Source organism: Capricornis sumatraensis, chromosome 2 (assembly GCF_032405125.1).
Source record: "Capricornis sumatraensis isolate serow.1 chromosome 2, serow.2, whole genome shotgun sequence".
NCBI lineage: Eukaryota > Metazoa > Chordata > Mammalia > Artiodactyla > Bovidae > Capricornis > Capricornis sumatraensis.
In genome coordinates, this window is record NC_091070.1 from 27,592,803 (window position 1) to 28,169,518 (window position 576,716).

Consider the following 576,716-nt stretch of genomic DNA (forward strand, 5'->3'; position numbering starts at 1 on the left):
TCCCCTACTCGTTTCATTAAGCGCAACCTTTCCCGCAACTTAGCGGCGGGGGGGCTTGCCGCTCGCCTCTGCGCTCCGCAGCCCTGGGAAGGATCCCAGTGCAGTCGCAGCGCCCCACTGCGCGCCAGACCCAGCCTGGGGTGCAGGGGCCACTTCCGGCCCCCGCCCTGCCCAGCTTTGCGCTCGGACCTTATCTGGCTCTGGCTCCAAGGCGTGGGCTAGGGCGGGTGCAGAGAGCTCCCCTATTAAGCTTTGGGCGCCCAAGCCCAGAGGGGGGCAGTAGCAGCGTCAGGTGGCTGCTCTGCGTCCCCGCGCGCCGCCCAGTCAGCCCCCTTTCCGCTCTCAGCCTGGGCTGGAGCGGGAGATGATCAACACCTCCGCCCCGGCAGCCGCGTTCCCGGGAGCCGTCAGGACTCGGGATCTTGGCTGGAGAAACCGAGATGTGACCCCCTGTGACTGCCCATTGCTCTCTTTGGCATCCTGCCTGCCTCTCCCCACTTTCTCGCCCTCTCCAGGGCCCCATTGGACAGCGAGCATTAGCCTCGATCTCCAGGGAGAGAAGAGCGGCCACCGGGCGCACGGCCGGGCAGAAGTTGGGCTCAGCGGGGCAGCCCCGAACGAGCCGTGCCAGAGGGGTGGATGAGGGAAGGGAGAGAGGAGGGGGCAGCAAAGGGTCTAGAAGAGAGGGCTTTGAGTGGGCTTTTCCTGCTCCCTCAGCCCCGGTGGTCGGGGCAGGGGGAGAAATGCTGAGCCCGCGCCTGGGTGACCGCCGCCGCGACAACAGCCTCAGCGGCAGCTTCAGCATCAACACCGGCGGGACAGCGACAGCGGGGGCGGCGCAGGCGCACTGTGCCCCGCGGAGCCTGCAGTTCCCGAGCCCCGTGCGCGGCACCGCCACAGTCTGGGCAGCGGCGGCCGGGGCAGTGCTACTACCATGAACTGCCTGGTCCTTCTCCCCAGAGCTGCTCATCCGGGTCGGGCTGGAGACGCAGTCAGGGGACCCCGCCGCCGCCGCCGCGACCCCTCTTCTTTCGGCTCGATCTTCTCTTCCACCTTTTCCTCTTCTTGCTCCACCTTCTCTTCCTGCAACCCCCCCTCCCCCGCCGCGGATCCTGGCCGCTGCTCTTTAGACCCAGGATGCCGGGGGGCAAGAGAGGGCTGGTGGCACCGCAGAACACGTTTCTGGAAAACATCGTCAGGCGCTCCAGTGGTAAGAAGAGTTACAGTCAGAACACCCCTCCACCTGCATCCTGCCCACCCACGCCCCCCATCCACCTCATCTCATCCCTCTCCCAAGGGGGGAAGGGGATACGGACGGCCCTTCCCAGTGGCTTCAGTTACCAGCTGGACCTGATGTGAGGTGGGGGTGGGAACGAGGTGGCAGAAGGAAAGTTTGTTGCAGCCCCTCCCCAGGACGTACTCACCCCCCTCCCACCTGTCCAGAGCCGGGAGCAGAGGAAGTCGAAGGGGAGCGGCGGGTAGGGAGGAGGTACAGCTGGAGAACAGAGTTGAGTTTGTTGAGGGATGTATTTCTTGTTCGTCTTTCCACCACGTTTTTTTTTTTTTTTAAATCAAGTAGACTACAGAGACTGATCAAATTTTTAATCTCGGTGGAAGGGCTTCCCTTAAGTTGGGAATGGCTGTGAAAGTGGCTCCTTAAGATTTAAGTCTCTGGAATGGCTTTCAGGCCCAATGGGTACCGTTGAAAGGAGCCTAGTGTTTGGGAGTGTGCTTGGAGTTGAACCTAAGAAAGAGTCGGTTCTGGAAAAAGGGAAAGGCGATTATTTTGGTCAAATTTGAAGTTTCTTTTTTCTGAGGCATTGGTCTTTGTTGATCTATATGATATATTTGATTTGACTTAAACAGGAGAAATGTAGAGGGGAAGCAATAGCTACTGTGCCTTTAAAGTAACTAAAGAAACAATTTAAAAAATGCCGTCCTACTTTGCTACTGAGGCTAGGATTTTCTTGCATTAGAGTGACTTTAAATTTCTGTCCATTTGTGCGTTCATTTCCTCTAAGATATCTGAATGGGGGGTGGTTATATATTTCACCTTTTAGGACCTTGTAAACTTTGCATTTTACTGAAATATATATCTTCTACTTGTTTTCAAATCTTTTATATAACTTTTAATTTTACAAGCAAGATGTGTAAAATATGCTTTAAAGTTGTTCCTTTTTTCCTTCAGAAGCCAGTTATTTTATTTTGAGATCCTTTGCTTGGAGAATTATGAGAAAGACATTTCTGCATATTAATTACAGTAGATCTTGGACTAAAGCAGTGGAAATGCTCTATGCAGTTCCATAATCATTGTTTAATCATTCATTCATTCAGTTAAACAATATTTATTTGGATGCCTTATACAAGAGACACTCTGTGGGGTCCTTTGGATAAAAAATGATTAAGACACTTCTGCTTTCCAAAAGCTCCCTGCTTAGTGGGCAAGACAGAGAGAGGCACAATTGTGCTTTTCCTGAATTGGTAGATTAGGTTGTGTTAATTCTTAGGATATAATCTCTTCTGAAACCAGGTTTGCAAATATTTCCCTTGATTTTGGGACTGTAATGTAAGCGTCCCAAGGTACTTTTCATCAATCTCTGACATGGTATTAGGCTTTAATTTGTGACTTTTGACTTTATTTCTTCCTATTTTATCAATGTCTGTTTCTAGTCTTGAACTGACTTTTTGGGGTTGGAAAAAATAGCTAATAGGCCTGGTCTAGTTTTAAAAAATAACTATAATATTTTTAGCCATTCCAGTGTGATTTCAAATGTGTGTTTGATTTTTATGATAATATAAAATATGAACTCATTATGGTAGATGATTTATGTGTTTATACATTATTTCCTATATTAATATTGTATAGAAATCTGGAGTACAAAGGGATATTACTGTTAAAACAACCAGTTTGGGAAATTTAAAGTTTATTGGAATTAGCTATTTAAGTAGCTTTTAAGATAGAGCCCCTTTTTTTCAGCTTTCTCATCCTCTTGGGTTATTTCAACTCCATGAAATTTGGTCTGCAAGAAGACTTTTAAGAGAAGGCCTTAAAAAAATCTGGAGGGTTCTCTATCGCTCTGCATGGTAACTAGAAAGTAGATGAGAACTGACTGAAGTTTACTCTTATAGCATCTTTGGATGAAACTTCTTATACAGACTGAAACTATGAGCCAGTTTGCAGAATATCTTTTATTTCTGATATACCATGAAATTATGACTTACTTTATGTGGCTTAGAAATAGCTGCTTCTATTGCCTCCATATTAAATCCACTATCCAAATTAATGAACGTTTTATCTTTTTTACACTTCATGTTATAATTGCTTCACTGGTTTAATGTTTCTTTCCATGGATAGCACGAAGTACAAATGAAAATTCATCTGTTTTCGCATTTTAAATATCACCTCTAATTTCTTGTGGCTAACTTACAATACAGCTACTCAAAACCTCTCAGCTTTGTTTGAAATGTGTTAGATATTTGAGGTAAGTATATATCCTTGTGTATATAATCAGTACTGAAATGTCTCAGTGCCACTTACACAGGAAGTACCTCAGAAATTGAGAATTACAGTGTTCAGTTTTGTGGGAATATCCCATAGTTGTTGTCACTTCTGTATGATTTGGCAGAGAAATCAAAAAATTCATTCTGAGAAATTGTTTAATTGAGATTAACAGAAAATACCCATCAGGGTTCTCACAGATGGATTGAGTTTGTCACAGTAAAGATTTCATTATTCAATAACTTAACAACATTGAAAGTGATGTATTGGCAGAGCTTTAGTGGAAAAAAAGGGAAGCAGTACTCCCAGTATATTTAAGAAAAAGAAAGATGGTTTGGGATTGACTATTTACCTGTACTCCATGAAATTCTTCTCTTTCTGATACAACCTCATTTTCTTCTTATGAAAAGATCAGATCTTTTAGTGAGAATCAGATGGAGTAGAAACATAGGTAGAAATGAACACAGATGAAATACAGATAGGTATCCACTCAGACACAAAGATAGATGCAGAGGAAATACATTCTTTCACACACTCAATGGGCAAAAGAGAGATGTAAAAAGTAGCAGAATACAGAGAGGGAGGGAACAGGAAGTAGGGGAGAGAGAAAAGGAGGGATACAAGCTTTTATTTATTAGGCAATCACTGATGAGCTGAAATCTCAATTAGAAATCCATCAGAATACTTCTTGATGAAGAACAAAAGAGCAAGAAGTGTGATATATTTGGGTATAGTGTTTAAACATGAGGATTTCCTAATAGAGTTCCAAACTCCTCAGTTGCAATTTTCCAGAATAACGGTGCTGTATTCTTTGCCCTAGAGTGGCACTATAGCCTATTTGCTCTTATTTTACGCTTCTTGAGATTGGATTTTTATTTTCCTTACTTAGTTGACTCAGTGTGTTATGGGAAAGCATTTCAAATTGTTATTGGTGATTCAAAGTCTATAAAATAAAATAATGAGGGCCGTTGAGTAGGATAGATACAAACATACTATATAGCCAAATACCTAAATGGTAGAAGTAGGAAATTCCTCTTTTTAGTTTTAAGATAAAAGATAAGATCATTTTTAGACAAATAAAAGGAATTACAATCATTACATGTGATTCTAATAGGTAGAGAGTGCACATTATTTAAGAAGTTGTAAAGGTCAAGAGCATAAATGCAACAGCAAAATTTAGATACATTTTTGGCTAGTAAAATCAAAATATGTAGTTAGGAAGATAGTTTAGGAACTATGTGGCGAGTTCATTACAGGCATGCAATATCTCATAGAAGGCTTCCATCCAAAGTGCTTACTGACTGAATCTGTGTCTGAAACATTATTAGGTTAGCTTTCCTTATTTAAATTTCAGTATTTTTGCAAGCTCTTCATCCATATGTTTTGGGCTGTAGGGAGCAGTACACTTATGGGTAGCGGGTAGGTACCTGAAAGAAAGTAGCAGTTTTTTAAAGACTTTTAGGTGGAACTTTAGATTTAAACAAAACAAAATATTTCCTAGGGCTTCAATGTGATTACTGCTTTGGGCAGTACGTTTTTGTGTATATGTTGTCTTTGATTCCTTAGCAAATAGGCAGACATTATTAGTTTGAGTGGCAGTAAGCTAGTTGCCATTTTGAAATTTTTAACTATAAAAATAATTTCTTTTAAATTAGAATATAGCTATTGTTCTTTAATATTTTAGACATTAGGAAAAAATAGAAGTGTTTTCTTTTTAGAGGAAAAAAAGGGGCTCAGGAAGGAAGAAAACAGAAAAAGCTCTATTTTATGAACTGCTTACCCTTCAAGAGAAGCAACTCAGTATACCCAGTTTTCCATTTTACTCGAAACACCTCCCCAGGTACTTTCTTTGCTCTTACCAACAGGAAAATCTAAAATAATTTTTGTGCTATAGTTAATATTTGTAAAAACTGAGATCTTCAATGAGACCCTATAGGAGAGGAAGTGGAAAACTAGTAATTAAAAAATAAAGAATGACTCATAAATATCATCCAATTAAGAAAAATGATGAAGGACAAATTTTTTTTTGGTATAGTGTACTTGATATTTTTTCTTGAAAGATCTAAAACATTCTTCAGGGGATATTGATAAAGCCACTTAGAATTTCTGAAGCTTTGGTTTATCCAAGTCTTATGATGTATCAGTTCTACTTTTAAAATATCATAGAGGTTGAAATTACACTGACCACTTCCTAAATTATATTTATAAGTAAGCCAGAGGATTGCCCCATGCTTCAGAGTCCACATTGCCTTATATAACAGATGCAGTACTTTGTTGACCAGGGAGCTGCTCATCCCAGGACATCCTTGTGTTCACTAGAAATTTCTCTGTTTGTCTATCTTTTGCTTGATTCCAGAAGTAGTCCAGTTCAGTTCAGTCGCTCAGTTGCGTCCACCCCTTTGCGACCCCATGGACTGCAGAGGTAGAGTGTATAAGAAATCCACACGCTTGGCTGTCTGTCAACTGCCCTACTAAAAGAAACCTATAGCACAGTATTTTATAGAGTAGAAGCGAGTAGCTCTGATTGTTTTGACAGTGACTGAGTAAATTTCTGTAAAGGAGTCTTTTAGTTTAGTCAATATTTATCTTTTGCTTTCATTGTTAATAACAGCTGCTTGCTAGCATGGAGGAACAATGCTTCTACATTCTCCAGCCTTTAGTCTAGGAAAAGGTTGCACTGTTCTCCAGAGTACTGTAGTTAAGATTCACCACAAGAGGGCACTATAGGTTCTGCCACAGGTAAACTAATTTATATCTGTTTCTCTTTTCTGTCCTTTTCCTCATTTGGGGGTTAAAAATCAATGAAGTTAGTTGTCACTCTTGGCAGAAAATATCTAAAATAGAAGACCTTTAAGAAAGTGAAATGAAGAAAGGAATTGAAATCTTATATTAGTTGATGATAACCAACATTTTCTGACTGAATGTGATATTAGTAAAAACAGTTTATGGAAACAAATTCAAATTTTAGATTAGTATGACATTCACTTTAGCAGATGAACAAAATGTTATTGTAACCATCTCAGTGTGGTGATAATATATATAAAATATGACGTTTTGCAGAATAATTATGTATAAATACTGTTCACATTAGAAGGATGAATACATATTTTCTGTTTCAACAAAAAATTTCCTCATCAGATGTCTTAATATAATTTTGATTAAGTTTGATCAAGTAGAATCAGTTCATGATAGTGCTTTGATTTTATTAAAAGATAGTTTACAAATTTACAGATACTTACCTAAGATGTTACATGATTATAGTAGTTCAGTGTTATACAAACTTTAAAAATAAAATACAGAGCTAAAATATTCTTCAAAGTTTTCCAAACGTATTAAACTCTCAAAAAATATGATTGGAGGTATAGTACTTCTTTAAGAGGTTTTATTTCTTGTCTGTCATCAAGTTTGAATTTTGGTTTTAGGGATTTTTTTTTTTTCTTTTTGGTACGGTTAGAAACCATATTTTGAGAGATGCTCTGAAATGTCCCAAACAAAATCAAGTTTTAGTGGCAAAAATTAAAATGTGTCATACAGTACTTTTATGAATAACATAGATACAGTGTGAAAGCAAATAAACCTGAATAACAAGTCACAAACCAGTGGTAATTATTGTGGAAATTGAGGTGAAAGAAAATAGCCTTTATGTGTTGTAAGAAATGGACATTTGTAAAATATTTTTCTTTACTAACAGAATTTTAAAAACTCCAGTCTCATGTTCTTGCCACGCACACAATAAAGCAAAATAGTAGCTGTGTGAAATGAGGGACATGTTGATCAGCTTGATTGTATATGATATCAAATCATCAAGTTATATACTTTAAATATATACAATTTTTATTTGTCAGTTATACCTCAGCAAGCCTGAAAAAACATCCTCAGTGTATTTCACTAAATACGCTAGCTTAATAATGTAGGATATAACTCCTTTTCATCATTGAAGAATGACTAAAAAAGTCATTTGAATATTCTCATTTTATATAATGTAGATGTTTTAATATTGGAAAGACTTGGTCTTGAAAGATAGTTGATCAAATGAACACTGACAATACTGTCACATATTTCAGAGTGCATTTTAGACATTATTTTAATATTTGGTTGTTTATGGATATTATTACTAATGCAAAGAAGTATTTGTATACATTCTAGATAATGGTTTTTTGATATATTAAGCTTTCACATGGGAAAAGATAAAATTAAATAAAAAATGAAATAATTTATAGAGGAAGAGTGGTTGAAAAGCAATTTGAAATCTTATTGAAATGGATTTCTTTCTTTGGGTCTGGTTCCCTCAGGGAAACATAAGTACTAAGTCCTATTGATTTCACAAGATATATGATTTTAGATCTGAGCTTAGGTGCACAATCAGCAGTTTCTAGGGACAATGACAAATAACTGGGAAGTCAGGGAAATGTTGGTATATGGACTAAGCTGCTTGAGGATATGGGTTATACCTTATACATACCTTTATGTCCTCCACTGTGAAGAGCACATAACACTATGTACTAGTTGAATAAATGTTTTTTAATTTTGTCTCCAAAATTAACCAAGTCTGGAATCGATGTTTTTCTAAAACACTGCTGATTAAATCTATTAGGTAAGCTTGTATCAGTAATTGCATAGTTTAAAATATTTAGATAACCATTGTGTAGATCTGAACATGGAAATCACATAGAATGGGGAAAATCAGATGGGACTCGAGAGCGTGAGAGGTGAATGTGTGAGTGGTCTCACATTCATCTTTTATTGCAACTGGATATACAGCTGAAATATTTCCTGTCATTTTTTGTTCTGATTTCCAAGGCTTAAAATGTAGACTATTTTATATAGGAAATAACTTTATAAATTTGTTGCTTCTAATTAATTCTTTTTGTAAAACAATTTTGCATTAGGCGTTATTGATGGTAAGTTTTATCCTTGGGAATTGGTCTATATCAATTTATGTATCTTCTGAGTGAGTTCCGCCTTGAGAAGCAGCTGGCAGTCCTGTGCAGTAATCAGAAGAGGCAGGATAGATTTTGGCTTGTTAGAGCCTGCAGGGTCAGCCTCAGGTCGCCAAGTTTAACTGGAAAACAACTCACTTAGATTAAGAAAGAGCAAAAGTTCATCTTTATCCTCATCTTTTCTGTAAGCCTTTTCATGTCTCCTGGCATATTTTTAATTTGGGACAAATTATAGCACAATGAGTTTATTTTCATTGTGTTGAGAGAATAGAGAAAATTTTCAATGAGGATTAAACAGTCTGGGAATAAACTCACCTAAAATAACTCCCATCCTTTTGCTTGACCTTCATACTCTTTCTAGTTAATCATTCACTAATTCAATAATTTGACATAAATTTGTTGAGTGCCCACCATGTGCTAGACTCTGATCTAAGCACTGGGGCTGCACATTGAACACAATGATAAAACAAATGTTTCCTCCCCACCCCCTTTTTCTTTCTGTGATGGGCAGTGTACAGACTGGTTAGGCACCATGGGTTCTGGAGGCTTGCATTAAAGTCCTGGCTCTGATGCTTACTAGCTCTGTGACAAACTTGTCTGTCCTTAGTTTTCTGCTCTGCAAAATGCAAGTATTAATAGTGCCTGGCTTACGGTGCTGAAGTGAGGATTAAATGAGAAGATATGTGCAAAGTGCTGAGAACAGAGCCTGGCACTTAACAAGTTCCAGGTCAGTATTAGTGTAGCTAGTTATTGTTATTTAGATGTTTAACACTTTGAATGCACCATTTGTAGTTGATGCCTTTAATTCTTGGTCACCACTTCCTTTCAAACCTGCTTTCAGTGGATTTCTGACTAAACTGAAATGTTGAGACTTCCTAGAAGGTTACAAGTGAGCATTCTTGTGAATCCAGAAACCTTTCATTTGTCCATATTTTTCTAGTTTTGCAGGATTTAAGACTCTGCTCCCCTATCCTCTTCTCACTTTTTGGCTTTCATGACTTTGTACTTTCTCTTGCCCTTTTCCTTTTCATTTTCTATTCTCTTTCCACTCCCCTTCCCTCCCATCCCCTCCTTTCTCCCCTTCCAAAGGGGAGGTTCAACTCAGGTTCAACTTTCAACTGTCTTTCTTACATTTATACCCTTCTTTTCAGAGCAAGTTTGTCCTCTGTCATAATTTAAACTTTATCCTTTCTGTTCTCCAGTTCCATGTAACCAGTGGCTTACAAAATTTCTCCTGTGCTCCCCACAAGTTATCTAAAACTCACTGTGGTCACAGCATTGAATTTATCATTGTTTGTGGTGTCAAGCAGACTTACTTCCTTTGGTATTTCCCCATTTCTGTCAAAGGTGTCTTTAATATTTTAATTATTTAGTCTAGAAATTTTAGGGTCATTTTTGGCTTCCCATGCATTATAATACTAGTCTTACTTCTTAACCAGATTAGTAATCTCTAGGGGTAAGAATTTTGCCGTATATTCCTGCTGTACTCTTTATAAGTGCTGGGTGCAGAGTGAGTGGATTCATGATAGTTCACTGTACTGACTCATCTCAAGGCATCAGATGTGTCCATAACTGGCATCACGTATGGCCAATGTGTACAAGTATGCTGGACTAAAGTAGGAGTTACAGGTTGAAAGAAGAGTTGCATCATTAACTGGGCCCAGAAACGAAAGATCTCCTCTGAGAGTGAGGAATGAAAGGTGTGATATGTTCTTCTTCTTCATTCCTAAGCAGCCTCTTTTTCTACTAGAGCAACCATAGTCAAGGTAACTGGTCATCTTTCTGGAACTCTATAGGGCAGAAAACAGTGCTCTCAAGACATAAAAGGCATTTCCATCTTGTCTCGACACAGACTTCCGTCCTGACTCTAGCCATCGCTCTAGGTGACATCTAGGACTCTACAGAATTACAGTATTAATGATTACCTTGCAGGGTTGCTGGACAGATTCAGTAAACTCACAAATGTGGTGGCTCTGGCACTGTCCCTCATCAAGGGCTTAAAAAATATTCACCTGTTCCTATTTTTCTCTAAAGTAGGGGTGATTTTTTCTTTTTCTTTTTTTTTAACCTGAAGAAAGGAAATATTAAATAGCTGAGACTTTCTTAAGTTTTATCCTGGTGGATCTTAGGGGCATGCATTTGGCTTCACTTTACCAAGGGCGTACTTATTTGGAGAAAAAAACAAAACAAACACTGTTCTTCCCTACAGTGACAACAACAAAAAACTACTACTTACAGTCAAAGAAGTATCAGTTCTTTCTGCCTCAGTAATTGGTAATGCTTGGATAAGCTCAAGAAGAAGGCAGAAATTTAGCTTCTTTTTGTAATCGGCTCAGTTAAATCTGGCCAAAGGAGAGAAATTTGAATATGTGATCTGTATCTTTCCCTTGAACAATTAGCTCCTATTGCATAGACAGTAGAAATTAAAAAATATATATATATAGGACAAATCTTTAGCAAATAATTGGATTATAAATGTATTTAGAAAAGCCTCGCTTCTATTTTTCTACCAGGTGTGGAGCTGAGACTAGTCTTTTAATTGAAATTCTTCATTAGTTATCTTGCCATTAGTGTTTGATAGCCTTAAAAGGTAAACTCTAAAGGAAATAGAATCCCTTTATAAGAGCTGCAGTTCATTTACAAAAATAAGGTTTGTTTATTTTCAAGATTGAAAATGATGCTTAAACATTAAATATGTAATACTTTGCCCCACTGATAAACATAACTTGACTGATTTAGCTTCTATCCAAGATTATGTAACTAGTGAATGTTTTACATCCTTGTGTATTTTAAGAAATATCATTGTAATAAAATTCAGTAAAAATTTGTTTTTATCTACATGGGTGAAGATTTTCTGTTATACTATGAGACTACAAATCACATAGGCCATCCATTGCAGTTATCTTTTATTTTTAATGATGCTGATGAGTGTACTTTTAAGGAACATATCTTTCATGAAGAAAACACCAGTTATTAAAAGTAGAAACCTTGAATTGTTGGACATTCTTTTATGTGTGTGTGTATAGAAATATTTTCTATAACAAAATTGCTATTTTTCTACCATTAGAATTTCAGGAATATATGTTAAAATAGCTTGTGAATCCTGATCCACTTTTGCTGGATGGAAAAATGAATTTAATGCCATCGAAGAAACACAGAAACTTAAAAATGTACCTTTGATCTTAAAGGAGATGAAAGGTGGAGGCATATTTTTATCTTTAATGACAGCTGAACAGGTTTGAATAAATTAACAGATTTTTTTTTGCATACTTCAAACTCCCACAGTGATGGTCTGCTTAATGTTGCCAATATTATTATGTAATAATTAGTCTCATTGTGAAAGGTACAAAGCGTATGTGTCTACACACACACACACACACATATGCACACACACATTTCTTTGATACAGAGCTGTAGGATAAATGTATATTTGTGAGGACTGAGACATACGAGTCTTATATTCTGTTGTTGATATAGTAGAAGTGGGTAACACACCTACCAGAAATCAACATTGTGGATGTGGGCATGACAGATAAATTATTTATGCTTTTGTTTAGCCATCTGTGCCAGGATTTTATTTAACCCAAATAAAATGTGCTATATGTGCCTCAGGGATTGTTCTGCTGTTTCTGTTCTCTGAAACTTAAATACATCTATAGATACCACTCACCCAGAAGACAAGTTTAAAAAGTAATATGTGCTACATGATTTAAATTCACAAGTTTCCAGAGTTCAGGTAAATCTGTGTTGGAACACCTAGTCTTTTTTTTTTTTTAAATAGAACTGTTCATTCTTTAAAAAAAAAACTTAGCACAATCCTTATCTATATTCTTGACAATGTCTATCATTGCTCTAATAATTATTTATTGACTGTATGACTTTAGGAATAAGAATTTTTCTATTTGATTTGATCATTCAACAAACTTTTGTGTGTATACAGTGGTGAACCAACAGACATGGTCTCTGCCCTCATGGAACTTGTAGTCTGGTGTGGAAACAGGCATTTCACCAACCCAAACCAAATATAAATTATAAATTGTGGTAAGCATTTTGAAGGAACAGGGGAAGGTACTGTGGTTAAGTGTATTAGAGACTAATTTTGACTGGGAGATGGTGTCTGGGAAGACATTCCTAAGAAAGTAGTGTTGAATTCAGACCTAAGCTGCTGCTGCTACTGCTGCTAAGTCGCTTCAGTTGTCTCCGACTCTGTGCGACCCCATAGATGGCAGCCCACTAGGGTCCTCTGTCCCTGGGATTCTCCAGGCAAGAACACTGGAGTGGGTTGCCATTTCCTTCTTCAATGCAGGAAAGTGAAAAGTGAAAGTGAAGTCACACAGTCGTGCCTGACTCTTCGCGACCCCATGGACTGGCGCCTACCAGGCTCCTCTGTCCATGGGATTTTCCAGGCAAGAGTACTGGAGTGGGATGCCATTGCCTTCTCCGTCAGACCTAAAGTAAGAGGTAAATAGATGATGAATGGACAGAAGAATATTTCAGACAGAGAAAACTTGTAAACAGTCCTAAGAGGAAAGAGAAAATGAGTGGCTGGGTTTGTGAAGCTTAGAAGCCAGTGTAGTTGTTCTCAGTGGACAAAAAAAAGAGAAATGTGGAAAACCAGGGTGGAGAGACAGAACCCTGACTGTTCAGGGAAAGGCTTTGCTTTGTACTCCAAGTGCAGTGGACAGATCTGGCTACAGGGGTCACTTGCTGTATAATGGCAAGTTGGGTTGGAGGAAAGGACAGTGCTAGTAGGGGACTAGCCAGGAGACTCTTGTGATAGTCTGGGCAAGAAATGGTGGAGTATTTTGCCTGGGATGGTACCTGTAGAGTTTAAGAGAAGTGGTTGCTTCTGCTGGTAAAATTATTGGGGTTTAGTGTTGAAGTTTGAACCAGTCCATTATTCCATGTCCAGTTCTAACTGATGCTTCTTGTCCTGCATATAGGTTTCTCAGGAGGCAGGTAAGGTGGTCTGACAGTCCAGTCTCTTCAAGAATATTCCATAGTTTGTTGTGATCCACATAGTCAAAGATTTTTGCATAGTCAATGAAGCAGAAGTAGATATTTTTCTGGAATTCCCTATGATCCAGCGATTGTTGGCAGTTTGATCTCTGGTTCTCCTGCCTTTTCTAAATCCATCTTGTACATCTTGAAGTTCTCAGTTCATGTACTGCTGAAGCCTAGCTTGAAGGATTTTGAGTATTACCTTGCTAGTATGTGAAATGAGCACAATTCTATGGTAATTTGAACACTCTTTGGCATTGCCTTTCTTTGGGATTGGAATGAAAACTGACTTATTCCAGTCCTGTGTCCACTGCTGAGTTTTCCAAATTTGCTGGCATATTGAGTGTGGCACTTTCACAGCATCATTTTTTTAGGATTTGAAATAGCTCAGCTGGAATTCCATCACCTCCACTAGCTTTGTTTGTAGCAATGCTTGCTAAGGCCCACTCAACTTCACACTCCAGGATATCTGGCTCTATGTGAGTGACCGACTACACCATTGTGATTATCTGGGTGATTAAGACCTTTTTTGTACAGTTCTGTGTATTCTTTCTGTGCTGCCTTTTGTTAATCTCTTCTGCTTCTATTAGGTCTTTGCCATTTCTGTCCTTTATTATGCCCATCTTTGCATGAAATGTTCCCTTGATATCTACAATTTTCTCAAAGATATCTCTAGTCTTTCCTATTCTATTGTTTTCCTCTGTTTTGTTGCATTGTTCACTTAAGAAGGCTTTCTTATCTTTCCTTGCTTTTCTCTGGAATTCTGCATCCAGTTGGGTATATCTTTCCCTTTCTCCTTTGCCTTTCACTTCTCTTCTTTCCTGAGCTATTTGTAAGCCCTCCTCAACCACTTTGCCTTCTTGTATTTCTTTTTCTTGGGAATGGTTTTGGTCACCACTTCCTGTGCAGTGTTATGAATCTCCGTCCATAGTTCTTCAGGCACTCTGTCTACCAGATCTAATCCCTTGAATCTGTTCGTCACCTCCACTGTGTAATCACAAGGGATTTGGTTTAGGTCATACCCAAATGGCTCTATTCAATTTGAGCCTGAATTTTGCAAAAGGATGAATTGCAATAAGTGATGAATTGGATGGCATGAATGAAGAGGTGTGAAGCAAGGGGTTTTGACTCAAGCACCTGGGAATAGATGGAGGTAGGGATGGAGATGGGGAAAACTGAGATGGAGAAAATTGGAAGATTACTAGGTATAGTGTGAAGCTCTAGATATCACCTGCATTATCACTTTGCCTTCTAGCTCCCTTTTCATTCCTTGGAAGAAAATAATGCAGCCAAAGAGAGCTTTGCTCAGTGTGATTGTGTGCAGAAGTGATTTCTGTATTTTTCTTTCAGAGGTTCAGAAAAGAGTATCACAGGTCAGGTAATTAACCTGATCAGTCTGGTTGTTTTGTGGATTAGAAACATGTAGCTTCAGATTTTAATAGGAGACCGGCTCATATGAGAGACAAAATTCTGAGGGGTATGTATGTATGTTTCTTAAGTGGGTTTTTTAAATTGAAGTAAGTATAGTTGATTTATAATGCTATATTAATTTCAGAAGTATAACATAATGATTTAAAATTTTTATAGATTATACTACATTTAAAGTTATGATGAAATATTGGCTATACTCTCTGTGCTTATAACTTGTAGCTTATTTATTTTATACAGTATCAATAGTTTGTAGGTCAGTCTCCTATCCCTATCTCATCCCTACTCTCTTCTCTAACCAAAATTCTAAATCAAATGTAACTTTATAATGAATATTTGACAGTCAGTAGCTCAGCTGGTAAAAAATCTGCCTGCAATGCAGGAGACCCAGTTCAATTCCTGGGGCAGGAAGATCTGCTGGAGAAGGGATAGGCTACTGACTCCAGTATTCTTGGGCTTTCTGGGTGGCTCGGATGGTAAAGAATCCGCCTGCAGTGCAGGAGACCTTTCAATTTCACTTTTCAGTGTTGAAATACCCTTTCAATCCCTCTTAGAAAACAGTGATTGGTTCATGAATTTCATTTTGTTGCTTTCAAGCTTCAAATTTCCCTTCTTGGCCACTGATTTTTGGAATTTGAATTCTTTTGCTCTTTGAATCGGAGGATTGTGGAGGGCGGGGTAATACTTGGAGCTTTGAGAGTCTACACCCCAGTTCTTCCCTTCCAGTGCTCATTTTGTGGGTTTCACCTCCGTTGGAGGAGCTCTATGCCAGGGTTTTAGGGCTTTCAGAATAAGAGTGATGACTTCTAGGTGATGTGCTTCTCCAAGGTTAGGACTAAATGAACATAATCAGAAGGAGAATCTGGTTGACTTCCCTCAGAAGCAGCTCTAGAGCTTGGAAGAAATATAAATTTGTGAGCAAGTTTTATTCAGTGCTTCTGGCTTCTTTTTGTGAAGACCTTGCCTTTCCTACCTCCACTGCCTGTCTTCTCTCTTCCTCAGGACTCTATAGAATTCCTTTGTGTCTTGTAAAAGCAGAAGTTAGTCTCTCCATTGTGTCTGACTCTGCAGTCTCATGGACTGGGACCCACCAGGCTCCTCTGTCCATGGAATCTCCAGGCAAGAATACTGGAGTGGGTGGCCATCCCCTTCTCCAGGGGATCTTCCTGACCCAGGGATCAAACCCTGGTCTCCTGCGTTATGGTAGCACTTGTTAAAATATCCAAAAATTTCTCTGTGCTTGTATGGTGAAATACTTCTCTCTAGGGTAATTTGCATAAAAATGATGAGAGGAAGAGAGAGAGGTCTAACCCCTCAACAGGTGTTCCATACTTGTTATTGTTTATGAAATTTCTGGACCAGAAGAGGGTGTAGTTTTCATTAAAAACAAAATAAATGAAACAAAACCCTCAATAAGTATCTAATCATGCCAGACACAGCTAATGTTGCAGTAGAGGAAAGGCATAATTTTCCTAGGAAGGGGAGCATCTAATATGCTTTTATGTTGTTTTCATTGACTGAATATAACCTTTCTTCTTCCAGAAACTTCTGTCAGCAAAATTATTGACCTCATGGTTTGTACACCATCTCCCTTAGGAATGGGATTAATGTGTAGTGGTGTTAAATTGAATGTAGTTATTTTCCTTGTTGTCTAAAAGAAATAGCCCTGTAAAGAGGAAGGGCTTCCTTTATATTACATGAAAACAAAAGTTTAAACAGCAGTTCAGAAGTATAATGGAGGAAGAGAAAGTCTTAGATAGTGAGACCTAATTCTATCTTTCTCCCCCACTAAATTCCCTTTACCTGTGTTTGCCAAATTTTCTAGCCTCCCTGGCTGGCTTTCCTATCCTTAAAAGTAAGGAAAGGATGCATAAGATGAGTGTATTCATGAGCTTGGGGAATCACTTGATGACCTCACAAAAAAGCAGATTCTGATTCATTCGCTCTGTGTGGGTCCCAGATTCTGCATTGCTCATAAACTCCCAGGTGATACTGGTCCACGCTTTGAGTAGCAAGGTATGAGAGCAAAGTTCTCCAGACCTGACAGCATGAGGCTGACCTTTGTGGCTGTATTTTTGTGTGGCTGCTGCTAAGTCGCTTCAGTCGTGTCTGACTCTGTGCGACCCCATAGACGGCAGCCCACCAGGCTCTGACATCCCTGGGATTCTTCAGGCAAGAACGCTGGAGCAGGTTGCCATTTCCTTCTCCAATGTATGAAAGGGAAAAGTGAAAGTGAAGTCGCTCAGTTGTGTCTGACTCTTTGCGACCTCATGGACTGCAGCCTACCAGGCTCCTCTGTCCATGGGGTTTTCTAGGCCAAGAGTACTGGAGTGGGTGGCCACTGTATTTTTGTGTGGCTGCCAACATTTAGGGTTTATTGCAGTAGATCAGGGCTTCTCCACCCTGGCAACATGTTAGATCACTTAAGAAGATTTAAATTTTGATATTTATGCCTGTTTCTCACTCCAGATCCATGAAACCACTCTTTTGAGAGGTGGGGCCCAGAATGAGTAACTCCTGTGATCCCCTTCAATTCTCCTCAATCTCCATCCCAATCAAATGAATAGTCAAATATGAGAAACACTCATAAAGATCCTGGTGGTCTTGTGATTTAGTTTCTGACCTTCCAACCCTTGAGGAAAAAGTGTTTCACTTCATGTCCATCTCTGGGAGGATATTGGATGGCCTTGAAGAAAATACAATGAAATGTTTTTGAGCTCCAGACTCTTGCAGAGATCCGTTTGAGAATCTGTTCTTGTGTGGGATTATTGCTTCTGAAATGTTTTACTGGACTACTACCACCTGTGACAGAAAACTACCCAATTCTTAGATGCTTCAATAGGAACATGCTACTGCTGCTAAGTCGCTTCAGTCATGTCCAACTCTGTGCGACCCCCATAGACAGCAGCCCACCAGGCTCCCCCATCCCTGGGATTCTCTTGGCAAGAATACTGGAGTGGGTTGCCATTTCCTTCTCCAATGCATGAAAGTAAAAAGTCAAAGTAAAGTCGCTCAGTCGTGTCTGACTCTTAGCGACCCCGTGGACTGCAGCCTACCAGGCTCCTCCATCCATGGGATTTTCCAGGCAAAAGTACTGGAGTGGGGTGCCGTTGCCTTCTCCAACAGGAAGAGTACACAATAGGAACATATGTGTATTTAAAACATTGGGACATGATTGTTGCTAAATCACATGGCTTATAACCAACACAAATTTATTTCTCACTGTTCTGAGGTCTGCAAAGCTATGGTCAGGGTGCCAGCATTGTCAGATTCTGGTGAGAATGCTTTTCCTGGTTGTAGACTGCTGACTCTCATCATATCTTCCTCATATGATTGGAAGCCAAGCAGAGGGAGCAAGCTCCCTTGTCATTATTATAAGTGTCCTAATCCCAGTCATGACGGGCTCCATCCTCATGACCTCATTGAATCCTAAGGAAATCCCAAAGTCCCACCTCCTAATACCATCACAGGAGTAGTAAGGTTTCAATGTATCAGTTTTGGGAGAATGCATACATTCATTCCATAATAATCAGGATTGTGATGGTAACTCAGAATTATGGGCAATTTCTTTAATGGCTTTGTGTTTCAAAACTTCTGAGGTGGTCTCGCTTTCGAGATTTGCAACTATCTCCTTTGCAAAAGACGTTATCCTTCAGTAACTAGATTGCTTTTCCCTGCCATGTTTTAAAGCCAAAGGGAATTAAAATTTTCTGGAAGCAATTTTAATTACTCTGCTATCTTGTTCTTAATATTTGTTAATAATACCAGATTTCACATTTACTGCAATAATAATTTTCATGACTATAGGGAAATGGAGCAGTTGTGTGAATATTTCATATTACATACTGAGTTTCAACAAACAGATCAGTTTCCAAAAGAAGCTCCTGGACTATTTATTTAATACTTAATAATTTCCATTTAATTTAGCCTTTAAAATAAAAATGTCTGTCTTTTTTTCCCCACTTTCTCCTAATATTTTATTTTGTAGTTTAGCTCTTAGTATAATTTTATAGATTTTGGTTTGCAGGGTCAACATTTAAATTTTTATTTTTCCTAGGGTATTTGTTTATACACACACAGAGAGAGCTTACACAGAAAGCTCTGTGTATATAATACAGTTGTAAAAGAATCTTGTACACAATAAACAATAATAGTTTATAGTTTATAGGTAATTTTTACTCCAATGGTTAGCTTATAAAGATTTTGCTCACATTATTCTAATCTCCATAAACTACCCAGAGTGGTAGGCATTGCTATGAGGAAACCAATAACCTAACTAAAATTCCCCAGGTTTTTCACAGTAGCTCCCTTGGTTGTATTGAGACAATCCAAGTGTTGGCAGAAAATTTGTGGAAAGGGCTTCTAGCGATAATTAAAAAGACAATTTTTTAAAATTGGAGTATAGTTGCTTTACAATGTTGTGTTAGTTTCTGCTGTACAGCAAAGTGAATCAGCTATATGTATGCACGCATCCTCTTTTTTAGATTTCCTTCCTATTTAGGTCACCACAGAGCTTTGAGTAGTTTGGTGATAATTTGTAATGAAAATTTACTAGTTGATGACTTGTTATATGAAGGAGCTAGCACTATGGTTAATTTTCTCAGTTCAGTTGCTCAGTCGTGTCCAACTTTGCATCCCCATGAATTGCAGCACGCCAGGCCCCCCTGTCCATCACCAACTCCCAGAGTCTACCCAAACCTGTGTCCATTGAGTTGGTGATGTCATCCAACTATCTCATCCTCTGTTGTCCCCTTCTCTGCCCACCCTCAGTCTTTCCCAGCATCAGGGTCTTTTCAAATGAGTCAGCTCTTTGCATCAGGTGGCCAAAGTATTGGAGTTTCAGCTTCATCAGTCCTTCCAATGAACACCCAGGACTGATCTCCTTTAGGATGGACTGGTTGGATCTCCTTGCAGTCCAAGGGACTCTCAAGAGTCTTTTCCAGCACCACAGTTCAAAAGCATCAATTCTTCGGCACTCAGCTTTCTTCACAGTCCAACTCTCACATCCATACAGGACCACTGGAAAAACCATGGCCTTGACTAGATAGACCTTTGTTGGTAAAGGAATGTCTCTGCTTTTCAATATGCTATCTAGGTTGGTCATAACTTTCCTTCCAAGGAGTGTCTTTTAATTTCATGGTTGCAATTACCATCTGCAGTGATTTTGGAGCCCCCCGAAGTAAAGTCAGCCACTGTTCCCACTGTTTCCCCACCTATTTGCCATGAAGTGATGGGACCAGATGGCATGATAGTCGTTTTCTGAATGTTGAGCTTTAAGCCAACTTTTTCACTTTCCTCTTTCACTTTCATCAAGAAGCTCTTTAGTTCTTCACTTTCTGCCACAAGGGTGGTGTCATCTGCATATCTGAGGTTATTGATATTTCTCCCGGCAATCTTGATTCCAGCTTGTGCTTCCTCCAGCCCAGTGTTTCTCATGATGTATTCTGCATATAAGTTAAATAAGCAGGGTGACAATATACAGCCTTGACATACTCCTTGTCCTATTTGGAACCAGTCTGTTTTTCCATGTCCAATTCTAACTTTTGCTTCCTGACCTGCATACAGGTTTCTCAAGAGGCAGGTCAGGTGGTCTGGTATTCCCATGTCTTTCATAATTTTCCACAGTTTATTGTGATCCACATAGTCAAAGGCTTTGGCATAGCCAATTCTCAGTTAGACTTTATAAAATATTCAGAAATGGTAGAAGCAGTTCTTAAGTTGGCCTTCCTAAACCCAGAACACATATTGCTAACATGTAATCATTAAGACTTTGAGGTAAGAGCTGGTGAGCACACAGTTTAGTTATTTTGCTCTCTGTTGGTCTAAATTAATGGAATCAAACTCCAAGCATAAAGATGAATGGAGAGCATATTTCTTTGACTATTTTTTTTTTTAACTTTAAACTCAGTACAAGCAAATATTCTAGTATGTACCTAGCAAATATCTGGATTGTCCATATTCTATATTATTAGTTAAAATTAAGTATATTTATTTTAAAAGTAAGATTGAAGTCAGGCAATATTTCAACAACTCACTGTTTTAAAAAAATTATTTTTAATTGGAGGATAATTACTTTACAATATTGTGTTGGCTTCTGCCGTGCAACAACGTGAATCAGCCATAAGTATACATATGGTCTCTCCCTCTTGAAGCCCCCTGTACCCCATCCCACCCCTCTAGGTTATCACAGAGTACTGCTTTGAGCTCCCTGTGTTATACATCAGCTTTCCATTAGCTATCATTTTTACATATGATAAAGTATATTTTTCAGTGCTACTCTCTTGACTCATCCCACCCTCTCCTTCCCCCATGGAGTCCAAAGTCTGTTCTCTATGTCTGCATCTCTATTCTTGCCCTGCAAATAGGTTCATCAGTACCATTTTTCTAGATTCCATAAATATGCATCAATATATGATATTTTGAGAAATTGTGGTGCATATATGTACAGTGGAATATTACTCAGCCATGAAAAGGAATGTATTTGAGTCAGTTCTATTGAGGTAGAGTAAAACAGCTTGCTGTTTATTCCAACTTCTGTATTCTTTTCCCCAAACCACTTTGCCTTCAAGCTAATATAAGAATTAGTCTTCCTTGGTGTGAATTGTTTTAAGACTTACCTTTCATTCCTAGTCATATTTCCCATAGAAAAGGTTTGCATGTGCAAATATCTCAGTCAAGAATTGGAATTTAAAGAGCTTTGTGCTTCCTGCTTCTGACCTCCTGGGGCACTGGGGCTTCGTGAGTCTCTCACTCATTACTGAATGGAGTTGTACATATGACATATGGTCCAAGACCTGGTATAGAGCAAGGGCTCTGCTCCTGGCTGCTTTTGTTATTAATTTTGTTATTACACAGTAATACTAGGATACAAGTGAAATAACAAACAACAGCAAATGGATCATGACAGCTGAGCCCTGCTGAGCTGGAGTCTTCCTTTTCCCATGTGGAACTGTTGAAAGTGGTATGTTGGGGCAGGCTAATATTTTTAATGACAGACTTAACTAGGGACAGTAAGAACTTCTGATCTAAATCTTTAAAAATGTCTTGAAAACAAGTCTATTTATGAGAGAAGCAGACGTGCAAGGCCTTTGGGAATAGTTTGAAGCAGGTTTTCAAAACCAGGAGATATGACTCTTCACAGGGCATAGATCGATTTAATGGTTCTTGACTGGCACACTAAAAGACTGAAATGGAACAGAAGTGGAGTACATCTTGTACAGAAAGCGTTTTCTGAGAAATATTTTCAGTTGTGCGTATATGTGTGCATGTGTGTAAACACACTGAGTCACTATGTAAAATTTATCTCTTACTACCAGCTTTAATTAAATAAAATTGAAAAACACTGATTTGGATAGTTTTGGGGGAAAGAAAACCCTTTAATGTTTATAGTCCTTCTGTTTTAGAACCGTGGAATTCCCTTTCCTGGGATACTGGGCAATTCCTCTAATCAAAAAAGTATTTACTGTGTTGGGATTTTGTATGCACAGTAGGCATAAAATGTATAATTCTGAGGACTATATCATCCATATGAAAAGACAAAAATTACCGCAGATGAAAGCATACATGAGGTATTTAGGGAGATACTTCACACTAAATTTAATGATATTAATTATATAAAGAGATCCCTGTAAGAATCTATGAATGTATCTGTTTATTGATATAGTCAGGGCTTCCCAGGTAGAGCAGTGGTAAAGATTTGCCTGCGGTACAAGAGATGCAGACTCAATCCCTGGCTCAGGCAGTTTCCCTGAAGAAGGGAATGGCAACCCACTCTAACATTCTTGTTGGGAAGTCCCATAGACAGAGGAGCCTGGCGGGTTACAATCCACAGGGTTGCAAAAGCATTAGACACAATCTAGCAACTAAAACAACAACAAAAACATTGATATAGTCACTCAGTTAGCAAGCATATATTATATGCGAGGCACTGTGTTAGGTATTGGAGGGTCAAATAGGACCTTACAGCTCACCAGGAAGGTATGTGTTAATCATGTCATGTCATGACACAGATAGGGATGAAATTGCAACCTTGATAAGGGCTGTGATGGAGAGGCACACTGTGTGTAACATTATTAGGGATGACCTGGTCCAAAGGTCAGGGAAAGGTTCACTAGGGTCATGACAATTGAGTGAAGGTCTAAATAAATGTAGATGTCAACTAGATACAAGGGGAAAGAATGATGTTTAGACAGCGAGAATGTCAAGTTAAAAGGCCTCCTGTGATGGAAGAGGATGAAGCTTACAAGAGAAAGGAAAAGTCACTGTGGCTGTCATGCTCAGGGCAAGGGGCAGAATGCTGAGAGCTGAGGCCTGACAGACTTTGAGGTCATTATAGACCATGGATACGTTGGAGGGTTCTGATAAGTTACTGATGGATGTTTCAGCAGGAAGGGGACGTGATCTGGTTTGAATTTTGAAAAGACCTGCTTGGCTTCAGTGTGGATAATCACTGAAATAGTCCCCAGTGATTCCTTCATTGAGAGCGTCTGAGTAAACTGATTAGATAGATCTTGGCATGCTCTAGGGGAGAGATGATGGAAGCTTGGAATTGGAAGATGATGATGAGGATCTAGAGAAATGGTGAGATTTGAAAGGGTTTTAGGAGATAGAATTAATAAGATTTGGTAATACATTAGATAGAAGGTGATCAGAAGGATCTTGAAAGATGGCTCCCAGATTTCTGGCTTACATAATTGCATCGTTGTTGTTGTGCAGTTGCTGAGTCATATCCGACTCTTTGCGACCCCATGGACTGCAGCATGCCAGCTTCCCTGTCCTTAACCAACCCCATGGAGTCTCCTCAAACTAATGTCCACTGAGTTGGTAATGCCATCCAACCATCTCATCCTCTGTCGCCCCCTTTGCCTCCTGCCCTCAATCTTTCCCAGCACTAGGGTCTTTTCCAATGAGTCGGCTCTTCACATCAGGTGGTCAGAGTATTGGAGATTCATAATGGCATAATTCCTCTAAAACAGGGAACACTGGGAGAATATCTGACCTGGGGGAATGACAGGTCATATACATGTTACTGAGGTACATTTAAGCTATCTAAGAGGAGAGGTCAACCTGGGTATAAAGATCTAGAGTTTCTAGAAGAGGTCTGGTCTGGTGATACAATACAGTTATAAGTTACTGAATCTATGGAGATAGATGAAAGCATAAGAGAAGTGGACATGAAGGAACTTGAATGTGTACTCACTGGATAAAGAATGTTGAGCCTGCAAAGAAGAGGAGGAGTATATAGAGAAGCAGGGAAATGTTTTTTAATGAAAGCTAAGGATTGAAACATTTTTAAGGAGGGAGTGGTTACCAGTGCTTCTGAATTAAGTGAAAAGAGCAAAAAATGTCCTTTGGATTCAGTGCCATGAGAAGTAATGAAAGGTTCTTGTTGAACGAAAAATGCCAGGATTCTTGGCCCCTGAGGAGAAGAATTCAATCCGGGGCCAGAGATGAGGCTTGATCACTCAGAGCTTTTGTGTAATAAAGTTTTATTAAAGTATAAAGGAGATAGAGAAAGCTTCTGACATAGGCATCAGAAGAGGGCAGCAAGAGTACCCCCTGCTAGTCTTCAGCTGGATGTTATATAGTCACTGCTGCTGCTGCTGCTGCTGCTAAGTTGCTTCAGTCGTGTCCGACTCTGTGCGACCCCATAGATGGCAGCCCACCAGACTCCCCCATCCCTGGGATTCTCCCAGGCAAGAACCCTGGAGTGGGTTGCCATTGCCTTCTCCAATGCATGAAAGTGAAAAGTGAAAGTGAAGTCGCTCAGTCGTGTTTGACTCTTACTGACCCCATGGACTGCAGCCCACTAGGCTCCTCCGTCCTAGTAGTCTGTTAATGAAAGAAAGGAATGTCTTAAAACTCAGAATGGCACCAGGCCCCTCACCCATAAGATGCATTCTGGGATAATCTTGGCACCAAATGTTTCATCCTGGGCCATAAAATGATTAACTTGAATCTTGTAGAAGGACAGATTACCATACAAATAGTTTCATTTACATAGATTCAGTTCAGTTCAGTTCAGTTCAGTCACTCAGTCGTGTCTGACTCTTTGCGACCCCATGAATCGCACTACGCCAGGCCTCCCTGTCCATCACCAACTCCTGGAGCTCACCCAAACTCACGTCCATCGAGTAGGTGATGCCATCCACCCATCTCATCCTCTGTCGTCCCCTTCTCCTCCTGCCCCCAATCCCTCCCAGCATCAGAGTCTTTTCCAATGAGTCAGCTCTTCACATGAGGTGGCCAAAGTACTGGAGTTTCAGCTTTAGCATCATTCCTTCCAAAGAAATTCCAGAGCTGATCTCCTTCAGAATGGACTGGTTGGATCTCCTCGCAGTCCAAGGGACTCTCAAGAGTCTTCTCCAACACCACAGTTCAAAAGCATCAATTCTTCAGCACTCAGCTTTCTTCACAGTCCAACTCTCACATCCATACATGACCACTGGAAAAACCATAGCCTTGACCAGATGGACCTTTGTTGGCAAAGTAATGTCTCTGCTTTTGAATATGCTATCTAGGTTGGTCATAACTTTTCTTCCAAGGAGTAAGCGTCTTTTAATTTCATGGCTGCAGTCACCATCTGCAGTGATTTTGGAGCCCCCAAAATAAAGTCTGACACTGTTTCCACTGTTTCCCCATCTATTTCCCATGAAGTGATGGGACCAGATGCCATGATCTTCGTTTTCTGAATGTTGAGCTTTAAGCCAACTTTTTCACTCTTACATAGATTAGGGGAACAATATCTGAGTATAACATACTGGTTTGTCAAGTAAGTTCTGAGCCATGAAGTGGAACCGACTTGAAGACAGAGTTTGGGGTAAATGCATAGCACATTAGCATAGCTGAAGACAAACATTTCCATAAGAAAAATGCATTGGTTATCTCAAGGTTTGAGAATAGTTAACTTCAGGTGAAACCAGGTGTCATTATGGCAACACATTATTTAAAGAGAAACCTGCTTTTAACTTTGTATAGAGAAGGAAAAATATATCACTAGTTTGTTTCCTCCTGCTGCTTAAGAGAGATAAAAATGTCTGACACTTGCAGGCTATTTCCTCCGTTTTGAGACCCCTGGCCTTCCTGCCTGTTACCCTCTCAGTAATTGGTGACCTCAGTAATTGGTGACCTAGGCTGTCTTTGAGTGGTGAGGACATAGCCAGATAGAAGTGAGTTGAGTGAATAGGAGCTGAGAAGAAAGCCCGTGAGAACAGACAACTTTTATGGAAAGTTTGTCCTGTGAAGGTTTGGGCACACATAATGATAGCCAGAAAATGTGGGTTGACTGGTAACCACTAAATGTGCCATAGAGAATGGATGATTGAACTGGTTTTTAAACGTTTTGATAGGCAAAGGGATAGAGAAAAAGTATTTCATGAGGACAGAGGGCATCATGAATGATTATCTTTTGGTGACATAATGAGGAAAACTGACATAAAGTATGGACTTGTAGGAGTAATGAGAAATATGTTTGTACAGGTACAGAAGCTGAAGCTTATTTCAGAGGATTTTGTAAGTCTGGAATAGGACCCAACGATATAACCAGTTGTGAGATTTGATCTGAATGAAGAGTAGTAGGAAGGAGGCAGGGTTCGAGGGGGACAAATGAATGTTAGTTTGAAAATCAGCCTGAACATCAGGATGAATTGAGACAGGGAAACCTTGTATAACAAGCTTTATGCACTGCCACTGCTGACCTAGTTGTGAAGTGGGGAGCATGTGAATTAGGGTAAGCTATCTAGGACTGGCCTGGGCTAAAAGGGGAAAGAGGTTAATTTTATGTGATCATATTACAAATCTTTATAACTGATGCTATATATAAATGAAAATATTATATATTTATAGAAGAATTTATACTTTATGAAGCATGTACATAGAAATAAGCTTATTTAATCTCTAATCACTATATGTATCAGAGAAAGGTAGTATTATCATTCTTATAGCTAGAGGACAGCTTACATGAAACTGGTATCCTAAAACTTGTGATCCTCTGGCCCTTTGTGCTCCTTGTGTTTTCTTTGAACTTTGAGGTCTACTTTATTTGAAGTGAAAGATACAGATCTTGGGTTCAGTTGAATTAGTTTTGACAAATGTTTGTATATACCTCAATAATTTATATCTCTATAAAGATAGAAAACGACCTTCTCCAAGTTCTTTTTGCATCTTTCCTGTCAGTCCCTCTTCCATCTGCCCCCTTCAGAAATCATTGCTCTGATCCATATCACCGTAGATTAACCTGACAATATTTAAACTTCATTTGAATGAAATCTTGGTTTCTGACTTCTTTTAGTCATCATATTTTTCAGATGAATTTACAGTGTTGCAATCTATCAGTATGGAGAAGGAGGGAAAACACATGTGTGTGTGTGTGTATTAAGGCACTTCAGTTGTGTCCAACTCTCTGCAACCCCATGGACCATAGCCAGCCAGGTTCCTTTGTCCATGGGATCCTCCAGGCAAGAGTACTGGAGCCATGCTCTCCTCCAGGGGATCTTCCTGACCCAGGCATCAAACCCATGTTTCTTATTTCTCCTGCATTGGCAGGTGGGTTCTTTATCACTAGCTCCACATAATGTTTCTCAGATTAATTTGTATTGTTGCAATCTATCAGTAATTTCATCATGAGAAATGCTGGGCTGGATGAAGCACAGGCTGGAATCAAGGTTGCCAGGAGAAATATCAGTAACCTCAGATATGCAGATGACACCACCCTTATGGCAGAAAGTGAAGAAGAACTAAAGAGCCTCTTGATGAGAGCGAAAGAGGAGAGTGAAAAAGTTGGCTTAAAGCTCAACATTCAGAAAATGAAGATCATGGCATCTGGTCCCATCACTTCATGGCAAATAGGTGGGGAAATAGTGGGAACAGTGGCTGACTTTATTTTTGGGGGCTCCAAAATCACTGCAGATGGTGACTGCAGTCATGAAATTAAAAGATGCTTACTCCTTGGAAGGAAAGTTGTGACCAACCTAGACAGCATATTAAAAAGCAGAGACATTACTTTGTCAACAAAGGTCTGTATAGACGAGGCTATGGTTTTTCCAGTAGTCATGTATGGCTGTGAGAGTTGGACTATAAAGAAAGCTGAGCACCGAAGAATTGATGCTTTTGAACTGTGGTGTTGGAGAAGACTCTTGAGAGTCCCTTGGACTGCAAGGAGATCTAACCAGTCCATCCTAAAGGTGATCAGTCCTGGCTGTTCATTGGAAGGACTGGTGGTTGAAGCTGAAACTCCAATACTTTGGCCACCTGATGCGAAGAGCTGACTCATTTGAAAAGACCCTGATGCTGGGAAAGATTGAGGGCAGGCAGAAAAGGGGACGACAGAGGATGAGATGGTTGGATGGCATCACTGACTCAATGGACATGAGTTTGGGTGGACTCCAGGAGTTGTTGATGGACAGGGAGGCCTGGTGTGCTGCAGTCCGTGGGGTTACAAAAAGTTGGACATGACTGAATGACTAAAGTGAAGCATGATCAGTAGTTCATTCCATTGTACAGCTGGGTAGTGTCTTGTAGGAATATACCACAATTTTTTTTTTATACCACAATTTTTAATCCATTCTTTTGTTGATGAACGTTTGCATTGTTTTTGATTTTTGGCTATTATGAATAAATCTGATGTGAACAACTTTCAAGTCTTTTTGTTAACATATATTTTCATTTCACTTGAGTAAATGCTTTGTAGTGAAATTTCTGGGTCATAGTTGAATATTTAACTTTACTTGAAACTGTTTTCCAAAGTGATCATACAATTTTATATTCTCATTAGCATTTTATAAAGAATTTCAGTTTTTCCACATTTTTGTCAACATTTTGTATCCTTAGCCTTTATAACCACTCTAGTGGTTGAGCAGAGATATATCATTGTGTTTTTAGTTTGTATTCCCCTAATGCATGATGATAGTGAACATCTTATTCTTGTGTTTATTGGCCATTGTATATCTTCTCCTGTGAAATATCTGTTCAGGTCATTTGCTCATTTTGTTAATTGGGTTATTTGCCCTCTGGTAGGATTTCTGGGACCTGTTTTGGATACAATTTTTTTCTTGGGCATCAGCATGTGAATATTTTCTCTCAATATGTGGATTTCTTTTTCATTTACTTGACAGTATCCTTGAATGAGCAGTTGATTTTAATTTTGATAATGTCTAATTTATTTATTCTGGTGGCTCAACAGTAAAGAATCTGCCTGAAATGTAGGAGATGTGGATTTAACCCTTGGGTTGGGGAGATACTCTGGAGAAGAAAATGGTAACCCATTCCAGTATTCTTGCTTGGGAAATCCCATGCAGAGAAGAGGCTGGTGGGCTTCAGTCCATGGGATCACAAAACAGTTGGGCATGACTTAGCCACTAAAAACAATTTATTTATCAACACTATTTTATGTTGATTAAGAGTCTTGAGCTTCCTAGGTTGTGCAAGTGGTAAAGAATCTGCTTGCCAATGCAGGAGACTCAAGAGACACAGGTTTGATTCCTGGATTGGGAAGATCCCCTAGTATTCTTTCTCCAGTATTTTTACCTGGAAAATTCCATGGACAGGGGAGCCTGGTGGGCTATAGTCCATGGGGTTGCAAAGAGTTGGATGTGATGGAGTGTGCACATTCACACACACACAGACACACATGCACCCCCTGAAAGAGTCTTAGAAATTTCTGTCTTCTCAGAGCTGCAAAGATCTCCTCCTATGTGTTCTTTTTAGTTTTCCCTCTTGTATTTGGGTCTATGACCTGTTTTCTATTACTTTTGTGTGTGTGGCATGAGGTAGGGGTCATGGTTCAATTTTGCTTTTGTGGATAGCCAGTTGTTTTAGCACAGTTCATTGAAGTTGTTTTTATTAATGAAATTGCCTTGGCATCTGCTAAAAATCAGTCGACCATATCCATGTCAATTTCTGAATTCTTTAATCTGTTTCGTCAATCTATTTGTCCTCACTCCAATTTCATACTATATTAATTACCATAGCTGTATAGTTCTACAACTTGGTTCTTCTTTTTCAGAATTTATTTTGGGTTATTTCTTATAATTTGTATTTTCATATTCTATAATTATTTTGTCAGTTACTTCAAAAAAGCCTGTTGGTAATTTCATTGGAATTGTTTACATCTGTAGACTAATTTGAAGAGAATCGAAGTCTTCAAATATCTAGTCTTTCAGTTCTTTTACATGGCAGTCTATTTGTTGAAGCCATTTGAGAGCAGCTTTTTTTAGTTTTAACTCTAGAGGTCTTGCATGTATCTTGTTAAATTTATTTCTAAGTACTTTATATTTTTTGATATAATTCTAAGTAAAATTACTTTTTATTTTCCAATTTAAGGTTAGTTAATGGAAATAAAATATACTTTTATATTGCCTTTATATATGGTAACCTTGCTAAATTCACTTAATAATTTTAGATATTCTTTTGAATATACCTTAGGATTTTCTATGTAAACAGTTATATCATCTGCAAATAGATAAAAATTGCATTTACCTTTTTCACATTTATATCTTTGATATTTTTTCTGTTTCTTTCTTTTTCTTTCTTTTCTTTTTATCTCATTAGTTGGAAATCCAATAAAATATTGAGTATATATCATTGACTTTTTCCTAATTTTGGGGAAAAATGTTCAATATTTTAGCTTTCAAACTGATGTTAGCTATGGATTTTTTAGTAGGTCTCCTCTATCAGTTTGAAGAAGTTTTCTTTTATTCTTAGTTTGTTGAGATATTTTAATCATGAATAAGTATGAATTTTGTCAAATGCTCTTTTCTGCATTTATTGAAATATAATCGTGTGGTTTTTTTCTTTTATTTGGTTGATGGATTACCTTGATTGATTTTATAATGATACATCAAATTATGTTTATGAGATAAATCCTGCTTGGTTATGATCTATTTTCTTTTTATGTACTGCTAGATTCTATTTGCCATTATTTCTTCTGGATTTTTACAAATACATTCATAACATCTATTGGTCAGTAATTCTTTCTTTAATAGTTCACTTTTCTTTGAATGTTTTTTATTTCACTTGTCAACATTCCAATGTTTGTTTATTTCCTCCTATTTAATTTTGGTTTAATAGCTATTATTTTTCTAGTTTTTTTCCATGTAAAAGTTTAGATCATTGATTTTAAACTTTTCATTAAAAATAAACTTTTAAAATGAGAAATTTCTCCCTAAGCACTGCTTTAAATATATACCACAAACTTATTATCATCCAGTTAAAAGTAACTTCTATATTTCTTTTAATTCTACTTTGACCCAGTGGTTTAGAAATGAATTGGATAACATCCAAATGCTTTAGATTTTTCTAGATAATTAAAAGATGACTTCTGATTAAATTACTTTGAGGTCAGAAAATATCAGTCAATTCAGTTGCTCAGTCGTGTCTGACTCTTTGAGACCCCATGGAATGCAGAATGTCAGAGTTCCCTATCATCAAACTTCCAGAGCTTGTTCAAACTCATGTCCAACGAGTCAGTGATGCCATCCAACCATCTCATCCTCTGTTGTTTCCTTTTCTCCTGCTTTCAGTCTTTCCCAGAATCAGGGTCTTTTCTAATGAATCAGTTCTTCACATCAGGTGGCCAATGTATTGGAGTTTTAGCTTCAGCATCAGTCCTTCCAGGACTGATTTCCTTTAGGATTGACTGGTTTGATCTTGTAGCGTGTGGTTGAAAATAATGTCTTTGAATAATTTTATTTTAAAAAGAGGCTTTAAAAATTTTAAGTTAGACTTCTGTAAATCAAGGAAATCAGTCCTAAATATTCATTGGAAGGACTGAGGCTGAAGCTGAAACTCCAATACTTTGGCCACTTGATGTGAAGGACTGACTCCTTGGAAAAGACCCTGATGCTGAGAAAGATTGAAGGCAGGAGGAGAAGGAAATGACAGAGGATGAGATGGCTGGATGGCATCACCGACGCAATGGACATGAGTTTGAGTAAACTCCAGGAGTTGGGGATGGACAGGGAGTCCTGGCGTGCTGCAGTCCATGGGGTCGCAAAGAGTTGGACACGACTGAGCAACTGAACTGAACTGAACTTAAATCAAGGAAAGGAAAGGAAAGGTTAGTCATTCAAGTCATGTCTGATTCTTTGCAACCCCATGGACTGTAGCCCTCCAGGCTCTTCTGTTCATGGGATTCTCCAGGCAAGAATACTGGAGTGGATAGCCATTCCCTTCTCCAGGGGATCTTCCCAACCCAGGGATCAAACCCTGGTCTCCCACATTGGAGGCAGATTCCTTACCATCTGAGCCACCAGGGAAGCCCTTCTGTAAATCAAACTGATATACAAAGAATTTGTCCCATCATGTTTAAATTACATTAATACAATTTTTGGAGGAGTTATTCAAAGTTGCCTCTGCTTTTAAGTTTAATATTCTCAATTTGTGAAGAAGTGACTGTAGCCTTAGTCTTAATAAACTGTTTTTAGCTGTGATTGTTATAGTCATTAACATTTATTTAATATTAACCATACTTTATTTTCATAGCATAGTATTTACTTGAATGCAAGAGTATTGTAAACTAGCTTCTTTTCAATGGAGTTTTTAGTTCATATGCAAATCTCATACTTGTTGCAAATCTCACTTGTTGGTCATGCTATGCTAATAATAATTTCAAGGATATGTTTTACTGTTTGTGCTATAAAAACAACAGTTACATTTGTTTATTTTTATAAATTTGTGTTTTTAATTACTTGTACATTGTTAAATGAAGCTAAAAAACTTCCCTTTTCTTCTTTCTTCTTTAGAATCGAGTTTCTTACTGGGAAATGCCCAGATTGTGGACTGGCCTGTAGTTTATAGTAATGACGGTTTTTGCAAACTCTCTGGGTATCATCGAGCTGACGTTATGCAGAAGAGTAGCACTTGCAGGTAGGTAAAAGAACAGCCCAAGAATGTTTTCTAAAGTTTAACTAAATGTTGAAGGTGATTAAAAGGCTTAAATTTAGATTCACTGTGATATCATGATTTGTGATAAGAAATACATATTTAGTCTTCCACCCAGTTCCTGGCACAGAGCTCCTCAATTCTTGGCTTTTCTTGTGATATGTTAATGAGGTAACTTTTGGAAAGCCCTTAGATAACCTAAGGATGGGGTTGACTGCCAGAGAAATCAACCATGTGATTAGAAGCACAACTTTTCCCCAGTCTCCTGGAGAGGGGCTGGAGGTTGAATCAGTACCAGTGGCAATGATTTAATCAGTTATGAGTGTGTAAATGAAGCTTCCATAAAAACTCAGAGGACAGGTTCAGAGACCTTCCAGTTTGGGCAACGTGTAGAAGAGCCGAGTAGCATATCTGGTAAGAGTGTGGAAGTCCTCTACCTAGCCCCTGCATCTGTCCCATGTGCCCGTTTCTGAGTTATATCCTTTCATGATAAACCAGAAGTCTGGTAAGTAAAATGTTTCTCTGAGCTCTGTGAGTTGCTCTAGCAAATTATTCAAACCAAAGGAAGAGGTCTTGGGAACCTCTGATTTATAACTGGTGCTGAAGTCTAAGGTTGGGAACCAGTCTGAATTAGGTGGATCAGAAGCACAGCCAACACCTAGGCTTGTGCTGATGCCTGAAGTAAGCGGGAGGGCAGTCATGTGGGACAGAACCCTCAGTGTTCAACCTGCAGAATCTGATGCTGCCTCTGGATAGATAGTTGGAATTGGAATTCCAATTCCCCTCTTCCCCAGATTGGGATTGAGAACCTATTGACTCACATAAAACCTATAGGGCAAAAATTATATTAGAATATTAAGGAGATTAAATTGTCAGTAGAAATATATAGTTTAAGAGGCACTGGTAAGAGCTTTTGCTAAGAGAAGTATTTTTGCATAGCTGTGAATTTATCAATTCATTCAATAAATATTTTTTAATCACCCTCTAGGGGCCATGAACTATTCTATGTGCCAGATTATCAATGTTGTTGTTGTTCAGTTGCTCAGTCATGTCTGACTCTTTGCAACCCCATGGACTACAGCACGCCAGGCTTCCCTGTCCTTCACCATCTCTTGGAGCTTGCCGAAACTCATGTCCATTGAGTCGGTGATGCCATCCAACCATCTCTTCCTCTGTCGTCCCCTTCTCCTCCTGCCTTCAATCTTTCCCAGCATCAGGGTCTTTTCTAATGAGTCAGGTCTTCGCATCAGATGGCCAAAGTATTGGAGCTTCAGCATTAGTCCTTCCAATGAATATTCAGGGTTGATTTCTTTTAAGATTGACCAGTTTGATCTCCTTGCAGTCCAAGGCACTCTAAAGAGTCTTCTCCAATACCACAGGACTGGAGAAACAGACTTATGGAGGGCACAAACAAAACCTTCTGCTCATCAGGACCTACAAAAGACTGAACCAGATGTGCCTGTGTCCAGGAGTTTCTGGCAGAGGTGTGGGTTGACAGTGGCATGCTGCAGGGCCAGGGGCACTGAATACAGCAGTCCTGGGAGCTGTGGCTTGGTGGCATAGATCCTTTTGAAGGAGGTCACCTTACCAACATTGTGAAAGATGTTCAGTCATGTCTGACTCTTTGTGACGCCATGGACTATACAGTCCATGGAATTCTCCAGGCCAGAATACTGGAGTGGGTAGCCTTTCTCTTCTGCGGGGGATCTTCCCAACCCAGACATTGAACCCAGGTCTTCTGCATTGCAGGCAGATTCTTTACCAGCTGAGCCACCAGGGAAGCCCATTACTGCCATTACTCCTAACTTCCTATCAGCAGACAATTGGATTAAAGATTTACTGAGCATGGCCTGCCCACCAGAGCAAGACCCAGGTTTACTCACAGCCAGAACCTCCCAATCAGGAAGCTTCCACAAGCCTCTTATCCTCATTCATCAGAGGGCAGACAGAATGAAACCACCATCACAGAAAACTAACCAAAACTGATCACGTGGGATCACAGCCTTGTCTAACTCAGTGAAACTATGAACCATGCCATGTAGGGCCATGTAAAGTGGACGGGTCATGGTGGACAGTTCTGACAAAATTTGGTCCACTGGAGAAGGGAATGGCAAGCCACTTGAACATTCTTGCCTTGAGAACTCCATGAACTGTATGAAAAGGCAAAAATTAAAAGTGATCATTGGAGCAGCCTATATCAGAGACCCACTGATATAGGGTCATCAGCACTTTTTGAGTTGCTAAAACTGTCTTGAACAGAGTCTGCAACCATCAACCAAGTAGGACATGGTTTTAAACATTTAAAAAGATCAAAAGTTCTTTCATCTTGAATAAATCACACATACTTTTGTCATGTTGGTAGGTTGTACCACTGCTATTTTGTTTGACTTATGTAAAACAGAATCTGGCATTTATATTATTTATAACAATGCTTTTAAAATATTCCGTATCTGTGAGCTTAAAGAGAGTATTACCAAAAAAGATCATAAAAAAGAAAAGGAAGCTCTATGTAAGGAACCTATTTAGAACTGAAAACTTTTCACAATATTTCAGTAAGACCAGATGGGATGCTTTTTCCTTGAGTTAATTTTTCTTTAATGCTCCCACTTAACTAAGTACCAAAATCATGTTATTTTAGAACTGCAAGGTATATGAATTATTTTCTACTCCATATTCTTTATTTTTCAGAAGAAAAAACTTGAGGTAGAGTTAGGTTAAGGGATTTGCCCAGGGAAACAGTGATTGATTTTTTCCTACCTATTTCTTTCTTTCTTTTTTTCCTACCCATTTATGCTGCAAAACATTATATGCATGTACAAATATATATATTCTACATCTTCATGAAGGGTAGGGATTTCATATGGAGTCTAAACCTGACTATTTATGGAAATCACTTACAGAGGTTTAGCAAAACATAGATTCTCAGACCTCACCTTAAGCCTATTGAATCAGAATCACCCCAGGTGGGTAGGTGGGAGCAGGAATCAGTATTTTTATCCAGCAGCTCAGATAGTTCTGATGCTTAGTGAGCTTTAAGAAACTATCTGTTCAAACACCCTCTTCTTCCACTTATCCTCTTCCAGTGATCCTCATTTTGTCTCTATTAAAGTCATTCTCACATTCAGCCTTCACTTTCAGGCATGAAATTGGTAAGTGGGAACAGTGGAAAACGGTGGCCCCTCTTTGAAAGACTCTCTTTGTTAGCACTGTTGTTTCTTGTGCCTTTTGTCTGCTGGGTGGATATATTAGCTCTTGGCCTAGCACTCTCATTGAGGTGTGTGTTCTAAGTTCTGGGAGGCTAAGGTTTGTATGGACCATTTCTGCTCCCTTATGTCTCAGCAGGGTTTAGATTAAATGTTATTATATAGTTTTGAAATCACTGAATTCTAGTTAAATACGGACACAAATAATTTCATAGTGAGGGTAACCTTGTAAACAAATCAAAGAGTTTTACTGATTTTGATAATGACAAGTGTTAGACAGAATAAGAAACTACACATCAGTGAGTATTTGTCTTTCCCAATCCTTCTCTCATTAGACCAGGTGTATAGAGTAAAAAATTAAATATATTCCTCAGTTTGTTCCAAGATTATCATTGTGATTACTCCAGACAAAGTCTCTATTTTATTTTATTCATTTTATTTCTTTTCTCCTTCATTCCATCCTCCTTCATCTTCCATAGTTATTCATTTTAGTGTATTTATTTTATGTCTAACAATTCCATTTGTAAAATAAATATGTGTATTCTTATAATGATGTTGCTTTATGTGCATTTGTTTTTAAGGCCTGCCTAATTTATACCACACAGTAAAATATACAATTTCTTGCTCTTTTCATTCACCATTATGTTCTTGAGTTTTTTTTGTTGCTATATCATAATCTGTTTCATCATGTCTGACCATTTTATAGTGTTCTCATAGCCTTCATTTTCTATCTCCACTTTACTAGTCTTGAATGCCAACTTCTGCCACTTTGCTACTCCAAAAACAAGGAGGTAAACATCCTTATAGCCATCTTCTTGTGGCCCCATGTGAGAAGTTGTCTGTCATTATGCCCAGAAATAAGATTGCTGTACAGTAGAATATATGCAGAAATTGTAAATTAACTGCTGTCAGATTGCTGTCCAGAACGGCCCTCTGTTTTCACTCTCATGTGCCTTGAGGGAGGGTTATAGACTTCCCTGGTGGCTCAGACGGTAAAGCATCTGCCTACAATGTGGGAGACCTGGGTTCAATCCCTGGGTTGGGAGGATCTCCTGGAGAAGGAAGTGGCAATCCACTCCAGTATTCTTGCCTAGAAAATCCCGTGGACAGAGGAACCTGGTAGGCTACAGTCCATGGGGTCGCAAAGAGTCAAACATGACTGAGCGACTTCACTTTCACATCCTTGTACTTTATAATAGCAGCTAAATTTCTATTTAAAAAAATCTGATGTGTGCCATGTACTGTCTCATTTTTATTTCAGCTAAAATTTCAAAAACTATTTTTTATGAAATTTCTGAATTCCTAGGAATTTCAAATGTTCATGTTATTATTTAATAATTACATTTCCAAGCTTTTGGACTGTTGCTCTGTACTGAAGGACATAAAACACATTGTGTGTTAGAAAGAGATTGTATGTAGGTTTTGGGGGAGTGGCATTTAAAAATGTCTGATCTTATCTCAGACCCCTATAAAGCCCTGACATTAGAGACATACTGTCATAGTTCCGGTAAAAACCACGTTAGCATTCTACTTTTGATTAATCTGAGCCTTTTAAAAGCCTGTTCTGCCTTTTAAAAAATTATTTTTATTTATTTTTACTTTTTAAGATAGAAGGGTGGGAAGACCAATCATATAGGTAGGGAGGATAGGAGTAGAGAGATGCATTTGAATACAATTTTTGCCCCCCTGGAAGCCCATTAATAATCCTTAACCAAGCTATCAGATTAGACAATAAAGCAGAGATGTTAAATGACACTTTGTTTTCACAAGTAGTTTTATTAACACAGGGTTACCTCAGTCAACAAGAGAACATTCCATGTGATGGATATCAGTCAGTCCCTTTCCATCTGGCTGAGGGCTCTGCTTCACACTGAGGAAAGTACTGGAGGGCAGAGTGCCTCAGTGATCATGTCGCACTCCAAACATTAGAGATGTCTGATGCTAGTTCTAGTTTCCCTTAATTACATGTCATGGATTTACCTTTTATGACTCGATCTAAATCCTTTTAAGCTCATATAAATTAATGGGCTGTGAAACCTTTTATGATCCATTGTAGGAAATATGTAATGGTTTGATTCATTATGAAATTACTTCTTTCAGATTTTGAAAGCTGTTCCTATTTATTTCTAAATCCTTCTCCCCACTCTCTCTTGGGCTTCTTTTTGATCCTTTGACTATAGATTTCAGCCCATCCTGTGATTAACTTTCATGATGATTTTACTTTTGTGGCTGATTCTGAGGTGGAGACCACATATTTTTAAGTGCGTCTGTGTGGTTTCTGTGATGAAGCATTTGCTAGGCTGTGAACTACAGCCTGTATGTAATATTATCCTTTACTTGTGGGGACTGAATGTATGCTTAGTCCAAGAACATTGTTAACCCTTAGCAGATATTATAAAGTTAGTTTCTACTGTACAGTGAAGTGAATCAGTTCCTGCATTGCAGTGGATTCTTTACCAGGGCTACCAGGGAAGCCCTTATGTATACATATATCCCTTCTTTTGTGGATTTCCTTCTCATTTAGGTCACTACAGAGCACTGAGTAGAGTTCCCTGAGCTAGTCAGTAAGTTCACATTGTTGGCCATTAGCAGGTTAAGATAGATGGGCAGTGTTTATGATTAGATTATATATTTTCTCAGGGTGCAGTTTCCTTTCTCCCATGGAAGTCTGTCAACATGGTTGCCATCCTTCCTGTCTGGTATCATAATGAGGCTCGTTTGTGAGATTATGATGGCAGAACAAGGGATCCAAAAATAAGTAAATCTTGCTATAAAGCAAAGCCTGTCCCTAGAAGTTTCCAGGGTAGGATGTACGTGAAAGACACACTGCCAAATGCTCAGGCAAGCTAGCTATGGCCCAAGCTAGTTCTTGCCTGGAGAATCCCAGGGACGGCGGAGCCTGGTGGGCTGCCGTCTATGGGGTTGCACACAGTTCGGACGCAACTGAAGCGACTTAGCAGCAGCAGCAGCAGCCTTCAGGAAATCTCCCAAGATCAGATCTTCCCACAAGTTAGTTGTGTGGCAAGATAAGTGGCCAGAGTATCCAGCAGCAGGCTGTGGGTGAGTTTATACCTCAATGTCATGGGCTCACAAAGAAAGAAGACACACAAAATGATGTGTGTATCTCTTTCAGACACAGTGACTCTGCCCAGTAGCAGGAATGAACCAGCTCTTGCCGTCAAATTGTAAAGGGTCAAGGGAGTAGGGTTGGGGCTGGAAGGGCCTTCTTCTAACTCCACCCATGAGAAACATTCCAGTAATAATTCAGAAATTTTATAGTACATTATAATTTATAACTTCATGTACATTATCCTTTTTAATTCTCACTGTCTGAGTTATATTAACATTATCATCCCTGGTGGCTCAGAAGGTAAAGAATCTGGTTGCAGGCAAGGAGACCCCAGTTTGATTCCTGGATAGGGAAGATCCCCTGGAGAAGGGAATGTCTACCCACTCCAGCGTTCTTGCCTGGCAAATTCCATGGACAGGGGAGTCTGGTAGGCTACAGTCCATGGGGTCACAAAGAGTTGGACATGTCTGAGCGATTAACATTTTCACTTTTTACGGATGAAAGAACTAAGAGTCAGAGAAGTTAACTTGGCCATGGATTATACGGTTTATAAGTGATCCTCTAAGTGCGGTGGTCCTCTGTTATAGCAGGGATAGATTGCTTCTGTGCACCTAATTTTATTTTCTGTCCAATAAGACAACAATGCAGTTTTGGAAGTCATTTATCATTACTGAAGGGGAGTTTTGTGATCCAATACAGTAATTTGAAGTTCTATAGTTTTTTAGTATTCCCATTATACATTCTGGGAGGATAGTCAATGAGATACATAAAAGCTATATAAAATTATTTTATAGATATGTGGTTTCTAAAGTCTGATGATTATCATTTCTAAATCTTGTTTCCATTCAAATACCATTAACCATTCAAAGACTGCACTGAGCTTCAATCATCTGGAATCAGGTTGCAGGAAACCTCCATAAAGAAATTCAGCATTTACATAGAAGGAAAGCTGAGCAAGTAAGCAAATGTGCCACACCCATAGTACCCACACTATATGCAGAAGCACTGGTTTAGTCATTTTGGTTTGGACAGTGTTGGGTGGAATACTTTCAAGATTTGAATTACTTTCCAGAACACTTGCCTTCGAAGAATGGTTAATACATTTCAAACATTATTTTGGGTCATTTTGAAATACCTTTTACTATTTAACTGCTGCATTTTACTACTTAAAATATGTGTTGTCACTGGAAATACATAGTTTAATAAGCTTGAAGTAAAAATATGAGTGAAACAATATAAGATATAAAATATTATTTTTGAAAAATTATTCAGAGTATAATAATCTGGGATTTTTTTTCTTAAAATGCCCCTGTTTTTCTTAGAACAGGCTATTTTAGCATTGGGAGAGCTAAAGAGGAATGGGTTATAGAATTTTCAGAGTTTGAGAAACTGCTTGTTTTCACCTTCTCTTTAGAATTTTAGCTGAATCAAACTTGTATTGTATTCCTTCTTAAGTGTTACTGTTACATCAGTTTCCAAGATAGTTTCTTTAATTTTTTTTTGAGTTGTAATTTATCTTTAATCCTTTTAGAGTTAATTTTTTTTATCAATTTTATTCTTGTTCCTTGTTATATTTTAGATATCTTTTTCATGATTTTTTGTTGGCCAGTTGTGAATATTGTGTTTTGGTTTATTGAACCATAGACTCTGACATTTAGTAATAGGAATAAAATGCTTTTTCTTTTCTTAAAGACCACGCACATTTAGTAGTTTAATTACTCATATCATACTTTTTGCTTTTGTGTGTTTTAATATTGTCTCTTTAGTAGAGTCTTTAGATTAAAAATAGGAGGAGGCAATGGCACCCCACTCCAGTACTCTTGCCTGGAAAATCCCATGGGCGGAGGAGCCTGGTAGGCTGCAGTCCATGTGGTCGCTAAGATTCGGATACGACTGAGCGACTTCACTTTCACTTTTCACTTTCATGCACTGGAGAAGGAAATGGCAACCTACTCCAGTATTCTTGCCTGGAGAATCTCAGGGACGGGGGAGCCTGATGGGCTGCCGTCTATGGGGTCGCACAGAGTCGGACACGACTAAGCGACTAAGCAGCCGCAGCAGCAGGGACTCAAAACCGGAGAAGGCGATGGCACCGCCCTCCAGTACTCTTGCCTGGAAAATCCCATGGACGGAGGAGCCTAGTGGGCTGCAGTCCAAGGAGTTGCTAAGGGTCGGACACGACTGAGCGACTTCACTTTCACTTTAGATTAAAAATATCAGTCAATAAAATGTTTACCTATCTGTAAAAAAAATTAGCAGTGTTAAACTAGTGTTTTGTTTTGGTGGAGGAAAGGAGGGTGACTTTGTTCACTAACTGACGAATTCTAATTTAATTTTGATGCCCTCAGAGATTTTCATAAAACTCACATGATGGTACGTCAGGCTTTGACAGGAACAGTGGCTTTTCAGTGACCTCTGAAGCATCATGTGCTAGTCTGGCTGTAAGATTATGGAGTTAGAACCTGTCATCCTATTCTAAGATTTTCTTGCTTATTTTACTATTATAATGACAATTAACTATTCCTTTTTAATAAAAAATAAAAGTAATTGAAAATTCAGGATACAGATTGGAGAACATTTGGTTAGTGAAGTCTATCAGTGGGCTTCCCTGATGGTTCAGACAGTAAAGAACCTGCCTGCAATGCAGGATTTGATCCTGGGGTCCAGAAGATCCCCTGGAGAAGTGAATGGCTACCCACTCCAGTACTCTTGCCTGGAGAATTCCATGGACAGAGGAGCCTGGTGGGCTACGGTCCACAGGAGTCACAAAATGTCAGACACAACTGAGCTACTAACACTTTCATCTATCAGTACTTTCTTAGTTTCTAGAATTTTAGTTGCTCAGGTTGGTGTTACCATAAGATGGGTCATTACTCTGTAATTTTTAGTTGTGATCTGGTATCATTGTTAAATCCTGCTAGTCTTGCTGGTTCTTGCTAACAAACTATGCTTTTCATGTTGTAAACTTTCTAGATTGAGATATTCAGGAGCAGATTTCCTATGAAGATAAAAAACCTTAACCTTTACGCCTTTCTGTGAGTGTATGAATTTCAAGGCTCTGTATTTAATTTTGTTTTATAAATTTAGTATTCTGCTCCTTAAAGAGGGCCTCTCGAGCTGTATAAGCTTCCGGCCCCACCACACTTGGATTTACTGCTGGCTAATAAGTTGATGTCTTGGAAATTCTAAGAAAAGCAATGACAAAGATATATTTGAGGCTTCAAAAACTGTCAAGTCACACATATTTTTCCTGGTGGAAGAAATTACCTGGACAATCATAGTAACTAGTAGAACTGGGTATTTGAAACCAGATGCACAGCTTATGATTGCAACAGCATCAAGAATAGTTTTAGAGTCTTGTACTCCTTTGACTGAGTTCTGTTCTGTAAATTTGCAAACTTTTGGAAAAGTTCTCTTAAAAAAGTAGAAAATTTCTTTTTTTTTTTTTTTTGCATGTAACAGAATTAAATTTTAAAATGACAGCAGAAATCTATCTAGACAATTTCCAAATACCTGAACATTAATCAAATCATTTCTAAAAAACAACGAGTCAAGAGAAATTCACAAAGCTTTTAAAAATATTCCTGTTAAATATAAATGAAAACATAATATGTCAACATAGGTGAGATACTGCTAATATATTGCCTAGAGGAAACTTAAGGGTTTAAATAATTATATTAGAAAAAAGAAAGATCTAAAATAATTTGTATTAATACCTAAAGAAATGAGGAAAAAGATAACTAAGACAAGGACAATAGAACATAAGTAAATAAGTCAACAGGAACTAGTAAGAAAAGTCAGTAAAATGAAAGGATTTTTCTAAAGATCAGAAAAATAAACTTCTGGCTGGATCAATAGAAAACAAAAGTGAAGACACAACTTATCAATAGCAGGAATGAAAGAGAGAGCTCCAGAATTTACAGAAATTAAGACAATCAAGTGATATCATGAACAAATCTGTGTCCATAAATTTGACAATTACATAAAATTCAAAAATTATTAGGAAGGCACAAATTATCAGAAATGATTCATTGCTAAATACAAGGTAATTAATATATTATGTATTACATTGCATCATGGGAAATAGTAAATAGTTCAGATCTTCTTTGGCATTGATACCTATGCTGAGTGCCATACCCCTGAATTAATATTTTAAGACTGTATTTCCTTCTAACTTTCTTTTTTTTTTCCTTTTTCTTTTCTTTTTTTTTTAAATTAAATTTTAATTTTTAGTTTATTTTACTTTACAACACTGTATTGGTTTTGCCATACATTGACATGAATCCACCACGGGTGTATATGCGATCCCAAACATGAACCCCCCTCCCACCTCCCTCCCCACAACATCCCTCTGGGTCATCCCCGTGCACCAGCCCCAAGCATCCTGTATCCTGCATGGGACACAGACTGGTGATTCGATTCTTACATGATAGTATACATGTTTCAATGCCATTCTCCCAAATCATCCCACCCTCTCCCTCTCCCTCAGAGTCCAAAAGTCCGCTCTACACATCTGTGTCTCTTTTGCTGTCTTGCATACAGGGTCATCATTGCCATCTTTCTAAATTCCATATATATGTGTTAGTATACTGTATTGATGTTTTTCTTTCTGGCTTACTTCACTCTGTATAATTGGCTCCAGTTTCATCCACGTTTGGAAATGTTTGTGAGATGTGGAAGTTTACTCTTGACCTCTGTTTTTATGTTCCTCTAGCGACTTCACTTTCACTTTTCACTTTCATGCATTGGAGAAGGAAATGGCAACCCATTCCAGTGTTCTTGCCTGGAGAATCCCAGGGACGGGGGAGCCTGGTGGGCTGCCGTCTATGGGGTCGCACAGAGTCGGACACGACTGAAGCGACTCAGCAGCAGCAGCAGCCTCTCAGCAGCAGCAGCCATAGTAATAGCATGTGTCCCCTTCAGTTTCTCTCCTTTATTTTCCTTCCATTAGGTCTACTTGTATGTATTTCAAAAAAAATCCTCATAAGTAACGAGAATGCCAATTCAGTAATGCATATTATACTGAATCTTCACATTTCATTGTAGTATGGGAATGTGAAAAAAACCATACAAGCTGAAAGCATGTAGTGTGACCTTAATACTCAATGAAAAAGTGTGATTGTTCCGTGACCTTTAACAATGTGTGTCAAAGCATTAGAAAAAAATCTCTTTCTGTTGGTTTTAAGTGCAGGGAAATGAAAATAATAGTAACACTAATATTTATTTAGTACATTATTTAATGATCTATAACATTAGAAACATTGAGATTAAAGTGTTTCATTTCTTTGCAAAAACCTATCAAGTCATTTGAACAATTCTTGCATTCTTGTAATATATTTTATGATATGAAGAGAGCATTTTTTCTACCTCTTAGCAAGCAGTATACTTCTTTTAAGTTTGAATCCTCTTCAACTTTATCCTTTTACTTTCAGTACTGTGAAGGTTTTTTTTTTTTTTTTTTTTTTTAATGGTATTCCATCCTCTGGGAAACATTGGTCTTTTTTACAACAGTCCTTTTCCTGATTTATGTTGATGGGTTTGTCCTCACTAGGGTCCTCTGGCTGCATATTTCAAGTATCTCAAGTACAGCAGTGTCAACATCCCACCCTTGTTTTAGAAGAAATAACTTCTTTTATGTTTAATTTGAATTTCACCTCCACCATGATCACCTTACATTTCTTTGGTGGGCTTTAATCTTTGATGGTGAACTCCTGCTTTTATTTATCCATTTTTGTAAAATGTCTCATGAGTGTACCACTGAGAGACAAGGAGGCAACACAACTGCACACTTTGCTGTCTGTGCGTGAGCTGAGTAGTGGGTGCACTGAAATTCTGACAGGCTTTAAACCAAGTTGTGAAATTGATCACTGATTGGTATGGGTACTTGTTATTTATTTGTGACTTGTAGACTGATGATCTAGCAGCAAAGTTTATACTTTATGGTATCAATCATAGTTAATATACTATGAAAACCCAAATTTGGGAGACTGGTATTATTTAACAAAAGGATTGTTTAAGTAACTAAAATTGATGCATACTGGACTTGTGTAAAGTAAGGACTGTTTTCTCTCTTACTCTTTCTCACTATATGTTCAAAATCACTTAAAAAGCTATCTTCTAGCAAGAGTTTAATAGTCATGATTAAAACATGGTTTAACTATTTTAGTTCATTTTGTGGGAGCAATTATTTTGTAACTAAATTGAATACTTAATTAAAAAAAAACAAGTATATGATTTTATGTAGCATTTGAAAAGCAACCCCAAACTGAAATGGATTGTTTGGTGTTTTTTTTTTTTTTTTTTCTTCCAGTTTTATGTATGGAGAATTGACTGACAAAAAAACCATTGAGAAAGTCAGGCAGACTTTTGACAACTACGAGTCAAACTGCTTTGAAGTTCTTTTGTACAAGAAAAACAGTAGGTATCTAAGTCATCAATAAGCTGCGTCAACTCCTTATTAATATTATATTTTGGTAAGTGGTAGCTAAGCTATAGTGTAGAGAGAATATAAAAGATTTATTGCTTCTCTTGGCAGGAGGTATTTGTAAAAATTAGATAGCAAAATTAATAAATAATACTTATGAAAAACAGCCTTTTGAAGAATGAAAGAAAAATATAATGCGTTTTGAATGTGATTTCTTTTGTGTGTCAGATGGCAGGTTGTTTTGTGATTAATACCCACGGTAAAGATCCTATAGTTATGTGACAGCAGCCAAAAGTGACTGAGAAATTCGTTCATTTTTTTCTTATTGTTAAAGGGAAAGTGGATTGTTATCAATGAGTATGTTATCTTTCAACATATACATAGATGGCATGTGAGTGTATGGTATCTACCTGAGGTGAATCTTTACCAATATGGCTGTTTGCTAAACCAGATTGCTTTGTTGGAAGACTGGTGAGAATAGTTGTTACTTTCAGGAAGTACCATTCACATCTGGTATCTTTGTATTGATTGTATGTGCTGTTGTCTAATGATGGGAGATATGAGTGGTCAGTTGTCCATTATACAATCACATAATACCTCATGATATGGGTCTTGGGTAATTATGAGTGAGTTTGATGAGACTCTCCAATAGAGTTTGGAGGAAACAAACAACAAACAAAAAACCAACTAATACACTCATCAACCAAGTCTCCTTTCTAATTTGTTTTCTGTGAATAGTCACTTACTTTATTTCTTTTTTGTTGCATTTCCAAACGGGCCTTTTTTTTTTTTTTCAAGAACAGTCACTGCATAAGATGAGTCAATTTATTTAGTGTTAATGGCTAAATGATAGCAAAGCCAATGATTATCTTTGGTGAAAATTGATGGTTACTAAATTCTTTCCCAGTTCAGGAAGCATTCTAGCTTCAACAAGAAATGCTTGTACCAAGTTTAGTGCTGGTTGGGTTTTGTGAAGCATAGTTTATCCTCTCCATTCTACCTTAAATGTTTATTCTCTGTTGAATATTTAGGTTTTCTTTTTATTAATAGGCCATCATAGGGATAATGAAAACCGTAGGCATTGCTTCACATTAGTAGTAAATTTCCCATTACCAGGTGCTACTGGCAATGGAAGAATTAGTTTCAGTGGTTTTACCTAAGGAATGTTCTATCATCTTATCTTTCCTTTTAGAATCAAGGCTGAAAATATATTTCTCTTTGACATGATATCCGAATGTCTATTGGCTTGTCAACTAGAGAACAATCCATTCTAAATAATCAGCTCTGTCTTCTACAAGAGAAAAGCCAGTTTCTAGGTGCTTTCTGGGCTTTTTCACTAGATCCAAACACATACTGATATTTTGTAGCCAAAACTTGTGTGCCAAAACTCCCTTTCTTTCTTTCTTTTATTTGCCTCACCACAAGGGAGGATCTTAATTCCCTCACCAGGGATTGACTCATGCCCCTGCAGTGGAAGTGTAGGGTCCTAACCACTGGACCACCAGGAAATGCCCCCTTTCATTTTTATACAGGGTTGTTACCCCTTGAATGACTTCAATATGTACTTCAAGTTTAGCAAATGATTTAATATTATTCCATATTACTAAGGTCATTTTAGGGGCTTCCTTGATAGCTCTGTTGATAAAGAGTCTGTGTGCAATGTAGGAGACCCTGATTTGATTCCTGGGTCGGGAAGATCCTCTGAACAAGAGATGGGCTACCCACTCCAGTATTCTTGGGCTTCCCTTGTGGCTCATCTGGTAAACAATTTGCCTGTAATGTGGGAGACCTGGGTTTGGTCTCTGGATTGGGAAGATGCCCTGGAGAAGGGAAAGGCTACCCACTCCAGTATTCTGACTGGAGAGTTCCATGGACTGTAGAGTTGGACACGGCTGAGTGACTTTTACTTCACTGAGGTCATTTTTACCCTGAGATTTGAACAGAATAACCTTTTTTTCCCTGATTTTAAAGCTTCAAAGCCAGATCCATAGTTTCTGATTTTCTCAAAAATACCTTGTGGAAATTTTGTTTTGTTTATATCCTTTAAATCATGTTAGCAATAACTTTCATATTTCATTTCTAAAAGTTTCCTATGAAGATGGTTTCGATAGTTTGCTTTATTTTAATAGCGTGTAATAATTGTCTGGCCCTTGTTCAGGCCTATCTAGTTCTTTTCAGATAACCTATATAAGCATAGTTGTCTGTGTGGAGTCAGTAGGAGTTATGGCACATAGTACTCTATATTAAAACTCCTGTCATTTCTGGATAGTATCTGCATTGAGTTTTTCCTTAATATGATGAATAGATATTGTTCATGCGCTATAATGGAGTTCTCCTATACTTAAAAGCAGCTTTAAAAAGTCTTGTAAATAGTTAGCTAAAGGCTTCTGAACATCAACTGAAAAAAGTGTGCTCTTATTATGTTTTTTAATGTTAGAAAAATTCACACATCTGTAGAGAACTGATTTGGGAATGTCAAAATCTTGGCCTGAATGCCAAGTTCTCCCAACACTTCCATTAAATAATTAGCTAAACACCATTTGCAAAAGGAGAGATTGAGATATCTGGTTTAATATGTATCACAATTGACATTTCAGTTTGCAACCTCAATTCTTTAGGTCCATTGCTCTGATTACAGTGGGTTGCTTACACTGTTGAGAAAAAAAGCAGTGTCTCTGGGAAGATGACCGAAAATGGATCTTTCTGTTTACACAAAGGCAACTGTGATAGCTAGGGCAACTCCAAATAATCAATGCCAGGGCATTGCCTTTAGCTTCCAGCAGCTACAGGTCTCTCTACCTAACCCTCCCAGACTTTCCATCACCTTGAACTTCAAATCCAGAATATAGATATTCACCAGCCATGCAGCAAAAACTAAGCCTCCTTGGAGAAGTCTAAGCCTGTGACTAAACTTGAAAAAAGTATACTGTGATTTCTGAAAGCAATTTTAACAACAGCTCTGACTCAATGCCGAAATTTGAAAAGTTGCTGTTTTCCTTGGAAGGTCTGAGCTGTAACATCATCTCTTTCTGTTTAGATTTCTTGCAGACCTTGGAAAACGACTTATTTTTAATGCCCCTTTCTCTCTGTTTATGACCTACTGCCTCAAGCTCACTGTGCTGGAACAGCCATAGGCCATGTATCTGCGAGCGTCTGGGTCTGGTGATTTGTCAAACTGTGCACATCACTCACAGTTCATGGACACACTGTGTAAAATAAGAAGCAGAAAACAAAGAACAAGCCTTTCTGCGAGATGGTGGGGTTGTTTTTGAGGTCCCTGTCTCATCCTGTAATCATTTTGGAAAAGGCTATGTCCTTCTGTGGGCTCCCTGGGGTTGCAAAGGACCTGGTTGTCAGAACTGAATGTTTTTAAAAACCTCTTCTCTGGAATTCTTTGACTTCTAGCATCCAGTAGTCAAGTCACCTATTCTGTGTAAATGGCAAATTTCCCTTTATGGTGATATTATCAGTGGACAATTTTTGACCACGGATATGGAGATGCTTCTTATGGGTTTTCACTGAAAGTCACTAACAGGCTGTAGACTTTCCTCTAAAGATTAAATATTAACAGCTGCACATCTTACTCCCCAAATCCTAAACCTGACAAAAGACCATATGTCTTTAAAATAGACTATTCAGAGAGGCTTTACTGCACTGTGGCTTGGAAAGACTACAATGAAAAATGCATCATTTTCATTCTGATGGAAAATTCCCTCAGTGTTTTATCATTTGGTGAGTAATTACTCCTTTGAAGGCATTTCTTGTGTCTTCAAATATTTATTATTTGATGTAATGCCAGTTTCTGATTTGTCCCAATCCTAAGGCTTGAATACTTTGAAACACTGTGTCTTCTGAAGTCTGCAGGAGTGATTGTTTGAAGATCATTGTGAGAGTCCAGGCTCATGCTTTGAGCAAAGGAGGTTGGAAGCAGTGTCTCATGAAGATGTCTGAGACTTTCAAGGCCTGGGGACATTTTTTTCTTTAACACTGCCTTAAAGTCTTCAGGTATAGCTTTGTGTACATCAGGCTTGTAGTGTTGCTGACATCCTGTCTCTCTGATGTGGGGATGTGGTCAGAGCTGAAGTGTTTAAGTCTGTTTGATTGATGAGAGAACCTTGAGGTAGAAACAGCAATTCGAAAGTTCCTGCAAGAGAGATACTTATCAAAGCATCAGGTATTGATGTTGAAATTGACCAGAAACACTTCTCGAAGTAACATGGAGAAGCACATAGGAATGCTCACACTTGGTGAGAATATGGAAGGGAGTTGGTGAAAGCAGTGGTGGTGTAGAGACCCAGATCTAGCGGTGACACTGAAAGACAGTGAAAGTGTTAGTCCCTCAGTCACGTCCAGCTCCTTGTGACCCCAGAGGCTGTAGCTCACCAGGCGCCTCTGTCCATGGAAATTTCTAGGCAAGAATGCAGGAGTGGGTAGCCATTCCCTTCTCCAGAGGATCTTCCTGACCCAGGCCTCCCTCACTGCAGGCGGATTCTTTATCATCTGAGCCACCAGGAAGCCCCGTTAACAATACTTACATAGCAAGACTGCCTTTATTCTACTGTATTATGAAATGATGCCCTGTGCTTTATTTTCAAATTTTGATATTTTGATTTGAAAAACATATTCATTAATTTTTGAGCAACTAGTAGTTGATATAAAATGAAAATTTTACTGATTCTTTTCAGTAATTAAAATACTGTTGGTTTGGTGCTGGTTCCTGGCACAGCAGTTCGTGGCTGAAGGAGGAGGGAAAGCGGGAGACCAAATCGTTGTGGTGTCTGCATCACACTCTGTTGTCCATTCTCTCTTTTCCAGGAACCCCTGTTTGGTTTTATATGCAAATTGCACCAATAAGAAATGAACATGAAAAGGTGGTTTTGTTCCTATGCACTTTCAAGGATATTACGTTGTTCAAACAGCCAATAGAGGATGATTCAACAAAAGGTAATTTTCAAAGGAATTACCATACTTAAGGATTGGCCTGTCATTTAAATATAGTATTATTATTTTAACAATATCCATGGGTTGAACTTTTAAAACAAAAGTTTACTATGTGGCCTTTCTTTGGCCCTATATTTATTCTAGTAATTGTCCAGAATCAATTTTATTCAATCATATTGTTTGAATGGAAATAGGACATTGAAATATTAGGTAGTTAACTTAAGTATTATAAGAGAAATTGAGATGAACTATAAGGAAGAGATTTCACGGAGCATTATAATTTTGAATCAATATGGGAATTTCAACAACTTCTATCATGCTGATACTTAGAAACAAAAAGTGTAACAGCTGGTGGGGTTGTTTGGTGAAGTTCTACTGGAGCACAGTTGATTATTGACTGAATTTTGTTATATTGATTAGAGCATGAATAGTTTACTTTTTCAGGCAACTTTTCTTCCTTTATTTAGTTGTTGTAGATTCTCTTGGGTAGATGTTGTTTAATTATGTGAAGAACAATTTTGTCATCCAGAAAGTGGCTGGCAAAATGCAAACATTCTGATTGGAGTCTTATTGACTATAATATTCAGAGAGACTACTCTAGAAGACATTAGTGAGTGGTATGTGCTTCTATCCACTTTTATATGTAATTTACTCTCATTTTATTCTTTCTAATTATTTTTAAATTAGAAACTGATATCATATAAATGAAGAATGTTAAATACCTTTAGAAGAAGTTTTTATGAAATGGTATTTTTAAGTATCTCTTAGGAGACTAAAAATGGAATGTTTTCTTTACATTTAGCAAACATTGCATTTTTTTACCTCTAAAAAAAAACTGGCACAGCAATTTTAATCTTTTCAACTGTAATCATAATCAGAGAAAAGTTACATGTATGTATACTCATGTATGTGTGTGTATGCTCAGTTTCTGTTTAGAATCAAATTGCAGGAGGAAAATTTTATGATAGGCATACCATTTAAAGTATGACAGAGAAAAATTCATTGTGACCATTTCTGAAAATGTGTATGCAAAATCATCTCCTGGAAGTTCAAATAAAGTATTCACTTTTCGACTTGTACTACCTGTTGCTGATTTTACCAGTATCTAGGAAGTTTAGGATATATTGTAATACTATTTTTAATAGAATAATTTTCTGATAGTGTTTAGGTGTATTGACCCTTTGTTTTGAAATTCAAGGTGCTCTATCCAACAGCAGCAGAATGCATATTCTTCTCAAATTACATGAAACATTCACTAGATAGATCATATTCTGGCCATAAAACACACTTTTAAAAGCTTTAAAAGAGTGTAAATCTTGCAAGGTATGTTCTCAGATCACAATGGAGTGAAGCCAGGAATCAATGAGAGGAAGACAGGTAGAAAATCCCCAAATATTTGGAAATTAACAGATTTCTAAATACCCCACGGGTCAAAGAAGAAGTCTTAAGATAAATTATAAAAACATTTTGAACTAAATGAAGATTTAAATATGACATATCAAGTTTCTGAGATGTAAAAGCAGTGCTTAAAGGGAAATGTATATCATTAAATGCATATATTTGAAATGAAGAAAGATATGAAACTAAATATCTAAGCTTTCACCTTAGGCAACTAGACAAAGAAGAATAATTTAAACCAAAGGAAGCTGAAGATAAGAAGTAATAAACCTTAGAGTAGGAATCAATGAAATAGAAAAAAATTAGAGAGAATCACTGCAACCCAAAAGCTGATTCTTGGAAAAGAACGTTAAAGTTAGCAAACCTCTAGCCAGGATAACCAAGAAAAAGGGAGAAGGCACAAAGTACCATTACCAGAAATTAAAGAAGGACCATCACTACATATCCCATGAGCATAAAAGCATGTAAAGAAATACTTTGAGTGACTTGATAACCACTGAATCGATAACTTAGTTAAAATGGACCAATTCCTTGAAAGACACAAACTACCACAACTCATGATAGAAGGAATAGATAACCTGAATTGTCCTATATCTATTAAGTAAGTTAATAATTAATAAAGTTCCAAAATAAGAAGTGCAGATAGTTTTATTGGTGAATTCAGTCTCTTCCAGAAAACAGTGGTAGAGAAAACTCTTCTTACTCATTCTGTAAGGCCAGTTCCGTCATACCCAAACCAGAAAAAGATATTACAGACCAACATTTCTCATGAATGTAGATATAAAAGTCCTCAACAAAAATAGATTGCGAGGATGTGTTAAAAGAACTACACTTAATGACTAAGTGAGATTTATTCCACATGGAAAGATGTTTCAAAATTAAAAAACCTATCACTCTCATTCATAGTACTGATATTAGGTTAAAGAAGAAAATTGATTTGATCATATCAGTTGGCATAGAGAAAGTATTTTGCCACACCCAAAAGTTGTTCATGATAAAAACTCACAGCAAAATAGGAATAGAGAACTTCCTTAACTTGACAAGAAACATTTATAAAAAACCTGCAGCTAGAAAAAGATGGCGGAGGAATAGGACGGGAAGACCACTTTCTCCCTCACAAATTCCTCAAAAGAACATTTCAACGCTGAGCAAACTCCACAAAACCACTTCTGTAGGCTGGCAGAGGACATCAGGCAACCAGAAAAGCAGACCATTGTCTTCAAAAACAGGTAGGAAAAAGTATAAAAGACGAAAAAGGAGACAAAGGAGGTGGGGAGGGAACTCCGTCCCGGGAAGGGAAGTTTAAGAAGAGAGGTTTCCAAACACCAGGAAACACTCTCCCTGCTGAGTCTGTGGCGAGTCTTGGAAACACAGAGGGCAACATAACAGGAAGGAAAAATAAAGAAATAATTAAAACCAAGAGATTACAAGCCCAACAGTAACTCCCCCAGCGGAAAAGCAGCACAGACGCCTGCATCCGCCATTGGGAAGTGGGGGCAGGGCAGGGACGCGCGGGAGGCGCGGGCTGCAGTGCTTTGTAAGAATCGGGCAGGAACGCCCCACGCGCAACCAGAACGATCTAACTTGGGCTAGCAAACCAGACTGTGGGATAGCTACCGCACGAAAAGCTCGAACATAAGACACTGCCAGGACCGAGCACAGAACAAAGGACGGAACGGAAAAAGCCGGCTGCAGACCATCCCCCGCCGGGGACAGACAGCCAGAGCCGTAAGGACTGGAAAGGGGCAATTGCAGACCCGGAGAGACTTTACTTACCTAACTGCAAGCAGGCTTCTTTGCTAAGACTTCTGGGGGTGCTGGACAGTCACAATCTGCCTCACGGGGGACGCCAGCAGTCCACCCAGAAAGCTGAGCAGCAGCTGCAGAAAAGGTGACAAGCCGTGGCGATCACGCTCGCCAAACTCCTGAGCTACTCGGACCTGGGAAGGGCACAAAGCGCAGTCCCAGCCGAATCTGTGCCTCTGAGGACTGCCTGAGCGCCAAACCTGAGCGGCTTGGGCCGAGGAAGTGCACGCAGCCTAGGGCCGGCCCCAGACGGTTCCCGGCTGAGCATCGTAGAGCCGGAGCGGTTTGTGCGCCGCGAGAAGGGACAGGTCAAGCGGGGCTGAGACACTGTGAGCACACAACAGTGCTATTTGTTTGCAGCATCCTCCCTCCCCACAGCGCGACTGAACTAGTGAGCCTGAAAAACCAGCAAACGGAAGAAGTTAAACAGAGGGAACCACCTTGGAAGTGATCCCACACGGCCCAAAACATCAGAGAAGGGCCAGAAATATTTTTACTATTTTTAAAATCATTCCCTTTTTTTTTTCTTTTTTTCTTTTTCCTAACTTTTTTTAAAATTGTTAAGTCTTCTATTTCTCCTCTAATTTTTATTACTATAACCTATTATTACTATTAAAAAAAAAGACTTTTTTTTTTTTTTTTAAGGCAAACACCATATATAGCCTTTGGATGGTTGTTGGTGGGTTTTTTTTTGTTTGTTTGTTTTTTTAATAATTCTTGTTTTTTTTTTCTTTCTTTCTTTCCTCCTTTTTCCTTCTGCTTCTTTTCTTTAATATTGTATTTTTGAAAATCCAACCTCTACTCTAGATTTTTAACCTTTGCTCTTAGGTTTTTGTTGTCAATTTTGTTCATTTAAAAACCCAAACTTCACTACCCAAGTTTACCTGAGAGTGAGATTACTGGCTTGACCACTCTCTTCTCCTTTGGACTCTCCTTTTTCTCCACCAGGTGGCCTCTGTCTCTTTTCTCCCCCATCTCTTCTCTATCCAACTCTGTGAATCTCTGTGTGTTCCAGATGGTGGAGAACACCTAAGGAACTGGTTACTGGCAGGATTTGTCTCTCTCCTTCTCATTCCTCTCTCTTATCCTCCTGGTCACCTCTGTCTACTTCCTCCCTCTCCTCTTCCCCGTATAACTCCGTAAATACCTCTGAGCGGGCCAGACTATAGAGCGCACATAAGGAAGTGACTACTGGCTAGCTTGCTCTCTCCTCTTTTGATCTCACCGCATCTCATTCCAGTTACCTCTAACTACCCCCTCCATCTTCTCTTCTCCTTGTAACTCAGTGAACCTCTCTGAGTGTCCCTCAATGTGGAGAAACTTTTCATCTTTAACCTAGATGTTTTATCATTGGTGCTGTATAGATGGAGAAGTCTAGAGGCTACTGTAAAAACAAAACTGAAGACCAGAAGCAGGAGGCTTAAATCCAAAGCCTGAAAACATTAGAGAACTCTTGAATTCAGGGAACATTAAGCAATAGGAGCTCATCAAATGCCTTCATACCTACACTGAAACCAAGCTCCACCCAAGGGCCAACAAGTTCCAAAACAAGACATATCACTCAAATTCTCCAGCAACACAGGAACACTCCCCTGAGCTTCAACATACAGGCAGCTCAAAATTATTCCAAAACATTTGATGTCTCATAACCCATTACTGGTCACTCCACTGCACTCCAGAGAGAAGAAACCCAGCTCCACCCACCAGAACTCCAACACAAGCCTCCCTAACCAGGAAACCTTGACAAGCCACTGATAGAACCCCACCCACAGTGAGGAAGCTCCATAATAAAGAGAACTCCACAAATTACCAGAATATAAAAAGACCACCCCAAACACAGCAATATAACCAAGATGAAGAGACAGAGGAATATTCAGCAGGTAAAGGAACAGGAGAGTTGCCCACCAAACCAAACAAAAGAGGAAGAAGTAGGGAATCTACCTGAGAAGGAATTCTGAATATTGATAGTGAAAATGATCCAAAATCTTGAAATCAAAATGGAATCACAGATAAATAGCCTAGAGACAAGGATTGAGAAGATGCAAGAAAGGTTTAACAAGGACCTAGAAGAAATAAAAAAGAGTCAAAATATAATGAATAATGCAATAAATGAGATCAGAAACACTCTGCAGGCAACAAATAGTAGAATAACGGAGGCAGAAGATAGGATTAGTGAAATAGAAGATAGAATGGTAGAAATAAATGAATCAGAGAGGAAACAAGAAAAACGAATTAAAAGAAACGAGGACAATCTCAGAGACCTCCAGGACAATATGAAACGCTCCAACATTCGAATTATAGGAGTCCCAGAAGAAGAAGACAGAAAGAAAGATCATGAGAAAATCCTTGAGGAGATAATAGTTGAAAACTTCCCTAAAATGGGGAAGGAAATAATCACCCAAGTCCAAGAAACACAGAGAGTTCCAAATAGGATAAACCCAAGGCGAAACACCCCAAGACACATATTAATTAAATTAACAAAGATCAAACACAAAGAACAAATATTAAAAGCAGCAAGGGAAAAACAACAAATAACACACAAGGGGATTCCCATAAGGATAACAGCTGATCTTTCAATAGAAACTCTTCAGGCCAGGAGGGAATGGCAAGACATACTTAAAGTGATGAAAGACAATAACCTACAGCCCAGATTACTGTACCCAGCAAGGATCTCATTCAAATACGAAGGAGAAATCAAAAGCTTTACAGACAAGCAAAAGCTGAGATAATTCAGCACCACCAAACCAGCTCTCCAACAAATGCTAAAGGATATTCTCTAGACAGGAAACACGAAAAGGGTGTATAAACCCGAACCCAAAACAATAAAGTAAATGGTAACTGGATCATACTTATCAATAATTACCTTAAACGTAAATGGGTTGAACGCCCCAACCAAAAGGCAAAGACTGGCCGAATGGATACAAAAACAAGACCCCTCTATATGCTGCTTACAAGAGACCCACCTCAAAACAAGGGACACATACAGACTGAAAGTGAAGGGCTGGAAAAAGATATTCCATGCAAATAGAGACCAAAAGAAAGCAGGAGTGGCAATACTCATATCTGATAAAATAGACTTTAAAACAAAGGCTGTGAAAAGAGACAAAGAAGGCCATTACATAATGATCAAAGGATCAATCCAAGAAGAAGATATAACAATTATAAATATATATGCACCCAATATAGGAGCACCGCAATATGTAAGACAAATGCTAACAAGTATGAAAGGGGAAATCAACAATAACACAATAATAGTGGGAGACTTTAATACCCCACTCACACCTATGGACAGATCAACTAAACAGAAAATTAACAAAGAAATGCAAACTTTAAATGATACATTAGATCAATTAGACCTAATTGATATCTATAGGACATTTCACCCCAAAACAATGAATTTCACCTTTTTTTTCAAGTGCTCATGGAACCTTCTCCAGGATAGATCACATCCTGGGCCATAAATCTAAACTTGATAAATTCAAAAATATCGAAATCATTCCAAGCATCTTTTCTGACCATAATGCATTAAGATTAGATCTCAATTACAGGAGAAAAACTACTAAAAATTCCAACATATGGAGGTTGAACAACACACTTCTGAATAACCAACAAATCACAGAAGAAATCAAAAAAGAAATCAAAGTATGCATAGAAACTAATGAAAATGAAAACACAACAACCCAAAACCTGTGGGACACTATAAAAGCAGTGCTAAGAGGAAAGTTCATAGCAATACAGGCACACCTCAAGAAACAAGAAAAAAGTCAAATAAATAACCTAACTCTACAACTAAAGCAACTAGAAAAGGAAGAATTGGAGAACCCCAGAGTTAGTAGAAGGAAAGAAATCTTAAAAATTAGGGCAGAAATAAATGCTAAAGAAACAAAAGAGACCATAGCAAAAATCAACAAGGCCAAAAGCTGGTTCTTTGAAAGGATAAATAAAATTGACAAACCACTAGCCAGACTCATCAAGAAGCAAAGAGAGAAAAATCAAATCAATAAAATTAGAAATGAAAATGGAGAGATCACAACAGACAACACAGAAATACAAAAGATCATAAGAGACTACTATCAGCAGTTGTATGCCAATAAAATGGACAACGTGGAAGAAATGGACAAATTCTTAGAAAAGTACAATTTTCCAAAACTGAACCAGGAAGAAATAGAAAATCTTAACAGACCCATCACCAGCACGGAAATTGAAACTGTAATCAGAAATCTTCCAGCAAACAAAAGCCCAGGTCCAGACGGCTTCACAGCTGAATTCTACCAAAAATTTCGAGAAGAGCTAACACCTATCCTACTCAAACTCTTCCAGAAAATTGCAGAGGAAGGTAAACTTCCAAACTCCTTCTATGAGGCCACCATCACCCTAATACCAAAACCTGACAAAGATGTCACAAAAAAAGAAAACTACAGGCCAATATCACTGATGAACATAGATGCAAAAATCCTCAACAAAATTCTAGCAATCAGAATCCAACAACACATTAAAAAGATCATACACCATGACCAAGTGGGCTTTATCCCAGGGATGCAAGGATTCTTCAATATCCGCAAATCAATCAATGTAATTCACCACATTAACAAATTGAAAAATAAAAACCATATGATTATCTCAATAGATGCAGAGAAGGCCTTTGACAAAATTCAACATCCATTTATGATAAAAACTCTGCAGAAAGCAGGAATAGAAGGAACATACCTCAACAAAATAAAAGCTATATATGACAAACCCACAGCAAACATTATCCTCAATGGTGAAAAATTGAAAGCATTTCCCCTAAAGTCAGGAACAAGACAAGGGTGTCCACTTTCACCGCTACTATTCAACATAGTTCTGGAAGTTTTGGCCACAGCAATCAGAGCAGAAAAAGCAATAAAAGGAATCCAAATTGGAAAAGAAGAAGTAAAACTCTCACTGTTTGCAGATGACATGATCCTCTACATGGAAAACCCTAAAGACTCCACCAGAAAATTACTAGAGCTCATCAATGAATATAGTAAAGTTGCAGGATATAAAATCAACACACAGAAATCCCTTGCATTGCTATACACTAATAATGAGAAAGTAGAAAAAGAAATTAAGGAAACAATTCCATTCACCATTGCAACGCAAAGAATAAAATACTTAGGAATATATCTACCTAAAGAAACTAAAGACCTATATATAGAAAACTATAAAACACTGATGAAAGAAATCAAAGAGGACACTAATAGATGGAGAAATATACCATGTTCATGGATTGGAAGAATCAATATAGTGAAAATGAGTATACTACCCAAAGCAATTTACAAATTCAATGCAATCCCTATCAAGCTACCAGCCATATTTTTCACAGAACTAGAACAAATAATTTCAAGATTTGTATGGAAATACAAAAAACCTCGAATTGCCAAAGCAATCTTGAGCAAGAAGAATGGAACTGGAGGAATCAACTTGCCTGACTTCAAGCTCTACTACAAAGCCACAGTCATCAAAACAGTATGGTACTGGCACAAAGACAGACATATAGATCAATGGAACAAAATAGAAAGCCCAGAGATAAATCCACACACATATGGACACCTTATCTTTGACAAAGGAGGCAAGAATATACAATGGAGTAAAGACAATCTCTTTAACAAGTGGTGCTGGGAAAACTGGTCAACCACTTGTAAAAGAATGGAACTAGATCACTTTCTAACACCGCACACAAAAATAAACTCAAAATGGATTAAAGATCTAAATGTAAGAGCAGAAACTATAAAAATCCTGGAGGAGAACATAGGCAAAACACTCTCAGACATAAATCACAGTAGGATCCTCTATGATCCACCTCCCAGAATACTGGAAATAAAAGCAAAAATAAACAAATGGGATCTAATTAAAATTAAAAGCTTCTGCACAACAAAGGAAAATATACGCAAGGTGAAAAGACAGCCTTCTGAATGGGAGAAAATAATAGCAAATGAAGCAACTGACAAACAACTAATCTCAAAAATATACAAGCAACTTATGCAGCTCAATTCCAGAAAAATAAACGACCCAATCAAAAAATGGGCCAAAGATCTAAATAGACATTTCTCCAAAGAAGACATACGGATGGCTAACAAACACATGAAAAGATGCTCAACATCACTTACTGTTAGAGAAATGCAAATCAAAACCACAATGAGGTACCACTTCACACCAGTCAGAATGGCTGCGATCCAAAGATCTGCAAGCAATAAATGCTGGAGAGGGTGTGGAGAAAAGGGAACCCTCCTACACTGTTGGTGGGAATGCAAACTAGTACAGCCACTATGGAGAACAGTGTGGAGATTCCTTAAAAAATTGCAAATAGAACTACCTTATGACCCAGCAATCCCACTGCTGGGCATACACACCGAGGAAACCAGAATTGAAAGAGACACATGTACCCCAATGTTCATCGCAGCACTGTTTATAATAGCCAGGACATGGAAACAACCTAGATGTCCATCAGCAGATGAATGGATAAGAAAGCTGTGGTACATGTACACAATGGAGTATTACTCAGCCGTTAAAAAGAATTCATTTGAATCAGTTCTGATGAGATGGATGAAACTGGAGCCGATTATACAGAGTGAAGTAAGCCAGAAAGAAAAACACCAATACAGTATACTAACACATATATATGGAATTTAGAAAGATAGCAATGACGACCCTGTATGCAAGACAGGAAAAAAGACACAGCGGTGTATAACGGACTTTTGGACTCAGAGGGAGAGGGAGAGGGTGGGATGATTTGGGAGAATGGCATTCTATCATGTATACTATCATGTAAGAATTGAATCGCCAGTCTATGTCTGACGCAGGATACAGCATGCTTGGGGCTGGTGCATGGGGATGACCCACAGAGATGTTATGGGGAGGGAGGTGGGAGGGGGGTTCATGTTTGGGAACACATGTAAGAATTAAAGATTTTAAAATTAAATAAAAAATTAAAAAAAAAAAACCTGCAGCTAACAGCTGTCTGTATCTTAAAGTGCCATACATATATTTTTAATTTTTATTTTATGGTAGAGTAGAGTTGATTAACTATGTTGTGTTATTAATAGTTTCAGGTGTACAGCAAAGTGATTCAGTTATACATAAACATGTGTCTATTCTTTTTCAAATTCTTTTCCCATTTAATTTATTACAAAGTATTGGGCAGAGTTCCCTATGCTACACAGTAGGTCCTTATTGGTTATCCATTTAAATATAGCAATGTGCACATGTCAATCTCCCAACCTGTCCCTCCCTCTACCCTTACCCCCTGGTAACCATAAGTTTGTTTTCTGTTAGTCTGTTTCTGTTTTGTATGTATCTGTTTGTATCATTTTTTAAACATTCTGCATATAAGTGATATCTTATGATATTTGTCTTTCTCTGTCTGACTTACTTCACTTATTTTGATAATCTCCAGGTCCATCCATGTTGCTGCAGATGGCGTTATTTCAATCTTTCTAATGACTGAGTTATATTCCTATATATATGTGTATATATATATATTTGTTTATTTATAGTACATCTTTATTCACTCATCTCTTGATGGACTTTTACGTTGCTTTCATGTCCTGGCTATTGTAAATGGTGCTGCAATGAACAACGCAGTGCACATATCCTTTCGAAACACGTTTTTCTTGTGATATATGCTCAGGTGTGGGATTGCTGGGTTATATGGTCGATCTATCTTTAGTTTTTTAAAGGAATCTCCATCTATTTTCCATAGTGGCTGCACCAATTTACATTCCCACTGACAGTATGGGAGAGTTGCCTTTTCTCCCTGCCCTTGCTTGTATTTATTGTTTGTAGACTTTGATGTTGCCAGGAGTCGTACACAACTGAGCGACTTCACTTTCACTTTTCACTTTCATGAATTGGGGAAGGAACTGGCAACCCACTCCAGTGTTCTTGCCTAGAGAATCCTAGGGATGGGGGAGCCTGGTGGGCTGCCATTTATGGGGTCACACAGAGTTGGACACGACTGAAGTGACTTAGCAGTAGCAGCAGACTTTGATGAAGGTCATTCTGACAAGTGTGAGGTGATATATCATTATAGTTTTGATTTGTTTTTCTCTTATAATAATCAGCATTGTTGAACATGTGCCTCTTGGCCATCTGTATGTCTTCTCTGGAGAAACATCTATTCTTGTCTTCTGCCTAGTTTTTTGATTTGATTGTTTGTTTTTTTAATATTGAGCTTCAGTGAATTGTTTGTAAAATTTGATAAAGTGCTATATTCTAAAATAAAACTCGTGACCCAGCATATCCTTCAGATGAATTTTTCTTGCATGAATAATACATGAGTGATTGCCAGACTGAGTGAAAAACTACAGACTTTTCCCCTCAAAAATATTTATGCACTTTTAACTTTCATATTTAATGGTTATTGTTTTTCTCATTCATTTTAACTAACTTCATGGCACAGCTAAAGTTGGCCAAGAAAAGTACAGTGCTTTCTCATAGGTTTGACCTGCTGAACATTAATGGTGGTATCTGTTTATGGAAACTAAAAGTTGGCAGCATTTTACAATGAGGTTGGGAAAAAGGGTGCTAATGTTGAAAGACTGACCTTTACTTCTCAAGCTAATAGCTCTCCATTTATCTGCCTCTACCTCCATCTCTCTGCATCCTTTCATCAGACTCATAGAGCTCTTTCTCTTTTGAATGCATTATTTTATTCTTACAAAAATGAGCTCCATTTAAATAAACTCGAGACAACTCAGACCACTTGATTTTTGAGTAGTCTGTTCAATAGACCTGTAAATCAAAATTTATAGGGAAAATCAGACCTCATTGTGAACACCTTAGAGTAAAATATCTCTTTCCAAACCAGAATTTGTAGTGGAAGAGCTTATTTTAAATAGATTTTTTACTTTGAGACTCTTCCACACCTTTCAAATACATAACAGATTTCAAAAAAAGTATTGAACAATGTAACTGTGAATGGTGTATATGAGCTGCTTTCTATTATTCATGTGAGTTGTAAATTTAATATGAAAAATTCAATAGAGCTAAAATATTTATGCCATTAAGCAATCATCCAACTATCCCTATGAAGCTAGCATATCAGAAAGTATATTTTGAAAACTTGGCGCAAAAATGCATCTTTCAACTTTTTAGTTTGAGCAAAGGGGAACCATAGAACTTTTGGGAAAGAGCAGATGAGATTTTGTGATAACACCAGAGGATCAGTATGATCCGAGTATAGAACATTGAACATGGAGGCAGCAATCTTACGTTTTTATTGGAATATAAAGCCTTTGCATTTTGTGTTAGTTTCTGCTGTACCATCAAGTGAATCAGTCATATACATACATCCCTTCCCTCTTGGAGCTCCCTCCCACAGCCTCCTCTCACCTCTCTAGATCATCACAGAACACCTTGCTGAACTTGTGCTTAGAGCAGCTTCTCACCAACTATCTATTTAACACACGGTGGTGTATATATGTTAATCCTAATCTCTCTCTCTCTTCACCCCACCCTACCCCGCCCTGCACCATGCCCACATGTCCATTCTGTATGTCTGCATCTCTCTTCCTGCCTTGAAAACAGGTTCATCTGTACCATTTTTTTCTATATTCTCCATATATAGTAATCTTACTTTAGATTCCACCTTGGGCACCAGAGTTACTTAACATGAGCCTTTTTGTGACTCTTCTAGGAGCATTTGTTCTTTTTGTTTATTTTATTTATTTATTTTTCTCCAACCAAGCATGCTGACTGAGGGCACAGTATGGTGCTGGCACTGTTAACTAGGTCTTGGAGATACAAAGTTCCTTCCATCATATCCTAATGGGGAGAGGGGTGGTGTGAAAACAGATTGATATATAATGAAAGCTTTCTTCTGATTACTCTTATTTTCTCAGTAAAAGAGGAAACATGGTTATCAACTGAGATTAAGGATGGTGAGGAGGTAAGGAGAGGTTGAAGGAGAGAGGAGGAGGAGGTATGAAACAGTTGTGTAGAGAGTGGAGCAGTGAGTAGCTAAGGTTAAATTCAGCAGGTTTGCAGTGCAGCACTAAGGTCCACGTGAGACTTGTGGTCATACACTTCATTAGTATCTATGAGCATGATTATGTGTTTACTCCACCCTAGTATGGTCAAAGGTGTGTAGATGGTGAAGTAGGTGAGTTGGATCCAACCAGAATTGGGATTTGGTTAGGTGAGCAAGATGAAAAGAATCAGGGAGCTCAAGGATCAGGGAGAAGGGATCAGGAGCTGAGGATATTTGCAAGAGAGTAGGTTGAAGGTGTTTGCAAAAATTTAAAGCAATACTTAGATAATAAAAGCTTGGCTGCAGATATAGAAAATAGTGTTTTAAATGCAGAACAAACAAGTGAATCCACACATAGGAAAGCCAGGATATAATTTTCTAAAACATTTCTAGAACAAGGCCGTTTTACCTTTTTTTAATGTGGAAAAGGGGCAGTGATTGGAACGAAGGCCCATATCTTTTAAGAATGTGACAAAAGTGATTGAAGTTGGTATCAGTCTCCTTCGGCTTATATTGGTATTTTTAACCAAGAAACTCAGACATATAGGTAAAAAACCTGAGTAAATTGGCTAACTGTGAATTGTACTTCTAAGTTGTATCTGGAATGGTAAGTAGAGTGTAATGGCAGCCAACTAATTTGAGAGTAGCACTTCCTCATAATGAATCCTATGATCACCAAAACTTCATTCTAGATGAATTTCTGCCTTTAAAATGAATGGTCCCGAGTGATGTCAACTTATATATACATGATGGGTGGTAGCAGAAACTATTGAAGGGGAAGAAACCAGTCTTGATGAAGCAGTTAATATGTGTCAGGAGCTTTGTATTCTTTATAGCTCATTCCTATAATTCTGAAAATTAGTATTATTATCTCCATTTTACTGTTGAAGATTCTGACACTCAAAGTCTGACTGATTTTCAATCCAGTGTTCTCTTTATTGGACCATGCTGCCTTCTCCCTTTCCATTGGATACTTATTGGGGTTTGGCCACCTTAAACCCCCTGCTTTCCTTTTTCCCTACAAAGATGAAGCACAGGTTGAGAACAGTCTGATTCTGACAGGACTGTACTGCTTTGAATCAACAGAATTTACTGATGATAATTCAAGGAGGGAAAAGTGTTTTTGTTATCTCTTGTTTCTGATACTGAGGTCCTGGAGCTGTTGCTCAGATTATTAGTCAGTGGTACCTGATACATCATTTATAATAGTACCAAGGGGAAAAATGACAGCCAAGAAATCCATTCTGTTGATTATCCATATGTGTTCTAAAAGCGATGGCTCAAATCTCTGCCCATTTATATAGTACAGTATTTTCAAACAGATTCAAAAACTGCCAAGACACTTAACAGTGTGAAATATCCTGTGCCAAATAGTTATGGCATCTTTGTGCCAATAATTGAGACAAAAAAAGTTCCTGTAGAATGAAAATAACAGTAAAAATAGCAGCCTTCCCCTTGTAGGAAGCCAATGGTTTTCTTTAGAGAGGAAACAACAGATGAAATATGAGTAATTATACCATGTAGACTCTTTGGCCAAGAGTATAATTGTTTACCTAAGCTTTTTTCTTATAGATTAGAATCTTGTGTTGCACTCTAGTAGATTGATTGAACTGCCTCTGTGACTTCCTTTTATTTTTAAGATTAGGCAGTCCATGACAAAGAGGTTAATTGCAACCCAATAGAGCTAAACTAATGTTTTATTAAGAAGGAGTTGGTATCCTAAGCTTTTAGGAGAACAAATGTTCTTATAATGCCATGAACAACTTATAGAGCAAGTATTAGGCTCTTCATATTCAGCTGTCTGTTCACATTACCCCATATCGACCACATCTAAGTAACATCAGCGAACTGTGCTGAATAATCAGTCACACCAGTTAGGTCTCAGTAAAGGTGAAATCAGTAAATGTATCGCTGGGGAAAGTTAGAACTGCTGATATGCCTTTTTTTCCCTCTGACCTAGACAGTGTGACTGCTTAACTTTTTCAAAGTTTGACTGTTTAGTGGGGGCTACTGACAGATCAAAGGAACTAATTCATCTAATCACATGGGCAATTCCAGATGTATCCAAGAGCACAAAGGTATAGGTATAAGGAAATTCACTGTGGCGTTGTTAGTGATAGTGAAAAATCTAGAAGCCACTTAAATGTTCGTAAGTAGAATATATACATGATCAGAAAAAAGAAAATGCCTAATTCTCTGAGATAATAAAGGTACAGGCAAGAATCAGTTACCATGGTTGGGTGGAACTTGAGATGGAGGGAACAGAAGGAAAGTTGAAGGCTGTTGTGTTTCCTCTGTCTTCTGCTTTTTCAATAACATATTTGGTAAGGTAATCTGCTGAGAGTGAGGATAGAGGGACAGCATAAAGAAAATAATGCTCTTTAGAACTGAGGACTGCAAGAAAGCTCTCACCAGAGAGAAAAGATCACTGAGCAATTTAGGGAGTGCATCTTTGAGTGCTCCCTTTGATTTAAATGTGAATCAAAACACTCCTCGGCTTTGCATTGCTTTTCTAGCTCTGTGAGCATTTTGATATTGAAGCTCTTAAATGGTTAAATGATTAGACAACTGCCTTTGCTGTCTCTAGGAAGAATCCTTACCAAGTATTGATGTTTCCTTCTAAACTTCTCTCAGTATGTCTGAGTCAGTTTGACAATTGTCACCACTTTTTTTGTTGTTTTTGTTAGCAACTCCTCAGTTTTCATTTTGAGAGAAAACTTATAGTCCTCCACACTTCCTCCTCAACCATCTACCATACCCTTTCTAGCTTCTCCAACCCAAAGCCCTTCCTTCACAAGACAGAGTTGTATTAGTATCTGCTAAGAGCTGATCATAGAAAACCAGAAGATTTGCTTCTTTATTTTCTAATTTTAACTATTAATACATATGATCTGGGTGCCTTGTTAATTTCTATATATCTTTTTAACTAATGTTCTCATTCATTCAAAAATGTGTCTAGTGCCCACTATGTGCCCACTATGTGCCAAGGATAGAAAGAATAAAATCTGGCACCTAAAAGTCATATCATGCAGTAAACTCCCTTTTCATCTATGTTTAAGGGTTGTCTCACACAGAATAAAGTTTCAGGTTGAAGAATTAACGTTTTTCTTTCTGTTTCTTTCTACTGTTTACCATGAAGAAAAGTGTATGTGTTTTATTTTCACAGTTTTAACATTTTGTCTTCCTCCAGGACATTGAAATAAGGTAAAGGGATGAAATAGTTCGTGATTATGTTGACTTCATGTGTAAAATGAGATACACATACACAGGCACGTTTGTTTTATGTTTAAATGAGGAACTGCTGCTTCCTCATTAAGGAACGGTAGTGTGTACTCACGATTCTTGAAATAGAAAGCCAGAGGATGATGATAAAGATTCATCATCATGTTTCTCCTTCCTCACACATTTGCTTCCCTGTACTATCCTAGGAAAGGAGTGAACACATGGTATTAGATGATTTGTATTCTTCCATGTGTTATTGAACTTATTCCTTTGATGTCTCCTTTAATTTTTTAAAAATACTTTCTGAACAAACCATTATCACACACAGGAAATAAAAGTTATCTTCTCTTTTAATCTAATAAGCAGATGTACTAATAGGTGCAACATTACTTATCTTAGAAATATGAACCCTAAGTTACTATAAGATTGACTTGCAGTAATTCTTGGCAGTCCAGTTGCTAGGACTCTGTGATTTCATTGTTAAGGGCCTGAGTTTGATCTCTCATCAGGGAGCTAAGATCCTGCAAGACTTGTGGCTCATCCAGAGAAAAAGAAAAGAAACTGAATCAATGTTGACTTGGAAGTTTCTAAAAATATTCACTGCAATTATAATACTCAGTTGCTGTAAAAAGAGAAATGATCAACAGGAAATATTTTAACACACCTGCTGCCAATATAGTCTCTGTCATCTGAGGACATCCTCATCATTTTAACCCAATAAATAAAAAACTAAACCAAAACCCAGTGATAATAATACATGACAATATTTCATGTTAATGTTCAAGCAGCTTATTTTTAAAGTTACAAGTAACTTTTGATTAGTTAGTCAATTAAAGGTCTATTTTATGGCAAGCCTCTACCAAGTTCTGAGAATGGAGAGAGGAATGCAGTGTAATAGGAGTGACTGACATGCTTATCAGTGATTGCATTAGTGTTGCTAGTGCCATGTGAGGTATGTATCCTGTAAGGTGAATGCACAGAGGAGAGTACATCTCTAATGGGTGGATCCAAGAAGCTTCCAGTGGATCCCAGAATACTTTGAGTTTGGAGGTACCAGTAAGCATTAGCCAGAATGATGGGAAGGGAAAAAGCATTTCAGGCAGGCAGCATGATTATAACATGTGAAAGCATGAAAGCATTGAATGTCATAGGGTGAACAAAAAATTCCTAATGGATTTAGTTTTGTTTTTCAATTTGTCATTTTAATTTGGTAGTGATTTGAGTACAGAGTGTGTATGAGAAGTAAGAGATGGATGCAGAGCAAATCTTTAGGGTCAGAAACTAAAGGACACATATACCAAGGATATTCAGTGTTATCCTGATGACCTCTAGGGATCTCTTAAAGAATTAAAAATGGGAGAAGGGCATAGTAAAACTTGTGCTGTAGAAAGAACTCTGGCAGCAATGTGGAAAATATGTGGTCAGAGAATGGAATATAGACTATAGTTTTTAGGAGCTACTGTCTAACTCAGGTGAAAGATGATATATATGACATGACATATTAGCGATGGAGAAAGGAAATTAAATTTTAGGATATTTATGGAAGGAATTGGGTGTGTGTGTGTGTGTGTGTGTGTGTGTGTGTGTGTGATGTGATAGTGAAGGAGGCTGGTGAATCTCAAGTTTCTGATTCAGACAGCTGGAAATATTGTTGAGTCATTCACTGAGACCAAGAATCCATGAAAAAAGCAGAGTCGGAAATGTGGGGAGAAGGTGATGTTAAGATCAGTTTTGAACATGTTAAGAGTCATCTGAGTAAGAGGTGACCAATGGCCAATTAGACATAGGTCTAGTACTTGGAAGAAAAGTCTAAGTTGGTGATATAGATTGCTTAATAGTATTTTATGTTGATGTTTAGTTCTTAGAGTTGATGGCATATCTGGTGCTTCCTTGTTTTTCTAGCATATTGCACAGGGCAAACTTCAGGGATGCATACAATTTCCAAAACCTAACATTCTAGTCACTAGGATGAGCACTGTTAATGAAAAAGAATAAAGAATCTTCTATCAACCAGTGCCAGTTTACTCTTTCCCCCAATCCAATAGTTGATATCACAGAGTGAGCTGAATTGATGGGACAATATAAAGCCTAAATGAAGCCAGAATTAGATTGAAGAATAGCAGTAAAGTATGATGTCATCTACCTTGTATGGCTTGAAAGACATTTGGTTGTGTTTGCCCAGGATTTCTTCCTTCATTTTTTGTCACGTTGTCTGAAATTTCATCAATTCTGTTAGAGTCATTCCACTGGACCATCATGAGTTTTCATTTTTAAGGAGTTGTTTGGTAAATACCCTACTTAAAGGTAGTACTGTGGAAATTATCAAGTGATCTTAATGGAGTTTGTAATAGATTAGAGCTTTTTGGGGTAGCTAGAGAAAGGCTAATTGAGATAGGAGCAGACTGTGGTTGGTTTTGTTCCACTTGGTCACATCTCATTGACATTCCCTTAAAGTTAATTAGCTTAATAATGAAAAATTAATGATTTTAATAATGGAAATAATGGAAGAAAATTCTTTTTTTTTTTATTAAATTCACATTCCTTCCCCTCAGAAGTCAAAGTTACTACACTTATAGAAAACGTTATTAAAGATTCTATATATTCCCAAAATAACCCTAAAATACCAATGAAATTGTTAGTAAGAGAGAAATAACATTTTGCTATGTTACAAAGAAGGTGGAGCTGTGTGATATGAACTACAGTATGTGAGATTTGTTGAAGCTGGACTTTATTCTCTTATATATGTGTATCTTCACATAAGTACACAATGACTTTTTATTATGGTAATGCTACCTTCTATAATAAATATCCCCCAACTTAAGTAGTTTAACACAATCGAAGCCTATTTCTTGCTCATATAACAATACAGGCAATTGATCCTTGGCATGTGGCATTCTTCTATGCTCTGATTCAGTGGCTTTGCCATCCCCTGGGGCCTTATTGTCATTTTCATACAGCAAACAGAAGAAGAGAGAAAGTATGCCTCTTTTGCCTCTTAAGTTGTTGCATGCATGGAAGTGACACACATCACTTCTGCTCTCATTCCATTGGTGAGAACTAGAGACATGCCCATACCTAGAGGCACAGAATGCTGGAAAATGCATTCCTGGCTGAGCAACTGTTTCCCAATAACAAACCTATACAATGCAAGGGAGAGGATAGAATTTTATGGACACCTAGCTGTTTTTGCACAAAACACAAAGATCACACATAAAATTTACTTATTATTTTATAACTGCCCTTGAAGTATATGCTGATGCCTGTGTAAAAATAAAATGCTTTAGGTTGATACTTTTCATTAGTTCTGCATTTTCATTAGTATGAAGTGCTAACTTTTCATTACTTATTCTATTTTTGAGATCCCTTGATTATGAGCAAGAATATTGACTTCTATATTCATTATGTGTGAAAAACTGAGACTTTCTTTCCTTATTTTTAAGGTTGGACAAAATTTGCCCGATTGACACGGGCTTTGACAAATAGCCGAAGTGTTTTGCAACAGCTCACGCCAATGAATAAAACAGAGGTGGTCCACAAACATTCAAGACTAGCTGAAGTAAGTGCAAGATTAACTTTACTTCTGAACATGTTGGCAGTGGTACATTTCCCCCATCCAAATGTCTCAATATTGATATTTCTGTCTATTATTTTACAAATACTTATGTGTTAATTGATTTTCCCTTGTAGAATTGTAGAAATTTCATAAATTTCTTTTTATGCTCTCCTACTTTGAAAATGGGAAGGTACTTTACAACATCCCAGGTGATGTCTGTAGAATATGAGGTTTTCTTTGAGCAAATGAGATAGCAAGTTCATTCATTCACTTGTGTGTGCAGCATAGACTTATTGAGGGTTTGCTCTATGCTTGGTACTATGCAAAGGATATAAAGATGAATAGGCCATGGACCCTGTCATCAAGGAGTTAAATATCCATCAGAGAAGAGGGGTGGTACCTCAATGAGATGATACTTGGGCTAAGTGAATTATTTTAAAAAATTATAGTTGATTTAAATGTTGTTATTAGTTTCTGGTATACAGCAAAGTGATTATCTATATATATATTTATAATATAGTATGTATTTTTCATTTTCTTTGAATTATAGGTTATTATAAGACATTGAATATATAGTAGTTATTATAAAATTTTAAATATATGTTGTTTATCTATTTTATGCATAGTAGTTTGTATCTGCTAATTCTAAGCTCCTAATTTTTCACTCCCTCCTTCCCCTTTGGTTACTTTAAGTTTGTTTTCAAAGTCTTTGAGTCTGTTTCTAGTCTGTAAATAAGTTATTTGGTATCATATTTTATATTCTATATATCAGTGATATATGATATTTGTCTTTATTTGTCTGACTGACTTCATGTAGTTTGATAATCTCCAGATCCATCCATGTTGCTGCAAATGGCATTATTTCATTCTTTGTAATGGATGAGTAATATTCCATTGTATATATGTACCACATCTATTTCTCTGTCCGTGGACATATAGATTACTTCCGTGTCTTGGCTATTATAAATAGTTCTGTTATACATATTAGGGTGCATGTATCTTTTCAAATTAGAGTTTTCTCCAGAATTATTGGGCTGAGTGAATCTTGAAGGAAAAATGTAGTGAAGAAGAGATGAAGGTCATTTATGCCAGAGAGGCCAATATGTCCAAAGACTCAGCGACGAGATAGTATCGTGCCTTTGACTGTGAATTCAATGTGAATGAAGTCAGGTAGGAAAGGAAAGGTTAAGGTGGTATATAGTGAACAGAAGTGGTTGGTGTCCCATGTGCCAGGGAAATGATATGGTTGTATTCGTGCTTCACAAACCTCTCAAAGGGAGATTGGTCTCCATGGTATTTGTAATCCTGTTTTAACTGTATTAATTTGAAAACATTATTCTAAGAAGTTGACATCCATAAATGTCACCAGATTCCCAAGAGACCCATGGCACGAAAATGGTCAAGAACCCTTGTTTGACCTAGTGGCTCTATGTTGAAATGGTAACTAGGGAAACAAGTTAAGAGGTACTGGTAGTATTTCAGCTTGGACAACTATGACCTTAAGCAAGGGGGCCAGTAGCAGAAGAGGACAGATTGCAGATGTACTAAGATTAGAGTCAACACATTTGTTGATGTTTAGAAATGAATGTGAGGAAGGGGATGAGTCAAGGTCAACTCTATGTTTTTGGCTTGAACAGCTGGATGGACAGATAGTATTGTTGTTGTTGTTCAGTTGTTGTGTCCAACTCTGCGATCCCATGGACTGCAGCATGCCAAGTTTTCCTGTCCTGAGTTTGCCCAAATTCATGTCTATTAAGTCGGTGATGGTATCTAACCATCTCATTCTCTGCCTCCCTCTTCTCCTTTTGCCTTCAGTCTTTCCCAGTATCAGGGTCTTCTCTGGTGAGAAGACCGCATCAGTTCTTCACATCAGTTGGACAAAGCATTGGCGCTTCAGCATCAGTCCTTCCAATGAATATTCAGGGTTGATTTCCTTGAGTATTGACTGGTTTGATCTCCTTACAGTGCAAGCAACTCTTGAGTCTTCTAACACCACAGTTTGAAAGCATCCGTTCTTCAGTGCTCAGTCTTCTTTATGGTCCAGCTCTCACATCTGTATATGACTACTGGAAAAGCCATAATTTGACTCTAGGGACCTTTGTCAGCAAACTGATGTCTTTCTGTTTTAATATTCTGTGTAGGTTTTTCAGAGTTCTTCTTCCAAGGAGCAAGGGTCTTTTAATTTCATGGCTACAGTCATCGTCTGCAGGGATTTTGAAGGTGAAAGTGAAAGTCGCTCAGTCATGACCGACTCTTTGTGACCACATGGATTATACAGTCCATGGAATTCTCCAGACCAAAATACTGGTGTAGCCTTTCCCTTTTCCAGGGGATCTTCCCAACCCAGGAATCAAACCGGGGTCTCCTGCATTACAGGTGGATTCTTGGAGATCCCCCAGATAAAATCTATCACTACTTTCATTTTTTCCCCTTGTATTTGCCATGAAGTGATGTGACTGGATGCCAAGATCTTAGTTATTTGAATGTTGAATTTTAAGCCAGGTTTTTCACTCTCCTCTTTCACCCTCATCAAGATGCTCTTTAGGTCCTCTTTACTTTTTGCCATTAGGGTAGTATCATCTGCATATCTGAAGCTGTTGAAATTTCTCCTGGCAATCTTGATTCCAGCTTATGATTCATCCAGTCTAGCATTTCACTGATGCACTCTGCATATAAGTTAAATAAGCAGGGTGACAACATACAGCCTTGTAGCACTCCTTTCCCAATTTTGAATCAGTCAGTTGTTTCATGTCTGGTTCTAACTGTTGCTTCTTGACTTGCATATAGGTTTATCAGCAGACAGATCAGGTGGTCTGGTATTCCCATCTCTTTAAGAATTTCCCACGTTTTGTTGTGATCCACACAATCAAAGACTTTAGCATAGTCAATGAAGCAGAAGTAGATGTTTTTCTGGAATTCTCTTGCTTTTTCTATGATCCAGTGGATATTGGCAAAATATTTGATCTCTGTTTCCTCTGCCTTTTCTAAATCCAGCTGGTACATCTGGAAGTTCATGTACTGCTGAAGCCTAGCTTGAAGGATGTTGAGCATAATCTTACCAGCATGTGAAATAAGTGCACTTGTATGAAAGTTTGAACGTTCTTTGGCATTGCCCTTCTTTGGGATTAGAATGAAGACTGACCTTTTCAAGACCTGTGGCCACTGATACATTTTCCAAATTTGCTGGCATGTTGAGTGCAGCACTTTAACAGATGGTGGCTACTGTTGGTTAGTAAAATCTCAGATAGAAGAGGAAGAAAAGAAGGTTTGGGAGCAACGATAGTAGATTTGCTCTTGGGCATACTAAGTTTGAAGTTCCTGACAGGAAATTCAAGTGGAGATCTTTAAAAGGAAGTGGGATTTATGGGTCTGTCTCTCAAGGGGGTATCTATGTTTGAGTTGAAGGCCTTGGTATCATCCTCACAGATATGGCTATTTAAGTCAGAGGACTGTGTGATGTTACCCATACAGAGTATACTGAAAAGGAATGAGGACAGAACTCCAAGGCAGCTAGAAATTTTGCTGTTGACATGTTTTACATAATCATCTTGTGTCTTACTGGTACAAAAGATGACAAAATAGTTAATCAAGTTACCAAAAACTGTGCTGAGCACTTACTGGGCACTCACAAAATATTCTGAGGTAACTAACCAAGGAAGAGAAAGATACAATTAAATATGTAAGTTCATCAGTTTGTTTTGCTGGTGAAAGGTTAGCTGAATTTCTCCAGAGTAACTTTCTTAACTTGTTGCAGATACTAAATTTCATTTGGAGAAAGTTAGGGAACAAAGTATATTCTTTAAATTGGAGGGTTCTGTAGTTTTTCTTGGAACATAGCTAACAGGGCCATGTGTCTGATTTTCTGGTACCTTTGAGGAGAGAGTAATACTTTGATGTGTAGAAATGTTTTTAAAAACCCAAGTAAGACATTAACAAATCAAATGTTAAATGATAATAGTCATCATAATATTTTAAAAGATAATATGCAGTTGACACAAGATTTAATGCACTCAGATACAACTTCCTTTTCCATATAGTGTTTTTTACTAAGTACTACTTGATTTTGAAGCTACTTTCTTTTCTGCCTTCGGTTGTTTGTTTCTTTCTATAAATCAAGGTAAAGTGTAGGAGCTTGTTTCTGTGACTACTGATTTTTTTTTGTCATGATTCTTTCTAGGTCTTAACTACACCGTATTTAGTTTTTCTTTCTTTGTTAATACAACTGGGCAAGAACATGAGGAAGGAGACTATAGAGAGGAAAAATTTCTACCTTAGCACCCCAAATCACTGAAGATGGTTTTTTCCTCTGCCTCAAATGGAGAGTTCCTATCCCCTGGACAGCTCATCACTTTTCATTTTTACTCTTGATGAATTTTCATTCCTGTTTCTTCCCATCTGATTTTTTTCTTTCTTTACTTTGCCTTTTGGTTATTGTTCATTTCTTTATCAGTCATCCCTAATTTATAAAGCTGATTCAGATACAAAACTGCTTTATGTCAGGTCTTAGGCCTTGATTTCAGAGAACATGTGGAAATAACACGGTTTTCTACAGAGATGTAGTGTATGTGTACTCTTAGGTTTTCAAAGACTGACCGAAAAGAGGCACCAAGTTAGCAGAAAGACAATTTTTCCAGTTGTAGTCAGAATCATGTAATTTGCTCAGCTTGAGTATTTGGATTTGCTGTTAAATTTCAGGCCCTTTCACTTTTTCCAACACATATACATTTTATCTTATTTCCACTAGGCCTCTTAAATTTAGAGGTGATCCCCAGTTTCAAGGATTCTGGTGTCTGTGTAGGCAATTCATCAGTTTTAACATGCTCTGACATTCTACTGATTGAATTCAGCTTCCACTCACATCTGTGGTTCTGATTCCCTTAGAGTCAGTGTGCTCCCGATATTCAGAGAGAAAGAATGTGTCGGTGTCAGTACAAAAATACATCAGGACATGTGATTTCATCCCCATCTATCCAAGGCTTACTGCTCCTGAAAGTACAAATGAAATAAAGCGAACAGTTGTTACTCACTGCTTTATAGAAAAGCCCCAGTGACGGGGCTGAGACTAAAGCAGTGCTCTACACAGGAGAAACATCAAAACTGAAGCACACGGTGCGTCCCATGCCTTGCTTTGTTGGTGCGGTGTTGCCTTTCTTCTCCTACTCTTCCTTTTTCTCTTGGAGCAGTTTTGGATTGCTTTAAAAACTCAAGTCACCATCTGAAGAACTTGGTTATGAATGTTTAAAGAAATAGAAGACAAGGGTTTTTTTTTTAAATTTTAATTTTTACTTTATTTTACTTTACAATACTGTATTGGTTTTGCCATACATTGACATGCATCCACCACGGGTGTACATGAGTTCCCAAACATGAACCCCCCTCCCCCCTCCCACCCCATATCGTCTCTCTGGATCATCCCCGTGCACCAGCCCTAAGCATCCTGTATCCTGCATCAAACATAGACTGGTGATTTGTTTCTTACATGATAGTATACATGTTTCAATGCCATTCTCCCAAATCATCCCACCCTTTCCCTCTCCCTCAGAGTCCAAAAGTCCGTTCTATACATCTGTGTCTCTTTTGCTGTCTCGCATACAGGGTCATCATTACCATCTTTCTAAATTCCATATATATGTGTTAGTATACTGTATTGGTGTTTTTCTTTCTGGCTTACTTCACTCTATATAATCGGCTCCAGTTTCATCCATCTCATTAGAACTGATTCAAATGTATTCTTTTTAACGGCTGAGTAATACTCCATTGTGTACATGTATCACAGCTTTCTTACCCATTCACCCGCTGATGGACATCTAGGTTGTTTCCATGTCCTGGCTATTATAAACAGTGCTGCGATGAACATTGGGGTACATGTGTCTCTTTCAATTCTGGTTTCCTCGGTGTGTATGCCCAGCAGTGGGATTGCTGGGTCATAAGGCAGTTCTATTTGCAACTTTTAAAGGACTCTCCACACTGTTCTCCATAGTGGCTGTACTAGTTTGCATTCCCACCAACAGTGTAAGAGGTTTCCCTTTTCTCCACACCCTCTCCAGCATTTATTGCTTGCAGACTTTTGAACTGCAGCCATTCTGACTGGTGTGAAGTGGTACCTCACTGTGGTCTTGATTTGCATTTCTCTGATAATAAGTGATATTGAGCATCTTTTCATGTGTTTGTTAGCCATCTGCATGTCTTCTTTGGAGAAATGTCTATTTAGTTCTTTGGCCCATTTTTTGATTGGGTTGTTTATTTTTCTGGAATTGAGCTGCATAAGTTGCTTGTATATTTTTGAGATTAGTTGTTTGTCAGTTGCTTCATTTGCTATTATTTTCTGCCATTCAGAAGGCTGTCTTTTCACCTTGCTTATATTTTCCTTTGTTGTGCAGAAGGGTTTTTATTTTGAACTATAGCTATCATCACCTGGAAAGATTTTGAAAGTACAGATTCTCTGAATTTAATTTAATACACAAAATGAATTTAATTATTTTCTGGCATAGGGGTCTAAGCATGAGTATACTGTATTTTTAACAACTTCTCTAGATGATTTTAGTTTGTAGCCAGATTTGGGAAATATTGAACTCAAGAGTGAGTTCATCTCTAGAGGAGACACCTTATATTATTCCAGGGTGCTGAGTGGGATCAATTTGTCTGTTAGCACAGAGTGTAGCACCAATAACACGTTAAGGTGTCCGCTAGGATGCCTGAATTTCTACTAGCAGTTGAAGGAAAAAAATGAACTTTTAGGTAAAAAAATAAATAATTAAATATTCATCTTTGTAATAATGCTAAAATAAAAATATAATTTTAAGTAAAATATAAATATTAAACTATTTAATATTTTTATTAAAATGTAATTTTTATAAACTTTATACATTTATGTTGCATTTATATTTAAATAAATATAAAAATATTAAATAAAGTATAATTTTTATTTTATTATTTTTAAGGAGGAAGAGGTCCAGGAAGGCAAAAGTACCAAGTGCCCATTAAGGTCCTAATGCAACCTGGCACTGAGTTTATTTTCTAAGTCTGTTTCTTTGTGCTCAAACTACAGAGTGTGTAAATACAGATGGTATAATGCTAAGATTGAGTATGAAGGAAATTTTCATGTTTAACACAGTGATGTTGGAATGAACAGATCTGTGATTGAAAGGTGAAGGAGAAGCCATGATTCTGTAGGAGTCTTTATATGTAATTCTGTATCTCAACATGAAACTTAATCTACCTGTACGATAATTTGTTGCTAAGTAATTTAAGATCTCATGGACAAAGCATTACTGGGGTACTGATAATGAGCATAAATATGTAAAAATCTTTATAAATAATTCTTATAACTCCCAAGCTTAAAACAATAATTATAATATACACCTAAAGAGAATATCAGTGATTTTTTCACGTTTCAAAATAGCAATGATTATATTATATGCTTAGTTTTCAGTTGTGTAAGTTCTACATATGAGAGACTTCAGGATAAGTCTCAAATTTCAGAAAATGCTAGTTTACTTATTTTGCTTTGTTGCATATAAATTACAGGCTAACAGGTATTTTTGTTTACATCTATTTGTGCATTGACATAAATTTAGTGCATTTATAATTTTATAATTTGAACTTGTTGACTCCTACTTTCTGGGTCCCGTTAGTTTTAGGGACACTGAATAATTGAGTGTATAAGATGGTAAAGCTGCTGAAAATATTTTTCATCAATGTCCCACTTACAGACTCCTTAATACACAGGTTTACTCAGTTATAGCTTCATTGGGGACATGAAGCAGAGGTCTTCAACCTGCTTTTTCAACTCCTTCTCACAATTTCTGTGTTCCAGGTTCTGGAAGGAAGTGCTAAGTCCTGTGTTTGTTACCTTTTCCCAGGGTTGCCCAGACCTCTGCTCTTGCACTGTCATCTGCTTTTTCTCATTGTCTCTTTAATGAGACCTAATCAGAATAAGTCAGTGTTCATATAACCTTGTATGGAAAATTGTCAATTTGTCAAAAAGATATGGAGAAACAAACCTGAGTATTTAGAATTTTTTTCTAAAGGAAATTTGCATCTGGGCAGAAAATCCAATATTCTTTAAATCCGATTGAAAGGGAAACAGGGGAAAGCAGGCTATAACATTTATAGCTCTGATACTGCTGTGTCCGTCATTCGGGCCCTGGTTGAGTCCCATGCAACAGCAAGATCACTAATCGTGGGGCCCTGAGGTTCAGCAAAGCCTTTAGAATCAAAGTTATGCTCCTTCAAATTCCAAATATGTAAAGAATGGGTAATGGTGGGCCATGCAAATAACACCTGGACAGTCTGTGAGAGGTGTGATTCTAGGCACTTTTGCCCAGTGAATGTGCAGAAGGCACTTCCAGTAGTGGATGTCCAGCAGTGCTGTGGATCAGTGTTGGTGTTGGAGGAGGTCATCAAGAGGATGGGACTGCCAGGTGATCCTTGAGCTGGACCCAGGCAACTGGAAACTCCTCACCCCCTCCCTAGTCCTTGAAATGTACTTTCTGCCCACCATTCTCATTGTGGGAGCCATTTTCAAGGATACAACCTTGAGAGAGCTAGCTGTGGCTGAGAACATCTGGACTGTATATGTGACTGAAGCCAGTTAAACCTCTGTGTAAACTTTTAAGATTGGGTGGGTGGGTTCTGAGATCTGGTTTTGTGGCTACCCGATAAAGCCTTGTAAGTTCCCTTGCCTATGAAAACTGCCACCTGCCAATCTGGCGAAGTCTGCCTTTCTTTGATCTCTTTCTGCCCTCCGTGTGTGGGCACCAGTTTCTGAACGAGTTGGCCACGGGAGAGGAAGTCAGAGGGAATGGCAGACAGATCAACTTCGATAGAGTGATTGGACTTGCAGTGACTTTGAATGAACCTTGATACAACTCAGGAGAAGAGATATAATTACAGAGCATGGCTGGCTTTGAAACCAGTGGTTTGTCTGCCAGAAAATTTGAATTCATTACTAACTTTGCAGAGATGTCCGGGTCACTTATAAATACATTTTGTCTCTTTTAGGTTCTTCAGCTGGGATCAGATATCCTTCCTCAGTATAAGCAAGAAGCACCAAAGACGCCACCACACATTATTTTACACTATTGTGCTTTTAAAACAACTTGGGATTGGGTGATTTTAATTCTTACCTTCTACACCGCCATTATGGTTCCTTACAACGTCTCCTTCAAAACGAAGCAAAACAACATAGCCTGGCTGGTGCTGGACAGTGTGGTGGACGTTATTTTTCTGGTTGACATTGTTTTAAATTTTCACACAACCTTTGTGGGACCTGGTGGAGAGGTTATTTCTGACCCCAAGTTGATAAGGATGAATTATCTGAAAACTTGGTTTGTGATCGATCTGTTGTCTTGTTTACCTTATGACATCATCAATGCCTTTGAAAATGTGGATGAGGTAAGTTTCTTGTTTTTTGTGTTTTTAGTACTTTAATCATGTTTTGAGAAAATTAGGATAAAAGGAGTTTATAAACAACCTAAACTTCTTTATAGTCACCACTTTCAACCTTCATCCTACTAAATACCTGCCATAAATGATTATATTTTATTACTTTATAATTTTTATTCACTCTTTAAAAAATTTCTGGTTGAAATTACTAGGAAATGGCTGTAGTTGGGATTGTGTTTGAAAGAGGAGAAGAAAAGCCACAGCCTTTGAAATCAAATATGGCTTAAGAACTGGACAGTTGATTGAAAGATAATGAAATAGATGTATTTTTTTTTGGGAAAACAGTAGCATTTTAAAAGTCTGTGAACCCACAAATGTTTTGACTCCTCCCCTCCAGGTACATATGGTAGCAGTGCTTGTGTTAACAAAAAGATCCAGAAAGCTTTTATGGTAGAGAAATTCTTGAAATTTTGCCTTTTTGGTTTCTTTTTCTTTCTTTCTTTTTTTTTCTTTATCATTTTTGCTTTAAGTTTTGCCTAATCATTTGTGGTTAGAGACTGTATTAGATGACTTCTGATATCTGGTCTAATTCAAGATTTTGCTTATTCAGTGTCATCTACACAACTAGAAATATTAAAACATATATAATGTCTTAAGGACCATTTCATCCAAGGCTTCTTAGTTTCTAACTTAGTTGTGGATGATTTTTCAACTTGCTATACCAAGGATGTATATAAATGAATCAATATAGAATATATCTGTTTTTAAAATGTGTTCATAATAATTACAAACTTAATTTCCCTAAAGATTCTACTCTGTCCTCATAGACTGTTCGGATGGAAAATTCTCCCCTACATTGTTGTCGTTCTGTGTGTGTTGGGAGGTAGATTGCAGCTTTTCTTCAGGATCTTTTCCCATAAAGATTTCTGCATTGAATCAACTTTAATGATACTAAAAAATATTTTCAGAAAGTTTAGTATAGACTTGTATAGATTGTATTTTGATGCTATACACATAATTGTTAATTTAAAAATTCAAGGAAAAAAGAATCATAGTAATTTGTTTCTAATTTTAAATTCCACCTACATCAAGCTTTTAAGGTATATTTCTTATTTCCCTTCTGGAAGGATTGATAGGGGTTAATTTTGAAAATGCTAATCTTAAGATAATAAATAGTATTTATATATTCACTTACTAAATAGATTAATATATTAAGATCAATGCATTAGGATTTCCATTATTTAGAACATTGGCATAAAGACTTTAATACAAATAATCAAAAGATTGGTTTAGTTCACAGGAAAGAAAGTAAATTAGATTGCATAATAATAAATGCATCTAATGTACTATATAAATATATGACTATATCCTCAGACTTATGAAGAAAAATGCAAAGTAAACTTATAGACTATATTCACATGCCATCAGTTATCACACACACTGGGTTGGAGAATATGGTGTCTGAGAATGTGTACTGCTCAGATCTCCCTTCATGGAAACCTGCTGCATGAAGCACAGTTAGGGGCTTCCTGGAAGTGGCTCCTGGTTTGGAAAAGACATTCTTTAGCATCCCTTTCAAACTCAGCATTCAGTGATATCACACTGTCACCCTCGTAGCTTGAAACTGGCCACAATGGGAGTATTTACACCTTTAAAATGGCAAATGCTATGGATAAAGGCTTAAAAAAAAAAACTTTCTAAAGCATTAGTTGTTAACCATTTACCAATATACCACTGAATACAGTTGACTGACAATTGCTGTGGCTTTCTGATCTGCTGCAGGTCACAGTTCAAAGCTGTTTCCCCAAAGCTGTACTCAACCAATGACTAAGAATAGTGGTAATATTATAATTGGGCTTATCAGGTGGCTCAGTGGTAAAGAATCCACCTGCCAAGGAGGAGACGTGAGTTTGATCCCTGGGTCGGGAAGATTCCCTGGAGAAGGAAGTGGCAATCCACTCCAGTATTATTGCCTGGAAAATCCCATGAACAGAAGAGCCTGGCTACAGTCCGTGGAGTCGCAAAGAGTCAGACACGACTTAGCGACTAAACCACCACCACCAATATTATAATTAGCCTACTCCTGCTCAACGAAGAACTCCTCTGCTGAGCAGCTTTTGCCCTGAAACTCCCCATTTACCTGTGCTGTGGTTGAGGCTCTTTCTACACAATTCTTCCTTCAATCTTCATAGGTTTCAGACATGCATTGTGGTCTGAAGACGCCTCCCTCCTTTCTCCTTCATAGGCATTTATCTCAGTGAAAGTCTTGCATATCTAACCCTGACTTGGCATCGCTCAGTAAGGGATCTGAATTGATACAGTGATGGTATGAAGTCTCTTATACATTGCTCAAGGGAATACTGGTAAAACTTACATGAAGAATGATTGACAATATCTAATTTTTTAAAAGAGAAGACCCTAGAGACAACCACTTTCAGACTGTCTAGGGGATTCTTTTAATATTTGCTTCCATCACCAAACAGCAAGACTGTGTACTTACTCCTTTTGGTTTTTCAGTTTTGGGACTTGTCTTTGACTTCTTATTATCAAATTGGAGGTTTCAGCCTCTTTCTCCCTGCCCTCACGGTATCCATGCACTGATTTCCATCGCCTCATTCTCACAATATAGATATATCATCCTTTTGGTTCCATAAATAGTGTTTATATCATTATGTCTACAAATATGCCATTTATGACTGAAAGTGAAAGTGAAAGTAAAATTTGCTCAGTTGTGTTTGACTCTTTGTGACCCCATGGACTATACAGTCCATGGAATTCTCCAGGCCAGAATACTGGAGTGGGTAGCCTTTCCCTTCTCCAGAGGATCTTTCCAACCCAGGGACTGAACCCACGTCTCCCTCATTGCAGGCAGATTCTTTACCAGCTGAGCCACAAGGGAAGCTCATTTATAACTGAAACCTTCAACATACTGTGATTACTTTTCCTGTTCTGCACTTTCCATTTTCCTAAGAGTTGATAATTGTCTGGTCTTATCATTTGCTTTGTTTTACTCATCACTCACTCAACCGCTAAACTCTTTGCCAACTGTCTAAAGCTCCCTTCCTTGCATCGATGCAAGCAATATCCTATCAACATCATTTTCTTAAACAGATCTCTCTTCATCCTACTGTCCCACCTGATGGACAGTTTGACTATCTGTAATATTCTAGGCCATTGATAATTTCTCCTCAGATTTTGAAGGGCATGGTTCCATTACAGTGTACCTTCTAATAATTCTCGTAAGGAACTTTGAGGCATTGTGACCTATTTTCTCTTTCTGGAAATTTGATATATCTTCTCTGTTTAGGATTCTGAATCTTTCCAGTACTTTATTGTGAGTCCATTTTCATCTGTTTTGCTGGGCAGTGTCTGGGTAGTCTTTTTCAATCTGGAAAAGCATGTCTTCTGTTTTAATTTTTTTTCTTATGATTTTTCACCATCTCCTTTCCCGCTCTTCTCTTTTCTCTCTCTTGTTGAAATTCCTTTTGTTCTAACACCTACTAGACTTTTCTAATTCCTTTTTCCCTCTTTCCTTATTTTCCAATCCTTTATCTTTTTGCTATACTTTCTGGAAAGTTTTCTCAACATTATTTTCCAACTTTTCTTGTAACTAATAATGCCTTTATTTACCCCTTAAAGTTTGTTTGGCTTGATACTAAGAGCTAAACTAGCATTGTATATTACCTGATATATGTATTTCTAGCGTTTAACTTTTCATCATTCTAGATCATTATACTTTAATTGTATCTTTTGTAAATAGTCTATACATTCTGAGAGTTTCTCTAACTGGAAAGTTTAGTCTGTTTACATTTATTGTAATTAATTACTTTTTGCTTTAGGTAGAGCATCTTATTTTCCACTCTAAAGTGTGTTTTATTCACTTTTCTCTCTCTTTTTTACTTTCTTCTTCTTCTTTTCTGCCATTTTTTGGATTAACTGAATTTTAAAAATCTTCTGGATTCCCTCTAATGGATTGGAAGTTTTTGTATTAATTGATTGCTCTTAGTATTTTTATCTTCAGTATTTGACTTATAAGTATCTTTGCCTTTCTAAATAAATCAAGGGCCTCTGTTTGCCTTCTCATTTTTGAAACTAGGGTTGTCTTACATTTTGGTTCCACAGTTTTTTCAAGTTTCTCTTTCAATTATTGAGTGGCTTCTTTAGGACTTTGTTTATTGTGAGCCTTTGGGATGGTGACTATAGATTTCAGTTTCCATATCTGTAAAAAAAAGGAAAGGGATGCTTGACATTTTTACTTCACAAGATGTTTTTAAAGAGTTGATGGAAAAATAGATATGAATGATTTTTGTTTGTAGAATTGTGCATGTTTGAGGGGACATTATTGTTTCACTTGTGTGTGTCTATTTCCTCAGCTTGGCGACAAGCCCTGTGATGGTTAGGAATGAGTTCCATCTCCTTGGCAGTTCTTCACTGCTTACTGCATATTGGTGACTCACCAACCTGAAGCAATAAAGTGTTAGCAAGGTTTTAGTAGATTGTACAAGGACATAAGACAAAATAGAACTTAAAAATGAGGAATTGAGCTACTGGTAGCTTGGGAATAGGAGAATATGAGTCTGAAGATCACAGCTTACTCCTTTAACATGATACGGTACAAAATAATTTAGGATGTAATGACATTTTCATATTCAAGAGCATCTCAGATGACATGCTTTCTGAAGACAACTTGATTTACTAGGAATTCATGAACTGGATATGCCATTCTTTAAGAGAACTATGAGGCTGGGAAGATAGAGTCCATTGAAGGAAAGAATTCTGTTTGAAAAGAAATAATGTCAATTTCCTAGATAATATAATGGAGGTAAAAGACAGTATCACAGGAATCTAAGGAATAAAAACAAACTCTTTTGTAGTATTTGAACACAGCTATGGGAGGTCCAGGGAGCTTGATTTCTGGGAGGTTAGGGGAATTATAAGACATCATAGAAATATGGAGCAGCTGCAGGTGACAAACAGCTTGGTAGAATAAAAGTAATTAGGAAACATGATACTTGGGGAATTCAGGATACAATGAATGGTATTAGTGGTAAACACAGTAAACCAGGTAGAAGAAATTGAAATTGGAAAAGTGATCACTAATGCACTGTTTCAGGAGACAAAATGATTGAGCCAGAAACTGATAGGTGGAAGTATTACAAATATTTTTAATTTCCAGAAAAGTTTAGGAAAATCATTTTCTAAATTATAATTTTTTTTTCTTGATTTATGCTTGTCAAATGGGCACATTCAGTTCAGTTCAGTTCAGTCGCTCAGTCATGTCCGACTCTTTGTGACCCCATGAACCACAGCATGCCAGGCCTCCCTGTCCATCACCAACTCCTGGAGTCCACCCAAATCCATGTCCATCGAGTTGGTGATGCCATCCAACCATCTCATCCTCTGTTGTCCCCTTCTCCTCTTGCTCTCAATCTTTCCCAGTATCAGGGTCTTTTCAAATGAGTCAGCTCTTTGCATCAGGTGGCCAAAGTATTGGAGTTTCAGCTTCAACGTCAGTCCTTCCAATGAAAAATGGGCACATACATCATTTCATTTTAGCATATCTGTTTATATGGCAAATTTTTATCTCTTATCTAGGTATCAAAAAATTGGAAATCAAAGCTAATTGTATTCATATATTTATTTTGTCACTTTTGAGAAATTTCAGACCCTCTATTAAGGATATATTGGAAATTGCTATTTATTATAATTTGATCATCATTACTTTTTCATTAAAACCTTTAGATAATTAAAAATAATGTTTTAGTGGTATAGGAGAGGATTTCATAATATTTGTTTTTAGTTTTACTAGTTTTAGTCTTATTAAATCCATAGAAACATTGCCAAGTCACCTTATAATTATTGATTTTTCTTATTAGTGTGATAATAAGACTTTTTAAAAGAGCCATTTTAGGTTGACAGCAAAATTGAGAAGAAGCTACAGAGACTTCCTATAATAGAGGCTGCCCCGACACATGCATAACCTCCCTCGTTATCAACACCCCCCACTAGAATGAAACTACATTGACACATCAGGTTGTTCAAAGTCCATAGTTTACAGTAGGGTTCACTCATGGTGCTGTTGTGCATTTTATGGATTTTGACAAATGCATAAGGACATATTGTAGTATCATACAGAGTAGTGTCACTGTCCTAAAGCTCTGTGTTCTGCTTCTACATCCCTTCTTCCTTCCTAACCTCTAGCAACCACTGATCCTTTTACTATCTCTATAGTTTTGCATTTTCCAGAATGTCATATAGTTGGAATCCTACAGTAGAAAGCCTTTTCAGATTGACTTCTCTCACTTAATAATATTTAAGGTTCTTCCATGTTTTTCATGGCTGATAGCTAATTTGAGTGCTGAGTAATATTCCATTGTCTGGACATATCAAGTTTATTTTTCCATTCACCTACTACTGAAGGATATTTTGATTGCTCCCCAATTTGAGTAATTATGAATAAAGCTGCTATAAACTTTTGAGTGTAGGTTTTTGTGTAGGCAAAACCTTTGGGGTAAGTTATCAGATCGTTTGGGTGAATATCAAACAGCAAGGTTGCTGGATCATGTAAAATATGTTTAGTTTTGTTATAAACTGCCAAACTATCTTTCAAAGTGGTTTTCACCATTTTGCATTTCCACCAACAATGAATGACAGTTCCTATTGACTCACATTCTCACCAGTTTTTGGCATTATTAATGTTTTCGATTTTAGCCATTCCAGGACTTGTGATATCTTGTTTTAATTTGAAAATTTCTAATGATATATGAGGGGACTTTCCAGTTGGTCCTAGTGGTAAAGAACCTGTCTGCCAGAGCAGGAGATGTAAGAGACATGGATTCGATCCCTGAGGCAGGAAGATCTCGTGAAGGAGGGCATGGCAGCCCATTCCGGGATGCTTGCCTGGAGAATCCCATGGACAGAGGAGTCTGCTTGGGCTGTGGTCCATGGGGTCACAAAGAGTCAGACATGAGTGAAGTGACTTAGCATGCACACACAGTGATATATGAACATATTTTCATATGCTTATTTGCCATCTGAGTATCTCCTTTTGTCAGGTGTCTGTTCAGATCTTTTGCTCATTTTTAATGGGGTTGTTAATTTTATTATTGTTGAGTTTTAAGAGTTCGTTGCATATTTTGGGTAATACTCCTTTATTATTTGCACATGTCTTTTGCAAATATTTTCCTCTAGTCTGTGGCTTGTCTTCTCATTCTTTTGACAGTGTCTTTCACAGAGCAACATTTTTAATTTTAGTGAATTCAAGTTTTTTATTTCTTTCATGGATTGTACCTTTGGTGGTATATCTGAAAAATGATTACTGAAGGTCACCTAGATTTTCTCCCATGTTATCTTCTTAGAGCTTTACAGTTTGTGTTTTATGTTTTTGTCTATGATCTGTTTTATTTTTTGAAGGGTATAAGGTCTGTGACTAGATTCATTTTTTTTTCCATTGGATGTCCATGTGTTCTATCAAGATTTGTTGAAAACGATCTTTTCTTTATTGTATTTCCTTTGCTCCTTTGTCAAAGGTAAGTTGACTATATTTATGGGGTTCTGTTTCTAGGCTCTCTATTCTGTACCATTGATCCATTTGTTTATTTTTTTTCCCACCAGTACCACACTGTCTTGGTTACTACAGCTTTATAGCAAGTATTGAAGTTGAGTGTCTGTCCTCTGACTTTGTTCTCCTTCAGTACCGTGTTGGCTATTTTGCACATTTTTTATTCTTCCATATAATCTTTACAATGTTTATTGATATATACAAAACAATTTGATGGAATTCTGATTGAGATTACATTGTAGCTTTAGATCAAGTCTAGAATAACTGACGTCTTCACAATATTGAATGTTTCCGTCCATAAACAAGGCTTATTGCTCCATTTATTTAGTTCTTTGATTTCTTTCATCAGTTTCATAGGTTTCCTAGTGTACAGCCTGTACATATTTTGTTAGACTTATACCTAAGTTTCTTATGCTAATATAAATGGTATCGTGTTTAAAATTTTAAATACCACTTGTTCATTGTTGGTATGCAGGAAAGTGATTGGCTTTTTTATATTGACCATATATCCTGCAAACTTCCTTTAATTGCTAATTAGTTCCAGACTCCTCCTTCCTCCCACCACCCCCAGGTCAGTTTGTTTGGATTTTCTGTGTCCGACTATTATGTCATCTCTAAAGAAAGATATTTTTTTCCCTTCCTAATCTGTATACCTGTTATTTCCTTTTTTTTTTAATGATATGATATAATCTGTAAGGTTTTGTATATGTTCTTTTTCAAGTTGAGAAATTCTTCTCTGTAGCTAGCTTTTTGAGACTTTTTTTTATCATGAGTAATTGCTGCATTTTGTCAAATGCCTTTTCTGCATCTATTGATATAAACATATGACTTTTTCTTCTTTAGTCTGTGATGTTATTGATTACCTTAATTGATTTTTGATTGTTGAACCACCCATGCATACCTAGGATAAATCTTTCTTGGCCATACTGTATGATTATTTCTATATATTGTTGGATTTGATTTGCTAGTGTTTTGTTGAGATTTCTGCATCTATGTATTAGAGATATTCATTTGTAGTGTTCTTTTCAGATACTGTGTTTGTGTATTTGAGTATTGGTATTTGAGTAAAGCTGGCCTCTTAAAACTGGGTTAGAAAGTATTGTTTCTGCTTCTTTTCTGGAAGAGACTGTAGAGAACTGGTATAATTTTTACTTAAATATTTGGTAGAATTCACTCATGAGTTAATCTGGCTATGGGGTTATGTGTTTTGGAAGATTATTAATTATTGACTCAATTTGTTTAATAGATATAGTTCTCTTCAAATAATTATTTTTCTGTGTATATTTGAGTTTTGGTAGATTGTGTCTTTCAAGGAATTGATCCATTTCATTTTGATTATCAAATTTATGGCTACAGAGTTGTTCATATTGTTCTATTATTGTTATAGTTATTATTATTGCAATTGTTGTACTTTAATTGTCTATAGTGTCTGTAGTGATGTCCTATCTTTCATTTCTCATGTTAGTAATTATGTCCTCTTTTTTTCTTGGTTAGTGTGGCTAGAGGTTTTACAATTTTACTGATGCTTTCAAAGAAAAAGCTTTTAAAATTTTGTTGATTTTCTCTACTGATTTCCTGTTATCAATTTCATGGATTTTTGCTCTAATTTTAATATGTTTTTTCTTATTATTATTTTGGATTTAATTTGCTTTTCTTTTTCTAGTTTGCTAAGCTTAGAAATTTAGGTTATTGATTTTATTTCTTTATTACTTTTTAATATATGCATTCTAAGCTGTAAATTTTCCTCTTGAGTACTGCTTTGCTACATCCCACAAATTTTGATAAGTTGTATTTTCAGTTTCATTTAATACAAAGAACAATATGTTTTTCTTGATATTTCTCCTCTGATACATATTTTATTTATAAATGTGTTGTTTAATTTCTACATAGTTTTGTATTTTCCGGTTATATTTGTTATTGATTTCTAGTTTAATTTCACTGTGATCCAAAAGCAGCTGTTGTATGATTTCTGTTGTATTAATTTTTTTAAGGTATGTTTTATAGCCCAGGATATGCTCTATATTGGTAAATGTTTCACATCAGCTTTTTTTTTTTTTTTTGGCTGTTATTGTATAAAGTAGTCAAGGATGTCAATAATAGACTGTTGATTGATGGTGCCATTGCCTTCCACTATGTCCTTACTGGTTTCTTGCCTGTTAGATCTGACTGTCTCTGACAGAGGGATGTTGAAGTCTGTAAAGATAGTAGTGGATTAATCTCATTTGTACTTGAAGTTCTATTAGTTTTTGTTAGGTTCATGCATGCAAGAATTGTTATACCTTCTTGGGGAATTAATCCCTTGATCATTTATATAGCATTCCTCTTTATCACTGAAATTTACTTAACTCTGAAAAGTATAAGATGTTTCTGAATGTGCTGTTTTTTATCACATATATTGTCTGTGATGAAATATATTATTTCTGGGAGGATGTTACCTTCTCCATGGGATTTTCTCTATTTAAGTTTTTTTTTTTTTTCTTTTTAGTTTCTTAGTAGCTTGCTTTAAAAACTTTAGCTGCAATTTTAAGTCCTAGTTAACTACCAGGTCTTTACTTAAGAAAGCCCACTAGTAATCCTAGAGCTTCTAATAACAATAAAAACATTTATATTTTTATTGAGGATTGGATTAGTGGTTTACTAACACTCATCTTTCATCTGTATGCTCAGGGGAAGGTTTACGGGCAACTCTAGTTTTTATGCTTCAATTTTACGTCAAGTTAAGAGGTCAAATACAACAAAGATCTTTAGAAAACCGAGGGTTAGGCCCCGTGCTCATTTCTGGTGGAATAAAAAATAGACGTTATGCTTCTTCACTGCAAAGATTTTATCTTCCTAATATCTTGGATTTGAAGTTCCTGGAACATAGTTGTCACACTATATATATTTCTATTGAAGTGAATGAGACATAAACCATTTCTTGTTAGTAATGAAAAAGACAGGGACAAGGGCAATCTTTGTGACACAACCTTATCTGTGACCCCAAATCCTCCACTCAGAAAATCTAGCATTATCCTTTGGCTACTGTGCTCAACTCTCCATTCATAAGTTTCTTTTCATGAATTTTCATATAAATAATCTTCCAGTCAGATGTCCTACCCTACCAACTTTCAATACATGTTTAGGGGTTACCAAAGGGTTTAGATCCCCAAGCTGGGATCTCTCACTACGAGTACAAAGCATTGTGGACAAACAATACAAAGATGTACAAGGCTTAGTCACTGAACTCAAATGTACCTACCTTCTAGCTTGAGAGTAAAACTTTCGCACAAACTATTTAAAAGTGTGAATAAAAGAGAAGTCAGTGTGAAAGAAGAGATGGGGAAAGGATTTGGGAAATGGATGAGAATCAGCCACAGATTTCAAATTGGAGCAGAGTAGCAGTAGGTTGGACTTTTAAATTCTTTTCCAAGTGGGATTGGTGGCACAGAATGTTATGAAGTTTGGGTAATAAGAAGGTTTAAAGATAGATATCCTTCTTATATTTGAAAAAACTGGTGATATTCCAGGAATATATTCTTTTGCATTAATTGTATACAGAGACAAAACAATCTGTTTAACTGAGTAAATTAGCTTTGGGAGGATAGAAAGTTATAAGCGAAGAGGACAGCAGTGAGATTCCTTTATTAGATTTTTGTTGCTTACATAAATAGAAATTTTTATGTGTACTGATCTTCATTCGTGGTAAATGCTTCCTGTTGTTAAGCATTAGGAAATGACTCTGATATAAAGGCAAAGAAGGGTGAAATATATTATAATATGTATACTATAACTCTTAAAAATTTTGCCTTAATTAACCACAGATACTTGCTTAGAAATTGCTCTTTACTATTTGTATAATAATTATCACTATGCTGAGAATTCATCATTTCCTCATTCTTCTTTGAAGGAAGTTCTAAACTTCCATTCCTACTCCATTAGTCTTTTTATTACTTTATTTTATACTATGGTTTTATCTCTGCTTTCACATAACACGTGCTAACTCACAGGAAACATGGTTACCTTTATATGGAAATTTTTTATCCTTAAGAAATTTGTTTAATATACATTGTGGATAAAGGGTTAAAAACCATTTCTCCTGCATGACAGCTTTACCTTTGGTCAGCTGTCTTCCATTCTTCCTCTCTGGGAACTGACGAAGGAAATATGCTATCTGTGTTTCTAGGCAATATTACTTAGATTTAAAGTATATATATATATATATATATATATATATATATATATATAATGGGTAAATTTCATCTGAACTGCGAAGAACTTTTAATGAGCTATAAATAACTTGACAAGGACACCATAGCTTAAGGGTTCCCTGACTGATACAATTCTGAGCCTATCTCTTATGGAACTCTGAAAGTTATAGTTGTATTGTCATTATAGGTATTAAGTTAGGTAGGGCATGAAGAATCAAAAGCTAGAACTACAAACACAATTCATTGATAAGACAAAGCTGAGCTGTGTTTATTGCTTACCATTTGATGGGAGAACACTATCTTGCGAAGATTTGGTAGCATCTCAGACATTTGATAGTGTCTTCTGAGAAAATGAGAGAATTTATTGGGAACTGGAAGTTTGATTTAAGGTGGATCTTGGGCTTCCCTGGTGGCTCAGAGGTTAAAGTGTCTGCCTGCAATGCGGGAGACCTGGGTTCGATCCCTGGGTCGGGAAGATCCCCTGGAGAAGGAAATGGTAACCCACTCCAGTATTCTTGCCTGGAGAATCCCATGGACAGAGGAGCCTGGCAGGCTACAGTCCACGGGGTCGCAAAGAGTCGGACACGACTGAGTGACTTCACTTCACTTCACTTTTTAAATCAGGAAAGGTTTAGGAGGCTTTGTTAGAATTGGGTAAGGTTTAAGAATCAATCATAGTCCAGGATTGGTGGAAACAGTAAGGTGATGATTTTGAGGCAAAAATTTCAAAGAATCTTAGGGCTTAAACTGTTGATGCTTGCTACTGAAGAGTTAATGGGTCTTTGGGTAGTTCCTATAGTGCATAATAAAACTATTTGCCTGGCAGAAGTCCTGAAGAATACGATCATGCTAAGGAAGACACGAATAGTACCAAGTCATGTCAATATAGATGGTTAATTATGGTTTCAATTCTCTGTGTCCAAGCTAAGTATGGGGCTAGACAATTTCAGTTATTAAGATTTTCAGAGTTGGATGGATTCAGTACCAGCCAGTTGAGTCTTATTTGCTCACTTCTGATTTGTCCCCTGGTGGGAAGTTCACAAGGAACATAGCTCTGAGGACTGCAATAAAGACTGCTCTGAAGTCAGATCCTGAGGAAGAAGATGCCTTGTGTTCCTCTACTCATAAGCAGTGATTTCTGCCCTATATCATTTTTTCTTAATGTATACATTTTATTGAAGTAAAGTTGATTTACAAATTTCAGGTGCACAGCAAGGAGATTCAGTTATACATATACACATATGTTATTTTTCAGATTATTTTCCATTATAGGTTATTATAAAATATTGACTATAAGTCCATGTGCTATACAGTAAAACTTTGTTGCTTCTTACATATCTATTGTTTAAATTAGAAATCTAACATTCTGTTCATGCTAAGTCAAATAAGTGGAATCAAAATGTCATAAGTTTTTTAGTGAGGCAAAAATTCATAAGTTTTCTAAAATATATATAGTATACATACTATTTATATATATGTATACAAAAGTTTTTCTACTACGCTTGATAAAGCCTTGCAAAAGAACATAAAAATATAGATGGAGCAATTGGAAAATATAAACTAAATGAAATGGGAGCATGAATATGAAATAGAGAAAGTGAAACAAGCTAGGTAAAGGTAGAAGATCATCATATAGTCCAGTTGTTTTTAGACATGGCTGCTCATTAGAAACATATCTGGAACTTTGGAGAAAATAAGTAATAACTCAGCTTTGAATTTTTCAAAAAAAATTCCAAGATAATCCTGATATGCACCTGGATTTTAAAAAGTGATTATAGATTTTCCCATTAAATGGTAGTTTTGGTGATATAGAATTCTATTTTTTTTCTGTTGAATTTATCATGATAAATTCTTATAAGGCAAGATAGTGACATATTTCTCAACACAAAAGGTAAACTGCTGCTGCTGCTGCTGCTAAGTCGCTTCAGTCATGTCCGACTCTGTGCGACCCCATAGACGGCAGCCTACCAGGCTCCTCCATCCCTGGGATTCTCCAGGCAAGAACACTGGAGTGGGTTGCCATTTCTTATCTACCAATTGTATATTAAAGTTTATTTTATACATTCATATCTTATCTATTTGGGAGACTGTCTTGTTAAAATGAGACTTCTTTATCTGTTCAGTTCAGTCACTCAGTTGTGTCCGACTCTTTGTGACCCCATGGACTGCAGCACACCAGGCCTCCCTGTCTATCACCAACTCCTGGAGTTTAATGAAACTCATGTCCATTGAGTCGGTGATGCCATCCCACTATCTCAACCTCTGTTGTCCCTTTCTCCTCCCACCTTCAATCTTTCCCAGCATCAGGATCTTTCCCAGTGAATCAGTTCTTCGCATCAGGTGGCCAAAGTACTGGAGTTTCGGCTTCAGCATCAGTCCTTCCAAAGAATATTCAGGACTGATTTCCTTTAGGATGGACTGGTTGGATCTCCTTGTAGTCCAAGGGACTCTCAAGAGTCTTCTCCAACACCACAGTTCAAAAGCATCAATTCTTTAGCACTCAACTTTCTTTATAGTCCAACTCTCACATCCATACATGACTACTGGAAAAACCATAGCCTTGACTAGATGGACCTTTGTTGGCAAAGTAATGTCTGCTTTTTAATATGCTGTCTATGTTAGTCATAACTTTTCTTCCAAGGAGCAAGTGTATTTTGATTTCATGGCTGCAGTCACCATCTGCAGTGATTTTGAAGACCCCCAAAATAAAGTCTGTCACTGTTTCCCCATCTATTTGCCATGAAGTGATGGGACCAGATGCCAAGTATGTATTTATTTTGCCCCCATTTTATGTCATACAAGTATGAAATAATGTGCTCATATATACATATTCTTTCCTCACATTTGTGTCAGTTAGCTTTTTTTCCCTGCATGACAAACTACTCCAAAACTTTATGGATAATTCTATCACCATTTATTTAACTTATTTGTCTGTGTTCTGAGTAATTCTGCTGGCTTTGGCTAGGTTTGGCTCATTTCAACTACGTTCACCCATGCATCCATGGTAGATTGCTAAGATGGCTGGTGGCTAGCTGATCTGGGATGGCTCATGGATAACTTAAAGGACTGTTCTTATGACCTCCCATCCTCCTCAAAACTAGTTGCCATTCGTCATATGACAACTTAGAGTGGCCATAGGTTCTAAGACCATGATTAGAGGTTCTGCTTCTTGAGGTCTAGGCTTGGAACTGGCACAAATGTCACTTACACTATATTCTGTTGGCCAAAGTAGATTATAAAGCCAGTCTAGACTCAAGTCAAGATATGGAAATAGAGTCTATCTTTTGTTGGGAGAAGTTGCAAAGCCATGTGGCTACAGGGTATAGATACAGGGAAGGAAATGACTGCAGCTGCTTTTTTCAAACAATCTACTACACATCCTATATGAGAGAATGTTAGATGTAGGTGGAAAACCAAGCAACTGAATATTATAAGGCTGTATTCCTGTTCTCTCAGCCCCACTTAATTGTTGTATGTCCTTGGATAAGTTATTTGATTACTCCTTTTCTGTTTATGAAGCAATGGGGAAAGAAGGTAGGAAAGAATACTAGCTGAGTTATCTATTATCCTCGGCTTGGATGAGAGAATTGAGTTATATTTTAAATGGATTTATCATTGCAAGACATTATTTTTATGCTAATGACACCCCATGTACTTTTAATGTGGGAATCCACAAAAATACCTTGAAGAGTAAATAACACTGAGATATCTCCAGGATATTGTTCTCTGTGCTCTCATGGCTTAAGGAGCTTGTCAAGTAGGGAAATTGGCTAGAAGGGAAGGCTGATGACTGAAAGTTCTCCATTAGCCCTGCTGTGTTCTATTATGCATTTGATGTGTTTGATGTTCTCTTCCACCAGTGGAACCCCAGGGATTTGTGAGCTAAGAGCTCAGAGGTTGGGATAGAGGCAGAATGCCACTGGAGTACAGATGAGGGCACAGAAAAAATTGGAAAGCATGCAGTGAAATTAAGCAGAAAATGAATGAGCAGACAAAACTGGTTGAAAGTACAGAATCAAGAGCTTGTTATAAATAGGTGGTAGTACAGAAGGAAGTAATTTTATTTTGGACAATCAAAGTATCCAGTGTTACCACATGGGTTAAATTAAAATTCCTAACAGTGGATTAAGTATAATTTGAGACCCAATCTAAAGTTATGAGGGTGAGTTATAAAATAAGTGAAATCTTATTTTGGATTGAGTTGAGTATGACTCCTCTTCTCCTCTCTCCAAATCATATGATGCAGAGGAAATCATTAATCCAGATTATGTACTGTGGTGAAATGTTAACCCTAATGATACAACAGTAACGAATGGATTTTTCTTAACACTTTTTTTCCTGATATTTAAATATACTATACTTTAAAAATTCCATTGATATTACAATCATAAGTAGAGTTCGAGGGATTTTCACAAAGCAAACACACCTAGTAATTCCTAGTAATGCCATATTAGGAAACAGAATATTGCCAGAGCCTATTCAGGCCTTATATAGTCACAATCCCTCCCCAAACAAAGAAAGCCATTTTGACTTCTAATGATTTCTAATCCCTAAGAGTAGTTCCATTTGTTTATAAACTTTTATAAATGGGATCATGCAGTATATAGTCTTTTGTTCAATATGACACTTTTTAGATTTATTCTTGTTATTTCATATACTTCCAGTTTGTTCTTGTTTATTTCTGGATAGTATTTCATCAAGTAAATATGCAATGACTTTTAAAATCATTTCTACCAGAGATGAACATTTGGAATGTTTCAAGTTTTAAGTATTTTATCAAGTTTTAAAAGAAAGTCATTTAACTTTGAATTTTGATTATAGTGATTGCAGTAAATTTTTTTGGATGCAAAACAATGGAGAATGATATAGTTGGAAAAAAAACCTTTCCAAATAAAGCAAACTTCCTTATATCTGTATTACTTATTTTGAATAACAGTTTCTGGTTTCATAAGTAGATGAAAGGGATACTGTGGACAAATTAAAAGGTGAAATTTTGGGGTTGTTTTTGAGAGCAAAAAGTTTGGTTTGACTGGAACATTATTGTTCAGCAAAGTCATGGTTGGAAATGACCCAGGTGTTTAGAGATGGACTTGTAGACCTTGAAGGCCAGTAGACGAGACTGTGTTTAATGTCTATGGTGATCTCCTGGAGGATACACTTGACATTCTTCTGGGAAGATTATTATTGCAATGATTATTGTGATTGAGGACAGGAAGACTGTGCTGCCATTGGCTATCATGGGAAATGCATGTAGAATCTGAAGACTAGGTCTGAGTTATGCTTCCATTCCTTGCTAGCTGTATGACTTTTGACAGGTTGTTTAACCTGTCTGAGCTTCAGTGTCCTCCTATGAACAATGGATATAGGAGTCCTGATATTGTGAGGATGAAATGAGTCGGTCCATGTTAGAGAACTATAGATTCTCCAGGGTTCTAGGGCCTTCACAGACTCCTAAGGGGGTCACTGCTGTGCCTGGGTGGGAATAAGAGGAAAGCAAGCTATTTACTCTTCTTGATTCAGTCTTCTAGAGAATGCTCGTGTTTTAGCCAATACTGTGGGTACTAATGTGATTAGTTAAATAATATATTATGCTCTAGATACAGTGATGTTTAGAATGAGGTCAGATAGTGAAGTGGTTAGGAACAAGGAGTGTGGATGAGACTATCTATAATTGAATCCAGCTCCTCCTCTTACCAGTTACATCAACTTAGCCAAATTACTGTACTTAATTTTTCTAGGCTATATTTTAGTAGTGATACCTATCATATAGGATTGTTAACTATGCTGTCTCCCTGCCCCGTGACACATTCAATTCATCACACTCACAAATACTTGTGTTGTAAAAAGTTTTTCATACATTACTGAATGTATTGATTGCTTAACATATTACTGTGTGCCAAGCTTTGCAATACAATATGCCAACAAATTTGGAAAACTCAGCAGTGGCCACAGGACTGGAAAAGGTGAGCTTTCATTCCAAAACCAAAGAAAGGCCATGCAAAAGAGTGTTGAAACGAATGCACAATTGCACTCATTTCACATGCTAGCAATGTCATGCTCAAAATCCTCCAAGCTAGGCTTCAACAGTACATGAACCAACAACTTCCAGATGTACAAGCTAGCAAGCTGGGTTTAATTGAAAAAAGGCAGAGGAACCAGAGATCAAATTGCCAAAATCCATTGGATCATAGAAAAAGCAAGAGATTCCAGAAAAACATTTACTTCTGCCTCATTGACTATGCTAAAGGCTTTGACTGTGTGGATCATAGCAAGCTGTGGAATATTCTTAAAGAGATGGGAATAAACTGCATAAACTAACCACCTTACCTGCCTCCTGAGAAACCTGTATGCAGGTCAAAAAGCAAAACTTAGAGCTGGACATGGAACAACAGACTGGTTCAAAATTGGGAAAGGAATGCTTCAAGGCTGTAGATTGTCTTCCTGCCTATTTTACTTATATGCAGAGTACATCATGTGAAATGCCAGGCTGACTGAATCATAAGCTGGGATCAAGATTACCAGGAGAAATATCAGTAACCTCAGATATGCAGACGATGCCACTCTTAGGGCAGAAAGTGAAGAGAAACTAAAGAGCCTCTTGATGAAAGTGAAAGAGGAGAGTCAAAAAGCTGACTTAAAACTCAACATTCAAAAAAAGAATATCATGGCATCTGGTCCCATCACTTCATGAAATATAGATGGGGAAACAATGGAAACAGTAAACAACTTTGTTTTCTTGGGCTCCAATATCACTGTGGACGGTGACTGCAGCCATGAAATTAAAAGATGCTTGCTCCTTGAAAGAAAAGCTATGACAAACCTAGACAGTGTATTAAAAAGCAGAGACATTACTTTGCTGACAAAGGTCCATACAGTCAAAGCTATGGTTTTTCCTGTAGTCCTGTACAGATGTAAGAGTTGGACCATAATGAAGGCTGAGTACCCAAGAACTGACACTTTTGAACTGTGGTGTTAGAGAAGACTCTTGAGAATTCCTTGGACTGCAAGGAGATCAAACCAGTCAATCATAAAGGAAATCAGTCCTGAATATTCATTGGAAGGACTGATGCTGAAGCTGAAGTTCCTGTACTTTGGCCACCTGATGTGAAGAGCTGACTCATTGGAAAAGACCCTGATGCTGGGAAAGATTGAGGGCAGGAAAGAAAAGGGGACCACAGAGGTTGAGATGGTTGGATGGCATCAATGACTCAATGGACATGAGTTTGGGCAAGCTCTGGAAGATGGTGAAGGACAGGGAATCCTGGTGTGCTGCAGTCCATGGGGTTGCAAATAGTTGGACATGACTGAGCAGCTGAATAATATCAACAACAAGCTTTGTGATTGATACTAGGTATGTTCTTCAAGTGATTTAGCATTTCCTGGCATGTTGTGCACACAGAGACTTGTAATAAAGTACTATTGTGATGAGTATTGTAATATAGATGAGCAAAGAGTATATAATAACACAAAGGAAGAATAACTTTCACAGTGAGTATGACCATGTAGATGATAGGTTGGGGAGGCAGATGTCAGAGAAATGCATATGGAGGAGAGAGTCTTTGTCACAAACTCTAAGTAAGGCCCTGGCTATCAAGGGAGTGGGAGGGAAGGGTGCTTTAAGCAGAGGGAACAACTTATAATGTAGCATGAAGCAGCATGGGCACTCTGGGAGCTTTACGTAGCTGAGCACGGTGTGAGCCTAGATAGCATGGGGAGGAATTGCTGGGGAGATGCTGACCAGATAGACAGATGCAAGGTCCTGAAGAATTTTTCATGTCAGAGGAAGAAGTAAGGCATAAACACTTAATCCTTTATGTAATGAGCCACCAAAGATTTTAGGTCAGAGAGGGGCATGATTTTATACATATATATATATATGAATATATATATATATATATGTTATATAAAATGATACCAGGCTAGCCTATCCACGGTGATCAGATAAGTAAAGGGGGTGAGAATGGAGGTGGGGTGGCTGATGGAGAGCCTATTCCTGTCACACAGGGAGGAATCTATGAATCCATGACCAAGACATGACCTTGGGAATAGGAAAGAAGGGACATTTTTTGAGAGATTTATTGAGATTTATTGTGAGCAGTGTGAATGCTGAGATCCTCCAAACTTGATAACTGTCTGGGTGTGGCAGGAAAGGGGGTGGGCTTCATAGTGATGTTCACAAGAGAAGCAGATGAAGAACTGATTCAGGAGAAATGAGATTCCCTTTGGGAAGTTTACCTGTTGAACACCTATGGAATACATAAATGGAAATGTGCAGCAGGCATTTGGCTTCTGTATCAGGAATTTAGAGAAAGAGTTTTGTGCTAAGAAGTAAACCTGTGAACCCTTCATGTATTGAAGTCAGTTGAAACTTGGATAGGCAGTGAATCAGCCAGGAGAGGTTGAGGGTAATTGTAATGAGAATCCTAATGCATAATAGAAGCAGGGATAAGGCTAGCCCCAGAAAATGATTTTGCAAGAGATGTCAGCTGGGGAGCTGACTAAGATCTAGGAGGAAGTGGTATCATAGAACCCTTTACAATTCTTACCAAATATTTTGTAATATTGAAATGATATTGAACATGGCTACAGAAAATGGTGCTTTTTGATTGATTGGCGTCTAGAGCAGGTGGTCTTCAGGGTGGATCACCTTTTCTTGTAGAGATCTGCCCACATCAGAGGTCAAGAGAGTATGTTCTTCCATCATTTGGCCTTAATTCTAGTAGGTCCTGATTCTTTACAGTCTAGCTGAAGGTTATGGTTATTTTTTAGTTTGATTTGGGGATAAAGACTCCGTGTCTTTTTCCTTTGTTTTTAGAAAAAATATTATAGTAGAAATAAATTTTCTCTGTAGTATTTAAATAGAAGTACCACGGTTCTTTAAAAAATTGGAGCCAAGTGGAAGAAAACATCTACAGCACTGTATTTATTTTTAAAATTAACCCTGTTTGAGTTCATGCATTTTGACTACAGGTTTCTTTAGAGCAGAAGCAAGGCATATTTGTCTTAATGTCCCCAGGGCCCAACTCATAGCCTGACATATAGAAATGCTTGATAAATACTTATTTTGGTCTTCTTGTTCATAATTACATAGTTCCTTTGATTTGAGAGCTTCCAGACTCTCTTGAATCTTCTTACCTCTCAACATCTCATGTCACTGAATGATGCCACTCATCATCTGAATTTTATTAATGCTACCCTTTTGAAGTGTTTGAAGTTCAATATCTCCCCTCCCCCAAGTGTTCAAGTGAAATAATAATTGATTTAAGGCCGTGTATATGCCACAGCCTTTGAGAGTAGGAATCTAAATAGAGCCAGGCCTAAGGATATTGAGCTTGAGACTGAAAACTGAGACAGGATGCTCCTGTTCCTCTTTTGCTTCCTCTAGGTCTCCTGTTTCTACTTCTCTTTGTTTTCACTCTCTCTATATCACATTTTTCTTTTTTAAAATTTCAAACATATACCATCATATAGAGTATGATAAAATGCATTCTTAACCTTTTTCACTGTAACTGTATAACGCTATAGTTAGAGTCTCATTAATAGTGCATCTGCTCTACTTTACCAGATTGTTCTTCTATGTTGGTCAGAATTAAGCTCAGATTAGGTAAAGAATCTACCCAATTCAGGGGACCTGGGTTTGATCCCTGGGTTGGGAAGATCTTCTGGAAAAGGGAATGGCTATCCATTCCAGTGTTCTTACCTGGAGAATTCCATGGACAGAGGAGCCTGGTGGGTTACAGTCCACGAAGTCACAAAGAGTTGGACATAACTGAGCAGCTGACACTTTCACTTCACTTTCAGATTGCGTTAGATTCCTTGTCTCGCCTCTGGGAGACAGAATTAGCAGTAAGGAAGTCATGGACTCTGCGAGACTTGAGGTCATGATCAAATGAGAGAGTCCTGGGTCACTGCTTTGTCTTCCTCTCCTGCATCAGGAATGACATTAACCTCTCTGAGTGGCTTATTGCATGCTTTGCAAAAAAAGTAACTTTGGGAACTTCATGGACTGAATAAAGTCTATGGTGTGTTGAATAAAGTCTATGCTGTATTTCCATTTGGATAATGCTCTATTTGGTATTTTGAGCTTCTCAACAGAATATGAATCTTCTTGCTGCTATTCCCTTATAGTATTCTTTTCTATGACTATTGCTAGAGGATGATAGGATTTCGTAGGTATCCCATTCTAGGTTCAAGTCTTCACTTTTTCACAGCTCTACAAATTTAGTGATTTTCATAACTGGCAGGAGGTGGTAGAAGCAGCAGTGACATTTGCTCATTCTTCTGATATAATATACGCAAAAATATTTCCTGTTTGCTTGACAGTAAAACTAGGATTCCTTTTTTCAGAAGTTTTGCTGTTCATAATGTTTATAAAGTAAGAAATAAAATAAAATCTTTTAGAGTAGAGGAAACATTTTACAAGAAGAAGAAATGAAAGGTCTGAGTTTATCACCCTATTTCTATACTCTGTGTATTGCATGTGAGCTATTTTCTTCTTTGGTTTTTCTCTGTGCTATTTATACTCCCCTTATGAGAATAAACTGGGTCTTACCTAATGAAACTTTTTTGTAAGTCTAATAATTCACAAATATCTTATTTCCTTGTGGGAAGGAATCTGCACATAAAAACTTTCTTTATCTTTTAAACATTTTTGTTGGCTTAAAGTCAGAGCTGTATTATGTATGTGTATGTTCTTAGTATATAAACTGTGCTTGAGTTCATTAAGGTGAGCCATTGTTTGTTTTCCCCAGCCTTTGCTTTTCTGAAAATGTTGTATCATTTCTTTTCGTTTATTCAGGGAATCAGCAGTCTCTTCAGTTCTTTAAAAGTGGTGCGTCTCTTGAGACTGGGCCGTGTTGCCAGGAAATTGGACCATTACCTGGAGTATGGAGCAGCCGTCCTTGTGCTCCTGGTCTGTGTGTTCGGACTAGTTGCTCACTGGCTGGCCTGCATATGGTACAGCATTGGGGACTACGAGGTCATCGATGAAGTCACGAACACCATCCAGATAGACAGTTGGCTCTACCAGCTGGCCTTGAGCATTGGGACTCCATATCGATACAATACCAGTGCAGGGATATGGGAAGGAGGACCCAGCAAGGATTCCCTGTATGTGTCCTCTCTCTACTTTACCATGACAAGCCTTACAACCATAGGATTTGGAAACATAGCTCCTACCACAGACGTGGAGAAGATGTTTTCAGTGGCCATGATGATGGTTGGCTGTAAGTATCTTTTCTGTTTTTTTTTTAAAAGTATTATTGTTGGCAGCTCTTCAGCTCCAATCTTGGATAGGAGTAAAATGAAGCTACTTTGTCTTCAGAGGGATGTTCAGTCCATTTCATTTACCTTGCTTTAATTTTTATTCAGCCTTAGAAAATAGAAATGCAAACTGATATATTTTACTCTTTAGAATGTATTAGCACACGAAAAACAGTATGAATGGAGTGATAAAAAAATCAGAATGGTATTTCTTTGATTTAATTCTGTTTATAGCATTGTTCCCAGCAGAGCTATTTCCAAAGAAAGAGCAACATCAAGAAAGACAGTGTCTGGCATATTCCATAGGTTTTGTTGGCAATGCACTAAATTATGAAAAGTAGACAGGATGTGATGTGAGATAGCCTGTTTATAAAATGTTTTAGTTAATAGTCTTATGTAGGCTTTTACAATTTAGACTAGTAAAAGTGTTTATAAATCTAGTCTCCATTACAGAATTCTAGGTGGAATATATGCCAGGTTGAGAGAATGAAGGGATTAGTAGTTGTCAGAGCATTCAGCAATGATGAATGTGTCTAGGATGAGGCATGCAGACCTGAGTACCAAACGACTTGATGATGTTCTTGGGAGTAGGATGCTTCTCTACAGGAGTGAAGGACCAGGTATTCTATCACCATCATCAGACTGAGATTGGACAATACAGGAGATCAGAACATTAAGGAAATGTATGCAAAAGAAGCTGTTGAAAAAGGAGATTTTTAGGGAGACTTCACCACCATATACACCATGTGTCACATTGACTTGGATGATTTATCCAAGCCTAGTTCTGAGACCTGGAATAACCTTAGGACTGAAGTTATGATTAGTGTTACTATGTAGCCTTTGGGTCATGTTAATTGTTTTTGGTCTAAGCCATCCTTTTTGAGATTCCATGTTATGCAATTTTATATTTTGACATTAATGGGAAAAATGTTAGAGTCTAGGAATGTCATTTGACTTGTGGAAGGTCAGTATATTGGGTCTAAATAAGGTATTTTGCAGAGTTCAGAATGTCTGCAAGTTACTGGACACTGATGTTAACAGTGTTTAGTTTTCCATACTCTTTTAATTGGGTACAGAAACAAGAACACACAGATTCTCTTTGCTGCTTAAAAGTGCGAGAGGTAGAGTGTCAATTCCAAGTGATGTTTGCTCCACAGGCTTTTCGGAGGAAAGTGTTCTCACAACAAGATCTTGATGATCTCTTAATTAAACTGCTGCCTACATACTGAAAGTGTTAAGATGTATTGGCAGAAGAGGTGCTTTATAAATTCAGAGACAGCATTTTGTCAGATATAGTATTTATTATTATACTACTTTTTAATATTTATATAATGCATTTTGCCTTATACTTGAACATGGTAAAGTAAAAAAAAAATCATTTTGAAGTAATTATAGACTACTGAAATTTGCAAAGATAGTCTAGTGGAAGGGGAGGATAAGACAAATTGGGAGAGGAATGACATTTGTACATTATTGTGTGTTAAAAAGGCAGATAGTGGGAACCTGCTGTATAGACCAGGGATCTCAGTTTGGTGCTCTATGATAACCTAGAGGAATGGGATGTAGGGGTAGGGAGGTGGGAAGGAGGCTCAAGAGGGAGGGGATGTGTGTATACATATAGCTGGTTCTGGTTGTATAACAGAAACAGCACAACATTGTAAAGAAATTTAACTCAAAATAAAAAAAAAAAGAAAGAATAGTGAGGACTTTGTGCTCCTCCCTTAGTTTCCTACAATAGTTATATCTTATAGGGCTCTAGTACAGCATCAACACTGGCTGTGATACAGTGTGTGGATAGCTCTCTGTTGTATTACCACATTTGTGGATTCCTGTAACCACTGCTGAAATCAAAACACAGAATTATTCTGTTACCTCAAAGATCTCCTTCATGTCACACCCACCCCTTCCCCCAAGCCTCCCTAACCCTGGCAACTACTGAACTGTTCTTTATCTATATAATTTTGTGATTTTGAAAATGTTACATAAGTGGAATCATGCAAAATGTGGTTTTCTGAAATTGGTCGTTTCCACTCAGTCTCTTGAAATCTGTCTAAGTGGTTGAGTGTATTAATAGTTTGTTCCTTCTTATTCCTGAATAGTATTTCATGGTTTGGGTATACTGCTGCTTAATCATTCATCCACTGAAGGACATTTTGATAATTTCCAGTTTTTGATTATTATAATAAATAAATTCACTAAATTCATTGCTAAAGGGCTTTTGTGAAAAGAACATTTTCAAAGTTTAGTTCTGAAACAGTTGTGGAGAATAGCATACCTTGTTTGTGTATAGTTTTTTGTTTGGACATAACTTTTCAGTTCTCTGGGATAAATATCCAGAAAAGAAATTTCTTGGACAAATAGTGTTCTATTTTTATAAAAGAACTTGTCAAACTATTTTTCAGAGTAGGCATATTAGCGTAGTTTAATTTTTCAACAAGACAATAACAGAAAAATAAAATCTATGTAGAGCTGAAGGACACCATTATTCATTTTGTTTCTCAGACCCCACCTGGGAATTATCTTAGATTCATATTTTTCTTATGTATTACATCTATTCATAACAACTCTTGTTGACTTTACCATTAAAGTATATTTGATTATTTCTCTGCACTTCTGTAGCTTACTATCCAAGATAAACTAATAATCTTCTATATGTTGCTTCTATTTTTACCCTTGACTCATAATCTCTGCTCAGAAAGTAAGAACACATTGTTCCTGTGTTCAGAGTCTTCCAGTGTTTTACATTGCATTTCAAATAAAATCCTGATCTCCCACCCCTTCAATCAAAGCTTTAATGGTCTGGCCCTCACCTGCCTTACTCACCTCACTTCTTACCATTCCCACTCTTGCTTATCCTACTCAATCCATGCCAACCATATTGTTGTACACATCAGAAAATAGTACCGTCTCAGGTTCCTTGTACTGCTTCCCCCACTGCTTATAAACCCTTCCCCTGACTTATGCCTCAGTTCAGGCAGGTCTCCAATCAAACCACCTCTCCAGAAATTCTTCTCAATGCTACCCACTGCAATGCCAACCACTCTTGTTCTCTTCCCTTTAATCTTTTCTTTATTGTACCTACAAGGCCTGAAACCATTTTTACTCTGTTTTCCTTTTCTTCAGAGTGTAAGCTCCATGACAGTATGGCCTTTGTCTGCTTTTTTTTTTTTGGTCTCTATATACTCAACTTCTAAACAGTTCTTAATGCTGTGCCTAATCAAAATGTGTTGTATGATGAATGAAGTTGAAGATGTCCCTGATGATCGTAATGAAAATCTCCAGTCCTTGATTGCACCCCATTTGGATCTCTGATGAACACACATGCCAGAGGAAAGCACACTTTGAATTGCAGCCGTGATTCCTTTGTGAAAGCCTGGTGAGCTCGCCTCCATCGTCTGCCCGTGGTAGTGCAGCAGCTACTTCAGCAGATTGTTGCTGTTGTCGTTTCGTTGTTAAGTCCTGTCCGACTCTTTTGCGACCTCGTGGACTGTCGCCTGCCAGGCTCTTCTGTCCATGGGGTGTCCCAGCCTGAAGCTTCTCATGTGGCCTGGTAATGAGTTCTGAGAGGCGAGGCAGTAGAGTCACCAACAACCATCTCTCCCACTGTAGTTTTTGTTTTTTACCAGAGATAGTACGTGCGCGCGTGTGCGTGCGTGTGTGTGTGTGTGTGTGTGTGTGTGTGTGTGTGTGTGTGATGGACAAGGGGGGAAGGAGATAAAAAACAGGTTTGTGCTTTCAGTTGTGCTAGGATTCCAGTCAGTCTGCTGGCTGCTTGAAACTACCACCTCTAGAAATTTTCACATAGGTTCAGTTGAGTTTTCAAAACGTCATTTAGTTCGCTGTTGGCCTCCTTCTTCCCTACTTCATGTATAGCCAGTTATATTGCTATATCAACATTTCTTTCTCCTGTCTCCTTCTCTTCAGTTCCTGTCTTGATTTCAAGACGATTTGGGCAAAAAGTGGATCCTTTCCCTTCTTGAGTTTCTGCTATATCTCCTTTCAAACCTGAATAAACCAATTTCTGATATCTTTTGAGTTTGGTTTTCTTTTTATGCCTCTGAAAAAATCCATCTTCTGTAGCCACAGTGTTCCAAGGAGATGCCTTTTAATTTCCTTCTTAGTCCTTGGGTTCTTGGTAATTTCATGGAATGCTTCCTTTGAAGCAACCCAAGAAGATGATTGAAAACTGTTAAGTGCCATGAAGTGTTACAGTAACTTCCCACAATTCCAAATCTTATTACACACATGTGTACGAAATATCAGCCAAATGTGGCTGTTGCAGCTATTTGTGTTCTTAATATAATTTTTTTCCAATATAATTATTTTCCTGTGACAGCACCAAGGAAAACAGAGGAAAACAAACCTAGTAAGTGTTCTTAGAACCTAGAAGTGTTATCAGCCTCAGACTTATCCACAGATAGTGCGCATGTGTGTGTGTGTGTGATGGACAAGGGGAGGAAGGAGATAAAAAACAGGTCTGTGCTTTCAGTTGTGCTAGGATTCCAGTCAATCTGTGCTGGCTGCTTGAGAAGCACCACCTGTAACCTTATAACTCAATAACTGAGAAAGACGTTTTTCAGAAGGTTGATGGAGATACCAACTGCCTATTTTCTGTTGAGAAAGTAATCACTGCTTGTAAATGATAGATTCTTTTTTTTCTGGAGAAAGCCACCTGAAACTTTCATGCCTTCCAGCAAAGTTTAAAAATTTAAATGGCAGCAATTCCAGTTCCTAGAGCCTTTCAGAACCTTCTTCTTTCTTTTTTTTTTTTTTTTCCTTCCTTCTTCCTTCTTTAACGGCCTGTCTTCTCAGACTCCTCAGTTCTTTCTCCCTGATGCTGAATTGTGTGAACTCTGTCCTGGACCACACTCTCAAGATTCTCCTTGTTGATATCATAGTTTTTGACCATGGCCTCCCTTCAACCTCAGGCACCTTCTGTTTCCTCTTGATACCTTCTGTGTCAGCAGTGTCCCAGGGTATTTCTCTTTTCTGCTACCTAGGGATTTCTTAGGCTTAAATTTAGTGTGCTTACATTTGCTTCTGCTCAGATTCCAGATCTGGAAGGGTTGTTTCTTACATAGGTCTATTACCATGTGTTCTTTTTCTCAGATTTATCTTTTCTTCTATGCTCTATGCCTTGAGTGCCCCCGCTTGGTTCTGGAAGCAGCCATTACTACCCCAGGACAGTCAGCCCCTCCTCATTCGTCTGTCTAATCATGAATGAACCTAACTACTCTGCTAATAGTCACTAATCACCACTAAAGGGCTTTTGTGAAAAAGAGAATTTTCAAAGTTTAGTTCTGCAGTAGTTGTGAAGAGCAGCATACCTTTTCTTTTTTAGATCAAAATGTGGGTAATCTCTGCCAGTTTGCTCAGTAAATAAATACTTAATGATGCCTTCCTAAAATGCTTTCTATTCCATTTCATTCATACAATCTTATTATTGAGCCCCTAATAACTTTCTTTTTTTCTGAAGATTAGCAGACTAATTTTGCTTTTCTATTCAGAAAACACCTTCATATGCTGATGACTTGTTTTGATTGCTATAAAACAAAGGAACATGAGTTATAAAATTTTCTGATATAATTATCCTTTTTGCCTTAATATTTTTATGAATCCTCTTTTAAAGATGTGTTAGGTAGTTAGAATAGAAAAAAGGAGTCCAAAATGGTGGTGGCTAAAAGAAAGAAGGGAAAAGTCCATGAAAATAGAACAAAGGAAGATCCGAGGACCAGAGTGAGGACCTCAGGTAAAACAAACAGCCCTCCTGGCAACCCAGTTTACATAGGGCAGGCTCAGGGGAAGGAGAAAAACATAAAAAGAGGAGCCAAAATTGAGCCGGGGCTTCTCTTCTCTTTGCGTCTTTTGGGTCAGCTTGCCCACATGCCTCAAGGATGTGTTTTGCTTTGCTTGCCAAATAAAACTGAGCTGTAACATGGAGCTGTAACACTGGTTTGTCTGTCGGTTCAAATTTTTGCTGTGGCGAGACAGAACCGAGGAAATGACACACTCCCTCTGACAGAAGTATCAAGAAAACAATTGCTTAGCTCTTGCTTCATTACTAAATAATCACATAAATTGCATTTTAGCTTATTCTAACCATTGTAAAAAACTCTACACTTGTGTTTTTCATTACAGCTTTATAAAAAAAGAAACATAAAATAAGAATGTTTTATATAACTTTTGCCATAAATTATGTTCAACCAAAATTTTCTTTTCATTTGCTTTGTTTCGTTTTAATATATTATAAAATATTATACATGTTAGTAAACATGTTAACAGCCTATTTCAAAGGTCTATAAATACTTGGGTATTTATTTTATTTAAAAACAGTTTTCACTTTTTCCATTGTTGCCTGCTTAGTTGCCAATTGAAGCAGCCTGACTCATGGAGTCTATAATGATCAGAATCTGTCCTGGTAGGATGCCATACAAAGTAAGCCTTTAAAAGTAAAACAAAGCAAAACAAAAACTACAAATGTGAAAACTGCCTGGGCTTAACTGGAAGAGAGGAAACCCAGTCATAACAATGCTACTGTAATTTTTAAATGGTCTGTAATTGATGATAGCTCCAACAGTCTAAGAACTTTCTATAATTGACTGGTATGGTTTATAATGCATCATGAAAATGGTTTAACACATTTAGAAGAATAGCAGGACCATCTGCCAGTGGGATATGTATGACAGGAAATTCAGATCTCCACGAGGGTAGTTAAGAGAGACCTGGGAGCAGTTAGTTACACACTGGTCACTCAACATCATGCAGAGGAGACAGATGCCACACATATTCTCTAGTACGTGGGCTTATTTAGCACACTCAGTGGAGTTTAGATAAAAGCCAATCTGAGAGTGTGGTGTTGTACTTACCCCGCTCCATAGGAAACAGAAATAAATGCAAGATGGTGAGACTCAGAGACTGTAAAAATATATTAATAGAATAAGCTGGAGCAAAGGTCTGTGTGACCTTGGATGGCTTTGGATCTCTTTAGATTTTAATTTTTTCAAGTGCAAAATGCAGAAATTGAAATAAATAACTTTTAAGGTCTCTTTCAGTACTGACATTCGATATATCTGAGGTTTGGTTAGTATAGTTATGACCCTGTTCTTAGACTTGGACTGGTTATTGGAGATGAGGTTAATATGGAAAAAGAAGAGGTGTCACTTAAAAGTTTAGGACTTTTCATGTACAGTGCATACTTTGTTTTATAGAGAGTATGATATGTCTTGTACAGAATATATTCAGTAATGAGTTGAGAGGGAAGACTGCCAAGGGATATTATGGAGAAAAGAAATTAAGCTTTTGGAAATAACAGCGTTTTACCCTATAGAAGGTAGGCAGCTTGAAAGACTGAAAGATGTTTGCCTCAGGATAAAGGAATGGACCCAGGGAGAATGCCCAGTGGGACTCAGGGATATTTGGTTTGAATATCTAGGCAGGGTTAAAAGTTGTTAACCTTTTAAAAGGGTTAAGAGTTGTTATGCTTCTCCAAAAAATTTTAAAAAATTTGTCTATAAATCTTAACATGAGACTTTAGGTGACACAGATATAATAATAAGTTATGTGTTAAATTTTTTCTTTACTATTGTGGTATAGTTAGGACATAGAGTGTGGACATGCTGATTTTCATTTCTGGTTTTAGTTTAGCCAGATGGAGAGAGCTTTAAGCTTAATGTTTATTTTGGAAACTGGGTCAGTTCTTTCTATCTGCTTTACCCTTGCTTGTAAAAATACTTTTTTCTTCCCTTTTCTTTAATGAGCTTAATATCCCATGAAGAAACATATTTTGTGGAGCCCAAAGTTCAGGGTTCAGTTCAGTTCAGTCGCTCAGTCGTGTCCAACTCTTTGTGACCCCATGAATCGCAGCATGCCAGGCCTCCCTGTCCATCACCAACTCCCGGTTATAGGCACCTTTTTTATGGTTTATTAGTTTCAGATATACAGTCCGGTAGTTTGAAAACTGTTTGAAAATTGTCCTGTTTGTCATGTGTTTAGTACAAAGTATTGTGCCTAGTTGATGAAAGTGAAATTATTTGTTGCTCAGTTATGTCTGACTCTTTGCAACACTATGGACCATAGCTGACCAGGCTCCTGTGTCCTTGGAATTCTCCAGGCAGGAGTACTGGGGTGGATAGCAATTCCTTTCTCCAGAGGATCTTCCATCCCAGGTATTGCATCCAGGTCTCCTGCATTGCAGTCAGATTCTTTACTGTCGGAGTCAATAGGGAAGCCCTAGTTGGTAGATGCGGAGAAGGCAATGGCACCCCACTCCAGTACTCTTGCCTGGAAAATCCCATGGATGGAGGAGCCTGGTAGGCTGCAGTCCATGGGGTCGCTAGGAGTCGGACACTACTGAGCGACTTCACTTTCACTTTTCACTTTCATGCATTGGAGAAGAAAATGGCAACCCACTCCAGTGTTCTTGCCTGGAGAATCCCAGGGACGGGGGAGCCTGGTGGGCTGCCCTCTGTGGGGTCTCACAGAGTCAGACACGACTGAAGCGACTTAGCACCAGCAGCAGCAGTTGGTAGATGTGCTCATTGAACATATGTTGAAAAAAAAATAATAAAAAAATGTTCACCTAGTTTAGCTTGAGGAATCCAGGAAGGTTTCTAGGTGGAATTGACTCTTGAGCTCAGGATGCAAAAGCAAGTAGGTAAATGAGGCAAGACTAAGGTACTTTCCAGGGAAAGGGAACTTATGTGAAAAAACACAGGAATGAACTGAGTTGATCTATCTGCTGTTCTCTGCGTATTTCACTTTAGCTTGAATGGAAAGTAGGAGGAAGGTGAGGAAGAAAGGTACCAAGATGCCAAAGGCCTTGTATAGTTTGAGAAGGATTTGGTCATTTTTGCTGATGGTTATAAGATAAATAAGGATTTTATTGTTCAGTGTGGAAGATAGATTGAAGGAGATGCAGGCTGTGGGCAAAGAAACCAGTTAGGGTTCTCTTGGAGTAATCCAGGAAGACATAAACTGAGTTGGTAGAGATATGATGGATGATACAGCTTAGAACTGGCAAAATCTTCTATTTTTTTATAAAGGGCCAGATAATTGTCTTAGGCTTCACAGGCTAATGTCTCTTTTGAAACTACTCATCTTTGCTGTTGTAGTGCTAAAGCAGCCAGAGAAAGCATACAAACAAACGAGCCTGCTACATTCTAATAAAACTTTAAACAGATATAGATGGCCAGAGTTGGCACATGGCCCATAGTTGCCCATGATCTAGCATAGGCAGTTTGGCTTATAAAAAGACCTTGAACTTTGAAATCAGACAAATCTAGGTTCATTTTTTATCTTTTATTAAGAAATTGCATTAATTATCTAAACTGTCATCTATAAAATGGAGATAATAGGCCCTACATACAGAGTCATTTGAAATGCTAAATAAGGGATTGTATGTAAAATTCCTGGCATGCTGCAGTCCATGGCGTCGCAAAGAGTCGACATGACTGAGCGACTGAACTGAACTGATGTACAGTTCCTGAAACATTTAAGTTGTTTTGGTGAATGAATGAATGAGTGAGAGTAGAAAGAAGAGTTCAAAAGGACTTGTAGATTTCTGGCTAATTCCGATGAGAGAATGACAAAGCTCTTTCTAAGGTGGGAAAGAAGGGGCAGGTTATACTGGGACAAGAGGGCAGTTCATTTTTGGAGATGCTGAGTGTGAGGGATTTGCAGGTCATTTGTTAGAAATGTCCACTAGGTTAGAAGTGATAAAATTTAGAAGTGTGGCTTTCAATTTCAAGAAAATACATATTTGGTTATTATATATGCATGGGATTTTCTTTCATGTTACAAAGTAGAAGACAAAAAAATGATTTTGAGAGAAGCTTTTAATGAAAGTCTGCTTTCTAAGAACAGGTATGTTAGTCAGGGGAGGATTTTATTTTATATTTAGTTGGAGGATATTTGTTTTACAATGTTGAGTTGGTTTCTGCCATACAACAACTTGAATCAGTCATATCCCCTCCCTCTGGAGCTGTTCTCCCCTTTCCCAGTCAGGGGAGAATTTTATTTACTGATGACAACAAGATACTTTGGGACCTTTAAATAAATTTAGTTTTGATTTTCATGATTGTGTATATTGCCTGGGGCAGGTTGTTGCTTTAAAGGGAAAGTGGTGCTCTGCTATAGAGAAACATTGAGGACTTAATGATCCTTACATATGTAGTATCAAGGATCAATGAACATATGATTTAAATTTTGATGGAGATAAAATAGTTAGATTTTTTCCCCCTATGTATTGAAAGACTAACAAATTCAAAGATGACTATATTTAGAACATGTTAAGATAAAAGTCATCCACAAAGACCTTTGTTGTTGTTCAGTCACCAAGTCATGTGTGAATCTTTGCAACCCCATGGACTGCAGCATGCCAGGCTTCTCTGTCCATCACCAACACCCGGAGAATGCTCAAACTCATGTCCATTGAGTTGGTGATGCCATCCAACCATCTCATCCTCTGGTGTCCCCTTCTCCTCCTGCCTTCAATTTTTCCCAGCATCAGGGTCTTTTCCAATGAGTCAGTAATTTGTATCAGGTGGCCAAATTATTGGAGCTTCACTTTCAGCAATGGTCTTTCTAATGAATATTCAAGACTGATTTCCTTTATGATTGATTGCTTTGATCTCCTTGAAGTCCAAGGACTCTCAAAGGTCTTCTTCTACACCACAGTTCAAAAGCATCAGTTCTTTGATGTTCAGCTTTCATTATGGTCCAACTCTCACATCCATAAGTGACTACTGGAAAAACAATATCTTTTGACTAGATGGACCTTTGTCAGCAAAGCAATGTATCTGCTTTTAATATTCTGTCTAGGTTTATCATAGCTTTTCTTCCAAGGAGCAAGCATCTTTTAAGCTCATGGCTGGTCACCATCTGCAGTGATTTTGCAGTCCAAGAAAATAAAGTCTGTTATTGTTTCCATTGTTTCCCCATCTATTTGCCATGAAGTAATGGGACTGGATGCCATGATCTTAGGTTTTTGAATGCTGAGTTTTAAGCCAGCTTTTTCACTTTCCTCTTTCACTTTTATCAAGAGGCTCTTTAGTTTCTGTAAGCTTTTAGTTCCTCTTCGCAGATGGTGTCATCTGCATATTTGAGGTTATTGATTTTTCTCCCAGCAATCTTGATTCCAGCTTGTGCTTCATCCAGCCTGGCATTTTGCATAATTTGCTCTGTATATGAGTTAAATAAGCATGGTGACAATATACAGCCTTGATGTACTCCTTCCCAATTTGCAACCAGTCTGTTGTTCCATGACCAGTTCTTACTGTTGTTTCTTGTCCTGCATACAGATTTCTCAGGAGGCAGGTCAGGTGGTCTGGTATTCCCATCTCTTGAAGAATTTTCCACAGTTTGTTGTGATCTACACAGTCAAAGGATTTGGTGTAGTCAATAAAGCAAAAGTAATTTTTTCTGGAACTTTCTTGCTTTTTCTATGATTCAACTGATGTTGAACTTGAACTCTGGTTCCTCTGCATTATCTTAAACCAGCTTGAACATCCGGAAGTTCACAGTTCATGTACTATTGAAGCCTGGCTTGGAGAATTTTGAGCATTCCTTTGCTAGTGTGTGAGATAAGTGCAACTGTGTGGTAGTTTGAGCATTCTTTGGTATTACCTTTCTTTGAGATTGGAATGAAAACTGACCTTTTCCAGTCCTGTGGCCACTGCTGAGTTTTCCAAATTTGCTGGCATATTGAGTGCAGCACTTTCACAGCATCATCTTTTACAATTTGAAATAGCTCAACTGGAATTCCATCACCTCCACTAGCTTAGTTTATAGTGATGCTTCCTAAGGCCCACTTGACTTCACATTCCAGGATGTCTGGCTCTAGGTGAGTGATCATACCATCATGGTTATCTGGGTCATGAAGATCTTTTTTGTATAGTTCTCCTGTGTATTCTTGCCACATCTTAATATCTTCTGCTTCTGTTAGGCCCATACTGTTTCTGGCCTTTATTGTTCCCATCTTTGCATGGAATATTCCTTGGTATCTCTAATTTTCTTGAGGAGATGTCTAGTCTTTCCCATTCTATTGTTTTCCTCTATTTCTTTGCATTGATCACTGAGGAGACTTTCTTATCTCTCCTTGATATTCTTTGGAACTCTGCATTCAGACGGGTATATCTTTCCTTTTTTCCTTTGCCTTTAGCTTCTCTTCTTTTCATAGCTATTTGTAAGGCCTCCTCAGACAACTGTTTGCCTTTTTACTTTTCTTTCTCTTGGGGATGGTGTCTCAAGAGCCTTTTCCATCATCACAGTTCAAAAGCATCTATTCTTTGGTGCTCTGCCTTCTTTATGGTCCAGCTCTAACAACCATACATGATTACTGGATAGACCATATCCTTGACTCTACAGATCTTTGTTGGGAAAGCAGTGTGTTTGCTTTTTAACACATTGACTATGTTTGTCAAAGACCTTTAGGCATGGATTTAAGTATTGCTTTGGAATGCTCCAAGAGACTTTTCTTTGGGACACTTTCTAATCCAGTTAGTTCCCAAGTGACTGCTTCTTACCTATATATTTGTTGTTGCTGTTGTTAATTTTTACAAAAATTGTGCTGACTGAGGTAGGCCTCCCTTGGAGTTCAACTGCTAGAATTTAAAAAATTCTCTTTGAAGCTAGCTCTGGAACTACGCTTTTAGCTCCTATCTTCTTTCAAGTTGAATTTATGTTTAACAACCCCCAAAACTCTTAATCTGTGGAAGTCTAAATTGGGAACCTTACAGGTTTAAAATGAATTAAAGGAAGGAAGCTTAAGCTCATGCTTCTGGTTAGACTTTAGCAAAGATGACAGATCTAGTGTTAACTCTTTCAATGAGACTTTGGGGTGGAAGCTAAGACATCGGGAACTTTTCCTATACGACACTGCTTATGTGTTTGTAAAATTCCTTAGAAAAGGCTTCAAAAGACCTTCATAGTAGGTGAGTTTCCCCAGCTCCCTTCCCAGAGGAGGCCCAGTCTGGAGAATAACATCACTTCTCTGTGCCTCTCCCACTATTACACACACAGGCACTCTAGATTCCATTGTACCTAAATAATTCCCAACCTGGATTTGTCTGTCTCTTTTGCTCCTCTTCCAGGATTGCTGAGTACTGGCTGGAATAAACCACACATCCCTGTGAACAGGCACCACTAAAATGCATGGTTCACAGCCTTAGGAATCCTTACTTATTTCAGGTCATCTCCTGCTCATGTTTGCAGAGTAGCTATTCTTATGCAACTTGCAATATGTTTTCTTCCCACTTCTTTAAACCTATGACCAGTGTTTTTCATCTCAACCATTGGCCCTCCTTTTATTTCTTTGAAAAAGAAAGGACAGTTATAGCAGACATACATTCTTTTCATTCCTGACCCCTTTCTGACAAAGGCAGGCTAGAGGAGGGTAAGGGGTGAGAGATGAGGTGAGTAAAACACACAGTTACGTTATAGGCCAATGTAGTAGCTTTTCTTCTGACTTAGATGGCGTTACTTTTGAAAGTTTGGGGCCAAAGAATGGCATGATTTGTCTTATAATTAATGAAGATAAATTTGGCTGCTGCATGGAGAATGGACTGTAAGGGACAAGGATGGAAGTGGGCAGACAGGTTAATAGTTAAGGTGAGAGAAGATGATCGTGGTGGTTAGAATTGGTTAGATTCTGGACAGTTGGTTAGTGCCAACAAAATGTGAGGGTTTGAGAGAAAGTTAAGGTGAGGATTCACTTTTAGCCTTTTGGTGTTAGAGACTATGAATCTAAGTTGTGCATGGTCATTTGTTGTGTCTAGTGGGCAGTATTCAGTATGAACCTAGAGTTTTGTGAAGTGGTCTAGGATATGGACATAGATTTATTTTGTCTCTTGGTGTTTTCTTTCCTCCAGTTTTTTTTCCCTTCTTTTTTCCTGTGTTGTCCATCTGTCTTTCTACTGGCTCTTTGTCATCACCCTATAAACATGCTCAGTTCAGTTCAGTCACTCAGTCGTGTCCGACTCTTTGCGACCCCATGAACTGCAGCACGCCAGGCCTCCCTGTCCATCAGCAACTCCCGGAGTTGACTCAGATTCACGCCCATCGAGTCAGTGATGCCATCCAGCCATCTTATCCTCTGTTGTCCCCTTTTCCTTGGGCCCCCAATCCCTCCCAGCATCAAAGTCTTTTCCAATGAGTCAACTCTTTGCATGAGGTGGCCAAACTACTGGAGTTTCAGCTTTAGCATCATTCCTTCCAAAGAAATGCCAGGGCTGATCTCCTTAAGAATGGACTGGTTGGATCTCCTTGCAGTCCAAGGGACTCTCAAGAGTCTTCTCTAACACCACATTTCAAAAGCATCAGTTCTTCGGCGCTCAGCCTTCTTCACAGTCCAACTCTCACATCCATACATGACCACAGGAAAAATCATAGCCTTGACTAGACGGACCTTAGTCGGCAAAGTAATGTCTCTGCTTTTGAATATGCTATCTAGGTTGGTCATAACTTTTCTTCCAAGGAGTAAGCGTCTTTTACTTTTATGGCTGCAGTCACCATCTGCAGTGATTTTGGAGCACAAAAAATAAAGTCTGACACTGTTTCCAATGTTTCCCCATCTATTTCCCATGAAGTGATGGGACTGGATGCCATGATCTTCGTTTTCTGAATGTTGAGCTTTAAGCCAACTTTTTCACTCTCCTCTTTCACTTTCATCAAGAGGCTTTTTAGTTCCTCTTCACTTTCTGCCATAAGGGTGGTGTCATCTGCATATCTGAGGTTATTGATATTTCTCCCAGCAATCTTGATTCCAGCTTGTGCTTCTTCCAGTCCAGCGTTTCTCATGATGTAATCTGCATATAAGTTAAATAAGCAGGGTGACAATATACAGCCTTGATGCACTCCTTTTCCTATTTGGAACCAGTCTGTTGTTCCATGACTTCCCTGGTGGCTCAGATGGTAAAGCATCTATCTACAATGTGGGAGACCCGGGTTCGATCCCTGGGTTGGGAAGATCCTCTGGAGAAGGAAATGGCAATCCACTCCAGTACTATTGCCTGGAAAATCCCATGGATAGAGGAGCTTGGTAGGCTACAGTCCATGGGGTCGCAAAGAGTCGGACACGACTGAGCGACTTCACTTTCACTTTGTTGTTCCATGTCCAGTTCTAACTGTTGCTTCCTTACCTGCATACAGATTTCTCAAGAGGCAAGTCAAGTGGTCTGGTACTCCCATCTCTTGAAGAATCTTCCACAGTTTATTGTGATCCACACAGTCAAAGGCTTTGGCATAGTCAATAAAGCAGAAATAGATGTTTTTCTGGAACTCTCTTGCTTTTTCCATGATCCAGCGGATGTTGGCAATTTGATCTCTGGTTCCTCTGCCTTTTCTAAAAACAGTTTGAACATCTGGAAGTTCATGGTTCATGTATTGCTGAAGCCTGGCTTGGAGAATTTTGAGCGTTACTTTACTAGCGTGTGAGATGAGTGCAATTGTGCAGTAGTTTGAGCATTCTTTGGCATTGCCTTTCTTTGGGATTGGAATGTAAAAACATACACCTATATAAATAAAACACGTGACTTTGCACTCTCTTTAACTATTGACAATCTACCAGTTCTACCCTTAAGCAGGCTTCCTAAAGCATGTGTCTTTCCTAAAGCATGTGTCTTTCCTAAAGTATTGTGTAGCTCTACTTTCTACCTATTGACAGTGTACTTCTCCTATACCACCTCTCAAAGTACATTTGCTAAATTTCACAAACACCTTTTCATCCATATAGCAGCACCTTCCTTGGTTTTGTCAACCTGAAAAACAAGAATCCAGTTCAAGAGGCAAAATGTTTATTTGGGATCAAAGAATTACAGTTGAAGGTACACAGATATAGGTAGAAACCCAAATAGTCTTCTGATCAAAGGAGAGGAGATCAGGGTTTTTTTCCTCAAGAGAAAGAGGAAGATGAAGTAAGTTGTTTTTCTTAGAAGTGTTCATTGACATAAGATGATATAAAGCTAGATTTGTACTTCGATTGGTTAGGTGACATGGTCACTAGGCAAAAGCTCATTTATCAATCCTTTCAACAGAAAGAATATTCTGGTTTATTTTGCAGCCTGCTTAAAATGGTGGCAGATTGGTGTAGTTCATAAGTATAGAAAATGTGATGTGCAAGGATGTTTCCCTGGAATGGTTTCTCTGGCTCTGTTTTAAGTGTGTCTACTAATGTCATCTTTCGCAGCTTCTTTGATGTTTATTTCTCCCTGGTACCCTCCCACTGCTCTGGGTATTTCTTCTCTGTTTGCTTTGTTGGATCGTTGTACTCTGTCTCTTAAATATCGAACACCGTGATACTGGCAACAATTTATTGAAAGATCAAAGGCAGCTCTCCTGATAGGCTGAGCAGTGTCTCCTTACAAGGAGTGATTTAAGGGAGTCAGCCAACTTTAAGATCTATTCCTGAGGGTTTTGCCTGATGATCTTTTCTTTACATGTCCTTCCCTGCAGAAGGCCCCTGTGAAACTGCCATTTTGTTCTCTGAAAGGTGTAAGTCTAGCCTCTATCACCATGTCCGCTCAGACTGAATTTCAAAGTAGTTCACTGTCACAATGAAGAGAAAAGCGATGCTGAGATTTCAGAGGAGGGGGAAGAAAACATTTGGAACATGGGGTGCTGTTTGGCAGGCAGGCATGGAAAGGAGCTAAGGTGATGATGCCAAGAGTGAAGAGACTCTTAGAGAAGGACACTTTTTTTCTTTCTAGCTCTAAGTTGGGAAAATAATCAAGGATTGATGATTCACGCCCCTTTTCTCTGGTTTCCTGCCATGAGAACTTTCTTCCAAAGTCTGTCTAAAGTATCCCTGTCCTCTATTTATATCTCATTATCCTTTTATTGTGGTCTGTAATTATACTCTTTCCTTCTTTATATACTTATTGCTTGTCTCTCCAGCTAAAATGGGAGCTGAGAAGATTGGAATCTTGTCTGTCCGATTCAACTCTCTCTACCTGGTATAATAGGAACATAGTAGGTGTTCAATAAATTCTTTAGAAATGAATGGATTTTGATATTCCATGTGTGAAAATTTGTAAATTCAGAGCAAAGCAAAACTGCACTGGTTCTCCATACCTGAGTTTTTAGTGGTGGGTTTAAATAGATATTAAAACTTAGATACATGAATAAATGTGGAAGATTCAGTTTTCTGTAGCTGAGCTTGCTGAGTTGGTGACCTCCATACTCCTGCCACCCTGACTCTTTTCTACCCTTGAAAGTCCCCTTTAATGTTGCATCTGTCCTGTGGTTGTTCCTGTCCCTGTGTGTCTGTCAAGTCCCAGAATTCTGGATGGGAGACAGGATACACTTCTCTGTTCTTTTCACATTTCCCTTTAAACCTATTTTAGGTTTCTTTTTTCACCTATATTTCTTTCTATTCTGCCCACCTGTGTTTCACCGCTCCTTCCTTTGACCCCATGTTTTCTGGAAAAAGAACTAAGGTTTAACCTTAAAAACAGAGCACAATAAGAATAACAACAACAGAAAAAGCCATTTGCTGTCTCAGGGGCCTGGCACTCGCAAAGAAAATCTATGCTTTCATGATGACTGTTTTGGCTATGGGCTTAAAAAATGTCTAATTTGAAACTCAAAGCTATGCTGTTTTCTTTGTTCTTAGCTGTCTTTGCACTTCCTTTGAAAAGTGACTGCTACCATTTCATTGGGAGGACAGCAGAGGGGCCATTAGGAAGAACAAAGAATTAGAGGGACGAAAATGCTGTGTGTGCGTGAATGTGTGTGTGTGCGCACAGGCACACACAATCTCACAAGTTCCTCATCCTCAATCATAACTAACTGCTAAGTCAGTTAGTACTTGTTCTTCCAGCTTTAAAAAGTTTTCTTTGTTGTTGTTTTCCTATTTCGTTTGTCCTTGTAGGATCATGGTTTAAAAATCTATTTTCTGTTATTTTGTGGAATTTTGGGAAGTAGCAGAGGTGCATAGATGTAAAGAATCATTTTGACCATATTGGCTGGGCCTTTCTGTCTTTTTGCATGCTTCTGTCGGTTACACTGGTTCTTACTTCTCTTTCCTCTGTGTATTCTCCAGATTTGTACAGCCGTTGATCTAAAATTTTGCACTAGTATTTGCCATTTGTCTCAGTCTCCTGAGTAGGGAATTCCCTACTTAGTAGGGAATACACATCCTTACTAAACCCATCAGAAGTCCATGGATATAATATGTGTCTCCTTAACCTGCAAGTCCACTCCAGTGTCTGCTTGACTTCGCAGCTGTGCCATATGGTCCCTGATCTTTGGCGTTCCTGTGCTGTTACAACTGTCTCCGCTCAGTCATTCTCTTTTGTGTTCTTTTCCCCTGTATGCATTGGCGCCAAGCTTTCTCTCATACTACATCAGTCTTCAAGCCCATCTCCAGCAGAGTATCTTTTCCCAATCCCTTAAATATATAGAATGACACTGTAAAAATGATTAAACACTGTCATTAGCTAGATTGATTTGGGTGGATGAAGTCTAACCTTTTCCTGTAGGTTTATACATGAGAGTTAAAGGGAGGCATCAAATTTACCAGTATGATGAATGAAGCCAGACCAGAATATATTCAATTTCTTAGTGTCAGGATTCTCTTACATTCTTAGGACTAGACATGGTCAGCAATAAAAGAGTAAAAGGAAAAGCCACCCTTAGTATGAGGGGCTAAATTTAAGCAAGTCAGGGCTAAATTCCTCTTCTATCAGCCTTTAATAAATAGCATGAAATAGACTATAGTGAATATAGCACAGTGATGTTTGGAATTTTTGAGAAACCTGTTATAGGTGTTTCTCAGTTTGTGTTTGCTCTGAAATTCTGTCAGCTGGAATACTTCACTGAGGCAGACAGTGTTGGATGGGAACATATGTGCCTTTGATGAAAGCTGCTTTGCAGGGAAAATCACTGGTCTTCCTGTGAAGCTCTATCTTGTGAACATTGTTATACAAGCGCTACCTTGAAAGTCTTGAGCTTGAGTCTGAAGTCCTAAATAGGTTTATAGAGTACAGGCTTACCAGCTGAGCAGTAGTAAAAATGAAATGTTTTCCTATTGTGATATGTGGAGCTTTTGTGTTGTCTGATAGAACTTTACATAGAGAAATTTATATCAAGAGAAGGCTAGCTAATAAAAATCATCATGGTTACTGGTAAAGCCTTAAAGATTTTATGAAAAGGTTGTATCCTCATTGTAAATCAAGTGGCCAGAATTTCTGGAATAGAGAATGGAGGGAATGGTGTAGGGTGAGGTTAGAAAGGTAGTGGGACCTGATCTTTCAACCCAAGAAGCAGGTCGCATGGACAGAATTGTTTCTCTCTGAAATACATGTGTTGAAGCCCTCACCTCCATGTGACTGTACTGGAGATAAGGCCCTTAAGGAGATGATTAAGGTTAAATTAGGTTAAATGAAGTCATAGCATGAAGCCCTGATCTGGTGGAACTGGTGCCCTTCTAGGAAGAGAAAAGGACAACAGGGCTTTCTCTCTCCCGTGTGAGGACACAGCAAGAAGGTGACCTGTTGGAAGCTGGGAAGAAAGCTCTCATCAGCACCCCATGCTGGAGCCTTACTACCAGCCTCCAGAACTATGAGAAAATAAGTTTTTGTTGTTTGAAACACACAGTCTGTGGTAAAGGTTATGGCAACTCAGACAGACTAAGATAGTGGGACTCTGTTTTTTTGCTACTACTTATTCTTGGCACTTTTTTCAAACATTAGTTCTTTGGGGACTTTAGATTTCCTAACAATCTAGTTAACTGTCTGCTCAGCAATAACTCCCAATTTAGGCTTTGAAATGCTGGCAGTTCCTTTAACTGCATCCAACATAGTACTTTGTGCTGAAGAGCATCTACAAGTTTCGTACATTTATCAGAGCAGCTACGAAGGTGCACGTCCAGCTTGTCAGGCTCCTTTGCACTGAATTACTTTAATTTCCTAAAATTAAAGGTTGAGTTGCTGATGCAAGCCTATGTTTCTTTCTTCCTTTGCATCCTTTTCTTTCCTCTTGCCCCCTTATTTTCCTTCTGTACTAATCACTTGTAATATTTTCTGCCTGAAACATTTTGAAATGTTTACTGTATGGTATTCCAGGATTTATGAAGCATTCATCTGTTCTTGATCAATATGTAGTCTTTGTAATTTTTAAAGCCTTTGCAACCTGGAATGGCAAGAACTTCTTTTTATATGTTCCTCTGGTTTATCTATTAGAAACAACAAAAAAGACAGTACCTGTGAGGTCTTTTCTGTAATTCTTCCAGATTTTATTTTTCTTAATATGGACATTTCTTTCTTCTTTAATATTTTGTCAGAAAACACTAAAACATTAAACTATTATATGCAGTCTCTGGAAATCCATAATTGGAAATCTAACTTCAGATTCCAGAATTATGTCTACAAGAGTTGATTATAAGCTGTGCTGTGGCTATGTGATACAGACTACGGACCATCTCTGTTATATAGGCACAAAAGAGAATGGCTACTCACTAGGAATTTAATGGTTTAAAGATACCAGGTAGATACCAGGGGCAATGGAGAGGTTGGTTAATTGTTTATCTTCTACCTGTGAAATGCAGAATGAATATGTAATGTCTAAGCTTCCCTAGTGGCTCAGACTGCAAAGAATCTGTCTGCTATCTGGGAGACCCAGGTTTGATCCCTGGGTCGGGAAGATCCCCTGGAGAAGGGAATGGCACCCCACTCTAGTATTCTTGCATGGAAAATCCCATCGACAGAGAGCCTGGTGGTCTACAGTCCATGGGGTCAAAAAGAGTTGGACTTGACTGAACACACACACACATATGCATATCCTGTGTAACATTATGTATCTTAATTCATTATGGTACTTAAAGGAAAAACAAAACAGTGTACTTGTGGAGAATTTTCAAAGAAGAGGAAACATTTAGATGAATAGTTAAATATGCAAACTACAGTTACACAAAAGAAAGCCATATGGTTTAATGTCGTACATTAATTTGTTTTAAACCTTTTGTGGTTTATTTTCAATTTAAAATGAATATGTGCCTTAATTAGTTTTGAAGTGGGATAGGGAAACATATGTTTTTTAGTTAAACACAGAGTAATTTATGTGGTATTCTCTTTCTTATTCTTGGTGCTAGGTCTAAATTCCAGTTGACAAAAATAAGTGTGGTTCAGAGACCCAGTTTCAGCCCATCTTTATTATGTTAGTATATGTATTTTTTCTTCTTGTTATACTTTCCTTAACTAAAAAGAAAGAACTTCTAGGTCTTCATTTGACTATTAATCAAGCACTTATGTAAGAAATTTCATATTTATATATACATCTACTATTTAATACAAATTTGTATGCCCCAGTGCCTTAATTTCTTATGTCTTTGCCTGGCTATCTTTTTATCTATCTATTAGCATGCATCCTAAGTTGATTCTAAGCTGTGTTGTGGCTTCAGTCATATCTGACTCTGTAACCCTATGGACTGTAACCTGCCAGGCTCCTCTGTCCATGGGATTCTCCAGGCAAGAATACTGGAGTGGGTTGCCATGCCCTCCTCCAGGGCATCTTCCTGACCCACATCTCTTATGTCTCCTGCATTGGCAGGTGGGTACTTCACCACTAGCACTACCTGGGAAGCCCATCTATCTATCTAATAGAGATAGGTATAGCTATAGATATCTAGGCCCAAGGATACAAAATGAGGTACAGTCATTTTCCTGCTCTCCAGACCTCAGAGATATTAAAGAAAAACTGCCTTATAAAGTTGAATATGGAAGAAATAAAATTTAGAAACATGAATGCACTCATGTAAGGTAGAACCCAGAATATATGTCCTCTACATCATTATCTCTTGGAATAAACCAGAAAGAGAGTCTGGTTATAGATATAATCATTGAGTCCTATGTATGTCATAGAGTTGTTATGAGGCCAGATGAAATAATGCATCATGAGCACGTTTTGTTTTAAATTTTTAAGCACAAAAATTATTGTTGATATTCTCAAAATACTCAAAATCCAGCCCCTGTGTGTCTGTTCCTGTCAAAATGAGGCAAATCAAGATGTATTTTATTCATCATATCTGAGCCCAGAAGGCTGAGAGGTGGAAGAATCAGTTCTTGCCCATCCTGAAATCAGGTCACAACCAGCCTGGCGGGTGCTGAGAGGCAAGTGGGTCCTGATTCACTGGAGGTCTCAGGGAACAGCCAGTGAGATGTGTACATACCTGCTTACATGTGGTTCTATGGTGCAATTCTTTCCCCTGGTGGTGTGTGTGGCTTTAGAGAGTTATTTCTAGTCATAAAAAATCATGTGTCTTCATGGAGATTTCCTGGGATATTGATGACCCAAAACTTGGTCAGAACTGATGGAGTTGTCTCTAAACCTTTCTCCACCACATTCAATTTCTGGGTATAATACACAGGCATATTCTTTTTCTTACTAATGGTCTATGACATATTCGTTAGGATTTGAGATTCTATCCACAAAGTCATGAAACACAAATCATACTTTCTTGTGTTTCAAAGAACAAGCTTAATTTATCTTCCATTTATTCAGAGAAGTGGTAGGTTTTTAAGATTCTGTTTTGATTTGCTTAGGATTAATAAGAAGTTTTTTGTAGCAAGAAAGTGAAAACAGAGCCCTATGTCCTTGCAAACGTGTTTAATTATGGAACATGCTGAGCCGCATTTGACCATTTTTTTTGTTGTTGTTTCTAAACTAATGTCAAGCTCTCTGGTCTGCTACGAAATGTGTTTTTCACCTCTACAACAAAGGATAAAAATAAAATAAATGGTTTGGAAAGCACCTTGAGATACCTAAATGATAGACAGCCACACATTAATAGAATTAATAGACATTAATAGAATGACAAATTAATTGTGCTGCTTTTAAGTGATAACACTGAACAATTAATGTACTTAACTGCTTTATTGAAATAGAAAGCTCTTTTGTAGTTTGCAGGATTTCTTTTATGTAATGAGAATGTTCACAAGTTTATAAATGAATGCATGACCTCTGTTTTAGGGGAGTCTTGGTAATGTGTTTATGTTTTTTAAATTTTCAGACAGCATTTTTCTTTCTTATCATATACATTCAGAACTAAGTTCCCTAATGAGATAAATTACTATAAATTGTTAATGAGGGAATGGGAAGAGAAATTATTTTTCAGAAATTAATAGCTTTGAATAATTTATTGGTGTTTTAGATTTCATGTTTAATGAATTTTATTTTCAAGACTGTAATTTTTATTTCTTGACAAAATAACCTAAATAAATTTGTAGTGAGAAATTTTTTAAAAACTACAACAACACTGAGTCCAGTGGTTTTTAAATTGTATTGGAGGGTTGAAGATTTCTTAGGGTCACCCTGGAATTGGAAGAGGGGTAAGAGAGGTGAGCTGGCAGGGTACCACACTGTGTAACCCATGAGAGTTTTGCATCTCATTGTAATCTGACACTTAGAATGCTCTGTACATCAGAATAAATGGATGAACAAATTAACCCCCACTCTTCCAACCATGCTTTAGCTTGAGAGGCTCAGTTTTTCTCATTTTCTTCATTGCACTCAGAGTAAGCTTTCCAGATTTCACTAGAGGAGCTCCAGAGTTGATGGAAAACATTCTCTGGGGGGTCCTGCCCTATTGCTGCTCCTCATACACAGGAGTATCCTGGCTCCTCTTTCAATCATCTGCCTCTTCTTCCACGTTTTTCTCCACCATTGTTCCTAGACCTCCAGCTCTACTGTACCATTTGCCCCAGTGGGAGATGGTGTCCTAAAGTGCTGGTCAAGCATCAGTCTCCATTTCCCTGTTGAACTGGCACAGTGATCAGAGACACTGTCAACCCATTATGGAGATGGGCAAGCTCCCTGAAAACTGTCACGCACTGTGTAAATGTAAGGTATTAGTAATAGTTTTTTTATAGGACTTTATTGATTTGTCAGAGTAGCTAATATCATTTTGCCAAGACTGGACATCCTCAGATACCCTGGGACCTTGGCAGTCTGGTCTGCCTTCCTAAGCCTTCATTGACCTCTCTTTCTACCTTTGGTTTGGTGATATTATATGTAAATTTAATCACGTTCAAAAGACTGTTTGACCCTTGGTATTCTGAGACAGAGAAAATGATTCATCCTCTCACAGTGTCTTTGGGTGACGCATTGTGAGCAGGTAGATGATAACAACAGTAAATATTTCATATACTTCCATGACAGGGAAGAATGATTCTTTAGAGGATCTCATTTTATAGTGAATAGCTGACAATTCTTTTTAGGATGTCAAGTATGAATCTAAGTGCTTTACATAATTTGACTCATTTCATCCCCATAATAATCTTCTGAGTTAAGTGATATTATTGCCCATGTTTCACAGAGGAGAGAAATTGAGCGTAGACAGGTTGAGTCACTTGTTGAAAGCCGACCAGCTCGTAAGTTATGGAACTTGGTTAAGTTTCACTCTAGTCTAGGATGTGAGATGCTTCCAGTTTAATCATCTCAGCAATACTGTAATTTCCTTTTATGTTTTTTTTAAAATCCCTGTGGATCCCAGAATGCTTTTCTAACCTTATAAAGCTTTCAGGAAAAGAAAAACAACAAAACCTAGAGAAGTTATGTTGTTATTAAAACATCATTTCTAGAGAATTAGCTATAATATTTGTTTGCTAATAAGATAAAAATAATTTCATTTTGTTCTGAATAGAAAAGTAATGTACACTTTTGAAGAAAATTGAAACCATACAGAAAATATAAATGTGAGATCATAATCATCTGAAGTCCCACTACCTAGACGTATTTGGGTGAATACACTTTCTGAAATTTCTCCATGTACATGTGAAAGTGAAGTTAATGTGAAGTCGCTCAGTCATGTCTGACTCTTTGCGACCCCATGGATGGTAGCTGACCAGGCTCCTCAGTCCATAGAATTTTTCAGGCAAGAGTACTGGAATGCGTTGCCATTTCCTTCTCCAGGGGAACTTCCTGACCCAAGGATTGAACCCAGGTCTCCTGCATTGCAAGCAGATGCTTTACCATCTGAGCCACCAGGGAAATTCAGTTCAGTTCAGTCGCTCAGTTGTGTCCGTCTCTTTGCGACCCCATGAATCACAGCACGCCAGGCCTTCCTGTCCATCACCATCTCCCGGAGTTCACTCAGACTCACGTCCATCGAGTCTGTGATGCCATCCAGCCATCTCATCCTCGGTCGTCGCCTTCTCCTTGGGCCCCCAATCCCTCCCAGCATCAGAGTCTTTTCCAATGAGTCAACTCTTCGCATGAGGTGGCCAAAGTACTGGAGTTTCAGCTTTAGCATCATTCCTTCCAAAGAAATCCCAGGGCTGATCTCCTTCAGAATGGACTGGTTGGATCTCCTTGCAGTCCAAGGGACTCTCAAGAGTCTTCTCCAACACCACAGTTCAAAAGCATCAATTCTTCGGTGCTCAGCCTTCTTCACAGTCCAACTCTCACATCCATACATGACCACAGAAAAAATCATAGCCTTGACTAGACCAACCTTAGTCGGCAAAGTAATGTCTCTGCTTTTGAATATGCTATCTAGGTTGGTCATAACTTTTCTTCCAAGGAGTAAGCGTCTTTTAATTTCATGGCTGCAGTCACCATCTGCAGTGATTTTGGAGCCCCCCAAAATAAAGTCTGACACTGTTTCTACTATTTCCCCATCTATTTCCCATATAGCTTTTTATTAAGTAGCACAGAAGTATACATATTGTTCTGTAACCTATTCCTGTGCTCACAGTGTATTAGGGATGTCTTTTCTGTGGCCATGACAATAAGTATATACCATGTTTTAGAATGGTTATATCGTACTGCTTTATATGGACTTCCCTTGTGGCTCAGCTGGTAAAAAATCTGCCTGCAGTGCGAGAGACCCCTGGGTTGGGAAGATCCCCTGGAGAAGGGAAAGGCTACCCACTCCAATATTCTGGCCTGGAGAATTTCATAGACTGTATAGTTCATGGAGTCGCAAAAAGTCAGACACGACTGAGTGACTTTCACCTTATATGGCTTTAACATAATATATTTAAGCAGTCCCATATTGAAGAACAGTCACTTCCAATATATACGTTATAAACAATATTATAGTAAACATGATTTCCACAGATCTTTTGTTATGTGGACAAGTGCTTTTTTGGAAGCAAATTCCTGAAGGTGGGATTGGCGGCACAAAGGGCATTCTTATTTTTATTTGGCTATATAGTGTCAAACCAGAAAGGCTATAACTACAATCTACAAATATATTTTGAGTATTCTCATTTCTTTTACTTCTTTCCAATGTTGATTTTGTCAGTTTTAAAATAGCTTTGCCTGTTTGAGAGTTGAAAAAATTTTGTTTTTATTTCTGATACTTCAATGATGAGTAGGTTTGAATATATGTATTATGCTTATCGACCATTTATACCTGTATATGTGTATATTTTGCAAGTTATGCACCTATTAATGTTATCTATCCATTGTTTTTGTTCATGTGTAGTTTCTTTTTACTAATTTTTTATATATGAAAGATAATTGTTTATTCAGTGTGTTACAAATAATCTTTTTCAGTTTGGGAGTTACTTCTTTAGCCTCATTTTATAGTTTATGATTTGTCTATTTATTATTTGCATTAAAATTTTAAAATTTATGTGCTCAAACAAATATTTAATGGATTCTTCTGGATTTTTAGGCATTCTTAATAAAACCTCCTTTACCCCAAAATTTAGAAGGGACTTCCTCTGGCAGGATACAAAACCAAGCTATGTAACTGTCATTTATTAGTCAATCTCTTTTAAGTTTACTAGGCTTTCACAAACACTTTTTCATTTATTCCAGTTCCTAATATAATGTTACTTTTTAAAAAAAATTTTATTTTAACTTTATTTTACTTTACAGTACTGTATTGGTTTTGCCATACATTGACATGAATCCACCACGGATGTACATGAGTTCCCAAACATGAACCCCTCTCCCACCTCCCACCCCATATCATCTCTTTGGATCATCCCCGTGCACCAGCCCCAAGCATCCTGTATCCTGCATTGAACATAGACTGGCGATTCGTTTCTTACATGATAGTATACATGTTTCAATGCCATTCTCCCAAATCATCCCACCTCTCCCTCCCTCAGAGTCCAAAAGTCCACTCTACACATCATTTCTCAAATGAGGGAAATCAGAAGGAGGGCGTAAATCACTTACCTCAAATCTCATGTAGTAAGGATTAGTATGATTAGACTGATGCCAAAACAGTGGAAACAGTGTCAGACTTTATTTATTTTTTTGGGCTCCAAAATCACTGCAGATGGTGATTACAGCCATGAAATTAAAAGACGCTTACCCCTTGGAAGGAAAGTTATGACCAACCTAGATAGCATATTGAAAAGCAGAGACATTACTTTGCCAACAAAGGTCCATCTAGTCAAGGCTATGGTTTTTCCAGTGGTCATGTATGTGAGAGTTGGACTGTGAAGAAAAGTCATGTTGATGTATGGGAAAACCAATACAATATTGTAAAGTAATTAACCTCCAATTAAAATAAATCAATTTATATTAAAAAAAAAGAAAGCTGAGCACTGAAGAATTGATGCTTTTGAACTGTGGTGTTGGAGAAGACTCTTGAGAGTCCTTTGGACTGCAAGGAGATCCAACCAGTCCATTTTAAAGATCAGTCTTGGGTGTTCTTTGGAAGGACTGATGCTAAAGCTGAAACTCCAATACTTTGGCCACCTCATGTGAAGAGTTGACTCATTGGAAGAGACTCTGATGCTGGGAGGGATTGGGAGCAGGAGGAGAAGGGGACGACAGAGGATGAGATGGCTGGATGGCATCACCGACTTGATGAACGTGAGTTTGAGTGAACTCCAGGAGTTGTTGATGGACAGGGAGGCCTGGCATGCTGCAGTTCATGGGGTCGCAAAGAGTCGGACACGACTGAGTGACTGAACTGAACTGAACTGAAAGCCATACTCTCAGCCATGGCCCTTCACTATGCCCTCTTACACAGATAAGAAAGCAGAGGAATAAAAAGGTTAAATGTCCAGCCTCCTGCTGAAAAATATTTCCCTCTTTTGATAGAAAGATTAGGAATTGAATCCTTAACTGTTAATATGATGCCTCTTCTAGTAATCGGATTCCATTTGAGTCTTTTGAAAGGAATTTCAGTGGAAAAGCAATTAGACATTAAGAGAAAAGAGCCATAGGAATGTTAAGATGAAGAATAATGTGGGGTATGCTTTGGATTTTAAGAATTAAGAGGATGATGTCCAAGTAGTTAAGTTAATTTGTAAAAATGGGTCAATAAGAGAGCCCCACGTTGGAATGCTCGGTCCATTTTCAGGCAGGCATATTGAGCAAACTCTTCCCTCGTCTCATTTCCAGTAAATAGTCAGAGCAAGTATTAAGCAGGATTTTACATGTACAATTAGAAAAGATTTTATCCCTGGTATTATACTGGATTTTGCAGCAGATAAATTTCTCATTCACAGAACATTTTCAGTCTTCCAGTCAAAATTCACTATTTAAGAGGTGTATAGATTTCAGTTGATAGTATATCATTAACTATCAGTACATGTATGAATGCACTCATATTTTCAGCAAGGACTGTATTTAAGACAATGCAAAAAGTAAACATTGTTTTTTTGCCCTTTTGTCCCCCAAGAATACATTTAAATAGGCAGTAGTAAGTGAATAATTTCTGTTCTTGCAATGAGATAAACAGAGCTCAGTCTCATAAAAAATGTTAGGTCATTTAATGCAGAACAAAAGAAGTTATATGACAATGTAAAGCCATATAATAGAAGTAAAGCAGATCTTATGCTGATTATAGCAAAATAAAATATAACCTCCTTCATGGTAGTTAAACATATTTTAAACTATAGGGTAGGCTCCAGTTTTTATGCTAGTCTATATCCCTATTTTATTGGTATGAACCCTCAAAACCCAATTTCTCAGATTTCTAGAAAATGAACCACATTACCTCCCATATAAATTGCTTCTCAGTCTTTCAGGCTCCTGCTCAGTGATTAAGTGGATAGAAAATTGCCTCCCTGTACAATGTGGGCTCTGTTATTTTTACCTTCATCTGGACCTCTTCTCTTTCAGCTGAACTGTCAGTTACTTGTTGGGATTGAGAGCCTGAAAGGATGAGAAAATGTTTTCTGAGGCTCAGCATGTATTTGCACCTGTACCGCCTTGTGAGCATATTGGTGTGAGCTTCTGTTGAGTTGTGCTTCTCGCCTATCTAATCAAACCTTTCAGTTCCAGAGCATCTCTGTGTTCTCAAATCCCATTAGTTGTGTTTTCTGGCCTGGAGGTTTTCAGAACAGAATCCAGAGTTTATATAGCAACAGGGAAAGATTTTTTCTCATCAGAAAAACAGAAAAGGCACTTCAGTGGTACAAGAAACTTAATTGTTTCAGTGTTTTAATAAAAAGGCTTCATTGAATCAGGGGCTTTCCCCTGAAGTTAATTACTTCTCACATCAGGGTTGTTCTTTCTAATATCATAAAACTGTAACCTTAAGAAGAAGCCTAATTTTTAACATGTTTAAAAAATAGCATTAAAATTTGGATGCTTAAGAAATGTACTGACCTTCTTTTTAGCTATGTCTTCCTTTCAGTAGTGATCCCCCAATCAGTTGATTACTCCAGGCACGGTTGTGGTAGAGAGTGTATACATCAGCCACACGCGGACTCAAATCCTGGCTTTGGGCCAAGAATGACTTTGGGCAAGTTGCTTGTTTCTAAACCACAATTTCCTCATTTGTCAAGTGGGCATTATAATGCCTTTCTCTTATTGAAGTTGCATTTTAAGATTGAGTGAGATAATATACATAAAATGCTTTCATAGCACCTGGTGTCAAATAAGTGTTCAATAAAAAAAAGATTTAGTACTATGATTAGGTATGATTGTTACCAAAATGGTGGTACTTCCATAAAGAGCTAACCTTTAGAAAATGACTTTTGGAATAATATTTTCCCCATTTACATATACTTTCACTTCAACATCAGTTGAGGATCTGCTATGTTTCTAACACTGGGATATAGATAGAATAGTACATGACTCTTGGAAACTTAGGAGCTTATGAGATAATTCCATGTTTACTTTTACTGACTTCACTTGTTTAAATCAGTTCAGTTTAGTCGCTCAGTCATGTCCAACTCTTTGTGACCCCATGGACTGCAGCCCGCCAGGCCTCCCTGTCCATCACCAGCTCTTGGAGCTTGCTCAAACTCATGTCCGTCGAGCCAGTGATGCCATCAACCATCTCATTCTCTGTCATCCCCCTCTCCTCCTGCCTTCAATCTTTTCTATCATCAGGGTCTTTTCTAATGAGTCAGCTGTTTGCATCATGTGGCCTAAGTATTAGAGCTTCAGCCATCAGTCTTGAATATTCAAGATTGATTTCCTTTAGGATTGACTGGTTTGATCTCCTTGCAGGCCAAGGGACTCTCAAGAATCTTCTCCAGCACCACAGTTTAAAAGCATCAATTCTTCAGTGCTCAGGTTTCTTTACACTTGTTTAAATATCATGTGTAAATTTTTATGGGATTTGTAACCCTTAAGAAGTCTACTGGGAAAGAATAAAAGCTTATACCCCCAAGAGTTCGATTTCTTGCTTTGGTGTTTTTTCTTTAGATTTCTTCTATAAATGACAGTAGTTCTGGAACTTTACAAGCCTTAAATATTCTATTAAATGAAGTATACACCAGAGCACATAGTCCCCACTCTCAAGAAATAGGGGGATAGTTAGAAGAATATGCATATTTATATAGTAGGTTGATTGCATTAATTCAATGCAGAAAAATTACAAAAGCACAATAAGTTATACCCAAATAATTGGTGGGTACCTCACAAGAGTTTTGGCCAGTTATAAAGTTACAGAGTCAATTAGATAAAACAATTGTTATTCTTCATAGAGTGCTTAATTGAAGCAAGGAGATCTCTAGATGAGACCTGTGGTATACTGATTGGATTCTATAAACATTTATTAAATGTTTGTTCTGTGCCAGGAACTGACTCAGCTCTGAAAATTCAAAGGTGAATAAGACAAAGAACCTGTTCTCAAAGTATAAAAAATCCAATATCTAGTGGGAATTTCCCTGATAATTTATCCTTAAGAATTTACTTTCTGTCTTTTTTCACTGCTCAAATGGCAAGATATGCACATTTAAAACTTGAATATTCTCATAAGTATTTTATCAAAGTATTCATTCTTTGTAGCATCTCACATGGCAGTATTGCGTATAATTGCCAGATTATGAAGGTCATGTGTGTACTTCTACAAATAAACACTACTGTATTTAGAAACATCGTATTAATACAGTGACAGGGGATTCCTTAAAAAGTTAGGGAAGGGTACATTAAGAAAATATCAAAGCAACTAGTTCCATGATAATTTCTAATAGATATTTTTTCTCAATGGAGTCATACTTTGTACTGAAGCTGAAAAATGACACAAATCAAGAAAGGTCAGGTTAAAAACATGTCAATTATTTCTAGATTGTCAAATTTAAAAATGTCATATTATTAATTTCAGGTCATTTTCTAGACTAGTACCTACAGACTGGAATAAGAATAGAAAATATCATTTTTCTAAATAAGAATTAAGGTAGCTAGTAATATGTGAAAGTGAAAAGTGAAAGTGAAGTCGCTCAGTTGTGTCCGACTCTTTGCGACCCCACAGATGGTAGCCTACCAGGCTCCTCTGTCCATGGGATTTTCCAAGCAAGAGTACTGGAGTGAGTTGCCATTTCCTTCTCCAGTAATACGTAGGCTGCTTTTATTATGACAGATGGGTTATCCTTCTACTTGACTTTCTTAAGGATGGTGGTTCTGGGAAATTGACTATTAATTTGTAATGTTGTTCCCATTCATAGCTTACTTTTTGAAAATCAGAACTGCTGATAATGGATAGGGGTTTTGACCTGTTCCTTCTCCTTCCTGTCTCTGGTATGTTTGAAGTGAAGTGAACTGAAGTGAAGTCGCTTAGTTGTCTCTGACTCTTTGCGACCCCATGGACTGTAGCCTACCAGGCTTCTTCATCCATGGAATTTTCCAGGCAAGAGTACTGGAGTGGGTTGCCATTTCCTTCTCCAGGGGATCTTCCTGACCCAGGGATTGAACCTGGGTCTCCCACATTGCAGGCAGACACTTGTTTACTGAGCACTTAATAAACACCAGACAGTGTACTCCTGGGGAAAATGATGAGGCATGCGTAGAACTGATGTTATATTTGAGGTCAAAGTAGTAGGTGTAATAATGTAAGTAATAATAATGCAGTAATAATTCTGTACTTCCTGACTGTGTCAACTTGGATCACTTATTGGTCTTTATGAGGTTTGTTTTTCATCTTAAGTGAAATGTGATACCTATCTTATGGGTCATTGTGAGGGTTGGAGACATATGTTCATTTGTTCATTAACCAAGTATTTATTGCACACTAATTTTCAGATGGTGCTAGTAATAAAGAATCTGCCTGCCAATGTAGGAGATATGAGAGACATGTTTTTTAAAAATTAATTAATTTAGTTTAATTGGTGGCTAATTACTTTACAATATTGTAGTGGTTTTTGCCATACGTTGACATGAATCAGCTATGGTTGTACATGTGTCCCCCATCCTGAACCCCCCTCCCATATCCCTCCCCATCCTATCCCTCAGGGTTGTCCCAGTGCACCAACTTTGAGTGCTCTGTTTCATGCATTGAACTTACTGGTGATCTACTTCACATATGGTAATTTACATGTTTCAATGCTATTTCAGTGCTATTCTCTCAAATCATCCCACCTTCACCTTCTCCCACAGAGTCCAAAAGTCTGTGTGTCTCTTTTGCTGTCTTGCATATAGGGTCATTGTTACTATCTTTCTAAATTCCATATATATGTGTTAATATACTGTACTGGTGTTTTTCTTTCTGACTTCACTCTGTATAATAGGTTCCAGTTTCATCCACCTCATTAGAACTGATTCAAATGCATTCTTTTTAATGGCTGAATAATATTCCATTGTGCATATGTATCACAGCTTTCTTATCCATTTGTCTGCCAATGGACATCTAGGTTGCTTCCATGTCCTAACTATTGTAAACAAGTGCTGTGATGAACATTGGGGTACACGTGTCTCTTTCAATTCTGGTTTCCTCAGTGTGTATGCCTAGCAGTGGGATTACTGGGTCATATGGCAGTTCTATTTCCAGTTTTTTAAGGAATCTCCACACTGTTCTCCATAGTGGCTGTACTACTGGCTGCATTCCCACCAACAGTGTAAAAGGGTTCCCTTTTCTGCACACCCTCTCCAGCATTTATTGCTTGTAGACTTTTGGATAGCAGCCATTCTGACCGGCGTGAAATGGTACCTCATGGTTGTTTTGATTTGCATTTCTCTGATAATGAGTGATGCTGAGCATAGTTTCATGTATTTGTTAGCCATCTGTATGTCCTCTTTGGAGAAATGTCTGTTTTGTTCTTTGGTCCATTTTTTGATTGGGTTGTTTATTTTTCTGGTATTGAGCTGCATAAGCTGCTTGTATATTTTAGAGATTAATTCTTTGTCAATTGCTTCATTTGCTACTATTTTCTCCCATTCTGAAGGCTGTCTTTTCACCTTACTCAAGGTTTCCTTTGCTGTGCAATAGCTTTTAAGTTTAATTAGATCCCATTTGTTTATTTTTGCTTTCATTTCCATTACTCTGGGAGGTGGGTCATAGAGGATACTGCTGTGATTTATGTCAGAGAGTGTTTTGTCCTGTGTTTCCCTCCAGGAGTTTTATAGTTTCTTGTCTTACATTTAGATCTTTAATCAATTTTGAGTTTATTTTTGTTTATGGAAAGTGTTCTAGTTTCATTCTTTTATAGGTGGTTGACCAGTTTTCCCAGCACCCCTTGTTAAAGAGATTGTCTTTTCTCCATTGTATATTCTTGCCTCCTTTGTCAAAGGTAAGGTGTCCATAGGTGCATGGATTTATCTCTGGGCTTTTTATTTTGTTCCATTGATCTATGTTTCTGTCTTTGTGCTGGTACCATACTGTCTTAATGACTGTAACTTTGTAGTATAGCCTGAAGTCAGGCAGACTGATTCCTCCAGTTCCATTCATATTTCTCAAGATTGCTTTGGATATTCAAAGGTTTTTTTTTTGTATTTACATACAAATTTTGAAATTATTTGTTCTAGTTCTGTGAAAAATATGGTCAGTAGCTTGATTGGGATTGCATTGAATCTATAGATTACTTTGGATAGTATATTCATTTTCACTACATTGATTCTTCTGATCCATGAATATGGTTATTTCTCCATCTATTTGTGTCATCTTTGATTTCTTTCATCAGTGTTTTATAGTTTTCTATATATAGGTCTTTTGTTTCTTTAGGTAGATTTATTCCTATTTTATTTTTTTCATCACAATGGTGAATGGAATTGTTTCCTTAATTTCTCTTCCCTTTTTCTCATTGTTAGTGTATAGGAATGCAAGGGATTTATTATTTTATATCCTGCAACTTTACTATATTCATTTATTAGCTCTAGTAATTTTCTGGTGGTGTCTTTAGGGTTTTCTATGTAGAGGATCATGTCATTTGCAAACAGTGAGAGTTTTACTTCTTATTTTCCAATCTGGATTCCTTTTATTTCTTTTTCTCCTCTGAGTGCTGTGGCCAAAACGTCCAAAACTATGTTGAACAGTAGTGGTGAGAGTGGGCATCCTTGTTTTGTTCCTGACTTTAGGGTAAATGCTTTCAATTTTTCACCACTGAGGATAATGTTTATTGTGGGTTTATCATATATAGCTTTTATTATGTTGAGGTATGTTCCTTCTATGCCTGCTTTCTGGAGGGTTTTTATCATAAATAGATGCTGAATTTTGTTAAAGGCCTTCTCTGCATCTGTTGAGATAATAATATGGTTTTTATCTTTCAATTTGTTAATGTGGTGTATCACATTGATTGATTTGTGAATATTGAAGAATCCTTGCATCCCTGAGATAAAGCCCACTTAGTCATGATGTATAATCTTTTTAATATGTTGTTGGATTCTGTTTGCTAGAATTTTGTTGAGGATTTTTGCATCTATGTTTATCAGTGATATTGGCCTGTAGTTTTCTTTTTTTGTGGCATCTTTGCTTGCTTTTGGTATTAGGGTGATGGTGGTCTCATAGAATGAGTTTGCCAGTTTATGTTCCTCTGCAATTTTCTGGAAGAGTAGGATAGGTGTTATCTCTTCTCTGAATTTTTGGATAGAATTCACCTTTGAATCCATCTGGTCCTGGGCTTTTGTTTGTTGGAAGATTTTTGATTACAGTTTCGATTTTTGTGCTTGTGATGGGTATGTTAAGATTTTCTATTTCTTCCTGGTTCAGTTTTGGAAGGTTATACTTTTCTAAGAATTCGTCCATTTCTTCCAAGTTGTCCATTTTATTGTCATATAGTTGCTGATAATAGAAGAGACATGGGTTTTATCCCTGGGTTGGGGAGACCCCCTGCAGGAGAGCGTGGCAACCCACTCCAATATTCTTGCTAGAGAATCCTATGGACAGACGAGCCTGGGGACTATGGTCCATAGAATCACAAAGAATTGGAAATGACTGAAGTGACTTAGCACACACACACATGTATCAGATACTGTTGTGGGCTTTTGGAATATAAGAGTGAGCTAAACAAAGATTCGTACTCTCATGGAGCCTACATTCTAAAGGGGGAAGACAGGCAATAAATAATGGACACAGTAAATAAGAGAATTGATAGTATATTAAATGCCAGGCTGGATGAGTCACGAGCTGGAATCAAGATAGGCAGGAGAAACATCAACCACCTCAGATATGTGGATGATACTGCTCCAGTGGCAGAAAGTGAAGAGGAACTAAAGAGGCTCTCCATGAGGGCAAAGGAGGAGAGTGAAAAAGCTGGCTTAAAACTAAGTATTAAAAAAACCAAGATTATGGCATCTGGCCCCATAACTTCATGGCAAATATAAAGGAGAAGGTAGACATAGTGACAGATTTCCTCTTCTTGGGCTCTAAAATCACTGTGGATGGTGACTGCAGCCGTGAACTTAGAAGATGATTGCTTCTTGACAGGAAAGCAATGACAAATCTAGACAGTGTGTTGAAAAACAGAGACATACTCTGTCAACAAAGGTCCACATAAGTCAAGGCTCTGGTCTTCCCAGAGGTCACATGAGGTTGTGAGAGCGGGACTGTAAAGAAGGCAGAGCACCAAAGATTTGATGCCTTTGAACTGTGGTGCTGGAGAAGACTCCTGAAAGTCCCTTGGACAACAAGGAGATCAAACTAGTCCATTTTAAAGGAATTCAATCCTGAATACTAGTTGGAAGGACTGATGCTAACACTGAAACTCCAGTATTTTGTTCACCCGATGCTAATGGCTGACTCATTGGAAAAGTCCCTGATGCTGGAAAGAATTGAGGGCAGGAGAAGGGGGCATCCAAAGATGAGATGGCTGGATGACCATGCAATTGACATGAACTTGGGCAAACTTTGGGAGATGGAGTGGTGAGAGACAGGGAGGCCTGGCGTGCTACAGTCTGTGGGGTTGCAAAGAGTCAGACATGACTGGGTGACTGAACACCAACAAGCAGATAGTAATCACTAGGCAGACAAAGGATAAGTAGAGCAGAAGCTGGGTGTTTCGGAGTGTGGGGGCAGGGACAGCATCAGGTATGTTCACTAAGATGGTGATGTTGAAGGAAAGGTGTGAAGGTGATGAGGTTACCTGTGCATTTCTTGTGAGAACACCTTCGAGATGGAAGCAACGGCAGATGGAAAGCCCTTTGGTGGGATTGTGACTGCTGTGTTAATGTCTAAGGAATAATGAAGAGGAAGCCAATGTGCCTATAGCAGTGTAAATGGGATAAAGGGAAACTACATATATGCAATCTGCCCCACATTGTGTCTGACAAATAACAGTCACTCTTCAATTATATTACTGCAGCAGGAGCCTATGATCTGAGGTAGGCCTTGAACTGGTTTTGTGGAATCAGTGGTATTTAAGATGTAAATTAAGGCACAGATAGAATATAGACAGGGCATGCAAATTGTTCTGAATTTTGTTATTTAGTCCTCACAGCAAAAATGAGATTAAGACTTTACCCCAAACTGTTTTATCATCCCAGCAACATGATCTAAACCAAGTCTCTTGTTTTCATTGCCAAAGGTTGGGCATTCTGCCATTTTTTTTCCCCACTGATACTCTGCATGTCCCTTACATATCTTCAAAGAAACATGTACATGTAATATGTGTAAATGTACACATAACATGTTTTATGTACATGTAGATTACATGTGGGGCTTCCCTGGTGGCTCAGTGATAAAGAATACACCTGCCAATTCAGGAGACTTGGGTTAGATCCTTGGGTTGAGAAGATCCCCTGGAGAAGGAAATGGCATCCCAATCTAATATTTTTGCCTGGGAAATCCCATGAACAGAGGAGCCTGGTGGGTTACAGTCCATGAGGTTGCAAAAGAGTTGGACAGGACTTAGTGACTAAACAACAACAAAGATTACATATAAATGTGAGAAGACAGAAATGAGATTGTTTTCTTTTCTTGAAATGGAAAATTCCCAGAAAAGGAATAATTCTGGTCACTTATAAAGCTACATTGTGACCACCCTGTTAAAATGAGGTTTCATCTAAAATCATGATTCTAATGTTCTGTTTTCAACTGTGTCTCTGTTAGAGGCTAGTTTTATTTATCTTATTCATGAAGTTCTGGATAGCTCATAGCTGAGAGTTCCATGGTGATACAGATCCCTATGCCAATCTTTACTTCTTTCCCCTCATTGTATCTCTTCCAATTTAAAAGAGTGATTTGGGGGCCTACAGAAAATATAATCATGAGTGAGACTATCCCAGACCACATTAGATCAATATAAATGATGACTCACAATGAGTAACTCGATTGAGATGGTGATTAATGATTTCTATTTTTTAGAGAAGGGATATGGTTAACATCTGAGAGCTCTTCATATATCATTAGAAAATTTAATTTTTATAATAACCCCTAATATATTTTTCTATTTTAAGAAAATAAATTAGTGTTCATCTACTCCTAAAAATCCATCCATTTTCACTCTGCTTATTTCCATTACCAGAATTTCTGTGAATGTGTTTTTTAGTCAGACGTGAGGATGAAGTGAGAATTAATTCCTGATTTTTATACAAGGGTGAGGGATTTTAGTTGGGAAGGTTTGAGGCTAAAATTATTGCTTCTCTCTCCATGACTCAAGGAGCTTAACATAAGACGGGAGCCAAGAGCAATTTTTTTTTTTTAAGCCTCAGGGAAATATTACTGCTCTATGGTTACTTGAAAGATGAATAAAATTCTTTGACAAACTATGTTATTTTAGGTGATGATTATGAATCTAAGAAATCAAAGCTTTTTCCAGTATGCATTAAAAACCATTTTGGCTTAGATTTTTAGTGTTCATGCTCTTTAACTTCTCCTGAGTGCTGTAATTTTCTAGGTGGTTATACAAATTGAATTCAGAGAGTCTCTGTAAATTAGACAAACCATTGCTGCATTACCTATTGAATCAGTTGCCCACCAGTCCATGCCATGTACAGAAGTTTCAAATTTATTTCAACATGCGGTCTGTCCTTGATTTATGTCATTGATCTTTCATGGCTTATTTTATATCCTAAGCCACAAAGATGCAGTTGATTTATCCTGTGGCTTCATTTGTCTTGACAAATAACTGCTGTAATCCCTCCTCACTTACATTTTTACTCCTTGGAAAGAGTTTTTTTAACTAAGTAACAATTTAGAAGTCATTTTTCAAATAGCTGTTATTAAAAAATATAAATATATTTGGTAGGTAATTCTCCACAGTTTGAGGGAAGAAAAACTTAACTATTTTTGTTCTCTGTAGCAATTTATAATCCCAGCAGGGGTTTAGATTTAAGTAGATAGATGTACCAAACCGTGAAACTGAAAGGGAAACATACCTGGCTTCTATGTCTAAAAAACAAAACAAAAAACAGTTGAAGCTTTCTAGTCCCTTTTAATTTCACACTGAAAATGGCTTTATATGAGTGGTAAATGCAAGATTTAATTGTGTTGTATTTGTAGATGGAAGATTGCTTTTCTAGCTAATTATTAAAATAAATCAATATATAAGAGAAACTAAAAGACAATAGACCAAGGTAAGAGAATAGAAGACCAGATTCTGATGTAATTCAGCAAACATTCTAAGTACTAAAAAAAAAAAAGATTTGATTGTTGCCATCCCTCAGTTTTCAATTATTATTATAAAATTATGAAATAATTCTTAATACTTAATTTACAAGCTGTTATTATATTAAAGTCATCTTGATATACTTTATTATTCTTTTACAAGTAGCATTTCATTTGATTCTCACAGTGGTAAGAGTTAGGCAGACTTAGGTATGAATAATCTTTAGTCATATATATTTTTTCAGTATATTTTTCTCCCTACCTTCACTGAGATATTGTTGAGATATAATATTGTGTAAATTTAAGGTGTATCATGTGATGAATTGAAATAGGTATATATTGTGAAATAAACAGAGGAGTATGTAAAGCACTTTATATTTCCTGAATTTTTAAAAAGTATTTAAAAGCCTTTGCCCACTAACCTGAAATGCTGATTCCTCTTACATACAAAATTTTGACATATAATGGTCCCACTTATTTATCTTCTATTTTATTGATCAAATTGTCAATTTCTGAACCACCAAGCTTTGGCTATTCCTGACCGTTGTCTCTTCCATATGCATTTCAGAATTATCTTGTCAAGTTCCATAACAACATTCTATTTGACTCTTGATTAAGATTATACTAAATTTATAGGTTAAATTGGAATAATTAACATATTTATAGCATCAACATTCCCTTCCATGCACATGATATAGCTCAATTAATTCAGGTATTATATGTCCTTCACACAATATTTTTTGAACACATACTACTTTTAGGGTACTGTTATAGGTATTGGGGATATAAAATGCCCCTACTTTCAGATGTTTAAGCTGGTTTTAGAAAAGGCAGAGGAACCAGGGATCAAATTACCAACATCCACTGGATCATGGAAAAAGCAAGAGAGTTCCAGAAAAACATCTATTTCTGCTTTATTGACTATGCCAAAGCCTTTGACTGTGTGGATCACAATAAACTGTGGAAAATTCTGAAAGAGATGGGAATACCACACCATCTAACCTGCCTCTTGAGAAATCTGTATGCAGGTCAGGAAGCAACAGTTAGAACTGGACATGTAACAACAGACTGGTTCCAAATAGGAATAGGAGTACGTCAAGGCTGTATATTGTCACCTGCTTATTTAATTTATATGCAGAGTACATCATGAGAAACACTGGGCTGGATGAAGCACAAGCTGGAATCAAGATTGTTGGGAGAAATATCAATAATCTCAGATATGCAGATGACACCTCCCTTAGGGCAGAAAGTGAAGAACTAAAGAGCCTCTTGATGAAAGTGAAAGAGGAGAGTGAAAAAGTTGGCTTAAAGCTCAACATTCAGAAAACGAAGATCATGGTGTCTGGTTTCCCATCACTTCATGGCAAATAGATGGCAAAACAATGGAAATCATGACAGACTTTATTTTCTTGGTCTCGAAAATCACTGCAGGTGGGCTGCAGCCTTGAAATTAAAAGATGCTTGCTCCCTGGAAGAAAAGTTATGACCAACCTAGATAGCATATTGAAAAGCAGAGACATTACTTTGCTGACAAAGGTCCGCCTAGACAAAGCTATGGTCTTTGCAGTCATCATGTATGGATGTGAAAGTTGGACCATAAAGAAAACTGAGCACTGAAGAACTGATGCTTTCTTTTGAACCAGCCTATTGTTCTATGTCTAGTTCTAACTGTTGCTTCTTAATATGCATACACGTTTCTCAGGAGTCAGGTCAGGTGGTCTGATATTCTCATCTCTTTAAAAGTTTTACACAGTTTGTCATGATCCACATTGTAAAGGCTTTAGGGTAGTCAATGAAGTAGGAGTAGATGTTTTTATCCCTAGCAATCACTAATCTTTTTTCCTTTCCTAAGAATTTTTGTATCAAAATATTTTTTTTTCTCTCTCAGCATAATTTCCCAAAGATTCATCAAAATTGTTGTGCCTTTCCAAAAAAGCATCTCTTTTTATTCCTGGACAATATTCCATGGAATATATAGATATCTGGCTGTTACAAATGAAATTGCCATGAGCTTTTGTTGACAAGTTTTTGTGTGAATATACATTTTCCTTTTTCTGGGATAAATGCTCAATAGTGCAATTGTTTGGTCTTGTGATAATTGTGTGTTTAGTTTTATAAGAAACTGCCAAAATGTCTTTTGAACTACTACCATTGTAACTTTCCATTACTACTACTACTAAGTCGCTTCAGTCATGTCCGACTCTGTGCGACCCCATAGATGGCAGCCCACCAGGCTCCCCCGTCTCTGGAATTCTCCAGGCAAGAACACTGGAGTGGGTTGCCATTTCATGAATGATGCAGTTTCCCCTTTCCAGCCTTTGATGCTTTAATTGTTTCTTATTTTATCCATTCTGATAGGTGTGTGATGATATATTGGTTTTAATTTTTGTTTTCCTGGTGACTAATGACTTTGAACAACTTTTTATATGCTTATTTGTCATTTCTCTGTTTATTTGAAAGCAACTTATTTCAAAAGTTGATAATTTTGTTCTTGATTTAATTAAACTTTTACCTTTGTATTTCCTTTGAGTTTACTTTGCTTTTATCTTTAATTGAAAATGTACATCTTTTGTTTGTATTTTTATTTTCTTTTAAGCATATCTAATTCTGAAAACTTTCTTGGAGAATCTCTTTGGATATACACCACTGGTTTTGATATGTAATGCTCTCATTATTGTTAAATTTTCTAGTGTCAATTTGCCTTTAAATTTATTTCTTAATACATGAGTTATTTTAAATTACTTTATCTCCAAGTTAAAATTTTTGCTTTGTTTTTTGATGTCTCTTTTAGTTGTAATTTTCTTTTATTCTGCCCATTGATTGTGACTATTATGAAATAAGTTCTTTTGAAGTATGATATATTCTAATAGCTTTTGAGGCTGTCTCTTGCATGTTTGAAAATGATGCATATTTCTGTGGTGTGTGTGTGTATATATATATATACAACTTATTAATACTAATGAAATCTATATTCTGTTTAAAAATCTTGATTTGTTAGGTATATTGAAGTCCCAATATGTTGTAGATTTATCAGTTTCTCTTAATTTTATTGCATTTTTTGAAATATTATGTATCTTGCTTCTTCACTTTTCTTTAATTAATTTTATATACTCCTTTAGTTCCTGTTCTTCTTGCTTTTCATATTGCTAGATTCCCCTCCCTCTTCCCTCTTCCTCTGCTTCCTTTTCACCATTGCAAGCTTTCTGACTTTTATTAACTTTTTAGGTATATCATTTTTCCCCTCTAATTCCTACACTTGTGTGAAATTTTGCTTTAGGTATATTTCCATTTAACAGCATTGATGAAAACTTGTAGTTTAAAAATTATGTTTAATATAGTTCTGTTTAGTTTGAATTATGCAAAATTCATATTACTTTATGTTTCTCATACTTCTCACACTTTCCCCATATTTTTTCCAGCCTTTTGCTGAATTGACTATCTTGTTGTGTTTGCTGTTGTAGTTGCTTTTAAAATTTATGTCCCCTTTCATTATTTGAAAATTTATCTGATTGGCATTCTAAATTTTTAATGCACATACTTGGTTTCTTTTTAAAGTAAATTTGTTGAAGTACATTGACGTAATAATATATAATATAAAAACAATAAACTAGGTATATTTAAAATGTAAAATTTTATGTTTTGAAATATATTTCCAATACATATGATTTATATATAATTATATATTTAAAACACAATTATTTGACTTACAAAAATATACTTGTATATATGACATATAACCAATTTAGAGCCCTACTAAGTATACATTTATTTTTAACATATAATATATTTAAGTATGCAGCTTCCCTGGTGGTTCAGCAGTAAAGAATCTGCCTGCTAATGCAGGAAATGCAGGTTTAATCTCTGGGTCAGGAGTATCCCTTGGAGTAGGAACTGGCAACCCACTCCAATATTCTTGCCGGGAAAATCCCATGAATAGAGGAGTTTTGCAGGCTGCAGTCCATGGAGTTGCACAACTTAGAAACTAAACAACTGCAGCAATGATTTTTCAGACAAAAATATATATTTTCTTTCATGTTTAAGTTCAAGTGTTAGTTGTTCAGTTGTGTCTGACTGGGGTGACTATGTGGACTGTAGCCTGCCATGCCGTTTCATACTTGGGATTCTTCAGGCATGAATAGAGGAGTGGGTAGCCAATTCCTTCTCTAGAATATCTACCCAACTCAGGGATCAAACCCCAGTCTCCTGTATTGCAGGCAGATTCTTTACTATCTGAGCCACTGGGAAGCCATATGTATATAGTGCCAGGTGGCACTAATGGTAAAGAACCTGACTGCCAGTGCAGGAGATGCAAGAGATGTCAGTTTGGTCCCTGGGTCAAGAAGATCCCCTAGAAGAGCAAACAGCAACCCACTCCAGTATTCTTGCCTGGAGAATCTCATGGACAGAGGAGCCTGGTGGGCTATAGTCCACAGGGTTGCACAAAGTGGGACATGACTGAAGGGACTTATATACATATATATTTATATACATGTATTTATTAAATATATATACATATATATTTAGCAGAGCTCAGAATTGATTATATGTTTCTCTGCCTTATCCAAGAAAAGACCTATAGTATTCTTTTAATTTTCTCCTCTTCTTCCCTATCCCTTGTCAACCACCATGTTGACATTATCTAGAATTTGTTCCAAACTGTTGCAGTTATTTCAAATGGTTGTTGCTATTATTAGCAATCTCTCCTTATTTACCACTGTTGAGTTCTAGTCCATTCCTCTGGATGTTCCGGTTTCATTTCTTTCTTTGTTTAGATGCTGTTTCCTATCTTGGATGGATTCCTGAAAGTTTCCCTGAATATGGGGGTTGCTTAGGTTTCCTCATCTAAGTTACAACAGGCTATTTTGTAATAGGAATTTGGGATAGGAAGGAGAGACCATGGCGTGGACTAAGGCTGCCATCTTGACCAACAATTCAGGAGGCACTTTTGGTGTGAATAGGAAGTAGACTTGTGAACGGAGGCAGGCAGGTGTTTGGAAGTCAGACTTGTTCTGTCATATGTCTGCTCATCTCTGCTCTCCTGACTACTAAAAGAGTAGTCAACCCAACTTAGCTTTAGTTTCCTGACCTGTAAAATGGACATCATAGCAGTCTTGTAAAGATGAAGTGAGTTGAAGAATGACAAATAAGTTTATATCACCACATATTCAGTGTTTAATAAATATCGATTTCTTTTTAGGTTAAATAAAATGAAATATGATACTTTTATACAAACTAAGTTGTAAACATGTGGAGTCTATCATTCCTAAGAGATTGTTTAGTTCACACTGATAACTATTTGATAATCATTTAGAGAATGACTTTGTTGATATATTGATCAAGGATAGACCCTTGGGATGTCTGGGAATGTATCCCCGATATTTTGAAGACAGTGTTGCAGGAGATGACTCTGTCTTTCACAATGCTCGTATGTGGACCTAGCCACAGGAGGGCACTGACCATCAGATGATCTCTTATTTGTGATGCTGCTACATAAGGGAGGAGTCCAGAGTAAGGTCCAGATGCTGCTCTGCTTTGGACTATCACTTGCCATTCCAGCAGACGGCTCCCTGCAGCTTGAGAACTGCTTCCTGCATTACAGAAAACATATGAATAAACATGAAATGACAAAAAGATGTAACTTCGTATTGAGATCTGACTTACTTTTAATTTCTAATACTTGTTACTCAGACTTCTTGTTCAGCTACCAATTCTCAGATTCTACATTCTGTAGGCATTCCTGGATTGAAGCTACTTTACTGCTTGTCCCAGACACTGATCTCCTTGGATTCTAGGCCCTTTGTTATATACTAACCTTGGTAGTTGCCCTCTACTTCAAGACTTGCATGAGACTATCAATAAGACCGTTATGTGGGAGAGAATATGAACGCATGATAAACTAGGAAGCAGTGTGGTTCTGTGAAGACAAATCATGGTAGACTTATTTCATTTTCTTCCCTGATAGAGTGACAGTCCTCATAAACAAGGGGGAGTAATGGACAAGATCTATGTTGCTTCCCTGTAATTACTCCTGAAACACTCCAGGTATGACAGGCCATATTTTATGTTTCCATACAGTTGAGAAACAGGATCTTTGTCACCAAACCTGATTAATCTGTCCAGTTTTTCTGAGAGCGTGCATCTGAGCCAATATGCTGAATAAGTTGTGCTAAACAAAAATCAGGGCAACAGAGCTAAATAAAGAATTAAACTAACTCTGTCCATCTAGAAAAGACCATGAGAGGCTTCCTACATGTGGAAGGTTATAGTTAGAATAGCAGGAAGAGGTTGAGATTGTAACATTAAGAAAATACGCTGGGGCTTGAAGATGCAAGGTGTATTTGAACAAAGAATCCAGGAAGAACTGAGAGTGTGTTGTAAATTTTTCAGTGAAGGATACAACTTTTGTCTTTTGAGACATTTTAGGTAAATTGTCTGAGAATGCTTTGGTGTGGACTGGCTTTGGATCCCTTCTTCTATCCAGTGCAGTATTTTTACATATGTACTTTCATGGGGAAATTGGAATGATAAAGAATATAGATGTCACCATAAGATGAGACAAGAAAAAAAAGTGTTTTGTTATTAAGGAAAAAGAAACCAGATTCTCTAATTTGTATCCTACTTGGGGTGCATGAGGAACATGACTTTAAACGTGCAGGGTGGTCTATTCAATTTTTCTTTATGGATTTCACAGTTTCAATGGGAAAGCAAAGGGTAAAAGCCTGACTGAGTTCTGTTTATTGTTTAACAGAGAGATGAATGGGTTTTATATTTTCAGTATTCAACCTTTTTTTTTTTCAAGGGAAGATGGATTATTCTCATTTTTAGTGGAAACTGTGAACAGTGTTGATTCAACTGAAATATATAGATTTTTATAAAAGATAGGAAAGTGGTTTTGTTACAGAATGAGCTTTGATGTTCCTCTACCTCTCAGCTCGATCAGTGTTTCATTAGAGAAGTCTTCTCTGACCTCTGGACAATGCTGGCTCAGCCTTTCATATATTCACAGCACTGAGTATACGTAGGAGTCTGTGTGTGACACACATCTGCGTACAGAGGTCCTATTTGTGACTTTTTAATTTAATATTCCACAGTAGATAGACTGTAAGTGCCTCTGAACATAGGAAATGTGCAAGTTCTGGCTCACTATTTTCTAACTGAAGCCTAGTATCTGACACCTAGTAGACTCTCAATAAATGAATGAGAGTGAACAAGTGGATATAGTCTAGATACTAAAATAATTTGAAAAAGAAAAAAAAATTATGAGGATGAATAAAAATGTGGTCATTGCCCATGAAAGGAGTTTTCACTTAAAAAGTTTTATAGTAAGTGTGTTACCTTTTGAGTACAGAAGCAAATTTCCAAACACGGAAGAGACAGAGTGGTGGGTAAGAGGCCATGCTGTCACGTGCTGGGTGGGTGGCAGATGGAGGTAAAGTGGACCTTATTCCAGCCTCTGTCTCGACCCAATATTGACAACTGTTTCTCTTTGATCGTGCAATTGAAAGCCCCATTAAAAGCACTCTGCAGGTCCTTTTTTTTTTTAAAATTTTTTATTTTTACTTTATTTTACTTTACAATACTGTATTGGTTTTGCCATACATTGACATGAATCCACCACGGGTGTACATGCGTTCCCAAACATGAACCCCCCTCCCACCTCCCTCCCTGTAACATCTCTCTGGGTCATCACCGTGCACCAGCCCCAAGCATGCGGTATCCTGCATCGGACATAGACTGGCGATTCGATTCTTGCATGATAGTATACATGTTACAATGCCATTCTCCCAAATCATCCCACCCTCTCCCTCTCCCTCTGAGTCCAAAAGTCCATTATACACATCTGTGTCTTTTTTGCTGTCTTGCATACAGGGTCGTCATTGCCATCTTTCTAAATTCCATATATATGTGTTAGTATATTGTATTGGTGTTTTTCTTTCTGGCTTACTTCGCTCTGTATAATCGGCTCCAGTTTCATCCATCTCATCAGAACTGATTCAAATGTATTCTTTTTAATGGCTGAGTAATACTCCATTGTGTATATGTACCACAGCTTTCTTATCCATTCATCTGCTGATGGACATCTAGGTTGTTTCCATGTCCTGGCTATTATAAACAGTGCTGCGATGAACATTGGGGTACATGTGTCTCTTTCAATTCTGGTTTTCTCGGTGTGCATGCCCAGCAGTGGGATTGCTGGGTCATAAGGCAGTTCTATTTGCAATTTTTTAAGGAATCTCCACACTGTTCTCCAAAGTGGCTGTACTAGTTTGCATTCCCACCAACAGTGTAGGAGGGTTCCCTTTTCTCCACACCCTCTCCAGCATTTATTGCTTGCAGGTTTTTGGATCGCCAACATTCTGACTGGTGTGAAGTGGTACCTCATGGTTGTTTTGATTTGCATTTCTCTAATAATGAGTGATGTTGAGCATCTTTTCATGTGTTTGTTAGCCATCCGTATGTCTTCTTTGGAGAAATGTCTATTTAGTTCTTTGGCCCATTTTTTGATTGGGTCGTTTATTTTTCTGGAATTGAGCTGCATAAGTTGCTTGTATATTTTTGAGATTAGTTGTTTGTCAGTTGCTTCATTTGCTATTATTTTCTGCCATTCAGAAGGCTGTCTTTTCACCTTGCTTATATTTTCCTTTGTTGTGCAGAAGCTTTTAATTTTAATTAGATCCCATTTGTTTATTTTTGCTTTTATTTCCAGTATTCTGGGAGGTGGATCATAGAGGATCCTGCTGTGATTTATGTCGGAGAGTGTTTTGCCTATATTCTCCTCTAGGAGTTTTATAGTTTCTGGTCTTACATTTAGATCTTTAATCCATTTTGAGTTTATTTTTGTGTGTGGTTATTTGGTTGATATAGCAAGTGTGAGTGATCAAAGCCAGAAGAGAACTAAACCCCCTTGGCTCATCCTGGAAGGCTGGTTTGTTCACTCCCCTCCACTAACAGTTGGTTCACAGAACAGAAAGGTGGTTCATTTACTGGAGAGCAGGAAAGGTAATAGGGGTTTTCACAGCAGCTGAACACATTCAGCAGAGTAATTTTCTAACTTTTGGCAACTTCATGAGTTCATGGCTTCCTCTTTGTTGGGAAAGTCCAGGACTCGTATCTTACATTTGTCATTTTGTTTTCTCCTAAAGTTAAAGAGAAGAAAGGAAAAGAGATCTTAGCAAGAAAGGGGAAAATAAGATGGAAAAAATCCAAACTTTCATCTTATAGTACCTATGAAATCAAGTCTAGAATGATGGTGGTTTTCAGGGCAGACATGCATGATTCCAGCCTCCTACAGCCTTTTCCCTGTGACTCATTATTTTCTATATTCACTAATAACTTTTGGTATTAAGGTCATAATGCAAATTTTGTCAAGTATTTTCCCTTACATTTGAAACAAAGAGTCTTGATTGTCATTCACAGGATCTGATTAACTGGTGAGGTTTTGAGATTTGGAGATAAGGGGGGAAGTTGTGGTTATTTATTTGGAGTTCATTAGAAGGAGATATTTTCTAAGTCTAGTATGGGTTCAATTCCATCTGAACCCAGGTAACTGGCTTGGTGATTTTTCAATGACTTCTTAATCTCTTTGATTTTGTGAACACTCTAAAGAAATAAACTGACACTCAGAAGTGCAGCTGGATCAGTGGTGGGTAAATTATGAATTTTATAATGAATGTCCTTTACATTATACTCTAGGTATGTTTCATTTCCTTTTTAAAACATTTTTTAATTTTTTGGCTGTGCTGGGTCTTCATTGTTGAGTGGGTTTTTATCTAGTTGTGGAGAGTGAGGGCTACTCTTTAGTTGTGTTGCACGGGATTGTCATTGTGGTGCGCAGGCTTGTCATTGTTGTACACGGGCTTGTCATTGTGGTGGCTTCTCTTGTTATGGAGCCCAAGCGCTAAGCCCTTGCAGCCTTGAATATTTGTGGCTCTTGAGCTCTAGAGCACAGGCTCAATAGTTGTGGTGAACGGGCTCAATTGTTCCTAGGCATGTGGGATCTTCCCAGACCAGGAATAGAACCCATGTCTCCTGCATTGGCAGGCAGATTCTTTACCACTGGGCCACCAGGGAAGCCCCGCATTTCCTTTTAAAGCTTCCTTTTATCTCAAAAGCAGAACTTGAACATGTGAACTAATAATTATCACTGGCGGGTTAGCAGAAGTCAAACCTCATCAAATTTCAGATGAAAGACCTCAATTTGGCCTGTTGTGAGGGGCAAAATGAGCTGAGAAATACATCCCAAGTTGGAATTCAGGACTTTTGTCAAAGTCTGGGCTAGAGATTACCACTTAAGCCTCAGTTTAAGATGATTATTATATTATAATGATTAAGATGATACATGTGTAAAAATATAAGAAATGATAAACATGTCTAAAAGAAAACTGTTTTTCTACCTTTGATGAGGGCTAAATTTCTGTAGAGTGTGTATGTGTGTATATGTGCTTGTGTGTGTGAGTATGACAAGTTCTCTAGATCAGAGAAGGTGTAGTTTATGAGGAAACCTTTGAGGACCATTGGCTTAGTGTGTGGGTGGGATTCTGCTAAAGATGAGAGGATCTCTGTGATTGGATGGGAGAAATCAAACATAACACGTTCTCCATTATAATTAACTAGGCAACCGCTAACTAGGTTTCCTTCTCTTTTCCTTTTATAATGGTAGCATAAAAGTGGGAGAGTGTGCTTGAGTTCAGTGTGGTGGAGAACCTTCACAGTGTGGAATAACAGAGTCTTGCCAATGAAGGAAAAACATGTCTATGATTGAGAGAAAATATTCTGATAATCTCATTCTTGATATATAGAGATTGCTTAGATGAAAATTATTTATATGCCAATGTAGAAACAATTTCTTTTTCAAATGTTATTAATGAAGATGGTGTGCATTTCTGAGGGAGTTGCATCTGTAACAAATGCATCAGGGTGTATTCTTAAGGTATTTTTATAGGAATGCCACCATTTTGAGACATTAGAAAACACTTAATTGCACATAAATGTTACAATTCCTTAAGAAAGTGGTGTAAGAATGGTATTTTTCATTCAAGAAAAAAAGACTGTGGTCACCTCACAATATTTTCTGAAAAGTAAACAAGCATGATTTGCAGTATAATGAGCTTTTTAATATATAGAGTCTGATCAACTTTTTAATATTAAACTATTATAATAGCATTAGTAATCATGCAATTTATATAACTTGACAACCCTAAGAATGGGACTAATCATCCATCTATCTATCCATTTATTATTTTTCTAGCTGTTTCCTCAGGCCGTGTGAATGTTGCAGTCCAGTCCATCTTTGTCATTGTGAAGCCATCTTTTATTTGTTTATCACTGAAACCCTGGCACTTCCCCTGTCACGTCTAGATGACTTTTTCTGTGTCCACAGGCACTCAGAGTTCTTCATGGGCTAGTGGAGTGTTAGAAGTGAAGGGGACCGAAATGCACTGTCAATGAGACTGAGGTCTAGAGATCAAAGTAATAAAATTGATGATATCCAAACAATTTTTATATTCATTTTAACTGTCTGCATTTCCAGCCCATCTTTCCCTTTAATCTCAGAAAAAATAAACGGTTCCTCCTTATTTATTCAGGAACAGACTCAGTTGGTTCCCATTCCTTCTGTCTCTGGGATAATCCTAATTTCTATATTAAACACTTGACATAGTCTCATCCTGAGAAGATTTTTAGCTAAATGGAAACCAATAATGGATTGAGAATTGGTAGTATAGGAGTATATATATGTGTGTGTGTGTGTGTGTGTGTGTGTGTGTGTGTGTGTGTGTGTGCAGTGGTGATGGTGGTGGTGGTTTGAGGATTCCATCTTTTGACAGGAACATTTCGGTGGAGCGAAGAGGAAGAAGGGAGCTCTTTTTTTTCCACTTGTAAAACATTAACTGAAGGACTATAGTATTCTGTTCAACTATTTATTATGCCCTAATAATGAGACTGACAGTGTTTAATTTTCATAACTTATGAAAAATCATATAACTTTCATAAATGCATTTATAACAGTCTTATGAAATAGATATTATTATCCACACCTTTTTCAGAAAAGAAAATTGTAGCAAAGAAAAATTAAGTGATTTGTGTTAAGTCCTCCTGCTAACTGGTGGCAGTGCTAGGATTTAAGCCATGTTTCTCTGACTACAGAGTTGGACTCTCTTAAGAAATAGACTACACTGCTTCGATCAGACTCAACCTAGGCTGGTTTTAGAGAGGTAATTAAGTCATAGTTTCCAAGAATGAGGAGATAAATATGCAAGTCAGAAAACGAGTGTGAAACCACATACCCACAGATTAGCAAGATTCAGTTATGCAAAATGAGTAAGTTCTATAGATCTGCGGTACAACATTGTGCCTACAGATGACAATAATTGTGTTGTACACTTGAAAAGCTATTAAGGGTAGACCTCATATTAAATATTCTAAAGTACACATCTGTTTACATGTACTTTTAAGAAGTGTTATGGATTTTAATGAGGGAAGAGATTATAAGTACATTATTAAGATTTTTTGCTGTGTGATACATCATACATCTAAAGAATATTTATTAAATATATATAGGGTATCAAAGCAGAAAATGTACTTAGCATGCAGCTTAAAGAAAAAAAAAAGAAATCTCTACCAATCCTTCAGACTCCCTCTGTCCTAGAAGCCACTATCCTGGTTTGTTTTCATACAAGAATGTCCACATACAATGTATTGTTTAGTTTTGCCTGTTTTTTGGCATTTAGTATAAATGGATTCCTATGCTATGTATGACTTGATTATTTGCCTCAACACTATGTGTTTTAGATTCGTCATCATGATATATGACATTGTAGTTCATTTTTTTCCCCACTGCTAAGTATTCCATTGTAAGAGTGCTGCAGTTCTTTTCTTAACCATTGCAGCGTGTGGTAGATATCATGATTATCTCTAGTTCTATTTTTTGTATACACAATGTTTATATAAACATTTTTGCACACATCTCTCAGTGTACATGTGTACAAAATATTTATACACCTGGGAGTGGAATTGCCATGTACTTGGTCAATTTTATAAGATGATGTGAAATTTTACTCCATTACCACCAAATTGCTGGGAATGAAATAGTTGTATTTTCAGATTACAATTCTCTGATTATTAATAAGAATTTTATAAAAGAGAAGAATAAATTCAGATGTCTCCTACTATAATGGATCTTTTCAAGTCTTCTGTTCATTTTCTTTGACCTGTCTTTTTAATTGGTTCATAAGAGTTCTTTTCATATTCTGAATATATCCTTTATTGGTTACCTGTATATATATTGCAGATCTTCTGACAGTATGTCATATATCTTTTCATTTTCATTATGATATCTTCTTATGAATAGATCTTCATTTAGTGTGGTTAAGTCAGTTGTTCATGCTTTATGCTTTTGCCATCTTTTTGAGATTTTAGAACTATTCTCCTATGTTTCCTTCTGCATATTTAAATTTTTTTCTCAGTTCAGTTCAGTCGATTAGTTGTGTCTGACTCTTTGCGACCCCATGAATCAAAGCATGCCAGGCCTCCCTGTCCATCAGCAACTCCCAGAGTTCACTCAGACTCACATCCATCGAGTCAGTGATGCCATCCAGCCATCTCATCCTCTGTCGTCCCCTTCTCCTCCTACCCCCAATCCCTTCCAGCATCAGAGTCTCTTCCAATGAGTCAACTCTTCACATGAGGTAGCCAAAGTACTGGAGTTTCAGCTTTAGCATCATTCCTTCCAAAGAAATCCCAGGGCTGATCTCCTTCAGAATGGACTGGTTGGATCTCCTTGCAGTCCAAGGGACTCTCAAGAGTCTTCTCCAACACCACAGTTCAAAAGCATCAATTCTTTGGCACTCAGCCTTCTTCACAGTCCAACTCTCACATCCATACATGACCACAGGAAAAACCATAGCTTTGACTAGATGGACCTTAGTCGGCAAAGTAATGTCTCTGCTTTTCAATATGCTATCTAGGTTGGTCATAACTTTTCTTCCAAGGAGTAAGTGTCTTTTAATTTCATGGCTGCAATCACCATTTGCAGGGATTTTGGAGCCCCCCAAAATAAAGTCTGACACTGTTTCCACTGTTTCCCCATCTATTTCCCATGAAGTGTAGGGACCGGATGATCTTCGTTTTCTGAATGTTGAGCTTTAGGCCAACTTTTTCACTCTCCACTTTCACTTTCATCAAGAGGTTTTTTAGTTCCTCTTCACTTTCTGCCATAAGGGTGGTGTCATCTGCGTATCTGAGGTTATTGATATTTCTCCTGGCAATCTTGATTCCAGCTTGTGTTTCTTCCAGTCCAGCGTTTCTCATAATGTACTCTGCATATAAGTTAAATAAGCAGGGTGACAATATACAGCCTTGACATACTGCTTTTCCTATTTGGAACCAGTCTGTTGTTCCATGTCCAGTTCTAACTTCTGCTTCCTGACCTGCATACAGATTTCTCAAGAGGCAGGTCAGGTGGGCTGGTATTCCCATCTCTTTCAGGATTTTCCACAGTTTATTGTGATCCACACAGCCAAAGGCTTTGGCATAGTCAATAAAGCAGAAATAGATGTTTTTCTGGAACTCTCTTGCTTTTTCCATGATCCAGCAGATGTTGGCAATTTGATCTCTGGTTCCTCTGCCTTTTCGAAAATCAGCTTGAGCATCTGGAAGTTCATGGGTCACGTATTGCTGAAGCCTGGCTTGGAGAATTTTGAGCATTACTTTACTAGCGTGTGAGATGAGTGCAATTGTGCAGTAGTTTGAGCATTCTTTGGCATTGCCTTTATTTGGAATTGGAATGAAAACTGACCTTTTCCAGTCCTGTGGCCACTGCTGAGTTTTCCAAATTTGCTGGCATATTGATTGCAGCACTTTCACAGCATCATCTTTCAGGATTTGAAAGAGCTCAATTGGAATTCCATCACCTCCACTAGCTTCGTTCATAGTGATGCTTTCTAAGGCCCACTTGACTTCACATTCCAAGATGTCTGGCTCTAGATGAGTGATCACACCATCATGATTATCTGGGTCATGAAGATCTTTTTTGTACAGTTCTTCTGTGTATTCTTGCCACTTCCTCTTAATATCTTCTGCTTCTGTTAGGTCCATACCATTTCTGTCCTTGATCGAGCCCATCTTTGCATGAAATGTTCCCTTGGTATCTCTGATTTTCTTGAAATCTCTAGTCTTTCCCATTCAGTTGTTTTCCTCTATTTCTTTGCATCGATCACTGAAGAAGGCTTTCTTATCTCTTCTTGCTATTCTCTGGAACTCTGCATTCAGATGCTTAAATTCTGGACAAGTCTGCCACTTATTTTTATTAGGATATTTCTTTTCACTTGTCTTCATGTGGATAGTCAATGATTCTAGCACCATTTACTGAGTTGTTCACCTCCCACTGCCCCAACCATCTGTACCGCCACTTGTTTCATATATCAGGCTTTCGTATATGCATGGCATTGTTCGGAGTTATCTATCTTTCCATATAATTTAGTGTTATAAACCACAGTATCAAGTTTCTATATATCTTTACCATATGCCAGACACTGTTCTAAGCTAACATACAATTTTTATAAGGAAGGTACCCTTAATATCCTCATTTTATAGATGTAGCAATCATAGTACGAAGGTTAAGTATCCAAGGTCACATCCAAAAAGTAGCAGACCCCAGGTTCCAGCACAAGCAGTCTGGCTCTTTACACTATGCTGCCTCTCCAATATTTACTTGTTGCCTTTTAGTATTAGAGATTTGTGATTCATATTAGTATTAAGTATGGCAGATCTTCCAATCTGGTGCTGCTTATGTCAGAGTGTTATGACCTTTCTTGGTATTTTTATCTTTCATATAAGTTTTAGAATCACCAAGCAAATTTATACCCCTCCCCCACAGCAATATCTACAAATTATTAACAAATTTGATTAATAAATTTGATACATTGAAACTGTAGAAAAATTGGTGGACAACTGGCATCTCATGATATTGAGCATGGCTTATCTTTCCATGTATTTATAATTTCCTCCATAAAAGTTTTACCTGTCTATTGTTGAGTTTATTTCTAAATACACGTGTGTAAAATATGATATATTATATGTTAACTTATTTACTTAGTTTGTAAGCTTCAGAAGGACGGAAATTTTTGTCTTTTATTTACTTATTTTTAAATTATAAAGTTCCAGTACATGAACTAGTGTATGATACATAATGGTCACTTTATAGGTACTTCTTGAATTAATAAATTCTAGTAATATAGCCTGGTAGGCTGCAGTCCATGGGGTCACTAAGAGTTGGACACGACTGAGCAACTTCACTTTCACTTTTCACTTTCATGCATTGGAGAAGGAAATGCAACCCACTCCAGTGTTCCCCTGGAGAATCCCAGGGACGGCGGAGCCTGGTGGGCTGCCGTCTATGGGATCTCACAGAGTTGGACACGACTGAAGCGACTTAGCAGCAGCAGCAGCAGCAGCAGCAGCAGTAGTATACTTTAAAATTGTGTCCTCTAACCATTTATAGATGTTGAATAGGAAAGCCCTTAATCTTTCTTAATTGAACATATAGCCAATTATAATGACAAACTTTTATCATTTCTAAATATTTGTCTGAAGGTTCTTTTGTGATTTGTATGTTATTAAATACAACATAATTTTTCTTCTAATCCTAACACTTCATTTTCTCTTCTTATTGGAACCAGCTAGAATCTCTAGTGCAGTAATGAGAAATATTCTATCTTGTTCTTGCTTCCAAAAGAAATGCTTCTCTATTTTACCATCAAATATTATGTTTGCTCTAGGGTTTTTAAAATAACCTTTGTCATGTTAAAGAGGGGTCCTTTTACTCTAGTCTGCTTATAATTTCGTAATAAATAATCAAATATTATCAAACAATTCTCTGTATTTATTGAGAAGATTATTTGTTTTTTCCTCTTTTAATCTGTTAACATAGTGAATTTTCAGCAATGCAATTTATAATGATGATTCAATAATGTGTTCTAGGAATGAACTTGTTTAGTCATTATGCATAATTATCATATAGATGCATAACTTTTTAATAGATTATGGAGTTATTTTTGCTAATATTTTATTGAGAATTTTACATTTATATTCATAAGTGAGTGGCAGTAGTTTTTTTTTTATATACTGCTTTTGTCTAATTAAAAAAAAATTATTTTTATCTGGCTGTGCTGGGTCTTAGTTGTGGCATGCAGGATCTTTTAAGTGGCATGTAGAATCTAATTCCCTGACCAGGGATAACCCAGGCCCTCTGCATTTGGAGCACAGAGTCTTAAACACTGGACCACCTGGGAAGTCCTGTGCCTAATTTTTGTATTAAAGGAAACTAGCCTCAGAAAAGACTAGGACTTTTCCTAACTTTTCCAGATTCTGAAGGAGCTAATGATAGACAGTTGTTGATGTTTAGTCACTAAGTTTTGTCTGACTCTTTGTGACTCCATAAACTGCTGCACTGCCAGGCTTCCCTATCCTTCACTATCTCCCAGAGTTTGCTCAAATTCATGTCCATCGAGTCAGTGATGCCATCCAGTCATCTCATCCTCTGTTGTCCCCTTCTCTTCCTGCCTTCAATCATTCCCAGCATCAGGGTCTTTTCTAATGACTCAGCTCTTTGCATCAGATGGCCAAAGTATTGGAGCTTCAGTTTCAGCATCAGTCCTTCCAATGAGTATTCAGGACTGATTTCTTTTAGGATGAACTGGTTGGATTTCCTTGCAGTCCAAGGGACTCTCAAAAGTCTTCTCCAACACCACAGCTCAAAAGCATCAGTTCTTCAGTGCTCAGCTTTCTTTATAGCCCAACTCTCACATCCATCCATGACTACTGGAAAAACAATAGCTTTGACTGGACGTTTGTCGGCAAAGTAATGTCTCTGCTTTTTAATATGCTATCTAGGTTGGTCATAGCTTTTCTTCCAAGGAGCAAGAGTTTTAAAATTTCATGGCTGCAGTCACTGTCCACAGAGATTTTGGAGCCCAAGAAAATAAAATATGTCACTGTTTCTTCTTTTTCCACACCTATTCACCGTGAAGTGATGGGATTGGTTACCATGATTTTAGTTTTTTGAATGTTCGACTGACTTAATCTGTTTCTTTAATGTTTCATAGAATGTTTCTGAAAAACCATCTATACTTGATACTTTTTGTTCTGATATTAATTCTAATTCATTTTTTTCAAGATTTATAGTACTATTTATAATATTTATAGTATCAAAGAAGATTTTCTCCTTTTTTGAGCTACTTTGCTATATTGAAAATGAAAGTGAAAGTCGCTCAGTTGTGTCCAACTTTTTGCAACCCCACGACTATACAGCCCATGGAATTCTCCAGGCCAGAATACTGGAGTGGATAGCCTTAGCCTTCTCCAGGGGATCTTCCCAACCCAGGGATCAAACCCAGGTCTACCACATTGCAGGCAGATTCTTTACCAGCTGAGCCACAAGGGAAGCCCAAGAATACTGGCGTGGGTAGCCTGTCCCTTCTCCAGTGGATCTTCTCAATCCAGGAATCGAACTAGGGTCTCCTGCATTGCAGGCATATTCTTTACCAACTGAGCTATCAGGGAAGCCCTTTGCTGTATTAAGTTCTGCTAAATTACATTTTGTAGTAAATTTTCAAATTTATTATCACACAGTTTTCAACTCTGACAAAAAGTTGTTAATATCTGCTGTACCATCATTTATGTTTATTTTTAATTTTATTTTATTTTTCATTTCTTTTTTCCTTTGACACTAGGTTGTTGGGTACTTTCATTTTTTTTTTTTCCTCCAAAGAACCAACTTTTGGTTTGTTTATTGTCTTTATCCAATTTTTGCTTTCATTTTTGTTAGTTTTTGCATTTAGCTTTTTCATTTATTAAATTTCATTTTATTTTTTTTAAAACTTCTTCATTCGTATACTGAACTCATTTTCAGCTTTTCATTTCTGTGTTGTAAGTATTCAATACTTACTTTCTCTAAGCTTTATCTTATAATTTTCATATGTGGTACCATATTCAGCACCTGTTATGAGCATTATTTTATATAACACTTAGAAAAATACAATGATAGCATAATAGCTTTTCACAATTTCTAATTTTATTTATACTTGTTGAAAGATTCTTTAAATGTTTTAAAATATAAGCTTTCCTACATATGAAAGAAAATATAAAACTAAATTGGTTAAGATATTTAATAAACTTCTTCACATCCAGATCCAGCTCTTCTGAATCATTTGTTGATTCAGAGTCATGGACTCTTATTTTTGTTTGCATTATGTCATCCTCTGTGCTATTAAGAGCTTTCATTAAAGAGTGCTTTACCATTTTCCCTGGAATTCTCTTCCAAAATGTGAGTTTTGATGCTGGTGCTCTTTTGATCTTCCCAGAAGTATGTCTCTGGATCGTTTTTGGTCAGCAAATAGGATTTGTATTTCTTCCTCAAATGGTTCTAAATATTGTGTACACTGAAGTAGGGAGGGTACAATTTTCTTGTTAAGTCACCAGGAATAACAGTTAAATGCAGTTAATGCAATTATGTCATCTGGTCAAGTAAAATTGAAAGTCATCATTGATTATAAGATACAATTTCTGAAATATTAAAATATGAAAAATATGGATTACATACATGATATGTACATGCCTTGTATTACATATGAGATAGTGCTCAGCTCTAAGTATTTTCTAATTTCTATTTTAGAAATTAGATGTCTTCTTTCTTCTTTGACCAATAGGTTATGTAAAAGCCTATTTTAACATTTCCAAATTCATGAGTATTTTATTTTTTGTATTGGCTGATTATTTGTGCTTTTAGTAAGAAATATATTCTGCATTGTATTAGTGTTTCTGAAGTTTGTCAAGACTTGTTGATGACCTTGATATAGTTAATTTTGTCAAACATTCTGGTTTTGAATTGTGTTATTCAATATCTTTACTGTTTTCTTTTTTTTGCTTGATAAATCAGTTGTTTGGTAAATCAGATGTTTAATAACTCCAATTATCTCTGTAAATTTTTCAAAATCTCTTTGTATATTGGCAGTTTGCTTTATATATTTTGAAGCTATGTTACAAGGTGCATACCATTTAAAATTACGTCTTCCTAGGTGATTGAAATTTTGATCAATATGTAGTTGCTCTACATATCACTATTATGCATCTCATGTCTATTATGTATTCATTATATGTCTAGCAATAATTTACAATATCTCTAGCAATAATTTTAAATAATTAGATCTCTAGCAGTATTTGCATTTATCTCTAACAATGATATTTAGATGGATGACTATTTTATCTGTTATTAATACCATAATTATTTCAATTATGCTTTATCTGGCATATAAATTTAGCCTTTATGTTCAACCTTTCAATGTTCCTCTTCTATTTTGAATCTTTTATAAACATTCATGTTGTATTTTTAAAAAGTTCACTTTAAGAATCTGGCTTTTAATCAAAGATTTTTGTTTACTTGCGTTAGTTTTAATTACCAATATTGTAAAATTTATATATATAATCTTACTTTGATTTTTCAATTTTTAATTTTTCTATTTCTTTTCCTTCTTTTCTATTTTTTTTTTTTTGATTGAGTTTTTCCCTGTGTACTGTTTTGGGAGTTATACTTTCCATGTCTATTCTTTTAGTGATTTCTCTAGATATCTTAATGAGTATGTGTAATGTGTAACAAAGTCTACTGTTAATGAGTATCTTTACCTTCTTTTAGTGAAATATATGGGATTTAAAATCAGCTTCACTCATTCCTTTCTGAACTTTTTACTATTATTCTAGTTTTTTATTCCATCTATTTTTTAATGCCAGAAATTAGGTATCATAGTCACTAAAATATACAAAATGTGACTGTTTTTTCTCTTGATTTCTAAAATGTAACCTTAGAATTTAATCTTTATTTTATTATATGATAGATTATATTCTCCATTCTGTGTCTCTAATATATCCTATATTCCTTAAGACCAGGTATCTGATTTTATTTTTTATTAAATCACAGTGCTTGAGACAATGCCATGTACTTCAGTTCAGTTCAGTCGCTCAGTCATGTCTGACTCTTTGCTACCCCATGAATTGCAGCACGCCAGGCCTCCCTGTCCATCAACAACTCCCGGAGTTCACACAGACTCACGTCCATTGGCTCAGTGATGCCATCCGACATCTCATCCTCTGTCGTCCCCTTCTCCTCCTGCCCCCAATCCCTTCCAGCATCAGAGTCTTTTCCAATGAGTCAAATCTTCGCGTGAGGTGGCCAAAATACTGGAGTTTCAGCTTTAGCATCATTCCTTCCAAAGAAATCCCAGGGCTGTTCTCCTTCAGAATGGACTGGTTGGATCTCCTTGCAGTCCAAAGGACTCTCAAGAGTCTTCTCCAACACCACAGTTCAAAAGCATCAATTCTTCAGCGCTCAGCTTTCTTCACAGTCCAACTCTCACATCCATACATGACCACTGGAAAAACAATAGCCTTGACTAGACCAACCTTTGTTGGGAAAGTAATGTCTCTGCTTTTGAATATGCTATCTAGGTTGGTCATAACTGTGCTTCCTAGAAGTAAGCGTCTTTTACTTTCATGGCTGCAGTCACCATCTGCGGTGAATTTGGAGCCCCCCAAAATAAAAGTCTGACACTGGTTCCACTGTTTCCCCATCTATTTCCCATGAAGTGATGGGACCAGATCCCATGATCTTCGTTTTCTGAATGTTGAGCTTTAAGCCAACTTTTTCACTCTCCTCTTTCACTTTCATCAAGAGGCTTTTTAGTTCCTCTTCACTTCCTGCCATAACGGTGGTGTCATCTGCATATCTGAGGTTATTGATATTTCTCCTGGCAATCTTGATTCCAGCTTGTGCATTTTCCAGCCCAGCATTTCTCATGATGTACTCTGCATATAATTTAAAAAAGCAGGGTGACAATATACAGCCTTGACGTACTCCTTTTCCTATTTGGAGCCAATCTGTTGTTCCATGTGCAGTTCTAACTGTTGCTTCCTGACCTGCATATAGGTTTCTCAAGAGGCAGGTTAGGTGACTGGTATTCCCATCCCTTTCAGAATTTTCCACAGTGTATTGTGATCCACACAGTCAAAAGCCTTGGCATAGTAAATAAAGCAGAAATAGATGTTTTTCTGGAACTCTCTTGCTTTTTCGATGATCCAGCAGATGTTGGAAATTTGATTTCTGGTTCCTCTGCCTTTTCTAAAACCACCTTGAACATCAGGAAGTTCACGGTTCACGTATTGCTGAAGCCTTGCTTGGAGAATTTTGAGCATTACTTTTTTGGTGTGTGAGATGAGTGCAATTGTGTGGTAGTTTGAGCATTCTTTGGCATTGCCTTTATTTGGAATTGGAATGAAAACTGACCTTTTCCAGTCCTATGGCCACTGCTGAGTTTTCCCAGTTTGCTGGCATATTGAGTGCAGCACTTTCACAGCATCATCTTTCAGGATTTGAAGTAGCTCCACTGGAATTGCATCACTTCCACTAGCTTTGTTCATAGTGATGCTTCCTAAGGCCCACTTGACTTCACAATCCAGGATGTCTGGCTCTAGGTGAGTGATCACACCATTGTGATTATCTGGGTCATGAAGATCTTTTTTGTATAGTTCTTCTGTGTATTCTTGCCACCTCTTCTTAATATCTTCTGCTTCTGTTAGGTCCATACCATTTCTGTCCTTTATCGAGCCAATCTTTGCATGAAATATTCCCTTGATATCTCTAATTTTCTTGAAGAGATCTCTAGTCTTTCCCATTCTATTGTTTTCCTCTATTTCTTTGCATCAATCGCTAAAGAAAGCTTTCTTATCTCTTCTTGCTATTCTTTGGAACTTTGCATTCAATGCTTATATCTTTCCTTTTATCCTTTGCTTTTTGCCTCTCTTCTTTTCACAGCTATTTGTAAGGGCTCCTCAGACAGCCATCTTGCTTTTTTGCATTTCTTTTCCATGGGGATGGTCTTGATCCCTGTCTCCTGTACAATGTCACGAAACTCAGTCCATAGTTCATCAGGCAATCTATCTATCAGATCTCGTCCCTTAAATCTATTTCTCACTTCCACTGTATAATCATAAGGGATTTGATTTAGGTCATACCTGAATGGCCTAGTGGTTTTCCCTACTTTCTTCAATTTAAGTCTGACAGAATGTGGCCAACTGGAGAAGGGAATGGCAAACCACTTCAGTATTCTTGCCTTGAGAGTCCCATGAACAGTATGAAAAGGCAAAATGATAGGATACTGAAAGAGGAACTCCCCAGGTCAGTAGGTGCCCAATATGCTACTGAGATCAGTGGAAAAATAACTCCAGAAAGAATAAAGGGATGGAGTCAAAGCAAAAACAATACCCAGTCATGGATGTGACTGGTGATAGAAGCAAGGTTTGATGCTATAAAGAGCAATAGTGCATAGGAACCTGGAATGTCAGGTCCATGAATCAAGGCAAATTGGAAGTGGTCAAACAGGTGATGGCAAGAGTGAACGTCGACATTCTAGGAAACAGTGAACTAAAATGGACTAGAATGGGTGAATTTAACTCAGATGACCATTATCTCTACTACTGTGGGCAGGAATCCCTTAGAAGAAATGCAGTAACCATCATGGTCAACAAAAGAGTCCAAAATGCAGTACTTGGATGCAATCTCAAAAATGACAGAATGATCTCTGTTCGTTTCCAAGGCAAACCATTCAATATCACAGTAATCTGAGTCTATGTCCCAACCAGTAATGCTGAAGAAGCTGAAGTTGAAGTTGTAGGTCTTCTATGAAGACCTAAAAGACCTTTTAGAACTAACACCCAAAAAAGATATCCTTTTCATTAGAGGGGACTGGAATGTAAAAGTAGGAAGTCATGAAACATTTGAAGCAACAGGCAGATTTGGCCTTGGAATATGGAATGAAGCAGTGCAAAGACTAATAGAGTTTTGCCAAGAAAATGCACTGGTCATAGCAAACACCCTCTTCCAACAATACAAGAGAAGACTCTACACATGGACATCACCAGATGGTCAACACCGAAATCAGATTGATTATATTCTTTGCAGCCAAAGCTGGAGAAGCTCTATACAGTCAACAAAAACAAGACCAGGAGCTGACTGTGGCTCAGATCATGAACTCCTTATTGCCAAATTCAGACTTAAATTGAAGAAAGTAGGGAAAGCCATGTACTTAGTAGGTAGTTAATAATTTACTGGCTCATTGACTTAGCTTTCAATTATACTCATGAGTTTTCATTAACTGAGAAACTTAACATTCAAATTAAAAGATTTAGAGATTTTTTTTTCTTCTATGGTTAGTATTGTTTTTTCATGCTCCATTTCCTTGGGACTGATTCAACTGGATGTTTCAGTGACCAGGTCAAGTTGGTACTGAAAGTATTGGGTAGAGATAGAGATAAAAAGAAACAATGGGGAATGCACAAAATATTGTTGCAATTTGTGACTATGTGAAAAGCAGTAAAACTCATATGGTTCCATTTTATCATTTGGTGCTCTTCTTCCTAACTATATTCTTTTCTTTCAAATTATTGACCTCTATGAGTTCTCTTAAAATTCCCATGCTGTAGATGAGAAAGAGATAACATTTTATTCCTTGGCCTCCTCCTGCATCAAACAAAGCCATGATAGACCCAAGACAGATGTAAATCTCTTTTCTTCTTATCCATAATGTTCTTTTTTAAATATTTTATCATCTTTCAGATAAAAATCCTTTTTTCTTCATTATATGATAAACGCCCTTGTTAATTTTTTAGCCTTATCTTTTCTACTCGGTTCATCTAGAAAAACATTTCTTTCCCAGTAATAGAAATACTTTTTTTTGCCTTACAGTATCTGATTGAAGAATAGCTTAAAAATAAACCTGAATTTCACTTAAGATAATGTAATAAAGGACTCCAGATCAGACATATGTTACTCATTATTTATAACCTCTGGCTAAAAGTCATGCTAATCAGGAGTTATTGCTGTTTGTTTCTCAGACTGCTTGCTCAGAATACTTATTCATTGTCTTTAGTCATTTTCAGTTTGCTTGTGATGTCAGTAAAGTGTAAGTAGAATTTGAAACACCAGTTGAAAGTAGAGAACAGGGTACCATCACCATAACACACGTTAGTGATCAAAATTTATTAGTTCTAACCACTGCCTCAAAGTGACTTTTGTCACCTTATTCAGTTGCTGCAGAGTAATTTGGAATTAGTTGTTGTTGTTGAGTTGCTAAGTTGTGTCCTACTCTTTGAGACCCCCATGGACTGCAGCATGCCAGGCTTCTCTGCCCTTCACCGTCTCCCAGAGTTTGCAGATGGAGTCATGTCCATTGAGTTGGTGATGCCCTTAGTAGCTTCAATAGTTGTTAATTTTTTTTTTTCCTGAAGAGAGGCCAGGTGCTCTTTACATGTATTCCTCATATGTGACCATGTGATATTATGTATATGATCTTAAACAAATTTTAAATCTTTTATTGATATTATTTGTTGCTGTTTTGTTGTTGTTTAGTTGCTAAGTCATGTCTGATTCTTAGCCACCCCATGGACTGTAGTCCGCCAGCTCCTCTGTCTGTGGCATTTCCCAGGCAAGAACGCTGGAATGGGTTGCCATTTCCATCTCCTGGGAATCTTCCCAATCCAGGGAATGAATCTGTGTTCCCCTCTGTTGTTAGGTGGATACTTTCCAGCTGAACACCAGGGAAGCCCAAAGTTACTGGAACTGAAATGGATTAAAAGAGGGCTTCTTAAGGACTCATGAAGATCTTTGTTTAAAACAAAACAATAAAATCTTTGAATTCTGATCAAAATGCCTATAAAAGAAACAGGAATTCGTTTCATAGTCTTTAAGTCAAAAAAGCAGTTTCTTGTATAAATTCTATTGATGACTGTGCAACATATACTATATTGATCATAAAAGTGAACTCTGAATGTACCTGAGAAAGATTTTTGAAATGTATGGATCAGTCTGCTTTTTATTTTTTCTTTAATGATGCTCCCCACAGTAAGAGGAAGGTAGAAGGAAGATTCCCTCACAATGCCCAATATTCACTGGCAATGCAAGATAAAGAATCGAAGTAACTTTACCAGTAGCAGGCCTCCATCTTGACCTCTCCTTACCTGGAAAAAAAATATTTATGTCAGTTACCTACTATTTGCTGACAAAAGTAAATCAAAATGTTCTATTGTATTGCTGTAGAGGCCCTTTGCAGTCAAAACAGAATGTAATTCTGGTTGATTCATAGTTTATAATTGCAGTGACCTGTTGACATTTCAAATGAAAAAGAAGGATGTGCTTGGTGCCACTAATGACCATGACCTCTGCCTTTCCCCTCATAGTTCCAGAGAATTGCCATCAGGGAGAGCAACATCTTGAGATTGTTTTGTAGGTTCCCTGTTTCTGGATATGCCTACAGACTGTTGGATTGAATACACTGTTGGATTGAATTCTATCATTTCTTCCTACTGGCATAACTTGTGATGTGAAAACAATTTCTTCTTTCTATGCCCCACCCTTCACCATCTTTTTCCCTACTAGGAGAGTGAATTAAGTCTTTACCCAAATGGAGTAAGTGTTATACCTGCTACAGGAATTCATAGAAAGGAGAACCTGATGTAGGCTATTCATGTATGCTACAAAGAGCTGTTCTTCAGTAATGCTGATGGATCTTTTTAAGATATCTCTTTGGAGCATAAGTTCCATCAGTAGATTTTTGTGAGAAAAAGACTTGAGTCTTCTGGTTGTCTGAAATTTCTAGGTATATTTGTCATATCTCTGAACTCAGAAGATTGTGATCAGAAGTGGCACATTTCAATTTGTCCTTTGCTTCCATCCTGACTCAAAAAAAATAATTTGCTTTATTCACATCATTATGTTGAATGAGCTAATGTTGACTAATGAGTTCCTTCATCTCTACTGGTAACACAAAGATTAAATTTGTGGGTGCTAGGTTATCAGAATCTTTGTATAATTTCCTAGGAGACTGAAGTAAATAAAACAACAAATGACATTTATAATTAACATTAGCACTCTAAAATATCCCAAATAGAAAGTAGGAAAGAACCTTGTTATCTCACATTTCCAAAGATTAAAAGGCTTATTTAACAATTAACTGAACACACGGGAATTACATGTTGTTTGTAATTTTGTTAACTGAGTCTAAAACTATGTAAAGTCAAGTTTCCTTCCATTGTTATGAATGGTATGAATTTAAGGTATTTTGCTCTGTTTCTCAGTTACCAATTAGAGTATATTATAAGCTTGGTCATCTATAGATTCCTAGCTGTAGAAGATGAGGAGGATGCATTCATTCAGAATTAAAGAAATTAAATTGAGAGTTATCTTTTGATTGTTTTTTATTTTATTTTATTTTATTTTTTATTTTTTTTTTAAATTTTAAAATCTTTAATTCTTACATGTGTTCCCAAACATGAAACCCCCTCCCACCTCCCTCCCCATAACATCTCTGTGGGTGATCCCCATGCACCAGCCCCAAGCATGCTGTATCCTGCGTCAGACATAGACTGGCGATTCAATTCTTACATGATAGTATACATGATAGAATGCCATTCTCCCAAATCATCCCGCCCTCTCCCTCTCTCTCTGAGTCCAAAAGTCCGTTATACACAGCTGTGTCTTTTTTCCTGTCTTGCATACAGGGTCGTCATTGCCATCTTTCTAAATTCCATATATATGTGTTAGTATACTGTATTGGTGTTTTTCTTTCTGGCTTACTTCACTCTGTATAATCGGCTCCAGTTTCATCCATCTCTTGAAATATCTGAAAAGTTTATTGAGCCTTGGTGAGTTTAATTTCAGCACATTTAATGAAAATCGAAGGTGGATCCGTTTAGTTAAGGCCATTAGGCGGAGGAAACTGTTCTCTGCAGAGGCGTAAGAGTGGGGAATGACTTACAATGAACTTTTGGCTTATAATTTAGCAAATAGTCAGACAAAAATTATCTAGAGTTGGCTGGATGTTATCCAATGTTAGACAGCTTTTGTCATGATATAGGGGAAATCATTAGTAACCTTGATTTTTAGGTATTCTGAGGAGTGCGGTTTGAACATTCAGTTTAAGTATACTGATAAAAGTAAAGATGGAAAAATTTGCTGGAGTAAGTAACAGCCTGATTTAGTGTTGTCGCTACTTGATATGGAGGAAATTTATGAGGTAGTTGAACACAAATGCATTTGCAAACACAAGAGAACAATAAAGTGGCTTATACCCCTAAGTTGATGACAGCATTTATTACTTACCGATCTGAATGCTTCCTTTCCCACTCCCATACCTCCTAAGATACAGATTCCTTCTCTTTGATGCTTACATTCTGTGTGCGTGCATGTTTTGTGGTGTTTGTGTGTGTGTGTGTGTGTGTTTCTGAGTACAGGGTTATGGAATTAGGGGCATAATGTTTAGTTTCAAGTCTTGGTGACTCATGTTGATTTGACGATTTGATGCCCATTTAATCCATGACATTTTTATAACTTTCAGCTTCTAAGTTTTCTACTTAACCTTCTAATGCCTTTTTGAACAACTGTCTTCAATACTTGTGGGTAACTAGCTTATCTCCTCAGAGAAGGCAATGGCACCCCACTCCAGTACTCTTGCCTGGAAAATCCCATGGATGGAGGAGTCTGATAGGCTGCAGTCCATGGGGTTGCTAAGAGTCGGACACGACTGAGCGACTTCTCTTTCACTTTTCACTTTCATGCACTGGAGAAGGAAATGGCAACCCACTCCAGTGTTCTTGCCTGGAGAATCCCAGGGATGGGGAGCCTGGTGGGCTGCCGTCTATGGGGTCGCACAGAGTCGAACGCAACTGAAGCGACTTAGCAGTAGCAGCAGCAGCAGCTTATCTCCTATGGAGTTATATACTCAACTGAAATACACAGGCACATATGCATGCAAAGTTGCTTCAGTTGTGTCTGACTGTGGCCGTATGGACTGTACCTCACCAGGCTCCTCTGTCCATGGGATTCTCCAGGCAAGAACACTGGAGTGGGTTGCCATGCCTTTCTCCAGGGTATCTTCCTGACTCAGGGATCGAACTCACATCTCTTATTTCTCCTGCATTGGCAGGTGGGTTCTTTACCACCACCATCACCTGGGAAGCCCCAAATACATAGGAACTATGCAGGATAATTTATTACCATACAGAATTGTTACTGTGCAGAATTTGGTACTTAATGAGCCAATTTTGTCTCATATTCAAAACACTGTGGTATGGAAATAGCCTGAATGTCAGTATCTGTCCTGGCTTCTCACCTTGGGAAGATTTGTTTCTCAAGACTCAGAGCAACGGGAACTGCGCCTGCATAAAAACCCAGCCCTGCCCTGTTACTTACTGTGATCATGGGCTGCTCTGTAGACTACTGTATCATCTTTCCCCCAGACTCTGGGTATCTGACTCTTGGTTCTTGCCTCTCTTTACTTCCCGTCACTTGGTTGTGCTACTCCTGATATACTGTTCCCCTATGATTGTGTTTCCTTGGTGCAATCTCTATCTTCCCTGACTGGGTCCACATGTGATGTTCTGCTAGAATGAAAGCTCCACAGGGGAGGGTATTTCTCTATTTCGTTCAATACTATGTCTTCAGTGTCTATGTCAGTGCTTGGCAGGGGACAGACTTTCAATTAACAAGTACACATTGATTGAAATTTATTTTCTTTTGTCTGTATCATTTTGTTTTCCTCAATTCTCTCACCTTTGAATTGCCATGAGTAATCTTTTTCATGGTGACTGCAGCCATGAAATTAAAAGACGCTTACTCCTTGGAAGAAAAGTTATGACCAACCTAGGCAGTATATTCAAAAGCAGAGACATTACTTTGCTGACTAAGGTCTGTCTAGTCAAGGCTATGGTTTTTCCTGTGGTCATGTATGGATGTGAGAGTTGGACAGTGAAGAAGGGTGAGCGCCGAAGAATTGATGCTTTTGAACTGTGGTGTTGGAGAAGACTCTTGAGAGTCCCTTGGACCGCAAGGAGATCCAACCAGTCCATTCTGAAGGAGATCAACCCTGGGATTTCTTTGGAAGGAATGATGCTAAAGCTGAAGCTCCAGTACTTTGGCCACCTCATGCAAAGAGTTGACTCATTGGAAAAGACTCTGATGCTGGGAGGGATTGGGGGCAGGAGGAGAAGGGGACGACCGAGGATGAGATGGCCAGATGGCATCATGGACTCGATGGATGTGAGTCTGAGTGAACTCCAGGAGATGGTGATGGACAGGGAGGCCTGGCGTGCTGCGATTCATGGGGTCTCAAAGAGTCGGACACGACTGAGCGACTGAACTGAGCTGAACTTGCATTGTCTATGGGGTGATAGAGGAACTTGGACAAAATCCCCTCTTTATTACAGCTCATGTACATCTACTAGCCAACTCGTAGCCCATGGCCATACACTGCATGATATAAAAAAAGATGTTAATATGATAATGTGTTATCACCCATTAGACTGTGTTGCAACTGGGACCTAAGGATAAATTAGAGTCTCTAAGAGACTCTGGCCTCTCCCAAATTAGATGTTTTTATGACTAAGAAATTCTTTAGTTCAGTTCAGTTCAGTTGCTTGGTTGTGTCGAACTCTTTGAGACCTCATGGCTGCAGCATACCAGGCCTCCCTGTCCATCACCAACTCCCGGGGCATACTCAAACTCATGTCGATCAGGTCGGTTATGCCAATCTCATCGTCTGTCATCCCCTTTTCCTGCCTTCAATCTTTCCCAGCATCAGGGTCTTTTCCAGAGAGTCAGTTCTTTGTATCAGGTACCAAAGTATTGGAAATGCAGCTTCAGCATCAGTCCTTCCAATGAATATTTAGGACTGATTTCCTTTAGGATGGACTGGTTGGATCTCCTTGCAGTCCAAGGGACTCTCAAGAGTCTTCTCCAACACCACAGTTCAAAAACATCAATTCTTCAGTGCTCAGCTTTCTTTCTTTTTTTTTAATTTTTACCTAATTTTACTTTACAATACTGTATTGGTTTTGCCATACATTGACATGAATCCACCACGGGTGTATACAAGCTCCCAATCCTGAATCCCCCTCCCACCTCCCACCCCATGTCATCTCTCTGGATCATCCCCATGCACCAGCCCCAAGCATCCTATATCCTGTATTGAACATAGACTGGCACTTCGTTTCGTACATGATAGTATACATGTTTCAATGCCATTCTCCCAAATCATCCCACCCTCTCCCTCTCCCTCTGAGTCCAAAAGTCCATTCTATACATCTGTGTCTCTTTTGCTGTCTCGCATACAGGGTCATAATTACCATCTTTCTAAATTCCGTATATATGTGTCAGTATACTGTATTGGTGTTTTTCTTTTTGGCTTACTTCACTTTGTATAATCAGCTCCAGTTTCATCCGTCTCATTAGAACTGATTCAAATGTATTCTTTTTAATGGCTGAGTAATACTCCATTGTGTGTATGTACCACAGCTTTCTTATCCATTCATCTGCTGATGGACATCTAGGTTGTTTTCATGTCCTGGCTATTATAAACAGTGCTGCGATGAACGTTGGGGTACATGTGTCTCTTTCAATTCTGGTTTCCTCAGTGTGTATGCCCAGCAGTGGGATTGCTGGGTCATAAGGCAGTTCTATTTGCAATTTTTTAAAGGAATCGCCACACTGTTTTCCATAGTGGCTGTACTAGTTTGCATTCCCACCAACAGTGTAAGAGGGTTCCCTTTTCTTCACATCCTCACCAGCATTTTTGCTTGTAGACTTTTGGATCACAGCCATTCTGACTGGTGTGAAATGGTACCTCATTGTGGTCTTGATTTGCATTTCTCTGAGAATGAGTGATGTTGAGCATCTTTTCATGTGTTTGTTAGCCATCTGTATGTCTTCTTTGAAGAAATGCCTATTTAGTTCTTTGGCCCATTTTTTGATTGGGTCGTTTATTTTTCTGGAATTGAGCTGCATAAGTTGCTTGTATATTTTTGAGATTAGTTGTTTGTCAGTTGCTTCATTTGCTATTATTTTCTCCCATTCAGAAGGCTATCTTTTACCCTTACTTATAGTTTCCTTTGTTGTGCAGAAGCTTTTAATTTTAATTAGATCCCATTTGTTTATTTTTGCTTTTATTTCCAGTATTCTGGGAGGTGGATCATGGAGGATCCTGCTGTGATTTATGTCGGAGAGTGTTTTGCCTATGTTCTCCTCTAGGAGTTTTATAGTTTCTGGTCTTACGTTTAGATCTTTAACCCATTTTGAGTTTATTTTTGTGTGTGGTGTTAGAAAGTGTTCAAGTTTCATTCTTTTACAAGTGGTTGACCATTTTTCCCAGCACCACTTGCTAAAGAGATTGTCTTTACTCCATTGTATATTCTTGCCTCCTTTGTCGAAGATAAGGTGTCCATATGTGTGTGGATTTATCTCTGGGCTTTCTATTTTGTTCCATTGATCTATATTTCTGTCTTTGACTACTGGAAAAACCATAGCTTTGACTAGATGGACCTTTGTTTGTAAAATAATGTCTTTGCTTTTTAATATGCTGTTTAGGATGTTTCTTCCAAGGAGCAAGCATCTTTTAATTTCATGGCTGCCGTCAGCATCTGCAGTGATTTTGGAGCCCCTAAAATAAAGTCTGTCACTCTTTCCATTGTTTCTCCATCTATTTGCTATGAAGTAATGGGACCAGATGCCATGGTCTTAGTTTTCTGAATGCTGAGTGTTAAGCCAACTTTTTCACTTTCCTCAGGAGGCTCTTTGTTCTTCTTGGCTTGGATAATTTTGAGCATTACTTTCTAGCATGTGAGATGAGTGCAATTGTGCAGTAGTTTGAACATTCTTTGGGAATGGAATGAAAACTGACCTTTTCCAGTCCTATAGCCACTGCTGAGTTTTCCAAATTTGCTGGCATATTGAGTGCAGCACTTTCACAGAATCATCTTTTAGGATTTGAAGTAGCTCAGCTGGAATTCCATCACCTCCACTAGCTTCGTTCATAGTGATGCTTCCTAAGGCCCACTTGTTTTTACATTCCAGGATGTCTGGCTCTAGATGAGTGATCACACCATCATGATTATCTTGGTCATGAAGATCTTTTTTTTATATAGTTCTTCTTTGTATTCTTGCCACCTCTTCTTAGTATCTTCTGCTTCTTTTAGGTCCATACCATTTATTTCCCTTTTCCCTTGGTATCTCTAATTTTCTTGAGGAGATCTCTAGTCTTTCCCATTCTATTATTTTCCTCTTTTCTTTGCATTGATCACCAAGGAAGGCTTTCATATCTCCTTATATCTTTGGAGATCTGCGTTCAAATGGATATAACTTTTCCTTTTTTCTCCTTTGCCTTTAGCTTCTCTTCTTTTCTCAGCTATTTGTAAGGCCTCCTCAGCCATCTTGCCTTTTTGCATTTCTTTTTCTCAGGGATGGTCTTGATCCCTGCCTCATGTACAATGTCACGAACCTCTGTCCGCAGTTCTTCAGGCATTCTATCAGATCCAGTCCCTTAAATCTATTTCTCACTTCCACTGTATAATCATAAGGGGTTTGATTTAGGTCATACCTGAATAGTTCAGTGGTTTTCCCCACTTTCTTCAAGTTAAGTCTGAATTTGGCAATAAGGAGCTCACGATAGGAGCCATAGTCAGCTCCCTGTCTTATTTTCACTGACTGTACAGAGCTTCCCAATCTTTGGCTGCAAAGAATATAATCAATCTTATTTCAGTATTGACCATCTGGTGATGTCTGTGTGGAGAGTCTTCTCTTGTGTTGTTGGCAGAGGGTGTTTGCTATGACCAGTGCGTTCTGTTGGCAAAATTATGTTAGTCTTTGCCCTGCTTTGTTTTGTACTCCAAGGCCAAATTTACCTGTTATTCGGGTAGCTTTTGACTTCCTACTTTTGCATTCCAATCCCCTATAATGAAAAGGACATCTTTTTTGGGTGTTAGTTCTAAAAGGTCTTGTGTTGTGTAGGTCTTCATAGAACCAGTCAACGTCAGCTTCTTCATCATTACTGGTTGAGTCATAGACTTGGATTACCGTGATATTGAACAGAGAGCATTCTGTCATTTTTGAGACTGCATCCAAGTACTGCATTTCGGACTCTTTTATTGACTGTAACGGCTACTCCATTTCTTCTAAGGAATTCTTGCCCACAGTAGTAGATATAATGGTCGTCTGAGTTCAATTCACCCATTCCAGTCCATTTTAGTTCACTGATTCATAAAATGTCAATATTCATTCTTGCCATCTCCTGTTTGACCACTTCCAATTTGCCTTGATTCATGGACCTAACCATTCCAGGTTCCTATGCAATATTGCTCTTTACCGGACTTTACTTCATCACCAGTCAAATTCACAACTGGGTGTTGTTTTTGCTTTGACTCCATCTCTTCATTATTTCTGGAGTTATTTCTCTACTGATCTCCAGTAGCATATTGGGCACCTACTGACTTGGGGCATTCATCTTTCCATGTCCTATCTTTTTGCCTTTTAATACTGTTCATGGGTTTCTCAAGGCAAGAGTACTGAAGTGGTTTGCCATTCTATTCTCCAGTGGATCATGTTTTGTTAGAGCTCTCCACTATAACCTATCTGTCTTGGGTGGCCCTACAGGGCATGGCTCATCGTTTCCTTGAGTTAGACAAGGCTGTGGTCCATGTGATCAGTTTAAGTTCTTCAGCTTTATCAAAGGGCAATTTAAGGAAATTCTTAGATAAGTGGACTTATTTTTGTACGCTATCTATTTGGTTGGGGTCAGTGATCTTTTCTGTGGTATGAAAAGTAAACATTGCAAACAAGGACACAGATCCAAATGGATTATGTGGATAGGCAACAGGCATTCTGCAATCTTAGAAAGTCTACAAGTGATAATATCGTTGTGTAGGTCAAGATGTACAGTGACACTTGCTTTTAATATCTAGTGTCTCTATTTCTGCCACTGTGAATTTAATGTAGTTATGTGAGGAGAATTATAGGAATGTATATTGAATTATTTTCCCACTTAAAACCACAGAAATATAGATCTTAGAGCTGAAAGCCACCTTAAGAAATCATCTATTTTAGATGCCTGCTTACAGGCAGGTTGGGTGTAATTCGAATTTCACACAAGCATACATCTGAGACCCAAATAGGTTGAATCATTTTCCTGCCAAGGGTGACATAGCAAAGCTTTGAAATAAAATAAATCTCACTTATTGGTTATATTCCAAAAGGTAATATATGTTCTCATAATTTCTGCTTAAATTTTCCTTTCATAGAAAGCTTCTGAAATAATCTGCAATATTATAAGTGCATCTTTCTACAACATGTACAGGGCTTTTGAGTCTTTGTAGTTTTAGCTAAATGGGATTAGAGGGTAAAATGAAAGGTTTTCTCCTTTTTTTTCATGGCAGAGGTTTTGTGCTCTTGGTAAGACAAAGCACAATGCATCTAGTAAAATACAAAAGATTCAAGGTTATCTGCAGAACCTCAAACTCTTGCTTGAGAATGTTCATGCCAACATTTTTCATCATTCTTAGGTAAAGGAAATGTAAAATGCTCTTAGAAGCACATGCATTAAAATTAGTAGAAAGGTTTAATAAAATTTCATAGATAAGTGAGACTCTAAGCCATCTCACCTGCAACTTCCTATTTTAAAGAGGAAGAATTGGGTCCTAAAAAGTGATGAGACTATATGTTTGACCACAATTAAAGAAAAAGCTTTGGAGTTCCAAGAGTTTCATGCTGGTCTCTCAAAGGCAAAGCTGATGGTAGAATACACTGGTTCTGACCCCAGTGCCAAGGCTTTTTTTCTGTTTTAATGAAGTCAGTTCCCTTCTAGGATCTTCAAACTTTATATCATGCTCAGGGTTATTTTATCTGATGTGTTCAGTACCAAGCTTTAGGTTGAAAGCTTACTTCCACAGTTCTTTTTTGTTTTTGTTTTTTTTAATATATCCAAATGATTTTTGAAGCGTTGATAAGAGGCAATTTTGTCTTGCTTTTTTCTCATACTCTGTGTTTTGTCTTCTTACGTTTGGAAATATTCACCACAGAACTTTAAAATGCAAATATTGAATTGTATGGGCCACACAGCGCTAACCAGAAGTCTTGGGCAGACTATCTAAATAGTGCTGTGTTGCTCTTGCCTCAATCGAGAACTGATTTGGCTTGTACTCCTTTCCTTCTGTTGCCAGAAAGACCACACAAGCAGAGTAGAATTGTTATGAAGTCTACCTGGAGTCCAGGTTTAGTATGTGGAAATAATTAGACCCATATTTTGTCAGATTTCTTCAATGATAATAGTAAAATAGCCATCTCATTTAACTAAGATAGGATAATAACAATTTATATCAGGAGAAATAGGAGCAAAAGGACTAATTATTTATTCTTCCTTAGAATTCCCTTTCTGTTATTGTCAGAGATGGAGGATTAGGTAATGCCAAATGTGGCATTTCCTTAGGTTTAGAAGTATTATTTTAAACCCCTGAGAAGTATAGCTTCCCATATCTTCACACTACCAGTTCTAAGTTCAGTTCGGTTCAGTCACTCAGTTGTGTCCAACTTTTGGCGACCCCATGGACTGCAGCACGCCAGGCCTCTCTGTCCATCACCAACTTCCAGGGTCTATTCAAACTCATATCCATCGTGTTGGTAATGCCATCCAACCATCTCAGCCTCTGTCGTCCCCTTCTATTCCTGCCTTCAACCTTTCCAAGCATCAGGGTCTTTACCAGTGAGTTGGTTCTTTGCATCAGGTGGCCAAAGTATTGGAGTTTCAACTTCAGCATCACTCCTGCCAATGAATATTCAGGACTGATTTCCTTTATGATTGACTGGTATGATTTCCTTGCAGTCCAAGGGACTCTCAAGAGTCTTCTCCAGTACCACAGTTCAAAAGCATCAGTTCTTCAGTGCTCATCTTTCTTTACAGTCCAACTCTCACATCCATACATGACTAATGGAAAAACCATAGCTTTGACTAAATGGACTTTTGTTGGCAAAGTAATGTCTCTGATTTTTAATATGTTCTCTAGGTTGGTCATAGCTTTTCTTCCAAGGGGCAAGCATCTTTGAATTTCATGGCTCCAGTCACCATCTGCAGTGTTTTTTGAGGCCCCCAAAATACAGTCTCTCACTGTTTCTATTATTTCCCCATCTATTTGCCATGAAGTGATGGTACTGGATGCCATGGTCTTAGTTTTCTGAATGTTGAGTTTTAAGCCAACTTCTTCACTCTCCTCTTTCACTTTCATCATGAAGCTCTTTAGTTCTTCTTCACGTTTTGCCGTAAGGGTGTCATCTGCACATCTGTGGTTATTTATATTTCTCCCAGTAATCTTGATTCCAGCTTGTGCTTCATCCAGCCCAGCATTTCTCATGATGTACTCTGCATATAAGTTAAATAAGCAGAGTGACAATATACAGCCTTGATGTACTCCTTTTCCTATTTGGAACCAGTCTGTTGTTCCATGTCCAGTTCTAACTGTTGCTTCTTGACCTGCATACAGATTCTCAGGAGGCAGATCAGGTGGTGTGGTATTCCCATCTCTTTCAGAATTTTCCACAGTGTATTGTGATCCACACAGTCAAAGGCTTTGGCATAGTCAATAAAGCAGAAATAGATGTTTTTCTGGAACTCTCTTGCTTTTTCCATGATCCAGCAGATGTTGGCAATTTGATCTCTGGTTCTTGTGCCTTTTCTAAATCTAGCTTGAACATCTGGAAGTTCATGGTTCATGCACTGTTGAAGCCTGGCTTGGAGAATTTTGAGCATTACTTTGTAGGTGTGTGAGATGAATGCAATTTTGCAGTAGTTTGAACATTGTTTGGCATTGCCTTTCTTAGGGATTGGAATGAAAGCTGATCTTTTTCAGTGCTAAGGCTACTGCTGAGTTTTCCAGGTTTGCTGGCATATTGAGTGCAGCACTTTCACAGAATCATCTTTAAGGATTTCAAATAGCTCAACTGGAATTTGATCACCTCCGCTAGCTTTGTTCATAGTGATACTTCTTAAGGCCCACTTGACTTTGCATTCCAAGATATCTTGCTCTAGGTAAGTGATCACACAATCATGGTTATCTGGGTTGATGATCTTTTTTGTATAGTTCTTCTGTGTATTTTTGCCACCTTTTCTTAATATCTTCTAATTCTGTTAGGTCCATACCATACCAGTTCTACTCATATCTAAATGTTCTGTTATTGAGTAGTCTCATTTAACAGTCTTAGCTGTTCCTGCATTCAGTTCAGTTCAGTTGCTCAGTCGTGTCCGACTCTTTGTGACTCCATGAACCGCAGCACGCCAGGCTTCCCTGTCCCTCACTTCCAGTTCTGGCCTTAAGTCCTCACAATTTTTTTTTTTTTTAATGCAAAGATATAATAATTTACCCATTTTATGTTTTTTGAAAATGCTTCATAAACTTCACAAGCCTATTCCATTAACCAAGTGTTTGGAAGCAAATACATTTTCAACCAGGTGTGTATATTATTTTAATGCTCATGTTGAGAGGAACCATATTTTTTCCTGAAAAGCATGATTGAAGAAGCCAGTTTTGCAACGAGCTCATGATCAGTTTCTTTCAAGGTTCAACTCAAGTTTGACAGCTTGAAGAATTTCATGGAGCAAATGGCAAACTATTCTTTTTAAAATTTCAAGTAGTATTATAATCATTGTGAGTTTCCAAACATACTCTCACTCCACTCCCAGTTAAAGCCATGAGAAGCCTTGCTGTGCCACAGCTTTTGTGCAGCGTAACCATGAAGGATAATGTGGTCATGTTCTTGAAAACCTGTATCCAGCAGGATCCTGTTTTATTTCTTTTGTTAGTTTTTCATGCAGACCACATGACACTACAAAAATGAAAGCACAGTTTTACATGCAACAAGTATAGTTTTTGACAAAATTGCTTCATGCTTGGATGTTAATTTTGGTTTGGTGGGTTCCATAGGAAACCAGTTTATAATTATAGATGTCTTGGCATGTCTGTACCAGAGTTGTTGCAGCCTAAGGATGTTCAGAAGAGAGATATTCTTGTGTGTGTGTGTGTGTGTGTGTGTGTGTGTGTTTATGTTTTCTCTGCAGGTGCTTAATTTTCAAGGAGATAAATGTTCAGCTTGAGCAAACATGGCTAATAATTGTGAGATGTTTATCTGCAAACAGTCAAGTGTTGGCAGCACAGAATCCAAAGCAGAAATTATTACATTAGAGAAGTGCTGTGGGATTTAGGGCTTCATTTTCCCTTTTCTTCTAACAGCCTTTCTTTGGAACTTCAACATGTTATTTATTTTTATAAAAATATATGATATATATTCTCTATCTAACTTTGTATTTAATTATTTCTCCCTTCTACTCTGTGATGATAAGTAATAACTCTGAAACACAAAGGGATAGTTTGACAGTGATCTTCACCATTCTGTCAACAAACTTTATACCCGTAATATTTTAAGGTATTTACTTGTTTAACTACTTGCTACCTCCACTGGAATCTAACACTCCCTAAAGCACAGGCCATGTAATTTTGTCATTGTCTCCTGTCAGAAGTATTTTTAACTATGATTTTTAAATTATTATTTGTGAGCCTGGCCAATGATAGAAACTGATAATCTTAGTTATAAATCTATCTTCTCATTGCAGTCTGGGAAAATACTTTTCCCTTATATAGTCTCCTGTAACATTATATGCTTACTATATTCTTGAAATTCAGGATATAATAATAATTATGACTAACATAATTGTCTTAGAACTTAAAAGAACTTTTTTTTCTTTTTTTGTAGACTTTTTAATATTATTCTTATTATTTTTACTTTACAATACTGTATTGGTTTTGCCATACATAATCCAAGGGAAAAACATGAAAATAAAGTACACAGTGATGACCCGATTTGTCTAGTACCATATGGGTAGGTATTAGTTTCAGTTGTGGATTGTTTGATTTTATGTATTATATATATTTAGTCTGATGGCATTTCAAGAATCTTTTCCTAAGCACCAAGGTCAAACATGGAAATATAATTGCTATCATTATCCAATTAATTCTTCAAGAACTAGTCTTTACATTTTATTCCTTAAAGTACAATACTTGTTTTTTTTTTTCATTTTTATTTTTACTTTATTTTATTTTACAATACTGTATTGGTTTTGCCATACAGTGACATGAATCCACCACGGGTGTACATGAGTTCCCAAACATGAACCCCCCTCCCACCTCCCACCCCATATCATCTCTCTGGATCATCCCCGTGCACCAGCCCCAAGCATCCTGTATCCTGCATCAAACATAGACTGGCAATTCGTTTCTTACATGATAGTATACATGTTTCAAGCCATTCTCCCAAATCATCCTACCCTCTCCCACAGTCATCAAGAAGTATGGTACTGGCACAAAGACAGAAATATAGATCAATGGAACAAAATAGAAAGCCCAGAGATAAATCCACACACCTATGGACACCTTATAAAGATAAGGTGTCAAGAAAGGAGGCAAGAATATACAATGGAGTAAAGACAATCTCTTTAACAAGTGGTGCTGGGAAAACTGGTCAACCACTTGTAAAAGAATGAAACTAGATCACTTTCTAACACCACACACAAAAATAAGCTAAAAATGGATTAAAGATCTAAATGTAAGACCAGAAACTATAAAACTCCTAGAGGAGAACATAGGCAAAACACTCTCCAACATAAATCACAGCAGGATCCTCTATGATCCACCTCCCAGAATTCTGGAAATAAAAGCAAAAATAAACAAATGGGATCTAATTAAAATTAAAAGCTTCTGCACAACAAAGGAAACTATAAGTAAGGGGAAAAGACAGCCTTCTGAATGGCAGAAAATAATAGCAAATAAAGCAACTGACAAACAACTAATCTCAAAAATATACAAGCAACTTATGCAGCTCAATTCCAGAAAAATAAATGACCCAATCAAAAAATGGGCCAAAGAACTAAATAGACATTTCTCCAAAGAAGACATATGGATGGCTAACAAACACATGAAAAGATGCTCAACATCACTCATTATCAGAGAAATGCAAATGAAGACCACAGTGAGGTACCACTTCACACCAGTCAGAATGGCTGCGATCCAAAAGTCTACAAGCAATAAATGCTGGGGAGGGTGTGGAGAAAAGGGAACCCTCTTGCACTGTTGGTGGGAATGCAAACTAGTACAGCCACTATGGAGAATAGTGTGGAGATTCCTTAAAAAATTGCAAATAGAACTGCCTTATGACCCAGCAATCCCACTGCTGGGCATACACACTGAGGAAACCAGAATTGAAAGAGACACATGTACCCCAATGTTCATTGCAGCACTGTTTATAATAGCCAGGACATGGAAACAACCTAGATGTCCATCAGCAGATGAATGGATAAGAAAGCGGTGGTACATATACACAATGGAGTATTACTCAGCCATTAAAAAGAATACATTTGAATTAGTTCTAATGAGATGGATGAAACTGGAGCCGATTATACAGAGTGAAGTAAGCCAGAAAGAAAAACACCAATACAGTATACTAACACATATATATGGAATTTATAAAGATGGCAATGATGACCCTGTATGCAAGACAGCAAAAGAGACACAGATGTGTAGAGCGGACTTTTGGACAATACTTGTTTTTTAAGGATTTGCGATCATCTTTGTTTTATCTTTTTTTGTATACTGGCATCCTACAAAGCTGTACAAATAATTCATAAATTGAATACGTGTCTTTTTCAATGTTTTTTTATAAAATCATATAGTTTGTTTCAAAATGTACTCACTTCATACTGGAATTGATATAATTGTGTGTTATAGAATTCAGATGAAACTTTTCTGGACTGTGAACTTGTAATAATTCAAGCTTAGAATTTTAATGTTTATGTCATCAATGCTTTTCACTTACTAGCTCATTATTTAGTTTTCTGTTCTTTTGTGTTTGTCATTTGTGTTTTAAAAACATCTGGCATATTCATGGCATATTTATATTCTCTACATATATGTACCTTAAAGCTGAGTAAATGGTAAGCCTAGAGTAATAATTTTCACTTCTAAGTCAGTTGTTTGGAATGCAAATTACAGACTCAGGGAAATCAGATTTTTAAGTGTATAAATATAATACATTCTGAATGTTATTAGTATTATAGATATATTACAAGTTAAATGGGATTTTGTCAGCTATTGTCCAGTTTTATTATAATTTCAATTAGAAAAAAAATTTTAATTCTAAAGCAGAACTTTATAAAATGCCCTTTCTTCAGTATTGGCGACTCTCCAAGTGGCAAAAAGGACCGTGGTTATCAGGTAGATTCTCTTGGGATAATACTTGTTAAATGTCTGTGTCTGGGTAAGAGAAGGCAGATGGCTATGGATATATCCAGATATTCTACTTGGGAGCAAAGGACATTATCCTCCATGGCTTAAAGATTCTTCGTGCTCACTCCACCACATTTGCTCTTTACACCTATTTTTAAGTTATTGTAATTATTATTGCTGTAATACATACCTATGGTAGAAAAAGAACAGCAGGGTGTAAAATGAAATGTTAATGTTTCCCTCCGTCATTCCAGTCAACGAATGCAATTAGTGTGATTAATAGCTTTCTTGTGTATTTAATAGAGTTTTTATGTACCTACAGGTAGATTTCATTGGCTTATCTCAATCTCAGTTTTTCTCTTTGAATACACCATTTACAAGTCTGATCTTAATGAACCAGGCATCTCAAAGTGTACTAGAATTTTGATGTTTTAAAATTTACATTCCATATGTCAAAGACCTTCCCTGGTGGCTCAGTAAAGAGTTCGCCTACCAAGCAGGAGATATGGGCTCTATCCCTGGGTCAAGAAGATCCCCTGGAGAAGGAAATGGCAACTCACTTCAGTATTCTTAGCTGGAAAATCCCATGCACAGAGGAAGCTGGTGGGCTACAGTCCATAGGGTCACAAAGAGTCAGACACAAGTGAGCAACTCAGTATGCACACACACGTTTGTCAAAAGCTCAAAAATAGCAAAAGTAAAGTCAGGGAATTACTGAAGTAGTAATTAGTAAAATTTTGTTTTGTTTTATTATTTTATTCATAATATTGTACACATGCCAAAGAGACAATTTGCAAACTGGGAGCACTCAAACCAAAATGTAGGAGGCTTGGGGATATATGGTTATCAAGCAGATTATATAAGAAAGCAGTCACTGTTTAGTATTCCAATGATTAGTTATAATATTAGAATTGTCTTAAATGATAGGGAATTGGCTGGTGGTCACCTCATATCAACCTTGGGAAACTGTTTACTTATGATTTCCAAAGGCATAAGCAAGGCTAAGTTAGTCTTGCAAAAAAAGAAAAGTTAAGCTTTGCTTGTTTGATTAAACTGGTGTTGTCTGCTTAGGGAGTTATTCAAGTCTGGTCTCTATTGGTGATTTTAAAAATCCCACCCCATTGTGGTCATTCTCTCAGGAGGCTGAGAGTAAGACCAACCAGTGTAGCCTTACTCTTAGTTACCATTGTGGATGTAGTCAGACCCAAGAATCACATAGTTGTTTTTCCATTAGGTTGAGTCATTAGGCCAGAGGGCTGTCTAGTCACTGTCTTCATCATTTATGTGTTTTTTGTTGATTTGATCCAGTTGTCTGATTGTAATAGATACCATTTCATGTGTGAGTGGCTGGAGACAGGCTTTTAAATCTTTGAGCAAACACAACACACTAAAAAGGTTAATATGATGACTAAAAGGAGAACAGTAACCAAGAATAAAAAAATTTCCTGGAGCAGAGAGTCCCAGGAGCCAAGATTTAACCAATTAAATAACTTAAATGGGTTATAACTCCTTAAAGTTATTTACGTGGGCACAGCCTGATGTATTGGCAGTTACATGTACTCATGATTACTTAGGACAGGATGAATGTGAAGATAACTTTATTTCAGGAGGTGGTGGTGCAGATAAGCTTCCACCTCAATTAGGCTTCTGTATGGTATGAGCAATCAGATAATTTAATGAGATGTGTTTCTATGTTAACAAAAGAAAAACAAAGCTTGGTAGTTTGAACAAATCATAAATTTAGCTTCAGAGTTTGAAGAGAAGTTAGCTTAAAAAATTTCTGGATTGAAGTTCTAAGCATCTCTAGATGGTGGAATAAAGATGACAGTTTCTGTCTGATGAATTTTTCTGGTTTGCAGTTTGAATATCTTTGATGATGTCATCACGTGTCTACAGAGCTTACTTGAGTGGCCCATACAGCAATAGGGATAAAGCTTGTCCATAAGTAACCTGTTGTGTTTTTGTTTGTCTGAAGTTTCCAAGTAGATAAAACATCAAAGACAGGATTAGAATTTGATAACGGATACACTATAGTTTTTAATTAAAACAGTTTTTGATATTAATTCCATTTTTATCAAATAATACTTATAATGAAACTGATTTGTTTATGAAATAAGCCTACTGTTATTGAACTGACTTGATTATATACCTAAGTGGGTTCAGAACAGTAATTCTATGTATGTTCTCAAATACAACATTTCAAAGTTTTGATAATATACAAGAGGTTTTAATTGACTCTATCAAGTCAATTTTGGCTCTTTAAAATTGCTTGGTAATAGGGAAGCTCAGATTACACCTTCAGCATCCCTTTAGGTTAAGAAAGTCATTGAGGACTTGTCCAAAAGAGTTTTTTAAATAGGAGAATAGATTCTTATTGAATTCAAGTAAATATCTATATTGTCATGAACAATAAGAATATTTAATAAGTTTCAGAATTCTAGAAGTGTCAGGTAAAGAAAAAAAGATAAATGTTTCAATCTTTGTTGCAAAGGCATACTTTACCAAATTGCTGTAAGTCATAGAAAACTTAAAAGGCCAGAGAAAAAGAGGTTATTTAAAACTGGAAAATAAAACATTAAATTAGCTAACAATGTTTTAAATGAAGTCACAAAAATTATAATCATTTTTATCTGTTCATTTAGTCTTATGTAATTAATTCTTATTTTCCTTGACCCTGAGTTAGTGGCTTTATGAATCAGTTTTTCATTAAAGACTCTTTCCCTATGGATCTCTTTGAAGATGAAGCATTTTTGTAGGAATACTTTTGCAAATGCTTCAAAAGAAAACAATAACTGTGAGTGTCAACAGAACTAAGAATAGCCATGGTTGAAGACCTAGTAAGAGCTCATGATAATGCAATTATCAAGGACATTTGGTTACTTTTGTGATATAAGAATATTTCAAGATAAAGTTTAAATTTCAAGATGGAATTATGATATAACATTATATTAAAACATCTCAGATTCTAAGTATTTGACTCGAGTTTGATCCCTGGGTTGGGAAGATTCCTTGGAGAAGGAAATGGCAATCCACTCCAGTACTATTGCCTGGAAAATCCCATGGATAGAGGAGCTTGGTAGGCTACAGTCCATGGGGTTGCAGAGTCGGACACGACTGATTGACTTCACGTTCACGTCTGAATTTATTTATAAGGTAGTGATGGAGAAACAGACATAGAGAATAGACTTATGGACATGGGGAGAGGGGAGGAGAGGGTGAGATGTATGGAAAGAGTAACAAGGAAACTTACATTACCATATGTAAAATAGATAGCCAACAGGAATTTGCTGTATGGATCAGGAAACTAAAATAGGGGCTCTGTATCAGTCTAGAGGGGTGGGATGGGGAGGGAGACAGGAGTGAGGTTCAAAAAGGAGGGGATATGTGTATACCCATGGCTGATTCATTTAGAGGTTTGACAGAAAACAACAAAATTCTGTAAAGCAATTATCCTTCAATTAAAAAAAAGTTGCATAGTTCTGAAAAAAACCTTAGTTCTCTTAATATTGAAAACACCATTTTTTCCTAAGTAGCCAAAGTCCTGACATAGACAAGGTGAAGCATAGGAAATTTTTTCCATGAGATACAGAATTTTCTGTTTCCTAGGCAGATTACATTAAATATAAAGAAAGCTTTTGTTTACAATTTCTTATTAAGAGCAGATCAATAATTTAAAATATCTGGGATTTAACAGAGAAAATAAAATTCTTATTTTACTCCAGTATACTTTTAATATTAAAACTTTTAAAAATTGAATATAGCTCATTTACAATATTATATTAGTTTCAGGTATACAACATAGTGATTCAATATTTTTGTACTTTTTATTAAAGTTATTAAAAACAATGGCTACATTTCCCTATACTATACAATATATCTTTATTGCTTATTTATTTTATACACAGTTCAATTCAGTTTAGTTGCTCAGTGTGTCCGACTCTTTGTAACCTCATGGACTGCAGCACACCAGGCCTCCCTGTCCATCACCATCTGCAGTGATTTTGGAGCCCCAAAAATAAAGTCTGCCACTGTTTCCACTGTTTCTCCATCTATTTCCCATGAAGTTATGGGACCGGAAGCCTTGATCTTCGTTTTCTGAATGTTGAGTTTTAAGCCAACTTTTTCACTCTCCTCTTTCACTTTCATCAAAAGGCTCTTTAATTCTTCTTCACTTTCTGCCTTACGGGTGGTGTCATCTGCACATATTAGGTTAATGATATTTTTCCTGGCAATCTTGATTCCAGCTTGTGCTTCTTCCAGCCCAGCATTTCTCATAATGTACTCTGCATATAAGTTAAATAAGCAGGGTGACAATATACAGCCTTGATATACTCCTTTTCCTATTTGGAACCAGTCTGTAGTTCCATGTCCAGTTGTAACTGTTGGTTCCTGACCTGCATACAGATTTCTCAAGCGGTAGGTCAGGTGGTCTGGTATTCCCATCTCTCTCAGAAATGTCCACAGTTGATTGTGATCCACATAGTCAAAGGCTTTGGCATAGTCAATAAAGCAGAAATAGATGTTTTTCTGGGACTCTGTTGCTTTTTTGATGATCCAGAAGATGCTGGCAATTTGATCTCTGGTTTCTCTACCTTTTCTAAAACCATCTTGTACATCTGGAAGTTCACGGTGCACGTATTGCTGAAGCCTGGCTTAGAGAGTTTTGAGCATTCCTTTGCTAGTGTGTGAGATGAGTGCAATTGTGCAGTAGTTTGAACATTCTTTGGCATTGCCTTTCTTAGGGATTGGAATGAAAACTAACCTTTTCTTATCCTGAGGCCACTGCTGAATTTTCCAGATTTGCTGGCATATTGAGTGCAACACTTTCACAGCATCATCTTTTAAGATTTGAAATAGCTCAACTGAAATTCCATTACCTCCACTGCTGCTGCTGAGTTGCTTCAGTCTTGTCCGACTCTATGAGACCCCAGAGATGGCAGCCCACCAGGCTCCCCTGTCCCTGGGATTCTCCAGGCAAGAACACTGGAGTGGGTTGCCATTTCCTTTTCCAATGTATGAAGGTGAAAATTGAAACTGAAATCGCTCAGTCATGTCTGACTGTTAGCGACCCCATGGACTAGCTTTGTTCATAGTGGTGCTTCCTAAGGCCTACTTGACTTCACATTCCTGGATGTCTGGCTCTAGGTGAGTGATCACACTATCATGAATATCTGGGTTGTGATGATCTTTTTTGTACAGTTCTTCTGTGTATTCTTGCCACCTCTTCTTAATATCTTCTGCTTCTTTTAGGTCCATACCATTTCTGTCCTTTATTGAGTCCATCTGTGCATGAAATGTTCCCTTGGTATCTCTAATTTTCTTGAAGAGATCTCTAGTCTTTCCCATTCTATTGCTTTCCTCTGTTTCTTTGCACTGATCACCGGGGAAGGCTTTCTTATCTCTCCTTGCTATTCTTTGGAACTCTGCATTCAAATGGGTATATCTTTCCTTTTCTCCTTTGCTTTTTGCTTCTCTTCTTTTCAAAGCTATTTGTAAGGTGTCCTCAGACAGCCATTTTGCTTTTTTGCATTTCTTTTTCTTGGGGATCGGCTTGATCCCTGTGTCTTGTACAATGTCACGAACCTCCATCCATAGTTCATCAGGCACTCTGTCAGATTTAGTCCCTTAAATCTATTTCTCACTTCCACTGTATAATCATAAGGGATTTGACTTAGGTCATACCTGAATGGTCTAGTGGTTTTCCCTACCTTTGTCAGTTTAAGTCTGAATTTGGCAATAAGGAGTTCATGATCTGAGCCCACCATCAGCTCCCGGTCTTGTTTTTGCTGACTGTATAGATCTTCTCCATTTTTGGCTGCAAAGAATATAATCAGTCTGATTTTGGTGTTGGCCATCTGGTGATGTTCATGTGTAGAGCCTTCTCTTGTGTTTTTGAAAGAGGGTGTTTGCTATGACTAGTGTGTTCTCTAACTAAACTATTAGTTAATTTCAGGCTAACTCTATTTTCCTTTGCCCTGCTTCATTCTATACTCCAAGGCCAAATTTGCCTGTTGCTCCACGTGTTTCTTGACTTCCTATTTTTGCATTCCAGTCCCCTATAATGAAAAGGACATCTTTTTTGGGTGTTAGTTCTAAATGGTCTTGTAGGTCTTCATAGAACTGTTCAACTTCAGCTTCTTCAGCATTACTGGTTGTGGCATAGACTTGGATTACTATGATATTGAATGGTTTGCCTTGGAAATGAACAGAGATCATTCTGTCATTTTTGAGGTTGTATCCGAGTACTGCATTTTTGAATCTTTTGTTTTACAGAGTTAGTTTTGTCTTTTAATTGCATACCCCTATACCACCCCGTCCTATATTTCTCTTTTTAAATTTAAATTCATTTCACTTTTAGCTTGACCACGCATAAGATTTCATTTCTCAAGATTCCTATTCCACAAACCTTCTGTCACTTTCTATATTCATTTAGGTTTATTCTTTTTCCTTTCTTATTCTAGAATAATTATTTTAATTTAGGAAAAAAATTTTCTTTTCTGCCTTAATAAAAACAAAGAAACAAATAAACCCCACACCCTTGTCCTTCATACCTTTTCTTATCAAAATAACACATTCTATTTCTTCTTACCTACTTTTTATATAATGCATTTTCTTTTCTTTTTTACTTTTCTTTGCTTTCCAATGAAAACAAGGAAGGAGGAAATTTTGAACAATCATTATCATCCTGTATTAGATTAGCAAATTCTAAATATGTAATTATAAAAGCATTTTTCAAAGACATGCTTTTATAGTATAATTTTCTAATGTGACAAGAGACTTATGTATTAATAGACTCAGATAGCCTTTATGTCTCTATAAAAATTAAGAGGCCAAGGTGGATAAATTTATCCTGACTAATTAATGTTTCAGTATTTTTCTTATTTGAAATTACTTAGATGTTCAATGAATATATATTATTTAGTTTAATTTAGCATAAACTTTTGTCTAATTTCCACTTACATAAGTAACTTTTTTAAACAATTATGCTTGGATCAGAGATTAAACAGCTATCATCTTATTTTTTAGTGGACAAATTTGAAGAAATGCCTTCTTTCATTAAGCCAACAAACATAAACTAGCTTTCATTCATGAAAAATTTCCCCAGATCATGTGAACTTGAAAGAAATTTGTGTTATTTTCTATATTTCTGAGAGTTTTAGGAATACCAAATTTATATAAAATTTTTTCTTTAAGCCAATTAAAGGGAAATTAATTTTTAGAAATTAATTTTGACAATATCATCCTAAGGTAGAATAATATCACATATCTAAAACATGGACATAGACATACATAAATAGACATATAGATGCAAGGAGGAATCCTGTAGCTTTTGTTATAAAAATTCTAGCCATGTTGTAGATATAAAACTCAAATTATACCTGGATCCAAATTATATTTCTTGCAGATGTACTAAAGTTAATTTTACCTGCTCAGATAGCCAGAATTTTTCACTGAAGATTTTTATTTGCATACTGAGCTAATTTTGGAGTCATTTTGTCTTTTGCAAGCTTTTGTATGTACATGCTCATTTGTGTCTGACTCTTTGAGACCCCATGGACTGTAGTCCACTGGGCTCTGTCCATGGAATTTTCTGGGCAAGAATACCGTGAGTGGCCAGTTCCTTCTCCAGGGGATCTTCCGAACCCTGGGGTTGAACCCATGTGTTTCAGGTTTCCTACACTGGTGGGCCAGTGCTTTATGACTGTGCCACTAGGGAAGCTCTGAGAGTTTTGGAATCCTCTCTTTTAAGGGTGTTCTTTAAGGTGGTTTTACCTAAGATAAAGGTTCCAAAACAGCTACTACAGTTCCTGAAAGGTCACTTGTTTCACCAAAGGCAGAAGAGCTTTGCCCATAGACCAGGTGGAACCTAATTTTGTCTTTAGATTTTCTAAGATGTCTAACTGTGAGGGGTGTTTTCTCCCCCCGCCCCCACCACAACAGCAGTTCTAAAACACAGGGAATCACATATTTTCTCCCTTTTTGAACAGATTAGGATAACTTACCAAGAAACAAAATACAGGTGTGTATAATATAATATAAGCATTCAAAACAAAATGAGAGCAGAGAGCTCACATCCAAGAGACTTACTCTCAAATTCTGGAGTCACTGAGAAGGCTGTGAACTCAGTGAGCCCTGTGGATATCAGATCCTGCCCCAGAGTCATTGAGAGTCTTCTTTAGATCCCAATTCTGATGCCATAAAGTGTCAAAAGTTTAAAAATAACCGAGGTAAAACCAATGAATTTACCAAATAATAATTAGTGAAAATTTATTCTGCATAAACCAAAAGGACAGCTTGCAAACCAGAAACACTCAAACCAAAACATGGAAGAAGGCTCAGGGGTATATGGTTATAAAACAGTTTATAAAGTAAGAAAGCAGTCATTGTTTAATTCTTCACAGTGTGTGGTTATAATACCAGAGTTTTCTTAAATGATGGGAAATTTTTTTGTGGTTACCTCCTATCAACTTTGGGAAGCAGTTTAGATTAGCTTATGATTTCCAGAGGTATAAGCAAGAAATGACCCAGGCTATGTTCAGTTCAGTTCAGTTCAGTTCAGTCGCTCAGTCCATTTTAAAGGAGATCAGTCCTGGGTGTTCTTTGAAAGGACTGATGCTAAAGCTGAAACTCCAATACTTTGGCCACCTCATGCGAAGAGTTGACTCATTGGAAAAGACTCTGATGCTGGGAGGGATTGGGGGCAGGAGAAGGGGACGACAAAGGATGAGCTGGCTGGATGGCATCACCGACTCAATGGACATGATTTTGGGTGAACTCTGGGAGTTGGTGATGGACAGGGAGGCCTGGCATGCTGCAATTCATGGGGTCGTAGAGTCGGACACGACTGAGCAATGTTAGGCTTGCAAAATAAGCTAAATTCAGCTTTGCTTGTTTGCCTGGTTTTGTCACATCAGGGAATGTTTCAAGGCTGTCTTCAGTTGTTTTTTTATTTTAACATGAAGCAGCAGAGTTAACAGCAGAGTTGTCCTGAAGTTAGAAGCAGTCTCTAGTTAATCATGATACTCCATACTGAGAAATACTTCTGCTTTTTTCAGGTGAAATCATTACATTTCATGGAGTACCTAAGTAACTAACTCATTTACGAGCTTTCTAAACTGGGCAGCTAAATTTTCCTCGATATTGCATCGAGTGAATCGAGTGAAATTGCTCAGTCGTTTCTGACTCTTTGCGACCCCATGGACTGTAGCCTACCAGGCTCCTCTGTCCATGGGATTTTCCAGGCAATAGTCCTGGAGTGAATTGCCATTTCCTTCTTTGCATGGGTAATTTATTTCTATTGAACTTGGAGATAGATCTAATTCTTACTCACGAAGTTGTCCTGATTGGATCAAATAGTTATATGGATAAAAGGATGTGGGAGAAGAACCATACTTCAGAGAGCAGAAAGCAAGCATCTGCTGTTTATCTCCCAGATTAATGAGTGCAGCTCTATTTGTAGAGTGAGTACTAATTAACTCATTAAACAGTTCCCACTGTGATTCCTCAGTGTAATTTCAGGCTAATCTGATGTCAGAGACTTGAAACCTAACTGCAGAAGCTTGTCATTGTAAACTATTGATAAAACTTACAGGCATATTAGAAAAATTTCTTAGGCCATATAGTAGAAAGGAAGTAATAGAAGTAATTTTGGGACTTGCACCCATATTCACCTGATTCAAAAATCCCATGCTCTTAATCTTGCCAGCCATTTAAAATGAAAGAAGCACATTTATACACAACATTTTTATAACTTTTTATTATGAGCTACTTTGTGAAGTTCAGGTCTTCTGTGGTAACAAACACACAAGCAGAGTCTCCAGAAAAAAACCTCATGTCTTCAGAAATGGAGTACAGAGATAAGCTTCAGTCTGTACTCTGTTCCTTCTTCTATGGAAGGATATTTTTAGTTTAATTATGTTTATAATTTAGTTTAATTACTTTTTCCAGGAGTCATGTACATTGAGAGTTTAACCATAAAGAAGGATCAGTGCCAAAGAATTGATGCTTTTGAACTGTGGCACTGGAGAAGACTCTTCAGAGTCTCTTGAACAGCAAGGAGATCAAACCAGTCAATCCTAAAGGAAATCAACCCTGAATATTCTTTGGGAGAACTGATGCTGAAGCTGAAGCTCCAATACTTTGATCACATAATGTAAAGAGCTGAGTTCTTGGAAAAGAGCCTGATGTTGGAAAAAATTGAAGGCAGAAGGAGAAGAGGGCAAGAGAGGATGAGATGGTTGGATGGCATCACCGACTCAATGGTCATGAATTTGAGCAAGCTCCAGGAGATAGTGAAGGACAGGGAAGCCTGGCGTGCTGCATTCCATGGTGTCTCAAACAGTCAGACATGACTTAGGAACTGAACAATTAGAATATTATTATAAACTGTTTTCATCATTAGCTTCAGGAGTTTCAGGTTTCCTGTTTGCTTAAGAGTTAATAGGTATTAGCCCCTTAAAATACCCTCTTATGTTAGAATTCTGGGTTTAAAATAAAAAATGGAAAGCTCAAAATGCATCAGCCCTTAGAGCTGAGCTTTCAGCTGACATCCACAGAGAGAGAAATCACTTTGCATCTGTCAGAAGCAGACTGGTGACAGTCACTCATGTGCTTTGCAAAGTCTAAGGGCTGTTCTCATCTCCAGCTACTTCTATATCCTGCCACCTGATCCTTTAACTGGGAGAAAATATTGAGTAGGATTTTTGGATTTATGATAAATAGGTAAAAAATTGTAGCATTTTCTTCTACTCCAAATCTCAAAAAAGAAAATATTAGTGTTCACTTTTTTAAGTGCCTCCAGACAATAGTTAAAGAAATTCAAAATATCGGGACATTAGACAATCATTCTCCCCAAATATACAGTCTATGATTTAACTGGTTGGACAACTCATTTTTATCAAGGGCCCAAGGGTATATAGCATACAATATGTGCTGGAATATCTGATTTGTGTATAGTTTTTATTATCAGATAATTATACAAATTTGCCTAATGACTTAAACAATTAAAAAAGGCATTTGTTTCATTCAGAAAGAGCCAAGTTATACGCCTTTAGACTGGTAACAACACAGAGAACTCTGTGATCCACATCCACCCTGTGGTTGTGAACTATAAGTGAAAATTGATTATTATTAAGCAACTGTATTTTCATATTCTTTTCTCCCCTCAGTTCAGTTCAGTCACTCAGTTGTGTCTGACTCTTTGCAACCCTGTGAATCACAGCATGCCAGGCCTCCCTGTCCATCACCAACTCCCGGAGTTCACTCAAACTCATGTCCATCAAGTCAGTGATGCCATCTAGCCATCTCATCCTCTGTCATCCCCTTCTCTTCCTGCCCCCAAGAAGCATCAGTCTTTTCCAATGAGTCAACTCTTCGCATGAGGTGGCCAAAGTAGTGGAGTTTCAGTTTCAGCATCAGTCCTTCCAATGAACACCCAGGACTGATCTCCTTTAGGATGGACTGGTTGGACCTCCTTGCAGTCCAAGGGACTCTCAAGAGTCTTCTCCAACAACACAGTTCAAAAGCATCAATTATTTGGCCCTCAGCTTTCTTCACAGTCCAACTTTCACATCTATACATGACCACTGGAAAAACCATAGCCTTGACTAGATGGACCTTTGTTGGCAAAGTAATATCTCTGCTTTTTAATATGTTATCTTAGTCGGTCATAACTTTTCTTCCAAGGAGTAAGCATCTATTAATTTCATGGCTGCAATCACCAGATGCAGTGATTTTGGAGCCCCCCAAAATAAAGTCTGACACTGTTTCCACTGTTTCCCCATTTATTTCCCATGAAGTGATGGGACCAGATGCCATTATCTTAGTTTTCTGAATGTTAAGCTTTAAGACAACTTTTTCACCCTCCTCTTTCACTTTCATCAAGACTTTCTGCCATAAGGGTGGTGTCATCTGCATATCTGAGGTTATTGATATTTCTCTGGGAAATCTTGATTCCAGCTTGTGCTTCTTCCAGCCGAGCGTTTTTCATGATGTACTCTGCATATAAGTTAAAGAAGCAGGGTGACAATATACAGCCTTGATGTACTCCTTTTCCTATTTGGAACCAGTCTGTTGTTCCATGTCCAGTTCTAACTGTTGCTTCCTGACCTGTATATAGGTTTCTCAAGAAGCATTCAGGTGGTGTGGTATTCCCATCTCTTTCAGAATTTTCCACAGTTTCTTGTGATCCACACAGTCAAAGGCTTTGGCATAGCCACTAAAGCAGAAATAGATGTTTTTCTAGAACTCTCTTGCTTTTTCGATGATCCAGCAGATGTTGGCAATTTGATCCCTTGTTCCTCTGCCTTTTCTAAAACGAGCTTGAACATCTGGAAGTTCATGGTTCACGTATTGCTGAAGACTGTCTTGGAGAATTTTGGGCGTTACTTTACTAGCGTGTGCGATGAGTGTAATTGTGAGGTACTTTGAGCATTCTTAGGCATTGCCTTTCTTTGGGGTTGGAATGAAAACTGGTCTTTTCCAGTCCTGTGGCCACTGCTGAGTTTTCCAAATTTGCTGGCATATTGAATGCAGCACTTTCACAGCATCATATTCTGGGATTTGAAATAGCTCAACTGGAATTCCATCACCTCCACTAGCTTTGTTTGTAGTGATGCTTTCTAAGGCCCACCTGACTTCACATTCCAGTATGTCTGGCTCTAGGTGAGTGATCACACCATCATGATTATCTTGGTCATGAAGCTCTTTTTTGTACAGTTCTTCTGTATATTCTTGCCACCTCTTCTTAACATCTGCTCTCGTTAGGTCCATATCATTTCTGTCCTTTATTGAGCCCATCTTTGCATGAAATATTCCCTTGGTATCTCTAATTTTCTTGAAGAGATCTCTAGTCTTTCTCATTCTGTTGTTTTCCTCTATTTCTTTGCATTGATTGCTATTAAGAAGGCTTTCTTATCACTCATTGCTATTTTTTGGAACTTTGCATTCAGATGCTTATATCTTTCCTTTTCTCCTTTGCTTTTAACTTCTCTTCTTTTCACAGCTATTTGTAAGGCCTCCTCAGACAGCCGTTTTGCTTTTTTGTGTCTCTTTTCCATGGGGATGGTCTTGATCCTTGTCTCCTGTACAATGTCACGAACCTCCGTCCATAGTTCATCAGGCACTCTGTCTATCAGATCTAGTGCCTTAAATCTATTTCTCACTTCCACTGTATAATCATAAGGGATTTGATTTAGGTCATACCTGAATGGTCTAGTGGTTTTCCCCACTTTCTTCAATTTAAGTCTGAAATGGCAATGAGTTCATGATCTGAGCCACAGTCAGCTCCTGGTCTTGTTTTTGTTGACTGTATAGAACTTCTCCATCTTTGGCTGCAAAGAATATAATCAGTCTGATTTCGGTGTTGACCATCTGGTGATGCCCATATGTAGAGTCTTCTCTTGTGTTGTTGAAAGAGGGTATTTGCTATATCCAGTGTGTTATGTTGGCAAAACTCTTATTAGTGTTTTCCCTGCTTCATTCCATATTCCAAGGCCAAATTTGCCTGTTACTCCAGGTGTTTCTTGACTTCCTATTTTTGCATTCCAGTCCCCTATAATGAAAAGGACATCTTTTTGGGTGTTAGTTCTAAAAGGTCTTGCAGGTCTTCATAGAACTGTTCAACCTCAGCTTCTTCAGTGTTACTGGTTGGAGCATAGCCTTGGATTACATGATATTGAATGGTTTTCCTTGGAAATGAACAGAGATCATTCTGTCGTTTTTGAGATTGCATCCAAGTACTGCATTTTGGACTCTTTTGTTGACCATGATGTCTACTCCATTTCTTCTAAGGGATTCCTGCCCATAGTAGTAGATATAATGGTCATCTGAGTTAAATTCACACATTCCAGTCTATTTTAAATCACTGATTCCTAGAATGTCAACATTCACTCTTGCCATCTCCTGTTTGACCACTTCCAATTTGCCTTGATTCATGGACCTGACATTCCAGGTTCCTACGCAGTATTGCTGTTTACAGCATCAGATCTTGCTTCTATCACCAGTCACATCCACAACTTGGTATTGTTTTTGCTTGTACTCCATCCCTTCATTCTTTCTGGAGTTATTTCTCCACTGATCTCCAGTAGCATATTGGGCACCTGCCCACCCGGGGAGTTCCTCTTTCAGTATCCTATCATTTTGCCTTTTCATACTGTTCAGGGGGTTCTCAAGGGAAGAATACTGAAGTGGTTTGCCATTCCCTTCTCCAGTGGACCACATTCTGTCAGACCTCTGCACCCTGACCCTCCCATCTTGGGCAGCCCCACAGGCATGGCTTAGTTTCATTGAGTTAGACAAGGCTGTGGTCCATGTGATCAGATTGGCTAGTTTTCTGTGATTGTGGTTTCAGTGTGTCTGCCCTCTGAAAAGCTTTTCTCCCCAGAAAACCTTAATATTATCCAATTATTACAACTGGAACATGATCTTTGGCAAGGCTGTCAGTCCGGAGACTGAGAGGTGATGAGTGCTTAACCACAACAGTGGTAGTATGGGTGGGGAGAAGAGGCAGATTTCTTATCTGTAGATGGGGGGAGTAATGCCCAGGCCCATGTTTGTTAGAAGGATTAAATGGGATTGTGAGGGCACATGTGAACTGTGACAGCCAGAGACTCTTAGGTAGCGTCTTTCTTCTTCAGAATGCTAATGGCAGCCATCAGCCTCATTCACCGACCTTTCCAGAAGTGTTCCGTTGTAACCCACTGTCAGGTTAGGTACCACCTGATGGGAGCCCTGAAGATCTTTTTCATCACATGTTTATTATAGTTGACATTTCTGCCACAGTGATGTGCCCAGTAAAATGAACTTGGTATGGCTTTATTCCATACATGTCAGACTTTGACAGTAATGATTTATTGAAAAAGTGAACATTTCATACCTAGTGTTATTAGAAAAAAATGAAAGAAGAAATGAAGAAGTTTAGTAATGTATCATGCTGTTTTTTGGATACACAGTGTTTCACGGGCTACACCATCTTGAAAATTAGAAAGATGAAGATAATTTTATATTATCAAGAATTAAAACCTTTGAAATATTTTAAATCAATGCCATTTTTATAGACATAACAGGTTTGTGTTGACTGCATTCATTATAAGCAGTTAACTGTTACTCTTTGCTGCTGCTAAGTCACTTCAGTCATGTCCGACTCTGTGTGACCCCATAGATGGCAGCCCACCAGGCTCCCCTGTCCCTGGGATTCTCCAGGCAAGAACACTGGAGTGGGTTACTCTTTAGCCAGCTCCTAATGAAAAGACAGAGGTTACAAAGTTTCTGTAGATAGAATGCTCAAAGTTTCTAGGAATGATAGTTCCCAGGAATCATAAGTGAGTAATATATTCTGCTTTTTAAGTTTCTAGCTGATGGATTTTTTCATGCTTTTATATATTATTACATGAATTTGTTCTTTTAATTTGATGATGATATGACTGTCTTACACATTATAATCTCGATGATTACTCACTGAGAGATCCAATCCTGTCTAAATATAGGATGGGATATTATCATTAAAATAAGTCAGGGAAGTACCCTATCATATATAAAATACATACTTACAGTGCTTGCTTAACATCAGTTAATTTGTTGTTGCAATCAGTGTACAAGATTCTCCTGGGAAATGTGCAATTCATGGAATATATATTTTCTCATGCCTAATCAATTTACACTTATGTGGAGATTCTAAAGATATACAACTGACAAGAGAAAAAAAAAAGAACTTAGAAGATACAGATCAACATAAAAGAAAAACAGACTGATTAGTGTCAAGTTATAGCCAACCTTTCTCAAGTTCTCCAAGACTACAAGAACATAACTGTGTTAGAGTCCATTGACTTAAGTTCAGTTGCTCTGCATTGCTGAATCTTCTTCATGTCTTTTGGTTTATCTTTTAGATCCTCATCATTTTAGCTCCACAGAGATGGTATCCAAGCTGGTAGCTTGTTTGCCTGTTGTAATCGTTTTCCCACTCTAATAAGCTTGTCTGAAATGATAAAAATATGCCTTTTTTCAATTTGCCTTTTATCCATTATTCATCAAACATTGATTCAAGAGTCAATTAAGGAATGCCACTTTAGAGACTCACATAGCATAGTGTCAGAGGACTGCAGGAAGTCTATGCCTAAAACTTCAACAAGCCTTGGCTAGAGAAAGTAAGGAGCCTCGTCAGCTCACATATACTGTTCTTTACCTTGCTCTCTGCCACTTGCCTAGGTTATTTTTTGACCAAATTTGAGTTTGACTTCATCACCTGGCACTTTTACTCTTGCTTTTCCTACAGATTGGTGTTACCTTTCATAACTAGTTCCTTCTCTCCATCAATCTGTGACATGGGTTGATGTAGCACACCAGTTTTTAGATTTGCTAAAATGGGTCCCTCAGTTGCTCACATGCATGAGCATCCTGGGATTGTGGCAACAGTTTCTCCTGTGCTCCAATGCCTGCATCTGCTTCTTCCTGTCTACTGCAATGATTGTGAAATGGTTTGCATGGAGATCTGCAAAATGTTACAAGGTTTTTAATGAAGAAAAAGGGTTCTAAGAACAAACTAGTATGAAGAAGGGTGTCTTTACTGCAAGGCTTCTTGACTCTTTTGATATGCTAATATGCATTGTGATATGCTAATGTGAATTGGGATTCTAAGAGGGAGAACTAATATAAAACTTATTTGATCCAGAAACTTTTTTTTAAAGACAAACATCTGTCACCATCACAGGGAATTATAGTGTTCCAAAGAATAAATTTTGCAAATTTTGGACTGCATGTCAAATCTAATTCCTTATACCGTGAACAAGTCATCATTCCTTCTCTAGAAAATATTGTTTTCGTATCACTCATATTAAAAAATTTTCATTGTTCATTTTAAACTTCCATGGTCAGTTATATTAGTCTGTATACAGTCTCAGCAAAAAAAAGCAGCATAGTGGTTTTAGCTTCTAGAGCCTTGGTTTTATGCTTCATGCCCATTCCAGGGAATGTAAAGAGCAGTTTGGGGAAGAGTAGTATTCCCAGCTAGGAGGAAATGACATGATTCCTTTTAGGCATTGCATCAGGCAGTTTGATAGATACAGTTATCCAAATAAGGTGATTGTGTAGCCTCTTAATGTCATGGGATGATACAGCATGTAATCAGGGAAGACATATGAGTTCAGATGTTAGTTGAGATCCCATGAATGAACAGAAGTTCTTAGAGTGAGCTGTGATACAAGTGATCATTACAAGCCCACAGACCTTGTCTCTTGTAGTAAGAGAAGGGGCCATAGAGAAAGGAATTGGAATAAACATGGAGTCACCCATGGTGTGTCTGGTTTACCTGGGATACCTCTCCTTACCCTTGTTGTCCCAGCATAACTAATAAGATTGCCCTCTTTCACTCTCAAGAAAGTGTTGGTTTGATTGATTAATTCTGTAGACAGTTAAGATAAGGGAGAAGATAAGAATCAATGTGTCCTAAATGTGAAGGAAATAAACATTACTTAAAAGGAAAAGAATAATGAAAGTTGTTAAGGGCAATGTTAAGTCAGTGATGATGAGGCAGACCTACGATTTTAATGTAGAATAGTTTCAGTAGGAAAGTAAGTTACCTGTTCAGTTTTGACCTGATTGACCCTTCAGGACGTTTTGCCAACTGTATTATTATTAAATGATCAGGCCTCTTATTGTTGATATTTTGTCAGATTTCTGATACATTGTTTGGAAGATTTTTAAGAAATAAGAGAAAATTAATAATCATTCTTGAGCATAGACTTTTACAACTAAATAGCTTTAAGTACTAGTCAAAAAATAAAATTATATATATGAAACTGTGCATCTCTTTATCTTCCATAGCACTTAGTATTGCATTTACACATAGTAAGCACTTAATAAATGTGTACTTGACATGTTAATGTATAATCTAATTACTGGCTAATACCAAAAAGACATAAATATAATTATAAAATAGCTAAAACACCTTTTTAGAAGTTTTGACAGTGGGCATACAATTTAAATGAATTTAAAATTGGACAGACTGTTCAAACTACTGAACAATTGCACTCATCTCACACACTAGCAAAGGAATGCTCAAAATTCTTCAAGGCAGGCTTTAACAGTAAGTGAACCATGAACTTCCAGATGTTCAAGCTGGATTTAGAAAAGGCAGAACCAGAGATCAAGTTGCCAACATCCGCCGGATCATTGATAAAGCAAGAGAGTTCCAGAAAATATCTAACTACTGCTTTATTGACTACACCAAAGCCTTTGACTTTGTGGTTCACAAAAAAAAAAAAAAAAAAAAAAAAAAAAACCGTGGAAAATTCTTCAAAAGATGGGAATACCAGGTCACCTGACCTGCCTTCTGAGAAATATGTATGTAGGTCAAGAAGCAACAGTTAGAACTGTACATGGAACAACAGACTGGTTCCAAATTGGAAAAAAGGTACGTCAAGGCTGTATATTGTCACCCTGCTTATTTAACTTCTATGCAGAGTACATCATGAGAAATGCTGGGCTGGATGAAGCACAAGCCGGAATCAAGATTTCCGGGAGAAATATCAATAACCTCAGATATGTAGATGATACCACCCTTATGCCAGAAAGTCTTAATGAAAGTGAAAGAGGAGAGTGAAAAAGTTGGCTTAAAACTCAACATTCAGAAAACTAAGATCATGGCATTGGGTCTCAACAGATCATGGCAAATAGATGGGGAGACAATAGAAACAGTGACAGGCTTTATCTTCTTGGGCTCCAAAATCACTGCAGATGTGACTGAAGCCATGACATTAAAAGACGCTTGCTCCTTGGAAGGAAAGTTATGACCAACCTAGACAGCATATTAAAAATCAGAGACATTACTTTGCCAACAAAGGTCCATCTAGTTAAAGCTATGGTTTTTCCAGTAGTCATGTATGGATGTAAGAGTTGGACTATAAAGAAAGCTGAGTGCTGAAGAATTGATGCTTTTGAATTATGGTTGGGGAAGACTCTTGAGAGTCCCTTGGACTGCAAGGAGATCCAACCAGTCATTCCTAAAGGAAATCAGTCCTGAATATTCATTGGAAGGACTGATTTTGAAGCTGAAACTCCAGTACTTTGGCCACTTGATGCAAAGAACTGACTCATTTGAAAATACCCTGATGCTTGGAAAGATTGAAGACAGGAGGAGCAGGGGATAACAAAGGATGAGATGGTTGGATGGCACCACCAGCTCAATGGATATGAGTTTGAGTAAGCCCGGGGAGTTGGTGATGGACAGGGAAGCCTGGAGTGCTGCAGTCCATGGGGTCGCAAAGAGTAAGACACGACTGAGCAACTGAACTGACTGATACAATTTAATGTCTTGCATAGAGACACAAACTAGTTTTACCATTTCACCATAAGGTACAGAGTGTAGGCTAACTGTTAATATTTTTATATTAGTTGACTACTTCTATCAGTAACCCACTTAAAAATATTTTAATTGGAGGATAATTACTTTACAATATTGTGATGGTTTTTGCAATACATCACCATGAATCAGCTACAGGTACACATGTGTCCCCCATTCTGAACCCCCGTCCCACCTCTCTCCCCACTCCACCCCTCTAGTTTGTCCCAGAGTGCTGACTTTGGATGCCCTGCTTCATTCATTGAACTTGCACTGGTCATCTATTTTACGTATGGTAATATACATGTTTCAATGCTGTTCTCTCATATTGTCCCATCCTTGCCTTCTCCCACATAGTCCAAAAGTCTGTTCTTTACATATGTTCCTCTTTCGCTGCCCTGCATATAGGGTTGTCATTACCGTCTAGTTATTCTTAGGGATTATGAAGGAAATTGATACTACTGGCTCTACATTAAAGAGCTGAGAGTATAAATTTATTTAAGGATTATATTGCCTACCCTTTTATGAATTGTTTGCTATGCATTACATGAAATTTTGTTAGGCGTTAAGATTATTCATATACCATACAGGCAGTTGGAGAGATTGCTGTTGTTGTGTGCAGGGAAATGAGTGCAGATAGGGAAATGATAAATTAGCTTATGGAAGAAATATCGATACAAAGTACTGAGTCTGGTAGGTAGAAACTTTCCCCCATTGAATAGATCCCATAGATTCTTTCAGAGTGCCCTTACCTTAAAGGCTGTGTGTATACACGAAGTATTTTTTATGGAGAAAATAAGATCACAACATTTTAGTATTTTAGGAAATTTTGCCAAATAGCCGTGTGCCAGCTGTATTCCAGCAGAGACTGGAGACTGAACAGCAAGGAAGCTGCAGTGGTAACCTATCCATAGGTTGAAAGAACAGATTTTAGGCTCTTAATTGAAAGGAGGCTATCAGTCTGAAACATTCTGAAGGCAGAATGAAAACTCTTGGTAATTAATTTTATAAAGGGGTCACACAGAGATTGGAGACAACAACAGACCTGAGATCAATGGTGCTGTTGCTCATCTCAGGTTTCCTGATGATCTTTTCTGTATGTGTCACCTGGGGATTGACCTAAATGTTCTCTAAAGAGATTTATAGCTTCTACCTTTCTAAGGAATACAAATAAATTATTCTTTTTAAAAAAAAATTTGGTATTTCTTTTTGTTTAATGCAAATATTGCATAATGCTGAAGTGTAAAGAACATCAAAATCATTATAAATCATATTTGCCAAATATATGTATGAATTAATAAATGTGGCTTTTATAATTAAAAGTATGCTGTTAATCTTTTCAGATTTCTCCTAAGAGATCCCCTTCATCATCTTAATGGTCACCTAGTTTTAAATTGTGTTGTTTTGCCATCCTTTGTATTACCCAATCTTTATTGTTGAATATTTTACTCTTTCTGCATATTATAAAGAACACTTCAGTTATCATTTTTGTGCACTTATTTTATAATGTCATGGTGTAACTTCCAAGAAATGGAATAATTGGTTCAAACAGTGTACCCATTAAGACTTCAGCTGAGACCACTGAATAACTTGCCATTCTTGCTTTCTTGCGGTCTGCTAGTACATTCTAGGTTTCTTCAGGAATCATGATCTTAAGACAACATTCTAAAATATGCAAGTCCCTTTAATGTCTGGCTCTGGAAATTGCATAATATCATCACCGCCATATTCTATTGGAAGTCATAAACCAGCCCATATGAAAGGAAGCATATTCCACCTTTTGGTGGGAAAAGCAATAAAGTCTTATTGCAAAATGATGTACATACCAAGATAGGAAAATTTATTTTTCCTAAATATGCTATTAGACTCTGATGTGTATCATAAGGCACTCACTACTCTCCTCTCTCAGGTTTACTAATCAGTTGAGAATCAACTATTCATAAAACTGTTTATTAGAACATTAGAGTTACATAACTAATCAAAATTAGTGGCTTAAGACAAGAACAGCCATTTATTTCACTCACGAATCTATAATTTGTGCAGGGCTAGGAAGGCATGGCTTATTTCTGGCACATATGTTATTGCTGGGTTTGCCTGAGTGGGTCTGAAAAATTCACTTCTTAGTTGGCTCAGCCACATACATGGCTAGTAAGCTGATGTTGTCAAGCTATGTGCTGCATACGGAATCATAGATTGATAGGACATTTTCCTTCCCATCTTAACTATCATTATTAAATATCAGTATAAATAGAAGGGGAAGTGATGGTTGAACTATCCACCCTGCCTTAAGTGTTATCAGAAATGTCTTCTTATATCCATAGTTAAAATTGTTCAGCCTAAGGCCATTGTTTAGCTGGGAGCTAAGCCAAGACTCTTAGCCAGGGACCTTGATTTCTCTCCATGTGGACCTTTCCAGAGGAATATTCAGGCTCCTTCACAACACAGAAACTATATTCTAGTTATTTTAGCAGGCATTTTAGTGGTGAGGAATTAGAAATTTCTAGTTTCATAAGGCATGGGCCCAGATATTGGCATGTGATTATAGTTACCATAATCCATTAGTAAAATAGTTAATAGAGTATGCCTAGATTCAAGGGAAAGGAAAAAAGACTATGGCTATCTATGGGAAGAGTGTCAGACAATTATAGCCATCTTTAATCTAATATAATTTTCTTTAAAATAATCCCCTTACAGTGAATAAGAAAACTATAGGGCTTTTAGGTATGATATTTACAGTATATGTCACAATAAACTGTGGAAAATTCTGAAAGAGATGGGAATACCAGACCACCTGACCTGCTTCTTGAGAAACCTATATGCAGGTCAAGAAGCAACAGTTAGAACTGGACATGGAACAACAGACTGGTTCCAAATAGGAAAAGGAGTATGTCAAGGCTGTATACTGTCACCCTGCTTATTTGACTTATATGCAGAGTACATCATGAGAAACACTGGGCTGGAAGAAGCACAAGCTGGAATCAAGATTGCTGGGAGAAATATCAATAACCTCAGATATGCAGATGACACCATCCTTATAGCAAAAAGTGAAGAGGAACTAAAGAGCCTCTTGATGAAAGTGAGGGAGGAGAATGAGAAAATTGGCTTAAAGCTCAACATTCAGAAAACGAAGATCATGGCATCTGGTCCCATTACTTCATGGCAAATAGATGGGGAAACAGTGGAAACAGTGTCAGACTTTATTTTTTGTGCTCCAAAATCGCTGCAGATGGTGACTGCAGCCATGAAAGTAAAAGACGCTTACTCCTTGGAAGAAAAGTTATGACCAGCCTAGATAGCATATTCAAAAGCAGAGACATTTCTTTGCCAACAAAGGTCCGTCTAGTCAAGGCTATGGTTTTTCCAGTGGTCATATATGGATGTGAGAGTTGGACTGTGAAGAAAGCTGAGCACGGAAGAATTGATGCTTTTGAACTGTGGTATTGGAGAAGACTCTTGAGAGTCCCTTGGACTGCAAGGAGATCCAACCAGTCCATTCTGAAGGAGATCAGCCCTGGGATTTCTTTGGAAGGAATGATGCTGAAGCTGAAACTCCAGTACTTTGGCCACCTCATGCAAAGAGTTGACTCATTGGAAAAGACTTTGATGCTGGGAGGGATTGAGGGCAGGAGGAGAAGGGGACGACAGAGGATGAGATGGCTGAATGGCATCACGGACTCGATGAACGTGAATCTGAGTGAACTCCGGGAGTTGGTGATGGACAGGGAGGCCTGGCGTGCTGCAATTCATGGGGTCGCAAAGAGTCGGACACGAGTGAGTGACTGAACCGAACTGAACTGATGTCAGAATTACCAAGTCTTTAAATATGATGTGAAAGTGAAAGTCACTTAGTCGCGTCCAACTCTTTGTGATCCCAAGGACTATACAGTCCATGGAATTCTCCAGGCCAGAATACTGGAGTGGGTAGCCTTTCCCTACTGCAGAGGATCTTCCCAATCGAGGGACTGGTCCCAGGTCTTCCATTTTGGAGGTGGATTCTTTACCAGCTGAGCCACGAGGGAAGCACTTAAATATGATAAGCTAGTAAAACTGGGCTTGTCTTAAATTGTATCAAGCTTAAAAGGCTACAGGAGAGCATATAAAAAGAGGCTTAACAAATTTTAACTGGTCAATCAAATTATTAGTAGTAAAGTAGGAAAATTACCTCTATGGCATCCCATTAAAAGAAAGTGAAAATGAAAGTGAAATCGCTGTTGTGTCCGACTCTTTGTGACGCCATGGACTGTAGCCCACCAGGCTCCTCCATCCATGGGATTTTCCATGTAAGAGTACTGGAGTGGTTTGCTTTTTCCTTCTCCAGGGGATCTTCCTGACCCAGGGATAGAACCTGGGTCTCCCGGATTGTAGGCAGACGCTTTACCATCTGAGCCACCAGGGAAGTTCTAAAATATATTTCTTTGATCCCCCCTTGTTTTTTGCGGGGGGCAGAGGGAGACAAGAATACTGGAGTGGGTTGCCATTTCCTTCTCGGAGACCTTCCTGACCCAGGGATTGAAGCCAGCTCTCCCGCATTGTAGGCAAATGCTTTACCATCTGAGCCACCAGGAAGTAAAATAGGAAAATTACCTCTATGGCATCCCATTCAAAGTATAAAGTTATATAATAGTCCCCTACAAACCTTGCCGGGTCAAGCAAGAGCATTCGTGTTTGATGAATGACAATAGGACTTCCCAATTCATTTGCTATCTTAATATGGCCAGGACATGTATCACCTTGGTTTCTCAACACTTTGTTCTCTCACGTGCATTAATAATGTGTACTTCTGTGTTTTTTGTCACCAGTAGTGAAACTTTGATTTGAAAAAAAGAATGTTTCTGAAAAAAATGTTTCCTAGGTTTTTGGTGTGTCAGTTTACTGAAAGAAAAATATTTAAATACCTATAATGTTCCAGGAACTGATCTTTGTTCTGGAAATACAACAGTGAGCAAAAAAGAACAAGGCCCAGGCTAGTATTTATGGATTTTGCATTTCTTATGTCATATAAATTAAAGTAGTGATGAAGAAGTTTAGGAACAGACATAATAGGGGGTGGAGACTGATGCTGAAGGAAGGGGATGTTTTTTTTTGCTGAGTGAAAGTCAGTTGTTTGGAAGCTATTTCCATGATGCTGATGCTGATATATACATAACATTTCATGGGTGCTTACTCCGTATTGGACTCTTTTAAAACTATTTTATATGAGTTATCTTATTTAGCACAACTCCTTTGTAAGGAGTCTAGAGTAACTGTAAAGTTGAAAGAGAGGAAATAGAATACTCAAAAACTCTAGTAACTGGTCCAAAGACACATAGCTAGTCAGTGGGAAAGCATGTACTCTTAAAGGAGACAAGAAGGCTGGTAGAGGTGGTGAGAAGAAATTGAATTGAGGCTCTATTTTGAAGGTAGAGCCAATAAGAATTGATAATGGAGTAGATTAGATGAATCAAGGAGTGAATTGAAGAAAGACTCTGTAGCTTTATTCTGAGGAAATAGGTGTGGCTTTGCAATTTAATGAGATGAAAAATGCACTTGGTTGTTGAAGAGAAGGTAGTGTTAAATGAGTTCTCTTTTGAACATGTTAGATTTGAATGGCATTAGACATTCAAGAATATCTGTTTGTCTGTAGTTCAAGAGAGAGGTTATTACTTTGGGAGTTAGCAGCATAGAGCTAGTTTCTACTGAGATCGATTTCTTTCATTGTTGGGTGTCATGTTCCATGGTCACTTTCCTTAAGGATGTACTCTTTTATCCTATGAACGGAAACTGTGGTGGGAAGCAGTATTGTTGCTTGCCATGGAATGTCATACTTGCTGTCACCATATTTTATGAAATGTGCACTAGTCTTAAATGTTGAAAATATTTTTAAAGAAGTGATTTCTCTTTTTAAAAATATACATATATTACATAGATTTGTATAGATGATAAAACTTATATAACATTGTATACCCCCAAAATGACTGCATGTAAAATACTAGTTAAATATAATGTCTATTTGTTTTTGTTGTTCAGTCACTAAGTCATGTCCGACTCTTTGTGACCCCGTGGACTGTAGCCCTCCAATTCTGTCCATGGGATTCTCTAGGCAAGAGTATTGGGGTGGGTTGCTATTTCCTTCTTATAACATTTCAAAGTAAATTTTATACATAATAATGTATGTATTATATATGTATATATAATTATGCATATATTGTATTACAAATATGTATGTATGTACAAATATACATATGTATTTATACAAGTAAATTACATATATATACATATATGCATGCACATAATTATATGTATATAGTTGAATGTCTTACTAAATTATGACCTTGATTAATCTTACTCAGTATAGGACACCACACTCACATGAAAGCTGGAGGCAGAAGATATCTTTGTAATATACCCAGCTTAATGGGATGTTGATTATATCCTTCATTTATTAATGCTGAAAACTGTAAATACCTTGACAGTTTTATTCATATTTCAGTGCTTAAGCTATTCGTATGACTAGAATGTGTGCATATTTAATGTACCCCAAAAGATGAAAAGTGTGGTAATTTGTTTAACTAAAAGGCAGTAGTAAGACACTTTGGCAAATAGAGCATATTACAAGCATCTTAGGAAGCCAAACAAGTTGAACATGTCAAAATAATAGTTCTGTAATATTCATTGACATCTTAAAATAGCTGGAGGCTATTCAAAAGCATGATTGTAGCATTATTTAATTAACCTGTAAAAAGCTCATTATTTAAAAAACAAATTTTCTTCATGTCACTTTCTTGGAAATTCATAATTCCATGTTTGTTATATGATTCTTCTACCGTTAGTTTGTTCACATTATTTCTGTGCTTGTCTTTCTTAATACCAACAATAAGGAATAGAGTTTTAAGTCTGTGATTACCTCTACTTTTTTGTTGTTTTTAAATATAAATATTCAACGATTTAAAGATCTTGTTGAGAAGTGTCAGCATTATATTCTTCCTACTTAGTTTTAACAAAATATTGTCTATCTTAAAAATTGTTCTGTGCTGACACCAACATCCCAAAATAATAGCAAAACCCCCCATAAAAACAACAACAAAAAAACCTAAAAAGTGATTTTAAAAAAGAACCCGAGTAACTGCTTGTAAAATCATAGCTTCCTATTGTGAAATTTTAATTTGTTATGCTCAAAGAGCCACTGTTCTTAAAGAAAACAAGTGATTTTCTGAGAATAGATTGAGGGTCTTAAGTTGGTTCGCTGATTTGATATAATACTCTTTCCATCAAATGGAATTTGATTGATGAAACTGTGAAATGAAACAGTTCATACGTTTTGTTCAGAGGAATTATTTTTTCAAATGCTTACAGGAACAGGAATGGAAGTGATCATCATCTGATATTCTACTTATTTGTGAAATGCTTTTGCAATGAGTGTGGTTATTAAACATAGTGTTTACTGAATATTAAAGGGAATAAAATAGTGCCTTCTTTTCAAAAGAGGGCTGTTAAGGGATAAAACTAAAGGGACAGATAGGTTAGGAGTGGTGTGTGATTGAAGATGTATTTATTTGGCTCTGAACTCAACTGCTTTTAAAAGTTTTTTCAAGATCAGGTCAACATTAGTAACCTGATAGATCTGGAGAAAGAGGAGTTGGTACATTATTGGTTGATGGAGGAAGTAGCAATTATGGGCATTAGAACACCTTATACTTTTCTTTAGCTACTGTAGATAAATAACAGTGGTTTGCAGGCTACAAGTTATTCTTAAAATAATGAAGTAAAAAAAAAATCCTTACAGTACTGGATTACTGACATAAATTTAATAAGTAGAAATTATAGGCACTCCCAAAGTTTTATTTTAGCTGTTAATTCCAATTCTGTTTCTTCCTAGAATCTTCTAGAAATGAAATACCTTGATTTGCCTTCTCATCCTATATTTTTGATATTCTGTCAAAAATATTGATAAGCAGGGAAATATTCCAAAAGCTGGAAGAAGCATGCAATGAGAATTGAGCATATATTTTTAAACTGAATCATCAAGTCCTCAAAATTTTAAACTGATTAAGCTTCATTCAGGAAGACAGGGCTGGAGGATAATTTTAGTGATAAGGCTAAGAGGCAAATCATAAACTTGGATCATCTAATTCTTCATGAAATCTATCAATCACCATCATGTTTTACCAAATTGACTAGCTGGTGGTCACTCATAAAATCATGTTTATCATACTAAAGATAAGATTTACTGACTGAACACCAAATTGTAGGCACTCTTCTCAGGGAGTTATCATGCATAATCCTGAAAAGTTTACTAAGATATCTTTGTCAGATAATTTATTGATCTGGCCAGTATTCATATCATTTATTTTCACTTGGGATATTTGTTTTATTTTCATCATTTCTTCTCTTTCAGCTCTTCTTTATGCAACTATTTTTGGAAATGTTACCACAATTTTCCAGCAAATGTATGCCAACACCAACCGATACCATGAGATGCTAAATAATGTACGGGACTTTCTGAAACTCTATCAGGTCCCCAAAGGCCTTAGTGAACGAGTTATGGATTATATTGTCTCAACATGGTCCATGTCGAAAGGCATTGACACAGAAAAGGTATGGATTATTATAACTGTTTTTGTTACTTATTTTATGTTTCAATAGGATCTTCAGATGCATGTAACTTTGTCACTCACATATTACTTGTATATTATTGTTATTCTGTATTTCACAAGCAAATATCAGTCAATCATATTACTTAGCACTTAGAAGGTAGAAAGCAGTCAACCATTAATCATCAATTAGTACTAGTAGTCATCACACTTAATTTAGGGATTGTGGTTCCTGAAAACAACTGATTACTTCATTTGCCTAAAACACTTTCATTACACTCAGAATAATTTTCCAAATTCCTCAAAAATGCTAACAGTGTTGCCATTTCTCCTGCTAGATTTTATTCCTCATTTCTCTTTTGACACTTTGCTCATTTAAAATTTAGAAATGTCCTTGATTATAACTAAAAGGTTATGTGTCTTCTATTTTACCCTCTACTTAAATTCCTCTTCTCTCACTTTTATGTTTTATAATGCAACTTAAAATTCTTTGTTTTTCCCATTTCTTTACAAAACTTATGAAATGAATACCACCTCTGGAATCCACCTGACATTGCTAAATTCTTTCTTGTCTTTTCATGGAATCTCTAAATTTTTACGATCTAACTTATACCAGGGTGAAAGAAGAAATCAAAGTCCTCTCATGATAAATAAAGTCAAATTAAAAAGTCCTAACTTCCTATACCCAGCTGATTCACATCAAACGTAGAGAATGACAAGTAGGGCTTGCATATAAGAATTTTAGAGAAAACTGATCTTGAACTATTTCACTTTATAAGCATTGATGAAGGCTTTATTTTTAGGTACTGATTTTTGACATATGGTAATCAGTACATTTGGTAATCAGCACATTTTTGACATATGGTAATCAGCACATATCTTGGCCAACAAAAGTCCATATAGTCAAAACTATAGTTTTACCAGTAGTCATATATGGATGTGAGAGTTGGACCATAAAGAAGGCTGAGCACTGAAGAATTGATGCTTTTGAACTGTGGTATTAGAGAAGACTCTTGCGAGTCCCTTGGACTGCAAGGAGATCCAACCAGTCCATCCTAAAGGAGATCAGTCCCGGATATTCATTGGAAAGACTAATGCTGAAGCTGAAGCTCCAATACTTTGGCCAGCTGATGCGAAGAACTGACTCATTAGAAAAGACTCTGATGCTGGGAAAGATTGAAGGCAGGAAGAGAAGGGGATGACAGAGGACGAGATGGTTGGATGTCATAACTGACTCAATGGACATGAATTTGAGTAAGCTCCAGGAGATGGTGAAGGACAGAGAGGCCTGGCATGCTGCAGTCCATGGGATTGCAAAGAGTTGGACATGACTGAGTGAATGAAAAACAACAGCAAATCAGCACATAATCTTCCTTGCCATTTCCCACAAACTTTGTGTTTTTAATCATAGGAGGTTGACGTAGAATTTCTTTCAGACCGTCTCAACAAGCACCTTTCAGTGTCATGGTGAAAGAACCAATGAACAAAGTAGATTTTTAGTTAGGCGAATTTCATGAAGCAAGTAGGACGTTTTAAGCCAGAACAGCTGTTGTTAGGGGCAGAACGGCTGAGGGGAGTTGAAGGGAATGGACTTGAAAAGTAAGAGTTGAAGGACTGAAGCCTGCAGAGAGTGCAAGTGAGATTCTGGAGGATAGCTGTGTGGAAGAATTATGAAAGAGGGAATTATTTGCTCGTTTTTCCACAGTTTGCAAGATGCAATTAAATGGTCCCTTAATGTGGAATATGTGACCACAGAGGGGAAAGGACAAATTGCACATTGTGAAATTTGATTAATGTGTGCCTGAACTGATATAAGGTTATTAGTGAGGGAATCCAAGAAGGAAAAGTATTCCTCAGAGGTGCATGTGGGAATCAGTGTTTAAATTGCCAAATGCAGGATATTCTTTGAGGTCCACACTCAGTGAAACTGAGCTCAGAGGCAACCATCTACCTTGTCAATCAGTGTCTTGGTCAGAAGCTTTTCTTTCCAGAAAATTCAGTGGGGTCTAATGGTAGCTGACAGAAAACATCAGTAAAATGTTGAAATGATAGCTCTTTACATAAACCCAGAGCCTATGCCACAGATCTGGTACAGATCTGATCTTCGAGTTCCTTTCTCTCTCTGAATTCCCAGATACTGGGAATAATGGAATCAACAGATTCTCACAAGCTTCCCCTCTAGTACTTACTCACCTGTCTGCTTCATGATACAGTTAGGGTATAATGCACTGGAATCGGGTGTGTATAGAAGTGTGCCGGGGTCCAGCCCCGGCAGATCCAGGGTGATTCGAAGGTGGGGACGGAGTCGGCGTCTTTGGAAAAATACATATTTAATCACAGATATAGAGAGATTAGAAATGGATAGTGTAGTAGGAAGATTAGTGGAGAAAAAGAGGCTGAATAACTTGGATTATGTGCAATAGCATTCATGCTCCAGATGGGAATTCAGCCAGAAAAACTGGAGCAAGAAAGAAGTGACATGGGGGAATCAGTCTTTCCAGAAACTGATCCGATTTCTTTATTTTTGGGTTTGCTTATATACCTTTTGTTTTACATAGGGATGAATACAGAGTCACGCGGGGGTCAGCAGTCCTGACCTTTATCAAAATCAGGTGCTTCACATAAATGTATAAAAAAAGGTCTTAGGGATATTACATCATCTTCGGGCCATGAGTGAGACCTGCTGACATTTTATGATCCTTTCTTTCTGATAACCAAAAAACTTATTTTTTCCAAGTGTGTTTTTTCTTAAACCAGGCACCACCCTCCAAATAAAGTTACATTCCTATAGGGTGAGGGTGTAGTGAGTTACAATCAAGAAAGGAATTTATTTAACCCAAGGTTAACATGATTAGTCTTAAAGGTTAATACTTATTTCTCCTATATGCTTACACAGTGATTTATAACAAAGTACAGTGATCTATTATGAAAGAGAAAATCCATTAACTCAAAAAGTCTAGTATTGCTAACATCAAAAACTACTGTATTTATTAATATATTCCCAGGTGCCTAAGGATATGGAGGCCTGGCGGCAATCATTGACTCAACAAGAAGAAAAAGCCCTATGCTAATTAAGACTCTCAAAATACTCCAAAACTCTCTGTGCTGTTTATGGTTAAGAGATAGTAAACAATCATGTGGCAGCAGTATGGATAATCCTGTCACACAAGCTAGTCTGTCAGCAGAGAGGTTTGACCTGAGACATCCTTGTCCCACCCAGAGCAGGGAATTAGCAGCAATTATTGACACAACAAATGAAAAACCCTTCACCAATATAATTCCTAACCAACCCATTATACTAATAATTTCAAACTCCCCAAAATAATTTGCCTTTAGTAAGTCTAAAACATCTCGTGCCCCTCAGATTGGGAGGCTGTAAACAATCACATGTGGCTGGACTAACCTATACAGGTGGGCTAGATAACCTTCAGAGCAGTCTGTAAGCTGAAACACTTGTCACGCCCAAGAATTTTTATTGCCTTGGAGCTGCACATTTACTCCTTCTCCAAGAGAAACGGTTATGGGGGAGAGTCCCCGTAAAGTCAGAGGTGTAGGTGAGAGCATAAAACAGACTCTGGCTTTGGGGTTAGATGCTTGGGAACAGGGGGTTTCCTGAGGCTTGATCACGCCTTTGCGTATGCCAAGCCTCCTTCCTCATGACCTTTGCCATGGGCGGAGTTCCTCACGCTGGCCCCCGGCAGAAGTGCATCCACAATGTCGTTTCAGTATGGACATTTTTTTGATTGTTTGCTATTCACTATTTATGGTCACAGGAATGTACTACTGATTGGTAGAATATTGATGGAAAATGGAGTGTTAGGGAAAAAAGATGAAGATAATATTAAAATTTAAATAAAATTTTTATTCACATGAAAATATTTTTAAAGAAATAAGTAAAAATATTAAAATGAATTCAGTCCGGTGCAGTTCAGTTGCTCAGTTGTGTCCGAATCTTTGCGACCCCATGAACCGCAGCATGCCAGGCCTCCCTGTCCATCACCAACTCCCAGAGTAAACCCAAACCCATGTCCATTGTGTCGGTGCCACCATTCAACCATCTCATCCTCTGTCATCTCCTTCTTGTCCCATCTTCAATCTTTCTCAGCATCAGGGTCTTTTCAAATGAGTCAGCTCTCTGCATCAGGTGGCCAAAGTATTGGAGTTTCAGCTTCAACATCAGTCCTGCCAATGAACACCCAGGACTAATCTCCTTTAAGATGGACTGGTTGGGTCTCCTTGCAGTCCAAGGGACTCTCAAGAGTCTTCTCTAACACCACAGTTCAAAAGCATCAATACTTCTGTGCTCAGCTTTCTTTATAGTCCAACTCTCACATCCATACATGACCACAGGAAAAACCATAGTCTTGACTAGATGGACGTTTGTTGGCAAAGTAATGTCTCTGCTTTTTAATATGCTGTCTAGGTTGGTCATAACTTTCCTCCCAAGGAGTAAGCGTCTTTTAATTTCCTGGCTGCAGTCACTATCTGCAGTGATTTTGAAGCCCAGAAAAATAAAGTCAGCCACAGTTTCCACTGTATCTCTATCTATTTGCCATGAAGTGATAGGAATGGATGCCATGATCTTAGTTTTCTGAATGTTGAGCTTCAAGGCAACTTTTTCACTCTCCTCTTTCACTTTCATCAAGAGGCTTTTTAGTTCCTCTTCACTTTCTGCCATAAGGGTGGTGTCATCTGCATATCTGAGATTATTGATATTTCTCCCAGCAATCTTGATTCCAGCTTGTGCTTCCTCCAGCCCAGCATTTCTCATGATGTACTCTGCATATAAGTTAAAAAGGCAGGGTGACAGTATACAACCTTGACGTACTCCTTTTCCTATTTGGAACCAGTCTGTTGTTCCATGTCCAGTTCTAACTGTTGCTTCCTGACCTGCATATAGGTTTCTCAAGAGGCATTCAGGTGGTCTGGTATTCCCATCTCTTTCAGAATTTTCCACAGTTTCTTGTGATCCACACAGTCAAAGGCTTTGGCATAGTCAATAAAGCAGAAATATATATTTTTCTGGAACTCTCTTCCTTTTTCAATGATCCAGCAGATGTTGGCAATTTGATCTCTGGTTCCTCTGCCTTTTCTAAAACCAGCTTGAACATCTGGAAGTTCACGGTTCATGTATTGCTAAAGCCTGGCTTGGAGAATTTTGAGCATTACTTTACTAGCGTGTGAGATGAGTGCAATTATGCAGTAGTTTGAGCATTCTTTGGCATTGCCTTTCTTTGGGATTGGAATAAAAACTGACCTTTTCCAGTCCTGTGGCCACTGCTGAGTTTTCCAAATTTGCTGGCATATTGAGTGCAGCACTTTCACAACATCATCTTTTAGAATTTGAAATAGCTCAACTGGAATTCCATCGCCTCCACTAGCTTTGTTCGTGGTGATGCTTCCTAAGGCCCACCTGACTTCACATTCCAGGATGTCCGGTTCTAGATGAGTGTGATACCTTCGTGATTATCTGGGTCATGAAGATCTTTTTTGTACAATTCTGTGTATTCTTGCTGGCTCTTCTTAATATCTTCTGCTTCTGTTAGGTCCATACCATTTCTTTCCTTTATTGTGCCCATTTTTGCATGAAATGTTTCCTTGGTATCTCTAATTTTCTTGAAGAGGTCTCTTGTCTTTCCCATTCTATTTTCATCTATTTCTTTACATTGATCGCTGAGGAAGGCTTTCTTATTTCTCCTTGCTATTCTTTGGAACTCTGCATTCAAATGGGAATATCTTTCCTTTTCTCCTTTGCTTTTAACTTCTCTTCTTTTCACAGCTATTTGTAAGGCTTCCTCAGACAGCCATTTTGCTTTTTTGCATTTCTTTTTCTTGAGGATGGGCTTGATTCCTGTCTCCTGTACAATGTCATGAATCTCCATCCATAGTTTCAGGCACTCTGTCTATCAGATCTAGTCCCTTAAATCTATTTCTCACTTCCACTGTATAGTTATAAGGGATTTGATTTAGGTCATACCTGAATGGTCTCGTGGTTTTCCCCACTTTCTTCAATTTAAGTCTGAATTTGGCAATAAGGAGTTCATGATCTGAGCCACAGTCAGCTCCTGGTGTTGTTTTTGTTGACTGTATAGAGCTTCTCCATCTTTGGCGGCAAAGAATATAATCAGTCTGATTTTGGTGTTGACCATCTGGTGATGTCCATGTGTAGAGTCTTCTCCTGTACTGTTGGAAGAGGATGTTTGCTATGACCAATGCGTTCTCTTGGCAGAACCCTGTTAACCTTTGTCCTGCTTCATTCTGTACTCCAAGGCCAAATTTGCCTGTTACTCCAGGTGTTTCTTGACTTCGTACTTTTGCCTTAATATGTAAAGTGACTTACAGAGCAATAGGAAAAATTAGAATATAATTTTATATAAGTTATATATATTTTATATATTTTTATAAGAAGTTTAATCTTATTATCCCCATATATTTTTTGTTTGCAGGATAACTTATAGAAGGCAAAAATACAAATTACTAATAAACATACAAAATGTCTTCCTTTCACTTGTAATGAATAAATACCTAAGGAACAAGAGACTGTTAAAGATAATTCCGAATATTAACATAGACTGTAGTGACTGATACTATTATGTTATTCTGGTCTATATGTGATTTAGTAGGGCACTTCTTTTGAAAGCAGTTTGACCAAGAAAATATACAAAATTTGGACATATCTAGACCTCAGTCACTATGCCTCTACCCTCTTCTGTCTAGAATCTCTCCTTTAGTGATATCATACAATCTGATGACTATAATAATATATGCTAACACCACCCTAGTGTACATAATCATCCTGGACTTATTCTCTGATCCACAGATTCCCCTATTCGACTGCCTACTCATATCCAATGAAGTTGTCCAGAACTGAACTCCTAATCATCTCCCATAAACCAACTCCACTGACATTCTTCCCCAGTGCAATTCATAGAAACTTCACCCCTCAGTTGTTTATGACAAACCTCCTACATTGAAACTTCCACCAAAATCCTGTTGGCTCCATCTCTGTTTCTCACCACCTCCATTGCTATTACTTGGTTAAAGTCACTCTCTTTTGTCCTATGTATGTTATTTTGTAGCCAAGTGATTGATCTGTGCATCCTCCCCTGTCCCTTTATAAATTATTTTCAAAATGGCAACCAGTAAGCTTATTTGGCTTTCATAATAAAGCTTTCTATCTTTTCTGTTCCTCTCTTGTCTCTCTTTTCATCTTATTTATCTAATCCATCCATTCATCCATTGTATGTCTATCTGTTATATAATTCATCTTTACTTTTGATAATAGGAATGACTTTGATTGAGCCTGTTAAAATAGGATAGAAGAGAGAAAATGAAAGTTTGATGACAGTAATCACATAAATCTTATAGTTGTAGAAATAATCTTAGAAATATAGATTTACTTGAAGATAGCTTTAGTAAACAGCACCTGGTTTTTAAGAGTTATGCTGTTTGACACTGGGCTTCTCTGGTGGCTCAGATCTTAAAAAAATCTGTCTTTAATGCAGGAGACCCAGGTTTGACCCCTGGGTCAGGAAGATCCCCTAGAGAAGGGAATGGCTACTACCCACTTCAGTATTATTTTCTGGAATTAAAAAAAATGTGTGAAACAAAATCTTTGTTCTAATGCTTCTCTTGTTAGTTTTAAAACAGCTATATATATATTTTTTCAGCTGCTGGTGCTATAGAATTTAATGATGCATTGCAGCTAATTAGAGAAAACCTTCACCCCAATTACTGAGATTTTATTCTACTGCTTCCACATAGTTAGTTTATAGATTTTTTTTGAATTTAGCTTTAAACCCACAAGCAAATTAGTCACTGTGATTTAATTCAGTCTTAACTTGTCTTTTGTGAATAATGCTTTCTCTAATATAAGTTGTGGCATTAAGATTAGTACTGATATGAAGTTGTAGCATTTTTATCCTGAAAGTTTGCCTTAGGAAATTTAAAAATACAGAACAGTATCTAGATTAATTTTATTTGGTTGAAAGTATTTTATTGACTACTAATTACTATAGTTCCTTTAGTTTTTTAAAATTCAATAGCCAAAATCCATCCTCTGGCCTTTTGCTACTTGATAACATTCTGTGGCCTTAAAAGACAAGAGAAATGGGTGGAAGGAGAGGATTTAAAAGGGAAAGAGCAAATTATGGGGAGGAAATAGAAATGATGATCTTTAAACCTAAAAAAATCTATCCCACAGTTTGAGGTAACTTTTCTGAGAAATAATTTAAATGACGTAAATGCCTAGAGAGTTTATTTTCAGCTTTAGGAGTATATGAAATACTATACAACTTGTATTATGTGGGGACCACATATTTCTCATAATACTGGATTTATTTTCTGCTTGTTTTGTAGAATATAGTTTAAAACCTTACTGTTTTTTATTTTCCACTGTCTTAACACATTTTTTTCTAATATATTCTTTGACAAATCTCAATAAGAAAAAAATTCTTTGGTCTTCATTTCTTGTTTCATGTGTTTTGTAATAAGCATGAAGTATCAGTAGGCAGATCCCATTATATGAAAAGTTCTGGCAGAATTATGCAAAACATTCAAGCAGATTTATGCCTTTAGAATATAAAGAGATTGATTTTGAGTATGTTAAAATCTTGGATTATTTTTAAAGCATATCTTTCACCAAAGCACTTTATTTCTTCCAAATATAGTAGGCAATATATATTTTTTTCTACAAATTAACTTTCTTTTAATTTTTTTACTTTTATACATGTTTTTCAATTTAGAAAAGCCTGTCTAAATATTTCTTTGTATTCCTAAATGTGAAAAACAGGGATGACATTCTTATGTATTCATGGTGTCATTATCTTGGTTCAATATTTAAATTATTTAAGTACTTCGAGAAGTTTCTATAGCTGAACCCGAGTGAAGGCACTGGCTTTCTAAGAGCCTCACCTGGTTAAAGATGCCATGTAAGCCTACACATGTGAAGATAGTTAAACAAAACTGAATTGATCTTAAAGATGAGTTAATAGGACTTTTGCATTTGGGTCAAGGGAGGTAATAATCATCCCAATATAGTCCATGCTATTCATATTATAGGCAAAGTATTATGTTTAGCTGAATATTTTAAAGAAATGTTATCAAATAGACAGTACACATATGAGAGATAATCATGATACCATAAATTTCTGGGAATCTCGTTATAAGATGAATAGTTAAAGAAATATGAACACTTAGTTTGTCTAATTAGAGATTTTGGAAGGAGGTATGATGGGAAACCTTAGATATTGGAAGTATTTAAAGATGAGTGCTCTGTCTGCATCAGGCAGAAATTAACTCCCTGCCAGTAAAGAATATAGACAGAACAGGGTGCAAAGTGAATTTTGAGGTCCCAACACTAAAATTACATGCTAATTGTATCTAAATGACTTAGAGTACTATTAAACATCATAGTACTATTAAACATCATACAATTCAAAAACATATATTCAAGAAATCCTTTATTGAATGTTATATAATAAAATATAATAATGATTCAATACTTATTTCTCTACAATTTTTATTAGTACATCTAATGGCTGTAGTTTACACATGAAACTAACTGGTCTTTCCAATGTGGCATAACAAACACCATCTTAAAAATGATCTTGAGGATTCAGAATCTCTGATGTGGCTAAGCCAAGCCAGGCCCATGGGACAACTAGCATTTTTTTTCATATGGTTTTTAAATAAACTGCTTGTTGAGCAAAAGAGACTTTGGGTGGTTTATTATTTTAGGAAACTATTCTTCAGCCTGTTGTGTGAAAGTAACATGCTCCAAATATCTGAAAACTATGACTTTTCTATCTACACCTTAACATGGCAAGGAAACTTTATTATTATCATGTCTGCATGTGCTTCTCAGTTGTTACCTTCTGAAAAATTACAGGGTAGGCATTCACACTTTCCTAGCTCACCTGAAGGCATTATCTGAAAAGGTAGACTTTATCTAAAACCTCAATTATATTTTTCCTTTAATGAATCAGAAGTTAACCAAAATACCATTCAAGGGTTTATTAGAAACATTGTAAGTAGATAGGAATTTTAAGTAATATTTTCGGTGATAGTATTTGAAACGTCAAGTTATATTGGATGTGTCATGGCTTTTGAAATATTTTAAGAGTGCTCCAGTGCCAGCTTTATTTTACTGTTAGCTAGTATAATTAGTAGCAAATTTTGTCTGTCAGGGAGTAGGCGGTATTATTTTCCTCCAAATGGCAGGGTTAAAACCAGAGTGGTTTTAACCTCAGGTTAAAACCAGAGTGGCTCAAATCATTCTCTAAGAATAATATTAAGTGCACTTTTTTTTTGTATCATGTTGAAATTACCTTAGTGCATTAGAGAGGGCTAGTTTGTATTTCATTCTCTCAACATTCTTGTCATAGCCTCTGAGGAAGGGACTAAGGAATCATTTGATAGCTATAGTCCAGGAGTGAGAAGGAGTTGTTCATATAAGACCTGATTTGCTCAGTAGCCTGGATTCATCTTGATATGAGAATTGCTTTCAATGCTTTTATGAAACTCACACCCGCAATAGAGATTACTGTCACTTAGTTGGTTAGAGTATGAAAAGTGTGCACATAGGGCTTGCATAAGATAAGCAGTAATACACGATATCAAATAATTTCATTTATTGTGGTTACTTTTGATTTCTTCCTTTACCAATCATAAACTATAAGAATTAGGTTATGCATGGCACTATTTTTAATCATAGTCTTTGCTTGTAATTCACTGCATACTGTTGTCTTTATTTAATTTATTTTTTTATATTTTTATTTTTACTTTATTTTACTTTACAATTCTGTATTGGTTTTGCCATACATTGACATGAATCCACCACGAGTGTACATGCATTCCCAAACATGAGCCCCCCCCCCCCCCACCTCCCTCCCCATAACATCTCTCTGGGTCATCCCCTTGCACCAGCCCCAAGCATGCTGTATCCTGCATCGGACATAGACTGGTGATTCGATTCTTACATGATATTATACATGTTTCAATCCCAATCTCCCAAATCATCTCACCCTCTCTCTCTCCCTCTGAGTCCAAAAGTCCACTATACACATCTGTGTCTTTTTTGCTGTCTTGCATACAGGGTCATCATTGCCATCTTTCTAAATTCCATATATATGTGTTAGTGTACTGTATTGGTGTTTTTGTTTCTGGCTTACTTCACTCTGTATAATCGGCTCCAGTTTCATCCATCTCATCAGAACTGATTCAAATGTATTCTTTTTAACGTACTGTTGTCTTTAAATATAGATGAAAATAGAACCTCAGTTGGAGGACAATTTGGATGAATAAAATATTTATATATACAAACACCATGAATGAAAATAAATATATTTTGGACTTTGGTGAAAAAAAAAATCCATGAATGTTGTAGGTGGTGTTACAATATGAGTAGGTGTTTGTAAACAACTTATTATTTTGTACTAAGCCACCTTGATTGCTCTGTTCTTAAACTCTCTAAACTTACTACAGCCAATCTGTAGAAATGGCCATCAAAATACTTATTTTATGAATGATATTATACTGTTTCCTACAATTTTTGCAGCATATGAGATAAAGGTAGGATTGTTTAAATGGTTGGATTTTATAAACTAAGCTTTAAAAAAAAACCTTCCACTTGCGTTATTTCTGTTGTTGATACTGTTGTTCAATCACTCAGTCATGTCCAGCTATCTGTGACACCATGGACTGCAGCATGCCAGGCTGCCCTGTCTTTCACCATTCACTGAGCTTGCTCAAATTCATGTCAACTGAGTTGGGGATGCCATCCAACCATCTCGTCCTCTGTCATCCCCTTCTCCTTTTGCCTTCAATCTTTCTTAGCAACAGGCTCTTTTATACTGAGTTGGCTCTTTGCATCAGGTGGCCAAAGTATTGGAGCTTCAGCTTCAGTATCAGTCCTTCCAATGAATATTCATGGTTGATTTCCTTTAGGATGGACTGGGTTTATTTTGTTGAAGTTCAAGGGACTCTCAAGAGTCTTCTCCAACACCACAGTTCAAAAGCATCAATTCTTCAGGCTTCTTTATGGTCCAACTCTCACATCCATACATGACCACTGGAAAAACCATAGCTTTGACTGTATTGACCTTTATTGAAAAAGTAGTCTTTGCTTTTTAATACACTGTCTAGGTTTGTCAGACCCTTTCTTCCAAGGAGTAAGTGTCTTTTAATTTCATGGCTGCAGTCACCATCCACAGTGCTCTTGGAGCCCAAGAAAATAGTCTGTCACTGTTTTCATCATTTCCCCGTCTATTTGCCATGAAGTGATGGGACTGGATTCCATGAGCTTCATTTTCTGGATGTTGAATTTAAAGCCAGACTTTTGACTTTCCACTTTCACCTTCATCAAGGGGCTTTTTACTTCTTTGCTCTCTGCAATTAGGGTGATGTCATCTACATATCTGATGTTATTGACATTTCTCCTAGCAATCTTGATTCCAGCTTGTGCTTCATCCAGCTTGGCATTTTACATGATGTGCTCTGCATATAAGTTAAACAGAGTGACAATATAGAGCCTTGACGTATTCCTTTTCCAGTTTGGAACCAGTCCATCTTTCCATGTCTGGTTGTAACTGTTGCTTCTTGACCTACATACAGGTTTCTCAGGAGGCAGGTAAGGTTGTCTGGTATTCTCATCTCTTTAAGAATTTTGAGTGCAGCGCTTTAACAGCATGATCTTTTAAGATTTGAAATAACTCAGCTGGAATTCTACCACCTCTACTTGCTTTGTGATGCTTTTTAAGGCCCACTTGACTTCACACTCCAGGATGTCTGTTTTATTTTTTATTTTTATTTCAGGACCTGTGACTTTCTACACTTCATCCACTTTCCCATCTCTTTCCTGGTTTTTATGATAATGATTAAAAAATGCCTATTTTTTTTAGCTCAGGATGATAGTTTTTTATTTTGGTCATTCATTGTCTATGAAGTATAAAAAGCTATGTTTAACTTCTTTATTAGTAGTGCCAGATAACCATGATCAGCCCTGTCTGGCACAGCCGAAGGCAGCAAGAGAGTGGAGAAAATAGAGTAAATACATAACAAGAGAATGAATATTTGTTATTTAAGAAAGAAATTCCTCTAGTTGTTCACTGACAATTGCCTGAGATGCTGCTTCATTCCCTCCTCTGTGGATGTTCCTGGAGTTAAGGAGAGAGACATATTGCCATGCAATGTAGCATCTTTCTTTAAATTTTCCTTCTTTTGGGTATTGATCTGTTTTGAGACCTTTCAACATTCTCTTGTTTTCCTATATTAACACACTTTCTTATTTCTTTATATCTCAGACTTCCTTGTGGAAGTTTTCATTTCCCTGATTTCTGCTGGGCTATCTCCAAGACATCAATTAAGGAAGCATCAATGCTATGGTAGAATTTACAAAAAGGAAAATGGCTATCTTTTAAAATTTACATCCACATCAAAGAGAAACATGATTTTACATTCTCCAAGATAGATCATATGATAGTTCACAAAAGTTTCAGTAAATTTAAGAGGATTGAAATCATATTAAGCATCTTTCCTGACCATAATACTTTGAGACTAGAAATCAACTACAAGATAAAATTGCAAAAAATACACAAACACAGGAAGTCTAAACAGTATGTTGCTAAACAAGTGAATCATGTAACCTTTTATTTCAAAGAAGAAATAAAAAAGATACCTTGAGACAAATTAAATGAGTACACAGCAAACAACCTAACCTTATACTAGTAAAAGAAGAAAAAACAAACCCCAAAGTTAGTAGAAGAAAAGAAGTCATAAAGATTAGAGCAGTAAAAATTAAATAGAGACTGAAAAAAATTTTTTTAGTAAACGAAAAGCTGGTTTTTTGAAAAGGTAAGCAAAACTGATAAACCTTTAGCCAGTCATAACAAGAAACCAAGTAAGAGGTCCTGAAACAATAAAGTCAGTAACAAAAAGGAAGTTACACCCAACATCACAGAAATGTAAAGGATCATATGAGGTTACTACAAATAATTATCTGCCAATAAAGTGGACATCTTACAGGAAATGGACAATTTCCTATAAATGTACAATCTTCCAAGACTGAACCAGGAAGAACTAGAACATATGAACAGGCAAATTTCCAGTAATGAAACTGAGTCATTAATAAAAAAAATTCTCAGCAAACAAAATTCCAGGACTAAGTGACTTCACTGCTCAATTACACCAAATATTTAGAGAATGTTCAGGTGTTAATCTATCCTTCTCAAACTATTTCAGAAATTTGCAGAGGAAAGAATGCTTTCAAATTCATTCTATGAATGAATTCAATGAATTCATCCTATGAATCAAATTCAACCCTAAACCAATTTTAACAGTATATAGAAAGGATCATACACCACAATGAAGTGAGATTTATCCTATAGATGCCAGGTTGGTTCAGCATTCACAGATCAAATGATGTGATCTATCACATTAAAAAATTAAAAAATAAAAAGTCATATGATGATAATCTCTATAGATGTAGAAAAAGCTTGTGAATTCAACAAAATTCAGCATGGATTTATGAAAAAACTCCAAAAAGTTGGTACAGAAGGAACAAACCTCGCATATTAAGGGCCATTATGATAAGCTCAAAGCTAACATCATACTGAATGGTAAAAAGCTGAAAACATTTACACTAAAATCAGGAATAAGACAAGGGTGCTCACTTTCTCCACTTTAATTCAACATACTATTGGAAATTCTGGCCACAGTCGCCAGGCAAGAAAAAGAAATTATAGGTATACAAATCAGAAAAGAGGTAAAATTGTCACTATTTGCAGATGACATGATACTATACTTAAAAAATCCTAAAGATACCTGCAAAAAAATACTACACCTCATCAATGAATTTGGTAAAGTTGCAGAATACAAAATTGATATACAAATATCTGTTACATTTCTATTCACTAACAACAAACTTGGATAGCAAGGTGATCAAACCAGCAAATCCTAAAGGAAATCAGCCCTGAATATTCATTGGAAGGACTGATGCTAAAGCTGAAGCCGAAGCTCTATTACTTTGGCCACCTGATGCAAAGAACTGACTTATTGGAAAAGAACCTGATGCTGGGAAAGATTGAAGGTGGGAGGAGAAGGGGACAACAGTGAATGAGATGGTTGGATGGCATCCCTGACTCAGGGGACATGAGTTTGAGCAATCTTTGGAAAATGGTGAAGAACAGGGAAGTGTGGCATGCTGCAGTCCACGAGGTCACAAGAGTTGGACACAACTGGGTGACTGCACAACAACAACAACAACAACAACAAACTATCAGAAAGAGAAAATAAGAAAACAATCCTATCAAAACGGACAAAATACCTGGGAATAAATCTAACTAAGGAGATGAAAGATTTGTACTTGGAAAATTTTAAGATACTGATGAAAGAAATTGAAGATGATTCAAACAGATGGAAATATATACTATGTTCATGAATTGGAAGAATTAATGTTGCTAATATGATCATACCATCCAAAGCAATATACAGATTCAGTGCAGTTCCTATCAAAATGCCAAGGTTTTTTTTTTTTCACAGAACTAGACCAAATAATCTCAAAAATTTGTATGAAAACACAGAAGACCCAGTAGACAAAATAATTTTGAGAAAGGAGAACAGAGCTGGAAGTATCACACTCCTTGAGTTCAGACTATACTACAGAGCTACAGTAATCAAAATAGTATTGTATTGGCACAAAAACTGACACAGAAATCAATGGAATGGAATAGAGAGCTTAGAAATAAACCCACACACCTATAATAGGTTGATCTACAACAAAGGAGGCAAGAATACACATGGATGATCTAGAGGGGTGGAGTTGGGGGGTGGGAGGGAGGCACAGATATATATATATATATCTGGATGATTCACAATATTGTACACCAGAAACCAATACAGCATTGTAAAGTAATTATATTCCAATAAAAATTAAGTGAACTCAAAAGCAGTAAAAAACATAAAAATAATATATTATGGGGAAAAGACAGTTTTCAATAAGTGATGCTGGGAAACTGGTCAGTCACATGTAAAAGAATGAAATCAGAACATTTCCTCAACCATATAAAAAAATACTTGAAACGGTTTAAAGATCTATAAGACTGGAAACCATAAAACTCCTAGAAGAAAACATAGGTAGAAAACTCTTTGATATAAGTTGTAGTAATATTCTTACTGGATCTGTCTCCTGAGGCAAATGAAACAAGCAAATATTAACAAACGAGGCCTCAGTTCAGTTTAGTCCAGTCACTCAGTTGTGTCCGACTCTCTGTGATCCCATGAATTGCAGCACTCCAGGCCTCCCTGTCCATCATCAACTCCTGGAGTTCACCCACCCAATCTCACGTCCATTGAGTCAGTGATGCCATCCAGCCATCTCATTCTCTGTTGTCCCCTTCTCCTCCTGCCCCCAATCCCTCCCAAAATCAGAGTCTTTTCCAATGAGTCAATTCTTTGCATGAGGTGGCCAAAGTATTGGAGTTTCAGCTTTAGCATCAGTCCTTCCAAAGAACACCCAGGACTGATCTCCTTTAGAATGGACTGGTTGGATCTCCTTGTAGTCCAAGGGACTCTCAAGAGTCTTCTCCAACAACACAGTTCAAAAACATCAATTATTTGGCACTCAGCTTTCTTCACAGTCCAACTCTCACATCCATACATGGCCACTGGAAAAACCATAGCTTTGTCTAGACAGACCTTTGTTGACAAAGTAATGTCTCTGTTTTTTGAATATGCTGTCTAGGTTGGTCATAACTTTCCTTCCAAGGAGTAAGCGTCTTTTAATTTCATGGCTGCAGTCACCATCTGCAGTGATTTTGGAGCCAAAAAGTAAAGTCAGCCACTGTTTCTACTGTTTCTCCATCTATTTGCCATGAAGTGATGGGACTGGATCACTTCATGGTAAATGAACTGAACTGAACTGACTGATGAAACTGGATGTCATGATCTTAGTTTTCTGAATGTTGAGCTTTAAGCCAACTTTTTCACTCTCCTCTTTCACTTTCATCAAGAGGCTTTTTAGTTCCTCTTCACTTTCTGCCATAAGGGTGGTGTCATCTGCATATCTGAGGTTATTGATATTTCTCCTGGCAATCCTGATTCCAGCTTCTGCTTCTTCCAGCCCAGTGTTTCTCATGATGTACTCTGCATATAAGTTAAATAAGCAGGGTGACAATATACAGCCTGACATGCTCCTTTTCCTATTTGGAACTAGTCTGTTGTTCCATGTCCAGTTCTAACTGTTGCTACCTGACCTGCATATAGGTTTCTCAAGAGGCAGGTCAGGTGGTAATTAAACCTAAAAATTTTTACATACAAAAGGAAAACATCAATAAAATGAAGAAATAATCTACTGAATGGAAATATTTGCAAATGATATGGCTGCTAAAAAATACCCAAAATATATTAATAGCTTATACAGTTTAATATAAAAATATAAAACAGCTTGATTAAAAGGTATATGAAGATCTGAATATACGTTTTTCCAGAGAAGACGTGTGTGTCACCAGCAGGCACATGCAAAGATGCTCAACATTGCTAATCATTAGAGAAATGCAATTCAAAAGAGCAATGAGATATCACCTCATACCCATCAGAATGGCCGTTATCAAAAAGACCAGAAATAACAAATGTTAGCAAGGTTGTAGAGAAAAGTGAACCCTTGTAGACTGTTGGTGGGAATGTAGATTGATACAGACACTATAAAAAACAGTGTGGAGGTTCCTCAACAAACTAAACATAGAACTGTTATTAATATACAATTTAGCAATTGTTCTGCAGGGTACATATCCAAAGAAAAGAAAAACACTTAATTTGTAAAGATACATGTGCCTCAGTGTTTATAGCAGCACTATGTACTGCAGCCAAGGTATGGAAGTAATCTAAATGTTCATCGACATGTGAATGAATAAATTGACATGCGATACACGAACACATACACACACAAAGGAATACTACTCACCCATAAAAAGATTGAAATTTTACCATTTGCAGCAACCTGGGGGTTCCTGGAGGATATTGCACTTAGTACAGTAAGTCAGATAGAGAGAGACAAGTACTGTATGTTTTCACTTTATATATGCAGCCTAAAATAAAGCAAATGAATATAATAAACAGACTCACAGAGAGGAAACTACTCTTACTGGTGGGGAGAGGGAAGGCTGGAGGGGAAACATAGCGACAGAAGATTAAGAGGTATAAACTACTATGCATAAAATAAATAACCTACAAGGATGTATTATACAGCACGGGGAATATAGTCAGTATTTTCTAATAACTTTAAATTGAGTATAATCTATAAACATTTTGAATCACGATGTTATGCACCTGAAACAATTATGATATTGTAAATCAAGTTGATAGAAAGAAAGAAAAGGAAAGCATAATTTTGTAGGATATTGTTGTAATTGCTATGGAGTAGTAAATAAAAATGGAGAAGGCAATGGCACCCCACTCTAGTACTCTTGCCTGGAAAATACCATGGACAGAGGAGTCTGGTAGGCTGCGGTCCATGGGGTCGTGAAGAGTCGGACACGACTGAATGATTTCCCTTTCACTGTTCACTTTTATGCATTGGAGAAGGAAATGGCAACCCACTCCTGTGTTCTTGCCTGGAGAATCCCAGGGACGGGAGAGCCTGGTGGGCTGCCGTCTGTGGGGTCTCACAGAGTCAGACATGACTGAAGCGACTTAGCACCAGCAGCAGCAGCAGCAGCAGTAAAGAAAATAGACATAGTTTCTGCTTTTGTGTTGGTCTGAGTTTATTGTGAGAGGAAAGGCTTAAATAACCACAGAGATAAGTGTGTGAGTCCAAATTGTGAGGACACTTGAAATACAATACAGGGAGCTATAGAATATTTAAAAATAAAAGGAGAGAGAGTAAATCTACTTTAGATTGGAAGATGTGGGTTAAAGAAGGCAATAGAGAAAGAAATAAAATTTGGACATAAAAGTTTGTTACAGAAGGAAACTTCATGAATTTTATAACAAAACTCAAATTAGCTATGTGCTTATCTTCAACTGATCGGTCAGAAAATGGGTAAAAAAGAAGAAAAAGCAAAGATCTATTTAGTCCATTAATTACTCAAATTAATAATTAACTTTACCTAGATTATACATTCTGCTAAGTTGCTTCAGTCGTGTCCGACTCTGTGCGACCCCATAGACGGCAGCCCACCCGGCTCTCCCATCGGTGGGATTCTCCAGGCAAGAAGACTGGAGTGGGTTGCCATTTCCTTCTCCAACACATGAAAATGAAAGTAAAGTCGTGTCCGACTCCTAGCGATCCTGTGGACTGCAGCCTACCAGGCTCCTCCATCCATGGGACCTTCCCGGCAAGAGTACTGGAGTGGGTTGCCATTGCCTTCTCCGTCCAGTTGCCAACTCAAATTCTATGTGCTATCAAATAGTTTGAACTGAACATTCATATTGGCTAAAAAGCTTATTCTAAAAGCAGTAACAATACATATGGGAACATATTAGCTTCCTTGGTACCCCAATTTTGATTAAACTAATTAGCATATATTTGTTTATAAATAGGCCTGCTGCTTTTGTAGACAAATATTAGAGAATACATTCATGATTAGAGTAGACTTTAAATATTCTGTTAATATCTTTTCTACCATGGATGGATAAATGTTAGAAGAAAAATATTTTTCTAACCATTTTTCCCCAAATGTTTATTTAATAGAGATACATGACTGTTATAAAGAATAAAAAATGAGTGCTAGAGAAAGAATAAACTATTATAAATCACCCATAATCCTACCACTCACAGGAATATAGCTTGCCACATTTATGCTGTGTGATTTTGTGAAATGCTTTATTTTATATGGTACCCACTCCAGTATTCTTGAGCTTCCCTTGTGTTTCAGCTGGTAAAGAATCCATCTGCAATGTGGGAGACCTGGGTTTGAAACCTGGGTTGGGAAGATCCCCTGGAGAAGGTAAAGGCTACCCACTCCAGTATTCTGGCCTGGAGAATTCCATGGATTGTATAGTCCATAGGGTCGCAAAGGAATTGGACAAAACTGAGCGACTTTCACTTTCACTTATATGCTACCTACCCATTTGTAGTCTGTTTAAAGAATATATCATAGTTTATCAATGTCCTAGTATTGGGTATTTAAGATGGCTTAGAATTGTATTAAGGTAAACACTGAGCATGGAACTTGTCAGTCAAAGGGTATTCACATTTTAAAGTTTATATTATTTTTATTGTTCATTTCTTCTAAAAGATCAAATGAGCTGTAACCAACATAAGTTTATATGTGTCCTTTTTCAGAATAGCATTGTTAAGAGCAGGTAGTGATCTTCTTTTAATCTTCATTAATTTAATAGTTTTATTATGTGAATTTTTATTCTTTCCAACACATAAATGCCATAATCATTCCCATTTGTTAATATGGACACTCTGCTGTAAGAGAGTAAATGACTGCCTTGAAAGTGAAAGTGAAAGTCACTCAGTTGTGTCCGACTCTTTGTGACTCCATGGACTACACAGCCCATGGAATTCTCCAGGCCAGAATACTGGGTAGCCTTCCCCTTCTCTAGGGGATTTTCCCAACCCAGGGATCGAGCCCAGGTCTTCTGCATAGCAGGAGGTAAAGACCAGCTGTGCTTTAGATCACACATATCGAAACTTGGATGTGGACCAGATCTGTATTACAGGTGCTATGCTTTTAGCCACTGTATCCCTTGTTGTATATTGTTATCTAGTAGGCAAGTATCTCCTTCAGTTCAGTTCAGTTCATTTCAGTCACTCAGTTGTGTCCGACTTTTTGCGACTCCATGAATCGCAGCACGCCAGGCCTCCCTGTCCATCACCAACTCCTGGAGTTCATTCAGACTCACGTCCGTCGAGTCAGTGATGCCATCCAGCCATCTCATCCTCTGTTGTCCCCTTCTCCTCCTGCCCCCAATCCCTCCCAGCATCAAAGTCTTTTCCAATGAGTCAACTCTTCACATAAGGTGGCCAAAGTACTGGAGTTTCAGCTTTAGCATCATTCCTTCCAAAGAAATCCCAGGGCTGATCTCCTTCAGAATGGACTGGTTGGATCTTCTTGCAGTCCAAGGGACTCTCAAGAGTCTTCTCCAACACCACAGTTCAAAAGCATCAATTCTTCAGCGCTCAGCTTTCTTCACAGTCCAACTCTTACATGCATACATGACTACTGGAAAAACCATAGCCTTGACTAGATGGACCTTAGTTGGCAAAGTAATGTCTCTGCTTTTGAATATGCTATCTAGGTTGGTCATAACTTTTCTTCTAAGGAGTAAGCGTCTTTTAATTTCATGGCTGCAATCACCATCTGCAGTGATTTTGGAGCTCAAAAAATAAAGTCTGACACTGTTTCCACTGTTTCCCCATCTATTTGCCATGAAGTGATGGGACTGGATGCCATGATCTTCGTTTTCTGAATGTTGAGCTTTAAGCCAACTTTTTCACTCTCCTCTTTCACTTTCGTCAAGAGGTTTTTTAGTTCCTCTTCACTTTCTGCCATAAGGGTGGTGTCATCTGCATATCTGAGGTTATTGAGATTTCACATCTTATTTGTTCCTATTTTTTCACATGTTTACATTTCCAAGCAGTGTTTCCCTATCCTTTCTACTTATCATCTTCCTATATCCCCACAGATAAATCCCAGTAGCTTTTGATTGGAGTTGCATTGTCAGAATCTCAGAGTTAAAACATACCACAGAGGCCATCTGAAAACTTGTGCAGGTTGTCAGATGAGATGTGGTGAGCTCATGAGAAGCAATTAAAGATATTGGAAATAGGTCTTCTACTGCAGTGTTAGAGGTTCCACTCTTAGAAGATCAAAACTCCATAGTTTGGGTGCAAACTGGAGGTAGTGTAGGTGAGTATGAGGAACAAAATGCTAGATCAGCAATAGGGAGACTTGCGTTCTAGTCAGCTGGCCTTCCAGTCAACTTGCCATTTTCCAGTGAATGACCAATCACTTAAACTCATTTGGTCTCAGAATATATATTCTTTCATGATCTTTAAATTGTTTTTAAGTTTAGATATATTTGGTATTCAGTATAAGCCAGATCTACAACATAGTGATTCACTGTTTTTAAAGGTTATACTTCATTTATAATATTTTAAATATTGGCTAAATTCCCTGTCTGTACAATACATGCTTGCACCTTATTTATTTTATGTGTAGTAGTATATGTTTGATTATTTTATACATAGTAGTTTGTACCTCTTGATCCTTTTCCCCTCTCTTTCCTCTTCCCCTCTCCCATCTTCCCACTGGTAACCACTAGTTTACTCTCTACATCTGTGGGTTTGTTTCTTTAATGTTACATTCACTGGTTTTATTTTTTTTAGATTCCATATATTTGCAACAACACATGGATACACTTGAAGGGTATTACACTTAGTGATCTTTCCATTTCCAAAATTAAATTTTGGAAAGATTTTTTGAGAAATGTTAGTAGTTTCTTTTTATCAAGAAAAATCAGAAAATAGGGTCTCAATTAATAGTTTAATATTGTAATCCTTGTATCTAACTTTAGCTTGACAGTAAATGAGAAATTAATGGAAAGCAAAAGCAGTTTTCTGAGGGAAAACCAGTTACTATAAAAGGAGAAACAAGCCAGCCTAGTCAGTGAGTTATGAGTTATACCCATTGTTTCCATTAAGATCCCTCTTGTTTAATGGCACAATTTAAATGCGAGAACCTTCAAGAGAACTATGCCCAGTTAATCTGACAGTTATTACTTGACTTCAGAGTACCTTGAAAAGTAGTTAAATCAATGGCTGCATAATTTTAGCATTTTAAAATGGTTGATATACTTCAATAAATCACAGTATGATTAGAAGTAAGTTATTTATTCAGCCATTCTCAAGACCGTTGAGAACCATCCTTCCATATGGTAAGGAAGGAAGCAAATGAAACTAAAACCTCAAACTCAAAATCCTCTTTACTGTTCATGGTAACAATTCATTATCATTTAAATGTTCTGTTAGAGGGATTTTGATTTAATAATGGCTTATTAACTGTAATCAAATATTGTATGGTTAGAGGAAAAATGGAAAATTCTTTTTAAATGGAGGTGAAATTCTGAGAAGTTTAATTAAGAATGCATAAATATTTAGAAACATATTGATGTGTAGGTTGGTGTTTATCAATACATTAAAGATTTGTTTCCTGTTCCAGTATTTAATAATAAATGTTGATTAAACCTCTATTTATATTAAAGATATTGTTCTAGTCTCTGGAATTGCAATGGTGAGTGGGAGAGTGCATGTTCTACAGGACTCCAAGTCTAACAGACTGATTGAGTCAATTTCACTCTCTTTGACCTACTGATAATCTTTTATAATTACACCAAGTGGCACTTGGCCCCCAGGTCTGGAGAACCTGGAAGAATGTATAGACCAAGAATTGAAGGGTAACAGAACACACATTTAGTGAATATGATGGTGAGTCAGAATTTGATTCTGTTTCTTAGGGTTCTAATTCCCAATTTCATGCTCTTTGCCCTGCACCACTCAATCTAAACCTATTGTGTTCCAGACACTGTACCAGGCAATGGAGATGAAACTGAACAAGATAGGTAAGGTCTTTGCCTTGAAAAACCTACAGCCTAGTGGAGGAGACAGAAAAATAATTGAGTGAATTATTAATATTTTCTAATCCCTATTAAAAATCTAAATAATTTTGAAGTGTTAGCATTCAGTGTGAAAGAAGAAATTAAAAAAAAAATCTTTGGTATTCTTTCTTAACATAGAGAAGGCTGATTCTGCTTGCATTGAGAATGGTGAGTAAATGTGCTACTCCTAAATCTACTGTGCTCTGTGATTTAGCGGAATCTTTGTGAAGAGGAACTAAAAAGCCTCTTGATGAAAGTAAAAGAGGAGTGAAAAAGTTGGCTTAAAGCTCAACATTCAGAAAACAAAGATCATGGCATCTGGTCCCATCACTTCATGGGAAATAGATGGGGAAACAGTGGAAACAGTGTCAGACTTTATTTTTGGGGGCTCCAAAATCCCTGCAGATGGTGACTGCAGCCATGAAATTAAAAGACACTTACTGCTTGGAAGGAAAGTTATGACCAACACAGACAACATATTAAAAAGCAGAGACATTACTTTGCCAACAAAGGTCCGTCTCTTCAAGGTTATGGTTTTTCCAGTGGTCAGGTATAGATGTGAGAGTTGGACTGTAAAGAAAGCTGAGAGCCAAAGAACTGATGCTTTTGAGCTGTGGTGTTGGAGAAGACTCTTGAGAGTCCCTTGGACTGCAAGGAGATCCAAGCAGTCCATCCTAAAGGAGATCAGTCCTAGGTGTTCGTTGGTAGGACTGATGTTGAAGCTGAAACTCCAATACTTTGGCTACCTCATGCGAAGAGTTTACTGATTGGAAAAGACCCTGATGCTGGGAGGGATTGGGGGCAGGAGGAGAAGGAGACAACAGAGGATGAGATGGCTGGATGGCATCACCGACTCGATGGACATGAGTTTGGGTGAACTCCGGGAGTTGGTGATGGACAGGAAGGCCTGGCGTGCTGCGATTCATGGGGTCGCAAAGAGTCGGACACGACTGAGTGACTGAACTCAACTGAACTATGAACATTTTGTGCTTTCTGTGCGTAGTTGCTCAGTCGTGTCCAACTGTTTGCAACCCCATGGACTGTAGCCTGCCAGGCACCTTTGTCCGTGGGGATTCTTCAGGCAAGAATACTGTAGTGGGTTTCCATGCCCTCCTCCAGGGGATCTTCCCCACCCAGTAATCTTTCCAACCCAGGTCTTCTGCCCTAAAAGTGGGTTCTTTACCATCTGAGCCACATATGTAAATGTTACAATGAGGTGATTTTCGACTGCTACCTTGTAAATACCCTGAAGCAAACTAATCACATTATTGTGACAAGTATTGTTTTTAATTATCAATAGGAGATATGTAATTTTATTAGACTGAATTGATATAATTACAACAAAGAACAGTGAAAATTTGAATTTTAGTGAGCTTATGCTGCCTAAAATTGGGATAAATGTTAGATTAATACTGAGACACAGGTTCAATCCCTGGGTCAGGAAGATCCTCTGGAGAAGGAAATGGCAGCCTACTCCAGTATTCTTGCCTGGGAAATGTCATGGACAGAGGAGCCTGGCAGGCTACAGTCCATGGGGCCACAAAGATCCAAACACAACTTAGCAACCAAAGAGCAGCAGTGGCAGCGGCAGCAGGGTTTTCAATACTGAAAAAAAAGAGTTCTTGTATTCTTATTTGTATTGGGGTTAAGAAAAGCTGCTTTCATTTTTGCAGATGTTTAGTATGTACTCTTTGGAAAAAACATGCAAAGTTTATTTTCTTAAATTCCTTTAAGAACTTCAGTTCCCTTAAAAACTTTTTAATGAACAGATTTCAGAAAGCCGTAAGGTCTTATTTAAGCTAAGAAGCGTACAGTACCACAATAAGAAAGTACAGAATGAATGTATTAGTAGTGGTACTGCCATCGAACTTGTTACTTATGTAGAACACATAGTAAAAAAGACCTGATTCTGTAATCAAAATTTAGTAGAGTACTAGAGCTAGTATATTTGATAATAGATTTATCTTTAATTGGTTTTAAGAAAGTTCTTGTAGTAAAATCTCCCTATAAATTCACAAAGGAAGAACTTCATTTATCTGACATTTTGAGGGCTATTGTAAAAGGTTCAAAAGTAAGACAAAAAGATATTCATAAACAAAACAAACCAAAATAAACAAGCAAATGAACAAAAAAACCCAGTCTAATTTTTCCTTGTTGATAGCTTAGATTTAAAGTATATTATAGAAGATTCAGAAGATCTGATAGAAAACCCCGTCTTAATTATATGACATTTACTTTCTGACTAATAAAACATGTGACCTGATATCACTTAATCTTAATATACTTTTGTTCGCTATTGGCAATGATACATAAAAATGTCAGGGTGAAAGCATGAGTTATTTCACAGGAGTGTATTTTCCAGATAACTTTGTACCTTCCTGCACAATTATTTAAACAGAAATTTGAGAAAAGTCTTTCAAATGATACTACATATTTTCTTTATAGTGTATATTATATATTACATAAATTAAGAAAATATTTTCATCACCAGGAGCACTATACCTCCTCATGAATTTGGACACGTACTCGAACTCCAAATTTAACCCCTTAATTCCAAATTCCATAATAGGGTTAGGCAGTTTTGTTACTATAATCTTAAGGGTAACCTTTTAAAATAGTGTATCCTTGTTTGTTCATATATGCATACATTTTCCCACAAAATTAGACTTCTCATAAAATTAAAACCAATAGAAAACAAGACAATATAAGCCATGCACAAACACTTCCACATACATTTACAAGGAAAGGATTACACGCAATATAGGTGTCCAACCACCTGCAGTCTAATTTTTATTGAACTTGCTCTTATTGAGATTTTGTTTTTCTGGAAAGCTGAATTAAAAAAGAGAAATAATGTCTATTAAAGGAAGAAAACATATTTGCCTAAACACTAAAATACTTTCTGCTGCCATTAGACCCAAAGAGGACTTTGTTATGCAAATCTTTTGTTTCCAAACAATAGAGTGTATTGATTAAGATAGGAATCAGCAAAGTTTTTATATAAAGGACAGGAAAGTACAAAGTTTAGAGTTTGTGAGCCATGTGGGCTTTGTCTTAACTACTAAACTTTGCAATTGTAGCGTGGAAAGAGCCGCAGACAAAATGTAAATAATAAACATTGCTGTTTCCCAATAAAAGCTTATTTATAGTCACATTAATTTGAATTTCATATATTTTTACATGTCAAAACATTACTTTCCTTTTTTTCACTGATCACTTAAAAATGTAAAAACCATTCTTAGCTCACTGGCCATCCAAACACAGGTAGCAGTCCACATTTGGCCCTCAGGTCTTAGTTGGGTGACCTCTGCTTAAGATTACTACGTCTCTAGTCAGATTGCAGATTTCTAGCCTATTTAAAGTTACAACATCTCTACCCTTAGAGTCTTTAGGTCCCTTCTATTATTTAATTTTCTTCAAAGAACTTATCACAACCTTAAATACTGTATATATAGTTCATTTCTTTATTCGTTGCGTCACTATTAGAATAAACATTTCACACAGGCAAGGAGTTTTGTGTCTTGTGTTCATTGCTAAATAATTAGCACCTAGAATAGTGACTGGTACGTGTTATATGATCAGTACTTGTTTTATCAATAGGTATAGTTCTGATGTTTATAGGACATATAAATTTGGAAACCATTAATATATAAAATGCCATAAGCATTTATCTGTGATAACTCAAAATGACACTGTAGCTAGGAAAGAGAAAAGAGAATAGGATCAAGCTTTGAGAGGCTCCTACATTTAGGTGAAAAAATGAGAAAAGGCCTGAAAGAACATTGAAAAGTGGTTGGTGATATCAGATCAAAAGCAGAAATATTTGATTTCATGGAAGTCAAAAGAGAAAATGGACAACTATCTTGAAATCTTCTAAAATATAAATGAAACGTGAAACACTCTGCTTGGATTTTTCAACATAGAACATGGTGGACTTGATATAATAGAAGCAGATTTTTTAGAGTAGTGGAGACAGATGCAACATTGAAGTGAGGAGCAGTAATGTGTAGTAATTAGGACTGTGATTTTGGCATAGGGATGATCAAATTAACATATGGTAATGGGGTGTGTGCATGCTAAGTTGCTTCAGTTGTGTTCGGCCAGGTCCTCTGTCCATGGAGATTCTCCTGGCAAGAATACTGGAGTGGGTTGCAAGTCCTACTCCCAGGGATCTTCCCAACCCAGGAATCAAACCCATTTCTCAGTCTTCTGCATTGGCAGGTGGGTTCTTTACCACTAGCACCACAATGGCACAGGTTAATAAATCTAAAAAATAGCCCAAACATATGAGGAGATATTATATATGACAGAGATCGACCAGCGTATTAATACATGAGCGAGAAAGGCAAGGCCATAAATGTTATTGGGCTTAATGGGGAAAACAAAGTTCAGTTTGACCTCTTTTTCCCACAGTTTCATATGAAACCACAAAGCACCTCAAATAACCAAAGCAATCTTGAGAAAGAACAAAACTGGAAACATCACACTTAACTGATAACAAAATACTTAAAATATCTGCAGTCATTAAAATATGTGGTACATGCATAAAGACAGACATATAGACCAAGGAACACAATACAGAGCCCAGAATTAAATTGGCACATAGGTAGTCAACTGATCTTTGATAAGGGTGCTAAAAATTCACAATGGGGAAAAGATAGTCTTTTCAATAATTGGTGTTTGGAAAATGGACATTTGCATGCGAAAGAATGAAATTGGGTTCTTACCTGAAAAAGTGAAATTGCTCAGTCGTGTCCAACTCTTTGTGACCCCATGGACTGTAGCCTACCAGATTCCTCGGTCCATGGAATTTTTCAGGCAACAGTACTAGAGTGGGTTACCATTTCCTTCTCCAGGGGATTTTCCCAACCCAGGGATTGAACCCTGATCTTGGATCTAACCAGGGTCTCCCGCATTGCAGGCAGATGCTTTACCCGCTAAGCCACCAGGGAAGCCCCCAAAATCAACAAAAATCAACTCAAAATGAATTAAGAAATTGCTATGACCAATGTCAAGAAGCATTCCCCTGTGTTTCCTTCCAAGAAATTTAGAGTTTCAGGTCTTATATTTAAATTTTTGCAGTGACTTTTTTGGATATAACCAATAGCACAGGCAACAAAAGCAAAAAATAGACAAATGAGACTCTACCAAATGAAAAAGCCTCTGCATAGCAAAGGAAGAAAATAACAGGTGAAAAGACAACTTATAGAATGGGAAAAAATATTTGCAAACCCTTTATCTGATGAGAGATTAATATCCAAAATATATAAGGAACTCAAAAAACTTAATAGTGACAAAACCAAATAACCCAATTAAAAAATAGGCAAAAGTCATGAATAGACATTTCTCCATAAAAGACATACAAATAGCCAACAGATATAAGAAAATGCTATGTTATAGAAAGAGCAAAGGGACTTTAAGTCACCCAGACCATGAATTTATTATCAACCTTGTAAAATGGAAATAAGATCTGCTTTCTATCATTTTCATACGGATTAAAATGGTGGTGTCATTTTCTATTTCTTTCAAAGTGCAAACCAACTGAATCTAAGAAAACGATATTGAAATCCCTTTCAAGCTATATTTGAACCTTAGAAGAGGGATATTTTGTTTCCTACTTACTAGATACTGTGATTTCAAAAATAGGCTGAAGGCTGCTGACTATTCAGGGCAAGATAACTTCTGAGTCACTTAGGTCTTTGGACTTTCCCAGAATGTTACTGATAATTCATTGATAACATACATTAGTTTTAGTTATTGTTGTTGTTAAACTATCTTAATCAGAAAACTAGAAACTTCTGAAGGTAATGGCGTATATATTTTTTTGTCTATATCTGAAAGACAAACCATTCATTCTAGAATTCATAGGTGACCATCAACTAATGAGCAAATGAAATAGCAAACTGATAGAATTGTGAATTTAGGGAAGGAGTTATTCCCTTTACTTCTTTGATACTGCTTTCTCAGTTTATTAGATTAGTTACAATTTGCAAAGCTAATATCATTAAAGGATTCACTAAATGAAAACAAAATTATTGCATAAAGATTTTGTTCACATATAAAACATCATTAAATCCAAATAAATTCTTTGTCTCAATGAGATTTTCAGTACAGTTTTGAAGGGTCTTGGCATTTAAGAAGATGAAACTGGAATATTTTATAGAGAGCTCTGTTATAAATTGCAAAATTACAGCTTGATTTCCTATAGCAAAGTGTTTTTTGGCTAAAGCCTTTGGCTTTGTGCTAGAGACTAATGGCTCAGGTCAGAGGTTTGGCATTGGGTTTACCCTGAGGCAGGGGGACAAACTGTAGTTGTCTCTGATGAGATTAAGCTGATCTTCCAGCCAAGCTGGCTCATGTAAATCCAGAGCATACTGACAGTTCTCCTACTGAGGGGCATTCTCAAGTATTTTTGGCTTCATGAAAAGTAATGCTTAATAAAAGTGTATTAATGTCACCAAATGCAATACTGTTATTAGCCGATGTTCTAGAGACAGTGTTTTTTTTTTTTAAATTTAAATTTGTTTATTTTAATTGGAGGCTAATTACTTTACAATATTGTATTGGTTTTGTCATATATCAACATGAATCCGGCCCAGGTGTACATGTGTTCCCCATCCTGAACCCCCCTCCCAACTCCTTCCCTGTACCATCCCTCTGGTTCATCCCAGTGCACCAGCCCCAAGCATCCTGTATCCTGCATCAAACCTGGAGTGGCGATTTGTTTTTTATATGATATTATACATGTTTCATGTTTGAAGGGATAGTTTTCTCTTCCTGGACAGGGAGAGAAAAAACTTTTAGTTTTTGTTAATACAAAACTCTTAACTTTATTAAAAAAATTATTTTGAGATAATTGTAGATCACAAGCTATTGTAAGAAATAACATAGAGAGAATCTTACCTTTCACCCAGTTTACCATATAAACAAGAAGTTGACATTGATATGAATCATCAACTTTATTGAAATTTCATGTTTACACACACTAATTTCTGTGTATGTGTATGCATGAGTGTGTGTGTGTGTGCTTGGTTCTACAACAAACAATTTTATCACAAGCGTAAATTCATGCAACCACCGCCACAGTCTAGGTACAGGGCAGTTCCACCACTGGGCTCACCTTTCACTGCCACAGTCACCTCCCTCCCCTGCACCTTCCTAAATCCTGGCAACCACGAATCTGTTTTCCAGCACTTTAATATTGTCATTTCAAGAATGCTGTATAAATAGAACCATGCAAACTTCTAAGGTTAGCTTCTTTCATTATGCATAATTCCCTTGAGATCTATCTAAATTCCTGCATGTATTGCTAGTTTTGTTCCTTTTTATTAGTGAATGGATGCTATGGCATAGATTCACTACAGTAACAGTAAACAGTTACTGTAACAGTTACTGTAACAGTTTGTTCAACTGTTCACCCACTGAAGAAAATTTACACTGTTTCCATTTGGAGCTGTTACAAATAGAACCATAAACGTTTGTGGGCAGGTTTTTGAGTGGACATTAATTTTCATTTTTCTGAGATAAATGCCCAGAGAGTAATTGTTAGGTCACATGTTAAGCACATTTTTGGTTTATATGAAAGTGCCAGAGTAGATATACAATTATATATACTCAGCAGCATTATATGGATAAATTAATTTCTTTGCATCTTCTCATCATTTGGGGTCATCATATTTCTTATATTAGGTGTACAGTGATACCACATCATGGGTTTCATTTCTATTTTCATAATGGCTGATCATGGTGAACATACTTTCAAGTGCTTAGTTTTTATCTGTATAGTCTCTTTAGTAAAACATCTTTCATGACTTTTCTTCTAAATGGATTTTTTTTAAACATCAAGTTTTGATACTTTTCATATATTTTAGATATTTGTCTCTTGTTAGATATCTGCAAGTATTTTTTTTCCAGTTTGTAGTTGGTTTTTAAATTCTCTTCAAGTTTTATAGTCTTGCATTTTATATTTAAGTTCATGATGCATTTTGAGTTAACTTTTGTGTAAGATGTAATGTTTAGGTTGAAGTTGGCTTTTTCCCCCAATGTGTGTCCAATTTTTCCAGCACTTTTTTCCAGCAATTTTTCCAACAAATGGTGAAAGACTACATTTGCTAGTATCATGCTGTCTTCATTGATGCAGCAAAAGAATATGCCGTAACACTGGATAGAGTGATTTCTACTACCTTGTTCCTTTTTCAATGCTCTTAGCTATTCTAGATATTACACTCTTCTGTTTACATTTAAGAAAAAGCTTGTCTATGTCTACCAAGAAATTTTGCTGGAATTTTGATAGCAATTGCATTAAAGTTATAGATAAATTTGGGGAGAATTACCCAACTAATTACTATCAATATGTTGAGTCTTCCAATTCACTAATATTGTATATCTCTCCACTGCTTTATATGTTCTTTGACTTTTTGCATCAACATCTTGTAATTTTCAGAAAATAGATCCTGTCCATATTTTGATAGATTTGCTATTTTATAGATTATAGCTGATACTATGATTTAAGTTTTCATTTCCACATGTTCATCATTATGTTTTAGTTTCTTGACTATTTCTTTGGCTCTGCTCTCATCTATTGCTTTTCCTCATAGTCAGCATGCACTGCCTGCAAAATTTCTAATAATTTGCTGTCTTTGATTTGCCATGGGCAGAAACTTGATCATGTTTGCAGGATCTGGGACTCTGGTAGAGTTCCTTAAAGAATCAAGTGACATCATCTGTGAAATGGAGATGAACAATAGTGGTACCTACTTCATGGAGCGCCTATGGAAACTAAATCACAATATACAAAAATCATAGTATTCAATATGGAATAAATATTCCATGTATTGAATGGTTAGAAAAAGAATTGTTGAATTAAATATATGGTTAAAAAAAGAGAATCAAGTGACCTCTGAGGCAGATATCATATGCTTGCAAGTCTTCTTCTTTTCATGGGCAGTTATGCTTACTCTGATGGCACCCCACTCCAGTACTCTTGCCTGGAAAATCCTATGGACAGAGGAGCCTGGTAGGCTGCAGTTCATGGGGTCGCGAAGAGTCGGACACGACTGAGCGACTTCACTTTCACTTTTCACTTTCATGCCTTGGAGAAGGAAATGGCAACCCACTCCAGTATTCTTGCCTGGAGAATCCCAGGGACGGAGGAGCCTGGTGGGCTGCCATCTGTGGGGTCGCACAGAGTTGGACACGACTGAAGCGACTTAGCAGCAGCAGCAGCATACTTTTGTGTTCATGGCTGTTTACTGGATGATGAAAATTGCAAGTTTGATTACTGATATGTCTGGTTTCTCAGCAATGAAGACAATGGTGACAAATATCAATGAAAGTAATACATAAATCAAAATTCATTTTGGGTTAATTTCCCCAAAATCCTTTTAATAATGTCAACATAACATGCTATAACAAAAAGATAATAATTTGGTTTCTGGAATATGGTAGACCAGTGAGCTTTGACAGAATATCTTAAACTTACAAAAAGCATATGTAAATAAGAAAAGTTTATTTTTGGTCCTAAAACATTAGAACAGTTTAGTCACCATGACAACATGCATACTGTTCAGTTCAGTTCAGTTCGTTTGCTCAGTCATGTCTGACTCTTTGAGACCCCATGAACTGCAGCACGCCAGGCCTCCCTGTCCATCACCAACTCCCAGAGTAAACCCAAACCCATGTCCATTGAGTTGGTGATGCCATCCAACCATCTCATCCTCTGTCATCCCCTCCTCCTCCTGCCCTCAATCTTTCCCAGCATCAGGGTCTTTTCCAATGAGTCAGCTCTTCGCATCAGGTGGCCAAAGTATTGGAGTTTCAGCTTCAACATCAGTCCTACCAATGAACACCCAGGACTGATCTCCTTTAGGATGGACTGGTTGGATCTCCTTACATTCCAAGGGAATCTCAAGAGTCTTCCCCAACACCACAGTTCAAAAGCATCAATTCTTCAGCATTCAGCTTTCTTTATAGTCCAACTCACATCCATACAGGACCACTGGAAAAACCATAGCTTTGACTAGACGGACCTTTGTTGGCAAAGTAATGTCTCTGCTTTTTCATATGCTGTCTAGGTTGGTCATAACTTTCCTTCCAAGGAGCAAGTGTCTTTTAATTTCATGGCTGCAATCACCATCTGCAGGAATTTTGGAGCCCATAAAAATAGTCAGCCACTGTTTCCACTGTTTCCCCATCTATTTGCCATAGAGTGATGGGACTGGATACCATGATCTCAGTTTTCTGAATATTGAGCTTTAAGCCAACTTTTTCACTCTTCTCTTTCGCTTACATCAAGAGGCTCTTTAGTTATTCTTCACTTTCTGTCATAAGGGTGGTGTCATCTACATATCTGAGGTTATTGAGATTTCTCCTGGCAATCTTGATTCCAGCTTGTGCTTCCTCCAGCCTAGCGTTTCTCATAGTGTACTCTGTATATAAGTTAAATAAGCAGGGTGACAATGTACAGCTTTGACGTACTCCTTTTCCTATTTGAAACCAGTCTGTTGTTCCATGTCCAGTTCTAACTGTTGCTTCCTGACCTCCATAAGGATTTCTCAAGATGCAGGTCAGGCGGTCTCGTATTCCCATCTCTTTCAGAATTTTCCACAGTTTATTGTGATCCACACAGTCAAAGGCTTTGGCATAGTCAATAAAGCAGAAATAGATGTTTTCCTGGAACTCTCTTGCTTTTCTGATGATCCAGCAGATGTTGGCCATTTAATCTCTGGTTTCTCTGCCTTTTCTAAAACAAGCTTGAACATCAGGAAGTTCATGGTTAACATATTGCTGAAGCCTAGCTTGGAGAATTTTGAGCATTACTTTACTAGTGTGTGAGATGAGTGCAATTGTGCAGTAGTTTGAGCATTTTTTGGCATTGCCTTTCTTAGGGATTGGAATGAAAACTGACCTTTTCCAGTCCTGTGGCCACTGCTCAGTTTTCCAAATTTGCTGACATATTGAGTGCAGCACTTCCATAGCATCATCTTTTAGGATTTGAAACAGCTCAACTGGAATTTCATCACCTCCACTAGCTTTGTTCATAGTGATGCCTAAGGCCCACTTGACTTCACATTCCAGGATGTCTGGCTCTAGCTGAGTGATCACTCCATGTGATTATCTGGGTCATGAAGATCTTTTTTGTACAGTTCTTCTGTATATTCTTGCCACCTCTTAATATCTTCTGCTTCTGTTAGGTCCCTACACTTCTGTCCTTTATTTAGCCCATCTTTTCATGAAATGTTACCTTGGTATCTCTAATTTTCTTGAAGAGATCTCTAGTATTTCCCATTCTGTTGTTTTCCTCTATTTCTTTGCATTGATCACTGAGGAAGGCTTCCTAATCTCTCCTTGCTATTCTTTGGAACTCTGCATTCAAATGGGTATATCTTTCTTTTTTTCCTTTGCTTTTCACTTCCCTTCTTTTCACATCTATTTTTAAGGCCTCCCCAGACAGCCATTTTGCTTTTTTGTATTTCTTTCCCATGGGGATGGTCTTGATCCCTGTCTCCTGTACAATGTCATGAACCTCAGTCCATAGTTCATCAGGCACTCTATGTATCAGATCTAGTCCTTTAAATCTATTTCTCACTTCCACTGTATAGTCATAAAGGATTTGACTTAGGTCATACCTGAATGGTCTAGTGGTTTTCTTTACTTTCTTCAATTTGAGTCTGAATTTGGCAATAAGGAGTTCATGATCTGAGCCACAGTCAGCTGCCAGTCTTGTTTTTGCTGACTGTATAGAGCTTCTCCATCTTTGGCTGCAAAGAATATAATCAATCTGATTTTGGTGTTGACCATCTGGTGATGTCATGTTTAGAGTCTTGTGTTTTTGGAAGAGGGTGTTTGTTATGACCAGTGCGTTCTCTTGGCAGAACTTTATTTGCCTTTGCCCTGCTTCATTCTGTACTCCAAGGCCAAATTTGCCTGTTACTCGATGTGTTTCTTGACTTCCTACTTTTGCATTCCACTCCCCTATAATGAAAAGGACATCTTTTTCGGGTGTTAGGTCCAGAGGGTCTCGTAGGTCTTCATAGAACCATTCAACTTCAGCTTCTTTAGTGTTACTGGTCAGGTCATAGACTTGGATTACCATGATATTGAATGATTTGACTTGGAAACAAACAAAGATCATTCTGTCGTTTTTGAGATTGCATCCAAGTATTGCATTTTGCACTCTTTTGTTGACTATGATGGCTACTCCATTTCTTCTAAGGGATTCCTGCCCACAGTAGTAGATATAATTGTCCTCGGAGTTACGTTCACCCATTCCAGTCCATCTTCGTTCGCTGATTCCTAGAATGTCGATTTTTTTCTCTTGCCATCTCCGGTTTGACCACTTCCTGTTTGCCTTGATTCATGGACCTAACATTCCAGGGTCCTTTGCAATATTGCTCTTTACAGTGTCAAACCTTGCTTCTATCAACGTACTATTAAGTAGACAGTGAAATAACTAGCAGTATTTACCATTATGTTTTCAAGTCTTATGAACAGCACTGATACAAACTTAAGATGGTAGACACTGCATTTAGTGATAGAAATTGATGTAGCAATAATTTAAGAAAAGTCATTTCAGTTATGTAAAGTGAAAAAGAGATTTCACACTCATAAGATTGATTAATTATAAAATAGCCAACTTTCACTTTGGTTTGGCCTACATGGACCTGCTCACTTTCCCTCAAACATTCCTTAATAATACCCTCCTCTGAGCTGCTGCCAATTATTTCCTCTAAAGCTGGCTTCTTTTTTTGCAACTTGCTTACCTTTCCCTGTAACTTTGACTGACTAGTGAGTGTGTTTTACTTTTCTGGTGTGATAGGCAAGCAACTCACATGCAGAAACTGTAACTATTAATGCTATCTCCTATATGTTTTACATGTAAAAGACATTCTGTGGCAATACTATGTAATTATTTAATGAAATTAGTCATGTCTCCTGTTCTATTCCATACGTGGTACATCTTAATTCTATCCCAATTTGCCTAATGCTGATATTTTTAGTGGTTGCAAACTGGTGATAGTAATGATTATAGTGTTTTATCTGACACACCCATATACACACACACATAATGCATACAAATCATAGGCATAGGGATCAATATGTTTTTATATATGTATATACTATATAACTGCTACTTAGATCAAGATAAAAACATCTTTATCACTCAGAAAGTTGCATCTAATGCTATGCCCAGGTAAAAGGAATGGTCACCCACTCCAGTATTTTTCCCTGGAGAATTTCATGGACTGAGCCTGGAGAGCTACAGTCCATATAGTTGCAAATGTCGGACACAACGGAGGGACTAACACTTTCACTTTCATATGCATATTTCACTTTCCCCACTCTGAAGTAATCAGTTTCAAAAATTGAGATATAATTCACATATAAATTTCACCATTTAAAAATGTACAATTCAGTAGTTTTTAGTAGGTTAACAATGTCATGTACCCATCACCACCCTCCAGAACATTTTCATCACCTGGAAAATAAACTTCAGCCACATTAGTGATAACTTTCTATTATCCCTTCCCCCAAGTCCTTGGAAAGAACTAATCTACTCTCTGTCTCTATGGATTTGCAGTTCTGGACATTTCTTATAAGTTAATCATATTCACATGATATGTGGTCTTTTGTGACTGGTTTATTTCATTTAGCATGTCTTCCAGTTTTATCCATGTTACAACATGTATCGGTACTTTTATTTCTTTTTAATGAGTAAATAATGTTCTCTTGCATGAATTTACTACATTTTGATTGTTCATTTATCCATTGATGGACATTTGAGTTGTTTGTTGTAACCACTATTTTGATGCTGAACTTCATATAAGTGGAATCATACAGTATATATGTAGTATTTAATTATATGGATATATCAAAGGTGCCATCTTCATTCTGTGGCTGATGAACATGAGGGTTGCTTCTAAGTTGGGGCTGTTATGTATAAACATGAAATTTCTTTTAGTGAACATATTTACAGACTTCTGTAGTGTATATTCATAGGAATCAAATTGATGAGTTGTAGTATTGGTAGGAGTTTGGTTTTATTAAGAAGTTGTCAGAGAGTCTTGAAAGTGATAGTATTATTTGACATTCCCACTAGAATACCTGGTAGACCGATTGCTCCATATGTTCTCCATGTTCTTGGTATATTCTTGGTATATTGGCAGGCTTTTACATTTAAGCCATTGCAGTCTGTGTGTGTATATATTGACATGTAATTGTGGTTTTAATTTGCATTTCCCCATATTTAATTAGTTTGAAGACCTTTAAAAATCACATTGTTTAGATAATCTCTTTTGTAGTTGCCCAACTCATAAGTTTCTTTCTTTTTTGTAAATTAGATTCTCTGCCTATTTCCTATTCAATTGAAGAATTTTTTCATTTTATCTTGGATATGTCTCCTTTGAAAGATACATGTGTGACAAATATCTTCTTTCAATCTAAGGCTTATATTTCATTTTCTTAACTTTTAAAATTATATTATACAAGTTTTTTACAGTTGGTTTTAATGTAGTCTGTATGTTATTTCTTATAGCTTACTTATGCATGAAATACTGCCATAGAAAATTTAGGAGGAATACTTGAGCATGTAAATATTCAAGTAACTATACTTTTTTTGTCTGTTCTAGTGGTCCCAGAGAGGTAAATTCCTGAGACATAAGGAAGCTCTGTCTGGTATTGCTATCCCATTTCAATTATAAACAATAACAAAGCAGGCTTTATTCACTAAGAACATATTGATCAGTGTCCAGTCTGATAAATGTCAGCATATTGGGAGAGTGAATGGAAGAGCTTGGGGTTCTTTGAATGATTTCTGGTTTTATAGTACCTAGTCATTTTACACATTCATACATTACTATTTCTTATTTATCTAAGTGTTAAGAGTTATAAAATAATGTTTCATTCTAGAAATAATTGTGAGCATAAGTATATATAAAGCCATATCAAATACCCTCTACCTATATCAGATTTTCTAAGGACAGCATTTTTAGAAGTAAAATTAATGAATGAAGTATTGTATTTTTGTTGTTCAGTTCAGTTCAGTTCCTCAGTCGTGTCTCACTCTTTGTGACCCCGTGGACCGCAGTATGCCAGGCCTCCCTGTCTATCACCAACTCCTGGAGCCTATTTATGTCCATTGCGTCGGTGGTGCCATTCAGCCATCTCATCCTCTGTCTTTCCCTGCTCCTCCTGCCTTCAATCTTTCCCAGCATCAGAGTCTTTTCAAATGGGTCAGCTCTTTGCATCAGGTGGCCAAAGTATTGGAGTTTCAGCTTCAACATCAGTCCTTCCAATGAAAACTCAGGACTGATCTCCTTTAGGATGGACTGTTGTTATTGATTTGCAAAGTCATGTCTGACTCTTTGCAACCCCATGGACTGTAGCACTCCAGGCTTCCCTGACCTTCACTATCTCCCAGAGTTTGCTCAAATTCATGTCCATTGAATCAGAGATGCTACTTATCCATCTCATCCTCTGCCACCCACTTCTGTTGCCTTCAATATTTCCTAGCATCAGGGTCTTTTGCAATAAGTTGGCTGTTCACATTAGATGGCCAGAATTTTGGAGTTTCAGTTTCAGCATCAGTCATTCTAATGAATATTCAGGGTTGATTTCCTTTAGGATTGACTGGTTTGATCTTGCAGTCCTTGAGGAAAGTATATATATGTGTGTGTGTGTGTGTGTGTGTGTGTGTGTGTGTGTGTGTGTGTGTGTGGCACAGTGGTAAAGAATCTCCCTATCAATGCAGGAGATGAGGGTTCAATCCCTGGATCTGAAAAATCCCCTGAAGTAGGAAATGGAAACTCATTCCAGTACTCTTGCCTGGACAATTCCAATGATAGAGGAGCCCGGCAGGCTACAGTCCATGGGGTCACAGAGAGCTGGACACAACTTAGCAACTGATTTTATATATATATATCTGTGTGTGTGTGTGTCTGTATGTATATATATATTCAGTTTTGTCATACAGTCAGGTAACTCATTTCCACCTACAATATATGAGAGGGACTCCTTCTTTTAAAGACACCAGGGACATCATTTGCCATGGATGACTTTTACAAATATTATGGCCAGATTGTTTCTAGTCTACTGGATAATTAATCAAATTACTTCTAAAATATAATTTTAGAAAATATTTTCACATGTGGAAAAGTGTTCTTTTTAGTTATATTCAGTTCAGTTCAGTTCAGTTCAGTTACTCAGTCATGTCCGACTCTTTGCAACCCCATGAATCTCAGCATGCCAGGCCTCCCTGTCCATCACTAACTCCTGGAGCCTACCAAAACTCATGTCCATTGAGTCAGTGATGCCATCCAACCATCGCATCCTCTGTCATCCTCTTCTCTTGTTGCCCTCAATCTTTCCCAGCATCAGGATCTTTTCAAATGAGTCAGCTTTTCGCATCAAGTGGCCCAAGTATTGTAGTTCCAGCATCAACATCAGTCCTTCCAAAGAACACCCAAGACTGATCTCCTTTAGGATGGACTGGTTGGATCTCCTTGGGACTCTTAAGAGTCTTCTCCAACACCACAGTTCACAAGCATCAATTCTTCGGCACTCAGCTTTCTTCACAGTCCAACTCTCACATCCATACATGACTACTGGAAGAACCATAGTCTTGACTAGATGGACCTTTGTTGGCAAAGTAATGTCTCTGCTTTTTCATATGCTGTCTAGGTTGGTCATAACTTTCTTTCCAAGGAGTAAGCGTCTTTTAATTTCTTGGCTGCAATCACCATCTGCAGGAATTTTGGAGCCCATAAAAATAGTCAGCCACTGTTTCCACTGTTTCCCCATCTATTTGCCATGGAGTGATGGGACTGGATTCCATGGTCTCAGTTTTCTGAATATTGAGCTTTAAGCCAACTTTTTCACTCTTCTCTTTCGCTTACATCAAGAGGCTCTTTAGTTATTCTTCACTTTCTGTCATAAGGGTGGTGTCATCTGCATAGCTGAGGTTATTGAGATTTCTCCTGGCAATCTTGATTCCAGCTTGTGCTTCCTCCAGCCTAGTGTTTCTCATAGTGTACTCTGTATATAAGTTAAATAAGTAGGATGACAATATACAGCCTTGACGTACTCCTTTTCCTATGCATGTATAAAAGTACAGAGATGAGACAGAGAACAAAAGAAACTCTAAATTTCATCAGAGCCCTACATTTGAAAAGTTAATAGTCCCAAACAGTAGCTTTCACAAGTTAAAACTTGATAACATTTGCTATTTGTTTTTTTTTTTCACTGCTCAGTTTGCTAGAAAATGAAGACCATGAAAAGCTTGGTGGGAGTGGCTTTCTGTATTTTTAAACAAAAACCTATGTCTCACTTTTGTATATGAAGTCTAGTCACAGAAAATTTATATGTAAATTGAAACCTATGAATTTTAACCTATAATCATTCAATGATTATAGCAGTCTCTATTGCTAAAACTGTCCTTTTACTTTTAAATAATGGAAATTAATTTACTTTGGTTTTATTACATTTCTCTGAGTTAATTCTGTAGGGATTTTGATACCCCAGGAATTGGCAGACTAACATCCAGTCAGCTGCTCTCCTTTGGTCTACATGGCTGCCTGGCTATACTCAAAAGAAAATAATAATAATAATAGTAAGGCTAACTTTCTTTTCTTGCCCTAAAGTGAATGAGAATTGAATTCCTGCAGAGAACACTGCTTTAGCACTGCTTGAGCTTCTCATTCCCAGGAAAGATAGTAAAAATGTTTTAGGTGCAAATGTCATTTGCTTGACATTTTGAACTAATTTTCACTAACTTAATACTAATTCAGTTGGACTGGTGAACAGGGATTAATTAGCAGGCACAACTTAATTGCAACAAAGGGAGCAGGAATTTTGAAGAATGTGAATGACGACTTCAATGCCTATCAAAATGTCATCAGTGTATTTATTCTATTGTTTTAAAAAAGATAACTGGGAGATGATCATTTTCAGTAATCAACTATTATTAAAAAACTAGCACTATATTATTCCTGATATAAGATTTTATAGATAAACAGTAAAATATTTTAAAGAAGTAAGAGACGTCAAGAGGGAGCTTGTTTAGTTCACTACCTTCAGGCACTTAAAATACGATTGTACTTATTATCCCCACTTTCATATTAAAGATTTGTTGAAAATGAGTTAGAAGTGGTCTATCTGTGATCACTGAATTCAGGAGCAGTGGTAGGAGATACCTCCACTAAAACTAAAGCTCTCCAGCCCCTGTCTCATTACACTATACAGTTCTTTTGTTTCAGATGAAATTGCCATTTGTTTCTCTTTCAAATGCAAGCAAGAGATTTTAGAGACAGATTCTAAAATTGTGTAAGATACTCTCATATACTACCAGTTAAGTGTAATTTGGTACAAATTTTCCAGGAAACAATTTGGAAAGAGCCTTAAAAATGTTTTTATGCTTTACTTAGTAATTTTACTTCTAAAATTGCTGTCCTTAAGACAATCTGATATGAAGTGTTGATGGCTAGAAAAAAAGGCACAGGGTATTTGTTATGACTTGTTTTATGAAAGGGAAAACTGAAAATCTTGACATCCTATTATAATGCAATGGTTAAGTGAATTGTGTTATAATTATATTAGGAATTTTTTGCAGTGATTCAAATTATGTTTTTGAATCAGTATTTCATGGCATGGGAAATAATTATGACATGACATTGAGTGACTATAGCCTGAAATAAAACTTTAGAGACTCAAGTTTTATAAAAATACTCTACATGAATATATGTGTACTCTGTTATGTACAACTCTTTGTGACCGACCGCATAGACTGCAGCCCACCAGGTTTGTTTGTCCATGGGATTCTCCAGGCAAGAATATTGGAGCGGGTTGCCATGTCTTCTTCCAGGGCATCTTCTAGCCCAGGGATGGAATATCTCCTACACTGGCAGGTGCATTCTTTTCAATTTGTTCCACGTGGATCTCCTACATTGCAGGCAGATTCTTTACCATCTGAGACACCATGGAAGCCCCTGTCTGTGTATAAGTATGTATAAATAATGAAAAAATTCTGTGTTCTTCTTTATAGTTTTCTGACTTCTCATGTTTTGTATGATGACTATTAAAATACATTTTAAAATATAGTCAAAGAATGAATTAGAATCAACCATTTTCCTTTGACTCTAGTCAGTCATTTCCTCAGAGAATCTTGATTTACCTTCTTGGTTTCTAGTGAAAATATTTAGGTCTCTCTTCTGCAAAGCTTCTTCTAAACACTAATACCGTATAAAGGATGAAATTGTTGGGGGAGGGACCTACCTGGATGACATTTATCAAATTTTCTCTTTATGATATAATCTGGGCCTCCTGGTGGCTCAGATGGTAAAGAATCTGCCAGAAAGCAGGAGATTGGGTTCAATACTTGGGTCAGGAAGAACCTCTGGAGAAGAAAATAACTACCAATGCCAGTATTCTTACCTGGAGAATTCCATGGGTAGAGGATACTGGTGGGCTACAGTCCATAGAGTTGCAGAGTCAGACAGGGACACAACTGAGTGACTAACACTTTCACTTTCATACTAATACCTAGTTCAGATTCTTTCGATATATAGGCTAAAACTTATATATGGAATAAGATGCCTTCCCTCTGGCAAATGATAATGAAATAAACTAATATTTTTTCAGTGAATCCTCATGTCTTTATCAACATATTTTGTATGCAATACAAATGGAGCTAAAATAAAATGTTTAGTTAGAAACGGAAACAGATTTGCAAAGAATCGAGGCTGTTCAGTGATGGTGGTGGTGGCATTACTGATTTCCTAATAAACTAGTTTGATTAATTGGACTTTGATTTTCAGAAATCAGCAGTTATACTTTTGTAATACACTAAGAACCAGAGGACATCAGAAAGTGCCAGATGTTGTATTTTAATACTGGTTGAGCTTTGCTTGGGAGCATTAGCTTAAGAGCTGGAACTCAAGAGTTTTAGGCTTTGCTACTTTATTGAGAGGCCTTGAGCACATCAGATACCCTTCTGTAAAATGGGACACTGGACTAGGAACAGTGATTTTTCAAACTGTTCCTGACTGGAGGCTCCAGGGAGATAGGCACCATGAGAGTTTTATCTCTCAGATCCAGAGGGCCTGTATAGTAGCCTGCATGTGGCTAGTACATAACCAGAGCTTAGTGCCGTGAGTTAAATGAATGAATGTGTCCTCTGGAGCCCTGCCTGGAGTCAGCTTTTCTATCAGATTTTCAGCCAGCATAATGCTGCATGTATCTGCTTTATCTATCAGGTAGACATAAGGTAAGATTGCATTAAAAACATAAAGGATAATTCTACTGCTGTAAATAAAAGTTTAAAAGCTTTAGGATAAAGTCTTTTCAATTCTGTGATAATTTAATGTAACTATTGTGCTATTATTTAAAAATGCAGATCACAATACCTGTGACTCTCATTTTTCCCTTCTGTACGATTTAAAAATCTATGATAGAGGTGTGTATAAGTTGTATTTGTGAAACAGCAAGGGATGATATGTGTTTTGATGGATGGATTGGCAGTGACAAGGCAGAGAAGGAGATGATGGGGTATGCCAGTCAAAGGAACAGCATGCACAAAGGGAAACAATCACAAGTGAACATGGCAACTTTGAAAATGAGAGTGAAAGTCGCTCAGTCATGTCTGAGTCTGTGACCCCATGGACTGTAAAGTCCATGGAATTCTCCAGGCCAGAATACTGGAGTGGGTAGCCTTTCGCTTCTCTAGGGGATCTTCCCAACCCAGGGATTGAACCCAGGTCTCCTGCATTGCAGGATGATTCTTTACCAGCTGAGCCACAAGGCAAGCCCAACTTTAGACAGGCAAGAAATATGAGACTTGGGTGCAAGGTTGAAGGAAGATAGTAAGAAATGTGGCTGGAAGAGGCTCCCACTATAAAAAGCCTTGTATGCTTGCTTAGGACTTGAGCTGTATCGGGTAGGGAAGCAAGCCTTTAGATTTTTAAGAAAGTGAGATATTTGTGTTTTACTATGAGTAAAACACATATGAGTCTCAGTGTTGAGATTAGCTCTTTGGAGTCTGAGGGTTATCTGTTAAGATACCTCTTGATCTTGAGTTTAATGAAACTGGTATCATAAACACTCCAAAATGTTATCTTTTTTCAGAAAAATGGCATACTTTCTCTTTTTTCACACTTGGTTGGCAGAATTCTAAAAATGATTCCTTATATATATCAATCCTAATATGTCAATCCTAAAGTAAATAAGTCCTAAATATTCATTGAAAAGACTGATGATGAAGCTGAAGCTCCAGTACTTTGGCCACCTGATGTGAAGAAATGACTCATTGAAAAAGACCCTGATGCTGGGAAAGATTGAAGGAGGAGAGGGTACAACAGAGGATGAGATGGTTGGATGGCATCACCGACTCAATGGACATGAGTTTGAGCAAGCTCTGAGAACTGGTGATGAACAGGGAAACCTGGCATGCTGCAATCCAAGGGGTTGCAAAGAGCTGGACATGACTGAGTGACTGAACTGAGCTCAACTTGCAGAATTCTAAAATAGATCCCATATATATAGCCAGAGCTCTTCCAAAGACAAAGCATACTGTCTTAATTAAGAATAAATGTTGATTTATTACTACCTGGACATGAAGACAGAGAAAAAAAATGGCAACCCGCTCCAGTATTCTTGCCTAGAGAATTCCGTGGACAGAGGAACCTGGTGGGCTGCAGTCTATGGGGCTGCACAGAGTCGGACACGACTGAATTAACTTAGCAGCAGCAGCAGGACATGAAGAGGGGATAGAAAAATCAACCCTGGAGTCAAATAAAAGAAGTTGCTATTTATTAGATATAGTCTACTGAAATGTAGCTTCATTTGTTTGTGACTATAAGAGTACATCATGTGACATGCTAGGCTGGATGAAGCAAAAGCTAGAATCAAGATTGTCAGGAGAAATATCAATAACCTCAGATATGCAGATGACACCACCCTTATGGAAAAAAGTGAAGAGGAACAAAAGAGCTTCTTGAAAATGAGAGAGAAGAGTGAAAAAGCTGGCTTAAAACTCAAATTTCAAAAACTGACATCATGGCATCCAGTCCCATCAGTTCAGTTCAGTCACTCAGTCATGTCCAACTCTATGCAACCCCATGGACTGAAGCATGCCAGGCTTCCCTGTCCATCACCAACTCCCAGAGCTTACTCAAACTCACGTCCATTGAGTCGGTGGTACCATCCAACCATCTAATCCTCTGTCGTCCCCTGCTCCTCCTGCCTACAATCTTTCCTAGCATCAGGGTCTTTTCCTATGAATCAGTTCTTCACATCAGGTGGCCAAAGTATTGGAGTTTCAGCTTCAGCATCAGTCCTTCCAGTGAATATTCAGGACTGATTTCCTTTAGGATGGACTGGTTGGATCTCCTTTCTGTCCAAGGGACTCTAAAGAGTCTTCTCCAACAACACAGTTCAAAAGTATAAATTCTTCAGCTTTCTTTATAGTCTGACTCACATGCATACATGACTACTGGAAAAACTATAGCTTTGACTAGATGGACCTTTGTTGGCAAAGTAATGTCTCTGCTTTTTAATATGCCGTCTAGGTTGGTTATAACTTTTCTCCCAAGGAGCCAGCGTCTTTTAATTTTATGGCTGCAGTCACCATCTGCAGTGATTTTGGAGCCCCCAAATATAAAGTCTGTCACTGTTTCCTTTGTTTCTCCATCTATTTGCTATGAACTGTTGGGACCCAATGCCATAATCTTACTTTTCTGAATGTTGAGTTTTAAGCCAACTTTTTTACTCTGCTCTTTCACTTTCATCAAATACTCTTTAGTTCTTCTTCACTTTCTGCCGTAAGTGTGGTGTCATCTGCCTATATGAGGTTATTGAAATTTCTCCCAGCAATCTTGATTCATTTATGCTTCATCCAGTCCAGCATTCCTCACAATGTACTCTGCATATAAGTTAAATAAGCAGGGTGATATATACAGCCTTGACATACTCCTTTGCTGATTTGGAACCAGTCTGTTGCTTCATGTCTGATTCTAACAGTTGCTTCATGACCTACATATAGATTCTCAGGAGGCAGGTCAGGTGGTCTGGTATTCCGATCTCTTTAAGAATTTTCCACAGTTTGTTGTGATCCAGTCCCATCACTTCATGGCAAATAGATGGGAAATAAATGGAAACAGTGACAGATTTTATTTTTGAGGGCTCCAAAATCACTGCAGATGTTGACCGCACCCATTAAATTAAAAGACGCTTGCTCCTTGGAAGAAAAGCTATGACCAACCTAGACAGCATATTAAAATGCATAGACATTAAATTATCATCAAAGGTCTGTATAGTCAAAGCTATGGTTTTTCCAGTAGTAATGTGTGGATGTGAGAGTTGAACCTCTCACATAAAGAAAGCTGAGCACTGAAGAATTGATGCTTTTGAACTATGGTGTTGGAGAAGTCTCTTGAGAGTCCCTTGGGCTGCAAGGAGATCCAACCAGTTAGTCATAAAGGAATTCAGTCCTGAATATTCATTGGAAGGACTGATGATGAAGCTGAAGCCCCAGTACTTTGGCCACCTAATGCAAAGAACTGGCTCCATAGAAAAGACTCTGATGCTGGGAAAGATTGAAGGCAGAAAGAGAAGGGGACTACAGAGGATAAGATGTTTGGATGATATCATCGACTCGATGGACATGTGTTTGAGCAAGCTCTGGGAGTTGGTGGCTGAGTGACTAAAGTGAACTGATAAGATACTCAGTTGGGAGCTATCTGACAAGAGATTGGATATGACGTTCAAAGCAGAGTACATTGAAATTGGGAATAATGGACCAGGTGTGACAGTTATCTTTAAAGTTTTATTTTATAACTTAAAACTAAATTTTGCCTTGCATAAGACACTTATTGGGCTTTCCAGTTGGCAATAGTGGTAAAGAACCTGCCTGCCAATGCAGGAGACATAAGAGAGGCAGTTTCGATCCCTGAATCAGGAAGCTTCCTGGAGCTGGGCGTGACAACCCACTCCAGTATTCTTGCATGGAGAATCCCATGGACAGAGGAGCCTGGAGGGCTACTGTCTATAGAGTCGCAAAGAATTGGATACCACTGCAGTGACTTAGCACACACACATTCAGGCAAGACATTTATTAGCTTCCCAGGTAGTGCAGTTGTAAAGAATCTGCTCACTGATGCAGGAGACACAAGAGATGAGGGTTCAATCCCTATGTCAAGAAAATCCCCTAGAAGAGGAAATGGCAACCCCTCCAGTATTCTTGCCTGGAAAATTCCATGGATAGAGGAGCCTGGTGGGCCACAGTCCATGGGATCACAGAGAGTTGGACATGACTGAGCACAAGCATCAGCACAAAGATACTTATTAGGGCTTTCATTTACAGAAAAAAAAAAAATTTATGCTCATATCTCCATGACAGACACACCGTGATAGAGCACATGCTATATATAAGGGATCGGGGTGGAGCTTGCCAGTAGGTGTGACTTTGGTCTATTTAACACTTAGTTTTAATTTGTCAGTTTATGACGTTTGGACTTTCTTATATACTGTGAATCAAAATAATAAAAAAGTCAATGTCTTAAGGAAAGTGAAGAAAAGAAGATGCATTTAAAATGTAATAAAAGTCCTCTTTTGATATGCTACTAAACAGAGAATATTGCTAATACTGAGAGATTTCATTTTCAGCATGAATATTGAAAGAAATAATTTAAAGGATGTAAAATGACTATCACCAAAATGAATCTAAATCAATGAAAATTTTGTAAGGTAACAAAAATAGAAATAGATTGATCTGTTTGACCATTAAGCTATTCAGTATAATATTTATACATGTATGTATATATTTTAAAATTGCTTTTATGGTTTTTGCTCCCCTAGCACCAATTCTATTTGCAAATTGAGGAAAATATTAACATTAGATAAAACTTGAAATATATTCAGGCTCATGCAGAAATACTTTCTTAATTCTGCCTAGAACTTCATCAAACAGTCAAGAAACAGGATTCAGGCAGGAGTGGAGAATGGAAAAAAAAAAGCAAAGGGCTTTTAAAGAGAGCTAAAAAAAAGCATTACATTTTGTTGGAATACTAAAATGTTCAGTGGGGAAAATAAAGCCTAGCCTTTCTTTAACATTTACCATGTGAAAGACTAAACTGGGATAAACTCAAATCCTTTCATTTAATTCCTACAATGAACCTATGAAATAAACACTATCATCCCATTTTACAGATGAGATTCAGAGTGATAAATAAGTTGCCTTAGGTTACAAAGGTAAGTGGTAGATCTGTACCCAGAACTATGCCTCCTGAGGCTGATCTTTCAGGATACCTCTAGGCACTCTTCCAAGTCACCATGGCCATTCCCTTATCATACTTTTCTCATGGTATTATAATTGTCTTTTTACCTCCCACCTCCCCTTGCTTCATCGTTAGCTCTGCCAAGGCAAAGACAGCATATTACCCTTCTAGTTCCAGGAATTTAATGCGTGACATGCCTCACGGTAGAAGCTCAGTAAGTGCCCATTGAAAGACTAATATTTTCAGGAGTCACTAAAAACTAATATAGTAAAGAAAATATTGTATTGTTATGGAAACTAACTGATCTGGAAAGTGCCAATTGCTTCTATAGTTCTGTCAGATGTTCCTTTTTTCAAAGATGAACTCTTTCAGAAAAATAGGAAAGCTGTTCACTATTGCATATAGAAATTCAGAAGAGTAAGAAAAAATCCGCAAAGATCCTGAAGTGATGTGACGTGGTATCACAGTATTAGGAAAGGTTAAGGGGATGGATATTGAAAGCATAATTTAATTAAGGGTCTTTACATTTACGACAGCTCATCTTCTATACACAGAAGCAACCTGCTTTTCATGGATAGTGAGCTCCAAGTGAAAGGAATATTCCAGGCCTTAGGTCATTTTTTAAAGGTTAAAATGCAATTAGCATAGGAAAGAAAACTATTTTATATGAAAACATTATTTGGTATAATTTAATGAGGACAAATCAACTTAGACTTCAGCTCAAGGGATTCAAATTCTATCAAAGAAAAACATATCTGATTATTAGGAAGAGTTTACCAAGGGAGTTGGGAGGGGATTCTGAGTTTGCACATGCACCTTTCACAGGGACTGTCCTGACATCTATAATCATATCTTGCTCGATGATGCTCTGATGATAATGTGATTATATGTCCATTTTAATCTGGGTCTTTAATTGCCTTGTCTGAAAGCTACAGGGAATAAAATTTCTATACCTCCATCTCTGTAAGCATGTTTCTGCCATTTGTCCCCCCTTCTAAATTGTGCTTGGAGCTTGAATTCTGCTGTTGCTCTCAGGAGTCTTTCGGAGTCAAAGACCTGAATGAGCAAGGGCTACCATGCCGCCTGCAGTGCCCACCTCTGCCAGCATGGACACTGCCAGTTTTTTAAGCCTTACAGAGGGCTGGTGAATACGGTTTTGCTCCCTGAACATAAATTTATTAGTAAAATAAAAATATTTCAGAGTGAAGAAAACATATGGAGAGTGGAGTTGTTATCAGCCATGTCAAGTTGCATGACATATTGCAATGATGCTTTTGTTGATTTTGTTGTCTTGCAATTGGTTAATATGAATCCACTTCCAATGCGTAGTAAGGTCCGCTATCCTGAATTTTGAGGTAGTTATGAAAATAATTATAAAGTAGCAACTAGACTGAAATGAATGTTAATGACCTATTTTATTTATTTGATGACATTGTGATACATTGTTTTCTGAGACTCTTCCTGGCCATCTTAAGACTGTCTTCGCTCCGTGATTGAGATCCATACCCACTCAGAGATTCACTACATGGTGCTGTGTTGTAATAGCCCATATGCTAATCAGCTCATCTCACTGGATTATTAGATCTTTCGGAGAAGAGCTGTGTCTCGTTACCTTTTTCCTCAATACAGCATTTTGCAGACTGTGCTATAGTCAATAAGTATTTGTCAGATTCCTTTTTGTTGGAAATAGTCTTTCTCTCTTTTTTCTTCTTACTTATTAATCTCTCACTTTCTTCAGGTCCTCTCCATCTGTCCCAAGGACATGAGAGCCGATATCTGTGTTCATCTAAACCGGAAGGTTTTTAATGAACATCCTGCTTTTCGATTGGCCAGCGATGGGTGTCTGCGAGCCTTGGCAGTAGAATTCCAAACTATTCACTGTGCTCCTGGGGACCTCATTTACCATGCTGGAGAAAGTGTGGATGCCCTCTGCTTTGTGGTGTCAGGATCCTTGGAAGTCATCCAGGATGATGAGGTGGTGGCTATTTTAGGTACTGTGAACTTTCCTAATGTAGTAGCAAACGTGTAACAGTTTTAGAGGTTTTACTTCTCGGGTTTCTTAAGAGAAATTTCCTTTGCTGGGTGACTTTGGAAATTGGGTCACTAATGAGATGATGAATCTCAGTGAAAACTAGTAATGCCATTTCAGCAAAGAACATTAGTATTGGTCATAGCTTAACGGGCTGCATGAGGGTTTGATTAAACATTCTTTGGCAACAGTGCGACAATGCCTTTTAGACGAGAGGTGATCACAGCCTAGGGTGACTGAACTTCCATGTTGGTAAGGGTGAAAATGGCTTGTGAAATGATTGTCAGGTTAGTAACCTACAGTATTTGTCTCAGAGGGACAATAGAACTTTTGCAGATCAACACTTCCCTTTACAGATGTATAAACTGAGGCTTTATACATCCAACAATAGCCAGCCAGTTCAGTGGCTGGTTCAGCTAGTTACCTGAGAACTAGTACTGGAGTACAGATCATCTTTCCCCAAATCTTTCTGCTTGCTCGCAGTGGACCTAAGTAATGAGCGGAAAGTAATGAGGAGGTATTTGAATTTGATCTGTTATATTGAAATGATCACAATGCAAGTAAACTTAGGATTTTAAAGCTGGTTCTACCCATCTATATTTATGAGTGAGGAAAATTATTCAGCTAGTAATAAATTTGTTCTAAAATTCAGAGACCTGATATAGTTGTGCTAATGAAAAAAGGCACTGACAGTATATGTGAGTGAAAAAAGATTTTTAAAAATTGCATGTTTGGGGACATTTTATATTTTATCTTGGTAAAAATTGCTAAATGATATTTTAGATCATTTTCTGCTCAAATATCTGCAGCGTGAAGTCCACATAGATAAAAAAGGAAGCAATAATGAGGCCAGAGGAGAATAATTTCTTGTGTTTCTTCAAGTAAAATAAGTTAGAATTGTAGGATGTCAGCTCTCTTTTGATCACATTTTTCATGGCTTCTGCCTCATGAAAAATGAGCTCAATTTTTAAACTATTGGATTTTTTAGCTACTGAGGTCAACCTACCATAGCTTGAATGCTACTTATTCTCATAAGTAAAAGATTGATGTATTTTAGAAACTGCAAAAGCAAAATCCAGCCCCAAAATGAAGGATTGATTCAAAAAGCACAATTACCTGAAAGAGACAGAATTGAGAATTGAGAAACAATGATTCTTCTTAAGAAAATAGGTTCAATAAATTTGTAAGGGTTACAAAAATTAGTTCAAGGATGCAAATGACTGAATACTATTATTTGTAAAACTTTCTTTAACTGTTGAGAAATAATATTACATTTATGCATAAATTTCTTTTAGAAGCTATTTTTATTTATTTTTTTGTTTGGTTGGAAAAATGCATGCAGTTCTTAGAATCAGCACTCTGGGTGTGTTTAATATTGCTTAGTGTGTGTTCTGCTTTGTTTCTTGGAGCATAAAGGAGTTATATAATACTTCATGAAAAGTGTACTTTTCACCAGAACAATCCTTTGTGGTAAAATGTAGCATATACACACTACAACAATTCTTGTTTGCTTAAAGAAGATGATAAAACACAAGCCCAAAACAGGTGTATTTTTTCCTACATGTTCATGTCAATGATGGGTGGGATAGCAGACATCAAATATAATAAAGCGAGTACTGTTGTGATAAATTTCCTAGACTGTGCACTCATTGTCATTTGTTTTGTCCTATTTTCTTCATTGCAGCTTCACCTTGCTAGTTTCTTTTCTAAAAAGATGGATTGAGAAAGCCCGGAGTGCAGTGCCTCTGGGCTAGGTCTGCTAAGCTGGAATCATTTGCTCAGTGAAACAGACAAAATGCATTTTCTTTTCATTTTAAAATAAAATAGTAGCTAGTTTTGCCCAATGACACAGTAAAAATGAACACAGGGCCTCTGGGTATTCGTCCAGTCTCATCATATATCTGTCATATTTTATTTCTTTGAATGAATGCTTTTTGTTTATCCTCCTCAAAAATCTGAACATTTCAGAGACTTTTCATCTCTTGGTTTAATGAGTTAAATTACATGGATACCTCTTTGGCGATCTTTCTTTCCTTTATTCTGTGGGTCTCTAACAAAGATTAGCTCAGCCAAAAGGCAATCAAAAGGTTTCCATTAAAAAAAAAACAATTTGCCCTGAAAGTGAATTTCCAAGGAAGAGATAAGTGCGGGGGCGGGTGTGTGGGAAGGTATGACGCTGGAGAGGCTCAAAGGGTCGCCTAGGTGCCCTAGTGCTGGCCAAAGTCACATCCTCATGGTGTCTGTGATTTGGATCATCAATGACAAAATGGTTGTGGAGGAAAAACTTTGAGAACTCTGCCTTGGTGTTGCACCTTCTACCAATCTGGCTTTATAGGAAGGCAGTCTGAGGAGATTGTGCAGAAGGAGTGTGGACTCATAGTGACTTTCTGCGGGAGATGGTGTGTGATGTCACGTGTGAGAGGTGTTTGCACCGCATGCCCCAGGGAGTGTGTCTGCCATGGTCCAGATATGCTCTTGCGCTCATATGGCTTATAGGGTCCATCTATGAGCCTGCTGAAGCTTGTGTCTGTTGCCACCTGTGCTTCATCTAAGGGGCATGGAACCTGCCAGAAGGGTCTTGCTTAATGAACCAGCTTCTTGACTTGTAGATTGTCTCACCAGCTCTGTTGTGTGACTTCACAGTGTGGTTTCCACTGGGGATGCATGTTTTCAGACTTTTCTAAGCCACCAATACTTTCTTTTATAATTAAAAAGGATTTTTATTTTTTATTTAACACTTAAGATGTTTAAGTGGGTCAGACAGAAACAGCATCCCCTCCCCCATCTGCATATACCTCAGAAAAATGGGTTTGTCTAAGTTGATCTCATAGGAGAAATAAGTAGGCCTTGCTCTTTCTTACGCTGATTTATTTGCCAGTTGAAAAGTAGAGGTGAGGTCATTTTAAAATTAATTAAAATCTCTGAATCCAAAAACCAGATGCAGTTCATTCCCTTGGATCTTTGCCTCTCAACGGTCTCTTGGTAGCTCCATAATTCTTTAGTGTGTCAAAAGTGTTAAGGTGTTTAATAAATAAGTTCTGAAGCAGAACTAATTAATGGAAAGATAAAAATATAGTCAATAAATACCTTCTTTTTTAACATGGAGAGATGGCTTCAAGATGTTTTCTAAATAGGGCACATGAAGATAATTGCAGTTCATGTCTTTTTCTAAACTGAAGGAATTTCAGTTCTTACACCTCCACTTTTTTTTTTCTTTGACCTTCCCACTTTTTATAAAACACAAAGAATTCCAAATTAAGTTCATGATGCATACATAATATTGTATGTGCTTTAATATCTTCTTGCATTTTTGTTTTTACCCTATAATTACTTAATGTGAACAGATTTATTGGTATGCCTAAAATAGCCAGATTACTTTTAAGCGTCTGACAAAGTATACTGTACCTTATAGAGACTATACAAATGGCATTCCCCCACTAACTTTAGACCCATCTTCTAAAATAGTTGATTTACTACATTCACATTTTGACTTTTCTCTTTTCACTGATTATTAGAATCATATGGTTAGAATTATTAATTTAAGGCAATCTATATCTAAGACTGTTAACTGTAACTTTAAGTTCGCAAGAGAACCATGCTTCTTTATGTAGAGTTTGAACAGAGGCTTAAATGTTGTTTTTAAGTTGGAGGAAGAAGGCATAAGAGAAGAAGAAAGAGACAGAATTTAATGAACTTAATAATACAAAATGGCTTCCCAGGTGGCACAGTGATAAAGAATCTGCCTCCAATACAGGAGACATAAGTTCAATCCCTGGGTGAAGAAGATCCCCTGGAGTAGTAAATGGCAACCTGACTCAAGTATCCTTGCCTGGAAAACTCCATGGACTTAGGAGCCTGCTGGTCTATAGTCCATGGAGTCCATAGAGAGTTGGGCAAGACTGAGCGTGCACATACAACCTAACATAGTAATATGAAAAGTGTAATTTCTATTACCTGGGTAAAGATTCCATTTTAATTAGAAGCGTTATTTAGAATCAGTTCATCTCTTATAAATATTTTCAGTTATCAAAGAAAACATAAATTCTTCAAAGAATTTGAAAATTTCTCTTGAAGAAAACATAAGAACTCAAAATCTACTTCTTATTTTTATCACCCCCCCACAAACAGAAACCTGAGATGTAATGACTAATATTCTTCTATTTTGAGAATCTGTGAAAATGTTACTTTAGTGTGTGGCTAAGATTTCTTCCCATATACTTGTTGAAAGTCAAGTGTTTCACACTTAAATTCTTTTGAGGGCTTTTCCCAAGCTCCAGAAAATTATTCTCTTTTGTATCCACATTTCTTTGTTTTGAAATGCTGTGCTATGAACCAGGTAAGTTTGCTGTACATATTGTGATGATGATGAACTTAGTTAATTTAGACATTTTTATGAAAGTAAACCAGCTGTTTGCTTTAAAAAACTCATGCCTGTCTTCTTTTAAACTTTCTAAGGAGTGAGTAAAACATTGTTTGTCTATAGATTATATTGTACACTTTAGAGTTCCTCAGTATGTAGATTTTAAGGTAAAATGTAGTCTTTATTATCTGGTAATTTAGACTTAGGGGGTTCCCAGCTGCCTCAGTAGTTGAAAAAAAAAAAAAAAGGAAAAAAGTCCTCCTGACAGTGCTGGATACCTGGGTTTGATCTCTGGGTTGGGAAGACATCTAGGAGAAGGAAATGGCAACTCACTCCAATATTCTTGCCTAAGAAATCCCATGAACAGAGGAACCTGGTGGGCTACAGTCCATGGGGTCACCAAGAGTTGGACACGACTTAGTGACTAAACAACAACACAGTGTTTAGACTTAACTTCACACACTTTCCCTACCATCCTTCAAAATTGACCTTGTTCATTCTATTTTCTTGGTGTCTCTTTAACCTATACTTAATGTCCTTTCTATGGAGGGCCACCCAAGATGGACGGGTCATGGTGGAGAGTTCTGACAAAATGAGGTCCCCTGGAGAAGGGAATGGCAAACCACTTCAGTATTCTTGCCTTGAGAACCCCATGAACAGTATGAAAAGGCAAAAAGATAGGACACTGACAGATGAACTCCCCAGGTCGGTAGGTGCCCAATATGCTACTGGAGATCAGTGGAGAAATAACTGCAGAAAGAATGAAGAGATGGAGCCAAAGCAAAAACAACAACAACCAGGTGTGGTTGTGATTGGTGATGGAAGCAAGGTCTGATGCTGTAAAGAGCAATATTGCACAGGAACCTGGAATGTTAGGTCCATGAATCAAGGCAAATTAGAAGCGGTCAAACAGGAGATGGCAAGAGTGAATGTCAACATTTTAGGAATCAGTGAATTAAAATGAACTGGGATGGGTGAATTTAACTCAGATGACCATTATATCTACTACTGTGGGCAAGAATCCCTTAGAAGAAATGGAGTAGCCATTATAGTGAACAAAAAGTCTATAAATGCAGTACTTGGGTGCAATCTCAAAAATGACAGAATGATCTCTGTTAGTTTCCAAGGCAAACCATTCAATATCACAGTAATCCAAGTCTGTGCCCCGACCAGTAATGCTGAAGAAGCTGAAGTTGAATGGTTCTATGAAGACCTACAAGACTTTGTAGAACTAACACCCAAAAAAGATATCCTTTTCATTATAGGGGACTAGAATGCAAAAGTAGGAAGTTGAGAAACACCTGGCCTAACAGGCAAATTTGACCTTTGAGTACAGAATGAAGCAGGGCAAAGGCTAATAGAGTTTTGCCAAGAGAACACACTGGTCATAGCAAACACCCTCTTCCAACAACACAAGAGAAGGCTCTACACATGAACATCACCAGATGGTCAACACCGAAATCAGATTGATTATATTCTTTGCAGCCAAAGATGGAGAAGCTCTATACAGTCAACAAAAACAAGACCAGGAGCAGACTGTGGCTCAGATCATGAACTCCTTATTGCCAAATTCAGACTCAAATTGAAGAAAGTATGGAACACCACCAGACCATTCAGGTATGACCTAAATTAAATCCCTAACAATTATACAATGGAAGTGAGAAATGGATTTAAGGGACTAGATCTGATTGACAGAGTGCCTGATGAACTATGGACAGAGGCTTGTGACATTGTACAGGAGACAGGGATCAAGACCATCCCCAAAGAAATGCAAAAAAGCAAAATGGCAGTCTGAGGAGGCCTTATAAATAGCTGTGAAAAGAAGGGAAGCAAAAGGCAAAGGAAGAAAGGAAAGATATACCCATTCGAATGCAGAGTTCCAAAGAATAGCAAGGAGAGATAAGAAAGCCTTCCTCAGTGATCAGTGCAAAGAAATAGAGGAAAACAATAGAATGGGGAAGACTAGAGATCTCTTCAAGAAAATTAGAGATACCAAGGAAGCATTTCATGTAAAGATAGGCTCAATAAAGGACAGAAATGCTCTGGACCTAACAGAAGCAGAAGATATTAAGAAGAGCTGGCAAGAATACACAGAACTGTACAAAAAAGATCTTCATGACCCAGATAATCATGATGGTGTGATCACTCACCTAGAGCCAGATATCCTGGAATGTGAAGTCAAGTAGGCCTTAGAAAGCATCACTTTGAACACAGTTAATGGAAGTGATGGAATTACAGTTGAGCTATTTCAAATCCTAAAAGATGATGCTGTGAAAGTGCTACACACAATATGTCAGCAAATTTGGACAATTCAGCAGTGGTCACAAGACTGAAAAAGGTGTTTTCATTCCAATTCCATAGAAAGACAATGCCAAAGAATGCTCAAACTACCACACAATTGCACTCATCTCACATGCTAGTAAAGGAATGCTCAAAATTCTCTAAGCCAGGCTTCAACAATATGTGACCCATGAACTTCCATATGTACAAGCTGGTTTTAGAAAAGGCAGAGGAACCAGAGATCAAATTGCCATCATCTGCTGGATCATCGAAAAAAAGCATGAGAGATCCAGAAAAACATCTATTTCTGCTTTATTGGCTATGCCAAAACCTTTGACTGTGTGGATCACAACAAACTGTGGAAAATTCTGAAAGAGATGGGAATACCAGATCACCTGACCTGCCTTTTGAGAAACCTATATGCAGGTCAGGAAGCAACAGTTAAAACTGGACATGGAACAACAGACTGGTTCCAAATAAGAAAAAGAGTACCTCAAGACTGTATACTGTCACTGTGCTTATTTAACTTATATGCAGAGTACATCATGAGAAATGCTGGGCTGGAGGAAGCACAAGCTGGAATCAAGATTGCTGGGAGAAATATCAATAACCTCAGATATGCAGATGACACCACCCTTATGGCAGAAATTAGAGAAGAACTAAAAAGCTTCTAATGAAAGTGAAAGAAGAGAGTGAAAAAATTGCCTTAAAACTGGACATTCAGAAATCTAAGATCATGGCATCTTGTCCCATCACTTCATGGCAAATAGATGGAGAAACAGTGGAAACCGTGGCAGACTTTATTTTTTGGGCTCCAAAATCACTGCATCTGGTGACTGCAGTCATGAAATTAAAAGACGCTTACTCCTTGGGAGAAAAGTTATGCCCAACCTAGACAGCATATTAAAAATCAGAGATGTTACTTTGCCATCAAAGGTCGGTTTTTGCAGTAGTCATGTATGGATGTGAGATTTGGACTAAGAAAGAATTGGTGCTTTTGAACTGTGGTGTTGACGAAGACTCTTGAGAGTCTCTTGGACTGCAAGGAGATCCAACCAGTCCGTGCTAAAGGAAATCAGTCCTGGGTAGTCACTGGAAGGGCTGATGTAGAAGCTGCAAGTCCACTACTTTGGCCACCTGTTGGGAAGAGGTGACTCATTTGAAAAGACCCTGATGCTGGGAAAGATTGATGGCAGGAGGAGAATGGGATGACAGAGGATGAGATGGTTGGATGGCATCACTGACTCAATGGACTTGAATTTGAGTAAACTTTGGGAGTTGGTGATGGACAGGGAGGCCTGGCGTGCTGCAGTCCCTGCGTTCGCAAAAAGTTAGACATGACTGAGCAACTGAACTGAACTGCACTGCTCTTGGAAGAAAAGCTGTGACTAACCTCAAGAGCAGATTACAAAGTAGAGACATTACTTTGCCAACAAAGGTCCATCTAGTCAAAGCAAACGGGTTTTCCAGTAGTCATGTATGGATGTGAGAGTTGGACTGTAAAGAAAGCTGTCACCGAAGAACTGATGCTTTTGAACTGTGGTGTTTGGAGAAGACTCTTGAGGGTTCTTTAGACCGCAAATTCAAAGCAGTCAATCTTAAAAGGAAATCAGTCCTGAATATTCATTGGAAAGACTGATGTTGAAGCTGAAGCTCCAATACTTTGGCCACCTGATATGAAGAACTGACTCATTTGAAAAGACCCTGACACTGGGAAAGACTGAAGGCAGGAGGAGTAGGGGACATCAGAGGATGAGAAGGTTGTATGACATCACTGATTCAATGGGCATGAGTTTGATTCAGCTCCAGGAGTTGGTGATGGACAGGGAAGCCTGGCTTGCTGCAGTCCATGGGGTTGCAGATTCGCACATGACTGAGCGACTGAACTGAACTGAATGTCCTTTCCCATGACCACTGCTCTTAAAATTTTGGTTCTGGGTCATGGCTACCATCTGAAAGGGCTATCTATTTGCTATCTGTTGTCAACTTGAACCTCCAGTTCTATGTTATGCTGCCATCAGAATTTTTCTAAAATTCAGAATATCTTTTTAGTCTCTTAGTTAGGATTGGCTTTTTAGCCCCTTCAGGATAAAAACATGACTTTTAGCCTGGACTGTGAGGCCTTTTAGGTTCAGGTCTGCCCTGCTTTCCAGCCTGATTTGTGCCATTCCCTATTCCTACTCTCTTTTCACCATATTGAATTACAGAAAATTTTCTGAGCACCACGTTCTCTCTTCCTGGCAAGCTATTGCATACACTGCTTCTTTGATTAAAACCATCTTTTCTCCTCTTTTTGTCTGACTCTTGCTTCTTCATCTTCTTTTACCCTCTCCCTTTTTTCCCTGGTCTGGACTAAGTACCTCTAATCTGGGCTTCCATTACATGCCTATACAGGGTTCTTCATCTGTCTTTTACTTTTATTCTTCTACTGTGTTGTGAGTACTTGAAAGGTATTACTCAATTTTGTCTCTCTGTCATCTGTGATAAGGTGAAGTTGCTCAGTCTTGTCCGACTTTTCGCAACCCTATGGACTGTAGCCTACCTGGCTCCTCCATCCATGAAATTTTCCAGGCAAGAGTTCTGGAGTGGGTTGCCATTTCCTTCTCCAGGGGATCTTCCTGACCCAGGGATAGAACCCAGGTCTCCCTCATTGCAGGCAGACGCTTTACCATCTGAGCCACCAGGGAATCTGTGATAAGGACCTCTTTAATAGGTTCTCAGTAAACGTTAAGAGAAGGCAATGGCAACCCACTCCAGTACTCCTGGAAAATCCCATGGATGGAGAAGCCTGGTGGGCTGCAGTCCATGGGTTCCCTGAGCCAGACATGACTGAGCGACTTCACTTTCCCTTTTCACTTTCACGCATTGGAGAAGGAAATGGCAACCCACTCCAGTGTTCTTTCCTGGAGAATCCCAGGGACGGGGGAGCCTGCTGGGCTGCCGTCTCTGGGGTCTCACAGAGTCAGACACGACTGAAGTGACTTAGCAGCAGCAGCAGCAGCAGTAAGGGTTCAATGAGCCAAATTATTCAGCACTTTGTTTTGCCAATAAGTTGTTTTTACAGCTGTTTTAGTTCTTGTGTTGTATTCTGTTGCCATTTTCTTTGTTTTATCTTAAGATACTGACTACCCTCTGTTTCTCTTTCATCTATGTGGTTTTTGTAAAATGCATTTCTCTAGGATCCTAGCTTTAGCATAGATCTAACACAAACTGAGAAAACACTTTCCTACTGTTAGTTGGGCAATTTGAACATGGAGAATAAGAAGGGATAAATGCTAAATATCTCAGGCCACTAAAAACTCTTTACGAAAACACCGTTTCCTTGTTCTCCATTAGCAACTCCCAGTATCAAGAAAGAATTGAACTTACATTCTGGTTGTTTGCCATGCTAGAAAATTTTTTTTCTTTGGAAGGGAATTTGGCTTTAATTCATGAAATTGCCATTACTTTTACCATCAACTGGAATGGATAGATCTACAAATTAGTATTATTTATTGGAATATCAATGCTTTAGGGTTAAAAGGGACTTATAGAAAGAAACATCTTATCTCTAGTTAGTAATTGAGCATGCCCATGCTTAAGTACAATTTAAACACCTAGATATGTTTGGATTTTAAGATTTCCTATCACAACTTTTAAAGTATATTTTTGAGAAATACAGTCTAGATCCCTAGACTCCTTTGAAAATCTGGTTTAAATACTAATAGTTGTTAAATAGTCACTATCTTATAGATATTATTACATCAAATTCTCTGATTTATCTGTGAAAAAGTGTTTAGTATAGTCATCTTGTTAGTTGCTCAGTTGTGTCTGATTCTTTGTGACCCCCATACACATAGCCCACCAGGCACTTCTGTCCATGGCATTCTCCAGGGAAGAATACTGGAGTAAGTTGCCATTCCCTTCTCCAGGGAGCCTTCCTGACCCAGGTATCGAGCCGAGGTCATCTCCTGCATTGCAGGCAGATTCTTTACCATCTGAGCCCTAGGGAATTCATCTTACAGATGAAGAAGCCAGTGTTTTGCAGTGTCAGTGAGTCACCCTAGGTCACGCCTAGAAAATGAATGGTGGGTGTAGGATTTGAACCCAGATTTGTTTGACTCAGTGTCCATTCTCATAACCATCACATTTCAAATGTGATGCTTTCTTTACCAGGAATTTTAAAATAGAATTTGAAATTTTGGTTAAATCTTGACAAAAATTAGAGTGCCGAATATTAACTTTACCGCTTTGTTCCCTTTTACTAAAAGTATTTTTTTCTGGGACTTCTCTCAAGGTCCAGTGGTTAAGATTCTGCTCTTCCATTCAGGGGCCATGGGTTTGATCCATTGTTGAGGAACTAAGATCCCACATGCCACACAGCCAAAAATAAGCTTTTCTTCTAACAACACTGTTAAATACCATACCAGTAATTAACACAAAATCATAAATTAACTATTTACAATTAAATAAGTCAATTAATAAATAAATTAAATTTATTAATAATTTAATTGATAAATTAAATAAATCAATTGCTTAATTGTGAATCAATAAAAAATAAATCATATCTTTAAGAAAAGTACCATAAAAAGTAAAGTGTAAAAGGGCTTCCCTGGTGGCTCAGAGGGTAAAGCGTCTGCCTGCAATGCAGGAGACCTGGGTTCTATCCCTGGGTTAGGAAGATCCCCTGTAGAAGGAGATGGCAACCCACTCCAGTATTCTTGCCTGGAGAATCCCATGGACGGAGGAACCTGGTAGGCTATATATAGTCCATGGCGTCACAAAGAGTCGGACACAACTGAGTGACTTCACTTTACAGTTTGTTTTTTTTTTTTAACCCAAGTGTAAGATGGTTAATCAGCTACTAAATGTCTACAGATATGGCCCTGCTCCAAGTGACTAGTTTACCCCATAAAGGTGTTTAGGTCTGGGGAGAACTGACATGAGCCCTCAGAACATGAGATGAGGATATTAAGTTCTGTCTTTCATGTGGGTATTGGAAAATTTCAGAGTCCATCTAGTTGGTGGGTATGAATGTGGTGGATGCATCACGATTGCAAGAATGGCTACAAATCTTTTCAGTTTCTTCCATGAAGACGTGGAGTCTATTTTTCCACTCCTTGAGTTTGTACTGGTCTGGTGACTTGTCTCAGTTCCTATGCTTAATCCTCCACTCTTCCCTTAAGTGCTAACAGTTCCTGGATAGAGTTGGAAGGCTTGTCTTGCTTTTCTCATTTCTCTTCTGTTTTTCTGAAGTCATGGCATCCATGTTTAGAAAGCTTCATCTTTATTTTTCTAGATTTCTTATACCTACCTACATACCAGTGTCTTGCTCCCACTATGCTTCTCTACCCTGCCTTCCCTTAGTCAAGCCCATTATTTCATATTTTCTCAAAAAGTATCAAGTGTGCTTTAGCCTTTAAGAAATTGAAAGTTTAACTGATTACAAGTTTAATAAGTTGGTTTTGTTTTGTCACTGAGAAGATCAAAGCTAGTATATTGTAGGTGTTGGTTGACTTGCTCTGTGAATGCCATTGAGAAGTCAGTCTTCTTTTGGTATATGGAGGTGGAGGTGTTAGTGAGTAGGTGCACATCAAAACTACTAGAATTTTTTAATTTGTAAACTAAAAAACAGGTTCATAAAGTATAACAATATAAACATATAACCTAATGAAGCTCTGTAGTTCAAAGATCCTGTGACTGTCTCACAGGTCAAGCGAAAGACCTTGTACAATCTCCATCCACCTGGGAGAAGTTACACCTTGTGATCCATTCTAAACACCAAGTTTAATTCACCTACTTCTGAATTTGATCTATCATTTAAATCTACAAGTTCCTCCTTTACCCCTTTCTTTCCTTTATAATTATTAGCTGAAGACCCTGAGCCCTTTGTCCTGCAGAGTTCCCACAGTCTGGACTCTGCTGATTGCATCCTGACTGTCATTTAGCGGGTTTCTCCATCCTCTCTATTTCCTGTCAACTAGCAGCTGGATCCAGAGCCCTCATCAGACTCAGGTTCAATCCCTTTGCAAGATTATAAGTGGATCTGTGTTCCTTCATCAGATGACACGTATTTTTGTCTTTAGCTGTATTTTTGTTTTGTTAGCAACTGTCACGGAGAAGGCAATGGCACCCTACTCCAGTACTCTTGCCTGGAAAATCCCATGGACGGAGGAGCCTGGAAGGCTGCAGTCCATGGGGTCGCTGAGGGTTGGACACAACTGAGCGACTTCACTTTCACTTTTCACTTTGATGCATTAGAGAAGGAAATAGCAACCCACTCCAGTGTTCTTGCCTGGAGAATCCCAGGGATGGGGGAGCTGGTGAGCTGCCATCCATGGGGTCGCACAGAGTCGGACATGACTGAAGTGACTTAGCAGCAGCAGCAGCAACTGTCAATACTCAATGCCTAGCTCCATTAACTCATTGGGAGTTGCAAAAGGGAATTATTCTAGTTTATATTTTTGTTTTTGATTGGAATGCTTTTATAGAGAGTCACCTCTCAACTACTATTTGGTTACCCAGTATGCAGTTCACAGGAGAAGGAAATGGCAACCCACTCCAGTATTCTTGCCTGGAGAATCCTAGGGACAGAGGAGGCTGGTGGGCTGCCGTCTATGGCAGTCAGACACGACTGAAGCGACTTAGCAGCCGCATGCAGTTCACATAGGAGTGACTGCACATATACTTAATACTTTTCCATGATTTACGAGCTTTTAAGATAGCCAGTTGGTTTCTTGTCCTTTAAGGGTACCTAGATAGTTCCTTAAAAATATCTTTATGGACTAATAAATTTAAACAAATGAATTTTAGTGCATTACAATTTTGACCACTATTGAAATGCCAGTGTCCTGTCTTTGCCAAGTTAGAGCCCCTTCAAGTTGGCTCCTATGTCTTTTTGATACAGTAGTCTTTGATGACTTCATTGCTATGTAGTATGAGCAGATCCTCATCTTGTATAAATCTGCCTCACACCTGATGCATTTCTCCAAGAAGCTTGAATTCATTTTTTATGAAATTTATTTCACAGTTTCGGTCCTACAGATATTCACAGCTACTGAGTCAGTCATTGTTTCTTGGTCCATTTAATAAATAAAATGAGGAGAAAGATGTATCTGTATCTGTGTCTCTGTATATATGTACACCCATATATATACACCCATATATATAGATAGATAAATAAAAATAAAATTTCTAATGAGTTAATACAGATTATATTTAGCTAAAATTCAGTATAGTAGGGCTTTGTTTATTCACTTCTGTATTACATCTTCAACTACTTCTTCCATATTAAGAATGCTGGGGATGATCAAATTAAAGTATTGCATAAATGCTAAGTTGCTTTATGTGACATTACAAATATAGCAACCTCAGAATAACATACTAATACCATTACCACCAGTATAATTACTGAAAATACATATAAAGGTTTTTGCATATGCTTGTTTTCCCATTCTTCCCCACCCATCATTATTTTTAGCAGCTGTACTAACTCTATATTTTCAGAGCCTATAGCATAGCATACTGTACCCTCTCCCTTTAACCTTTGTTTAGTCTTAATTCTGCAAGTAACTATATAGTTAGGGCTACCACTAGTATGTATCAGTGTCTCTCTAGGTAATTTAGTTGTCTAAAGGATATTCACTAATCTTGGGGAAAATCCATGGGAGCAAAATCCCTGAGTTCTTGAAAATCAGTTTTGCTGGGTATGGAATTCTTGGTTCATATTCCTTCCTAGACTATTTTAAATATGTTACTCCCTCGATCTCACTCGAATCAATAGACAAATCATGGAGCTTTTGTTTTCTACTATCATGTCCTTTATATCTTTCTTTCCTCTTTAATCTTGTCACTGTCTTAACTTGTGATGAGTGGTTGTGAGGCAAGGTGAAGTCACATGTCTGTAATCTCTGAAATATCATATGGTTGTCTCTCAGTGATGTAACAGTACTTCCTTTGACACGCTTCATCCCATCACTAAAGCACCGAATAGGCAATGACTGTCTTTACTTGAAACAGTTCTGGTGGTTCTGTCTTTCGAACAGGTTGAAGCAGACTGTTGCACAGCACTAAAGTTTCTCCCTCTTGGATGCCCTTTTTTCCCTCTAGACGTGGCCTTCTCTCTATATCCCATAGGGTTCTAGTATTGGGGTAACACTGCTCATCATGACCTGGGCAAATCATGTTCATGCTGCTCTTTCACAAGAAAAAAATACTACTCTTCTCTCAAAGTCTCCACTGTGATTAAACTCACACACTATTTTACTTGTGAGATCTTAACGAAACTCCCTTGAATTAAAAATAAACATTTTCTCTTATGTACTTTGTCATTCCTGATCCTACAGTACTTATATTTTTTGGACATGTCTCTTGTATTATATACTTAAAAATCTTGAGAGCAGGATTTCTATTTTATGCATGTCTTTTCCCCCACAGTATAAAACGCATTTTCTAGCTTAAGTGTAGTGCTAGAGTTAGGGTTAGGATGCTAGCTGCATTCATTGAATGAGGTGAAGTGGACAGCCATCATTTCTCCCCTTTGACAGATGTGAAAGTAGTATGAAATTATAATAAGTCTCAACTCTGAATGCTTTCTTTGAAAGAGAAAATAGAATTTTAAGACTCAACTACTTTTTAATTTAGTCTCTTTCTTAGACTTAAAAAAAAATAATATGCTACTAACTTTCTTGATTTGGGCACATGTTCAGATTTCTGTATATAACCAATTTGTTCTTAATACTAATAGTGCCAAATTCAGGATTTTCAGCCTGCTTATTACCACATCTTCTACCTTCGCAAAGGTAGCTGCCATTGTCCTTCACTTATTCATCAGAATACTTTCTGTTTTTATACATCCACTTAATGAGAACTATTTGGCTCATTCTTTGTGCATGTCAATAAAAATTCATAAGCTAAATCAGTAATTTTTTAGGTAGATAAGAATTATTTGCTTCTCTCAAGGTGTCAGATTTGCATCTGTTATAATTTTTCAACAAGATGACTTTGAAGATCAATCACTAAAGACTGGCAGGCATCAGTTCTAAATGTTTCAAAAACTCTATTCTAACACACCTATATAATCTCTGAGTTTTAGTGCTCATCATGTTCTTTTCCTTCAAAATATTACTTTATAACATTTGCTGTTTATAAAGTCAAAGTCAATTTAAAATCACACAATTGAAGAACTCTTAGTTTTGTTAATTTATAAATGAATTTTTGTGCATATGAATTCACAATAAAGTTTATGAGCCTACTACAACAATCTGTTATAGTGAAGGGCTGACTAATAAAAGTAAATAGGTGAATTAAGTCCATTCTATAGAAGAATTGTTAAATAGAGCTATCACTGTATCACATATAGTCACAGAAAACTACCTAAGTAGCCTCAAGCACTCTATTTTTAGGAATTCAATGGCTATAGTGGATCGCTGTACTCATTGATGAATAACTGAGATAATTTTTATGAATTCATTTTATCTATATCATCAACTCATCAAATGATGTGTTTCACATTAAAATAAAAACACTATAAAATCGGCACATCAGGGGACTGGCATACTATGATCTGTATTACTCCTTTAATTATGTTGTAACTATTTGTCTCTATTTTGTCTTAAATTTTCCAGCTTTCTGCTGTATAAATTGTTAACATTTTCTTCTATTTTACAATCCAGTTTCCTGTGGTTTGGAAGTGAAATGATTCATAAGACTTGATGCAAAGAACTGAGAAAATATAAATAGACCAAACAACAACTTTCATGCAGAGTGTGAGCTTTTCTACTAATTTTAGCACTTTGGGAGACGGTTAGTTTTCTAAAACTCTAAAATGTTTATAGATGAAACTATTTGCACCCAGAGGGAGCTGACCTAAAAACTAATATCAAATATTCTATAGTTAAGAGGATGAACAGGATTTCCCAGTTCTAAAAGTGTACAAAGCCTTTGTGATGAAAAAAAGGGTGTTTTTCTATTTGACAGTCCCTACATAACCCTGTGTCTTCACTGCTGTGATTCCTGCATGTTACTCAGCATAAATGTGCATAATATTTCCTGAGGAACATTAGTCAGGTTGTAAATTTGTTAGTTGAGTTATGTGACAACCATCTTCCCACAAGTGCCATAAAAGTTGTGAATTAAGTGACTATTAGGTGATATGGAAAACTGGATAAAGAAAAATAGTTTGATTAATGTCTGATTGATATATTATGTATCCTAATGGAAATTCTGTATTATAAAACAATCAGATTGCTTATATGTAACACGAGTTCTCATGTTTGGAGCAGGATAATCCATATTTATCAATTTTGCTATGCTTCTCTAGACATTTTTTAGGGAGAGGAGCAGAGGCTAATTTTACTGTGGTTGAGTCGGTTAACTTCCCGTGTTACTTTTCAGCCTCATAGACTTTTTATTTCCCCATGATACTAAAAAAGATAAAGAATTTAAATTTTAAAATGTTGATAGAAATATGGTGAGAATTTTAATTTCATCGATTTAGGTAAAATAAAACATATAACAGACATTTGAATGCCTCCACAATTTAAAATGATCTATAGTGCCAAAGGGAAATTTATGTATATATATTGTGTATCTTTTATCTATTGATGATACACTTATTTATTAATGGATATTTATTTACTGTTCTGCAGATATGTGTACCTACTTTATTAATTCAGTCCCACTAAAAACTATAAGGAAAAACATCTGTGAACATAATTTGTTATTTTTATATAAAAAATTCATTAGAAAAAATTTAGAAAACAAAAAGTAGAGAGAAGGAAAACAATAAACACATCACTTGAAGCCAATTTCTGAAATAGTTATATGCATTTTCTTTTGTCTTATGTCCCTTTTGATTTTTAACACAATTTATTATCAATTGATAAATAATAGTAACCTATAATATACCCTATAGACTAACATAGAATAATAAAACATAATAATTCTGTGTCCATCAAGATTACTCTTCTATAAGAAATTAAGGAATAGAAGATGTTTTATTGGAGGATAATTGCTTTACAATGTTTTGTTGTTTTCTGCTGTGTAACATCAAGAATCAGTCATAACTCTATACTTATATCTCCTCCCTCTTGACACTCCCTCCCACCCCACCCCTCTTCCTCCTCTCTAAGTCGTCACAGAGTGCCAGGCTGGATCCCTCTGTTACACAGCAGCTTCCCACTAGCTAGCTATTTTCACACATGGTAGTATGTATATGTCAATGCTACTTTCTCAATTCATTCTACCCTTTCCTTCCCCCTCTGTGTCCACAAGTCTGTCCTCTATATCTGTTTCTCTATTCCTTCTTCCCTGCAAATAGTTTCATGAGTACTATTTTTCTACATTCCATATATATGCTTTAATATATTCTATTTATTTTTATCTTTCTGTCTTATTTTACTCTGTATAACAGGATCTAGGTTTATCCACCTCACTACAACTGACTAAAATTTGTTCCTTTTTATGGCTGAGTAATATTCCATTGTATATATGTACCATACTTCTTTTATTCATTCATCTGTTGATAGACATCTAGGTTGCTTCTATGTCCTGATTATTGTAAGCAGTGCTGCAATGAACATTGTAGTACATGTGTCTTTTTGAATTGCTGTTTTTCTCAGCATATACACCCAGCATATATCTCAGCAGTTGGGATGCCTGGGTCATATGGTAGTTTTAGTCCTAGTCTTTTGAGGAATCTCCATTCTGTTCTCCAGAACGGCTTTATTTACATTCCGCTAACAGTGCAAGAGGGTTCCCTTTCCTCCACGTCCTCTTTAGAATTTATTGTTTGTAGATTTTCTTGATGATGGCCATTATGACTGCCATGATGTGTATCTCACTGTAGTTTTGATTTACATTTCTGTAATAATGACTTTGGCCATCTGATGCAAAGAGCTGACTCATTTGAAAAGACCCTGATGCTGGGAAAGATTGAGGGCAGGAGGAGAAGGGACAACAGAGGATGAGATGGCTGGATTGGATCACCGATTCAATGGACATGGGTTTGGGTGGACTCAGAGTTGGTGATGGACAGGGAGGCCTGGTGTGCTGCAGTTCATGGGGTTGCAGAGTCAGACACGACTGAGTGACTGAACTGAACTGAATAATGAGTGATATTGAGATCTTTTCATGTTTTTATTGGCCATCTGTATGTCTTCTTTGGAGAAGTGTCGAGACAGACTTTTAATAGAAAATTCTATTAAATTTTCAGTTTCATTTTTGTGTACTTTACTATAGCTGTAACCGTAACTGTATCTTTATTTTTTGCTTAACATTATGAGATCTACATTTTTGCATGGAATTTCTGAAACTAGTTTTAATTCTCATGAATTAATATATACATAGCTATAGATTTCTGTTGTATTTGGATTTTTAAATTTATTTATTTTTGCCAATCTGAGGTTATAGTTAATAGCACTTCAGTGAATATTATATGTGTTTGTTTTAAATCTTTTGATTGAGTCCCAGAAGCAAAATTACTGAGTCAAAGACACTAATAATTATTGTTGTTGCTATACATGAAAATCAAATAGTTGAAAAGTAATGAGTATTTATAAATAGGTCAGAGCTTGTAATATAAGTGATAGCTTGAGAAAACGTTTCAGAAATGATTCAGGAAGAAATGTAACCATTTGTCTCTTCAATGTAAAACCCAGTATAGAAAGAGTAACAATGGCAATAGGGGGAAAGGAATCACAATAGTGGCTCAAAGCAGCCCTTTAAAAGTCCTGTTATTTCCATAACACCGGGGACTATAATAATATAATAGTTGATTTCTTCTGGTTAAAAAATAGCACATGTAAATTAAAAGATGTAGTAAAACTGATCCATTATCTTGATGTGAAGAGCAAACTCTTTTCCTGATGCTGGAAAAGATCGAGGGCAAGATGAAATGGGAGCCACAGAGAATGAGATGGTTGGTGACATCACTGACTCGATGGACATTAGTCTGAGTAAACTTAGGCAAATAGTAAAGGACAGGGAAGTCTGGTGTGCTGCAGTTCATGGGGTCACAAAGAGTGTGACACGACTTTGCGACTGAACAACAACAATTATCCTTTTACAAGAAAACCTACTATTTGATACATTTGCTTTGTGTGTGTTTCTGGGAAGAAGAGGGTGCCTAACCAGTCCATTCTGAAGGAGATCAGTCCTGGGATTCTTTGGAAGGAACGATGCTAAAGCTGAAACTCCAGTACTTTGGCCACCTCATGCGAAGAGTTGACTCATTGGAAAAGACTTTGATGCTGGGAGGGATTGGGGGCAGAAGGAGAAGGGGACGACAGAGGATGAGATGGCTGGATGGTATCACGGACTCGATGGACGTGAGTCTGAGTGAACTCCGGGAGTTGGTCATGGAGAGGGAGGCCTGACGTGCTGCGATTCATGGGGTCGCAGAGGGTCGGACATGACTGGCTGACTGAACTGAACTGAACTGAACATGAGGTTGTACTATATGTATGATTTAATATTCTGCTTTTATTATTTCACATAATGTGAACATTTCTCTGTCATTTTTATGAGACTGACACACTGACTCCTGTGCTGAGGCAAATTTGCTGTCACTTTAAAAAATTATGATGTTTAGTGGCTGCATGATATTCCATCAGTTATTTATTTATTTTTACTCACATTTATATTGTTTCTACCCTTTCTGGCAATTATAAATATCACTTCAGTGAACTCGGTACTTCAGATAATGCAATTGAAATAAATACCTGTAATTGGAATTGCTAGTTTAAAGAAAATGGAGCTCTAAAATTCATCTGTGTTGAGGGGAGGTAGGGTTTATCTTTTAAATTTCTATGGTTAAAGTCTCCCTGGATTGTTTAGATGCTGTATCACCCCAGACATCTTATTTGGCTCTCAGGTCCCTAATCCTTCCTTGAACAAATATGTGACTGTCATACAGTTAAGCTGTTCATCAGCAGCTTAAAAGGTCATCATCACTAACTAAAAAGGAAATGTTGGGAGAATCTGGAAACAAATGAGATTGCTCAATATTTATTAAATATCTATCATGGTTGTTTTATGATGATCATTTGATCACATAGTGGTTTTAACTACCCCCTCAGTGATATATGTGTTTTCTCTCTCCATCCCAGAGTGGCTCTTGGTTCTATAAGGATTTCCAAACTTTCTGTGTGGGGTAGGCAAAGACTCCATAATCTCACTTAACCTCAGCCTCTCTTTCTGTCTCTTTTTCTCTCTCTCTCTTTTTCTCTCATTTATCTGGTTGCATGCTATCTTTTCTCTGTTGGTCTGATGCCTGACATGTTATAAGGCATCTTTCTTCTTCCTTAGTTCCTGTCAGTTCTGACTTTAATCTTCATGATGAGAGGGTTTTATTCTTCACTTTAATCTTCACTTATCTCTGTGGTTAGAGTACATAAAAAATAAATTTTTGAAACAGTGACTGTAGAAAGATATTTTTTTCCCTCCTGGATATATTCCCCATCTTTTTCACTTTAAAACCTTCTCTTTCCTGCAGAAGAATGGAGAACACAGTTGATGGCCCTTCACAAGCCAGGGGCATGTATGGAACTGCCTCAGCAGAAAAACCTTTTAGCACTTACTCTGAAGCTTCCTCATTTCCCTGTGTTTGGGCACCTAAGTACTCTTGACTCAGGATGGTGAACTGTTGATTTCAGATCACCAGTGGGTGTTGCTCTGAAGTAAATAGTTGATTTCTGTGTTCTATTATTTTAATATCCACATTTGACTACAGTACAGCACTCTTTATGGAACTGTTTATGGCATAACAAATCTGGGCCTCTGTGTTTTACCCAGCTTAGTTTCTTTGGTTCTGTAATTGTGAACTAGAGCTCTCTCCAGGGGCTCTGAAGCTGTGCATGAGGTTTAGTTCTGTGAAGGGGGAAAGGCATCCTTGGAGAATCAGTTTTGGTGAGCTTTTGTTTGCCTCCAGCACAAGCCCTAGGTGCTGAATAATTTATGTTTAATATATGTCGAGTCAGTTCCAGATTTATAAAGCTATAACAGGAGGTTCTTGCATATTGCATTTTACTGTCATTTCTACCAGAAGGAGCAGAAAAAAAGATGAAACTGAGAAGTCACCTTTGCTCCTTTTAGTCAGAATGGGAAAAGTTAAGGTGGCAGAAGGTAATAAAACTATTTCTTAAAATGAGGTTCTTGGCTTCTCTGTTGGATTTCGTTTATTCATGTCACTCTAGATTTCCATCAAAGACTGAATTTAGGATGATGTTACTTTACATATTATATGAAAGTGTTGTGCATTGTTATATGTACATATGTGGTGTTGCATACTTAGACTTCAAATTATGTTCAATGATCAGTAACATATGAAACTGAATTCGAAAAAAGAACATGACTAGGATAAAAAAAAAAACTAGTGTAGGTACTTGAATGTATGAATCTTAACTATTTTCCAGGGAAAGGAGATGTGTTTGGAGACATCTTCTGGAAGGAAACTACCCTTGCTCACGCTTGTGCCAATGTCCGAGCACTGACATACTGTGACCTCCACATCATCAAGCGAGAAGCCTTGCTTAAAGTCCTGGACTTTTATACAGCTTTTGCAAACTCGTTCTCAAGGAATCTCACTCTTACTTGCAATCTAAGAAAACGGGTAAGTTGTCTGGATCCATTTCCACTTACTAGCCACTAGCGGGTTAATACGTTATATTCTATTAGTTAAAGAGTGGTATAGTGATTTTATTTTGTAGTAGTACATTTCCATCAATGTAAAGTGACATAATTTTCCCCCTTTCTTTTTATTTTGCTTACTTTTTAAAGGAGTGATAAAAACCCTGAATACATGGATAAAGGTTTGAATATCTATTATTTAAATGTAAAATGAAAAATGGACCTGAGGAGGAACTGTTCTATAACATAATTAGTTAATTCCTGGGGTTTATAATACTGCTGTAAAATTAATATCAGTGTCTCTTACTTTATTATGTGAGTCTTTTAAAGCTTCTAAGTTTAATCAAACTGGTTGCCTACTTTATATTCCTGACTCTCTTTACGCCCTCCCTCTCATTTAATAATCAATTCATAAAGCTCATTTCCCATTAATTCTTTCAAAGTACACTATCTCAAAAAATAATAAGCCATACTGACATATCCTACAAATAGATACAGGAATCCTTTACTTTGTGTGGCTGCTGCAAATTTAATCTTCTTGCTGTTTTCTTTTTTATTGATGAATGTGGCACAAATTTAATTTGCATAAAGAATTCTTCTAGCTCTGATTTATAGGTCATTGGACATTGGTGAGGGCTCTTTTATTGCCAAGACTGAACTAGACGTTTGGATAACTGCACTTAAGGAATTTCATCTAAGATGATTGCCTGTCTGCAATGAAGTATTTTGAAATAACAAGCCTTCCCTTCCACCAACCCCTTAAATAGAACCTTCCTGCTAGTTAACATAGAGGAAAAAAAATCAATCCAAGTGGCAAATTAACATCTATACTGCATCAACATAGAAATGAGCATAAGCAAATCAATACAATTCTCTACTCAGGGTTCTAAGAGGGGATAAGACTGCAGGAGTCCTATTCATACTAGTGTCACAACACTTGATTTATATTTGAAAAGCAGTTTCAGTTTATATTTTGTTAACAAATAGTTATTGAGCATCCACAACCTGAAAGACAAAATGTAAAGAGCTATAGAGAACATGAGGCCTGAATAACAGTCTTTATGCTCAAGGAGCTGACAGGTGAGTGTGAATGTTATGTGTAATGCAAATATGTGAAACATCTCTTTGTACAAGTAATTGGGATTTAAGGTAATGATAAACCTGGGAGACTGGTGCCAAATATGAATTAAACAGAACACCTGCTCCTTCATTGGGGAGATCGGAGTCCTGTCTATTATTACACAGAAATATGTCTCTTCACTCTGTGCTCTACCTTTTCCAGTGACAAATTCCTCTTCTACAGGGCTGCCTGGTGGATATTTGAAACTCATATTTTATTAAATCTTCCCAATATACATTTTGCCAGTTTTAGAATCTTCCCACATGCTACAAACTTACCATAACCTGGATCTGTCCTTACAGTCCTCAGGGCAGATATTTTTTATCACTGTCCTCTTCTAAGTATTGTTGTTTATATATTATCTCATCTGATGTTTATAATATTCTTGTGGGAAAAAAGGGCAGTTGTTTTCCCTTCAAAACACATGGGAGGGATTAGTATTAAATAACCAAGTGATATACTTGCAATGTAAATGATTATATCCCTCAAAGAGGGGTAATAAAGACAAAATAAACTTTAGTTCTTCAAAATGTGTTAATCACAAAGCTCTATCATCTTTTTTCTCTTTCAAACATCTGAGCACATGGATATCACACGTGTCTGGGCACACACACACACACACACACACACTGGTTATGAGAGCCAAGTGTGTGTAGCAGCATGTCTATCTCTGACAGGCATAGAAGTAGAGCAGAAAACTTGTGCTATTTTTTAATGGGACCCAGGAATTATACACCTGCCTCTGTAGGTGCCAGTGTGTGAGTTAAATCAAATGACTTCTTCCCTTAATAACCTGTTCCTTGTTATAATGTGTGTCAGGATTTTTGTTTGCTTGTTTTCAAAAAATATTCCCTGCCCTTCTGTAATTGATGAATGGTGTCAATAACTTGAATGTTGGGTCAGGTGTATTTCTCATCAGTGTCACTTCGTTCTCAGATAGAAGTATTTTCATAAATAAGAGAAACTGAGACAGTATCTTCCTATGATTCATGAGAAGAGCTACCATTTTGAAAGTCTATTTTATATCCATGTACTTCAACATATTTTACATATAATTAATCAAATTAAATATCAACAACCTGCAAATGAGGCATTTCATTGATGAGGAGGTTGAGATTCCGAGAGTGAGATAGCTGGATGCCAAAAAAATGACGGGTCACAGCCTAGATTTGAATCCATCTCTGCCTGTTCTAAAGCCCATATTCTTTAGTTTATACGGTGTTGATTTTGTTTTTCAAATAGCTGACTCTTCCCCCCACAACAATATCCCACAGACACACTTGCACTAATAGTTTCCCCACTGAACTATTAACAAAAAATATTTTGTTCTTATTGCTACCATTTTAAGCATTCTTGAAGTGAATATTCCTTGTGAATTACAGAGTCAAGTATGTCTTTAGCATACCATTGATGTCTTCTAGCTATCATAACCATTAATTAAGAGTGTGCTCCTACTAAGTTGGGGAAGCATATTTGGGACCCAGGTTTTCAGCCTTCATAGATTTGTAGCTCTGGCCACATAAGCACTTAAGGTGTCTCAGTGGGGAGTTTTCTATAGTGTGTAGTTCTCAGTGGCTGTAGTAGGAGGAATGTGATAGCACGAGCTGCTTGCTTTCATATCCATTAAAGAGGAACAAGATGCTTGTTATGCAAATATAGCTCCCACTAACCATCATTAGGTCCCTCAATATAAAATTTATAGAATTGTAACTGGTATTTTCATCCAAAAACTAGAGAAGGAGTTGGCAAACTTTTCTGGCAAGGACAAGATATTTGAGGGCCTTATTAGTTCCTGTCTCAACCACTCAGCCCTCCTACTGTAGCATGATATTAGCTGTCTTAACTTGGGTTGTCATTACAAAACACCATAGATTGGGTGGTTTCACCAATGGGAATTTACTTCTCACAGTTCTGGAGGTTAACTCTAAGATCAAGGTGCTGGTCAATTTGGGTCCCCAATAAGGACTCTTGTTTTTGGTTTGGCGACATCTGATTCTGTGCCCTCATGTGGTGGACAGAGAGTTTGGAAGCAATTTCTCTAGTATCTCTTCTTGGGAAACTAAAAGTGTCAGTCACTCAGTTGTGTCCAGCTCTTTGCCCCCCATGGACTGAAGCCCACCAGGCTTCTCTGTCCATGGAATTTTCCAGGCAAGAACACTGGAGTAGGTAGCCATTCCCTTCTCCAGGGGATCTTCTTGACCCAGGGATCGAACCTAGGTCTCCTGCACTTCAAGAACTGCAAGCAGATTCTTTACTGTCTGAGCCACCTGGAAGCCCAATTATAAAGGCACTAAATTTTATCATGAGGACCCTCATGCTCCTGCTGCTGCTGCTGCTAAGTCACTTCAGTCGTGTCTGACTCTGTGTGACCGCATAGACGGCAGCCCACCAGGCTCCCCCATCCCTGGGATTCTTCAGGCAAGAACACTGGAGTGGGTTGCCATTTCCTTCTCCAATGCATGAAAGTGAAAAGCGAAAGGGAAGTCGCTCAGTCATGTCCAACTCTTCGCGACCCCATGGACCGCAGCCTACCAGGCTCCTCTTTCTGTGGGATTTTCCAGGCAATAGTACTGGAGTAGGGTGCCATCACTTTCTCCGGAGGACCCTCATGGCCTCATCTAATCCTAATTATTTCCCAGAAACTCTTCAAATATCATCATATTGAGGGGATTGACACTTCACCATGTTAATATCAGGAAGACCCAATACAGCCCATAGCAACCAAAGATAGTATGTAAATAAATGAGGTTAGTTGTGCTTCAGTGAAAATTTATTTATAAATACAGGCAGCTTCTGGTGGGCCTTAGTGTGTCAATAGCTGAGTGGAAGCCTCCAAGTCAGATGGGAATGGCAAGTTTGCAAATAGAGTTCTCCCTTTATTAGAAAACAAATCTCTGCTAAGTGCCACCCACATAGAGGGTTATCATGAAATGGAAAATGCCATATATAAGAAGTTCAGTTCAGTTCAGTTCAGTTGCTAGGGCATGTCTGACTCTTTGCAACCCCATGAATCGCAGCACGCCAGGCCTCCCTGTCCATCACCAACTCCCAGAGTTCACTCAGACTCACGTCCATCGAGTCAGTGATGCCATCCAGCCATCTCATCCTCGGTTGTCCCCTTCTCCTCCTGCCTCCAATCCCTCCCAGCATCAGAGTCTTTTCCAATGAGTCAACTCTTCACATGAGGTGGCCAAAGTACTGGAGTTTCAGCTTCAGCATTATTCCTTCCAAAGAAATCCCAGGGCTGATCTCCTTTAGAATGGACTGGTTGGATCTCCTTGCAGTCCAAGGGACTCTCAAGAGTCTTCTCCAGCACCATAGTTCAAAAGCATCAATTCTTCGGTGCTCAGCTTTCTTCACAGTCCAACTCTCACATCCATACATGACCATTGGAAAAACTATAGCCTTGACTAGTCAGACCTTTGTTGGCAAAGTAATGTCTCTGCTTTTCAATATGCTATCTAGGTTGGTCATAACTTTCCTTCCAAGGAGTAAGCGTCTTTTAATTTCATGGCTGCAGTCACCATCTGCAGTGATTTTGGAGACCAAAAAAATAAGGTCTGACAATGTTTCTACTGTTTCCCCATCTATTTCCCATGAAGAGATGGGACCAGATGCCATGATCTTTGTTTTCTGAATGTTGAGTTTTAAGCCAACTTTTTCACTCTCCTTTTTCACTTTCATCAAGAGGCTCTTTAGTTCCTCTTCACTTTCTGCCATAAGGGTGGTGTCATCAGTATATCTGAGGTGATTGATATTTCTCCCGGCAATCTTGATTCCACCTTGTGGTTCTTCCAGCCCAGCATTTCTCATGATGTACTCTGCATACAAGTTAAATAAGCAGGGTGACAATATACAGCTTTGACGTACTCCTTTCCCTCTTTGGAACCAGTCTGTTGTTCCATGTCCAGTTCTAACTGTAACTTCCTGACCTGCATATAGGTTTCTCAAGAGGCAGATCAGGTGGTCTGGTATTCCCATCCATTGAAGAATTCTCCACAGTTTATTGTGATCCACACAGTCAAAGGCTTTGGCATAATCAATAAGGCAGAAATAGATGTTTTTCTGGAACTCTCTTGCTTTTTCCATGATCCAGCAGATGTTGGCAATTTGGTCACTGGTTCCTCTGCCTTTTCTAAAACCAGTTTGAACATCTGGAAGTTCATGGTTCATGTATTGCTGAAGCCTGGTTTGGAGAATTTTGAGCATTACTTTACTAGCACATGAGATGAGTGCAATTGTGTGGTAGTTTGAGCATTCTTTGGCATTGCCTTTCTTTGGGATTGGAATGAAAACTGACCTTTTCCAGTCCTGTGGCCACTGCTGGCATATTGAGTGCAGCACTTTCACAGCATCATCTTTCAAGATTTGAAATAGCTCCACTGGAATTCCGTCACCTTCACTAGCTTTGTTCGTAGAGATGTTTTCTAAGGCCCACTTGACTTCACATTCCAGGATATCTGGCTCTAGGTGAGTGATCAACCATCATAATTATCTGGGTCATGAAGATCTTTTTTGCACAGTTCTTCCATGTATTCTTCCCACCTCTTCTTAATATCTTCTGCTTCTGTTAGGTCCAGACCATTTCTGTCCTTTATCGAGCCCATCTTTGGATGAAATGTTCCCTTGGTATCTCTAATTTTCTTGAGGAGATCTCTAGTCTTTCCCATTCTGTTGTTTTCCTCTATTTCTTTGCATTGATCACTGAGGAAGGCTTTTTTATCTCTTCTTGCTATTCTTTGGGACTCTGCATTCAGATGCTTATATCTTTCCTTTTCTCCTTTGCTTTTCACTTCTCTTCTTTTCACAGCTATTTGTAAGGCCTCCGAGGACAGCTATTTTGCTTTTTTGCATTTATTTTCCATGGGGATGGTCTTGATCCCTGTCTCCTGTACAATGTCACGAACCTCCATCCATAGTTCATCAGGCATTCTATGTATCAGATCTAGTCCTTTAAATCTATTTCTCACTTCCACTGTATAATCATAAGGGATTTGATTTAGGTCATACCTGAATGGTCTAGTGGTTTTCCCTACTTTCTTCAGTTTCAGTCTGAATTTGGTAATAAGGAGTTCATGATCTGAGCCACAGTCAGCTCCTGGTCTTGTTTTTGCTGACTGTATAGAGCTTCTCCATCTTTGGCTGCAAAGAATATAATCAATCTGATTTCAGTGTTGACCATCTGGTGATGTCCTTGTGTAGAGTCTTATCTTGTGTTGTTAGAAGTGGGTGTTTGCTATGACCAGTGCATTTTCATGGCAAAACTGTATTAGTCTTTTCCCTGCTTCATTCCATATTCCAAGGCCAAATTTGCCTGTTACTCCAGGTGTTTCTTGACTCCCTACTTTTGCATTCCAGTCCCCTATAATGAAAAGGACGTCTGTTTTGGGTGTCAGTTCTATATGTCTTGTAAGTCTTCATCATTCTGTTCAGTTCAGTCGCTCAGTCGTGTCCGACTCTTTGTGACCCCATGAATCGCAGCACACCAGGCCTCCCTCTCCATGACCAACTCCCGGAGTTCACTCAGACTCAACGTCCATCGAGTCAGTGATGCCATCCAGCCATCTCATCCTCTGTTGGCCCCTTCTCCTCCTGCCCCCAATCCCTCCCAGCATCAAAGTCTTTTCCAATGAGTCAACTCTTCACATGAGGTGGCCAAAGTACTGGAGTTTCAGCTTTAGAATCATTCCTTCCAAAGAAATCCCAGGGCTGATCTCCTTCAGAATGGACTGGTTGGATCTCCTTGCAGTCCTAGGGACTCTCAAGAGTCTTCTCCAACACCATAGTTCAAAAGCATCAATTCTTTGGTGCTCAGTATGTCTTCATAGAACCGTTCAACTTCAGCTTCTTCAGCATTACTGGTTGGGGCATACACTTGCATTACTGTGATATTGAATGGTTTGCCTTGGAAACGAACTGAGATCATTCTGTCGTTTTTGAGATTGCATCCAAGTACTGCATTTCAGACTCTTTTGCTGACCATGATGGCTGCTCCATTTCTTCTAAGGGATTCCTGCCTGCAGTAGTAGATATAATGGTGATCTGAGTTAAATTCACCCATTCCAGTCCATTGTAGTTCACTGATTCCTAGAATGTCGACGTTCACTCTTGCCATCTCCTGTTTGACCACTTCCAATTTGCCTTGATTCATGGACCTGACATTCCAGGTTCCTACGCAATATTGCTCTTTACAGCATTGGACCTTGCTTCTATCACGAGTCATATCCACAACTGGGTATTGTTTTTGCTTTGGCTCCATCCCTTCATTCTTTCTGGAGTTATTTCTCCACTGATCTCCAGTAGCATATTGGGCACCTACTGACCTGGGGAGTTCCTCTTTCAGTATCCTATCATTTTGCATTTTCATACTGTTCATGGGGTTCTCAAGGCAAGAATACTGCAGTGGTTTGCCATTCTCTTCTCCAGCGGACCACATTCTGTCAGACCTCTCCACCATGCCCCACAGGGCATGCCTTAGTTTCATTGAGTTAGACAAGGCTGTGGTCCTAGTGTGATTAGATTGACTAGTTTTCTGTGATTATGGTTTCAGTGTGTCTGCCCTCTGATACCCTCTTGCAACACCTACCGTCTTACTTGGGTTTCTCTTACCTTGGACCTGGGGTTTCTCTTCACGGCTGCTCCAGCAAAGCGCAGCCACTGCTCCTTACCTTGGACGAGGGATATCTCCTCACCGCCGCCCCTCTGGACCTTGTATGTGGAATAGCTCCTCTAGGCGCTCTGGTGCCCGCACAGCCATATAAGAGGTGGATGCAGATGAAAACAAAATCCAAACAAACAAAGCAAAAAAAGAGGTGGCTGTAGGAGTCAGGTAGACAACACACATGAGTTAAAACTATGTGTCTGTGAAGAGCAGAGAACTCATTCCAAATGTGGAAGGGAAGCTGCTACTTTGATTGTATTTGCCTTGGAATCCCAGTGAAACAAAACAGGTCTACGTGCCCTTGGTCAACAATTTGTGAACTGAATGGAATGATTTCATGAACCCTGATCTTATGATACTAGAAACCTGATATTTTTTACCTGGATCTTGTAAATTTGGATGAGAAAAATTATTACATTATTAATTTCTAAGTGGAATTTAGCTTTTCTCTCAATTATGAATGTTGATACCAAACTATGGTTTTATTAGTGGTACCAAAAGAGATTATGTTTTCATAGCACATTATTTTTGTTGAAGGCATCCTGAAATGTTTATGCTAATCAGTGCTTCATAATTATGATAGTTATTAGACCTGCTGCTAGATGTGTTATTGTGTTAATAAAAAAGCACATAGATTGTTTTCTAAATTGCTTTTAATATTTTGATAATTGAATTTCATTATATTTCCTTTGCAACACTATGTATTTTGTTTTGTTTTGTTCTTTTAAGAGTTGTTAAAGCAACTCTTCTGGAATGAGGCCTATTTCACAGGCTTTACTAGACTTCTGGAGATTAAGACAGCACCCCCACTCCACTCCCCTCCCCACCCCCAATATGAGAGTCAGAAACTGGACTAAGTTGAGTAAAAGAACTGATTGGTATATAGTTTTCAGTAATAATAAGGCAATTCTATAGTTTCCAATAAATTTAAACATATTCAGAAAAGGCATAGGAAAGCAGCAGAGGAAGGTTGCCATACTTTCTGACTTTATTCATAGATTATTTCCTTTACCAATCTAAGATACCATTTCCTGAAATGACTAAATTCTTTTATTAATTTGAGGACTGGCACTCAGTTATAGGCCCAGAAGGCACACAGCAAAACCAGTGAAGGTGATATCTAAATTTTAAAGAATTCTAATCAGACTTTAAAAGTAACCATCAGGGAGGAGGGTTTAGGATGGGGAACACCTGTACAGCCATGGCAGATTCATGTTGATCTATGGAAAAACCAATACAATATTGTAAAGTAATTAGCTTCCAATTAAAATAAATAAGTTTGTATTAAAAAAATAAAATAAAAGTAACCATCATGCTTCTGCTCATTCTGCCTCCTGTTATACACTGATGTTTACTGTTTGTGTATAGAGTTAACCCAGCAGGCATGACTGCTAGACTTCGAAAGTCCTGTTTCTAAAGTGGGCCCTTGGCTGGCATTTGAGAACTTGAATTTTAAGATGGTTTCTAATACTTTGACAGGTAAGAGTAGCTCACTATGCCTACTGTTTGTTCAAACAATATGGTTCATGCTGGACATCTGCTTTCCTTCAAGGAGTGTGGAATTTTAGTATGTGCTAGACAGAGGATACCTATTGGCTAAACTCCAGTAAAATCCCTGGGCACTGAGTCCATAATGAGCATCCCTGGTGGCAACACTTCACAAGTGTTATCACAACTCATTGCTGGCGGAATTAGAGAGAGGACCCTTAGAGGCTTGTTCATGGAGGGAAGCCCATTGGATATTGATAAAAAATGATGCCAAACAGATGCTTGCCTGTTAGTTGCAGTTGCAAAGAAATGCCTCCATGTTGCCTCAGAGACTCCTCTTGCTTCTGGTTGATACTGCTTTTTACCATACATTTCTGTACCTTTCGTTCAAGACAGGGTAATCTGAAACACCTCAATGATATTTTTTTAACCCTTGTATTAGTCTGCTCAGAAAGCCATAATGAAATAACACAGACTGGGTGGTTAAACAGAAATTTATTTTCTCACAAGATCTGGAGGCTAGAAGTCCAAGATCAAGGTGCTGGCAGGGTTGGTGTCTGGTGGGAACTCTCTTGGGTCACAGATGGCTCCCCTCTCACTGTGTCCTCACATGGCCAGCCAGTACTCTGTGTTTGAGTGTGGGGAAAGAGACAGTGGACTCTCTGATGTCTCTTTTTATAAAAATTATAGACACAGACATAGAAAGAAACATATGGATACCCGGTGGAGTGGTGGGTGGTGGGATGGAATGGGAAATTGGGATTGATGTATACACACTGCTGTGTATTGCGTATGGGCTTCCCTGGTGGCTCAGCTGGTAAAGACTCCACCTGCAATACGATCCCTGGCTTGGGAATATCCCCTGGAGAAGGGAAAGGCTACCCACTCCAGTATTCTGACCTAGAGAATTCCATGGACTCTATAGTCCATGGGGTCGCAAAGAGTTGGACATGACCGAACAACTTCCACTTTATACAGTGTATATATATGCATTATGTATGAAGTAGAAAATATTGTTTGATTTCGTTTATATGAGGTACCTAGTATCGTCAAGTTCATAGAGTTAGAAAGTACATTTTTAGATGCCAGGGGTTGATGGGAAAAGGGGAAGTGTGATGGAGAGGGTGAGTGGGGAGTTAGTGTTTAATGGGGACAGAGTTCTAGTTTAGGAAGGGGAAAAATTCAGGAGATTGATGATGGGAAGAGTTCCACAATAATGTGAATGTACTTAATGCCACTGAAGTGTACAGTTAAATATGGTTCAGTTCAGTTCAGTCGCTCAGTCGTGTCTGACTCTTTGCGACCCCATAAATCGCAGCACGCCAGGCCTTCCTGTCCATCACCGTCTCCCGGAGTTCACTCAGACTCACGTCCATCGAGTCCGTGATGCCATCCAGCCATCTCATCCTCTGTCATTCCCTTCTCCTCCTGCCCCCAATCTCTCCCAGCATCAGAGTCTTTTCCAGTGAGTCAACTCTTCACATGAGGTGGTCAAAGTACTGGAGTTTCAGCTTTAGCATCATTCCTTCCAAAGAAATCCCAGGGCTGATCTCCTTCAGAATGGACTGGTTGGATCTTCTTGCAGTCCAAGGGACTCTCAAGAGTTTTCTCCAACACCACAGTTCAAAGGCATCAAATCTTCGGCACTCAGCCTTCTTCACAGTCCAACTGTCACATCCATACATGACCGCAGGAAAAACCATAGCCTTGACTAGACAGACCTTAGTCGGCAAAGTAATGTCTCTGCTTTTGAATATACTATCTAGGTTGGTCATAACTTTTTTTCCAAGGAGTAAGCATCTTTTAATTTCATGTCTGCAATCACCATCTTCAGTGATTTTGGAGACCAAAAAAATAAAGTCTGACAATGTTTCTACTGTTTCCCCATGTATTTCCCATGAAGTGATGGGACCAGATGCCATGATCTTTGTTTTCTGAATGTTGAGCTTTAAGCCAACTTTTTCACTCTCCTCTTTCACTTTCATCAAGAGGCTCTTTAGCTCCTCTTCACTTTCTGCCATAAGGGTGGTGTCATCTGCATATCTGAGGTGATTGATATTTCTCCCGGCAATCTTGATTCCAGCTTGTGTTTCTTCCAGTCCAGCGTTTCTCATGATGTACTCTGCATATAAGTTAAATAAGCAGGGTGACAATATGCAGCCTTGACGTACTCCTTTTCCTATTTGGAACCAGTCTGTTGTTCCATGTCCAGTTGTAACTGTTACTTCCTGACCTGCATACAGATTTCTCAAGAGGCAGGTTAGGTGGTCTGGTATTCCCATCTCTTTCAGAATTCTCCACAGTTTATTGTGATCCACACAGTCAAAGGCTTTGGCATAGTCAATAAAGCAGAAATAGATGTTTTTCTGGAACTCTCTTGCTTTTTTGATGATCCAGCAGATGTTGGCAATTTGATCTCTGGTTCCTCTGCCTTTTCTAAAGCCAGCTTGAACATCAGGGAGTTCATGGTAAACGTATTGCTGAAGTCTGGCTTGGAGAATTTTGAGCATTACTTTACTAGCATGTGAGATGAGTGCAATTGTGTGGTAGTTTGAGCATTCTTTGGCATTGCCTTTCTTTGGGATTGGAATGAAAACTGACCTTTTCCAGTCCTGTGGCCACTGCTGAGTTTTCCAAACTTGCTGGCATATTGAGTGCAGCACTTTCACAGCATCATCTTTCAGAATTTGAAATAGCTCAACTGGAATTCCATCACCTCCACTAACTTTGTTCGTAGTGATGCTTTCTAAGGCCCACTTGACTTCACATTCCAAGATGTCTGGCTCTAGATTAGTGATCACATCATCATGATTATCTGGGTCTTATATAGTGAAAATAGTATATTTTATACTATGTAACTTTTACCACAATAAAAAAAGCAAAAAGAAAATTCCCCAGAGCAGTGGCCTACTCTTATGACCTCTTTTGACCTTTATTGCTTCCTTAGAGATCCCACTTTTAAGTATAGTCACATTAGGTGTTAGGGTTTCAATATGTGAATTGGGAAGGCAGGTAAGAAAAATTCAGTCCATAACAATCCTATTTTTTTAAATTAAATGTGAAGGAGTAAGTTTTAGAAATATTCTAAAATCAAAAGTTACAGCTGAAATAGGTCTGTATTACTGGGGATGTTCAGCAGTATCAATATTCAGCATTGTTTTTTTTTATTCCGCCCCCCCCCAGGAAGTGCATAATTATCGATACCTAATAAATGTTCTTGCACTTTGAATACAGGAATATGAGAAAGCATTCTCATTTAAATTTAGAAAAATTTCCAAGAATGATCAACACAAATTCTCAGTTGGAAAAACAGAAATAGAGGTACAGGTACATGTAGTGTTCTTTTCCCCATAAAGCCAGAATCCTCCACAGATGGCATTGTTTTTAAGTAGAGGGCAGTTGAAGCCAACTGGCAATTTCATGGATAAGCACTGTACCAATTCTGTATTTTAATGTGTCAGTGCTAAGAAATAGTGGTTTAGACTCACTCTTGCATTATCATAGGCTCAGAACTAAGTAATGGTGTTTCTTTCCAGACAGCGTTCTTAAAATGGGAAATCCAGCGGCACAGAATGCCCTATTTTCTGTGAGCAATGAAGCATCTCTACAGCAGTTACCTTTTGTGGATGGAAAACATTCTGAAATTGGATATCAAACAAGTCTAAAGTGTTTTATTGGTGTACATGTGTTGTGGCCCACACTTATTTTAATAGTCAAGACTGGCATCTTTGAAGAAATAGTTTAGAAATTTGATAATGGAAATTGCAGCTTCACTACCTTCTTTGCCCCCTTCCTGCCCATATCTGCTAGATAAAATATGGGAGCACATTCATTTCACAAATCCATATTTCTTAATCCCATGAAAAAGACATTAAGAAAACATTGTCCACAGTTGAAACAAAAGATATATAAAACTCTGAAGTATTCTATATAGTACCTATGTTTACTTCTCTCACAGCATTGACTGTGATATTTTGGTTTCCTATCTACATTTTTGTTTTTTCAACAGAAAAACAAGCTTCCTAAAGAAGATATTTTCTGTAATCTCTTTATTGCCAGTGACCAGAATAGTACCTGTAGTGCTTGCTAATTGAAGGAGTGAAATATGAATCAATCATGCTGCCCAGCACAAAATAATCTCGGTCATTCTGAGAAACAAATGATACCCTTGACAACTTTGGCAAAGAGCCTTATGAAATAGGATTATGAAAATGACTGTTACTAATTAGTGTTAAATCACAATTACAGTTAACTTCAGCTGCAGTTTCTAACCATTTATGTCTGTAGATTCTGTATAATGCTAGTGTTCTCAGGATAGTAAAGCAATTTTATCACCACTGTTGAATGAATTAAGATCACCTGATGCCAGGGGCTATGTTTACCAGCACAGTGCCTTAATCTCATTCTAAATAACTTCCAAGAGCAAACTTTTTTTTAAAATTTTTCAGTTTCCTTTGAAGAATCTGCACACCACACTTGAATCTGAGTAGAGTGTTGTTATAACTCTCATGACATCAATTGAATATCAGGATTGCAAATTCACTGTGATCTACTGGCCCTGCTTGCAATTGCTCTGCTTACACGCTATGGTTTGTAGAACTTTCACCTCTAAACTGATGTAGTTTGCACACCACAGGCATTATCTCATTTTAGCTTCAAATCAACACTATAGGGAAGTGAACAAAGAAAGATGAGATGACTTGCTTGGGGCCACAGAGCTGATAGCTGTCCTGAGTCCCCAGCCTTGGTTTCTCAACTCCAAGATGGCTCTCATTTCACTGATGTTGGTAAAAAGGATCTGACTTTCAGCAATTCCAGACGTTTGTCATGTGCATTTAGATGAAGCAGAAACCTAATTATGTAGTCCTCTGAGCCTTTAAGCTGCTTCTATTTAGAGCTCTATGTTGGTCTGCTTCCAGACAGAAAAGAAACTTTACCCACATTTAGTCACCAGGACATAGGTTCACAGATACATTGCTCTTCAGTAATGCCTCCAAAGCATTAGCTAAGGACAGAGTTTCCCAAGTTTCAGAGGGGGGCTAGATTGAATAATGTATCAACATACTTGCCAGTAGATTATGTTGTCCTTTGACCACTTTTTGCAACACTGGAATTTATTCTGATTGCAAGACAGTGTGTATTTTAGTAGTAAACAAGAACGAAATGAATAAACTTGTAGACAGAAGAGTATTCAACTAACATAATAAAAGAAGGTAGATATTTTATAAGTTATTTTTTTTGGGAATTCTCAAAGTAGCCAACAATCACTTGAAACAATCATTTGTTTTATTTTAGAGCTGAATTCTGCCTTACAGTAATGCCTTTCTAGGAGCATCATAACTGGATGCCAGATTGTTCATTTCCAATATGTCTACCATTCTTAATTCTCAGAAATTAATATTTGACAAGGGACCACAGAAAGCCTGGTGCTATATCATGCCATCTTCATTTAAAGAAAAATACTCCTTTTGAATGTAAAAGCAAAGACTTTTATTAGTATTAAGGCTGAAATATACATATTTTTTATTCCCTAATGCCTTTTGGTATTTATTTAAATTTGGTATGCATGCAATTTCTCCTATTGTATTTTCTTTTTCTTTCTCTCTTATGGAAAAAGAAGTCAATGTATGTGGTTGAATGTAAAATACCAAATCTGGATCTATTTATGGATCTGCATTTTAATGAATTTTTAGGCAGAGTTCTTTTGTGGGAATTCCTTCCTCCTCAATCCCCAAGACGACACCTGAACTTGATGATATAGCTTTTATTGTAGGGATTTCTTCCTTTACTTTTCAAGTAAAATCTATTGACTCAACCTTTTCTGTACCTGAGGAAATAGAGAGCTCAAAAGTCATGTATTCAAAAGCCTTTCACACTGATTTTGAGAAGTAGGTTTGTAATATTTTGAGAAGGGTCTGGTTATTCAGAGAGGAGTTTCAAGATGTTTATTGAGAATTCAGACTTTTTCCAATAAAGTAAAACAAATATTGTAATAAAACATTACAATTTTTATAAAATAAAGAAGAATTTTAAAGTACTGTATACATTTTGCAAATGAGAAAATAGAGAGCTGTTCTGTGGTTAGATTTACTTCTTAACAGTTGATTGTTTTGACCAGAATAGAATCTGCCGTCTTGGAATGTCCATTTTTTTCCTCAGCTCGGAGATGCATGTCACAGATTTTGACATTCCAATCAAGTTATCTTTTCCCAAAGGAATCCAATCAAGTCATTCTACTAAATAGCCAGAGACACTCAGATGACCCGGAGAGGCTAGGTTCTCCTGGAAAAAATCCTTCATTTTCTGCCTCTTTCTGAATCAGGTTATACTTGATTCACCCAACATTTGGAGAAGCTGACGTTTAATTTTACAGAGGTTAATTCTGTGTCCACAGTTAGGGAGTGATGTCATCTGTAGAAGTTCAGCAGAGGTGCTGTCCCTTAGGAAGTTCACAGTATGGAATGGAAACAGAGTAAAAACTGTAACTGCTAAATCTGCATGTAAAATGCACTCAGTTTTCCCTGCAGGCAGCAGAGAGAGGTGGTGTGGGGCATTGGACTTTGTCCAGGAATTTGCTTCCTTCCTTCAGCAGATGCCTTAGCAACTACCTTGGATATGGTTGTGGACTGCATCATAATTCCAGCACGTAAAATGGGTGATATGTAACACAGGTCCTTTGAAAGTAGTTTACTGTGACGAGAAGATGTGTTGTGCCCCTTCTGAGTAAGAAAATAGTGTTCCCTAATGCTTGGAAATTCAGACACCAGGATGTAGAATGACCTACTTAGCCATTGTAGGGTGTGCTATTACATGGGAAAAGGTCTGTTATGTGAGCAAAAAGCGAGCATGAAACATCAGATCCAGCCTGCTGGATTTATGACTCCATAAAAATGAGGCTGTCTGCGGGTTTGCTAATAGCAACATTTTCACACCTGGCAATCACCAAGTGGCTTGTTACTGAAATCACACACTAGGAGGACTTTATCTGTAGGCTCTTTAGAATGGGTATTGAGAGCAAAGAAAACTACCTGACAAGGCTTGAGCACCTTCATTCTAATGCAGCTGACTTTTCCAAAGAGCTTGCAAAAAGAGGACTTAATGCGGACCTTTGCTCTGGTGAGAAAACTATGAAAGTAGATTTGAATTTGGTAGTTTTGCCAAACTGCAAAATCTCTATTTTACGTTCCTAGGCCATTCTACTTGGCATACTCCTTTTAGATGGATGTTTTAATTATGAACCAGAAATTCTATGGAGGTTGGCAACAGTAATGAAGCTCAAACAATGCAGAGGGAGAGACTTTAAAAATGCAAAACATCAATCAGAGCAAGTCTGTCAACAGAAAAGACTTGTAACAAATGCAATTATACAAAAGTGTATCTGATGATTGAAGGGTAAGCTGACTTTATATAACAAGATATAAGAGATTTGGATCTCCAGCATTTGAACTTTTATAAAGCAAACACATCACTCTTTTTCTGAAAGCAAGGCACCTCTGCATTTCCCATGGTCAAATATCCAAATAGTTGAAACCAATAGATAATTGTTGCCATAAAGCTTTAAATCATTAAGGCATTTTCTCATTTTGTCCAAGTCCTCTTTGGAAAAATGTGTCCAAATTGGAAAACTGATACTTTTAGTGTAGATTTCAGACAGTGGAAGTATTCAACACTCAGAGGTGTTCTACTTTGTCAAAGATGCAGCTGATTAATTTCTATTAAAGGATATCAGAAATGCCACCAAAATAAAGTCAAGCTAAAATAAATGACCAGGGTGGACTTCCCTGGTGATCCAGTGGTTAAGACTTCGTGCTTCCACTACAGCGGGCTTAGGTTCAATCCCTAGGGAAGTTCTGCATGCCACACTATGTGGCCAAAAAGGAAAACGAAAAGAATGACCAGGGTTATACAATAAAGGCAAAGTATAACCATTCATACAGCTAAGAAGTCGTTCTTTTAAATATAGAACAAAGGCAAAAGTATTCCTTTATTGAATGATAACAGACTTTTTTTCTCAAAACTAAAAATTTGAGATCACATCTTTAAAATATGGGACAATGGAATCATCAAGATTTAGACAAATACAGGAGAGCTTGGGAAAAGAATATATTACAAGGAAAAAGATATGTGCCACTTGAATTGCAGTTTTATGAAAGCAATCAATCACCTATCCTATGACTTCTGCTGCCTTCTCCAGGATCAGCTTTGCCCCCACCTTCTCCACAGGCCTCCCCACCTACTCCAGCTTCACAGGACCTCTTCCTTCTCTTTACTCTTGTACCACCCACCACTGTGTCATTTATTCAGTGTTTACTGTATGCTATTTTGGAGGGCTATATGTATTGAACAGATGCCCTGTCCCCATACATTGACTGTCAAGCTCTTGAAAACAGAGAAATGTCTATTATCCCCTACATCCGACTGTTCTTTGTGCTCCAGCACTCCCCTGACATTCGTTGATCGAATGAGTAGTGCTATTGCAGAGTTCATTACTTTGAAGCACTGTGTGCTGCTTCCCTTTCTGGCAGCAGAGCTCGATACCCATGGGGGAGTAAGTACTGAGAGTAAAGTAGCAGGAAAAGAGATATCCAATTTCATATTTTTAAAAATTCTGATAACTACTGGGATCATTTTGAATACATCTTTAATAAGAATTTGCAAAGATTACATTTTTGAGAATTTAAAAACATTCCTTGGGAAATTAAAGATAAAAAATGTAGACTTGCCATGGGGTAACTCTGAGCAGATATATTTTAACTGATTAAAACCTGTCCAAAAATATTAAGGGAAAATGGTAATATTGGGGACTCTCCAAGAGGTACCTGAATTCTTTTTTTGCCAGTAGTAGGCGCTGAATTTAGGATGAATCTTTAGTTGTTGTTTTAGTGAAAAGAGAAAAAGGGAAAATATGTCCCAAACACGTGGCTCCTTCTTTCCTAACAAACTCGGGGGGAAAAGTGGACCACAGCTTCCATCCGATTCACAACTAAAAGCAGTTTTGTTTACACCCATAGTCAAAGGACATCTATGCTCTTTAATAGGGTATGTTCCAGGATCTATCTTTGTGAGAACTTGAGAGCCAGCTTTGGGCTCAAGAGTGTGATCTTGGTCTACTTAGTATATCTGTTTGTACATCTATGAAATGAGATAACAGTAAATAAATATGCAAGAGGTGCCTCTTAAGTGCCAGATACTTTTGTAAATCAGGAATATTAGGAGTGAATAAAACGAATAGTTTCCTGTCCTCATGGGGCTTAGAGTCTTGTACCCTCCTCATAGGGTTTTTGCAAATGTTAAATGCATAGAGACTATCCCATGAGGGTCTTAGTGGAGATTAGTGGTATTGATGGGGATGATGATGGTGATGAAGATGTTGATAAGGATGCATTTCATAAATGTCTGTGCCAGACTGGTATGCAAGACCCTCTTAAAATTCTAATGGGAAGAAAAGGTCAACCTTTAGTCTCAGTATTACTGTATTATCTCAACTTCACATATTCAGCATGCATAACCTCCGTTAGGGTTAAAATCGCAGCTGTGGTCCCTAACATTTGAGGAAATGATTTTGCTAATGATACACGTTAAGAGAACAGGCAGGGGTTATGATGTCAAGCATAGCTCCTGGCCCTTTTAACCCATGAATTGTATTTCTCTAATGTAGGTTAATGAACACACTTCCATCCTCTGTTTTTTTTTGTGTGTGTGAAGATTAATATTACCAATTTAACTTGATCTAAAATGTGTACTTTAGCTAACGGTTCTAAACTCATGCTGAATTTTATCTATAAAATTTGATTGTCCGAGCACTCTGCAATCTATTGAAATACTGTCCTATTAACTATGACCCTGTGGATATAGAAATAGTTATTACATAAATGTGTTTCAGTAATCAGAAACACTCAGGAGGCACTGGGAAAAATAGAAAAAAACTTTTCTAATCTGTGCTTAGTATTAACCTCGTAGTTCTATAAACCAAGAGCTAAGTTTACTCTTATTTAGAACCTCGAGCTAAATTTGAATTGCAAATTCAAATTTGAACTTCTTTTAGAAGTAAGAGGCAACTACATTTTGTTTCCATAAGAATTTTATCTTTACCTGCCCTTAACATTCTGGCATCTTTGAAGGACTTGATTAAAAAAAAATTATTTGCATCCATTCATCTGCTTGTGAAAAAACATAATAGAAAGCCCTCTGGTATGGGAAGAATGAGATATATTGCTTTAACAAGCTCATTCCACCAGTCAAATTTGTCAAAGTAAAGGTAAATTAATATCTTTCTTTTTTTAATATTCTCTGCAAGAAAAAGTTGCTCATTTTATTCATGTTTGACATTTCATAGTAAAGGTAAAATTCATTTTTAATGAAAAACATCCCGCAGGGTTATTAATTAAAAGAAATGCAGGAAGAGAGAACTGTCATTTAAAAAGAGCAACTCATGAATTAGAGAAAGTCCCTCATCAAAAATACAGCTCAGGGAAGTTCTCTCTCCAGGATAGGTGGCAGACCGGGCCATTGAAGTGAACTTCACCTATACCCTGGATGGTATCTGTGTCATCTGGGCATGAGGTACTTTTACATCAAAGCCATGGTAACTTAAAGAAGTAACTTCTTGAGCTTAGTACTTAATACTCTTATTATACTTCTTACATTTAGTCCATTTTTCTCACAGAATTGTAAACTACTTGAGGTCAAAGATTGTGAATAGTGTAATCATAGCATCTACTAGCATTTTATATGTGTTGTTCAAATAATGTTTGACAAATGAGTGAATCAATATTTGGAGTGCATCCTATTTGCAAGAGGATTGAACATAGCTATCATGTACACAGATTTATATTCCCTGATCAAATTGCCAACATCTGCTGGGTCATCAAAAAAGCAAGAAAGTTCCAGAAAAACATCTATTTCTGCTTTATTGACTATGCCAAAGCCATTGACTGTGTGGATCACAATAAACCGTGGAAAATTCTGAAAGAAATGGGAATACCAGACCACCTAACCTGCCTCTTGAGAAACCTGTATGCAGGTCAGGAAGCAACAGTTAGAACTGGACATGGAACAACAGACTGGTTCCAAATAGGAAAAAGAGTATGTCAAGGCTATATATTGTCACCCTGCTTATTTAACTTATATGCAGAGTGCCGGGGTCCAGCCCCGGTGGATCCAGGGTGATTCGAAGGTGGGGACAGAGTCGGCGTCTTTGGAAAAATACATATTTAATCACAGATATAGAGAGATTAGAAATGGATAGTGTAGTAGGAAGATTAGTGGAGAAAAGGAGGCTGAATAACTTGGATTACGTGGAATAGCATCCATGCTCCAGATGGGAATTCAGCCAGAAAAATGGGAGCAAGAAAGAAGCGACATGGGGGAATCAGTCTTTCCGGAAACTGATCCGATTTCTTTATTTTTGGGTTTGCTTATATACCTTTTGTTTTACATAGGGATGAATACAGAGTCACGCGGGAGTCAGCAGTCCTGACCTTTATAAAAATCAGGTGCTTCACATAAATGTACAAAAAAAGGTCTTAGGAATATTACATCATCTTTTGGCCATGAGTGAGACCTGCTGACATTTTATGATCCTTTCTTTCTGATAACCAAAAAACTTATTTCTTCCAAGGGTCTTTTTTCTTAAACCAGGCACCACCCTCCAAATAAAGTTGCATTCCTATAGGGTGAGGGTGTAGTGAGTTACAATCAAGAAAGGAATTTATTTAACCCAAGGTTAACATGATTAGTCTTAAAGGTTAATACTTATTTCTCCTATATGTTTAAAGGTTAATACTTATTTCTTCCTATATGCTAGTTATATTCATTATAAGTGTAGGGAACATGGAGATTTAGCAGCAAACATCAGCCCAACAAATGAAAATCCTTTCACCAATGCTCCCCTTAAGATCTATTTAGTCTTAAGATATGATAAAGTTACATTCTTACATAGCAAGGACACAGTGATTTATAACAAAGTACAGTGATCTATTACAAAAGAGAAAATCCATTAACTCAAAAAGTCTAGTATTGCTAACATCAAAAACTACTATATTTCCTTTGCTATATTCCAAATACATTGATTAATATATTCCCAGGTACCTAAGGATATGGAGGCCTGGCGGCAATCATTGACTCAACAAGAAGAAAAAGCCCTATGCTAATTAAGACTCTCAAAATTCTCCAAAACTCTCTGTGCTGTTTATGGTTGAGAGGTAGTAAACAATCATGTGGCAGGAGTATGGATAATCCTGTCACACAAGCTAGTCTGTCAGCAGAGAGGTTTGACCTGAGACATCTTTGTCCCACCCAGAGCAGGGAATTAGCAGCAATTATTGACACAACAAATGAAAAAACCCTTCACCAATATAATTCCTAACCAACCCATTATACTAATAATTTCTAACTCCCCAAAAGAATTTGCCTTTAGTAAGTCTAAAACATCTCGTGCCTCTCAGATTGGGAGGCTGTAAACAATCACATGTGGCCAGACTAACCTATACAGGTGGGCTAGATAACCTTCAGAGCAGTCCGTAAGCTGAAACACTCTTGTCACGCCCAAGAATTTTTATTGCCTTGGAGCTGCATGTTTACTCCTTCTCCGAGAGACACGGTTATGGGGGAGAGCCCCCCGTAAAGTCAGAGGTGTAGGTGAGAGCATAAAACAGACTCTGGTTTTGGGGTTAGATGCTTGGGAACAGGGGGTTTCCTGAGGCTTGATCACGCCTTTGCGTATGCCAAGCCTCCTTCCTCATGACCTTTGCCATGGGCGGAGTTCCTCACGCTGGCCCCCGGCAGCAGAGTACATCATGAGAAACACTGGGCTGGATGAAGCACAGGCTGGAATCAAGATTGCTGGGAGAAATATCAATAACCTCAGATATGCAGATGACACCACCCTTATGGCAGAAAGTGAAGAGGAACTAAAGAGCCTCTTGATGAAAGTGAAAGAGGAGAGTGAAAAAGTTGGCTTAAAGCTCAACATTCAGAAAACGAAGATCATGGCATCTGGTCCCATCACTTCATGGGCAATAGATGGGGAAACAGTGGAAACAGTGTCAGACTTCATTTTGGGGGGCTCCAAAATCACTGCAGATGGTGACTGCAGCCATGAAAGTAAAAGACGCTTACTCCTTGGAAGAAAAGTTATGACCAACCTAGACAGCATATGAAAAAGCAGAGACATTACTTTGCCAACAAAGGTCCGTCTAGTCAAAGCTATGGTTTTTCCAGTGGTCCTATATGAACGTGAGAGTTGGACTATAAAGAAAGCTGAATGCCAAAGAACTGATGCTTTTGAACTGTGGTGTTGGAGAAGACTCTTGAGAGTCCCTTGGACTGCAAGGAGATCCATCTAGTCCATCCTAAAGGAGATGAGTCCTGAGTGTTTATTGGGAGGACTGATGTTTATGCTGAAGCTCCAATCCTTTGTCCACCTGATGCAAAGAGCTGACTCATTTGAAAAGACCCCGATGCTGGGAAAGATTGAGGGCAGGAAGAGAAGGGGATGAAAGAGGATGAGATGGAGGAATGGCATCACCGACTCAATGGACAAGGGTTTGGGTGGACTCCGGGAGTTGGTGATGGACAGGGAGTCCTGGCGTGCTGCAGTTCTTGGGGTTGCAAAGAGTTGGACACAACTGAGCGACTGAACTGAACTGAACATAATAATATCTCTAAGAAAAGTTTAAAGAGGTTAGAGTATTTTAAGAATTTTTTGAAGAGGAGCTTATGTCATAAAAATCTGCAGTAGAGACAGGTTGTAAAAAAAATTATAATTTTTCGCTTTAATGCATTCATATCTCCCTACTACCTTCTAAAACTTCTAGTTTTGCCTCTATCCTTCCTACCCAAGCTTTATTCTCCATGTAGCTTTTTGGAACTTAGAAACACCCAGTCTTCTGTTGACTATAGCATCTTTTGGAGTGTGGTAGAGGTCTGATGGATCTAAGATATAAAAACACTTTGTCTAACTCATATTTGCAACCAATCAAGTTATTAAATTATAACTATTACTACTGATAAAGCAGATTGGAGGTTGTTGCTTTAGAGGTTTATCAAGTGGACTTTCTAGTACATTAGCCCTGAATCAGGAAGATTCACTGCAAGTGATTCACATGCCCAGCATGGGTGGAAAGCCATTGCTAAAGTGGCAATTGCCTACCCAGGGTTGTGACTGCCTTTGTGATCCCTTGTTCCCTACTGAAAAGAGATGGAGAAGATGAAGTCTTTAAATTCTGAGTGAAGACTCTTCTGAGACTAAGGGCAACCAGGGAAATGGCTGCTTTGTAAGGGAATTGTGGGTGGTTCCAAGTGTGCAGTATTTCCTTCCCAGAGATTTCTGGCACTTTAGGTCTACCCTAGGACATCTGGTGCACGTGAGAAGCAGGGCACTGACTAGTATCCAGTCTGTCTTGTTTAGGGCTTCTGTGATTAATGCCTTCCCCCTGGCCAATCCTCAGTCCCCTGCAGTCCTTATCTTAAATATCTCTCTGGCCACTCGCTCTAATGAAAGACCCTCTTCCAATGATTGCTTAAATAAAAATGGATAAAATACATGTGATTGGTTCTCCAAAAGTTTTAAACTATATGTGCTGTGTGCCCTGTCGCTCAGTCATGTCCAACTCTTGTGGCCCTATGGACTATAGCCTGCCAGGCTCCTCCTCTGTCATGGAATTTACTGGAGTGGGTTCCCACTTCATACTCCATGGAATCTTTGACCAGGGGATCTACTCCAACCCAGGAACTGAATCCACATCTCTTGTATGTCCTCCATTGGCAGGCAGATTATTTACCACGAGTGCCACCTGGGAAGCCCATTTTAAATTATATATCATATAGATCTTTTAAATCATCCTCGTTTAGAGAGTTGATCAACTTGGTGCTTTAGAACATTCCCTATGATGTTAAATATTCTGAGGAAATACTGCTTTTGTTTGAAAGTCAGACTCAATACTGATTTTAGGTTAAAGCTGCCTTGTCTAAGATGACAACCACTCGTAGCATGAGAACAGCTTGTCATTCTTTACAAGTAACATGACTGCTGCTCCGTCTTGGACAACGCAGGCCTTAAGGTGGGGGGATCAGTGATTCTTTAAGACTTTCAACATTATGAGTATGATCTTCATAGACAAACTGAGTAACCAGCTACTGAATTGATTTGCCATGCAAGATCACTTTTGTACATTAAAAGCCTGACAATTTGACTTTCACTCTTGCTGTCAATTTGTGTAATATAAGTGTCTTATAGGAAAGCAAGTGGTAAAGAACTCTGCTAAACTCCAGGTCAAAACAAAATGTAGAGGAGAAGACTAAACTGTGTAAGCCTGTTGATATTAATATGTCCTTGGATGGACATACCCTTTACATTCTTCCTGGTTACTTATCTCAGTTCCTTCCTTCTCCATTCATTGCACCTGAGAGTCTTTTAGATTTGAAATCAGATTTTGAATTAGGCATTCTGAAAGCTGTGATATTTTACTTGATTTTTTTTCAAAATTCTGATTCTTTTTCTTTATATCTATATGTGGATATAGATAGATATAAATAGACATAGATTTTTTTTTTTACTTGGTTTGATGTCAAAAAGTCCATTTGGCCATGTTCTGAGAGTATTTGTGGTAATATGAAAAAGAAATTATTGACTAAGAATGAGAGAATCTATATTTAAACCAAGGTAACATTTCTTATTTACTCTTTATATTGATTGGCCAATCTGGTCATCTTTAAAACTGAAATAGTTGTAATATCTGACACATTTGTAGCTCTTGAAGTTTAGGAATCTATTTAAAATGCAATATTTTATGTATCCTTCAGGGATCATGTCTCCATTTAATAAATGAGGAAACCAGGGCCTATAAAAGCAACATAACTTTACCAAGACCTCTCAATATGAAATGGCAAATAACAGTTCTGGAACCAAAACCCATCTTCAGAAAGTCTACTAATTTTTCCTTTATATGAATATGTTCTACAGAACTCAGGGAATTATTAAGAGAAGTTAAGTGAGGTAGAGCAAAAGGGTTTAAAAAATCAATAGCTATACAAGGGTATATTAATATTTAATAAAGCAAGATTGTTTTTTACTAATGAAACCCTTGAGATTCTTACTTTTCTCTTTAGTTCCTTGAGATTAGAAGGATTCAAAGCTCATATGAAATAAAGAAATTAATATAGAGGTAAACATTTGGATAGCAATTTTTAAAATTAATTAATTTATCTTAATTGGAGGTTAATTACTTTACAATATTGTGGTGGTTTTTGCCACATGTCGACATGAATCAGCCATGGGTGTACATGTGTCTCACCATCCTGAAACCCCCTCCCATCTCCCTCCCTACCCCATCCCTCTGGGTTGTCAGCTTTGAGTGCCCTGCTTCATGCATCAAAAATGCACTGGTTATCTATTTTACATATGGTAATATACATGCTACTGCTAAGTCACTTCAGTCGTGTCCGACTCTGTGTGACCCCATAGACAGCAGCCTGCCAGGCTCCTCCATCCCTGGGATTCTCCAGGCAAGAATGCTGGAGTGGGTTGCCATTTCCTTCTCCAATACATGAAAGTGAAAAGTGAAAGTGAAGTCGTTCAGTTGTGTCTGACTCTTAGCGACCAGATGGGCTGCAGCCTACCAGGCTCCTCCATCCATGGGATTTTCCAGGCAAGAGTACTGGAGTGGGGTGCCATTGCCTTCTCTGGGTAATATACATGTTTCAATGCTATTCTCTCATATTGTCCCATCCTCGCCTTCTCCTACATAGTCCAAAAGTCTGTTCTTTACATCTGTGTCTCTTTTGCTGTCTTGCATATAGGGTTGTCATTACCGTCTTTCTAAATTCCATATGTATGTGTTAATATACTGTATTGGTATTTCTCTTTCTGGCTTACTTCACTCTGTATAATAGGGTCCAGTTTCATCTACCTTATTAGAACTGACTCAAATGGATTCTTTTTTTATAGCTGAGTAATATTCCATTGTGAATATGTACCACAACTTCCTTATCCATTCAATCTGCTGGTGGATGTCTAGATTGCTTCTATGTTCTAGCTATTGTAAACAGTGCTGTAAAGAACACTGGGGTACATGTGTCTCTTTCAATTCTGGTTTCCTCACTGTGTATGCCCAGCAGTGGGATTGCTGGGTCATATAGCAGTTCTATTTCCAGTTTTTTAAGGAATCTCCACACTGTTCTCCATAGTGATTGTACCAGTTTGCATTCCCACCAACAGTGTAAGAGGGTTCCCTTTTCTCCATACTCTCTCCAACATTTATTGTTTGTAGACTTTTTGATGGCAGCCATTCTATCTGGAGTGAGATGATATTTAATTGTGGTTTTGATTTGCATTTCTGCAATAATGAGTGGTGTTGGGCATCGTTTCATGTATTTGTTAGCCATCTGTATATCTCCTTTGGAGAAATGTCTGTTTAGTTCTTTGGCTCATTTTTTATTTGGGACATTTATTTTTCTGGTATTGAGCTGCATGAGCTGCTTGTATATTTTAGAGATTAATTCTTTGTCAGTTGCTTCATTTGCTATTATTTTCCCTCATTCTGAAGACTGACTTTTCACCTTGCTTTCAGTTTCCTTTGTTGTGAAAAATCTTTTAAATTTAATTAGGTCCCATTTGTTTATTTTTATTTCCATTTTCTGGGAGGTGGATCATAGAGAATCTTGCTGTGATTTATGTCAGAGAGTATTCTTCCTGTGTTTTCTTCTAAGAGTTTTATAATTTCTGGTCTTACATTTAGATCTTTTATCCATTTTGAGTTTAGTTTTGTTTATGGTGTTAGAAAGTGTTCTAGTTTCATTTACAGGTGGTTGACCAGTTTTCCCAGCACCACTTGTTAAAGAGATTGTCTTTTCTCCATTGTATATTTTTGCCACCTTTGTCAAAGACAAGGTGTCCATAGGTGCGTGGATTATCTCTGGGCTTTCTATTTTGTCCCACTGATCTATATTTCTGTCTTTGTGCCAGTACCATACTGTCTTAATGACTGTAGCTTTGTAGTTGGATAGCAGTTTTTAAACTTGATTTTTAGTCTTTGGACTTAATTATTTTTAAAGAATTTGTTTCTTACAAAGAATATGTATCTTCGTAGTTGATTTAAAATATTATGTTAGTTTCTGTTGTGCAGAAAAGTGAATCATATATATATATATATGTAATATCTACTGTTTTCTAGACTCTTTTCCCATGTAGGCCATTACAGAGTATTGAGAGGAGTTCCCTATGCTATATAGTAGGTTCCTTATGCTGACTGTGTAGAGCTTCTCCATCTTTGACTGCAAAGAATGTAATCAATCTGATTTCGGTATTGACCGTCTGGTGATGTCCATGTGTAGAGTCTTCTCTTGTGTTGTTAGAAGAGGGTGTTCACTATGACCAATGCGTTCTCTTGGCAAAACTCTGCTAGCCTTTGCCCTGCTTCATTTTGTACTCCAAGGCCAAATTTGCCTGTTACTCCAAGTATCTCTTGACTTCCTACTTTTGCATTCCAGTCCCATATGATGAAAAGGACATCTTGTTTGGGTGTTAGTTCTAGAACGTATTGTAGGTCTTCATGGAACCGGTCAACTTCAGCTTCTTTGGCATTAGTGGGGCATAGACTTGGATTACTGTGATAGTGAATGGTTTGCCTTGGAAACTAACAGAGATCATTCTGCCACTTTTGAGATTGCACCCAAGTACTGCACTTTCAGACTCTTTTGATGACTATGAGGTCTACTCCATTTCTTCTAAAGGATTTGTACCCACAGTAGTAGATATAATGGTCATCTGAATTAAATTCACTGATTCCAGTCCATTTTAGTTCACTGATTCCTAAAATATCAGTGTTGACTCTTGACATCTCCTGTTTGACCACTTCCAATTTACTTTGATTCATGGACCTAACATTACAGGTTCCTATGCAATATTGTTCTTTACAGCATCAGAGTTTACTTTCACCACCAGACACATCTCCAGCTGGGTGTTTTTTCTGCTTTACTCAGCCTCTTCATTCCTTCTGGAGCTATTTCTCGTCTCTTCTCCTGCAGCATACTGGGCACCTACCGACCTGGGGAGTTCATCGTTCAGTGTCCTATATTTTTGCCTTTTCATACTGTTCATGGGGTTCTCAAGGCAAGAATGCTGAAGTGGTTTACCATTCCCTTCTCCAGTAGACCATGTTTTGTCAGAACTCTCCACCATGACCCATCTATCTTGGATGACCCTACATGGCATGGTTCATGGTTTCACTGAGTTAGATAAGGCTGTGTTCCATGTGAATGGGATTAGTTCCCTTATAAAAGGGGCCTTAGAGAGTAACATTGACGTATATACACTACCATATGTAAAACAGATAGCTAGTGGGAAGCTGCTGTATAGCACAGGCAGCTCAGCTCAGTGTTCTGTGAAGATCTAGAGGTGTGGAATGGGGGGATGCTGGGAGGCTCAAGAGTAGGGGGTAGATGTGAACATATAGCTGATTCACATTGTTGTATGTTGTGAAACAATTATACTCCAATTAAAAAAATTTTAAAGTTAAAAAAAGAAAAACAAACACAAACTTGGTAGAGTTTGCAAATAATAATAATAATAGAGTGTTGCAAATAATAAATGTTCAATTAGTTATAAAAATAAAAAACAATAAGAGATGCAAGAAACTCCCTCACCCCATTCCACCATGTGAAGACATAGAGAGAAGAGACTATCTATGAAACAGAAAAGAGGTACTAGACACAAAAGCTACTAGCATCTCCATATTGCACCCCTCTGCCTCCAGAACTGTGAGATCTATATAAGCCGTTTGATTTATGTCATTTTTGTTACAACAGCCCAATCAGACTAAGACAGAGATCCACAAATATGTAGATCAACAAATATGTGTTGAATGACTACTGTGTGACAAAAGGTTGAAGGGAATGAAAAATAATAATGAAGTAAAAAACCTCTTTTGAGTGTCAATTTTATTTTGGGAACTGATTTGGTTAATTTAATTAACCAAGTTGGAGATGGAGTCCAGTGGAAAAATCCAAATATTTACTCCTCTGAAATAAATGTAGGCAAGATACATTTGGGTGGTGAAGGACCATCCCGGCCTTAGCAGTGAGGCCAAGTTGGAGGTTTGTGTGTAAAGGCAAGTTTGTCTTTTGATGCAGATTTCTGACTCTTGCCTTTACAGAGGAAGCTGGGATCTTGGAGTGCTTTAATGCAGCGGAGTTCCACGCAGGCTGCACTCAGAATCACTATCATTCTGGGGAGCTTTGAATAAAAGTGTGATGCTGGGCTTCACCCCTAGAGATTCCAATTTAAATTGGTTTGGGACAGCACATAGATATCTTTTTCTTTTAATTTTATTTTTTATGTTCCCTAAGTGATTATAATGTGCAGCCAGAGTTGAAAACCATGTTTTAGGTCAGTGATTTTAAAACCGTGCATAAGAATCACTTGGGGGATATTGGCTAAAATTTAGATTCCTTGGGGCCTGTCCTAAAAGATTTTGATTTAGTTCATCTGAAGTAGGACCCAGGAATCTACCCTAAATGATTATAAATTGGGTGCTTCTTGGAAAACACTTTGAGAAATACCACTTTTGAGTGTTTGCAATCTCGTTGGTTGTTTTGTGGAAACCAGACTAGATCTTTTAATTCACCAAAATGAGTATCTAAAAAATCAGCTTTTTCAGATAGCTAAGGGAGAAGAGTATAGTTATTTCTTCCTTAATTTTTAAAAAATTTCTGGCTCTTCCCACTCATCTATAAAACTAGGTGTTTGTTGTACAAGAGTGTCTCCCCTTTTGGACTTAGACTCAGTCTATAAAATCTTTTAAGATTTTCTGCTTTGGATTATTATTACAATGTAATTGAATTATTTTATTCACTTTACCTGGGCTTCCCAGGTGGAGCCAGAGGTTAAGAATCCATCTGCCAATGCAGGAGACACAGGAGAAGCAAATCTGATCCCTAGGTCAGGAAGATCCCCTGGAGTAGGAAATGGCAACACACTCTAGTATTCTTGCTGAGAAAATTCCATGGACAGAGGAGCCTGTTGGGCTATAAACTATGGGACCACAAAGAGTCAGACATGACTGAGCAACTGAGCATACACACACACACATTCACTTTATTTAGTATTTTTACATATTAAAATATAATTGTGTTAGCTTATTTTAAAGTCTGATAGTAAAACCTACAAAAAATTGAAGATCTTTCAGAAATCTAAAATAAGTTGAGGGACTTCCCTGGTGGTCTAGTGGTTGACTCTGCATATCTACTGCAGCGGGTACAGGTTCCATTCCTGATTGGGAAACTAAGATAACCACTTAGTTACACTGTGTGGCAAGAAAAATTAAAAAATAAAATAATAAAATAAAATAATTTTGCTGTAAAAAAGTAAGTTGAATCACATATTATAAGGTACCTCATACTCTCTTTTTGTGACATTAGCAAACTAAAGTTTCTAAATATTTTGTATGCTTTTCATGCCACTTGTTTACAGATATGATTACATTTAATCCTACCAGGCCTTTGAGGAAGATATTGTGGTTCCATTGTGTAATCCAGAAAACTGAGATCCACAGAAGACCAAAGAGTGTAAACCTGGTCTTTTCTTAGAGTTAAAAATAAATCACAGATGATTTTTGTAGAATTAACAATTTGTAATACTTCTTACTAATTCTATTCTTTTTTGCTAGAACACAAATGTACAGGCTGTTTTTAAAATAAAAGCAGAAAATGAAACTTTATTGCTATGTATTGCCAGGGAAGAATATTAGATAGATAATAGAATTTTTAGAAAATAATACTAACTTCTATTAGCTAAAAGTTTCTTTATCATATTCCATTTCTCTCTCTCTGGCAATACCTTTTAAAAAGTCATTCTAAGTAAGTTGCAAATATCACTCATGTGGATGAATTCTCTCCAAGCCTTATACTATTATGGGTGGGCGGAGGGGACTCAGAGATTCTACAAGATATTGGAAGAGATGACAGAGTTTTTACAATCTGAAATCTGGATAACTCAATCAATTTTAACTGAAAGTTGGTTTGGCATGTTTGGTTCGTTAAAAGAATGAGCCATGGTATGCTACTATGCTACTAGTTCACTATCTACAGGCAATCTGCAGTACAGAGTTAGAAGATCATTCTATCTGCAGTATCATGAGCTATCCTTAATGCTTTTCTCCCATCTTAATCTAGTCTATTGACAGAACAGGTCCTTGTATTGTCAATCATCCTCTCATCTGAAAATATAATATAGTCTTTTTTCCCTACATCTGAAGCATTAAGTACCTTAGAAAAGTTCTGAAGAATAGATCCAAGCCACTTCATCTGAAAGTATACTTGTTTTGCTGGGACCATTCCATTATAAGTCTTCTTCACATAGTGATCTACAGAGTTTAAGATTATAATGCTTGCCCTTAGAATGGGAGAAGGATGTCTTTTATATTTATAAGCATTTTCCTTTTTTTTCACACTCAGTGAAATCAAGGCATATGTTTAAGTGACTTCTACTTAAAAATAAGACATGTCTGGAAACTAGCAGATTAAGTCTAGTTAAGTAAGTAATGGAAGCCAGAAACAAGACTATTAAAGGTTTCCCATGAGTTCTTTGTTTTAAATTGCAGCATAGAGCTCATCAGTCAGTATTGCTCTAAAGAGACAGGGAGAAGGCTTTATATGTTGGTGGCTACTAATTTCATTCTTACTAAGAATTATCCAAAAATGATTTCTTGACACTAAACAATTAGCTGTGAATGTACAGTTGATTAAACTTCATTTCTACCACAGTATTAAATATCTTTTATGTATAGCTTGTAAAAATAGCAAGGTGAGCTTACTAAATAAAAGAAGAAAACCAGAATGAGGTTAGAGCATAGGAATGTTTTCTTTTTGGGATTATATCTCTTAAAAGTCACATTCTTTGAACTAACTTCACAGAATAGTAAGACTTTTTCAGAACGAGATGAAAGCAAGGAGAAATTTCGGGTGTAATGTTGGGAAAATCAGCAGGAGAGCAACATAGTGTAGGGAGCTGATGAGCAAGAGGAGAGAAATAGATGAAAAAGTAGATGAAATGAGGCTACCTTTGTCTGAACACCTAGGCAAGAGATATGAAGGTCATTATTATAATTGCATTTATAAGATCAGATAAGACAAATACACACATATACACACAGAAAGGTTGAACAATAGACAAATGTGAAGAATGACAAGAAATGTGTCTTTTTGTAGTCAAATATATCCTCACAAATGCCCGTATACATACCTGCTGTATACTGTGGCCACATTTTGGTTTGAAAGACATACATTGATGTTTTAGTCCATGTAATGATTCTATTACAAACTGACTTCTACTTGATTTTCTTTCTTCTATTAGTTAACCAGACTTATTTAAATGTGTGATTATAGGAATGGAAAGCAGCTTAGCTATTTATATGGTCTGTTTGTCAGAGAAAGGATTTTTAGCAGTGCTGATTCAGATTTTAAAACATTCCTATCCCACACCACCAAAAACACCATCTTACTTTGCTAAAAGGTTCACATTTGATTATATTTTATGTTTATGGCCTATCTATAAAGCACCATTAAATGGTATTGTAAATTAAAGATAATGTGCTATTGGCAATCCTTGAGCTATGCAGCAAGCTTTCCCTTAAATTCTTCAAACTTCTTTCAGGTTTATATAACAAAGAATAACACTCAAATCCCATGCCCTGAGTCTATAGGAACATAAATCTTTGTCCACTTAAAATGTTCGTGCAGAACTTTCTCATAGAATTTCAATCTGCACAATGGTGCCATGATTGAAGTTGGTGGCCCTTGGGATTTATAGTTTCAATGGGTCACAGAACTCCCTATGCTCCTTAACAGGTTTCTCTGTTAAGATGGTAAATATTGGTATTTATTAAACAATATCTGGGGCTTTCCAGGTGGCGCTAGCAGTAAAGATCCCACTTGCCAATGCAGGAGACTTCGGTTCAATCCCAGGTCTGGAAGATCCCCTGGAGGGGAATATGACAACCCATTCCAGTATTCTTGCCTGGAGAAACCCCATGAACAGAGGAGCCTGGCACGCTACAGTCCATGGGGTCTCAAAGAGTCTGACATGACTGGAGAGACTTGGCATGCTAACAATATCTTAGATGTCCTTCAGCACACTGATGCATAAGTTTTTGTTTTTCAAATGATGTGTTACCTTAGCACTGCCTCAGAACTCCCTCTCTAAGAACTCTTAAATTTACACCGATACAAAAAAGGAAACAAAAAATCCCCAAAGAGCCATGCCATTTGGACTAAAGTTTATAAACCTTTGTTCAAATCAAACTTCAAAGAAATTATTAAATTTTTGAAATAACATTTAAAATGTTTCATGTCTTGGGCAATATACATTCTTGAGGGATATTTTATAAGCCTTATTATATTCACAAAGAAGCACATGACCTCACAAGAGATTGAACACTTCTTTCAATTTAGTTAATAAGGCATGCTATATACCACTGCCTTTGACTCTGGAACCATACTATAATTTTTACTGGACAGAAAGTTTACTGCTGCCGTTATTAATTTCCACAGATCAAGGATGACCCCTAAATATCCACATTACCATTAAAATCTACTTACAGACGAAGTTACCACAAGTCTGTCTAAATTCTTCCTGAAGTTGGTACTGCTCCTGATCAAGCTACTCCCACTGCCTGGCATGCCCTACATCCTCCCTACTTCTCTTTCTGTTAAGTCCTTTAAGACTCAGCTAAAATAGTACCTTCTCTAAAATCTCTTTGAGAACACTTCAGTCACTTTCCATCTTTCATAATGTGCTTTGTATGTGTGTATGAGAGAGTTCCTTCTATTAAAGGCCTTTTAGAGTTTGATTTGTATTGAGGTTTATATGGCTGTATATTCCTAAGTAGATTGCAAAGTGCTATAAGAGTGAGACTATGTTTTATTCATCATTGCTCCCTCCATCAGTCATTGCCTGACCCTCAATAGATACTTTAAAAATGATTACTGTTTAATTTTGGGGTGAATGTTAAGTTTATACCAGATATCCTAAATGCGATTTTAGGATTTGATAGGAAGATGAGCACTATACATTATCCATAGAATACTTACTTGGCAGTAATATATTAGCATATGTAAATCATAGTGGGTAAGGTAAATTAAAGAAATCATAGTATGATATTTTAAAGTGTTTTCTCTTCCCTTTTTTATGGAGTGATACGCTTTCAGGCAATAGTGCCGAGTCTCATTCACTCACAATGAATTCTTCATGTTTCAAGAAAGTGTAAATGTCCTGGGTTCTTATGTTCAATAACTCTTAGTAAGTAGTAGTTGTTAATAATGAATATTGCATTTCTCAGCTCCCACTTTAAAAAATCTTTAAGTCATGCTTGGCAGGGATTTATTTTATTTTTTCTTTTTTAGAACCTATTTTCAGTAAGTCTGACTTCTCCACAATTAAGAATGCCATTTTTTATTACTTATCTCTTAATGTAGAGAATCACTTTCACTCTATAAAACTCTGAATAGAATTATTTTAATAATAGCTTATATTTATATAGCATGGTATAAATTACATATGGACTTTTATATGTATCATCCAAGTTGATCCTCAAAACAACACTGTGAAGTAGATAGAGTGGATTTTGTTCCCATTTTCACAGATGAATAAACAGACTCAGAGATGACCCACACCAGTCCACTTACTCTCAGTAAGCGATTCCATGGGTATAGAACCCAGGATTTCTAACTCCTGTGGCAGTCAGTATCATTCTACTTTGTGCTACCTCTAAGGAATTAGAAATCTATTTATTCACTCAACAGGTACACCTTATACATTGTGCCAGATGCTGTGTGCTCTAAGCACTCAGTGTATATCAGTGGACAAAAAAACAAATATCAAATCTTTTTTAAAGATTAAATTCAGGCTGGAAAAACAATAAATTCAATAAAGGAAATATATAATTTATTATATAGTAATAAATAATGTGGAGGAAAATGAAGCAAGGAGAGGGATTGGTGCATTTTCAGAGGGTTGCAACTGTACATAGGATAATTATACCTTGTGAAAAAGTGACTCCTGAGGCAAGACCTAAAAATGTTGGAGAGAGTCTTATGATATTGAGGGGCTTTATGCAGAGGAAAAAGCAAGTGCAGAGGGCTGAAATAAGATTTTTCTTAGCATGTCTGAGGGACAAAAATGGGGTCAATGAGGCTGGACTGTGACAAGCAAAAGAGAGGCTAGTGAGAGATAAGATCAAAAGGTACAGAGTCTAGGAGCTACTATAAGAGCTTTGATTTCTACTCTGAATAAGATGGGAAACCATGGGAGAATTTGGAGTAGAAGGCTAGTAAGGCATGATGACATACATGCTTTAAAGATTCACTTTTGCTTCCATCTTATTCGCTAAGACTATGTTATGGGGTAGAGAAGCAGGGAGATGTAGAAATGCAAAGTGAGAGACCAGTGAGGAGGCTATTGCACCTACTCAAGTGTTGGGGCTGCATTAGTTTGCTAAAGATGCCTTCATAAAGCACCAAAATCTGGGTGGCTTAGAACAAAATTTATTGTCTCACAGTTCTGGAGTCCCCAAGTCTGAAATCAAGGTGTCAGCAGAGCTATACTCTGTCTGATGCCTCTAGGGGAGAATCCTTGCTTGCCTTCTTTAGCTTCTGTTGAATCCTTGGCATTTCTTGGCTTGTAGGTATATCACGTCAGTCATGTGGCTGTCTTCTTCCTATGTCATCACATCTTTCCACTGTATATGTCTGTCTCTGAGTTTCCTCTTTTTATGAAAACACCAGTCATATTGGTTTAGGGTTAATCCTAGAGACTTTATTTTAACTTGATTACCTCTGTAAAGGCTGTTTCCAAATGAAGCCACATTCTGAAGTACTAGAGGTAAAAGCTGCAATAGATCTTTCCTGAGGGACACAATTCAGCCTGTAGTAGTGGCTTAGACCAGAATGGTATTGGTATTAGTGGAAATAGTAAGCATCAATATTTATAGACTAATTGAAGTATATAATTTCAATTATTATAGATATATACTTCAAGAGTATATAACAAATGCATATTTCTTTAGGTGATGCAAGAGGAAAGCATCTGAGGAACATCAGACATCAAATACCTCTCTTCAGTTCAAGGGGTCTCTAGGTAGCTCACATGGTCCTAAGTTGTCTTGCTTCACTGTGTTCCACTGTTTGCTTTGCCCTGTAACTGGGATAATTACCATTCCTGAGGCCACCCAAGGGAATTCCTAACTGCAGCTGCAGCTCCAGCATTCTTGTTACCTCTTTATGTCACCAAAATTGATATCAACTCTCCCTGTTGAACCTAAAAGTCTGCATGCTACAAAGTTGTCCTCCTACTTTCCAAACTGAACATCATTAAGCTTTGTTTCCTGCAATATCTCTAACAGGGTCTCAGGTACAGTGATTATATATAATCACTATATATATAATCAGTGAGAACATTTTGACACAACACCTTCCTTGGTCTTGAGATGTAAAAATCCAGCCTGATCTGCACCAAGTACTTGGTTGCACTTGTCTTAATTTCAGATGAATACATAATATAGAACCTTATTCTGGTATATGGCTGCTGTATATAATAAATCAATTCATGACTTTGAAAAACTTTCCTATAATATATCAGAATACTAGGTTTTTCATGGCTATCCAAAATGTTTCAATATCCAAAATGTTTCCATATTCATCTTCTAAGTAGTGACACTGATGTTAAGTAGTAATAAGAAGCTTGCAATTACTACTAATTACAGTATTCTTGCCTGGAAAATTCCACGGACAGAGGAAACTTGTGGGCTACAGTCCATGGGGACACAAAGAGTCAGTAGCAACTGAGCACATCAGCACAGCACTCAATATTGTTGTAAAGAGCAATATTGCATAGGAACCTGCAATGTTAGGTCCATGAATCAAGGCAAATTGGAAGTGGGCAAACAGGAGATGGCAAGAATGAACATTGACATTTAGGAATCAGTGAACTAAAACGGATTGGAATGGGTGAATTGAACTCAGATGACCATTATATCTACTACTGTGGGCAAGACTCCCTTAGAAGAAATGGAGTAGCCATCATAGTCAATAAAAGAGTCCAAAATGCACTACTTGGGTGCAATCTCCAAAACAACAGATGACCTCTACTCTTTTCCAAGGTAAACCATTTGGTATCACAGTAATCCAAGTCTATGCCCTGACCAGTAATGCTGAAGAAGCTGAAGTTGAAGGGTTCTGTGAAGACAAGATCTACAAGATCTTCTAGAACAAACACCCAAAAAGAGATGTCCTTTTCATTATAGGGGACTGGAATGCAAAAGTAGGAAGTCAAGAACCATCTGGCTGCTGCTGCTGCTAAGTCACTTCAGTTGTGTCCGATCTGTGTGGCCCCATAGATGACAGCCCACCAGGCTACCCTGCCCCTGGGATTCTCCAGGCAAGAACACTGGAGTGGGTTGCCATTTCCTTCTCCAATGCATGAAAGTGAAAAGTGAAAGTGAAGTCTCTCAGTCATGTCTGACTTTTCGCGGCCCCATGGACTGCAGCCTACCAGGCTCCTCCGTCCATGGGATTTTCCAGGCAAGAGTACTGGGGTGGGGGGCCATTGCCTTCTCCAATCTGGAGTAACAGGCAAATTCTGCTTTGGAGTACAAAACAAAGCAGGTCAGAGGCTAACAGAGTTTTTCCAAGAGAACACACTGGTCATAGCAAACACCCTCTTCCAGCAACACAAGAGAACACTCTGCACATGGATATCACCAGATGGTCAACACCAAAATCAAATTGATTATATTCTTTGCAGTCAGAGATGGAGAAGTTCTATATAGTCAGCACAAACAAGACTGGTTGCTGACTGTGGCCCAGACTGGCTCAGATCATGAAATCCTTCTTGCCAAACTCAGACTTAAATTGAAGAAAATAGGGAAAACCACCAGACCATTCAGGTAAGACCTGAATCAAATCCCTTACAATTATACAGAGGAAGTGAGAAATAGATTCAAGGGATTAGATCTTATAGAGTTCCTGAAGAACTATGGATGGAGGTTCATGATATTGGTACAGTGATCAAGACTATCCCCAAGAAAAAGAAATACAAAAAGGCAAAATGGTTGTTTGAGGAGGTCTGAAGGAAATGGCAACACACGCCAGTATTCTTGCCTAGAGAATCCCATGGATGGAGGAGCTTGGTGGGCTATAGTCCACGGGTCGCAAAGCATCGGACACGACTGAGCAACTTCACTTTCACTTTCTAATAATAGCTGAGAAAAGAAGAGTAGCTAAAGGCAAAAGAGGAAAGGAAAGATATACCCATCCAAGTGCAGAGTTCCAAAGAATAGCAAGGAGAGATAAGAAAGCCTTCCTCAGTGATCAGTGCAAAGAAATAGAGGAAAACAACAGAATGGGAAAGACTAGAGATCTCTTCAAGAAAGTTAGAGATACCAAGGGAACATTTCATGCAAAGATGGGCTCAATAAAGGACAGAGATAGTATAGACCTAACAGAAGCAGAAGGTATTAAGAAGAGGTGGCAAGAATACACAGAACTCTACAAGAAAGATCTTCATGGCCCAGATAACTATGATGGTGTGATCACTCACCTAGAGCCAGATATCCTGGAATGTGAAGTCAAGTGGGCCTTAGGAAGCATCACTATGAACAAAGCTAGTGGAGGTGATGGAATTCCAGTTGAGTTATTTCAAATCCTGAAAGATGATGCTGTGAAAATACTGCACTCAATATGCCAGCACACAGAAAGGCCTCCCCAAACACAGCAACCTAAACAAGATGAAAAGGCAGAGAAATATTCAGCAGCAGGTAAAGGAACAGGATAAAAGCCCAGCAAACCAAACAAAAGAGGAGGAGATAGGGAGTCTAACTGAAAATGAATTCAGAATAATGATAGTAAAAATGACCCAAAATATGGAAAACAAAATGGAGTTAAAGATAAATAGTCTGGAGACAAGGATTGAGAAGATGCAAGAAAAGTTTTACAAGGACCTAGAAGAAATAAACAAGAATTAATCAATAATGAATAATGCAATAGCTGTGATCCAAAGCACTCTGGAGGGAACCAATAGTAGAATAACTGAGGCAGAAGATAGGATAAGTGAGGTGGAAGATAGAATGGTGGAAATAAATGAAGCAGACAGGAAAAAAGAAAAAACAATTAAAAGAAATGAGGACAACCTCAGAGACCTCTGGGACAATGTCAAACACCCCAACATTGGAATCATAGGAGTCACTGAAGAAAAAGACAAAAAGAAAGGCCACAAGAAAATACTTGAGGAGATAATAATTGAAAACTTCCCTAAAATGGGGAAGGAAATAGCCACCCAAGTCCAAGAAACCCAGAGAGTCCCAAACAAGATAAACCCAAGGTGAAACATCCCAAGACACATATTAATCAAATTAATGAAGATCAAACACAAAGAACAAATATTAAAAGCATCAGGGGAAAAACAATTAACCCACAAGGGGATCTCCATAAGGATAACAGCTGATCTTTCAATAGAAACTCTTCAAGCCAGAAGGGAATGGCAGGACATACTTAAAGTGATGAAAGAGAAAAAACTACAACCCAGATTACTGTACCCAGCAAGGATCTCATTTAGATATGAAGGAGAAATCAAAAGCTTTACAGATAAGCAAAAGCTCAGAGAATTCAGCACCACCAAACCAGCTCCCCACAAAATGCTAAAGGATATTCTCTAGACAGGAAACACAGAAAGGGTTTATAAACTCAAACCCAAAACAACAAACTAAATGGCAATGGGATCATACTTATCAATTACCTTAAATGTAAATGGGTTGAATGCCCCAACCAAAAGACAAAGACTGGCTGAATGGATACAAAACCAAGACCCCTATATATGCTGTCTACGAGAGACCCACCTCAAACCTAGGGACACATACAGACTGAAAGTGAAGGGCTGGAAAAAGATATTTCACCAAATGGAGACCAAAAGCAGAAGTAGCAATACTCATATCAGATAAAATAGACTTTGAAATAAAGGCTGTGAAAAGAGACAAAGAAGGACACTACATAAAGATCTAAGGATCAATCCAAGAAGAAGATAGAACAATTATAACTATATATGCACACAACATAGGAGCACCACAATATGTAAGGCAAATGCTAACAAATATGAAAGGGAAAATTAACAGTAACACAATAATAGTGGGAGACTTTAATACCCCACTCACCCCTATGGATAGATCAACTAAACAGAAAATTAGCAAGGAAACACAAACTTTAAATGATACAATAGACCAGTTAGACCTAATTGATATCTAATTAGGACATTTCACCCCAAAACAATGAATTTCACCTTTTTCTCAAGTGCATGTGGAATCTTCTCCATGATAGATCACATTCTGGGCCAAAAAGCTAGCCTTGGTAAATTCAAAAAAATTGAAATCATCTCAAGCATCTTTTCTGATCACAATGTGGTAAGATTAGATGTTAACTACCTCTTGAGAAATCTGTATGCCAGTCAGGAAGCAACAGTTAGAACTGGACATGGGACAACAAACTGGTTCCAAATAGGAAAAGGAGTACGTCAAGGTTCTATATTGTCGCCCTGCTTATTTAACTTCTATGCCAAGTACATCATGAGAAACGCTGGACTGGAAGAAACACAAGCTGGAATCAAGATTGCCAGGAGAAATATCAATAACCTCAGATATGCAGATGACACCACCCTTATGGCAGAAAGTGAAGAGGAACTAAAAAGCCTCTTGATGAAAGTGAAAGAGGAGAGTGAAAAAGTTGGCTTAAAGCTCAACATTCAGAAAATGAAGATCATGGCATCCGGTCCCATCACTTCATGGGCAATAGATGGGGAAACAGTGGAAACAGTGGAAACAGTGTCAGACTTTATATTTTGGGGCTCCAAAATCACTGCAGATGGTGACTGCAGCCATGAAATTAAAAGACGCTTACTCCTTGGAAGAAAAGTTATGACCAACCTAGATAGCATATTGAAAAGCAGAGACAATATTTTGCCAACAAAGGTCCATCTAGTCAAGGCTATGGTTTTTCCAGTGATCATGTATGGATGTGAGAGTTCGACTGTGAAGAAAGCTGAGCACCGAAGAATTGATGCTTTTAAACTGTGGTGTTGGAGAAGACTCTTGAGAGTCCCTTGGACTGCAAGGAAATCCAACCAGTCCATTCTAAAGGAGATCAATTCTGGGTGTTCTTTGGAAGGAATGATGCTAAAGCTGAAACTCCAGTACTTTGGCCACCTCATGTGAAGAGTTGACTCACTGGAAAAGACTCTGATGCTGGGAGGGATTGGGGGCAGGAGGAGAAGGGGATGACAGAGGATGAGATGGCTGGATGGCATCACTGACTCAATGGACGTGAACCTGAGTGAACCCCGGGAGTTGGTGATGGACAGGGAGGCCTGGCATGCTGCCATTCATGGGGTCGCAAAGAGTCGGACACGACTGAGTGACTGAACTGACTGAACTGAACTGACAGGAAAAAGAACTATGAAAAATACAAACATATGGAGGCTAAACAACACAATTCTGAATAACCAATAAATCACAGAAGAAATAAAAAAAGAAATCAAAATATGCATAGAAATGAATGAAAATGAAAACACAACAACCCAAAACCTATGGGATTCAGTAAAAGCAATCCTAAGTGGAAGGTTCATAGCAATACAAGCCTACCGCAAGAAACAGGAGAGGAATCAAATAAATAACCTAACTCTACACCTAAAGCAACTAGAAAAGGAAGAAAGGAAGAACCCCAGGGTTAGTAGAAAGAAAGAAATCACAAAAATTAGGGCAGAAATAAATGCAAAAGAAACAAAAGAGACCATAGCAAAAATCAACAAAGCTAAAAGTTTGTTCTTTGAGAAGATAAATAAAATAGACAAACCATTAGCCAGACTCATCAAGAAACAAAGGGAGAAGAATCAAATCAAGAAAATTAGAAATGAAAATGGAGAAATCACAACAGACAACACAGAAATACAAAGGATCATAGGAGACTACTATCAGCAACTATATGCCAATAAAATGGACAACTTGGAAGCAATGGACAAATTCTTAGAAAAGTTTAACTTTCCTAAACTGAACCAGGAAGAAATAAAAAATCTTAACAGACCCACCACAAGCACAGAAATCGAAAACTGTAATCAGAAATCTTCCAACAAAAAAAAGCCCGGGACCAGATGGCTTCACAAGTGAATTCTACCAAAAATTTAGAGAAGAGCTAACACCCACATCTATCCTACTCAAACAGTTCCAGAAAATTGCAGAGGAAGATAAACTTCCAAACTCACTCTGTGAGGCCACCATCATCCTAATACCCAAAGCAAACAGAGATGCCACAGAAAAGGAAACTACAGGCCAATATCACTGATGAACATAGATGCAAAAATCCTCAACAAAATTCTAGAAAACAGAATCCAACAACATATTAAAAAGATCATACATCATGACCAAGTGAGCTTTATCCCAGGGATGCAAAGAAACTTCAATATTCGCAAATCAATCAATGTGACACACCACATTAACAAATTAAAAGGAAAAAACCCATATGATTATCTCAATAGGTGCAGAGAAAGCCTTTGACAAAATTCAACATCCATTTATGATAAAAAACCCTCCAGAATGCAGGCATAGAAGGAACATACCTCAACATAATAAAAGCCATATATGATAAATCCACAGCAAACATTATCCTCAATGGTGAAAAATTGAAAGCATTTCCCCTAAAGTCAGGAACAAGAGAAGAATGCCCACTCTCACCACTACTATTCAACATAGTTTTGGAAGTTTTGGCCACAGCAATGGGAGCAGAAAAAGAAATAAAAGGAATCCAGATTGGAAAAGATGAAGTAAAACTCTCACTGTTTGCAGATGACATGATCCTCTACATAGAAAACCCTAAAGACTCCACCAGAAAATTACTAGAGCTAATTAATTAATACAGTAAAGTTGCAGGATATAAAATTAACACACAGAAATCCCTTGCATTCCTATACACTAACAATGAGAAAACAGAAAGAGAAATTAAGGAAACAATTCCATTCACCATTGCAACAAAAAGAATAAAATACTTAGGAATAAATCTACCTAAAGAAACAAAAGACCTATATATAGAAAACTATAAAACACTGATGAAGGAAATCCAAGATGACACAAATAGATGGAGAAATATACCATGTTCATGGATCAGAGGAATGAATATAGTGAATATGAGTATACTACCCAAAGCAATCTATAGATTCAATGCAATCCCTATCAAGCTATCAATGGTATTTTTCAGAGAATTAGAACAAATAATTTCACAATTTGTATGGAAATACAAATAGCCAAAGCAATGTTGAGAAAGAAGAATGGAACTGGAGGAATCAACATAACTGACTTCAGGCTATACTACATAGCAACAGTCATCAAGACAGTATAGTACTGGCACAAAGACAGAAACATAGATCAATGCAACAAAATAGAAAGCCCAGGGATAAATCCATGCACCTATGGACACCTTATCTTGGACAGAGGAGGCAAGAATATACAATGGAGAAAAGACAATCTCTTTAACAAGTAGTGCTGGGAAAACTGGTCAACCACTTGTAAAAGAATGAAACTAGAACACTTTCTAACACCATACACAAAAATAAACTCAAAATGGATTAAAGATCTAAATATAAGACCAGAAACCATAAAACTCTTAGAGTAAAACACAGGCAAAACACTCTCTGACATAAATCACAGCTGTATCCTCTATGACCCACCTCCCAGAGTAATGGAAATAGAAGCATAAATAAACAAATAAGACCTAATTAAACTTAAAAGCTTTTGCACAACGAAGGAAACTGTAAGCAAGGTGAGAAGACAGCCTTCAGAATGGGAGGAAATAATAGCAAATGAAGCAATTGAGAAAGAATTAATCTCAAAAATATACAAGCTGCTCCTGCAGCTCAGTTCCAGAAAAATAAGCGACCCAATCAAAAAATGGGCCAAATAACTAAACAGACATTTTTCCAAAGAGGACATACAGATGGCTAACAAACACATGAAAAGATGGTCAACATAATTTATTATTGGAGAAATGCAAATGAAAACCACAATGAGGTACCATCTCACACCGGTCAGAATGACTGCTATCAAAATGTCTACAAACAATAAATGCTGGAGAGTGTGCAGAGAAAAAGGAACCCTCCTACACTGTTGGTGGGAATGCAAACTAGTACATCCACTATGGAGAACAGTGTGGAGATCCCTTAGAAAGCTGCAAATAGAACTTCCATACAACCCAGCAATCCACTGCTGGACATACACACTAAGGAAATAAGAACTGAAAGAGACACATGTACCCCAGTGTTCATTGTGGCACTGTTTACAATGGCCAGGATATGGAAGCAACCTAGATGTCCATTGGCAGACAAATGGATAAGAAAGCTGTGGTACATATACACAATGGAATATTACTCAGCTATTAAAAAGAGTACATTTGAATCAGTTCTAATCAGGTGGATGAAACTGGAGCCGATTATACAGAGTCAAGTAAGCCAGAAAGAAAAACATCATGCACCACTTGTTAAAGAGATTGTCTTTACTCCATTGTATATTCTTGCCTCCTTTGTCAAAGATAAGGTGTCCATATGTGTGTGGATTTATCTCTGGGCTTTCTATTTTGTTCCATTGATCTATATTTCTGTCTTTGTGCCAGTACCATACTGTCTTGATGACTGTGGCTTTGTAGTAGAGCCTGAAGTCAGGCAAGTTGATTCCTCCAGTTTCATTCTTCTTTCTCAAGATTGCTTTGGCTATTCGAGGTTTTTTGTATTTCCATACAAATCTTGAAATTATTTGTTCTAGTTCTGTGAAAAATACCACTGGTAGCTTGATAGGGATTGCATTGAATCTGTAGATTGCTTTGGGTAGTATACTCATTTTCACTATGTTGATTCTTCCGATCCATGAGCATGGTATGGGGCTGGTGCACGGGGATGATCCAGAGAGATGATATGGGGTGGGAGGTGGGAGAGGGGTTCATGTTTAGGAACTCATGTATACCTGTAGTGGATTTATGTCAATGTATGGCAAAACCAATACAGTATTGTAAAGTAAAATAAAGTAAAAATAAAAATTCAAAAAAAAAAAAGAAAAACATCAATACAGTATACTAACATACATATATGGAATTTAGGAAGATGGTAACGATGACCCTATATGTGAGACAGCAAAAGAGACACAGATATAAAGAACAGACTGTTGGACTATGTGGGAGAAGGCAAGGGTGGGATGATTTGAGAGAATAGCATTGAAACATGTATATTAACATATGTGAAATAGATCGCCAGTCCAGGTTTGATGCATGAGGCAGCGTACTCAGGTCTGGAGCACTGGAATGACCCCGAGAGATGGAATGGGGAGGGAGGTGAGAGGGAGGGTCAGGATGGGGAACACATGTACACCCATGGCTGATTCATATGAATGTATAGCAAAACCACCACAGTATCGTAAAGCAATTAGCCTCCAGTTAAAATTAAATAAATAAAAAATTTAAAAAAAAGACGTGGAGGCATAAAATAGTAGGATTTGAAGTGGGAACTATAAGCAGTTTGGTGTTAATAACACGGAAAGCACAAAGCATGATAATCCCAACTGCTGAGACTGAGGATACAAGTAAGGTTTAACATGGAAGAAAACACTTGTTTGCCTTGAAAGAGCTCAAGCTAGTCATTTAAGGGTCCTATATAGTGGAGTGGCCTGGTCAGATGTTTCACTCCAGAATTTCTCTCTGGTAGAAGCATAACAGTAATTTCCAGTGAATTGTGAGAAAGCTGATATGGTAAGGAGTGGGGAAGAGAGAGGATACTAGAATGACTCAGACTTCTGGTTGAATGAATGGAGCCATTAGCCTAGAGGAAAAGAGAAGTTCTGAGGCATGTGGTGTAAAGACAGTGATTGTAATATTGGCCATGGTGCACTTAAATTATCATTAGAATGTATAGTACTTGTGTCTAAGTGAATGGCTGAATTTGGACTGTTTTGGAAATGCTTAATGTCTTGAGGGTGAAGGGCTTAACTTAGGAAAATCATATAATGTTAAAAGGAAACTAGGTAAAGGACTGAACCATGAGGAACACCAATATTGGAAGGGATAATAGTAAGAGGAACTCAGGAATGAGATATAGAGGGACAGCAAAAAGCATTTGATGAGTCTAAGTATAAGGGAGTTAATTTCCTAGAAGAATGAAGTGGTCAACAGTATAAAATGGAGAAAAAAATGTCAAGTAGAATGTAACTGAAAGGATGACCACTGGATTTGTCTATGTAGAGACCAGCAATATTGACCAGAGAGAAAGAAAATACATTCAGTATAGGGATGATGGGACAAAAGCTAAGTTATATAGGTCGATAACTAAATAGGATGTGTGTGAGTAGTATATCAAGAGACTCTTGATGAAGGTAAAAGAGGAGAGTAGAAAAACTGGTTTAAAACTCAGCTTTCAAAAAACTAAGATCATGGCATCCATTCCCATCACTTCATGACAAATAGATGGGGAAGCAATAGAAAAAGTGACAGACTTTATTTTCTTATGCTCCAAAATCACTGCAGCCATGCAGAAATTAAAAGACCCTTGCTCCTTGGACAAAAAGTTATGCTAGATCTAGACAGTGTATTAAAAAGCAGACATTATTTTGCCAACAAAGTTATGGATAATCAAAGCTATGGTTTTTCCAATAGTAATGTATGGATATGAGAGTTGGACCATAAAGAAGGTTTAGCACCAAAGAATTGATGCTTTTGAACTGTGGTGTTGGAGAAGACTCTTGAGAGTCCCTTGGACTACAAGGAGATCCAACCAGTCAATCCTCAAGGAAATCAACCCTAACTATTCTTTGGAAGGACTGATGCTAAAGCTCCAATACTTTGGCCACCTGATGCAAAGAACTGACTCATTAGAAAATACCCTGATGCTGGGAAAGATCGAAGGCAGGAGGAGAAGGGGACAACAGAGGATGAGACAGTTGGATGGTATCATTGACTCAATGGGTATGAGTTTGAGCAAACTCTGAGAAACGGTAAACGACGGGGAAGCCTGGCATGCTGCAGTTCATGGGGTCGCAAAGAGTCAGACATGTCTGAGCAACTGAACAACAACGACAAGTAGTATCAGTATAAACTGTTCTTTCAAGGAAATTATATCAAGTGGAACCTAGAAGGAGAAAAATCACACTCTTATTGGATAATTTGAGATGACGTAAATAAAAGACTTACATACAAAATGTGGGTAGCTCTTATGGTTTCTCCACATAAAGGATACTGCTACCCATGGAGAAGTTACAGCACACAGTTACTGTCTATTGACCTAAATGAGGTAGGAGAAAGGAGGGAGAGAGGGATAAGAAGAAAAAGAGAGAGACAGCTTGTATCAAGAAAGTTGCCTGATAGAATCTGTGACATTTAAATAAGGAATTAAGCCAGACCATGGGGACACTCCAGGAGGAGCTGGGATAAGAAAGTCCAATCCTCAGTCTCCTTACTTCCTTAAACTCTTCCTTCTAGTGCTTCCCATTGGCCAAACCTAACTGGAAGCAAGGCAGAAAGTAGGTCCATTGATACATACAGGCCAACATCCAGTGCACAGAGCAAGGTCAAGAAGGGTGACGAGTGGATCTGGAGGGGCACATAGAATATATTCAGTACAAAATTTGTTTGAGTAGAACAGTAAGAAGATACAGTATTAGTTAAAGTGGCTACAGAGTCCAAGGAAGGGGTTGAGTTTTATTAAGTGTTTTCCCACTTTACCAGCATCAGTTCAGTTCAGTTCAGTCACTCATTTGTGTCCGACTCTTTGTGACCCCATGAATCGCAGCACGCCAGGCCTGCCTGTCCATCACCAACTCCCAGAGTTCACTCAGATTTACATCCATTGAGTCAGTGATGCCATCCAGCCATCTCATCCTCTGTTGTTCCCTTCTCCTCCTGCCCCCAATCCCTCCCAGCATCAAAGTCTTTTCCAATGAGTCAACTCTTTGCATGAGGTGGCCAAAGTACTGGAATTTCAGCTTTAGCATCATTCCTTCCAAAGAAATCCCAGGGCTGATCTCCTTCAGAATGGACTGATTGGATCTCCTTGCAGTCCAAGAGACTCTCAAGAGTCTCCTCCAACACCACAGTTCAAAAGCATCAATTCTTCGATGCTCAGCCTTCTTCACAGTCCAACTCTCACATCCATACATGACCACAGGAAAAACCATAGCCTTGACTAGATGGACCTTAGATGGCAAAGTAATGTCTCTGCTTGAATATGCTATCTAGGTTGGTCATAACTTTTCTTCCAAGCATGCAGAGAGCTAAAAGCTGAGGTTAAAAACTCAATAGAAAAGTTCATTCTATTGGAGTATTTAAGGGTAAATGATAGAGACAAGTCCTGGAGAATTCAGGTGATAAAGAGTCAAAGTGAAGGGGAGTCTTTAAACAGAAGGAAGAACATCTTATTTTCTCAGTTTGGCAAGAACAAGAGGAAGAAGCACAGTTGTACTGAAACTAGTAGTAAAGGGGAGAGGTAAGAAATTGAAAGAATTCTCCATAGAAAGGATATGATCATCTGTTGAGCATACGTGCATGCAAAGTCACTTAATTTGTGTCCAACTCTGTGACCTTGTGAACTGGTCCTTGCCAGTCTCTTCTGTCCTTGGGATTTTCCAGGCAACAATACAAGAGGGGATTGCTGTTTCTTCCTCCAGGAAATCTTTCTGACCCAGTGATTGAACCCAGATCTCTTGAGGGTGGAATATCTGGGTGGATTGGAGGAGAACTATATATCTTTTAAACGGACACTGTGGGGAGCAGAAGCAGGAAGTGATCAAGACCTCATGTACCCATTGAAAGCCTGGTTAATGTTGGAGATCCTGAGCTTTCACATGTGCCCTATATATGTGACTGAGGGATTGTTCTCTATACAGCCTGATGATGTAATGCAAGGCCAGTTAAAGGGATGCTTCAGGATACAGGTTTTATCACATTAGTTTGGTAGCAGAGTAAGACCAAAGGAAATGAGGCCATTGGTGATATTCCCTAAATATCCATCTCACACAACTATAATAATTTTATTTTCTCCATCTTCTTTTGGGTGCTATTTTAAAAGTATACTGGCAACATATATACTTAAATCCATGCTAATGGTGGCATTCTTGGAAATATTTCATTAACTTTAGATAAAATATCTATAAGTATCATAGCTATCATTTTCATTCTTAGTGTAACACATTTTTTTCTGCAGGTTAAAGCAAATGTCACATAGTGTAGGTTCAAATTTTAGTAAACAGTTGAATAATATTTATATCTCTACATTGCCTGTGTAAACCATGAATGGTATTTGCTAGTTCCATGCAGCTTATAACTAACAAATTAATATTGTGTCTCAAAATAGAGAACTACATTGAATTATTGTAGTATTTTCTTTTCTTTTTCCTATCAATATGTCAATATGATTGAATGTCATTTCTGCTTTGGCCCAACCTCTACATTCTTTCTGGAGCTATTTCTCTACTCTCCCCCAGGAGCATATTGGATACCTATTAACCTGAAGGGCTCATCTTTGGTGTCATATCTTTTTGCATTTTCATACTGTTCATAGGGTTCTTGAGGCAAGAATGCTGGAATGGTTTGCCATTCCCTTCTCCAGTGGACCATGTTTTGTAGGAACTCTCCACCATGACCTGTCCATGTTGAGTAGCCCTACACAGCATTGATCATAGCTTCACTGAGTTACACAAGGCTGTGATTCATGTGATCATTTTGGTTAGTTTTGTGTGATTGTGGTTTTCATTCTGGAGGCTATGGGATTGTAGTTCTTTCTTCTACTGTCTGCCCTCTTAATGACCCAGACAACCATGATGGTGTGGTCACTCACCTAGAGCCAGATACCCTGGAGTGTGAGGTCAAGTGGGCCTTAGGAAGCATCAGTACAATCAAAGCTAGTGGAGGTGATGGAATTCTGGTTGAGCTATTTCAAATCCTGAAGATGATGCTATTTAAGTGCTACACTCAGTTCAGTTCAGTTCAGTTGCTCAGTCATGTCTGACTCTTTGTGACCCCATGGACATCCAACCATCTCATCCTCTGTTGTCCCCTTCTCCTCCTGCCTTCAATCTTTCCCAGCATCAGGGTCTTTTCTAATGAGTCAGTTCTTCACATCAGGTGGCCAAAGTATTGGAGTTTGAGCTTCAGCATCAGCCCTTCCAGTGAATATTCAGGACTGATTTCCTTTAGGATGGACTGGTTGGATCTCCTTGCATTCCAAGGGACTCTCAAGAGTCTTTCCAACATCATAGTTCAAAAACATCAATTCTTTAGGGTTCAGCTTTCTTTATGGTGCAAGTCTCACATATATGCATGACTATGCAGATGACACCACCCTTATGGCAGAAAGTGAAGAGGAACTAAAATGCCTCTCAATGAAAGTGAAAGAGGAGAGTGAAAAAGTTGGCTTAAAGCTCAACATTCAGAAAACAAAGATCATGGCATCTGGTCTCATCACTTCATGGGAAATCGAGGGGAAACAGTAGAAACAGTGTCAGACTTTATTTTTGGGGGCTCCAAAATCACTGAAGATGGTGATTGCAGCCATGAAATTAAAAGACACTTACTCCTTGGAAGGAGACTTATGACCAACCTAGATAGTATATTCAAAAACAGAGACATTACTTTGCCAACAAAGCTTTGTCTAGTCAAGGCTATGGTTTTTCCAGTGGTCATGTATGGATGTGAGAGTTAGACTGTGAAGAAAGCTGAGTGCCGAAGAATTGATGCTTTTGAACTGTGGTGTTGGAGAAGACTCTTGAGAGTCCCTTGGACTGCAAGGAGATCCAACCAGTCCATTCTAAAGGAGATCAATTCTGGGTGTTCTTTGGAAGGACTGATGCTAAAGCTGAAACTCCAGTACTTTGGCCACCTCATGTGAAGAGTTGACTCATTGGAAAAGACTCTGATGCTGGGAAGGATTGGGGGCAGGAAGAGCAGGGGATGACAAAGGATGAGATGGCTGGATGGCATCACCGACTCGATGGACATGAGTCTGAGTGAACTCCGGGAATTGGTGATAGACAGGCAGGCTTGGTGTGCTGCAATTTATGGGGTCACAAAGAGTTGGACATGACTGAGCTAACTAAACTGAACTGGAAAAATATACCTTTGACTAGACAGACCATTGTTAACAGAGTAATGTCTTTGCTTTTTAATATGCTGTCTAGGTTGGTTATGGGCTTCCCTAAATGCTAAGTTAGTAAAGAATCCGCCGGCAATGCAGGAGACCCCGGTTCAATTCCTGGGTTGGGAAGATCCACTGGAGAATGGATAGGCTACCCACTCCAGTATTCTGCTGGCCTGGAGAATTTCATGGACTGTAAAGTCTATGGGGTCGCAAAGAGTTGGACATGACTGAGTTACTTTCACTTTCACTTTCAGGTTGGTTATAGCTTTTCTTCCAAGGAGCAAGCATCTTTTAACCACTCAGTATGCCAGTAAATCTGGAAAACTCAGCAGTGGCTACAGGACTGGAATCGGTCAATTTTCATTACAACTCCAAAGAACGGCAATGCCAAAGAATATTCAAACTGCCATACAAGTGCACTCATTTCACATGCCAACAAAGTAATGCTTAAAATCCTTCAAGCTAGGCTTCAGCAGTACCTGAACTGAAAACTCCCAGATCCACAAGCTAGACTTAGAAAAGGCAGAGGAACCAGAGATCAAATTGCCAACATCTGTTGGATCATAGAAAAGGCAAGGAAGTTCCAGAAAAACATCTACTTCTACTTCACTGACTATGCTAAAGCTGTTGACTGTGTATCACAACAAGCTGTGGAAAATTCTTAAAGAGATGGGAATACCAGACCACCTTACCTGCCTCCTGAGAAACCTGTATGCAGGTCAAGAAGCAACAGTTAGAACTGGACATGAAACAACATACTGGTTCCAAATTGGCAAAGGAGTATGTCCAGGTTGTATATTGTCACCCTGCTTATTTAACTTTTATGCAGAGTACATCATGCATAATACCAGACTGGATTAATCACACGTTGGAATCAAGTTTGCTGGGAGAAATATCAGCAACCTCAGATATGCAGATGATACCACTCTAATGGCAGAAAGCAAAGAGGAACTAAAGAGCCTCTTGATGCAGATGAAAGGGGAGAGTGAAAAAACTTGCTTAAAATCAACATTCAAAAAACTAAGATCATGGTATTTGGTCCCATTTCTTCATGACAAATAGGAGGGTAAAAAGTGGAAACAGTGACAGATTTTACTTTCTTGGGCTCCAAAATCACTGCACATGGTGACTGCAGCCATGAAATTAAGAGACACTTGCTCTTTGGAAGAAAGCTATGAAAAACATAGACAATGTATCAGAAAGCAGAGACATCACTTTGCCAACAAAGGTCCATCTAGTCAAAACTATTGTTTTTCTAGTAGTCATGTATGGATGTGAGAGTTGGACTATAAAGAAGGCTGACGACCAAAGAATTGATGCTTTCAAATTGTGGTGCTGGAGAAGACTTCAGAGTCCCTAGGACAAAACCAGTCAATCATAAAGGATTTCAAACCTGAATATTCATTGCAGGACTGATGCTGAATCTGAGGCTTCAATACTCTGGCCTCCAAGAACAGACTCATTGGAGAAGACTCTGAAGCTGGGAATGATTGAGAGCAAGAGAAGAAGGAAGTGACTGAAGATGAGATGGTTGGAATGCATTGCTGACTCAATGGACATGAGTTTGAGCAATCTCTGGGAGATAGTGAAGGACTGAGAAACCTGGCATGCTGCAGTCTATGAAGTCGCAAAGAGTGGGACACAGCTTAGTGTCCAAACAACAACAATTAATACGATTAGTATTTTAAAATGATCAGTTGTTACAATTTCAAAATTCCTAAATCATTAATTTTTGCCAGTAAAATCAGTGGGAAAATGGTATTGTTAGAAAAGAGTGGCACATGCTTCAGCTACACACATCCCAAATCTATACCTATTGTTTGGAATATGATTAAATAACATACAATTTGATATTGTGCCTCTGTAGTTTTATTCTACCAACTTTAAATATGCATTCTTGTGTCAGGGATGAAATCTGCCTATCAGTAATGACAGATTTTAATTGTATATAATGTCTTCCTGACAAAAATAAAGATTTCTGAGAGTCTGTTTCCTGATTCATTTAACAAATAAACTTTCCATGGGTTGTTCTTGATTAGATATGGAAAGAGGTTTCTTAATTCTGTTAATATTAAACAAAGTGAAATAACTTGGAGAGATTTCTTTCCATGTAATGAAGAGTAACCAAAGGAAAATAAAGAGGAGTGATATGTCAGATAAATTGATTTACTATGCCATTGATTGTAGCACTTGATTCACAGTGAACATTTTTGCTGTAAAGTTATTTATTTTGCTGTCTTGCAACTTATTTTCTCCATAACTATCAAAGAAGGTAAGATAATCTTATCAACAGGAATCATTAATTCTAAAGCCATGCTTGAGATTAAATAGCTAGAGTCTATCAGCTATTTTATTTGGGCTTTTAAAAAATAAGGATCAGAAGATAATACTTGACCGATATATTTCTTGTCCTTGATGTAGTCCATTAAGTCCCAAAGGATCATTTTTTATTTCAAACTATAAAAGGAAATTCCTGGGATAAATTTGCATGCTTGTATTCTGCTTTGCATGCAAAATGTAGATTATTTTAAACACACTCTTTGACTTCAACAAAATATTTATGACAACATTTAAATCAAATTGAAAATTCACAGAAACTCTATTAGTTTCTTTGTAAAGGAAATTCTAGCATCAAAATATCAATAATCTCCCAAATTTCAGTGTTTTCATAAAATTTTAATTGTTGTTTATGTAAAAATCCAAAGAAAATGTTTGCTGTGTAGTCTCCAATAGAGTGATTCAGGGACCCAGAATTTTCCATCTTTTTACTCCATCATTCCCTAGATGCATTGGCCTTTCACTTCCAACTGACAAGAGTGGATCCTGTATGGAAGTTATTCTAGATTAGGCATGGGCATGACACCACATAATTTCTGAACATGTTCCCATAGCTAGAGCTGTTATGTGGCAACTTCTAAGTGAGGCAAGAAAATGTCATCCAGCCTTGTGCAAGGGGGAAAAAAAGTTTAGTGATAAATTAGTAATCTGCAATGGATATTGACTATATGTCTTACAGAAAACAGAGTAGACAATAGCAAGTCTCATCTAAGCACTGTATCCAGTTCAATGTCTGGAATCTCCGAACAGTGTGCCACCCTCTTTCTCTCATTTGAATTTGAAGAATTTGTTTTGAGCCATGTTGAGGTTTACGTGCCTATTGGTGATATTGGGTCAGTAGCTATATATATGTGGTGTCCTTATGTTCTGCTTTGCCCAGGACAGTCCTGATTTATGCTTACCTTGGAATAATTGTTAATAGGAACTTCTCTATCTAAAATATATTCATTTTAGATGATATGTGAATATGAAAGCTTGAAGTTTAGATTATGACTACAGAAATTTTTTGGTTATTCTTTGGGATATGTCTGTTATTTAAAATGGTAGACCCTTAGGCACTCTGATATTTAGAAATCAGGAAGACGATGAGGATCCAGAAAAGGAAACTAAGGCCAGTGACTGGGAAGTGAAGTAGGAGAATGTGGAGGTCACATGATTTGGAGAAAAGGTAGAAATGATGACTACTTTCATGGAATTCACTTCTCCAGTGGATCTTTCCAACCCAGGGATTGAACTGGGGTCTCCTGCATTGCAGGCGGATTCTTTACCAACTGAGCTATCAGAGAAGCCCTATAGAACTCACAGTCTTCTGAAAAAGAGTGAAAAATTTTAAAAGTAAGTTTAAATTACATTTTTAGATTAACCTTCCATCTTTTAGTCCCAAGAAACTTTGATTCCAAGTCAAAGTTTTACCAAGTTTCTTTTTACACACCATGATCTTCATCTTCTGCCTGTTCTACCAGATGAGTCTTTCTGCCTACAATTCCTTCCATTCTACTCATGATTAAAGATCTTGCTCAAAAGTTTAGGAAACTTTCCCAGTCCCCATCCAAGGCAACATTAGTGACTTCACACAATTAACTATCATTAATTATTCCTTCCTCCCAAGATCCAACCTAAGCAAGCTTATTTTAATCATCGTTATATTATCAGCTCCTACAAACCTATCATGCACATGATAAGGGCTCCTATAAATTTGTGATGAATTATACTAAGTTTTCCTACTGCATTTTAGTAGCATGCTAATGAGAGGATCTACTCGTATCTACTACAATGATAATTGTAGGAGAAAGGATAAACCCATTTATTACTTAAGTAAACTATTAATTGATAAATAACTTATATATAGATATATGTATAAACTAAAATATTCAGTTCAGTTCAGTCACTCAGTTGTGTCTAATTCTTTGTGACCCCATGGACTGCAGCACACAAGGCTTCCCTGTCCATCACTAACTTCTAGAGCTTGCGAAAACTCATGTCCATCAAGTTGGTGATGCCATCCAACCATCTCCTCCTCTATTGTCCCCTTTCCTCCTGCCTTCAATCTTTCCCAGCATCAGGGTCTTTTCTAGTGAATCAGTTCTTTGCATCAGGTGGCCAAAGTATTGGAGCTTCAGCTTCAGCATCAGTTCTTCTAGTGAATATTTAGGACTGATTTCTACAGCCTAAGAGATTTTTACAAACTGAGCACACACATATAATCACCATCTAGCTTGAAAAGACAAATAATTCATTATCACTTTAGTTAATTGCTTAATTAAATTGAATGAAGCATTCTTTAAATTCTATAGTGCTTTACAGTTTTTAAAAGTTGAACATGCATGATTTCATACAATCCCATTATAATCCGTTCTTTCCCTTAACCCTGTAAGGCACCTTCCCCTTCCTTCTCCCCACTGGTAACCATTAGTTTGTCCTCTAAGTCTGTGGGTTTGCTTTTGTTGTGTTTATTTATTATTTATTAGTTTGCTGTACTTTTTTAGATTCCACATAAAAGCGATATCGTGCAGAATTTGTTTTTCTACGTCTGTTATTTCACTTATCATAATGCCCTTCAGGTCCTTTTATGTTGTTATAAATGATAAAATTTCATGTTTCTTTTTAATGGCTGAGTGGTATTCTGCTAGGGATCCCCAGGTGACTCAGTGTTAAAGTATCCTCCTGCCAATGCAGGATACACAAGAGATATGGTTTGATCTCTGGGTCAGAAAGATCCCCTGGAGGAGGAAGTGGCAACCTACTCCAGTATTCTTGCATGGAAAATCCCATAGACACAGGAGCCCGGAGAGCTACAGTCCATGGGATTACAAAGAGTCGGATATGACTGAGAATGCATGCATAATATTCCATTTTTGTATACACACACATACATATCAGTCAGTCAGTTCAGTCGCTCAGTCGTGTCCAACTCTTTGTGACCCCATGAATTGCAGCACACCAGGCCTCCCTGTCCATTATCAACTCCCGGAGTTCACCCAAACTCACGTGCATCGAGTCAGTGATGCCATCCAGCTATCTCATCCTCTGTCGTCCCCTTCTCCTCCTGCCCTCAATCTTTCCCAGCATCAGGTTTTTTTCAAATGATTCAGCTCTTCACATCAGGTGGCCAAAGTACTGGAGCTTCAGCTTCAACATCAGTCCTTCCAGTGAACACCCAGGACTGATTTCCTTTAGCACGGGACTGGTTGGATCTCCTTGCAGTCCAAGGGACTCTCAAGTCTTCTCCAACACCACAGTTCAAAAGCATCAATTCTTCGGCACTCAGCTTTCTTTATAGTCCAGCTCTCACATCCGTACATGACTACTGGAAAAATGAAAGAGCCTCTTGATGATAGTGAAAGAGGAGAGTAAAAAAGTTGGCTTAAAGCTCAACATTAAGAAAACGAAGAACATGGCATCTGGTCCCATCACTTCATGGCAAATAGATGGGGAAACAGTGGAAACAGTGGCAGACTTTATTTTTCTGGGCTCCAAAATCACTGCAGATGGTGATTGCAACCATGGAATTAAAAGACGGTTACTCCTTGGAAAGAAAGTTATGACATGTACATATATGTATGTGTAAGATATATATATATATATGTACATATATATATATATGCATGTACTACACCATTTTCTATCCGTTTAGTCTCTTGATGGACACTTAGGTTGTTTCCATGTTTTGGCACTTGTAAAGAATGCTGCTATGAACATTGGGGTACATCTATCTTTTTGAATTAGTGTTTTTGCATTTTTTTTGGATATATACCCAGTACTGGAATTGTTGGGTCATATTTAGTTCTATTTAGTTTTTTGAGAAATCCCCATGCTGTTTTCCATAGTTTTTGTTCAGTCACTCAGTCATGTCTGAATCTTTGAGATCCCATGGACTGCAGTATGCCAGAGTTCCTGTCCTTCACTATCTCCTGGAGTTTGCTCAAACTCATGTTTGTTGAATTGGTGATGCTAACCGTCTCATCTTCTGTTGCCCTCTTCTCCTCCTGCCCTCAATCTTTCCCAGCATCAGGATCTTTTCTGAGTTGGCTTTTCACATCTTGTGGCCAAAGTATTGGAGCTTCAGCATCAGTCCTTCTAATGAATATTTAGGACTGATTTCCTTTAGAATTGACTGGTTTGATCTCCTTGCTGTCCATGGGTCTTGGTACTCAGTTTTCTTTATTGTCCAACTCTCATATCCATACACGACATAGTGTTGACTATACAGGCCTCTGTCAGCAAAGTAATGTCTGCTTTTTAATATGCTATCTAGGTTTGACATAGCTTTTCTTCCAAGGAGCAAGTGTCACTTAATTTCATGGCTGCAGTCACCATTTGCAGTGAATTTGAAGCCCAAGAAAATACAATCTATCCTTTTTTCCACTGGATGTACCAATTTGCATTCCTACCAACAATATACAAAAAGGTCCCCTTTTTTCATATCCTCTCCAATATTTGTATTTGTGGTCTTTTTAATGACAGTCATTCTGACAGGTATGAGGTGATATTTCATTGTTGTATTGATTTGTATTTCTCTGATAATTAGTGATATTGAACATCTTTTCACGTGATGCCTGTTGTATGTGTTGGAAAAATATCTACTCAAGTTTTCGGCCTGTTTTTAATCCTTTTCTATTGACTTTTATGAGCTATTTATATATGTGGGAAATTAACCTTTTACTGGTCATATTATTTGCAAATATCTTCTCCCATTTAGTTGGTTATATTTTTGTTTTGATGATGGTTTCATTTGCTGGGAAAAAGTTTTTAGTTTAATTAGGTTCCATTTATTTATTTTTGCCTTTCTTTCTTTTGCTTTCAAAGATAGAGCCAAAAAATATTGCTACAATTTATGTCCCAAAGTTCTGCCTATGTTTTCCTCTAGGAATTTTATAGTGCCAATCTTAATCCATTTCGGTTTTTAATTCATTTTGAGTTTATTTTTGTGTACAATGTTACAGATGTCTCTACCATTATCCTTTTACATGTGGCTATCCAGTTTTTCCAGCACCATTTACTGAGATTGGTTTTCCTCCATTATTTGTTCTTGTTTCATTTGTCATATATTAATTGATAATAAGTGTGTGAATTTGTTTCTGGGATCTCTATTCTGCTTCATTGATCTATGTGTGTTTTTGTGCTAGTACCACACTTTTCTGATGACTGAAGTTTTGTAGTTGAGTCTGAAGTTGGGGAGCTTCATGCCTCCAACTTTGCTCTTTCTTAAGACTGCTTTGGCCATTCAGGATCTTTTGTGTTTCCATACAGTTTTTAAAATTATTTGTTCTAGCTCTGTCTGTGAAAAATGCCATTGGTACTTTGATAGGGATATCACTGAATCTATTGATTGCCTCTCGTAGTATTGTCATTTTAACAATAAGAGGGATTCTGATGCAGTAATGTGTTATATCCTTCCATCAGTTTGTGTCGACTTCACTTTCTTTCATCACTGTCTTACAGTTTTCTGACTACAGGTCTTACCTTCTTAGATACGTTTTTTCCTAGGTATTTTATTCTTGTGGATGCAGTGGTAAATGGAATCATTTCCTTAATTTCTTTTCTTGATAGTTTCATATTAATACATAGAAATGCATCAGGTTTCTGTATATTAATTTTGTATTTTTAAACTTTACCAGATTCATTGATGAGCTCTAGTAGTTTTCTGGTAGCATCTTTAGGATTTTCTATATATAGCATCATGTCATCTGCAAACAGGGACAGTTTTACTTCTTCCCTTCCAGTTTGTATTACGTTTGTTTCTTTTTCTTTTCTGATTGCTGTGGCTAGGACTTACAAAATTATGTTGAATAAAAGTGATGAACATGTACATCTTTGTCATATTGCTGATCATAGAGAAAATGCTTTCAACTTTTCACTATTGAGTATGATGTTGACTGTTAGTTTGTTATATGGCCTTTATTACGTTGAGGTATGCTCCTTCTATGCCTATTTTCTGAAGAGTTTTTAATTATAAACTTATGTTGAATTTTATCAGCAGCTTTATATGCCTCTGTTGAGATGATCATATGGTTTTCATTCTTCATTTTGTTGATGTGGTGTATTACACTGACTATTTGCATATATTGAAAAATCCTTGCACTTCTGGGATAAATCACACATGCTCATTGTGTACAATCCTTTTAATATATTGTTGGATTCAGTTTCCTAATATTTTCTTGAGGATTTTTACATCTATGTTCATCGGTGATATTGGCTTGTAATTTTCTTCCTTTTTGTAATATCTGTGTCTGTTTTTGGTATCAGGGTGATACTGGCCTCACAGGATGAGTTCAGAAGTGTTCCTACCTTGTAAATTTTGGGGGGAACAATTTCAGAAGGATAAGTGTTAACTCTTCTCTAAATATTTGATAGAATTTACCTATGAAACCATCTGGTTCTGGACTTTTGCTTGTTGGGACTTTTTAAATTACTGGTTCAATTTTAGTACTGGTACTTATGTATTCATATTTTCTATTTCTTCCTGGATCAGTCTTAAGAGATTGTACCTTTTTAAGAATTTGTCCTGGGAGATTGTACCTTTTAAAGAATTTGTCCATGTTTTTTAGATTGTCCATGTTATTGGCATGTAATTCTTCATTGCAGTCTCTTATGATCCTTTTTAAGGTGTTCATGGTTGTAACATTTCAAATTAAATCTCAAGTGTGAGTCGCTCAGCATAACACTTTGTGACTGCACCCCGCCAGGCTCCCCTGTCCATGGAATTCTCCAGGCAAGAATACTAGACTGGGTTGCTATTCCTTTCTCCAGGGGATCTTCCCAATACAGGGGTCAAACCCAGCTTGTCTGCATTGCAGACAGATTATGGTCAAGAGTTAACTACTGTTCTGACTTCTGACTTTTGTTTAGTTCCACCTCTTTGATTTTTAGGGTTATATGAATAGAAATACATATTTCATACTCATTTTATCTGGCTTATTTCACTCAATATTGTTTTGTTGGAATCGTTCATGTTGCCTATAGTTGTTCACTAATATCCACTGTGGTTTTCTACTAAATAAATATACTTCAACTTGTCTGTTCTACTCCTGATGGACATTTGAGTTTCCAGTTTGGATTATTAGAAACTATATTGCTACAGACATCTTGTTTATGCCTCTTTATTTACATTTGTATACATTTTTTGAGAGGAGATATACACCTAGAAGTGAAATTTCTTAGAGTATGTTTATCTTTAGCTTTAGTAGATACTCATCAAACAGATTTTACAAGTGGTTGTATGAATTTATACACCCAAGAGCAGTTTATGAGCATTCAGTTTTTCTACATCCTCACCGATATTTGTTATTTTTTCTCATTTGAACCATTCTGGTGAGGGTGTAAGGGAAACACATTGTGGTTTTAAATTGCACTGCCTTGATTCCTATTTAAGATGAGTACCGTTCCATATAATTTTTTTTTTTCCTTTTATTTATTTATTTATTTATTTATTTATTTAATTTTAAAATCTTTAATTCTTACATGTGTTCCCAAACATGAAACCCCCTCCCACCTCCCTCCCCATAACATCTCTGTGGGTCATCCCCATGCACCAGCCCCAAGCATGCTGTATCCTGCGTCAGACATAGACTGGCGATTCAATTCTTACATGATAGTATACATTCGTTCCATATAATTAATAGTAATTTATATATAGCTTTTTCTTTGTAAAATGTTCATTTTTCTATTGGGGTTATCTGTCTTTATTCTTAATGACTTGTAACAATTCTTCATAAATGTTGCGTGTGAGTCCTCTATAGAGTATAGGTATTGAATTTCACTCTGATTGTCTTTTGATTCCCTTCATGGTGTCTCTCAAAGAACAGAGAGCTTTAATTTTAATGTAGTTAGTTTCATTTATTCTTTTCCTCCTTTTTGATTCCCACTTTCTGCTTGCTGTTTAAGAGATCTTTTCTTATCTCAAGGTACTGAAGATTTTCTCCTATATTTACTTTTAAGAGTATTATAGGTATGGCTCTCCTCATTTGGATCTTCAATCTCTCTCATTTATTTTTGTTATAATGTGAGATAAGGGCAAGGTATTTCAGGTATTCCATTTATCATATACTTGTATTGAAGAGATGTCCATCAGCAGATTAATGGATAAGAAAGCTGTGGTACATATACACAATGGAATACTACTCAGCCATTAAAAAGAATACATTTGAATCAGTTCTAATAAGGTGGATGAAACTAGATGGCCATCCAGCCATCTCATTCTCTGTTGTCCCCTTCTCTTCCTGCCCCCAATCCCTCCCAGCATCGAAGTCTTTTCCAATGAGTCAACTCTTCGCATGAGGTGGCCAAAGTACTGGAATTTCAGCTTTAGCATCATTCCTTCCAAAGAAATTCCTGAGCTGATCTCCTTCAGAATGGACTGGTTGGATCTCCTTGCAGTCCAAGGGACTCTCAAGAGTCTTCTCCAATTCCACAGTTCAAAAGCATCAATTCTTCAGTGCTCAGCCTTCTTCACAGTCCAACTCTCACATCCATACATGACCACTGGAAAAACCATAGCCTTGAATTTACAAATTCAGTGCAATCCCTATCAAGCTACCAGCCATATTTTTCATAGAACTAGAACAAATCCTTTCAAGATTTGTATGGAAATACAAAAAACCTCGAATTGCCAAAGCAATCTTGAGAAAGAAGAATGGAACTGGAGGAATCAACTTGCCTGACTTCAGGCTCTACTACAAAGCCACAGTCATCAAAACAGTATGGTACTGGCACAAAGACAGACATATAGATCAATGGAACAAAATAGAAAGCCCAGAGATAAATCCACACACATATGGACACCTTATCTTTGACAAAGGAGGCAAGAATATACAATGGAGTAAAGACAATCTCTTTAACAAGTGGTGCTGGGAAAACTGGTCAACCACTTGTAAAAGAATGAAACTAGATCACTTTCTAACACCACACACAAAAATAAACTCAAGATGGATTAAAGATCTAAATGTAAGACCAGAAACTATAAAACTCCTAGAGGAGAACATAGGCAAAACACTCTCAGACATAAATCACAGAAGGATCCTCTATGATCCACCTCCCAGAATTCTGGAAATAAAAGCAAAAATAAACAAATGGGATCTAATTAAAATTAAAAGCTTCTGCACAACAAAGGAAACTATAAGCAAGGTGAAAAGACAGCCTTCTGAATGGGAGAAAATAATAGCAAATGAAGCAACTAACAAACAACTAATCTCAAAAATATACAAGCAACTTATGCAGCTCAATTCCAGAAAAATAAATGATCCAATCAAAAAATGGGCCAAAGAACTAAATAGACATTTCTCCAAAGAAGACATACAGATGGCTAACAAACACATGAAAAGATGCTCAACATCACTCATTATCAGAGAAATGCAAATCAAGACCACAATGAGGTACCACTTCACACCAGTCAGAATGGCTGTGACCCAAAAATCTGCAAGCAATAAATGCTGGAGAGGGTGTGGAGAAAAGGGAACCTTCTTACACTGTTGATGGGAATGCAAACTAGTACAGCCACTGTGGAGAACAGTGTGGAGATTCCTTAAAAAATTGCAAATAGAACTACCTTATGACCCAGCAATCCCACTGCTGGGCATACACACCGAGGAAACCAGAATTGAAAGAGACACATGTACCCCAATGTTCATCGCAGCACTGTTTATAATAGCCAGGACATGGAAACAACCTAGATGTCCATCAGCAGATGAATGGATAAGAAAGCTGTGGTACATATACACAATGGAGTATTACTCAGCCGTTAAAAAGAATTCATTTGACTCAGTTCTGATGAGATGGATGAAACTGGAGCCGATTATACAGAGTGAAGTAAGCCAGAAAGAAAAACACCGATACAGTATACTAACACATATATATGGAATTTAGAAAGATGGCAATGACGACCCTGTATGCAAGACAGGAAAAAAGACACAGCGGTGTATAACGGACTTTTGGACTCAGAGGGAGAGGGAGAGGGTGGGATGATTTTGGAGAATGGCATTCTATCATGTATACTATCATGTAAGAATTGAATTGCCAGTCTATGTCTGACGCAGGATACAGCATGCTTGGGGTTGGTGCATGGGGATGACCCACTGAGATGTTATGGGGAGGGAGGTGGGAGGGGGGTTCATGTTTGGGAACACATGTAAGAATTAAAGATTTTAAAATTAAAAAAAAAATAAAAAAATAAAAACAAAACAAAACAAAATTTTTTTGAAAAAAAAAAAAAAAAAAAACCATAGCCCTGACTAGACGGACCTTAGCCGGCAAAGTAATGTCTCTGCTTTTGAATATATTATCTAGGTTGGTCATAACTTTTCTTTCAAGGAGTAAGTGTCTTTTAATATCATGGCTGCAGTCACCATCTGCAGTGATTTTGGAGCCCCCCAAAATAAAGTCTGACACTGTTTCCACTGTTTCCCCATCTATTTCCCATGAAGTGATGGGACCGGATGCCATGATCTTTGTTTTCTGAATGTTGAGCTTTAAGCCAACTTTTTCACTCTCCTCTTTCACTTTCATCAAGTGGCTTTTTAGTTCTTCTTCACTTTCTGCCATAAGGATGGTGTCATCTGCATATCTGAGGTTATTAATATTTCTCCCGGCAATCTGGATTCCAGCTTGTGCTTCTTCCAGTCCAGTGTTTCTCACGATGTACTGTGCATATAAGTTAAATAAGCAGGTTGACAATATACAGCCTTGACGTACTCCTTTCCCGATTTGGAACCAGAGTGTTGTCCCATGTCCAGTTCTAACTGTTGCTTCCTGACTTGCATACAGATTTCTCAAGAGGCAGGTTAGGTGGTCTGGTATTCCCATCTCTTTCAGAATTTTCCACAGTTTCTTGTGATCCACACAGTCAAAGGCTTTGGCATAGTCAATAAAGCAGAAATAGGTGTTTTTCTGGAACTCTCTTGCTTTTTTGATGATCCAGCAGATGTTGGCAATTTGATCTCTGGTTCCTCTGCCTTTTCTAAAACCAGCTTGAACATCAGGAAGTTCACGGTTCACGTATTGCTGAAGCCTAGCTTAGAGAATTTTGAGCATTACTTTACTGGCATGTGAGATGAGTGCAATTGTGTGGTAGTTTGAGCATTTTTGGCATTGCCTTTCTTTGGGATTGGAATGAAAACTGACCTTTTCCAGTCCTGTGGCCACTGCTGAGTTTTCCAAATTTGCTGGCGTATTGATTGCAGCACTTTGACAACATCATCTTTCAGGATTTGAAATAGCTCTACTGGAATTCCATCACCTCCACTAGCTTTGTTTGTAGTGATGCTTTCTAAGGCCCACTTCACTTCACATTCCAGGATGTCTGGCTCTAGGTGACTGATCACACCATCGTGATTATCCGGGTTGTGAAGATCCTTTTTGTACAGTTTTTCTGTGTATCCTTGCCTCACCAGATACCAAATCTACCAACATCTTGATCTTGGATTTCCCAACTTCTCGAACTGTGAGAAATAAATTTCTGGTATTTATAAGTCAGCCATGAAATTCATGCAGCCATGAAATTAAAAGACACTTACTCCTTGGAGGAAAAGTTATGACCAACCTAGACAGCATATTAAAAAGCAGAGACAATACTTTGCCAACAAAGGTCCTTCTAGTCAAGGCTATGGTTTGTCCAGTAGTCATGTATGGATGTGAGAGTTGGACTATAAAGAAAGCTGAGCACTGAAGAATGGATGCTTTTGACCTGTGGTGTTGGAGAAGTCTCTTGAGAGTCCCTTGGACTGCAAGGAGATCCAACCAGTCCATGCTAAAGGAAATCAGTCCTGAATATTCTTTGGAAGGACTGATGTTGAAGTTGAAACTCCAATACTTTGGCCACCTGATGTGAAGAACTGACTCATTTGAAAAGACGCTGATGCTGGGAAAGATTGAGGGCAGGCAGAGAAGGGGACGAGACAGAGGATGAGGTAGTTGGATGGCATCTCTGACTCAACAGACATGAGTTTGAGTAAACTTCAGGAGTTGGCGATGGATGAGGTGGCCTGGCATGCTGCAGTCCATGGTGTCACAAAGAGACATGACTGACTGAGTGACTAAACTGAACTGAACTGATAAATCACCCAGTCTATAATATTCTGTTGTGGCAGCCTGAAAAGACTAAGACATATGCTATACCAAAGTATCTTAATTACTACAGTTTTTAATAGGAAAATATAGGCAGTATGTCTTCTAGCATTTTTCCTATCAATTGGTTGTGATCTGGCTATTGTATACATTTTACGTATCGGTATACATTATAAAATTGCCTTGTTAATTCTTCAAAAGATCCTCCTAGGATTTTGATTTGCATTATAATAAATCTATGAATAAATTAGGGGAAAGCTTCTTCCATCTTCATTATAGTCAGTGTTCCAAACCATATTCATGGTCTATCTCTGCATTTATTTATCATTTATTTTTATATTCTCTATGCAAAATTTTCCTGGAACCCACCTGACCCTCAAAAACATAAACTCTCATACTCCCTCTCCTTCCCTGCTTATGTCCACAATCAACTATGATCTCTCATATTCTCCCTTTTATCCCATGTGATTCTCAACTAAAAATAATTAGCTTGCTCCTCAGAGATTATCTTTCATTCAGATCCAAAATTCTATGAATTATCAGATGAGCTATATAGTTTGTGTTTTCTAAGAAAACAGGGCAAATATTCTTCTCAAGTTACATATTATTTTACCTGTGTTATTAGGAGACAATACCTCCAGTCACAGTAATGTATGGAATATGATGCCCTTCCACATAAGGATAACACAACTAGCTAACAATAAATAATAGCTTATAATAAATAGAAAATGATACTGGTAGATATATCTTGACTGTAAGCATATTTGTAAACATATTTCCAAATAGAATAAATCACTGATATATGTTTTAATGAATGAATAGTAATTTCATACCAATATATGAATATATTTTTATAGGAAGCTTCAAGTGAGGTTATCATATATTATACTGCCATCTAATACTCACATATGATTTTTCAAAATTTGTGCCCCAGAGCCTAGATATCTTTAACCAGACCTGACAATGATGAGAGGTCAAACTTTACTTCCAGGAGCCTCTGTTGACTCTGCAGTGTGTGTCTGCACATGCATGTTGGTGGGAAACTGAACTGACACTTCTCAATCACTCAGTCAATCCGCAGCTCTGTTCTTTTAAAACTATAGTTTCCAACTCTTGACAACGGCAGCACTAAAGAAACAGCCACAGAGCTTCTCACTCTTCTTTGACTAGAATAACTAATTACAGCGTAGCACTGTGGGAACAAAGTTATTAGCTAATACCCAACTCGAGACACTGCAATTCAATTACTGGCCCACACTCTTTAGAAGCACAACCTTGGTAATTAGCAGCAAACTTTCATCTTATCTTAGCACAGCATGTGAGCAGTTGCCTGTGGAGGAAGCAGAATCAAAACAAAAATAAAAGCAGCACATGTATGTATCCTAGCTCTGTAATTGTTACCGAGGGTCATAGGAGCCTCAGCAGAGCCAGGGTTTGATGAAAAGAATTTTGACATTTGGAAAATTAGGCAAGGGGGCAATCTTCTAGCAAGAAAAAGTTATGTTAGGAATAATTTAAAGAGAGTAAAATAGATTGTCTGATTTATTTCATATATCTGATGATAGTCATGTCCGACTTTTTGTGACCCCATGGATGACACAGTCCACGTGATTCTCCAGGTCAGAACACTGGAGTGGGTAGCCTTTCCCTTCTCCAGGGGATCTTCCCAGCCCAGGGATGGAACCCAGTCCTCCTGTACTGCAGGCGGATTCTCTACAAGTTGAGCTGTCAGGGAAGCCCAAGAGATAAGTATTTAAGTAAAGAAACTAAAGTCCCAAAAGATTATGGGACTTGTACACAAGGTCACATAGCTAATTAAATCCCTGGGTAGGACTAGAATTCCAGTCTCCAAATGACCCATCATTGTTCTTTCCACTGGATCCTCTAAACATCAAGTCGCTTGCAAAAGGTGTTTTTAAGTTGGAAGGGGGCACTTATCACCAATTATGTTTCTACTAGCCTTTTACTAGAATGTAATGTATTGAAAGTATTATACAAGTTATTCAAATGGAATATTGATGTTCCAAAGAGGCAGGGAAAAATTACTTGCACATTTAATGTAGCTTTTATGGAAAGTTCAATAATCCAAGTGGTGAATGAAAGAGGAGTGATTTCTACACAAGAACTTGGTTATTTTGCAGTCAACAAATACAGACACCATTTTGCATTTAGCTGGGTCAACATATGCTATATTTATACCACTCATTAGAATCAACATTGGAGAAGGCAATGGCACCCCACTCCAGTACTCTTGCCTGGAAAATCCCATGGATGGAGGAGCCTGGTGGGCTGCAGTCCAAGGGGTCACGAAGAGTCAGACATGACTGAGCGACTTCACTTTCACTTTTCACTTTTATACACTGGAGAAGGAAATGGCAAACCACTCCAGTGTTCTTGCCTGGAGAATCCCAGGGACAGGAGAGCCTGGTGGGCTGCCATCTCTGGGGTTGCACAGAGTCAGACACAACTGAAGCAACTTAGCAGCAGATTCAACATAAGCAATTGATGTCTGTTTGACATAGAATAGCTAAATCAGCCTGATAAAATAGAGAATTATTTACCGGTATAAATAGATATTTAAGTACATCTGATATTTAGAAAGACTGAGTGGCTTGGTCAACTGTCTACAGGTAGTCAGAGATAATATCCAAACCCTAGTCTCCTGACTCTCAGAGACATCTTTAAAAAAAAAAAAAGATGCACCATTTTAATCTACAAACAAGAGAGTGGACTTAGTTCTGAATCTAACTGAATGGTTGCCTATCCATCCAAGTGCCCATTCACTTGATTCCTCTTGAGTTTCAGCTATCAAATTCCACAAAATAAAGAAATATCCAAGAATTATTTCATGTAAATTTGATTCCAAATGTAAAAGATTGAAACAATAAGATAGCATCTAGACTAGATATACATAGCTAAATCTTTCTAGAAGATAACACTCCAACAGATAATTATTTACCTATCAATCTATATTTCCCAGCAGCAAAGAATTTGTGTGTGATAGTAACTAAAAGCTGCAACGTTCTTTTAGCATCAAGGGCAAAAATTAACACATATTTATATATACTAGAGTGGGTTTTTCAGACAAAACCATAGAAATTTTCTTTCATTAAGAAAATATTTTTTGAGGTATTGTAACTGCCTTACTTCAATAGTGGTTCTCCCTGAGGCACAGCAATTATCTTACAAGGCAAATGCTAAAGCCACATATTAGATGTGTTCCTGGGGACAAAGAAATAGTATCAAATGAGATCTGATAGAGTAATATAGCTGAAAGTTCATTGTAAACTATAAACAAATTATACATAGCATTAGGAGTGTCAGCGTGGAATAGTGGAAGGAACACTGGAGTTGGCAGTAGAAAATAGATTTCAGTCCGGGCTTGGCCATTTGCTAGCTAAATGAATTCAGGCAACTCATGTAACTTCTCTGACCTTCATCTGTCAAATAGGGATAATAATAATTGCCCTGCCTGACTTGTAGAGTTTGGAGAAGGGGAATGAGGCAACAGATGCTAAAGTGTGTTATAAAATGTATCACATTTGACAAATGTTAAGCAGTGTTATTTTCTACTTGCATACTGAAAAGTCCTATTACATATTCATATGTCTGTATCTCCTTCTGTGTGTTAAACTTTCAGCCCAGTCATGACTTTGGTGTATGCTATTACTAAAGGGATTTAACCTCATTTATCATTTAATTTCCTTCTCCCTAGGCTTTTTAGCCTTTAGATCCTTTGCATCTCTCCTAAACTTAGATCAGGCATTCTTAAATCAGAGAAATCTAGTTTTTGAGTTCAACAGAACCAGGTTGGAAACCTAGTTTTGTCTCTCATTAGTTGTGTAGACTTGGGGAAGATTTTAAAAATCTCTCTAAGCCTCAGTGTTTTAGTCTATAAAATGGATTATTGTTCAATTTAGAGGAGTAAATAATCCATGGGAAATACTTAGTACAATTCCCTCAATCTGGTATTTTTATTGCAGCAATTCCAAGATGAAGACATGTGGACACAATTGCTACTGTGACAGAATAACTATGTTATCAAAAACATTGTGATCTAATGTTCCATTTATGGATTTAAGCCAATACTAGTGGCTTTCGTCTTACATTGCATAGCAAGCAACATGTAATGGTGATTTTTTTTTAATCAATTTTGTTCCTTTAAACTTGAGTGTGCTAAAAATTCTATAAGAACTTAAAAGTAAAATAACCTTATTCTTCTGAATCTTCTTCTAAATATCTAAATGCTTACAAATAGTTGCAGTTGAAAATTATAGTTCTTTAAGATGGATCCTTTTTCTAATAATATATGTATGTTGTGTTCAGATTCTGGGAAAATAAATGTTCTCTAATTTTTGTTTAGCACTGCCTTAACAATTATTTCCTTTTATGACTTGTTCCCCAAAATTAATTTCATTTTTGTTTTTATCGATATGTCAAGTATGGAGCCCCTGGTGGCTCAGACAGTAAAGAGTCTTCCTGCAGTGTGGGAGACCTGGACTCGATCCCTGTGTAGGGAAGATCCTCTGGAGAAGGAAATGGCAACCCACTCCAGTATTCTTGCCTGGAGAATCCCATGGCCATGGGCTCGCAAAGAGTTGGGCATGACTGAGTGACTTCACTTTCTTTTTCTTTCAAGTATGTAAATGACAGTTTTCTGCTCAGTACTCTTGAAACTGTGATGTTGAATTCAAATTTGAATCTCCCATATATCTGTTGCCAGTAAAACTGTGTGAGTGTTTGTTTAATTATTACCCTTCCATTGTTCTTGTCTTATGTAATTTATTTTCCTTCTTGGTTAAAGATCAGTGTTTTAGTTTGTCTTGATCAGTAGTTATGGACATAGTCTTAATTTCATGTCTATTTATTGATGAATTTATATATTTTTTTGTGCAAGAGGACTTTTTAGAATTGAAGGTAATATTTAAAAAAGTTTATGCTTCTATTTTTAGATATTATTTGAATTCTTAATTGTTGGAAAAAATATAAAAATTTACCAGCTTTATTTAAACCATACAGTCCACTGTGTTAAACATATTCTCATATTTGTGTCACTGGAAATAAATTGTTGGCTATCAGCTTAAGTTGATACCAAGAGTGAGACTGTGCCAACATTAATTCTAAAATATGAGGCAGTAACTTAACAGGAGTGGAAATAAGTAAGAAAATTGATATTTGAGACATGAAAAGATGGAAACCAATATTTTACAGTGATGGAACACGTGGTATAGTGGCCCCCTGAGATTGTGTTCCAATGCACTAGTTCTTTTGGGAAAGTTTGGAAAGCACAATACTAGTAGTGAGTAGGGGTTGTGACTGGTTACATTTAGCAAGGCATGAGAAGAAAGAAGTGATCACGGGTAAGAATTGGATGGCCTGTAAGCAGATATGGAAAGGATTTAGAACATGAAAATGTAAAAATAAGACAGAAAAGTTTTTGTACAAAAATGGCTTTTTGGTACAAAAAAAGAGTCTATTTAAATGGTTTCATGGTTTCCCTGGTGGCTCAACTGATAAGGAATCCGCCTGTAATGTAGGAGACCTGGGTTTTGTACCTGGATTAGGAAGATCCCCTGGAGAAAGGAATGGCCACCCACTCCAGTATTTTGGCCTGGAGAATGCCATGCACTGTACAGTCTATGGGGTTGCAAAGAGTCGGACACAGCTGAGTGACTTTCACATGGCGAAGACCAGATAAGAGAGATGTGACATCCCATCAAGCCTGATGCTTTCAATGTAGTTTCCATCATGGAGAAGGAGACAGAGGCAGAGACTGAGAGTAACAGAGGCTGGTGCCAAGAAAGTAAAGGATTAAACCAGACTTGAGAACTGTATCTAGGAAATACCTTTTTGTGAGGTTGCAGGAATATGGAATCGACTATAAACAGATCAGAAGCTAATTTTTTAAAGATAATTATATGGCCAAAGAAACCATCAGTTGAGTTCAGTTCAGTCACTCAGTTGTGTCTGACTCTTTGCAACCCCATGAACTACAGCACGCCAGGCCTCCCTGTCCATCACCAACTCACGGAGTTTACCCAAACTCATGTCCATTGAGTCGGTGATGCCATCCAACCATCTCATCCTCTGTTGTCTCCTTCTGCTCCTGCCTTCACTCTTAAGCTTGGTCTTAAAAAATCATTTTTTTGTTTCTAATGTGAGCTCAAAACCAAACCTCAGGCCCCTGATCTGCAGGCGGGAAGAAGCTGAGGAAGCTCTACAATCTTGAAATAGGATAAAATTTCCAACCCTGATAACAGGTTTGAACTGTAGAGGGAAATGGACAAAAATGAGCATCCAAAGAAAAGGAATCATGAGCCACAGAGAACAGTGGATGACAGAACTTATCCCAAAGAGCAGACTGAGAAACTAATAAAGGACTTTACCCCACTACTGGGGCAGAGGGGCATCACAGTGCCTGCCTGGCAGATCTCATCATTGCTGTGGACCAGTGATGGCTGAGCCTCTCAGCCGTGATTCCCTACAGCCTTTAATGGGAGTGCTAAGTCAATTATACTGCTTTTATTCCACTTTGATACATTGTGCACATGTTTATATATGCATGTATGTATATATGCATCTGTGTGTGTGTGTGTGTGTGTATGTGTGTGTGTGTGTGTGTGTGTGTGTGTATTGGGGGACAGATAACTTGTCTTTCTAGTTTACAGGACACCATATCAGGTTTCACCATCAGAAAATGGTACTGCTATTTATACTTTTGTGTAGCCTAAAGAGAGACTTTAAATTTTTTTTTATATTTCTAAGATTGTTTATCCAGTACATCTGCAAACTCCATTAGTCTTACTGGCAAAATAAATTCAGAATTTGACCACTTGTCACTACCTGCATTTCTATCTCTCCTGTCTTAGTCAAACATGATGTCTCAGCAGAGTTACCCAAAAAGCTTCCTAACTGGTATCTTCTTCTTGTCCTTCTGATTATATAATTTATTTTTCCCACAACAGCCTGAGCTATCCTTTCAGAGTGAAAGTGAGACCCTCTGCTCCAAAGTCTCCCATGGCGTCTCCTCACATTTAAAAACCGAAGTCCATGGCCTCCTCTCTAACCTCCTCGGCAGTAATTCTCCCCATGGTTACTAAATGCCAGCTGCTCTGTCTTCCTCACTGTTCGTCAAACATGCAGACACTCTCAGCTCGGGTTCCCCCTGTCCCCATGGCCGTCTGCATGGCCAGCTTCTTCATTCCATGACTGTCTTTGCTCCAATATCACTTCCCAATAGAGATCCAACCACTTTGCCTTCTCTAGGTCCTGATACTCTTTCTTTTTCTTTGTAGCCCACATCACCTGACATTCTATGGAGTAGTTAAGAGGTTTTGTTTTGTTTTGATATATACATAACTCTTAAACAGGGCTTGAAACATGGTAAGTGTTTAATAAATACAGTGTGAATGATTATCTTATTTGCTTCTGTATCCCACCATTCATGTGTCATAAAATAAATGCCCTGAGGATGCAGAATAGGACAGGACCAGTTCTACCCAGGGGCAGTGAGTGAAAGTCTCCCAGCATGGTGGCTTCCTGGATGCCCAGCCTTAAGACTTTGCTCTCAGGCGAAGAGCCCTGATCTTGGTTGAATACTCTGTTGCTGCTATCTTGAAAGTCTTCATCATTTTGAACAAGGAGACCTGCTTTTTTTTTAGTGATATAATTCATGCATCATACATTTCACCATTTTAAAGGAGACAGTTCAGTGATTTTTAGTACATTCACAAAATTGTGCAACCATCACCACTATCTAACTCCAGAATATTTTCATTACCCTCAAAAGAAATCTCACACTTGCTAGTACTCATTCCGCATTTCCCATATCCCCTAAACTTTGGAAAACATAACTTCCTGACTAAATTTGCCTATATTAAACATTTTATATAAGTGAAATCATACAATCCATGACACTGTGTATCAGGCTTCTTGCACTTGGGGTAATATTTTCAAGGTGTCACATGGATCAGTACTTTGTTTCCTTTTATGCCTAGGTAGTATTTTTTGTATGAGTATACCACATTTTGTTTGCTGATTCATTCAATATTAGATGTTTGGATTGTTTCTACTTTTTGGCTATCATGAATAATGCCACTATGAACATTCATGTACAAGTTTTTGCATCACTACATTTTTATTTTTCTTGGATATATACCTACTAGTGGAATTGCTTGGGAGAAGGCAATGGCACCCCCCTCCAGTACTCTTGCCTGGAAAATCCCATGGATGGAGGAGCCTGATGGACTACAGTCTGTGGGGTCGCTAAGAGTTGGACACGACTGAGCGGCTTCACTTTCACTTTTCACTTTCATGCATTGGAGAAGGAAATGGCAACCCACTCCAGTGTTCTTGCCCGGAGAATCCCAGGCACGGGGGAGCCTGATGGGCTGCCGTCTCTGGGGTCGCACAGTCAGACATGACTGAAGCGACTTAGCAGCAGTAGCAGCAGCAGTGGAATTGCTGGGTTGTATGGCTACTCTGTGTCACATTTTTGAGAAACTGACAAGCTGTTTTCCACAGAGGCATTTTTATGTTTGCACCAGCAGTGTACGAGGGTTACAGTTACTCTACATCCTCCCAACACTTGGTATTTCCTGCTATCAATAATACTTGTTATCTTTTTATTATAGCCATCCTAGAGGATGTGAAATTGTGGTTTTGGCTTGCATTTCCCTAATGACTAATGATGCTGAGCGCCTTTTCATGCGCCAGTTGATAATTTGTGTAGCATCTTTGGGTAAATATCTTTTCTAATTATTTGAGTATTTTTGTCTATTTTTATTGAAGTACAGTTGATTTACAGTGTTGTATTAGTTTCAAGTGTAAAGCAAAGTGACTTTCATTATTAATTGATCCCTCCCCCTTACTGATTCTCTTCTGGTAAGCATAAGTTCGTTTTCTATTTCTATTGGCCTATTTCTCTTTTGTATATAAGTTCATTTGTGAAAGCTTTTTCAGATTTCATATATAAGTGTTATTACATTTGTCTTTCTCTCTGAATTACTTAGCATGATAATCTCTAGGTCCATCCATATTGCTGCAAATGGTATTATTTCATTCTTTTTTATGATTAAGTTTTAAAGTTTAGTTAAGTCCAAATTATTTAATATTTCTGATGGCTTGAGATTTAGGTGTCTAAGAAAGCTTTGCCTAATTCAAGGTCACTACAATTTATGCCTTGGGTTCTTTCTAGGAATTTTATGGTTTTAGGTCTTACATTTAAGTCTTTGATACATTTAAGTCTTTGATACATTTTAGTCTTTGATACATTTTGTAGTTGAATTTTCTGTATGGTATGAGACTGGCATCTCTGTCTATCTATCTATCTATTTTTCTTTTTTGTGAACATGCAGTTGCTCCAGCACCATTTGTTGAAAAGGTTAATCTTTCCTAATTGAATCCTCTTGGCATTCTTGTCAAAAAGCAATTGACCATAAATGCATAGGTTTATTTTTAGACTCTTAGTCTATTCCATTGATGTATATGTCTGTCCTTATGCCAGTACCACATTGTCTTGATTACTAAAGCTTTGGAATAAAATTTTAAACTGGAAAGTATGAATCCGCCAACTACATTCTTATATTTTTATATTTTTAGATATTCTGGGTCCCTCACATTTCCACCTATATTTTAGGGTCAGCTTGTCAATTCCTGAAAAATAAAGTTTTTATTTTAATTCCTGATTAATTTAGGAATAAAATCTACAGATGAATTTGGGGGATAAGGTCATGCTAACAATACTTATTCTTTCAATTTATAAACATGAATATCTATTGATTTGGATCTTTAGTTTATTTGAACAATGTTTTATAGTTTTTGTGTTTAAGTCCTGTGTTTCTTTTGTTAAAATTTTTCCTAAGTATTCTATTTTCTTTGATGCTGTCTTCTGACATTATTTTCTTAGCTTTATTTTTAGATCATTCATTACTAGTATAGAAATACAACTAACATTTTATCGATTTTGTATCCTGCATTTTTGCTGAAGTCCTTTATTAGCTCTACTAGATTTTTTGGCTGTATGTTTGTGTGTGTGTGCGTGCATGCATAATTGTATGTGGATTCCTTAGGATTTTCTGTGTACCTAATCATGTCATCTCCAAATAGAGATGGTTTAAATTCTTCTTCACTCTGGATGTCTTTTATTTCATTTTCTTGACAATTTCCCTGACTATTCGCTTTAGCACAGTGATGAATAGGATTGACAAGATGGTACGTACCTGTCTCTTTCCTGAACTCTTGAAAGAGCTTTCAGTATTTTACCATTAAGTATGATATTAGAGGCCCTGAATTTTTGTGTTATATTTGGCCTTACATATTGTATAGCCAGGCTTTCCTGTTGGCTCAGATGGTAAAGAATATGCCTGTAATGCAGGAGACCTGGGCTCAATCCCTGGGTTGATCCCCTGGAGGAGGCCATGGAAACTCACTCCAGTATTCTTGCCTGGAGAATCCATGTGGACAGAGGAGCCTGGTGGGCTACATTCAATGGAGTCACAGAGTTGGACATGACTGAGCAACTAAAAAAAAAAAAAAAAGCACATTAAGCACATTGTTTAGCTGGTCCTGCCTCATAAAGAAGAGCAGAGTGAGCTGAGGATTAAAGGATAAATAGGAGCTCCCCAGCAGGTGAGGAGGAGGAGAGAGAACACTATGTGCAGTGTTAGACTCTAGATCTCAAATTGATTCAGTAGCTGGTGTGTGAAGGTCAAGTGAGAGTGAAGGAAAACAGAAGTTGGAAAGGAAGGTTAACTAACCACTGTAGGCTTGCTGACTGCATTAAAGAGTTCTGATTTTACTCTGTGATTTTTGTCTGTGGGACACTATCATATTTGATATATAATAGAAAAGAATGGAAAAAAGGGAAATAAAGGTAGAAACTGAGACGGGGAAGACAAATCATGGATTATTGCAATATTTGAGACAGAGTCTAAACTTTGCCAGTTTTACCTTGGACTAGCTATATTCTTGGTTTTGAAGACTTTGGCTTCCTTCTTTTATATTTTTTTAATGAAAAAACTTTAGTAATAGAAATGTGTGATTTTAACAGTTAATTCTAGAATGTCCTGCTGCTGCTGCTGCTGCTAAGTCACTTCAGTCGTGTCCGACTCTGTGCGACCCCATAGATGGCAGCCCACCAGGCTCCCCCGTCCCTGGGATTCTCCAGGCAAGAACACTGGAGTGGGTTGCCATTTCCTTCTCCAATGCATGAAAGTGAAAAGTGAAAGTGAAGTTGCTCAGGCGTATCCGACCAACTTTAGCGACCCCATGGACTGCAGCCCACCAGGGTCTTCCATCCATGGGATTTTCCAGGCAAGAGTACTGGAGTGGGGTGCCATTGCCTTCTCCGAGAATGTCCTGCATTTGCATCATACGAACCACACCTATTTGTATTTCCCAACACATTAACAAAATCAAACAATTTTCTTTTTCTCTCATTTCCTTACTTCTTCCTTTCTACTCACCTCCTTTCCTTCCTTTTTCTTTGTATTAATCACTTAATTAATTAATTCCTCAAAGCTCATTTAGGACCTAAGAGGCTGAACTAGATCTGTAACACATTCTTTGCCCTGGAAGAGCCTATGAATGGTTGAATGAAGCAAGGGAGCCATATTTCAAATCAGAGTATGGTGTATCATTGTTATCCTTCAGTCACACATGGTCACCTCCTACAGCTCTGTCACTGCAGCCTTTGTTAAAAAAAGTTTGTAGCATCTGATATATACACAATAGTGATTGCTAAGTACTTCTTTGTTGTATTAGTTCAGGTTGGAATGGTTGAAAAGACTAGAGTTAGAATTAGTGACTAAGTTTATAGAAACAGTAAAAGGAACCAAAGCACCAAAACAACTAAGTCCTTAAAGAGAGTCAGGTAATCTGGAGCTAGTGTTTGATTGTATAAATAGCTATAAATTCCTAGTCAATTCTGTAGATTCACAGATCTGGGAAGTGATGAGCCATTTCAGAGAGTATAGCACTATCCTCCAAATTACATAATACTAAATGCATGTCATTAAATAAATGATTCTAACCCTTTTTTTCCCCTTGCTTTTATTAGATTTCAAAGTTCAGTACACATTCAAATTATTCAATTTTGATATCCCTTTTATTATCAAATGTCCTACTTTTGAAATGGAAAGCTCAGTTGGCCATGTTCCCTGTCAAGTTTAAGAAGCTTTTATCATTTAAATAAATTAAACCTTCCAGCATGGGCTCCACAGAACATAATGAAGCAAGGAGAAGAAAAGCTTAAATGAAATAAACCCCTTTACTCATAGAAACAGTACCGGCTATTGTGCATTCTACCACTAAATGTGTGGCTCTAATCATATTCTGATTTGTGATTTTTCTTTTCTAATTCTGTCCTTAATTTTTTAGTGTTTATTAGCAATTTGACTTGCCATTCAGCAAAAGATAGACACGGTGCAAGAGGCTGTAGGAACCTCTTGCTAAAGGTTCCTAAAGAAAAAAGTAAATATTGCATTTTTAAAAGCTGATTTATTTTAATCCAAATTGTTTCTTTACATGATTTAATTCTTATATAAGTTGATCTCCTCTGAACTTCACTCAGATCCTTTAATTATTTTTTAAAATAATGTTTTGGGGGATTTTATTTTTAATCTTTGTTTTCTAATGAAAAATAATCATAATTTTATGTTATCATTTAGCAGAATTAATGTATATAGCTTATGTATTGAATTAATAGGAAATTTTTTACTTCCTGTATGACGCATTGCCTATGTAAGAATCAATTGGATAATGAAAACTCTTATTATTATTATTTGAAGATTCTTTCAATGCCAAAAAGTAGCCTGCAGATTATTTTAATCTAAAATAAAAACACACTATTTTTTGAAGGTTCAGCTAACTAAAAATTATCAATCTTCCTCTTCCTTATGAATTTAAACCATTTTATTCTACATGATTAAAACATTAAAGGTAAGAAGCACTTCTCTAGAAGGAAAGATTGGATAATTTATATGAGATAAATTTATATGAGAATGTTCATGCTTGTAATGGTAATGTAGAATAATTTTCATCCTTTTTTTATGACGAAATGTCTTCTTCATAATAAAAACATGTTGTTATACAAAGTTGGGGTTTAGAGTCATAAAATTATCTTCAAACTATGAGCATTTATTATATTTAATGTTACTACATTTAGTGTTTTTGAAATATGGTGATTTTATTTTCTTATTTGTTATATAACACATTTTTTATAAGTGATAGCAAAGTCTATCAGGCTTTGCACGTAAGACATAGGCCAACTGGTTGTGACACCTCTGTAATTTTTTTTTTAATTTCAGGGCCTATATTCTCGTACCTCGCGTTAGGACAGTTTTGCTTTGTCATCAGCTAGAAAATACATTCTAATGGATATTATTCTATTCTTACAGTTCAAGGATTCTTACTCAAGTTCTTTAAAGATTGATCTGTGGGTTAAAAATCTGAACTTGATTCTACTCAGCAAGTGTTTGTCAACTCTACTTATTCAACAAGCACAGAGCTTCAACAGTTTATTAAATTTCTCCACTTTGAGGGATGGTTCATCATGACAAATGCGCTGTGAAGGGTTACCTTTTGGATGTTAAACTGCTGTATCACTCCCTACTTCATCCATTCACCTGTCTGGGTTTTCACAGGTCCAGGAGGTGGTGTCAAAGTTATCCTGAAGAACTGCATTAGACTGTAATGGTTAACTGTTTGGAATCTGACCCCATGGATTTGTATCCTGGCCATTTACTAGCTGTGTGACCTACTGCAAACCATTCAAACTTTTTGTGCTTCAGTCTTCTTTTCTGGACCTATCTCATAGAAGAGTAATGACAGTTAAATGAGATAATACGCGTGTAGAAGTAACCTTTTTTTATAAGTATTTTTACAAGTATTTTTGAGTAAGTCATAATTTCTGTTCTACAGTCAAAATAGATAAATTTAGTCTCGTTCAGGAAACTCCATTCAATTTAAAAGTTGTTGTTTTTTTTTTAAGTGAGCTCTGACTTACAAGTCTGTTTATGCTAAATAGTTGATTAAATCCAAGTATGAATTCTTCAGATTCTGTTTTTCATGTACAAAACCTCATTCTTTCTTTTTTCTCATTTGCTTTTACATCTTTTTGGTGACAAACTATGCCAACCCAGTTCTATTTCATTTGTCCCTTGATGTCCCTGGCCCTGTCGCAGAACTCCCCTTGTACTCAGGAGTATGGCATTAGGAGTCTTTGTTCTCCACTTAATGGTCGCAGTGTCAAAGGCCTTTGTTGTTTTTTGGTTGATGGAGAGGGCCTGGCTGGTAAGGGAAACTGGAGAAAGAAGGCTTTTTTTTTTTTTTTTTAACTGATGTTTTACTTGGGCATATTACATCCTTAATTCACAAAGCATCCCAAATTTGGTAAGCACACAATAATTAGAAGCAATTATTAGCCATTCTATTGAAAATTTAAAGCATGAAGGTATAGCCTAAGATGCCCACAGATTCTCAGTCTCCACTAACTCCAAATCTTTCATCTGTGAACCTCACATGGCAGTATAAATTTATCCCATTCAGATAAATAATGTATGATTGTTTAGTGTGTCCTAAATATTGCATGGATGTCTTATATTTTATCTGACATCCCTGTGCACCAAGCACTTGCTTTCCTCCACTGTTCATTTGACATAGATGCATTTCCCCACCCCCAAAATGTGAAGGGTAACCTCAGTTACCACCCCTCACCAGGGCTGTGTCTTTTCAAGGCTAACTAACTACATTTAAAAGCAAACAAGGCTGGAGTCCAGTGGGAAGAAGGATGTGACCCACCATTTCCATTAGTCCCTTTATGTCAGTTCATAGAATCAAAGTAACTGCCTTTACAGCAAAAGGGAATGATCCAGGAATAGAGTACCTTCATTTCCATGTTTGGATTTGTCTGGTCTCAAAAAGTGTTAATATCTTGAAGTTTAGCACAAGCCTTATTTACCTAGGAAGCATGAGAAACATGTCAACCCTTTGAAAGACTTCTTATTAAACTGCTGGAGCTTTGATGTCAGGCTAAAGAGATTAGAATTACATTTTTCAAAAAGATCCATTTCATGTACTAGTAGAGAAGGGAAAATGTGCTGGTCTTTATAGTCAGTTACTGAATTTAGAGAATATTTATTTTAAAATATAAATTATTACTTCTTGATAAGCTATATTTAGTGCATCAATATCAATTTAGAAAATGTGCTTTTATAGGGAGAATTGCTTCTCCCTGACTTCTCTGTTTACAGTGATCATTACTAGTATTGGTTCTAGCATGAGATCAATGACTATACAGAGACAGAGGTGATGAAAATGGTTTCAAACAGAAAGTGTTTTATGAGAGTTCAAGGAAGATAATCAACATATTTTGAGAGTCTATTACATGAGAGAGACTATATACGTCACATGTATTTCTAATCCAACCAACAGCTTGATAAGAGAGGGTGATGGAGGCAAGTAATTTTGCTAGCATCATAGAATTATCTGATTCTGAAAGCACATTAATATAACTCCCTTGTGAATATTCCTTATAACCCTCATCTGTAGTTATTTTGTTCTTTAGAAGACTGAGTAAAAAAATCTCGCACTTTCCAAATTCACCTCTGACTCTGATAATATAAATGGTAATAATTTCTTACATAGTCAGTCTTTTATATTTTTCTTGATGGAATTGTAACTTCTTCACAGTATTATTTTCAAAATCCATTTTTAATAAAATCTATGCTTACTTATCGGAGAAGGCAATAGCAACCCACTCCAGTACTCTTGCCTGGAAAATCCCATGGATGGAGGAGCCTGGTAGGCTGCAGCCCATGGGGTTGCTGAGAGTCAGACACAACTGAGCGACTTCACTTTCACTTTTCACTTTCATGCACTGGAGAAGGAAATGGCAACCCACTCCAGTGTTCTTGCCTGGAGAATCCCAGGGATGGGGGAGCCTGGTGGGCTGCCGTCTCTGGGGTCACACAGAGCTGGACACGACTGAAGCGACTTAGCAACAGCATGCTTACTTATTTGTGAGTGCTCATCTAATCCTGCATGTACTATGTATTTAACTTTACATTTGAATTTTTTAAATATTGGAATTTGAAGAGTCCAGCCTCCTACTCAGTGAAAGTATTACATGGACAACATTCTTATTTCTGTTCAAATATTTCGGGGTGTGAGTTTCATGAGTTTTTGAGGCAGTGTAATCCGTTAATGCATAGTAGTTTGAAATGAAGTTTGTATACTGACCTGGTATTTACCTTCCCGAAGCTTCTATATATAAATCCTTGTTCTGGCCTCAGAGCCACATATATAAATTTAATCCCTCCTTCTACCCAACTCACACTGCTGTCGGTAGACTGCCTAACTTTTCAGTATTTTTATAGCTTAGAACTCTTATTATTTGACCTCTAAACAGAGGGTGACATTTAGAATGGGTTTGAATAATAATATGATCTAAAAGAAAAAAGAAAAACTTACAGAAAATAGTGATATATTGCAAAGAGATAAATATGTTTTCTTGCACATGCATGTATACATATATGCATATACATATGTACTAACAGGTTAGTAGATGTTTACATTTATGTATTTGTATATTTTTTGTGAAATGAGAATGTGAACAAGAAAGTAAATAGCTCTATTTAGTTGTTTCTTTACTACATTCCCCCTCTGATATGCAAGGAAGTGGGACAAAATGAGCTGAGCAAGCTTAGTCAGTGTTTCTATGTCTGATTTCAAGTGTATTGTACCTGTTAACTGGCACTGGACTATTTTTCCCTTCAGAAGTGGTCTGGCTTGCCCTATCTGCAAGAGTTTCCTTTGGAAAACAAAATACACCTGGTATCTTGTCACACAAGTATAAAGTCATCTGTTTTTATAGTCAAGTTTTTAATCTTTCTGCCCCTCCACAGATCATTTTCCGCAAAATCAGTGATGTGAAGAAAGAAGAGGAGGAGCGCCTCAGGCAAAAGAATGAGGTCACCCTCAGCATCCCGGTGGACCATCCGGTAAGAAAGCTCTTCCAGAAATTCAAGCAGCAGAAGGAGCTGCGGAATCAGGGGTCAACGCAGAGCGACCCCGAGCGGAACCAGCTGCAGGTAGAAAGCCGCTCCTTACAGAATGGAGCGCCCATCACCGGCACCAGCGTGGTCACCGTGTCACAGATCACGCCCATTCAGACGTCTCTGGCCTACGTGAAAACCAGCGAGTCCCTCAAGCAAAACAACCGCGATGCCATGGAACTCAAGCCCAGTGGTGGCGCTGACCCCAAATGCCTCAAAGTCAACAGCCCCATAAGAATGAAGAATGGAAATGGGAAAGGGTGGCTGCGACTCAAGAACAATATGGGAGCCCATGAGGAGAAGAAGGAAGACTGGAATAACGTCACTAAAGCTGAGTCGATGGGGCTATTGTCCGAGGACCCCAAGGGCAGTGACTCAGAGAACAGTGTGACCAAAAACCCATTAAGGAAAACGGATTCCTGTGACAGTGGGATTACAAAAAGTGACCTTCGTTTGGATAAGGCTGGGGAGGCACGAAGTCCATTAGAGCACAGCCCCATCCAGGCTGATGCCAAACACCCCTTTTATCCCATCCCGGAGCAGGCCTTACAGACCACACTGCAGGAAGTCAAACATGAACTCAAAGAGGACATTCAGCTGCTAAGCTGCAGAATGACTGCCCTGGAGAAGCAGGTGGCAGAAATCTTAAAAATACTCTCAGAGAAAAGTGCACCCCCAATCTCTTCTCCAAAATCCCAAATGCCTCTCCAAGTACCTCCTCAAATACCCTGTCAGGATATTTTTAGTGTTTCAAGGCCTGAGTCACCTGAATCTGACAAAGATGAAATCCACTTTTAATATATATATACGTATATATTTGTTAATATATTAAAAACAGTATATACATCTATATACATATGTGTATATATACAGTATATACATATATATATTTTCACTTGCTTTCAATATGATGAACACAATATGGATTTTGATGTGTAAATATTGCATGTCCAGCTGGATTCTGGCCTGCCAAAGAAGATAATTATTAAAAACATAGATATTGCTTGTATATTATGCAGTTGACTGCATGCACAATTGACATTTATTTATAATCTCTATTCTGTAATTTTTAAAGTATGATTTTTGTTAACCAAGGCAGTGTAATAGTTGAAGAATCAGGGTCCAACCTGCCAATGTTGCCATGACAAATTTGATCTCAGGCTGAGTATACTGATCTGTCATTTCCTCACTCTTCTGTTAAGTTAAAAGTATAAATTAATGCCAAGGAATCATTCAACCTTTTAAACTATTAGTGCCATTTTATGATTTCATTCCATAGGATATTTTTCTGTAATATAGTGTTAGGTTATTTTCCACAACAGGCAGTATTTGCTCCATTGAAATAACTGTTTTGTTGCGTCAGTCAGACATCGACGTGGGATATGGAACTTATTACTCTGGGGTTTGTGCATGAATTGCATTTTTGCTCAACTGTACCTTTCCTTGTTTAACATTCACTTAGATAGTAATCATTAACTCTTATGTAAGGATATCCCTACTCCCTTCATCTTGGATAACAGCCACCATCTTATAAGCTCATGTTTTTCAACCCCATAAATACTGAACTATTAATATAGTGTATATTATTATAGAAATACTGCACCACAGGGTAAAAGGGTCTTTTTAACAATTTATGTTAGAGATCCTGATTTTCCAAAGGTGATGAATGTTCTAAATTTGTTTTTTTTTAAACTTGGTCAAAGATGAACTTGAAAGGTTCTTAGCAAAAGAAAATCAAGCAAACAATATTTAACATATACAAAATTTAACTAGAATGACATAAAACAACAAAGAATATAAAAAAGATAAGTTTTGTAGCATATTTGTGACTTAGAAAGAATGAAACACAGGTACAGAATTGTTCACACCCGATTCTTAGTGCTTGTAGAGGTACTACGTGAAATGTGGTTAGGAAGAAAAAACCAAAACACTAAAAAGTAGATGTTAAGTTGTTCAACTCAGACAACTGCTTTTCTATAATATTCTAGTTACAATTTTCTAAAGCTTTTTTTGCACACAGTTCTACTGCTGGACTTCTGCTGAGTTGATACAATAGACTACTAAGGCTCAGGCAGATCTGCTTATGAAAGGAGGGTACTAAAGACCAAATGTCTTTGGGGCCACAAATCCTCTTCTTAGAAAGTGCCTATTATCAACTAAAAAAAAAGTTACAAAAGATCATGTATAGCTACACTCTCAAATGCTATGTATTGAGAATAAAATGCACATTCATTTGTAAGAACTTAGGAAAGTTTATTTCTTTTGACTAAAGTTTATTTTGTAAAGTTGATCAGAGAGGCATACTTTTAAATTGGTGCATGAATGATGTTTAATAGTGGAGGCAGGGCAGTTAATGTTTGCATTGAGTTGAAAATATATAACAGTAATTTGTATATTATTGGACCATCTGTACATATATATTAGCATACATGAGATGATAGCAAAATCAAAAGAGATATTTTGATGTATTGTACCCATTTTTATGAGCTTTTAAAACTATCTCCCAGGATCCCCAAACAAAAACAACAGAACTAAAAGACAAGTTACAACCATCCGCCTGGAGAAGTATAAAGCAAAGTGATTTGTAAACAGTTGATATTTTAGAATTTCTACTAGAGCTTCTTCACATGCCCACAAGATGTGCCTCTTTAATCCAGGAATTTCAGGACAGATGTTATGTGCCATGGGTTCCATTTTCCTATTTTTGTGCCCATAACTTCCATTACTCATAATGGAAGTTTTCAGGGTAGCATGTCTTCATGCTATGCTACAATAACTACCTACCATAGGCACAGGACAATGAAATAATCATGGTGTAAGAAGTCAATGTTGAAAGTGGGACTCCACTGCTTTCATGATGAGGATGGTACTTTTCCTTGACCTCTGATATTTATTGAATTTCAGGGTATTTTCTATTTAACCATGTCTGAGACAAACTTGCCTAAGCTTTCAAAAGTGAGTGGTAAAAAATAATCTGAGTACAGAAATGGTTAGTTTAACTTTAGCCATGTGCTTCAGAAATAACGGTTGGTGTAAAAAGATGAGTAACTGAAACATCAGAGTGGTCTGTAGTTGCCTTTGCTTATTAGCATTGCTAATATTTACTGTGTTCTAACATTGACTTCATCTAATTGACCTACAATATTGATGTTCATGTATTGGGAAAAGAAAAATATGGCTTAAAACTACTTTAGTACAAAGGAGGGAAGAGTATAAGTTGCTTATTTACGGTGCAGTTATCACAGTATTCTTTCCAGCCACCCCTGTTCCTGTGTGCATGACGTGATGTGGCGCTGAATACACTCTGCTGTTTTCAGCAGAAATGCATGTGTTCAGCAAACATTGTATATAGAGTAATCTTATAGGTTCCCAGATTCCACAACTCTTTCCAGTCAGACTTACTCAGACTTGGGTAAAGGGTGATCGCTTACTTTAATATGTCCAATAATGATACAATCATGTTCTGTGTTGCCTCAACCAGCACATAGACAGTAGGTTCTCTTTTAGGGGACCAGAGGACTGCATGTTTTATTCTTACACTGTATAGATGCTCTTGGTGCATCCAAAAGAAATTTTTTTATTATATCTTTCTGAACAATGTAATAATAGGAGTAAATAGATATGTATTTAAAATTGGAACATTTTCCAAAGCAACTTACACATCTTCAATATTCTTCTATGATAATGTCTAAGATCAGATGCTGTACCCGGGACAGGTGGTTGCAACATGATAGCAGAAGTCAAACAAAAACAAAATGTGAGCTGCATATCAGGATGACAAGTTTTATCAGTCTACATTAGGATATTATTGCACTACATTGACCTAGTAAATAGAGGAGCTTATGATAAAGGCAGGCAGGAACACAAAAGGCAGATGACAATTTCAAAACAGTTCATGTACCACATTGACATAAACAGTCTTTAGAATGGTCTGGGCATAGATGTTGAATAGAGACACAGACTTCATTGTTAAAATGGAATTTTTTTTTGTTATGACACAGGTTTCATCTTACATTAAGTATAGCAGTACAAATGTCCGTTCTAATTCTCTGGCTTTGATCTATGGGGTCGGAAAGAGTTGGACATGACTTACCAACTGAACAACAACAGCAACACAAATGTCCTAAATATTCAGTTAAAAAAATTATGTAGATCAGAGCAAGAGATTTAGAAAGTTTGGAGTTTAAAATTATTCCTAAGAACAAATATATATTCCTAGAGTACCCAGCACTTTAATAGGAATATTAATTATGACCACTAACTAAAGTGCATTTTGAAAGCTAATCTTATTGGAGCCTAAATGAAAATCTCAGTTTTCTGTCCTTAACTTTAAGGAGATTTGGTTCACCTGTTCTAGTTTAAATAATTAAATTCTTTTAGATAGCTTTATTTTTAAATTAGCCTTCAGAGCAATGATTGTTTATGAAGTATGCAGTGGCTGATACTAGTGAAATTATTTGTCGTATCCCTAATAAATTCAACTATCTTGTAAAATTTTTATCTTTTAATTAATTTTATGTCTCCTTTCCAAAATTTCACGTAGGTAATCAGAGAATTTGTCTAGAATGTACATACCATACATGGATAACTTTAAAATAGGAATATTTGTAATCATGTGTTGTGTTTCATACTTTATGTATAAGAGTATTTCTCTTGTGGTCTAGATGGAAAGGGAGAGGAGAAAGAACATCTTTTTGGAAAACTAGAATTCAATCCTAGGATGACTATCTGAGCTCTGTCTTGGATTCAGAATCTGTGTCTTTGCCATAATCACAGTAACTATGGGCAGGTTAGCTGTTTTTTAGTATATCTGGGCTTCCGTTTCCCAATCAGTAATTCATAAGAACTGTCCTCTTCTTATATCAAGATAATATTAGGTCAGTGGAAAATCATCTTCCTCTTTGATGAAAATAACATTAAAGACAAATTATCATGTTGTTTTGTTTTTTCTTTCATAGAAGACCAGCCAAGATGTATTTTCTAAATATTCTAGGTTTTAGAGAAGACTTCTCTGGTCAGACGGTGGTGGCGAAAGACATAAGTGGCTAAATAATTATTGGTCACTGACGTGTGAACATAAGATTTGAAAATTATCTGGGGATATAGAGCTACTAATCAAACATGAAAAGAATGAAGAACTTTTAGAAAAGAGAGAAATAAGAGAAAAAGTCATATATAAATATTATGATTTTTCTTATTCTATTTAATCATATAGCTCAGCAGAAATTCTCAATTTTGTGAGAAAATATAAACAAATTGAGTATTCAAGGTATATTTCATCTTCAACCTTTTGTATGAAAATAATCATGACTTACTCAAGATAGTGTCTCCATGTAGGTAGATGCTCTTATACCAAAATTTTTAACTATGAAAGAATCCTTTCCAATGACCAGTTTTTCAATGTGTAACTTGAACTGGAAAAAGAACAGTTTTAAAAAAGGAAAACCATTTTAATTACATTAGAGAACTACTCATGTTGTATCCTAATGAGAGTGTTTTAGTTTTTAAAAGTTATAATTTATAATTAGTGATGTTGATAACTCAAAGAAGCTACTTACACTATGTAAAAATTTATTTTCAAAAATGAGATTCATTTTCTTAATGATTGTTCATTCTGCAAAGACAGTCTTGCAAGCTAAGAGATACACTCAGACCTGCTGTATTACATTTGCTATGACCCTTTGAGCAAAGAAAACAGCAAAAGCATGTAGAAACAAAGGGGAAGTTTTAATGTACTACAAGAGGTATTTAGATCTCTTACTGGATTTTCTAATCTTTCCATCAAATCAGCATTTTAAAATTGCTATTAAAATTAGGAATTAGGTGTTATTTTGAAAACAGACACAATATCTCAAGTTAAAGGAAGAATAGTTATAAATGTTTGAAACTTTCAAGGAGTATTAGAGAAAGTTTAAAGGGATAGATAGATAGATCATCATTGACCATGACTTTTTACTATGCATTGTAATCCTTATGAGTTATTTGCTAGGTGGTCAGTAACATATTTTTATCTACTGTGATGGGCCTGTGGCATTCCAACTCACAGTCTTATTACATATGTATTTGCGTATGTGAATAAATGGTTTCAATCAGCTTGCTCTCAGTGTAAACTGGTACTTCCTAAATGTTGTTAGCAACTTCAGTAATAAAGACTCTTCCAAGTATGGCATGACATTTATTATTTTTTAGAGGGTTGATATATATTAATTTGACATTATAGGAAAATTCTTCTCATCTTGATCTGAGAAAACATACCAAGAAGTTATATGTGGGGACTACAGGATCAGAAGAAAAACAGAGTAAGGTTTTAAGTAGGATAGTCATGCCAGACTGCATGATTTCACAGGAGTCCAAATCAGGATTTGCATTTTCACATTTGGAACAAATCTACAAAGAATGTAGATTGCAGTTTAGTGTATGGAGATGTGAGCATGGTCTTTGGCAAAGCTTACAGGTACAATCAGATCAACTTTGGTGAGTTTATGTAGAATTTTTTTCTTTTTCTTTTTTTTTTTTACTTCCCTTAGTTTTAATGGTGTACATTGCTTTACATTACTTTTATTGACTGCTCTGTGTAAATATGTGCAGCCTTCTGAATGAGAAGGGGTAGCTAAGTCTGAATCTTTCATTAATCATCATGTATATATGGCTGGGGAGTGGATGAGGAAGCTTGTCAGGATAGCATAGCTATTGAGATTTTAACACAGGCAGGCAGACCCTGGAGAGAAAACTTTATTTTACAAACTACTGTCATTGCAAGGGCTATTTAGTCCAACCACAAATTTCAAATATTTCAAGACACATACCTTAAAAGTTTTCTAAAATTAAAATAATTTTTAAAACTTCATTCTATGATATAAATGTAGTTTTTTAAAATTCCATAGTAGATTAGAATAAATGACAGAGATTGAAGTCATAACTATTGCAAGCACAGAGTGCCTCATCCTAATAATGAACTTTTCCTTTATTTCTCCCCACAATTGACAGGTATCAGTAGAGGTAAGTTGCCAAATGTGGTTATAAGTAAGAAGCAAGTTGTGGTCACTAGTATTAATATTTCTTTTTCCAACTTTATTTTAATATAAAGAGGTAATGTATGATATTCAAGAAAAACAAGATATTCCATTTTTTTTGCCTATAATCTCTCTTACTTTTTATTATTGGTATTTGCATGAGACTATAGAATATTTTATTTTTAAAATTTCTTTTGACCCACTGAGTTCTAAGTAGATTATGCATATCTTTTCTTTTTTTAATTATACCACTGTTGGCTTCTTGGCCAAACCACTACTAAATGCATTATCCAAATGAACTATTTCAGCTTAGAATAGCAATTTGTATTATTTCCAACTTTAATTAACTTTTTGTATGTATATTTAATTCAGAGAGTTTTTTTTAATTATTATTATTTTTTTTGCTTTACAATATTATATTGGTTTTGCCATACATCAACATGAATCCACCACAGGTGTACACATGTTCCCCATCCTGAAACCCCTTCCCACTTCCCTCCCCGTACCCTCCCTCTGGGTCATCCCAGTGTACCAGCCCCAAGCATCCTGTATCCTATATCGAACCTTTGGAAAGATGGTAACGATAACCCTGTATGCAAGACAGCAAAAGAGACACAGATGTACTTCAGAGAGTTTAAATAGTTTTCTCTTATGGAAAAAATGTTAATTTTCTTAATGTGATTTATTTATTCTATCCTTTGAAATGTTTTTAAGCTAATGTTTTGGTATAAGGAGGAAAAGCAAGGTATTACATTATACTCTGGGACCCTCGGCCCAAACCATCTTGTTTTCACTTTGATGATAATACAGTGAGAGGTAACCATAGAAAAGATCAGTCTACCTTTTTCATAACAACTGGGGAGGACCCCGATGACACTGCAGAAAGCTTTTATAGTTGGTTCACTTTCATCCCTGGCTTTTACATTATCACTGTGTTACTATAGAAATAAGGTCATGACTTGTGCTACATCTAAATATATTTGTTCAAGGAATAGCTGACCTAAAAGTGCAACTGGGCCGAGTTATAACTGAGGAAAATAAAAGAGGAGTGGGAATAACAGTTGCTTCCTCTTAACGTGTTTTCCTCTGTGTGATGCTTTTAGATGTTTATTTATTTATAGATGATTTATGTTGTCAAAAAAAGATCGTTGAACCTTTAATGAAACACAGGATGTGATGTGAAAGTTTGTCAAGTGCCATAGCTTTAATACAGATATAAATGAGTGCTCCCCCATCAATTGCATTTAGAACCTCTAGCTCTAACCGAGAAGCCGAGGCCCGTAAGTACCTAGCTGGTTGGGTTCTATCTTCGTGGAGTAAAACCAAGAGGATCTGATCACTCTCTCATTCATGCATATGTACTGGCTGTTGAATGATGAGCCCAATCAAGCTGAAAATATCTACACTGCTGCCTAAATAAACTATACTGAGTATTCATAGTAACCAAATTAAGTCATTCACTACCAAATAATTTATCTTCCTCTGCTAAATCCTCTTCAGTGACATGAAATTTAACCTCTTCCTTCCACAGTCAGGCTCTCTATTGGGAAACTGGAGTGTGTGATTAGGGCAACATAAAGATTACTTAGGTCACAGAGATGTTTGTATCATGAATCCCTCATTTGCTCTTCAACTTTTTCCAACCAAAGTATGATGGGAAAGATTCTAGATGAGACCATGATTGAGGTAAAAAGGAAGAACAGCTAGCAAACTATGCAAAATCATGATTGAGATTCATTTTTAATTTCATATCAAAGACATTTCAATAGACCTGGGTATTTAATAACAATATATGATAGTCATGCATTGCCAGTTTATTAAAAAAAGCCCAATGTGCTTTCATTTAAAATCAAGTTTATTTAAAATATTCCATATTTATAAAAATAGTAGCAAAGATTGGTTTTTGATCTCTTCAGAAATGTTTTCACGTTATGATTCTCAGTGTTCTTTTTCAAAGAGGGTTAAAATGTCTTGATGTCTTGTCCCATCCATCTTATTGGCAGCACTGCCATCTTGCACTGAGCAGCCATCTTCCTCCTTAGATTCTATTCACAGTTAAAGTCAGCTAAAACATGAACTTGATGTTAAGAACAATGTGATTATTACTGCAGTGAAACTGGAAGCCAGTTTAGATCTATTTCTACCCTAAATGTCCATTGTAGTTTATGGGAAAAGCAATGATTCCTAGAAGTGCTTGGTACTCAGACAGAACAAAGTAAAATGTGCGTATTTATGATAAATCAGAGACTATAGATTTCTTTCTATTCTATGCTCTAGTGACTTTGTTTACATTATTTGCAGTGTTTTGTATATTATACTGCAGATTCCTGACTAAAACCCTGATGTTACTATGGAAATTCACTTTTGCAAATTTGTAAATGTTTTTGCCACTGCAACCATACTAATGGGAATTTGGGATATTAAAAATGTCTGTATCTATAAAGGTTAATTCACTGGAAACAACTGATTTATGTATTGGCCAAGGAAATAATGCAAATACTTCTTGTGATGTTTTTAATACCTATGCTAAGCAGTACTAGTTTGTTCTGTTCAAAATTAATTCATGTTTAATAGATCTTTTTTTCTACTTAAAGGTATTGCAGTGTGTAATGCAGACATTTTGTATGTACTATTGACTTATAACTGATTGCTGAGAGAATGTGTGAAAATGTTTTGAATGCTTGTAATCAAAATTTAATTATTTCTGGGAAGTTTGTGGTGATTATCACTTTACTTAAGATTTGTTCTCAAGAAAAAAATCATTTTTAAAAAGTGAATTGGCAGGTGGAAGTTTCTAACCCAAAAGAATTCTGGGTTTCAGCACAATAAACTGTATTTCATCAGGGAGGATTAACTTTCATTTTTCCCCACTTTATTTAAATGTGAATATTTTTTCATGATACAGAATAAAATGTGCATTTTATGGAACTTGTTTGAATTGAGTCTTTGTTGAAAATTATTGTCTTGAATTTAGTTTAGTAAATGAAAAGTTTCACATTACAAACATATGAAGCAGTGGGTTCAAAGAAAAATCTTTTGATATTAATATATTAGCTTAAAATGTTATTTTAAACTTTTATAATACCTTTCCTCTGATAAATTGTAGTAATGGGAGAAGTAATAAAATTAGAGTCATATCTGAAACTGAATTTTAAACCCCAGTGGTAAGTGGGCTTGAATTAGAAGATATATCTTTTTTATGAAAGATAGAAAATAAAATCTAGATAGAATATTGGAGAAATTTTTATTTTTAAGAGATTTCTTAATATTTCTTCATTCTATCAATAAATAAAAATGTTATTATTTCCCTAACATTATAGGTTTATCCCAGTCTATGAAGCATAAGGGTAGAATGTATAATACACAGAAAAATAGAGTACTTTCATTTTGGGGAAACATACATAAATGGTTCTGCCACTAGCCCTTGAAGCATTAAAAGGTAAGGGTTGAATATATAATAAAGACTGTTATTTGAGAATACAACTTTTTTTTTTCCTAATTGAAGAAATCCAGATAAGAGGTACATTTTTTAAGGTCACTGAATGTTGTTGTTCGGTTGCTAAGCTGTCTGTGACTCTTCGTGACCCCATGAACTGTAGCACCCCAGGCTTCCCTGTCCTCCACTGTCTCCTGGAGTTTGCTCAAAGTAATGTCCATTGAGTTGGTGATGCTATCTAACCATCTCATTCTCTGCTGCCCTCTTCTCCTTTTGCCTTACATCTTTCCCAGCATCAGGACCTTTTCCTATGAGTCAACTTTTGCATCAGATGGCCAAAGTATTGGAGCCTCAGCTTCAGCATCAGTCCTTCCAAAGAATATTCAGAGTTGATTTCTGTTAGGTTGGCTGGTTTGATTTCCTTACAATCCAAAGCTTCTTATGAATCTTCTCTGGCACTGCAATTTAAAAGCATCAGTTTTTTGGTGCTCAGAATTCTTAATGCTCCAGCTCTCATATCCATACACAACTACTGGCAAAACCATGGCTTTGACTATACAGAACTTTGTCAACAAAGTGATGTCTCTGCTGCTTAATTCCTTGTCTAGGTCTGTGATAGCTTTCCTCTTAAGGAGCAAGCATCTTTTAATTTCATGGTTGCAGTCACCATTCACAGTGATTTTGGAGCCCAGAAAATAAAATCTGTCACTGTTTGCAATGTTTACCCACCTATTTGCCATGAAGTGATGGGACCAGATGCCATGATCTTTATTTTTTGAATGTTGAACTTAAAGCCAGCTTTTTCACTCTCCTCTTTCACCTTCATCAAGAGGCTCTTTAGTTTGTCTTCACTTTCTGCCATTAGAGCACATATATACATATACGAGTTTGTTGATATTTCTTCCAGCAATCTTGATTCCAGCTTGTGAGTCATCGAGTCTGGCATTTCACATGATGTATTGTCACCCTGTTTATTTAACTTATATGCAGAGCACCTCATGAGAAATGTCAGGCCGAATGAGTTACAGACTGGAATCAAGATTGCTGGGAGAAATGTCAACAACCTCAGACATGTAGATGATACCACCCTCTGGCAGAAAGTGAAGAGAAACTAAAGAGCCTTTTTATGAGAGTTGGAGAAGGAAATGGCAACCCACTCCAGTACTCTTGCCTGGAAAATCCCATGGATAGAGGAACCTGTTGGGCTACAGTCCATGGGGTTGCACAGAGTCGGACACGACTGAATGACTTCACTTTCACTTATGAGGGTGAAGGAGAGTGAAAAAGCCAGCTTAAAAATAAATTAAAAAAAAAAAACCAAGATCATGGCATCCAGTCCTATTATTTCATGGCAAATAGAAGGGAAGAAAGGTGGAAGTAGTGACTGATTTCCTCTTCTTGGGCTCTAAAATCACTTTGGATGGTGACTGCACCCATGAAATTAAAAGACAGTTGCTTCTTGGCAGGAAAACTATGACAAAACTAGAGTGTGTTAAAAGCAAGGACTTCACTTTGCAGCCAAAGGATCCTATAGTCAAGGCTATAGTCTTTCCGATAGTCATGTACGGATGTGAGAGCTGGACAATAAAGAAGGCAGAGCACCAAAGAGTTGATGCTTTCGAACTCTTGTGCTGGAGAAGACTCTTAAAGAGTCCTTTGGAATGCAAGGAGATCAAACCAGTCAATCTTAAAGGAAATCAACCTTGAATACTCTTTGGAAGGACGGATGCTGAATCTGAAGCTCCAGTACTTTGGCCACTGGATGCAAAGAGCTGACTCACTGGAAAAGACCCTGAAGCTGGGAAAGTTTGAAAGCAGAAGGATAAGAGGGTGACAGAGGATGAGATTGTTGGATCGCATCACCAATTCAATTGACATGAACTTGGGCAAACTCCAGGAGATGGCAAGAAAGAGAGAAGTGACGTGCTGCAGTTCATGGTGTTTTAAAGAGTTGGACACTGCTTGGCAACTGAACAGCAGCAACAATCTGCATATATGTTAAATAAGCAAGGTGACAATATACAGCCTTGACATACTCATTCCATATCTGGTTCTAAATGTTGCTTCTTGACCTGCATACAAGTTTCTCAGGAGACAGGTAAGGTCGTCTGTTATTTCCATCTCTTTAAGAATTTCCCACAGTCTGTTGTGGTCCACACAGCCGAAGGCCTTAGCATAGTCAATGATGCAGAAATAGATGTTTTTCTGGAATTCACTTGCTTTCTCTATAATCCAATGAATGTTGGCAATTTGATTTCCGGTTCCTCTGCCTTTGCTGAACCTAGCTTGTGCATCTGGAAGGTCTCAGTTCGTATACTGCTGAAGCCTAGTTTGAAAGATTTGAAGCATTACCTTGCTGCCATGTGAAATGAGTACAATTGAGTGGTGGTTTGACCATTCTTTAGCATTGCCCTTCTTTGGGATTGAAATGAAAACTGACCTTTTCTTGCCCTGTGACCACTTCTGAGTTTTCCAAATTTGCTGACATATTGAGTGCATCACTTTAACAGCATCATCTTTTGTGATTTTAAATAGCTCAGTGTGAATTCCATTACCTCCACAATGCTTCCTAAGGCCCACCTGATTTCATACTCCAGAATGTCTGGCTGTAGGTGAGTGACCACACCATCCTGGTTATCTGGGCATTAAGAACTTTTCCGTGTAGTTCTTCTGTGTATTCTTGTCACTTCTTGTTAATCTCTTCTGCTCCTTACCATTTCTGTCCTTCATCATGCCCATCCTTGTGTGTAATGTTCTCTTGATATCTTTAATTTCCTTGAAGAGATCTTTCCCATTCTATTATTTTCCTCTATTTTTTTTGTATTGTTCACTTATGACATTAATAACAGCACTGAATAGTTATTGATATCTATTTCTTTTCTTTGAAATGTAACATTTTGATTAAGAGAGAACTAAATAAAGCTTTCTCTTTGGTATGGATACATTAGGGTATATTTATAGAGGGCAGAGGTTCTAGAGGAGTCAGCTCTCGTATGGAAGCCAAGGATATGATGATCACACAAAACTAAAGGAATATCAAAGTTGCTGCATACGTTCTGCTCAAAATATCAGTAATTAATGCTTCCTCCACTCTTTACCCCTTTTTCCCCCTCTTTCCTTACACACACAGTCAGCAATATATTACATTCTCTCCATGCAAATTTGATGGTAATACCGTAGTAGACAGAGACATCAATTTTTAAAATGTGATAAAACATATTATGGATTTATATAAGATTAAGAGGAGGATAGAACATAAATTTCTCTCCCATGAGACATTTTCTCCTGAGTGTGTGTGATGAAAAACAAAGCTTGTATGAACCTTTAGATTCTCAATCTTATTTTAGCATGCTTCTACTCCCAACCAACAAGGAAGTTTTTGCTTGCTATAACATTGCTGAAAACAAGTCATATCCGTTTGCTTAATCTAGGTAAACAAGCATAAGTTAACTGGATTAAATAAAAATGTGCCCAATGTAAGCAAACCAGAACTGACATTTTACAGCTGGAATGGATGTTGGAAAAGAATCAGCACCACACTCACTTCAAGAAATGAAGATACCAATAATTGGAGAGGGTAAGTGATTCTCCAAAGTTATATGTATATTAATTGTGATTACATAGGAGCTGGGATTGAAATTCAGCTATCTTGATTTCAGGTCCAATGCCTGTTCCACTATATCACATGGCTGTGTTCATTTTCCACCATGAACACTTGCTCACTCTCTCTGTCTCCCACACACACATTTCAGCTAATGCTACTAAAAACATTGCTAGCGTCATCTCTGAGTGTTGTTGAAATAATAGTTGTCTGACTGTGCTATTTAATTAAAGCTGTGTGTCCTTTATTTCAATTTTATTAAAATGGTATCTCACAAAAGATGTAATGTACTCTTCCTCTGTATTATTATTTAGTGTCCTACAATCATAATGCTCTCTTTATTCCTACAAATTTTAGAGTCAGAACTAAATAGATCAAGTTTGTTGTATCTGGCTAATGATGTAAGTTGGGAAAGAGTTCAAGAAGATGCAAAAACTTGGCTGGTTGCTGAGCAAACCAGATCACTGTGTGAGGAGCAAAAGCTAGAACTTCTGGGCCTTTTGTCTCCTGCAGTCCATGTGGGTACATCAAACATTACTTTCCATTGTGCCTGATTCTACTCTCTCCTGGTACCCAAACTTAAGTCTTTAAATGCGTGTATGTATGTATATGTGTGTGTTTAGGGAAGGTATCTTCTTTGATTCTTAAAGCTCACTGGGACTGTTTCAATAGAAAGGGAAAGTATATGTCTATGTTACAGTTTATAAATAAAAGTGTTCAATATGGTCAGTGGCTGGTAGAGGAGTGCTGGCATCTTGTCACCTGGAATCATTCAGCTCATCAACAAACATTGCTTCTGTGCATGATATGATGACCATATTGATCAAATACAGCTACACCCAAGGTATGGACCTTAGGGTTGGCTGTCTTCCAGAGCTGTGAATGTTCTGTTCTAACACCCACAGTGAGATTCTGTTGAAATGCTTATGCTAATGACTTTTGAGCTATTTAATGTACTGATTGGCAGGAGTGCCAAGAATGATTCCTGGGTTTAGAGAAAGGGAAGAATTTCAGCTTTCTCATGTTGTTGTTGTTCAGTTGCTAAGTCTTGTCTAACTCTTTGCGACCCCATGGGCTGCTGCCCAGAAGGCTTTCCTGTCCTTCACTGTCTCCTAGAGCTTGCTCAAACTCATGCCCATTGAGTCAGTAATGGTGTCTAACCATCTCATCTCTTTTCTCATACCTTCTTTAAGTTTCTGCCCTCTCCACCATTCCTCTAACTCTGAACAATTTGGGCAAAGAGAGAAGAGAGCAGATTTTTAGAATCCTGTTTCTTTCACTGCTGCCCATGCACACTAGCTGCTGTTCCCTGTAGTTTTCCACTGGGCTCTAAGCAGGGGGAGGAGAAGAAACACTGCAGGTGACCTTGAGCTGATGTCTTTGGGACTCCCTAGCTGCCTCAGGAAAGAAAAAGCGAGAACTAAAGCAAGATATCTAGCAATCACCATTAAACCCTCTTAATGACAGGGTCTGACAGGATGGAGTACAAGGAGGAGAGCTGCTTTTCAGTGCGCCAGCAGTACATAAGATACTTCTGTGCTGTGGGGCTGCCAGGAGCCTCTCACCTAGTCCTCTCATCTACTAGTGGGTACTTTATTTTTGTGCAGTCTGGAGTAGGTAGGCATAATCAAATGAGATAATAGTGAAAGTACTTTGAAAATGTTAATGAGTTATACAAATCTGTGCATGTGTGTGTGTGTGTGTGCTCAGTCGTGTTCGATTCTTTGCAACTCCATGGACTGTAACCTACCAGTTTCTTTTGTCCATGGAATTTTCCAGGTAAGAATACTGGAGTGGGTTGCCGGTTACTATGCCAGGGTATCTTCCCGACCAGGGATTGAGCCCGTTAATCTTGAATCTCTTGCATTGGTAGATGAATTCTTTACCACTGCACCATCTGGGAAGCTGATATAAAACTTGAGGTTCTTTCTATTTACTATTCATTTTTCCAGTACTCAAGGGTAGATTCTAGAATTTATTTGAGGACTCATAAATATCAGTAACACACATGACACCCAATTTCTACTGATGTTCCAGATTTTCTAACCTTCTTTATAGAGAAAATCAGACAAGATCAAAGTTTGTGCAAGCATGGTTAGCAGCTAGAGTGCTTTTACTTCCCTATCGACCATAAAGGCAAACACATACCCCACACACCCTCTCCTGTCCTACCTCCCACTTCAGGAAATAAAATATATATTTTTAAAAACCTCATTTAACTTATGGGCTGTATAATAGTCCTAATTTAATTAATCTGAAATTCTCAAGAAACAGTACCATTCAACATTTTTACTTTCAATAAGAGTATCTTATGAAATCTCCTGGTACGCCAACTGGAAATTAAGTACTGTTTCAGCATCCTTTCTGATTTATGATTCAGAGCTATAAGATAAATTCCCAAAGTTGATGGTAAAGCAGTAGAGAGGCCCCTAAATGTTGAGTAAGTTTAGGACTCTCAGCCAACTTCTCTACCTACAAGTGAGCATGGCAATTTAGTGCTTATACTGTACATGACATGGGGACCAAAATTCAATACCAACAACTATGTCCTCCTTTATAAGCCTCCCTTGCATGCCCTGACAGGATATCTACAGCTGATACAGAACTGCATCTTTTGTGCTTTTGCCCCTATTTTTACTGTTTTACTCGAATTGATTTTCTTGTAAATCCAAGATTCTTAATATTTTGTATGCTGTATATAGACGGGTGGATGGATAGATAAATAGAATTGTCTATCATTTGTTCCATAGAGTCCTAATTACTTTCATATGTAATGCCCCCAGTGACCCCATTAGAGACTCAAGACCACAGGTTCTGGGTGACTAGGAGCCTTTTCTAAGCTCATATGCTAGAAAGTATCAGAGAAAGTTTTCAAAGCCAGAGCTCTGACACCAAGTTTATATTTGGCTCAAAGCGTTTCTTAGATTTGCATTAGATACCTGGTTTTTACATAAGCACTTGAAAAAATAAAATGTTAATGTTACTTGGTGGGGGACTCTTTATTGTTTCATGGTTCTCACAGAAAGTTATCATCTGATCTCTGAATTTCAAGCTTCCCAGGTGGCTCCGTGGTAAAGAATCTGCCTGCCAATGTGGGAGATACAGAAGACGTGGGTTTAATCCCTGGGTTGGGAAGAACCCCTGGAGTAAGAAAGGGTAACCCACTGCAGGATTTTTGCCTGGAAAATTCCATGGACAATGGAGCCTGGCAGGCTAGTGTCCATGGGGGTTGCAAAAGAGTAAGGCACAACAGAGCTCACACACATGACCAGATTTAAGGGTTTGCCCTTGTGTTGTTTCTAGGGCATGAGACAGTGTAAAGGTTCACCATCACGTGTGGGCTGCGTGTGCACAGGTGTGAAATACTGCAACCCATGGCATCACCTTAGTTTCTCCTTTGCGCGGTGATCTGTGTGGAAAAGCCCCACAGGAGCACTGAGATCAATGCAAAATTATCTGAGGGTGTAGACCTGAAGCTATTTAAAGAAAAAAAAAAAATCTGTGTTTCCTTCTTCCTCTATAGCTTCCCTCAGTGCTCAAGTATGCTCTGTACACAGGGCAGGTCTTGAAAGGATGCTGGAAATATCACAGGTCTATTATTTTTAGATTTACTTCAGTTTGAAAAGGTTTAACACAGCTAACTCATACAGGAAAAATACACCTATCACATGGTCTTCTCTTTGCATTCAGGATGAGCAAGGCATCATACATCACTTCCACCTGTCAGAGGTAACCATGAATTCCCTGTTCTTGCCCTAGGTGCATGAACAGCCCCATTTAGCATGAAAAGCTCCCCACCTGGCTAATTCTCTATCAGCCAGAACAGCTGTATTCCTCTCAGTCCTCAACGAAACAGATTTCACTTCCCCGCCAGCCCGAGTTTTTCAAACAAGCCAATCACATCCTCAGATGGGAACCAAGGGCCACTCCCACACTCTTGTTACTTCAAAGCCTTCCCCTCACAGTCCTTGCTTGTTCTGCTCTCAAATGCAACCCCAGTTCAGCCCTTCACGGAACAGAGTTTCATTCTCTCCCAGACTGTGAGTATATGTGACTCTAACTGCTATTTCACCTTTCCAGTGTTTGGTGTTGTGTGTTTAACCATCTTGCGCCATTTGGAATGGTGGATTTTTCCATAACCAACAAAGTGAAGAGGTTGCAGTTAGAACAGAGTGTTAATTCAGTTTACTGAAGAGAATTTTAATGTCTGTCAACAAACACTGCTCTTCAAAAATAAGCACATTATGTCTCCCCTCATTTTAATTAATCAAGTGACCATCTGTATATACAGTGGGGCTTTTTAGTCAATGTGGTGATAAACTTTGGTTGGGTATAGATTTTTGATTTTGTCTTTTGACTCGTTGCTAATATTTCATAATAAAGGCAATTTATTTAGCATAATGGAGATCAGCCATGTAGTAAAAATCAGTCTCTTTTTATTTAGTTTGAAAGTTTAAAACAGACTCATTCACCTCACTCACTATTCCTGATGCTGCCGTTTGCTGATGCAATAAAACATAACTAATGATACTTTCCTTCTTGCAAATGTCTAAACTTTCCAAGATACTCACTTTGCATTGTTTTGGTATCAACAGATTTAAAGTTTATCTGGGTAATTTGATGGTGAGAGACATATTTTTTTCCAAATTCATATGCAATCTTTTGACTAAAGAATTTGGACTTATTATTTAGACCATTGGTTTTTAGCTATGGATAATTTTGCTCCCAGGGGGAATTTGTCAGTTTCTGTGACATTTTGGTTGTCTAATTGGGGCAGAAATACTATGGGTGTTTACTGGATAGAGACCAAGGAGGCTGCAATGCATTCTGCATTGTATAGAACAGCTTGCCATAATAACAAATTACCCAGCCTAATATATCCATAATTATGAGCTTGAGTTGTGATACTGCAATTTATAAGAAAAAAATATATATTTGGTCCTTGTCCCTGTTTTTGGAAGAAGTGAAGTCACTCAGTCGTGTCCGACTCTTTGCGACCCCATGGACTGTAACCTATCAGGCTCCTCTGTCCTTGGGATTTTCCAGGCAATAGTACTGGAGTGGGTTGCCATTTCCTTCTCCAGGGGATCTTCCTGACTCAGCGATCGAACCCAGGTCTCCCGCATTGTAGACAGACGCTTAACCATCTGAGCCACCAGGAACAGAGGTCCTAAAACTCTTAGAATTTCCTATTTAAGAAGAGGGATGGAGATGTCTTTTGTTAAAGAGGTGACTTTCAGATAGCATCTAAGATGGGTTCTGTTTGCCAGAGGAACCAATGATGTGATCGGAGGGTTGGAATCTTTTAGTCCCACCCCAGTGACTTCTGAGGAGGGGAGTGAGTTGGAAATTGAATTCAATCACCAATGGCCAAAGATTTAATCAGTTCTGCCTAGGTAATGAGGCTAGCATTACCTGAACCCAGAAGGATTAGGTTCAGAGAGCAGCTTGGTATTCCTGTAGAAATTTGAGGAGAGTGGCATGCCTGGAAAGAGTTCAGAAGCTTTGTGCTCTTTCTACATAACTTGCCCTCTGCTTCCATGTGGCTGATTCAGAGTTAATAGCTTTTTTTAATTAGCCAGAAATCTAGCAAGTAAAATGTTTTGCTGAGGTCTGTGAGCCTCTCTAACAGATTAAACTCAAGGAGGTGGTCATGGTAATTTTGCCTTAGTTATATCTGGCCAGTCAGAAGTACAAGTTACAACCTGGACCAGCAATTGGCAGCTGAAGTGGAGGCAGACTTGAGGGACTGTGCCCTTAACCAGTGGAATCTGATGCTGTCTCTGGGTGGATAGTGTTAAAATTGAGTTGAATTATAGGGCCCCTAGGCTTCCCAGGGGTCTCTAGTGGTAAAGAACACTCCTGCCAATGCAGGAGACGTAAGAGATATGGGTTTGATCTATGGGTCGGGAAGATGCCCTGGAGGAGGGCATGGAAACCAACTCCAGTATTCTTGCCTGGAGAATCCCATGAACAGAGAAGCGTATAGTCCATGGGAGTCACAAAGAGTTGGGTACAACTGAAGCAACTATGCATGTAAGCATGTATGGGGAACCCAGCTGGTGTTGTAGAATTGTTGCATGTGTGAAACACCCACTCCCACTCCAAAGACACACCCACTCACATTATAATTGATCTCACTGAGAAACTTTTTATTTAGACCATGACTATAGGGTGTATTGCTTGCTCTTTTCAAATTACAAAAAAAAAAAAAAAAAACACCAAAAAACTATAATATAATGTGACTGCTTTGACCCATAAAACAGCCCCAAACTGTCCAAAACACATAAAAACTGGGGGCTATGTTGTAACCTATCGAAAATTTTCAACTGTTTTAGTCTGTATATAGTCTCTATACCCAAAAATTTCTTCCTACCTGTCTGAACAAAGCAGAATTCATTCTATATTCTGCCATGATAGAATGGCAGATCTCAGTCTAATTCTGTAAATTTCAGCTCAAATATCTTTTACAGAACATTTGTATCTTTTTCATTTAATATTTAAGTTTTTCATATATTTATATATGCTTCTTTCACTTGAAATTTGTGGGTGGAAAAATATTTGAATTCCTAACTTTCATTTTTAGAGGAACTCACTGAACAATTAAATGATTCTTTGAAGTATCTCTCAAATTACAAATTAGACTTTTTAAAAAAGCAGTACCCAGTACATTATAGCTTAAACTGTGGAAGAATAAATGTTGGCAATAATATATTTTCTGGGCTCATTATGAACAATTTAAAGAAATGCAACCTGGCTTAATTTTGTTGGGATTTCTTCCCTTCCTCACCTTCTTTGCCTTCTAAGTTGTAATAGCTCTGATGGACTCATTAAACAATCTTTGGAAGGAAAGTCTGGGCTTAGAGGCAGAGATGTGAGCTTGCCTGTGCCTGTCAATGGGAAAACACATTGAGAGCCCTGCACAAGTTCTTGTTTCTGTTACTGGTATTACAACTTCAGAGTAAATGTGATGGCTTCTACCTGAGCCCATGCGTATATCACATTCATGTGAGTGGAAGAAGTTTGGGAGGCAACACATAATCTTAGCAAATAGCCTCATTCTCATTTCTTTTTGAATATCATGATTCCTAGAAATAGTTATTGTCTCCAGCAAATATGCCTTCCTTTGTATCCAAAGCATACAAAGTCATACAAGTGAATTTTTTCTGCTATTAGAGATTCATTACCAAGTGAAGATCTATTGGAGAAACCTTCTTTGGAGAAGGTTTATTGTCTCTTTACAAACAACTTTTTTGAAGTTGTATCGCTCTTCATCCTGTTCGTGACGCCAATTGTCTTGCTGTATCTCACTATGTGCACTGTTCACTGGACCCAGGGTAGGCAAGGTGCGAGCTAAGAGGCTGGAAGGGGACTAAAGGATCCGCAGGAACTGCAGACGTGTTTATTCTCTCCCGGCTAATGCAGCAGGCATAGCATAACCTAACACACATAGTTTCTCTCCTGACTGGCATATCAGCCATAACAGTATTGCTCCCAGCTGAAGCAGCAGCCACAGCAGTAGAAACACCATATTCTCTCCTCTAGCTACTGACCCAGGAGACACAACTGTGACACCGCAATAAATGCCCCACTTTCTAGGTGGAGCTTGTATATCCCTACAGCACAAAGTGACACGTGACCAAGTGAGTCCCTCATGACACACGTGCACAGTGCTATAAATGCGCTCAGCTGCTACATAATCATTATTTACAGCGCATGGGGCAAGAGAGCCTATACACGCCATCTTGGCTAATTTGCTCTCCCCCCATGGAAGTGTAATTTAAAAAGAACAAAATTCACTTATTATTATAAGTGTTGGAGAAGGCCATGACACCCCACTCCAGTATTCTTGCCTGGAAAATCCCATGGGCGGAGGAAAGTCCATGGGGTCGCAAAGAGTCGGACACGACTGAAGCGACTTAGCAGCAGCAGTATTATAAGTGTACAATTCAATGACTTTTAGTAAATTTTTATAGTTGTCTAATCATCATCATAATTCAGATCTAAAACATTTCCATTATCCAAAAATGTCTTTGTTAAATTCTTTATTTGGTAGAAAAGTCACCTCGTTTGTTTTATCCACTAGATTCTTTAGCAGCCTGCAGTTTTTGCTGATTTTTTTTTAAGTTAAAAAAGACTCTTCTAGCTCTGAAATCAAGTAGACATGGCTAATAACAATGATATTGATATTCTCTTTAGAAAAATGTTACTTTAGTTCTCAAGCTTAGGAAATGTAGGGATATAGAACATACCAATACACTCATGTTGGTTTGTATTGCAAACTCATTCTTGGAAATTTATGAAGAAAAGACTTTTTTCTTTTGACTTGTTAGCCTTGATTTGTTCTTCCAGACTAACCTAATGAGAAAGGACTTGGAATATGCTGAGCAGAACAGACTTGCTCACAGTTAGAATTCAGTATTGCTCCAAACCAAGTTTTGGCTCAGTTTTCTCTGCCACGTCTCAACAGTGAAACTTTGAAAGAAGATGCCTATTGAAAACTGTTTCACAATCCTGGGACCTCAGACTGTGCTGCTTCTAAATGTACTTGTCCTGCTGTATATTTAGTATAGCTTATAAGTTCAAACTAGGCTTCCACTAATTTATAAAAATAAATCCCATTTCCATTGGACTGATGCTGTGACCTGATTCCATGAGGACTAAGACCACATCTCCTGGACACCATTTTTAGCTCAGAGCCTGGAAAATGGCCATGCATCTAGAATATATTCAATAGTTATTTGTCGACTAAACAAGCATTGAACGTTACCTTAACATTGTCAAATGTTAACACTGAAATGTTGAGGGAATATCCAAATACTTCATGGCTCCCTCCCAGAGAGACTGTCTTCTGCCTCAGTGTTTTCAGTTTTCTTTAAATTTATTCCTTTTGGTGCAATACAATTAAAATGAAGAAACAGAAGTTATATGTTCTGATAAAATGCTAACAACATTATAGAATATATGGAATTACCAATGCATAACTGTGACATTTTAATTTTCCTTTAATTCTGAAGAGGTATTTTATTTTACAAACATGTGTTAGATTTTTACTATATAGAACTTCTATGCCTAGAAACAAAGTTACGGAGGTAATCAGAAAGAAAGAACTTGCTTTCAAATGGGCTTAGGATTGGGATAGGCACAAGGGTTAGTCATTCAGTCATGTCCAACTCTTTGTGACCACGTTCTCTTCTGTCCATGGAATTCTCCTGGCAAGAGTATTGGAGTGGGTTGCCATTCTCTTCTCCAGGGCATCTTCCTGACCCAAGGATCAAACCATTGCAGGCAAATTCTTTATCACTGAACCACCTAGGAAGCCCCATAGGAGGCACAGAGATAAACAAATATCAAGAGACTTAGCACAGGTGGAAGGAATAGGAAAGGAAACTGAGAAAATGATGACTGTGGAAAGAATCACTCTGAAACTTCCAAATGGTAACATTAGTGATAAGATCTACCCTAGTTTTCACTCTGAGAGATGTAGAGCTGTGAACTGAAAAGCAGATGGCCAGAAGGCACTACTCCTGAGTCCCAGAGGTGTACATAATGCTCAAAGAGTGAGCCCTGCTCCAGTTCAAGGGAGCTGAAAGTTGTTAGAATAAACTATACCGTCTTCCAGACCTGTCATGCTAAGTTTCCTGAGCATAGTAGTGAGTGAAGTCACCCGAGTCGTGTCCGACTCTTTGCGATCCCATGGACTGTAGCCTACTAGGCTCCTTAGTCCATGGAATTTTCCAGGCAAGAGTACTGGAGTGGATTGTCAGTTCCTTCTCGAGGGGATCTCCCAACCCAGGGATTGAACCCAGGTGTCCCACATTGCAGGCAGACACTTTACCTTCTGAGCTACCAGGGAAGCCCTTTCTGAGCATAGATGTATTATTTTACCATATTACCTATGTTTCTCCCAGAGTCTGTTACGAGTTAAGATTTGAAGTTTATAGAAACCAGATTATTTTATTGGATAGAAAGTAGATTGAAAATGCATGTCCCATAGATATAAAGATGTACTATTTTATTTTCTGATTTGGAAGAGTGTTATACTATTCAAGTTTTGAGTAAGACACTTTGAATAAGTTTTGAATAAGACAAGTTTTGCAGAAGACACCTCCTCATCTTTACTGTCTGTGAGGGAATAAAATTCACCATCATTTAGTACTGCCTTGCTAAAAAGGCTAGTGACACTTTTTTCAGTTCAAACTCCACATTAAATTCTTAACAATACATTCCAGCACTAATTTTTTTTTTTTTTAGATTTGAAAGTCATAATTTACTTAGCATGAGAAATCATAAAATTCAAAGCTTAAAAATGCTGACCGACACCATAAATATCAGAAAGTCTAGAAAAATTATATTTTATTAGCTGTCTGATGTATGACTAAAATATCTTTTGTTACCTTTTCTGAGCTACATGTTCAAAAAATCTACTCAGATTACGTCTCCAAATGTCACCAATTTAATAATAGCTCTGCAGAGAGGAGACAAGTCAGTCTTATTTGTAGCATGTTTGTTCCATGTTTTTTTCTTATTGACAGTTTAAAAATTTTCCAATTTTACAACTTGTTATTGGAAATGTCATGTAAATGTTTACAGTTGTTGTCAATTTGGGGTGAAACCTCCAACAAATTTCTTTCCTATATGATTTCAAGACTCCAGAGCCTGTCGAGTTTTTTTCAGTGGTAACTAATCTTAAACACTCTTTGAATTGAGAAATAATCAATGATTGATTAATCACTTGGTTATCCATGTCCTTTTTATAGAGGCATATTATGTGTTATATATTATCCTCATAGGTGTCAGTTTGTCAGTGAAGAATGTAAATCTTTCTGTAACACAGTCATAAGGTTAACTCCTCTTCACTGACTGGATTATTAAACAATCCCAGAATCTAGTCATTATTATTCTATTGGAAAGTTAACTCTTCCACTTTCTGAATTACTTCTTTTAATATGATGAAGCATTTTTTGGTAATAGTTCTATCTTTGATGTCAGAATAATTTTCATTTATTTCATTAGTTTTCTTTTTTCAGTGACTTTTTCCCTGAAATTTCTCTCAGTTCTTGAATAAATGTATTTAAAGATGACAAATGAATGTCACCTTCACATGGGCCAGTATTGGGAGTCTATGGCTCTCTTATTTACTTTATTGAAATGTTCCAAAATCTTTCCAAATTGAATTAAAATGACATACTGAGCTTTATGAACTTTTAAGTGAACACCCTTCTTCTTATTTGTATTTGAATTTCTCTTGTTGCCAGTGAATTTAATGTTCCTGCTTTGTCAGGAAAAAATCTGGAGACAAAGCGATAGGTTAGAAGTGGATTTATTTAGAGAGAAATGCTTTCCACAGGCAGTGTGGGCCATCTCAAAAGGTAAAAGAGCCTCAAAATATGACATGGTTAATTTTTACAGGTGACTAATTTCATAGGCTAATAAGTGTGTATTAGTCGATCAGTGCTGTCTGATTCTTTATCAGCCCATGGACTGTCGCCCACCAGGCTCCTTTGTCCATGGAATTCTTCAGGCAAGAATACTGGAGTGGGTTGCCATTCCTTACTCCAGGGGATCTTCCTGGCCCAGGGATCAAACCCAGGTCTCCTGCATTGCAGACAGATTCTTTATCATCTAAGCAACCAGGAAAGGCCAATGAGTAGGAGGATTATTCCAATTATTTTGGGGAAGAGTGGAGATTTCCAGGAATTGGGCCACTGCCCACTTTTTGGCATTTTATGGTTAGTCTCAGAGCTGTCATGGTGCTGGTGGGTGTATCATTTACTGCTAATGTATTACAGTGAGTGTATGATAAGGCCCAAGGTCTATTCGAGGTTGACTTGTCTGCCATGTTGCTTCTAACCAGTTTTTGTCATGTCCTACGGCTCTGTCATTTTTTAAAGGTTGTGCGCTGCCCCATTGCCTCTTGTGTCTTGTTCCCTTCAAAGATTTTACTCCCATATTTTTATGAGAAGCAGAAGGCCCATGGTTCATCTCCTGTAACTGCTTCAAGGCTGAGTAGGGCCACTGACCCTGCCTGTCAGGGAGTTAAAATCTCTGGATGCCTGAACTGTGGGCCCAGGGGCAGGACAGCTCCTTGTTTTAAGTTGGTATCAGCTGGAATCCTTGCATAGCCAGCACCTTGATGTGGAACTGTTGTAACTGTTTCCTTAACCTTCCTGTGGATCTCCTTGATAAAAGAAGCACTTTTTGTAACAGCATCAGAGTACAAAAATGTAAACGACAAAAGACTGTCACATCAATGGTCACCTCATCTGCGGTTTCGCCCTTGTGTTTTCTTGGGAGCCTTAGGAAGTTCCAGGTCCTGTCCGTCACTGCCATGACTGGCGTGGGGGAATTTCCTTGTTCCCTTTAGGCCTGGGGGAATCTGCTCTGTCAGTGGCTCATATATTTTCAGACTGAGCACAGTGTTTGGTCATAGGCTGGGGCCTGTTTCCTGAGCATTCCTTACTTCAGTGTTCAAGACACCCCAAACTGAAATTTTCTCCTTTTCTTGGGAGAGGTCTTCTGGGAGTACTTTTGATGTGACCAAGAGGTGGGTTGGAGAAGGAAATGGCAACCCACGCCAGATCTCTTGCCTGGAAAATCCCATGGATGGAGGAGCGTGGTAGGCTACAGTCCATGGTGTTGCAAAGAGTAGGACATCGACTGACACAACTTCACTCTCACTTTTCAGAGGTGGGTTAGGTCTTGTCAGGACAGTTGTCAAAAGCCTGGCTTGCCATCATCTCTTCCTTAAGTCAGGCTATTCATTGTTTTTATCCTCAGCCTGGTCTCTATTGTTAAAAACACTGAAGACTGCATCAATAAAAAGGCTGAGAGAAGTTTAGGGTGCCACGGCAAACTTCTGGCCTCAAATTCTTTGGTGAACCAGTTAGAGTCCTCCAAGAATCTGCCTAAGTGATGTGACTTTGGTTAAGGTCAGGCAAGGAAAAAGGGGTATGGACTCTGATAATTCTCTGAGGCCATCTACTATAATTCCTAATGGGGGCAAAGAGACTCTGCTTGCATTTTTGGGTACAGAAGGGTAAAGAGGCTTATAGGGTAGGGGAGAGGCTGAACAGGATGGAAGAGTGTGGGTCCTGGGTCTTCTGTATGGGGGTCCTGTTCTTCCAGGGCTGCCACTTGAGAGGGCTTCTAGGTAGCCTGAATGGGTCCCAGCTGGCAAAGTTACCTAAAATAGGATTTTCATAGCTCCAGCCTGTATGTAAGGAACTTCTATCCATTTCCCCTGCCCTTTGCAAAAGATGTCTGACTGTAGAATGATATTGTAGTTGAGGCTTCCAATTTCTTACCAGGCCTCATTGTCCTCAAGTTTATATTGGGATTCAGCCTTATTACAAAAGAAAATGAGCCTTTTCATTTTAAAAAGTCTGGAGGAAACTTGTTCTAATGACTCAAAATTCACCTGAGGAGTGACTCTTGAGAATGGAATAGGTTGTTCCCCATTATTCCTTCAGGGAGAGGATGTTCTTATACCAGAGAGGAGCATTTGCATTTGGAGGTCCTGTGGGGACTCTCTAAATCAGGACTGGATCCAGGCATCCCCATCCACCTAATCCTGTTCACTTTATCCACAATGGTGTACACCCCTGTGGCAGTCCTGTTGGTCCCAATGTCCTGGGACCTGTGTCCTATCCTAGCATCCATGGTACCAAGGATGACTGGCCTTCCTGAGGCTTCTCTATAGATTCTGTAGATATGTTTCCCTTGTATAGGCATCCTCATGGTTCTAGGACTTGTTTAAGTTCCAGCTTTTTTCTCTACAAAGGTGATAAGTTCTGGAAATCAGTCACTGGCCATTAAGGGAGATGGTTGGTGAAATGCATCCTGCCCTGCCCTAACAGGGTGGGATAGGGGTGGGGTCAGGGTGAACCCTGGAGGGGGCTAGACAAACACCAGGATGTGGGCAGTGAATGATAATCTTACTGCCATGAGTCCCAAACATCCCAACCACATGGTGCAGGACCGTGCCCCATCTCCTAATACCTGGGGGTACACACTCCAAAATCACTGCAGATGGCGATTGCAGTCATGAAATTAAAAGACACTTACTCCTTGGAAGGAAAGTTATGACCAACCTAGACAGCATATTAAAAAGCAGAGACATTACTTTGTCAACAAAAGTCTGTCTAGTCAAGGCTATGTTTTTTCCAGTGGTCGTGTATGGATGTGAGAGTTGGATTATAAAGAAAGCTGAGTGCTGAAGAATTGGTGCTTTTGAACTATGGTGTTGGAGAAGACTCTTGAGAGTCCCTTAGACTGCAGGGAAATTCAATCAGTCCATCCTAAAGGAGATCAGTCCTGGGTGTTCATTGGAAGGACTGATGTTGAAGCTGAAACTCCAATACTTTGGCCCACCTGATGCAAAGAGCTGACTCATTTGAAAAGACCCTGATGCTGGGAAAGATTGAGGGCAGGAGGAGAAGGGGACAACAGAGGATGAGATGGTTGGATGGCATCACCGACTCAATGGATATGGGTTTGGGTGGACTCCAGGAGTTGGTGATGAATAGGGAGGCCTGGCATCCTGTGGTTCATGGTGTAACAAAGAGCCAGACATGACTGAGGACTGAAGTGAGTGAGTGAGTGAGTGGCACACACAGACCACCTACTGTGTGAGGGAGCTCCCAAAGGTATCACAGCCACTATAATCTTGGCACAAACTCTAACTAAGGCTGTATTTCGTATTTTTACACAATTGGGCTTACTAGGAAGGGAGGTGGTGAGGAGATACCCCTCGTCCAAGGTAAGGAGCAGCAGCTGCGCTTTGCTGGAACAGCCATGAAGAGATACCCCACCCCCAAGGTAAGAGAAACCCAAGTAAGATGGTAGGTGTTGCAAGAGGGCATCAGAGGGCAGACACACTGAAAGCATACTCACAGAAAACTAGTTAATCTAATCACACTAGGACCTCAGCCTTGTCTAACGCAATGAAACCAAGCTATGCCTGCGGGGCAACCCAAGATGGGCAGGTCTTGGTGGAGAGGTCTGACAGAATGTGGTCCACTGGAGAAGGGAATGGCAAACCACTGCAGTATTCTTGCCTTGAGAACCCCATGAACAGTATGAAAATGCAAAATGATAGGATACTGAAAGAGGAACTCCCCAGGTCAGTAGGTGCCCAATATGCTACTGGAGATCAGTGGAGAAATAACTCCAGAAAGAATGAAGGGATGGAGCCAAAGCAAAAACAATACCCAGCTGTGGATGTGACTGGTGATAGAAGCAAGATCCAATGCTGTAAAGAGCAATAGTGCATAGGAACCTGGAATGTCAGGTCCATGAATCAAGGCAAATTGGAAGTGGTCAAACAGGAGATGGCAAGAGTGTATGTCAACATTCTAGGAATCAGTGAACTAAAATGGACTGGAATGGGTGAATTTAACTCAGATGACCATTATATCTACTGCTGTGGGCAGGAATCCCTCAGAAGAAATGGAGTAGCCATCATGGTCAACAAAAGAGTCTGAAATGCAGTACTTGGATGCAATCTCAAAAACGACAGAATGATCTCTGTTCGTCTCGAAGGCAAACCATTCAATATCACGGTAATTCAAGTCTATGCCCCAACCAGTAACGCTGAGGAAGCTGAAGTTGAACGGTTCTATGAAGACGTACAAGACCTTTTAGAACTAACACCTAAAACCTGGGAAAACCAGACCACCTGACCTGTCCCTTGAGAAACCTGTATGCAGGTCAGGAAGCACCAGTTAGAACTGGACATGGAACAACAGACTGGTTCCAAATAGGAAAAGGAGTACGTCAAGGCTGTATATTGTCACCCTGCTTATTTAACTTATATGCAGAGTACATCGTGAGAAACGCTGGGGTGGAAGAAGCACAAGCTGGAATCAAGATTGCCAGGAGAAATATCAATAACCTCAGATATGCAGATGATACCACCCTTATGGCAGAAAGTGAAGAGGAACTAAAAAGCCTCTTGATGAAAGTGAAAAAGTTGGCTTAAAGCTCAACATTCAGAAAACGAAGATCATGGCATTTGGTCCCATCACTTCATGACAAATAGATGGGGAAACAGTGGAAACAGTGTCAGACTTTATTTTTTGGGGCTCCAAAATCACTGCAGATGGTGACTGCAGCCATGAAATTAAAAGACGCTTACTCCTTGGAAGAAAAGTTATGATCAACCTAGATAGCATATTGAAAAGCAGAGACATTCCTTTGCCCACTAAGGTCTGTCTAGTCAAGGCTATGGTTTTTCCACTAGTCTTGTATGGATGTGAGAGTTGGACTGTGAAGAAGGCTGAGCGCTGAAGAATTGATGCTTTTGAAGTGTGGTGTTGGAGAAGACTCTTGAGAGTCCCTTGGACTGCAAGGACATCCAACCAGTCCATTCTGAAGGAGATCAACCCTGGGATTTCTTTGGAAGGAATGATGCTAAAGCTGAAACTCCAGTACTTTGGCCACCTCATGCGAAGAGTTGACTCATTGGAAAAGACTCCGATGCTGGGAGGGATTGGGGGCAGGGGAAGAAGGGGATGACAGAGGATGAGATGGCTGGATGGCATCACTGACTCGATGGACGTGGGTTTGAGTAAATTCCGGGAGCTGCTGATGGAGAGGGAGGCCTGGCATGCTGTGATTCATGGGGTCGCAAAGAGTCGGACACAACTGAGTGACTGAACTGAACTGAACAGTCAATGTAACGTGGATAAGGCAAACCAAGAGGGTGAAGAGCCTATGGGTTGTGTCCCCAGCTCCCTGTGAGGACAGCCGGAAACTTTTCCTTACTTACTCTGAACATATGTAATAGTGAGTAACGGAAGACCTAGTGGCAAGTTTGGAAAATGCTTGGCATAGTTCTTTTGCTCCATTTTCAGCAGAGTAAAGCATGAGATTAGAGTGGAAAGCAAGAGTGAGGTAAGGGAGAGAGTAGGAAAGTAGTATGGGAAGTACGGACAATACCCCCTAAGCAAAGGGAAAGCGAGAGGCTGAGACTTACCCAATTCTGCTGGCTGGTTTCGCCAATATGCTGCTGGTGAATTTAAAGTTCTTGATTCTTCATGAAAGAATTCAGATATGAACAGATAGGTAAGAAGTGGAATTCTTTAGTGAGAAACACAGTCCACAGGCAGAGTATGGGCCATCTCTGAAGGCTAGAATCCAGCACTGACATTTTAAATTAAATTTATAATTTTGAAATACTTACAGATTCATGAGCAGTCATAAGGTAGTTTGGAGAGGTCCTGTGTACCCACTTGTACGAGGAATTTGACATTGGCACTATGTGTTTTTATAGTTCTAAGTCTTTTCCCGCATAGGTAGTATGGTGGGGTAACCACGATGGCAATCAAAGCACAGAACTGTTCTACCACTGTTCCTGGTGAATTTCAGGTCTTTTCTTGTTTTGAAAGAACTCAGAGATGAAGCAGAGAGGTTAAGAAAGTAAAAGTTTATTTAAGCAAGGATATACTCTCAGAGGGAGAGCAGACAGATAGATGAAGTTATGCTGCTGCCCTGGGTTACTTTGGCAAGCCAGTTAAAAGGGGCACACAAATGAAGGGGTGGAATAGTCACTGGGGAAGGTGAAGTTTGAGGGTCATTTTCCTTGATTTTCATCCCAGCTCCATTTTGCCCGGGGAAGAAGAGCTTTTTGTCCTTATTTAGCTAAGATCAGAAGTGTCACAGCGATGGTGCATGAATTCTTCTTATCTGTAAGGCTAATCTTCTATGTAATGAGAGCACAATGAGCAAAGGGTTATATTTAGAGGCAGGAGATTCCTGCCTTTCCTTCCCTTTCTTTATCTGCTACCTGGACTCTTATCTTTTTGCCTTTTCATATTGGCCACCTGATGTGGAGAGACGACTCACTGGAAAAGATCTTGATCGTGGAAAAGATTATACAGGAATGAGTTGCCATTTCCTTCTCCAGGGGATCTTCCCAACCCAGGGATTGAACCCAGGTCTCCCACATTGGAGGCAGATGCCTTAACCTCTGAGCCACCAGGGAGCCAAGGCAGGAGGAGAAGGGGCCAACAGAGGACGAGATTGTTGGATGGCATCACTGACTCAATGGAAATGAGCTTGAGCAAGATCTGGGAGATGGTGAAGGACAGGGAAGCCTGGTGTACTGCAGTCCATGGGGTCGCAAAGAGTCAGACCGGACTGAGCTACTTAACAACAACGGACGCTTATCCCCCTGAATGTGTGGTTTCCTGTCAGTCTGAAGCTTCTTGCTTTGCTTTGTCTGCCTATGGAACCCTCCTGTTAACAAGATGTCTGATTTCCTGCCGGCTGGCCCCTGCCCATGTTTCTCTGCTCCTACCTAGCTATCTGCCTGCTGTAACAGTTTCACAAAGATCTCTCTTGTTCTATTGCCTGTTAGTCACAACCTCCACTCTCCCATCTCATTTTCATCTACAACCCTGGCAACCACTAATTTGTTCTCTACCTTTATAATTTTATCATTTCCAAATATTTTGTGAGTAAACTCACACAGTATGAGATCTTATGAGATTGACATTTTCATTTAGCACATAACCTTGAGGTCTAACCAAACCATTGTGTGTATTAATAGTTGATTCCTTTTAACTTTGGCAGAGCGTTCCACAATATGAGTGCATCGTGTTTGTTTCACCATTGAGGGTCATTTTCACTGTTTCCATTTTTAGCCTATTACAAACAGTGCTTTGGTGATCAATCGTGTAGAGGCTTTCTTGAGAACATTAGTTTCATTTGTCCGAGATAAATGTCTCAGAGTGCAAATTATTGGGTCATGTGGTAAATGTATGTTTAGTATTGTCGATTGGAAAAAATACATGTGCCTAAAACTTGAGAGCAGGTTTGTTTGGTGGGAATTGCGAGGATTTCAAGCTCGGAGACAGCATCTCAGGTGACCCTGAGAGAACTGTTTCTGAGGAAGTGGGGAACGGAGGAGCCAGCCTACCTAGAAGTTTTCCAAAAGAGGCAGGTAATCTGAATATTAAAAGATGACTGTTAATTAAGGAAAACCAGATCTCGATCTCTTGCTTTAAATGATTAGCACTCTTTATGTATGGGGAGATGTAAGCATCCAGGCTTACTGAAATCATTTTTGCATACGAATCTCAGCTATCTGGGGCCAAATTATGCTTTTTGATTGTTTTCATCCTCAATTTGGCTGCAGTCCATGGGGTCACAAAGAATCAGACACATCTGAGTGAGCAACAACATCATTAATTCCTCATTTAAGGTGGTGGATGTGGCAGATGGCTGTCTCTTGCATTTTTCGCCTCTCTGAGCACCTCAGCTCAGGAGTTGAGGAAGTGGCTGATGACTGCTAGATGACAACCTGGGCTCAGAAATTTGCATCTGGAAGGCTAGAATTCCTGATGACTGTAACATAGCTGTGACATGGTATTTTGGTGTTGTTCAGTCACTAAGTCATGTTTACTGGTATCAGTCCAGTTCAGTAGTTCAGTCGTGTCTGACTCTTTGTGACCCCATGAATCGCAGCACAGCAGGTCTCCCTGTCCATCACCAACTCCCGGAGTTCACTCAGACTCATGTCCATCGAGTCAGTGATGCCATCCATCCATCTCATCCTCTGTCGTCCCCTTCTTCTCCTGCCCTCAATCCCTCCCAGCATCAGAGTCTTTTCCAATGAGTCAACTCTTCACATGAGGTGGCCAAAGTACTGGAGTTTCAGCTTTAGCGTCATTCCTTCCAAAGAAATCCCAGGGTTGATCTCCTTCAGAATGGACTGGTTGGATGTCCTTGCAGTCCAAGGGACTCTCAAGAGTCTTCTCCAACACCACAGTTCAAAAGCATTAAGAAGAGGTGGCATTAATTCTTCGAAGCATTAATTCTTCAGCGCTCAGCCTTCTTCACAGTCCAACTCTCGCATCCACACATGACCACAGGAAAAACCATAGCCTTTAACTGGACAGACCATAGTCGGCAAAGTAATGTCTTTGCTTTTGAATATGCTATCTAGGTTGGTTATAACTTTTCTTCCAAGGAGTAAGCGTCTTTTAATTTCATGGCTGCAGTCACCATCTGCAGTGATTTTGCAGCCTCCCAAAATAAAGTCTGACACTGTTTCCACTGTTTCCCCATCTATTTCCCATGAAGTGATGGGACCGGATGCCATGATCTTCGTTTTCTGAATGTTGAGCTTTAAGCCAACTTTTTCACTCTCCTCTTTCACTTTCATCAAGAGGCTTTTTAGTTCCTCTTCACTTTCTGCCATAAGGGTGGTGTCATCTGCATATCTGAGGTTATTGATATTTCTCCCGGCAATCTTGATTCCAGCTTGTGTTCCTTCCAGTCCAGTGTTTCTCCCAGTCCAGTGTTTCTCATGATGTACTCTGCATACAAGTTAAATAAGCAGGGTGAAAATATACAGCCTTGATGTACTCCTTTTCCTATTTGGAACCAGTCTGTTGTTCCATGTCCAGTTCTAACTGTTGCTTCCTGACCTGCATACAGATTTCTCAAGAGGCAGGTTAGGTGGTCTGGTATTCCCATCTCTTTCAGAATTTTCCCAAGTGTATTGTGATCCACACAGTCAAAGGCTTTGGCATAGTCAATAAAGCAGAAATAGATGTTTTTCTGGAACTCTCTTGCTTTTTTGATGATCCAGCAGATGTTGTCAATTTGGTCTCTGGTTCCTCTGCCTTTTCTAAAACCAGCTTGAACATCTGGAAGTTCATGCTTCACATATTGCTGAAGCCTGGCTTGGAGAATTTTAAGCATTAGTTTACTAGCATGTGAGATGAGTGCAATTGTGTGGTAGTTTGAGCATTCTTTGGCATTGCCTTTCTTTGGGATTGGAATGAAAGCTGACCTTTTCCAGTCCTGTGGCCACTGCTGAGTTTTCCAAATTTGCTGGCATATTGAGTGCAGCACTTTCACAGCATCATCTTTCAGGATTTGAAAGCTCAACTGGAATTCCATCACCTCCACTAGCTTTGTTTGTAGTGATGGTTTCTAAGGCCCACTTGACTTCACATTCCAGGATGTCTGGCTCTAGATGAGTGATCACACCATCGTGATTATCTGGGTCGTGAAAATCTTTTTTGTATAGTTCTTCTGTGTATTCTTGCCACCTCTTCTTAATATCTTCTCTTTCTGTTAGGTCCATACCATTTCTGTCCTTTATCAAGCCCATCTTTGCATGAAATATTCCCTTGCTATCTCTAATTTTCTTGAAGGGATCTCTAGTCTTTCCCATTCTATTCTTTTCCTCTATTTCTTTGCATTGATCGCTGAGGAAGGCTTTCTTATCTCTTCTTGCTATTCTTTGGAATGCTGCATTCAGATGCTTATATCTTTCTTTTTCTCCTTTGTTTATTGGTATAGCAGAAAATAATTCATTTCACACAAATATTTCATTTTAATAGTATTTTAAGAAACTGCCCTAGTGTTTCTGGACAGGTTGTACCACTTTATGTTCCTACCAGCAATGCATGAAAGACCCAGTGTCTCGACATTCTTACCAGGATTTGGTACTGTAACTATTTTTCACTTGTTTTTGTGGTTCAGTCGTTCAATTTGTGAACCCATTGACTGAAGCATGCCAGGCTTCCCTGTCCTTCACCATCACCCAGAGTTTGCTCAAACTCATGTCCATTGAGTTGATGATGCCATTCAGCCATTTCATCCTCTGTTACCCCCTTCACCTCCTACCCTCAATCTTTCCCAGCATCAGGGTCTTTTTCAATGAGTCAACTTCACATAAGGTGGCCAAAGTATTGAAGCTTCAGCTTCAGAATCAGCCCTTCCAATGAATATTCAAGATTGATTTCCTTTAGGATTGACTGGTTTGATTTCCTTGTAGACCAAGGGACTCTCAAGAGTCTTTCCAACTCCACAGTTGAAAAACATCAATTCTTTGTTGCTCAGCCTTCATTATGGTCTAACTCTCACATCCATACATGACTACTGGTAAAGCCATAGCTTTGGCTACATGGACCTTTGTTGGTAAAGTAATGTCTCTGCTGTCTAGGTTTGTCATAGCTTTTCTTTCAAGGAGCAAGCATCTTTTAATTTCATGGCTGTAGTCATCATCTGGAGTGATTTTGGAGCCCAAGGAAAAAAAAATCTGTCACCGTTTCCATTATTTTCCCATCTATTTGCCATGAAGTGATGGGACCAGATGCCATGATCTTCATTTTTTGAATGTTGAGTTTTAAGCCAGCTTTTTCACTTGCCTCTTTGACCTTCATCAAGAGGCTCTTTAGTTCCTGTTCACTTTCTGCTATTAGTGTGGTGTTATCTGCATACCTGAGGTCACTGATATTTATCCCAGTAATCTTGATTCCAGCTTGTGTCTTTTCACTTGAGTTGCTCTAATAGGTATATAATGATTTCTTATGGTGGCTTTACATTGCATTTCCCTAATGGCTAGTGATGTTGAACTTTTCATGTGCTTATTTGCCGTTGGTATTTCCTTTTCAGGGAAGTGTCTCTTCATGTATCTGCTATTTTTTTAATTGATTTTTTTTTAATGTTGAGTTCTGTGAATTAGTTATGTGTTCTAAATGTGAGTCTTTTGTTGGATGTGTGGTTTGCAAATACTTTCTCCCACTCTAAAGCATATCTTTTCATCCTTTTAACAAGGTTTCTTGATAAAGTCAAAGTAGTTAACTGTAATTAACTTCAATTTGTAGATTGTTTTTAATAGATAATGCTTTTCAAACTATACCTAAGAGCTCTTCACGGTGTTCTGGGTCACTTTCTTCTATGCTGTCTTCTGAAAGTTTTAGATTTTTATGTTTCACATAAATCTATGGTTTGTTTTAGAGTTAGTGTTTGTAAAAGATGTGAAATTCATGCCTTTTTTGTTTACAGATGCTCAATTATTTTAGAACCATTTGTGAAAAAGTTTATTCTTCTGTTGAATTGTATTTTCACCTTCGTAAACAATCATTTGGCCTTACTAACCTGTTCTGTTTATTTATGTGTCTGCTACTCTACCAGGACTGCATGATCTTGCTCTCTGGAGCTATAGAATAAGAACTAAAATTACATAAAGTAATTTGTCCCAATTTATTTTCTCTCTTCAAAATTATTTTCAACTATTTTAGTTTCTTTGTCTTCCATATAAATTGTAGAATAATCTTGTCTATATCTATAGAAAATTTCATTGAGATTTGATAGAAATTGCATTAAACCTGTATATAAATTTGGGGAGAATTAATATCTTCACTGTCTTCAGTCTCCCAGTCTGTGATTATAGAGTATTTCTCAATTTATTTAGAGATATTTTGAATATCTTTATCATTTTGTAGTTTTTAGGATATAAGTCCCATACAAGTTTTATTGGATTTACATGTAAATATTTGTGTGTGAGTGATTGTAGGTGGTATTGTATTCTTAATTTGGTTTCTACAAGCTTACTCCCATTGTATAGTAATATAATTTATTTTTGTATGTTTATCTTGTATTCTGTGACCTTGCTAAACTTACTCATTAGTTCTGGAAGTATTTTTCTAATGTCCTTGGGATTTTCTATGTAGACACAGAATCTATAAGTTGAGACAGTTTTACTTCTTCCTTTTTGATCAGTCCACCCTTTGTTCCCTTTCTTGCCTTATTACACTGGCTAAAACAGTTGATGAAAAATAAAAAACAAAAATAAAAACACATTAGGTGGCTAAGACCTTCTTCAGGGAGCAATGAGAAGTTAAACTTGGCAAGAACAAAGGTTAACATCTTGGTTATCAAGCTCTTGTCTTTACATTCTTGATGTAAGAGGAGGAAGGAATTAGAGAGGTGCTTTACATTTGCTGTGGGAAAGATGCCAAATGCCAGAACAAATGGTAGAAAGTAACATGACATATAGGATATAAAGGCTACAGACCAGAGTTTTCATAGTTGCTTTTTCTTTCTTTTTACCTCACAACGATATCACCCATATTTTACATTTTGAAGCTTATTAGAATTTATTACCATTTATGAGCCTAGATTCTAAGATTTTTAAAAAGTAAAGTAGCAAGTTTTCTTTTTGGCACTGGTTTTGAAGGTTTTTTTTTTGTGTGTGTTTAACACAAAAACAACTATGCTTTTCTATTTAAATTTATTTTTATTTTTTACTTTTTATATTCCCAGCTTTGGTAAATAATAAATTCATAACTCCTTATAAATTCTTCTTGCTCAGAGTTATTACATTTTCTATTATAAAGAAATCTATTAACGGATGTTTGGAGAGCTTCTTCAAACCAAACCAAGTGACCAAGAAAAATGTTTCTGAATAACATATAGAGATTGACAAATTTTAATACCCATTTCTTACCATAAATAACAGTTGGTAGAAGAAAGCTGAAAATCACTCCTACTTTTAGCATAGTTAGTAAAGGCTATGTAGGGTGGAAATTTTGTTAAATTTTAAAAAACAAAAGCAAACAATAGACAAGCTGAATAATGGAATTGCAGTGGGTAGTTGAAGCATCTTTCTATTAAATCATGTCATGAATACTTCCTTCACATTCAGACTTGCATCATTTCTTAGAAGATTTTGTTGTCATGACAACAAGTTTTACGAGACCATTTTCAGCTTCTATAGTTAGAATTATACAAAAAACGGTTTGATACAGTGGACACAGGTGAGCCTTAGATATTGCATTTGGATAAAACCCACCTGCTTTATCACAGTCATATCCTTGAAAAATTTTTAAATGTGATACTTCTTCCCTTTTCCAAAAAAGGTCATTTTACTATAAAGTTTTTTTCTCTTGAGAAAATGAGTTTAAAAGGCTCCAAATTTTTCTCAGTTTAAATGCTGTTAGAGTGAAAGGTAATTTACAGTGAATAAGACATGACAACATCTAATACATGAAGGACTTTGAAGCTGTATTCCATTTCTTGTAGAGATAAATTTTGATGAGTAGAAAAAGAATAATATAGTTGAAAGTATAGGTAGAACATGAAAATACTGAAGTATGTAGAGATAATCTGCACTGGACCTATTTTATCTTACTTGAAAATCTCATTAATGTAAAACACAAAAACAAAACAAAACAAAAAAGCCCTCTCAGGTTATCCTGTTTCTCTTTTGCAAATAACTTCAAGACAAATGGGAACTCTTTCTTGGTGTTAATTTCGAATGTGTACTCCTATATAGTGTTTTTTAGCTATGTGTTAACAGATGTGCTTAGTTGCTCAGTTGTGTCCAACTCTTTGTGACCCCATGAACTGTAGCCTGCCAGGCTCCCCTGTCCTTGGGATTTTCCAGGCAAGAATACTAGAATGGGTTGCCATGCCCTCCTCCAGAGGATCTTCCTAACCCAGGGACTGAACCCAGGTCTCCCTCATTGCAAGAGGATTCTTTGCTTACTGAGACAGCAAGGAAGCCCATATGCATTAACAGATACTCATCTTCAAATAATCAACACATAAAGTTGTATCTTGGCAGGTTCATTAAGAGGCGAAAAATCAATATTTTGTGCTCTTTAAAAGCATTTCTTTAATATTTAAATTTCTTGAAAATTTACAGATTATTGTTGAATCTACCATATGACTATTATAGCAGCTTGAAGTGAAGTTGCTCAGTCGTGTCCGACTCTTTGCAACCCCATGAATTGTAGCCTACCAGGCTCCTCAGTCCATGGAATTTTCCGGGCAAGAATACTGGAGTGGGTTGCCATTTCCTTCTCCAGGGGATCGAACCCTGGTCTTCCACATTGTAGGCAGACACTTTACCATCTGAGCCACCAGGGAAGCCCCATTATAGCAGCTTAACAGGGCCCAAATTTTAGTGCCATATCTTTCCTTATTCATATTACTTTAAGAGTGTTTTTTCTAACTCCAGATATGTCCCCATTCTATTTTGATAAAAATATCTATACTAATATCTATACTAATATTCTGAAAGTATTCATTTTTATGATCATTCTAGCTTATCAATTATAGTATTATCTATAGTGTATAGTCTATTGCAGCTAGAACTTGAGGAGACTGCAAAGCTCAATGGCTAAGAATGCTGTCTCTGGGGTAAGCCTCACTGGGTTCTAGCCCTAACTCTATCTCTTAGTAGGATGTAATCTTAGGTTAGTTTTTTTCCCCTATAGACATTTTGTTTTATTTTATCCAAAATAGGGCTATGTGACTATTATAGAGCCTTCTGGAACTCATACTCCTTTTAGTTTTCAGGTTCATCATTCCAAAGGGGGACTATAATTCTCACTATCAAAGATGGCTCCTAGAGCCCATTCCATCTGTGTTCCAAGCAGCAGATATAGGGGAAAGAAGAAAGAAGACATGGGCCTCAAACTTTTAAGGAGACTTCCTAGAAATACTACACAATGCTTCTGATTACATTCATTGGCCAAGACTTAGTTACAGACCCTACTTAAGTGGAAGAATGACTGGGACATTTTGAGTTTTAGCAGAGTGGTTGGCCAAATATACTGGGTCACTTGGTGAAATAGAAACAGCAGAATGGATTTCAGGAGATGATTTCCAAATCAAAGTCCTAGTAAAATGTTTATCATCCTGCTTTACACTTAATATTTCAAAGTAACATGTGAAATGACTGAATGCTTCAATTAGGAAGATTCTTGGTAAACCATATTTTTCCTTTGTGTACGAAGTCACATAGCTAATTCATTTAATGGGTTTGTGCAGAGATATTTTTTAAAAATCTACTATTTATGAAAGACTAAGCTTTATGCTGCTAGGACTGTAATAGTAAGATATACCCAGCACTTTAATGGGATGATGGGTAAAATCATCATTGCTTAAAGAATGATATGGTAAGTGTTATAAAGGATCTATAAAGGTTTGGAACTCAACGTCACTACCCAAGAGAAGTGACACTGTGATTTGATGGATGGATTAGAATAGAATAGAATTCCAATGGCTATTATGTTGATGGGTGGCATTGAGAGAGAGGTGAAAATAAAATGTATAGTATAAACAAAGTTATGGATGTGTGAAATAAGGGCATTAATTTGGGAGGTGGGGGATGGCTTCACTACACCATGTATTAGAGATGAAGACATAAAGCTTAGGGAGGCTGGAATAAAGTAGGCCCTACATGCATTACTAAATGGCAAATGTGTTCTGAATTCATTAAGAAAATGGTGAGCTATTGAAGGTACAAGCAAGAGAGTGACATGATTAAAGTTAAATCCTAGGACAATAATTTCACTATAGTGTGTAAAGTGTATTAGAGATAATAAGGAATGGAGGCAAATAAAGTAACTATCCCTGAAGAAGAGAATGGCTATCCACTCCAGTATTCTTGCCTGGAGAATTCCATGATCAGAGGAGCCTGATTGGCTATAGTCCATGGGGTCGCAAAGAGATGGACTCAACTAAGCAACTAACACTTTCACTTTTTTCACAGAAAGTAAATATACACTTACCCTAATAGAAGTGTACCAATGAGAAGTAAGCAGAAATTGGATGAGAGTTGCAGGAAAGGTTCTGGAAATGATCATCCAGATCAGGTTTACAGATGTTTATAAACCAGAGTCAAACTCTGAATTCAAATCCTCCATGGCCAATTACTAATATTGTCACCAGGGATAGGCGAATCAATCTCATTGTGACAGATTCAGCATGCACATGAAAATAGTACCTGCCTCACTGGGTTGCTATGAAGATATAATTTTTGAATATTAGTCCTCGGGTGGTGGTAATTTGTGTTAGTCTGATGACACCACCCTTATGGCAGAAAGTGAAGAAGAACTAAAGAGCCTCTTGATGAAAGTAAAAGAGGAGAGTGAAAAAGTTGGCTTAAAGCTCAACATTCAGAAAACGAAGATCATGGCATCTGGTCCCATCACTTCATGGCAAATAGATGGGGAAACAGTGGAAACAGTGGCTGACTTTATTTTTATGGGCTCCAAAATCACTGCAGATAGTGATTGCAGCCATGAAATTAAAAGATGCTTACTCCTTGGAAGGAAAGTTATGACCAACCTAGATAGCATATTAAAAAGCAGAGACATTACTTTGCCAAAAAGGTCCATCTAGTCAAGGCTATGGTTTTTCCAGTAGTCAGGTATGGATGTGAGAGTTGGACTGTGAAGAAAGCTGAGTGCCGAAGAATTGATGCTTTCGAAGTGTGGTGTTGGAGAAGACTCTTGAGAGTCCCTTGGACTGCAAGGAGATCCAACCAGTCCATCCTAAAGGAGACCAGTCCTGGGTGTTCATTGGAAGGACGGATGCTGAAACTGAAACTTCAATACTTTGGCCACCTGATGTGAAGAGCTGACTCATTTGAAGAGACCCTGATGTTGGGAAAGATTGAGGGCAGGAGAAGAAGGGGACGACAGAGGATGAGATGGCTTGATGGCATCACTGACTCAATGGACATGAGTTGGGTGGCCTCTGGGAGTTGGTGATGGACAGGGAGGCCTAGCGTGCTGTGGTTCATGGGGTCACAAAGAGTCGGACACAACTGAGAGACTGAACTGAACTGATCATTATAATGAAAATTCTTATTATTTCTGGATTGTTTGGTGCTTGTAGTGGTTGAGAAGATAGAGGCTAGCAAAGAAAACAGAGGAAGGACAACAGAGGAGGCCAGTGGCCTAGAGTCTACAAGCAGAGGGAAACTTGGTTCCTACGGTCATAATCTTCCTAGAGAAAGAAGACAGAAAATGCCAATAGCTTTGGAAAGTAGACTCATTGAGACGGCAGATTCAGTAGAGGGGTAATGGCAGAACCCAGACTTTGAGAGCTTAAGAGTAAGAAGATAGTGAAAAAGTGGAAGCAAACTTATCCTACTTGTTTAAAAATAGTTGGTACTTAAGGAAAGGAAAGGAATAAATTTAAGTAGTCAAAGTTGACAGCAGAAGAGAGAGAAACTAATTTTCTTCTTTAATTTTAATAAATTTAATTTTTAAAAATTTAATTTTTAAATTGAAGGGTAATTGCTTTATAGGGCTTCCTTGATAGCTCAGTTGGTAATGAATCCACCTGCAATGCAGGAGAACCTGGTTCAATCCCTGGGTCAGGAAGATCCCCTGGAAAAGGGAAAGGCTTCTGACTCTAGTATTCTTGGGCTTCCCTCTGGTTCAGCTGGTAAAAGATCCACCTGCAATGTGGAAGACCTGAGTTTGATCTCTAGTTTGGGAAGATCCCCTGGAGAAGGGAAAGACTACCCACTCCAGTATTCTGGCCTGGAGAATTCCGTGGACTAAATTGCTTTATAGAACGGTGTTGGTTTCTGCCAAAGGTATAATTTTTAAAAAATAATTTGCTGTTCAGTCGATAAATTGTGTCTGACTCTTTGTAATCCCATGGACTGCAGCCTGCCAGGGTCAAACTTCCCTGTCTGTCACTGTCTCCTGGAGTTTGCTCAAACTTATGTCCATTGTGTTGATGATTTTTAATATTTACTTTTACTTATTTGGCTGTGCCAGGTCTTAGTTGTGGCAAGCCAGATCTGGTTCCCAGACCAGAGATCTAAGCTATATCCCCTGTATTAGGAGGACAAAGTCTTAGCCACTCGACCACCAGGGAACTCCCAAGAGAAACGTTTTTGAGATTGGTTTGCCTCTGTGTGTGGGAGAAAGGTGAACATATCTCCTTTGAGAATTTGTATTCTCAAAGGAGATTGTATTATTCTTACAGCTTTTTTAAAGGCTTTCCAGGAAAATCTGAGAGAACCTGGATGTACATGCAGAGGTTGTACTTTTGCTTTTGTTTGTTGTTGCTTACTTTTTCTTTTTCTTTTTGCTATATCACCTTTTAGGTGAAACCAAGGGTATTGTTTACAAATTGAGATATAATAATCGTGAAGTTTTTCGTATGCTTGATGGTTATGGTCAATAATGTATAGATGATAATCTATCAATGTTCTCTTTCCACACTTTTCATTCAGTTCAATTCAGTCGCTCAGTCGTGTCCTACTCTTTGCGACCTCATGGGCTACAGCACACCAGGCCTCCCTGTCCGTCACCAACTCCCAGAGCTTCTTTAAACTCATGTCCATCAAGTCGGTGATGCCATCCAACCATCTCATCCTCTGTTGTCCCCTTCTCCTCCTGCCTTCAAACTTTCCCAGCATCAGGGTATTTTCAGATGAGTCAATTATTTGCATCAGGTGGCCAAAATATTGGAGTTTCAGTTTTAGCATCAGTCCTTCCAATGAATATTCAGGACTGATTTCCTTTAGAATGGACTGGTTGGATCTCCTTGTAGTCCAAGGGACTCTCAAGAGTCTTCTCCAACACCACAGTTCAACAGCATCAATTCTTTGGTGCTCAGCTTTCTTTATAGTCCAACTCTCACATCCATACCTGACTACTGGAAAAACCATAGCTTTGACTAGATGGACCTTTGTTGGCAAAGTAATGGCTCTGCTTTTTAATATACTGCCTAGGTTGGTCATAACTTTTCTTCAAAGGAGCAAGCATCTTTTCATTTCATGGCTGCAGTCACCATCTGCAGTGATTTTGGAGCCCCCCCAAAATAAAGTCTATCACTGTTTCCCCTGTTTCCCCATCTATTTGCCATGAAGTGATGGAACTGGATGCCATGATCTTAGTTTTCTGAATGTTGAGTTATAAGCCACTTTTTACTCTCCTCTTTCATTTTCATCAAGAGGCTCTTTAGTTCTTTTTTGCTTTCTGCCATAAGGGTGGTGTCATCTGCATATCTGAGGTTATTGATATTTCTCCCGGCAATCTTGATTCCAGCTTGTGCTTTTTCCAGCCCAGTGTTTCTCATGATGTACTCTGCATATAAGTTAAATAAGCAGGGTGACAATAGACAGCCTTGACCTACTCCTTTCCCTATTTGGAACCAGTCTGTTGTTCCATGTCCAGTTCTAATTGTTGCTTACTGCCCTGCATACAGATTTCTCAGGAGGCAAGTCAGGTGCTCTGGTATTCCCATCTCTTTCAGAATTTTTCAATTCGTCATAATCCACACAAAGGCTTACGTGTAGGAAATAAAGCAGTAGATGTTTTTCTGGAACTCTCTTGCTTTTTCAATGATCCAACTGATGTTGGCAATTTGATCTCTGGTTTCTCTTCCTTTTCTAAATCCAGCTTGAATATCAGGAAGTTCACGGTTCATGTACTATTGAAGCCTGGTTTGGAAAATTTTGAGCATGACTTTATTAGTGTGTGAAATGAGTGCAACTGTGTGGTAGTTTGAGTTTCTTTGGCATTGCCTTTCTTTGAGATTGGAATGAAAACTGACCTTTTCCAGTCCTGTGGCCACTGTTGAGTTTTCCAAATTTGCTGGCATATTGAGTACAGCACTTAAACAGCATCATCTTTTAGGATTTGAAATAGCTCAACTGGAATTCCTTCACCTCCAGCAGCTTTGCTCACAGTGATGTTTCCTAAGGCCCATTGACTTTGCATTCCAGGATGTCTGGCTCTGGGTGAGTGATCATACAATTGTGATTATCTGGATTGTGAAGATCTTTTTTGTATTCTTGCCCCTGTTCTTAATATCTTCTTCTTCTTAGGTCCCTACCATTTCTGTCCTTTATTGAGCCCATCTTTGCATGAAATGTTACCTTGCTATCTCTAATTTTCTTGAAAAGATCTCTAATCTTTCCCATTCTATTGTTTTCTTCTATTACTTTGCATTGACCACTGAGGAAGTCTTTCTTATCTCTCCTTGCTATTCTTTGGAACTTTGCATTCAAATGGGTATATCTTTCCTTTTCTCTTTTGCCTTTCACTTCTCTTCTTTTCACAGCTATTTGTAAGGCCTTCTCAGCAACTACTTAGCCTTTTTGCATTTTTTTTCTTGGGACTGCTCTCCCTCCCTGTCTCCTGTACAATGTCAGGAGCCTCCATCCATAGTTCTTCAGGCACTCTATCAGATCTAATCTCTTGAATCTATTTGACACTATTGTAAGAGATTTGATTTAGGTCATACCTGAATAATATAGTGGTTTTCCCTACTTTCTTCAATTTAAGTCTGAATTTGGCAATAAAGAGTTCATGATCTGAGCCACAGTCTGCTCCTGGCCTTTTTTTTTTTTTGCTGACTGTATAGAGCTTCTCCATCTTTGGCTGCCTAGAATATAATCAATCTGATTTTGGTATTGACCATCTGTTGAGTCCATGTGTAGAGTCTTCTCTTTTGTTGTTGGAAGAGGGTGTTTGCTACAACCAGTGCATTCTCTTGGCAAAACTGTATTAGCCTTTGACCGGCTTCATTCTGTACTCCAAGGCCATATTTGCCTATTACTCCAGGTGTTTCTTGACTTCTTACTTTTGAATTCCAGTCCCCTATAATGAAGAGGACATCTTTTGTGGGTGTTAGTTCTAGAAGGTCTTTTAGGTCTTCATAGAACTATTCAACTTCAGCTTCTTCAGTGTTACTGGTCAGAGCATAGACTTGGATTACTGTGATATTGAATGGTTTGCCTTCGAAACGAACAGAGATCATTCTGTCGTTTTTGAGATTACATCCAAGTACTACATTTAAGACTTTCTATTAACTATGATGGCTAATCCATTTTTTTCTGAGAGATTCTTGCCCACAGTAGTAGATATAATGGTCATCTGAGTTAAATTCACTCATTCCAGTCCATTTTAGCTTGACTCTTGCCATCTCCTGTTTGACTACTTCCAATTTGCCTTGATTCATGGACCTAACATTCCAGGTTCCTATGCAATATTGCTCTTTACAGCATCAGGTTTTACTTCCATTACCAGTCATATTCACAACTGGATGTTGTTTTTCCTTTGGCTCCATCTGTTCAATCTTTCTGGAGTTATTTCTCCACTGATCTCCAGTAGCATATTGGGCACCTACCAACCTGGGGAGTTTGTCTTTCAGTTCCTTATCTTTTTGCCTTTTCATACCATTCACGGGGTTCTCAAGGCAAGAATACTGAAGTGGTTTGCCATTCCCTTCTCCAGTGGACCACATTTTGTCAGAACTTATCATTCATCAACCAATAAATGTTGGCTGGTCCTTCTGTCTGCTTAGGCAAAGTATAGTGGGAAAGAAAGGATTTCTGTTTCATTGTGTACAGGAGACAGTTGGAATCTGGGTAATTTAAACACACTTTCTAAAACAGTAGAGAAATATGCAGGTATTTTTTAAAGCCTAATTTATGTTCTTTGGTATTTTGGTAGGATGTTCATATAGTTTAAAAGGGTTTAAATTGTTTCAGTGATGCTGCGTATTTCCTTATTTCAAAAAAATTAAGAATACTACAGACAGACACACATTGTGATTCATTTGAGAAATGTCCTATTAGAATTATAGAATAGTTTAAAAGTGACGTTTTTATTTTCAAATAACTAATATGATTGCAATTCACTCTTAAAAGCATTGATAAGTAGATAACATACCAGATCTTCTTTTAAAATGTGACTTTACATTTATTATCAGTTACCTACAAAGGGTTTAGGGCTGAACTGCAGAGCTGAAAACATGGAATTACCTAAGTGACAATGGCTTGGTGCATGTTGACATGCACAAGAGAAGTGTTGTGGTCCTATCTTTGTAGGTATGACTGGTGGTAATTATCATCTGTGTGTTAGACTGTGGCTTAGATGATCGATACCAAGTGGTGGGCCTCACCACACTATCCCCAATCTGCATCGACCTTTGATTTGTGGTTGAAACTATTGTCCACTATAATTTTGCATCAGATAAATTGCATACACACTCTTGTGGTTTAGGATTACTGATATTTGTTATTCAGAAACTGTATTCTCAATATTCATGCAGAAGCCAGGTTGTAACCAAAACAGTCTGTTGCTAAATCTTCCTTACACTTTATTGAGCAGCAGGGCCATTAGGAAATCTGGAGATGCAGTCTTACTGATAACACAATCCGCTTACCATCACAATTCCTACAGGCTTACCTGAGGCCAAAAATAAGGTCATATCTTAACTCCTGTCTGCTCAGTTGATTGCTTCCATAGTCTCATGACCAGACCCAAGCCTAGAACAACTCTTAAGCAAAATATGTCTTTGGTTCTTCCGGGAGCTCTTTTTCCTCTTCATATCCTCTCTTTCCTATAATTTCCAGTAATTAGCCAAAGGCTTAATTTCTATAGATAAATTGTTGACACTACACAGATGTATGTGCATTCTTAACAAAGAACATCTTTCACATCTCTTGTGAAAAGTAAGTTGAACCAAATTAAAGCAAACAAAGCAAAAACTCTGCTTATTTTGAGCAGGCTGTAGTTTTCCACAGATATTTGTTTGTTGCTATGTTTTCACAATGTACATTAGTTACTACATCTGTTCTTAACCTGAAAGACCTGAATTCAATTTACCAGATCTCAGTACCTCATTATAGAGACATCTAAATATTTTCTGACCCCTTTCTTATACTTCCTTCATTGATAACCTTTACAGACTTCCAAGTAGTCGCTTTAAAAGATTGATATTTATAATTGTTTCTTGGTCTCCATTTTTACTTGGAAACCCCTATATTGGATCATCCAAATATGTAGAAATTCCTTTCCAGAATTTTAGGGAGGCAAACTTCTCCGATTTTCTGGACTCTTGATTCTTCTTTAGTTGAACTCCTACAGTATGATAATGACTCCCTGGTGTCTAGGATGAATCTTGGCTTTTGGTAAGAGAGATTTGGGATGCTCTAATCTAATACCCTGGGATACAGATGGTTACCCTAGATTCTTCTCTGACCTTGTGTCTTAATTCATGCTCCTAGACTAGGTCACTCACTGTTTCAGTGTTCTCATTCCTTAATCCTAACTCTTGGACCTGGTCTCCCGCTTTCATCCCTGCCTTGATCTTGGCGCATTCACATCAATCACATATTCTTGCCTCCAGGCTCTTGCAGTGGGCCTGCTATCTGTTCTCAAATGTCCCACTATACCAATACCTTGTGCAAAACCTCACAGTGCTCTGTGCTGTGTGCTTTTAAGAGGTACTCTTTCTACTAGATGCTGAGGCCAATATCTTGTTACCTTTAGTCCTCCTTGTTCCCTCGCTTCACTTAACTAGCCACTTGCCACATAGTGTAGATTCTTTGTTCACCATCTCAAAGGTGTCCTTAACTTATCCATGGCTGTTGCTCTGATTCAGGCTCCCATTTTTTTTCTTATATGAAGTATTACAATAAAAATGAACTTATTAGCATTCATGATCTTTCCTTTCAACTGGTGTGAGTCCACTCTTCTGTGATAACATCCCTGATCTTCACTGAAATAAGTAGTCCCTTCTTTACTATATATTTACCTATTGTCTCTATGAGAATAAGAATTACACTGTATCAAAGCAATATATATACCTATGTCCAATGCTAGCCTAAGAGCTTTTCAAATATTAACTTATTTAATACTTACAAAAACCCTATTCTACTTTTATGGGTGAAAAAATCTGAGGCATAGAGATGTTATGTCATGGGTCCAAGATTATGTTGCTAACATCAGAACAAAGTCATACATAATTTGAGCTCACAGAGTCATAATTTGAGCTAACTTTAGAGACTTTCACAACTCTAATATTAATTATTGTATCTTTGAAGAGGATATTAATAAATATTCAAATTATAATAAGGTGGCAAGAATAATCTGGGCTTACTTTAAAGAAAGCTTCTCATTTAGAATATTGTTGTTCAGTTGCTCAGTTATGTCGGACTCTGGGACCCAAGGATGATAGCATGCCAGGCTTCCCTTCCTTCACCATCTCCTGGAGTTGTTCAAACTCCTGTCCATTGAGTTAGTGATGCCATCCAACCATCATGTCCTCTGTTGTCCCCTTTTCCTTCTGCCCTCAATATTCCCCAGAATCGAGATCTTTTCCAATGAGTCAGCTATTTGAATCAGGTGGCCAAAGTATTCGATGCTATTTTAGCACCTTTTTTTCTCTCCTTCAGTAGATATGAAGTATCTTTGGATATTAGTTATATTAGTGATTTTTGTACCAAATCTGGCAAGTTATTATTAAAATCTAATAATAGTTTAGTATATACTACCTTGAAATAATGAGTATTCAAGAAGGAGACAATGGAGTTAAGAATATTGGAGGCAGCTGTGAAATACAAGAGGGCCTTGAAAGCAAGGAACATATTTTATGTATGTAAAGAAGTAGGCAGAAAGTATCTGAGGTCAAAGACAAGAAGAGGCAGTAAGAGGTTCATAACACTGTAGAGGAGGTGGTGATCAAAACCATCCCCAAGAAAAAGAAATGCAAAAAGGCAAAATGGTTATCCAAGGAGGCCTTACAAAGAGCTAAGAAAGAAGAGAAGTGAAAGGCAAACCAGAAAAGGAAAGATACATCCATCTGAATCCAGACTTCCAAAGAATAGCACGGAGAGGAAGAAAGCCTTCCTAAGTGAACAATGCAAAGAAATAGAGGAAAACAATAGAATGGGAAAGACTAGAGATCTATTCAAGAAAATCAGAGATACCAAGGAAACAGTTCATGCAAAGATGGGCACAACAAAGGACAGAAACAGTATGGAACCTAACAAGAAAAACAGATGAAGAAGAGGTGACAAGAATGCAGAGAAGAACTGTACAAAAAAGAGATCTTCATGACCCAGATAACCATGATGGTGTGCTCACTCACCTAGGGCCAGACATCTTGAAGTGTGAAGTCAAGTGGGCCTTCGGAACCATCGCAACAAACAAAGCTAGTGGAGGTGATGGAATTTCAGCGGGGCTATTTTAAATCCTAAAAGAATGCTGTGAAAGTGCTGTGCTCAATATGCCAGCAAATTTGGAAAACTTAACAGTGGCCACAGGACTGGAAAAGGTCAGTTTTCATTCCTATTCCAAAGAAGAGCAGTGCCAAAAAATGTTCAAACTATTGCACAGTTGCACTCATTTCACATGATAGCAAAGTAATGCTCAAGATTCTCCAAGCTAGGATTCAACAGTATGTGAACCAAGAACTCCCAGATATTCAAACTGAATTTAGAAAAGGCAGAGGAACCAGAAATCAAATAGACAACATCCACTGGACCATAGAGAAAGCAAGAGAATTCCAGAAAAATATTTACTTCTGCTTCATTGACTACACTAAAGCCTTTGACTATGTGATCACAAAAATCTATGGAAAATTCTTAAAGAGATGGGAATACCAGATCAGCTTATCTGCCTCCTGCAAAACCTGTATGCAGGTCAGGAAGCAACAGTTAGAACCAAACATGGAATAATGGACTGGTTCCAAATTGGGAAAGTAGTACATCAAGGCTGTATATTGTCACCCTGCTTATTTAACTTATATGCAGAATACAACATGTGAAACACCAGGTTGGATGAAGCACCAGCTAGAATCAAGATTGCTGGGAGAAATATATATTTTTTACATTCCTAATTTCTAAAACAAGTATGTCCTGTGGGTACTGCTTCAATAACCCTTTGCTTCAAGGAAGAGGAAGATAATACTTAACTTCCTCCTTTTATTTTATTTATTTATTTTTATTTTTCACTTGATTTATTTATTTTTTGGAGGCTAATTACTTTACAATATTGTATTGGTTTTGTCATACATTGACATGAATCTGCCACAGGTGTACATGTGTTCCCCATCCTGAACCCCCCTCCCTTTCCCTCCCCACCCCATCCCTCTGGGTCATCCCAGTGCACCAGCCCCGAGCACCTGTATCATGCATTGAACCTGGACTGGGAGAAATATTAATAACCTCAGATATGCAGGTCACACCACCCTTATGGCAGAAAATGAAGAGGAACTAAAGAGCCTCTTAATGAAGGTGAAAGAAGAGAATAAAAAAGTTGGTTTAAAACTCAACATTCAGAAAACAAAGATAATGGCATCCAGTCCCATCAGTTCATGGCAAATAGATGAGGAAACAATGGAAACAGTGACAGATTTTATTTTCTTAGGCTCCAAAATCACTGCTGATGATGATTGCAGCTGTGAAATTAAAAGATATTTGCTCCTTGGAAGAAAAGCTATGATAAGCCTTGGCAGTGTATTGAAAGGCAGAGACATCCCTTTGCTGACAAAGGTCCATATAGTCAAAGATATGGTTTTACCAGTAGTATGTATGGATGTGAGAGTTGTACCATAAAGAAGGCTGAGCACTGAAGATTGATGCTTTTGAACTGTGGTGTTGGAGTAGACTCTTGAGAGCTCCTTGGACTACAAGGAGATCAAGCCAGTCAATAAAGGAAATCAACCCTGAATATTCATTGGAAGTACTGATCCTGAAGCTTTGGCTTCCTGACTCACTGGAAAAGACCCTGATTCTGGGAAAGATTGAGGGCAGGAGGAGAAAGGGACCACAGGGGATAAGATGCCATCACTGACTCAATGGATAGCATCACCAACTCAATGGACATGAGTTTGAGCAAGCTCTGGGAGATGGTGATGGACAGGGAAGCCTGGCCATGGGGTCACAAATAGTCAGACATTATTGAGCGACTGTAAAACAACCACAAATAGGCTGAATCTTCTCCTGAGTTGGTGTAATCTCAAGAGATGGGATGGAGAAGGCAATGGTGACCCACTCCAGTACTGTTGCCTGAAAGATCCCATGGACAGAGGAGCCTGGCAGGCTGCAGTCCATGGGGTTGCTAAGAGTCAGACACGACTGAGCGACTTCACTTTCACTTTTCACTTTCATGCATTGGAGAAGGAAATGGCAACCCCATTCCAGTGTTCTTGCCTGGAGAATCCCAGGGACGGCGGAGCCTGGTGGGCTGCCGTCTATGGGGTCACACAGAGTCGGACACGACTGAAGCAACTTAGCAGCAGCAGCAGCAGCAGCAAGAGATGGGAAGGAATGACAGAAATGCATTTCTAAAGAAAAACTTTTCCAAGGGAAAAAATTAAATAACCTCAAAATTTCTCCCATAATATTCACTCATATGATGATTAAATATGACAAGGTTGAAAGCTGAACAAAGTTCCTGTTGAATTATTTATCCAAATTTGGTCTAAAGTCAGATTAATATGTGAAACTCTCTTGTCACCAAGAGCGAAACCTTACTCTAAATATAGCAACTATTAATAAATGTTCTATACTGTGGATAGAAAGTGTCATTCTCCTCAATGTGTTTATAACATCTGTAAACATGATCTCTATAGTATATTATCCACCAAAACTATGTTGTTTCACCTTTGGTGATGTACTGCTTTACCTCCCATTAGCTTTTTGATTAGTAAGAAAATGAGGGTTAAGGATGGCAATCACTACAAACACTATCAATAATAAAGACTTGAGACCCTGCCTAAACTTTGTATGGGACATGAGGAAAGATCTTTTTAAGAAGATTTTAGTCATCTCTACTCTCTCTATTCATGTATAAAAGCATGGAGTCTAAAAAGCATAGAATATAAAAGAAGGGGCAAATAAATAGTAGAAGTCTTACTCTACTCAACTATGACCATGACTTCCTTTTTAACTGTTTCCCATAGGGTATCACATACTCCTATATAAAATGCAAATATAAAAATATAAAATGAAATATTTTTGGATTATGCTAGTAGCCATGCTTGTCTGTGAGGCAATCAACAGTGACTCTATTTGCTATTTAATTATTCCCCATCATTAAATAAATCAACTACAAAACCAAGCAAAAATACTCCTGAATCTTGCATTTGCTCCATTTATATATCCTTTGTGTAGCGGGCATGCCCAACATTATTATATCCTCATTCAAGGCTGATAATTTTTAGTAAAAGAAAATAGCTCTTTTTAAAGAATAGTTCTTATTATTTATTAAGTACATATTCTGAGTCCAGAAAACATGGAAATACATCACACTGAACTGATGTTGAAAAGGATGGTGGTAAAAATCACAGATGGCATGAATCATTTGTATCCCTCGATATCCCACAATCAACATTCAAGTAAGAGTTTGGGCAAGCAGGCAGCTCTGCACCTCTTCCTCTTAGATTCAGGATATCTTTAAACCACACTGGATAGTCTTCACAAAGTAGTTGTGCAAACTACCTTTAATTAAGAAAGCTAGCCAAGACTTATAGGGGTGGTATAGTTCTGGTTTATTCCCTATACTGAAATATATTGAATGAAGATTGTAATTTTGAGAAATTTTGGATCTTCCCTAAACAAAAAATCAAATTATTGAGCATTTGGAATAGGCTAACTTCTAAAAATGGTAAATTACTCATGGCATATCATGGAACTGATCACATCTATGTTTCTGAGGGTCCTTCCAAGCTGGTTGTTTTATTTCTCTGAAGTGAGTGCCTGACATACTGGGCAAACCATAGTCTCAGAACCTGGCTTGTTTTAGAGTGGTCTAGAATATATGGTCTCTGGAGCATGTCATTTTTCTTAACCCCTTCTTCTTCTGTAGGACAAAAAAAATTATGGTAATAATGCAGTAATCAAAGTTATTATTTTAGATTCTTTAGTTTTATAATAAAAATAAAACTGAAAGATTAAAAACTAAAGAAATTATTCAAATTCAGCGAATGTTTTACCTATGAACTAAAACTATATTATATTATCACTTCACACTTTGTTTCAGTGCCCTAAACTGTAAATGCAAATAAACACAAATTACATATATATGTAAAAACTAAAAGAAGCAATGAATGAAGGATTTGTTTAGGACTTAAATGAGTGAAATAGTTTTTGAGAGAGGTTTATCACTAATGTGAAGAATTGCCAACTAATGGTGCTAATGAAATATACACCCACTTTCAGTTGTTTTATTATTTTTCAGTTCTGTAGACTCAAAACATCCCCTTTTCCTCTACACCAGGACAGACCACCCCCAACACTAGCCTTGGTACCACTCAGCTTGAATAAAATTCCCAGTAGCTCAAATTAGCATCTCCTGTGCTCTTCCACATAATTGAGAGTGCTTTAGTTCAAGTGAGTACTTTCTGCGGTGGAGCAGCCTGTTATTCTTCCCCCTCGTCCACACACATTTCTTTCAAATGGCAATATAAATGGTCTTCACAGGATTGGAACTTTTACTATAATCATCTCTTTCTAAAACTTCCTGTGAGAACTGTAGTTCTGTCTGATCTAACAGCCAGCCTGAGGGTAACAGATAATACTGGCCATGATGTGATTTATGCCCACATTTCCTTTAGAGATCAGTTTGGCCCAATTCTCTACTGCATACCAAGCTTCCGAACTGAGAAACCTAGAAATTTCTGTTTGCTCATAGCTCCACTAGCAGACAGGCTTTCCTGGTCCAGATTAAATGCATTAAAATTACACATAGATGAAAGTATAATGATCTAACATTCATTTTAATGCTGTTATCTCCAGTGAAGGGGAACAGAAAATAGAATATCTAAAGAAAGGAACATGCATGAATATCTTGTTAATAGCTTTCTTGCTGGTTAGGACATAGTGAGCAAATAAAAGTAAGTATAATAATTCAACGAGACAGAGGATAATTTAAATGAATCATTACCAAAATGGGACCAAAGCCAATACTGCTGAAGTAGATTCCTTCTGCAAACTTTATCATGTCTTGACAGTGGGAGTTTTTATTTGCTGAGTCTTAGAGATCTGTACTTAGAAAAATTATTATTGTTAAGCAAAGAATCTAATAGTCCAAAAAGCCAGAAAACTGCCATAACTGTATGCTTTTCAAATATTTCCTTTGTGGCAATAAATAGCAAGTAATTGTGTGAATGCCTTCTTGTACTTATTTCAAATGTCTGTTGTAAGGGGGTGGGTAGGGGGTTGTGGCAGTATATATCTGTGAATTCATTAACATTGAAATTCTATTTTGTGAAATTCTATTTTGTGAAATTCTGGAAATGTTAGGACCCCAAAGTTAAAATTATTCAATAAAATTGTTTATCTGCATGTTTTTGGCAAAAAAAGTTTAAGAAACTGAAAGAGCACAACTTAATGTGTGATAATGGATCTCTATAACTATAGAAGAAAAAATAATACTTGTGAAATAATATCTGTAAAATTATTTTACCCCAGTGTAAGTAGTTTAGGAAAAATCAATAGCTCTTTGAATTCAATTAATTATTAAACCAGGTCATGTATGCATATATATTATTCAACTTTACTAAATATGATGGTCATGAAAGTGGGATCAGCATATCTTATTTACATATATTAGGTATATATGATCTGATAAGTACCTCACATATTAAACATACAAATATATATATATATTTCCATATATATAATATATATATATATTTTATATATATATATATATATAAAACAAACTTCCCTGGTAGCTCAGCTGGTAAAGAATCTGCCTGTAATACAGGAGACCCCTGTTCAATTCTTGGGTTGGGAAGATCCTCTGGAGAAAGGATAGGGAAACATTCCAGTATTCTGGCCTGCTGAATTTTCCGGACTGTATAGTCCATGGGATTGCAAAGAGTCAGACATGACTGAGCAACTTTCACACACATACACACACATATATATATATCACAAGTAGGTTACCTAATAATCACCCAGTTTGAGTTTCAGGATTTATGTATAGTTAATATACCTACTCATATACAGTTTGTTTTTCAAGTCTCACAGTTTGTGATCCCTTCTGGTTCTCTGGCTCTCCCTAGCTGCAGGAGTCACTTGGCCTTGGTGTAAAGCATTGATGAGACCAGCCCTGAAATCCAGCAAGAGTGACAGAATCTCAAGGAAAAGCTTTGTGGTTCAACACTTGAATCATTCTGATTTGCCTCCAATCTGGCTGTAAGCTTGAGTCCTCATGACTAACTGGATCTTCATCTTGTTCCTTGCATCTAAATTTTGAGACCAGACATGGACTTAGACCAAACTCCACTGGGAAGGGTTCTTAACTCAACAAAAATCCCAGATTCCCAGGCAGAAAACGTCATTCTCTGAATTTGTCCTCCTGGAGCTCTTCCTTCTCCTTCAATCCCTAAGATCTGGTTCTCAACTATTGGTTTATTTTTTTGTTTGTTTTGCTCTGTTCTTTGAATTCCATGGCACCCAAATTTACCTTACATAAATTTAGGTGTTTATAAAGTGCTTGATCACCTGGTTTCCAAAATTCTAAAATCTTGTGTATTTGATTGCCCTCTGGACTTGGCATCTTCTGGTTCTTTTCTGGCTTATCACTTGCACTGATCTTGACTCTTCCTCCATGTTGTGAGGGTTTGTCTCCCTAGAAAATCTTACTGAGAATTTGGGACCCAGCAATTGGGAACTTATTTCCGGACCCTAAATTTTATCCTGGCCACCTGCTTCTCAGCTCTACCCTATTATAGTCAACTTATTTCCGTCTGACCCTATCATTCTAGTCTAACTCTTTGCTCTGAATTCCTTACTCTGTCACTAACACTCCTCTAAATTGGCTCTTAATGTGCTTTGGCTGGGAAGAAGGAAACTTCATCAAGTTCTGTGACACAGAGAAAATAGTATAAAGCCTGCATTTGGTACCATGGACTTTCTTGTGTGACTTTAGTAATTTTATGTAGTTTTTCCTAATTTACTTAACAATGAAGTTTTGTGAGGTTTTAATTGGACAATGTATAGCAATGCATCTATTAGAGGGCCTGGCATACTTTCTCTGTCATTCAGGATTTTATCAGAGCAGAAATGAGACAGAAATAGGGATTTATTAGGGGTGCTTGACATTGTGCTAATGTGGGAGTTGGTTAAACAATTTATGTATGGCTGTTGCTTTGCATTTGGTGCTGGACCTGAAGTGAGCAGGGAGTTGGAAAGGAGAGAGGGATGAGAAGTAGACAAGAGCAAGGACAATCTATAATCCAGGAGGATATATTGGAACCCCGAGGGTAAGCTGAAAATTGAGTTAATATGTCACCACTGCCAATCCTTTAATTTAGATGAGGCAGTTGACTGGTAGGACAGATTGGCACTCTTTAGAATCCTAAAAATGCACCTGACCCATGTGTGGGAGAAACACAAGGAGATTAGACAAAAGTCAGCATGGTGAATCAGCATATTCACAACATAGTGAGCTGCACTAGCATCTGATCTGCCAAGCTAAACCAGCCTCTTGATTCACTTCCAGAGTCCACTCCCTTCACAAATGTCCCATATGACTAGCCCTCAACCAGAATCATACAGAGAAGAGAATTCTAGGAAACATATTTCAAGCTTAGCTAAGCTAGCATAGTACAGAGACTCCACATCATTTTCTTTCTTCCCATCTGTGTTTCAAGTCTATATCTCAAAAGATGTGGTGAAAAATAATATGTAAACTCTTTAGGTCTTGTTTAAAAGATCTAACTGAATTGGCAACCTCTGATTCAATCAGCAAGGTCAGTTTATTCTATTTGTCACAAAATCGGACACCTGGTTAACCCTATTTTAGTCTTTGCTCTTTAAGCCGGATCAAGTTATTTCACTTCTCTTTGCCATAGTTATTGTGTGTCTAGGATTTAACACTACCTTTGAGACTATAACTAGACCAATTTTGTACTTCTTTCAAGCATGATGGGAAGATAATTGGTTTATGACATATGAAGCCCTTTTAAGCTTCTTGGGTGAGCAGTGGGGTGGAGGCATCACAGCAACAAACTTCATAAAACTGTTCATTTAATTGTTTTTACTCATCCAGGCCCACTGCTGATAATCCTGATGTGAACACTGTGCATCATTCTTCCAAGGGCAGGGTTATTTTAGTTTCAGAAAGGTCTCAAAAGCTTTTTAAACCTGTTTGAGCTCTGAAGGTCTGTGAGCGTAATGCATTTTTCACCACGTTAAATAATACATTCAAGTGTAAGTGGCTTTCAAAGTGAGGAACTAAAGAAAAGGGCACTGGAGGAAGCTGCTCTTGCTGTGTCTCCAAGGTGACAGTTTGTCACGTAGCAATGGGCTGGCCCTCTGACAAGACTGGTGGAGAGGGGCAGTGTAATCAATATAGCCCCTTTCAGAGCTGTCGCTCATACTAGATCTGACTAAATTCCTCAAAACATTGAGTTCAGTAGCGGAAAAGGAAAATGTGATATGACACTGCCCATATCAATCTTGAAATTAAAAATCAAAGATAACATATTAATTTTCTACAAAAGAAGTCTTCTAAGAACTCAGATTTACAACATTTGCAAATACATACAGGGAGAAGAATCAGGGAAACACATTCTTCAATAACTTCTAAACAACAGGAGAATAGGATCTCTAAATCCTGCTTTAGCTAATACTACTTATGGATCTCAGTAGCTTTTTTTCTGAAGAAAATGTATCATTTCTTAGAAAATGTGAAATCTCTAATTAAAGAATTTAATCTGTCATCCCTTTGAATATTAAATGTGTGTTTAAGCACCCCATGGAAATGATCACTAATTTTATTTCTAGTTTCTAAATTAATAGTTTCTAAATCTTCTAGCAACAAGTCTCTAATATGTCATCTAATCATTTATTAAAGATAGGCTACTATGTTAGCAATTAATTATGGCCAAAGGGAAACCCAATTAAGACCTCTAGAAATTGTCCAGAGGGAAATAAAAGGACCTGAAGTGTGGCAGTGAGGCCAGAGGAAAAGAAGATGGAATTGAGATTTCCTGACTTCAGTGGTTGGCGAATGTACAAAAAAAGCCAATTTGGAGCTTGGACCATCAGGTAGATGATCTGAGAAAGAAAATGGAGGAAGTGCAGTGATCTGAGATCACTACAGTGATCAGGCAGTGATCTGAGAAAGAAAATGGAGGAAGAGAAGCAGGCAGCAGATGAAAAGATCAGTTTGTAACCGATATCTGGAACTGACTGCTGCGTCATTGGGTACCTCTGTGGAAGTTCTTAGTGGTTTTCCCATCAGTATCCATCCTCCTGAGCACCAGCAAAATCAGTCTAATGTCTCACCATCTGCATTTAGTGAGAGGAATCACAGCTGCTTTCCACGTCCCCACAGCTGGAAAGCCACACAATACTGTCAGTATTTCAGAGCGGTTGGTTGGCCCTGGTTCGATTTGTGGGTGGATTTAATTGTTGATAATAATAGTTCTGTTGGCTGTTTTCAGGGCTAGAGATTTGTCTGCTACTTGGCATAGGAAGCAAAATTGCTGAATTCAGTGCACCTGGGGAGCATCTTAAAATCATGTACTTTTAAAATGTTAACTAATGAATTTCAGTTTAATGTTTTACCAGAGCTCATGGGATTATGGGTGATTAAAAACTAAAAATGTAAGGTTGATGTTCTGGAAACACTGATACAATTTGCTTTTTATGCAATTTTAGAAAATGCATAAATATTCCAGGTCAGGCGGCATAGTAGCTGTCATAATGTGTTGGCATCTTGTCACTCTTATACTTTATCCTCTGCGTAGGATTGTGTTTGTTCAGACTCTGAATTGCATTAAGTTGCTCCCTATTAGAATAAAATATACTCAGTTCCATAAATACTGAATTAAATTGTCTTCAGTATTTTAATACTGGTTTTTAACCCCAATCTTAATAAACTTAGAGGCACAGCTGCATTAAGTGAACAATTGAGATGTACTTAACCTTTTTATATTAAGAGTAAAAAATAGGGTTTTATGAATATTGACTTGTATTGTGTAGGTGTGTTATAATGTACATTTGCATTTTTTTCCACTCTACACAGGAAAAGTCTGACTTTTAATAGAGTAGCCCTATCCTTGCATTCTTCTGTTTAATTCAGAATACTTGCCTACATATAGAATGTATTCAGAATATTGGTAATAGATATTAGAGGAAAATGGATCAAGAAAAAAATCAGGCTTTCTAAAACGTCAGTTTGGGAAAATGAAATGATATATATCTTTTAAAATGTCTGAACATATCATCTTTTAAAACCTTAAATCAACTCCCAGTTCTTACCAGAATTATCTTACTATAAATAAAAAATTGATTTACTTGAATGTGCTCTTTACTTTGGTGCTGTATGTATCCCTTTGCCTTACCTTTGGATAGTCTTTATCATTTAATTTCTTCTTCAAGTGCTCTCTCAGTAAATTTCTTCATATTATTCCTCTATCAAAAACTGGGCTCATTTTTTTATATTATGCAGGTATGAAATTGAATCTTTTAGCACTCCAAGAGTTTTCACAATCAGAGCTATCTGCCTAATTCAGTATTTGTGTCATCCATCTATTACTCTTATAAACTGGTACTTTTGTTCTTCAAAGATACACCCCTCTTCCTTCCCCCATTGTTTTCCCTTGCTGAGAGTGCCCTCACAGCTCCTCTGCTTTTCCAAACTAGACCTACCCTTCTACGTCCTACCTCAGGTCCAAGCCCCTTTTTGACGTTCCTCTGGAACTTTCTCTGACTTAATAATCTTCACCCTGCAGTTTAGTTTTGAATTAAATGCTATTTTAACATATAGAACTCTGAGGTGTGAAATTTCACTGTTTAAAAACTTTAAGTTGTGGAAAAATATTTCAACAAGTGAAAAAACAGACAAGTTAGTAAAACAAGCATCTATGTACCCATTGCCTGGCTTCAGAAAGGACCAACTCATATCTAGTCTTGTTTGATCAATGCACCACCTCTTTTCCTTCCCTTAGTACTTCAGAGTAAACCTCAGAAATCATTGCATTTTATTTTTAAATTTTCATAATGTGAAATAAACTTTTTGAGTTTATTTTCAGTTAAACTGTATGTGTGAAGAGATATATCTGAACCTGTGACTCTATCTCTATCTCTCTGTCTGTGTCTAATATACCAGAAGGGAATTTATAACAAAAATACTTGAGCAAGCTGAACTCGTGTTATGGAATGAAGAGACTTCAGTTCAGTCGCTCAGTCATGTCCGACTCTTTGCGACCCCATGAATCGCAACACGCCAGGCCTCCCTGTCCATCACCAACTTGTGGAGTTCACTCAGACTCGCGTTCATCAAGTCAGTGATGCCATCCAGCCATCTCATCCTCAGTTGTCCCCTTCTTCTCCTGTCCCCAATCCCTCCCAGCATCAAAGTCTTTTCCAATGAGGCAACTCTTTGCATGAGGTGGCCAAAGTACTGGAGTTTCAGCTTTAGCATCATTCCTTCCAAAGAAATCCCAGGACTGATCTCCTTCAGAATGGACTGGTTGGATCTCCCTGCAGTCCAAGGGACTCTCAAGAGTCTTCTCCAACATCACAGTTCAAAAGCATCAATTCTTCAGTGCTCAGCCTTCTTCACAGTCCAACAGTCCAATTCTCACTTCCATACATGACTACTGGAAAAACCATAGCCTTGACTAGACGGACTTTAGTCGGCAAAATAATGTCTCTGCTTTTGAATATGCTATCTAGGTTGATCATAACTTTTCTTCCAAGGAGTAAGTGTCTTTTAATTTCATGGCTGCAGTCACCATCTGCAGTAATTTTGGAGCCCCAAAAAATAAAGTCTGACACTGTTTCCACTGTTTGCCCATCTATTTCCCATGAAGTGATGGGACTGGATGCCATGATCTTCGTTTTCTGAATGTTGAGCTTTAAGCCAAATTTTTCACTCTCCTCTTTTACTTTCATCAAAGAGGCTTTTTAGTTCCTCTTCACTTTCTGCCATAAGTGTGGTGTCATCTGCATATCTGAGGTGATTGATATTTCTCCTGGCAATCTTGATTCCAGCTTGTGTTTCTTCCAGTCCAGCATTTTTCACGATGTACTCTGCATAGAAGTTAAATAAGCAGGGTGACAATATACAGCCTTGACGTACTCCTTTCCCGATTTGGAACCAGTCTGTTGTTCCATGTCCAGTTCTAACTGTTGCTTCCTGACCTGCATACAGATTTCTCAAGAGGCAGGTCACGTGGTCTGGTATTCCCATCTCTTTCAGAATTTTCCACAGTTTCTTGTGATCCACACAGTCAAAGGCTTTGGCATAGTCAATAAAGCAGAAATAGATGTTTTTCTGGAACTCTCTTGCTTTTTTGATGATCCAGCAGATGTTGGCAATTTGATCTCTGGTTCCTCTGCCTTTTCTAAAACCAGCTTGAACATCAGGGAGTTCATGCCAAGCTGAAGCCTGACTTGGAGAATTTTGAGCATTACTTTACTAGCATGTGAGATGAGTGCAATTGTGTGGTAGTTTGAGCATTCTTTGGCATTGCCTTTCTTTGGGATTGGAATGAAAACTGACCTTTTCCAGTCCTGCACAAGCATAAATAACTATTATAAATGGTATCTTTTCCACAGTAAGTTTTTCATACTAGTTTGCTTCCTTACTAAAGAAGCTTCTTCTCTTCTTATGGGTTTCCCAGGTAGCTCAGTGATAATGAATCTGTCTACCATGAAGGAGACACAAGTAATGTGGATTTGATCCCTGCGTCAAGAAGATCCCCCAGAGTAGGAAATGGCAAGCCACTCCAATATTCTTGTTTGGGAATCCCATGGATAAAGGAGCTCAGTACTCTATCCATGCTACAGTCCATGGGGTTTCAAAGAGTCTGAAATTATATAGATGCTCTCTGAGTGTTCCATGCTGTATTTGAACCATATTAATTTATCCTGAGATGTCCAGTGATGCAAGAGCCCTTGCTTGGTGTTCTTAACTGATACTTCAACAAATACTCCCAGTTCACTTTTACACCTTCATCAACCACAATACCAAGGAAGCTTCAGGTTCTTGTAAAATGCTCTACAAATGCCTGCCACTGGTTACTGTTGCTCTGAAAATGACTGCTCTCCATGTGTTTCACTGGAATCAGGGTTGATATGATTTCTTTGACATCTTTGGCCAGTTGTGTCTTTGTTCCACCCTACTATATTTTATAACTGTCTTTTCTTTTCTAGTTGATACATAAGAGATACTCTTCTAAGCCAGATGAATAACTTCCTGATTGTATTTAGCTGACAGTAGTTCTCCCATTTATTGGAAGGTAGAAATATAGATGTCACACCACCATAACTGTTTCAACACTGGGTATTCCTGTTAACTCACTAATGTGTAGACTTCCCTTCGGGGGGAAATTTGAATGCTATCTTCAAATCCTTCTCTGGCATAAAAACATGTTTTATACTTCAATCCAAAGAACACTTCTGAATACCTGTGTGTGTTAGTCATGCAGTTGTGTCCAACTCTGTGATCCCATGTTCTGTAGCCCACCAGGCTCCTCTGTCCATAGAATTCTCCAGGCAAGGATACTGGCGTGGGTAGCCATTTCCTCCTCCAGGGGATCTTCCTGACCCAGGGATCGATCCCAGGTCTCCTGCATTGCAGGCAGATTCTTTACCATCTGAGCCACCAGGGAAGCCCCTGGTTCTAAGTACCTATCATGTGCCAGCTATTTTATTAGATGTTGGGTCATTTGGGGTTTAAAAACAATCACTCTCCCTTCTATTGAGGCCCTTGCAGAAAAAGAAAATAATTTAATGGAATACCAGTCATGCTATTTTTCTTCAATCTGTCTCCATCCTATGGTTCTATGTTACAACTTTCCCCAGGTTCCTTTAGCCTCCTGGATCATTCCTATTTTATTCCCACTGTAGGCTCCTCTTTTTCTATCAATTCCTCAAATGTTGGTGTGCTTCCATGCCCTATATTTTGTGTTCTGCTCTCTTGGATATTCATATTCTCCCAGAGTGATCTCATACAATACAACCTGGTGATTAAAAGCAGTTGTTGTTGTTCAGCCACTAAATCATGTCTGACTCTTTGGGACCTCATGGACTGACTGCAGCATGCCAGGCTCCTCTGTCTTCCACTGTCTCCTGGAGTTTGCAGAAATTCTTGTCCACCTAGTCAGTGATGCTATATAACTATCTCATCTTCTGCTGCTCCCTTCTTTTGTCTTCAATCTTTCCCAGCATCAGATTTTCCAATGAGTTGACTGTTTGCATCAGGTGGCCAAACTATTGGAGCTTCAGTCCTTCCAATGAATAGTCAAGGCTGATTTCCTTTAGGATTAACTGGGTTGAACTTGTTGAAACCCGAGGGACTCTCAAGAGTCTTCTCTAGCACTATATATACAAAGCATCAATTCTTTGACACTCAACCTTCTTTACTGTCCAATTCTCATAGGTGTACTGGAAAAGCCATAGCTTTCATTCTTCAGACTTCTGTTGGCAAAGTGATGTCTCTGATTTTTAATATGCTGTCTAGATTTGCCATAGCTTTCCTTTGAAGGAGCAGCCATCTTTTAATTTCATGGCTATAATCACTATCCTTGGTGATTTGGGAACCCAAGAAAATAAAATCTGTCACTGCTTCCATGTTTTTTCCTTCTATTTGCCATGAAGTGATGGAACTAGATGCTGTGATTTTAGTGTTTTGAATGTTGAGTATCATGCTAGTTTTTTCCATCTCCTCTTTTACCCTCTTCAAAAAGCTTAGTTCCTCTTCACTTTCAGCCATTAAAATGGTATCATCTGTATATTTGAGGTTGTTGGTATTTTTCCAAGCAATCTTGATTCCACCTTGTGATTACTTTAGCCTGGCATTTCACATGATGTAGTCTGCATATAAGTTAAATAAGCAGAATGACAATATACAGCTTTGACATACTGCTTTCCCAGTCCATTGTTTCATATTTGGTTCTAACTGTTGCTTCTTGACCCACATACAGGTTTCTTAAGAGACATGTAAGGTGATATAGTACTCTCATCTTTTTAAGAATATTCTACAGTTTGTTGTGATCCACACAGGCAAAGGCTTTAGCATAATCAGTGAAACAGAGGTAGATGTTTTTCTGGAACTCCCTTGCTTTCTCGATGATCCATTGAATGTTGGCAATTTTATTTCTAGTTCCTCTGCCTTTTTAAAACCCAGCTTGTACAGCTGAAAGTTCTGAGGCCAAATAGTGCTGAAGCCTGATTTGAAGGATTTTGAGCATTACCTTGCTTGCATGTGAAATGAGTGGAATTGCATGATAGTTTGAACATTCTTTGGCATTGCTCTTCTTTGCGATTGGAATGAAAACTGACCTTTACCAGTCCTGTGGCCATTCTGAATTTTCCAAGTTTGCTGGCATACTGAATGCAGCACATAACAGCATCATCTCTTAGGATTTTAAATAGCTCAGCTGGGATTCTACCACCTTCACTAACTTTGCTTGTAGTAATGCTTCCTACAGTCCACTTGACTTCACACTCCAGAATGTCTGGCTCTAGGAGAGTGCCCACACAATTGTGGTTATCGGGTCATTAAGATCCTTTTTGTATAGTTCTTCTGTTTATTCTTGCCACCTCTTCTTAATCTCTTTTGCTTCTGGTAGGTCCTTACTGTTTCTGTCCTTTATCATGTCTATCCTTACATGATATGTTCCCTTAATATCTCCAACTTTCTTGAAGAGATCTCTAGTCTTTCCCATCCTACTGTTTTTCTCTATTTCTTTGCATTGATCCTTTAAGAAGTTCTTCTTATCTCTCCTTGCTATTCTATGGAATTCTGCATTCAGTTGGGTATATCTTTCCCTTCTGCTTTGCTTTTTCCTTCTCTTCTTTCCTCAGTTATTTGTAAAGCTTCCTCAGACAACCATTTTTCCTTCTTGCATTTCTTTTTCTTTGAGTTGATTTTGGTCACTACCTCCTGTACAATGTTATGAACCTTCATCTGTAGTTCTTCAGGCACTCTGTTCATCAGACCTAAGCTTGAATCTATTTGTCACCTCCACTGTATAATCATAAGGGATTTGATTTAGTTCATACCTGAATGGCTTAGTGATTTCCTGTACTTTCTGGTTTTTTTTTTTTTTGGAAAGATAATTGCTTTATGTTTTTAATTTAAATTTATTTATTTTAATTGGAGGCTAATTACTTTACAATATTGTATTGGTTTTGCCATACATCAACATGAATCCACCACAGGTGTACACATGTTCCCAATCCTGAACCCCCCTCCCACCTCCCTCTCCACACCATCCCTCTGGGTCATCCCAGTAGACCAGCCCCCAGCATCCTGTATCCTGTATTGAACCTAGACTAGTGATTCATTTCTTACATGATAGTATACATGTTTCAATGCCATTCTCTCAAATCATCCCACCCTCTCCCTCTCCCTTTGAGTCCAAAAGACTGTTCTTTACATCTGTGTCTCTTTTGCTGTCTCACATATGGGGTTATTGTTACCATCTTTCTAAATTCCATATATATGCGTTAGTATATTGTATTGGTGTTTTTCTTTCTGGCTTACTTCACTCTGTATAATAGGCTCCAGTTTCATCCACCTCATTAGAACTGATTCAAATGTATTCTTTTTAATGGCTGAGTAATACTCCATTGTGTATATGTACCGCAACTTTCTTATCCATTCATCTGCTGATGGACATCTAGGTTGCTTCCATGTCCTGGCTGTTATAAACAGTGCTGTGATGAACCTGATTTCCTGTACTTTCTTTGATTTAAGCCTGAATTTTGCAATAAAGAGCTCATGAGCTGAGCCACAGTCAGTTCCAGGTCTTGTTTTTACTGACTGTATAGAGTTTCTTCATCTTTGGCTGCAAAGAATATAATCAGTCTCATTTTTATATTGACCATCTGGTGATGTCCATGTGTAGAGTTATCTCATGGGTTGCTGGAACATGACCAGCATGTTCTCTTGACAAAACTGTAGACTTTACCCTGCTTCATTTTGTACTCCAAAGCCAAACTTGTCTGTTATGCTGGGTATCTCTTGACTTCCTCCTTTTGTATCTCAAACCCTATTGTGAAAAGGACATCTTGTTTCTGGTGTTAGTTCTAGAAAGTGTTGTAGGCCTTCATAGAACTGATCAACTTCAGTATCTTAAGCATCAGTGGTTGGGGCATAGACTTGGATTACTGTGACATTGAATCATTTGCCTTGGACACAAATGGAGATCATTCTGTCATTTTTGACTTGCACCAAAGTACTAAATTTTGGACTGTTTTGTTGACCATGAGGGCTACTCCATTTCTTCTAGGGGATTCTTGCCCGCTGTGGTAGATATATTGGTCATCTGAGTTAAATTACCCCATTCCCATTCATTTTAATTCACTGATCCCTAAAATGTCAATGTTCACACTTGACATCTCCTGTTTGACCACTTCCATTTTACCTTTTATTCATGGACCTAACATTCCAGGTTCCTATGCAGTATTGATCTTTACAGCATTTGACTTTACTTTCACCACCAGACACATCCACAACTGGGCATCATTTCCACTTTGGCCCATCTGCTTCATTCTTTCTGGAGCTATTAATAAGCGCTCTCTGCTGCTGCTGCTGCTAAGTCACTTCAGTCGTGTCTGACTCTGTGTGACCCCATAGACGGCAGCCTACCAGGCTCCCCCGTCCCTGGGATTCTCCAGGCAAGAACACTGGAGTAGGTTGCCATTTCCTTCTCCAATGCATGAAAGTGAAAAGTGAAAGTGAAGTCGCTCAGTCGTATCCAACTCTTAGCGACCCCATGGACTGCAGCCCACCAGGCTCCTCCACCCATGAGATTTTCCAGGCAAGAGTACTGGAGTGGGGTGCCATTGCCTTCTCCAAAGCGCCCTATGCTCTTCCCCAGTTGTGCATGCATGCATCACTATTATGCTATATGCTCCTGGGGAAGAGCAGAGGGCAGTTGCTAATAGCTCCAGAAAGAATGAAGCAACTGGGCCAAAGTAAAAATGATGCTCAGTTGTGGATGTGTCTGGTGGTGAAAATAAATTTCAATGCTGCGAAGAACAATATTGCATAGGAACCTGAAATGTTAGGTCCATGAATCAAGATTAAATTGGATATGGTCAAGCAGGAGATGGCAAGAGTGAACCTTGACATCTTAGCAATCAGTGAACAAAAATGAATGGGAATGGATAAATTTAACACAGATGGCCATTAGTAGTACTCTTAACTAAATTATCTCTCTTGCATTCCAATATATATCCAATTTACTTAACATCCTTTCTTTTTCCACCAAATCATTCAACTCTTTCCATTCACACCCTGTACCTCCACAGTCTGGCTGTCAGCCCAGCATGCTTCTCTACTCACTCCCTATGTGCAGCTAGTGATAAAACCCTGCCTTTTTTTCCCCTTTATCATTTGTCTCCCATGGGATCTTAGTTCCCCCACCAAGGAGTGACTGAACCTGAGTCTCTGGCATAGCAAGGTGGAGTCTTAACCACTGGACCACTGGGGAAGTCCTTGTTACTTTTTATTTTTTTACCTGAACTATTTCCTTCTGCTTATGTAGATTTGACTCCTCACATATTTGTCCCTCCACTGTGCTCTATACATAATTCCATAAAGCACTCAAGCTACACTATTGTGTTGTCTCTTTGCACATGTCTTCTACTATCATATGTTCATTGGAGATAAGAACAAGGTTAAATTCACTTCTGAACTCCTGATACCTAACAGAGCACCTAATTTACAGAAAACACTAAATGTTCATTGAAAGATGGGATGGAAGAATGATGAAAAAAATGATGCAAAACTTTCTATTTATTTGATGTTATTCAATTACCTATTTGTATGTTTATAAACTTAATCTTTTGGTATATTGATATTCAATTCTCTGAAGAAACTCTCCTGGTAGGTATCAGGAGTTCAGAGGTGAATTTAACTTTGTTCTTTTCTTCAGTGAACATATTATAGTAGCAGACATGTGCAAACAGACAATACAATAGTGTAGCTTGAGTGCTTTATGAAATTATGTATAGAGCACAGTGGAGGGACAAATATGTGAGGAGTCAGATCTACATAAGCAGAAGGAAATAGTTCAGGTAAAAAAAAAGCCACTAGCAAAGTGAACTAGTACTGTGATATGGACCTGGTAATTCATTTTACTCTTTCAGATGTGATATGGTCCATGTTAAAAATTAACCATTTTAAATCAAAAGGCATCGAAGAAAACATAATTCAAACTTCATGTTGGGTCTTCCCACTAGGTGGAGTGGACAGACACATGGATATTTTGACTGCCCAGCATCTGAATCCCCTTCCTGTGTTTCTACTGTGTGTCTTGGTGGGATGCAGAGCCTAATCCTACCAAAGCTCCATAGAGCCCAGTTAATTTGGATTCAAGCTTCTCTCATGACTGAGATCTAGGTTTGGTCAACAAGATCAAGATGGCCCTCGCATTTTACATTTGTGGGAGTAATGCTAAGTTCAGAGACAGCAGGATGCATTCATTTGTACGGAAGCAACACCCATTTCCCAGGTTGGATGTCTGTTCCAGTAACAGGGGAAGCAATATCTTCACATAACCACTCCTGTGGTCTTGCCACCTGCCTGATATTCCTTGTTGCCACTTGTTTTCATTTCATTTTCTAGATTTCTGAGGAACTTCCTAAGTTAATCCATGTTGATAAAATCTTTCAGCTTCAATTGACCAGAATCAATTTTTTTTTTCTTTCTGCTAACAAAATTTACTAATAACTATTGATGAATTTTACTTATGTGGAACTGTTTAAGTGGAAGACTATGTGCTAGTATGCCTCTAATTTAAAATGAATGTATTTAATTCACTAAATACATTGAGCAGAGTTATTCCCAGTAACAAATATAGGAGCAAAATGTTCTTCTAACAAAACACCAGGGAACAGACTGTGGGTAAATGACATAAGTAATTTATGGACAATAACCATTGCTTTGCCTTCAGATATTTCTTTATCTCTTTTGCATGCCATTCCCCAGGTGCCATCTGAAAAGGGAGTAGTAGGCAGCTAATGAAGGTGTTCTCTGTGGTATTATAAGCAGTCTCAAGAATAAGGAATGGAACAATTGTCTGCAATCATAATCAGATGTTGTAAAGCTCTACAAGCTTTAATGGCTGTTGTTTCAATACAGCTTTTTAGGAGAAAAAAAATCAATAACACTAAAATAAATTATCTATGGGAAGCATTTACTCACCATTTTTCATGAGAAAATTACTGCACAGAGACATAATTGTGCTCTTTGGATGTAGTTTGAAAGTTGAAAAGCTAAAGGATTATGTTTATACTTGCATGTTTGGCTTTTGTGAGAAGTTTTATGAATTATCACTGGGGCATCTATAGAGTGTTTACTTGTGAAAACTGTGCATGATGTTAGACTTTAAGCCACTTAAAATATGTGAAAGGAAAACTACATCCTGTTTGGTTGAAATCATGTAGTACTAAATGGAGCAGATGTGGGGTCTCAAGATTTGAATATGTCAAAACTGTAGATCTCTTTGCTCTCTTAAATTGGACTTCTGGTGGCTTCAAGAAGAGTGAGCAATATGTGTGCAAAGCCATCTAGATGTTTTCCTCCTATTCATACACCGGATTCACGGACAGTGCAGTGTGTAAATTAACTGCGAGATGCTGGCACCTTAGCCACATTTTGACAGTGAAATGTTTTAGTCTTTACCAGAATCCCAAAGGGTACCCCTTCAAGTGCAAACATCAGTCACTTGGGCTGCTTATTAAAAGTGTAGATTCTTTGGTCCCACCCTACACACTCATTTTAGGACCCCATAGAAGTACATGTGTCTGTGATACTATACTCTCTAGCATCAATCATTGATAACGTCCTTCTCTCCTTTTAAATACCTTCCCTAGGACCAGAGTTGGACTTCCCTCATAGCTCAATTGGTAAAGAATCTGTCTGCAGTGCAGCAGATCCAGGTTCGATCCCTGGGTTGGGAAGATCCCCTGGAGAAGGAAATAGCAACCCACTCCAGAATCTTTGGCTGGAAAATCCCATGGAGAGAGGAGCCTGGTGGGCTGCAGTCCATGGGGTCACAAAGACTCAGGCATGACTGAGCGACTAGCACTTCACTTTCACTTCAGGACCAGAGTTAATTCTAATTAAAATGTGAATAAGTACAGATGTATTAATATATGTAGAACCTTCTTTCCTGCCTGGTCCCCTCCATTCCCAACCCATTTGGGAAGCATTTCTTAGCCACTTCACGGTGTTTTTCTACACAATCCACTATCTGGGGCTTTCTCCTAATGCTATATGCTTTCTGTGACCCCACACACTCAGAATTTGGTCATCACATTCCTCAAACTCTATTGATCCTTTAAAACAACTGTCCTAAATTTTATCCTTGTTGCCAAGTCATCCACAGCAATAAGAAATATTGACAGGTTATTCTGTAACAACATGAGAGGACTGAAGAAAATGTCGTAAATAATCCTTCCATCTTGAGTAATACTTCAGCATTTAACAGACCTCCCCTGTACAGAGCACCTCATTGGCTGTCTCTTCCAAGTGAGTCAATAATCACATAAGATTCTGCAGCTAGTATACTTTTAATAAATATTTGTTAAAAAATGATGGAAATTGCAATACAGGTTGAAGGGAATGGTAACATGATGATAAATCTATGAGAGTAATAAAGCCTCTAAGACACGAGTAAGAAGTGAAGACTTACCAGTGGCAGGTAAATGATTTAACAGAAGTGACGTAAGAAATGTACTGTGTTCAGTGCTCAAAAAAAGTCATTAGCCAAGTAAAACATATCTACTGCATGAATGAGGGGGTGGATGGTGGGGAAATATAGTGTGTGGTATGTGAGTGGTGCATCAGGGCAGGACAATTTAAAAATACATCTAAAAGGAACTTAGATAAGAATTCACTTGTTGTACCAAAAGGGATTCTAGATGGAGGAAACAGATGAACAAAGACAGAAATGGGAAAATGCTGAACTTGGACATGAGTTTAGTCGCTAAGTTCGGTTCAACTCCTTGTGACCCCAAGGACTGTAGCCTGCCAGGCTCCTCTATCCATGGGATTCTTCAGGCAAGTTCTAGAGTGGGTTGCCATTTCCTCCTCCAGGGGGTCTTCCTGACCCAGAAATGGAACTCATGTCTCCTTCGTCTCCTGCATTGGAGGGCAGATTCTTTACCACTGAGCCACCTGGGAAGCCTGAACTTGGACCTGTAGAGGTCTAAATTAGAGATGGAAAGAAGAGAATTGGCATTGGAATCATTGGGGAAAAGGAAACTAAAAGGAATTGAATAGGGACTTCCCTGGTGGTCCAATGGTTAAGAACCCACCTGCTACTGCAGAGGACACTGGTTCAACTCCTGGTCAGGGAACTAAGATTCCATATGCTGTGGAGCAAATAGGCCCGCATGCCACAACTACTGAAGCCTGTGTGCCTAGAACCTGTGCAACAAGACCGAGAAGAAATGTCACCACAATGAGAAAGCCTCACCCCACGAGGAAGAGTAGGCCCTACTCACCACTGCAGTTAGAGAAATCCTGCATGCAGCAATGAAGTCTCAGCAGACTCAAAAATGAATAAATGAATAAATTAAAGAAAGTAAAACGAATTGACTGCAGCTGTAGACATGTGTGTGGGAGGGGAGGGGGACTCTGCTTTCAAGTCCAGTTGATGCCAAATCGGTTGGTAGTTTGAGTGTGATAATAAGACTCATCTTTTAAAATATCTTGAAAACTGTTTTCCCTGAAAGTCCTGTACAGGTAGATTTTGGTCCTCTTATTGTACACATCCTATGCATTAGTGAAAACACAGTTCCTCTTTTCCATCCTTCTGTTATTTGCTGAAAGCACCCATGTGATGATTATCTTATTACTAGAATTACCCAAATAAGATTCTCAGGAAATGGAGAAAGGGTATTTGAAAAATGCAGTTTCCTTTTCCTTTGAAATGGGAAGTCTAACATTCTTAATGATGCCAGAAACCACAGACCCTTAATTTGATTTCTTTCTACCACAGATAAAGAACATCATGATTGTTTTGCTGCTTTAGTGAAGGAGAATTACCCATAGGCAAGAAACTGTAGGGGGAAAAGTCAAGAGAAACATTAAAGTTATTTTAGATAAACAGATAAAGGATCAAACCACATTTGGGAGGACCAGTCATTTTCCAGGAGGCATTTACTGTTAAAGTGATAGAGTCTGTTAATCCAATAATATTTAGGGAGAAAGTGTAACATCTTTTAATTTCAAAAGATGTCCATATCAATTCATTTATCATTTTATATATTTTTGATATTTGGATTTTTAAAAATATATATGTAAATAAATTCTTCCTTTATATTAAACTTATCTTTAGGATCTCTGATAAATTTTCTCATATCCATTTGGATTCAGTTACATTTCTTCAAGGATTATATTATTTTTTTTCTGAAGAGTTTGGAATGAACCAATCATACCTGATATCTTGGAGAAGAGAGATGGGTCCACCATATCAGCCACCTGGCCTCCCTCATTCCAATTTAAACACATCTGTGTCCTGTTGGCCGGCTTATCTCCCTATTTCATTGGCTCTGCATAAAGAGATCAAGTTCCCTCTAGGATTGAGAAGAGATTGTTGTCAAAGTATGCAAAATATTAGGTCCTAAATTGTATGTAAAACCAGAAATTTGATTTTGTTTCTCTTAACACAGTTAACCATGACATAAACTCAGTAAGAACACATAATAAAAACAAGATAGCAAATAATCTACACAGAATGTTGGCACTTGTAATCTTCAAGGCTTTCAACTGACACAAAAGTAAACTAAGCCTTTTAGTAATATTTCTATTTCTCACTGTAATTAAAGTGAACTCTTTACTTCAAAGAGTAAGGAGACAAATCCAATGATTCAACAGTGATACCAATTAAGTTTCTATAATGCTTTAGAATTGTCAAAGTATTTTTTTAAGATTTTAAACTTATTTAATTTTCAAAACACAAAATCTAGGAAAGGTATGACAGATACTATTTCCTATTGATGCATGTCATAGATGAGCTGGTAAATGGCTAGGTTCAAGTCTGAAAGCTATTAAGAGCAAAGCCGGAACTCCAGTCCTGGTGGTCTTCCTACTTCAGTGGTCAGTGTGTCAAAAGAGTGCGTTGAGTAGCATATTCTGATTTTTATATAGAAATTCAAAATAAGACTGACACTAATGTAAAAATTTATGAATATATTTCAGCAATAGATCTGATTAATATATTATGTTTTGTAAAATATCATAAGATGGTAAATGCTTTAGTTTAAAAAAATTATATGATTTTATATACATTTATAGTTATTACAAAATATTGGCTATATTCCCCTGTTGTTTAGTACATCCTTGTTAATAGTGAATAGTTTTATTTTGATAATAAAAATACAGCATAAAATCATAAAACAATAATGTTAGGCAATTTCTTTTCAAACTTTATTACAAAATGCTTTGCAAATTGAAAAACTGGAAATCAAGATGAAATCTTAATGACTAAAAGGTGTATACTGGATTAATGTTAAGGAATTGAACAGTAAATGTTAACAAGATAGATGGATTTAAGTATTTATTCTTAAATGGGAAAAAGTAAGATAAACAAGGAAGAAAATGCTTATTATCATATATTTTAGAATAAAACAATGCAGTAACTTCATTAAAACTTTTAACTGTCTCCAACAATTTAAAATGTCTATCATTTGTAATACCCTAAATATAAAAATCTGCCTGAAGCTAACAATTCATAAAAAGCTTAAGCAAAATCCTTCATATTTTAAAATTATGATATATCTTAGTACTTCTTAATTTAAGCATGGAAAATTATTATCATAATAGATGACTTGCCTAAAGCCACTTGTATCTTTCCATTGGAGCTTTAGAGTAAAAAGAATGAATAAAACTTGGATTGAAAATGTGCTACTGTTTTACGAGAACACTAGAAGAAAAAAATTCAGAAGTTGATATGAGACTTCATGAAAGCTTCAAAAAAGCTTCATGATCAAGAGCACCAAGGCACCTTGTTAATATAAAAAGGCACTTACATATTGCAAGCAAATAATACAGAGAATGATTTTGGTATCAACTTCCAATTCTTTCTGTCTAAGGTGACTTCAGTATATTTAGCAGAAGTGTGTCTCCACATCTCCTCAGATATCTCTTCTTCCATGATTCTAATTCTGAATTTCAGTGTCCCAAATGACCTTCACTGGAATGGACAATTACTTGGATAGTGCTAGCATAGCAATTTCAAGGAAATTCTGTCTCTCATTGAATTTTCATAAAGTTCACAGTTTAAATGCATCATTTTTAATTCTTCTTTTGCCTTTAATTTTCTCTTTACTTTTCTGAGAAATATAACTTCAGGAGGACATATAACTTAACTCCTTCACAGTGTATTATCTGTAAAAATATCTGCTGCTTCTTCTGAGTCGCGTCAGTCGTGTCCGACTTTGTGCGACCCCATAGATGGCAGCCCACCAGGTTCCACTGTCCCTGGGATTCTCCAGGCAAAAATACTGGAATGGGCTGCCATTTCCTTCTCCGATGCATGAAAGTGAAAAGTGAAAGTGAAGTTGCTCAGTCGTGTCCAACCCTCAGCAACCCCGTGGACTGCAGCCTTCCAGGCTCCTCCATCCATGGGATTTTCCAGGCAAGAGTACTGGAGTAAGGTGCCATTGCCTTCTACAGAGATCTTATCCCAGGAACTATAGAGAGACTGCCATGCCTTTCAGTAAAAAGAGCCTCTTAACCCCCATCCTCCTCACCTCACTATACTACAAGAGTCCTAAGAGACCTCATTATCTCCCATGCTGCACTCAGGAACCCCTATCCATCTTGAAGAGCATCTTCCCATCATCTCTTGATAACTAGCACAGTAATATGTAAGGAAAGGTAGTAGCCTTTTAAGCAAGGCTTTGCTCAGTCTAGAGAAGTGAAGAATAAAATTTTAGGCATTGTGGCATGGTGAATGGAAAATACTCATGAAAAAAAGGGAAAGCATTGTCACAAGTGGGTCACTTTCCATTTTTCACTAGACACCATTTTTAGAGAAACGTTCCTGGTTTTCATGGCTTTGCCTTACTAGCTATATTTCCTCATAGAGATATGAAAAGGAATATGACAGTCACTGATCTCATCCAGCCATTCAAGTTCTTTTCTTTCTAGACATAGACAAGATTAAACTTTCTTACTTCTTAAATTAGAAGGAATTGTGTGACTTGCCTTGACCCCAAAACTATGATCAGAAGTGTCATGAATCACTTTCAAGCAGATAATTTAAGAATACATACAGAGTGAAGTAAGTCAGAAAGAGAAAAACAAATACTGTATTTTAACATATGTATGTGGAATCTAGAAAAATGGTAGTTCAGTTCAGTTCAGTCGCTCAGCCGTGTCCGAGTCTTTGCGACCCCATGAATCGCAGCACGCCAGGCCTCCCTGTCCATCACCAACTCCCAGAAAAATGGTAGAGATGAGCTATGTCCAGTGATGCAGATGTTAGAATGGATATGTGGACACAGATGGGAAAGGGGGGGAAGGTGGGACAGATTAGGAGATTAGGATTGACGTATATACACTACTATGTATGAAACAGCAGCTTAGTGTTCTGTGATGACCTAGATGGGGGGAGGGTAGGAGAGATGTTCTAGAGGGAGGGGATACACGTATACATATAACTGATACACTTTATTGTACAACAGAAACTAACACAACATTGTAAAGCAATTATACTCCAATTAAAAAAAAAAGGAGTAAGCACACGAGTCACCATACTCTCTTTCATCATCTTTCCAATCTTGGAAATGCAGAGATAGGGCCCCTTAGCCTGGGTGCCTAAGTGTGGATGATACATGGCAAGACTCCCTCCCCAGATAACCCATGATAAACAAGTAGCAAAAATATACCTTTATTGTTTTAAGCCAATGATATGCTGGAGTGGTTTGTCATTACAATAAAAACTATCCTGTCTCGACAAGTGTAAGAATCAAGTTGCATATAATATAAAACTGCTTTGAAGGCTTTTAAGTTCACATAGACATAAGCTATCGTTTCCACAAGAGATGCCTACTGTTATTCATAAAACAGGCTCTAAGTTTCATCGGCTCTTTGTAAGCAATTTTTTAGAGTTTAGTCTTGATATTTGTACTTTATCAATCAAGAGTTTTCCTACTAAACATTGAAATATTGATGAACAAAGAATTCTGGAGGCTGCCTGAGTAGCTCCTTTTATCATACTTTTTATTGTTGTAACTGGTTTATAACATTTTGTAAGTTTCATGTCTACAACAAAATATTTCTGCTTTTGCATCCATTACAGCATGCTCACCACCAAAAAGTAGTTCCATTCATTATTATACTCTTGGCCTCTTTTACCCATTTTACCTCTCCTCTACCTCTTCCCCTTTGGTAATCACTACTCTGAACTCTGTTCCCATGTTTGTTTGGTTTGGTTTGCTTTGTTCATTTGTTTTGCTTTTTTGCTTTTTATATTCTATATATGAGTGAAATCATATGCTATTTGTCTTTGCCTGACTTACTTCATTTAGTATAACACCCTCAAGATCCATCCATGTTGTCCCAAATGGCAAGATTTCATTTTTTTATGGCTGAGTAATATTCCATTCCTTGTATATACCATTTTTTTATCCATTCATCTGTCATTAGACACTTAGATTGCTTCCACATCTTGGCTATTGTATATAATAATGTGATGAACATACAGATGCATATTTATTTTCAAATTAGTGGGTTTTTTTTTTTAATTCTGTAGATAAATAGCCAAAAGTGGAATAGCTGGATGATAGGGCATTTTATTATTTATTTATCTTTTAAAACTTCAAATGGGACATCTTACCATTTTAAAGAGAAGCAGATAAAACAATTTGGTGGAGAGTGGATGGTTCCAGGATAATGGGATCATCCAAATTTTCCACCTCAGGGTTCCATCAAGATTCATTAACAGCAAGAAGTTGCAGACAGCTTTGCAGGCCATCTTGAGAACCCAAGGCCATTTGGACCTTGTGTGTTTTTGTCCCATCTCATTGCCTTCAGGTTTTTTGCCTGGTTACACAATGTGGATCCTGATTAGGTTGAAACAGAGTTTAGAGTAAAAAGTGGTTTTAGTGGATTTCAGGACTACAGTTCTAAGCTATATTTAGAGTCCCAGATAAAAGCTATGTGGAAACCTAGAATGGGTAAGAGTTGGGTGACTTCATATGATTGAGAATCTAATTTTAAAAAATCCTTAAAATCCATGTCAAAAGCAGTGAAAGGCCATAAGATATTTTTTTCCAGTATGTGCTTCTGAAAGGCTAGTATTTTTCCTTTCTTCTCCTTTTGTTATATTTTTCTCTGTGTAATTTAATTCCATCCTTCTGCTCCATTAACCTTCAAAGAAGCTATATAACAGGGGCTAGACTGAGGCAATGTCAGAGTCCAACAAAGACATATTAAGTAATTAACAAACATATAAAATTTGTTAACAATTCATCTATGCATTAAACATTTTGAAAAAGGACTGTTAGTAATTAGTGATGTTTAATGTTCAGTATACAAGGAAAATGACAGTTTTAACTGCCACCTTGAAAATAAGCAGTATATTTATTGATCTGAACTTCAAAGTGAACTTCTACCCTAGTTAGAGAAACTGTTTTGACTCAGCCTATAATGTTTTCCTGTCATTATTTGATGTTTTTAATGAAACCTCTTATATCCTAATTGTAAGTGGTGCCCAAACTGTAAGTAGGCTTTTTTCCCTTAAAAATGATCCCTAACATATGGATATCTGGATATCTTAATTTATACAATAGCTCCTGTGCATAGAATAAGGTAGTCAACAAAAGCCTTCAAGGTCTTGTCAGAAAAGCAGTCACTCGTTTTCCTTAACCATACTCCGCTTAATTTGTATGAAAAAAGTTATTCTGTTTGCTGTTTCTTCTCCAAGAGAGATTAGTATAGCACATGGGCATCCTATTTCTGGGTTTTTTAAGGACAGTTTTATGATCTCTTAGGCTTAACAAGCAGTGTTTTTTAAGCTTGGGCAAGTAATAAAAGCACTCCTTCACTGGGGTAACCTGGGAGTCCAGGGAGATCAGTTATCTTCACCTCAGAGGCATTCTGCCCAATCCGCAGTAAAATGTGAATTAAGAGAATAGAACTGATAGGCTAAAGCAGGAGCAAGATACACATGAGATACTCAGCTAACAAAATCAGTAGGAGAAAATATTTACACATTTTAATATGCTTAGTGTTTTATTTTTGTTTTTCATAGCACAACTGTGGGTGTAGAAGGTATCTGCTCAAACATAGCCATCTGGCTTGGAAAATCTAGTTAAAATAAACGTAAAATGCACAATGAGTGTATCGATATCAACACACACACAGACTCACACACTCATATAGGAAGATTGGTGTAGCTTTATTTTCTCTTGTAAAGTATAAAATCCTAAACTCTTTAGATCCAACAAGCTGATAGTTTTTGACTTCAAACTTCCAGTTGACTGCCCTTCCTGAAATAGCCTTGTGCTTCTTTAGTCTTTAAGCAGCTTGTGTTTTGCTTAGCTAGTCATCCCAGTTTTTTCCTCTTCTCCATTTTTGCTGAAAGGAAAATTGAGATGCAGCCAAGCTCAATGATTCAGGCGACTTGGGGAGAAATGTTATCACAAAAAAATAGTCATTCTACTTCTTCAAAGAAACCACTGGTGGTTCATTTCGGTGTGTGTCCAAGTTGCTATTGTCTGGCTTGTCAAAATCATCTGTATTTTGAGATGAAAAAGCTTCCAAGTTGAGTACGTAGTAAACTTGTCTAGCTAAGAAAAGAAAGTAAAATTGATCATGACAGGAAAGTCAGAAGACCATCATGAATAAGGATTACAATTCCTGAAAAGCTAAGATATCAAGCTAAAGAGATTGCAGATATTGACAAGTCTCATCACAATTCATTGGCAGAATTTTACTTGCTAATTCACTGGGTTTTCCCAAAAAATGATATTTCCCTACTCTAATAATGAGAATACTGTAAGCTTTAAACAGTGAGGTATCAATGTTAATAATAAGATTTTTGAAAATCAAGTTGCAAATGCAACCTAGAAGCTATCATAAACTTGATAAAACATATTGTATTTTTATTGGCTGTTGATATAGTAGGTAGGTCTGAGAAACATGTCATTTTAAGTATATTATGTGATTACAGTAATTAACTATCTTCTGTGTTTAAGACAAAATGCAAGCTACTGTATGCTTCATTATATGTACAAGTAAATCCCCACAGAAATAATATAAAAGCTGGAAAGTTTACCAACGCGTTCACAATCAGCATTGATTCAGTACTGGCATTAACTCAACCTAAGAATCAAAATTTACTTTTCAAAGAATTCTTGAAAGCAAGGCCAGAAAATAATCTGAAAAGAGAGCACAAGAAACTCTGTGAAGTAAGTCTACAAAACTTAATTCAGTGTAATGGTTCAGGAAAGTATTACTGATTATGATCAAATATCTTCAAGCTTAATCACAATCATTTTACAAACAGTAGATAGAAACACCTGTTATTTACACTGATAAATAATTATCATTACATTGTAGATAATAACTGTTCACTTACCCTCTGAGCCTTATTGTCCTCACCTATGTAGTGGGGAATGTAATAATCCCTATTCCATAGACTTACGTGAGGACTGACTGAAGTAATACAGGTAAAGCAATACATGCATGCTAAATTGCTTCAGTCGTGTCAGACTCTTTGTGACCCTTTGGATTATAGCCCGCCAGCCTCCTCCGTCCATAGGGTTTTCCAACCCACTGGAGTGGGTTGCCATGCCCTCCTCCATGGAATCTTCCTGACTCAGGGATCAAACCCACGTCTCTTGCTTCACCTGCACTGACAGGCAAGTTCTTTACTCCTAGTGCCACCTGGGAAGCCCCATGTAAAGCGGTAAGTCAAGTGTATTGGCCATAGATACTATTTAAAAATGCAATCCAAATCATTTTTATGTCTTTCTAATTACACTGAGAATAAAATCCAAACATACTATCAAAGTTTCTTAGGCTGTAAACACCTGAGACTCACCTATATATCTTTCTTTATCATATACTATATTCCTTTTGCTCCACATATGCCAGCCACACGTGCTGGCCTTCTTTTGGAAGCTTAAACACACCAAAGAAATTCTCAGTTCAGGACCATTGCCCCTCTAGCTCCCTTTTCCTGGAATGACTAGGCTTCTGAGGTGTCCCCCTTTCATCAGCCAGCTCTCAATTCAATGGCTGCATTCTCTAAGAGGTCTTCCCTAACCAGCAGGTCTAAAGCTGTTCAGACCCTCCTCCAGGCTCATTCATCTCTGTCTCACTAACTTTGCTTATTTCCTTCATAGGTTTCAGCCATTGTTAAAAAGGTAACTTTTAGAAAAAGTTAAAATCACAAGCCTCAAGAAGACATAAAACTGAACAAAGATTCCCTGCCACTCCTTAACTAACATCATACAAATCTGTGGATTAGACAAACTTGTAGATAAGGGATATTGAAATGAATGTGCAAATAGAGACAAAATAGGCTTTTTTTTTTTTTTTTTTTTGCAGGGAGTGGAGGAAAGTGGAGAGAGATGAAGAGAAGCCAAATGTACTTCTAGACAGGACAGAGTTTGCAAGTGTACAAGGTTTATTCTACATTGCCTATCAGTTGTCTACAACTTACGGAACTGTAGAATTGCTGAAAGATGAATGACTAAAAGCAGATAAACTAGAGGGTTATCCTCCTGACAGTACATCATTTTCAATTAAAGCACAAATGTTTCCTACACTATATATATATAAATATATAATAAGCATGTATTATATATATGATACATGCATATTATATATATACTATTATTTATTTGGCTGTCTTGAGTCTTAGTTGTGGCACAGAGTTCTTTGCTTCATGTGAGATCTTTCATAGTGGCAGGCAGACTCTCTAGTTTGGCCTGTGGGTTCAGTAGTTGCAGCAAGCAGATTTAGTTGCAGCAAGCAGATTTAGTTGCTCTGTAGCATGTGGGATCTTAGTTCCCCAACCAGGGCTTGAACCTACATCCCCTGCATTCCATGGTAGATTCTTAACCACTAGACCACCATGAAAGTTCCATACTTGATATGTTAATTCATTTATTCATTTACTTATTTTCTTTTTAATCCATTTACCTATTTATTAAAATCTGCCCTCATTGCCAACTTCTTGAGGGCAGAGATTTTGAGTTGTACACTGATAAATCCCAAATGTCTAGAACCATGCCTGACATATATATGCTACAAATACAGGACTTAAAAAAGGAAATACTTGATTTATGGTTGTTTTCACTGCTTTGTAGGTACCGTTTTCACCTTTCTTGAAATTTGTACAATCTTGTTCACATTTTTATTCTCTTCTGCTTCCCCTGCTAACTTCAGTATCCTTAGAAACATGGAAATTTAAAGCTGAGGAGGAAACTCAGAAATCAATAAACTTCAAAATACTTGTTTCATGGATAGCAAAATTGTTGTCTACAGTGACTTATCAAATGTTGTTAGCAGAGCCAGGGCTAGATCCTGCTGTCATCCTGATACTCATCCCAGGGTTCTTCCCCAAACTAGATTTTCTTAAATATGAATGATAGAGTAATTCCTTTAAATTAAAAGTCTAGCTCAGAGAAGCACTGATTTAACAGCTCAAAGTATCAAAATATCTTTCATTTGGGCATTACCACCTGAGAAATAAAGTTTATAACTGATTAAATATTAATTTAGGTTATCATCCAAATAAGAACTACAGATTAAAAATCCTCTTCTCAAAAATTCTCAGGAATATATGCATGGATTCAATGTGAAAAAAATAGAACCCAATTATGACCCTTAAGCCAATCTGATATCACAGATTTGCAACTTTTTTTCACTATCATTGCCTTAAAATTGATTTTAATTCTACAAATGTCTATAGTAATTTATATTGAAAACAAGGTACTGTTAAACAGCAAATATAAAAATTAAGTTACATCCATTATATAGAGTTGCAGTTGGAATACGCAGGCCTGAGAATCAGGAGAGCTGATGATGGTATAAATTCCAGTCCAGAATGGTAGGCTCAAGGTGCAAGAACTGATGTTTCAGTCTAAGTCCAACATGAGAAAAGGCTGATATCCCAGTGCAATCAGTTAATCAGAAAGAACTCTCCCCTCTCATGGGAGGATGAGCCTTTTTGTTTCATTCAGTCCTTCACCTGTTTGGATTCAGGTCTCCCACATTAAGTAGGACAATCTCCTTTACTCATTCTTCTGGTTCAAATGATAATTTCATCCAAAAACATCCTCCCAGGCAAGTAGGACAATGTTTGATAAAATATCTGCACACTCCAAGTCCCAATCAAGTTGACATACAAAATTTACCAACATGATTTGTAATTTGCAATTTAATTGCTATAAAAATTTAAAAGGTTTGAAAGAGTTCATTTCAGAAAAGAAGCTATTTCCCTCATTTATGCTTCAGTGCTATTGCTCACTCATATGATATTTATTGAGCAGTTACATGGGAGAGATGCCACTTGAAGACTGGGATTTCAGCACAAAGTCCCACTCCTATAGAGAAGGTGTGCTCTGGTGGTGTAGGCAGCACTCCTCCCTGCTGTCCCACTAAGAGGCTGGCCTGGGTGTCTCCATTCCCAAACTTTCCACAGCTCTTTACCTGTCATCTCTCTTGCCTGCCAATGCTCCTAGCAGATTAGACATTGCAATCCTTCTCTGTTCACCCATTTCAGATATTTTATTAAGAAAGCAGGTGATTATTGGCTCAGTCTGGGTCTGTAGTTCAGCCAAGCCTTTTAATGTTCATCTTTCGTCTCTATTATGCCTGCCAGGCCATGTCCGCATCTTGCTGTCAACCTTCACTGCACCTGGACTGCAAGGACCCTCATAGTAGTCACTGTGGAAACTACCACACATAGAACCTGTGTGTCCTCAGTACCAATTCTATAGCTTTTCTATTTTGGGAAGGCCGTGTATCACATTCCCACAGATATCATCGCATTTTCACATCCTAGGATCCTTCAAGTTTGGGAGTTATGATTCCCATTTTGCATACAAGAAAATGCAAACTTTAAGAGATTAAAAAAATCTTCAAGGACATACATCTCAGAAATGATGTACCCAGAATTTAAACTCATACAGTACAGTTCTGGATTGAAATTCTTCCTGGAGGGACAGTCCTAAGTTAAGCAAACAAACAAAAAGAACACACAACGCATGTTTCTATTTGTTCAGGACAACTTTCAGTGAGGCACTGAGTCCTGCCAACTATCAGCCTACTTCTCTTCCTTCATGCCAACTTACAGAAAAGCAGCCAATTTCTACTTTAAAAAAAGCACATCTTTCTTTCTCTCAAACCTTGAATCGAGTTTACGTTACTCTCACTCCATTAGAATTGTGTCTTTTCATCTCCTAGGGTGTTCACACTGCCAAATTGAATGGCTTTTTCTGAGCCCTTATTCCATATTCTCTTAACATTCTCTTGGTTCTGTGGACCTCAGAGTCATTTGGAATATTTCAGCATAGGTTGAATCTCTAAATAGAGCAGTGGTTCTCAACAGGGTAGAGGCCAGGGGAGGGAAATATTGTCCCCAGGGGACATTTGGAAGTGTCCACAGTTATTTTATTTTATTTATCTATTTTGATGGACATGCTGAGGAGGAAAACTACTGGCCTCTAGTGGGTAGAGGCCAGGGATGCTGCTAAATCTTTGTAAGTCACAGACAGCCCCTCATTACAAAGGATTATCCAGCTCAAAAATTAACAGTGCTAAGGTTGAGAAATCTTTTTAGACTGAGCAAAGGGAAAGATGATTTTTGAAATTTTCTGTGGTTCAAACTCCAGGTAGATCCACCTGGTTAAATCTGTCATAATTGGGTTATAGAAACGTTTATTCAACTTTTATTTTCTACTTTGGCATCTGGCACAGACAAAATGATAAATGCAGCAGGCAGCACGTCATGCCCAAGCTCTGGGTGTGTGTTAGACTATAACAGCAGGTGCTGCCTGCCAGCTGCAAATTCCTAAGAGGTTTTCAACCTGGATGCCTTTCAGAATTTACCCAAGTGCCATGATATTCAGGTCAGCCGCAGTGTTCCCATTAGTGGTGCTCAAAATTCAGCTTCATGAAACTAGTAACAGAGTATTTTCCACAGAGTCTTGTTCTCCCTATTTTCCCTCATTTCTGACTAGGTTTGCAAGAGCTTCCATTTTCTGGTCATCACTGGTCAAGCGCAGAGAGATTTTAGAGGGAGGTACTTACAAACTTAAAAACAAGACTATATTACATTATGGAATATCTGAAAAATACTCAATAAAGCACAGAAAAAATTCCTGACACAAAAATTGCAAAAGTCCGATACAGTCATAGATTTTCAGCAAGCGTTTGTTGAATAAGCTACCATCTTTCTATTCTGACTCCATAGATTGTAACCATCAAATCCCCACCCTGAATTTCATGATCCTCTTCAGTTCCAGGACCTCTTCAGTTAGATCACAGCCTGGCTCCAACTGACCTTCAAGTTTTATTTCTCGATAATTTTGCCTATGAACCCCTGCTGTGTTTAAACCAATACAGTTAAAGTTTCAAAAATACTCTGTGCACACAAGTCTCTTTAAACTACAAGATTCCTACAATACGAAGAAAAAACTTCTGAAAATGTAGATTTTATTCCATGAAGCCCAATAGTTTTATTTTTATAGTAATATTATAGTATTAAATTTTTAGAATAAAAAGACTGTTTTTATAAAATGGAAATAAAAGAACAAAGTTGATCTTTATTCAAGGAAAAAAACCACAATATAAAAATTAGACTCCTATCCAGGGAGCTGATGCTAGAACATGGGAAGTTTTGCCTCTTTAGCAAGTAGGAAAAGCTTGCCAAAATGTCAAAACATGTTAACCACCCTTTTCTTTACCAACTCCATAGATATCAAACAAATCCAGCAGCACACAAAGCATTTAACAATCTCCATTTTCATTATAACAACACCAACAGTTAGAATCTAATACTACCAAGTTGACTTATCTGTGTCATATTTAATAATAAATAGTCCCTTGGACTGCAAGGAGATCCAACCAGTCCATTCTAGAGATCAGTCCTGGGTGTTCTTGGGAGGGAATGATGCTGAAGCTGAAACTCCAGTACTTTGGCCACCTCATGCAAAGAGTTGACTCATTGGAAAAGACTCTGATGCTGGGAGGGATTGGGGGCAGGAGGAGAAGGGGACGACAGAGGATGAGATGGCTGGATGGCATCACCGACTCAATGGACATAAGTTTGGGTAAACTCTGGGAGTTGGTCAACCAAGGTCCTTCTAGTCAAGGCTATGGTTTTTCCAGTAGTCATGTATGGATGTGAGAATTGGACTATAATGAAAGCTGAGCGCCAAAGAATTGATGCTTTTGAACTGTGGTTGTGGAGAAGACTCTTGAGAGTCCCTTGGACTGCAAGGAGATCCAACAAGTCCATCCTAAAGGAAATCAGTCCTGGGTGTTCATTGGAAGGACTGATGTTGAAGCTGAAACGCCAGTCCTTTGTCCACCTGATATGAAGAGCTGACTCATTTGAAAAGACCCTGATGCTGGGAAAGATTGAGGGCAGGAGGGGAAGGGGATGACAGAGGATGAGATGGTTAGATGGCATCACCGACTCAATGGACATAAGTTTGGGAAACTCTGGGAGTTGGTCACGGACTGGGAGGCCTAGCGTGCTGTGGTTCATGGGGTCACAAAGAGTCAGACACGACTGAGCAACTGAACTGAACTGAACTGATGCTTCATAACAATATCGTTCCTCTAAAGAGTCCCAAGGACGTGAGTTCTTTTTTGGCCCGTTGTTGTGGAAACTCCTTACTCTCCTAAAATCTTATTGTCTTACCCAGTTTATCATTCTTAATTTCTCATTGCTATTGTTTCTCTGCTTTCCTCTGAAATCCTCTCCCTTTCATGAAGCTCATTTCACTTCGGCTCTGGTGAAGTGGTATATCAAAGTTGTTAAGAGCATTTGGGCTTTGGAATCAGACGTTTCTGGATCTTAGTCCACATGTTGACATTTACTAGTTGACACTTGAGGCCTCTCATCCTCAGGCAAGATGGCTGCTGCTTCTTCAAGCATTGCATCCACACACCTGGCCTAAAGGAAAGGAAAGATCCAGAGTGAAAGGCCTTCTGGCAAGGTGCTATCTTGGAAGAGATGTACTCTCCAGGGATTTTTGGTATATCTGATTGGCTAGAGGAAATTGAGGGATTAAGAAAGAAGGAGGTTATAATAATGCTCACCCTTCACTCTGCCTTGTGGGAGTTCCACAAATACTGAAGGCTTGATAGAGCATCTTTATTCATTTGCTCAATTGCAGTGTATTGTCATGTATTTAAACTTATATACTCTTGGTGAAGAGAATGTATGGGCTATATTATCTAATTATAATTGAACAAAACCTCACAGCAAAGACAGTATCTTAAAATGATTTTGCAAGAAAACTATGATATGAAGACACTATTACTAATAAAAGAAACTACAATATAAGGTAATTATAACACACATTTTGAGACTAAAATGATCACTATCCAAACATATCAGTCTAGAAATCAGGCAGAAAATATTGAAATTGTGCAAAAAACTTAACAGTAAATTTCACCACTGTGATTTGTCTGAAAAACATTCAGAATTTAAAACATATAAGCGCCAAGCATGTAGAATATGAAAACAAACTCTATAACTATATATGATGTTTTAATAGCAAGAAAGAATTGAGTCTTATAACAGTTGGTAGTAGTAGAATTGAAAATACTTGTTCTATAAATATTTAGAAAAAAATAACCCATAAGGTTTACTCAAAGGTGGAATAAATAGTGTGAGTGAATGTGACTGTGAAAGAACAAAGTCAAGGACTTGGGCCTGAATGATTAGAAAAAAGCTGTTTCATTTCTGAGACTGGAAACCCTAGGGGAGAGGCAGGTTTGAGATGAGTAGCGTTCACTTGAGGAAGTGTTAGGTTTGAAGAGCCCTGATAGAATAGAGTGAAGTGGAAATGTCAAGTAAGCAGTTTTATATATTTGGAGTAAAGTTCAGGGTAGAAATTGTGCTTGAGATATATATTTGAGAATCGTTATCAAAGTGGTACTATTAAAACTCATGGGACTGAATTAAATAACTGAAAATATTTCTGAAAAAAGAGATGTATAAAGCCAAGACCTAGCACACACTTAGAGGTCTGGGAGATGGGTAAGTATTTAAAAAGGTGACTCACAAAACAGGATGTGATATGAAAGGGCAAAGAGAATGGTATTCTGGAGGCCAAATGAAAAAGGTTATCCACTCTATCTATTAATAGTTGGCTGATCGACTGAAGAAGATGAAGACTGAGAAGTTATATTGAAACTGATGTAGAATCTTTGTGGGGTGCTGGTGGTGATGAAGAAAGCCTGCTGGGAGTTGATTTAAGAAATACTGGGAGGAGATGAAGTCAAGAAGTTATCTCTAGAATTCTGCTATGTTAGGAATCACAGAAATGTATAGTAGCTGGGGTAGAGTGAAGGGTCAAGGCATTTTTCTATTAATGTGGGCTATATTGCTGTTTTTCAGTATCTAAGCCGTGTCTAACTCTTTGCAACCCCATGAACTGCAGCATATTTGTATAACTTTGGGAGTGATCCAGCAGAGAGGTGCAAATAGTAATGCAGGTAAAAAGTAACGACTGCGGAAGAATATGAAGCTGAGTGAGTACGTCGGCGGAGGTCTTGATATTATGGTCTATGAGAGAAGGAAAGTATAGTGCATGCAGATAGGTTTGTTGATTTGACAGTTTAAGCATGTTGACATTTTCTTTTAGTTGCCTTTATCAGTGAAAAAACAAGGAATTTAAACCTGGGTGTTCATTGGAAGGACTGATGCTGAGGCTGAAACTCTTAATACTTTGGCCACCTCGTGCGGAGAGTTGACTCATTGGAAAAGACCCTGATGCTGGGAGGGATTGGGGGCAGGAGGAGAAGGGGACAACAGAGGATGAGATGGTTGGATGGCATCACCGACTCAACGGACATGAGTTTGGGTGAACTCCAGGAGTTGGTGATGGACAGGGAGGCTTGGCGTCCTGCGATTCATGGTGTCGCAAAGAATCGGACACAACTGTACTGACTGAACTGAACTGACTGAGCTTGAAATAGACAGCAATATGTCCAGGAAAGGAGAGAACACATGAAATCACCTATTAGGAGAGTGCATGAATGGACAAAGGCATTTAGGAAGATATTTAGGTAGCACTACGGGCTCGGTCAGTAATTTACCTTGCTTGTGTGAATTCTCCTGTCGTGGTCCCCTACTCTAGTGCAGGTGTGGACTAAGAGTTGTATTTAACTAAGTATGACAGCTATTATATGATGGTCAGCAGGAGAAGTAACAGAATGGAGAGGATGCAAGAGGATGATTAGAAAGATAAACCACATAGTATAAATTGGGTAAAGAAAGAAGTGAAAGAGAAATAGAGTTCATGAATGAAACTGTAATAAGATTTGTGAAGATGTAGAGAAGTATTTTGATAAATGTTTTAAAACTTGGATATGAAGGCTGTTTAGTGGGTCATAGTCAGCATTGGTTAACAATAAACACAAATGAAAGAGATGGAATTGAATACAAAATACAGGGTAGCATCACAAGGAATAAGTGCAAATATTGTTTCACAAAGTATTTGCTTTAATTATATACATGTATACAGTGGATCTAATGGAAAACTCTGAATGAATTTTTGGCCAACCCAATACATATACATATGCTAGGTTTCAATGTAAAAAAAAAAAAAAATATATATATATATATATAATATATATAAAATCTGGTTCCTTGTCAAAGCTCTTTGTAATCTTATTTAACGGCTGTGCTTGGTAAAGACCTGGGACATCAGCCTCATTTGTTACTACAAATGCAGATTCGTTGCTACAGTTTATAACTCTTCTGTTTTGGAAACAAAAGCAATCAGCCTTTCAACTCTATTAGGCTACAAATTATGGGATTCGTATTCAATTTAGATTGCAGGCAAGGACAGAGAACAGCTCTCTTAGCAGTGCCCTATTTCTTTCCATCTTGGTTTTTTGACTGGTGAGGTCTAATTTAAGTTCATATTTCTCTATCAAGACATTATTGCTGAAAATGACAAGAAAATAATCAGCATACACCAAAAAAAAAAAAAAAAAAAAGAAAGAAAGAAATCTGGATTTCCTGCCATTTTCCCTGACACTGCAGCCTTACTAGGAACAAATCCTGTCGTTCAAGTTACAGCAGGTGAAAAATAGGCCAAATATTCCCTCACCACATAATAAAGGTAACCAATTGCCCATGACAATATGTGTGTCATCCTTCTCAAGGTCCTTATAAATCAATTCTATATTGTAGCATCATACTTCCCCTTACCAAATTCTACTACAGGCAGGGATAGTAATCAGCCCAGTGCAGCAGAGAATACAAATAATGGCTGTTTAAACAAATGGGAATTTATCTGATTTTTCATGTAACAGAATAGCCCAGGGCTGTTAAAGCAACTCCTCCTTGCTACCAACATCCCCAAATGTATCTTTCCACTTAGTTATATTTGGTTATGTATCTGTTTTCTACAGCTTTATGCCTGTTCTTCTCGACTATTCTCTGAACTGCTGGCAATGGAACTCTGCAAGCTATATTTCGCAGACTATTCTGGCAGCTGTCTTCTTGTTGCTGCTGCCGCTGCTGCTAAGTCGCTTCAGTCGTGTTTGACTCTGTGCAACCCCATAGACGGCAGCCCACCAGGCTCCTCCGTCCCTGGGATTCTCCAGGCAAGAACACTGGAGTGGGTTGCCATTTCCTTCTCCAATGAATGAAAGTGAAAAGTGAAAGTCAAGTCGCTCAGTCGTGTCCGAGTCTTCTTGTTACATTTTGCCAAAAAAGAGTCACCGATGGGAGATTTTTAAAGTAGGAAGAAGGAAGAATAATGCTTATTCTGGCTCTGAAAGTGTCAGCAGTTGTTCTAGTAGCTGGTGGTTTTAAGAGTAGTGGAGACCAGATGGCCATGCATTTACTCCAGCAGTCCAATACTTTCTGGTTTTCCAGCTCTGGCAAGGGTAGCACCCTTTGGAAGTCTTAGGCCCTGTATGCTATTGGCTCCATTGCAGACGTGAAAGTGGTTTTCTGATTTGGGGGTGACATCTTTTCTTCCTTCTGCTGCTCTTGTCCTTTTCATACTTTTTATCTCTTTTCCTGTATTCAATTCTCTCTGCTTGAAGTATGTAATTTTCTGTTTTCTTTTCCTGAGACAATCACAACTACTTGATCTCAGGCAAAGGATTATTAAAAATAAGAAACTGAATGATCTTAAAATATTGAAAGAATTACCTGTGGAAAATAAAATACTGATAGCCCGTGACATGGTTAATTTTCATAATTACTTTAAATATAATCTGTTTGAGCTGGAGAAAGAATGTATATTGAAGACAGGGCATGGGAAACCAACTGAGCTCTTGAAGATCCTCTGAAGCAGGTGTCTTGCAGGAAAACATTCATTCTCCCCTAGACCCACCCCACTATTCCTTATTGCTTCTAGACCCATAACTGAAGCCATAATACAGGAAGTTCCAGAAGGAAACTTAAAAACTTTAACTAGGATAGAACTGAGTTTGAACTAAACAATAAAAAACGTTGTATAACAATAGAAACTTTAAAACTGTGTTGAAATGAAACTTTAAAAACTATGTTCTCAGTTCTTAGGGTTTATGGAGATCATCTGTTACATGGAATTTGCTTAGAGTCTATCTCATAGTGGGTCCAATGGATCTAAGCATCATGTGGTTATTTCCTCGGTTGCTAAATACAAAACTGTGATAAACACACTTAGCAAATGGCAAAATCAATACATTGGTCAGGAACTTCTCCTTCTTTTCAGCGTGTAAACCAGAGCCAAGGCTTTGTATGTGGGAGTTCTACAGAGATTACTGCTCTCATCCAAGCCTTGAAAGTTACAGGGGTGATGACTCCTGCTATGATCTCATTCAACTGCCCTGTTTGGCAAGTGGATTCTAGAGAATGGCTATGGAGTATCATAAATCAACCTAGGTGTAACTTCATTCACAGCTGCCACTCCAGATGTGGTATATTTATTGAAGAAAATTAAACAGCCCTTGACAGCTGATACGCATACTGATCATATTGTTTTTTCCTCTATTTAAACAACAAGGACCAGCAGAAACAATTTCTTTCACCTGGTGGGAAGAGGGCCCTATCAACCCTACTCTGCTCAGTTGTAACAGACAGCAGAACCTTGATCCTCCTGACATCCCATAGCTCACGTATTATATTGACTGGACCTGAGGAGTAGTGCAAGACAGAAATCCTAGAAGCCTAAATAAGATAAATGTGTCCAGAGGGTGAGATATAACATCATGAAAATTCAGGGGTCTGTTTCTTTAGAATCTTTTCTAAGATTTTAGATGTCTGGGGCTTGTTGGAATATTCCTTCCAAAGTGAAAGGTAAGTTTCCTACCATTAAGAAAGAGGCACAATCATCTCTGAATTTTAAAAGCAGTATATACCAATGTGAGTGTGCTCTTCTCACTCATTAACTTAGCAACTGACATTTGAGCGAGTCCTGGAGCAAAGCAAGATCTGCAGAAGGCCAGGCTGCAGTGCAAGCTACTCTGTCACTGAGGCCTTATACCAGCTCATATAAGGATGCTGAAGTATGTGGCAATCGGGGATGTTGCTGGCTCCTGCTTGTTACTAGGCCAAGCAAAGATTTAGATACTGATTATGATGTACCATATGGTCACACAATCCAAGTTACCCAACATGAACCAAATGATATCTAATCCACCAAACCATAATGAAGTCTGAGGACAACAACACTGTTATTAAGTGGAGGTGATATGTAATAGACCAATGACTTGAATATGGTACTTTTTAATTCCATAACCAAAATGTGACAAATTCAGGAGACAAAAGGTGAAAGTGGAAGAGGTTCCTTCTGTTACTACTTTTAATAACCTACTTCCCAAAGTGTGACTTCCTGTCCCTAAAAATTTGAACTCTTCTTATTCAGAGATGTTAGTTCCTAACAGATGTATGCTAGTTTGTATTAAGTGCTTTAAAGGCTCTCAATTGGTCCCTATAACAGTGTAGTGAGTAAGAAGTCCCCTTCTTACTATTGTTGGTTTGGTAATCAGCAAGAGGTCACCCAGGTGGTAGTAGGTTCTGGAATATGAACTTAGATTCTTCTATTTCCAAATCCTGTGCTTTTTCCCACTGCATAATTTTAGCCTCAAAGATAACTGCAAAATGCTGCCCCTTATCCTTAGCATGATGGAAATCATGTGTTGTTGGTAAATTTGTTTTGGTTACTATTACTGTAGGATAGCCATCCTAAAACAATGACAGATTTTAGTTTGTTCATGCATCAGCAATTTGGGCAGGGCTCAGTGGGGCTAGGACCACTCCACTAAGGGAATTTTGAAGCTGGAGGGTTAGAATCATCTGAAATCTTGTTCGCTCACATATCTGGTAGGTATCACCTTGGACTTTCACTGGGGCCAAAGTCATAACACCTATGCAAGACATCACTATGGGTCCTGGGTTACCTTACAGTGTGATGACTTGTTCCCAAAGATGAACATAGTAAAGAAGAGAGAGGCAGATGGAAGTTGTATGGCCTTTGATGACTCAGTCTCCGGAGACATACAGAATTATAGTCACCTCTGTATCCATGAGTTTTGCACATATGTATTCAACCAATCATGGATCATATTTGTGATAAAAATTCCAGAAAATTTCAAAAAGTGAAACTTAAATTTACCTCATATGTCAACGATTTACATATCATTTATATCATATTAAATATTGTAAGTAATCCAGAGGTGCTTTAAAGTATACAGGAGTATGTGTGTAGGTTATATGCAAATACTGTGCTGTTTTTATATTAAGGAGCTTGTGCATCCACAGAGTTTGGTATTCAGGGACTCCTGGAACCAATCCCCTGAAGATACCAAGGGATGACTGTGTTGCTACATTCTATTTATCTCACAAAATCTGGCCCAGTTTCAAGAGGAAAGGAAACTGGGTGGGAAACCTCTTGGTGGGAGAGTAACAAGTTTCTAAAGCATGTGAGGCCAGAAATATTGCCATGGTCAGTTTTAAAAAATAGAATAAAACACATGTAAGAATTAAAGATTTTAAAATTAAAAAAAAAAAGAAACATATCTGGAGCTCTGGAGAAAAAAAAATAAAAAAATAAAAAGTCAAATATATGTTGCTAAAAAAAAAAATAAAAAATAGAATATGCCACATCGTTGGTAAGGCTAATTGAGAAGAACTAAAGTGCATTGGGATATGGTGGTCTTAAGCCCATGCATGGGATCCAAGGTGAATTCACCTATAGGAACCTGAGAAGATGAGTCAATTGCTTATAACTTGGAAAGAAGCTTAGACTTTTATATTTTTAACTATAAGAAATCACTTCCAAGCTCACCACCCACTCTCCCTACCACCATAAAAAAAGAGCCCACTCTAATCAATTTATCGTGTCTATTGAGCATTCTGCCCAATGTCTCCAAGTATAACAATGAATCTTTACTGCCTTCTTTGAGTGGGACAATATCAAGTGTCATGAAAATAATTTTTATGAGGAAATAGCAGCATCTTGTTCCCACTCATAATTTTATAAATAAAGTGGTTATTAATTACCAATTCATTTTATACAGGCAGAAAAATTAAGAAGAAAATATACGAAGTCATGTTACATAGAGGGTAAAAGCAAGTCTTACTTTGTGCCTTTATTTTCTCCCAGAAATTGAAGAAGAGATGTAACAGATTGATATATGACATGCTGCATGAACCCTGACACACTAAACAAGGAACAGGGATGGGGCAGCTATACAAACTGTTGAATAACACTCAGGAATTACCTGAATAATTCCTTCCCAAACAGCAAGACCCCTCACAGGCCCTGTGCTGTGTGACATGTGAAGCACAGGAGGATAAATCTCTTCTAACCACCCCATCACATGCAGCCACTCTACCTCTCACCACAACTCCAGAAAACAAATTCTTTTGGTTTCCCCCTCCATTATCCTGGCACATATAAAGAGGCTGGCTAGAAACTGAAGGCAGAGATAAGTGCCTCCAGACTGTTTGTCCCTTGGCCACCCCACAGACATCACTCCTCTTTTCTGCTATGCTCATCTAAGTGGGATTCCCAATATGGGCTCAGTATTGGGCATCTATTAGAAATACTCAATTTTGCAACTCTTTTAAGTCTTTGCAGTGTTCTCTAAAGGTCATGCAGGGTCATGAGTGGTGATGAGATTTGGTGAGTCAGGCAGGACTCATGGCCTGGAAGAAGAGTCTTAATTGTGGAGTCAAAGATTACTCTATGGGGAAAAAATGCTGGACACAAGGACAAGGCAGAGATGGAACTGCTGGAGAATGAAGCTGAAGCCTGATCAAATTAGTAAGAACCAGTCACTGAATAATAACTTCCATTTCCCATCAGACCCATTGACTTTCATCATTGAAGAGCTAGGTAGGGATAGAAGTAGAATTATTAAGTATGAGAGTTAAACATAAACTTTATTGTATCTCTTCTTGATTTAAATCTTTTGGTAGCTCCCCATTGTCTTCTGAATAAAAGCATGAATTCCTAAACATGTCATATAAGGACCTCCCTAATCAATTTCTTGCCTAACTTTTTAGCTTCGTCTCCTGTACCAGTTATCTAGAGCTGCCATAATAAAGTACCATAGTTTGGATTGGTTGAATAAAAGAAATTTATTTTCTAATGATTCCAGAAGCTGGAAGGCCAAGGTCAAGGCCAAGTCATGATTGGTTCTTCTTGAGGCCTTTCTGCTTGGCTTATATGGCCCTTTTCTCCTTGTGCCTTCACATGCTTTTTTCTCTCTGTGTATCTGTACTAATTTCCTTTTATGATAGGCACAGTAGCCACATTGAATTAGGGCTCACCATAGCGACCTCATTTAACCTTAACTACCTTTTGAATTCTTTGTGCACATATTGTTACTGTGTTGGAAAGTGCTCAGTCGTGTCTGACTTTTTGTGACGCCAAGGACAGTAGCCTACCAGGCTCCTTCGTCCATGGCATTTTCTAGGCAAGAATACTAGAGTGGGTTACCATTTCCTTCTCCAGGAGATCTTCCCAACCCAGGGATTGAACCCAGGTCTCCTGCGTTGTAGGCAGACGCTTTACCGTCTGAGCCACCAGGGAAGTCCTTAATAAGTCTACTGCATGCTAAATTGCTTCAGTCATGTCCAAATCTTTGCAACCTATGGACTGTAGCTTGCCAGGTTCCTCTGTCAATGGGATTTCACAGGCAAGAATTCTGGAGTGGGTTGCCATTCTTCTCCAGATCATCTTCCCAAGCTGGGGATCCAACCCATGTCTCTTTGTGTCTCCTGCATTGGCAGGTGGGCTCTTTACCATTAGCGCCACCAGGAAAACCTCAATAAATCTACTAAGCTCAGCTTTTTCAAAAACTTTCACTGTAGCTCTGTTCCTCAGGTTATGTTCTCATAGAACCTTCTGTAAAGTTCTATCATGTTGTCTATCACTTGGAATTGTACTAAGCTATTATCTATCCTCCCAGTCCATAGAGATAACAAAGGTGTGTTTGAGGTCTTCCTGCATATAGTAGATACCACACAACTTTTTAAAGAGTGAATGAAAGTCTGTTACTACTTTCTGTACAATAGCTTGGAGACAATAACTAAATTAAGGAGAGGGGCCATGAACATTATTCTAATATCCATTTTTTTTCTTTGTCCAGGGCTAGGATAAGTGCTACAGGGAATAGAGGTACAATGTTGCCATTAAATTCAGAGTCTTGCAACTGAGGGTATGGTAGGGTCCAAGCCTCCTCGAGGCAGGAGCAGCATGAGCTCAGAGTAGGCAAGTCTAGGTCCTCATGGTGGATCTACTCCCCAGCTCTGCTTACTTTGTACCTGCGAGTAAATTTCTTGACTTCAATAAACTTAGTTCCCTCATAATATAAATAGTATTAATATTGCCTATTTTGAGTTTGTGTTGTGAGAATTCAATGAGATACTTTACACAAATATGTAATCATTATTTAGCCTTTGAAAATGTTTTGATGAAATAAGCTCTAATGACATGAAAACTTTCTAATATTTAATGTGAAGACACTAAAATTGTTAAATATATTATAGGACTCAATTATATGTCAGACATAAACATGTGTATACACAAATACAGACATTTAGGAAAAAAAAGAGCAAATATTCCCTTATGTTTGTTGATTCTTACAAGGAGTAGACATCATGATGGAATTGGGAGTGTAAGTGCTCTGTTTGTTGGGGGAGTGAAAGATAAAGGGAGGAGGAAGCAGTATGGGGTAGAAATAGCCTTTAGACCTCTATGCAGATCTGATATCTGTGACGTGGGAGAGTGGAGAAAGTCCTCTTCACAAAGCAGAGTTGACTGTCTCTGCCAACCCAAGAGGGAGCTCCAGAGCAAAAGTTGACCTTTAGAGAGGTTCCATGTTAGGCAGAATTAGCTAAGGAATTAGTACCTCCACCATGCTCCGCTACTGGCTGCAAAGAGAATGGCCTGAGCTGCAAAACTGAGGAGGATCTCTAAGGTGTTAGTGGCTGGAGGCTGACAGCTAACTTCATCACTTGCAGCTGCACTGAGAGGTCTTCCTTGACCTTTATAACTGCTACACCAATTGCTCTTATTTGTTTCTCAACTATATAATACAGTTTTATTACTATAATCATTATGCTGTACATTAGATCCCAAGTGGTTCTTGGTTTATAACTGGAAGTTTGCAGTCTTTGACCAACATATCTCCTTTCCCCCCAACCCCCAGCCTCTGATAAGCACCATCCTCTATTTCTATGAATTGGCCTATTTTAGATTCCACATATAAGTGTTACAATACAGTATTTGTCTTTCTCTGTCTTATTTAGCAAAATGTCCTCAAGGTCTGCCTGTGTTAACTGCAAATGGCAGGATGTCCTTCTTTTTCATGGCTGAATAGTATTCCATTGCATATATGCAGCTACTCCTGGGTATCTGTGGGGGATTGCTTCCAGAACCTGCTGCTGCTGCTGCTGCAAATACCAAAATCCACAGATGCCAAAGTCCTCTATCCAGGCTTCCATATCCCCAGTTCTGTCTCCATGGATTCAACCAACTTTGACCATATTTGTTGAAAAAAATCTGGATATAAATGGATCCACATAGCTAAAACTCATGTCATTCAAGGACCATCTGTATATACCACATGTTATGTACCACAGCAGGTGTATTATACTACAGATGAATCTTTATCCATTCACATGTATTAATTTTTAAGGAAAGAAAGGACTATTTCCATTTCCTTCCTCATCTGTATTTTCAGAATCCCTTATACTTTTTCATTCATTCTTTAATCAGAAATATATTTTAAATTAAGCCCAGATGGGGGAAAAATAACCTTTAAACTTCTGTTCTACATACTAAGATAACCTGTAGTGCTAGAAAAGCAGTAGTTTTAATAATGTTGTATGTAATAGATACTATTTTATTAATTGTATCTTATATACCAGTTAGTATATTAAGTGCTTAATCTGTATTTTCCTATTTAGTCCTGGCAATTGTATTATTTTTCCCATTTCATCTGTCCATAGCTGGATAGACTATGATATATATATCATAGAGAGAGAGGGAGGGAGAGAGAGGGAGGGAGAGTCAGGTTATACAATATGACCTGACTTGGGTTAGGTTAGAGAAGAATGTGTTGGATCCACTATGCTGCGTGTGCTCAGTTGCTCAGTCATATACAACTCTTTGAGCCCCATGAACAGTAGCCCACCAGGCTCCTCTGTCCATGGAATTTTGCAGGCAAGAATATTGGAGTAGGGTGCCATTTCCTACTCCAGGATACCTTCTTGACCCCGGGATCAAACCCACATTTGATCCTGTGTCCCCTGCATTGGCAAGCAGATTCTCTATCACTAGCATCATGTAGGAAGCCATGTTGGATGGACATGGGGCAGCTACAGAGTCTGCAGGAAGGCTGGTGGATGGGGTAGGGACCTGGTTCCCCAGGGATGGAAGAAGGTAGCCTGCTCAGATGTTGTCTAAGGCTCCTGGATTCTCCAGGCTGCTCCTGCTGTGTGTTTAGCACCACCCATTTCTCATCTCTCCTTTTATGTATGCCCTCCTCCCTCCAGGCAAAGCCTCAGCAGGAAGAATTGTTGGCCACATGCTGGAGTCTTAACCAACAGGATGGGAGGTTGGGGTTGAGAGCGTGTCCGACCTCTTTGGCCTGCATGGTGGGAAGTGGTGGATACAATCTGCCATACAAGTGGCAGATTCCTCAGAAGGAAGAAAAGAACCTTTGTGTGATGCCAGCTGGAAAAAAAGGAGAGGAGGGAGGGAGAGAGAAAGAGAAAGAACATAAGATGAAAGAATAGAGAGAAAAAAGAAGTGGAGGAAAAAAATAGAAAAACTTTCCCCGTTCCTATATTATAGGTGAGGTTACAGAAGTTAAATATAATAATCCTACAGCAGATAAGTAAAAGAGCCAAGATTCAACACCAGGCAGCCCAATTTCAAATTTTGTGCTTTTAATCACACTCCTGTTCTTGCACCCCAGACTCTGACAAGCCAGAAACAAAGAAGAGAATGCACAAAATACAGATGTCTGCTTTCTCAAACTCACCTTACCTCTGAGACACTGGAGCATTCCAGACTGAGGTCATAACTGCATACTAGTTTCATCTGAGTACTATCTCTGCTCCTTCCAGAAAGTTTGTACTCACTGAGAAAACAAAGCCTCCTATACACTTGATGCAAGCCAGAAAGAAAAAAAAAAAAGCTGATCGCAACTGCAGACTGGGCTATTTTAAAGTAAAGCAAACATGCTGAGAAGCAACCTATCTTAGGTCTAGCTCACCACCCTTCTTTCTGTCCCCTGTTTTCTGGAGCAAAAGCCAGCTGGGACTGTTGTTTTAATAACTCAACTATGGTTCTTGTGTGAGCTACAAAAAAAAAAGAAAAGGCTTTTTTTTCTTCAAAGAGTAAGACTTACTTCGGGATTTTATTTTTCACATTGATACAGTAATCTAGCTTCCTGAAGTGTTTAAACTAAATGCTCAATTTTCTGAAATGAGATCTGCCATTTGGGCAGTGACTTGTAAGCTTTACAAAAATATTCTTCGTCTCTTTCACTTATTCATTGTATCGCTTCCTATAGATTTTTCATTAAGGATTCCTGTTTGTCACTTTCTATCTCTCAGTTTCCTGGACATTTATCTCATTAAGAGACTGATGCTGGCCATTTGAATTCCTCACTCATTTCTAAAAGAAAGTTTTATGATATCTATTCCACGTAGATCACACTTTGCTCACCACCATGCGGTTCCAGATAGAACTGAATTGTTCCTGCGATGCTCAAACCTTAGATGGCAACTAAAATGGGGATCTAAATAATCATCCAGGAATTGGGGTGATGAATGCCTCGGAGGGATGAACATTATGACGTGGTAGAAAGTGTTCCTGCTCTGAGTTCAGGATTGTTGGGTCTCATGCCCGGCACCATAATGTACTGGGTTGGCCAAAATGTTCATCAGGTTTTTCAATAACCAGCTGAGCTACAAGGGAAACCCAAGAATGTTGGAGTGGGTTGCTTATCCCTTCTCCAGCAGATCTTCCTGACCCAGGGTCTCTTGCATTGAGGGCGGATTCTTTACCAACTGAGCTATCAGGGAAGCCCTTTTCAATAATATTTTATGGAAAAACTTGAACGAACATTTTGGCCAATTCAATATAAACTATGTGACCTCAGGCAAGTGATGTATTCTTTCTGAGCCTTGATTTCCTTGTAAGTGCAAATACTAAATTGTGCTTCTCTAGATGGCTGTAAAGTTCACGCTAGATAATGTGCATGAATGAGCTTGGAGCTGGCCAGTGAAATATAAATGATGCTATTTTGTTGCTGTGGACAGTCTGGAAATGGTCTTGGAAATTGGAAGAGTAAATTTCAAGGGTTGCTGCCTCTCAAAAAATATCGAAGTTTTTTTCGACAGACCTCTCCCCATGGCAGAGGCCTACCACAAACATTCAAGGGCAGGGGGCCTTCTTTGCTGTCAGACAGCAGGGTGCTCCCCAGCTGGTTCCTGGACAACACACCAATGCACCTTGACCAAAGCAGAACAATAGGCTGCTCTGCCCACACTGTGGCTGAATAATTGTTAGCTCATGTCATTTCTGGGAGCACTGCCGTGCCAAGTGAAAGCTGAGGAGGAGATGGCTGCTTAACAATTTATATTCTCAAGACTCCCCTGGTCACCCAGTGGTTAAGACTTTGCCTTCCAGTTCAGGGGCTACAAGTTCAATCCCTGGTCAGGGAGCTAAGATCCACATTCCTCTTGCCAAAAAACCCAAAATATAAAGTAGAAACAATATTGTAACAAATTCAATAAAGACTTTAAAAACTGTCCACATCAAAATAAACTTCAAAGAAACTTATGTTCTTACTTTTTGCTCTTTACTTCATATCCTTAATCACAAATTATAATCGTGCTTATTTTGTGAAAAAGATGTTTAGTGCTCATCTCTATTTGTACATTATAAGTTCATTGAAAACATGAAAGAGGTCTATTTCTATTTTTATTAACAGCACTTTTGTTCTCAACACCACACCAAGTATCTGTCATAAAGTAGTGACTTAAGAATTTAGTGAATAAGTTTATGAATAATAAAGTATTCTTGGGAATTTAACAATCATATGTGGTACCACAGTGACTGTTATCTTGTGTAGGAATATTTTAGCATCCTGTAAGAGTGGAATCACAGGAGAGGGAGTTAAGGATTGATATGCATACACAGTTCCGTGGAAATGATGTATTTTTTCCTTTTCATATTTAGTCGATTATTTGAGTAGCTAATATTGATTGAGATAATGTATAAAAACATATTTTGTTTTTCCTTTTTAAATCTCCTTTTTAATTTCTAAAGAATAATCCAGCAGTGAAGTATTCAAGCTTTGCTTCTTTCTTCAGAGGTCCTGTGGGAACACTGCACCATGAGAACCCAGAATCTCAGGGACACCACTGCATAAATAGGTGACTCACATTCATCTCTGTAGTGAAGAAAGACACCAGCAGAGAAACAGCTAGGAGCCATTTTTGAGGCATGCATAAACATTTCCCAACTCACTTCCCTTTTTCCATATTCAGACAATTCATGCGGCTAATGACAAACATAAATTTTGGAGAGCTGTTTTCTGCAAGACATTTCCAGAGACTATCTATAATTTACCTCATCAGGCAAGAAGTATGAATTTTCTTTTATTTTTAGTTGTTAAGAACAAAAAAATGTTTTCTTAAATTCACTCTGGCATTGATTGGGAAGAAAAATTAATTTTAGTAGCTCTGAGATACATTCTCCCCCAACCATCCCTATTAAAAACCCATCAGAAATTCAGAATTATGGTTGTTGCAGAAATTGGATTAATCATATGATCATGGCACAATGCTTTGCAGGCCTCCGGCAAGCCCAGTAACTGATGGTTTACAGCTGTCATGGCACTCCAGTGGGGGCTAATAAGAAAAGCTCTAGGATGGCTATTAAAGCTACTGGAATGCAAAGTAAGAAAACCAAGTTGAGTATTCTGTCAGAGTGAAGGATCTGATTTAGTAGAAAAGCTGGAGTTTCCATGCCACTCAACCAAGGTATGTACTGAAAGAAGGCATTACATAAATAATGCCCAAACACAGCTTGGGCTTCTGTGAAAATGCAAATAGATGTGAGAAGAAGGGAGGGCAACCTGTCAGGAAGCATTCACCGACTCAATGGACAAGTTTGAGAAAACTCCAGGAGATAGTGAAGGACAGGGAAGCCTGTTATGCTGCAGTTCATGGGGTTGCAAAGAGTTGGATGTGATTTAGTGACTGAACAACAATACAGATAATAGCTCTGCCCATTTGGAGATAAGCATGCTTATTTTTTAAATGCTATGAGGATTTTTCATGCCTTTGAAATAATTTTCCATATATGGATAAAGCTGAAGCTATGCATTCACATGCTTATCAAGTACAAGGAGTGTGCCTGCTACTGTGTTAGACATTGAAGACCAAAATCTGATCTTTGGTCTTGGAAACCCAGAGGATAATGAAAGAATGTAGACAAACACTACAGCATTTGAAAGACTAAACCAAGTGCTTCATAGAGGGAAGAGGCATGTCTTCATCTTTATATATTTTTAGCTTTTAGTCCACTGCTTGGCACATATATTCACTGCTTCATAAACACTGAAATTGCTGAGAACTGAGATGTGATTATAGAGCTTTATAATATAGGAGTTCAGCTTTCCAGAAGAAGTGATATTTGAACAGATTTGTTAATGACACAGGCTAGGCAGGCAAAGAAAGAGACCATGAACATTATAGGCAGTGGGAAAAGTGTGTCCAAGAGAGTGGAGTGATTGAGAGTGTGATAATTTCCTAGAATTGGAAAACAGTGTTTGGTAATGTCTGCAGGACAAGATGAGTGGTGAGGAATGATCAGATGTGGGGCTGGACAGGGTACAGGGATCAGACCTTGGAGAATGTCATGCTAGTGAGCTTGAATTTTAATCTTGAGGTGATGAAAAACCATCGAAGCATTTTAAGCAGGAAACTGACATGCCTGGATTTACAGTATTAAAAGACCACAATGATCACTTTACACTAAAAGGTTCTCTGGTGGCTCAGATGACAAAGAATCCACCTGCAATGTGGGAGACCTGGGTTCGATCCCTGGGTCAGGAAGATCCTCTGCAGAAGGAAATGTTGCTGCTGCTGCTGCTGCTAAGTCACTTCAGTCGTGTCCGACTCTGTGCGACCCCATCCCTGGGATTCTCCTGGCAAGAACACTGGAGTGGGTTGCCGTTTCTTTCTCCAATGCACGAAAGTGAAAAGTGAAAGTGAAGCTGCTCAGTCGTGTCCGACTCTTTGCGACCCCATGGACTGCAGCCCACCAGGCTCCCCTATCCATGGGATTTTCCAGGCAAGAGTACTGGAGTGGGGTGGAAGGAAATGTTACCCACTCTAATATTCTTCCCTATAGAATTCCATAGACAGAGGAGCCCAGTGGGCTATAGTCCATGGGATTGCAAAGAGGCAGACAAGACTGAACGGATAACACTTTCGTCATAGCTTTGGACTTCCCTAGTGGCTCAGTGATAAAGAATTTGCCTGCAATACAGAAGCTGCAGGAGATACAGGTTCGACCCCTGGGGTCTGGAAGATCCCTTGGAGGAGGAAATAGCAGCCCACTCCAGAATTCTTGGGTTTCCCAGGTGGCACTAGTGGTAAAGTAACTGCATGTCAATGCAGGAGAAATAAGAGACATGGGTTCCATCTTTGGGTAGGGAAGATCCCCTGGAGGAGGGCATGGCAACCTACTCCAGCATTCTGGCCTGGAGAATCTCATTGACAGAGGAACCTGGAGGGCTGCAATCCACAGAATCGCAAAGAGTTGGACAAGACAAGTGACTTAGCATGTGTGCACACGTGATAGCTTTATGAAGGATCATTTAGAGGGGCAATAAAATTGCAGGCAGAGTGTGATTAGAGGCTTTGGAATATTTCGACAAAAACTGATGGGGACTTGATAATGACAGGGGCTGTGAGGATGGAGATATGTTGACTAAATTGAAAGATATACTGGAGATAGAGCTGGCACACCTGGTGATTATATGCAAAATGAGAAAGCAAAATGTGTCAAGAAAGGTGCTCAGGGTTAAGACATGAGTACCTAGGAGAAGGATAACACCTTTCATTGACCAAGGTGCCGAGCACTGGAAGGGAGAGATTTGGCTGAGATAGATAATAGTGTTTCTCTTATCTATGTGATGAACTTGAGGGTCTGGGGAAATTCAAATGGAGATACCAAGTAGGTTGCTGAATATTTGGGTTTATAGATTATGTATCAAAACAGAGTTCTGGATTGATGATGTAACTTTGAGAGTCACTGACTTGTGTGACTTGCAACTGAAGCATTAGTACTAGATGAGATGATACAGAAGAGAAGATGGAATGAGAGGAGAGTCTTCAGAGGAAAAAGTAAAGTTCCTTTAAGTAGCTTGTCTCAAATAAGAGGCTGAATAAGTAGGAAAAGAAATAAGAAAATGGTGAGCAGCTAGTATATATCCACTAAAGAAGTAGCACTCAGAAAACAGTAAAGAATCAGTCACCATCTTGTCTCAAGAAATATTGCTTAATTTCACATTTATTGTCTCCAACATTCAGCGTTCCCACATCGTAAACATACCAGAACTGTACATTTTTAAATCCAATGCAAGTGGCACAAAAATGTACCTGTTCAATGATAATATCATAACAGGAGAGCCCCAAAGAAAAATACGTCTCATTTGGGAATCAGAAATTACAGCTCTCTCCTGCCTTTTCTGTTAAAATTCCTGCTGCTTATCTTGGGTTATGTGCGGTGGTGGTGATGGTAGTAGAGTGGATGGAATCTAAGAAGAGGAAATTCTAAAAGATGATACAGTTACAATGTAGAAAGATTTAAGTTTTATATGTCTTTGAAAAAGCGTACTCTTTGCAAAGGATATATTGATTTGTTTTAGCTATGCCTGAAGTGGTGTTGGGCACCACATGAGCAAAATTTCTGACATCACTTCAGACACTGGGGTTTTTATGGCCTTTCTTTAAATCTGCTTTTTGAGGGTCTGTTTTTATAATGCTCTCTCTCTAATTAACTTTTTTTATTTTGATGATATAAAAATCTGCTTTAATAGCCAGTGGGCATTTGCTGTATAATTCAGGGAGTTCAAACTGGGACTCTGTGACAACCTAGAGGGATGGAATGGAGTGAGAGGTGGGAGGGAGGTTCAGGAAGGAGTGGACATATGTATACCTATGCCTGATTCATGTTGATGTATGGCAGAAACCAACACAATATTGTAAAGCAACTATCCTTCAATTAAAAATAAATAAAATTTAAAAAATCCACTTTACTTGTCAGCTTTGGTGCTTCATTTGGTGCCTATACACCCAATTTCAGTGGCATTGGCTATCGTCTTTAAAATAGCAATTACCAAAATGGATTCAGAGTACCCACCTATTGGCTGTGTGCAACTGAAGAGCCCAAAGCAACTAAGGTCAGATCTAGTGTTGGTTAAAAAGACCCTGATGCTGGGAGGGATTGGGGGCAGGAGGAGAAGGGGATGACAGAGGATGAGATGGCTGGATGGCATCAGTGACTCAATGGACATGAGTTTGAGTGAACTCCGGGAGTTGGTGATGGACAGGGAGGCCTGGCATGCTGCAATTCATGGGGTCGCAAAGAGTCACACATGATTGAATGACTGAACTGAACTGAACTGAATGAAATTAAATATCTTTATTAACCATTCATATATCTTTTTTTGTGAAATGTCTGCTCAAGTCTTTTGCTGAGTTTTTAGTTCCCTCATTTTCATGTTTGAGTTCTTATCACAAATATAGTTTGCAAAAATTTCCTCCCCCCAAAAAAATTAATTATTCCTCCCTGATTCTATTAAGAAATAAAATGCTTATTTATCCTTGTTTCTGGATATAAATTTAAAAAATTTTATTATTAGCTATAATTGCTTTACAGTGTTGTGTTAGTTTCTGCTGCAGAGCAAAGTGAATCAACTATGTGTGTAAATATATTCCCCCCCTCTTGATCCTCCCTCCCACAATCCCACCCACCTAGGACATCACAGAGCACACAGCTGAGATCCCTGTGCTATACAGCAGCTTCCCACTAGCTATCTACAAACAATTTTTTAAACTTTTTGTTTTATATTGGCATATAGCTGATTAACAATGTCATGACAGTTTCAGGTGCACAGCAGAACGACTCAGCCATACATATACATGTTAGATATAAACATTTTAATGTATACTTTACCTACAATAAAAAGCAACATAATCTAGATATGAATTAAAATGGAATAGTGAAGCCTTGGAAATAAAAGGGAAAGAAACCTACAAATCTTCCAACAAGAAATAAGCTCAAATAAAAGCAATTAAAGTTTAGAAAACAATAGTTTTATTTATAAATAAAGCACCATTTAAAAATTCCTTCACAGTCCCTACTTTGTTACCTTGCTACTTCATTTCCAGGCAAGGGTTATTTTCTCCATTTTATAGATAAAAATCCTGAAGCAGGCAGAGTAAATGAATTGACCAAGGTCAGAACTAGAGAAGAGATCAGAATTCAAACCCAGGTCATCCATAATCACTGGCCAGAAATCATTCTTTATTCCACGGGAATAGAGAACTGGTGATTTGCAACTCTGTTATTTAAGAAATGATTGAGAAATGATGCACTTCCAAAATGCATTGCAAGCCTCTGAATTACCATACTTGAACAAATCTTGTCCAAATAAAGTATTTGTGTTTTTGCATTTGATGTTCATTAATTAAAATTTTCTTAACAATTAGAATATTTCACAGGTGAAATTGAACTCTTCTATTCACAACACTATTGATTAAATAGTGCAATAAGAGTTCCAATTTAATTGTTTTCTCTTTCAAACAATACAGCAAGCCAAACTTGCAGTTTCTTTTCTCAGTTGTATTGGTTTCATGAACGTCTCTGACATGAATGCTTCAGGACTGGGAGTTTACTGAGTTCACAGTGAGGTCACTAACTGCCTGTACGGTCAGGCCATCAAGACAGCTGTTACCCTGTTCTCTACACATCCGCTGCCTGCCTCTCACCTACACTGTAGTAGTAGGACTCGCCAATTCTCTTAATTATAGAGTCTAATGAGTAACTGCCTACAGGCTTGCTCCTGCCTCAGGTTTCTCTGGTAACTGATGAGCTCACCTGACATCAGTTCCCCATATAACTGGTGGAGTCCTTCTTCCCCCTTAGTAGAGAAGATGGCTGCCTCATCGTGGCTGCCATCTGCCACCCCTGGTGGAGTGCTGGCCTGGGACTTTTGCTTCAAATGTGTAAGATTCCCTATCCAATACATTGTGGGTATCTCTGTCGCTGTCTCTAGGCTCTTCCTTCAGTCTCACAGCTGGGAAATGACGAGATTTGAAGGCCTCCAGGGTGTAGCCCAACACTTTCACTGGAACATATTTTAATGAACATCTTTTGGTAAGTGACAAACGTTTGTCTAGCTGGATGTGAAGGTTTTCTTTACACATGTATGTTATTCACATGTAATATATATGAATTTTATTTACTTATATAAATATGTACATATAGGTAAATAAATTGATAAACATATGTTTATATATATAGAGAGAGAGAGAGAGAAAGAGAGAGAGAGAGAACAGAAACTCAGAGGCTAAACACTGACTCATTCTTTCTTTTACTCTGAAAAAATTTTAATTCCTCTAACAGGTCAGTCAGAGCTATTCTCAGTTCAGTTTAATCGCTCAGTAGTGTCTGACTCTTTGTGACCCCATGACTGCAGCACACCAGGCTTCTCTGTCCATTACCAACTCTCAAAGCTTGCTCAAACTCATGTCCACTGAGTAGGTGATGCCATCCAACCATCTCATCCTCTGCCATCCCCTTCTCCTCCTGCCTTAAATCTTTCAGCATCTTAAAAGACCAGCATCAGGGTCTTTTCTAATGAGTCAGTTCTCATCAGGTGACCAAAGGATTGGAGTTTCAGCTTCAGCATCAATCCTTCCAATGAATATTCAGGATTGATTTCCTTTAGGATGGACTTGTTGGAGCTCCTTGCAGTCCAAGGGACTCTCAAGAGTCTTCTACAACACCTCAGTTCAAAAGCATCAGTTCTTCAGTGCTCAGCTTTCTTTATAGTCCAAATCACATCCATCCATACATGACTACTGGAAAAAACATAGCTTTGACTAGATGGACCTTTGTTGGCAAAGTAACGTCTCTGCTTTTTAATATGCTGTCAAGGTTGGTCATAGCTTTTCTTCCAAGGAGCAAGTATCTTGTAATTTCATGGCTGCATTAACAATCTGCAGTGATTTTGGAGCCCCAAAATATGAAGTCTATCACTGTTTCCATTGTTCCCCCATCTATTTGCCACGAAGTGATGGGACCAGGTGCCATGATCTTAGTTTTCTGAATGTTGAGTTTTCAGCCAACTCTTAAACTCTCCTCTTTCACTTTCATCAAGAGGCTCTTTAGTTCCTCTTCACTTTCTGCCATAAAGGTGGTGTCATCTGTGTATATGAGATTATTGATATTTCTCCCAGAAATCTTGATTTCAGCTTGTGTTTCATCCATCCTGGCTTTTCACATGATATACTCTGCATACAAGTTAAATAGGCAGGGTGACAGTATACAACCTTGACATACTCCTTTCCCTGGAACCAGTCTGTTGTTCCATGTCCAGTTCTAACTGTAGCTTCTTGACCTGCACACAGATTTCTCAGGAGGCAGGTCAGGTGGTTTGGTATTCCCATCTCTTAAGAATTTTCCACAGTTTGTTGTGATCCACACAAAGCTTTGCATAGTCAGTAAAGCAGAGGTATTTTAGACCAATATTTAAAGTTTAATTGGATTCTATACTGAGATTGTAATATTTATTCATTTCTATATTAAATGAGGTATACAATATATTTAGAGTAGGGTTTGTAACAAGCCTTTGTAAATTTTACTACTTAATTCAAAAAGTTAGTTTAATAACTCTGAACTGCACTAAAATCAATCCAAATTCATGCTCATTTGACGCATGACTGACCAGGCATTTTTACATTAACTTCTCTCCATTCCTTCTACAATCCAGGAAAATGTTTTAAATTTAGCTTAAACACATTTGTATAATTGTGTTATTTCAGTATCTTATCAAGTCAAGAATAAGGTATATTCTGCTAATAGTTTAATGGTAGAAATATTCATATATGAAATAGCTCATTTAATGTATTTTATTAACATATTGAAGTTTATCAGTCCCATTTCTTCAGAAATATAATTTGACCTTGGTTGAAAATGACACAATATTCCTAGGTATTTTATTCTTTTGGATGTGATTGTAAATGGGGTTGTTTTTTAATTTCTGTTTCTCATCTTTTATTATTAATGTATAGAAATGCAAGAGAGTTCTGCATATTAATTTTGTATCCTGAAAAAATTTACCAAATGCATATGAGTGGTAGTAGTTTTGGGTTCACATCTTTAGGATTTTCTATGTATAGTATCATGTTATATATATGCAAACCATGACAGTTTTACTTCTTTTCCAATTTAGACTCCTTTTATTTTTCTCTGATTGCCTTGGCTAGGACTTCCAAAACTATCTTGAAAAAAAGTGGTGAGAATGAACATTCTTGTCTTGTTTCTGATCTTGGAGGAAATGCTTTCAGCTTTTCACCATTGAGAATTATATTAGCTGTGGGTTTGTCATATATGGCCTTTATTATGTTGAGGTAGGTTCTCTTTATGCCCACAATCTGGAGAGTTTTTATCATAAATGGGTGTTGAAGTTTGTCTAATATTTTTTCCATAGCTATTGGTATGGTAATATTGTTTTTATTGTTCAGTTTGTTGATGTGGTGTATCACACTGATTGATGTACAAATATGGAAGAATCCTTGCATCCCAGGGATAAATCCCTCTTGGTCCTGGTTTATAATCCTTTTAATGCATTGCTGGATTTGGTTTGCTAGTATTTTGTTGAGGATTTTTGTGTCTATGTTCATCAGTAATATTGACTATAATTCTCTTTTTTTGGTAATTTTTTCTGTGGTATCTTTGTCTGGTTTCAATATCAGAGTGATGATGGCCTCATAGAATGAGTTTGAGAGTGTTCCTTCCTTGGCAATTTTTTGCAAGAATTTCAGAAGGGCAGGTATTAACTCTTCTCTAATGGCACCCCACTCCAGTACTCTTGCCTGGAAAATCCCATGGATGGAGGAGTCTGGTGGGCTGCAGTCCATGGGGTTGCTGAGGGTCAGACACGACTGAGCAGCTTCACTTTCACTTTTCACTTTCATGCATTGGAGAAGGAAATGGCAACCCACTCCAGTGTTCTTGCCTGGAGAATCCCAGGGACGAGGGTGCCTGGTGGGCTGCCATCTATTGGATCGCACAGAGTCGGACACGACTGAAGCGACTTAGCAGCAGCAGCAGCAAATGTGATATAATTTGCCTGTGAAGCCCTCTAGTCCTGGGCTTTTGTTTATTGGGAATCTATATGTCATGGTTTCAGTTTCAGTACTTGTGATCCAGCAGTCCCACTTCTGGGCCTACATTCAGAGAAAACATTAATTTGAAGAGTGCCCAATGTTCATTGCAGCACTACTTATAACATCAAGACATGAGAGCAACCTAACTGTCCAACTGACAGAGAAATGGATAAAGAAAATGTGGTAGTATGGAATCGTAGCTGTTAAAAAGAGTGAAATAATGCCATTTGCATCAACATGGATGGACCTAGAGATTATCATACTAAATGAAGTAAGTCAGAGAGAGAAAGATAAATATCATATGCTACCATTCACATGTGGAACCTAAAAAAGTGATACAAATGAACTTATATATAGATGTTATGGGGAGGGAGGTGGGAGGGGGGTTCATGTTTGGGAACACATGTAAGAATTAAAGATTTTAAAATTAAAAAAAAAATAAAACAGTCACAGACTTCATAAACACTTATGGTTACCAAAGGTGAAATATGGGAGGAGGGATAAATTGTTTGGGATTAAAATATACACACTACTATATACAATATAGATAACCAGCAAGGATCTACTGTATAGCACAGGGAAAGCTACTTAACAATCTATAATAACATGTTAAAAGAATCTGAAAAAAATGGATTTATGTACATATATAATTACATCACTTAGCTGTATACCTGAAAGTACACAACATTGTAAGTCAATTGGCCACCTCATGCGAAGAGCTGACTCATTGGAAAAGACTCTGATGCTGGGAGGGATTGGGGGCAGGAGGAGAAGGGGACGACACAGGATGAGATGGCTGGATGGCATCACCGACTCGATGGACATGAGTTTGAGTGAACTCCGGGAGATGGTGATGGACAGGGAGGCCTGGCGTGCTGCAATTCATGGGGTCGCAAAGAGTCAGACACAACTGAGCAACTGATCTGATTTGATCTATACCACAAAAAATTAAATTAAAAAAATTTACATGTTAAAACAGATGATGTAATAAATGTTATTATAAAACACGGACTTCTTTAATTTGGGTACAATTGCTTTGTCAATTTGTCTTTATATTTTGGAATTTTTCTGGATTTTTTTAAAATGTGAATTATAGAATATCTCATCAATTTTCTTTCCTTAACTCCAAAGTTTATGCTAGTGTTTTTTAGAGTCAATTTTATTGAAGGATAATTTACATAAACTGTGCTGATTTTACGTGAACAGATTAGTAAATTTTGGTAAATGTGTATGACTATATATTTGCTTTACCCCACACAATTCTCTGATACTTCTTATCACCAATCTTCCTACCCTGGCCCCAAGCAGCCACTGATCTGCTTCCTATCATTATACATCAGAAATTCATGTAAATGGAATTCTAATATATAAACTCTTGTTTCTAGCCTATTTTATTCAGCCTAATGGTCTAGGTAGTCATCCATGTTCTTATGTGTAGAGTAGTTTCTTTTTATTCCTGAATGCCATTCCACTACATAGGAGCACCATTCCTGTTTTTAATCCATTTTGGAGGGACAAGGAAATTTTTTTCTGATTTTTTTTTTTCACAGGGAGAAAAAAACCAAATGGGGTTCCTGGAGGTAAATCTCAAAATGTGGGGTCCCACTTAGGAATGGGCCTCCTTGGAAATACTAACCCTCAAACTACTCTACACTGTCAAGAAGCAACAGTTAGAACCAGATGTGGAACAAATTAGGAAAGGAGTATATCAAGGCCGTATATTGTCACCCTGCTAATTTAACTTATATGCAGAGTATATCATGCAAAATGCCAGGCTGGATGAAGCACAAGCTGGAATCAAGATTGCTGGGAGAAATATCAATAACCTCAGATATGCAGATGACACCACCTTTATGTCAGAAAGTGAAGAGGAACTAAAGAGCCTCTTGATGAAAGTGAAAGAAGAGAGTAAAAAAGCTGACTGAAAATTAAACATTCAAAAAGCTAAGATTGTGGCACCTGGTCCCATAACTTCTTGGCAGATAGATGGGGAAACAATGGAAACAGTGAGAGACTTTCTTTTCTTGGGCTCCAAAATCACTGCCGATGGTGATTGCAGCCATGAAATTAAAAGACACTTGCTCTTTGGAAGAAAAGCTATAACAAACATAAACAGCATATTTAAAAGCAGAGACATTACTTTGCCGACAAAGGTCCATCTAATCAAAGCTATGGTTTTTCCATTAGTCATAGATGGATGTGAGAGTTGGACTATAAAGAAAGCTGTGCACCGAAGAATTGATGCTTTTGAAGTGTGGTGTTGGCGAAGACTCTTGAGAGTCCTTTGGACTGCAAGGAGATCTAACCAGTCCATCCTAAAGGAAATCAGTCCTGAATATTCATTGGAAGGACTGATGCTGAACCTGAAGCTCCAATATTTTGGCCACCTGATGAGAAGAACTGACTTGTTAGAAAAGACCCTGATGCTGGGCAAGATTTAAGGCAGGAGAAGAAGGGGACAGCAGAGGATAAGGTGGTTGGATGGCATCATCAACTTGATGGACATGAGTTTGAGCAAGCTCCATTGGTGATGGACAGGGAAGCCTGGTGTGCTGCAGTCCACGGGGTCATGAAGAGTTGGACACAGCTCAGCTACCAAATGGAATTGAACCAAGCCTCCAGGAGTTCATCAGTTACTGTTTGAAGTGTTCCCACTGAAAGGGGCTTCTGCTCTGTACATGCTGTGATTCTCTGTATCTGTGTGGGGTCTGTCTTTCTGAATTTCAGAGCAGTAGTTTGTCTTGTGACCTCAGTTCTCTGATGGACCTGAGTTGTTGATTTACAATTTGTTCAGTTTTCTTGTAAGGATAAGAATGATAATTTCTATGGTCTTTACATATCATCTTGGAAGCTAGAAGTGCTCTTGTTTGCTGTTTGTTTTTTTAAGATAATCCACTTCCTTATTGAGTAAAAGGATTTTTTATATTTTGTGGATAAAGTATTTTTTTGTCAGATATATGGATTTCAACAAGTTTCTCTTTTAGTTTTATTTTTTTCAGTTGTTCATTTTTATTTTATACCAAAATCAGCAAAAGAAAAATGAAAAATCTCACCTGCATGGAAAATTACAAAAAAGGAAGAGATCATACAGTGGACAAGGGGCTGTCTCTTCAATAAATGGTGTTCAAAAACCTAGACAGCCACATTTAAAAGAATAAAACTAGAATGATTTCTTTTATAGCATATAAAATTAACTCAAAATGGATTGAAGGATTTGAATATAAGATCAAAAACCATAAAATTCATAGAAAAAGAAAAGTAGAGTAACCTTATTGACATTGGTCTTAGCGATGCTCTTATAGCTCTAATTCCAACGTCAAAGGAGGTAAAAGCAAAAAATAAATGGGACTACATCAAACTCAAATATTTTGGCACATTGGAAAAAATCATTATCAAAATGAAAAGACAATGAATGAGAGAAACTACTTGCAAAATCCTATGTCCAATAAGGGGTTAACATCATAATATATGAAGAACGCATAAAACTCAACAACAAAAGCCAAAATGACCCGATTAAAAATTGGGAAGGGGACATGAACAGTTTTTTCAAAGTAGATATATAGATGGCCAACAAATACATGAAAAGATGTTCAACAACACTAATTATTAGATCAAAACCACCTCACACCTATTAGAATGGCTATTACCAAAACACAAGAAATAATAAATGTCTGAAAGAATATGGAGAAAAGGGAATCCTTACACACTGTCAATAGGCTTTTAAATTGGCACAGCCACTATGGAAAATAGTATGGAGATTCCTCAAAAAATAAATGAGTAGAACTACCATATGACCCAGCCATTCTACTTTGGGGCATTTATCCAAAGAACAAAAAGACATTCATTTGAAAAGATATATACAGCATTATTTACAATAACTAAGGCATGTAAGAGACACGGGGTTGATCTCTGGGATGGGAAGATCTTCTGGAGGAGGGCACAGCAACCCACTCCTGTGTTCTTGCCTAGAGAATCCTATGAACAGAGGAGCCTGGCAGGCTGCAGTCCATATGGTTGCACAGTGTCAGACATGACTGAAGGGATTTAGTTCTTAGCACTTGCACGCAAGATATGAAAACAACATAAGTGACTATAGATAGATAGATGAGAAAATAAATAGGATGTGATACATACACACAGAAGAATATTACTCAGTCCCAAAAAAAAGTAAAATTCTTCCACTTGGGCCAACATGGATAGACCTTGCAGGTATTATGCTAAGTGAAATAAGTCAGAGAGAGAAAGACAAATACTGTGTGATTTCACTCATAGGTGGACTCTGAAAGGAAAAAACAAAACAAACAAAAAAAATAAGCTCATAGATAAAAAGAATAGAATGATGTTATGAGAGGGCAAGTGGGAAGTGTTAGTGCTGAGGGAAATGGGTGAAGTTGTGATATTAATCCTAATATCATTTTTGTAGATCCTTTAGAATTGTTTATGTATAATCATGCTGTATGTACATACTGTTTTGCTTATTTTTTTGCTACCTGTAGATATTTTATTTTTCTTGACTTATTGCAGTATCTAGAACTTAATGTACAATGTTGGCATGGTGAGAGCATACTTTCCCAGTTTGCCCCATTCCCAGTCTTAAGGAGAGTTTCTCTTTCAATATTAACTACAAAGTGTGCATGGATGTCCAAAGTTTGCTGTGAGTGTTCCCTTCTATTTATAATTTTCTGAAAGTATGGGTTTCAATTCTGACTAATACTATTTTCCCTGGTGACTCAGATGGTAAAAAATCTGTGTTCAATGCCAAAGACGTGGGTTCAGCCCCTGGGTTGGGAAGATCCCCTGAAGGAACACAGGGCAATCCACTCCAGTATTCTTGCCTGGAGAATCCCCATGGACACAGGAGCCTGGTGGGCTACAGTACAGGGGTCACAAAGAGTCATACACAACTGAGCGACTAAGCACACACACACATTTTTGTTATAATTTTATTTCTTTAATGATTGATACTTTATCATTATGAAGTAATGACAAAGTATCATTATCATTTTGTTTTGTGTGGTCGTCTTTTTTCTATTAGTTCTCTTTGGTATTGATATAGTGACTCCAATTTTCTTATGTGTTGTTATGATCTTTTTTTATCCTTTACTGTTAAGCTCTATATTTATATTTAAAATATGCTTTATGTAGATAGCATATTTAGGTTTTTTTTTAATATCCTGTATGGCAATCTCTACCTTTTGAGTTTTTGGAATAATTACATTTAATGTAATTATTTACATGGCTATGTCCTAAGTCTATTACCTACTTTGATTAGTTTTCTTATTTGTCCCATATCCTTCATTTAATTTTTTTCTCTTTTCCTGTGTTATTTTGGATTAAGTTAGTATATTTTGGTATTTCATTTTCTCTCCTTTTGGCTTATTAAGTATACTTATTTGCATTAAATTAGTGGTTGCTCTATAGTTTAAATATACATATTCAGCTTATCATGATGTACCTTCAAAGAATAATATACCATTTCTCAAACAATACATGAATTTAGAGAAGTATGTTTTCCTTTACCCCTCTTTTATTTGCAGTATTGTTTTTATACCTTTTATTTCTACTACAGTTTTATGGCCAAAGCCCAATGATATTTTTTTTCTTCCAACAGTTATCTTTTAAAAAAATTTAGAAAGGAGGAAAAAAATGTCTTTTGTGTTTACTAACACGTTTATCTTTTATAATATACTTTATTGCTTACATAGATATGAATTTTCATTTGAAATAATTTCTATGATGTTTTAATTATTTTTTAAAATCATTAGTTCAATAATTTGATAATAACATCCCTTGGTATGCTTTTAAAGATATGTCTCTCTTGCTTGGAGTTCATTGAGCTTCTTGAATACTTAGGATTAATCAAATGTGAAAAATGTCAGCCATTTTTTCAAATATATATATTTTTCTGCCTGACACATTCTACTTTGAGAACTCCAATTAACCTCATATTAGGCCATTTTATATTGTCCCACCGATCGTTGATCTTCTCCATCTTTCAGTTACTGCGCTACGTATCCTATTCCAGTTCTTCCAAAACATCTAGACGCACAAGTCCCCCTATTACTCTTTTATTTCTATGTAGTTAAAATTTGTTTCTCCCACAAATGTGTTTAATTATTAATTCATAACAGGAGATATTGAACAATTTGGAAACAAAAGTTGTATTCTATTCATGAATATAGTTATATGTATTTGTTAAAACTATTTTGTATTATGTATACATGGCAGTTACTATTCATTAATAAATACAAAACCAAAGATGACCAAATATTTGAGGAAAATAAACAAAGCAAAAGATATACGATATGAAGTAACAAAACAAATGCCTTCAAAAATTATAAGTATATAATTGATAATATAAACTAAAGGAAGAAAAATAATTCTAGTTGGTATCCTCAAAGTGATTTGCAAAGCAAGACACTGCATTTGAAAAGCAAGAATTGACTTATCTGAAAAAGAAGTTATCAGAAAACAAAGCAACAACAAGAAGTTTTGAAATTAAAATATGGGAAAATGGTAAATTCAATAGATGGGATTAAAAAGTACAGATGAACTATTCTAGGGTTTATTTCAGCATCCTATTAATGCCAAAGTGAAGTGAAGTGAAGTCGCTCAGTTGTGTCTGACTCTTTGCGACCCCGTGGACTGTAGCCCACCAGGCTCCTCCATCCTTGGGATTCTCCAGGCAAGAATACTGGAGTGGGGCGCCATTTCGTTCTCCAAGGGATCTTCCCAACCCAGGGATTGAACCCGGGTCTCCTGCATTGCAGGCAGATGCTTTAACCTCTGAGCCACCAGGGAAGCCCGTCCTCAATGCCAACCACCTTGCAAATATGGCAAAATAATCACAACAGGAGAGAGATTTAATGGCCAACTCAGCTCAAAGTTAAAGTTTTATCACCTTTGTTTCTTGGAAAATAACCACAAAATTTCCTCAGTTGTCCAAAGCATCAGTTTCATAAAGAAAGAACAATATATTGCAAAGTATTCTGAACAATCAAGTTTTCTGCTTAAATCCACCCTTATGCTATATTTTCTAGCTATACTCTCTTGAGCTGTTTCTAATTCCATTGTCCTACTTAGAAAAGATGACTCTTTCAGTATTTAATTAACACCAGGAAAGTATTAGAATCCTTTTAAGACAAAAAGAAAGAAACTAGAATTTAACCTTCTCTTGCAAATATGTTGATGAAGTATCTTGATCAGCATTGCTATGCCATGAGTCAGTAATGCAGATTAACTTCTATTTTTCTGTGTTTAGAGGAGTAGATTTTTATAAGTAAACTTGAATAGCAGAACTGAAAATTTTGATTGTAAATGATACAATTATAAGGTTAGAGTCAGCACATCCATAAATAATTGTTTGAAGGTTGACAATAGATAGGCTAAGTGAATTTGATTGGCTGGACCAAATTATTGAGTGTGGAATGTTTGTTTTGCATAAAATTAAATTACATAAACAAAACACTGATGAATGGTTAACACCAGGCCAATGTTTATACTAAATCAAATAAGTTGAGCTACTGTAGACACAAGCTAATAAACTAGAACTGGCTTTGTTTCTTTAGGGTAATGGGTATAAAAATGTATATTATGTTAAGTATGATTGAGAGTTACCTTTTATGAATCCTAGTAATGAGCTTAAGTCATCAAAATGTCTCATATAATCCACATTATCATCTAGCATTTTATATATCTAAAATAACTTTTCAGTCAACATAGTTTTCCTTCAAATTACTTCTTTGGGTATTCTTGTGTTTTTGTTCAATCCTAGTTACAAGGATATTTTTCACAAGTTTGTCTATAAGTCAAGGATTTGAAAAGTATAAATAATGTTTAAAATGGTGACTTTTTTCAAGAGTTTTCTCACCACCATTGTGAAAATAATGTGGATGAATACTAAGAATGTTATTTTGTTTCTCTTTGAGATATTCAAGACTAGTGCTGAGCTATTCTAGAAAGAGTGGCAGTCATGTACTCCCTTATTTCTATTGATCCCAATTACAGAGTTACTTTTATTTTAAAAGATGTTCTAAATCTAAATCTTTAAATCTTAGCTTCTAACTCAACAATGAGATATTTGGCCTCAATGCCAAATATATGTCAGGTTGACTATACGTTTATAAGGAAGCAACAATCCTTACAGTTATACTTGAAACATGGATATAGTTACTTGGAACGTTGTGAAGTAAAACAAAGTTGATGTTTAAAAAAAAAATTAATTCCATAGGGGAACGAAGTTGAAAGACATAATTTGTATAGAGAGTAACAGTAAACCAGGTAAATGCTGGGAGTAATCTCTTCAAGCCACAGTCTAGGATGCTCATTTCCCCTGTAAGAAGCCTGGCTGCTGGCCAGTGTCCCTCCATTCAGTTTTTTCTACAAAACTTCATCTTTCTATCTTGAATTTCCTCATATTTTACTTGTCCTCAATTCCTTCCCATCTTCTTTCCTTGACAAGTTATGTTAAATGAAATCAGACTATTGTACAGTCAGCAAATTTAGCTTTAAATTAAATAAGTTTTTATTTTCTTCTGAAGCGAAAACCTGAAAGCATAAATCATCTCCTCAAGTCTTTTCATTCTACACTTTACTTTGTTCTCAAAATCTTTTAAATATCACATTGAGGTGATTATCTTTGGGTCCCCTCCTCTTTTCATTCCTCCCACTTCTCTCCAATCTAGTATTTGCTTATGTTGTCTGTTTCTAGTTACATGGCAGAGTGCCCAGGTCATGTCTGGAAAGACTGAAAATTGGACTATGAACCCATAGAAACTAAGCAACATCTTTTACTATCACAAAGATTTCATAGATAGAACATATTGCGCTGACTAATCACAATGGCAGGGTTAGAAATAATCCAATATCTCCTCTTTGAAATAGTTGATAGTCAGGTTACGAAGCATCAGTTCAGTTAAGTCGCTCAGTCGTGTCCGACTCTTTGTGACCCCATGAACTGCAGCACGCCAGGCCTCCCTGTCCATCACCAACTGCTGGAGTTCACTCAAACTCACATCCATCGAATCGGTGATGCCATCCAGCCATATCATCCTCTCTCCTCCCCTTTTCCTCCTGCACCCAATCCCTCCCAGCATCAGTTTTTCCAGTGAGTCAACTCTTCGCATGAGGTGGCCAAAGTACTGGAGTTTCAGCTTTAGCATCATTCCTTCCAAAGAACACCCAGGACTGATCTACTTTAGAATGGACTAGTTGGATCTCCTTGCAGTCCAAAGGACTCTCAAGAGTCTTCTCCAATACCACAGTTCAAAAGCATCAATACTTCGGTGCTCAGCCTTCTTCTCAGTCCAACCCTCACATCCATACATGATCACAGGAAAAACCATAGCCTTGACTAGACGGACTTTAGTCGGCAAAGTAATGTCTCTGCTTTTGAATATGCTATCTAGGTTGGTCATAACTTTTCTTCCAAGGGGTAAGAGTCTTTTAATTTCATGGCTGCAGTCACCATCTGCAGTGATTTTGGAGCCCAAAAAAATAAAGTCTGACCCTATTTCTACTGTTTCCCCATCTATTTCCCATGAAGTGATGGGACCAGATGCCATGATCTTCGTTTTCTGAATGTTGAGCTTTAAGCCAACTTTTTCACTCTCCTCTTTCACTTTCATCAAGAGGCTTTTTAGCTCCTCTTCACTTTCTGCCATAAGGGTGGTGTCATCTGCATATCTGAGGTGATTGATATTTATCCATGCAATCTTGATTCCAGCTTGTGTTTCTTCCAGTCCAGCATTTCTCATTATGTACTCTGCATAGAAGTTAAATAAGCAGGGTGACAATATAGAGCCTTGATGTACTCCTTTTCCTATTTGGAACCAGTCTGTTGTTCCATGTCCAGTTCTAACTGTTGCTTCCTGACCTGCATACAGATTTCTCAAGAGGCAGGTCACGTGGTCTGGTATTCCCATCTCTTTCAGAATTTCCCACAGTTTATTGTGATCCACACAGTCAAAGGCTTTGGCATAGTCAATAAAGCAGAAATAGATGTTTTTCTGGAACTTTCTTGCTTTTTCCATGATGCAGGGGATTTTGGCAATTTGATCTCTGGTTTCTCTGCCTTTTCTAAAACCAGCTTGAACATTAGGAAGTTCACGGTTGACGTATTGCTGAAGCCTGGCTTGGAGAATTTTGAGCATTACTTTACTAGCATGTGAGATGAGTGAAACTTGTGCGGTAGTTTGAGCATTCTTTGACATTGTCTTTCTTTGGGATTGGAATGAACACTGACCTTTCCCCGTCCTGTGGCCACTGCTGTGTTTTCCAAACTTGCTGGCATATTGAGTGCAGCACTTTGACAGCATCATCTTTCAGGATTTGAAACAGATCAACTGGAATTCTATCACCTCCACTAACTTTGTTCGTAGTGATGCTTTCTGAGGCCCACTTGACTTCACATTCCAAGATGTCTGGCTCTAGATTAGTGATCACATTATCATGATTATCTGGGTCATGAAGATCCTTTTTGTACAGTTCTTCCATGTATTCTTGCCACCTCTTTTTAATATCTTCTGCTTCTGTTAGGTCCAGACCATTTCTGTCCTTTATTGAGCCCATCTTTGCAAGAAATGTTTCCTTGGTATCTATAATTTTCTTGAAGAGATCTCTAGTCTTTCCCATTCTGTTGTTTTCCTCTATTTCTTTGCATTGATCGCTTAAGAAGGCTTTCTTATCTCTTCTTGCTATTCTTTGGAACTCTGCATTCAGATGCTTATATCTTTCCTTTTCTCCTTTGTTTTTCACCTCTCTTCTTTTCACAGCTCTTTGTAAGTCCTCCTCAGACAGCCATTTTGCTTTTTTGCATTTATTTTCCATGGGGATGGTCTTGATCCCTGTCTCCTGTACAATGTCACGAACCTCCATCCATAGTTCATCAGGCACTCTATCTATCAGATCTAGGCCCTTAAATCTATTTCTCACTTCCACTGTATAATCATAAGGGATTTTATTTAGGTCAGGCCTGAATGGTCGAGTGGTTTTCCCTACTTTCTTCAATTTGAGTCTGAATTTGGTAATAGGGAGTTCATGATCTGAGCCACAGTCAGCTCCTGGTCTTGGTTTTGTTGACTGTATAGAGCTTCTCTATCTTTGGCTGCAAAGAATATAATCAATGATTTCGGTGTTGACAACCTGGTGATGTCCATGTGTAGAGTCTTCTCTTGTGTTGTTGGAAGAGGGTGTTTGCTATGACCAGTGCATTTTCTTGGCAAAACTCTATTAGTCTTTGCCCTGCTTCATTCCGTATTCCAAGGCCAAATTTGCCTGTTACTCCAGTTGTTTCTTGACTTCCTACTTTTGCATTCCCTTCCCCTATAATGAAAAGGACATCTTTTTTGGGTGTTAGTTCTAAAAGGTCTTGTAGGTCTTCATAAAACCATTCAACTTCAGTTTCTTCAGCGTTGCTGGTTGGGGCATAGACTTGGATTACCGTGATATTGAATGGTTTGCCTTGGAAACCAACAGAGATCATTCTGTCGTTTTTGAGATTGCATCCAAGTACTGCATTTCAGACTCTTTTGTTGACCATGATGGCTACTCCATTTCTTCTGAGGGATTCCTGCTCGCAGCAGTAGATATAATGGTGATCTGAGTTGAATTCACCCATTCCAGTCCATTTTAGTTCCCTGTTTCCTAGAATGTCAATGTTCACTCTTGCCATCTTCTGTTTGACCACTTCCAATTTGCCTTAATTCATGGACCTGACATTCCAGGTTCCTATGCAACACTGCTCTTTACAGCATCCGACCTTGCTTCTGTCACCAGTCACATCCACAACTGGGTATTGTTTTTGCTTTGGCTCCATCCCTTCATTCTTTCTGGAGTTATTTCTCCACTCATCTCCAGTAGCAGAAGCATAAGAAGCTTAAATTCAAAACTAGTGAAATAGAGCGTAGGATGGGAGAGCCCACAGTGATTTCAGCCTGTTAGACAGGTAGGTCCAGATTTCCAACTTTTGTGCATGTGAGAGAGTTTATCTATGATGTTAATAGTTAGAGTGCTTCTATACAAAACATGAAACTAGGTGCCATGGAGGACAAGAAAGCAAAAGATGCATGGACTCTTTATCTATATTGTGCATGCCATGTAGCTGAATCATTGAGATGTTTGGTTAAATGGTGTAATGCAATATAAGAAAATGTCAAACAAAATACTACTAGTTTTTATGATTTAGCAAGAATAGAATTCTATCTGGATATGATATGATTTTTATCAGCATATGATATGACTACAGAGTAAGAAAAAATGAACATAAATTTAAGCCAATGGATTTGATTATAAGGAGCATGCCATGAACAAAAGATGACTTTTTTTTTCTTGGACAAAATGACAGTGGCTCTGGTTTCATTATGGAAGTGGGAAAATACTATTTCATGGTTCCTTTCATTCCTATGTTTTAGATAATAACTATTAATTATTTTTATTCTCATTATTTTTTAGTTGTATTTTATCAGTATATCTCCATGGTAACAAATATCCAGCAATTAAAATGCAGCAGTTAACCATGTCATCTTTCTGTAATGGTTTTAATTTGTGAAGCCATTAAGTACTATGTTACAAAGCAATAGACTATAAAAGGTAAGAATATGAATCATAGTTAGCATTATAATAAAATGATTAGACAAATAGAACACACTTTTAATGATGTACAGTTAACATGCTATGAATGCAAAAATATAGCTGGCCCATAGTCCATGTAAATAGCAAATTGGCATTTCTTTTACGTGACCTAATTGTTAGTTAAGCAATCCCATTTCCCCCATACAGTTTTGAAAGCAAAACATCAAGAGTGAGTGACTCTTGAAGCATAATAAAGTTGCTATCATTTTATTATTTTAGATAGACATATTTAATTCTCTCATAATCTGCTCATTTAGCTTTTACCTATTTTCAGTTCTGTTACTTTCTCGTAGGTAGATGTTGAAATCTAATGGACATGGAAATCTAATGTCTTTAGGTTGGTCAAGGAGATTTATGCTTAGTTATGATTTTATTTCTACATTAAATGCTGATTTCAAAAAATAGCTTGGAGTAAAAATGATCTAGCTTTCACAGAATATTCTAATGATGTAAATTTAGACCAATTGAAGTAAAACTGACTTTATTCTGAATATATATCTATATTTCTTGATAAATCCAAATAATTCCTAAATGTTTTTTCTAAACTCTGACTCTCTCCTAAAAAGCAAGCCTCTAGTTTGTCTTAGGGTCAAAATATCAAAACAGACAAACACAGGATAAGGAGCAGTGCACAGTGCCATTGTGGTTTTCAGTATGGTTGGAACACAGTTCCCTTTATTAGAGACCTAGAATTTACACTACAATTTATTTTAAGAGCAAAACTCTGGACCAGCATCAAGGAAACAGGCTAAATCAAGAAAAGCAAGAAGAGTGGAAATCAAGACTGGCATCATGTCAGATTCAATGCAGAAACAGAAGTATCAGAAAACTTGGAGAAAACAATGAGTCATGGTGACTGGGATGAGTGATTTTCTGAGAACCAAAGTAAGAAAAATACAAAGCTAGTTAGGAAACTGATTCAAGCAAGAAAACTAAGATAAATAAAGCAAGTGTTCTGGCTTGGGTCAAGTGCTTTTATCCCTATTTCTTAGAACTGCATTGTTGAATATGATAACTACTAACCTCATGTAATTAATTTAAATAATATTTAAAGTTCCAGTTCTTCAGTTTCACTAGCCGCATTTTAAGTGCTCAGTAATGGCGTGTGGCTAGTAGCTCCTTTATTGGGCAGCAGATGTGTAGAATATTTACATTATTGCAGAAAGTTCTCTTAGATAGCACTGACCTCAGCCAATCCTAAAGGAAATCAGTCCTGAATATTCACTGGAAGGACTGATGCTTAAGTTGAAACTCCAATACTTTGGCCACCTGATGCGAAGAACTGACTCATTGGAAAAGACCCTGATGCTGGGAAAGATTGAAGGCAGGAGGAGAAGGGGATGATGGAGGATGAGATGGTAGGATGGCATCGCCGACTTGATGGACATGAGTCTGAGCAAGCTTTGGGAGTTGATGATGGACAGGGAAGCTTGGTGTGCTGCAGTCCATGGGGTTACAAAGAGTTGGACATGACTGAGCGACTGAACTGAACTGAGAAATATGAATCAATCCCATGGTGAAAACAAAATGGCTATAAAAAGGAAACTCTACTTGACATCCTCTTTTTGTAAATCATAAAACTGAATATATCAAACAACAGCACTCAGGCACTGTACAACTGGTGATACAAGACTGCAATCCATGAGAGTTGAGACACTCCAGGTAAGATCTATAATCAGAACAGCTACTTACCTGGACATGATAGTCTGGGCACAGCACACTGAGCCAGAGTAGAACATGGAAATCATGCTGAATTGAAGAGTCAGATGTCAAGAACCCCTAGCAACTTAAGTCATTGGAATATATGGGGAAAAATATTGGCAATAAGGCAATTGTGCAGAGGGTTTCCCAATGGTTCTTGGCAGTGGACCAAACTGAGCCTTAGCAGACAGCACTGGGCTTACTGGGTTGTACCTGCTACAGAAAGAGTGCAAAAAAATTGTAAATATTCTTTTTAAAAAAATGTTTAATGGAGTATAGTTGATTTACAATGTTGTGTTAGTTTCAGGTGTATAGCAAAGTGAGTCAGTGTAAACATCCTTTTAACCTGGTGGGCATTCAGCTGAGATATCAAAAACCCTCATCTTAAAAACAAACAATAGCAACAAAGACTTACTCTCAGTTCAGTTCAGTTGCTCAGTTGTGTCCGACAATTTGCGACCCCATGAATTGCAGCACACCAGGCCTCCCTGTCCATCACCAACTCCCGAAGTTCACTCAAACTCACATCCATCTAGTTGTATCTGCCCTAATAAAGCCTAATGTTCTAGCTACATTTACAGGGGAGATAGTGTGCTAATGTTGACTCTATCCAGCTAGAGGGGCTTGGGAAATGTAGTAAGCTTCTTAGAGATCCCCAATAACAAAATGTGACACCAAGCATATACAAGTTTGTGATGTTCAGCCAGGAACTGTACATGCAACTAGAACAATAATCACTTTCCAGGGGAAGATAAGGCTTCCCTGGTGGCTCAGACAGTAAAGAATCTGTTTGCAATGTGGGAGACCTGGATTTGATCCCTGGGTTGGGAAGATCCTCTGGAGGAGGGCACAGCAACCCACTCCAGTGTTCTTGCCTGGAGGATCCCATGGACAGAGGAACCTGGCGGGCTATAGTCCACAGGGTGACAAAGAGTCAGACACGCCTGAATGGCTAAGCATCTAGGGCACCAGGGGAAGATAAAAGACTTCAGAGCTTCTAAAATGTATCAGTTACAATGTTCAGCATAAAACAATATAGTAGAAGACATTTAAGAAATAGAAAAAAAATAGAAAATTATGACTTACAGTCAATGAAAAGTAGCTGATAGAAACTGACTCATCAAGAGTCAGATGTTGGATTAAGCAGGCAAAGACTTTGAAGCAGCTTTGATAAACAAGTAGGTTCAGAGAATTAAAGACAAAGTTGTTTAAAGGATTAAGGGGAAGATGTAAGTCTTTCCTTAGGGTGTGTGGTAGCTGTCACAGTTTTAAGAGTTGGGGCTGGCAATGGAGGGACTAGAGTGGGATCCAGGTGTGAGGCAGGATTTTTCCTGTGCTGTGGCCACCACCACCCTATTGGTGGTGGGACTTGATCCAAAGTTGCTGGAGCAGAGGGCTTCCCTGGTGGCTTAGATGGTAAGGAAACTGCCTGCAACACAGGAGACCCAGGTTTGATCCCTGGGTCGGGAAGATCCCCTGGATAAGGGAATCGCTATCCACTCCAGTATCCTTGCCTGGAGAATCCCATGGATGGAGGAATCTGGAAGGCTAAAGCTATAGCCCTCGTGGTCACAAAGAGTTGGACATTGTTGAGCCACTAACACTTTCAATGTTTACTTTTGTGTGTGTGGAGCAGAAGCCCTGAGGGTCAGGCCCAAACTGGTTTTGTTCCCTTTAAGAGTGTGTTTTTCTTCTCCCTGAAGAAGGAGAGGAGTTGCCTCCTGGGGTGGGGTGGCAGAAAGTGCTAAAGCAGTGGAGCCTGGGAAGACTTCTGACTCCAGTCAGTCACAGGCTTGAGAGACAGCGTATTGCCTCTGCAACCTCGGATGCCAGTGCTCTTTGTCCCACACAGCCCATCATACTCTCAACTTCCACCACCTCTGCCCAAGGTAGAATTGCTCTGCAGGGCTGAAGGCCCGTGTGGGCTCTCAACATGTACTGGGGATGGGTAAGCTGTGTTGGAGTGGCTGCTATGAGGGATCCCAGCTGCTTCAGAGGTGTGCTGCTTGAGAAAGTGTTAATGGAGCAGCCACCCAGCCAGGATTTGCCTCAGGACTGGGTTGCCTCTGGGTCCCATAGTCAAGTCTTTCCCTTGTCATGGCTACCCTATATCCAGTGCTGCACTGTGGTGTGGAGTGAGTGGAGCCAGAGAGTTTGCTTGGCACAGGCTGGGGTGTCAGTGAGTTAGCTGTGGGAAACCCTGCCACTGCTAGAATAGATTTCCCTCTGCCCTGTGTGAGGGCAACCAGTGAGTGCCAGTTCAGTCTTCTTCAGCACTTCTGTTAGTCTCAGAGGTCCTCCAACTAGCCAAGGGGGCTTGTCTCCCCTCCACAGAACATCAGAACTGCAGCACTCACTCTGGGACTTGAATCGCTCACTCCCGAGGTTAGATGTCCTCTCATGTAGTCTCCCTTTTTTTCTGAGTTCCCTCTCAGGGGCACAGGTCCCCCATGGATTGCTTTTTCCCCCTTCCAACCCAATTACGTGTGGGTCTTTCTTACAACCTTGGTTTTACAGGAGTTTTTCTGCCAGTTTCCAGTTAGTTTTCAGTGAGAATTGTTCCACATGTAGATTTATTTTTGATGTGTTCATGGGCAGAGGTGAGCTATATGTGTTCTTATTCTGCCACCTGGATTGGAATCCCCTTGTAGCAATTATTTAAATTATATATTTTGTAATTCAACATCCTTTAGACGTGATATTTTGCTGTTATTATTTAGTCTGACACTGCACAAATTGTGTCTGACACTGCAATCCCATGGACCAGGCTCCCTGTCTATGGGATTTCCCAAGCATAGGAATGGTAACAAACACCCAATTATGTCTTGACTCATCATTTAGTCATTACTTGGAATTGCTTATTTTTACAAAAATTTTCCTATTATTTTATCTGAATGTTTGTATGTGCCATTATTTGAAATTTTTGCAGTGGCCTTTCTCATACAGAGCTCTACATTTATGGCTGCCACTTGAATCCAATCAGCACTTTAAATTTTATTTACTCAAAATTGTATGAATATATTCTTTTTCCACATCATTATTTCTCTGAAATCCCCACATTTCCTAGCATCCCATATCTAATCAATCCCTCTAATGTCTCTCAAAATTGGTCTATCCTTTCTTGTCCCATTACAGTAATTCAGGCCCCATTACTTTTTATCTGGGCCCTAACTATCATAATGGCATTACTTCCAATCTATTAATTTTCATACTGTTTTCTTTCTTTCAGGATTTATCCTCCTAATTCCCACCTTCATCATTACAGAAGGCAACACTTTCTTTTACTAGATATCTTTAGAGACTGGGTGTTATAGATATTGTCACTTGGAATCCATGTCACAATGTGTGATATGTAGCAGAAAAAGACAGGCCATTCCCATTTCTCCAAGGTACATGGCATGGTTCAAGCATTCTGAATGCTTCAGGGATGTTTTGTCATTTGGTCAACTGAAAGATTTTGAAGGCTCAGAAATGGCCAGTAATAGGTAAGGAAATTGAGTTCCCCAGTAAGCTTGCTGATAGTTAGGCAACAGTGAAATCTGTCTTAAAATGAATTTTTAGGTGATGAATATTTGGGATTGTCCTCTTCTCTATCATCAGTCTTCATTTAATGGAGAAGTTTATAAGTATACCTGGTTTTATTGTGCTTCATACATGTGGCCTTTTTTTTTTCCCCCAAATTGAAGATTTGTGGTAGCCCTGTGTCAGGCAATTCTATTGGTGCCATTTTTTCCAACAGCATTAGCTCACTTTTATCTCTGTGTTACATTTTGGTAATTCTCACAATATTTCAAACTCTTTCAAAATTATTACATTTGTTATTGTGGTCTATGATCAATGATCTTTGAGGTTACTCCCATAATTGTTTTGAGTTTCATGAGTTGCAGCTATATGAGATGGTGGGATTAACTGATAAATTCATGTTTGCTTTGACTACTCTTTCCACTGACAGTTCCCCAACCTGTCTCTCTCTCCTCAGTCCTTCCTATTCTCTGAGACACAATGATACTTAAATTAGGCCAATTAATAATTCTACAATGGCTTCAAAGTGTTCAAGTGAAAGGAAGAATCACATGTCTCTCACTTTCAATCAAATCTACAAGTGACTAAGCTTAGTGAGGAAGGGATGTCAAAAATGCATAGGCCTAAAGCGAGGCCTCTTGTGCCAAACTGTCAGACAATTTGTGAAGGAAAAGAAAAGTTCTTGAAGGAAATGAAAAGTGCTACTCCAGTGTACACATGAATGATAAGCAAAGAAGATAGTCTCATTACTGATGTGGAGAAAGATTTAGTGTTCTGGATATAAGATCAAACCAGTCACAATATTTCCTTAAACCAAAGCCTAATCCAGAGCAAGCCCTAACTCTGTTCAATTCTATGAAGGCTGAGAGAGGAGAGAAAACTGCAGAAAGGAAGCCTGAAGCTATCAAAAGTTGGTTTATGAGGTAGAAGCTGCAACAAATTATCCAGGAGATCTATCTAAGATAATCAATGATAGTTGCCACACCAAGCAATAGATATCTAGTGCACATGAAACGGCTTTCTCTTAGAAGAAAATGCCATCTAGGACTTTCAAAACTATAGAAGAAAAGTCAATATCTGGCTTTAAAGGACAGGCTGCCTTTCTTGTTGGAGGCAAATGCAGGTAGTGACTTGAAGCCACTTACTATTAAAAAATCTTTGTCTTTAGAAGTATGCTAAATCTACTCTTTCTGTGTTTTATAAGAACAGCAAAGCCCGAATGATAGCATGTCCGCTTGCAACATGGTTTACTGAATATTTTATGCTCACTGTGCAGATATACTCTCAGAAAAAAAAAAATGTTTTAAAATAGACTCTTTGTGACCCCATGGACTGGACACCAGGCTCCTCTGTCTATGGAATTCTCCAGGCAAGAATACTGGAGTTGGTTGCCATTCCCTTCTCCAGGGAATCTTCCAAACCCAGGGATTGAACTCAGGTCTCCTGCATTTCAAGAGGATTCTTTACTATCTGAGCCACCAGGAAAGCCTCAAAATATTACTAGGCACTAACAAATACATTTGGTATTTCAAGAATTTGGATGGAAATATGTGAAGATATTAATGTTTTTGTCATGCCAACTAACTCAACATCCATTCTACCCCTTAGGTCAAGGGGTAGTTTTTAACTATTAAGTCTTATTATTTAAGAAATATGTTTTGAGGGTCTGTATCTGCTAAAGATGGTTGTCTGTCTGACTGCTAAGGCAAAGTAAATTGAAAACTTTCTGAAAGGATCCACTATTTTAGATGCCTTTAAGAACATTCATGATTCATACAAAGAAATCTAAATATCAATATCAATAGGAGTTTGGAAGAAGTCAACAGTAACTGTTAAGGATGACTTTGAGGGACTCAAGACATCAATAGAGGATGTCACTGCAGATGTGAAGGAAATAGCAAGAGAACTAGAAACAGAGCCTGAAGATGTGATTGAATTGCTCCAATCTCATGATAAAACTTGAGCAGATGTGAAGCTGCTCTTATGGATGAGAAAAGAAGGCAGTTTCTTGAAATGGAACCTGCTCCTGATAAAGATGCTGTGAAGACTGCTGTAATGACAACAAAGGACTTAGAATATAAACAGTCTGTGAGGATATGACTTCAATTTTGGAAGACATTCTACTGTGGGTTAATACGCTATCAAAACATTATCGTATGCTACAGATAAATTTTTCCTGAAAGGATGAGTCAATTGATATGGTAAACTTCATTGTTGTATTATTTTAAGAATTTGCCAAAACCATCCCTTCTTTCACCAAGCAACACCCAAAACCCTGATCAGCCAGCAGCCATCAACGCTGAGGCAACACCCTCCCCCAACATAAAAGGTTATGACTCACTGACGTCTCAGATTACAGTTAGTATTTTTTAGCAGTAAATTATTTTTTATTCATCTTGTGCATTGTTTTTTAAGGCAGAATGCTATTGAACACTTAACAGAATACACTACAGTGTAACATTTATATACACTGGAAAACTAAAAAAGATTGTGTGACTCAGTTTATTGTGATATTCACTGTATTATAATGCCCAGGAACCAACCTTCAATATCTCCAAATTATGCCTGACCAGATTGTGCTAAAATGTCTTAAAATTATCAATCTGGTTATGATGTTGACAGTGGTTAAAATAAAGCATTGAAAAATGTGCTAGAGTGTTAAGAATTAAACCCATAAATAAAAAAATATTTAGGAAATGAGTTTTTTCTAAGAGTCAGAATAAAAACGCAAATACCATATGAATTTTTTAAACACAAAATATTGCTAACACGGTACAGTGGAAAGGGAATATCTAGTCTCTATAGTGAAACAAAACAAAATTTCTGAAGAAGCTGCAAGAACAGGCCAAATATTGCTGTAGGACAGAGGGCACTGTATAATCAGATTAACTGAGGATCTGGTAAAGAACCTGGGTGCAGTAGATGAGCAACTTAGGAAAAGGGAAATTTAAATCCAAATTTAATGTGTAAATCCAATCAATGGGTATCACAACATTTGGAGGTACTAGCTACCTATCAATACCCAAGTAGACTTTAGTTTGGTAGATGTAGAACATGAATCACAACATTGCTAGATCTGCATTGCCTGATTAATTTTATTATTCAGCATTGTTACAGGAAAAAGTCAGTTCAGTCACTGAGTCATGTCCAACTCTTTGCAACACCATGGACTGCAGCATGCCAGACTTCCCTGCCCATCACCAACTCCTGGAGTTTATTCAAACTCATGTCCATCAAGTCGGTAATGTCATCCAACCATCTCATGCTCTGTCGTCCCCTTCTCCCATCTTCAATCTTTGCCAGCATCAGGGTCTTTTCCAATGAATCAGTTCTTCACGTCAGGTGGCCAAAGTACTGGGACTTCAGCTTCAGCTTCTAGTGAATATTCAGGACTGATTTCCTTTAGAATTGACTGGTTTGATCTCCTTGCAGTCCAAGGGATTCTCAAGAGTTTTCTCCAACACTACACTTCAAAAGCATCAATTCTTTGGCACTCAGCTTTCTTTATAGTCCAACTCTCACATCCAATCATTACTGCTGGAAAAACCATAGCCTTGACAAAAGACCTTTATTGGCAAAGTGATGTCTTTGCTTTTTAATATGCTGTCTTGGTTGGTCATAGCTTTCCTCCCAAGGAGCAAGCATCTTTTAATTTCATGGCTGCATTCACCATCTGCAGTGATTTTGGAGCCCCCCCCCCCAAATAAAGTCTGTCACTATTTCCACATGTTTCTCCATCTATTTGCCATGAAATGATGGGACCAGATGCCATGAATTAGCTTTCTGAATGTTGAGTTTTAAGCCAGCTTTTTCACTCTCCTCTTTCACTTTCATCAAGAGGCTCTTTAGTTCTTCTTTGCTTTTTGCTATAAGGATGGTGTCATCTGCATATCTGAGGTTATTGATATTCTTCCTGGCAATCTTGATTTCAGCATATGCTTTATCCAGCCTGGAATTTCGCATGATGTACTCTGCATATAAGTTAAGTAACAGGGTGACAATATACAGCCTTGACGTACTCCTTTCCCTATTTGGAACCAGTCTGTTGTTCCATGTCCAGTTCTAACTGTTGCTTTGGGACCTGTATACAGGTTTCTCAGGAGGCAGGTCAGGTGATCTGGTATTCTCATCTCTTAAGAATTTTCCACAGTCTGTTGTGATCCAAACAGTAAAAGGCTTTGGCGTAGTCAATAAATCAGAAATTGATGTTTTTCTGGAATTCTCTTGCTTTTTTTCATGATCCAACACATGGCAATTTGATCTCTTGTTCCTCTGCCTTTTCTAAATCTCACTTGAACATCTGGAATTTCATGATTCACATGCTGTTGAAGCCTGGCCTGGAGAATTTTGAGTATTACTTTGCTAGCCTATGAGATGAGTGCAATCATGCAGTAGTTTGATCCTTCTTTGGCATTGCCTTTCTTTGGGATTGGAATGAAAACTGATCCTTTTCAGTCCTGTGGCCACTGCTGAGTTTTCCAAATTTGCTGGCAAATTGAGTGCAGCCCTTTCACAGCATCATTTTTTTAGGATTTGAAATAGCTCAGCTGAAATTCCATTACCTGCACTAGCTTTCTTCATAGTGATACTTCCTAAGGCCTACTTAACCTTGCATTCCAGTATGTCTAACTCTAGGTGAGTGATCATACTGTTGTGATCTTCATGAAGATCTCTTTTGACTAGTTCTTTGTATTCTTGCCACCTCTTCTTAATATCTTCTGCTTCTGTTAGGTCTGTACAATTTCTGTCCTTTATTGTGTCCATCTTGGCATGAAAATTTCCTTTGGTATCTCTAATGTTCTTGAAGAGCTGTCTAGTCTTTTGCATGATATCATTTTCCTTTATTTCTTTGTGCTGATCACTGAGGAAGGCTTTCTTATCTCTCCTTGCTATTCTTTGGAACTGTGCATTCAAATGGGTATATTTTTCCTTTACTCCTTTGCCTTTTGCTAATCTTCTTTTCATAGCTTTTTGTAAGTCTTCCTCAGACAACCATTTTCCCTTTTTTCTTTTATTTTTCTTTGTGACAGGCTTCATGACTGCCTCTTGTACAATGAACCTCTGTCCATAGTTCTTCAGGCACTCTGTCTGTCACCCTTGAATCTATTTGTCACTTCCACTGAATAATCATATGGGACTTGATTTAGGTCATACCTGAATAGTCTGGTGGTTTTCCATACTTTCTTCAATTTAAGTCTGAGTTTGGCAAGGAGGAGTTCATGATCTTAGCCACAGTCAGCTCCCAGTCTTGTTTTTGCTGACTGTATAGAGCTTCTCCATCATTGGCTGGAAAGAATATAATAAATCTGACTGAGGTATTGACCATTTGGTGACATCCATGGGTAGAGTCGTCTCTCATGCTGTTGGAAGAGGGTGTTTGCTATGATCAGTGTGTTTTCTTGGTAAAACTCTGTTAGCCTTTGCCCTGCCTCATCCTGAACTCTGAGGTCATATTTACCTGTTATTCCAGGTATCTCTTGATTTCCTCCTTTTGCATTCCAGTCTTCTATAATGAAAAGGACATATCTTTTGGGTGTTAGTTCTAGAAGGTCTTGTAGGTCTTCATAGAACTGTTCAACTTCAGCTTCTTCAGCATTACTGTTTGGGGCATAGAATTGGATTGCTGTGATATTGAATAGTTTGCCTTGGAAACAAACAAATCATTCTGTTGTTTTTGAGACTGCATCCAAGTACTGCATTTTGGACTCTTTTGTTGACTATGAGGGCTACTCTATTTTTTCTAAGGGATTCTTGCCCACAGTAGTAGGTATAATGGTTATCTGAGTTCAATTCACCCATTCCACTCCATTTTAGTTCACTGAGTCCTAAAATGTTGATGTTTGCTCTTGCTGTCTCCTGTTTGACCACTTCCAATTTACCTTCATTCATGGACCTAACATTCCAGTTTCCTGTACAAAATTATTCTTTACAGCATCAGACTTTACTGCCATCACCAGTCACATTCACAACTGGGTGTTATTGCTTTGGGTCTCTCTCTTCATTCTTTCCAAAGTTATTTCTCCACTGTTCTCCAGTAGCATATTGGGCACCTACCGACCTGGGGAGTTCATCTATCGGCGTCCTTTTTTTTTTTTTTTTTTTCTTTACCTTTTCATACTGTTTATAGGGTCCTCAAGGCAAGAATACTGAAATGTTTTGCCATTCCCTTCTCCAGTGGACCACATTTTGTCAGAACTCACCAACATGACCCGTCTGTTTTGGGTGACCCTCCATGGCATGGCTCATAGTTCATAGATAGTTCAGTCACTCAGTCGTAACCGACTCTTTGTGACCCCATGAACTGCAGCATGCCAGGCCTCCCTGTCCATCACCAACTCCTGCTATTCACTCGACTCACGTTCATCAAGTCAGTGATGCCATCCAGCCATCTCATCCTCTGTTGTCCCCTTCTCCTCCTGCCCCCAATCCCTCCCAGCAACAGAGTCTTTTCCAATGAATCAAATCTTCACATAAGGTGGCCAAAGTACTGGAGTTTCAGCTCTAGCATCATTCCTTCCAAAGAAATTCCAGGGCTGATCTCCTTCAGAATGGACTGGTTGGATCTCCTTGCAGTCCAAGGGACTCTCAACAGTCTTCTCCAACACCACAGTTCAAAAGTATCAATTCTTCGGTGCTCAGCCTTCTTCACAGTCCAACTCTCACGTCCATACATGACCACAGGAAAACCATAGTCTTGACTAGACGGACCTTAGTCGGGAAAGTAATGTCTCTGCTTTTGAATATGCTATCTAGGTTGGTTATAACTTTTCTTCCAAGGAGTAAGTGTCTTTTAATTTCATGGCTGCAATCACCATCTGCAGTGATTTTCGAGCCCCAAAAACTAAAGTCTGACACTGTTTCCACTGTTTGCCCATCTATTTCCCATGAAGTGATGGGACCAGATGACATGATCTTCGTTTTCTGAATGTTGAGCTTTAAGCCAACTGTTTTACTCTCCTCTTTCACTTTAATCAAGAGGCTTTTTAGTTCCTCTTCCCTTTCTGCCATAAGGGTGGTGTCATCTGCATATCTGAGGCTATTGATATTTATCCATGCAATCTTGATTCCAGTTTGTGCTTCTTCCAGCCCAGCGTTTCTCATGATGTACTCTGCATAGAAGTTAAATAAGCAGGGTGACAATATACAGCCTTGATGTACTCCTTTTCCTATTTGGAACCAGTCTGTTGTTCCATGCCCAGTTCAAACTGTTGCTTCCTGACCTGCATACAGATTTCTCAAGAGGCAGGTCACGTGGTCTGGTATTCCCATCTCTTTCAGAATTTTCCGCAGTTGATTGTGATCCACACAGTCAAAGGCTTTGGCATAGTCAATAAAGCAGAAATAGATGTTTCTCTCGAACTCTCTTGCTTTTTCCATGATCCAGCGGATGTTGGTAATTTGGTCTCTGGTTCCTCTGCCTTTTCTAAAACCAGCTTGAACATCAGGAAGTTCACGGTTGACGTATTGCTGAATCCTGGCTTGGAGAATTTTGAGCATTACTTTGCTACCATGTGAGATGAGTGCAACTTGTGTGGTAGTTTGAGCATTCTTTGGCATTGCCTTTCTTTCGGCTTGGAAGGAAACCTGACCTTTTCCAGTCCTATGGCCACTGCTGAATTTTCCAAATTTGCTGGCATATTGAGTGCAGCACTTTGACAGCATCATCTTTCAGGATTTGAAACAGCTCAACTGGAATTCCATCACCTCCACTAGCTTTGTTCCTAGTGATGCTTTCTAAGGCCCACTTGACTTCACATTCCAAGATGTCTGGCTCTAGATGAGTGATAACACCATCATAATTATCTGGGTCATGAAGATCTTTTTTGTACAGTTCTTCTGTGTATTCTTGCCACCTCTTCTTAATATCTTCTGCTTCTGTTAGGTCCAGACCATTTCTGTCCTTTATTGAGCCCATTTTTGCAGGAAATATTCCCTTGGTATCTCTAATTTTCTTGAAGAGATCTCTAGTCTTTCTCATTCTGTTTGTTTTCCTCTATTTCTTTGCACTGATAGCTGAAGAAGGCTTGCTTTTCTCTTCTTGCTATTCTTTGGAACTCTGCATTCAGATGCTTATATCTTTCATTTTCTCCTTTGCTTTTCACTTTTCTTCTTTTCACAGGTATTTGTAAGCCCTCCCCAGACAGCCATTTTGCTATTTTGCATTTCTTTCCCATGGGGATGGTCTTGTTCCCTGTCTCCTGTACAATGTCATGAACCTCCATCCATAGTTCATCAGGCACTCTATCTATCAGATCTAGGCCCTTAAATCTATTTCTCACTTCCACTGTGTAATCATAAGGGATTTTATTTAGGTCATACCTGAATGGTCTAGCAGTTTTCCCTACTTTCTTCAATTTAAGTCTGAATTTGGCAATAAGGAGTTCATGATCTGAGCCACAGTCAGCTCCTGGTCTTGGTTTTGTTGACTGTATAGAGCTTCTCCATCTTTGGCTGCAAAGAATATAATCAATCTGATTTTGGTGTTGACCATCTGGTGATGTCCACGTGTAGAGTCTTCTCTTGTGTTGTTGGAAGAGGGTGTTTGCTGTGACCGGTGCATTTTCTTGGCAAAACTCTATTAGTCTTTTCCTTGCTTCATTCCATATTCCAAGGCCAAATTTGCCTGTTACTCCAGTTGTTTCTTGACTTCCTACTTTTGCATTCCCATCCCCTATAATGAAAAACTCATCTTTTTTGGGTGTTAGTTCTAAAAGGTTGCCGGTGTCCAGCCCCGGTGGATCCAGGGACTTCGAAGGTGGGGATGGCGTCGGCATCCTTGGAAAAATACATATTTAACTAAGATATATACAGAGATTAGAAATGGATAGTGTCGTAGGAAAATTAGTGGAGAAAAAGAGGCTGAATAACTTGGTTTACGTGGAATAGCATCCATGCTCCAGATGGGAATTCAGCCAGAAAAATGGGGAGCAGGAAAGAACGACATGGGGGTATCAGTCTTTCCAGAAACTGATCCAATTTCTTTATTTTTGGATTTGCTTATATATCTTTTGTTACATATAGGGAGGAATACAGAGTCACGCAGGGGTCAGCATTCCTGACCTTTATCAAAATCAGGTGCTTCACATAAAAAGGTCTTAGGGATTTTACATCATCTTCTGGCCATGAGACCTGCTGACATTTTATGATCCTTTCTTTCTGGTAACCAAAAAACTTATTTTTTCCACGGGTGTTTTTTCTTAAACCAGGCACCACCCTCCAAACAAAGTTACATTCCTATATGTTGAGCGTGTAGTGAGTTACAATCAAGAAAGGAATTTATTTAACCCAAGGTTAACATGATTAATCTTAAAGGTTAATACTTATTTCTCCTATATGCTTAAAGGTTAATACTTATTTCTCCTATATGTTAGTTATATTCATTATAAGGGCAGGGAATATGGAGATTTAGCAGCAAACATCAGCCCAACAAATGAAAATCCTTTCACCAATGCTCCCCTTAAGATCTATTTAGTGATATTGAATGGTTTGCCTTGAAAACGAACAGAAATCATTCTGTCGTTTTTGAGATTGCATCCAAGTACTGCATTTCGGACTCTTCTGTTGACCATGATGGCTACTCCATTTCTTCTGAGGGATTCCTGCCCACAGTAGTAGATCTAATGGTCATCTGAGTTAAATTCACCCATTCCAATCCATTTTAGTTTGCTGATTCCTAGAATGTCGACATTCACTCTTGCCATCTCTTGTTTGACAACTTCCAATTTGCCTTGATTCATGGACCTGACATTCCAGGTTCCTATGCAATATTGCTCTTTACAGCATCGGACCTTGCTTCTATCACCAGTCACATCCACAACTGGGTATTGTTTTTGCTTTGGCTCCATCCCTTCATTCTTTCTGGAGTTATTTCTCCTCTGATCTCCAGTAGCGTATTGGGCACTTACTGACCTGGGGAGTTCCTCTTTCAGTATCCTACCATTTTGCCTTTTCATACTACTCATGGGGTTTTCAAGGCAAGAATACTGAAGTGGTTTGCCATTCCCTTCTCCAGTGAACCACATTCTGTCAGACCTCTCCACCATGACCTGCCCATCTTGGGTTGCCCTGCAGGCATGGCTTAGTTTCATTGAGTTAGACAAGGCTGTGGTCCTAGTGTGATTAGATTGACTAGTTTTCTGTGAGTATGCTTTCAGTGTGTCTGCCCTCTGATGCCCTCTTGCAACACCTACCATCTTACTTGGGTTTCTTTTACCTTGGGCATGAGGTATCTCTTCATGGCTGTTCCAGCAAAGTGCAGCTGCTGCTCCTTACCTTGGATGAGGGATATCTCCTCATTACCACCCTTCCTGACCTTCAATGTGGGATAGCTCCTCTAGGCCCTCCTGGACTTGGGGTTGCTCCTCTCGGCCACTGCCCCTGGCCTCAGGTGCGGGGTGGTTCCTCCTGGTTCATAGTTTCATTCAATTAGACATAGCTGTGATCCATGGGATCAGTTTGATTAGTTTTCTGTGGTTGTAGTTTTCATTCTGTCTGGCCTTTGATGGATAAGGATAAGAGGCTTATGGAAGCTTCCTGGTGGGAGAGACTGGCTGAAGGGGAAACTGGTTCTTGTTCTGATGGGTGGGGCCATCATGGGTGCTTAGAAAATCTTTAATCCAATTTTCTGTTGATCGGTGTGGCTGTGTTCCCTCCCTGTTGTTTGCCCTGAGGCCAAACTATGGTGGAGCTAATGAAGATAATGGCAACCTCCTTCAAAAGGCCCCAAGCAGGCACTGCAACACTCAATGCCGACCCTTCACCAGGCCACTGCCAATCACGCCTCTGCCGGAGATTCTCTGGACACACATGGGCAATTCCAGGTCAGCCTCTTGTGGGGTCACTGCTCCTTTCTCCTGGATCCTGGTGTGTACAAGGTTTTGTTTGTGCCCTCCAAGAGTCTGTTTCTCCAGTCCTGTGTAAGTTCTGGCAGCTCTATGGTGGGGTTAATGTTGACCTCCTCCTAGAGGGTTTATGCCATACCCAGGTCTGCTGCACCCAGAACCCTGCCCCTGTAGCAGGCCACTGCTGCCCTGTGCCTCTGCAGGAGACACAAACACAGTTCTGGCTCAGTCTCTGTGGGGACTATGGGTCCTGGTGTGCACAAGATTTTGTCTGTGCCCTCCAAGAGTCTGTTTCCCCAGTCCTGTCTAAGTTCTGGTGGCTGTATGGTGGGGTTAATTGCAATCTCCTCCAAGAGGGCTTTTGCCATACCCAGGTCTGCAGCACCCAGAGCCCTTGCCCCTGCAGCAGTACCCACTGCTAACCCATACCTCCAAAGGAGACACTCAAACACTTAAAGGCAGGTCTGGCTCAGGCTCTGTGGAGTCCCGTGGGGGTGCACAAGGTTTTGTCTGAACCCTCCAAACATCTCTGGCCGGTATGGGGTTTGATTCTAAATGCAATTTCGCCCCTCCTACCATCTTGCTGTGGCTTCTCCTTTGCCCTTGGACATGGGGTATACTTTTTTGGTGGGATTCAACATTGTCCTGTTGATGGTTGTTCAGCAGTGAGTTGTAATTTTGGAGTTCTATCAGGAGAAGACGAGCACACATCCTTCTACTTCGCCAGATAGTTGAAAATGGAAAATGCTCACTTTCTTGGTGCACTAGATTAGTCTTCCTTCAATCTCAGTAGTCTAGACCAATGTTGCTCAACATATAGTACGTGAATTGATAAAGACTATCAACTCTGTTATGGATCTGCACAAAACAAAACAAAACAAAACTGTTAGTGAGTGTAAGCATTTAGACATTTTTATAGTAACGTGGCATTACTATTACATCCAAGAGCATAATAAGTGGATTTGTCATTTTGAATAAGACTAGACCAGTTCAGTTCTTGAATTCATGATATGATTTTTATATGTTTCAAACTGAACCCTTCTATGCCATATGAGATAATCTTGTGAGGTATGATGTTTTAAGGTGTCTGTTACCTCTATTTCAAAAGATTTAAGAATATAAGAAAATATAAGCTTTTATATTTATAACCATATTTTATACTTAATATTTGATCATTTTTTCTATGTTTAATGTCTATAATTTATAATTAAATTAAAGAAGTCAATTTTTAATTATTTATTTTAAAATGTATCTTGTTTAGTTACTGTCTTCTGCAGCTATTTGTGACACCATGAACTGCAGCACAATAGGCTTCCCTGTCCTTCATTATCTCCTGGAGTTTGATCAAATTCATGTCCATTGAGTCAGTGATGCCATCCAACTATCTCATCCTCTGTCTTCACCTTCTCCTACCCTCAATCTTTCATAGCATCAGGGTCTTTTCCAATGAGTTGGCTCTTTGCATCAGGTGGCCAACATATTGGAGCTTTTGCATGAGTCCTTCCAATGAATATTCAGGGTTGATTCCCTTTAGGGTTGACTGGTTCAAAATCCATGCTTCTCAAGAGTCTTCAACACCGCAGTTCAAAAGCATCGATTCTTTGGTGCTCAGCTTTCTTTAATGTCCAAATCTCACATCTATACATGACTACTGGGAAAATCATAGCTTTGACTATACGGACCTTTGACAGCAGCAAAGTGATGTCTCTGCATGTTAATGCACTGTCTATGTTTGCAAAAGCTTTTCTTCCAAGGAGTAACTGTCTTTTAACTTCCTTGTAGTCACAGTCTGCAGTGATTTTTGAGCCCAAGAAAATGAAATCTGACAAAGTTTCCACTTTCTATGCATCTATTTGCCATGAAGTAATAGGATTGGATGCCATGATCTTCATTTTTTGAATGTTGCATTCTAGCCCAGCTTTTTCACTCTTCTCTTTCACCTTCATCAACAGGCTCTTCAGTTCTTCTCCACTTTCAGCCATTAGAGTGGTATCGTCTGCATATCTGAGGTTGTTGATATTTCTCCCAGCAGTATTGATTCCAGCTTGTGATTCAAGCAATGATTCACGTAATGTACTCTGCATGTAATTTAAATAAGTAGGGTGACAGTATACAGCCTTGTTGCACACCTTTCCCAATTTTGAACCAGTCTGTTGTTTAATGTCCAGTTGTAACTGTGCTTCTTGACCTGCATGCCATTTTCTCAGGAGGCAAGCAATGTGGTCTCGTGTTCCCATGTGTCTAAGAATTTTCCATAATTTGTTGTGATCCACACAATCAAAGAATTTAGCATAGTCAATGAAGTAGAAGTTTTTCTGGAATTCCCTTGCTTTTTTCGTGACCCAATGGATGTTGACAATTTAATTTCTGGTTCCTCTGCCTTTTCTAAATCCAGCTTGTTACATCTGGGCATTCTCAGTTCATATGCTGCTGAAGTCTAGCTTGCAGGGTTTTGAGCATAATCTTGCTAACATGTGAAATGAATGTGATTGTTTGGTAATTTGAACATTCTTTGGCATTGCCTTTCTTTGGGATTGGAATGGAAACTGACAGTTTCCAGTTCTGCGTCCACTGCTGAGTTTTCCAAATTTGCTGGCATATTGAGTGTAGCACTTTAACAGCATCATCTTTTAGGATTTGAAATAGTTCAACTGAAATTCCATCACCTGCACTAGATTTGTCTGTAGCAATGCTTCCTTAGGCCCACTTGACTTCACATTCCAGGATGTCTGGCGCTAGGTGAGTGCTCACACCATCATGGTTATCTGGGTCATTAAGATCTTTTTTGCACAGTTCTTCTGTGTATTGCCACCTCTTCTTAATCTCTTCTGCTTCTGTTATGTCCTTGCTGTTTTTGCCCTTTATTGTGCTCATCTTTGCAAGAAATATTCCTTTGGTATTTCTAATCTTCTTGAAGAGATCTCTAGTCTTTCCCATTCTATTGTTTCCCTCTATTTCTTTGCATTGATTACATAGCATGACTTTTTTTTTTTTTTAATCTCTCCTTGCTATTCTTTGGAACTCTGCATTCAGATGGGTCTATCTTTCCTTTTCTTCCTTGCCTTTCACTTCTCTTCTTTTCTCAGCTATTTGTAAGACCTCCTCAGACAACCAGTTTGCCTCCTTGCATTTCTATTTCTTGGGGATTGTTTTGGTCACCACTACATGTTATGAACCTCCATCTATGGTTCTTCAGGCACTCTATCAGATTTAGTTCTTTGAATGTATTCGTCACCTCCACGATATAAGGGATTTGATACCTAGCGGTTTTCCCTACTTTCTTCAATTTGAGCCTGAATTTTACAATAAGGATCTGATGATCTGAGTCACAGGCAGATCCAGGACTTGTTTTTGCTGACTGTATAGAACAGTCCATCTTTGGATGCAAAGAATATAATCAGTCTGATTTCAGTATTGACCATCTGGTGTTGTCCATGTGTAGAGTCGTGTCTTGTGCTGTTGGAAGAGGGTGTTTGTTATGACCAGTGGGTTCTCTTGGCAAAACTCTGTTAACCTTTGTCCCACTTCATTTTGTACTCTAAGGCCAAACTTGTCTGTTACTCCAGGTATCTCCTGACTTCCTACTTTTGCATTCCAGTTCCCTATAGTGTACAGGATATCATGTTTTGGTGTTACTTCTAGGAGATTTTGTAGGTCATCATAGAATGGTTCAACTTCAGCTTTTTCAGCATTAGTGACTGGGGCATAGACTTGAATTACCGTGATGTTGAATGCATTGCCTTGGAAATGACGGGAGCTCATTCTTTGTGTTTGAGATTGCAACCAAGTACTTCATTTTAGACTCTTTTTTTTTTTTTACTATAATGGCTGCTCTATTCCTTGTAAGGGATTCTTGCCCATGGTAGTAGATATTATAGTCATCTGAATTAAATTCACCCATTCCAGCCCGTTTTAGTTCACTGATTCTTAAAATGTTAATTTTCACATTTGCCATCTACTATTTGACCACATCCAATTTACCTGATTCATACATTCTAGGTTCCTATGCAATATTTTCCTTTAAAGCATTGGACTTTACTTTTACCATCAGATAAAACCACTACTGAGCATCCTTTCCACTTTGGCCCAGCTTCTTCCTTCCTCTGTAGTCATTTCTCTGTTCATCTCCAGTAGTATATTGGACAGCTAATGACCTGGGCTATTTTTCTTTCAGTGTCATATCCTTTTGCCTTTTCAAATAAATATATCTTACATGTAACTAATAAAACTTCATTGTACCCTTTTTCCTAACATGTTAATAGTAATGAATTATATAACAAATATAACATATTATATAACAAATATAACATATTATATAACAAATATAACAAATTATAAAAGTGGAAGTGTTCCTACACTATAAAGACAAAAAAGTTGATCTGAGTTATATTTAATTTGGTTTTATAAACATATTTAATGATGGTGTGAGAAAACCACAGAATATTATTTGCAGAGATATAAACTGTGGGAAATTCTGAAAGAGGTGGGAAAACCAGACCACCTGACCTGTCTCTTGAGAAACCTGTATGCGGGTCAGGAAGCAACAGTTAGAACTGGACATGGAACAACAGACTGGTTCCAAATAGGAAAAGGAGTACATCAAGGCTGTATATTGTCACCCTGCTTATTTAACTTATATGCAGAGTACATAAACGCTGGGCTGGAAGAAGCACAACCTGGAATCAAGATTGCTGGGAGAAATATCAATCACCTCAGATATGCAGATGACACCACCCTTATGGCAGAAAGTGAAGAGGAACTAAAAAGCCTCTATATGAAAGTGAAAGAGGAGAATGAAGAAGTTGGCTTAAAGCTCAACATTCAGAAAATGAAGATCATGGCATCTGGTCCCATCACTTCATGGGAAATAGTTGGGGAAACAGTGGAAACAGTGCCAGACTTTATTTTGGGGGGCTCTAAAATCACTGCAGATGGTGACTGCAGCCATGAAATTAAAAGACGCTTACTCCTTGGAAGAAAAGTTATGACCAACCTAGATAGCACATTGAAAAGCAGAGACATTACTTTGCCAACAAAGGTCCATCTAGTCAAGGCTATGGTTTTTCCTGTGGTCATGTATGGATGTGAGAGTTGGACTGTGAAGAAAGCTGAGCACTGAAGAATTGATGCTTTTGAACTGTGGTGTTGGAAAAGACTCAAGAGTCCCTTGGACTGCAAGGAGATCCAACCAGTCCATCCTAAAGGAGACCAGTCCTAGGTGTTCATTGGAAGGACTGATGTTGAAGCTGAAACTCCCATACTTTGGCCACCTCATGCGAACAGTTGACTCATTTGAAAAGACACTGTTGCTGGGAGAGATTGGGGGCAGCAGGAGAAGGGGACAACAGAGGATGAGATGGCTCAATGGCATCACTGACTTGATGGACGTGGGTCTGAGTGAACTCCGGGAGTTGGTGATGGACAGGGAGGCCTGGCATCCTGCATTTGATGGGGTCACAGAGTTGGACACGACTGAGACTGAACTGAACCGAACTGAACTGGCTAATTAAACAATGAAACCATTAAAACCTAAGTAGAATTTTCAAGCAAACCATTACAAACATATTCACACAAAAATAGTAATTTGAAAGAAAGAATATTGAATTATAAAGTCAATGTAAGATGTTATATGTGAATATTAATAGTGTAAAATTTACTCTTTCGGTAAACAAATATAGCTTTTATAATTTTAATTTTTTATATTTTAGGTTCTGATTATATTTTTGAAATGTAATTCTATGTTGAATAAATATCAGGATTGAATCTAATAAAAATCAAGATTTTATAGTATATGTTTTATTTTAATATTAATAAATTTCTTGTATATTGATCTCAATGGATATGAATCACAAATAAAAGCAATTAAAATACTCACAGATAGTTTACAAGCCTCTTCTCTAGGCAGCTTGTATTTTGGCTTAGTATTTCTCAGGCTGATTTTAATATGTGTGAAAATCTCTTGTGGATATTGTTAAAATGAGTATTCTGAATTCAATATATTTATGATAGATGATATTCTTCATTCTATTGATTAAAAAGTTTCCAGATGATGCTAAAGCTGCCAGTTTCTATATCAAAGTTTGACTATCACATCATTATAATTTTCTCATATATTCAGTATTATCCCACTTCACTAACACTGATGAATATGAGTATGACTCTCTATCCCCCACCTCCCAAAAAAGAGTGGAATGGGAAGCCAATAGATATAATGGAAGTTTTGAGGTTTCATGTGACTATCTTAATTTGACTTGATGAAGGAATATTATGAAGAGATATCTGGAATTTTCCTATAAGGGTCATAATTCTATGCAGATAACCTAAATGAAATAGTCATACTCTTTTTTCAGGCATCAAGAATATGCTCTATCCAGATACAACAGTGCTTCTTCACTATAAATCTCTGACTTAAGTGCAGACCCCTCTTGACTTGAAGAGGGAATCTCAGACCCTTGGAGACTGTGGGCTACTTCTATGTGCAAACAACTTCCTTGAGGATGAGATTCTGGGCCATAATCTTACTGGCTCAAGTGCTAAAAGTAAATAGTAATTTTAAAAGGGGATATGGGGTTGTATCCCTTGTTAACAAAACTAAGCATAAAATAACAAGAAGTAGATTCATGGTGTGAATGACAGTTTCTCTGGCTTTCACTATTATAACATGATATCCACAAAAATTGGTGAATGGGGCTTACAGATTCCAGTAATAACAATGTGCATTGCTGAGATTAAGCCTCCAGGAGATACAGCAGAAAGAGATACCTATATAAAATCTAAGACAAACATGTAGCATCACCCAACTGTGTGAAGGCATAAGATAGTGATCAAAACCATCAACTGGAGGGGAATCTTCCTTTGAGAGACAGGAAAAGTTAGATCCTGGCAATATGTGTAATTAAAAAATTTTTTTTGTCTAATTCATCCCCCAATCTTCTCTTGGCTGAAGACATCAGAAAACTGTTTGGGGTATCTGAAAAGTTCAGCTTTACTAGCTTCAGTTATTAGAAGACATTTGAGACTGGTGTGTGGATCACAATAAACTGTGGAATACCAGACCACCAGACCACCTGACCTGCTTCGTGAGAAACCTATATGCAAGTCAGGAAGCAACAGTTAGAACTGGACATGGAACAACAGACTGGTTCCAAATAGGAAAAGGAGTGCATCAAGGCTGTATATTGTCACCCTGCTTATTTAACTTATATGCAGAGTACATCATGAGAAACGATGGGCTGGAAGAAGCACAAACTGGAATCAAGGTTGCTGGGAGAAATATCAGTAACTTCAGATATGCAGATGACACCACCCTTATGGCAGAAAGTGAAGAGGAACTAAAGAGCCTCTTGATGAAAGTAAAAGAGGAGAGTGAAAAAGTTGGCTTAAAGCTCAACATTCAGAAAACGAAGATCATGGCATCCGGTCCCATCACTTCATGGGAAATAGATGGGGAAACAGTGGAAACAGTGTCAGACTTTATGTTTTTGGGCTCCAAAATCACTCCAGATGGTGACTGCAGCCATGAAATTAAAAGACGCTTACTCCTTGGAAGGAAAGTTATGACCAACCTAGATAGCATATTCAAAAGCAGAGACATTACTTTGCCAACAAAGGTCCGTCTAGTCAAGGCTATGGTTTTTCCAGTGGTCATGTATGGATGTGAGAGTTGGACTGTGAAGAAAGCTGAGCGCCGAAGAATTGATGCTTTTGAACTGTGGCGTTGGAGAAGACTCTTGACGGTCCCTTGGACTGCAAGGAGATCCCACCAGTCCATGCTGAAGGAGATCAGCCCTGGGATTTCTTTGAAAGGAATGATGCTGAAGCTGAAACTCCAGTACTTTGGCCACCTTATGTGAAGAGTTGACTCATTTGAAAAGACTTTGATGCTGGGAGGGATTAGGGGCAGGAGGAGAAGGGGCCGACAGAGGATGAGATGGCTGGATGGCATCGATGGACGTGAGTCTGAGTGAACTCCGGGAGTTGGTGATGGACAGGGAGGCCTGGCATGCTGTGATTCATGGGGTCGCAAAGAGTCGAACATGACTGAGCGACTGAACTGAACTGAACTGAAAACAAGTAATTAAGGTGCAGAAGATCTATAGAGGAGGAAGTCACACAGATGGAAGCCACAAAATCTTCATGCAAAATGTGTAATCACTGAAATCTTTGGCTAACCAAGGATCTGTGCAATTGTAGAGGAGACACCAGTGTCTACAGTCACTTGAAGATAGAAAAACTGATTAGAGATTTCAACTGCTGTTATAAATAGAAACCTGAATGTGAAGTTTGACCTAGCTGTGTTAAATGCTTCCCTGCTGGCTCACATGGTACAGAATCCGCCTGCAATGCAGGAGACCCAGGTTCAATCCCTGGGTCGAGAAGATCCCCTGGAGAAGGGAATGGCTACCCACACCAGTATTCTTGCTTGGAGAAATCCATGGACAGAGGAACCTGGTCGGTTACAGTCCATGGGGTGGCAAAGAGTCGGACATGACTGAGCAATTACCACACACTTGAGAAAAAGGTAACTAAAGTCAACGTCTCTACAATGTATACATCATAATCTTTAATATTCATGTAAAGAACATATAGGTTTTTTAAAAGCATTATAAAATATAAGAACTAATCAAAAGAAATCTTCAGTATTTTATTAATATCAAATTAGTGAACTTTGGGGCAAAGAAAATTATCGGGATTAAACATGACAGTTCACCAAGAAGACAAAACAATGCAGATGATCATGCACAAAATAAAAATCTTAAAAATACATAAGGCTCGTGTATTTTTGTAATATATAGAAAAATTGAAATAACTAAGAGGAGAAATTTATAAATATCCTTTTTAAGAAGACTGAAATCACTTCATTTATCTTTTCCAAACACAAAGGTATAAAACTAGAAATCAATAGTAAGAGGAAAACTGGAAACTTCACACGTATATAAAAACTAAACAATACAATCCTGAACAATCAACTGTCAAAGCTATACTAATATAAGAAGTCAAAACATATATTAAAAAAATGAAAATGGAACCACAAAATAACAAAACTTTTAGGATACAACAGCCCTGGTAAGAGGGAAGTTGACAGCAACAAATGAGTGCATTAAAAAAAAATTTCAAATACATAATCTAATTTTATACCTTTGTTGTTGCTGTTCATTCGCTCAGCTGTGTCCAGCTCTTTGAAACCCATGCATTGCAGTACACCAGGCTTCCCTGTCCTTCACCATCTCCCAGAGCTAGCTTTAACTCATGTCCATTGAGTCGATGGGCTTCCGTGTTGGCTCTGATGGTAAAGAGTCTGCCTGCAATGTGGGGGACCCAGGTTCAAATGATCCCCAGTCAGGAAGACCCCCTGGAGAAGAAAATGGCAACTCACTCCAGTACTCTTGCCTAGAAAGTTCCAGACAGAGGAGCCTGGTAGGCTACAGTCCATGGGGGTCACAAAGAGTCGGACACAACTGAGCAACTTGACTTTCTTTCCTATAGAGTTGGTGATACCATCTAACCATCTCATTCTCTGGCATGCCCTTCTCCTCCTGCCTTCCATCTTTCCCAGCACCAGGGACTTTTCTAATGAACCAGCTCTTCGCATCAGGTGGTCAAGTATTGGGCCTTTAGCTTCAGCATCAGTCCTTCCCATGAATGTTAAAGATTTATTCCCTTTAGGATTGACTGGTTTGATCTCCTTGCAGTCCAAGGGATTCTCAAGAGTCTTCTCCAGCATCAGAGTCTCAAAGCATCAGTTCTTTGGAGCTCAGCCTTCTTTATGGTCCAGTTTCCACATCTATACATGCTGCTGCTGTTGCTGCTAAGTTGCTTCAGTCGTGTTTGATTCTGTGCGACCCCATAGACGACAGCCCACCAGGCTCCCCCGTCCCTGGGATTCTCCAGGCAAGAACACTGGAGTGGGTTGCCATTTCCTTCTCCAGTGCATGAAAGTGAAGAGTGAAAGTGAAGTCGCTCAGTTGTGTTCGACTCTTAGCGACCCCATGGACTGCAGCTTACCAGGCTCCTCCATCCATGGGATTTTCTAGGCAAAAGTACTGGAGTGGGGTGCCATTGCCTTTCCACATCTATACATGACTACTGGAAAAAGCATAGCTTTGACTAGATGGACCTCTGTTGGCAAAATAATGTTTCTGCTTTTTAATATGCTGTCAAGGTTTGTCATATCTTTGCTTCCAAGGAGCAAGCATCTTTTAATTTCATGGCTGCAGTCAGCAACTGCAGTGATTTTGGAGCCCCCCCAAAATAAAGTCTGTCACTGTTTTCATTGTTTCCCCATCACTTTGCCATTAAGTGATGGGACCGGATCCCATGATCTTCGTTTTTTAATTTTAAGCCAACTTTTTCACTCTCCTCTTTCACTTTCATCAAGAGGCTCTTTAGTTGTCCTTTGCTTTCTGCCATAAGGGTGGTGTCATCTGCATATCTGAGGTTATTATTATTTCCCCCAGAAATCTTGATTCCAGCTTGTGCTTCATCCAGCCCTGCATTCCATGTGATGTACTCTGCATATAAGTTAAATAAGCAGGGTAACAATATACAGCCTTGACATACTCCTTTCCCAATTTGAAATCAGCCCATTGTTTCATGTCCCGTTCTAACTGTTGTTTCTTGACCTGCATATAGTTTTCTCAGAAGGCAGGTCAGGTGGTCTGGTATTCCCATCTCTTAGAGAATTTTCCACAGGTTGTTGTGATCCACACAGTCAAAGGTTTTATTTTAACATAGTTAATGAAGCAGAAGTAGATTTTTTTCCTCTGGAATTCTTTTGCTTTTTCTATGATCCAACAGATGTTAGTAATTTGATCTCTGGTTCCTATGGTTTTTCTAAGTACAGCTTGAACATCTGGAATTTTTTGGTTCATGTACTGTTGAAGCCTAGCTCATAGAATTTTGACCATTACTTCGCTAGAAAGTGAAATTAGTGCAATTTTATGGTAATTTGAACATTCCTTGGCACTGACTTTCTTTGGGATTGGAATGAAAACTGACCTTTTCCAGCCCTGTGGCCATTGCTGAGTTTTCCAGATTTGCTGGCATGTTGAGGTCAGCACTTTAACAGCATCATCTTTTAGGATTTGAAGTAGCTCAGCTGGAATTCCATCGTCTCCACTAGCTTTGTTCATAGTGATGCTTCCTAAGGCCCACTTGACTTTACACTCCAAGATGTCTGGCTCTTGGTGAGTGATCACACCATAGCATTTATTTGGGTCATTGAGACCTTTTATGTATAGTTCTGTGTATACTTGCCACCTCTTCTTTATGTCTTCTGCTTCTGTTATGTCCATATTGTTCCTGTCCTTTATCGAGCCCATCTTTGCATGAAATGTTTCCTTGGTATCTTCAATTTTCATAAAGTGATCCCTAGTCTTTCCCATTCTATTGTTTTCTTCTATTTCTTTGCATTGATTACTTAGCATGCCTTTAAAAAAATCTCTCTCCTTGCTATTTTTTGGAACTCTGCATCCAGATGGTATATCTTTCATTTTCTGCTTTGCCTTTCACTTCTCTTCTTTTCTCAGCTATTTGTAAGACCTCCTCAGACAACATTTTGCCTTTTTGCATTTATTTTTCTTGGGGATAGTTTTTCTCACTGCCTCCTGCACAGTGTTATGATCCTCTGTCCATAGTTCTTCAGGTACTCTGTGTATCAGATCTAATCCCTTGGATCTAGTTATCACTTGCACTGTATAATCAAAGTGATTTGATTAGTCATACCTGAATGGCCTAGTGGGTTTCCCTACTTTCTTCAATTTAGATCTGAATTTTGCAATAAGGAGTTCTTTATCTGAGTCACAGTCCACTTCCAGCTGCAAGAATATAATCAGTCTGATTTTGGTATTGACCAGCTGGTGATGTACATGTTTAGAATTGTCTCTTTTGTTGTTGGAAGAGGGTGTTTACTATGACCAGTGCACTCTCTTGGAAATACTCTGTTACATTTCCCTGCTCATTTTGTACTCCAAGGCCAAACTTGCCTGTTACTCCAAAGATCTCTTGACTTCCTACTTTTGCATTCCAGTCCCCTATGATGAAAAAGACATCATTTTTTGTTGTTAATTCTAGAAGGTCTTGTAGGTCTTCATAGAAATATTCAAGTTCAGCTTCTTTGGCATTAGGGGTTGGGGCATAGATTTGGGTTACTCTGATATTGAATGGTTTGCCTTTACACCTTAAACAACTAAAAAGAACAAACTGAGTCTAAAGTTTGAAGAAATGAGATAATGTTAATCAGAGCAGAAATTAGTAGAGAACAGAAAAAAATACATAAGAATCATTAAAATTAAAAGTTGAACTTTGAAAAGAGAAACAAAATTGACAAAACTTTAGCTAGACTTCATCAAAAAATAAAGTGAGGACTCAAAATTAGGAATTAAAGTGGAGATACTACAACTGATAGTACAAAATTGCAAAAAGTCCTAAGCAACTACTATGAACAATTACTTGCCAACACACTGGGCAACCTAGAAGAAATGGATAAATTCCTAGAAAATATGTAATTTATCAATATGAAATAATGAAATAATAAAAATCTAAACATATCAGTAATGGGTAAGGATATTGAGTCACTGATTAAAAGCTTCCCAGCAAATAAAATCCCTGGACCTGATGGTGAATTCTACCAAACACTTATGAAAAATTATCACCAATCTTACTCAAACTATTCCAGACTGTTGAAGAGGAGGGAATACATCCAAACTTATTTTATGAGAACAGCATTACTTTGATATCAATGCTAGATAATGACATTAAAGCTACAGGCCAGTATTCTTGGTGAATATAGCTATAACAATTCTCAATAAAATGATACCAAACTACGTACAACACAGTACTGGGGATTCTAGCCAAAGCAATTAAGGAAGAAAAAGGCATGCAACTGAAAAGAAAAAGGTAAAATAGTCTCTACTAGTGACGTGATCTAGTACATAGAAAATCGTGAATTCTACCAAAAAGTTGTTAGAATTAATCAATGAATCCAATGATGTTGCAGGATACGAAATTGATATACAAAAATCAATTGCAGGGGAACAAAATGATGTGGCTGCCTGGGTGACAACCCCAGGCAGGAGGGATTTCTGTTTTCCCCATGGAGGGGCAGGCTATGGGGTAATGAGCTCAGTCATGTGAACTCCAGATCCTGCTTGGCTGTCTCATGCCTGAGTCCTGCCACCCCTTCCTCCAAGAGAAGACACCCATCAAGATCTCTCCTTGGAGAGAACAAGGGGGTGGAGGAGTAAGTGGACATGGAATACATCTCTCACCCCAGATACATCAGGAATACACCTTCAGACACATAGGTGCATGCTGAACACCAGCTGAGAGTGGACAGGAGTACCTGACTAGTGGGAAAAAAAATATAGAACTACGCAAAACTTGATAGGATGAAGGAACTAGGGAGAAAAACAGGAATGTTAGTATGACTGGACCTGCCTTCTGCAGGTAGGGGAACTGAAGCAGGGATCTGATTCCCACATCGGGACAATTGTCTGAGTCAGAGGAGAAATATTTAAGGCTGAGAGTGAAACAGCTGATCTGTGGCAATGTAAATGCAGTGAGAATCAGACAGTCCTTGTTGTAGCCATACATACCCTGGACAGGGACACAGGTACCCTAGAAGGCACAGCAGCTGGGAGCTGGATTTTAAGGATTATGGAGCAATCCCATGGCTAGGGCTGCTGTTTACAGAAGAGAGATAGATGGAGGGGATTTGAGGGAGGAGCCTCTGGTGGGAGGTGCCTGTGGAGGGAAGCCAGGCAGCCATGGAAGCAAGGTGATGCTGCTGAGTCATGCATAGTGGGCAGAGCCATCACCATAGCCTCTCTTTCCCCACACTGCCAGCATCAGCAGCTGAACAATAGAGAGGCAGGCCCATCAAATGCCTGATGTACTGAACTACAGAGTAGGACCCCACCCGGGTTGCCCCTTTTAGAGCCTGAGGCACTGATTTTCAGAGTAGGGGTCCCTCTATGTGCCTGATGTGCCAAATAACAGAAGGACCCCAGGCAAGGGAGTCCTCTAAGTGATTGAATGGCGGAGCTATGGAGAAAAACTGACAAGAAGCTAGAAAAAAACTCTGATAGGGCCAAAACTTGTGCAGTGGAGGCAGTCCATGTCCCTGCACACTTAGTGCAGCCAGGGTCCCCACAAGCCAAGCAGATGTTCCACCTTCACTCTCAACTCTCACTAGGGCATAGCTGTCACATGTGTGTGTGTGTTAGTCACTCAGTTGTGTCCAACTTTTTGCAGCTCCATGGACTGTAACCCACCAGGCTCCTCTGTCCATGAAATTCTCCAGGCAAGAATACTGGAGTGGGTTGTCAGTTCCTGTTCCAAAATACACCCATAAGCAAAGTCAAAACAGGCCAACAAAAATAAAGTATAGTAGATTGACGCAGTGAACAAAGGAAATTAAAAGTTATATTTACCAGTTAAGAACAAAACTAACTAAAGCACAAACTGGAAAACAAAACTAAAGCAAGGTGCCAAGTGGGGAATAAAGCAATGAAAACGAAACTAACAAATATGTTGAAAGGAAAAAAAGAAAACAAATAAAGAATATAAAATTTAATAGAGATAGATGAAGAAGATTTATATACATTAAAGATTAACTGCAAGGAGAAAAGAACAGTAGGAAAGGTAAACAAAGGAATAAATGTAGAAAAAATATAGTAGGTTTAAAGAAATTAAAAATTTTAATTGTATAAAAGAGAAAAAAAATAAAAGAAGAAGAAATTTTAAAAGGAGGAAAAAAGGAAAACTCCACAGAACTGCAAAAGTCCAACATGAAGCAGAGGCTTATAGCAACAATAAAAAGTATAACTGAATATACACATATACATGTACACCCATATGCAAAAAAAGGAGACCTCAAACACAATAAGTTAAAAAATAATAATAATAATGAAAAGGCAGAGAAATACTATACAAATAAAGGAACAAACTAGAAACACAGAAGTCCAAATAAATGAACAGGAAATAGGCAAACTACCTGAAAAAGAATTCAGAATAATTATAGAAAAGATGATCAAAAACCTTGAAAACAAAATGGATAAAATGCAAGAATCAATTAACAAAGACCTAGAAGAATGAAAGAATAAACATACACAGACAAATTGCATGATTACTGAAATTAAAAATACTCTAGAAGGAATCAGCAGCAGAATATCTGAAGCAGAAGAATGGACCAGTGAGCTGGAAGATAAAATGGTGGAAATAACTTCTGAAGAGCAGAATAAAGTAAAAAGAATGAAAAGAACCGAGGATAGTCTCAGAGACCTCTGGGACAATGACAAATGCACCAACATTCAAATTATAGGAGTCCCAGAAGAAGAAGAGTAAAAGAAAGGGTATGAGAAAATTTTTGAAGAGATTATAGTTGAAAATTTCCCCAACCTGGAAAAGGAAATAGTCAATCAAGTCCAAGAGGCACAAAGAGGCCCATACAGGATAAACTCAAGGAGAAACAAGCCAAGACACATACTAAACAAGCTAACAAAGACTTAACACACAAAAAAGAATATTAAAAGCAGCAAGGGAAAAGCAACATACAAGGGAAACCCCATATGCTTCACAGCTGATCTTTCAGCAGAAACTCTGCAAGCCAAAAGGAAATGGCAGGATATATTTAAATACTGAAAAGGAAAAACTACAACCATGATTACTGAAACTGGCAAGGATCTCATTCAAAATTGATGGAGAAATCAAAAGCTTTTCAGATAAGCAAAAGTTCAGAGAATTCAATACCACCAAACCAACTTTACAACAAATGTTAACGGGGCTCATATAGTCAAAAAATACAAAAGGAGCAAAAATATCTACAAAATCAACCCCAGACAATTAAGAAAATGGCAATAGAAGCATATATAAATATATCAATAATTACTTTATATGTAAATAGATTAAATGCTCCAACCAAAAGACACAGACTGGCTGAATGGTTACAAAAACAAAACCTATATATATGCTGTCTACCAGAAACACACCTCAGATCTAAAGACACATACAGACTGAAAGTGAGAGGATGGAAAAATATATTCTATGCACATGGGAAGCAAAAAAAAAACTGGAGTAGTGATCCTCATATCAGACAAATAGACCTTAAAATAAAGAATATTACAATAGATAAGGAAGAATACTACATACTAATCAAGGTATCAGTCCATGAGGAAGAAATAACAACTATAAATATCTATGCACCCAGCATAGGGGCCCCTCAATACATAAGACAAACAGTAACAGATATAAAAGGAGAAACTGACAGTAACACAATAATAGTAGGAGACTGTAACACCCCACTCACACCAATGGACAGATCATCAAAACAGAAAATTAATAAGGAAACACAAGTCTTAAATGCTACATTAGATGAGCTGGATCTCATTTATATCTTCAGGACATTCCATCCAAATGCAGAAGAATAGAACTTCTTCTCAAGTGCACATGGAACATTCTCCAGGATAGAACACATCTTGGGTCACAAATCAAATGTAGGAAAATTGAAATCATATCAAGCATCTTTTCTGACCATAACACTATGAGACTAGATACCAATTACAAGAAAAAACAAAACAAAACAAAACTGAAAGAAACACATGGAGATTAAACAACACATTTCTAAATAACCAACAGGTTACTGAAGAAATCAAAAGGGAAATCAAAACCTTTCTAGAAACAAATGACAATGAAAACATAACAACTCAAAACCTATGGGATGCAACAAAAGCAGTCCTAAGAGGGACATTTACAACAATACAGTCCCACCTCAAGAAGCAAGAAAAACGTTGAATGGACAGCCAAAGTTTATACCTAAAACAACTGGAAAAAGTAGAACAAAAAACCCCAAAATTAGGATAAGGAAAGAAATCATAAAGATCTGAGCAGAAATAAATGAAAAAGAAATTAAAGAAGCAATGCGAAGTCTCTTCAGTCGTGTCCAATTCTGTGCGACCCCATAGACGGCAGCCCACCAGGCTCCCTTGTCCCAGGGAAGAGCACTGGAGTGGGTTGCCATTTCCTTCTCCAATGCATGAAAATGAAAAGTGAAAGTGAAGTTGCTCAGTCAGGTCCGACTCTTAGCGACCCCATGTACTGCAGCCTACCAGGCTCCTCTGCCCATGGGATTTTCTAGGCAAGAGTACTGGAGTGGGTGCCATTGCCTTCAAAGCTGATCCTTTGAGAAAATAAACAAAATTGACAAACCTTTAGCCAGACCCATCAAGAAAAACAGGGAGCATAATCAAATCAACAAAATTAGAAATGAAAAAGGAGAGGTTACAACAGACAATGAAGAAATACAAAGGATCTTAAGAGACTATTATGAACAACTATATGGCGATAAAATGGATAACATGGAAGAAATGGACAGATTCTTAGAAAAGTTCAATCTTCCAAGACTGAACCATGAAGAAAAATAAGTTATGAACAACAGAATTACAAGCACTGAAGTTGAAGCTGTGATAAAAACTCTCCCCAAAAACAAAAGCCCAGAACCAGATGGCTTCACAGGAGAATTCTATTAATTATTTAGAGAGGAGCTAATGCCTATCCTTCTAAAACTCTTTCAAAAATTTGCAGGAGAAGGAACACTTCCAAACTCCTTCTACAAGGCCACCATCACCCTGATACCAAAACCAAACAGAGACAACACAAACGAAGAAAACTATGGGCCAATATCACTGCAAAAACCCTCAACATAATTTTAGCAAACAGAACTCAACAACACATCAAAAAGCTCATACACTGTGATCAGGTTGGATTTATTCTGGGGATGCAAGGATTCTTCAAAACATGCAAGTCAATCAATGTGATACACCATATTAACAAATTGAAAGATAAAAACCATATGATAATCTCAATAGATGCAGAAAAAGCCTTTGACTAAATTCAGCACCCATTTATGATTAAAACTCTTCAAAAAATGGGAATAGAAGGAACCTATCTCAACAAAGGAAAGGCCATATATGATGACTCTACAGCAAACATTATTCTCAATGGTGAAAAACTGAAAGCATTCCCCCTAAGATGAAGAACAAGACAAGGATGTCCACTTTCACCACTATGCCATTATGTGTTATGCTAAGTGGAATGTTAGAGGAAGACAAGTAACATATAATCTCACTTCTATATAAGATCTGAAAATATCAAATCCATAAAACAGAGAGTAGATTGATCGTTACTAGTGTCTGGATTGGGGGAAATGAGACATTGATCAAAATGTATAAACATTTAGCTGCAAGAGAAATAAGTTCCTGGGATCTAATGTACAGCATGGTGACTACTGTTAACAATAATATATTCTACACTTCCAAGTTGCTAAAAGTTTTGATCCTAAATGTTTCACCATAACAACAGCCCAAAGATTTGAGGTCAAGCCTGTGTTAACTAAGTTTATTGTGGTAAATATTTTGTAATATAGATGTATCAAATCACTACATTGTACAGTTAAATGCATATGATGTTACCTGTTGATTATATCTCAGTAAACCCCAAAATATTCAATTAATATAACCTACATCTTTTAGTTCAAGGGAGGAAAAATTCATCACATTTGAACCCACATTTATGATAAAAACTCTAACCAAGTCAAGAATACAGAGGAACTTCTTCAAACTGATAAAAAAAAAGTATGAATAAAAATATTACATATATCCTCATATTTGAAGGTGGAAGACTAAACACTTTCCCCAAAAGGTCAGGAACAAGCCAATAATTAACTATAGTTAGTTAAATTATAATGTAAATAATTCAAATATAAATTAAATTATTTAAAAAATAATCCCTAAATTACTATAGATTTAATATGAAGTCCCAGAAGAATTTGTGCTAGCTATAAATAAATTGATTGTAACATTTAAATGAAGGGCAAAGAGAATAGCTAAAACAATTTAAAGAGAATAAAATTGGGGGAATCATATTGTTTAATTTTGAAAACTTACCATAAACCCACAATACCCCAAACATGGTGATATTGATGAAGGGATCAACATTGAAATCATGGTCCATAAGTAGACCCTTTTACTTATGGCTGGGCTTCCCTGTTGACTCAGATGGTAAAGAGTCTACCTGTAATGCAGGAGACCTGGGTTTGATCCCTGAGTTGGGAAGATGCCCTGGAGAAGGGAATGGCTACCCATTCCCATATTCTTGCCTGGAGAATCCCATGGACAGAGGAGCCTGGCATGCTATAGTCCATGAGGTTGCAAAAAAGACAAAACTGAGCAACTAACACTTTCACATGTGACTAATTGATTTTGGTAAAGTTACAAAGAAAATTAAATATGCAAATTATGGTCTTGGAGTAATTGAGCATTCATATGCAAGAGAATGAATATCAACCTAAATATCATGTTTTGTGTAAAAATTAACTAAAAATGGGTCATAGATCAAAATGTAGAATTACACATATTTTGGAAGAAATCATAGGCAAATATCTCTGTGACCAAGGCTATATCAAAGAGTTTATAGACATGATATTAAAGCATGATATAAAAATAATAAAATTTTGCACTTTGTAAAAATTGTAAACTTCTGATCACCAAATTTCATCATTAGGTAAATATACAGGCAATCACAGCCTGAGAGAATATATTTGTGAAACACATATCTGAAAACATCCTGATATTCAAGAAATATGAAGAACTACTGCAATTCAGTAATAAGACAAGAAAAAAATTGGCCAAGTTTTGAACAGATTCTTCAAAAAAGTTTGCATGTGAAAAAAAATTTATGTCATTAATTTACATAAGGAAAATGAACATCAAAATCACAATGAGACACTACTACATATCAACTAGAATGGCTGAAAGTAGAAAACCTGTCTGAAAATATTATTTGTATTTTAACATATAGTCAAAATCTGGGAGTCCCAAGTGTTCATCAATAGGAGATGGATAAAGTGTCATATAGACATTTGGTGGGGTACTAGTCAACAATAAAAGCAACAAACTATTGTCTTGTACAACACAGGGTGAACATTAAAAACATTATGTTGAGTAAAGAGCCATTACATGAGTATATATTTTATGATTTCATTTATATAAAATTCAAGAACAAACAAAATTAATCATGGTTTAAAAAAATACAACAGAACTACCTCCAGGAATTGCAATTGATTGAGAAAAGGCAGGATGAAATTTTCTAGAATATTCTATATCAAGAGGGATAGCAGTTAGATAGTCACTGTTTATAAAATTTATAGAATAGCACACTTAAAAGTATTCATTTCCTTGTATGTAAATTTTATCTCAAAAGAAAAAGAAATGTGAACAAGGATGGAACTTTAGTTAAAATGTCACATTGAAGCATTATGGGTTGACTGCACTGATGTTTCACTTACTGGGAAACATAAAAAATTAAATGGACTGACATGTGGGCAGACAGATAAATAGATGAATGGATATGTAATAAATAAATTATAGTATAGAATGTTAATTATAGAATCTAAGATTTCAGTCCTAAGGAAATCAACCCTGAATATTCATTGAAAGGATTGATTCTGAAGCTGAAGCTCCAATACTTTGGCTACCTGATTCAAAGAGCCAACTTATTGGAAATGACTCTGATGCTGGGCAAGATGGAAGGCAAAAGGAAAAGGCTGAGGATGAGATAATTAGGTAACATCACCACCTCAATGGACATGAAATTGAGCAAACTCCAGGAGATCGTGAAGGTCAGGGAAGCCTAGCATACTGCAGTACATGTGGTCAGAGTCAGACACAATTTAGTGACTAAACAACAAAAGGGTTATGCATGTGCTTTTCACTGTAATATTCTTTAAACTATTTTCTTTTACATTTGAACACTTAATATTAATTATTGTGGGAAATGTGATTCATTAAGCTTTGTAAGACAGTGAAACTGCATTACAGAAGAAGAGCTGAGTTCTAAGGGAATTGTTAGACCACCTGTCAGGGATACCTTTTTCTAATATGGGGAAGTATTAAAGTGGCAGACAATATTCCTACACTGTACTCCTCAAGATGAGACTTGTGCAACATGGCTGCCCATTTAGGGGAGCTAGAGTAGGGGAGGTAGGAATGTGCCATAAACCATTCATATTCACTTGCATATTTTTGTACCATTAGGCAAGAATTTATATTTCCATAAGCAAAAATACTGCTATTTCAGAACAATATCTTTTTGTAAATTTGACCCCAAAATCAATTTGCCCAGTTTTAAAAATTCAGAATTTTGGATGAGTTTTACTAGAAAGGCACAAATTCATCTGTGTAACTAAAATATTTATGTAAAGACATTTTATTTATAATTCTTTTAATTCAATGCTTATATATCATATAATGAGAAATAACTGAATAAAATAACACCTTTTATTTTTTATATTATTTTACAATCATCCCAAGTACTTGAATTAAGATCAAGCAAAAGTAGTTTATAATGAATGTATTATTGGATCAGTGGTTTTAGAAAGATATATTTGCAATCTTCCAGAAAAAGTGAATCCTCAAATTGATAATGACATATATCCTTGTGCTTGTTGACAGGATTTCTATTCACTGCTTTCTTTCTTAGATGTAAGGACATGTACTTTCAGACTCAAAAGCATGCACCAAACAACTCTTTTTTTAGGATCCTTTCATGAATAATACATTAACAAGCTTTCAGAAGTTTATAGTCATCTCTTCCACTTAAAAGTGAGAGGAGGAGAAGGATGAACTAATTTGTAGAAGGCAGAATTTCTGTATTCTCTACTGACTCACTTTATGAATTCATCCTTCCAAGTCTAAAGATAGGTTATACAATGTAATGACATATACTACTACATTACTACAGACTACAAAGCTTTAAAACAACAAAAAAATTTTTGTCTGCAGGGTTGCCTTTGTATTCTGGGAAACCTAGGTCCTTTGTACAAAGTGGTAAAGTTTTTCAAAGATGTCTATCAATATTTATGTATGTTTGCGGTAAGGTAGGATGTATGTTGTAGAAACCTGCTATATTGTAAAGTGCATGAAAGAACAACATACACATTAACAGAGCAATACATATACAGAGTTATACATAATACAAATCTCTACAGAAAAATATGTTGACACAGAGCCAAGTGGAATGGATTGGGAATTAGTTGGGAGATTAAGCTTGACAAGCTTTTGAAATAAATGGATTACAACCAATAAGAGAGCAATATTACAAATGCCCTCCAGTTCTGATTTTCACTTGGATGATTGGTGGAGTCTTTCACTAATATAAAAAATAGAGAAAAGGTCTTATTAGATTTGGGGTGGAGGAGAAGCAATTGACTTTCATCCTGAGTATTTTGAACTTGAAGTACTTATACAATATAGAAGGAAATGGCAACCCACTCCAGTGTTCTTGCCTGGAGAATCCCAGGGATGGCAGAGGCTGGTGGGCTGCCGTCTATGGGGTTGCCCAGAGTCGGACATGACTGAAGCGACTTAGTAGCAGCAGCAGCAAGTAGATATTAGATATATGGTCATGAGCCAAAGATATACTTTGGGTATATTAGTGTAAGGGAGTATTCAGAATCATGGATTGGGATAAATTCCCTGACAAGACTCCACAGAATGAGATTAGAAAACAGTCTAGTACCATCCTTGAGGAACTACAATATTTGATGCCTGAGTGAAGGGAGACAAATATGCAAAAGGAACTACAAAGGGAGTATGTGAAAGAAGGAAAGAAATTTAGGAGAATGTGGGATGATTAAAATCGAAAGAAATTTCAAGGAGAGACCAACCAACTGTGTCAAATACTCTTAACAAATCAGATACAATAAGGAATTCTTTAAACTGGCCTTTGAGGAAGATAGAGATCATCAGTGACTTTTGAAAGAACTGCTTTGGTGGATTGATACGGGGGTGGACAAGGAATAAGTATAAAATAAGAAAAGGGGACAGAAAACATGTGTGTCTCTTTTAAAGAGTCTGTGAAGGGGAGAAGATTGGTGAGGCAATAGGAGGAGGATTTTGTGATCTAAGGAAGTTGAAGAAAGGTTTATCTGTGAGACCCTAACTAAGACTCCTTCAGACATTGGCAAAGGCATTGTAAAATGTTTATGGCAAAGACACTTCTACAGTTTTGGTTTTTCCCTTTTTATTCCCTCTCCCACATCTTCTCTCCTTTTCCAGTTTTAGTTGCTTTTCATGGTCATTCTCTTATTCCCTCATTCCTGCAAAAAACAAAAAGAAACCCATTTGTATAGATTGTGATTTTTGGAAGGTTACTTTAAGGAGATAATGTCCTAGCAGACAAGTTGGGGGCTGGGGGTTGAGTGCAGCAGGAAGATATTCTCCCATCTGATTTCAGTCATTTCACTCTAAACATTAGGTCATTTTATGCTAAATATCCAATGTGTGCAATGCTACACCTCTGCAGCATTTTAAAAGTAAGTTAAAAATTTTATAACATAGGTGCAATGCAAAGAGAGAGAGAATGCAAAAAATTATATAAAATGCTCTTTTAAATTCTAAATTATTAAAGGTAATTAATTGGCTTCAACCCATAGCTGTAGTCCAAAATCCTTAGCATTTGAAAGAGTTGATTTTTAGAAAATTGTGTAATTTTGCTTCTCTCCTCACAAGTGCAAATCAGAGAAAAGCACAGGAAACAGAGTAAAGGAAGAATCTTAATTTCTGTGAATACACAATTTTAGGAAGAAAAAATTTTAAGTATTTACGAAGTTTTGAAATAACAGTTTTATATATACGAAGGATTTTATGTAACATGTATAGTACAACAAATTTAAAACCTAAACATTCATGAACCTATCTCCAGCTAAAAATAGAGCATTTCATTCTCTTTTATAGCCATCTCTGAAGCCATCTTCAGAGAAAAGGAAAAAAAAAAAAGATTATAAAAAAATGAAATTACCTCAGACCAACTCCTGCCCACATGAAGGTGACCTCAATTACCCAAGGAAGCCCTCAACTTAACCTCCAGAATAATATGGCAGCTGTCTTAAATTACATACCTGAGACAGAACCATGGGGAAAGAACCAACCTCAGAAAATGGGACCCCTGAAGCTCTAGAAAGCACTGAGACACTCAGCCCCACCATTTTTCAGATCCTAAATAATTTGGTATAATATAAATTTTAGGTGAGACTCAACAGAAACTGTCCCTTGATACTGGTCCTGCTAAAAGAAGCCAGGATGAAACCCTGGGTTAGTGACTTTAACATACTCCCTGGAAGAATGCATTTTTTTTTTTTTTTATTTTGCTGCTCAGGCTATGACATATTTTCTTTCCTATTAAGTGGGAAAGAAAAGCTGACAGAATTTAATAAAAGCTTGTCTCTATCTATAAACAATTCTAAACCAGATAAAACAACAAACCTACTTTGGCACATATTACTTAAGCTCTTCAGAGATGTTAACCCCTAAATCCTCACAAACCAACCTGGAGAAGAAACGTCTGTATTTTTGTTGCTGATATAGGACTGACTCATTGAGTCTCAAATAAAAACATGCCTCAGGCAACAAAAACATTTTTGTGTTGCTATTTCTCTAGTGTCTGACTGTAATGTGGGATATGTCAAAAGCTTCTTGAATATCCAGACTGCAAGTTTCAATTAAATAATTAATACTATCAAAATGCAGTTTCTTTTCTCTCCAGTAATTCCTCTAAAGTTTGACTTTTTTTTTGGCCAGAGTAAAGCTCTTTTCAGGGTTTAGCTTTGAGGAAGCTGATTATTGATAGTGCTCATACTCTTGCAACAGAAGATTATCTTGGAATTCAAAGGAATACATAATGGACATTTAGATTTTCTGAAAACTTATAAATAGGAAATTAATACATAAATATTAGACATAAAACTTAACTGTACAAACTTGAACATTGAAAAGATTGCATCCCTTCCATATTTCTACTCTTGTTAAAAATAAAACCATTTAACATCTTTATCTGAACAGAAAACCAACATGATGTGAAAACTGCAACAGATATTGCTCTGTATCAAGACTTAGAAGACGAGGATCTGTGTGGTCAAAGTTGATTTCTTCATTGAAAGACTTGGGAAAATATTCCTCCCTAGATGATTCCAGAATTATACTCTGTCACCTAAAAAAAGATCACATAGCATGTAAAAGTGCTTTGACCGTTGCAAAAACACTACATACATGTGACCTTTTAGAGAGACTTCCCTTTTCCATTTCTATGCCTTAACTTTTGTCCCCATCAGTTACAATAATTCTCATTATAATAGTTTGATTTTAGTGGCAAAGGCATTTCTTCAAACGTAATCTAATTTCACAATAAACAAGATCAGAAATTAATATTAAATATTTATGGGAGAGAAAACAGATATATGCGTATATGTATGTATACACACACAACACACTACAGGTATTTGGGCAGAGATGGTGTATTAGTCAGCATTCTCCAGAGAAAGAGAACAATGGGGGCCAGATAGAAGATTGAAAGAAAGATAAATGGATGGATGAATAGGTAGATGAGACTGAGAAATCTCTTGATCTTCTGTCTGCAAGCTAGAGACCCAGAAAAGCTGGATGTGTAATTCCAGTCTGAGTCCAAGGCCAGAAAACCAGAGGAGCAAATGATATAAATCCTAGTACAAATGCAGGTGAAGACTGATGTCCCAGATCAAGTGGACAGGAAGAAAAGGACAAATCCTTTCTTGCTCTGGTGTTTTGTTCTATTCAACAGATTGAATGATGCCCACTCAAATGGGGGAGGGCGAATGTCCTCACAGACATACCAAGAAATAATGTTTAATCTGCATACACCATAGCCTAGTCAAGCTGATACATAGAATTAATCATCACAGATGGAAATACCATTAGCTATCCAGGTTTTGTCTTCTCCGACTCTGCTTCTATCTTTATCTTGGTTGACTTAAACCACCAAATTTCCTTACCTAAATTTCATTCAGCCTCATTTCTAATCCTTTCTTCCTTCTTTGAACTAGGTTAGGCTTGTTCTTGGCCATCACTTCAAACTGCTAAACTTCTTACTGAATCCGTAGGCTTTCTTCCCACCCACCTCAATATCTTCTGCATTTTTAAACATTCTGTCTTGCCCTGGCCAGCTGTATAGTCAACCCTTTTATGTTTTCCCCTTGCTCTTTTTAGATCCTTTCTCTCACAACTTCATTCTTCACATTTTCTCTTCCAGATTTCCTTGATGTGCATGGACATTCTTTTGTGTCCTCACTCTTAAAAGCATCCTTTGACTCTGCTTCCCATTCACTATACTCACTCATCTTAAACTCTATTGCAAAATTCAACCTTAATTGAAGAAAGTAGGGAAAACCACTAGATAATTCAGGTATGATCTAAATCAAATTCCTTATGATTATACAGTGGAAGTGACAAATAGATTCAAGGGATTAGATCTGAGTGCCTGAAGAACTATGGATGGAGTTTCATAACATAACACACATGTTATGTTATGGAGGTTCATAACATAGCACATCATAACATTATACAGGAGGCGGTGATCAAAACCATCCCCAGAAAGAGAAATGCAAAAAGGCAAAATGGTTGTCTGAGGAGGCCTTACAAATACCCGAGGAAAGAGAAGTGAATGGCAAAGGAAAAAAGACAAGAAATATCCATCTGAATGCAGAGTACCAAAAAAAAAAAAGCAAGGAGAGATAAGAAAGCCTTCCTTAGTGATCAATGCAAAGAAGTAGAGGAAATAATAGAATGGGAAAAACTAGAGATCTCTTCAAGAAAATTAAAGACACCAAGGGAACATTTTATTTATTTGCATTGATTGCAAAGATGGGCACAATAAAGGACAGAAACAGTATGGACCTAACAGAAGCAAAATATATTAAGAAAAGATGGCAAGAATACACAGAAGAACTATACAAAAGAGATCTTAATGACCCAGAAAACCAAGATGGTGTGATCATTCACCTAGAGCCAGACTTCCTGGAATGTGAAGTCAAGTGGGCCTTAGGAAGCATCACTACAATCAAAGCTAGTGTAGGTGATAAAATTCCAGCTGAGCAGCTTCAAATCCTAAAAGATGATGCTGTGAAAGTGCTGTGCTCAATATGCCAGCAAATTTGGAAAACTCAGCAGTGGCCACAGGACTGGAGAAGGTCAGTTTTTATGCCAATCTCAAAGAAAGGCAATGCCAAAGAATGTTCAAACTTCTGCACAATTGCACTCATTTCACATGCTTAAAAGTAATGCTCAAAATTCTCCAAGCTAGGCTTCAATAGTATCTGAACCAAGAACTTCCAGATGTTCAAGCTGGATTTTAAAAAGTCAGAGGAACCAGAGATCAAATTGCCAACATCTGTTGGATCACAGGAAAAGCAAGAGAATTCCAAGAAAACACCTACTTCTGCTTCATTGACTATGCTAAAGCCTTTGACTGTGTGGATCACAACAAACTGAGTAACATTCTTAAAGAGATGGGACCATCAGACCACCTTACCTGCCTCCTGAGAAATCTGTATGAAAGTCAAGAAGCAACAGTTAGAACTTGACATGGAACAATGGACTCGCTCCATATTAGGAAAGGATCACGTCAAAGCTGTATATTGTCACGTGGCTTATTTAACTTATATGCAGAGTACATCATATGAAATGCTGGACTGGATGAAGCACAGTTGGAATCAAGATCACCAGGAGAAATATCAATAACCTCAGATATGCAGATGACAACACCCTCATGGCAGAAAGCAAAGAGGAACTAAAGAGTCTCTTGATGAAAGTGAAAGAGGAGAGTGAAAAAGCTGGCTGAAAACTTAACGTTTAAAAAAATAAGTTCATGGCATCCAGTCCCGTCACTTCATGCTAAATAGATGGGGAAACAATGGAAACTGTGACAGACTTTATTTTCTTGGGCTCCAAAATCACTGCAGATTGTGACCGCAGCCATGAAATTAAAAGAAGCTTGCTCCTTGGAGGAAAAACTATGACTAGCCTAGACAGCATTTTAAAGAGCGTAGATATTACTTTGCTGACAGAGGTTCATCTAGTGAAAGCTATGGTTTTTTCAGTAGTCATGTATGGAACAACAGACTGGTTCCAAATAGGAAAAGGAGTACGTCAAGGCTGTATATTGTCACCCTGTTTGTTTAACTTATATGCAGAGTACATCATGAGAAACGCTGGACTGGAAGAAACAAAAGCTGGAATCAAGATTGCTGGGAGAAATATCAATAACCTCAGATAGGCAGATGACACCACCCTTATGGCAGAAAGTGAAGAGGAGCTAAAAAGCCTCTTGATGAAAGTGAAAGAGGAGAGCAAAAAAAGCTGGCTTAAAGCTCAACATTCAGAAAATGAAGATCATGGCATCTGGTCCCATCACTTCATGGGAAATAGATGGGGAAACATCGGAAACAGTGGCAGACTTTATTTTTTGCGCTCCAAAATCACTGCAGATGGTGACTGCAGCCATGAAATTAAAAGATGCTTACTCCTTGGAAGAAAAGTTATGACCAAACTAGACAGTATATTCAAAAGCAGAGACATTACTTTGCCGACTAAGGTCCATCTAGTCAAGGCTATGATTTTTCCTGTGGTCATGTATGGATGTGAGAGTTGGACTGTGAAGAAGGCTGAGTGCTGAAGAATTGATGCTTTTGAACTGTGGTGTTGGAGAAGACTCTTGAGAGTCCCTTGGACTGCAAGGAGATCCAACCAGTCCATTCTGAAGGAGATCAACCCTGGGATTTCTTTGGAAGGAATGATGCTAAAGCTGAAGCTCCAGTACTTTTGCCACCTGATGTGAAGAACTGACTCATTAGGAAAGACCCTTGATGCTGGTGAGACAGTAAATTCCTAGGTAGGTTCATAAGAAGTCCAGGGTTCCCCAGGAGGAAAAAGGCGTCCAGAGCCCTCGAGAAGGAGAAAGTAGTCTGGGGCTCTCAAGGAGACAAGGACACTTTCTACATTGCTTTTTTTAAAAAAAAATAATTATTTTCTACATTGCTTTGTTTTAGTCAATATAACAAAGTATCTTGCTGGAGGACATGTTTCTCCTTAACCAGAAGGTTTTATGACTAATCTTGTTATCTTAAGAAGTTGTGAGAGTGAGCCTGGTAAGACCTTTCTTTTGTTAATTCCAGTCTTGTTAATTTAAGATGTATGTTGTGGGAATGAGTCTGGTAAAAGTATATAAGGCCTTGGTAAAACTAATGAGTGGGGGCATTCTCTGCCCCTCTTCTGATGTCTATGGCAGAAGCTTTCTCTGTCCCTTTTCTTACTTTAACAAATCTCTGCTACACAAAACCTCTAAGTGATCAAGCCTGGTCCCTGGTCCTGAAGCTAAGTCTTCTTCAGAGATCATGAATTCGACATCATTCAGCACAAGCTATCACTGGGAAAGACTGAAGGAGGAGGAGAAGGGGAGGATAGATGATGAGATGGTTGGATGGCATCACCCTCTCAATCAACATGATTTTGAGCTAGCACCAGAAGTTGGTGATGGACAGGGAAGCCTGGCGTGCTGCAGTCCATGGGGTCACAAAGAGTTGGACATAACTGAGCAGCTGACCCGAACTGAATGTTACAAAAAGCTGTCTTCAGTATCTTTCCATTCTTTGTTTTTTACTGCCCCACCTTAGGAAATTTTACTTTGGCCATCACATTGCCTTGAGTCTGCCTGCCAATGGCACTGATGCCTACAAATCAGAAGGATAAACTCTTGCCTTTTGCAATCCATTCAACTTGGCTTCCTTATAGCCTAGACCACTTCTGCCTCTTACTGCCTTTTTTGGTTCACTGTACTTCCCTTCTTTGATGTTTCCACTTCTTAAGCTAATAAACACTGGTATTTCACAAAGTATACTCCTTAGTAATTGCTGTATTTTCTTTCTCTGGACACCTACATCTACTTCTGTAAACCTAACACCTTAATCTGGTGCAGAGGACTCCCAGATCTATATTATCAAATTTGACTTCTCTTGACCTGAGTTCAGAATTTCCAGCAGTTATCAGGAAATCTTCACTTCTAACCTAAAACTCCATCTACTAACAACTAATACTATTTCTTAAGTGTTACTGACATCTCTTCCCTCATCCCTACTGCCAATATATTCTTTTGAGGCCCCATCATGTTTCACTGGGACTATTGTGAAAGACTTGAAACCAACCCTATTTCTCTGTCCCCAGTGTAGCTCCAGGCTTTATACTCCTAAAGCACTATTGTGATCTTGACCTTGATTTGCTCAAGCACTGCTGATGTTTCCTGACTTTCTATAAAAACAAAGCTGACATTCCTTAGCCTATCTGTGGTCACTCCATTTTTATCTCCTGTTAAAATCTTTCTTCCACCATTCCCACTTCTAGTCTCAAACCATAATACTAGTTGTCATTTCCCAAATTTTGTAATTGCTTCTGTTGGTTTTCATTGCTCTTTTTGGTCTTTTTGCCAGCATATTCCACCCTAATTTACAGTTTATATACAAAAGCAGGTTCAACTCTAATCTCCTTAAATGGTTCCCTAATTGTCCCACTTAAGTTTTATTGTCCTCCTTTATATGTTTGTAGGACACTTTCATCATGTAAGCATAGTTGTAACTTGAATTTTACTGTCTATATGTCCACTTGCTTCTCCAGGCTCTTAGCCCCCTTAAAGCAAGAAGAATATGTTATTCATCATTAAATTCCTCCGCACAACGGTACTTTGCACATTAGGAATTTAATAAAAAATATTTTAGTTTGAAATCTTCCTCATGAAAAGATTTTTATATCCCTGAGCAGTACAGCCAAATGACCTTAATTAACAGCAACAACAACCTGTTAGCATGTGTTTAGAAATGCTAAATACTGAATTAAAATTTTTGATTTTGGTACTTCAAAATTTCCTTATTTATAACATTCTTTAGTTTTTTGGGGGCATTTTAGCATTGCCATTAATATTATTTTAATAATTGCTCAACAAATATTTGTGGGGCAAATGTCCAGTGAATATATTGTGATAGGAGTTCATTTCTATTTTATTAAAAAGTGAAAATTATATTGCCTAGTTCAGTTCAGTTGCTCAGTCGTGTCTGACTCTTTGCGACCCCATGAATCGCAGCATGCCAGGCCTCCCTGTCCATCACCTACTTCCAGAGTTCACTCAGACTCACGTCCATTGAATCGGTGACGCCATCCAGCCATCTCATCCTTCAGTGCTCAGCTTTCTTCACAGTCCAACTCTCACATCCATATATGACCGCAGGTAAAACCGTAGCCTTGACTAGACGGACCTTAGTCGGCAAAGTAATGTCTCTGCTATATTGCCTAATAGAGGCTTAAAAGGAAACTTTCAGCTCAAGTTCTAGTGGAGCTGGCCTCTCTCACATCTGACTAATAAAGTGCTGCAGGGATGGCTTCCAAGAACTGTTTTCCTTTTCCTGCAGGGCAGCTACTCTCCAGAGAATGGCTTCATTTTCTCACAGCTGTCATCTTTTAACCTTATTTTTTAAATCAGCTCTATGGGAAAAAAACACCTGCTTTTCCAGCAGGTGTATAGGAACAGGCTTTAGTGGGGGCCAGCAGGAGTGACTTCCTAATGCCATCATTTCATGTAGATTAGCCAAGACTACAGGGTGGTGCCTTCACTATTCAGGTATCATTTAATCTAGAGTGTGCATTTCAGAGCCAGTGCATTGTAGCAATCACTGTGACAGCTCATATCTGCTTAATTACCAGGTTGTAAATGCACTGTCTCTAGTTAAGTCCAAGTCATTTTTCTTCCAGCCACATACTGCTGGATATCAAGGAAACATTTCATTAGCAATAAGAATGACTTTCATTTTTTCTTTCACTTTCAGGTTTTTGAAGAATTCTTTAAATGAAAAAGCTAGCAAAACTTGATTTTCATTTTAGCTCACTGTCACTTTGATTTATTCTCTAAGCAACCAATGAATGGGAACACAGAGCAAGCAATAAAAATGACATTTTTTTTTCTTTTTCAAAGAAGATTCTCATTTTGGCTCAAAGAAGCTTCTTCTTTAGTAAGCCAAAGTATTGATCTGAAACTAAAGTTACCTATGACTAGAGAATTTTACCTGTTTTACTACTAAAAGTTTTTTTTTTCCCTATTGAGAGTTGATATGTGTGTATGTCTCTGTGTGTTTTATCTGTAGCTACAGATGTATATATATCTCCACACTAAAGAGACAAAAATATTGATCTTATCCACCCTATTTTTAATTCTTCTCACAGCCCTTATTTATTACTCACTGAAATCTTTACAAGTCAGAGTGAAACAGTACAGAATAGGAGTTAAGAACAATTTTGACTGGGTTAAAACTCCGATCACTTTATTGCATAGCTTTAAGGTCTTGGACATTTACTGCCATCTCATAATCAGATGCTTAATCTATATGAGAGGAATAATTTTACTTACTGTGTGGCATTTTACAAATATTACATAGTGATGTATATAAAGCATAAACATCAAGCCTAGAACACAGGGGTAGCCAGAAATGATAATGACTATGATTAATCAAAGCACTGTCATGTGAAATTGGAAAAGCTCATGAGTAACATGCATCCAGTATATATGGAGTCTCCATCGTAGCCCCACCTGCCATCTTACTGAGTGGCTTCCTAATTCCTGGGATGCTGAGTTGTATAAGCTGTTTATATGTGCTGGATTTTAACCCCATTTTTAGTCAGAGCATTTGCAAATATTTTCTCCCATTCAGCACATTATCTTTTTTGTTTCTTTATGGTTTCCTGTGATGTACAAAAGTTTTTTAACCTTAATTACATCCCATTTGCTTATTTTTGCTTTTATTTTCTTTGCTTTAGGAGATAGTTTCAAAAACATTGCTATGATTTATGTTACAGAGTGGTCGCCTATATTTTTCCTCTAGGAGTTTTATGGTATCTGATCTTACATTTAGGTCTTTAATTCATTTTGAGTTTATATTTGTGTATATTGTTAGAGAATGTTCTAATTTCATTCTTTTACATGTAGTTGTCCAGTTTCCCCAATACCAGTTATTAAATTGACTGTTTTTCCTCCACTTTGTTGTAGTTTGACCTTAAATTCATGGGTTTATTTATGGACCCTCTATTCTGTTCCATTGATCTATATTTGTGTTTTTGTGCCAGTACCAATACTGTTTTGATGACTGTAGATATGTAATACAGTCTGAAGTCAGGGAGCATGATTCCTCCAACTCTGTTCTTCTCAAGATGTTTTGGTTATTTGGGGTCTTTTGTGTTTCCATACAAATTTTAAAATTATTTGTTTTAGTTCTGTGAAAAATGCCATTGGGATTGCATTGAATCTGTAGATTGCTTTTGGTAATATGAACACTTTGACAATATTGATTCTGCCATTCCAAGCACATGGTATATCTTTTCATCTATTAGTGTCATCTTCAATTTCTTTCATCAGCATGTGATAGTTTTCCAAGTACAGGTCTTTTGCCTCCTTAGGTCAGTTTATTCCAAGTTATTTTATTATTTTTGATGTGATGGTACATGGAATTTTTTTCCTTACTTTCTCTTTCTGAGAAAGTTTGTTGTTAGTTTATAGAAACACAATAGATTTCTGTATATTAGTTTTGTATCCTGAAACTTTACCAAATTCATTGATGAGCTCTAGTAGTTGGCATCTTCAGTACTTTCTATGCATAACATCAAGAACATGACAAACTCTTAATTGAACCTTCTAATAACTTTTTGTGGTACTTAGACCAAAAATCCATAGCCTGTGGTGACTTACCAGGTCCTATGAGATTAAATACTTGACCCTCCCCCCCCCATTCTTATTTGTCCCATCATATGCTTCATTCAGCTAATCTAAACAATGAACTCAGCACTTTAGCATTACCTGGAACACACAGTACTTAAATATATGTGCTGCTGCTGCTGCTAAATCGCTTCAGTTGTGTCCAACTCTGTGCGACCCCATAGATGGCAGCCCACCAGGCTCCGCCTTCCCTGGTATTCTCCAGGCAAGAACACTGGAGTGGGTTGCCATTTCCTTCTCCAGTGCATGAAAGTGAAAAGTGAAAGTGAAGTCGCTCCATCGTGTCCGACTCTTAGCGACTCCATGGACTGCAGCCTACCAGGCTCCCCCATCCATGGGATTTTCCAGGCAAGAATACTAGAGTAGGGTGCCATTGCCTTCTTCAAATATGTGTTCAGTTAATGAATATATAGATGCTTTACATTTTAATTCATAAACTTTCCTAAATCCCTCAAAGGTGGATGAAATGGCAACCCACTCCAGTACTCTTGCCTAGAAAATCCCATGGATGGAGTAGACTGGTGCAGGCTACTCTGTCCGTGGGGTCGCAAAGAGTCAGACACAACTGAGTGACTTCACTTTAGGCAGTTGAGTACTGTTGGGCTTCCCTGGTGGCTCAGAGGTTAAAGCGTCTGGCTGGAATGTAGGAGACCTGGGTTCGATCCCTGGGTCGGGAAAATCCCCTGGAGAAGGCAATGGCAACCCACTCCAGTACTCTTGCCTGGAGAATCCCATGGAGGGAGGAGCCTGGTAGGCTATAGTCCATAGGGTTGCAAAGAGTAGGGCACGACTGAACGACTTTACTTTCACTTTCACTATGGATCTTCAGCTTCTGTGGCCTCTGCTCTCATGAAGCATACTCTGTGGAAGAGACAGAATGTAAATAAGTAAACAAATGAGGTGACTTTTAGATGGTGAGTGATAATACTATGGAGAAAACAGCCATATTAATTTTTCTCAGAGCTGCTTTTACAAAGTATCCAGAACTGGGTGGCTGAGAACAACAGAAATGTATTGCCTCAGAGTTTTGGTGGCCAGAAGCTCATTAGGAAGGTGGCTTGTGGGAGTGTAACTTCAATTCTTTACCTGGTATTTTCACTGTATACATGTCACAGTTAATTCTCCTTATGTACTCTCAATTATTTTGTAAATATTTCAAGGTGAAAGACCATGTTGATGATCTCACAGTCCATGTATGTGATATTCAAATTGAATATATATCTAGAAGTAAATAGACCCATTTTATTAGAGAGCAGATAGCAATTGATAGAGTGAATAGATATTTTAAAATGTTGTGCATTCCTACTGTAAACTGAACCCAGAAGAAGCTGGAAATAAATTGTTTGTCAAGAGAAATAACATTTTATGGCCCAGAAATTTGCTTTAAACATATCTTAGCGTATGAATTTAGATATTAGAAATCGTCAGTGGTATACACAGAAAAGATCTGTTGAATGGAGCTATAATACAGATATTGACAACTAAAAACTTCTCAAAAGGACATTCTGTACCTTCAACCTTTCTTTCACCTCTCAGTTAACTAACCTGATAATAGGGTTCTGCTGTGTCATTAATTAGAGGTATATTGGAGCAATCAGCCTGCCGTATGCTTCCCCACTATTGCACTGCATTTGTATGCTTTTGCTGATGTTCAGCTTTATGATGCTTTGGAATGATCTTTACTAAAGATGGGAGGCTAAGAAGATGAGCCAGTAGGGACTTTTTATTTTAGAAACTCAACCCTAAGTATCTGAGAATAGAATTCCAGGGACAGTTTTACTTTACGCTATCCAGAGACAGTCTTCAGGGAACATCACGTTAGCCATGCAACTCTGCTGTGCAATGGAGATTTCTTGCACATGCTAATCAAGGTACTTAAACTCTGAAACTGAAACAGCTTTGTCAGGTGGTAATTTTACCAGTTGTACGTAAGTCTGGAAACAGATAATTTTTAAAAATTTATTCATGCACTTACTTTGGCAACCTGATAAGAAGAACTGACTCACTGGAAAAGACCCTGATCCTGGAAAAGATTGAAGGCAAGAGGAGAGGGGATGACAGAGGATCAGATGGTTGGATGGCATCACCAAGTCAATGGACATGAGTCTGGGCAGGCTCTGGGAGTTGGTGATGGACAGGCAAACCTGTCCATGGAGTTGCAGAGTCAGACACGACTGAGTGACTGAACTGAACTTACAAATAGAAAATGTTCTTTATGACATTCTATATATTTGATTATATTTTCTAGACTTTATGGATCCTCTGTTTTCTCTTGGAATTTTAATGGACTTTTCAGAAAGTTTCAGGTATATAGGACCTTCTTAAGGAAAATTAACATTTTTGGTACAGTTTTATATCAAAAAAAGTTTCTGTGAAAGTGTGAGTCACTTAGTCTTGTCCAAATCTTTGTGATCCTATGGACTGTACCCCACCAGGCTCCTCTGTCCATGGCATTCTCCAGGCAAGAACACTGGAGTGGGTTGCCATTCCCTTCTCCAGGAGATCTCCCTGACCCAGGGATAGAACTCAAGTCTCCTGCACTGCTGGCAGAATCTTAACCATCTGAGCCACCAGGAAGGAAAAAAGAGTTTCTATAGTGCTTATTGAATCCACAGTTTGTGCTATCTTTCTTGAGGAACTTGAGCAACATATATCAAAAGCTTTAGTGTTTTGCCTTTCCTATGAATTAATAATTCTATCTTTAGAAATTTATCATACAGACATAATCATGAATGTGAATAAAGAGTTATCTATGTAAATGTTCATCAAAGCTCTGCTTGTAAGAGGGGAAATATAAGTTGTATTTAGCTGTAAGGCACAGAAAATCATATTACTCATGTGGAGATAGTCTATTCCTAGCTTTTTCTGCAATCTGATTGAGAAACTATACTCTTTCTATCCTTCTTCCTTGCCATCCTCATCAGGCAGCATTTCTTAAATCTTATTTCTCTTGGCCACAGATCCAAGCAACAACCTGGAGAAAAAGAAGTAAATTATAAATAAAGCTCCTGATTTATTATGAGGAGGGGTGATATTTCCAGAAATCTCCCTACCTCGGTAGACTTGCTGCTACCTCTTATTTGCCAGAAGTGGGTCATATAGCAAATGCTAAATGCAAGGAGGCTGAGAAAGTCAGTACCTGGTAAAAAGATTTTTCCATGATTTATTCAATATTTGGTACCCTCTTGTATCATTTCTTATGGGCTAAATACATTGCAACCAAAAAAAAAAATCAGAGTTAAATTATCAAGAAAAGGAGAAAGAATGGCCATTGGGTAGGTACAAACACTCTTGCCAATTCTGTGTGTAGTAATTAGGTACAGACACAATAAATCTCTTAAAGTTATATTATAAATGTATTTTTAATATCATAGAAAGTAATTGTTCAATTATAAATATTACAGTTTATTGTACTTTGGAAGATTTAAAAAAAAAAAAAAATTCCTAGATTCAAAACAGGGAAGGAAGACAGAAAAGCTTTGCCCTAAAGTGTTCCAATAATCATCTCTGGGTAGAAGGAATTGTTAGGAATCACAATGAGATTAGAGTTCTGATAGGTAATATTAAACCAGGTAATCAAATATTCCGTCCTATGTTTTAGTCATTCTTCTACACGAACCCTCCAAGGAATGAATTTGTTATATGTCTGTATATCTGAAATACCAACAGGCTGGTGTCCCAGGATAGATATCTAAGTAATCTTCTAATATCTAATGCCCACTCAACCCCCATTTCCCTATACTACCAAGCCCAACTTTCATCTTTGAACCTTAATTTCTGGTGGCAGAGGAAAGAGAGGGGAGCAGGCTGGGTCTAATGAAAGGCCTGGATTCAGTTGCAATAACCTCCTATTTGGACGTTTGAGAAGGAAAAAACCTTCATCCAGGATTTAACTTTTTTTTTTTTCAGTTGTAGGTTTCTTAATTAATTTATTTATTTTTAAATTTTTATTTTTACTTTATTTTACTTTACAGTACTGTATTGGTTTTGCCATACATTGACATGAATCCACCACGGGTGTGCATGCAATCCCAAACATGAACCCCCCTCCTACCTCCCTCCCCACAACATCCCTCTGGGTCATCCCCGTGCACCAGCCCCAAGCATGCTGTATCCTGCATCGTACATAGACTGGTGATTCGATTCTTACATGATAGTGTACATGTTTCAATGCCATTCTCCCAAATCATCCCACCCTCTCCCTCTCCCTCTGAGTCCAAAAGTCCGCTATACGCATCTGTATCTTTTTTGCTGTCTTGAATACAGGGTCATCATTGCCATCTTTCTAAATTCCATATATATGTGTTAGTATACTGTATTGATGTTTTTCTTTCTGGCTTACTTCACTCTGTATAATTGGCTCCAGTTTCATCCATCTCATCAGAACTGATTCAAATGTATTCTTTTTAACAGCTGAGTAATACTCCATTGTGTATACGTACCACAGCTTTCTTATCCATTCATCTGCTGATGGACATCTAGGTTGTTTCCATGTCCTGGCTATTATAAACAGTGCTGCGATGAACACTGGGGTACATGTGTCTCTTTCAATTCTGGTTTCCTCGGTGTGTATGCCCAGCAGTGGGATTGCTGGGTCATATAGCAGTTCTATTTGCAATTTTTTAAGGAATCTCCACACTGTTCTCCATAGTGGCTGTACTAGTTTGCATTCCCACCAACAGTGTAGGAGGGTTCCCTTTTCTCCACACCCTCTCCAGCATTTATTGCTTGCAGATTTTTGGATCGCAGACATTCTGACTGGTGTGAAGTGGTACCTCATTGTGGTTTTGATTTGCATTTCTCTAACAGTAAGTGATGTTGAGCATCTTCCCATGAGTTTGTTAGCCATCCGTATGTCTTCTTTGGAGAAATGTCTATTTAGTTCTTTGGCCCATTTTTTGATTGGGTCGTTTATTTTTCTGGAATTGAGCTGCATAAGTTGCTTGTATATTTTTGAGATTAGTTGTTTGTCAGTTGCTTCATTCGCTATTATTTTCTGCCATTCAGAAGGCTGTCTTTTCACCTTGCTTATATTTTCCTTTGTTGTGCAGAAGCTTTTAATTTTAATTAGATCCCATTTGTTTATTTTTGCTTTTATTTCCAGAATTCTGGGAGGTGGATCATAGAGGATCCTGCTGTGATTTATGTCTGAGAGTGTTTTGCCTATGTTCTCCTCTAGGAGTTTTATAGTTTCTGGTCTTACATTTAGATCTTTAATCCATTTTGAGTTTATTTTCATGTGTGGTGTTAGAAAGTGATCTAGTTTCATTCTTTTACAAGTGGTTGACCAGTTTCCCCAGCACCACTTGTTAAAAAGATTGTCTTTACTCCATTGTATATTCTGCCTCCTTTGTCAAAGATAAGGTGCCCATATGTGTGTGGATTTATCTCTGGGCTTTCTATTTTGTTCCATTGATCTATATTTCTGTCTTTGTGCCAGTACCATACTGTCTTGATGACTGTGGCTTTGTAGTAGAGCCTGAAGTCAGGCAAGTTGATTCCTCCAGTTCCATTCTTCTTTCTCAAGATTCCTTTGGCTATTCGAGTGTTTTTGTATTTCCATACAAATCTTGAAATTATTTGTTCTAGTTCTGTGAAAAATATCGCTGGTAGCTTGATAGGGGTTGCATTGAATTTGTAAATTGCTTTGGGTAGTATACTCATTTTCACTATATTGATTCTTCCAATCCATGAACACGGTATATTTCTCCATCTATTAGTGTCCTCTTTGATTTCTTTCATCAGTGCTTTATAGTTTTCTATATATAGGTCTTTAGTTTCTTTAGGTAGATATATTCCTAAGTATTTTATTCTTTTCATTGCAATGGTGAATGGAATTGTTTCCTTAATTTCTTTTTCTACTTTCTCATTATTAGTGTATAGGAATGCAAGGGATTTCTGTGTGTTGATTTTATATCCTGCAACTTTACTATATTCATTGATTAGCTCTAGTAATTTTCTGGTGGAGTCTTTAGGGTTTTCCATGTAGAGGATCATGTCATCTGCAAACAGTGAGAGTTTTACTTCTTATTTTCCAATTTGGATTCCTTTTATTTCTTTTTCTGCTCTGATTGCTGTGGCCAAAACTTCCAGAACTATGTTGAATAGTAGCGGTGAAAGTGGGCACCCTTGTCTTGTTCCTGACTTTAGGGGAAATGCTTTCAATTTTTCACCATTGAGGATAATGTTTGCTGTGGGTTTGTCATATATAGCTTTTATTATGTTGAGGTATGTTCCTTCTATTCCTGCTTTCTGGAGAGTTTTTATCATAAATGGATGTTGAATTTTGTCAAAGGCCTTCTCTGCATCTATTGAGATAATCATATGGCTTTTATTTTTCAATTTGTTAATGTGGCGAATTACATTGATTGATTTGTGGATATTGAAGAATCCTTGCATCCCTGGGATAAAGCCCACTTGGTCATGGTGTATGATCTTTTTAATGTGTTGTTGGATTCTGATTGCTATAATTTTGTTGGGGGTTTTTGCATCTATGCTCATCAGTGATATTGGCCTGTAGTTTTCCTTTTTTGTAGTATCTGTCAGGTTTTGGTATTAGGGTGATGGTGGCCTCATAGAATGAGTTTGGAAGTTTACCTTCCTCTGCAATTTTCTGGAAGAGTTTGAGTAGAATAGGTGTTAGCTCTTCTCTAAATTTTTGGTAGAATTCAGCTGTGAAGCCGTCTGGACCTGGGCTTTTGTTTGCTGGAAGATTTCTGATTACAGTTTCAATTTCCGTGCTTGTGATGGGTCTGTTAAGATTTTCTATTTCTTCCTGGTTCAGTTTTGGAATATTGTACTTTTCTAAGAATTTGTCCATTTCTTCCACGTTGTCCATTTTATTGGCATATAATTACTGATAATAGTCTCTTATGATCCTTTGTATTTCTGTGTTGTCTGTTGTGGTCTCTCCATTTTCATTTCTAATTTTATTGATTTGATTTTTCTCTCTTTGCTTCTTGATGAGTCTGGCTAATGGTTTGTCAATTTTACTTATCCTTTCAAAGAACCAGCTTTTGGCTTTGTTGATTTTTGCTATGGTCTCTTTTGTTTCTTTAGCATTTATTTCTGCCCTAATTTTTAAGATTTCTTTCCTTCTACTAACTCTGGGGTTCTCCGATTCTTCCTTTTCTAGTTGCTTTAGGTGTAGAACCCAAGGCGAAACACCCCAAGACACATATTAATCAAATTAACAAAGATCAAACACAAAGAACAAATATTAAAAGCAGCAAGGGAAAAACAATAAATAACACACAAGGGGATTCCCATAAGGATAACAGCTGATCTTTCAATAGAAACTCTTCAGGCCAGGAGGGAATGGCAAGACATACTTAGAGTGATGAAAGAAAATAAGCTACAGCCCAGAGTACTGTACCCAGCAAGGATCTCATTCAAATACGAAGGAGAAATCAAAAGCTTTACAGACAAGCAAAAGCTGAGAGACTTCAGCACCACCAAACCAGCTCTCCAACAAATTCTAAAAGATATTCTCTAGACAGGAAACACAAAAAGGGTGTATAAACCCGAACCCAAAACAATAAAGTAAATGGTAACAGGATCATACTTATCAATAATTACCTTAAACGTAAACGGGTTGAATGCCCCAACCAAAAGACAAAGATTGGCCGAATGGATACAAAAACAGGACCCCTCTATATGCTGCTTACAAGAGACCCACCTCAAAACAAGGGATGCATACAGACTGAAAGTGAAGGGCTGGAAAAAGATATTCCACGCAAATAGAGACCAAAAGAAAGCAGGAGTGGCAATACTCATATCTGATAAAATAGCCTTTAAAACAAAGGCTGTGAAAAGAGATAAAGAAGGACACTACATAATGATCAAAGGATCAATCCAAGAAGAAGATATAACAATTATAAATATATATGCACCCAATATAGGAGCACTGCAATATGTAAGACAAATGCTAACAAGTATGAAAGGGGAAATTAACAATAACACAATAATAGTGGGAGACTTTAATACCCCACTCACACCTATGGACAGATCAACTAAACAGAAAATTAACAAAGAAACACAAACTTTAAATGATACATTAGACCAGTTAGACCTAATTGATATCTATAGGACATTTCACCCCCAAAAAATGAATTTCACCTTTTTCTCAAGTGCTCATGGAACCTTCTCCAGGATAGATCATATCCTGGGCCATAAATCTAACCTTGATAAATTAAAAAAAATTGAAATCATTCCAACCATCTTTTCTGACCATAATGCTTTAAGATTAGATCTCAATTACAGAAGAAAAACTATTAAAAATTCCAACATATGGAGGTTGAACAACACACTTCTGAATAACCAACAAATAAATCACAGAATAAATCAAAAAAGAAATCAAAATATGCATAGAAACTAATGAAAATGAAAACACAACAACCCAAAACCTGTGGGACACTATAAAAGCAGTGCTAAGAGGAAAGTTCATGGCACTACAGGCATACCTCAAGAAACAAGAAAAAAGTCAAATAAATAACCTAACTCTACACCTAAAGCAACAGGATTTAGCTTTTTAAAATGTAATGTCTCTAACCATTGGAAAATATACCCTAGCAGCATTCCAATCGATGGCATATGATGTTAATCTTCTGTTCCATAATGTGAAAGAGGAGGAAGAGAAGAGAGAAAAAAACGTTTCCCTCTCTTGGCCCACAGGATAATTTAGATTTCATATGAACCTTCTAAATTTTCTATATTGAACATACTTTAATTTTATAAGAAAAATGAATATTATAATAGCATGTCATTTCTGACACAAGCTGCGTATTTAATGAGATGTTATTTCCTGAAAGAATGAATGCTGTTTCATGTTGTTTCACTCTTTTGTTTCAAAGGTCATACTTTTTGCTGCAATAAATAACATATAGTAATCAATACAGGGAAAGTGATAGATTTTGAAATTAATCTTTACAACAAAGGGAAATAAAATGAAATTTTATAAGTAAAAGGAATAGGATCAAGAAAAGGAATATAAACAAAAAAATAACATGTAGAAAAATAATGTTTTAGATTAGAGATGAAGCTTAGAAGTTATCTACTTATTCTAATTTTTCCCTTTCAAAAGGCACTTCCTAGATACACCAGGTTTTTCTTGGTTCCCTGAATAAATGGAATCTTTTGGCTTTTTGGAAAAAAAAAAAAAAGCAATCACCTCTATAACACCCCAGACATAGTCCCTTAAATTCTGCTTGAATGCTTTCAGTCACATTGTATTCATTATTATTTATATTAGTATAAGTTATATTATCACTATTTATTTATTACAGGTGATTTGAGGGTTGTACTGGAAGCTTTTATTTTAAGATCCCGCCTCCTCTCCATCTCATGGTCTAAACTTGCAAACTTCCAAATAAGTGTCTGGTGAGATTGATTAGATGGATATGTTCTTTCTAAAAGTTTTACATAATTTACTTTTGCTCAAAAGATCAAAATTTCTATGACCCTAGTATTATTTAAACCCCCATATTTTCAATGTTAGGTACAATGTTACTTATTCATTAATACATAAATTTATTCTTATTTGGTGAACTTTATTTTTAATATATCTTACAAGTTATGTCTCTTTTTTTCATGATGCCTTTCCTAATTCTCTGTGTTAACTATCTGGCTTTGTTGTTGTTGAGTCGCTAAGTCATGTCCAACTCTTTGCAACCCCATGGACTGCAGCACACTAGACTTTTCTGTCCCTCACCATCTGGAGTTCACCCAAGTTCATGTCCTTTGAATTGGTGATGCTATCCAACTATCTTATCCTCTGCTGTCCTCTTCTCCTTTTGCCTTCAATCTTTCCCAGCGTTATGATCTTTTCTAGTGAGTTGGCCTTTTGCATCAGGTGGCCAAAGTATTGGAGATTCAGCATCATCCTTTCAATGAATATTCAGGGTCAATTTCCTCTAGTACTGAATGGTAGGATCTCCTGCTGTCCAAGGGACTCTAAAGAGTATTCTCCAGCACCAGTCTGAAAGCATCAGTTCTTCAGTACTCAGCCTTCTTTATGGTCCAACTCTCACAACCATACCCGACTACTGGAAAGACCATAGCTTTGACTATATGGACCTTTCTTGGCAAAGTGATGTCTTTGGTTTTTAATATGCTATCTAGGTTTGTCATAGCCTTCCTTCCAAGAAGCGAGCATCTTAATTTCATGGCTGCAGTCACCATCCACAGTGATTTTGGAGCCCAAGGAAAGAAAATCTGTCACTGTTTCCACTTTTTCCCCTTCTATTTGCCATGAAGTGATGGGACCGGATGCCATGGTCTTATTTCTTTAATGTTAAGTTTTAAGCTAGCTTTTTCAGTCTCTTTCTTTTGTTTTCATCAAGAGACTCATTAGTTCCTCTTCACTTCCTGCCTTTAGAGTGGTAACATCTGTAAATCAGGTTGTTGGTATTTCTCCCAGAAAACTTGATTCCAGCTCGTAACTCATCCAGCCCAGTATCTTGCATGATGTACTCTGCACATAAGTTAAATAAACAGGGTAACAATATACAGTCTTGTCATACTCCTTTCCCAATTTTGAACCAGTCAATTGTTCCACATTATGTTCTAACTGTTGCTTCTTGACCCGCATACAGGTTTCTCAGGAGGCAGGTAAGACTGGCATTTCCATCTCTTCAAGAATTTTCCAGTTTGTTGTGATCCACACAGTCAAAGGCTTTTGTGTAGTCAATGGAAGAGAAGTAGATATTTTTCTGGAATTCCCTTACTTTCTTTATGATACAAGGAATATTGGCAATTTTATCTCTGGTTCCCCTGCCTTTTTCTAAACCCAACTTGTGCATCAGGATGTTCTTAATTCAAGTACTGTTGATGCCTAGCTTGAAGGATTTTGAGCATAACCTGACTAGCATGGGAAGTGAGTGCAATTATCCAGTAGTTTGAACATTCTTTAGCACTGCTGGCTTTGCATCACTTCTTCATTCTCCTTTTTGATGACTTTATTATACTAGTTGCTTTATTACTGTGTAGCTGTATCGCAACACAGGACAAAAGTGTTTAATTTTTTCTTTGTAAAGAATTCTGAATTATTCACATAGCCTTTATGTTACAAAGTTAGCTCTAGTATATTTCCTCTGCTCTTAAAATACAGGTGGAAGGCTCCATGTCTTAAACAAATTTTTGTCACTGAGTGCTTAACAGGAAACCTAATTATAAAGTCTGTCTCTACATAGAGTATATAAGGAAACATACTATATTCTTAATCTATACTATAAATATTATATATATGTATATGTAATCAGAAATACATATGTATATATATATATATGTGATAATGAGAAATGTATAGTGAATCTTGTAACTAGAATTGTTTATCTTTTTGAACCTTTAAGAAGCCCTGACATAAGCAATACTAAGACCTCTGCCTTAGGCTTTCTCATCAGCCAACTCTTACAGTAGTTTATAGTTCTTCCAGAAGCAAGCTTCTTATTCCTGCTGATAATTTCTTGAGAGTACTGAAAAAGAATTTTTAAAAAGAGAGTATTTCAAAAAAGAATGTTCAGTAAAAGAGTGATTACAAAACTATGAAAACAATAAGGAATTTTGAGTCACAGACATACACCAGAGTATAGGATTGATCCTCTTGCCAGACCCATGCTCTGTACATTTTGTGAAATTACAGTTCTTTCATATAAATAGGATCATTTTTGGAATATGCCAAGAAAAAGGCTAATCTATGCTTTTGCCTATATTGGTGTATTTGTTCTTAAAAGACAAATACAAAATTGCTTATCTTTATTATTCATGCGTCATCACAGAAATATAAGCACTCTGTCTGGTTTTAATTAGTGATTCAGATAAGAAATAAATTTAGCTTGAAGGATCTTTTGGATTTCTGTTACTGAATTTTCATTTATGATGCAGATTCCAAAAGTCACCCATGAGTTGATTTGACAAATTTTATCACAGTTTTGGAAGAATGTAGAATTTATCTGCTCTAATTAAAGATTTTACACTCAGCCTTTATATCCAAGCAAATATTTAAACTTCCAAATATCCACAGAATGTAAATTTTTATTAAGTTTCCTTCCTTTGAAAGAAATCAATAGGGAAAAAGGATAACTAAATGCACAAATGAGATATCAAATGAGAAATACATTATTTGGAAGGTACACTAATGGCATTACTTTGTGTAATTGACATAAAGACAAAATGTACAGAAAAGTATATCATTTTTGAGGTCACTCACTTGATTCAAACTCCAGGTTGGTCTGTCACTGTCTAGAAGTGTGATCTCATGATGTTTATTTAGCTTCTGCCTCATTCTCTTTATCTCTAAAATGGGGATGATAATACCTATCTTTTAGCATTGTAATGATAATTAAATGGAAACGTGTACACTTAACTTAAAGCTTGACATATACATTTTAACTATTATAATTAATGTAAAATATAGTTTCTGTTGAATTCAAAATTCTATTGGAAGTTCTATCCAGAACAATTGGAGAAATAATGGAAATAAAAGGCATTCAAATTAGAAAAGAAGATGTAAAATAATTTCTGTTCATAGATGACATGATTTTATATGTAGAAGCACTAAAAATGTTAGAGGTAGTAAGCAAATTCAGGAAAGTTGGAAATATGAAATCAGCATGCAAATTCAGTTGCACTTCTATACATTAATAGTGAGCAATCCAAAAAGGAAATTAGAAGACAACTTCATAAAAGCAGCATCAAAAAGAATAAGGAACTAAAGAATAAATTTAACCAGGGTAGAAAAGATTTGTATACTGCAAACTATGAAACATTCCTGCAATATACTAATGAAGAAATAAAAATAAAATTTTAAAGTCCTACATTTATGGATTGGAAGACTTTAGATTGTTAAGATGACAATATTACCCCAAATTATTTGAAGATTCAATGTAATTCCTATCAAAATATCAACAGTGATTTTTTTGGTTTGTTTTTGCAAAAATAGAGAAAAGGAAAGTGAAGTCACTCAGTCGTGTCCCACTCTTTGCAAACCAATGGACTGCAGCCTACCAGGTTCCTCTGTCCACAGGATCTTTCAGTCAAGAGTACTGGAGTGGGTTGCTGTTTCCTTCTCCAGGGGATCTTCCTGATCCAGGGATTGAACCTGGCTCTCCCACATTGCAGGCAGATATTTTGACGTCTGAGCCACCAGGGAAGGTATAGAGAAACCTGTCTCTAAGTACATATGTAATTTCAAGGGAACCCAAATAGCCAAAACTATCTTGAAAAAGATAAAGTGGGAGAATTAAGACTTCTAAATTGCAGAATTTGCTACAAATCTACCATAACACCATGATTCTAGCAGGGAAAATAGATATATAGATAAGTGAAACCAAACAGAGAGTCAAAAAATAAAATATTGCATATATGGTGAGTTGATTTTTGACAAGGGCATCAAGACCATTAATATGGGAAGGGTTGTCTTTCCAACAAAGGGTGCTGGGAAAACTAGATATCCATATGTAAAAATTGAAATCCCTTACCTTCTACTATATACAAAATTGACTAAATTTCAATAATTTTGAATAAAATTTCAATAAAACTGAAACTGTAACAACTTTTTAAAGAAAAATTCGAGGAAAATATTCATGACAGTTTATTTGCCTATGATTTGAATATGACATTAACCAAAAGGGAAGTAGATAAATTGAACTTCATTAAAATTTAAATCTTTTGTTCATTAAATGACATTATCAAGAGTCAGCATCAGAGTCTTTTCAAATGAGTCAATTCTTCACATGAGGTGGCCAGAGTACTGGAGTTTCAGCTTTAGCATCATTCCTTCCAAAGAAATCCCAGGGTTGATCTTCAGAATGGACTGGTTGGATCTCCTTGCAGTCCAAGGGACTCTCAAGAGTCTTCTCCAACACCACAGTTCAAAAGCATCAGTTCTTCGGGGCTCAGCTTTCTTCACAGTCCAACTCTCACATCCATACATGACCACAGGAAAAACCATAGCCTTGACTAGACGGACCTTAGTCGGCAAAGTAATGTCTCTGCTTTTGAATATGCTATTTAGGCTGGTCATAACTTTTCTTCCAAGGAGTAAGCGTCTTTTAATTTCATGGCTGCAGTCACCATCTGCAGTGATTTTGGAGCGCAAAAAATAAAGTCTGACACTGTTTCCAATGTTTCCCCATCTATTTCCCATGAAGTGATGGGACCGGATGCCATGATCTTCGTTTTCTGAATGTTGAGCTTTAAGCCAACTTTTTCACTCTCCTCTTTCACTTTCATCAAGAGGCTTTTTAGTTCCACTTCACCTTCTGCCATAAGGGTGGTGTCATCTGCATATCTGAGGTTATTGATATTTCTCCCGGCAATCTTGATTCCAGCTTGTGCTTCTTCCAGTCCAGCGTTTCTCATGATGTACTCTGCATCATAAGCCAAATACTAACCAAATTTAATATGATTGAAATCATGCACAATGTTCTCTGACTGTAATGGAATTCAACAAGAACTTAATAACAAAAAGATAACAAGAAAATCTCCAAATACTTAAAAATTAAACAACATATCTAAATGATACATGAATTAAAAAAAAAGTCACAGGTAAATTAAAAAATATTTGGAACTGAATGTGTGTGAAAGTCCAAATAAAAATTTGTGGGATATAACTAAAGCAGTGCTTAAGGTAAATTTATACTCATAAATGCTATTAAAAAAGAATAAAGGTCTTTATTGAATAATCTTATTTTTTCACCTTCAAAACTAATAAATACAAAATAACCCAGATTAAGTAGAAGAAAGGAAATAATAAAGACCAAATCTATTCAATAAAACTGGAAAGAGATAAAAAAGAAAATCAGTGGCCCAAGGATGTTTTTTGAAAACATTAATGATAGTATTGTAATAATAAAAACTATTGATAACTTCTGCCAAGGCATATAAGTAAATTATAGAGAAGCATTTCTCTTAAATACAGATGAAAAAAATCTTCAATATTATACTAGCAAATCTAATAGAATTACATATAGAAAAAATAGCACAATATAACTGAATGATGTTTATTCTAGGAATGGAAAGTTTGTTCAATATTTCAGTCAGTCAATGAAATCTATCATATTAACATAATTTAAAAAATCACATAATGTCATTTGATGCAGGAAAAGAGCTTGAGAAAATTCAGCATTTATTCTTTCATCATAAAAACTCATCAAACTGGGAATATAAGACACTTACTCCACATATTAAACAATATCTACAAAAGCCTACCACAAATATCACTTAAAAGTAAGAAGCTGAGGGCTTTCCAGGTGGTAGTAGCAGTAAAGAAAACCTGCCTGCCAGTGCAGGAGATGCGAGAGATATGGGTCCAATCGTACATATATATTATATATATGTATTATACACATATGTATTAAACATACATATACATAACACTACAAGTATTGTCTACCCTCATCAGTACTAGTCAGCATTAAACTATAAGTCATAGTCAGTGCAGTAAGGTAGAGAAAAGAAATAGGAAGCATATAGATCAGAAACAAAGAAACATAACTGTCCTTATTAACAGATTACATGATTGCCTAGAAGAAATGTTCATAGAATCTACCAAAAAGTTTCTAGAACTAATTAATGTTTTGGAAGGTAGCAGGGCATAAGGTCAACGTAAAAATATCAATCTTGTTTCTATGTACTAGCAATGTATAACTGGAAAGTGAAATTTTGAAAAGTAATGTAATTTACAATAGCCCTCAAACTTGAAATTTTTACATATAAATCTAACAAAACATGTATGCATAATACTACAAATTATTGCATGATAATTTGTATGCATAATACTACAAATTACTGATGAAACACTTCAAAGATGATCTAAGTTTATCAGAAGGTACACCTTGTATTGAATTGACATACTCAAAATAGTTAAAATGACCTTACAGTGTTGTCAATTACCTCAACAAAGCTGGAAAAAAAATAGTTAAGATGTCAATTTTCCCGAAATTAATCTACTGATTGAAGAAAAATCCCATCAGGAATTGTTGTAGATAGATACTAGACAAGTTGATTCCAACATTTATAGGGAAAGGTAAAAAATGTAGAGTAACCAAAATACTTGAAGGGGTCCTCAGAAAAACAGTTCAGAGGGCAAGTAAGGACAGAAAAAATATCACCAACATTATTAACTATTAAAGAAGTGTGACTTTTTTATAGAAAATAAAAATGATATTAAGTGACTCATATTACCCAATTTGAATACTTATAAAAAGCTAAATACTCAAGACTGCATGGTACTGGTGAATGAGCAGATACTGTTATCAATGGAACAGTTAGATGTTTCATTAAACATAGAATCCATAAATATAGGTTCTCATAAATATGAACAAATGATATTTTATTTATTGTGGGAAAATATACATAAAGTTAATCGTTTACAGTTTTAAAGTGTACAATTCAAAATGAATTTGCTAATTGATTTTTGACAAAGTTGCAAAGGCAATTCCATACAGAATAGTTTGTCTTTATAACATGGGATAATTTAATATGCAAAAAAAATAATTTTGACTCAAACCTCATTCCTTACACACCCAAAAAATTCAAAATGAACCTTAGAACTAAATTCAAAACATAAAGCTATAATAAAGCTTTAAAATAGGAGGAAATCTCATTACTTGGATTTAGACTTAAAGTTCATACACACAATTTTAAAAGAACAGTCCATCAAATAGAAAAAATGATTGCCAAATTGAATTTCATCATAATTATTTTTTTCAGTGACTTCACTACTGTGAATATGCAATGAAATACTGCTAAAAGAATTAAAGACAAGCTTCAGACTGAGAAAAATATTTGCAAATCACATTTCCAAAAAATATGTGTATCCAGAATATATATAAATATATATATATGTATAATATATATTTATATATGTGTATAAAGAACCTGCATATCTCAACAGAAAGGAAATAACCCAATTAACAAATGCCAAGTAATAAATTAGCAAAAGGCTTAAAAAGACACTTTATCCAAGAGGATATACAAATGGAAAACAAGAACATTTAAAGTAGCACATGCTAACTAGAAACATAGGTGAAAAAAGAATTCTGGAAACTTTAGTTCAGCATGGCCAAGGTGGCACATACAGCTATCACAGTTGCTCAGTAATATTCTATGGTATAGAGTACTACCATATTCCAAATGGAAGTTCGTTCTTCCATTTGCCAACTGACAGATATTAGGGATGTAAATTAAAAATTTTAGATTTTGATGAATAAAATGGCCTGAAACATTTTTGTTCAAGTGTATAGATGGAGCTATATTTTAATTGCTCTAGGGAAAATATCTAGACATGGGATTCTTGGATGCAATAAATGTATATTTAACTGCACAAGAAACTGCCAAACTGATCTGTCAAGTAGCTCTATCATTTTGTATTTCCAGCAAAATTTGTTCAACATTCTTGCCAACCCTTGGCATTATCAATCTTTTTGATTACAGCCATTCTAGAGAGTGTCTAATGGTATATCATTGTAGCTTTAATTCATACTTCCTTAACAGTTAATAATGCTAGTAATCTTTTTATGTATTTATTTGCCATCTAAACTTTTTTTGAGTGTCTTTTCAAATATTTTGGCCATTTGCTTTGGATTGCTACCTTTTTATTATTCAGTTGGGCTTCCCTGGTGGCTCAGATGGTAAAGAATCTGCCTGCAATCCAGGAGACCTAGGTTCGATCCCTAGGTTGAGAAGATCCCCTAGAAGGAAATGGCAACCCACTCCAGTGTTCTTGCCTGGAGAATCCTCATGGAAAGTGGAGCCTGGTGGACTACAGTCCATGGGGTCAAGTTGGACATGACTGAGTAACTCACACTTTCACTTTCACGTATACAAAAGCTTTTCTATTACACTTGATAAAGCCTTGAGAAAGAACATTTAAAAAAAAAAAGAGAGAAAGATGGATAAAGTGGAGAACATAAACTAAAGGAAAAGGGAGCACTGAGTATGGAATAGAAAAGACGAAACAAACTAGATAAAAGTAAAAGATCATCAAGTAGTAGTCCGGTTGTTTTTATTCTTTTTTTTTTTTTTTTACTCTGGTTGTTTTTAAACATGACTGCTCATTAGAAACATATCTGGAGCTCTGGAGAAAAAAGGCAATACCTGAGCATTTGTATTTTTCAAAATATTTCAAGATAATTCTGATAAGCATCTAGATTTTAAAAAGTGATTACAGGTGTTTTCTATTAGATCCTAGCTTTGGTCACTCCGCTGGTAGCTTAGACAGTAAAGCATCTGCTTACAATGCAGGAGACCCGGGTTCAGTCCCTGGGTCAGGAAGATCTTGTGGAGAAGGAAATGGCAACCCACTCCAATACTCTTGCCTGGAAAATCCCACGGATGGAGAAGCCCGGTAGGCTACAGTCCATGGGGTCGCAAAGAGTCAGACACGACTGAGCGATTTCACTTCACTTGGTGATAAAGTGTTCTTTTTCTGTTGACCAATCACAATACAATGGTATTAAGTGAGTAACAGTTACATAATCACAATAGTAAAAGATGTCTATCAGTTTTCACAATCAATAGCCAGATAAAAAATAAAAGGTAATTACAATTGCAAGCCATAATGGGAACATGATTAATTTAATAATATAAAATAATTGCATGCAATCTGGGGGAGTCAAGTAGAGTGATGTGGTAAGTGGAAGTGCATACATGCACATGTTTTCATCTATCAAGTCAGTCTATATCTTTTGGTTGGTGCATTTAATCCATTTGCATTTAAAATAATTATTGTTATGTATGATCTTATTACCATTTTCTTAATTGTTCTGGTTTATTTTCTGTAGGTCTTTTCCTTCTCTCATGTTTCCTGCTTAAAGAAGTTCCTTTAGCATTTGTTGTAAAGCTGGTTTGATGGTGCTGAATTCTCTTAATTTTTGCTTGTCTGGAAAGCTTTTTACTTCTCTATCAAATCTGAAGGCACATCTTGCTGGATAGAGTATTCACGGTTGTAGGTTCTTCACTTTCATCACTAAATATATCATGCCATTTCGCTCTGGCTTCTGGCGTTTCTGTTGAGAAATCAGCTGATAGGCTGATGGGAGCTCCCTTTATGTTATTTGTCACTTTTTCCTTGTTACTTTTAATATTTATCTCTGTCTTTAATTTTTGTCAGTTTTATTACTGTCTTGGTGTGTTCCTCCTTGGGTTTATCCTACCTGGGACTCTCTGTTCTTCCTGGATTTGGTTGACTATTTCCTTTCCCATATTCAGGAAGTTTTCAACTATTATCTCTTCAGATAATTTCTCAGATCCTCTCTCTCTCTCTTCTCCTTCTGGGACCCCTATAATGTGAATCTTGGTGTGTTTAATGTTGCCCCAGAAATCTCTTAGGCTGTCTTCATTTCTTTTCATTCTTTGTTCTATGTTCTGTTCTATGGCAGTGATTTCCACCATTCTGTCCTCCAGGTCATTTATCCATTCTGCCTCAGTTATTCTGCCGCTGATTCCTTTCGGTATATTACTCATCTCTATTTGTTTGTTCTTTAGTTCTTCTAGGTCTTTGATAAACATTTCTTGCATTTTCTCAATCTTCACTTCCATCCTCTTCCCCTTTTCCCAAGATCCTGGATCATCTTCACTATCATTATTCTGAATTCTTTTTCTGAAATGTTGCATATCTCCACTTCATTTAAATTTTTTTCTGAGATTTTATCTTGTCCTTTCATCTGGGACATAAATTTCTGCATTTTCATTGTGATTCACTTTCTGTAATACGTTTTTTTTGTTTTAGCCACTGTAAGACTGTGCTTCTTCTTGCTTCTTCTGCCTGCCATCTGATGGATGAGGCTAAGAGGCTTGTATAAGCTTCTTGATGGGAGGGACTGGTGATGGGTCTTGCTCTGGTGGGCAGGGCCTTGCTCAGTAAAGCTTTAATCTAATTATCTGTTGATGGGTGGGATTGCACTCCCTCCTTGGTAGTTGTTTGGCCTAAGGTGACCAAGCCCTGGGGTCTATGGGCTCTGCGGTAGGGTTAGCCCCAAGAGAATTTATGCCAAATGGGACCTTCCAGTGCCCCAGTCCCTGTGGCGAGCCCCTATCAACCCACGCCTCCACAAGAGGCCCTCCAACACTAGCAGGTAGCTTTGGTTCAGTCTGCTGTGGGATCGCTGCTCCTCTCCTCTGGGTCTTGATGTGCACAAAATTTTGCGTGTGCCCTCCAAGACTTGAGTCTGTGTTTCCCTCAGTCCTCTAGAAGGTCTGTAATCAAAGCCTGCAGACCCTCAAGGCCAGATTCCCTGGGGATTCCCAGTCCCTCTGTCAGATCCCCAGGCTAGGATGCCTGAAGTGGGGTTCAGCACTTTCACATTAGTATGAGAAATTCTTTGGTATTATTGTTCTCCAGTCTGTGGGTCACCCACCCAGTAGGTATGGGATTTGACTTTATTGTGATTGCCCCCCTCCTACTGTCTCACTGCAGCTTCGTCTTTGTCTTTGGACATGGGGTATCTTTTTGGTGGGTTCCAGCATCCTCCTGTCGATGGTTGTTCAACAAATAGTTGCAATTTTGTTGCTCACACAGAAGGAGATGAACTCATGTCCTTCTACTTCTCCATCTCCAACAGGAAGCCCCCTGGTCTTCATTTAAATTGGTGTTCCCCTATAGCTACAAGGCTTCCCTGGTGGCTCAGATGGTAAAGAATCTGCCTACAATGTGGGAGACCTGGGTTCCATCCCTGGTTTGGGAAGAGCCCCTGGAAGAGGGGATGGCAACCCACTCCAGTATTCTTGACTGAAAAATCCCTTGGACAGAGGAGCCTGACAGGCTACAGTCCATGGGGTCACAAAGAGACAGACATGACTGAGCAACTAAGCACAGTACATAGATACAGTGGGTTTTTTTTTTCAGGCTGGTTGTTATCTTTATCTCTCTAAAATTTAATAAATATGTATCTTGGTATGAATTATGTGAATTTATCTTATTTGAAATTCGCTTGGTTTCTTGAATCTGTAGGTTTATATCTTTTGCCAAATTTGGAAAGGTTTCAGCTGCTATTTCTTTGAATAATTTTTCAGTTCCACTCTCTTTCTTCTCCTTCTGGGACTCCAGTGACACACACATTAAGTTTTCTCTTATTGTTCCAAAGGTTTCTGAGACTATTTTTAGAAAATGTATTTTCTCTCTGTTGTTCAAATTGGGTAAATTCTGTGTTCTAAGCTCAAGTTCACTGATTCTATTCTCTATCATCCACATTCCATTATTTATCAAGTCTTAAAATTTTGGTATTTATGTTTTTTATCCCTGTAATTTATATTGCTTATTTTTTACAGACACTATTACTTTGCAAAGATTTTCTACCTTTTAATGTACTTGAAAAGAATTTGTAATTGCTTATTAAAGCATTTTAATGATGGCTGCTTTGAAATCTTATCAAAATCACAACAAATAAATGACCTCCTGGATATTGGTATGTGATTTTTAATTACTGTCTTTTGGATATTTTGGATATTGTGTTGAGAGACTACGGTTCTATTTCTTATTTTCTTCAATTACTAGTCAGTCTTCATGTCGGGGTATAGCACTAGGGCCATGTATATTCAACTCCTCACCCTTTGATATTAGAAGAGGAGAGGGGGAAACAAAATGCCAAATAGCCCTGCCCCCACACCTCCTTCTACTTAGTTGATGAATAATTTGGTAGAATCTCCATTATCCCTCAGTCTCAAACGGGTGGGCAAGTAAAGTCTGATTGTTGCCCCAACTGATTTTTGATACAGCAATCCAAAAGATTCAGCAGAGCAATTCAATAAAAATTCAAGTTTTCAACTAATGGTTTTGAATATAATTGTGTATAACTGAATATACATATGAAAAAATTAAACCTCAAATCATATGTGTCACCCTATACAAAAAAAGAAGTTTGAGAAAGATTGTTCATGTAAAACTAAAAGCTAATATTATATAAAACTTCTTAAAAAAAAAAAAAACATAAGAATGAGAATATCTCTGTGACCTGGGGTTAGGTAAACATCTCTTAAGGCAGAGGAAACAACCATAAAGGAAAAAATGGTATGATGTATTTAACCAAAGTTTAATCTTCTACTCATAGAAGAACAGCTTTAAGAAAACGAACATGCAAATATTTATATAACATATACCTGAAAATTTATATGAAAAATATACCAAGAATTTCTGTAAGTCAAGAATAGACAAAACCCAGTTTAAAAACATATAAAGGACTGGAATAGACACATGGCAAAATATGATACATGAATGGCTCAATAAGCACAAGTGAGCGTATGTTAATTTTAAAGACATCAGATATTAAAATGATAAAAATATGCCACTTAAAATAACTAGAATGGCTAAAATTAAAAAGGATGTCAGTACCAAAGTTTGAGGGGATAGGATAACAACTGACGCTCTTACACATTATTAGTGGGAGAGTAAAATGATTAAAAAAAGAAAATTGGAAAACAGCTTGGAAGTTTCTTTTAATGTTAAGTATACTCTTACTCTATGATCCAACAATTTCAGTCCTAGGCATCTACACAAGAGAAATAAAAGCCTTTCGACATAGATACTGGTACAATAATGTTCCAGAAGCTTTATTCACAGAAGCAAAAAAGAAAAAAAAAAAAGGAAAACTTGTAAATACTTATCAACAGTGAAATAATTAAATCCTGTTTAATCACACAATGGACTACTTCTAAATAAAAACAAAAAATGTATACAACAACAGGCAAGAATCTCATACACATTATACCAAAAGAAATAAGCCAAAACTAAAGACCACATATTGTGTGATTCCATTTATGTGAAATCCTAGAACAGACAAAACAAATCAGAAAATTAGTTGCTCTTGATAGGATGAAATTTCATTGGAAGAGCACGAGAGAATCATCTGAGGGAAGGAAAATGTTTTATGTTGTTTTAATATGCATAAGAGTTACCCAGGTATTTGCCTTCTTCAAAACTCCTAGATTTTTACACTTAAAACAGATGTATTTCACTGAATGTAAACTTCAGTTCAAAGAAAAAAGAATTGTAAGTAAATTTTGAAATAGAAAATTTTTAAATGTTAGGGCAATGGATTGGAAGTTCTTATATACAGTCATTGAGGTAAGAAAGTGAAATTGTGGATTGCTCAGTCCTGTCCAAATCCTTGCAACCCCATGGGCTGTAGTCCATCAGGTTCCTCTGTCCGTAGAATTCTCCAGGCAAGAATACTGGACTGGGTTGCCATTTCCTTCTCCAGGGGATCTTTCCCACCAAAGGATCTAAACCCAGGTCTTCTGCATTGCAGGAAGATTCTTTACCATCTGAGCCACAAGGGAAGCCCAAGTCATTGAGGTAAGTTTAGGCAAAAGAAGAACATGCCACTAATTTTTCAATGAGAAAATTGTCTATCAATCTCATCCTAACAAAAGGTGATCTAAGAAGAAAAATGTTAATACATTAAAAAGGATATATGCTGAGAGAGGCAGGCATTTACATTTCAGATCTGTGTGAAGATAGTCCTTTCTGAACTGGATCACCTCATCTGACAATTCTGTTGCCAATAATGATGAAAGTGCTGTCAGAGTTTGGAAGAGGAAAACTAGTTGGACATGGAAGGTGGGTTAGTCCAACAGAGACTGAAAGCCTTGGCCTTACGACCTGTTTCCTTCAGTGCCTTTTCCAAATGCTTCATGTGTTAATTTTCATTTGGCAATAGAAGAGTCATATACTGCTCCCAATCAATCTATGTCAAAGTCTTCTCTTTATTATGCTGAAAAACAGTGAAAAAGTTATTTTACTTAACACTATAGGTTGTTGATGGGACCAGTTGCCATGATCTTACTTTTCTGAATGTTGAGCTTTAAGCCAACTTTTTTACTCTCCACTTTCACTTTCATCAAGAGGCTTTTTAGTTCCTCTTCACTTTGGTGTCATCTGCATATCTGAGGTGATTGATATTTCTCCCTGCAATCTTGATTCCAGTTTGTGCTTCTTCCAGCCCAGCATTTCTCATGATGGACTCTGCATAGAAGTTAAATAAGCAGGGTGACAATATACAGCCTTGATGTACTCCTTTTCCTATTTGGAACCAGTCTGTTGTTCCATGTCCACTTCTAACTGTTGCTTCCTGACCTGCATATAGGTTTCTCAAGAGGCACGTCAGGTGGTCTGGTATTTCCATCTCTTGAAGAATTTTCCACAGTTTATTGTGATCCACATAGTCAAAGGCTTTGGCATAGTCAATAAAGCAGAAATAGATGTTTTCCTGGAACTCTCTTGCTTTTTCGATGATCCAGCAGATGTTGGCAATTTGATCTCTTGTTCCTCCGCCTTTTCTAAAACCAGCTTAAACATCAGGAAGTTCACGGTTCAAATATTGCTGAAGCCTGGCTTATGAGTGCAATTGTGCACTCGTTTGAGCATTCTTTGGCATTGCCCTTCTTTGGGACTGGAATGAAAACTGACCTTTTCCAGTCCTGTGGCCACTGCTGAGTTTTCCAAATTTGCTGGCATATTGAGTGCAGCACTTTCACAGCATCATCTTTCAGGATTTGAAACAGCTCAACTGGAATTCCATCACCTCCACTAGCTTTGTTCATAGTGATGCTTTCTAAGACCCACTTGACTTCACATTCCAGAATGTCTGGCTCTAGGTGATCACACCATCGTGATTATCTTGGTCGTGATGGAGAAACAGTAGAAACAGTGTCAGACTTTATTTTTTTGGGCTTCAATATCACTGAAGATGGTGACTGCAGCCATGAAATTAAAAGATGCTTACTCCTTGGAAGGAAAGATATGATGAACCTAGATAGCTTATTAAAAAGCAGAGACATTACTTTGCCAACAAAGGTCTGTCCAGTCAAGGCTATGGTTTTTCCAGTGGTCATGTATGAATGTGAGAGTTGGACTGTGAAGAAAGCTGAGCATCAAAGAATTGATGCTTTTGAATTGTGGTGTTTAAGAAGACTCTTGAGAGTCCCTTGGACTACAAGGAGATCCAACCAGTCCATTCTAAAAGAGATCAGTCCTGGGTGTTCTTTGGAAGGACTGATGCTGAAGCTGAAACTCCAGTACTTTGGCCATCTCATGTGAAGAATTGACTCATTGGAGAAGACTCTGATGCTGGGAGGGATTGGGGGCAGGAAGAGAAGGGGCTGAGAGAGGATGAGATGGCTAGATGGCATCAATGACTTGATGGACATGAGTCTGAGTGAACTCCGGGAGTTGGTGATGGACAGGGAGGCCTGGCGTGCTGCGATTCATGGGGTCTCAGAGTTAGACACAATTGAGTGACTGAACTGAACTGATAGGTTGTTGATTACATGAAAACATTTCCTAGATCTGAAAGCTGTTGGATATTTTGTTGCAATGATAAAGAACTTTTTAGACTCCCTGGTTTCTCAACTAGGGTAGTTATTTTGCTATGATACTATCATCCTTTGGGGTTGGGTAGGCAATCATGGCATCTGGTCCCATCACTTCATGGGAAATAGATGGGGAAACAGTGGAAACAGTGTCAGACTTTATTTTTTTGGGCTCCAAAATCACTGCAGATGGTGACTGCAGCCATGAAATTAAAAGACGCTTACTCCTTGGAAGAAAAGTTACGACCATCTTAGATGGCATATTTAAAAGCAGAGACATTATTACTTTGCTGACTAAGGTCCGTCTAGTCAAGGCTATGGTTTTTTCTGTGGTCATGTATGGATGTGAGAGTTGTACTGTGAAGAAGGCTGAGTGCCAAAGAATTGATGCGTTTGAACTGTGGTGTTGGAGAAGACTCTTGAGAGTCCCTTGGACTGCAAAGAGATCCAACCAGTCCATTCTGAAGGAGATCAGCCCTGGGATTTCTTTGGAAGGAATGATGCTAAAGTTGAAACTCTAGTACTTTGGCCACCTCATGAGAAGAGTTGACTCATTGGTAAAGACTCTGATGCTGGGAGGGATTGGGGGCAGGAGGAGAAGGGGACAACAGAGAATGAGATGGCTGGATGGCATCACCGACTCGATGGACGTGAGTCTGAGTGAACTCTGGGATTTGGTGATGGACAGGGAGGCCTGGCGTGCTGTGATTCATGGGTTCGCAAAGAGTTTGACAGGACTGAGGGACTGAACTGAGACGATCTCAGGAGGACACTTTAGCTCTGAAATTCTTAAGCATTTTTAAAATGTTTCTAATCATCTTAACTGTCATTGTGATAATCAGAATTTCATCTCTTCCCCTAGATACAGTTCAGAAGGTTATTTTTATACTTTGAAGCATCAGTGCAAAGATCTATTGTCAGAGTGTCAGTTAAGATTAAAAGCACATTATAAAGGCCACTGGTGTAATATTCTAAGAACTGAGCTATCTCTTAGCATTACTTCTAGTTAAGCTTGTAATATACATCGCCCCCAAGTCCAAATCAGAAACTGAATTGTGAGTCATATTTGAAGTAGACATCAAAATATGGTACATAGATCACAATTTTACCCTCTAAATGTGCTACTAGTAAAATTTACCCTCTCTATTTGCTACTAGTTAACGTTCAAACCGTGTGGGCTGTCCCTGGAAGTACTCTTTGTTATGCTTTTCAATTTTTGATCTTACATAGAACTAAATCTCATTAATGGTAATAGCACTGCATTAAATGATATTGAAATTTAACTTTCCATCAAATTCCCATTAAAAGTGACACTTCTAGTTAGTTCTTTGTTCTTATGAAACATGCAGTTTTTATAAGGATGAGCTTAACTTGAACCATTATAACACTGCTAACATTATAATGCTGCTAATAATTATAACAGAAGCTGCTATAATCTCTTATAATTGTTATATTGTACTTAACATGCTTAACCACAGATCATAAGTTATAAAAATTAGATGGTAGGTATAGTCATTATTTTTATTATTATTTTACTTTGGGGAGAATCTATTTTGCAATATACAAAGTTTATCTGAACATGAACATGCAGTGGCAGTCCACTATGCTATGAGTTTAAAATGCTATCATCTCAAGGACCTTCAGAAATATTGTAAATTCTAGAGCACTTGAAAATATTTTATTTTTTAATACATGAAAGTAAACTTCTTATGATAGAACATTGTTTATTAGGAGGATACAAAGTAGAGCAGGAGATTTCAGGTTAAGATTTTAGTCTATCCCACAGCCTCAAACTTGGCTTGAGAAAGAGCTGGAAGCTATAAGAGGAAGACATGAAAACCAGGTTCCACTCAGTCCTAAAATTACCATTCTTTTCATCTGCCAGAAGCTTTACTTTCTCCCTCTGCTGACTTTGGTTTTTCAGCATGAATAAGGCAGAATTTTTCTTGTTGGTAACAGAAGAACATTTTTTAACAGGATTGGTTCCACTTCTTATTTATTTTGTTTTGGGTGCCAGAAAACGAGTTAACTAGTATATTCTAGGTTTCAGGTATGAAGGTAGGTGCTGGAGGAACTTACCACCATGAGTCTTCTTTCCTATGCAACAAACCATATTCCTATCAATCTGTATTTAAACTAAAGATATAATAGACAACTATGGTGATTCTTTAAATGACTGCAAGTAGCTGAAATTTTTTTCAAGTTTCTAATGTGCTTAAATACATAGTAACCATGGAGTGATACAAGCTAAATATTGTATAAATAAAATAATATTAAGAAACTATAGGGAATCAACCCTGAATATTCATTAGAAGGACTAAAACTGAAGCAAAGTTCCAATACTTTGGACACCTGATGTGAAGAGCCAATTCATTGGAAAAGACCCTGATTTGGGGAAAAGATTGAGGGCAGGAGGAGAAGGGGGCAACAGAGGATGAGATGGAAAGAAGACATTGCTGGCTCAATGGATATGAGTTTGAGCAAAGTCCAGGAGATAGTGAAGGACAGGGAAACTTGGCGTGCTGTAGTCCATGGGGTCACAGAGAGTCGGACGTGACTTAGCAACTAAACAACAAATAACGGCATGAAAAAACTATATCTACCATCATTTCAAAAAGCCGAGTAGAATTTTAATGATAAAATATAACACTTAAATTTACTCTTGTAAATTTACTCTCTGCCTAACTTTGTAGAACAGAACTCTGAACTTTCACCTAAAGGGTAAGCCCGCCTGATATGAGATACTTTTAATTGGATTGAGCCAGATCCGCAGGGTGTCTGAAAAATAAAAATAGGAAGAATCTTCCTCAGAGCTTTTCTTCCGCCACTGTCCTCCTGAATAGGCCTAGGAAAATGCCCAAATTTTCTCCTTGGGACAATAACATAAAGACGTATCTTGGTTTCATGCCCTTAACATGATTTTCAACTTTATTTTCCATTTGGTAATGAACTGACTTATTAGAAGTCATTCTAAATGAAGTATACCATTGGGATTCTACATAAAAGACATTCTGGATTTCTGAAAGGGCACCAAGAAGAATTCACTTGAAATGATTAAAAGTAGAATTTCTATAATAAATCTACTTTGTAGATCAAGTGCGAAGATGTTTTGTTGGTTTCTGTTTCAACCATGACTTGCTGAAGTCTCTCTGAGGACTCAGGGTTATTGCTTAATTTAGAACTTATAATACGTAAACCTTCTGACAAAAGATACAAGTCATTCTCCATATCACACAGATGACTGGCTCCAACCTTATTTAGGAATAGGGATTTTTGCAGAAGTAATTAGACAAAATGAAGTGATTCTGGATTAGGGTGGGCCCTAAATCCAATGATTCATGTCCTTGTAACAACAAGAACAGTCTGGGTCACAGAGATTTACATGAAAAGAGGACACCATGTGAAGACTGAGGCAAAGATTGGAGACTTGCCTCCACAAACCAAAGAATGTCAACAATTTGCTCGAAGAGAAAGCCCAAGAGAAAGGCTTGGAACAGATTCTGCCTCTGAGTCTCAGGAGAAACTAGTCCTACTGACGCCTTCATTTTTAGATTTTAACCCTCCAGCCCTGTGAGAGAATAAATATCTGTTGGTTTGAGCTGCCCAATTTGTAGTAATTTGTTATGGCACTCCTATAAAATTAATGTGATTCCCAATTATTTTTATAACCAAAATTGCCCAAGCCTCATTAATATTTGGGCAAGTAAAGAGTCACACAGGTAGTCATAACTCATTTAATTGAGACTTACTCACACTTTCTGATGCAAGGTACTCAGACCTTTTGAAAAGATTTCCCCTTCCTCACAATCCAAACCTTGTATTCTGGGCACCTCCAGGGAGAGTTTCCTGTGTATGCACAGATGTCTGCCCTCAATAAATCTTTCCATGTCTGCTGTGGATATCTCTCTTTGCCTGTGTGTGAATGTGTACTCAGTTGCTTCAGTTATATTTGACTCATTGTGACCCTGTGGACCGCAGCCCACCAGGCTCCTCTCACCATGGGATTTTCCAGTCAAGAATACTGGAGTGGGTTGCCATTTCCTACTCCAAGGTATCTTCCTGACCCATGGAATAAGGCCATGTCTCTGCTTCTCCTGCATTCCAGGTAGATTCTTTACCATCTGAGCCACTGGAGAAACCCCTCTGCCGGTACTGTCACTGAAAAACTGAAGATGCCAAATTTTCTGGGAGTCTGTGACATTGGAGGGAGGTAATCCTCTCCAACTCTTATGTGTTTCATTGAGATAAAGGGGTTCTAAAATGTTACTGATTCAGTAGGATAACTTTTTAAATTTCTAAGTATACCTTTCTCTCTCTCTAGGAACTAGACAAGGGGTTATGAAGGAAACAGGAAAAGTTCAAATAATATACATCTGACTGAACCTATGATTGCCTTCTTCATCATTTAAGGAATTGAATCTGGTCAGCCCATCATTCACTCTTGGGATGAGTTCTCTTTAGGTTTTTCATCTCCTATCAAGTGGATCTTGGTCAGTCCACCTGCCAGTTCAAGTATATCCAAATTTTAAATGTGAATGAATGAAATGAAATCTTCCCTGAATGTTTGGGTGATTCTAGAGTAAATTTAATGTTTCCTTTCCTTAACATAAAATGTTTAGAATTCTCTACTATTTTCCATGTTTTCTCCCCGCCATGAGATTTTATAGAGTTCCTGATATAATATTGTGGCAAGTTTCTTTTTTTAACCTGCCCTGTCTTCTTGGGGCTGGTGGTGGGTGGGAAGTTGAGTGAAGAGAGGAAAAAAAAATAGGTCAACTCTGTTTTAAAAGGTCACAGTCATTATTATAAAAGTAAATATTACCTCAGCTACAAGCTCTGTTGCTGCCGCTCACTCACATCAGCTGCCCCTCTGCTCCTCCACAGCAAACTGTTATTTGAGAGCTACTGTTATTGCCCAGGGAATATTAATAGTTGGTCTTGCTGAACTGTTCTCTTACTGGAGGCTCAGATGGTAAAGAGTCTGCCTGAAATGCGGAAGACCTGAGTTCAATCCCTGGGTCAGGAAGATCCCCTGAAGAAGGAAATGGAAACACACTCCAGTATTCTTGCCTGAAAAATCCCATGGATGGATGAACCTGGTGGGCTACAGTCCATAGGGTCAAAAAGAGTTGGGCAAGACTGAATGACTTCACTTCAGCCTTCAACAGGTAGTACTAGACATGATGGAAAAGATGCTGAAGAGATCACAGTGCTATACTAATCATTACTTTATAATTTTAACAACTCCTTTTCAGCATATAGCAGCTGAGGAAAATGGCCTATATGTGGTTGTGGTAGGTAACTCAGATAGGTCTGAAAATATAAATGTACATAAGAGAAAGTGCTAAGGCTTTGATCCTTCTTTCAGTTTCTACTGTGTTTGATTCTGATCTTTTTTCTTTTTAACTCCAACCTCTAGACTCTGTGTAATAATGACCCCATGTGTACTATGCAGTCCCCTCTAGGATACAAGTTTCTATATACCCACAGCATTGAGACTGGATATGGTAAGAGACAGACATGAGTTTCAGTTTATTTTCATAAGTGCCAGTTGCCGTTCGGTGTCTTCTATTTTTGCAAGTTCCAGTTTGTCCTTGCTCTCATTCAACATCCAGTTTTTCCACTGCCCCTCTGGTTAACTATTGAGACTTGAAGCTCACCATTAAACACAGAAACAATAGGCTGCTGCAACCACTCACACAGTTTTATGATGTCCAATCCCTAAAATAATCATTCTATATCACTTGTAGCAGTTCTGTTTTTATGATGTAACCCTGACTGATGATATATTCTCTAATTAGGTAAATTTAAATATGCTTTAATTTCTAAAATAAGGGTATGTCCTTGATTTATTTTTATTCTAATTGTTTTCATGAGAATCAGCAAAGAATTCTCATATGAAAAAAATTTGAATAGTTATATAGCATACAGATGAAAGCTGTATGTGGGAGGGACAGAAACATGTATATATTTTTACATACTAATTAGTATATTGTCAGTGAGTTTTACTTTACCTAGGAATAAAATAATTATTAATTTAATTAAAGTTTTAAAGTTTCAAATTAATTTTAAGACTTCCAAACAAGTGCCCTGAGCAATTTACTTGACACATGCAAATAATATTGAAAACAATTATGGAAGATAATGAAATGCTATAGAGCTGTCTGGAAATGTAAAATATTATTCAATTAAAATACTTTTTATTTTTATATCAGATTTGACTTTGCAAACTAATTACACTCAGGTTTTGATTCCTGACAATAAAAGACAGCCAGTCTTCCTGAATTTTCCTTCCAAGACTTTCTGGAAAATAATCAAAATCCAATTTGTCTGATCTCTCATCTGTCCTGAATGGAAGAAATGAGAAATCTTTGTAATTGCTTAGAGTCAGAATGAGCACATATTGAAGGTCCTCTTTGCATGGCATATGATTTATAATACATAATGTTTGTTGAATAAATAAATGCATGGGTGAACCAATCAATAAGTGAGAACATGGTCTGCACATATTGATCCCTTCTTACATTGCAGAAGAAGGGAAAGCACTGAACTTCTGATGAATTCCTACCTCATTTCTAGGTGGAAACTTTTCATAGACTCACTGTAGTTAACCTGGTCATAGGGTAAAACTAGAGACAACTGTGCCAAGTGTTACTCCACTTAACAAAACAGGCCATAAGACTAAGAGAAGTTGATAATAACAATATTTCATTTTCTTTGCTTTCTCCTTTATGTAATGAATTACACCTACTAAGATTCATCAGTGGCTTTTGTCTAATAATATAAAATATTGAGATGAGAGGCCAGACTATGTACATTTGATGATCTGGAGAATTTCATGGGTGTGAGCTAAAGGTAGTTTAGAGTCAGATGACTTTTGAATGAAAAGATAAAGGTCCTCCAAAATGCCAGTTCCTCTGATTCTAACTACCTGGATTTTTCTTAGTGTGAGGGAGTCAGAATCATAAAAGAATTTAGTTACTCCTTAATTAAACATGTCGGTAGATCTGATTCTGGCCAATTGTGTTAGAAGCTAAAAAGTGGAAATGAAAGTGTGCTCTCATTAAAGAAGTAAAATTCAAGACAAGATAAAGATAGATAAAGGAGATCTAACCAGTCAATCCTGAAGGAAATCAAACCTGAATATTAATTGGAAAGACTGAGGCTGAAGTTTCAATACTCTGACTACCTGATGTGAAGAGCCAACTCACTAGCAAAGCCCAGAGCAAAAGGAGAAGGGGGATGAATATGCTTAGATAGCATCACTGACTTAACAGACATGAATTTGAGCAAACTCTGGGAGTTATTGAAAGACAAGGAAGCCTGGCATGCTACAGTTCATGGAGTCACAAAGAACTGGACACAACAATGAAGATGAAAGAGGAGAGTGAAAAAGCTGACTTTGAACTCAAAGTTAAAAAAATGAAGAACATGGAATCTGGTCCCATCACTTCATGCAAATAGGTGTGGAAACAATGGAAACAGTGACAGATTTTATTTTTTTGGGCTCCAAGATAACTGCAGATGGTGACTGCAGCCATGAAATTAAGACTCTTGCTCCTTGGAAGAAAAGTTATGGCAAACTTGGACAGCATATTAAAAGGCAGAGACATTACTTTGCTGACAAAGGTCCATCTAGTCAAAGCTATGTTTTTTCCAGTAGTCACGTATGGATGTGAGAGTTGGACCATAAAGAAGGCTGAGCACCAAAGAACTGATGCTTTTGAATTGTGGTGTTGGAGAAGATTCTTGAGGGTCCCTTGGACTCAAGGAGATCAAATCAGTCCATCGTAAAGGAATCATTCTTGAACATTCATTGGAAGGACTGATGTTGAAGCTTCAGCTTCAAATCTTTGGCTACCTGACACAAAGAACTGACTCATTAGAAAAGACCCTGATGCTGGGAAAGATTGAGGGCAGGAAGAGAATGGAACGACAGAGGACGAGATGGTTGGATGGCCTCGCTGACTCAATGGACATGAGTTTGAGCAAGCTCCAGGAGACGGTGAAGGACAGGGAAGCCTGATGTGCTGCAGTCCATGGGGTTGCAAATTCAGACATGACAGGGTGACTGAGCAACAAGAATAGTGACGAAACACCACCAACAAAGAATCTTTACTTTAAATTCATGCTCTTGTGATACCATGATGGTTGTGATGGACGATGAGTAGTGAAATTAACTTGCAGTGTACACATAATCCAAGAATTTTACATAATGATATAACATTTAAAGACTGTTCTTAAGGACTGAATGGTACTACAGTTACTTTATTGTCACTGAAGACTGAAACTCCAATCAGCTTTTCAAATAAAAATGACTAGATGAAAAAACCCCAAAGTTTATCTTAATGACTTAGTGTTGTTAAAAACATTTTTATTTGTATCTTGATGTTTTGTATTCCCTTAGGAAGAGATAAAATCAAAATTATTGAAACTGAATAGTCATCAGGATCACGTTTATAGCCCATTAATATTAAGCAGCCAAAATGCCCTCTTTCACCTGTTATACTGAATGCATTTTGTGCTGAGTGATAGATATAATGAATTATCCTTTGTTTCAGTCCTTTATAGGGGCAAAGAAGTTAACTGTATAATGGAAAAACTCTTCAGAGCAAAAGGTTATGTTTTCCACTCAAAGGTCATACCATTTAGTGTAATTGATTTAAAATATCAGGCAATGGGCAGAGAAAGGGAATAACTGAGAATAGCAGAGAGAAGTCTTCATATATAGGGAAGCTAGATCATTAGCGTATGAGTCCTTGTTTTAGGAGGGCGGAAAGAACAAAGACAAGATGGTTAAGATACCCTAGGTCATGTTATTTGGTGTTTAAAATTCCATGATATAGCTATTCAAATTAATTCTGTGGTCCCTTCATCCCAAGGTGAGAACTGGATTCCTGAAAAAAATTTGTGGGAGACTTAGACTTTGTGGTTAAGAAATTTTAAGACCTTATTTAACAAGCATGATTAAAATAAGCCAAATTAATTGTAGCAGTTTTAAAATACAGCACCCAATTCATTGAGAGGTGGGGGTGTATATTTCCCCTCTCTCCTTGAATTTGGGAGAACTTGTGACTACTACTAGTTGAATTTGGGAGAACTTGTGACTAGTACTAGAGAAATGATGGTAAGTGACTTTTTAATCTAGATCACAAAAAGAACTGAGACTATTGTTTTGCTCACTGGAGCACTTGTACAAGAGCCCTGAGGTTGTCATGCTGTGAGAAGTCCACAGAGCTTGTGCAAAATCACAGGGACAAGCTCCGAGACACAGTGAGAGTGGCCCTGCAGGCGCCAGGCGCTCCAGCCTCCTTCTCTTCCAGCTCCAGCCACTATCCAAGTGCAGCCTCATGACAGACACCAAGATAGAACTTGCTGTCATGCTCTTTGGGAATTTCTGACCAACAGAAATTGTGAGACATAACGTAATGATCACTGTATTAAGCCATTAGGCTTTGAGCTCATTTTCTGTGGGACAACAGAGAATCAGAATATAATTTGGTATCTGGAATTGGGCTGTATTTTTAATATGAACCTAAAACAGCTGGCACTGGCTTTAGAGTCCAGTGGTGAGCATGAG

At 37.8% G+C, this 576,716-nt stretch overlaps 1 protein-coding gene across 1 annotated transcript; it reads left to right on the forward strand.

Annotated features, from left to right (window-relative positions):
* The first annotated feature begins 1,137 nt into the window (after positions 1-1,137).
* On the forward strand, positions 1,138-368,779 carry KCNH5 (potassium voltage-gated channel subfamily H member 5). Its single transcript, XM_068965445.1, has 11 exons — positions 1,138-1,210; positions 32,607-32,730; positions 45,329-45,435; positions 50,258-50,386; positions 70,238-70,353; positions 79,354-79,746; positions 102,284-102,710; positions 211,744-211,943; positions 262,541-262,793; positions 284,864-285,060; positions 367,832-368,779. The coding sequence occupies exons 1-11, from the start codon at positions 1,138-1,140 to the stop codon at positions 368,777-368,779; spliced, it is 2,967 nt and encodes a 988-aa protein (XP_068821546.1).
* Positions 368,780-576,716: the final 207,937 nt, after the last annotated feature.

Excerpts from the sequence above, each read along its gene's own strand:
- KCNH5 (XM_068965445.1), top strand. The coding sequence starts at position 1,138 with ATGCCGGGGGGCAAGAGAGGGCTGGTGGCACCGCAGAACACGTTTCTG. Across the intron at positions 32,731-45,328 it reads CAGAAGAGTAGCACTTGCAG|TTTTATGTATGGAGAATTGA; the intron begins GTAGGTAAAAGA and ends TTTTTCTTCCAG. Across the intron at positions 79,747-102,283 it reads CCTTTGAAAATGTGGATGAG|GGAATCAGCAGTCTCTTCAG; the intron begins GTAAGTTTCTTG and ends TCGTTTATTCAG.